Raw genomic sequence first — 540,721 nt, forward strand, 5'->3', positions numbered from 1 at the left:
CCTATAAATACACATATATATGCATTTATATGCATGTGTGCTACATACATGTATGCATAATTTGAAACCTAGGTTCTCCATACACAAGAAAACAGGTAATATTTGTCTTCTAAGTTCGATTTATTTCACTTAATGTAATTTCCAGTTGCATCCATTTTCCTGCAGATGTCACTTTTCCATTTTTTATAGCTCCATTAAATTCCAGGGTGTATCTGTACCATATTGTATTTATCCACTCACTCGTTGGTCAGCATCTAGTCGTGGTCTGTCTCCTGGCTTTTGTGAAGAGCACAACAGACATGATTATGTGACTGTCTCTGTAATCTGCTGAGCTGAAGTCCACTGAAGATGTCCAGAAGGACTGCTGTTGCTGGGCCAGATGACAGTTCTAGTCTCAGTTTGCTGGGGACCCCCACACTGATTTCCATAGGGCTTCACAGTATAAGCCCTGCTAGCAGGAAACCAGGGCTGCTCTCCCTGCGTCCCCACTGGTGGTTGGTGCCGTTTGTTCTCTTGATGCCAGCCATGCGGGGCACGGGGTTCTAAAGACTCTTTTAAATTATTTCAGTCTGAAAGTGAACCGTACTTGTAGCCATGTGAAAACAAGGAGCTGCTGTGCACGTTTGCTAACCTGCTGTTCCTCTGCCTTTCAGTTCCTGTCGTTGAAAAACTGGACTCTGCAGTTGGTAAGTGAGCCACTGGGTTCGTTTCTGGGGACTTCTTGCTTCCATATTGAAGTTTGATAATGAAATCTTAGCACTTATTTTACAAACTTTGGTCAAGTGTTTGCCATCTTGTCAGGCTTTCCAGTTTCGCACTTACTAAGAAAATGCCATAGATGATTTCAGAAAAGATAGAGCCAGATGTGGTGACTCAGGCCTGTAGTCCCACCATTTGGGAAGCTGAAGCAAGATTCCAGTTACAAGACTTAAAAAAAAAATATCTGTGTGTCACCAGTGTCAGGGTGCCCTTGGAGGCCAGAAGAGGATGTCGGGACCCCTGGAGCTAGAGTTACCAGAGATTATGAGCTGCCTGGCCTGAGCCCTGGAAACTGAACTGTAGTCCTCTGTAAGAGCCCAGAGCAGAAGGTGTTCTTACCACTGAGCCATCCCTCTGGGCCCTGGTTAAAAGACTTTAAAGTCACCTTTAAATCACATTTAGGGACTTGTTAGATGGCCCAGCAGTTAAGGGTGCTTGCCAGCAAGTCTCATGACCTGAGTTCAAGTCCTAGGACCTGCAAGGCAGAAGGAGAGAACCAACTCCTGCTGGTTTTCTTCTGACCTCTGCATGTGTTCACATACTAAGGAATTAAATAGACCAATGTGATTATGTCACACTTAGGATATTAAGAAAAGTCTAATAAGTTATTTTTTTGTCAGGCATTTTGTTTTTTGGTTTGGCTCCTCAGATAATTCCATGTTGCCCAGGCTGGCCTATTTGCTGTGTAACTGAAGATGACTCTGAATTCCTGATCCTCCTGCCTCTACCTTCCAGTGCTGGGATTACTAGCATGTACAACTGAATTGTATTTGTTTCTTTGTTTGTTTGTTTTGAGACATATTTTCTATGTATAGAACAGGCTAGCTTCAAATTTACCATACTTCTGCCTTGGCCTCCCAAGTGCTGATGTTACCATACCCAGCATTTCATTAGTCCATTTTAAAAATATTTATTTTAACCTGTGTGTGTGTGTGTGTGTGTGTGTGTGTGTGTGTGTGTTTGCGCACACATGCATGTGAGTGCCTACAGAGGCCAGAGGCATTGTGGAGCTCAGGTTCTAGGTGTTTGTGAGCTACCTGATGTGGGTGCTGGGAATCTAACGTGTGTCCTTCAGAAGAGAAGAACACACTCAGCTGCTGAGCCATCTCCAGCCCCATTTTGTCAGTTGTTACTTGACTCATCCAAGAACTGAGGTACATGTGTTCTTAGGAGTTCGTTCATGACATAGTGATGTGGAACTGGTAATGGGTGTCTTTCTCTATGTTTAGAAACAGCAGTCATTATTTTCAGAAGAGGAAGAGTACACCACTGGGTCTGAAGTCACTGAAGACGAAGTCGGTGATGAAGAAGAAGTGGCCAAGAAACAAAGTAATGGCTTCTAAGATAAAATCAGCTCTCACTGTTTATGCAGAGTTATATTCTGAATCTTCTGATGCAGGGCATGGGTGATTGGAGTTATATGTCTACATGTAAGGTTGCATTGAGAAAAAGAAACAGAAAGGAAGCTCCATGAAGATTCCCTAACCCAGACTGGCCTGATGGCTCAGCAGCTAAAGGCACTTGCTGCCAAGCCAATACCTGGAGCCCACATGGTAGAAAGAACCGATTCATGTGAGTTGTCTCTGTGACCTCCACATGGGCATGTGTGCCGTAGTGCTCACATGAGCACACGAACACAGAGAGCATGAGTAAATAAACAGCCCTGCTGCTCTGTGTGTACTGTCTTTACTCTTCAAAAAGAAAGGTGACTGAGCACCTTGCCCTTCCAGAAGACCCGAGTTTGATTCTCATTGCATCAAGTATTATAAACCGCCTGTCTTTAGCCATTAAATTTTAATATTAGTGATTGATTTCTATGAATGCTTTTCTCGGTTGAGAAAGCTCATTTCTATTTCTGCATTGCTAGGTTTTCATAGTGAATGGACATTGTAATTTATCAAATGCTTTTTTCTTTTTTTGACTGTGAAGATCATATAGATTTTTTCCCTTCATTATTGCAATATAATACTGATTGACTTTTCAAGTGTCATATTGCTCTTCTTGGTGAGCTCCATTTGTTAAAAAGATATTATGTTTATGTTTTATATCAGTTTACTTGCTACTAATAAATTTTTGTTGGTGCCTATTGGAATATTTTCAGTTCTCTTAGGATCTTTTCCTCTTTGAGTTTTGATATCAAGTTAATCATAACCTCCTAAATTAGAAAGTCTATTCACTTTTTCGATAGGGGAGGAGATGGGGCTAGGGACTAAACCCAGGGTCTCAGGCTGTTAAGCAAGGGCTCCATCACTGAGCAGCTGCCCTAGTCTGTACCCCTTTTCCATAATAGCACACTGCAGATTGCCTCCCATAAATCATGATAAAATTCAGCAGTGAAGCTCTCTGGGCCTAGTTTCCATTTCACACTTTGTGTTTACTAAAGAACATCTTTCTTTTAAATAGAGACAGACTAGTCCTTGGGGTGGTGCTGTCCACATTCAGGGTGGGTCTCCCCCACCCTCAGTGAGGTCTCTCTAGAGGTACTCTCACAGACACAGAGCCAGAGGTGGGTGTCCTAAGTGCCTCTAGGTCCATGGCCAAGTAGACAAGGAAGAGTAACTATTATAGCCAGGAATCTGAGCAGAGTTTTTGTTAGACATCAGGGCTCACCTGCTTATTGCTTTCTCTCTTCAGAGGTTCTCCGTAGATTTTTAGTTGTTTTCCCAGGTCCAAATCTGCTCTCTGACACTTTAAACCTAGCTGTCTGAAGCTTGAGGTATGTGAAGTTTGGAGAGCTAATTCAGTCAAAGGCACAGAAACTCCTCTGTCTCACAAGCGTAGATAGCCTGTTAGGGGCTGGTGTTTCTCACACTGGCCAAGTTTAAGGTTCAGCTAAGTATTTGGACAGTTATACTCGTACTCCTTCATATTTGCCGCTTCTCTATTGCTTTAGATTATGTCATTTCCTCCCTGGGGCTGCTCAGGGTCCTGTGGAAAATGCCTTCAGGCTAGAGGACCCCAAATTCACGGTTCTTACCCCACTGAGTTTTCAGGTATAAATGCCTAACTCTGTGCCTCAGTTTAATTATTTTCCAGTACTTTCAGATAGTTTTGATAAAATTTTTGTTGTTTTTGTGTTACTTTTAACTTAGAAGGAATTGCCCATCCCTGTACATGCCATTAATTACCATTACTATATATCCTATTATTATGTCTTCTAGCAAATTTGTAACTCTTGATCTTTATTATTAATTTTGCTGCTTCCTGCTGTGGTATCTTCAAGCTCATCATATATGCATGATATCTTACAAGTTTCCCATGCACATAGTGGCAAGATTTCCCTTGGAAAATGACAGCGTGAACTTGTGGAAGTAATAAAGAACTGTGGAGAGTTCCCAGTACACCCTTCTTGCCTTTATTCTTTGTTCCCAGAGTACCATCTCTTCCCCTTTTCTCACCATGTTCATGGTCCACTTCACTCTTGGCCAGGACAGACTCAGGATATTGCTTTAAAAAGGCCATCGTCCAGAGTATCATTTGTCCCAGCCCTGCTTCCCAAGATCCTTCTGCCTTGCATCCTTCCTGAGCAAAATTCACTTTGAACCTTTTGCATGTGTACTGATGTCCTGTCTCTGTCCCTTATTCTCAAATGGTACTTTTTTAAAGCTGATAGTAATTTGTTCAGTAAAAATCTTGGAGTTTGAAGACGATTCCACTGTCAAATTGGATTGGGAAGAATAAATATGTATCCTCTGTGATACTGTAAGTCAGCACACAAAGCAGTGGGTGTTATTTTGCCCTCTTTCTTTTGAAGATTTTTACCAAGTACAAGAAGAAATGTGATTTAAGTGAGTCCCGGTAGAGCAGCTTCAGTCTCACTTCCTCGTGTATTTGAGTTCGTGTAGAAATCATTGGTCTTTTTTTTCTTCTTCTTAAAAGTAGAATTGTTGGTTAAGTGTTGTTCTATTTAGACGTAGCAGTGACATTGCAGGGTATGGGACTCATGTTCTTAATATTGTCCTTTCTTTATCAGGGAAAAGGGAAAAGCCAAAGAAGTTTACTAAGCAACCAAAAAAGCAGCTGTCTTCACCCTGTTCTCAAAAGAAAGAAAAGGCGCTGGAGAAGGTAACTGGGCGGCCTGACCCGGCTTTGAAGTCACTTGAGTAGATAAGCGCGTGTAGTCAGCACAGATCCAAATAGAGTACGAATGGTGGGATGCTAGCAGTATAAGTGAGTGAGAGTGGAACATTCGGGACCTTTGGAAGGCGCAAAACAGTGCATGGCTTAGCACGCCATCCTTCGTGTAAAGAGATGGGAGAGCACAGGCTTTCTTCCGTGTGCATGAACCATCCGTATAGAGCTGCACAGGCAATTAGTGAGATTAATTGCTCCTCTTGACACTTTTTATTACATGTGCTATTTAGCCTTTTAAATTTTAACCAGTAGTACGTATTTATAAACAGTAAATAGACTTTTAAAATTGAAGTATATTCTGTTTTATGACCTAAAAATGCACTTTTATTTTCCTGTGCCATAGAAGAGACAAAATTCCAGAACAGTAGTAGCTGCAGGTAACTAGAGAGAATCCCTGAGTTCCAAAACGGTATGAAAGGCTAGTTCTAAGATTAGATCCATAGTTACATTGGATAGATTGCACATTCACCTTAGTTAATCAAGTACTGCAGATGTATGGATGGGTTAATTTTTCAAGACTGCATAAGCTTAAGGTTCCAAGTTCAACAGATAGACATTCAAAGTCTATTTTTTCTCTCTTTGAAGAAGTTTCTTAACTTCTCTGGACCTGTTTACTATGAAGGTCATATAGTGGTTTTTTCACTATTATAGACCTTGTTGCTGCAAGGGCTATTTGTTTTTCTTTAGTTTACATTAAAACAGGGTCTTACTATGTAGCCCAGGCTGGCCATAGCCCTGGCTGGCCTGAAACACACTATGTTGGCCAGGCTAGCCTTCATCTTATGGAGCCCTGCCTGCCTCTGCTGGGATTAAAGGTGGGCACCACCAATGAAATAACAGTTTTAGATGCTCTTGGTGTCTTGTACTCAATAATGTAAATTGTTCTCATAATTAATTAGAATACTAATCAATAAATATGTTCTAACTAGACATTAATGTTGTCTTCTCTTTCTTTTAGTCAACTTCTAGAGATGTGTCTCCTTTCGTGTGAGTATTTGTTCCTTGATCCAATTGGAAATCCATTCTTTGTGTTTGGTTGGTTGGTGTTTGGTTTTGAAACAGTCTGTGCTGGAAATGCACTCTTAAACAGCATCAATGGTTGTTTTTGTTCAATTTATCCAATAGTGTGAGCATGCAGAAGAATAAGTGGGATGCCACAAGATCCTTGAGATTCAACCAGGATGCACAAAGAGAAGATGGTAATTTTATTATCTGAGTAACATACAAGTTAGGTATAAATAACAATGTTTTTGTTACTATGTGTACATTTGGGGATGGTTAACTGCAGGTGAGTGCAGGAACCATTAGAGGCTAGAAGAGGGCATCAGATCTGGGGTTGGAGTTATAGGCAGTTGTGAGCTGCCTGATAAGGACTTGATATGGGGGCTGGGAACCAAACTTGACTCCTCTTGGAGAAGAGTTTGTGCTCTTAACCACTAAACCATTTCTCTAGCCCCAACACTTGTCTTTTTTAAAAGTAGGCTGAATAGTTTTAAAGGTTCCAAAATAATGTGCACATTCTCTTAGGCACCAAGCAGAAATTCATCACTAGACCATCTAGTGGGTAGTGTGTTGTCTATACATCTGTGACTGAGGTCTCTTAGACTTTTTTTTTTTTTTTTTTTGGTTTTTTCGAGACAGGGTTTCTCTGTGTAGCTTTGCGCCTTTCCTGGATCTCACTTGGTAGACCAGGCTGGCCTCGAACTCACAGAGATCCTCCTGGCTCTGCCTTAGACTTATTTTTATATCATATTTTTACTGTAAAAATGACTGAATATGTTTTAGGCTGTGTCTTATCCTCATGTTCTTACAACAAAATCCTCAAAGCTGAGTATTTTAAAAGAAAAGAAGTTTATTTAGCTTAGTTTTGCAGTACTAGTATCTCCTTGGCTCTGGTGAAAGCCTTCTGGCTACAGTCTCAGCATGGTGAATGGCATCATAGGAGCATGTTTAAGAGAAAGCAGTTGCATGCCAAAAAAGGAAGCAAAAGAAATGATTTTTGTATCAACTTAACCCTAGAGTAACTAAACAGGGTCACACAATAACTACATTGATCTCTTCTAGGACTGGTGGCCCCAGTGAGATAACCACCAGGCCCCAGCTCTTAAAGGTTCCGGCACCCCTCAATATTGCCACAGGGGTCAGAGTTGTACCACATGATCCTTTGGGGGACATATTCAGCCACATCCAGGAATCTGAAAAGCAATACAACTGTCTATATATTAGTCATTTACTACATGCTACCTTAAATTCTTCACAGATATGTAAAAGTATGTATCTGAAATGAATAACAAAAGATATTTTCATAAACCTTTGTTGATTACAGTCTTTCTAGAAAAGTGAAAACTATGTTATTCTCATGAAAAGTAATTCTCTATCTTTTTACCTTCAGATCAGCGGCGGATGTCTGAAATTACAGGGCATCTAATAAAAATGAGATTGGGTGACCTGGACCGAGTCAAGTCAAAGGAATCAAAAGAAGTAAGAATTAATTTACCGGTGTGCTAGACTTAAGTACAATTTCCCTTCCTAGTTTTATTCCATCATGAAAAATAGTTAACTAGTGTCTTAGTTAGGGTTTCTGTCGCCGTGAAGAGACAACATGACCACAGCAACTCTTAAAAAGGTTAACCTTTAATTGGGGCTCAGTTCAGAGGTTTAGTCCATTATCATCATGGTGGGAAGCATGGAGGCATGCAGGCGGACATGGTGTAGAGGTAGCTGAGAGTTCTACATCTGGATCTGCAGGAAGAGAGAGTGACATTGGGCCTGGGTTGAGCATCTGAAACCTTAAAGCCCGCCCCCAGTGACACACTTCCTTCAACAAGGCCACAACCTCCTAATAGTGCCACTCCCTATGAGCCGATGGGGGCCATTTTCTTTCAAACCACCACAGCTATTATACAATACTTGTGTAAAGTGTTTCTTTCTTGTTTTGTTTTTAGCATGAAAAATATAAAGATGTTTTTTAAAGGATGTTAAAGAGCATCTTAGATATTTTTATATTCTATGCCAGTTAACCAAAATTCACATACAAGTTTTCTGTCATCTTCCATTATCTGTGGTCCATAGGTTCTCTGTATCATACATGATAAAGCATATTATCCATAAAGTATAGTGTCACACCAAGAGTGGGTTAGCTGTGCACTGTTGGCCAAGTGACTGTGAAGGAAGTGTGGATCTGGTCACCTCTGTACGTCTCACCTAGATGCTGTCTCTGAGAGTCAGGGCTGCACCGCACTTGTGCTCCCACAGGCACTCCTCTCAGTGACAGCAGAGTGTGCACTGCAGCTCTGCCCCAACCCTGTGTATGGGTTACTTCCTCACGGGGAGAGTGTGTGCCTAAGGGCACAAGGCCCTCAATCCAAAAAGTCACTCCCCACGTTGTTTACAATGGAAAGCAAGCTGCGACCTGCCTTAGCGAAGGGCCTCTAAACTTGTGTGCGCGTCTGTCTACACATACACATGGACACCACTAAATTATGTGGTCAAAATTTCTTAATTTCTTAGCTTCAATACTAAAGCATGGTCCACAAAAGAACAATTAATCAGAATTTATCAAAACTTAAAGTTCTTCTTTAAAACCACTGTAAAGAGAATTAAAAGATAGCTGAGCTAGGTGATATAGCCAGAGCTATATAGTGACACCCTGTCTCAGAAAAGAAAAAGAGAAAGAATTAAAAGACAGTTCGTAGTTGGAGACCAGCCTGGTCTACAAATCGAGTTCCAGGACAGCCAGGACTGTTACACAGAGAAACCCTATCTGGGGGGGGGGGGGGGGGGGGGCGACACACAGTTCATCTGCAATAACAAACTGTGTAAAACGTTCATCTAATGAAAAGGTTTGTGGAAAAGGAAGGGGAGAGAAATGTTGTAATTAAATTATAATCTCAAAAAAGCTCAGTAACTCAATAATAAAAAAATCCAGTAGATAGTCAAACTGGGCATGGTGGCACACACCTTTAATCCCAGTACTTAGCAGGCAGAGGCAGGTGGGTCCCTGTGAGTTCCAGGACAGCCTCAGTAGCATGTGAGATGGGCTTACTTACCCACAAGGACCCACATTCCATTCCCAGCACCCACATGGCTTCTCACAACCCTTGTCACTCCAGTCCCGGGGATCCAAGCCCCCCTTCTGGTCTCCAAGGGCACTGCATATATGATATGCAGGTATGCAGGCAAAACACCCATACACACAAAATGATGAGGTCATTTTGTGATTTAAAATAATGATGAGTTAGTAAACCAGGCAGAGCGTTAGCCAGACATCCCGAAGGAAGGGATATAATAGCAAGAAAACATGAAAATGCAGCATCGTTAGTCATTAGAGAAATACAAAGTAACATCTCAATGAGATGCTGCATCTAAGAGTTCTGAAATCTTTGTTTAGGTGCTTGTGAGAATGTGAAGCAAACAGAATTCTCCTGTACAGCTTGTAGGAGTTGTGGAAAATAGTCTGGCAGTGTTTCATAAATACCATGCATTTATAGTGTCATTATTCTTAACTGTAAAAAAACTAGAAAGTTCCAAAATAATGTCATTTACCTGGTAAATGTGACAAGAAAAATTCTGAGATTCCCTGAATTTAAAAGGGCAAGAAAAGAGAGAAAACTTAACTCAAAACAAGGTGGATGGTGCATGTGTAGTCTCAGCACTCAGGGAGATGAGGCTGGATGACAACCACATTGAACATTCCTAATCCCCAGGTTCAGCAGGCATTGTCCCAACTGCCCAGTAGTCTTGCTAGTGACAGAGTTGTGCCCCAGGACCTGCCCTTTCTTTTTTCTCTGATTTCTATAACAGCTCGGTAAAACCTTTTCTTTCAAAGAACCCTCAGGCTTAAGGGCTTTGGTTGCTGGGGATGTAATTCAGTTTATAGAATGCTCATCCAACATGCTTAAGGCTCCGGGTTTGATCCCCAGCACAAATAATCCAGATGTGGTGGTGCTGTCCCCATACTCAAAAGATGGAGCAGAAGGATCCCAAGTTCAAGGTCTTCTTTGGCTGCATAGTAAGTTCAAGACCAGTGTACATGAGACCCTCTCTAAGGAGTGACAGGGGTTTGGGGTTTAGCAAATAAACTATACTTTTTAAAAAATGGTAAAAATAGGGGCTGGAGAAATCACACAGTGGCTAAGATCTGCATGAGGACTGGAGCTCCAAGTCCAGCCCCTGACAAGAGCCAGCTGTGTCCCTGGGCATCTGTCCAAACCAGAACTATGGACTAAAGTGGTAAGTTCTACTGTATGCAGTACTTCAAAAGCCTGAGTTTTATAGATCAAAAGTAAAATTGCTTTCTAAATTTGGAAGTGTGTCTTGTTATGGGCCAGCCCTTACTTCCTTGAAGGTAACTTAGTTTTGTTTCTTTATTCCAGTTTGCAGGAGGTATTTATTCTAGGCTTGAAGCGCAAGTCAAAGCCTTGGCCACACCTGGCAGCGCCCGACAGAACAGCTCAGACAAAACCCCCAGGTAAATCAGCAGGAAGCAGCAGGATTCCTCTGTCTCTGTAGAGTCAGCTGTGTGAATACTAAGGCACATAGTATGACTTCAGTTCCTTATTGCATCAAAGTCAGAACTGATTTTAACAAGTCATGAGCACAAACTTTCATGAACATAAAAGGCTTAGTATTTTTTTAAGCCAGCTACATTAGAGTCAGCTGATAAAAATGAACACTGCGGGGGTTGTGGTACACAGCCTAGAGGTCAAAAGCTCTCCTAGGACACTCAGGGCCCTCCATGTGATCTTTAACACCAAATAATAATAATAATGCACTAGTAGTAATAGCTACAGTTCAACTATGAATTAGCAAAATTGTCATAGTATGTGTAGACTATGTTAGGGTTACTTTAGGAAATCATTGAATCTTTCCTGTCCTTGTTATTCTCTCTCGTCCCCTCCCGCATCACCTCTCTCTGTTCTCATAGTGTGGAAATAGGCAGAACATGTTTAGAGGGTAGTATAGTCTCAAGCTGTGAAAGTGACCAAAGAGAACACTGTGTCCATCTACATTTGAAGTAGGCTTTGTATTGTTTCTAGAGTCTCTTGAAAATCAACTATCCTAAGCCATTATTCTGCCTAAGTGGTTGACAGGCCTGGTTAGGTCGACCCTTTAAAGGAGGCAATGGTCTGTCTAAGTCTTTACCAGGAAGCCCCCGTGTAGTAACATCTTACTTCTCAGTCAGTTAACTGCTAAGTCTTGTGCCGTTTGCCATCACAGACTTTCCATTAGGCCTTAAGCTACTGAGATGTGAGCACAAGTATTAGAGCTACTGATGTGCCTAGTCTGTAACCCTGCAGTCCACAAAGCTACAGAATCGGCCTTCTCAGTCCTGCTGAACCATCTAGAGCTGCTGATTGGAGCCACAGGGTTTACTTGGTTCACATTCTCAGTGGTCGTGTGTTTCCCCAAGAAACACTAATGTGTCCATTACGTGCTCTGGTCCTGACCCTATGCTATGCAGCAGACATACTATATTCACTCTCAAAAAAAGTTGTTGTTGTTTTAATCTGAGTTCCAGATTGCATCTCCCTGCAGGGGTTTTGGAATGCTTGATGAGCGGCGCATAGTTTGGCTGAATGTTGATATTGTCAAGCAGGCGACTAAGGCAACAGCAGTGTTCTGTTCCAGAGCGAGTCTGACTTTGTTTTCTGTTTAAAAAATTTAGGTCTAAAAGTCGTTTTGGTCAAGGGCGTCCTGCATAAAGCACCCTAAAATATAAAAAGAGAGAAGGCACACTCCTGGACATCTGCAATTGTTCATTTCCTGAAGACCTTCCAAACAATGACTTCTAGGTGTTTTCTTAGTTATTCCTGCAAACCGCATAAATCATGCTGAGACACAATCATAGTTAGACTTCATTCAAATCTAAATGTAAATATAAATTTTTAATATAAACTTCTCTTTGTATAATTCTAGGCTGTGAAGAAAATAATTACAAACTTTGCATAGTTAAGATTCCTAATATTTGTTACCCTTTATTTATTTGAAAGAGAAGAGGCCTAAATTGTCAGATGACTGAGTTTTGGTAAGACTTTACAAAATTAAGGGACTGATTGATAGTGTTTCTGTGCATGTATGCTGATCACCATATGTTTGGGACTGTTGAGTCTTAGGTGTAGCATTGAAAAATGTATTTTGTAGGATGAAATGTCCAGTGATGCTAAATGTAGGTTTGTGTGAATGTTAAGGCATGACGGATCTCGAAGCTGCATTAATGAGTGTCAAGGTGAAGTTACTCCAGTAGCATGTTGGTGTAGAAGGGTTAATCTCTTCAGGGTTATTATGTGGAAGAAACTTTTGTTTCTTCCAGTTTTTCGTACATCTCTGTCGGTCATCTGAGCCTGAATTACTGGCCATTAGTTTCTCCTCTGTGAAGCTAGTGACAGTCTGAATTTCCTCCAACAGCCTGGGATGGTTTAGGGTAGAATCATGAGAGTTCTGTGACAGTCACTTGAATGGTTCTCCAACCCATCCATTCTCTAAACCTAGTTCAACAACCCCTTAAAAATTACAATTGCTAGTTGCTTTAGAGGTGTCTTAAAATTCCCAGATAGATTAGACGGCTGGAAATTTTATACATTCAAGGAAAATAAAAAAAAAACTATTTTATAGATCATGTTTTAATTTTTTTCTAATCAGATACATAACGTACCAAGGGAAATTTTGTTCCAGACTATAAGCATGTACTAAATTATATGTTTGGAAATTATTTATAGATCTCTGAAAACCATAAGATGCACACGATTTCTACTTTTAGTTTTCCTTTGTCTTTTGGTTCATGTCTTCAAATTATTCAGCGAACAAGCCTTGATAATATGTAACAGACCAGCAGTTTTAAAAGAAAAGTTCAGATCTTCCACTCAGTTCACACAAAAAGAAATTATAATTTTTAATGTATCTTTTAGTTGCTATATGAAGCTCAATTATTTGATTATGTTTTTAATGTCTGGATTTTGTTTTGTATATATGCTTTTCGGTTGTCTGATACTGTGGAAATTGCTTATACCCTATTTATTTTTAAAGTGTTTCTTAGCACACTGTGTGTGGGTCTCACTAGTCCTCCGCCTTATGTTGGCTCCTGGTTCTCTGATAGAGGATTTAGACGTACATGTGTAAAGAGGCCTGTTGGAATCCTTGTAATCAGTAGGAAATCTGCTCTTCTGATTTTTCCTGATGACAAAGTGTACATGCTTCTCCCCTGAGGGGAATGAACTACTGATTGATGCTAACAAACCAGACTTTATTACAATCTGACTCTATACAGAATATGTTTTGTTGTTTTGTGTCTGTCTGTGATACATGGGCAGGCATTTCTTCTGCCAAGTACTTTAAGGATTTCCTTACATTAATTCTGAGTTTATACGTCTATAATTGAAATAAACAGTACTGTCAAAAACTGTGGGGAAAGCCCCTGGATCTGACTCATTCCGCTGTCTGACGAGTCTGGAGTGCTCTATATTCTACATATTTCCCTGGAAAATTAGCTGTATTCCAAGGTGAAATGCTGAGGGTTTGTGATTATCACCCATCACTCTGCAATAGGAAAATCTCACATTCTAGACCTATCTCAGAACATTAGCAAAACATTTAAGGGTTAAAATACTACAGAGGGTCTGGGCATGTGGCTCAATAGTAGAACACTTGCCTGGGGTGCACAGGAACCTGGGATGGATCCTCACTAGCAGGAGTGAGTGGAAACAGTACTGTGGAAATCTGGCCACAGTGCCGACTGCACAATTTCTTCGTCATATTTGTTACTTTTCTTTGGAATGTTTAGCCAGGAATTGTGACTAAATATATACTAAATTGTATAATCGTTTTGGAAGCTGAGGCTGAAACTGTCATATTTTTTGCAGACGGCAAATTTAAATAAACATTAAAAAGCCTTTTGTCTCCAAACCTGGCAATAATTCGTCAACCAACCTCTAGTTATCATTGACCAACTGTTACACATTTCCCAGGCCAGAGGCCCTGGGTTCTCTAGCCAGTCCAGTTCTAATGGGTTAGCTCCCCCAATCTCCCTAAAATCTGGTCTGTAGAGAAAACCAATCCTGAGATAGTGTTACAGAATTATTGGGAGTGAGTAAATTAATAGTTGTAAATAGTTAATACAGTAACTTTTGGCTTATCGAAATCTCTCCATAAATACCATCTATTGCTGCATTGAGATTACTATTTATTTATTTATTTATTTGGAATGCATTTTCAAATTATTTAAGGCAAAAGTTTTTTGTACCTCATCCTATAATTTGAATTTCTAAGTGTGTGTGTGTGTGTGTGTGTGTGTGTGTGTGTGTGTTTAGGAAGAATCTTTGCTTAGCCATTTTGTCAGAACTGTCCCCTAGCCCATCTGCTAAGTTAGTTTGGAAGAATGCCCATCTCCCACAATGCCCAGTATCTGATTGTCATCCATGGATGATCAGGGTCCTTGTTCTGTGGTGATGTCTGACCAGCTGGCTTGTCTGCAGCAAGAATCTGATTCCGTCACTTTAGCCCAAATCATCCTCCCCCAAATAGTTCCTCTTAGTTTTCTCTGAACCCACACTGCTCTTGACCACAACTTCCTACTTGTCAGGCTGTGTTCAGAGGTGAGCCCAGTTTCTCCGTGGCATTGGTCCCTGTGCTATCACCTGGGTCCTGGTGATGATGTCTTCTTGTTGTGCTCTAACAAGTGCCATCGATGTTTTCCTTTAACAGTGTGTTTGTGTTTGGACCTGGAAAGGAGTCACCCGAGTTTGCTTCTCTCCACCTCACCACCCACCTGTCCTATCCTTTACAGACAGTTCTACAAGAGTTTTGACTCTCCTGGCTGTCTTTCCAACTTCGTGTATTCTGTTACACACAAAGCAATTCTGGTGCCTTAAAGTGTGAATAACTTTGTATTCACTCTGCTTTACTCTAATCTACTCAGCAACCCCAGGATGAACCCAGCCTCATAGCTTAGATTTGCAAGTCCCTACTGTGCCAAGTTCTCCTCTTACTGACCACAGCTACCTGCTCTTCCCAGGGAGTAAGTGCATTTTTGCTTTCATATGAGCTATTCCCGTTGTCTGCAAGGCTGTCTAATAAACCACATTTTGGGTTAGATGTCACTTCCTCATGGGAATCCCGTCCACTGCCCAAGGTAAAACAGCACTCCCATCCCATCACAGTTTGTTTCTGTAGGTGCCTGACATTGTGGCTCTGATATCAGTGCTTGCCTGTTGGCTTGCAGCATCTCCTGTTATAAAGTGTGAGACCCAAAGAACAGACCTAATCTTCCTGACTACCCTAATGTTCCAAACCGTTCAGTGATGAGAGGAGATGACACGAAGCTGCGTCTCTCTGGAGGTCACCTGCAGGCTGCCTCGCAGGCCTGGACTACCCCAGCATGGCAGCACTGTCCTTCACATCTTCTAGATTCCCAACATCTCACAGTGGGTTCTTAAGACCACCAGTCTGTCTGTCACTCAGAGAGGGATATACCAGTTTAGTTCCATGTAGACCAACGCCAAGAGAGTTCTGCTGAAACCTGCTGAAGTCATCTTATAACGTAGAGTGTTGTTCTAAATAAGCTGCGGTCATGGTCATTTGCTCTCTCAACAGCACTCTAAACACGGATGTTGAGTAATGAACAGGGACTGTTGCATTTAAAGGGAGACACCATGAAATTACAGGCGTCTCTCGATCTCACCAAAGTGGTGATTTTTGGAGCTTCCATCTTATTCCTTTGAGATGGAGTCTCTCATTCACCTGGAGCTTGCCATTTTTCTGCTGGGTTGATGGCTAGAAAGACTCAGCACTAGGTTTATAGGTACACACAGCCATAATCAGACGTTTATGTGGTTCTGGCAGTCTCAGGTCTTTGTGATTGCTAAGCAAGCATTCTTGCCCATTCAGCTGTCGAGCTAGCCCACCAAAATGAATCTCATGCAATCATCTTTTCATTCGTTCATTCATTTATTCATTTATGGTTTTTCAAAACAGAATTTCTCTAGCTCTGTAGCCCAGGCTGGCCTCGAACTCACAGAGATCCCCCTGCCTCTGCCTCCTGAGTGCTGGGATTAAAGGAGTGCGCCACCATCGCTCAGCACATGTAATCATTCTTTAACCCTTATACTTCATCCACCTCTTCTCACTTTTTCTGTATAAAATATTTAGACTTTGGGAGGTAGATGAATAGGTGTTTGGTGCATAACACAAAGGCCAGAGTTCGTCCCCAGAATCTGTGTAGAAAAGCAGGTGTGATGTCTTTGCTTGTGATCTCAGCCGCTGGGGAGGCAGAGAAAGGCAGGTCCCTGGGCTTGAGAAGGAATGAGCAGACTCTCAGAGATGATGCCTTTGAGCTTGACCAGGTGCGTGTAATGAATGTGGGAAAGGACGGCAGCTGAAACAGTGCATCCAAGGAGTTCCCCAGACATGGAGTACAGGCATGCATTCACAGGCATGATTACAGTAACGGCGCCAAGACACAAAGTCTTGAGAAGGATGATTCATCACTCACAAGGAACCCCGCTAAGATCCACTCACCAGAAGGCGTGGAGGGCAAAGGCAGTGCTCAAAGGGGTCCTGTCAGCCACAGATACGCTGAGCAAATTGTCTTTCAAAGGTCAAAATAGACGAGTGTGTGTGTGTGTGCGCGCGCGCGCGCGCGCGCGCGCGTGCACTCACACACCTCACCCTCATTCACAGGACAGTATTCTTACCTACTTCTTTATGGATAAACAGACCCACAGATGGCAGCTTGTCCAAGGGCAGTCACACACACACACACAACTTTGCCAGCATACTCGGTGACACTGTTACTAGCCATCAGTATGTGTAGCACACTTGGATCTACGGCCTGACATGTAGTAAGCACTCAGAAAAACCACTGTTACCAGACTCCATAGAAGATTAGGCCTCAGATCATGCTCTTCACCCACCTAGAGTTGGTGCTTGTGCTCAAGTTTACCTGACTTACCTCCCCGTAATCTGCCTGCCCCTCTGTTCTCTGAATTGTTCTGCACCCAGGACCTTCACGCAGGCCAGCAGTCTCCAGCTTCGTTAGAACTGTTCTGTATATGTAAGAAATAGCTGAAACCAACGTGGCAGCTGGCATGTTAATTTTGAATGCAGCTGTTGATTGTTTGAAACTCTGTTCTTACCTATGATCAATACATTTTTCTCTAAAGAAATTAACAAAATTAATTCTTTAGTAAGAAATGTAGTCACCTGTCCAAAGTATTTTACGTCAGAAATAAATATGTGAGGTAAATCTTTACTGCGTACCACTTTAGCCACAGTCGTTGATAATGTGTGGAATCATACACTTAGGGAAGAAAGCCGACTCCCTTGTCAGCATTGGAGCTAAGTTTGGTTTTGTTTTTTTGTCTTGTTTTTTTAATTATGCCTCATTTTTTCTGACAAGTAAGTGATGATACTCTTCTAATAGTGGCTCTGGAGCTGGGGGTAGCATTGTATTTTAAGTCACGAGTGACTCATGTGCAAGTGGATTAAGAAGTACACTGATGTTTGACATGGTAGTGTTTTAATGGCCGGCACTAACCTCCACCACAAATGTGCTCAGGAGCAGAAAGGAATCAGGAAGTCCTGGGCTCTGATGCCTGAGCCTCACCTTAAGGGCTATGGTCTAGGTCATGTGCACATTCAGTTTTGAGCATTAGCTTTGCGTAAGTGTGCATAAGTGAACTGTCTGTGGAAGGAAGCAGAATACTGTGGAAAGGGCTGATGAGAGAGCAATTGCTAAAACACAGAGTCTAGAAGGAAGTGAGAAAGGGGCAGACAAGGAAGGCCACTTACAAGATGACTTTTCAATTTTATGCCCTTCAAGAGCCAGAATTGCCCATGATGAGATCTGTGGATTTGCATATGTATTTATTCTACAGGTTCTGTAAGCAGAGTCTCTAATTGTCCTGAAAAAAAATAAAGGATAAAAATGCTTAAATGGTCCAAATGAATTAAAATTAATCGTAGCAGACAGATCAATGCAAATACTTTACAAAATAAAATATTCCTCCTTTCAGCAAATACTTTCATTAGCTTAGAAAAATCACAATCTGTAATGTGTAAAGGTAAGTTCCAGATTCCCTGGCCCACTACACCCTGCACTCTGACCTGGGTGCATCTTCACACCTGGCTGGCCATCTTCACACCAAGGTGGCGAGACACACAAATGTGGGAAACACATAGATTTACCCCAGTGTGTCCATGGATGCTGTTTCAGAGGTGAGAGAGAGGGTAGTTACAGAGGAGAACACAGCATCCATGTACCCATCACCTAGTAACCCAGCAAAACAGTAGTAGACATTTTGTTAGAAATAAAACATTCCGCCGGGCGGTGGTGGCGCACACCTTTAATCCCAGCACTTGGGAGGCAGAGCCAGGCGGATCTCTGTGAGTTCGAGGCCAGCCTGGGCTACCAAGTGAGTTCCAGGAAAGGCGCAAAGCTACACAGAGAAACCCTGTCTCGAAAAACCAAAAAAAAAAAAAAAAAAGAAAAGAAAAAAAAGAAAGAAAACATTCCATACACACCCATCCTGTCACTGATAATCCTTTATCTCCCTTTCCCAGAAGTGAACATTTCATTGAATTTTACATTTACTGTGCCGATGCATGTCATTATGTATCCCCATATTTTGCATCTACAACATAAGGGTGTGTGCAGACTTCATGTAATGACCTCATCCTGTACACATCCTTACATAGATCCTAAATTATATCTTTTAGAGTAATATATTTTCATACAGGTAACTGAAACTTACTTACAGCAACTCAACAGAATTCTAGTTTATGAATCTCCTAAAATACATTTCTCTGTTTCTTGGCAGTAAATGTTGATGTTGTATTTCGGGTTTGTTTTTGGTTTTGTTCTTTTTAGGCAGTGTCTTATTATGTGGCCCAGGCTGGCTTCTAACCCATGATCCTCCTGTCTCAGCCTCTGGAGTGCTGGGGTTACAGAAGTGTGCCACCACACCTAACTTCAGGGTTTCCCCCTTAACGTTCCAGTAAATTGTTTTTGTGCATATATTGGTTGATGGACATGCGCATCATCAATTGGTCCAGTCTTCCTCCAGAGTTGTTCCAGCACAGGCTCCCACCAGCAGCACATGAGACCCTGTTCACTCAGCCACCAGCAGTTACGCCAGTCAAGACAGTCCTGTTGCAGTAATAACACAAAATCTCAGGGCTTGCTTCCTGAAGCTCTGCTCATCATGGTCACGAAGGGAGCAGGCTGATGAAGGCCTCATCTGACACTCACCAGGCACAGCTGCAGCCCCTGAGATTCCTGCATAGAAATCTGCCGTCACATTTCATTGAGCCAGACAAGTCACATTGTCAGTCTGAACTTCAGAGAGTTCCCATTCCTACCCTTAAGATGTTACTATTTTAAATGTTATTACAAATACTGCAGGTACTGACAAACTATGGTTTTCATTAGTCCAGAGAGAAGGAAATAGTGTTGTCATTTTGCTTGTATGACTGAGGGAGGTTAAGTGTATAGATATATGTTTATTGGTCACTTGGGTTTCTTCTTCTCATTCTTAATCCATTTGTGCTGCTAATAACAATGCCATAAAGTAATTTATAAAGAAAGAAATACATTTCTCTTAGCACTAGAAGCCAAATCCAAGGTAATCTCATGATGTATAGCGAGAGCCTCTGTACTGCATCCTCATTCAGGAAAGCGCGAAAGGCAAGCTCAGCCAGTCAGTGCTATGTAAAGACTCAGCTGGACAAAGTAGCACATACCTGTAATCTCAGCACTCAGGCAGGAGGATGGCAATTTTGAAGCCAGCCTAGGCTACATAGTAAGACTCTACATAAAAATAACAGAAACGTTTCTTAATACTGTCAAATTGACAGCAACTGAATTTTGAAGGGGACAGATGTATTAAAATCTAAATAGTATCTTTTCCTACTGAGCTTTAAGACTTACTTTATATATATGAATGTGCATACTTTATACTCTGTATGTATTGCACACTTTATACTCTACATACTGATCCTTTATTGGTTATATGTATTATAAGTACCTTCTACCTTTCAAAACATGGTATTTCTTTCCATTTTGTTTAAGCTTGTTAAAGATTCATAGAAGGTTTTTTTTCTTCTTTTTTGTTTAGTTTCCCATGTTTTGAGATGGTATCCCAGGCTAGCCTGGAACTCACAGCAGTTCTTCTTTCATCTGTCTGTCTCTCTGTCTATCTATCTACCTATCTCCATCCATCCATCCATTCATCTATTTATTTTTGAGACAGGATCTCATTGTGTAGTCATGGCTATTCTGGAACTCGCTCTGTAGACCAGGCTGGCCTCGAACTCAAAGATCCACCTACTTCTGCCTCCCGAGTGCTGGGATTAAAGGGTGTACCACTACATCTGGCAGTATTGTCTTCACCTCCAAAATCATTTTTACACACTTGAGCCAACATACCTGAAGGAGGTTAATTTAGACTATAAGTATATATATTAACTTCTGTCTATGATTCCATCTCTTTAAGAAATCCTGTTTGGTCCTGATATTTACTGTAATATTTGCTTTTAGAAGTTTTTAGATTTTTCTTTTTCATCTTTAGGTGGAATGCAGTAAGGAGACTGTCACTAGACCTGATGAGATTATCTCGGATCGTGGTACTGTGTTTGGTGTGAAGTGGAGCTCTAACCCTTTCTTCTGTTGATGGAATGACTCCCTTCACAGTGACTAGCCAACAGTGCTGCCTCCCACAGTGTGTGTCTGCATGTGTAGCCTATGCCAGGGCTATTTTGTTGAATCGATTTCTTTGTCTAGTTCTGTGGTAAATTCATTAGGATTTGTTTATTTGGGTGTATGAGTACGTGAATGTGTGTGCAGTACTCACAGAGGCCAGAAAAGGGCATCTCATCCCCTAGAGCTGCAGTTACAGGCAGCTGAGTCCCTGACCTGAGTGCTGGGAGGGAACCAGACTGCAGTCTGCAAGAGCAGCCAGTGCTATCTCTGCACTGTCTAACCACCGGGCCACTGTCTGACACCACTGTTCAGATTTGTGTGATTGACACTTTATAGAATGGGAACCAGACTGCAGTCTGCAAGAGCAGCCAGTGCCGTCTCTGCACTAACCACTGGACCACTGTCTGACACCACTGTTGAGATTTGTGTGACTGACACTTTATAGAATGCCTTTTGGCTTGTAGCCACCTTATATGTTTTATTGCTTTTTCTTAGCAGTTTACGTTGTTTATATAATGAAGAGTGTGAACACACCATATTAGGAAAACAAAAGGATGCTAGGATTCTCAAGAGAGGTTTTACTATAAAGGAACTGGCTAAAGAGACATTAAAGGAATTTTGAACTCACGAGGGGATGTTGAGGTAACTGAGCTAACAGGAGAAAGCAGTTAGAATCACTAGAACCTACAAGTTCAGAGGAGGCGCTGCCAGAGGTGTGTTTCTAATAAATTCCAAATTTTTCAGGCCAACGAGATGGCTCAGTGGGTAAAGGCTCCTGCCACCAATCCTGATGACCTGAGTTCCATCCCTGAGACCCACATAGTGGAAGGAAAGAACAGACTCCTGCAAGTTGTCCTCAGGCCTCTACTCTCGTGCCATGGCATACATGCATACATGCATACACTAAATAAAAGTATAATAAAACATTTAAAAAATAAATTCCCATTTTCTTCTGGAACTAAAGGAATACTTTATACATTCATATGGAAAAAATAATCTATTCGAACCTTTAAAGAAAATTCAGTTGAGTGAGGAGGGATAGACTAGTCCTGCCAGGTGTCACTGTGTAATGTCTGAGTCTGCACCTCTGTGGGGCTGGGACAGGGACTGCTACAAGGCCAGCCTCAGCTACACAGTAGGTTTCAGGGCAACCTGGGCTAGAGTGAAGACCTGTCTGAAAAAAGAAAACCCTGCCTAAGCTAGACTGAATGAAGGCTGGTGATGGTAACATGATCAGGGCTTGTGTTCAGTCCTAAGGTGAAAGTCAACACCTCTCTCCTGACCGGAAGTCTGTAGCAGGGAAATGCTGCCCAAGTCCTGTCCTGCTGACAGGTCAGTTCATGCTCAGGGCCATTGGTCTGGAGATTTTTCTGAATTCTGGCTCCAGGTCAGAATTAGAACACAGCACATGGGTGAGGTGTAGCTCAGGCTTGTGGCTTCCTGGAACTGGCTGCTCCATGAGCAGAGTCCCTCTGTGCTACCCCCATAGCTTTGTGGCATCAGGGAGTCTTTAGTTCAGTCACACGTGAGTTCTGATTTTAAACATTAGAGGTACACCCCAGTGTCATGCTCCAGTCAAAGAAGATTTAGATTCACCTCCACAAAAAGGGGGTAGAGAATGAAGGGTGTATGTGGGGAACCAACCCCGGGAAGAAAAAACTGGGGCCCCAGCCATGTCCGTCAGGAACCACTGTTCCTCTGTCATTTTCTTTGGTCCTAAGTGAAGGAACCAAGGTGTACATTTGGATTTAAAACTGCCAGGCAGTGGTGGTGCACGCCTTTAATCCCAGCACTCGGGAGGCAGAGCCAGGCAGATCTCTATGAGTTCAAGGCCAGTCTGGGCTACAGAGTGAGTTCCAGGAAAGGTGCAAAGCTACACAGAGAAACCCTGTCTCAAAAGAAACCAAAAAAAAAAAAAAAAGACTATCTTACAAACCACACCAATTCCTTGAGGATGACAATACCTCTCAGAAGTTAAATAGATGCCTGTGATGTTACCTTTTACCTTTTTAATGTTCTTAGATCAAATATGCTCTGCTGCACATACAACCCTCTAGGGTGATAAAAAGATTTCTCAAACTTTTAAAATTGTAATGAAAGCAGTTTTTAAAATAAAGTTTTGCATGTCTGAAGAAGAAAGCAGAGTAAGACACAATGTGTAGTGCTGACAAACCCCTGAGATGCACTAGAAAGCCCACAGACAAGCTTAAGAACAATGTAGTGTATTACAGAGTTGGCATCTCACATGCCTGGGACAGCTTTTCCTGAACACACCAGGACGGTTGAACACAGTGTTTGAAAAAGAGATGGGTTATGGCAGACCCCATACCCTAAACAGGATAAAGTCCACACGAATCAGAGAACTCTCCATGAAGAATGACACCCTGGGAGAAAACGCTGCCTGTTTCATTACATCCGACAAACAGGCAGTAAGTTAAAAGTCAAGACAAAAGTAACAAAGGAGAGAAAAGCCTAGTGAAGAGCTGCGGAGACCCTGGCTGCTAGAGCATCTGTAATCCCAGCTGAAGCAGAATCGCTGAGAGGTGGAGGCCACCCTGGGCTATTGAGTGAGGTTTCGATCCGCCTTGGCCACAGTGACCACCCTGAAAAGAAAGCAGAAGGTAAGACAGCTCACGGGAAAACAGGCAAGCCGTCCTGAAGAAACGGAGGGATGCAAATGAAAGACACTGAAGTGTCAGTTCTTACCTGTCTTAGCGTTTCTGTTGCTGCGATAAACATCATAACCATAAACAACACGCAGAGAAGACAGTTTCTTTCCTCTAGGTCACACAGCTCCCAGGTCACACTCCTGAGGGAAGTCAGGGCAGGGACTCAAGGCAGGAACCTGGAGTCAGGAGCTGATGCAGAGACTGGAGGGGAGCTGCTAACTGGCTTGCTACCCATGGCTTGCTCTGCCGCTTACAGCACCCAGGACCACCAGACCAGCTCAAGGGTGGCACCACCCACGGTGAGCTGGGCCCTCCCACACTGGTCAAGAAAATGCCTCATAGATTTGCCCACAGGCAGATCTGGTCGGGGCATTTTTCCTCAGCTGAGGTTCCCTCCTCTCAAATGACTAGCCTCTGTCAAGCTGACATAAAAACTAGCTAGCACATCATGTTCCATTCTGAATATAATCATGCACTGTAGAGCAAGGAGACAACAAAGAACATTGAAAAACCACGTAACAGGAAAACCAAGGTAAGATCAAAAGGATAATTCAGATGATGCCAGAAAGTGAATTTAGTAAGTATCCTCAGATAAATTGAAGATGTTTTTCTTCCATAAAGTAAATCCAAGGTGCCATGAAAAAGAATGGAGAACTCTAAATGGCGAATAGCCACTATGTTAAAAAAAAAAAAAAAAAAAAAAAACAACAGTTTCAGTGCGATGTAGTAAAGTGCTAAGGGTATGTGGGTACTTGTACTACTGACATCAGAGACATAGCTGTACATGCAGTAGCACTGAAGTCAAGGAGCAGCAGCCAGTGGTGGAAAAGCTAAAAACACAGAGGGAAGGTCATGTAGACACTGAGTATACCCCAGCATTACAGCATCAATACCTACTGATGCTCATTGCTCCCTTAACCCAGCTGGGCTTGAGAAGGAAATCCTGTCTCTGTAAAAATTATGGGTGTGGGTGTGTTGCCGTAATTGGCACATTCATACAGCATACTCAGGAAGACACAAGATGAGGTTTACTTAACAACAGTGGGCTTTAGTTATGAGCATAATCCAGTAGAAAAAATACTAGGAGAGAGAGAGTTCTATTGATGTTCTGTTTGCAGCTGTTCGCTACCTAGAAATCAATGCGTTGTGTGCAGAGCTAAGTCAAGCCACCGCCGGGTCCCTGAGCTTGGATCCTCAGAACTCACGTAGAGCTTGGTACAATGGCACACAACTGTAATCCCAGCACCGCATAGGAAACACTTGAAGCAAAGATCCCTGGGAGCTGGCAGACTGATACACACAGGCTGCAAACAAGAGACCCCATCTCAAGCAAAATGGAAGGTGACCAAGCCAAGGTTATGACCTGTACACACACACTGGTCTCTGCACTAACACATGCATATGTATAAACACACATATACAGATACACATTTTTAAAGATTTGTCTTTATGAGTGCTTTGTCTTCGTGTTTGTCTATGCATGCCTGGTTCCTGCAGAGGTCAGAAGAGGGAGCTGGATCTCCTGGAACTGGGAGGTTGTGAGCTTCCATGTTGGTGCTGGGAACCAAATCCAGGTCCTCTGCAAGAGCAGCCAGTGCTCTTCCTCTGACACATTCCCAGCCCTGACACAAAGATTAAAAAGGAAATTAAAGGGACATCAATGGGAAGCAGAAGATGATGAGTGATGCCCAGAAGGCCAGGGCAATGGTCTGAACATCGGAGTTTGTGTCTCATTAGACCCAGCTAGGAGACGCGGGAGGAGATGTCCTTCCAGTCCCTTTCTCCATCGTCACCCTTTAGAGATGAGAACTATGGACATGGGGAAGCCAGACTGGACTGTTTCTGTGAATCAAGACTTGGGGCATGTTGCATTGGTTAAAAGTGGATCTTTGAATTATCAGATACCTTGGTTGTGAAATAAGTTTATAAATCCCTATTCTTTCTGTTGGAGCCCACTAGGTTTCCTAGTGGCTGTACCCAACAGGACTGCATAAGAGGTTGATTGGGCCATGAGCCTGGGTACCAGGTGACTGCAACTACCAAGGGAGAGATCTTTTGCTCCACCCCTTGGCATTGTTATAAATAGACCTTTGGAATAAAGTTCTGGGCCTGCGGATAAGGATCCAGGCCCACCCGAGTCTATCCTGTGTTTTCTCTGTTTCTCTCCTCTCTATTTCTAAGTCTCTCCTCCCTCGTTCCTCAAGAGTATCTGGGGTAAATAAGGTGGGGGCTGGTCCTCTACATCTTTTAGTTTTTATCTATACTTGAACAGACAGATATTTTAAGAAAACTTTAACAATAGCTACTTTTTGCCAGCAGTACTCCAGTTTTGTTTGGATGTTAAATATTCAAATGTCCTTACCAGAGTCTGGCCCTTTTGTAAACAAACGCAGAAGGTGAGGTTTGATTTGTTCCAGCTAGTGGTGCTGAGCAACCGCCTTGATTTGTTCAAGAGTATGTCTGGGGTTATGGGCCGGGAGAGGTGAGGAGGGGTCTGGCGGAGTACTTGAAGGGGGTAATGTCTCTAGTGTGTTTAAATGGGCGTGCACTTCTCCTGGGAGACCTTGAACATCTTGCTTGGAGCAGCTGAAACCGTACTGCTTTCCCGAGGGGAATCGGAGGACAAAGTTGCCACATTTTAATAACTAAAAAGGGAACCATTTGAGGAAATGTACTCGGGACAGTTACTTGCAAAGACTAATTTTCCTTACTGCTTAAGACTGTTCAGTTGGGTTTTGTTACAACTATATACTTTCTAACCCTAAAGGGGTTTGCCCCAGTTAATTCTAAATTCTAGTGGAAACATTTTTTCCTTTTTTTTTTAAACTTACTGATTTTGTGTGTTGTGTGTGTGTGTGTGTGGACTTCACATCAATCATTCTGACCCCACTATCTCCCTGTCCCCTCACATCCACCCACTGCCCTTGCAACCTCCCCCCTCAAAAAACAAAACCAAATTTAAAAGAAAAACAAAGAAACAGAATCTCGTCGTGGAGGCTGTAGTGTGGCCCGTTGAGACGCACCGTTTACCCTTTACTTCATTCCTCTTTACTTTCGAGTGCCACTGGTTCCTGCTACACCACAGGTAATGAATGGGCTCTCACTGGGGCTCCTCTTGGATGTCCTGTTGTCCTGTGTCATGGAGATCCTGCTGTTTGGGATCTGAAGGTCAGGCCCCTGCACATGCCCCGACAGTTCATGGATGAAGTGGATGCTGGGGTGGGTCACCTCAGCACTGGGCCTGGGTGGTAGCTGGGTGGGTCAGCCTGCCAGCTCTCCCTCACGGTCACCACCTGGGCGAGCTCTCCAGCACTGCCTGGACTAGCTCCCTGGACAGCAAGGGGCAGAGCAGTTCTGCTCTCAGGCCCTTGGGCCCTGGTCCAGTTCACCTGCACTCACACCACCAGGGTGTGAAAGCTCCACTCTTTGCCCCGTCTCCCCATTGCTGGAGAGAGCGTGCGGGACGGGGCTCCCCTCTGCTGCTCCTGCGTCCTCAGGGGCTGGCTCACCTGCGCATACCCCTGCCCACCCCCCATACACACACAACAGGGTCAGCTCGAGTGCTCCCCGAGTGGGGTGCAGAGCCAGCCTGCTCCCGAGTGCTGCACCTGGTGAGAGGCAGGGCCAGTTCTCTCGCTTTTGTGACCACAGGACCGGCTCTCTCTCCTGCCTCAAGCAGCAAGGGCAGAGTGGGGAAGGCATCTTCCCCTCACCGGTGTCACCACATGGAAGAAGGAGTTGTTGCTCTCACTCCCGCAGGGCCAGCTCTAGTGTGCGGCCCAGACAGGTGCAGAGCCCACTCCTGCTGCAGCCGGTGAGGGGCAGGGCTGGCTGGCCCACTCCTGTGAGGCGGTAATAGGTGAGGCGGGGAGGGTACCTTCCTCTCACAGGGCAGACAGGGGATTCGGAGTTAGCTCTCCCGCTCTTACTCCCTCAGGGTCAGCTGAGCCCCCGACCACAGGCTCAGCTCTAGTGTGCTGCCCAGGTGAGGTGCACGCCTGTGGTGAGGGGCGGGACCATCTTCCCTGAGGAGGGGGCAGCTCTCTTGCTACAGTATACAGCAAAGGACAGGGCCAGCTACCCCAGGGCCAGTGAAGGACTGCCCAGTTCCAATGACCCCCCTGTTGTAACACGGCCATGGACGTTATCACAGATCCAGCTGCAGCACGACCACTGACCCAGACAGGGCCCTAGGCAGCAGCCCAGGTCTGAACATCTCCATGGCCCTGGTAGCAGGACCAGCCACCCAGATCAGTATGGCCTTGGCAGCAGCCCTGGTCTGGATGGCCAGGTTACAGCCCTGGCCACTCAAATAGGTTTGGCCTCAGCGGTGGCACAGCCCTTGGACACCAACATGGTCACAGGTTGTGGCCTAGACCGTGGGCATCCGTGTGGCCTTTGGTGGCAACATGAGCCAGGACATCAACACAGACCACAGACTCAGACATGGTCCTCGGCAGCAGCCAGGGCCAGGATGTCACCATGGCCCCAGGTGACATTTGAGTGGCAGAGCAGGCCACTCAGATTGGCATGGCCCCTGCAGCAGCATGGCCCTCGAATACCAACATGACTCTAGGTGGAGGCAAGACTACAGGACTGCACGGCCCTTGGTGGCAACAGGAGCCACAGGCATCGACAGAGACGCCTTGGCTGCTTCAGGGACTCAGGGTCTTGGACCAGGACCTGGCCCTTGATAATAGTGCAGGTCCAGACATCACCTGGGGCTCAGGTGGCAAGCAGCCCATTCACATCAGCCTGTCCCTCACCACCCTCACCTCTTCAGATCCACCTCTCTCCCCAGCCCATGACCCTTGTGCCTCTCTCTTCCATTTCCCCAGCCTGTACTGGTGCACCACAATGGTGCCGGATCACCCAGGGCCAGGGCCAGGTGGTACTTGGTTGAGTCCTGCCCACCCCTGCCGACCCCTGCCACAAGGCATGGCCTGGAACTATTGCTTTTCTTCTCTCACGTGCCCGTGCCTAGACACCTTGGGCAGCACCTGGTATGACCGTACCCCACTGCCCGGCCAGAGGTGTCAGGCGGGTTCCTGGTTGACTGTGCCCCATCAAACCAAAAGGTCTGTGGGGGGGCCATCTGTGTCCTCCGCCAACTCAGGCCTAGAAAGGGCCAAGCCGCTGGTGGAAACATTTTTGAAGGGTTATTTCAGTTGCCCTGGGAGATTGCTTAGCAGTTAAGAGAGCACAATACTTTTGCAGAGGACTGTTTGGGCCCCAGCACCCAAATCGGGTAGATCACAACTGCCTGTAAATCCAGCCAGGGCTTTCCAGTGCCTCTGGCCTCTGTGGTACCTGCACTCACCTGTACATACTAACATGCCAACCCACATACAAAGCCAGGCATGGCAATGCATGCAATTAACTCATGTACTCAGAAGGCAGAGGGAAGTGGATCATTGATCTCTGTGAGTTTGAGGGCAACCAGGGCTACATAGTGAGATTCTGCCTCAAAATAATTAAAAATAAAGTTAAAAAAAAATAGATCTTCTAAACTTGCAGAAATAGTTGCAGAAATAGTGGGGAAAAAACTGCCACACATGCCCAGAAGCCACAGCTAAGTTCTGTGTATTGTGCCAGGAACGCTCATTACAGTTAAAGGACCCAGCCTTGCGAGGACCACACTTGCCATGTCACTCTGGGCTGCTTTAACCTCGCTCAGTTTAGACACCTCAGTGACTTCATGCCTTTGGAGTGTTTTTATGTCAGTTTGGGGTTTCTTGAGACATGGCTGATGCCAAGGGAAACATGGGTGATGTAGGATGGCCGCCACTTGAATGTCCTGCCTCTACCCCCAAGTGTGGGGATTACCCCCTCCAGTACCTCTGGTGCTTTAGCGGATCACAAAACACAATCATTCTGTGGCATAGCCCCCTGTGAACTTGTCCCTGAGTCATTGTCTTTTCAGTGCCACACGGTGTCACTGGAGGTGGTGTTAAATGTGATCACATGGTTATGATGTCTTCCAGTTCTCTCCATTGTCATACTACTTTTTTCCTTTTTGTTGTTTTGTTTTGTTTTGTTGAGACAGAGTCTCTCCATGTAGCCCTGGCTATCCTGGATCTTGCTCTGTAGACCAGGCTGACCTTGAACTCACAGAGATCCGCCTGCCTCTGCCTCCTGTGATGACATTAAAAGTACGTATCATCATGCCTTGCTTACCTTTTTCTTTGTGATCAGTAGATACTTACGTGGACTTCCATACTTTATTCATAATCCCATTTTCCGGTCCTAGGCAAATGACAGCGGTTGGCCTTTCTTTGGTCATTAATATTAATAAATTGCTAAAAGCATTTCTCCCAATTCTCTTCTACTATAAAAGTTACATTTAATTCATTAATGTCTCAGCTTTTGGCATATTGGCATGCATCTGTACTTGGGAAAGAGTACAGGAGAATTGTGAGTCTGAGGAGAGATGGACAGTTTAAGTCAGTCTAAGCTACACAGGAAGATGCCATCTCAAAAAGCAAATACAAAAATTAACTCAAAATCACCAAAGACCTAAAACTATAAAAATCTTCTGTAGGAAACAGAGAAAGCTTCACAATGCTGGATTTAACAATAATTTCTTGAACATGACAACAGAGGCCCACATAATAAAAAGTGGACAAATAGGACTCCATGAGAATGTTTTAATGTGCATAAGAGACTCTCAGCTGGATATGACAGCTTATGCTTATAACCCCAGCAGTCCAGAGGAGAAGCAGATGGACCACAAGTTCAAAGCCATCCTGGGCCACATAGCAAGACCCTATTTCAAAACAAAATAAATATGAGCAAAGGAAAAAAGCAACCAAAGAATTGGAGAAAACATTTGCATATCTTATATCTGAAAGTGGTTGAGTCCAGGACAGAAGACACTTGTAAGTTCAACAACAAAATAAACAGCCTGTTTAACCATGGGCAGAAGCCTTTCTGTGATCTGAAAGCTTGTGTCCTCCATCCCCCAAATTCATGTTGAAACTTAAGTCACCAATGGGAGGGATGGCTATTGCCAGGAGGTGCAAAGTGGGTTATTTCATAGGTAGACAGTTTCAGTTTTGTGGGAGACGTTTGTAGATGAACGGCAGTGTTGGTCAGATCCAATGTGAATGACTCACTACATAATTAAATATGACTGACATAGGACTGCAGATGTAGCTCAATTGGTACAGTACCTTCTCAGCAATACATGAAGCCCTGAGTTTGGTCCCCAGCGCCACTTAAAATAGGGGTGGTAGCACATGCCAATAATCCCATCACTCCAGAGACAGAGACAGATCCTTTTGGATCAGAAGTTCAAAACCATCCATGACTATATAGTGAGTTTGAGGCCAACCTAGGCACAATGTGATCTGTCTACAAATAATTAATATAAATGGTAAATTTTATTTGTATATTTTACAACAGAAAATGGAATGTAAATAGATGAAGCTTCTTCCAGAAATCTTGGATTATTACATGAAAATCATAGGGCCAAGATCAGGCTACCTGGCACAGCCACATCTGAATGGAATGGCAGAAGTCATAAAGCCAGTGCAGCTGCTTGACAAAGATCCAGCAGAGCTGAGCCGCATGATGGCTGCCATGCCACCTTTGGTTTTCATCTCCACCTGTTACATACTTGGGGCACTTTTAATATTTGTACAATTTGAGGATGTTGGATTGATGGAAAATTCCTCATGAATCATTTATGCCTTCTCCCTGGAATGCTGCTTCTAAGCTTATCCAGGAAAGTCCTGAACATACTCTCCCCCACTCCTGCTTTGAGGGAGATATCCTTATCTACTTGAAGGTCTTCCTTACACCTTGGAGGTTGTGACACATAAAGAAGCCAGAGGTCTCTTCATGAGGCTGCGACATTCTTGAAACATCTGTCCCTGTGCTTACACTGGAACAAGATATTCAAAACAAAGTAAATTCAAAAAGGTCAACAAGATTCGGTGAGCTAGACGAGTTGGCCACAGTTCAGATTACAAGGCTCTTCCCACTGTACACTCAGACAATTACATGGCATACAACTCTGCCCTACACAGAGACATGTTGATAAGTAAAGTATAGAGTGGAAAGATGATAAAAGTATGAGGTGTCAGGACCTCCCTCTCTTAGAAGTTAGCTCATGCAGAGCCACTATAATGTCATATGACCAAGGAACAACAGAATGCCAGGATTAGACATAAAGACAAATTCTATAAAGATATAAATGTGAACATTGATTGTATTATGCCAGAATTTGAATAATAACTGCAGCAGCTTTAGCCTGAGGATTTTTCCTGGGCACTCTGACCACTAAGAATTAATAATACATTGCTTGAGACACGGCAAAATACCCAGGGTGATTGAAGATTTTGTTTTGGTCTAGTGTCCTTGAAGTAACCAAAGCTACCAGCCTGAGCACAGGCTGTCATATGCCTCTAGATTCTCAAAAATTGAGTTATGGGGTTAATGAGTAAGAATGATAACTCTGTTTATTAATGATGTCAAAACTTGAGGGAAAATGATTGGAAATGATAACTGTCTTTTGTCATAGTTTATTAATGATGACTAAAGGATGAGCAAAAGGAAGTGAAACACATGTCCAAAACCAAAAATGATATGATCTATGTTTTGGAACATCATGAATGTATCCCTGCTAACTAACTTCTGTATAAATAAAGACACACTCTGGCTGCTAGTCAGTCAGGCTGCAAGATTCTCCCGACCACCCCTGAGCCCCTCTGAAATAATACTGCTGCTCCGAAGATCACTGCGGTTGAGTGCCCATCAGAACCGCATGTTAAGACCATGGAAGACACCATATGCTTTGGCCACAGGACACAGAGAAGTCAAACTAGAACCGAATTGGAAGCTCTTCCCTGCTGGCTAGCCCTGGTAGTGCCAAAAGTTCCTATGTAAGATGCTGGGCGAGAATTGTCATCAACAGTTAACAGTCAGACTCAGCTATAGACCCTGTGTGCAACTAGACCCTAGCTGCCAGGCCAGATGACCCCACTGCTGCAGTAGTCGGGTGTTAGGGGTACACAACTGCTTCCTGGTTACATTTAATATCTTAGGGTTTCTGCTGTTGTGATGAAACACCATGACCAAAAAGTAAGTTGGAGAGGAAAGGGTTTATTTGGCTTACACCTACACAGTGCTGTTCATCATTGAAGGAAGTCAGGACAGGAACTCAAACAGGACAGGATCCTAGAGGCAGGAGCTGATGCAGAGACCATGGAGGGGTGCTGCTTACTGGCTTGCTCCCCATAACTTGCTCAACCTGCTTCTATAGAACCCAAGACCACCAGCCCAGGGATGGTCCCACCCTCAATGGTTGGCCCCATCAATCACTAATTAAGAAAATCCCTACAGCTGGATCCTATGGAGACATTTTCTCAGTTGAGGTTCCCTCCTTCAGATAACTCTAGCTTGTGTCGAGTTGACATAAGAGCAGCCAGCACAGAATTCAATCTGATACTGTAAACAAGTCAGATGTTCATGGCTGGAGATGTCATATGCCTGGTGGGGAGGCTATTCCCGTTGTTTTGCTAAATGGACCAATATGCCTGTCAAGTTGTCTTCTAAATAGTTGTGTTTATGCCTATAAAATAGTGTAGACAGAGAAGCTTCTTTTCGCCATGGTCAGAAGCGACTGCAGAGACTCATAGCTAGTCAGAACAAAGAGAATAAATGTCTGTGGCTTGTCCAGCCGCAGGTGGGACACTATGTCACCCCTCTAAGGCTCAGAGAAGGAGTAGAGAGGATGTAAGAACCAAAGGAAAGCAGGTGGTGGCATGGGATGTAATTTCCAGGCACTGATATGGATGTTGCACTCAAACTCACAGCATCTGTCATTACCTGCACTCATACAGGCTCTCAAATTCATTAAGAATTAAAATATGTATCTAAGAGGGGAAGTTAACTGAAGTCATCTGTAATAAAGAGTGTTATAGGAAATTATAATATTCCAACCAGTTCTTCAGAAAATACTGAACCTTTATGTCCCAGATCCTCTCTCTTCAGGGCACTTGCAGATCATTGGCAATTTATGGGACAAAGAAGCATACACACACACAGTGAGTTATTGTGTGTCTGTACTAACCGGGCAAACAGTACCACCGGCCACAGCCTTGGCTCGTCTGTTGACTAGTCCTTCCTCAGAGGATCTCATCAGCCCCTTTCCATCGCGGCTATCAGTGTCTCACCAGGGTTGCCACTGTGTAGCCAGTTATCCTACTGCCAAGCTGCTAACTAACCCACGGATTACCTCACAGTCTTCATGGGTCAGGGATCTGTAGACAGCTTAGCCATCTCTCTCAAGATACTGAAAATCAATGTTGGTCCAAGATCTGTGGTTTTATGTAAAGACTTACCGGCTACCAGCCCCTGGAACAACCAGAGGTCAGAGGAGAGGTAAGTTACTTGTTTGATCATACTCAGGCTGGTCCTCAGACCCTTTGATGAGAGCATCCTCCAGTACACTGGCTTGTGCTCCAGGTCACATGGGGGGCTCCTCTTCATCCTTTGCTGTGTGTGACAAATAGGCTGTGTTTCCAGTGCCTATCATTTATTTTTTCCCTTTAGCAGTACCTGGGATCCGATACTTGTGTTCGTTTGTTTATTAGTATTACAGGATATCAAAGGAGAGCAGTATCTGTTCCTGAGGCCTGAAAGGACCAAGCAGATGCCATAACAGGCTGCTCAGTCTTCTCTCAGAGATCAGGCCTCAATTTCAGTTTCCTGAGACTTGAGCAAGCAGTTTCTGGGAGGGCCATGAACAAAAGACATAGTCCTTGCAGTAGCTCCCTTTCTGCACATACTCTGATTGCTCAAAGTTCAGCCAGATGTTTACTTTCTGGGGCCCCTCACCAACTTAGAGTTATGTGCAGTACGTGCTTGGCCAGCCAGCCCCCGTGGTGGCTCAAGGACAAAGCCTGGGACTTGTGCTGGACTGCCCCCAAAGTAATAAATTGTAAGCACCAACCAGTAAATTCAAAGGTTACGTACCCTCACCCAATTAAAAGAGAACAGAGATAGAAATAAACCAATCCGAGTTGCACCCGTGCAAAACTCCCCCAACCCCCCTGAAGGGCTTGTGGATTTTGCCTTTAAAAAGCTAGCCACACAAAGAAAAAGCAAGTTCCTCCTGGCCTCACGAGTGCTTTGGATCGAGCTTCCCTGCCCGCGCCTTGTAAACAAACAGAAATAAACCATGCTGTTGCATTCTGAACCTAAGGTCTGTGGTGAAGTCTTTGGGGTCCCTATCTGGGCATAACAAGGCCCAGCTAAGAAGTGCTCCTGGGCTCCCACACAATGAAGCAAGGACCACTGAGGCTTCCTGCAGACCATAAAAAGAGTACCGGGTGGACGTTCAGAGGAAGATTTCCCAGGAGAGATGGATGGAGGGAGGGGCTCACACTGCAAGGAGACTTCGCAGAGGAGAGAAACGCACATGCCCGGGCAGGGCAGAACGGGTCTTCTCCTCCTCCCGCCTGCACCCCCTCCCCCCTGTTTTCTTTCTCCTTTTTGTGTTTTGATGGTTGTGCTCTGGGTGGAGCCCAGGCCCTCACACATCCTAGGCAAGATATCATGGAGCTGCACTCCACTCCAGAGAGTTTTCTGTCTTTAGAAAAAGTCATGTTTTACAAGTTTGCATTTGAGCTAATTTTTTTTTTATTCCTAGAATAATAAATTATGGCAAAGCCATGTCCAAATGAGTTTGAATCTGAACACAAAGATGGCTAGTATGTGTAGCTGTGTACATTGTTTTAATGTTTTAGGTAACATTACCAGAGTGAAGGACATCATTTTGTTGCTACTTAAGCGGTAGGTTGCTCATGAACTTCCTGGTCTCTTGTTTTTGATGGAAGCTAATTCACAATCAGGGTGGAGGAGAATCTTGTGGGATATTTGTATACTGTGTGAAAATATAGTGCTGTGATTGTTGTAATAAAAAGCTGAACAGCCAATAGCTAGGCAGGAAGTGTAGGTGGGACTTCTAGACAGAAAGAGAGGAAGTAGGAGATGACTAAGCCACGCAACAGAATGTAGACTACAATAAATGGGTTAATTTGAGTTATAAGAGCTTGTGGGACAAGCCTATAGGCCAAGCTTTCATAATTAATAATAAGTCTCTGTGTCATTGTTTGGGAGCTGGCTGGCAGGACAGAGAAAGACTCATTACAGGGTCCCTTGTCCCTTATTTAGTTTCCTTTCTAAGGCTGTGATAAAATCAATATGTGGCTCACACTTCCATGTCACAGATGTGGGAGGAAGTCAGGGACCCAAGCAGGAACCTGAAGCAGATCCATGGAGCACACTGCTTACTGGCTTGCTGGCTGGTTCATGCTTGATACTATCCACAGTGGGCTTGTTGTACCCAGATCACAGCCCCCAGAGATACCACCGAAGACGAGCATGCCAGAATGTAAAAGCAAGGTTTAATTCAGGATATCCAAAAGCAATACAAGCCTAGGCAGGGACTTCGTCCAATAACATCCAATGCAGTGGAGACTGGAGGAAGTGCCCGCCTCTCTGCAAGCTCAGTTTCTAAAGGCAAAAGCCACAAGGTTACATCATTTAGGGGTGCTAGTGTGGGTACAATTCTGACTGGCTTGCTTCTAGGGACTTTATAGAAATCATGGCTTAATCTTATTTCTAAGGAGGTGGTTGTCCGCCACCATTTCTCATTGGCTGCCCTCAGGTGGGGACATTTCTGTGGTCAGTTACCCTGGAAACCAGGGTTGGAGCATTGCTTGGTTAAACAGTCATCACTGAATGAATACCTTGTGACTCTGTACTTTGCACTTTCTAATTTCTGGAATCTGGGTTGACTGGTTCCAGTAACTCAAGGCCTATACCTAAAATGGAGAAAGCTTAGGCCTTATTTCTAAGATGGAGGCATTTTGTTCTCATTTTGGTCTCGCAGGCTGAGCCCTCCTACACCACTGAACACTCAAGACAATCCCTGATAGACATGCTCACAAGCCAATCAGATCTAATTCCTTGATATGGAGGCTCTCAAATAACTCAGGTTGTGTCAAGTTCGCACCACTAAACAGGATACCCCCTTTTATTGTCTTTCTGTTATTTGGTTGAATTTTTAAATTTTCCCTCTATTGTTTGAAAGTTTTGTGTTCTGTATTTTCTACCAGTCCTGAAGCTCATATTCTTGAGTATTTTCTCCTTAAACCCATCGAGGATAGTGAATTGAAGGAGAGGACTCTGAGGCCAAACTAATAGGTTTTGAACCCTAACTTCACCCATATTGGCGTAAATTTTCAGATTTGGTTATGAATTACCATGTGTTGCCAGGCATGTTGCTTACAGCTGCAATCCTATGCTAGCCCTTGGATTAGAGATATAGCCTGGACTGTACATGAGTTCCAGATCAATCTGAGGCTACAGAGTGAGGCCTTGTCTCAGAAGACAAACAAAGCAAAACAGGAAGGAAGGGAGTCTGTGTTGGAGGCTTGACAGGTAACTGGATCAAGGAAACGGCACCAGTGGGTAGCACCCTGGTGCATTCATAGGAAATGGGCTATTGATGGTGAGGCCTGGTGCTGTGCAGCTCCTTCCTCGGGTGGAAACACTGCCTCTAAGAGGAGGGATGAGAGAGGAGGAAGGAGGGAGGCTTGGAGACCTAGGGAACTCAGAAAACTCCAGGACAACAGAAACTTCCCGGGACTGTGCACAGCTGTTGGGGGAAGGTGACTGCCATGGAATGGACTGTAGGTTGGGCAGGGAGCTCCAGGAATGCAGCTTTTGTGAGATGCTGGGGTGAAGCTTTTGGGTGCTACAGCTGCCCAAGTGTCACCCACACTTACATCAGTGACCCCTCACTCGTGCTCCTGGAAGTAACCCCCATAAACACATTGGGCCACCAAGATAGACTTGGATGGAATCATTTCTTCAGTCTGTGTCCTGCCTTGGGGAATGGATGCTCACTCAGCTCTCCCCAGAAAGCTGGGGAGGAGGGAGTAGGTCCTGGGTATGTGTCTTGCCTCAGCAGCCTCTGTCTATCTCTGCTTCCTGGCCACCATGAGGTAAACAGCTCTCTGTTTCATGTTCTTGTTGCCATGATCCTCTGCCTCAGGCTTTCCACTGTAGAGCCAGCCGGCCACTCACGAAAACTTCTGAAACTGTGAGCCAAGCTATGTCTCCCCTCAAAGCTTTCTTTTGGGTATTCATTGCTGTGACAACATTTCTTTCTAATGCTGAGAAGGAAGAGAGAGGAGGAAGAGGAAGAAGAGGAAGAGGAGGAAGAAGAAGAGGAGGAGGAGGAGGAAGAAGAAGAAGAAAAGGAGGAGGAGGAGGAAGAAGAAGAAAAACCTACCTCTTGGTGCTTTTTCCTTGGCCAGTGGGAGCTGGGAGCTGCAGAAATGTGAAGTAGGAATTCAGCTGACTATGGCAAAAGCTAATTCCTGGAAGAAGCCAAGGGCCTTCCAGAGTTAAAGCCAAGACTCAAGGAGTCTTAGTGATATTGGCTCTTGAATATTAAGCCATTTTCCTTTTATGAATTTCTTGCATGCTACTGTAGCTTCTCTATTGGGAGAGCAGTGTACTGATCATTCTTTGGGCATAGTTTTTCCATATACAATTAAGGTATTTGGATAACAGTCACACAGGCAAGGCTTCCTTCCTCCAGGCTCTTTGTTCCTCTTTTTTTTGGCATTATAATCAGATATCTCCTTTATCTAGCATCCAAAGCCAGGGTTAGCTCCAGACAAAAGCATTTTATCTGAGATACCTCTCAAACATCCAAGGACAAGGGACAGACAGAATAAGCATTCCAGACCACCTGTTAGTCTCCTGAATTAAGGTAAATATCCATACTGCCTAGGTCAGGCAGACATTAGGTAAATAGCTTTATTTCTTGTGCAAATTAAGCTCAGACCTCTCTTTCTTACACAGCCTTAGTGGTATCTTTAGACTTCCTTTTGACATTTAACTTAGAACAAAAGGGCTTTTTTCATACCAGGTACATCAAGCTGTGACACAGGCTGCCTAGCTACCCCCACCCTGCCAGATAACTCTGCATCCAAGTTTTACAGAGACAGTTATGGCTCCTAAAGAAATACAGGCAGTTTTATTTTACTCATGATGTATACTATCATTGTAGACTCCTCACATTTTACCTAACCAGTTCTAGGAATGTAGTTTGAGCACATAAATTTCCTTTTTCTGATATATTAACTGATTTTAGCTCTTAGTTGACCCCACCTCCTTTAACCACTCCCCTTTTGGGTTGTAAAAGAAAGCCTGATAGTCACTGCCAGAGGTAAACTCTTATCTGCCTTTATAACCCTGTAAGAATTCAAGCCTGGTGACCTTGCTTTGGCCAGAGAATTGCTGCTTTGTATGGGTATATAACTGAAAGCCTCAGAGACTTGGGGAGGACTAGAAGAAGAGCTAAGATGAGGAATGAAGATGGGAGGAAATTAGAACACTGAGGGAACAGGACAGGAAGGGACAGAGAGGAGCTCAGTATGAGAACAGAATTGAAGCGGTGTAGAGAGGTTTTGACTCAGAAGAATAAAGTGAGTGGACTAAAGAGTATCGTGTAAGTAGATTCATTTGACATCATTAAGATTAGATTCCAGCCGGGCAGTGGTGGCTCACGCCTTTAATCCCAGCACTTGGGAGGCAGAGCCAGGCGGATCTCTGTGAGTTCGAGGCCAGCCTGGGCTACCAAGTGAGTTCCAGGAAAAGGCACAAAGCTACACAGAGAAACCCTGTCTCGAAAAACCAAAAAAAAAAAAAAAAATTAGATTCCTCAGCTGGTTGTTAGATTCGTCCACAGACTCTGGGAAAAGGTTATTAGGGGCTGGACCCCAATAGTCTTATATAATTGGGGATTGTAAGTGTGAGACCAAAATGAGCCATCTTAGAAATAAGACCAAAATGCTTTCACCCTAAAACTAAGGCCTGAGATATCTCCTTTTAGGTACAGGCCATGGAGTTACTAAAACCAGTCAGTTCAGATTCCAGAAACCAGGAAGTGTAAAAGTACAGAGTCACAAGATAGTCACAAGGTAATGCCTGCCGGACTATGGAATGTCCTCTCCCTGGTTTCCAGGGTAACTGACCACAGAAATGCCCCCACCTGAGGGCAGCCAATGAGAAATGGTGGCGGGCAACCACTCCCTCAGAAGTAATTTCTAGAAGTCCCTAGAAGCGAGCCAATCAGAATTGTACCCATACTAGCACCCCTAAATGATGTAACCTTGTGATTTTTCCCTTTAAAAACTGAGCTTGCGGACAGGTGGGCACTTCCTCCAGCCTCCACTGCGTTGGATGTATTGGACGAAGTCCCTGCCTAGGCTTGTATTGCTTTTGGATATCCCAGAATTAAACCTTGCTTTTGCATTCCGGCATGCTCGTCTTTGGTGGTCTCTCTGGGGGTCACGATCTGGGCACAACAGTAAGAATGCCCAGTTCATTCAGTTTATGAGGACTGAATGTCCCCGCTGCATATAAAACACCTAGTAATAAGTGATAGAATTGATCTTTCCTGGTGGTGCATTAATTTTAACCTTTAAGAAAAGCTATAAATGAAATCATTGGTGTAAGTGAAAAGGCACACAGGAAATGAAGAACTAAGCTATTGTCTAAATCTAGGGCGTTTCTCTTGCATCTGATTCTAGTATCTCCTGTGGGTATTACTTATTACCCAGGCTATCCTTTGCACTGCCGCTGTGCCCTGCAGTGCTCCGGGGAACACCTGGGCACACAGAAGTGCATTGGCACTGTCAGTTCTATACCGTGGTCCCTCTGTGCATCCCACACCTGTGAAGCCACCCTGTGAGGCAGAGAGCACGTCTCCGATGTGGGGTTTTCCCAAGGCCATGTTTCAAGGCTTGGGTATGGAAGAGAGGGTTAGGAAGCGCAAGGTGGCCAGGCTATCTCCCAAACATCAGCAAGTGTAGCTTTAAATACAGAGAAAATATAAGTTGAGGCAGAGGAAAGGGCAATAGTGGAAGAACAGAGCTGTGGGATTTGAAATATGTGCCATTTATGACAGAGAAAAATTGCTTATAGCTGTTTGTTCTGTACTATTAGAGATTAAACCTAGTGTCTCACACTTACTAGAAAGCACTCTACTGCTTGTCAATCCACACCTGAGCATTAGAAAGTCAGATGACAAATGTGTTATCTGGAGGAAACCCGGAGTTACATGGGAAGAGTTTGCCCAGGCTGGTCCCAAACTCCCAGGCTCTAGAAGTCCCACTGCCTCAGCCTCCCCGGTGACCGGGACCACACGAGTGTGTCACCACACCTGCCTCTGCACCAGTGCCTGTTATTAAGAAACTATCTCATGGCCTTTAGAATCTGGCTTATAGTTGGAAAACAGTTTCATGAGTAGTCAGCTCATTTATGAAATTGGTTTCTACTATTTCCACTTATAATCTTTTTTGTAGTTTGTGTGTGTGTGTGTGTGTGTGTGTGTGTGTGTGTGTTCATATGTGTACCTGTGTTTATGGGTAGTGCACATGTCTGTGGAGGCTAGACGTTGACTTCAGGTGGCAACCCCAATCGTGCTACACCTTGGTTTTTCGTGTGTTTGTTGTTTGTTTTAACCTTTTCATTTTATGAGCATGGGTGTTTTCCTTGCATGCATGTCTGTGCACCATGAGTGTACAGTGCCCACAGAGATCAGAGGAGGGTAATGGATCCCCTGGGACTGGAGTTACAGGTGGCTGTGAGCCACCATGTGGATGATGAGAATGAAACCCTGCTGTGGGATGTTCTGTATGGCAAATGTGTTGCTCTGAATGGTTAATAAATAAAACACTGATTGGCCAGTAGCCAGGCAGGAAGTATAGGCAGGACCAACAGAGAGGAGAATTGAGGGAACAGGAAGGCAGAGAGAGAGACCTGAGAGCCGCCGCCATGACAAGTGAGATGTAAGGAACCGGTAAGCCACGATCCACGTGGCAACTTATAGATTAATAGAAATGGGTTAATTTAAGATAAAAGAAGTAGATAACAAGAAGCCTGCCACAGCCACACAGTTTATAAGTAATATAAGCATCTGAGTGATTATTTTATACTTGGGTTGTGGGACTGTGGGGGCTTGGTGGGACCTGGAGAGAAGCTCTCCAGCTACAAAGCCCAGGTGTTTTGAAAGAGTAATCACTGCTCTTGGTCCCTAAGCCATCCCCCAGCCCCTCTACACCTTGGTTTTCAGACAGGGTCTCTCAATGGGACTTAGGACATTCATTGACTAGGCTAGGCCAGGTGGCCAGTGAGCCTCGGGAACCCTCTGTCCCCCTCCCCAGTGCTGAGGTCACAGGTACACATAACCAGGCCTGGCTGTCATGAGTGCTGGGGACAGAAATCAGGTATTCATGATTGTTGAGCAAACACCATCAACTGAACCATCTCTCCAACTCTATTTTCACTTATAATTAAGTCACATTACCAGTGAATGCTTTCTTGAATTTTTTCTACTTAAAAAAGATGTGAGAGAAAGAGGCAGAGAGAAAGAGACAGAGAGAGAGAGAGAGACAGACAGACAGACAGACAGACAGAGACAGAGAGAGAGAAGAGGAGGAGGAGGAGGAGGAGGAGGAGGAGGAGGAGGAGGAGGAGGAGGAAACAGCTTAGATGACAGTCAGGTTCCTCCAATGACTGTATCCTGTTATTTCCATTTGCAAGCTAGTAAGGTAGATTATGAAGAAATCAGAGGTTTGTTGTTTTAATAATTTCTAAACCTAAAGAAGAAACTTGCTTTTGCCTGAACAAAAGTTAAGAGATTTGAGTCTTAAGAAATTAGAAATACAGTTTAAAAAAATGAAGAAAATATCTTAGAGGTTAAAAATAATAAAAACTGTGGTGATATATCATGTACGCTAATAAACTTGCCTGAGGATCAGAGAACAGAACAAGCCACTAGATTAGACAGAGTGGTCAGGTAGTGGTGGCACACACTTTTAATCCCAGGAAGTGACATCAGGGCAGAGAAAGGTATATAAGGCGTGAGGAAACAGGAACTCACTCTCTTAGGCTGAGGATTTCATAGAGGTAAGAACTAGTGGCTGGCTGCTCTGCTTCTCTGATCTTTCAGCTTTCAGCCTGATATCTGGCTCTGGGTTTTTTATTACAAGACCTTTTAAGATTCATGTTACATCTGGTGTCCAACTTGTGGGGCATGAATTCATGAAAAAGCCACTTGCCTGTGGCCTTGCAGGCCCCGGCTCAGGCCCAAGCTGCACACGGCCAGAGCCTCCACCCCACATGGGCCAGAGTCCTACCCCACTGGCTAAGTTTTTGTTGCAGCCTCTCTGCAGCAAACTCCCCAGGCCCAGGCTCCCAACATGCTGGAATTAGCTGCTTTCGCATGGTACCCCATACAAACATCTGGCTCTCTAGTTTCTTCTTTTGGTTTTCTCTGTGCCCTGTCCTCAGACTGCTGCCACAGCATCATCTGAATCATCTTTGTCAGCAGACTTGGTGAGTCATTTGGGATTTCTTAAAGGAAGAAATTAGTTAAAAGAAAATTTTTTCCCCACATTAAAAATTGGGAAACATTTTTATAATGGAGAGCGTTTGGTCTCTGTTTGATAATACAGTTGACAGTCTAAAAATGGGACAATTAAATGAAAGGATAATTAATGTAGATGGGATTTATGTAATATGAGTTATAAATATTATTTGTTTGATCATTTTTGTTTTATCATTAAAAAAAGTTAGTTAATATGAGTGCCAAGATAAAAGTTTTAGAAAAACTTGTTAAAACAGATCATAGAGAAATTCAGACCCAGACAGAGGAATTTAAATGTGAACCAATCTCAACATTGCATTATGTGGTTACAGAGAAACAGCCTAAGGCTTCCAAACAGCCAACTTTAATCTATCCAGTAACCTTACAGGAACTGCTACATGCTCAAGGCTGTGTAAGTGCTGACTGGACTCCTGTGCAGATGTTAGATTTGAGACGATTCAAAGAAGGTATAGTGTCATATGGTATGCATTCCCCATTTGTGAAGCAGATGTAAACTCATGGTCAATTTGAAATAGAATTATCTCTTGAGACTGGAGAGATTTGGTTACAGCAATCTTAGGGGCTGGACCCCAATTACAATGGAGGACCTGGCGGAAAGACAGAGTAGGGCTGAAGTATGGAAATCTCCCAAGATCAACTTCTTGGAGAAGGTAATTATGCTGATATACAAAGACAATCTCTATATGATGACCACACCCTGACTTTATGCTGAATGGCAGCCTTGAATGCTTGGGACAGAATTGAAGAAGTAGGAAAAAAAATTGAGTCATTTACAAAAGTTATACAGGACCCCAAAGAAACCTTCACTGATTTCTTACAAAGACTGTCTTCAAGAGTAAATAGAGCCGGGCGGTGGTGGCGCACGCCTTTAATCCCAGCACTCGGGAGGCAGAGGCAGGTGGATCTCTGTGAGTTCGAGGCCAGCCTGGTCTCCAAAGCGAGTTCCAGGAAAGGCGCAAAGCTACACAGAGAAACCCTGTCTTGAAAAACCAAAAAAAAAAAAAAAAAAAAAAAAAAAGAAAGCAAAAAAAAAAAAAAAAGAGTAAATAGAATGATACCAAATTCAGAAGCTAGACAGATAATAATTGAATCTCTGACTTTTGAAAATGCTAATACACAATACAAAAGGGTAATTAGGCCATTAAAGGCAAGATAAGCACCCTTGGAGGAATAGATCTGAGATACAATGAATATTGAATCTCATGACCATGATGATACTTGGATAGGAGAGGTGATTTCCAGAGGTTTGAAGAAAAATAGTAAAGTCAGATTTTTTTAAAATTTTTAAAATTTATTTATTTATTTATTTATTTATTTATTTTGGTTTTTCCAGACAGGGTTTCTCTGTGTAGCTTTGCGCCTTTCCTGGAACTCACTTGGTAGCCCAGGCTGGCCTTGAACTCACAGAGATCTGCCTGGCTCTGCCTTCTGAGTGCTGGGATTAAAGATGTGTGCCACCACCACCTGGCTAGAGTCAGATGTTTTAATTGTGGTAAACAAGGTCACCTAAAAAGGGACTGTAAACAGGGCATTCCTAGAAACAATGTTTTTTCAAGGAACAATGGCAACAGAACGCTTCTCCCTTCTGGATTATGCTGAAGGTGTGGCAAAGACAAACATTGGACTAAGAATATAGATCAACAAGGGACAGATAAGGTAATCTTTTGACTTTGCTGTCAGGAAACTCCCCGAGGTGCCACTTGCAGACCCCCATGACAAATTCAGTTTATCATGGAAGAAACACCTTCTCTGAGCAATTAAAGAACCCAATGCCTATTGTAAAAAACCATACCACTCTGGATGATAGAACAGCTATAGAAGAGAGAACAAAAAATTTAGGAGAAACCATAAATCAAAATTGATAAAGATTAGATTTGGAATCTCCCCAAAGTTAGGGTTGGGAAAAGGATTTTGTTTTTGTCTTTCAGGAGAATGAAGGCTAAAGAATCTGAAGAACACTGGATAAATGAGACATCTGCAGAAAAAGGACAAATCATCCAGAAAAAAACGTCCCAAGAAAAAGATTGTCTACAATGAACCATGACCACACCTAAGAGTGACCTTTGAAGTCTCCAAAAAGATTATGGAACCCCACAAGGACAATTGCATCAGGATGATGATAATGCCACTAAGCTGACAAACACCACCCAAAGATCAGCTTTGGACTACAAACTGCTCAGGACAATTTCAAGATGGCTAGCTGAGATGGTCCAGCCGCACAGACTACTTGAGCAAGTACTTGAGACAAGCCCTGCACTTTCCCATTATGCAGAGACTGAACAAACAATACAGCTAACTCTCTCAGAACTTGACAATTAACCCAAAAATTTTCTTTTCAGGACCCCCTAAAGATGCCTTCACCCCCAGACAGCAGGAAGTAATTTTAAGAACATGATGCCCACATTCCCAAGAGGTTAAATGGGTGGTGGTTTTTGGTCTTTCAATGGGTTATAGATAATTGTCATTGTTTAGGATGGTTGGTTATAGGTTGTTAATTGTTAATGGTCAGGAAAAAAGCTAAACAAAAGAGATTAGATTCAGGGTTCTTGTTTGAAGGAAAAAAAAAGAAAAAGAGGGTATAGATAAGAAGTAGATTATTGAATTTACTCTGATAAAAAGGGGGCTAGAGAGATGGCTCAGAGGATAAGAGCACTGACTGCTCTTCCAGAGGTCCTGAGTTCAATTCCCAGCAACCACATGGTAACTCACAACCATCTGTAATGAGATCTGGTACCCTCTTCTGGCCTGCAGTCACACATGCTGTATACATAATAAATAAATATTTTTTTAAAAAAAGATAAAAAGGTAGATTATTGAATCTACTTTTAAAAAAGCAACTACTAGTTTTAAATATTTTACATTGGATTGAATTTTTGCATATTGTATACAAATTATGTATATTGATACAAATTTGAGATTGATTTTGTTAGAAAATACTGTATATATATTTCTAATCTTGTTCTAGGTATTGCACCTATACAGCTCATTTAACAATGTAATACAAATTGCTAGTCCTGGAAAGTTATTATTACCAACTAATTAGGATATAAGAAATGCTAGTTAATAGTCATTACAATCAAACCTGTAGTCCTATTAGGTATGTTTTCAAGGTTAAAAAGAAATACATTTTACATACACAGGTCATCTTCAAACACTTCAGAGATCTACAGAATATGGCATTTAAGATGTTTTAATGACAATGAGACATGTCTGCTCCTGGCAGCACCAATATACTTCAGAGAAGATGATGGACACTGAGGAAACTCCACATGGAGTTTACTTTCTTTGTGGCAAGTTAGCCACTGGGCAAGAAAATGCCTTTGCCTTGACTGCTGACAGTATGCTGTCCAAATGGACAAGCAGGACACAGAAGAAAGGACTGCTGATCCTTGTCAAGACAAAGTAGGAAGGCCCTTTAGAAACTCCTGCTTCACAGATGAGTCTGTCAGATATGCTAGCCCTGTGAGCTGAAGATGGATGCCCCAATGTTGTAGAGGAACCTTGGGTGACTGTCCAGGCAGCCAGCTGTTTCTGTCATTTCTCACATTTTTTGGAAGTCGCTTGTTTGTACTTCCTTCTTACTCAGTCAATATTTTTTCCTTCTCGAGTCTCTGAGGGAGTTGAAGATTAGAAAATTATAGTTATAGTTTTCCTTGTTAACAAATTCAGGAAAGAAACTCACCGAAGAGGTGTAAAGTATATAAGATTGAAAGACATCAAAAGATATTTTTGGCTGGTAATACAAGTTAGGATAGAAAGTGAATTAGGTACATTTTGAACTCACAAAAATAGGATAAATAATGGAGTTATTTTCTCTGAATTTGTCAAATGCAAATGGACTGGACATGGTTAATGTAATTCTTGATTGTATATATTGTATATACTAATTGTACTTATTGTATATAGTTTTTCTTATATTAGTTATAACTTCTTTATTATTTTAGACAAAAAGGGGAAATGTGGTGATAAATTGTGTAACCTAATAAACTTGCCTGCGGATCAGAGGACAGAGCTAGTCACTAAATTAGACATAAGGCCAGCAGTGGTGGCACACACCCTTAATCCTATCACTCAGGAGGCAGAGATCCGTCTGGATCTCTATGAGTTCAAGGCCACATAGGAAACAGAGCCAGGCAGTAGTGGCACACACACCTTTAATCCCAGTACTGGGAAGCACACACACCTTTAATCCCAGGAAGTGATGTCTGGGCAGAGAAAAGTATGTAAGGTGTGAGGAAACAGGAACTCTCTCTCTTTAGACTGAGGATTTCGTAGAAGAAAGAACTAGTGGCTGGCTGTTCTGCTTCTCTGATCTTTCAGCTTTCAGCCTGATATCTGGCTCTGGGTTTTTTATTAAAAGACCATCTAAGATTCAAACAACAGAAACATTGGATATTTGAAGCCAAGGGCTGGAGCTACATCTCCAGTGAGAGAACGCTTGCTGGCAGGGGTGAAGCCTTGTGCTCCATTCCCAGCAGATCTCCATCCAACATCAAACCCAGCATGCAGCACACTCCGTAACACGAGAGATCAGAAGCTCAAGGTCCTTTTCAGCCATAGAGCTGAGTTCAAGATCAGCCTGGGCTACATTAGGCAGGCTGTCCCAAACACTCACACACACACACACACACACACACACACACACACACACACGCACACGCACACGCACACATGTGCACAGGAGGGGGGAGCAGAAAGAACTGACAAAATGGATTTTTAAAGTAAAAGAGTCAAAGTCTAAGAATCTTTTAAAAATAAAAACTTTGAAACATTGAAACTCATACCAGGCTGGCCACAAATTCTCAGCCTGGCCCATCCTCCCGAGTGCTGGGATTACAGACATCCACACCCAGCTAAGATCAATACTTTAATGTCAGAGCTACCTCATAATTGTGAACAAATATGCCCACCTATGCTATTTCCCCCAGTTCCTCCTCCCTCAGCACCTGGCTTTGGTCTGTGAATTTGAATATTCCAGATATCTCGTGTAAGTGGACTCCTTTTGTGTCTCGTTTACTTAACATCTTATGGATTCATCCACATTGTACCATGTATCAGAATTTCATTTTTAAGTTTGAATAGTCATTTCATTTTATGTACATACCATGTATTATCTGAGCTTCCATCAATGTACACTGGGTTGTGTCCAAGTTAGTTTTTTGTCAAATTGACACAAGCTATGTTGGAGAACCCTGCATTTAAGGTTGCAGTTCACCGTATCTGGATAGCTCTCTGAGCTCGGTGCAATATGGAGGACTCCCTTTCTCTGCCTGGCCGTATTTGGAGAGTCTCTAGGCTCCGATGCCTGACCTTCTTTGGAGGACGACTCTGCACAGAGCTCCCTGCAAACTCTGTATGACCCAACCCTAAGTTTCCCCCTTTCTTCCCACACACTCTAGTGTTTGTATTGGTGCATCATTAACATCTGTCTGTCCTCAGTTAAGTCCACATATGCAAACTAGGTGTATTTTCTCCCTTGTCCATTTGTCCTCCCCTCCATTGTGACTCAAGCTGTGTAAATTAGCCCCATTGCTCCCATAAACTGAGCCTGTCACAGGAGGTGACTCCAGAAAGTTCTTTGCATGCTCACAGCCATCCACACCCTGTTGACTGCTTCTGCTCCCTTTGTCCTCAGGGGCTGGTGACCAACAATCCACACGAAAAGGGAGACCCCACAAAGCTAATGTTATGTGGAAAGAAGAGCCTCAGTTGAGAAAATTACTCTGGATCACCTGTAGGCAAGCCTGTGCGGTATTTTCTTTATTAATTGTTGACTTGGGAGGGTCCAGACCACTGGGGTGGTACCAACCATGGGCAGGTGGTCCTGGGGTATGTAAGAAAGCTCGCTGAACAAGCCATGGGAAGCGAGCCAGTAAGCAGTATTCATTCACGGCCTCTGCTTCATGCCGACTTCTCTTCATGGTGGGCCACAAGCAAGCAGCACTGACTGTTGGGTCTTGCTGTAACTCTTGGTCCCTCTGCGTTAGCTCCCTAAATTCTAGGATTCCAGGGGTGTGCCATCACGCTTGACTCCAGCTTTCAGGTTTTGTTGTTGTTTTGTTTTATTTGATTGACTGGTTTGGGGACATACCAGAAGCTGAACTGCTACACCACATGGTCTTTTTAAAGACTTTTTTTTTCAATGTATGTATGTGCCTGGTGTCCCCAAAGAGGGCATCAGATCCCCTGGAACTGGAATTATGGATGATTGTCAGCCACCATGTGGGTGCTGAGAACTGAACCCCGGTCCTCTGTAAGAACACCAGTGCTCTTACCTGCTGAACCACCTCTCCAGCCCCACTGTGTGTTGGGGTTCTGTTGTTTCTCAAGATAGGGCTCTGGAAACTGAACTTCTGGAAGAGCAACCAGTGCTCTTACCTGCTGAGCAGGCTCTCCAGACCCACCCCACCCCACCCCCAGTGTGGTATTTTTGAAAAACAGCCTTGATGTTCCCATGTTCCCATGACTGAACCATTTCATTTTCCCGCCACCAAGGAAGAGTAATCTAGTTGATCCACATCTCACAGCATTCTCTTCTTTTAAAAATGAACTTTTAGCCGGGCGGTGGTGGCGCACGCCTTTAATCCCAGCACTCGGGAGGCAGAGCCAGGCGGATCTCTGTGAGTTCGAGGCCAGCCTGAGCTACCAAGTGAGTTCCAGGAAAGGCGCAAAGCTACACAGAGAAACCCTGTCTCGAAAAACCAAAAAAAAAAAAAAAAAAAGAACTTTTGTTTGTTGAGAAGGGTCTTGCTGTGTAGCTTATGAAGAACAAACTATAAAAGAGAAGATTATGTGGGTGGGGTGGTTGTGAGCTGAGCTTGTTTTTCTTTTTTATTTAGGTGAGAGTGTCCTATTTCAAATCAATATGAAAATGTTTAAACATAAAGAAAAATTAAAATAAGTATGCTGAAGATAACCATGTACTACCATTTATTTATGCCACAGATGCCAAGAATACTCACATCAGGCTGAAGAGGCTGGCTGCCCTTGCAATTCCCAGCACCCACATGGTGATTCACAACCATCCGCAACTCTAGTCCCTGAGATCTGGCCTCAAGCATCCTGCGCACACACAGTGCACAGACCTGTACACACAAAATGATAAAACAATGAAAACATTTTAAGAGAATACTAATATCTGAGGCAATGTTGGTCTTAGTTATATTGAAAGTAGTTTACTTTTGTTTCTGTTTTGTTGAATAGTTTATGGAGCAAGGTTAAATTTTGTCAAATGTATCAGTTCTCTATAAGTTTTTTTTAATTATTAACTCATTTACAGTATATATGTACAGGCATTCACATAGAGAGCTGAGAACAGCATGTGGGAGTTGATTCTCTCTCCACCTTGTGAGTCTTGGGGATCAAATTTGAGTCATCAGGTCAGTGACAAGCATGTCTGCCTGATGAGCACCCTGCCAGTCCCCTGTTCTGGAAATGTGATGTATCGTGTTGGCCATTTTCATATGTTGAAATGTCCTAGAATCCAAGAATGAATCCCCATGGCTTGTAGGGTTATAATCCTTTCAATATGCTGCTGAGTTCCACTTAATTGTTGAGAATGTTCATATTGGGTTTCACAAGAGGCATGGTCTTTAGCTTTCTTATACTGTCTTGTCTAGCTTTGGTAGTGAGGACAGAAAGGACAGCCAATATTTTGGGCCTTGATCTCCAAGGTCCGCCAGGACCCAGGGAACAATGGTATCTCCACAAACAACCTTACTACCCCAATAAGACACCTAGCGTCCAGCCAGAGGGGGCACTGAGCTGCCCAGTGAAACTCTAAGCAGGGGACAACCTGCAGGGAGGGCAGTCTTTGGAGAGGGACCTGGTTCCTATGCTTCCAAGGGAAGCCACATGCTCAGTAAGACCCTGACCTGACCCTGAAGATGGCATAACTGGTAGGAGGGGCACTAAAGGGTAGGGGCGCACACCTTATTGCCAACACAAGAAAGGCAGGGCAGGGAGATCTCTGCAAGGCCAACCTGGTCTACATAGTTCAAGGCCAACCTGGTCTACATAGTGAGTTCCAGGCCAGCTAGGGATACAATGAGACCCTGTCTCAAAACAAAACAACAACAGAGAAAGAGAGAGAGAGAGAGAGAGAGAGAGAGAGAGAGAGAGAGAGAGAGAGAGAGAGAGTAAATGAACCAGAGAATCTCTCTTAAGTCCTCACAGGTAGCACTTATGGAATCTCAGCTGACTTTTAAAATAAACAAACAAAGGTTATATATGGCCTTGGGGCTGGAGAGATGGCTCAGCAGTTGAAAGCCCTGGCTGCTCTTCCAGAGGACCAGGGTTCAATTCCCAGCACCCATATGGCAGCTCACAACTGTCTTTAACTCCAGGATCTCACCCTCACACAGACATACATAGAGGCAAAACAACAATAAAGAAAAAGTTACATATGGCCATCTATGTGGTATTAAATACCTAACAGGAAGATATAACCCCAAACATGATTCTAAACTTAATTCTACCAGCTTTGGCCAACTTGATAGGGACCATCTATCAAATTCTAGAAAATTACTAACTAGCGTCACTTGTCCAGGATTAAACCCAATTTTCCAGAAAACACTCAAAATGAGAAGCAAGAAAAACCTAACGGAACAATAAAGTAATTGAGTACTTGCATTATTTCCCCAAAAGGGACCCCAAAGATCAGATGCAGATAAGTGAATCTATGGTACCATACCCATAGCCCCCAACTATCAAAATTATTCTCGTGGGACAGGTCGCAGCAACATTCTCTAAGATGCTACTTAGTGCACAGCAGAGAGAGCTCAGGGGCTGAGAGCACTGGATTTGATTCCCAGCACCCACATTAGTGGCTCACAGCCATCCAGTTCCAAGGGACCCTGTGTGGCCTCCATGGGCATAAGATATACACACATGGTGCACAGATCTACATGCAGGCAAAATACCCATACACATAAAATTAAATGAGTAAAATAAATTGATTGGATTTGTTTCTTCCAGAATTCAACAAATTGTTGTACAATGGAAACATTGCCTATCATTCCAAGACATTCTAAGGCACAGTGCCCTACACTGGATAGTGTGATTTTAGTTTGTTTTCTCTTTGGTCCTTGCTTATAACTTCAAATGATGCTTACTAAGGGATACCAACCCCTGACCTCCTACTCAGACCTTCTGGATCACCAGAAATCCCCGACTCTGGAAACTATATGTACCACCTCTCCTTAGCATAAACTCCAGTGAGGGACACTTCCGACATACATTTCTGTCCTACTGGAAATAGCCATAGTGGTGACTGCCCTCTTACCCTATAAATAAAATCTGAAAAACCTTGAATGTGAGTAATGTTATCATAAAAGCAAATTAAAATGTTAGGATTAGCTGTGTGGTGGTGGCACACGCCTTTAATCCCACTTGGGAGGCAGAGGCAGGCAGATCTCTGTGAGTTTGAGGCAGCCTGGTCTGTTATACAGAGAAACCTTGTCTTGGAAAAAAAAATGTTAGGGTTAAAACAGATCAGAGACTGAAGGGGCAGGGTCCTGCAGCTGATACAGTAGCCTAGCTAACCAGGAAAGATAAAGGAGGAGGCGCTAACAATAACAAAGCCTTGGCAGAAAACTCAGTCTTGCTTTAATCAATCTACCTTTTGTCTTCATGCTAATTATAGTTCTAAGTTTTTTTGGTTTTTGGTTTTTTTTACAAAGGTGCTAGAAAGATGGCTTAGCAGTTAAGAGCACTTGCTGCTCTTCCAGAGGAACTGGGTTCAGTTCCCAGCACACATATCAGGCAGCTCACAACCTCTATAATGCCAGTGTCAAGGGATCTGATGCCCTCTTTTGGCCTTTGTGGGTACTGCATGCATGTGAAGCACACACTTACATGCAGACAAACACTCGCATATAAAAGACTAGTGTAGTTCCTGGCACCTACATCAGACAGCCCACAACCACTTGTAACTCCAACTTTAGGGGATCCAACTCCTCTGGGCTATACACACACACAAAATAGTAAAAACTAAAAAAAATAAATCTTTTAAAAATGGTTATGAAACAACCTAATAGATATTTTTTAATGTTCTATAACAAAACATGAACAATTTAAGGGCTGAATACAATATAAATTACATTAGTAAATTGTCATGTGCTTACCAAGAAGGGGGCTCTAGGATTAAGGAAGACCCTCTTCTCCTGGACTCCAGCATGTTTACTTCGAATGTCCTCCAAGACTCTCTGTCAGGCAGGCTGGACCACTAACTCTGTGGCAGAGAGAAAGGAACATAGCTAGGGGTATTTGCTAAAGGCCACAGAAATATGAAGTAGGAATTCAGCTGACTATGGCAAAGCTATTTATTACCTGGAAGAGTCAAGAATTTTTCCAGAGGAAGCTGAGGCTTGGTATTATTTAGCTTTTTAGTATATCAGCAGTTTTCTGTTATGAATTTCATGTATACTATCATAGCTTCCCCAATTGATTCTTTTTCCTAAGAACTTCTAAACAGTGTGGAGTGATCATTCCTTGGGCATATACAATTAAGGTATTTGGATACAGTCACACGGGCAAGGCTTCCTGCTTCTGGGCTTTTCACCATTAGAATCAGATGTCTGCTTTCTGCAATTATCTTCCTTAGCAAGCATCCAAAGCCAGGGCCAGCTCCAGACAAAACCATTTTATCTGAGATACCCAGCTAACATCCAAGGACAAACAGCAGACAGAGTAAGCTTTCCAGACCACCTGCTGGTCTCCTGAATTAAGGTAAATATCCATACAGAGACACCACCTAGGCCAGGTAGACAAGGCAGATGTTAAGTACATAGCTTTGCTTCTTGTGCAAATTAAGCTCAGACCCTCCTTTCTTCCTCTGGCCAAACGGCACCCCCAGAGTTCCCCTCCAACAATTAGCTCAGAACAAAAGGGATTTTTTTCTTACCAGGTGCATTCAAGCTATGACTCAGGTTTCCTAGCCCCAGAGCAGACTCACCCCGATAGAGAAAGTGGAGGGGCAGAGATTTGCTGACTATAGGTGTATGGAGACCAGTCAAGGGAAGAGTAGAGGAAGGAACAAAGATGGAGACTGGAACGAAGACGAAGATGAGAACGAGATGGAAAGAACTTAGAACTGTGAGAGGACAGGAGGAGAAGGGCAGAGAGGAGCTAAGTACGAGAACAGGATTGAAGCTGTGTGGATAGAAATTTGTCTTAGAAGAATAAAGTGAATGGACTAAAGAGCTTCGTGTAAGTAGATTCATTTGCTATCCCTCAGATTAGTAACCTCTGCCACTTGCAGCATCCTCCCCAGGACTCTGGGAGAAATCTCCTCAGGGCAGGCACCTGAGGGGGTTTCCACAGGTGTTGAAAACATCACAGCCCTGAGAACAGCTAGAGGGAAAATCATTTCTGTCAGGTATGACTATTGTTTATCTCTTGGTATTAAACTGTCTACATGAGAACAGAAGTCAGCTTCCCATGGTGAGAACTCGGCTCTGCCCAGGACTCCAGCATGACTGATGTTGTAAGTGTCCATTTTGATGATGTCTTATGGTCTATCTACTATGTCTACGTGCTTTGTGCTATTGTTTTCTTGTACTTTTGCTTGCTATGAAATTAATACACTCACTCATTCAAAGAAGAAAGTGTGACCGTTGTAGTTCATCCTCATACAGAACACAGGGTCAGTCTCACAGAATCTGCCCTCTCTGATTCTTACGGAAGGCTTTGAGGAGGATTAGGTAGAATTCCCAAGTGAAGCCATGTCATTAGACCCTCCTTTGTGGGGAAGTTTTCTGTTGCTGATTTAGTCTTACTGTAGATTTATCCAGATTTTCTGATTCTTCATGATTTAGACACAACAGCTTTTGTGTTCTTGGAATTTTCTTATTTCATCCAAGTTAGCCAACTTTTTAGCATAAAGTTTTATGCTATTCTCTTTTTTTAAATCCTATTTTATTGTCTTACATGTATGTATGTATGTGTGTGTTAATGTGGGTGCAGAAGAGGCAGTGGGGTTCCCTGGAGCTGGAGTTACAGGTGAGTGTGAGCTGCCTGATGTAGGCGCTGGAAACCAAACTCCAGACCTCTGAAAAGAGCAACCAGTGCCCTCAACACTGGGCGTCCCTCTAGCCAAGTGCTCCCTTACAGTCCTTCTGTATTTTTGCTGAATTGGCTGTAATATTCTGCACTGAGTAAGTTTTGAAGCAGGCATGTTTGGCTAGGCTCTGGAGAGACACCTCTGGGTGACCACAGCCTCACTGAGCCTTGTCTGATGGGTTTAAAATAGGATTAAAAAATCAAATTTAGGTATCTCCCAGTTTTCCAGAACTATATTAACAGTACATACAAATTTACGTCATGGATCTCCACATTACATTCAGTGAAAGGCCTGAAGGGAAGGCTTATCAGCTCCCAGGCATGACTGTACCCTGTCTGCCTCAGCTCTGTCTGTGTTGATGATCCTGGAAACAGGAGCTGCTCGCAGAAGTGAACCTCCCTCTGAACTGCTTTGTAGCTCACGCTCACACTCAGGCCTGGAGATGGCCCACCCCCTTCACGATGAGGCGCGGTGTCCACACAACGTGGTCCACACAGAGTGCTAGTGTCAGGGACACTGTTTGGGGTTTGCATATGTATATACCTTTATGGCCATTAGTAGATCAAAACAAATCATTTCTCTCTCCTCAGAAGCAGCCTTTATGTGTAGAAGACAGGAGCAGATTCCAGGTCTCACAGCCACATGGAACAGGAAGTGTGGTTGGTATAAGCTATGTGCCTTCATGTAGGAGTGTTGACTGGAAGAGTCCTCCAGGCATTGTCCGGACTCTCTTAGGAGTGGTACCAATGTCCTCAAGTTGTGCAAAATTGGCCTCCACCCCCCTACACACACACACACACACACACACACACACACACACACACACACACAAAGATGAAGAGGTGAACGTCCCTGATTTCTGAAGGAAACACTGCTGCTCTAGTCCAGCCAAAGACCTCTTCCGTGATATGAAGGTGTCCCCTCCAAAATTCACCTTAGACACTGTCCCCAGTGCAGCAGAGCTGGGGTCTTTGGATGGTGTTCAGCAGAGCCCATGTGGGTTAAACTGTCACAAATAAGGGTTTGTGGAAGAGTTTGTGCTCTGCTACACAGACATGGAGTACACCGCATAGAATGTTCCTTCCTTCCTCAGGGAGTACGACACAAGGCACCGGCCAGAAGAAAGGACCCCGGCTCTAACCTGCCTCAAGCTTCTACCTTCCAGAGCTGTGAGAACTCATCTCTGTCCACAACATACTATCCATGTGTGGTCTGAAGTAACAACACCAAGTGGACCAGTCCCCGGCCAGACTCACCTCAACCTCTGTAGCTACAGTTGGCTGGATCTGCGATTTTCTTCTTTGTTTTACAACAGGGTTTTTTTTTTTTTTTTTTTTTTTTTGGTTTTTTGAGACAGGGTTTCTCTGTGTAGTTTTGGTGCCTGTCCTGGATCTTGCTCTGTAGACCAGGCTGGCCTCGAACTCACAGACATCCACCTGCCTCTGCCTCCCGAGTGCTGGGATTACAGGCGTGCGCCACCACTGCCCAGCTCTACAACAGGGTTTTAATATGTGCTATTTTAAACTAATCCTTGGCCAGGCGGTGGTGGCGCACGCCTTTAATCCCAGCACTCGGGAGGCAGAGGCAGGCGGATCTCTGTGAGTTCGAAGCCAGCCTGGTCTACAGAGCGAGATCCAGGAAAGGCGGAAAGCTACAGAGAAACTCTGTCTCAAAAAACCAAAAAAAAAAAAAAAAAAAAAAAAAAAAAAAAAAAAAAAAAAAAAAAAAAACCAAACAAACAAACAAAAAAAACCAAAAAACAAAAAACAAAACAAAAAAACCCATAATCCTCCTGCCTCAGCCCCCGTCACCCCAATTGCTGGATTAGGACTGCAGGCCTGTGCTACCATGACCAGTATTGTTACACTCTTTCTCAAATTGCTTTCATCTAGGAAAATCCAGCTCTACCCTTACGCTCCCTACCATGGGCATCACTCACCTCTATCTGGTTGGGTCAGGCCTGCATTCATCTTCTGACTTAGCATCTTGTTCTATTCCTGCTTCCTTGAGCTGTGGCCTTCACAGTATCTGGCTGTGAATCTAGGAGGCCAGCACAGTGAGATGGGGTAAATAACATAGGCCATTACATTCTCTTAAGGAGAGAAGTCCTTAAGAATACACAGGATTTTTCTTATAAAAATCCCCTATAGAGAAGGATTTTTATAAGAAAATCTAAAAAAATCTCTATAGGGGATTTTTATAAGAAGGTGGTTTGGTTGAACACATCCACAAAAGGAGCAGTCAGTGAGGTTTAAGTTGGGAGAAGAAAGCTGGAATCTGGAAAATCCTGGTCTAAAAAAATGGCCAAGACAGCGCCGAGTGACCGCCACCCCACACCTCAGAGAACAGCTGTAATGCACAGACCACAGAGAGGTTAGTGGCCTTCCTGCCTCCAGATCATGGTCTCCAGCTCAACAGTTCCATGGTTCTGTGATGTCACTGAGGAGAGAGGAATGGAGAGCTGGGTCCGTCTCCAGCTGCTCCAAGTCTTCTCTCCTTTGGGTTTTGGCAATTTTGGGGTGAGGGGATGTGAGCTGAGTGAGCAGAGTACCCCATCTCAGTCTCCCCTCTGGCCACCGCAGCCCCTTCTGCCTTTATGAAGAAAAATTAGGCAACGTGAGTCACCTCCACCAAAACAAGCCAGGCATCCTCTATGAAGCTCACCAGAGCAGAGAAGGTCAACAATGAAAACAGTCTTTTATTCTTCTGTTTCTAGAAAACATAAAGAACAAGAAATCTGCATTCAAACTGGGCCAGGAAAGAATGTTTGGACAAAATGAGGATTACAGGATGGACGAGATTTTGAAAACGAACCCTATGGCCTTTGAGACCACGGCAATCACGTTCTTCATCATCCTTCTCATTTGCTTCCTCTGTATCCTCTTTTTGCTGGCGGTGTTTTTATATAAATGGTACACACCCATGTTGATGACCGGGTTAGGCTTCAAGTCACAGTAGCACGAGTATCTAGAAATAACACAAAATCACTGTAAAAAGAACAAGGAAGACAAGCAGGCGGTACACACCTGTGATCCCGGAATCGGGAGGTGGAAGCAGGATTAGTGATTCAAAGTTGTTCTATATCACAACATAGAGACTTCAAGATCGACCTAGGCTAAGAGAGACCCCGTTTCAAAGACCCAAATAAAACAGAATAAGCAACGGCTACTTCTTCCACTTCCAGGTTTTAAAAGTGCCAGTTCCCTGGTAAAAGTCCCATCCTGCACCTTAGACTCTTCTTTTTTGAAGTTTGACTTGTTATTTTCAGTTTCAGAGGCAAGAACACTGATGAGCCGGGGAAGCTCCCTTGCTCCGATGAAAACGAGGGGGAAGACTGTCTGGGTGTCAATGCAGAGAACAAACCCGAAGACGACGACAAGTGAGTAGTGAGGCCGGGGCTCAGTGGGAAGATGGCCTGAGTTTGGCTCCTCAGCACCCACACCAAAGCCAAGTGCGACAGCAACATCTGTAACCCCAACTGAGGGCAGAGACAGGCAGGTCCCAGCCAGCCCAGATGAGCTGCGAGCCTCAGGTCAGGGGCTGTCTTAAAAACAAGGTGAAGAAATGACATCCAGATGACAGCTAACAACCTCTGATCTCTGTACACGTCCAGTCAGCTAAGCACGCACGCACACGCGCACACACACGCACGTGCACGCACACGCGCACACACACCCCAAAACAAAGTCTGGATATGCTAGCCATTTTTACATGTGGTAATGTTGACTAAGATGCATGAATTTTTAAAAACTGTTAATGATTTTCCCAGGGTCCTACTGCACTTTGTAAACATGGACATGCCAATGAGACCTGGTATTCTTGTCCAAAGACAGAGTAAGGAAGCCACGCCCTTAGGAGAGAACATCGAGGGAGAAGAGGACAGAAACAGACAGACATTAGAGGCTGTGAATGCTCAAGAAGCCACCTATGAGGTGATGTGTGTTCTGCTCTCAGGGGCTGTTTAGGTTTGAGGAGAGAGTCACCCATGTAGGGATAATAATATAATAATAGATATGGTATTGTCTTGTCAAGCTGGAGGCTTTTCCTTTTCATTCTTTTTTTTTTTTTTTTTTTTTGACAGGGTTTCTCTGTGTAGTCCTGGCTGTCTTAGAACTCACTCTGTAGACCAGGCTGGCCTCAAACTCACAGAGTCCACCTGCCTCTGCTTCCTGAGTGCTGGGATTAAAGGTGTGCGCCACCACCGCTTGGCCATCTTTCAATTTTTATGTTCCTGTTTTTCTTAATATTTCCCCTTCCTTTTGTTTTTCTTAGATTCCTGGGATCTAGAGCTATAAAAGCCCCTGTGAGTTATCTAGGATCTAAACTTCATGTCACATGAAAAACTGAGATGTGTGTCTGTTTTTCCACTGCTGCTGAGTCCAGGACAAGCCCTCTGTCCTTGTTACAGTCCTTGACATTGGCACACAATCCCTTCCAGAACCTCCGTGAGCTCCCACCACGCCTCCACACCCTATCCAAGACAGAATGCTGGGCCATATTGCTCTCAGCTTTGACTACATGCCATCAAATACTATTAGGCCACATCAGTGTATGCTTCTCTAGCTGTAGGAATCTGGCAGCCAGGCATGGTGGATTATCACTGCTGCCTAAGCCATTCAAAAATACTTTTTTCTATCTCTTGTTCAAAATGTACATTTAACAGTGCTTTAAAACATGGGCTCGCCGGGCGGTGGTGGCGCACGCCTTTAATCCCAGCACTCGGGAGGCAGAGCCAGGCGGATCTCTGTGAGTTCGAGGCCAGCCTGGTCTCCAAAGCGAGTTCCAGGAAAGGCGCAAAGCTACACAGAGAAACCCTGTCTCGAAAAAACAAAACAAAACAAAACAAAACAAAAAAAACAAAAAAAAAAACAAAAAAAAAACATGGGCTCATTGTGTTCATAGGTCGGGCATTTATATGGTCTGTCCCATTCTCATTGCAGGATGATAACGCTGAGAAAACACCCAGGCATGTCCACAGAACTCCTTCAGTTATCGAAAGCCAAAAAAGACCTTTAAAAGGAGTGACGTTTTCTAAGGAGGTAATTGTTGTGGATCTTGGAAATGACTACCCCACAGCTCGAAGCTATGCTCGAGAACACAAAGAGAGGAAGTGAGATGCACAAAACGCTGCCGGGAGAGAAATGTAACATTTGAGTAGTGTTGGATTGACTGAGGGTGCTGGGTCGTGTCAGAGCGGCAGAATGATGGGAAAAGAGCAAATACACACGGTATTTTACCTTAGTCAGAAAGACGTGAACTGTGAAAAACTCTGTATGTAAAATGCTGAGCTCGAATATAGTTTTTAAAAATCAAATCTGAGTTTGGTAAGTGGATATAATAAATGTCCTTAAACATCTGACTACCACAGCAATATTGTGTTTGTGTGGGGGTGTTGGGAGGCCAACTTTGGATGCTGTGATCACAGGCATTCATGATCAGATGTCATCACAACAACCCCCAATAACTAGGTCTGGAGTCCTCTGTGCATTGAAAACAATCCAGAACTTTCCTTGTACTAACCACTGCATTATAAGATTGACTCAAAAAACCAACTACTAGCAACAAAATATACTGCTAAATTTGGCAAACCTTAGAATTAAGCCATTCTTGATTTCTGTCATTTGAAATTATTGTGGGCACAGTGATACACGCCTGTGTCACTGTGCTTGCTAGGCAAGCACTCTACCACTGAGCTAAATCCTCAACCTTTTTTTTTTTAGTTTTTCAAGACAGGGTTTCTCTGTGTAGCTTTGGAGCCTGTCCTGGAACTCTGTAGACCAGGCTGGCCTCGAACTCACAAAGACCCACCTGGCTCTGCCTCCTGAGTGCTGGGATTAAAGGCATGCGCCACCAATGCCCGGCTGAGATTTCTTGAGTCTACGAGTGTGAGACCAGTCTAGGCAACACGGCAAGACTCCATCTCTAATCAACAATACAAACACGTTGTCCAAATGTGGAATATGGCAGTACAAACCTCCAGAGGACTGAAGTAATCGTGAGCGAAATGTGTCAGGGTATAACAGCAAACCCAGATCGCAGCCCTGGCTCGGGGCTCCACACGTCGTAAGTGGAGATGATCGTGAGCGCTGCTGAAGTCGGACACGTGACTGGTGTACGTGGGTCCTGAATAGCATGCAAAGCCAAGAGAACACGGAAGACATGGCCCAGACATGGCGGTGTGGAAAGTTTGCTGCTTAGAGCTAAGGGCGACTGGCAGGAGAGTTGGGGGTAACCAGGATGTACTGAGCAGGTGGCTGTTAGGGTTCCAAGCAAGGCAGGAGCACTGTAGGAGAACAGAATGTTCTGGGCTGGGAGGAGAAGTGTAGAAATATTCAGAGTCTCTGTTCTCAACAAACATTTTAACATTTTACCTAAAACTGACATTGAAGTTTTGACTTTTCCTATGGTAAAACGCACATGTAACTTACTGTTCAATGGTGCTCACTGTTGCTCAATCATCACCATCCATTCACAGAAATCATCAGATAAAACTGGAGCGCTGCACCCGTGTCCGTTCCCAGTCCCTCTTCCCTGTCCCTGTGCCAGGACTTGGTCTCCGTGAACCCGACTATTCCACACACCTAACACAAGTATTGTGTATGTGTGTTTCCTTCTGTGGCTGGCTTGTGTCATTTAGCACAAGGTCCTCACAGCTGATTTAGGTGTTGCCACCTTCCCTGTGAAGCTGAATGACATTGCTGAGCTCACCTGCCATCCGGCCATCCGCTGATGGACAGTGGGTCTAGCTCACCCTCCCTCCATTGATGGACAGTGGAGCTAGCTCACCCTCCCTCCATTGATGAACAGTGGGGCTAGCTCACCCTCCCTCCATTGATGGACAGTTGTGTTGCTTTCATCTTGGGACTATTGTAGTGATGCTATTAGGAATATTTACCATTTAAGGAGAGTTCAGACTTACCCACATATCTATATTGCTGTGTGTTCCAATACAAGTTTGTAGTTTCGATGTCTGTATCCACCTTTGCATTTATGGGACCAGGTTACTTCATCCTAAACTGATAAGAACAGAAGTGAAATTAGTATTAAATGGTATGTCTGAGTCAGAGCATTTCCTATGGCAGTCAAGGCTTCGTGAAAGTTCCATCAGTGGCTGTTATGGTCTAGGCACACAGGCTCCCAGAAGGCCACCAGCCTCAGGACTGAAACACGCACAGCGATGTGTCAACAACATACGGCACTTACTGTTAATTAAATTTCATTCGTTTCGTGCTGCTGTTTGCATTTTACTTGGGTTTGGTTGTATTTTGGAGTCACAAAGGTTCTATTCATCAAGACCTAGGCTTACATTTCTACACATTTAGGTAGAACAGTGACAAGCAGTTTAAAGCAATAGTCAGGGCAGGGATCCATGAAGACCATCTTACATCGCCTCTGTGGGACTGGACCGGGCCCTCTGCAAAGGTGAGGTAGCTATGTAGCTTGTTCTGCTTAAGGGGCCCCTAGCAGTGGGATCAGGATCCATCCCTAGGCCCACTGCCTGTGGTGGGACACCTCGCACAGCCTTGGTCCAGGGGGAGGGGCTTGGACCTGCCTCTACTGAGTGTACCAGGCTCTGCTGCCTCCCTTCTGGAGGCCTTGCCTGGGAGAAGGTGGAAATGAGGGGTGGGATGTGGGGGAAGGGTAGGGGGTGGGAGGAAGGAGGGGAGGGGATCTGTGGTTGGTATGTAAAATGAATAGAAAATCTCTTAATAAAAAAAGAAAAGGAAAAAAGAAAAGAAAATGCCGTACAGCTGGAGACATTTTCTCAGATTTCCTGATTCCAGAGGGTTTGGGGGTGGGGTAGAGGGTCAGAGCTATTTCACTTTGTTTGTTTGTTTGTTTTTCTGTTTTTTCCTGGTTAAGGTGGGCTCTGATGAGGACACACTGGCAGTCCACAGAGCCCCCTGGGATCTGCCAGTCTCTGTCCCCACACTACAGAGGTTTCATGTATGACTTTTTATACAGGTGATACGATCACCTGAGGTCTTCCTTCTGGCATGGCAAGCCATTTCTCCAGTTTATGCTACCACGTGCTGGTGGAGGGGGTGTGGATTTGAGAGGAGAAGGAGACAGGAAGCTTTACAGAGGAAAAAAGGGTTTTAGTTTTATTTCTTTTATGAGTACAGGTGTTTAGCTTGAATCTATGTCTGTGTGACACATGCATTCCTGGTGTCTGTGGAGACCAGACTGGAGTTATAGATTAATGTGAGCTGCCATGTGGGTGCTGGGAATCAAACCTCAGTCTTCTGGAAGAACAGCCAATCCTCTTAACCGCTGAGCCATCTCTCCAGCCCCAGTGAGGAAGAAATATTTGAATAAAGTCTTGTTGGGTGGAAACAAGGGTGAAAAACGCCCACCAGGCAGAGGTCCCTGTAAATGAAAGGAACTGGCGGGTTAGGAACAGTAGAGCCTGAGCTGTGGGCAGGGCAGAGTACAAACACTGGTGTAGCCCCAGATGTGGGGCTGCAAAGGCTAGACCTTTGTGAGCCTTGCTGAGTAGCAATTGTATCAGTAAGAGTCCCAGCACCAGCAAAGACTGGACTGAAGAGAACTCTGCCTTCTGAGTTCTGGGACTAAAGGTGTGGACCACCACCCCAGCATCACACCTTTTTATTTCAAGGCAGAGTCGTTCCTGAACCTAGAGCTTGATGATTCTCCTAGGCTGGCTGGCCATGGAACTCTGGGAGCTGCCTGTCTCTGCCCACCCCCAGCACTGAAATTACAGACATACGCTGCCATGTGCAGCTTTTTATGGAGGTGCTGGGATCTGGACTCGGTCCTCATGGAGGCACGGTGAGCACTTTGCCAGTTTGGGCCTCTCCTCATCTCAATGAGCCCTCTCTCCAGCCCCAGTCACTTTTTAAAATATCTCAAAAGTGGCAGAGCAACAACATTAAGTTTCTGAGGGACCAACTGGGCCTGAGCCACTAGCCTAGATGGTCACACATGAAAGAAATGATTTCCAACTTGCTCAGGAGGCTGGGTGAAATGCCAGTCTCTTGTTAAAGAGGCCTCTACTGTATCCTGTCAGGAGCAGTAATGTAAAAAGCAGGGTGGTGGGTGGCATGGAAGAAGAGGTGCCTCTCCATTCTCCTGGCAGAGGAGTGGCTGAGGGATGTGTACAATCCTCCATGCTGCACTTCACACCTGCCTCTGACTCCATTCCGGGGTTTTCTTATTCAAGGACTGAGCCTACAAAAATGCCAGAGCAGACCCATTCCTGCAAAATATGGGACTCCACTGATGGGTATCCGTGGCCGTGGCTTAGTGGGACTCCACTGATGGGTATCTGTGGCTGTGGCCTAGTGGGACTCCACTGATGGGTATCCGTGGCCATGGCTTAGTGGGACTCCACTGATGGGTATCCATGGCCTTGGCTTAGTGGGACTCCACTGATGGGTATCTGTGGCCTTGGCCTAGTGGGACTCCACTGATGGGTATCTGTGGCCTTGGCTTAGTGGGACTCCACTGATGGGTATCTGTGGCCGTGGCTTAGTGGGACTCCACTGATGGGTATCCGTGGCCTTGGCCTAGTGGGACTCCACTGATGGGTATCTGTGGCCGTGGCTTAGTGGGACTTCACTGATATGGGTATCCGTGGCCTTGGCTTAGCTGGGAGTCTAGGTTAGAAGTGTCAATTTAGGAAACAAAGTTTGATGACTTCTGTTTGATGAGGGTAAAAGAGGCTGGGGGATGGGCAGAAAGGCAGCTAGCAGCCTTCAGTAAGTGCTTCCCACACGCCTGGAGATTGTCTAAGATCTTCATTGTATTAACTATTTGAACGTCACAGTACAGATGTGGCTGGGTGCCAAATATTGTTATTCCAAAAAGCCACTGTTCTTGGTGACAGAATTCCCTGCATATGGCTTACATGCCTTCTGTTTTTTCCTTACACCCTGCATCATCACGTGGCACAGTTGGCTGCATCTGTGCTGTGCTAGGCTGAGTCTGATGGGCTATAGGTGGATAGTTTCTCGCCCTTCCTCTTTTTATGTGGATTGGAATGTGGGCATGCTGGCTGACACTGGAAACGCCATGTTGGCTCTTGATGAAAAGCAAACGACCGGAGTGCTGATCTAAGTCACACCAGAATGACCGTAGCATCCACACTTGCTATCTGTGCTCTACTTTACACAAGAGAAATAAAGGCTATGCCACCCAGTATTACTTAACTGTTGTTGCTTGGTGTGTACGGGGGCAATACTTCCTTGAGATGGACCCCATAACAAAGGACAAATTAAAGACAAAGCAAAACATATCTACTACATGTGAATGTCACATATGCATAGAAGACACACAGAGAATGGGCATTTCCCTTAGGTGGCTCAGTGCAATATGTCTGTACATGACAAAGGACAGCAAAGCCAGTGTGTCAGCACACGCCTTTAATCCCAGCACTCGGGAGGCAGAGGCAGGAGGAGCTCTGTGAGTTCGAGGCCAGCCTGGGCTACAGAGTGAATTCCAGGACAAATAGGGCAACACAGAGAAACCTTGTCTCAAAGACAAGAATGTCGGGCTGCAGAGATGGCTCGGTGGTTAAGAACACATACTGCTCTTACAGTTCGAATCCCAACACCCATATCAGACAGCTCAGAACTGCCTGTCACTTCAGCTCTAGGGATTGGATGCCCCTCTGTCCTCCTCATGTACAGACATATACACATAAAGAATAAGAAACACCAGCAAAAGAAAAGAATTAAAGACGCACGCCTTTAATTCCAGCACTCGGGAGACAGAGGCAGGCGGATCTCTGTGAGTTCGAGGCCAGCCTGGTCTACAAAGCGAGCTCCAGGACAGCTAGAGCTGTTACACAGAGAAACCTTGTCTCAAAAAAAAAAAAAAATGGATCTTTCATCTCTAATGTTTTCTAGAGTTGGGGACTTACAGAAATAAATGACATCCAGGCTAGTTAGGGAAGTTTGTTACCATATAGTCCTCTAAGTTGGACAGAGTGCCTCAAAACTGTTCATCTCAGTACATGTTTGGGAGGTAGAAACAGAAGGCTAGCCTGGGCTACAAGTTTAAAAAAAAAATCAATCAGGGAATGGACCCGAGCATTCTGCCCGAGCCCAACCCGGGGCCCAGCTGCCGACCCCGTGAAACCCAACAACTTGGAGGTGCTGGTGAGATTGCCCTACTGATCAACCTGTTCAGCTGAGATCCATTCAGGAGAGGTTTCAGAAGCCTGCAGCCTGCAGTCTGAGGAAACAAGATCAGCTGAGGAGTGGGCAAGCGAGCAAAACTCGACCTGAGAACGCAAGAGAAGGAGCCACCCAGCCACTGAACCAGATTACCAGAATCATAAGCCCACCCTACACTGACTGGGAACACGTAGGGCCCCATCTCTGGACTGGCAGACCAGGTCTCTACCCCCTAGGCCCCAACCATTGGAGCCCCAGGGACCAGGCAGCTACCTTTCCCTGCTCCCTTGCCAAAAAAACCCAGCCCCTGCGAACCCAACAACCACCAGAGTCATAAGCCCACCCTGCACCAACTGGGAACAGCCACTGAAGCCCCAGGGACTGGACATCGGCCTCTTTCCCTGCCCCCTTGCCAAGGAAACCATCCCATGTGACACCAACAACCACCAGAGCCATAAGCCCACCCTACACTGATTGGGGACAACTGCTCCCTGAGACAGAACCCACTAATACCGATTGGACTAAGCTGCTCCTGGAGAAACAGCCCAACAGCATTGATTCGACCAAGAACTCCCTGGTGGACCAAGACTATCAATTGGAACAAGAGAGGCACCCTCAGACACAGACACCACCTGCACCGAGTGGAGGAAGAGATGAGTAGACGCCAGTGCAAAAATACAGGCAACAACATGAAGACCTATATGATACCATCAGAACCTAGTGATTCTACACCTGCAAGACCTGAACATACCAAGGCAGAAGAAGAAGAAGCAATCAATCCTAAGAATGACTTTAAGAAGATGATAGAGGCCCTTAAAGAGGAAATGAAGCCGGGCGGTGGTGGCGCACGCCTTTAATCCCAGCACTCGGGAGGCAGAGCCAGGCGGATCTCTGTGAGTTCGAGGCCAGCCTGGGCTACCAAGTGAGTCCCAGGAAAGGCGCAAAGCTACACAGAGAAACCCTGTCTCGAAAAACAAAAAAAAAAAAAAACCAAAAAAAAAAAAAAAAAAAAAGAGGAAATGAAAAATTCCCTTAAAGAAATGGAAGAAAAAAACAAACAAAAAATTGGAAGAAATCAAAGAAATCCAAGAAAAAGCAATTAAACAGATGAAGGAAACAGTTCAAGATTTGAAAATTGAAATAGAGACAATAAAGAAGACACAAATTGAGAGAAGTCTGGAAATAGAAAGTCTGACTAAACGAACAGGAACTACAGATGCAAGCATAACCAACCGAATGCAAGAGATGGAACAAAGAATCTCTGACATTGAAGACACAGTAGAGAAAATAGATTCATCAGTCAAAGAAAACACTAAAGCCAAAAAAGTAGTAACACAAAACATCCAGGAAATTTGGGACACCATGAAAAGACCAAACCTAAGAATAATAAGGATAGAAGAAGGAGAAGAATACCAACTCAAAGGCACAGAAAATATATTCAACAAAATCATAGAAGAAAACTTTCCCAACCTAAAGAAAGAAATACCTATGAAGATACAAGAAGCCTATAGAACACCAAATAGGCTGGATCCAAAAAAAGTCCCCTTGCCAGATAATAATCAAAACACTAAACATACAAAGAAAAAATATTAAGAGCCACAAAGGGAAAAGGCCAAGTAACATATAAAGGCAGACTCATCAGAACAACACCATACTTTTCAATAGAGACTATGAAAGCCAGAAGGTCCTGGACAAATGTTATGCAGACACTAAGAGACCACAGATGCCAACCCAGACTATTATACCCAGCAAAACTCTCAATCGCCATAGACGGAGTAAACAAAATATTCCATGATAAAACCAGATTTAAACAATACCTTTCCACAAATCCAGCCCTACAGAAAGTACTAGAAGGAAAAGTCCAACCTAAGGAAATTAAACACACCCATGAAAACTCAGGCAATAGATAATCCCACACCAACAAATACCAAAGAAGGGAAACACAACACTACCACAAAAAAATAACAGTAATTAACAATCATTGGTCATTAATATCCATCAATATCAATGGTCTCAACTCACCTATAAAAAGGCACAGGCTAACAGAATGGATAAGAAAACAGGATCCATCCTTCTGCTGCATACAAGAAACACATCTAAACTTCAAAGACAGACACTACCTCAGAGTAAAAGGCTGGGAAAAAGCTTTCCAATCAAATGGACTTAAGAAGCAAGCTGGTACCCGGTCGGTAATGGCGCACGCCTTTAATCCCAGCACTCGGGAGGCAGAGCCAGGTGGATCTTTGTGAGTTCGAGGCCAGCCTGGGCTACCGAGTGAGTTCCAGGAATGGCGCAAAGCTGCATAGAGAAACCCTGTCTCGAAAAACCAAAAAAAAAAAAAAAAAAAGAAGCAAGCTGGTATAACTACCCTAATATCTAATAAAATAGACTTCAAACTAAAATCAATCAAAAGAGATCAAGAAGGATATTACATATTTATCACAGGGAAAATCCACCAAGATGAAGTCTCAATTCTGAACATTTATGCCCCAAAATACAGGCACCCACATTTGGTTTTTTTTTTGTTGTTGTTTTTTTGTTTTGTTTTGTTTTTTCGAGACAGAGTTTCTCTGTTTAGCTTTGCGCCTTTCCTGGAACTCGCTTTGTAGACCAGGCTGGCCTCGAACTCACAGAGATCTGCCTGCCTCTGCCTCCCGAGTGCTGGGATTAAAGGCGTGCGCCACCACTGCCCGGTGGCACCCACATTTGTAAAAGAAACATTACTAAAGCTTAAATCGCACATCAAACCCCACACACTAGTAGTGGGAGATTTCAACACCCCACTCTCACCACTGGATAGATCTGCCAGACAGAAGCTTAACAGAGAAATAAGGGACCTAACAGAACTTATGACTCAAATGGACTTAATAGATATCTACAGAACAAACACAAAAGAATATACCTTCTTCTCAGCACTCCATGGAACCTTCTTGAAAACTGACCACATGCTCGGTCACAAAGCAAATCTCAACAGATACAAAATCATTGCAATAACCTCCTGTATTTTATCGGACCACCATGCCTTAAAGTTAGATTTCGACAACAACAAAAACTAAAGAAAGCCTACAATCTCATGGAAACTGAATAATGCCCACCTGAAGCACCAATGGGTCAAGGAAGAAATAAAGAAATTAAAGATTTTCTAGAATTCCATGAAAATGAAAGTACAACATACCCAAACTTATGGGACACTATGAAAGCAGTGCTAAGAGAACAATCCATAGCACTAAATGCCCACATAAAGAAGTTGGAGAAATCTCACACTAGTGACTTAACATCACACCTGAAAGCTCTAGAACAAAAAGAAAAAAACTCACCCAGAAGGAACAGACACTAGGAAATAATCAAATTGAGGGCTGAAATAGAAACAAAGAGAACAATACAAAGAATCAATGAAACAAAGAGTTGGTTCTTTGAAAAAATCAACAAGATAGACAAACCTCTACCCAAACTAACCAAAAGGCAGAGAGAGCGAGCATTTAAATTAACAAAATCAGAAATGAAAAGGGAGACATAACAACAGACAATGAGGAAATCCAGAGAATCATCAGGTCATACTTCAAAAACCTGTTCTCCACAAAACTCAAAAATCTGAAAGAAATGGACAATTTTCTAGATACGTACCACATACCAAAGTTAAATCAAGACCAGATAAACTATTTAAATAGACCAATAACCCCTAAGGAAATAGAAACAGCCATTAAAAGTCTCCCAACCAAAAAAAGCCCAGGACCAGGTGGTTTCAGTGCAGAATTCTACCAGATTTTTAAAGAAGAGCTAATTCCAATACTCTTCAAATTGTTCCACACAATAGAAATAGAAGGAACACTACCAAACTCCTTTTACGAGGCTACAGTTACCCTGATAATCAAACCACACAAAGATGCAACAAAGAGAATTACAGACCAATCTCCCTCATGAACATTGATGCAAAAATACTCAACAAAATATTGGCAAACTGAATCCAAGAACACATCAAAAAAATTATCCACCATGATCAAGTAGGCTTCATCCTAGGGATGCAAGGATGGTTCAACATACAAAAGTCCGTCAATGTAATACACCATATAAACAAACTGAAAGAAAAAAAAAACCACACAATCATCTCATTAGACACTGAAAAAGCCTTTGACAAAATCCAACACCCCTTCATGATAAAGGTCTTAGAGAGATCAGGAATACAAGGAACATAACTGAACATAATAAAGGCAATTTACAGCAAGCCAACAGCCACCATCAATTAAATGGAGAGAAACTCAAAGCGATTCCACTAAAATCAGGAACAAGACAAGGCTGTCCACTCTCCCTATATTTATTCAATATAGTACTTCAAGTTCTAGCTAGAACAATAAGACAACAAAAGGAAATCAAAGGAATAGAAATTGGAAAGGAAGAAGTCAAACTTTCACTATTTGCAGACAATATGATAGTATACATAAGTGACCGAAAAAATTCTACCAAGGAACTTCTACAGCTGATAAACTCCTTCAGTAAAGTGGCAGGATACAAGATTAACTAAAAAAAATCAGTAGCCCTCCTATACACAAATGATAAAAGGGCTGAGAAAGAAATCAGAGAAACATCACCCTTTACAATAGCCACAAACGATATAAAATACCTTGGGATAACACTAACTAAACAAGTGAAGGACCTGTATGATAAGAACTTTAAGTCTCTAAAGAAAGAAATTGAAGAAGATATGAGAAAATGGAAAGATCTTCCATGCTCATGGATAGGTAGGATTAACATAGTAAAAATGACAATCTTACCAAAAGCAATCTACAGATTCAGTGCAATCCCCATCAAAATCCCAAGACAATTCTTCACAGACTTGGAAAGAACAATACTCAACTTCATATGGAAAAACAAAAAACCCCAGGATAGCTAAAAGAATCCTGTACAATAAAGCAACCTCTGGAGGCATCACTATCCCTGACCTCAAGCTCTACTATAGAGCTATAGTAATAAAAACAGCTTGGTACCAATGGAATAAGACCAATGGAATCGAATTGAAGACCCTGACACTAACCCACACACCTATGAACACCTGATTTTTGACAAAGAAGCCAAAACTATATAATGGAAAAAAGAAAGTATCTTCAACAAATGGTGCTGGCATACCTGGACGTCAACATGTAGAAGATTGCAAATAGATCCATATCTGTCACCATGCACAAAACTCAAGTCCAAGTGGATCAAGATCTCAACATAAATCCAGTTTCACTGAACTTGATAGAAGAGAAAGTTGGAAGTACTCTTGAACGCATTGGCACGGGAGATCACTTCCTAAATATAACACCAGTAGCACAGACACTGAGAGCAACAATTAATGAATGGGACCTCTTGAAACTGAGAAGCTTTTATAGGGCAAAAGACACGGTCAATAAGACAAAAAGACAGCCTACAGAATGGGAAAAGATCTTCACCAACTCCACAACTGACAGAGGACTGATGTCCAAAGTATATAAAGAACTCAAGAAACTAGACATCAAAATACTGAACAGTCCAATTAAAAAATGGGTTACAGAGCTAAACAGAGAATTCTCAAAAGAAGAATCACAAATGGCTGAAAGACATTTAAGGAATGCTCAACATCATTAGTCATCAGAGAAATGCAAATCAAAACGACTCTGAGATACCACCTTACACCTGTCAGAATGGCTATGATCAAAAACACTAATGACAGTCTATGTTGGAGAGGATTCAGAGCAAGAGGAACACTCCTCCACTGTTGGTGGGAGTGCAAACTTGTACAACCACTGTGGAAATCAGTATGGCGGTTTCTCAGAAAATTGGGAATTGATCTACCTCAAGACTCAGCCATACCACTCTTGGGCTTATACCCAAGGAATGCTCAATCATACCACAAAGATACATGCTCAACTATGTTCATAGCAGCATTATTCATAATAGCCAGAACCTGGAAACAACCTAGATGCCCATCAACTGAAGAATGGATTAAGAAAATGTGGTACATATACACAATGGAGTACTACTCAGCAGAGAAAAACAATGACATCATGAAATTTGCAGGCAAATGAATAGAACTAGAAAATGCCATCCTGAGTGAGGTGACCCAGACTCAGAAGGACAAACATGGTATGTACTCACTCATAAGTGAATACTAAATATAAAGCAAAGGGCAATCAGATTGTAACCCACAGATCCAGGGAGGCTACCTAGCAGGGGGGACCCTAGGATGACTGTGGCTTATAGTAAGTTTTGGTTTTGCCCAATTACTGGACAAGCTTTAGTGAAACATTTCACTGTCAGGATAAGAATTTGTACTGTATCAAGCTGATGAAAGGATATGCTGGCTGTACTTTCAGGAGGGGAGGCTAAAATCTTTTTAGATTATGGATTAGCCTATAGAAAAATGTCTGCCGTAAATCAAACAGTGAAAGGGAAGATGAATAGGAATCTCACTTACACAACTTAAGTAAAACATAGCTCTCTGAACAGATGAAGATAGGTCTCTTCTGTATCCCAGAATATAATCAATATTTATATGTATAATTCAGTTATTATTTGGCTTAAAAGGGCTTATTGGAAAATGTCATCATTTTTACTATTCTCTACAGAGAAAATATTTTCCAGTTTCAAATAACTTTTGAATTATAATGTTTCTACGTTCAAGCTATCTGTGTATTATTTCTCCTGCAGTTGTACATAAAATATTTTTACATTAAAAAAGGACAAATACTATGGAATTGTATTACATGAAATATATAGAATATACAAATTCATAGAGACAGAAAGATTAGATGTTATCTCAAGATGGAGGAGAAAGGCATCTAGAGCAATGATTTCCTAAGTACAGAATCTCTGTTTTGTGTGATGGAAAAGCCCCACAAACAGACAGTAGTATCAGGACATAATATCATGAATGTAATAAATCAATACAATTAATGTAATTAATGAATATCATCAATATAGTTATTGAATGAAGACTGTGAATGTAATCAATGAATACCACAAATATAATTAATATCATGAATATAATTAATGAATATCATGAGTGTAATTAAGAAAATAAATTTAAACAATTTTTTAAAAAATCAATCAATCGGTCACTGAAAACAGGGCGCTGGAGAAGATGGCTCAGCAGTTGAGAGCACTTGTTCTTTTGGAGGACCCCAGTTCAGTTTCCAACATCCAGGTGGGATGTATCCCAATTACCGTAAACTCCGTCTACACACAAATAGAAATACAAGTAAAATAAAGATCAATACTAAAAATGAAAACACTTTCCACCTTCCGACGCCACCTTCCACAGGAAGTCTGATCTTGTCTCCAGTGGTGGACCTTCGCGTTGCTGAGTACCTTGTCTGTAGGAATCTCTGTCCCTGCTTTAGGAAAGTGGAGAACGGAGAACCTCATCTGTTAATCCTCTCCAGCTCCCCAGTCCTTCGTACATGGCAGAGACGAATTCTGTCTCCAGTCACCAGCCGTTTAAGGTAAGGCTCGCAGCTGGCAGGTCAGGCTACCCCATTTCACAGTGAAGTTCACAGTTGAAGAAACTCCCGCGCTCGCTCGACTAATGGACCGGAGCAGCGCACTGGGAGCCACGCCGGGGCTGCAGGGAGCTTGCTTCTCCACGGTGCGGAAGGCCCTCCTCCCGGTGCTGACCCCGCCCCGCCCGCCCTCCTCCCTCCTCCCTGCTGACCCCGCCCCGCCCGCCCTCTTCCCTCCTCCCTGCTGACCCCGCCTCGCCCGCCCTCCTCCCTCCTCCCTGCTGACCCCGCCCCGCCTGCCCTCCTCCCTGCTGACCCCGCCCCGCCCGCCCTCCTCCCCCCCTCCCCGTGCTGACCCCGCCCCGCCCGCCCTCTTCCCTCCTCCCTGCTGACCCCGCCCCGCCCGCCCTCCTCCCGGTGCTGACCCCGCCCCGCCCGCCCTCTTCCCTCCTCCCTGCTGACCCCGCCCCACCCGCCCTCCTCCCGGTGCTGACTCCGCCCCGCCCGCCCTCCTCCCGGTGCTGACCCCGCCCCGCCCGCCCTCCTCCCGGTGCTGACCCCGCCCCGCCCGCCCTCCTCCCTGCTGACCCCGCCCCGCCCGCCCTCTTCCCTCCTCCCGGTGCTGACCCCGCCCCGCCCGCCCTCCTCCCGGTGCTGACCCCGCCCCGCCCGCCCTCCTCCCGGTGCTGACCCAGCCCCGCCCGCCCTCCTCCCTCCTCCCGGTGCTGACCCTGCCCCGTCCGCCCTCCTCCCGGTGCTGACCCTGCCCCGTCCGCCCTCCTCCCGGTGCTGACCCTGCCCCGCCCTGCTGACTCCGCCCCGCCCGCCCTCCTCCCTGCTGACCCCGCCCCGCCCGCCCTCCTCCCTGCTGACCCCGCCCCGCCCGCCCTCCTCCCGGTGCTGACCCCGCCCCGCCCGCCCTCCTCCCGGTGCTGACCCGCCCTTTCCACACGTGATGGGCGTCTCCCACCCGCGCCTGTCAAGAGTCTGTCTACCCACCTTGGCCCAGTTCTCTTTCAGGGACACATATCTATGGCGCTGTGGTGAAGGGCGCTGGTTTGTTTCTGTTAACTTGGCACGCACTAGAGTCACCCGGAGCGCGGGGCCCTCAAGTGAAGAACTGCCTCCCTGCGCTGGCCGAGGGTCCAGCAGTGGCCCTTCTCTTGATGAGTGATTGATGTGGGAGCGCTCAGCCGACAGTGGGCGGTGCCATTCCTGGGCAGCCGTCTGGGGTCGCAGAGGAGGCTGAGCAAGTGATCAGGAGCCGCCCGGGAAGGAGGCTGAGCAAGCGATCAGGAGCCGGCCGGCCGGGAAGCAGCACTCCTCCGTGGTCTCGGCTTCAGTTAGTGCCTCCAGGTTCCGGCCTGGAGGGCTCTCTTGGCTTCCTTCTTTGAGGGACTACACCTGTGAGCTAAATAAACCCTATCGCTCCTAAGTTGGCTTTGTTTTATCACATTTTTTATCACAGTGGCAGAGAGCAAGCCAGGACAGTTAGGACACACAGAGCAGGCGAGTGTTGGTTTGGGACTGTTTTGCAGTTTTGTTTTGTTTTTTTTTTTTTTGGTTTTTCAAGACAGGGTTACTGTGTAGCTTTGGCGCCCTTCCTGGAACTCACTCTGTAGCCCAGGCTCACAGAGATCCGCCGGCCTCTGCCTCTCCCTCGGTGCTGGGATTAAAGGCGTGCATCACAACCACCCCGCTTGATTCCTCTTTTTAAGATGGAGGTTTTGTCATATTACCTATGTTGTTCTTGACTCATGGGCTGAAGTGAATCTCCTTTATCCTCCAGAGAAGCCGGGGCTGCTGGTGTGTATCACAATGCTTGGCTTCAAACATTAAAACCCACACACTTTAACTACACACACACACACACACACACACACACACACACACACACACATTTAAGAAACTGTATTTTGGAGTCTGGAGAGATGGTTCAGTGGTTAAGAGCACTGCCTGCTTTCCCAGAGGACCTGAGTTTAATGCCAGTACCAGAGGATCCAGTACCCTCTTCTGGCTTCTATGGGCACTGAATGCAGATGGTACATAAACTTACATATTACATGCAGGCTCAACATCCATACACATAAACATAAACACAATTTATTAAACAAAGAAATGATATTTTGGGGCTGGAGCGAGAGCGGCTAAGAGTGCCATACCGCTCTTGCGAAGGATCCAAACTCAGTTGCCTAAGTTTTGATCCCACGGTAGGTAGTTCACAACTGCCGGAAATCTCAGCTCCAGGTGACCCGAGGGCTCTGGAGGGCACCTGCACTGCACAGGCACGTGCCCACACTCGGACACACGTGGTTCAACATAAAGGTACATCTTTAAAAAAACAAACAAGCAAGCAAACAATTCCCTTAACTATCTGTAATCACTCTGGTTCTTTAAACTCTTTTCTGTCACTAAGAAAAAGTGATAGCCAGTGAATGGCCGCTGGTAAGGATGCTTGCGGAAAAGCCTGATACTCCCCGTTTCAGCTCCAGGACCCACGTAGTAGAAGGGAAGAAGCCTCCTGCAGGCTGTCTCCCGACCTTTGCACTCACACAAATGCATAAATGCAATCTAAAGAACGATGTTTCCTACCTCCCAGATAGACTTTATAGTCTATTGACAGGTTGGAATGCAGAAATATTGAGAAGCGTTCATCCAGTCACACACAGTTTTCCTGGGGCCCACTGTGGTGGTGCAGCACACAGAGAGGGGAACGCATCCTCGACACCAGCAGGCCTGTGCCACAGTGGCTGTCTTTGGTGAGTGTGACTGAAGTTGAATACATTGCATAGGCATCAGAATTATAAAAAGAAATGCACAATGCTGTCACATGGAATTGCAGCCGGTCCCAATTTTCCAGTGAGAGTGTCTGCTGGCCACCTAGGGACGACACTTTTTTTTTTAATAATTGGTTTTTTGTATGTGGTATTTTGCCTGTCTGTGCACCACATGTGTGGCTGCTGTCTGCTGAGGCCAGAGAGGGTGCTGGATCCTCTGGAACTGGAGTTACAGACAGTTGTGAGCTGCCATATGGGGTGCTGGGAATTGAACCCAGGTCCTCTGGAAGAGCAGTCAGTGCTCTTAACTGCTGAGCCAACTCTCCATCCCAGGGCACACTCTCTTTTATTTTTAAAATTTATTTATTTTGAAACAGGTTTTGAATCCTGTAGTTCAGGCTGAACAAGAACTCACAGTCACTTGCCCTTAAGCTCCCAGTGCTGAAATTAGAAGCATGCACTGTGATTTAAAAAGTACTTACATTCTAAGGATAGAACTATTTATCCTTAAATAATATAAAACTGTTTACCAAAAAAGGGGGAAACAATATATACATGGAGGAAGGATAGAACAGACTCCAGAAGCTTGTCTCCTGACCTCCACACTCATGACCCCAAGTGTAAATGATAAATGTTTTTTGGTTTTAAAAAAAATTATTTGGGGGGCTGGAGAGATAGTTGAGTGGTTAAGGGCACATACTGCTGAGTTCGATTCCCAGCACCCACATCAGGTGGCTTACAATTGCCTGTAACCCAGCTCTAGAGGCTTAACACTTATGGCCTCTGTGGGCACTTGCATTCATATGTACATATCCCCACCCAACATACACATAATTAAAATAATAAAAATAAAATTTAAAAGATATTAAGGTATTTTATGTATATGGTATTTTGCCTGCATGTATATCTATACACCCCACAAATGCCTTGTACCCGAGGATGTCAGAAGGGGGTTTTGGATCCCCTGGGACTGGAGTTGTGGGCTGCCATGTGGATTTCAGAATCCAGGTCCTCTGGAAGAGCATCCAGTGTTCTTAACCCCCGAGCCGTCTCTCCAGCCCCAATAAACACTGTTTTTAAAATGGGAACGGGAGAGAAAGCTATCTGGCATTCTGCCCTGGTCTCCCCTGGTCTCTGCGTTCATGTGCATCGGCACTTCTTGGACCTGCACACTTACTTGCATATACATACAAATAACATACAAAATGTCATTATTTTCAAAACAACATATGAACTTGCTTTTTCATTAGAATGTAGTTACTTTTTTCACACCAGTAATTAAAAAACAAGACCCAGATTATATACAATTTTATATATATGCTTAATGACATTATTCCATCCCTGGGGGCCACATAGTAGAAGCAGAGAACTGACTCTGGAAGTTGACCTCTGATCTCCACACCTGTGCTGTGGCCTGTAGGTGAGTGTGTGCAAACAAACACACAATAAATAAAACATAAAAGTCTAAAAGTGCAAACAGTTATCAAGGTCATGTTCTGGACTAGAAGGACAAGGATGCCAGGCCAGTTGTTTACACAAACAGTCACAGTTGAAGAGGACTTCCCCTGTGCCTCCAGCCCGCACCCAGCTGGCCTCATCTGAGCTGCACCTTCCATGGTGGAAACACTGCTTCTCACTGCAGTCCGCCGCCCAGGTCTGCTGGGGCCTCTCCCATCTGCAGCTACACCTCTTCCCTTTGACTGATGTCTGCCCGCTCACTGTCATGTAAGGGTTTTCTTTTTGTATCTTTTTCTTTACCAGCGTCTTGAAAATTAAGGAAAACTTCAGTTAACTCTGGACAATTTGAAATCTCTTTAGGATCCCAAATATTGTCACAGTCTACAAATGCGCCTGGGAGGGACCCCACCTTTTTGCTCGCTAGCTATTGGTCCATGATTCTTTTTCTACCACAATATTCTCAGGGCCTCCTTTCCGCTTTTTTACTCTTTCCGTTGTGTTTCTTTCCCATTTTTGCAATGTAGTTTCATTGGAGGCCATTTTTAAATCGCAGACCTGAAGAGCGAGCGCTTCAGGGTCCAGCGGTCTGTGTACCTCCAGCTAGAGCCGCACTCATTTTAGTGATTTTATCTCCATTGGTGTCAGTTCTCGTACAGTTTTGGAGTTTACACATTTTAGTGATTATAGCAGCTTATGGCCTCAGAAAGTCTTATTTTCTGTCAGGTTCAAATGATTATTAAACCTTATCATGTGATGCTTTACTAGGAGCAATCAGAACTGGATAGGGTAAGCACGCAGTCTCCGATGCCTTCACTCAGCTGTGTCTCTGGTCCGATCAGAGGAACTCCCAACGTCATTTTGATTTGGCAGTCACAGCGTGGTGGCTTCATCAGCTTCTCGAAGAACACATTGAAATGTAGTAGCTCCAACCAGCAGCTTGTTTCACAGACATGCAGACCACTGACCGGCATGGCCACAGCACAGCCAGGTCCTTCCCAACCTCCCACCGAACTACCCATTTTCTTTGCTAAATAAATAGCCTAAGTAACGCTTTCCAGATGGTTGCTGCAGTTTTTACTAGATGGTGAAAAGAATTAATAAACCGTATTGTAACTGTATTAAGTCACAATCCCATGCGCTTGCAAGCACAATCCTTGACGGTCTCTAGAGGAGTACTGCATGAACAAAGGTAAGTATTCCTTCAGTAGCCCGGTGCTGGGTTTAGAGCCTTGCGCAGCTCGCTCGCGACCCGCGGGCCTTCTCGGAATAGGGAAAGCCAGCGCTAGTGCGAGCCCTGGGCGGAGTCTTGGCGGTCCGTAGGAGGCCGGGGCCAGCAGCCCCGCTCGGCTTCAGGAACCAGCCGCAAGTTCTCAGCGCACCAGGGAGCAGCGAGCTGCCGGTAGTCCTAGTCCGCGCCCTAGGGGAGGAAGGAAGCCAGGGGGCGGAGCCTTAGGCTAGGGGGCGGAGCCAGGGCGGGGCGGAACCTTAGAGGAGAGTCGGAGCCAGGGGCGGGGCGGAGCCTTAGAGGAGAGGGGCGGAGCGAGTCCGGGGGAGGAGCCGGGCAGAAGGCGGCGTCCCGAGGTGGGGCCTATTGAGGGCGTAACAGGGTCCGGGGCGGAGCGGGAGCGGCCGGGGGCGGAGCCGGTGTGGGGCGGAGCGGGCGGCGGGAGCGGGCAGCGGGGGGCGGGGCAGGCCGCGGCCGGAGCGGCCCGGGGCGGGGACTTCTGGCACTTTCTGGGACCTGCGAGGCTCGCAGACCTTCAGGCCGGAAACCGTGCGTACCCGCTACCGGGGCCCTCGTCGTCTGCGCCGCCCGGGCCGCCATGGCCAAGTGGGGTCAGGGGGACCCGCGCTGGATCGTGGAGGAGCGGGAGGACGGGACCAACGTGAACAACTGGCACTGGTGCGGCGGGCGGCGGCTGGGCCCCGGGCGCGGGCGGGCGGCGGGCGGGAGGGCTGCTGGGAGGGCCGCGCGGCGCCGCAGCACGCCTGCCCCTGGCGGGAGACGGTTCGTAACTGCCCCGGCCCTCCGGCTTCAGGCGCCTCCCGAAAGTTGGGCCAAGCCCCGCGGGGGACCTGTGCCTCACCGCCCCCGACATCTGCGCCTCGGTCGCCCCTCACCAGGCCTTTTCGGGCTTGAGCTGCCTAGTGCGCGTGCGTGTGCCGAGGGCTGTCTCCCGGTGCAGTTGGAAGGGCAGGGGCTTGGATCTCACTTGCTTTGCTTTGTCTCAGTTTGCACTCGCTACCTGCCCGCTTTGTGTCTCCGGAATACCGGGAGATGTCCGCCTCTCTGGCGGGCGTTGGGGAAAGCTGAGGCAGTTCCCGGGGCCGAGCCCGGACCGCACCATTACATGACTTGGCTGTCCTCAAAGAATGATGTCCAGTGTTCTAGGCTGGGTTCCGTGGCTAGGACACTGACTTGTCACAGCCGCTCTCCGACCCTTCGGATGGGAGCATTAGGGAGAGTGCATAAGATAAATATGGAAAAGCTCAATAGTTTGTGCTGTGATTAAGGTTATTTAAATGATTACCACCGTTACAGATGGCCTCAGCCCAATAATTTCCTGTGGGTGAGATTGCTTGACTCTCCTTCCTGGGGCCATTGTTTTTAAGATTGCCCAGTAGTATATGATGAATAATAGTGTCTTAAGAAACTGAGCAGCAGGCTTAGAAGACACTTAGTAGAAACCTAGTCGAAGAAGCACATTTGCAAGTTGGAGGCTGCGTGAGTAACAGGGCTCACCTGATGTGGGTCTGGAAGGCATCCGCTGGGCAGGTGGAGTCGAGCTGGGCCATTCACTCGTGTCTTTCTGTTCTCTGGCAGGACAGAGCGGAATGCCACTGTCTGGTCCAAGGGGAAGCTCCGAGAGCTCCTGGTTGGCCTTGCTGTGGAGAATGAGGCTGGCCGATGTGAGATCAGTGAGTTGAAGCAGGTGGAAGGGGAGGCTTCCTGTAGCAGCCGCAAAGGAAAGCTTATTTTCTTCTATGAGTGGAACATCAGGCTGACCTGGAAAGGTAATGGGGTCCTGCAAGAGGCATGTTGGGCAGTTTTTCCAGTTAGTGAGCAGTATAGTTCTTGATGGAGATGCATTTGGAGCTGCTGGTTCTGAAACTGCACTTTACCCAGCACTTTAGATGGTTGAAGGGCAGTACTCTCTCAGCTGAACCCTCTTACCATCAGCTGTGATTAGGGCTTCATGTAGCTGCTGCCTGGAGCACCCTTCCTCCACGGATGCCTGCTCCCTCAAAATTTTTTATTTAAAAAGTTAAAATCATTTGTGTGTGCCGCAGCACATGTGTAGAAGGCAAACAACTTGCAGAGTCCATTTTTCTACCATGCAGGTCTCCAAGGGTGGAACTGAAGTTAGTGGGATTGGTAACAAGCGCTTTTACACACTGTGCCTCCTTCCCAGCCCACCCGTGGGTCTTTTAAAAAATATGCATGTGTACAGTATGTGTGTGGGCATGTGTGCCCTGGTGGGTATATGAGGTCCAAGGACACATTTGTGGAGTTGGCTCTTCCCCTTTGTTTGGGTTCTGGGAATCGAGTTCACTTCACAAGGCTGCAGCAGTAAGCTCCTTACCACTGAGCTGCCTTGCCAGCCCTCCCTTGGGGTCTTTAGCACAGGTTTTGTCTGTGTGGATTTGCCTCTGACAATTCATACAGCTAGAGTCCTGTCATGTATACAGTTCCCTGTCTCCGCTTCCAGGTCATGTTTTCAGTCCATGTTGTACCATGTTTCAGTATTTTATGCTTTCTGTATCCATTGTGTGGATAGACCACATTTTGTCTGTTTACTAGTCGGGCATTTCTGTTGGTGATTTTCTTGTCTTTGCCAAGTTCTCCTATGGCACTTAACTTTTGACTCAATACTTGTTGAAATGACCAAGGTTCAGACCCAGGGACAGGGACAAGAGAGATGTGGTTATGGAGGACTGCATTGTGTTAAGAAGTTGGGTCTCTGCCCTTGAGGTGGCTCCTTTCTGTGTAGTTTTAGAGAGGAGTTCTCTACACTGGCCCGGGACTGATGTCTTTGTGCAGGAGTCAAGGAAGTATTCAAATATCAAAGCAGTCCCAGAAAATTCTCGGCAAGTTAAGGCTAGCCTGAGCTACATAGATCTACTTCATAAAAGCCAAGAGCTTGGAATGTAGCTTGTGATGGAATGCTTGCCTAGTGTGCAGAAGGCTCTAGGTTAGATCTTAAGTGACTTGCACACATGTGCACGCTCACTCACTTGCACATGCACTCAAGCAGTCTTGGCCCTGACTCTGAACAGCCCCCTCCCTCCTCCAGCTGGGAGTTGCTCTCACTTGCTTTCTTTGTAGCTCCTGCTGCTGGGGTGTAGCAGGCCTGGAGTCTGAAGAACCTCATGGCCTGTATCTCTTCATTTCCCTTGCCCCAAACAACCACTTTTTTGCATGACAAGAAAATAGATTCCCAGACCTAGAAGGGGAAGAAATATATATTGTTGCCATGGAAACAGTCTTTGGGGCAGAATCAAGCATCTTGAAGGTCCCTCTGAAGTGGCTATCATTGAGCTGAATCTGCCAATTGGTGTTCCTGTTGTCTATGTGTGGGATAAGACCTTGAAGCCCATCATCCCTGGGTAGTTCCTTGGGGTGGGGTGGGGAATGAAGAGACCAAAGTGGGCATAAAACCTGCGACTGCTAGGGCAAGTGGGCAGGCCAGTGTCCTAAGGACGCTGTTACTCTTATTCTGTTCCTTGGCACCTCCCTTGCAAGTCAACACTGACCACGTTTATGGGCATCTCAAGTTGAAGAGGTAGGTAGGGATCTGGGGCTGACCTTTGCACTTTGGCATTTCTGTCTCCTACATACACTCCCTTTAGAGAGTCTGGTCAGAGTAGCACTTCTGGAGCCTGGGCGTGCTGTTCAAGCCGAGGGAGGGCTCCTCTGATACTAGATTTTGCCAGTGTTTGTTCGCTAGCACTATTTGAGGAAGGTGGCCGGAGTCCATGTGTGCTGCGAGTTGGTCTGTACACTTCTGCAGTCAGGTCCACGTCTCAGGGCTCTGTCTTCTGGGTAGATGGTGAGTGTGGCCTGTGTTGTGCTTTGAAAGATAAACAAGTATTGCAGACCCCAGAAAGTATGGCTTCTGGATTAAGTTAATGTGTTAGTTACATTTACCAACCAACAAACAAAACCAAAAACTGGCATTTGAAGTTGTCCCATATATGGTCTGGGCTCAGAGAATCAGTCACTCCTGATGCCTGTGTGGCATAAACTCAACTCATCGGGCTGGAAGGCAGCCTGTTGTGGGTGGTGGAACCCTTTCTCACCTTGTTTTGTGGCAATGAAATGCCTTTAGATCATGCCTAAGTGTCAGTGTGGCTGTTGGTGAACAGTGTTCCAGTTGCATAGCCCTGCCTGTGAGCCTAGTACTCATTTTGAGTACACTTATATTAGGTGCTCTGTGTACTCCCAGACCAGTATGGTAAGAAGGATGTGCATTGAAAACAACAGGAAGTCTCTGTGTGTGACCAGGAGTTGGCTGCAAGGGCTTTTAACCCATTGTGTCGTTGAGGACATTGAGGCTTTGGTCTGGGAAGAAATCCACATGGACTTTGCCAAGCCACAGCTTTTGAAGCTTTCCATGGTCAGAGCTCATTTTCCCTTTTTGTCCCTCTGTCCCTTTCTGTCCACATGTCCCTTTCTGCCCACTTGTCCTTCTGGTGTCCTCTTCCCCTCAAAATAGCCCTTCTTGCTAGACTGGCAAAGAACACTGCAAGACAAGAGAAATGGGTGACAGACAAGCAGTTTGTGTACACCAGTTGGCCAATCCAGCCACCTTGTCTTGGTTATTCTTTGACGGCCTTAACCCTATAAGGGGGTGGAGCCATACGTGGGCTCTTCAGTCAGGCAGAGGACTTTTGAATAAAACCAGTTATTAATTGTGCCTGTTTTGCTCCTTTTAGGTACAGTTAAAGAATCTGGTGCAAAACACAAAGGATTGATTGAAATACCCAGCCTTTCCGAAGAGAACGAAGTTGATGACACCGAGGTACCTACTAGGCTCTCCTTTCTAGTCAAGCTTCTGCTCTTGGTGTTGGGTACTTGCAGACTCCTCACTCGGGTGTGTGGTCTCCCGTGGTAGTTGTGAACTGTGGAAGCTGTCTGCCATTGCACTATGGGTGTATGAGAGGTGGAGCAGAGTGGGAGAGGACGCCCTAGGGAGCTTCAGACTCCCAGGACCTGGGCAGGTACCTGCCTGCAGCAGCCTGGCTTCCTCATCTGTGTAGTTAATTTATCCTGGGATGTATTCAGGTTAAATGGGACAAGGTATGTGCTGGGAAGTGCTTGGGCCACTTGCATGGCTTGCTGAATATGACTGTTTCCCTTTAGTGGGGACAGTTCTCAGCCTTCAACTGTACTGTACTCTTGGGTTTGTCTCATTGCTTTAAAAAAAAAAGTTATTTTTGACTGGCTGGCTTATTCCTGTGCCCACTTTGACTCTTCACATTGTCTCTTGGGGGCAAGACTGTTGTACAGCAGCTGTCATTTCCAAAGCTAGACACTGGCAAAAGCCGTCTCTAAGTGTGTCTCAGGTCTTCAGTGGGCCTGTCTCAGACATAACCTTCAGACCTAGCTTGCTGTACTTGGGTGCTGTAGTTTTACCACATGGAGCTCAACAATGCAGCTTCCTGGTGGCATATTAAACAGATCTAAAGGTCTATCCTGCAAGTACCATCCGGCAGATTCAGATGCAGCCCAGTCCAGAATCACTGGGACCTGCTGTAGTTTGAGAACAACACCTTTTTGCATTCCAAATACCAGACCACTTACTGCATCCCTGTCTTTCTGTTGCATTCCTCTTCCATTTTTCCTCTCCCTTAGCTGATTTTTCTCTCTGCCAAGAGTATACAGTCCAAGGCCAGGTTATATGGGAACTTGATTTTCTTGGGTGGTGGCTTTGGGTTTGTAGACCAGCGCTGTTCAGTGTAAATGTCACATAATGCAATTTAAATTTTAATTTACCACATTAAAAACCAGATAATAATTAAACATTTTTAATCCAGTATCCAGTAGAGAGTAAATATGATTTTAACATGTAATTAACAAATAATTGATGAGGTACTTTACCTTTTTTTCTCCCCTGTATTAAGTCTTTGGAATCTGGTGTGTTAGTTTTGACAGCATAGTTCAGACCAGGCACTTGTTAAATGCTTAGCCACAGGTGAGCTGCCATACCAGACCCTCTCTAGATAAAGCCATGATCAGTTTAACTCCTATACTTAGGCAATTTCAAATCAAGTTAAATGGTTGATCTGTTCAGTCCATTCACAACGTGGCTGCCAGTACTGGCCTCCAAAATGCTTAGCTCCTCTGTGACCATGAAGCAGCTTACATTTCTTGTACCACCTCCTCTCTCTCATCCACAGTTCCGTTACCAATAGGACCCAGTGTTGGAAGAATACATTCAACCAGTTTTTTCTTAGGCTTTTATTCTTCTGATTTGTAGGTGAACGTGAGTAAAAAAAAAGGAGATGGGGACATACTGAAGGACCTTATGAAAACTACAGGCACCGCCAAGGTCAGGGAGGCTCTTGGAGAGTACCTGAAGGCACTCAAGACGGGTAAAGGCGGCATCCCTTGTGAACCACGGAGTCCCTTGCTGTTTACCCAAGTTACATTTTGCAAGAGGGATGGATTCCCAAGTCAGGCTCCTGAAACACCATTAGACTGCAGAATAAGTTGTAGTCTGGGTGTTGAAAGCTAGTTGTGGGAAAGACTAATAATTGCCACTTGTCGATAATTTCCTGAGCTGGGCATGGTGGTACACTTAAAGTCTCAGCACTCGGGAAGCTGAGGTAGGAAGACTGTTGCAGACCCCATTCAAAAAAGAAAAAAACAAAACCAAAAAACCCAGTGGACTAGTTTTTATGTAATTACTTAATGTCTGTCTTCCCTGCTAGACTATATGCTCCATGAGGGCATGGAAGGTGTCTCTCTTAATCACTGCTGTATCTCCAGCATCTAGCACAATGCCTGGCACATAGTAGGTGCTTAATAAATCTTTGCTGAGTGAATGAATGTATGAATGAAAGTGACTACAGATATTTCAGGTATCAGCAATACCTAGATAATCCCTATCCTGTATCAAGTGAGGCTATTGTCATTTTCCTAAATTAGAGGTGACAGCTGGGCAGAGTGGCCAGCAGGGCTTTCTCTGTAGCTCATCCTTGAAGCTTGCTCATTGAGTGTCCAGGTTTTGGCATACACAGGTCTGGGGTCAGCACTCTTCCCACAAGACCTCGCAGGCATGAAGACTGAGTGAGAATAAGCTTTGTGAGAGGTAGTGGAGAGTAGGTGAGAACCATAAGCTATTAATAGTTAATCGTGTACAACCTAGCTATTTAGAACTTGTGGAAAAGTCAGCATTTTAGAGGAATGTGGTAAAGCAAGGCAATGAACAAAGAATAAAGGGCCTTTGCTAATAAGCATCAGTAATATATGTAAAAACATGAGAGTTCTTTTCAAGGCCTCAAAGTGTTCTTTTGAAAAATTTCAGTTTAGATAAAAATGTTAATGAAATTTTATTATTTCCTTATAGAATTTACAACAGGAATGATTTTACCAACAAAAGCTGTAGCAACCCAGGAACTGACTGTTCAGAGGAAACTGACTGGAAATACTTTGCAGGTATGAGCCTGGTGGCTATAGTGAGGGAAGACACCTTTAATGAGTTTCCAGACAATCTTGATGATACTGGGTTGTAGATGAGGAAAGGGTATTGATGTCATTTTGTGGAATGACAAAATACAACTTTTTTGCTTTTTTTGTGCCAGGTATGAGGCGGTTGTATGCTGGGCCTGCTCCCTACCACAAAACTCCCCTCTAGCCTGAGGTTCCAATTCTTTATGAATGAGAACACTAAACAGGTCGTGTACTTCATCAAAATTATTTTTAAGTCATTGGTTGATAGATTAGCCTAGGCTCATGGTGATCCTGCTTCAGACCTCTGTCTGCTGAGAGCAGAAGTGTAAGCCATCATAGCCAGCAAGAGCAAGTGACATTGAGGCTCATCTATCGTGACAGAAGAATGTTCTGTCGAGGTCTTGGTTTTGGAATGTATGCATGGAGTTAACACCCTTTAGGTGTGGTCATCTTCCACCCTCTTGTCATGTTCTGGGTCTAACTAAGATCAGAGGTGTTGAGCTATAGCCTGGGAGTGGAATGGAGGTAAAGTGCTCATAGGAACAAGCTGTTTCCAGCGTCACAGCCAGCACTGCTGGAGCAAAGAACTTTAATGCTGTTCTTCTGTAAATGGAGGCAGCAGTGTGCAACTCGTAGGATTCACCTTTGGATCCTGTTGCTTCTCTTCTGGTGTCTTACCATCCTCTTGACTCTCTTTCCTACCTTGAGGTGCAGGCTTCTCCAGTGGCACTGGGTGTAAGGATTCCGACTGTAGCCTTGCACTTGACGGAGCAGTTTGACACAACAGTAGAACAGCTGTACAGTATCTTCACCGTGAAAGACGTAAGTAACACCCTGAGCCACTCTACCAAACGTGGTGTGAAGCTCTGTCACAAGGAACAGTCTGCTTCTGAAGAAAGGACACTGGTGAGGAGAAGCCAGGGACGGCTTCTGAAAACTTGAGTGACGACGACGACGACGAGCACTTGTGGTGGGCTGTATCAGCAGTTGGGGGATATATACATTTCCCACCTCTATAAAGAAGAAAGCTTTGATGTCCAACACAATTAAAGCAAAGCCACAGCGTTGGTGAAATGCTGACTGACCTGGCATGTTAGACGCTGGTATATGCCTTACCACACGCGTAGGGTGACAGCATGCATTGGAATAATATGTCTGTTTTGTTTGCCTAGTTGGTGCAGAAATTTTCCAAATCTCCTGCTGTATTAGAAGCTGAGAGGGGAGGGAAATTCCAGATGTTTGATGGGAACATCACTGGAGAATATGTGGAACTGGTAAGTAACTACAAGGTTACAGTGGTGACCTGGGGTAATGTTGCTCTTTCACTCCTATTTTAACTTGTTTAAAGGTTTTAATGAGTTCAGTCCCAAGTTCTTTTTAATACGGTTCAATGTAGAACAAAAGAAAAACGTTATATACTGTGCATTTTTAAGTAATGATAAGGACTAAGCCTTATTTTGACAGTAATTCTGCCTCACTTTGTCTTGGAGACTTCAAGCTCTGCTGGTTCCAGCACTCTATGTCATTAGGGTCCAAGCTGCCAGATATCACTGGCATTTCCAATCAGCTGTGTAGTTATTACCAGTTATTACCGTAGCTTGGTCCTTGGTATTAATGTTGCCAAGGATATTGGAGAGCATTGGGGTAAACTGGAAGACAGGATTATATGCTGTTTGTTGGTTCTAGTATTGAAAGGAGCTTAACTCGGAAGGGTTAGTTTCTTTTGTTGTATGGTGCAAGTTTCAATAAATGTTTTTAGTGAAATGTCTCCTTTGTTTTCAGTTAACAAACAGGAAGATCACCATGAAATGGAGATGCAGGAACTGGCCAGAAGGTATGTTATATGAGTTTACATATGGCCAAGTGCAGCTGGCCTGGACACTTTCTTCTTCCTGATGTCATAATAAGGCTCCTGGTTTTTCCCCCCAGAACACTATGCAACAGTTGCATTGAATTTTGTGCCTGCTCCAGGGCAAACGGAATTACATTTGGACTGTAAAGGAGTTCCTGTCTGTAAAGAAGAGAATACAAAATTCTGTTGGCAGAAGCAGCACTTTGAAGAAATAAAAGGTTTACTTCAGCTCACCACCCAGAATGCTTGAATTAGTTAGGTTTTTTTATAAGGACATCCTTCTGTAAGCAGAAACCTGGCCTGTTTACTTACCTCCTCTTTCTTCCTCAAAGTCTCTTCCTCCAAGGTCCCTAATTTATTTTACATTGGATGAAATTCCATGAAACTACATAATTGAAAAGCATTGCTTGAAGCATTCTAGACTCTGCACTGAGTAAAATTGGGCGTCATCTCACCTTCCATGGCTGTTCCTCTCTGGAAAGTAGGTGCAGTCCAGTCACCCAAGCTAAGGCTGGTCCCAACACACTACTTCATTGCTACAGTTGATTTAAGCTTAAGACAAATAAATGGCATGTTATACTATTTTGTTCTACTCCAGTTTTCAAGGTGTAGTTCTTAGAAGTGTTGTGGTGAGGGCTAGCTGGCTGCATTGTTAACACTTTTCTTGCTCTCCTTGGTGGCTTCCGAGGAATGAGACATCCACGTGGTAAGTTACTTTTTTGGACTACTGAAGACTTCTCAAACAGCAAGACGGCCACATGCTTCCTCCCTTCAGTCAGCTCACTGCTGTCGTCCAAGGAAACTGAAACAACTTACGTAACAAAGGAGTCATCACAGTCAGTTTAATTTAGTACACAGAACAGAGTCAGTCATTTCAATAAAAATAAAACAGTTATTTTTACATCAAGTGTGCTTTATTTCCTCCACAGGTATTCTGTTAAATAAAGCACCATTTATATACTGCCAGGCCACAGCTAAAGAGGATTCTTTACAGAATCAAATTTCTTGTGGTTGTTCCGTATACAAGTAAACTTAATTTTGATAATAAGAACCACAGCGATCAGAGGCAATCTGCCTCTCTTATTTTAAGGTACAAAACTGGCACAGAGGACACCATATTATTATACACAGTAAAAATGCTGTAAGTTTAAATTACATTGTACAGGGTCAGAGCCCTGATTCTCCCAGAAAGCCATATTAAATGAAAGCCACTACAGTGAACTCTTAATTACATAAAACATACCCATTATCTGATTGCCCTTTAGAAAGTATACAGAAGATGCAAGTTTTTTCATCTGGAGTTCTGCCTGACCAAGAAGTAAGCCTATAAATCTATCTTGCCATTCAAGCAGAGAGCACTGGACAAACCGAAGCACAAAACAAATCAGCGAAATCGAGACAAACGGCATGGGGGAGGGGCACTGAAAAGTAGACATGCCACATCTAATGTCAAGAAGCAGCTGGATTTCCTTTGCCAGATATCCTTGTGACCACATGGATTGTTGATTCAATGGTCCTACACAGGGTATCTAAAATGTCGTGTTGCTGCATGTGACCAAAGAGGCCTCTGGAATGGCCACAACTGAGTGATAGAGCAGCCTCGGGGTCCTGGGAGGACAAAGCTTGACCGTCACAGCTTCTCAGATCAGCTAAGTCAGACAGAACTGCAGAGATGGAAGTTGAAGGGAATTCGGATTCGTCTTCAGCTAGTGTAGTATCCTTGGGACAGTGAAGGTCTTTCAACTCTTTACAGTCGTCAAACCTGCCACTGTTAGACTGTTCCTCTGCATGCTGTGACCGGATATGTGACCCGTCTTCTGGAAAGGAAGATGGGCCTTCCATCCGATACTCTTTGACAGAGCCGTTTTCAGGGGAAGGAAGGTCTTGCTCGGTCCCTGGATCAATAATTGATGAGTCTCTTGTCTCATTGTCTGAGGTGCTAGTGGGGGTCAGGACCTCCCTGGTATCTGTTTTGATGTCACCAATGCAGCTGTCTACGGCGTGCTCCTCGTCACTGCTTACCCGCCGCCTTTTAACAGGAGTTGCCCCTTCATCATCTGTTGGGGGAAAATTATATTAAAACAGAATCTTCTTCAAAAGAAGATTAAAATCCTACTGGAGGCAATTGTGAGGGAAGCCAGTTTTGTTTTTAGCATTTTTTTTTTTTTTGGTAGTGCTAAAGCTAAGGGCTTGCAGTACTAGGCAAGAGGAACCACTGAGCCATACCTCCAGCTTGTCTTCCTCCCCCAGCCCCAGCCCCAGCCCATGACTTAGTTGACAAAGCTCACCTTTAGTTTTTCTTTCTTTGGCGTCTTGCTCTTGGAGTGAGTTTCTCTGCTGCAGACAAGTTCTACACTTGCTTAAAAGCTCTTGCAGAGTTGGGATCAGAGCTGGGTTTAATTGTTTGGGAGTGTGTACTGACAGGAGCAGAGCAAGTGCCCTCAGGTCCTACAAAAACCCAGATAGAAGAGTTCAAATCCTGAAGGAACATTTAGACAAAACTTCAAAGCTGAAGAGGTTTTTTCCCCCCCAGGAATCTATCCATTCTGGTTTCTCTGGCAATGAGGAATAATGCTAAACCAGCATTAGGACATTACAGTATTCCATCGGTTTGAGTCGTTTATACCATTGTTTTGTGCCTGTGTCAAGTAGGCCAGAGTAAAGACTCTTGAAACAGAAACCAAATAATGCAGCTTTCAAATCATGCTATAATTTCAAATAAAATTTGATTTTATTTCATAGGAGTCATAGTTTCTCAAGTTCAGTTCTGGTGTATATCCCTGTACCAAAACAAACAAACAAACAAACAAAAAAAAACCCTGCTTAGCTTTATAAGCATCTTGTTTGTTAGGGGCTGTTACTGAATGATAGTCTGTATGTTTCCAGCGTGTTCCATTCTACGGCTTTCATAGAATCTACATAAATCAATATACTCTCTAGACTTAGCTGCCTTTATAATCATAAGTGGGACTGTTTTGATTACTTGGGAGTCATAGACAATTATCACAAATTCCAATACACACACACACACACACACACACACACACACACACAAGCAGAGATAAAGGGATCTATTCTGCTTTTTATAAAGACAGACTTCTAGCCTTGGCTGGTTTGGAACTCGTGTTCTAAGGCTAGTCTCCAATTTGCCAATGATCTTCCTGCCACTGCTCAAGTGCTATGATTACAGGTTTATGCCACTATCTTAGTTCTTACTGGTTTCGTTGCCCTTAACATATTGAATGCCAAACTGAAACAGTTTTTCTCATATGTGATCCTTTAAACAGTAAGGTTAAACAGTAATACTAAAACAGTAATAGTTGAACAGAGGCCAGATATAAGAGTTGATCCCCTCACCCCCACTACCACCCCAACACTGGGTTCCTCTCTGTAGCTTTGGAGTCTGTCCTGGAACTCTCTGTAGACCAGGCTGGCCTCGAACTCAGAGATCCACCTGGCTCTGCCTCCCAAGTGCTGGGATTAAAGGTGTGTGCCACCACTGCCCGGCTATAAGAGCTGATTTTAAGGTCAGTTTTGAACTTCTTAGCACAATTCTTACCCCATTTAAAGAAGCACTTGCTTTTGAAATTTCAACTCGGTTGGTGAAATCAGATTGCAGGTTTTGATATTGGTTTATCAAGTTTGTGATAAGGGTGCTGATTAAACTGGCACAGTTTGCTTCTGAAAACACTTGACTCTGAACCTGGAAAAGAAAACATGGCCGTGCATACACAGAACAAGTCTTAAAATCCAAGACTAACATAGTAAGCACACATTAAGCAGAAATGGTCTTTCAGAAGAACTACATACCTTTAGAAGGAAATGTGTCATGAATGTGTAGACAATATTGTTATTTAGAAAAGTTCTTTCATCCATTAGGATACATTTAATATACTCGGCAAAAACAGGATCTTCACACAGAAGCTTGATGCAGTTTTTCGACATTGTGGACTAAAGTGGAGAAAAGAAACACTCAAGTTAGAAGCTGGGGACTTGGACAATGTTCAGGTGGAAATGTAGTAATTTGCTACAGGAAGACAATGGCAAAACTCAATGTGTTTTGCATGTGTGCCTGCATCTGTATGTGTCTACCATGTTCACAGAGGCCAGGAGAGGTGTTGGATTCCCCACTAACTGGAGTTACAGACAGTTGCTAACTGCCACGTAGTGCTGTGAATCAAACTCGGACCCTCTGGAAGAGCAGCAAATGCTCCTAAGCACTGGCTATGGATCCCTCCAGCCCCATCCATACAACACATACCTTAAAGGAAATATGGCTTTATCAGCCAGCACAGAGTTAACAAGGACTAAAAAACAAGCCTTAAGGAATAGGGGATATGAATGTTTTAAGGGGACAATCAATGAATAAATGCATAGATAACCAAACCACATTTATATCAAGAAAAGACATTTTAAGAAAATACATTTGCTAAACAGAGTTAAGGTTTACTGTGAGGTCCCAATGTTTGGAAATGTTACTAAAGTTTGTTTTTTCTGTTTTCATATGGGTAACTCATAAGTACACGTAGTATGTCTTTCAACAGATATACCATCTAGAATACCTACATGGGTGTATATATTACACATAGGAAACAAGACTTTAGATAGCATGTATTTATAAACATTTTAGTAAGTCAGTCAGTTGTTCAAGATCACCCAAGAAATTAGGAATAGAATATGACAAGCTCTTTAGATTCTTAGTGCTGGGGGAGGAGGGGCGCTGGAGAGATAGCTCAACAGTTAAAAGTACTGACTGGCTGCTTTCCCAGAGGATCTGGGTTCAATTCCCAGAACCCACATGGCAGCCCACAATCATCTGTAATGCTCCAGTCTCAGGGGATCCAATGATGCCTTGTGGTTTCTGAGGGGACTGCATGCACACGGTATGCAGACAAAACACCCATACACATAAAAATTTAAATAAAAATTTGTACCTTTCATGCTGTTATCTACGAAAAGAGCAATAGCAGTGGCAGAGAGGGGAAAGCAGAAATCTGCTCCAACTTATTGAAGACACTACTCAGTTCAAGGTGGCGCACACCTTTGATCCCAGCACTCCTGAGGCAGAGGCTGAACAATCTCTGTATTCAAAGACAGCCTGGTCTATACAGGGAGTTCCAGCACAGCCAGGGCTACAAAGGGAGACCCTGTCTCAAAAGTAAAGTAAACCAATAAGTCATTTTCTGAATGCCAATCACTTTAGCTAAGTGGAATCAATGTCTTTCAAAGAGTCCAAAGTTCTTTGTAGTAATAGTTGAGAAACTTTTACTCAGTAGTAAGTACTACTGCAGAAAACTAACACTCCTCAAGAAACAGATGATGCTATATACATCTTTGAGTTTGGGGCAAGAAATAACCATTATTATGGTACAGCATGGTGAACATGTGCAGATGCAACCAGAAGGAAATCAAATCGTTAGTTTGTGGGGATCCTTTAGGCCATATCCAAAGGCTGAGACAAACCTTAGATTAGATTAATCTGGCTTCCTTCTTCACAAATTCAACATCTAACAAGCATTACTTATGTGTTGATGTGCTGGCTTTAAAGATTTTTTTTTTTTTTTTTTTTTTTTTTGAGGCAGGGTCCTGTTATGTAGCCCAGGTTGGCCTTGAATTTGTGGCTATCCTCCTGCTCCAGCATATGCTGGGGATGCAGTTACAGGCATGCATCACCATGCCTGGCTGGAGGTGACTCTCTGAAACATGGAGTGGGTGACATAGCCTTTCCTGTTCTATTTGGTTTGAGCTAAAACTGTCCTCTTCTCAGTAAGACTGATAGTAGAAAACATGAGCATGAGATCCCTGAAAAACCACAACCAGGCAGAGCTAAAGGCCAAGCAACATGGTTTCTGCTAGAGATGTTAGTGACAAGGAAGAGCCAGTGGAGCGGCGGGAGCTAGGAGAGGCATGAGCTTGCTTTCTCTAGTATCTCTGTTTCAGACTTTCCCAGAAACTGCTGCTACTGAGCTATGGATGAAATATCCAACATAAACAGTTTATTTGGGTTTTCCCTGTACAATGCTTGAGTTGAAATAAAATTCCAGAAGGCAGTACTTCCCTTAATTCTACAACATTCCCAATTTATAGCCAAACAGTTTTAAACCTAAAACTTCCCGGCTATTTGGTTGGATGAGATCAGAGAGCAATCATGTAAAAATCATTTGCTTTACCTGAGTCTGACATAGCTCAGTCCAAAGTTTGGGGAACAGTGCAAGATGAAGTGGCAAGCCTTCATAGGCAACCAGGACACCTAGTATTTGAAAAAGAAAATCAGAATAGGTTATAATTGTAAGTTCCACTGATGAGTTACTGAACTGAAGGTACAGTACTGTTAGCTATCTCTGGTTTTGACTGCATCATTACAAGAGAAGTCATTACAATGTTCTAAGCAGTGCAGAAATTGAGAATGTGGAATTGTGAATTGTTTTCTACACCCTTTACCTCATCCCCAGAAGGGTCTAAGACAATAATCTCAGCCAGCTCTTATTTTTGAGTACTGGGACTTATCTAGGAAGATTAAAGCCACTGTGAGGGGTTTTCAAAGTTTTCTTGGATTAAGGAAATACTCTGTACATTGGAAAATTTCCCAGGCTTGCTACATTTCAGAAGAGTGGGAGAGGAGGTGAGGAGAACTAGGTTCTAGAGCATTCCGTTTCTTCCCCTTTTGTCTTCTCAGTGTGTACTGAAGTAAACACTGCTGAGTCTACTACTGTCTCCTTGCCTTGTCCTCAGGATCTTCTGGGTAGATCAGATTTGGGACTGTTAGGACTCTGTATGCACGTGCTTGCATTCGTATGTGTTTTCCTGGGGTTTGAAACCAGGGGCTCAGTAAGCTAGGTAAGCACTTTACCACTGAGCTACAGCCCAAGTCCTGAAACCCCGAATTTTAACCTCTTGTAGATGTCGAATACGTTTTTCCTGTGCTCCTCCTCCTCCCTCCAGACTCCCTGCCTCTCCTACAGAAGCTGCAATGTCAGCTCCCTCCATAAATGTACTACTTCTGCATCTCTCCACCTTCAGGAAAAATATAACCAGAGGAGAAATAGAATACAAGCTATCTTCCAGGTAAACAAAAAGTATGGGCGGGGTCGGGAGATGACAAGATTTTCTGTAGCGAGCAGACACTAAGTATAGGCCTGTGGCCATCCGATGCCCACTGCAGCTACTCAAGGCTGTGAAGGCAATGCCAAAGTGGCAGGGACAGAAGCAAACGACTAAGGTTTGCTGGCTACAAGTAAAACTTAACAAGTATTAAAATTTAAATCACAATTTTCATGTGTCGTAAAACATTCTAATTTTCTTAGTATATAAATATGAAGCCTACTTTTAGTAAGTAGCTGCTGGCTTTTTAAGAACCACTAGTAGGTAGGTTGTAGTTTGCCACTTCTTGGGTTAGACCAAGGCTTTGAGACTTAAACAGCAAATCACACACGTAAGGCTCTTTTTCAGAATTAAGCCTATTAGTCCCCTGTAACGACAAGACATTTCTTGTCCTTCCTTTGTTCTAAGCTAATCTGGATGAACCTGGGAGCATTTATCAATCATAGCACATATACACAGACAAGCCATCAAAGTGTGGCTACAGGGAATGGTTTCTATAGTCACATCCTCTTCCACTGGCCATAAAAGAAGGGTTGGCAAAATGTGACCCTCGGGCCAAGTCTGACCCACCTGTATTAGGGGTGGGTGAGTTAGGAATGGCTTTTACCTTTAACTGACACATAGCCTGAGCTGGTCTTGGAACCCACAATCCTCTTGTCTCGGACTCAGAAGTGTGGGATTACAGGTGTACAGCTCCTAGACCTGGAAGCTCTGACATTTTTAAGGACTGGTGACCTAGAACACTGGCCTGCAGAGCCTGTCACTAACGTCTGGCTAGCTCTCCAGTCTGTCGTTCAGTGTCCAGACTGCTGCTTGGTATCAACTCTCATGGCAAGTCTGTATTACCACTGAAGTTTTATTAACTGTTTCTTTCTTCAAAAATTGTTTCTCAAAGTAAAACAATCCTTCTTACTTTTCAGCAGCTACAAAAAGCCAGCATTAATCACTACAACAAACCAACCCTGCAGACATCTCTTATGCTATAAAATTCACCTTTAAAAACAAGAAGGAAAGGAACATTTATTGACACCTACTGTATTAGGTATGTCAGATAAACACATTAAAATTTCACAGCTTTGAAAAATATTACTTTAATCCTTATTTATTTCATTTTATTGGTTATTTTTTTTGGGGGGGGAGGGGAGCAAGGAATGATTTTTGCTCTTTTTTCCTGAGACAGGTTCTCATGCAACCCAAGTTGGCCTTGACTTCCTGATGACCTTGCCTCCAATTCCTAAGTGCTAGGATTAGAGTTTGTAACAGTTTCCTAATTCATCTCAAAGCCTGTTAGTTACATCTACCCCACATTTATCTAATTCTAACACCTATAATCTTTTCAATAACCTACATTTACTCAAACCCTCTGGTATCATTTTATGATCTTCACATTTATCTGTACCACTGTTTATGTAACATATAATACCTCCCCTGCCACACTTTGTACAGGGGTTCAAGCCCAGGGCCTTTAGCATACTAAGTGGGATGCTCTTCTACTGAACTACTTCCGAGTTTTATTACCTTTTTTTTAGATTCACTAAGGCTAGTAAGTAGCATGTTAGCTTTACTTTAGACAGTGCAGCATTAAGGAAATTAGTTTGATGTACTATGTAATACAGCAACGAAAACAAAATTACCAATCTGAGAATGAGTTTCCTAAGCCAGCTCATATAGTAAACTCTAAACAACCTATGCCAACCAGGGGGAACGGAAGTCACCTTCCAGTCTTTCCAATTCCCTCAAGCTGTTTCCTCTGGATAGAAGGTTGTTCCTTCAAGGCACCAGGATTTCTGAACTTTCTTGCATTTTCACAAAGCACTGGGGAAGAGCGAGAGGCCAATATTCTCTGAATTCTACATACTCCTTTTTAGTACCTATCTCATTCACATGAAAAAACTCTCAGGTACACGTCTTTATCTTTTATATTGTTTGTGTGTATCTATGTGCATTTGTCCAGAGTACAGAGTGAGCATGAGATGTCCTGGAGCAGGAGTTAGTTGTGAGCTATCCAATCTAGTAGGTTATGGGAACTCTGCAAGATCAGTAGGCACTCTTTAACTGCTGGGCCACTTTCTTCAGGCTCAGGTACACTTCCAAGCTTTCCCTTAGTAAACAGAATGGCACATCTAAAATACACTGGAGTGTGTCCAACTTGTCTTTCTCTATCCTGTGACTTCAGGCACCCTTAAGCGAGGTCCACACTCTGCCCCACTCCTCACTCAACAGTGTCTCTAAGTGTACCCTTTCTTTGTCAGAACACTGCAGGCTGTAGAAGCTGTTGTATGGTCTGTCAGGAAAAGAAACACCTTTCGAGTTGCTTATGTAGTGAAATGGTAACTCAGAATTTTTGGTACTTCCATGATTGCTGTGAGGATAAAATATTTCATATGTATATTACTAGTCACAGTTTCTTCTGAGTTGTTACAATTCTGACTGGTTTCTTATAGTAGTGTTAATCCCACCCATCATTATCTTAGGGAAGCAATGGCATCAGCTGGTGGATAAAGGCTTATGAGTAATATTTTACCATGAAACAATCAAGATGCATTAGGCTATGAATACCAGTATCTGATTGAATTCCTCTTCTAACTGCATACCCACTATGTAACCTACTCTAACTTTCCTTGTAGGTTATGGAGAATGTGATGGCCTGACTCTGAAATATTTGGACACCCATTTCCATTCTTCTGGAGATGAACAAACTGGCAAGCAGTTTAAGATTTACATTTGTTTCACACGTGATCACTATGTGTAGCATGTATGGATCTGCTCCTGGTGGACTGGTAAAGCTAGCTTTGGATCTGTATCAGATATCAGGGGTGGTCTGAAATATATTCACTCTTAGAAAGGAAAACGGCCATTTTCAAGTCTCCCTAAAAAGAAGCAGGAATCAGAGTGTGCTTTCTACATGAATACCATGAATTTGTATATGTTTAATTTAGCCAATGAAAGAAAGCAGTTTTAGGGGCTGGAGAGATGGCCTGGCAGTTCAGAGCATGTACTGCTCTTACAGAGGACCAGGGGTTTGAGTCCTAGTATGAGTATGGTGGCTCACAGCACCTGTAACTCTAGTCCCAGGGCTCTGTCTTCTGGCTCCCCCAGGCACCAGACACACACTGGTGCACAGACATGTGTAGGCAAACATTCACACTCACACAATAAATCAATCTTTAATAAATGTGTAGCAACACACCTGGCCTTTAACCAGTTTTAGCTAAGTGTTGAGGCATGCCCCTACAATTCCAGCACTATTGCAGCAGCAACAAGTGGACCTCTGTGATGCCAGCCTGTCTACACTGAATTGGACAGCCAGGCTATACAGTGTTGTTTTGTTTTCTAAGTATATGTTACTTGCAAAGAATTTTTTTCTTTAACACATTCAGAAAAATTTCATAATGTTAAATGCTAAAGGTACAAGATCCTTGTTTTGTCACTGAAAATGAAAATTTAAATGATGATGAAATTTAACATTTAACTTTTATCCAAGCATCCTATTATTTATTTTGCTCATAAACTTTGGGACATAAAGTGATTAATTATAGTTTGCCAATACCATTTTCTATGCTACTTAAAAAAATTCTAATCATAAGCTGGGCAAGGTCAAGAATACCTTTAATACCTGCACTAAGAAAGCAATGGAAAGCAGATCTCTGAGTTAGAGGCCAGTGTGGTCTATAGTGTAAGGAGTCAGGGCTACATAGAGATACCATATGTCAACAAATAAAGCAAAAAATTGCATGATCATTATAATTTCACCCTTACAAATGTATTTAACTTAGAAAGCAAAAGCACCCCATAATTTCATCCTTATGCAATGACAGTATTATTCACTTGTTTTTGTTTGTTTTTAGACAGGATCTCACTGTGTAGCTCTGGCTGTCCTAGAACTCACTATGTAAACCAGGCGGGCTTTGAACTCAAGAGTCTCTGTTTCTCAAGTGCTGGGATTAAAGGTGTGCACAACCACTCTTGGCCTTATGCCTGTTACTAAGGGTGATACTCTACTCCTTTGTAAGAATGTGGTTTTAATCTCTGTATTACTTGTTCACCCTGAGTGCTAGGGATTGAACCCAATACCTGAGTTTACTGCTGGATCACTGAACTACATACCTTTCAAGTCTGTTTTCCATATAACTCAAGGAATGTTATCTAGTTTGTTTTGAAGACTATATAATACAAATGAAATGTCTTACTAAACTATGCTCTTATTGATGGACATTTTTGTTTTCAATTCCCCACACTGTGAATGAAGTGAAAATAAACAGCCTCTGTATGTTGTCCTACATTGTTACAAACAGAATAAATTTCTGCTTCTGTTATGCTCAGGCCAAAGGGAAGAATATGTTAAGTTTTAAACGACAATGCCAAATTTGCCTCCCCCAACTGGTAACACTCCATTCATTAGCTCTTCTTTTCTTAGTCTCTGAAAATTGGGAATGGCCCAAACATGTCCACCCTCCCCACCCCAGGATAAATGATTGCTTGCTTTTTCATTAATGAGTGTGGGCAAATTCTCATATGGATGACAAACACTTTTTTTGTGTGTTATGTGTGTGTGGTATGAAATAACTATTCACGTCCTGATTTTGCTTAGTTTTCATTTTACTAAAGCCTAAAACCATTTTGTGTTTTGGTAGGCATTTTTCTATTAAGTCTGGCAACACTTTCCCAGTAGCTACTTGTGATTTTTTTTTTTTTTTTTTTTTTGGTTGATTTATTTTTTGAGACACTGCCTTACCATGTAGCTCTGGCTAGCCTTGAACTCACAGAGATCTGCTGGGATTAAAAGCATATGCCACCATTCTAGGCTGCTAGTTTGTATTTTAATTTATGACGTTTTTACAACTACTATTAATAATTTCAATTCCATGTAACCAAAAATGTCTTAGGTTTATTGTTTCTGGTTTTTATGCCCTGCTAAACATGGTCGGTGGTTTCTGTTTGTGTGTTTGTATGCATGTGTGGTTGGTGCAAGTGCGTGTGCTTCTGAGGAGGCTGCTGGGGTCCTTTTCTCTTCACCTCCGCCTTACTCCTCTGTGGAGTGAGGGCAGGGTCTCAGGCAGCCCAGGCTGGCATCAAACTTGCTATGTAGTCAACAGCTATCTTGAGTTCTTGATCTTTTTGCCTTACCGCCCAAGTGTATGGGCCACCATGTTGCTAATACCACCTCTACTCTATTAACTGGAAATTATCTTTAGTGTCTACTAAATATGTGTGTTTGGTGGTCTTTTTTTCCACTGTTTGAATCATTCTAGTTTACTTTTGTGAAAGGACAGAAAATATATTTACAAAATGAAAGTAAAAGGACAAAGAGTTGAATGAAACTGTGGTGGTCTAGAGGGAATCAAGTGATACTTTTGTTTTTTGTTGATGGATGTCTATGTAACCATGGTGGCAGGGAACACCCAATTTTCTTCCTTAGCAAGAGTGCTGGGCTCACAGGCATGAGCATGTTTTGTTCAGTTGCCCATATAAAAACAACAAGGAGTTTTCTTCAAAACTGGCAATCACTCGCAACCCAACACAGGTTTTGAGACAAATCTTTATGTTTGGTAATAATATTTTAATATTCTGATCTTTACACTAACTTCAAAAGCTCAGTTTAAACTTACCCCTTTCCATTTTTTCCTTAGTCATACAAATCAGAATTACCAACTCTCTTCACTACTGCTGTCATTAATGTGAGTTTGGTTCTCCAGAGCCCTTTCTTAGGTACCTTTCCTTGGAAACAGTTGTCTTAGCTAGAAAATTAATGTCAAACTCGGGGGCATAATTTTTCCATATACTATTGATTTTTAAGTCTGTCTAAATTACTAAAAGGATATCCAGTTTTCCACATTAGCCAGGAATGGACCAATAAACTTTCAATTTCTTGCTTTGTGGTTTGGGTTTGTATCTAGTTTTGTCCTGAAAAACCAGCATTTGGCTATTTAAAATTTAGTTTGGCTGGAATTACATAAAATAGTTCCTTTTCTCACGTTTTGAATTTTTAACCCTTCCAACATGGCTAGTTAACTACCATACTGTAGATAACAGCAAGCTGAGAATACACGCATCACTATAGAACATTCCATAAAACTGTGTAGATACAAAAAACTAAGTAAGGCAGAATCAACAGTGCTTCATGATTATGAGTGATGTGGATCTGGCATGTGAGTCAAGTGTGTCCTTCCTCTCCCTTTTACTTATGCTTGTTTTTGTGGACAGTTTCACTCTGTGGGCCAGGTAGACCTTAATGTCTGGCCATCTTCCTGCCACAGCCTCCTGAGTGCTGAGATTACAGGTGTGGTGATTCAGGCATGAGCTACGACATCCAGCTACCCTTCTCCATTCTTAATTTCCATGAAAGTACATATTTGTGTCGATAAACGAGATACTCAAAAAAAAAAAAAAACCAGCAGAACATTTATTACTTGGTCAAAGTTGTCCAAGTATCAAGAACAGCTCTTCACACACTTTGTTATAAATTATATAAACATAATTACCTGGAAGTTCTCCAAAGGTCAGCATCTTTGGAAACAACTCTTATTTTGAGCACAAAGGCTATACTATCAGAACTCCTGAGTATTCTTTTACACCTGGCCGTTGTTATTGCTAGTTTCAGACTTTTACCAAGTGCCACAACCCAGATGCATAATTCTGAAGCAGACGATCTGCCCAAAGTCTTACCTCCCCACATCTTGGCATCAGCCATAGATACGTAGGTATGATCAGATAAGTGAAGGAACAGCCCTTCAAATCTGAAGATGCTCTAATCACTTACCAATAAGATGATTTTTCTGAAGAGAAGTTATCCCTGACAGCTGTAACCACTTCTTTCTTCCTTGATAATGAAATCTAGGGTTGGATCATACCTATTGCCCTACCTGGAATGGGCCAAAACCTTTCCCACAGGAAAGGGGATTGTGGCTGAGATGGAACACAAAGAGGACTTCTGGGGCATGGTAATAGTCTATTTCTTGAGCTAAGTGGTGGTTTCATAAGGATTACTCCCCACACTCTAAAATGAAACTATAGAGACCAGAGAGGATCCTGGCCCATCTTTGATAAAATTAGAAGGCAGGTAGGTCATACAGAGCCTCAGAAATTCTAGGTCCTGACCTTGGAGAGAGGGATTAAACAGTCTTTGAAGTTTTTCTCCCCCTACATAACTCACTGAAGGATTTGTTTTCTGTTGCTCGTGTTGTTCTTTCAAATGTGTCTTCTCAGTTTATGAGACTTACCTCCTAGTTACTCATATATGCACCTCTGCTTCACGCTGCCAAGCCCACTCAGCTCTGCTGGCACCACCAGCTCCAAAGCACAGCTGGTACTAAGGATTTCAACTCACCCTCCAGACAGGGCCAGGGAAGTCTGTTTCTAACTGTTCTCCCTAAGCAAGGCAGTCTGGTTTTTAATTCTGCTGTCAAGATGGTAGACTTGGACTTCTGTGTACAAAGTGATGATTAGCCCTGCTCCATGCTCCTTAATAGGCCAGCTGAAACTCTAGGCAGAACTATTCAATGGAAACCAGTAAGTTGGTGTTTTCTTAATAAAAATTAAAATATTCCCGAGAATACTAATTAATATTTTTAAACATTCACTTTAAAAAAGAAAAAAAATAAAGGGATTGTCATATATTTTTTTCCCCTTCCTGAATGGCTAGGGGCTTAAAATAATTCAGTGGAATTTACTGCTCATCTTTTATACTTACTCAGCTTAACTAATGTTTCAGTAAATTTTTCACAGTTGATTGCAACTCGGCATAATAGATGGATGAACTGATGATAAGAAAAGAAGTAGTCTAGCAGCATACGATCATAAACGTCATCTTTGCCCTGAAGGTTAAAGATGATAAAATGGTTGCACTTAAATTGTATAATAAAGAGCATATTTTGTGCAAATGTAATAAGATTAAGTAAAAAGCTAATTAAATCTTTAACTTCTATAAGAATCTAGTTTTAAATTCCAAATTTCTAGTGTTGTTAAGATCATAATTGTCGTAGGTTTACTGTCAGTGTGCAAATGCTATCAATTATAATTACCATCATTTCTATATACTTTAATAGAGTAAAAGTACTGAGATTTTAGCATGTCACACTTTAGCTCTATAAACATATCATCAAGAAGAATGAGTTATATTTGATTTTTGAAAGATTTGAGGGTATTTCTGTAAGGGTAACTATAATGTTAATTATTTTTAATATTTTATAATGGAGAATTGCTCAAATATACTTAAGATCCAAAACCAGTAGGCAAGAGAGAGTGTGGATGAAGGTGTGGGTGAAGAAAGCTAAGGGGAAAAATGTTTTTAAAAAATGTTAAAACTAACATATCTTGTGTTAATATAGCTTGTCTCTATAATTTAGGATTGACGCTATTTTAGAATAAGCATTAGAGAACAGGAACCAGATGATAAATATATCAAACAGTGACATTATGGGTAGGTTAAGGAGAATATGGTTATAGGGACAGTAAAAGAGGTCTTGATTATATGGCCAAATTAAAAACATTCCAAGTACCTAATTTGACTCTGTAGATTTAGATGCAGGATACAACTATAATTTAGCCTAGTAAAAAACTAAGGTTTACTATTAAGCTATTTTTTTAGAAGAAGAAAAAAAAATCTTAACTTGTGCTTACTGTTGATTTTGCAAATATCAACATTTCAGAGCACTTAAAGGAAAAAATCCAAATGAATCTAATATTAGGATTCATGAAACGTTCACATAAATCTAACAGACTCAACAGCCAGGGGGAAATCTCAGATTACCTTGTGCTATAGAAATACGGTTTTCCTGGCATCCCAACATACCTTACTGGTTTCCACCATTGTGGGCAAGAGGCACATATTGAGTTCAGGGCGCGGAGGCCGAATATTGCTTTTCCCTCCTATTAGCTTGATATTTTCTCGACAAGGGAAATAAGGTCCAAGAGACACTAAGACATTAAAAGTGTACAATAAGAATAAATGGAAAAAATAAATCTCGAAGCTTCAGTGTGCAGAATGATTACATGCCAACCATATTCAAATATTATGTTAGAGAAATACGTACTTGGTATATTACTGTGATGGTAAGTGCAATGGTTGTGTTGTAGGAAGGGAACCAGAGTATGAAGAAAATCATGGGGACTCAAAAGGACAAGTTCCTTGAGGACATCTGAAAATGAAAACAATTTGGAGTATTAAAACACTGGGGTTAGATTTACTCACTACTTTTGAACTCACAAATCCTGATGAGGTGGTAGTGTGCTGAGTACTACAAACTGGGCTCCTAACAGAGGGAGAAACTGTCTAATGCCCAACTCTGGATGAAAAGCTGTGATAACCACAGCAGAGGGCCATTACTTAAACCAAGAATTTACAACACTATCACCATTCTCCACATTTTCCTTGCTTACTTGTAGACACAGTCTAGTCATATAGCAATATACCCTGATTATTTATCTTTATCAAGTCCATCACAACAGCTTGGAACCGAGAGATACCTGATAAAATCTGCAGTCCACTATTAAAGTTTTATGATATTGGCTGGACTAAGCCTCACTCACTAATCACACAAGAGTAAATTTCATCATGGGTAACTAGTTGTTTATGTTATTTTGAGAAATTACAAAGAGTTAACAGTCTATAACACTCACTACTTCAAGTGGTTCCTAAGGTAGTAAAAAACTTCACTCTATATTTAAAATGAAGATTCTTCTAGCAGCTATGTATTATCATTCTATAAGTAATCAGTCACAAAGGTGTTATACTCAAGAGTCAATAAAGTTACTAAGAAATGCTTTTAAGGCCGAAGACCCACAGTAAAGCAACTAACCTTATCTTTTACACTGTGAATTCCACTTTGGAAATAACGACATAATTCTACCATGTACATATAGGATCGGAAGATTATTTAGAGCTGCAAGAAACCTACAAACAACTGAAGGAGACCCAGATACTCTGCCCACAAACACGGTAACACTAGCATGTTAAGAAAAAACTTGTTTTTCTTAGGACCTGCTTGTCTGTGAGTTATACAGACGAGTATCACTGTTTTCCAAACACTATGATGTAATGTCACAACTTCAAAAACAAAAGAAAAAGTGAAACAAACACCAGAAATATTTACCTACAACTTTTATTTTTCAAGCAACTTACCTATGCAAGCATTTCTTAGTTCTGGAGGGCTATAGGAATTAAGAAGGGTTAGAAGTTTATGGGCAAATTCAATTCTCTCCTGCCACTGGATTAATGCTTGCTTCACATCTGCAAACAGAAAAGCATATGTAAATGGGCGTTTGAATGATCACAGCTCCTCACAAAATTTCCTTTCTGCTGTAATACTAACATTGCAAGTTTCAAATTAATTACATAACAACATGTTTGGTGAAAGCTAAGTGGTTAATTTCATGAGATCATAAGATTACTACATTAAACCGCTCTGCTTTTTTCTAGGGGGTAGAGGAGAGACTGGATCTGGCTAAGTATAGCCCAGGATGGCCTAGAACTTTCAATCCTCCTGGGCCACCCTCCTGAGGGTGAGGATTATAGGTATGTGTTTAACATGTTACATCTTGAGATACTGCACTTTCTAGAATCAGAAAGTTATTTTTTATACTTATTTCTATTGAAATTAAAAATTACCTAATCTGAGCTATGAAGGTTAAAAAAAAAATTCAACTTATTACTGTGTGTGGAAGATTTTCTAATCTTCCAAATATTGACTGCTACAGAATGCTTTGCCTATTGTTTTCTAGCAGATATAAATAAAATATATAAAAACATTCTACCTTTACATTGAGGACATGGTAAACATTGCCCAATATTAGCTAGTTCAGGAACCATCGGCACAGAAACTAGTAAGACGAACAAAAACCCAAAACTCACTTTAATGGCAGCAAAATGGTAGCAAAAACAAAAAGTAAAATGACCAAACCTTTTCTTTGAAGATATGGGCGTGTAGACTTCAGAACCGAAAGGAATATTGACAGAAGCTCTACTAAGTCTCCAGTGACATGGCAAGCTGTAGCTTCATGATACATCATGTGCAGTGTGTTGAAAGACTACAAGTGATTTAGGAAATAAAAAATTTAAAATCCTTAATTTCATTCTACTTTAGACATAAAATAGTAATGCTTACCTCCTAAAGGTATTTCCAGACTCAGACTGTGTGTGTGTGTACAGCAAGTGTTTTGTTTTCTAACTCAAACTGCTCCATTTATCTACTCTGTATATGTAAATGCATATGTGTGTGCATGTCAGGTATCATCTTCAATCATTCGTCATCTTTTTAAAGAAAACTTCTTGAAAACATTTTTATGTCTGTGTATGTGCCTGTGAAGGTCAGAAGACAATTTAGACAGCATGGCGTTCTCCTTCCATTGTGTGGATCCTTTAGTGTTCAAACTCAGATTGTCAAGCTTACGGAGAATTACCTTTACCTACTGAGCAATCCCCATATACATTTTTTTTAAATTCTGTTTTGTGCCGGATAGTGGTGATACATGCCTTAGTCCCAACACTTGGGAGGCAGAACCAGGCAGATCTCTGTGTGTTCAAGGCTAGCCTGGTCTACAGAGTGAGTTCCAGGACAGCCAAGACTACACAGACAAATCCTGTCTCAAAAAAAAAAACAAAAACAAAACAAACAAACAAAAATTCTGATCTGTTCTAAGACTGCAGCCTTAGAAATAAGCAAGAAGCATGCACTGACCAGAAGAGTGGCAAGACCAGGGGGCTGTATTAGCTACCTTTCCAGGGTCTGTGTACAAAGAGAGTAGTAACTTAAATTAAATGTTTAGTTCTTTTTTATTTTACCATATAAGAAAGCATCCCTTCTTTTAATCCTCTCAAGTCAGTTTATTATAGTTCATACATTATTCAAAGTTCAAAATTCTGAGCCTAGGTTCTGTGGCAGTCCATAATATGAAGGCTGTATCGTACATATTTAACCTGTAAACTGGAAGGACAGGAATTGTATCTCTCTTGCTATATTCCTTTGCCTAGCATAATATATAGCACAGAGTAGACATATCAATCCTCAAACAGAGCCGAAACTTCCTTGCCTTTGGGCTCAGGGAGTCATTTATTTGAATATTTTCATATTTACCACTGGCAAGTCCAAATTCTTCAAAGTGTAGTTTCTTTTTTTTTTTTTTTTTAAAGATTTATTTATTTACTATGTATACAGCATGTATGACTGCAGGCCAGAAGAGGGCACCAGATCTCATTACAGATGGTTGTGAGCCACCATGTGGTTGCTGGGAATTGAACTCAGGACCTTTGGAAGAGCAGTCAGTGCTCTTAACCTCTGAGCCATCTCTCCAGCCCCAAAGTGTAGTTTCTTATTCGATAACACTATTCACTAAAAAATCAACAATACATCTGAATTCGTGCAGTACTTTCTACATGCACCATTTTATCTTATCTCCAGCATGAGAGTAAAGAGCATGATATATTTCTAGTGGCTTTACACCATCTCTCACTTGTGAACTAAGAACCATGGAAAGCATGCCGCCAGATTTCAGTCCTAGGCAAGTCTCAGGGCCTTCTGTTTTCATTCCACCAAATAAGCTTTTGTGAAATAGTGTGTAACCTTGATTACAAATCACATGATTTTCATTTTTATTTACAAAGTGAAATCACTAAAACTAGTCTATTTCAAATAAACCTAACTATTAAATAAGGGTAACCTATAAACCCCTGCCACCTCTAAGACAGTTCACCAGACATTCTTTATATACAAGCACTAATGTCCTGGAAAAAGTATTCAAACGAGATACATTCATAGTGAAAGGCAATAGAATATTTACCTCAGTCATCAGGATTAACCCTCGATTAAATACCACAAGCAGTCTGTCTTCGTCAGACTCTAATAGTATTCTGAAGGCACTAGAAGAATAGAGATAGTCCAATTTGAACAGAACAGAACAATCTGGTGATGACTAACAGAAGTAAACAAAACTGACTTGAGCTTCTGTCTTTTCTATCACATCAAAGAAACTGGCTACATCTACTGCTTGTTTTCTAAATGTGTTAAAAATTATTTATTTTTATTTCATGTGCATTGGTGTCTTGCCTGCAGGTGTGTCTGTGTGAGAGTGTCGTATCTCCTGGAAATAGAGTCACAGACAGTTGTGAGCTGGGAATTGAACCAGGTCCCCTGGAAGAGCAGCCAGTGCTCTTAAGTGCTGATCCGTCTTTCCAGCCCTTGTTTTTAATTCTAGGAGACTTTGTTATGTGGCTCAGACCAGCCTCCAGTCTGTGCAGTCCTCCTGCCCTGGCTTCCCTAAGTGCAATTACAAGCATGTACACTATTTCTTAGTAATGCAGAACTGAACGAGCAGCCCAAGTATGAAATCTAAAAACACTCTGAAATCTCAAGATTATTAACCTGTCAGTTGGCACTCAACTGTGGGATATTTTAGATTTCCAGATTATGGATGTCCAGAAAATTTTCCAAAGTTAAAAAAAAAAGTTCTCTCAAATCAGAAACACTCCTACTTCTAAGCACTCTGGACATACTAAGGGAGACTCAACCTGAAAAAGGAAATAAAAAAATCTTGCCATGTAATTTAGAGGGAAATGTGTCTACTAATATCTAATCACTTCTTCATCCACAATGGCAAGAGAAAGGTAAGATGAGAGTATTTTTAAATTTCAGTATACCAATGCTGACTTTTTTTTTTTTTTTTAATAATGAGTTTGGGCTCGAGAGATGGCTCAGTGGTTAAGAGCACTGGGTGCTTTGCAGCTACTGACTGTCTGTAACTCCAGTTCCAGGGGACCCAAAATCCAATGGCAAAACAATAATGCACATTAAAAAAAAAAAAAAAAAAAAAAAAAAAAAAAAAAAAAAAAGATTTAAACAATGAGTTTATACCTTCAACTCTTAGGTTCTGTATTCCGAAAGCATTCATCAGCTTGGGGAAGAAAGGGTAATATGGGGGTGGGGATGGGGTGGGGAGAACAAACCTGAAAACCCTAAGAATAGGTTAGGACCACACTATCTGAGTAGACACAACTTTACTCCTTCACTTCCACTACATGCTTCCTTTCTTTACTCAACAAGCAGCAGAACTCCAACACTTCAATGGGAAACGCTGCAAACAATAAACCTTTAGAAAACAATGTCTTCAAACTGAACGCAAACACTGAAGAGAGTTCCTCTAAACAGATTTGGCAGAAATGCTTATTTCATTTTGTAGACTACTGAAGACTCTGAAGGAGATATTCTAAAAAAATTCTCTCTTGGGTTCATTAGTTTAAGGTCCCAGTGAAGACTTCAAGAAAGCACACCCAAAACTGTGCCCACTGAAGGGCCTCAACGAGTCCCCTTTTCTCCAGGCCTCCTCAGCACTGTAAAAAACTGGGCAGAATTCTACTTCTATAGGTAAAGGAAATAAAATGTGATTTGTGGCAGTTTTTTCTAAGTAATTCAGTCAATTCTACGGCTCGGAACAATTTATTGCATAGATGGTTCTATTATTTTTGCTAATCCCATGGATAAGAAAGCCAAACAGATCTGAGAAAAACAGAAGCGATATTAACAGTCAGACTCATCTTAACATGCAAAGGCTGTCTCCAGAGGTCTCTAGACTGGAACTATCCAAGTAGTTGATGGATTGTCACAAACGTGAACCTTCAGACATGAAGGACTCTTTAAACCCCCAAATCTGATACTAATAAAAGACACACCAATACAAACCAAAAGAAAAAAACTGTTCAAAGTAGGTAAAATTCTTCCTAAGTACAGAAATGTTTCCCCAATAACCTTGACAAATTTGTAAATTGGGGGGAGTGGGAAGGAGGGCATTAGAGCCCTGCTGGTAGAGTGCCTGCTAACGTTCATGAAGTCCATGGGTTTAACCCAACACTACAAAAAACAGAAGAGTGGCGTGCATCTGTTATCTTAGAACTTAAGAGGTAGACGCATGAGGAGCAGAGGTTCAAGGTCATCCTTAGCTACATGGTGCAAGTAAAAGGCCAACTTAGGCTTCATCAGACTCTGTATTTAAAACAATAATAATAAATAATTTTTAAAAGAACAGGCTTTTAGTTATAAATAATAATTTTCTCTTTCAGTGCCAAAAGGTCCCATGTTCTCACTTGGAAAACCAACCCCCCCTCCAAAAAAAAAAAAAATCACAAAGTATCTTTTTACCTTATTAAAGTAGTCCAACAAGAGCGGCCATCTAAGCAACGTAAATAACAGCTTATAGTTGTTTTCTTAAACTGTTTAATATCTTCTAATTCTTCTTCTCGCATGTCTGGCCTCTGAGCTATAAACAGCTGCATTAAGTTAAACAGTTCTTCCACAGCCTGAAAGAGGCAAATATGCAAAATGATCATTTTTCAATCTTTCAATATTTTGATTATCTGTTCCCCATTTCTGAATGAATATTCATTAGCCAACTACTAAAACTCATTAGCCAACTATAAAAATCATAGGTTAATCACACAACTAAAGGAACCAGTTATCAAAGTCAGTAATGAAATCTACTTAAAATTTGAATACGTTATATACTATCACATGATAGTCTAACCTTTGACATTATAAAGCTCATATCTGAGAACCATGTAATCAAGTTACTCAAATAAAAACCTTATGTTTTACCATATTCATGACTTTGTGATAAGCAGTATTCATAACTATCCTGGAGTTAATGTAGCTGCATATGGACACGCCTGTATGATCCTTAAAATTAAAATTCACAAAGATTCAACACTATAAATAAAAGTCTTTTTTTTTCAGATAAAAGTCTTAATGTTGTTTAAAACACTAGCATTTTAAATTCAAAGGTGCATATAGCAATAGGCTGTACGTATCCTCTGTTCCATTCCTTTAATAAACAAGAAACCATTAATTTGTTTTAAAGACTTTTAAAAACATGCATTTATTTTGGGAAAGGGGGACAAATATGAATGGAAGTCAGAGGACACCTTTCAGAAGTCAATTCTTTCCTTCCACAATGTGGATCCCAGGGATCACACTGAGGTCATTCATCAGGCTTAGTGGCAAATGACTTTTCCCTCAAAGGCATCTCACTTGCTTTGTCTTAATGATTTTGAACACTTAAATTAATATTGTTTCTGAGACACACCTTTGTATCAACATTTAGAATAATCATTCTAGACTCATGGTTAGTGATGAAATATGGGAATTAATATTTAGTGAAATCATTAGCTGTGATTGTTATGAATTTATTTATACAAATGTGAATAGTTGAGCTTCTAACATATTTATTAATGAACTAAACTGCATAGCTTTATACTTTTCTCAGCAAAATTTTACAACACAAATTTTCATGAAAATTTCTAATAACGGAATTCAACCAAAACCACGCTTCCATCTGACTGACAGAAACCAACTCAAGAGGACAGGCATTTTCACTCAGGCAACTCTTACCACTGGCGTATGCAACTCTGGGTATCCCAGTAACTAAGTTAAATGCTATTTATGTGAGCCATGATGGAAACAAACTGACTGAAAATAAATACTATCATGATCGATTCAGCTTGCGACAGACACTCTCATCTGTTCCCTTCATTTTCTATCCTTAGCTTTGAACTTTATGATACTGAATGAACATATTTTCTTTCTTTCTGAACTGGAGATTACACTATTCTTTCCGGGTAAGAGATTCTAAACTCACTATACGATCAGTGAAGAACATTTTAATCTAATAAAGGATAGTTTACAAAGGAGAGACAAAGGTGAAGCATAACAACCAGGAATGATATTACATACAGGGAAAATACAACATGAAAAGAAGTACTCTGGAAAGAAAAGGGATAAGGTTGGAACTGTATGTACATATAAGCTAATGGATTATCCCTCTGAAATATGGAGAAACACCACTACAGAATACTACTACTAAAAAAACGGTATAGCTCACACATTACCAAGTATACAGACCTTGATAATGAATATCTAATTAAATTTTATAAATGTCTATGTGTTTTTTGCATGCATGTTCATGTGGGAGGCCAGAGGTGTCTGTCATATTCCCCTGGAGCTGGAGTTATAGGCAGTTCCAAGCTGCCTGGTGTGAAGGTTGGGATACAAACTCTGGTCCTTTGGAAAGACAGTACACATCCTTGACTGTGGAGTCCTGTCTCTAGCCCCTGAATACCTAACTGTAAAATAATACTCCCTTGAGCTATCCTGACCTTTTCAGTAGGCACACATTAAAGATATATTTACAAAACATAAATTTGGGTTGGCAATATTTGCTTAGCATGGTCAAGGTTCTGGATCTGTTCTCCAGCATTGCCAAACAAAAGTTAGAAACAAAACAATATAAAAATCACATATTTAAAAAGGTTATGTGCCATTGTAAGCAAAACTGTAACGTCAGTCTAACAAAATAGAATCACTTATTTTATCAATTATGCTGCATTTATATAAGGGTATTTAAGAAATGCTAAGTCTTTAAAGATGGTTAGGATGGGGCTGGAGAGATGCTCAGAGGTTAAGGCCACTGGGTCTGATTCCCGTCACCCACATGGCAGCTTGCAACCATTTACAACTCCAGTACCAAGGGATTCTGCCCCCTCTTCTGGCTCCAATGGGCACCAGGCTTGAATGTGGTGCACAGACAAAACACCCATACACATAAGGTAAAATTTTAAAGAAAAATATTATTAAAAGAAAAAAACCAAAAAGGCTGGGAGGCGGGTGTAGCTCAGTTGCTAAGCACATGAACACGAGCATGGGTTCAATTCCCAGCAATGAAAGACAAAATGAGTGAATGATTAAAGTTAGACTATTCTGTATTTAATCATTTCTTAAATGGGTAAAAATGTACTCACTCCAGGGTACTGGCTGGCATGTGGTGTAAGGTTCTTAAAGGCCCACTGGATGTTCTGGTGAGAAGCCAGTTGACGAGTGAACGCAGGCGATTGCTCACAGCAGAGCCTCAGAATGCCGTAGTAGGCAGGCAGCATCCCACGGTTAAAAAGCACCACATCCTGATCATCATGGTCAGCAAGGATGTAATTGAAGGCAATGTTCTTGGTTACCACTGGGTTTTGAACAATAAGGCGGATATTCTCTGGACAGTCAGCACACACATTGTACCAAAATGAAAGCAAAGCCTGTTTATTGTGATTTGTAGCTATTGCTGGCTCAGAAAGCTTAGGCTGGAAAAGGTTCCACAAATCCATGAAATATGTGGAAAACATCAGCTTCTCAGTTTTGGAAATTAAACAGTAAGTCATAAAGCTAAAATAGGGCACTAGCTTTGTAGTGCCATGAACAGCAGCATCAACATAAAGTTTGGCTCTTGAGAGCAAACCAAGGAGCACGTTGTAGACCTGATGTAGGACTACTGTTGTGTCTGGACTGAGTGGAAGGTCACGGGTTGGGATGTGCAAAGACCTTGTTGACCGGAACATCTGGCGGAATGAATTGCTTGGTATAAGGGACACCAGAAGATAAGCTGCAGCTATAAAATGTAAAACAAAACTGTCAGATCCTTGTAAGATTTAAGTAGACTGAAGAGCAGTTATTAAACACAAAACCACTCTTCCCTTTATCAATAAAAATGAATAAAAATTAAGGGACATGACATCTCTTAAATATCCTTCTGATTTACCTTTGGTCCAGAGAAAGATTCCCACAGGATAACGGAGGTACAACCTTCCTTCCATTCCGCCACTGCTGTACTTTAAGTGGCCACACTAATCACCATTACAGAAACTGTTGTTCTTTTTATTCGGAGACAGACACTCATGCTACTCAAGCTAACCCTGAATTCCTGACTCTCTTCCTGAATCTCCTAAGCACTGGCTATCAGAACTAGTTTTCAACCTATTTGTTCAGGTTTTCCACAATGTAGAATTCTCCTATCTTATAATCTATTTTTTCCTAAGAAATAGTATGACTTAAGAAAGAGAAAAAAAACAGCATTTAGAACAAAAAGGCCTACCATAACATACTTGATACCACTGAATCATTTAATGTTTTAGGTCTTAGATCAGGTGTTACTTTACAATCACCCTAGTAAGTTACTTTGTAACAATTTAAAGATAATGCCATATAACCCACTTAATAATACCTACTAAGTTTATGTACGCCCCGATAGAACGCCAGTTCTCTAGAGTCCCTGCCCATGCATGCTCTGGGTAGCACAGGCTGCTCTACATGCCCCCCGCACTGCTGCAGGATGTCAAGGGCTGCGATTAAAGGCACTAACTGGCTACAAAGTCTTTGAAAAGACTCATTTCTGAGGTTCCTCCCTGCTTTGGAGAACTGCTTCTCAATGAAACTGTTTGCTCCTTCTTCCTTGCCAAAAGTCTTCTCAAGGATAAACTAGAACTTAAGAGACTCCCATGGTATGCATGTCATTAAGCCTATAATTAATATTCACTTATTAGATGATTCCATCTGCACAAGCTAAGAATTGAACTGGATTATCAGGTCTTGTTTAGTAAGTACTATGAAACCTGGAAGAAATCTACTTCCACTGCTACATAGTAAGTCTTCGACTTTGGGGGTATTTTGTTTGTTTTGTTTTTTGAGACAGGGTTTCTCTGCACAGCCTTGGCCATTCTGGATGTCAATATGTAGATCAGGCTGGCCTTGAATTCACAGGTGTCTGCTTGCCTCTGCCTGCCAAGTGCTGATACTGACTACGCCTTACCTATTTTAGTACTTGGTGACTCAAGTTTTCTTTTCTCAACATTCAGTTATTTGTTAAAGTTATTTTGTAGTTTTTATAAGTCCTCTAAGTTTTTTATTTATGTTATTTGAATTGTTATTTTAAACTATCAGTCTTTTCAAATATTTGGACACTAATATTAAAAGCACTTTCTTTTTTCAGTTTTCACTGCTTTAAATTTTTTTTCCCCTGGTTTTTCGAAACAGGGCTTCTCTGTTGTGGTTTTGGTGCCTGTCCTGGATCTCACTCTGTAGATCAGGCTGGCCTTGAACTCACAGAGATCCACCTGCCTCTGCCTCCCGAGGGCTGGGATTAAAGGCATGCGCCACTACCGCCCAGTTGTACTGCTGTAATTTTAAAATAGTACTTAACAATTTGTTTCTTAACTGAAGGCTTTTGTTTTAAGAGACAGGGTTTGCTAAGCTGCTCAACTGGTATTTTAAGAGTAATCCTTCTGCCTCAATCACGGAGACTACAGGACTACAAGCAGCATACTACCATGTCAGGATCCTCACTGACAGGTTTACAAGTAATGTCATTGGCCATGTCTACTTTGGACAAACGACTTACAGGAAAGTCCTGAAATGGCATTATAAAAATTAGAGGGAGGGGACATATTTTTCCTAAAGGATCTTTGTGAGTTTTGTTTTTCATTTGAGACAGGGTTTCTCTTTGTAGCCCTGGCTGTCTTGGAACTTGCTCTGTAGACCAGACTGGCCTCAAATTCAGAGATCTGCCTGCCTCTACCTCCCTAATGCTGGGATTAAAGGTGTGCACCACAACCACCTGGATTCTTAAAGGATCTTGGCACAAACTGCTATGGCCTTTTGTGAGAATATTACAGTATCAGTACTATGTAGAAGAACTCATTTCCACAGTACTATCATGAACATCAATGTAACATCTGGCTAAATAAAACTTAAGGGACTGTGAGGTTAAAGTATGTAAGGGAAAGCAAGATTGTCTAATGACAATCCACGGGGTAACATCCACTGAAAAGCCTTTCTCTCAAATAAATATCTGACTTAAGACAGGTGCCACACACAATTCCTATATCACTCTCACCAAGTTTCTACTACCATTAACATCTATTATGATCATGCTAACTTATTATGACTAAGGAACTAACAAAGGTGAATTACTATTTACTCTACACCTTAAATCTCACTACTTTGTGCCCCATGGTGCTTTTGTTTGCCTCCAGGATCCTGTCTAGATACACACCATTTTAATTAGCATCACCTTAAGCTCTTCTTGGTTCCACAGTTTCTCAGACTCCTCGTCTCTGATAACTGTGGTAGTTCAGAGTGTCTCTCAAAGCGAGGTTATCTGAGGTTTATGATGGTTAAGCTCGGGACTAGGGGTTGGGGAAAAAGACCACAGACTGCAGTATGTCAGGCGTGCACTCTTAGGAGCCCTGACCACTTGCCTGATTGTCAGCTTCCTTCTCACACTCCTCCTTTCTACTCTTCAAGTGCATCCCTAACCTTCTACCAAGGAGAAGGTTAGTTCACCTCCTGGGGAGTAGACACATTATTCTGTCTTCTCTTTGATGGATCTGTTTATCTTTATTTGCTGACCTGGGTGGTGCCTGCATGTATGTCTGTGCACCAGCTGGTGCCTGGTGCCAGCTGAAGCCACAAGAGGGTGTCAGATCTCTCAGAACTGGAGTCACAGGAGGGTGTGAGCTGCCACATGAGTGCTGGGAATCAGCATGAACTTATGAATATCATCTTATACTTTGGATTAGAACACAGAGTGTTATATTACTTGTTACTGGAATTGTGGTTTTAGCAATTGAAGTTCTCTCAGGAGTTCTGTGTCCCTTGGACAGGGCCACATTATTTAGTATATGGAGCACTTCTTTACTTAATACACTGTTCTCATCTTTAAGGCACCAGCTCATCTTGATTATTACCTGCCCTAAAATTGATCTTTTCTCTAAAGAGCCATGAATTTGTATTTTATTGGGAAATGGTGTTTAAAAACAACATCTGGATATGAGATGTGCTTCTGACTTCTGGCCCTCTCTTCTGGGAAACAGCATTTCACTGACTGAAGAAATTCCCAAAACTAATTACTTTGATTTCATTTCTTTGAACTATCAAAAGTGAATACATTGTTTATTAACAAAGAGTTTTCTGTCTTGTAAAACGTCTTTTTTTGCGGTATGTACACCTGTCTTCCAGTAATTACTGTTCATTCTCCAATGACTTGTACACAAAAGATGTGTATTACTTAACTCTCATCATTACATCCATGATTTTTGTCTTAATTACTATTTTAATCTTAGCCTTTAATCAAGAGTTACTTTGTTTTGTTTTGTTTTTTCAAGACAGGGTCTCACTATGTAGCTCTCTCTGGCTGTCCTGGAATCAAGAGTTACTTTTAAGAAGGAATTTTCTCATCTTCTCCTTTCTTCAGTAACACTTAAAAATAAAACAAAAACACAGTAGATACTCATAGTATCACGATTTTCAAATACTAAAAAGACAAAAACGAAAATACTGGCCGTCTCTGATCCCTCTCAGTTTGACACAATAATGAGTCTTATCACTGAGTTACCTCCAACCACCCCCACCAAAAAACCCTAAAAATCAAACCAACAAACAGTAGAACAAACCTAAAGTTTGGAACAATAAATAATTAGCTAAATTTTAAACATTTGACTTACAAGTCCTGACTCTAGGATAATTGTGAGCCAAAAGAAACCGCTCGACCCAGTTTTCCATATTCTGAAGGACCCAGCTGTGTGCCAGCTTATTTCGGGGTGTCTGCACTGCCAACCAGTCCAGACACTGAGAAGGATTGTACTCAATAACCTACGAACGAAATGACAAGAGCAGGACATAAGGCAGCAGAACATGCAATCGATGTTCACTTTCTTTTGGTAAATGTCAGCAAGTAATCAGGTGAAGTTTTCTTTTTAGATTTTGTTTGTATAAATGTTTTGCCTACCTACAAGCATATATACATGTGCACCATGTGTGTGCCTGTTCCTGAGGAAGTCAGAAGAGGGTGTCAGATCCCCTGGAACTAGTTATATGAGTAGTTATGAGCCACCACTGGGTGCTGGAAATTGAACCTGGGTCCTCTGCAAAAACAAGTGTTCTTAACTACTGGGCCATTTCTCCAGCCACTATTTTTTCTTTTCCTTTAAACTAGTTTTTACAGAAGTTTTACTCATATTTTCCTTCCATGCTCAAAAGCAGGAAAAGCTCAGGAAAATTTGTTGCTAGTTCACAAAATTTAAAATAACCCAGGACAAACAGGAGAATCCAATGGACTTGCTAAGTTTATTAATTTACTTAAACATATCTTTGTTGGTGATATGGCTTGGTGATAGAATACTGGAATAGCATGAACTAAATCCTGGATTTTATCCCCAGCATTGACAGGGAGGAGAAAGCCCTTTTAATTTTCTAGAGTTTCTCATCTGTCTTTTTCTTACTCTATGTCCAAACTATTACTAGTACATGAGAATGTAAAGGAGCTCAATGAATGGCTATGAAGATTCTTTTCATGGGAATGGGAAGTATAGTTATCTAGAGCAGTGGATGACAATCTCTGGACTGTAGGCTAAATTCCATGGCTGTTTATGCTGTCATTTTATTGGAACATTGCCAAGCTTACTATTTATTGCCTCATAGATGGCTTTTAGGTTACAGCAACATGAAATGTGTAATTTTAAACATTTGGCCCAATAGAAAAAGGGTTTACTAAACTCTGCTCTAGAGCTTTTCCAGTCCTCACCAAGAAATCTGTTCTGACAGCAATGACTCTGCAGGGAAATAAGCAGTACTTGACATCTCTTTTACCTGTTCAACTGGTAAAACCAATTGGTCTATATTTCTGGGGCTTCTAGCTGCTATGTGGAATTTCCCTTGAGAAAGATTATTCTTAATGACAACTTCATACTGTTTGAAGTCATTTGATCAAAGAACAAGAAACAGAAATGTAATGGTGGTAGCAGTACAAAAAAGGGGTGGGTACGAAATATCTGTACTTTCCACTCAATTTTGCTATATTTTGTTTTGCTTTAACTAAAATTACTCTGCAAAAATTAAAATAAAGAACAACAGGAAAATCTCTGGGAGAATAAAAGACTTGAAGCATGTACTTCAAGACTTACCTCCCATATCCTTTGCAGAATGTAAGATGCAAAGGGAGGCATTCCTGGAGGTCCCCCAGCAAATTCCATTAGCATGGTCAACAATTTAAAGAAAGGGTTCGCTGCCTGTAAGACACACGCATCTTTGTGAGACACACACTCTCAGCTTCATTTAGATCTGTTCAGCTGAGCGGGCAGAACTTAGTAAGCACTCCCGCATATGAATGTCAACCACCACAAATGGTGGTTGACATTCATATGCATATATTTATGGTATAGGTAACATTTTGAAATATATATACACTGTGTAATGGCTAAATACAGCTAATTAACATGTGTTATCTCACATATTTATCTTGTTTTGTAGTTTAAAACAAATCTATTCTCAAAGCATTTTTCAAGTACCCAGTATGTTAGTTGTTATAGTTCAAGATTGTAAAAGCAATCTCTGGAATTCACTTCTCCTGTCTTAATTTTCAATAAATTTTATCAATGAGAAACAAGTATGTTTTATTGAAAACCTTGTATTACTTCCTGTAGCAATTTCTGATCCCTAAAGAAAGTACTTTATTTTGATCTTGAACATGTACTACAGTAGCTAACGGCTTCTATTTTTATGAAAAATGACCCCCTTTTTTGGAGGAGGGTGAAGGGAGGTGGGGTTTGAGATGGGGTCTCTCTATGTAGCTCTGGCTGTCTTGGAACTCACTACAAAGACCAGACTGGCCTTGGACTTATAGAGATCCACCTTCTTTTGCCTCCTGAGTGCTGAGATTGCTAAATGCTATATAATAAAAATACTCATGATTCTGTACTGTGTCATCCATATATTCTTACACATACACAGAGTTCTAGATAGTTTATGATATATGCTTAAAGCCAAACAACTTTGAAGCTTGGCATATAAGTAGCACTCTGATACACTGAATTTACATGTACAAATTCATATTTTGTTGGAGAATTATATTTGCAATAAAAAGAGAATTGAATGTAAGTTCAAATTATATACTTATTAGAACACTCTCACATACCTCAGGTGTCAACTTTGCTATTGAAGTGAAAAGCATAGATACGATCTGAAACAGAAAAAGCAGGATTTCAGAATATTCTTTTAAAAATTATCAAAAGAGCTGAAGACTGCTTTTAGTACTTACATGTTCTGCAAGTCGGTTATTGTATCGACACAGGCTAAAAATTAGATTACAAGTTTGTCTTATATTGATGCCATCACGAATATGTTGAAATAAGAAGGGAAATCCCTGTTAAAAAGAAAAGTTGTTCATTTAAGAACTGTTACATTATTTTTAGAATGATTAAACTGTTTAATATAGTCAAGGTATTACCTTTCCTCCTGTTAATGCAGCCATGTCAGTCTGTGACAATGTCAAATGCCTACAAGAAAATATTAGTGGAAATAAATCTTTTCCATGTGTACTACTTTGTAGCTATTAACAGCATGACATGCATGAAACCTGTCAACTCTATTATAACCGTATCAACTGCCATCATAAATTTGGGGGAGGGAAGTGTTTGATGGCTAGATTTGCTTGCTAAGCATCTCAGGTAATTTTCCAAGATTTGAATATTTTCAAGTCTACTTTATTTCCATTTCATTAAATCAATAGAATTAGTATATTAAAATGCTAGGATGGGTCTAATTTTATTTTAACAGCTGTTTTTCTGACATGTCTTTAAAATAAAATGAAATTCTAAGAAATATTAGTTTTATCACATAATTTAAAGTTAATACATGTAACTTACACAAAAATTCAGATGTATTTAAAAAAAAATAGGATAGTGTCAAGTATCCCATCACTCAAGTTCAAATTTACCCAAATCTTAGCCAATCCTGTTTCACTTTTACCAACAGCCATTCAATATGCATTATTCTGAGGCAAATTCCAGGTATTTTATCATTTAATCCATAATCTCAATACATATCTCAGGTAAATTTCAAAAAACATAACCATAGTACCATTATTCATGCCTAAAGTAAAGCAACAAATCCTTACTATCTTACAATATCAGTGTACAAATTTCCTAAGGTGTCTAAAAAATATGTTAGTTAATTTGTTTCAATCTGGATCTGAATGAAAGTCTTTTGTTACAATTGGTTTTAATGTCTTTAAAACTTTTAATCTACTGGTCTCCCTTGGCACTTCACTGCAACTTATCCATTGAAGAAAGCAGCTTGTTTGTCCTGTAGCGATTCCAATATTTATGTTTTGCTAATTGTATCCTGATGGTGCTGTTTTATCACATTCCTCTGCTCCCGTAAAATGGTAGGCAGATCTAAAGACTTGATTAGATCTACGCTTCGCTTTGTAATCAAGGGGTTTTTTGTAGGTGGTGATCTGGACTTTCCTCAGGGAGACACATAATGACATTTTCCACCAGTGATGACCTTGGAAGCATTATTTCACTTAGGGTCACAAGAGAGTGATTTTCTAATTCCAACACTCCTTGTTCATTTATTAGTTGAAACAGCTCTGTATTGATGAACTTTCCCTCATCCACCACTCGGTCGACATGAACTTTTTATTTCTTGCAGGCAAGATAAACATCCTTTACACCATTTCCTTTCCAGTTTTCAAAATAAAGATTGGATTTCTCAGTATATTTCAAAGGTTGCCAACAAGTTTTCAAGTTTTCTTTTATGGTATCATTCTGAGCTTATCAATGTAAACATCTTGATGTGTTTTACATTCCATCACAGTTATTCTTACTTTTGATGTATACCTTGTCCAACATAAAATCGACAGTAACTCCTAAAGTACACTGATGAGTTCTTTAAACATGACCCCAGAGGAGTCTATTTCATCTCTGTGCTTCTTAAAATAAAAAACATTCCAAGATTCTCACTCATTTCTTGCCCAGTACCTGAGCACATAATACTTTCAGAATAATTCTAATTATATTAGCAACAACATGATTATTAAGACAGCTTAAAATAATTTTGCAATTACTCCTGGTCCTTCATATACATCCTGTTAGAAACTGACAGTTAGCATGTTCTTTAACTCCTCTCAGTGGCTGTATCACCCCTACTGTTGATTTAAGATACTGCTGCTTCTTAAGTACTCACAATTACACAAAACATTTACAGTATTCGAAAGCTAAAGCTACAAAACAAAAATTTCGTTTAGTTTTGTCAAACTTCCATTTCTGTACTCTCCACCTTGTTTTCTCTCAAAATCATACTATTGATGATTTGATTTATAGTTAATTCTTGATATTTGATTAGTCACATCCTATGAAACCTCACAAACAATGAATTACCAAAAACCAAATCATCATTGCTATGGAAAGGAAACAAGAACTGGGCCCCGGGAACATGCTGTCACATAGTTATCAATTGAGCAATACAGTACCATATTTTACAGGTGTTTCTCTTTAATGACACCTTATTTAATATGTATGATTGATTAATTAACATTGAACTTACAGCCAACAGTATTAGACTCATGCCTGAATGAAACTTTACTCTATTCATTTCCACTGAGGGACACCACAGCCTTCCTTAGCTCAGGAACACTAAACAGCACATCAGCACTACTCTTGGGAACCATTGGAACAGTGACATAACCAAAGGAAGAGCACAAATAGGTTTAAATGTGGCATACATCATGAACGTACATTTGTTTACAACAGGAAAATCAAAACAAGACAGCAGATCACTGCCTTGTTTGACCTCAGCTGGGAAAGCATGTGCCAGGAAACTCCAATTTTTCACCATTCCAAATACATATGTGTCTGTGGATAACTGTGAAAGCTCCTCACAGTACTGATTTTCTGCCATTACAGATAAATTTAGTAAGTATGTGACTTTGAAAATAGGAAATGCATGAACGAGGATTGGCTATATACACATACATTCTCTTTCCTAGTTTCCCTTTTCCTAAAAGTAGCATAATATATACAGTCTTCCCTGCCTTGGCTTTTGAAGGGAGGAGAGGAAAAGGGAGGATGTGTGTATAATAAAAATTTCTACATGGTAACAGAGATGAATTCCACATTTCATTAAGAAAAAAAACAACAAACAAAAAACAAAACTATAGTGGACTTGAGTAGACTTCTTGATTTTTTCAATGACTTCTGGTGTACATTTGGCCGTCTCCAATTCTGTGGTACTAGAAATGGTATTTTAATAAACACCTCTCCATATACAGCTTTCTGTTTGGGGGCAGATCCCTGGAGTAGGTTGCTGGGATAAAGAATGAACGTCCATTTAACTTTGCCAGACATTTGACTACAGACTTCTTCAATAGCTGTTTCTAGCACGACTCAGACGAGTTAGATAGAAAGGACTGGAATTCGTGAGCCAGAGTTGAAGTGATATTATTATTATTTTAAAAGATTTATGTAATGAAAACCGAAGTGATAGAACAATTATGTATAAAGAATAAAACCAAACACGCTGTAAGCATTTTGAATGTTGAAACATTTCACCTTTCTGAGCGAGACTGTTCAACCAAAAGAGCAACTAAAGCTATCATCTTTTCAAGGGCAGCGGGTCTGTATTTCTCTTCTGCCAGAGAGAGTATATCTTCTTCTTCTTCCTCTTCTTCCCCTTCTTCCTCTGACAGCACTTCAACTTGAGGCTAAGTGGAACAAAATGCAATTTAATTTGCTATTAATCTTAATATCACACTGAAAACAGCTGGCTTATTTTAACATAACTATCAGAAAGATATGGCAGGAACATGTATTAGGAAAATCATTCAAAGGTCAAAGCCTAACTTGATACAGCATAAATGACAATCAGGACACTTTTAGATAAGTTGGAGGAACTATACAGAACAACAGTTCTCAAAATTATTTATCCTAGATAAATCCATTAATAACTTTTGTCTTATTGGAATCAAGCTCTTTGGATGATTAATCAAGATAAAAAATTATGAATATGATAAAACAGTATTTCTTACTGAATACAAATGCCAGTCACACATACAAAAGACATCTTATTGAGATATTCACTCCGGCTCTGAAACTCAAGAGACTATCAGTAATGGTAGTACTCAATTGGCTAAGACAGGAGAAATTATTAAGTCTGAAATCAGTCTAGGATACATAACAAGATCCTGTCTTGATAACAAAGGAAAGGAGGAAGGAAGGGAGGGGAGGAGGAGGAAAGGAGAAGAAAAGCAAGAAGGAAAGCAGTCACAACAGGTAGCCACACAGGCTGGTACCGGATCAGAACCAACGCATGAACTTTAAGAGACAGCATCATGGTTTTTTGAGACAGAGTTTCTCTGTGTAGTTTTGGTGCCTGTCCTGGAACTCACTCTGTAGCCCAGGCTGGGCTCGAACTCACAGAGATCCGCCTGCCTCTGCCTCCCGAGTGCTGGGATTAGGACACGTGCGCCACCGCCACCCGGCACATCATGGTTTTTAAGAGACTTTTCACTCAGCAGTCTGACTACGGATCAAAGCCCAACTTACTGTGATCTAAAAGAAGTGAAATTCTCTAAGCTTCAACTGCCTCATCTGTATTATGGAGATACAAACTGTACTTCTCTCTTAAGGATATGAGAAGGGTTAAATGAGATATTACACATAGGTCAAAAAACACAATGGTTAAGTTGTGACTACTAGGATGAAGTCTATTTGCTTTGTTCCATTTCTACTAATGAAACTTAACACTCAATTTGTTTTTTGACTTGGTATAAGCACTAAAGTAACAGGACCAAAACCAATATATGTAGGACCCTTAATGTTACCATACAAAAAGACAAAAGGATCCCGTGTAATGTGAACTACCAGAAGCCTGGCCTCTGTTGCACTGATACACAACAGAAGTGTACTTACATTTTCAGGTCCTTTGGTTCCCATATAGAAATGTACCATTGTAGATATGGCTTGCAAGGAAAGCAGAAACTGGCTCTAAAAACAAGTGATATAAATATTTTAATAAAAATGAACTGGAAATGCTAAAAGGGTATATAATTCAAATGAATAAAAATTAGCCTCACCTCTTCTTCACCCATCTTGGCAAATTCATAAAGGAAAGCAAAATACTCTGTCAGATGTTTGCTGTGAGGCTTGACACCATGTTCCATAATTAACAGCAGAGTCCTAACAAACCGAGTGACACATGAACGACCACCAATGTCTTCTACTGAGGCATCCATATCATCTGACCTGAAAAAAACACACACCTTAGAGAACACAGTAAACCTGCAGACAGATATTGTCTGGAACCAAACTACTTCTTTTGTTTTTTGTTTTGTTTTGAGATAAGGTCTGGTTGTATGGCCCTAGCTGGCCTGGAACTCGCTTTATGGATCAGGCTGGCCTTGAACTTGTAAGGATTAGCCTGCTTCTGACTCCTAAGTGCTGGGATTAAAGGTGTGCACCGCCATGCTAGGAGAACATTTTTTAAAACTCTAACTTACATCCTTTCATTTTGTGAAACAAATACTAACTTCAATAATGTAAGTAGTTATGTTTCTATTACTGAGACTAAATCAATCCATTAAATGTTAGTTGTTGAGAATCTTAAAGAGGCATTTAATTAAAAATTCAACAAACAGTATTCCTTTCTTAACATGTATTATTAGAGACAAATTTTTATAGCACAGCCCAAATATCTTCTTCTAGATACTTTAAGAGTCTGTTTTTTCTATAAAGAAGTCTTACCCGTCTTCCATTCCTGGTTGTAGATAGAGATGAGCATGCACAGGTCTCAATCTCTGAATCACATGGATACATAAACGCTGAAACATCTTTAAAGGAGAAACTCACATTAGGTAACAGACACTACAGTGGCATGTCTAGGTGTCATGTTAGTATACAGGAGGCAGAAGCATGAGGGCTGCACAGCTGACGCCGCTGGGCTTCTTGGAGTAACCTGAGCAATAACAGGTAGAGACTGCAGGCCTGGTCAACGGTGAGTGAACCTATGCACCAAGGCCCTGGGTACAATTCCCCAGCACCAGAAAATCATTTTTTAAAAACTCAGCTTTATGATAAGAGAGAAAACTCAAACTACTGGCTTCAGTAATTTAAATATCACACATAAAAGCTGGTGCATATGTATTGGGGAAGATACAATGAAACTGAGACCCACACATATCAACTAAGAGAAATACAGTGGTGCAGCCTCTGTGGTAAAATGAGAAATGTTAAATGTAAGAATGACTAGGTGACTAGCAATCCCCTTTTAAGTACATAGCAAAACAAATTTAAAATACAGATCAAAATAAAATCTTATAGGCAAATGGCTACAGCCACATCCACAACAGTCAGAAAAGAGCACTAGAGCAGGATGTGGTGCCCACCCCCACAACACTGGTATTCTGTAGGCAGAGATCGGAGGACTGCTGCAAGCTCCAGGCCAGCCTGGTCTACCTAGTGAGTTCCAGGTCAGACGCTGCTCAGTAAGTAGACATCTCAAATACTCATCGAATGAATAGATAACCACAATATGTTAACGCAGTCAATGGAATATTTGCTGGGGTGTGCGTGTGTTTGTGCAGCATGGATAGGATACTTTTTTCTGTTTGTTAAGAACAAGTATCACTGTAGCTCAGGTTACTCTCAAACTCATGGTAATTCTAACTAAGCCCCCTGAATGCTAGGATTAGAGGCATGAGCTAACTAAGTCAAGCCAGTCACGAAGGAGAACACCATGACTGTATAAAAAATGCTGAAAACAGGCAAATCCACAAAGATGAAAAGCAGAACAGTAGTTATGAGGAGTCAAAAGCATGAGGACACGACATGGGAAAACCACTAGAGATTCCCTTGGAGGTGATGGATATTTCTGAGAGAATTTTACAGAATAAGACTTATATCAAGACTATACAGTCTATAGCTCATTACTAGAAAAATTTCTGACTACATAGAATACTGCTAATACCTACAACAAAAGAAATATCCTTCAATAACAATTGGCAAGTGGCATGGTTGATATACCAAACATGACTGACACACCAAACATGAATATAAAACAATGTTTAAATATTCATTGAATAAATTTTCTAATGATTTAAGAAAAAAAAGATCCATTTGGCAATTCAGACTTTGGCACAAGAATACACGTACCCTATTCATGTAATGGCTGTAGGTAACTACAATACTCTAGGTAGACTCTGGAAGGAAGAGAAAAGCCAGCAGGAATAGCTGGTCATACTATATAAAGGAGAAAGTTCCTGTCACTTCAGAGTGACAGCTGGTGTTAGAAGAGCTGATGGAAACAAAGCAAATGACTTCTAGTACAGAGACAGAGCTTCACCAATCATTTTCAATGCCATTTATAAGCCAATTTAGAATAAACTGAAAGCCACTTCTTCTTTAAGGATATCCTTCCTTACCTGTCTCACAATTTGATTAGGACATTTAATTAGTATCTGCATTGGCCACCAGTCATCATCAGCCATGCGGTCTAAAAACCACTGTAAGAAAACAGAATATGATTTACTATTCACACAATACTTGTTAAGTTAATATGACTTAATAGTCACACAATACTTGTTAAGATATTTACTTGATGATTCCATCATTTTAACTTCTTACCAAAATGGCTTGTCTAATTGTTATAAAGTCTTAAATCTAAAATACTAAGGATCACTTCATGATAGGACTCCACAGACATCATTTTATTATTGTACAAGAAGGCATTCTGCAGTACTCAGAGAAAAGGAATACACAGTGGCATGGAGACAGAAAGTAACTGGAATAGATAAAGGTAGATTTAAGAGAAATGTAAAATGTAGATCCAGTCCGAACTTTAATTCAAGCCAACTGAAAACAGCTTGCTGGAAACACAGAAAACTAAGCACAGAGTTAAGTATTTGCTCAAAGTAAAGAAACTGTTTAATTCTAACCAAAGAAATTGAATTATGGTTACAGATTTTTTTAAAGTTCACATTTGTTAGACATATATACTGAATATTTATTATTAAAAATACGAAGCTGGTGTAGTGACACATTCCTTTAATTCCAGCACTCAAGTGGTAAAGGACAATGGATCTCTAAGTTTAGAAATGGAAAATTACTCTTTGTGGAAGCTGGGTAGCAGGAAAAGTAACCTTTCATTTTGACTTTTCCTCATATTCTGTTTAAAAATTTTATGAAATTTCTGGTGATCAGGTTCTCTCTTTTTTTTTTTTAAAGATTTATTTATTTACTATGTATACAGTATTCTGCCTGTATGTGTCCCTGCAGGCCAGAAGAGGGCACCAGATCTCTATACAAGCAGTTGTGAGCCACCATGTGGGTGCTGGGAATTGAACTCAGGTCCTCTGGAAGAGCAGTCGGTGCTCTTAACCCCTGAGTCATCTCTCCAGCCCAGGTTCTCTTTTTGTACTGCTAAAATTTAAAATCACAGGAGGATAGGAGAAAGCAAAAGTCTTCAACCAATGTCATCTTTCATGTACTATGCCACTGTCTCCTGTGTCTGCAAACGCAGCAAAAACTTGCATAGACTTTTTTGGTTGTTAATAAAAGATTATATTATTTATTTTTTTGTATTATATTTTATGTGCATTGGTGTTTGGCCACCACGTATGTCTGTGTGAAAGTGTCAGATCTTGGGAGTTACAGACAGGTGTGAGCTGCCATGTGGGTGCTGGGATGCAGCTGGTGCTCTTTAACTGCTGAGCCATCTCTCCAGCCCCCAAAGATTATATTAAGACAGCACTTCAGGTCTCACTGTCTATTAGTAGATTATCTCTAGGGACACAGTTTTCTTACTATTGGGAGGAAATAAAAGTGGGCATACATATATGCGTGCAGACATGTGGGAGTCAGATGGGCTCAGGAGAAGGTTCTCTCTTCCCATCTTTATGTGGTTTCTAGGGACTGAATTCAGGTCTGGAGGCTTTGTAGCAAGTGCCATGAGCCATCTTGCTAGCTCCTAAATATATTATTTTATATTAAAATTCAAAGTAGTTAACAGCTTGGTATGGTGGTGCACACCTATAATCCCAGGATTCAGGGGCTGAAGACAAGATGGTTGTCTTTATTTCAAAGCCAGCAAAAGATACACAACAGAACAAAAACCAAACAATCAATCAAATAAACATATCAAGTTAAGTGAGGGGCAGGAAAAATGGAAAGATTTTGGCTCCAGTGAGCAAACTTCTGGTTATAGGAGGAATAAATTCTAAGATCACTAAATATAGCACAGTTAATTATTAACACTGAATCGTTCACTTGAATTTGCTGAGAGTATATCTTAAATATCTTTATTCACATACAACACAAATAGTGTCTACATGGTCATCAATTTATTAATTTGATTGTGGTACATATTTACATTGTACAAATATATATCATAAATCATTATATTTTACATATTTGTTGTGTACACTTTGTATTTATCAATTATACCTCCAAGCTAGGGGACACAACTGAATTAAGACCAAAAAGGGAAAAGGATTATCTGGGGATGAGAGTTCAGCTCAGTGGTATAATATCTGATTCAAAACACAAGTATCAGTCAGGCATGGTGGTGCACACCTACAACCCCAGTACTGCGGGGACAGAGAAAGACAATTCTCTTTTTAGGAGGCCGTCTTACTACATAACTCAGGCTAACCCTGAACTCACCATATATACATGTATATGTGGTGCAGGCTGGCTTTAACACAGGATTATCCTGTTTCCCCACCTGTGTACTGGGATTATTGTTCTGTAGGATCACGCCCAGACGGAAATGTGTTTTATACTTGTGTAAACACTAAAAGGAAAATCCAAGACTACGGAAAAGAATTAATCTTTGAAACAGATTTGAAATAGAAGCTATAACTTTCTAAGTGATAAATATTAGGAACACTTACATGGAACTCTTATGACTCACAACAGATAAAAACAAGTTTGCTGTATCATCTCAGTTAAAATTTAAAAGAAAAAAGGAAACTTCCAAATCAGAGCAGCTGTGGAATTGTCTGCTGTCATCTTACCTCACAGGCTGCTTGACTATTATTAAACTGTTTGGTCAGCAGCTCAATCCACTGGAGCATTGTTGGCTAAAAAGGGAAAAGATACAAAAAGTCAGTCAGGACTTGAATCAATGACAACAACAAACGTAATTTTAGAAAAATGTAACGGACACAAAAATAGAACAAAAACACATACCTTCTCTTTTGAATGAATAAATGTCTCTAAAACAAAGGAAGTACTTAACTGTTTAAAAAAAGAGAAAGAGAAAGATTCAATTGAGCAAGAAACGACTCACTTACTGTGGAGCAATAAATCTAACAAAGCTACCTAAGCTGGTCATCACCTTTGCCGTCATGAGGGACACAGCTTTAGGATCTGGTAGTGTACTTGGAATACAACTGCACAGCTGCCACATAAACCTGGAATGAAAAAAAGTTACCTCAAGTCTTACACGACACTTTCTTCACAAAGAGGAGAAAAAGGAAGACGACAAATTCATCCAGACTTACCCAAAGTAAGTGTGTTCAAAAATGTTTTTGTCTTGTAAAAATTGCATGTTATCATGCCAAATCCACTGGAGAAAAAAACAGCACTTATCAGAAAGCAGTTTATTCACTATATCTTAGTATTTTTATTTAACAATAAGAAATGGTATAATCAGAAAACTTACAAAGGTAACAAACAAAAATATGCATTTAAAATTCATGTTGACTTTTTCTCCCAGGTATAAGGAGTATAAAAGTAGTATCTAAGGTTTGAGATGTGGCTCAGCCATTAACAGTATTTGCTGTTCTTGCGAGGAACAGGGCTCAGTTCTTAACACCCACCTGGTGGCTCATAACCATCCATAAATCCAGTTCGGGGGAAGCCAATGCCTTCTGACTGCCATAGGCACCTGGTATACACCTGGTGCACATACACAAATGCAGCAAAACACACACATAAAATTAAAAAAAAAATCTTAAAGAAAAGTGGTTACTAAACCTAACCCCCTTTTTAAAAATGTTTCATTTTGTGTGTATGTGTGTATACGCATGCACACACACACAGAATTTGTGTACTTCTTGCTCAAAGAGGCCAGAAGAAGGTGTTGGAACTCTTGGAAATAGAGTTACAAATAGTTACCATAAGAGTGCCGGGAGCCAAACCCAGGTCTTCTGTAAGAGCAACAAGTGTTCTTAACCTTAACCATTGAGCCACTGTTCCAAGCCCCACAACCTGCCCTTTAAAAAATTATTTGTTTGACTACGTCAGTGATCACAAGTTAACATTATTTCTAAAGATTTTGAAGTATGAGCTCTGAAATCTCGTCTAAAGAGCAAATACATAAAATGAGAAAACATAAAGCACGCTACATTTTGATAAAGACAGGTTTTAAAATTAAGGCATGTTTACATTTGATAAAAATTCTATGGCAATAACTGGGTGGTGAATCTCTGTGAGTTCAAGGCCAGCCTGGTCTACAGAGCTAGTTCCAGGACAGCCAGGGCTACACAGAGAAACCCTGTCTGAGGGGGTGAGGGGAATCTTGGAAGATCTTATACATTAAAAACAGACAACTATTTCTGATAGTAGGCCAAGTAGAATAATGCTGGTATTTTGTGTCCCCTTTGGAAAACACTAACAATGCTTCTAGCTTTTGTCAGACAGCTCCATAGTAACGTTATATTTTGGTGCTGGGAGTCTCATGCATCCTAAAAATGTGCTCTATCACTGAATTCACGCCCTTAGCCTCATAAAAGTATAAAAAATTAACTTCTGTTTGAAATATTGCTATTACTAGCTGTCTTTTTTAGCCCTGCACTTCTGTATGTATTTTGAAACTTAAGATGGTACGTTCACTTTCTTTTCCAATATTTGAGACAGGATCTGACACTGTAGCCAGCCTTAAAATCACAGCAGTCCTCTGGTATTACAGACTTACACCATCATAGTTAGTCGGTAGGTTCATTCTCAACTGATGGTGTCACTAACTCTCCACTGAAAGTATTCAACTCTCACTCCCCACCTTCCTAGCCTGTTTTATTAGGGCAACTATTCAGGTCACTGGGAAATTACAGGTTGACTCGCCAAATGCCCAGTGCTCCTCACTTTTGAGCATCTCTAGACACTGGATGTCTACAATGGTAAGGAATCATGACAGCATTCTGCCTACCTAATGAAAGCCTTCACAGCAAGAAAGTCCCATTCCAAATTTCTTACCTCCAGTCATGATCTCATTTCTAGATCTATTTTTTATTTCTGGCTATCTAGAGAGAGCCAGGCTCTTAGATGTAATTCCATGCTCTGAACCCAAGCCTAGTCTGTCTCCTAGATCCAACATACTCAGTGCTTGTAGTTCTGCTTCAAACACCAGTCCTTTGTGTACTTCATCAGTAAACCATGTTTAAAAGTTAACTGGATGTACCTGTAAATGTTAAAACTGCGTTTTTCACATCTTCCCTGATGATTTTTATGAATAATTGTTTAATCTCATGTCCAACCTTTCTTCTTCAACTCACTAAACATCATAGCAATATGTCTTCTTTCAGTTACTAAATATACCAATAAGCACTGTTTTGCTTAAAAGAATTTGAGGGACAGGGCGCGCGCGCGCGCGCGCGCGTGTGTGTGTGTGTGTGTGTGTGTGTGTGTGTGTGTGCGCGCGCGCGCGCATGTGTACAGAGGCAATGTGTACATACAAGTACAGATATGTTCAGAGTCTAGAAGGTGTTGGAACCTATGGAGTTTCAGTCACTGATGGCTGTGAGCTCCCTGGCAAGGGTGGTGGGTCCTCGGCAAGACCAGTAAGTACTTTTAACTGTTCAGCCATTTATTCCAGCTCCTCATATATATTTTCATTAACCTATCATAAGACAGTATTGCCATAACTGTTTTGTAAATATGCTAAGACCTAATTGGGATTACAGATATTAATGCTGACAGCTTACTTTTATACTGAAGTATTTATTGCACAAACACCTAACATAATTTAAACGGTTGCTAAAATCAAATTAACTTTTACCTCTAATAACTCTGATGAAACATCAAATTTGTATTCTCTGCCATTTTCTTCTTCTGGTTCCATGCGTTTGTAAAACAGCATATATGCACTATGTGTCTTTATGAAGCAAGGAGAAAATATATTTTAATTTTTGACAAATTATAATTTAAAATTAGATAACATACAACATTGTTAAATTATTACATATGAAAAAAAGATCACCTTTTCAAAGGAGAAATCCATAAATTTATCTGTAACCGAATCATAAGTTTTTGTCTGTGGGAAAAAAAAAATTACTCAGCAAGATTTATACATACAATATTTCATAAATGCCTATGTAATACTTCAAAGTAACCTTATAAATAACTTTAAAATAACAGTGTATTCATATAAATCCTATGTACATGGGCTGGGGATGTAGTTCAGTGGTAAGAGCACTGTTTAATGTGTACAAGGCCCTTTTGATACTCAGTAACACACACACACACACACACCGTAACAATAACAATACCCAAACCACTCCTCCGGAGCTATGGATATATCACAGTATTAAAGTGGTGGTTTAGCACACAAAAAGTTGTGGTTTAACCCACAGGAGCCACCCAAAAAAAGTCCTATGTACTTCACAAATTCTTTACTTCACCAACATTATTGTACACCTCTTTTAAGATGCTGAACACTATAAAATTGTGATCAACAATGTTGTAACAACAACAAAAAAAAACCCAAAACAAAATGAAAACACAGCAAGAAGATAGCTGGTATGAGCCTAATTTCTTGAATATGGTTAAATGGAAATAAATACTAAATATAAAAAGGGCTGGAGAGATGGCTCAGTGGTTAAGAACACTGGCTGCTCTTCCAGAGGACCTGGGTTCAATTCCTAGCACCTACATGGCAGCTCACAACCGTCTGCTATTCCTGTTCCAGGGGATCTGACACCTTCATACAAATGTACATAAACTAAATTTAAAAAAGGAGGAGGAGGAGGAGGAGGAGGAGGAGGAGGAGGAGGAGGAGGAGGAGGAGGAGGAGAAAATAATTTTTGGGGCTGTAGAGATGGCTCAGAGGTTAAGAGCACTGGCTGTTCTTCCAGAGGTCCTGAGTTCAATTCCCAGCAACCACATGGTGGCTCACAACCATCTATAATGAGATCCGGTGCCCTCTTCTGACATACAGGCATATAGAACACTGTATATGTAATAAATAAATAAATCATAAAAAAGTACTAAATATAATATGTATTTTCAGCAACATTATGGCTAAGATAGCTGAAGTATATATATTTTTGATTAAAAAAATACTTTTAATCCTTTGTATCTCTTCTCTGAATGCCTGCCTTGACATATCCCTCTCTGAACATTCCACCATTCTCTGTTTTCAAGGCTGTGTGCAGACCTCCACTGCTGACCCTAGCTCAAAAGGACTCCGAAGATGACAAAGTCATCTTGAAGATACCAAGATTTATGGCTTGCCTGATGTATAGTTTCTCAAAATCGAATAAAATGATTCTCAAGCTTAAAAAAAAATTCTCAAAATACTTCTCAATTTATCTCAAACTTTAAAAATTAAAAATTTGAGCATCGGAGCTAGAACTTTTTGTAGATGAAATGGACATGTCAATATATACATGAAGAATGAATGCAACTCACGGCTGACAGAGAAAGACGTAGGTCAACCAAAGACATTGGAAAAGAAGAAATAATTGGGCAGAGATTAAAAAAAAAAAAAAAAAAAGGTAAGAGAAGAGAAGGAAAGAACAGGGAGAGCCCAAGAAACAAACTACAAAAAGAGGAGAGTTGAGTAATATGAGAGAGACTTGTACTGGAGGGCTTCTGAGAGCATTAAAGACCACTTCTGGCAAGGCGGTGGTGGCACACACCTCACCACTTTTTTTTTTTTTTTTTTGAGACAGGGTTTCTCTGTGTAACTTTGGAGTCTGTCCTGGAACTCCCTTTGTAGACCAGGCTGGCCTCGAACTCACAGAGATCCGCCTGCCTCTGCCTTCCTAGTGCTGAGATTAAAGGTGTGCACCATCACCATCCGGCTAACCCCAGCACTTTGGAAGCAGAGTCAGGTGGATCTCTGAGTTTGAGGCCAACCTGGTCAACAGAGTGAGTTCCAGGACAGTCAGGGCTACATACAGAAAGCCTGTCTCAAAACTCAAACAAGGACACCTCTAAATGTATAGGGAAAAGAAGGATTTATTAGTAATTCTGGATAACTGCAGATGTGTGTGACACAAGGAATGCAAAGAATCGTTTTAAAGGGAATCAGCCTTGCTGTGTTATGGATCAATTCATGGTGATGGTAAGAGTCAGAGGCGAAAGTTCTTGAAAACAATACTCAATATTCAAGATACTTTCCAAAAAATACGTAAGAGAATGAGACCAGGAATTTACAGAACTATTTGCTAAAAGAAGAGATTTGTAAGTGTTTTCTTCACTGTCCTTTATTTTTAAAAAACCTAAGGAAAATGTTCTAGGAATAACACTTAGGGATGAGACTGGTTTAGACATAGAGTGCGTTTCAAACAGTGGCTTCGTTTTTACACATTTCCAAACTGTACGCCAACGGACTACTATTTCATTCAGACTGCAGATATGAGTACCCAGAAGTAAAGAGAAAGCCTTTTCTTAAAAAAAAGTTCTGTATAGAAAGTTATAATAACCATGGTTTTTAAATTTAACCATATTCAAGTCCAGTCTGATCTACAGAGTGAGTTCAGGACAGCTAGGGCTACATGGAGAAAGCCTGTCTCAAAAAAACCAAATCAAAAATTTAAAACAAACAAACAAACAATAAAGCAAGCTTAAAAAATCTTAATGGCTTATTTATGAAATAGAACTGGCTTCAAATATCTGACTTAATGAAACTCAACATTTTTTTTTTCTTTTTGTTCATAGGGTCTTCACTATTTAGCCCCAGCTGGCCTGTAACTGAACTCACAGAGATCCAACTATTTCTGCTTGGAATTAAGTGTGTACGTCATCACACTCAATGTGTACACACACACACTAAGAATGAGTATGATTGAATGTGGGCATCAAGTCTTTATTGTGAAGTAGGAAGATCAAACCCCAAGTCCTCGCAACCCCAGGCAAATGCATTCCCACTGAGCTGCACTCCAGTGAGACCAGGAAGAGATTTAACAATGACACTATACTCTTATCATATAACTGCTATGGTCCGGGTTGCCGGGCAATTAAAAATAATTATTTCAAATTATCGGAAATCAACTTTCTTGTGTAAGACTTTCCAGATTATGCCAATAGATTCGTTTTGTTCTAATCCCATGGATTTTTTTGAATAACTGGTATGTTTAATATAATTATTCTGCCACTGTACTTCAATTTGTATCTTACAATTTAATTTTTTTCATCTTACCTCCTTTATCAAACTATGGTTGAAGGCAGAAATAACAATTTTTAAACATTTCTTAGTTCCTGGTATATACAGCGAACACATAACAAATAAACCTTAGATTGAATATGAGCAGATATGATGATGATAAGTGAGTCTACTACTGAATTGTATAACTGGAAAAAAAATCACAAACCATTTACAATTATTAAATAAAACTTACCGTCATCTCACCACCAAAGCACTCAGAGGCAAGTTGAGCAGAATCGAAAGGTTTTACCTCAGCATCATTAAAAAGATACCTACAACAGAGCACATGGTACTGATCAAATGTATATGTACTAGAATCTCTGTACAGTGTCTACTATTTAAAAGACTTAGATATATAGTCACATTATTTGATGAGATAAATTCTAATAAATTCTTATTTTTATAACGTCTCTAGAAATTGGGAATATAATTTTTTAAAAGAGCCAAAATCACCTTAAAAACCTGACACATCTGAACTGAGGACAGTAGCCGAATGATAGAACATGTGCCTCACTTATCTGAGGTACTGGGTTCCATCCCTACGGCACATTCGTGAGCACACACACAATCTTACACATTCAATAACTACTGGATATTAACAAAAATAAAGAAGGTATGCTTAAAATCTAACATATAAAGCAATTAGATAGGAAAGATTAGGCAATGTGATAATCCTCTAAGATACAGATATCATTTTAAAATATGAACAGAACAATTCAATACACTCATGGAAATATAACCAAGTGGAGGGAAAAAAAGGGGGAGGAAAGGAAAAGGGTGGAAATGATATGATTACAATTTCAAAAAGAAATTAACTTTTTTTTTTTAAAAAAGGACTCTTTTGGCCAGGATGTCTGAAAGAATCAGAAGTAAGAACTAAATGCAACTATTCTGCTCACTGCATGAAGACCAATGCTAGTGGCTATGTATTTTGTTCAAAGCAGTATTTCCAAAACTCAGAAGAGGGCCTAAGCACATACACGTTCCTAAAGACGTCTGAAGACTAGAAAAGACTACGTGACTGATGCTAACTTGATAAAAACACAACTTGTGGAAGGAATAATGAAGGTGCTCAGAGGGGAGTGGATGCAGTCTATCTTCTAAAGAGCATGCACAAACTCTGGAACCACTAAGGAGAAGGCACTGAGTAAGGAGCTCCTCTAAGAATGGACAAAGGCTGAGTTACGATTCGGTGGGTACAATTGTCTATGAATCCCTAAGACTGTTAATATAAAGCTCATCTTCCAGAGGAAGGCATTTATCAAATTCTCACAATTTAAGGCCCATACATAAAATTATGAACTAATTCCTGTTTTTGAAAGTTGTCTTCAATTAAAAAATTTTTTTTTCTGGGCCCCCAAGATGGCTCAGCAGGTACGGGTACTTGTTGTCAACTATGACAACCTGAATTGGGTCCTTGATATCAACACGAGTAAAAGAGAGAAACAACTTTCAAAAGTTGTTCTCTGACCTCTCTGCATCCACCTATCCATCTGCCTACCCATACAGACAAGACACATACACAAAGAAAAAAAAAAATGTTTAAAAAAATTATTTAACGTTTCCTTTTCCTAATTTCATAGGAAGTTTTCAGAAAACTAAAAATTCATCAGAAGAATTATCATAAACATATAAATTTAAAAGCAAGGGAAATTTTTTTTAAACCAAAGGAGACATATTTAACACTTACCACTTATTGTTTTTATAAGCATGTGGATTGACTATATCTCTGATGAAACTATAATAGTGCCCGCCATCTGCTGTTCCCGTATGAACAGTCACTCCAATCAAGTCATACTCATAGCTCTCTGTGTCTTTTGAATGGTCACTGACTTCTTTAAAACCTAATTTACATGAGATAATGGCAGTCATTTTGAAAGCACAAACAATGTCATTTTAAGATTACTTTTTATAAAATGTACAGAAAAGGGCATAAAAACTTTATATATAAAAACTATTTGCAACTATAAGCCTACCACTACAATGAACATACTATACAATTAGCTGAGAAAAATTAACCATGTATTAAATTATAGACAACACCAATGTGATACATATACTATGTGTTTAACTTAACTAGCCCTTTAAAATAGTATTGCCTTTTTTTTCCCCATATTTTACCATCAGCAAAAAAATATAAGACCTAAAAAGATCTCAGTCTTTTAGTCTCACTCTAAGCACTGTATTGATACATATTAGGAGCTTAGTGTCCACAGAAATAAAGGCATCATTCTAATCTGAACAATTTTAAAACAGAAGATACTAAGCAAAGAAATTACAGTTGATCTGACAAGTCTAAAAATGGTGTATGGTCTGTGATCTACACTCCCACCAACATTTAGAAAAACTAAATGTAGGAGCACAGCAGAGTAGATTTGCTTCAGTGCACAGCCTGAACTGGGAAGTAAATTGCAGTAAAGAGAAAATGGCCACAGCATTAAAGCAGTGGCAGAGAAGCCTTACTATGCTCATGTAGGCAATGCTAAGACTTCAACACATCCCCAAAGGCCTAAAAATTCCTTTATAAATTCATGTTCTCTCCATGCATGTAACAAACCATCACATGAAAATACAATGAAGCAGAGCTGAGATGAAGTCTCATTATGATTTCCAGAATGGTCTGATAAAAGGTCTAAAGGACAGGATGTATAGAACAATGACTACTTTTTATCTGCATTTTCATATTTATTACTATGAGACAACTTACTGCAACTTATAAACATAAATCCTAATGAAAGTTATCTCCCCTAATTATATTCCTTTATACCTGTGATTGCATTCGCCTCTCCTAAAGAATTAGTAAGTTCTCTTGAAGAAACAGACTATAACTCACTGTTCACGTTTTTCATTCCCCACTCTGTGAGGCTAAATGTTTACTGTATATTCATTAACTGCTAGGCACTGGAGTTGAAGATTACACTGGATTCTCTTTCCAAAAGTTAGGATAGGATACTGGTTTCTTAAATTACTAAATTTTAAACACGACATTGCTGTACCCTCATTAAGTAACAAGAACTTGGTAGTACAGAAATATGGAAGAGGCAGGAGCTAGCCTTTTCTACCTTCTTCTCCCATGCCCTTAAAAAGCCATGTGGTGGGCTGGATCCCCTTTATCCCAGCACTTGGAAGACAGAGGCAGGTGGATCTCTGTGAATTTGAGGCCAACCTCATCTACATAGAAAGTTCCAGAAGAGCCAGGGCTACACAGTGAGACCCTGTCTCAAAACAAAACAACAACAAAAAAACCCAAAAAGTCCTGTGGTTCTTGAGGCACATATCAGTAAGTCTGAAATAGTTTGGTGGTTTTGTACTTGTGAAATAAAGGTCATTGTTACTTAACTCACTAAAATCTGGCTTCCTACTTCAACTTTTAAATCAATTGCTCTGATAAGCATAATCAAAGTTTTCTACCAATTATTTTTGGACCTACTCTTCCTGGGAATGTTCCTTTGTGAAGACTTTAAAATATTAATTTAAATCCCTCTTTACTACTGTTCAAATTAAAAACCAGTCTCTCGGGGGCTGGAGAGATGGCTCAGAGGTTAAGAGCACTGACTGCTCTTCCAGAGGTCCTGAGTTCAATTCCCAGCAACCACATGGTGGCTCACAACCATCTGTAATGAGATCTGGTGCCCTCTTCTGGTGTGCAGGCAGAACACTATATATATAATAAATAAATAAATCTTGTTAAAAAAAAACAAAAAACAAAAAACAAAAAACAAAAAACAGTCTCTCGTGGCTCCTCATTCCCTCTCTAGTAGCAGACCAAGTAAAATATTCGGGGAGTCAGAGGTTTGAGGTTTTGACATTATTTTATTATCGCTGCTTTAAGAATTGTCTATACTACAAAGGGTTAATAAAATAATTCATTTATTCATCCAATTATGAACTCCAGGGTCTGGGACTATATTGGTACAATGCTAGCATGTACAAAGGTCTGTGTTCAATTCTCTGCACCCCGCAAAAAATTAATTAAGTCCATTAACTCTGTCTATCTGTTGGTCCTTTCTCATCTAAGCCACTGTCTTCACTGTAGTTTCCAAGAGTGTCATCCCCTGACACTTTTCATCATTCTTTAATCCATTTGAAAATAACCTTTTCCAAACAGCTTTCTATTTTAGAACTTCTCTGATTAAAAATCTAGTGGCCAGCTGGGCATGGTGGCATATTCCTTTAATTCCAGCACTTGGGAGGCAGAGGCAGGGACAGAGAGAACTCTGAGGACAATATGGCCTACAGACTAGGTATGAGGCCAGCCTGTTCTACAGAGTTCCAGGATAGCTAAGGCTACAGAGAAACAGTATTGAAAAATAAAACAAAACAAAACAAAAACAATCTAATGGTCACACAATAAATAATAAACAAAGGGCAAAATTTTTAATATGGCCCAAAGCCAAAAATATTCTATTAGCTTGTCTCACTGATCACTCTGCTGCCCTTGTATTCAAGAACTTAATCCCTTCTTCTCCATCTTTTACTCAACTCTGTATCTCTGCTGCAATACTACTTCCTCAAGACCTGTGACACACTGATTGCATCTGGCAAAATACTACAATTTCAGGTTCAATGTTAAGACTTATCACTTAGGGCTGGAGAGATGGCTCAGCGGTTAAGAGCACTGACTGATCTTCCAGAGGTCCTGAGTTCAATTCCCAGCAACCACATGGTGGCTCACAACCATTTGCAATGAGATCTGGTGCCCTCTTCTGGCCTGCAAGGACACGTGCAGGCAGAACACTGTATACATAACAAATAAATCTTAAAAAAAAAAAAAAAAAAAAAAAAGACTTATCACTTATACCTCAGTTTTCTAAAAGCATAAACAGTGTCTAGAAAAAAAAAAAATGCCTAGAACATGGTCCTTCAAGAGTCTAAACATTTATTAGCTAAGTAAGTAAATATATTACGGTGTCTCCAACAAAATTGTCTTCTCTGGGATGGAGAGACAGCCTGCTTTTCCAGAAGTCCTGGTTGGATTCCCAACACCAAAAGCGTGGGTCACAACCATCCCGTTGTGGGCCTCTAATACTCTCTTTTTAGCCTCTGCGGGCAGTGGATGTATATGGTACACAGAAATACAAGCAGAGTACCCATACATATAAAAAATGCTTTTTAATAAAAAATCCCTTTTCAGGATGGAAAGATGGCTCAGTGGTTTAAGAGCACTGACCGCTCTTCCAAAGACCCCGAGTTCAGTTCTCAGAACCCACCTGGCAGCTCACACCTGTCTGCAACTCTAAGATCTGACACCTTCAGACAGACATACATGCAGGCATAAATCAATGCACATAAAATAAAAATAAATTATTAAAAAATTTATTTTCTAAGACTGTATTTGAGAACTATATAAGTGACTTTAACATTAATGACATTTTCCCATTCATACAATTTCCTTATTAATAGAGACTTAACAATAAACAGAGAACTGAGAAAAATGAACTTACCTTCTTTCCTGTCACTCTTTCCCATTAGAAAATCTTCTGTATAGGGTGTCATATCCAAACGTAAAGGGAAAGAAAAGTGTGTGTTCACTTTCTCTTTCATCATTGTGACCATATTAAATGTGTATCTCATAGTATTGAAACTCAGAATACGAGGTAATTTCTTAAAACATGCCCTGAGAAGTGGGGGGAGGAAACAAAATGTTAAATATTTATTTCAAAAATATCTTAGTTCTATTTATATTTGTGCTACATCTATTTTAATAATCAGCTTAAAGTAGCAATATTCTAAGTCCCATAACTGTGCGTGTGCGGGCGCAGGCGCATGTATGTGTAGTGGGGTGCTCACCCATTCAGGCACGTGTGGGACTTGCTGGTCTGACAGCCTACCTAATCAGCAGACTCCATGTTCAGTGAGAGACCTTGTCTTAACAAACAAGATGGAGAGATACCCAACATTGACCTTTGGCTTCCACATCCACATCTATGTGTGTCCCTACACACAGTGCACACACGTACATTCACATACCACACACACCCAAATTAAAATGTGTATCATGAAAGAAGAGAAACACATAAAAGTGAAAGAGACTATAAAATTGTTTGTATAAATTGGTAAAGGGAGCTAAGTTTTCTTTAAAGATTCATTTTTATTTATATGTATTTCAGTGTTTCTGTATATATGCAAGCCATATGTGGGGGTATCCATGGGGCCAGAAGAGCACTGGGTAACCTGAAGCTGGAGTTATGGTTTTGGAATTTGAAGACAGGGTCTCACTATATAGCTCCTGCCATCCTAGAACTGCACTCTGTAGCCCAGGCTGGCCTCAAACTCACAGAGATCCACCTGTCTCTGCCTCCCGAGTGCTGGGATTAAAGGAGTGCATCACACTACTCGCAGCCCCAGAAGCCGGACTCACATACAGGCAGTTGAAAGCCATGGGATGTGGGTGCTAGAAACCGAACTCGGGTCTTCTAGAACACCAAGTACTCTTATCTACTGAGCGGTCATCTCTCTAGCCCCTATTTTTGCTGTTTTTAATTGTTTGCTTGTGTGTGTGTTCCTTAAAAACTGAGTTAGCACTCGCATTCTTATATTATTGGAGAATAATAGATGATACCTAACATTAACCCCCGGCCTCCCATATGTGCCTGAATGGGTAAGCACCCCACTACATTCTACTTCATGAATGTAGGTGCCCTCAAAAGCTCACCTGGAGCTGGAGTTACAGATGATTGTGGGTCACCTAACATGGGTAATGGGAAGTAAACAAAAATCCTCGACAAGAGAATTATGAACTGTTCACTAAGCCATCTCTCCAGTCCCAGTTAGCGCCCCCCCCCCCCAAATTTGAGGACAGTTTAACTTATTATTTTCTAAGAAAGTCTATAAAGAACTGTAACTCAAGGAAAAGTATTTATGATGAATGCATCAAAACATGAGCAATCCAAAATAGTGTCAATATGTAATGCAAGGAGAAAACCACTTGGAAAGTACTATTTAAAAAAAAAAAAGTTAGTACTTTTAAACTGAAATTGTAACTAACTCCCAAATCTAGCTTCCACTCAAATATCTTTCCAAGATCCAGTCAACAGTCAACTGTTTAAACAACATTTCCAGGCCAGAGAATTCAGTTCCACCTGGACTACATTGTCATGAAGTGTATGTCCACCTGCATATGCTATCTTAGAGACTAGAATTTCAGAATTTGGAACGAATTTTGATCTTTCTGTCATTCCATATCTTCAATTGTTAAATGGGAAATAATTTTGATATTAATAATAGTAGCATTTTACTACAACATGATGTCATATTAATTGAATTTAATCATGTAAAATTCTGAAAGTACTTCCTAAATAAAAAACACTGTGGGCCGGGCGGTGGTGGCGCACGCCTTTAATCCCAGCACTCGGGAGGCAGAGGCAGGCGGATCTTTGTGAGTTCAAGGCCAGCCTGGTCTCCAAAGCGAGTTCCAGGAAAGGCGCAAAGCTACACAGAGAAACCCTGTCTCGAAAAGAAAAAAGAAAAAAAAAAAGAAAAAAAAAAAAAAACACTGTGTTAAAACCAGTCACTAAAACTAGACATCTGAGTCATTGCAGACTGACTAAAATGATCACTCTTGTTGGCTTTCATGTCTATCCTTAGAAAACACAGAATGCTGGCAAGTCTGGAGATTCTTACTTTCAACCCTACTGCATATGATACATTAAAGCTCACAGGATAATAAAAGTTACTGAGTGAAACTGAGCTCCAAACAGCTAATATTACCTGAGTCATTCTAATGTAATATTTATTCATGTTAATCACATCACACTTACACAGTAGTGAAAGGTCCACACTGGCTTATCTGGTTTGTCTTTAATTGCACTGGGTGGTTTATCAAAATGATAAAAATTACATTTCAAAAGGCATTACCTTTTTTCAGCTCTGACTTTCTTTCCACAATGAGAACAGGTGTACATGTTGTCCCCTTCTAAGGTGTCTTTAATAGTAACTTCATCAAGAGATTCCTGTGCATAAACCCACATTGTGAAGTTGACATAATGCAATTGGGTCAGAAAGCACAAAGAAAAATCAATTTCTTTCTTTCTTTTTTTTTTAAACAAAAAGCAAATTTAAAATAAAATAATTTTTTCTTCATATGAACTCTAATTTTTAAAAGATATTTATTTTGACCAGGAAATAACCAGTTTTGTGGTCTATCTTTAATACTTATTTAAATAGCAAAACATGAAAGAAAATATATGAAAAGCTATTTCTTCTCAAGACAATGAATTTGTTTTATATATATATAAATCATACAACAATCTCAAGTCATGTTCAGTATCACTCACATAAATATTCTTCATATCTGCAACCTGGCACCTCACAGTATAAAACTCTTCAGCAGTCTGACTAACATGTTCACAATCCTAGATGAATCAACAAACAAAAATTAGCATTTTATTGTAAGCTTAAAAAAAAACTTATAAAACAACAAACCAGTATACTTACCAAGGACACAACATTGTTTGTGATCACACCTCCAAATAGGCTTTTGACAGTATTTTTCTTTAATATAAAACAAATCAAAGTTGGTGATTAAAATTCAAATTTGTATAAACTTCAAACACATTTTTCAATATTCTGGTACTAACCAGTTCTGGAGACATCTCTTCAACTTTAGTAATCAGATCTGTAAAAAACTCTGTCATATCTTTCTGTTCCCCAGTATTAAGAGGCTGCTTGTCCATGGTGTATGTTTTACAGAAAGGTCTAGGGTTATATGCTTTGCATTCACTCTCCTGCAAGAGAAAAGGGGAGGAGGAAATACCAATAAATGGCCAGAACATTCTTGAATAAATAGCAACAACAACAAAGTCACACAAGATGGAATATGGTACTGATTCCAGCACTTGGAAGGTAAAGGCAGGAAAATCAGGAACTCAAGGCTAGCCTTGGCTTTACAGAATCAGAAACTCTTGGGTTTACAAGAGACCCTAGCTCAAAAATTTAAGAACAATAAACAAACAAAAAACCCTGAATCCACCCAAACAAAAAAACTAATCTCTGCCCCTGCACAAAACATGATGAAAACCAAATTCAAAACAGCAAAGCAAGTGATAAACCTATAAAGTTTCAATTATGTAGCCCAAGCAGACTTCAAAATAATTGTGCTTGCTACACAGAAAAACCCTGCCTCAGGGGAGGGGGAAAAGCATCAGGCTGTAGGCAAGCCTATGGTAGGGTATCTTCTAAATTAGGTTATTGATGGGGAGGATCCAGTCTACTGTGGGTGGGGCCATCCCTGGGTTGTGGTCCTGGGTTCTCTAAGAAAGCATGCTGAACAAGCCAGTAAACAGCACTCCTCCATGGCCTCTGCCTCAGCTCCTGCCTTCAGGTTCTTGCTCTGTTTAAGTTCCTGTCCTGACTTCCTTCAGTGATGGGCTACAATGTGGAAGTGTAAGCCACATAAACCCTTTCCTCCCCATCTTGTTTTTGGTCATGATGTTTCATCATAGCATAGAAACCCTAAGACGACCAGTGACAGGACCAAGGACTAGAAATGAAGGACAAATGAACAGAACATAGGCAACTCAGTTGTGATTGTTAAAGTCTTTTAACAAAGAAGAGAGATAACTAAAAACAGATCATTTGAAAACAGTGAGTCTTAACAAACACACTACAATCTTTATAGTCACTATCTTAGGTTTTGTTTTTGTTTTTGTTTTTTGTTAAAAGATAATCTAATTAGTTTTTCTCCACATTTTTCAAACATACCATTAAATATGTAAACATTTTCTGAAGCTCCAAAAGAGTGGTTTTGTGCTTCATATCTTCTGAATACTGAAAGTCAAGAACAAACTTTGGTCAAAACACAAGTGGTAGCATTTGGACACCCTAGCAGATCTACAATGTGCTGAAAACTACCCTCTTTATCCCTTCAGTCCTAGGCAAGAAAACACCTCACATGTCCCTCTTTCATCACCATTATATCTTAGAGGAATCAGAGTACTTTTCCATTACACTAAATACATTGATGGCCATTATGACGGGAAACTGAAGAGAGAGAGGCCTTTTTTCAAACTGCTTTCTAAATCACCCCCTTTGGTACTGTACTGATTCACAAGAAAAATGATCACTTCATGTACTAAATTCCCTTATAGAAGTTAACCCACATATAACAAATCACATTTCTGTATCCATTAATTCTATCTTTACTTTTTCTGAAACAGTACACTTCAACACTAAAGAGGAATATTATTCATGATTTTGTAAACAATCTAAACATCAAAACACTACAATTCATGACTGGGAAATCTGGCTATACTTACAACCTAATTGCTTTTTATTTTTTAAATTTATTAATTTGTGTGTGCTGCACACATTTGCATGGAGGCCAGAGGTCAACCACTGGTGTTGACTTCAGGAGCAGTCACCTCATTGTTTGATGCATGGTCTCCCACTGTGACCACCTGTTCTTTGGCTAGCCTGGTTGGTCAGTAAGCTGCAGGACTGCCCTGCATCACCCCCTTGCCAACACTGGGATCACAGTGGGCACCATCATACCTGGCTTTTCACATGGGTGCTAAGTGTCAAATTCAGAATGTTGTAGCTTGTGCAACCAAGCTCTTTGCCAAATCAGTCATCCTTCCCTTACAAAAAAGACAACAGGTTCTCGAGCTGTTTAAGACAGCCTGTGTAGTGCTTTAAATAAGAATGGCCCCCGGGCTTCATATATTTGAATACTTAGGGAGTGGCACTATTTGGAAGGATTAGGAGGTGTGGATTTGTTGGAGGCAGTGTATTACCAGGGATGGGTTTTGAGATTTCCAAAGCCCAAGCTAGACCCAGTGGCTGGCGCTCCCCCCCGCCCCCCATGCTCCCTGCCATGCCAACAATGGACTAAAACTTTGAAATTGTAAGCAGCCCCAATGAAATGCTTTCCTTTGTAAGAGTTGGCCTGGCCATGGTGTCTCTTCATAGCAATGGAACACTGACTAATACAGCCTGGAACTTGGAACCCTCTACCCCCACTTGTCAAGTGCTAGAATCACAGTACGCTTCCATGCCTGGTGGGGTTAGATCTGAATACAGGCCTTTAGGAGAGATCCACACACATGTCAAACACTGAGTAGACAAGGCTGAACTTCAACTCCAGTATTAGAATAAATCTACAGGGAGGAATGACCACCATTACAATATGAACTAACTCTGAAGCTGCTGAGAGTACCATGCATATTAACGCTACCATTTGTTCAGAGTGATACATCAGCTGTTTGTGCCAATCTTATGACGAATAAAAATAACACAGTTTTGCTGTTTAAAAGTTTGTTAAGGGGGCTGGAGAGATGGCTCAGAGGTTAAGAGCACTGACTGCTCTTCCAAAGGTCCTGAGTTCAATTCCCAGCAACCACATGGTGGCTCACAACCATCTGTAGTGAAATCTGGTGCCCTCTTCTGGCCTGCAGGGATATGTGCAGACAGAACACTGTATACATAATAAATAAATAAATCTTAAAAAAATAAAAAATAAAAAAATAAATAAATAAATAAAAGTTTGTTAAGGACACACTAGAGAAAGAGAGAGAAATCGGTCCAGAATATATTGAAAAATTTTTTTAGCTAATAGGTTTGAATAAAAGGGATCAACAAATTGGCAAAAAATATCTATAAAGTACGTATACCTTCAATATGACAGTTTTGATATTTCATAAGATTCTGAAGTAATTTAAATTGTAAATTTCCAAAATATAACATATCTAATATAAGCAAAGTGCTACCTCAGAAAGCAATTCCAGAACTTGAGAGGTATGAGCAGTTCAATTTACCCTGAACTAAACAGTAAGTCTGAGGCTGCTCTAGGACATGACACATAAGAACTTTTCATAAAGATGAAATAAAAAAAGTTTTCTTTGAGAAAGGGTCTTTCTCTGTGTAGTAATGGCTGTCCTGGAACTCACCATGTAGAACAGGCTGGCCTCAATCTTGAGGTCTGCCCATCTCAACCTCCCCAGTTGTTGAGTTTAAGGTGCGCACTACCACACCCAGCTAAGTAAAGCAATTTTTAAAAATGCAAAATGTTATGTAGATCAAAATTCAATTAAAAAATATTTATTTTATTTTTTATTCTGTTGTGTGTTTATGTGTCTAGGGGCAGGAAGTAAGTACAAGTGCCTGTGGAGGCCAGCAGCAGGTGTAGGATCCACTGGAGCTAGAATTACAGATCGTTATGAGCAGCCTGGCATGGGTGCTGGGAACTGAGACTTGTCCTTTGGAAGAACAGGAGTGATATCTCTATCTTTAGTCCTAAAGTTTAGTTTATAACTGAAAATGTTATTTAGAAGATCTACTCAAAATAAGTAACATCTAGTGTTCTTTCTGTTGATGCTAATTACTGACAATGCTAAAAACTTAAGGTGTTGGGCTGGAGAGATGGCTCAGAGGTTAAGAGCACTGGCTGTTCTTCCAGAGGCCCTGAGTTCAATTCCCAGCAACCACATGGTGGCTCACAACCATCTGTAATGAGATCTGGTGCCCTCTTCTGGCCTGCAGGCATACATGCAGGCAGAACATTGTATACATAATAAATAAATAAATACTTAAAAAAAAAACAAAAAAAAAAACTTAAGGTGTTTATTAATATGAATACAAATCACCAAAAGGTATGACCAAGTCATTATGGGGGGGGGTGTTTAACTGAAAATATGATTCTTTGGTAACTACTGCTTTTACAAAACAATACAGACTGATCCACTCAATTCGGTTAAAAGACTTTAGATAAATTAAAACAAACCCATCATTATGGAACCATTTTTAACTATCATCAATCTAATATAGACACTACATTTTTAAATCCAACCTAACTAAATGTAAAAAGACCTCAACTCATATGAGTATAACATAAATCGAATAACTTGAAGAGTAACTAAAACAGATTAAAGGATTCAAACAAGGTCTATACCACTATGTAGCAAAAAAAGGGAAAAGAAAACAAAGGCCATTCATCAAAAGAAGTATAAAATCAGACAAAAAAAAAACAAAACCCACAAAGCACATGTTTCTCAAAGTAGGTTCACAAACTGATTTATTTTGGGTTAGGAATAAAAGAAACAAACTCAGTTTCTGATATTACTCTAATTGCTTGAGTGTTTAATTATTTTTACGTGATTAATATCCGTATTTATTTTTACTGAAATACAATATAACTGTGCATCCACAAACTATGTGGTACTTTGAGAAACAAACTGTTCCACATAATGAACCTTCAAGTAAGTGTAAATAAAATTAAAATACACTAAAATAGTTAGCCATAACATAATACACTTTGTCGTATGTTCTTGATATGAATTAATATCATGTAATGTATTTCTTAAGATTCATGAATAAGGGTTTGGTTTATAGTTTGAAACTGTACCTTAGCAGTGAAGACAGCTTGCCTTGCCTCAGGTATCATGTAAAGCTGCTGAATAGTGGAAGCCAAGTAACAAGTAGCTCCAAGGTTAGTCAAGCCAACAAATCGGCATTCTGCACGCACATCCTCATGAGGCCAGTAGTCCCACTTATAAGGTGCATGGGCTGCTGATAAAAGAGGGAGGAGGAGATGCCCCCAAACAAACTTAAACATATCCTGATTTGATTGGCAGCTATTGCCTTAATTATCTAATTAAGATGTATAGAATGTTGTAATTTAAAATATTAATTATGTAAAAAAACATTATAAAGTTAATTGTAAAAACTCAAATAAGTCAATATTTTACTTGATATTACATTATTTTATGAAAAGAAACCTCAATTATTTAAAATACCTAAAAGTTTTCTACATTTTTCTATTAAAAATGAGTGCTGAATAGTCTATGAAAAATGTGTGCAACAAAGTATGTGAAAAGTGGATTCTCTAAACAACATCTTTTGATGCTTCATGTCTGGGTTCGACTGTATAAAGACGCAATGAAAAGAAGAAGGCTCACACTGCATATGCTGGGCCATAACCCAGTTGTGTATCAGCCTGTAGTTCTCAACAGACCCTTTGACCATCTCAACCAGCAAGTCATAGGCAGCAGCCCGGGAAGAGTGTGATTTGCACTTTGGCTGCCGTCGGTCCTTTAGACTGGGCAACAAAAACAGAAGATTGAAGATATCCCTTAAAAATTCCTAGGATGTAAGAAGAAAGCAGGTGTTAGCTACAACTGGATATCAATTATATTCCAAATACAGTAACACACAAAATAAAATGGATAATGAACTAACTACAATTTACTAAACTATTATTAAATCATAGAGGTATTAAATATCATCATCATCTGAAAATCTTACCAGTTATTTTTCTGGAAGAAAAAGGAATGGAAAGGATCCACCTTTTACTCTTCCCCCTCTTCAAATTTCATAGCTATCCTTACAGACTATTCATCCACACTATTATTACTTTCACTTGTAAACTACCAAGAGATTCTATTAGGCCGTGTTATTCCATTTGCCAAGTCCTACAGGTGCTTCTCTATCTAGTAAACAACAAAAACAGCAGCACCTCACCTACCTGAGAGCCACTCACTCCTCAAAGTCCCCGGAACAAAAATCAGAAACATTAAGAACCTCACTAGTTGTGACAACTGCAGCAGATGCCAGAGTTGGGATGAAAGACATGAATCTCTTTACCAGTATATTCTTAGTTTTGTAAACTGTAGACACAAGGTTAACCATGAGATGGGCCTAAACTGTTTTAATGGAATTAGTTTTCAGATCTTCATTTACAATAGACTTTTCCCCTAAATTCAATCTGTGTAATGTGTTACCTTTTTTTTTGGTTATGAAGTTAAAAACTGATTAAGCACATTTTAATATAGGCTTAAGTACAAATAGAAAAAGAAGTGCTTGGAAGAAAGTAAAGCACACCCAAGAGCATGGGTGTAGGCTTCTCAAAGCTGAACTCACCCAGATTATACTCATTTCTCTAAAAATTCATTCACTGAAAACTGCGTATTTGTATAAACATACTGTGATCATAATCATCTCTTACTCCCCTCTCTATCCTAACTAATGTTTACTCATCTTGCAACATGTGCCCTTCCCAACTTCATGTTTTCTCTTTTCTTTTTAAATATCCACTGAATGCACTATTGCTGCTCCTGTGTACATGGTAAAGGCCATCCCTCCAAATAGCAACCATTAACTGCTGAAAGCTCCTGAACTAGGAAAGAAGCCTCATATTCACTTCATCTTTTCTAACTATTTTCCTTTGCTCTTTTCCCTAGTTAACTCTTATACATCCCAAACATTACTATTTACCCTGGAGTATAATACCTCATAGGGTACTGAGCAGAAAATCTGTAATATATGAAGATTCAAGTATCACCACTCTTTAGTAAGACTAGCCTTTGGCAGGAGTCTGAAAACTTGACTTATACTACCAAACTTTCCTAAGTGACAGAAGTGGCTCACTGTACCTGACTACATGTAGTTGATGCTAAACATCCATTCTGCGTTTAGGAAATCTTGAATTTCAGTAACTGGAAATGTAGGACACATGCTATATTAGAGTAACCACTGGAAGAATTAATCATAGTCAACTCCACTATAACAAAAACTAGCCATGAGCCCACTGCTTAGCCCTGTGAGTACTAATGAATCACTCAAGCTGGGGTGATACTGAGAACTTAGCCACAAGAATCCAAAAACACTAAAGTCAAAACATTTTAAACGCTTTGACCACTAGCATGTTTTCCTCTTCCAATCTTACTATTTTCAAAGGATGTAAAAATATACTTTCCAAATTTGCAAAGGAAAACAAGATTGGCTAATAAATATGCAAAGTGATTTGAGTTTTATTTCATACAGATAAAATGATTTTATCTATTTTAGGATTCAGAAGTGAGATTACTATCATGGAGACACAAAGCAACATGATTACCTGCACTGGAAAACAAACACTTCAATAGCAAATCTGAATTGGCTAACTAACAACTAATAACTAACTTTACAACAAACTGTCTTTGTCAATTAACTCATATAAAAAGAAAATGAGCACTACTACTACAGATTTTGAAAAAGTATACTTAAAGCCTGTGATGCAAGTATTTTACCAGAAATACTGAGCCAATACATCTTACATGAATATTTTTATTTTCTTTATTCTGAGCCTACCAGAAAAGCAGGTAACTAAACGAAAGAGAAGAACTCATTCAAACTGCTACCTGAGAGAACTGTTTTGTTTGGTTTTGGTTTTTTGAGACAGATTTTTCTTTGTAGCCCTGGCTGTCCTGGAAATCACTGTGTAGAGCAGACAGACCTCAAACTCACAGAGACCCACTTGACTCTACCATTTGAGTGCTGGGATTGAATGTGTGTCCCACTGCATCATGCCTCAATATTTAAAATAGTTTTTGGTAATAAACAACAATGTAATACAGAAAAAAATGGAACAACCATGGTCGCTCATGTAAGTACTGCCAGCACGTAGGAGGTAGACACTGAAGGGTCAGGAGTTTAAATCCATCGTTGGCTACATAGAATAAACCATAGTGTTCAAAGCCAGCCTGGGTTACCTCAGACAGTTTCAAAGCAACTAACAAACCCACAGCAAGAAAACATTATCAAAGCACAACTCTTCCCACTACAAATATTACATGAACAACACTTCTTAGACTGAACATGCAGAGGGCCTACACTTGCTCAGAGAATAACGGCACCTGCTGCCAAACCTGATCTTTTTATCCCTGGAACCAACGTGGTAAAAGGAGAGAACTATTCCCAAAAGTTGTCCTCACATAGGCATGGCATGAATGTGCCCACATACTCACAGGAACACAAAATGAACATGCCTATCTATATTCCCAACACTTGGAAGATAAAGGCAGGAAGATGAGGAACTCAAGGCCAGCCAAGTTTAAGACAAGCTAAGTCCAAATAAAGTTCAAAACCAGATTGGGTTTCATAAAGCATTGTCTCAAAAACAAATAAAATACCACAGGAAAGTCAACATAACAAGAACCTTTTTTTCCCCTTATACTAGCCAACTTTGTTTTCCTTTTTATTTTTTCTGTACAATGTTATAAAAAAAATTAGTTTTCTATTTCCATTTATGCATTTGAATATTCTTACTGAACACAATGATGGGAAAACGAGAGAGGGCCTTGAAAAAATCATACAGCATAATAACTGCTGATGTCAATGTATATTAGGAGAACCAATACAAAAAACAGTATGTATGGTGGGTTCTGAAAAAAAAAAAAAAAAAAAAAAAAAAAAAAAAAAAAACTCAAAGTGAGTGAGATGTTCTGGCATACGACTCAAGTCTCTGTAGGCCTCGCACTCACACGTAAAGCTAATCAATTGAATATTGGTAATAAGATATGATAGAGTGTTATTTCATAAGTGCTATATTAAAATTAATTTAATCAATTAAAAGCAGTAAAAAAATCGCTAACAAGCAAAATAGAGGGACGGTGGGTTTTGTTGCAGAGTAGATGAAATACAAGAAACTTAGAAAAATAAACTTTAGTGTATAGCATGTATTTCTCTAACAAGTCACGGAATTCTTATGCTTATTGTTCATAACATATAAATAACCTTCAGATAACAGCTCTCAAAATCAGAACTAATTTACTCACTACAGGAAATGAGAGAAAAGTGCCAATGACAGAGTGAAGAAAAGAGAGAAAAAAACAACAACAACATTAAGAGTAGTTAGACATTTGTCAGCATAGTCATTAGGAATTACAAATATTCAATACACATTTCAAGCAAAACTTTCAAATATGAAAGCAGGAGTGAAACCATCACAGACCAAATGATTATCACTAATTGATTCTACTAAGTAAGGATTACTGCACAATAGAAAACATGTGTGGAAACATTTTCACATAGGAAACATCAAAGCAGAAGTTCCACTAAGTAGCAGGAAGTAAAATTTGTTTTTACATTCTAAATATATATTCTAAGCTTCCTATTTTCAATGTTAATTTATTCAGACTTCATCATGAAGCTCAAACTTTGTTTGGAAATATTGTTGTACAATGTAAAAAGAAGCTTCAACTGTATCGTATCCACACATTTTAAAACATACCTGTCCTTCTCTTGAAAACTTGAAGGGTGGTTTGTGTTTAATAACACTTGTTGCAAGCCTAAGAAGTCCAGAAAGCCCATCATCTTCTACAGTACCATCTAGGTGATCAAGGATCTCCCTACTATTAATAAAAAGAACACAAAAGATAAAGATATTCTTTATCTTTGTTGAATAATGTAATTGTTAATTCTGCATCAAACTTTACCTGCGAATACAGTCAGCCAAATGTCTTGCCAAAGCGTCTAAATCAAGGAGTGTTGTCTTAAGAGAAAAAGAAAATACAAATTCAAATAAATTTTTATTTTTGGTGTTAAATTAGAAAAACATTATTTCCTTATATGTAAAAAAAAGTTGTGTTTCGCAAATTAGGTTATAAATTCAATATACCTATTCTTCTATATGATATCAATTTAAAAAAAAAAAAAAAAGCTAGTTTTAAATGCATCACTAATAGACCCATCAAAACAAAATCATGATAAGCCAGGCAGTGGTGGTATACTCCTCCGATCTCAGCACTTGAGAGGCAGAGACAGGCAGATCTCTGTGAGCTCAAGGCCAGCCTGGTCTATCTACAGAGCGGTTCCAGGACAGCTGGAGCTACACAGAGAAACCCTGTCCTAAAAAAAAAAAAAAAGATTATGAGCAGTAAACACTTGAGAAGATACTAAAGCTTTCTCTTTCTCTTTTTTCTTTTTTGCTTTTTTGGTGTTTTTTGTTTGTTTGTTTGGTTGGTTGGTTTTGGTTTTTTCAACATAGGATTTCTCCATGTAGTTTTGGTGCCTGTCCCAGATCTTGCTCTGTAGACCAGGCTGACTTCAAACTCACAGAGATCCCTCTGGCTCTGCCTCCCGAGTGCTGGGAATAAAGGCGTGCGCAATTGCCGCCCAGCTACTAAAGCTTTTTTTATACTACACTCATCAAGATGTAATTTACAGGCAGGTTAGTGATGCACAATCCCACAGTATATTGTCCCCAGTCCTAATGTTTGTTTCTATTGCGATCATCTTTGACCTTAGCTTTAATAATAAACTAAACATTACAGTTAATTTATGTCAGTTTTAATTTTTTAACTGAAGAAATAAAATAAAAACAGATTTCATAAATTGAACTTAATCTAAGACAGTGCTCAAAGAAACTAGAGCTCTAAGGGGAAGACTAGAAGGACTAGAATTAAAAATTGTTCATTAACAGAAGTAAATGGGCAATGCCAGATTTAAAAGAAAATTGTTTATCGGGTACCAGTATTTAAAAAGTAGTAATTAAGTAAGTTAAAACTTCTTCAATATTAATTTTATAATTACTTCCCAAATAAAAAGACTTTACCAAGTTATTTGTAAAACTAAAAACCAGGTAGTATTACCACTACAGGCTATTTTTATGATGTGTATATACTATAATTTCATTTATATGCATGCACAAGGGAAAGTGTTTCCCAAATATTGAAACAAATCTTCTTTATGTTATTCTCACTTCTTTTGAAATAACAAGATACATTTCTAGCTTAACTAAATTTATATAAGAAGGAAAATGAAAAGTCTACATGGCAAGTTTATCTTCAAAATTTATTTGTTTTAAAATTTATTTGTAGCTAGATATAGTGGAGTATACCTTTAATCCCAGCAATTATTTCTTTGAAAGGAAATATTATTTTAGCTTCTATTTAGTTTAAAATGACTTCAATTTTTACATAATTTTTATCTTCACATATTTACATAAACTTTTTATTTATTTTACATATGAGAACTCTAAACCCACCTCTAATTGTAAAAAGATACATATATAACTTAAAAATACAAATTTCAGAGCTGGAGAAATGGCTCCAGGGTGACGTGCATATGATGTTCTTCCAGTGGACCCAAGTTTGGTCCCCAGGACCCATAATAAGGAAGCATACCACCACCTGTAACTGAAGCTCTAGGCCCTGGAGTGGTCCTCAACCTTCCAAATGCTGCAACAACCCTTTAATATAGTTCCTCATGTTGTGATGACCCTCCCAACCATAAAATTACTTTGCTGCTACTTCATAACTAATTTTGCTACTGTTTGAATCCATAATATGAATATTTGATACCAAGGATATCTGACTTACAAGGGGTCATGGCCAACAGGTTGAAAACCAGGGCTCCTCTCTCCTGGCCTCTATGGGCACAGCATTTATGCTGGCATACATAATTTAAAAAGTAATGTGTTTGCAATAAATGTATCACTTCGCAATTAAGGTTTTCTAAATCTTAGATTGGTCAAGAGTACTTATAGATGCTTATAAATGAAGGTATACTTTAACAGTTAAAGTCAAAGTAAAGTAAGAAAGGAACTAAAACAGAACAGAAGAGTATTAATACAACAGAAAAGTTAGGACAGCACCTGCTACTTGAACATTAGTACACATGCCCTCACTAAAGGACAAGTAAAACCATGAACACCCACGTGCACAGCCTGGATCCATTAACAACTTAACAGGTACTTTTCTGAACATACCTGACTAGCGTCCTTTATGTGTATGTTGTCCACTAATTTGCATAACAACCAAAAATATTCTTTACATCCAGGTTTTAACATTGGTTCTTCTTCATAATCATCTATCTATTAAAACAAATTTGCCTTGTGAAATCATTTTAAAAATTATAATGTAAATACAAGAACAGACTTTATGAAATAAAATGCCTACACAATTCAATACTATTTGAACTCTAAGAAAAGATGAATGAGTTCCTGGTGAATTCTGTAAAATCATAAACTCAGAAGACAAGGAAACTTTTAGAAAAAGAATCACAAACTGGGGATGGTGGTGCACGCCTTTAATGCCAGCACTCTGAGGTTAGAGGTTGGTGGACATCCTGTAGTTCAAGCTCAGGTTGGGGGACAGAGTAAAGCCCTGTCTCAAAAACACAAAACAAAACAAAAAAAAAACCAAGAAAGAAAAACAATCTCCAATTATCTGGAAAAGATACAATCAGAGGAAAACATGCAAATGCTACATTATACAGTTTTAAAATTATCAAAAATATTTATTAATAGCCTTCTGAATTTATTATGTGGTAAAAAGCTTTTACAATATTAGTGTAACGCCAGATTAAAAAAAAAACCTAAAAAATCTGAAAATTACGTGAGTTAAAATAAAATCAAATGTGTTACTTAGTGAGGAAAAGAGCTACACTATCTTTTTTCAACTTGGTAGGGCCAAACAGTATTTCCAAAATAGCATTCTCATGACAGGCAACACAAAGCTGAAATCAAAACACACAGATGTTGTTAGTGGCTGTGATGCTAACAGTGAGAATGGTATGATTAAACAAGCATCTGGTGTGCACCTATAATGCCAGGACTCCACTTCCACAGAGAGAGGAGGCAACTACAAGAACACAGTACAAAACGATAACCTGCAGCCAGGTAAAATCTTACCCTGAGAGGTCTCAGTGCTTGAGCATCAGGCAGAAATTTCAACAGGGTGGAGGCAGCCAAAAGGAGAAAGGATCGGTGAATCGAGTCTCCCCCATCTAGGCCTGACAGGGATAACTTATAGAGACCATTGCAAGATTCATGGCGAACTGCAGTCTAAAGGGGAAAAAGGGACAATCTGAGTATTTAAAAGCAATTCCCAGGCTAGGGACATAGCCCAGTTCATAAGAGTTTGCCTTGAGTTTGCTCCCCAGCATTTTACCCATCAGGTAGTAGTGTAGTAGGCCTGTAATCCCATCACTGGAATATTATGATCAGCTATATAGAGAGCTAGAGGCCACACTGTCTCAAGAATTTAATCTTATCCAAAACTGCATTATCAATCTTGAGACCAGACTGGGCTACATGAGACTTTGTCTTCAAACAAACAAACCAAATAGAATTCCTGGGAATGTATAGCACACGGGAGGGCTCAGGTTTGAGACCCAGAATGGTGGGAGGAAGAGAAAAAGACAGGGAGGAAGGGAGGGAGGGAGGGAAGTTGAATATACGAACAAGAAACAAGGTGTGTGTGTGTGTGTGTGTGTGTGTGTGTGTGTGTGTGTGTGTGTGTGTGTAGAGGGGAAGAAAGAAGTGGGAAAGGAAAAAAAGTGAGGCGAATAAAGGAAATGAAGAGAGAAAAGAAAGGAGAGGAAAGGGGGATGTTAGTGGGAATAACTTTAGATAACAGTTTGTTTGAAACAGGGTTTCATCTTGCCTGTGGTACCCAAAACACTAGCCTAGAAGTCCTTATCCTCTCGCCTATACCTTCCAAGTGCTGGGACTATAGGTGAGGGAGACTATAGATGAGGGAGAACACAGAGCTAGCTGACTTCTTTAACAAGGTGATTTATGTTTTGTTGAGGACTGAACACAGTCTTGCACACTGCACATGTAAGAAGAGCAAGTGCTCTACTACTGAACTACATCAGCAGCCCTAGCAATGTTTTGTAAATATAATATTCTGCTCATACACATATTAACATAAACATACAATCTTATAAAGTAGCCAATAGTGCACGGCAGTATATGCTTATATTTTGTTAAAGAAATGCCTATTTATGGCTATAAAGCAGAAACAAATATAAAAATATACAGGTAAAAAGTTAGGATTAAAAGGTTTCATTATTATGTTAATTACAACATAAATTACAAGACAAACATTGTAAAACCAGAAGCAACTTATTAAAGTATTTAAATCAGAACATTTCACAGATTCCAAGTGAACTTCCCAGATATTACAATGGCCACCTGGCACAGCCAGAATAGAACACAATTTAAAAATAACAAATATGAATGACACAGAATGTATAATATTCACATTTTTAAATGATTAGATTCTATATCTAAGAGGTAAATAGGTAATGTAATGATGAATAGAATCTCGGCGATTCTTCACCATTATGGATCTTGTTTAACAAGCTAATAACACACAAACTGGTAAAAGGACAAGTAGCAATCTTTATTTTTTACCTTACCTCAGGAATAAGGAGGGTCAATTTCTTTAGCCAATCTTGTAAATGATCACTGTCAGCAAGGCTAGACTTCACTAGAGAGCAGCAATGAGCCCAGCTCACCAAGAGCCACATTGAATAATGGGAAACTAGGAGAAAATAAAGGCATTGTACAGGTTTTGTGTCAATAAAGATACAATGTTCATTATTAAATACAAAATATCGCACATAACTTATTCAAAATTAAGTTTAAAAACACAATGAATTTTGTTGAGCTCTTACCTTCATGTCTAGACCTGTGATCGGACTGAGCTTTCAAAACCCTGGAAAACAAAAATATGCTATCATCACTAATTAAAATCGGCAATGAAGTACAAATAATTACTATATATTTCTTAAACTTTAAAAAACTTCACTCCAAATTGATTTAAGAAAATTACTACTTAGAGTATGGTATCACTTATTTTGAACCAGTAAATGAAACACTTGGGAAATCAACAAGATGGTTTTCAGAGGACAGAATAAAGGAGAAGAGCAGTACAGGGGGTTGTTGTCAAAGAAAGAAACTTCAGACAGGAGGAATAAATTTTAAGTTCTGTTACACAGCATAATAATTACATGTCAATAAAAACACAGTGATCAGGCCAAGTGTACTGGCATAGGCATTTAATCCCAGCACTCAGGAGGGAGAGTTTGGCATATGAGTTCAAGGCCAGCCTGATCTACAAAGTGAGTTCCAGGACAGCTAGCACTGTTACACAGGGAAACTCTATCTTGAAAAACCATTAAAAAAAAAAAAAAAAAAACAACTGAAGTATCATGCTACTGGCATTGTGTCTCTAGCACACAGTGGCAGACTCCTGCTTAGCAGGAGTTTGGGTTTGGTCCTGGAAACAAAATAACAGTGTATTTCAAAATGAAATAAAAATGAAAGAGGCTGGTGCCTGTAGGCATGTAATCCAGCTAATTAAGAGGCTGAAGCAGGAGAGTTTTGGCCTAGCTAGGCTAACTTGTGGCTTTTCTCCTTCCACTATGTGGGTTCTAGGTTGTCTAGTACCTTTATCCTCCCTCTGAACAATATTGTTGGCCACCAAAATGAACTTTTAAAGAAATCAAATTTCACTTATACATTAAAAAAGAGACATATTAATATATTAATCAAGAGTTTTGGTATTTGGTTTGGTGTTTTTCCTTTTTTTAACGGATTACCACTGTGTGTAAGTGTGTCAGCTTGCATCGTTGGTGCCAAGTGCTTTTACTCACTTTTACATTTTGCTGATCCTCGTTCTTTTGGTTTTTTGTTTTTTATTAAAAACAAACCCAGATCCTCAGATGCAGCTCAGGCCTGTGATGCCCTCCCAATCCTCTTGAGCCTCAGGTTCTAAATAGTTGACATTATGGAAGTGCACCCAAACACCGGGCTCATGTTTAGATTTTAATAACCCACACTGACAATACACTTACCTCAATAGCAATCTATACGCGTCTTGTACTTTTAATGCTCATCTATGCATTAGAAAAAATTTAACAACAAGAAAAAGGTTTGTCCTAGTTCCTCAGATGAGGGCTTTTGAAAACATTACAGCATAGAACTCAGGCAACAGAAGAAGTCATGAAGAGTGAAGGAGTATTCCAGAGATTATAATGAACTCTCTGGAATGGATTGTTTTAAGAATGATTACATCAATTTGATATGTACTATTTGTGTACAAGAAAGTTCAGTCCAATAAAACATGCTATGGAATATTTGAAAATTAGTTGCATAGTCTAACATAATTTATATGATTATATATAAGATTTACAACTAGGTCACCATATATTAATCTACCCATTTCTTTTTCTTTTCTTTTGTTTTTGAGACAGGATTTTTCTGTGTAGCCTTGGCTGGCCTGGAACTCACAGAGATCCACATGCCTCTGCCTACCAGTGTGGGGATTAAATGTATGCACCCTCATCTCCCTGGTGAACCTGTTTCATAATTTGAAATTCTGTATTAAAATTTTCTGCATTTTCCAACTTTCTAAAGTAGTCCAAATAAATAAGATATTGTTTTGATCGAACCACACACAAAGAATTTATTTATACATTTATTTGTGTAAGTCCTATGTTCTACTGACTGTATACTACTGGTGCTCGGGTGTGTGTGTGTGCATGCGTGCGTGCGTGCGTGTGTGTGTGTGTGTGTGTGTGTGTGTGTGAGAGAGAGAGAGAGAGAGAGAGAGAGACAGAGAGACAGAGAGACAGACCGACAGACAGACAGAATGTATGTGCAAGTATGATGCATGCTTACTAGCGTGCAAAGACCAAAAGAAAGTGTGCAGTATCTTCTTCTATCACTTTCCTCTGAGGTGGGACCTATCTGTGAACACGGGATTCAGATACTCTGTACTAGGAGAGACGTCAAGACACTCCACAGACCTTCCTATCTCTGTCCATTCATGGAACAGGTGTGTGGGGGCTGCCCAGCTAAGTGTGTGCTGAGATTGGCATGATCCTGGTGATCATGTAGCAAAAACTCTCAACTAATCAGTCACCTCTATAGCTTTTTTGGTTTTACACACAACATTTCCAGTTCCATCTATGGAAAAAAGAAACTATGAAAATGCCAAACATCCACAATTTCAAGATTTCTTTGTTTGTTTGTTTTGTTTTTTTGAAACAGGGTTTCTCTGTAACAGAGTTCTGGCTGTCCTGGAACTCACTTTGTAGACCAGGCTGGCCTTGAACTCAAAGAGATCCAGCTGCCTCTGTCTCCTGATGCTGGGATAAAAGGTATACGCCACCATGCCTGGTCAATATTCGAGATTTCTGACAAGCAGAACTAGAGCATCTTTCAAAACTGACTGAACTCCCGCCTGAGCTCTCAGAGTCACACACGTACTTCCAGGTACTCATATATATGCATAAATTTTTGAAAAATCTCAAGACTGAGGGCAGAAATAAGACAAACCTACAATATACCAGATACTTTTTAAAGAAGAACCCTTAACCTCAAATGATAGGGCTACACCAAAAGGTAACAAGAACAAGTTTCAAATGGCTTCTGTAAGGCAACTTGTATAATTTGAGAAAAAGGAATAATGACAATAAAGAATTTGACATTAAACATATCTATATTTTATATATAAATATAATATATACATATGTAAATACATATGTGTATATATATTTGGTGTTTGGAGGCAGGGTATTTCTGTGTAACAGTCCTGTCCATTCAGAACTCACTCCCTTGAACCCAGATATCCACCTGCCTCTGCCTCCCTAGTGCTGGGATTAAAGGCGTGCGCCATTACACCCAATAAAATAAATACTTCAAATCCTTGAATCAAAATAATACTAATCTAGAGGAATAACATAGAAAATGTTTCTCCTTATATAATGGGTTGTTCAACAATAGACATTGAAATAATACCAATAATTAGGAACATCAACATTTAGCAAAAATTATGTTAACATTTAATTAAGGAAAAATTACTGATAAAAGCAAGTCAACTGAAGTTTTATGGTTTTATATAAAATAGTAAGCTTATAACTTAATAATGTCTTCACACTGACAGCTTATTAAAAAGGAAGTTTTTAGCAAAGAAAATGAGAATTAACTCTCAAAATCACTATCAGTAGACTAAACGGCATCATCAGAACGTAATAGGAAGAACATGTCACTTCTGGACTATTGCTACTAAAAATATTCTAAAACAAAACAGAAACTGGCCAGAGTTAGGCATAATGGGCACACGGCTGGATTCCAAGCACTCCACAAGCTGAGGCAGGAGAATTGCAAGACTGCAGTCAGGCAGAGCTTGCAAGATCATGTTTCAAATGAAAAAGCACCAGGCGGTACTGCTGCCCACCTTTAATCCAAACACTTGGTAGAGGCAGGCGGATCTCTGTGAGTTCAAGGCCAGCCTGCTCTATAGAGTGAGTTCTAGATAGCCAGAGCTGAGAAACTCTGTCTCAAAAAACAAAACAAGGGAGGGAGGGAAGGAGGGAGGGAGGGAGGGAGGAAGGGAGGGAGGGAGGGAGGGAGGGAGGGAGGGGAAAAGAAAACTGGCTAATACTACTATAATACGAGTATTATGAAGCAAAGGTTAGGTAAGTATCTCTACCTAAGAAAAGGAAGAAGGATGACAACTAACACGACACTGAGCCAAGAATAAATGAACAAATTAGGAGACAAATTAGGAGACTAGGAAGATAGCTTAATGGGTAACACTCACTGCTCTGCAAGCATGAGTATCTGAGTCTGAATCCCAAGCAAATGAGAAAATGAAAGGCATGGATGCATTTGTCTGTAACCTCACCACTGGAGGGCAGGGCCAGGCAGAGCTCCAGAATTTGTAGGCAAATCTGCCTGGCTAAAAAGGTGAATTCTTATTTATGTAAGATACTATGTCTCAAAGCAGTGTGGCGGAGAGAGAAATAAAGTAAGACATCACCACCTTGCTTGCTGGGGCCTCTGCATGAACTTATCCATATTAACAAGGGCTTGAGGATTTAGTTTATGGTAGAATGCTTGTCTAGTGCCTAGCACTATTTAAAAGAAAAAAAAAAAATCAAACATATTAATATTTAATTTCTTAAGAGATGTGTGTGTGTGTGTGTGTGTGTGTATACATGTGCATGTGAGCACATGCCCATGGGGGCCAGAAGAGGCTACCATACCCTCAAACCTAGAGTTATAGGCAATTGTGGGTTTCCAGGCATGCATGTTGGAACCAAATTCCAGTCTTCCACAAAAACAGTACACGCTCTTAACCACTGAGCCATCTCTCCAAATCTAATGTTGAATTACGTAAGTTAATTTGTTTTTACTCAGGGCTAGACAAGATGGCTCAGTGGGTAAGAACACCTGCTACTATTTCAGAGGACCCAAATTCGGTGCCTAGCACACACACCAAGCAGCTTACAACCACCTATAATTCCAGTTCCAGAAGACTAGAAATCTTCAGATCCCTGCTGACAGCAACATTCACTAGTGTATACATATGTACACATGTGTACAAACAAACACACATACTTGTCTAGTTATTGAGAAAATATCCTTAATTTAAGAGACAGATATCTAAGTATTTCTAGGTAATCATAGAGTCTAGAATTTACATTCATAAAATTCCTTAGAATTTACAAACAAATACTCATGAATACACAAGCTTGACAAATGTTGAGAAGATATGCAAGTCTAGGTGAAAAGTAGGGCAATACATTATTAAAATCCTAATAACTTTTGTGTTAAACTTTTTTTCAAAATGAAGTGGTTATTTGCTGTGTTAATGATATGATGATGTATATGCAGGCATGGCCAGGGGCTACTGTCAAGTGTCTTCTATTATTCTCTCCCTTACCTTTAAGGAGTCTCTCTCTCTCTTACTAAAGCTGGGTGTGGCTGCATTGAGTGGACTGACTGAGCTCTGGGGATCCTCCTACCCTACCTAACCCAGCACCTGACATTAATACAGGTGCCTGTAGCAGAACTGAGGTTCTCATACTTGAAACAGCAAGCATTTTACCCACTTAGCCATCTCCCCAGTCCCCAAATGAAAGACTTTTATTTTTTGTTTTTCCCTTTTTTGAGACAGAAATGTCACTATGTAAACCTGAAACGCACAGGGATCCACCTGCCTCTGCCTCCAGAATATTGAAAGGTGGGTGCCACCATGCCCAGTTCAAAACTGAAGTTTAGTAACTGCATATACACACATATAAAACACATAAAAATACATACCTAGGAGCCAGATTATCATATGTATAAGCAACAGACATAAGTCGCTGAATCAAACTGGTTCCTTGGACAAGCACAAGAAACACCTTTAAAAACAAAAACATCAAGGGGAGAAAATCTTTGAATAGAGCAAAATACAAAGTGTACTGTCATTTCCCCACCTCCCCTAAAATCAACAACAGCAAGTTTCATTTCTCATGGGCTTTGATATGCATATTAAGCTACAGCTGCTTTGGTAAATAAATTAATAAATATATACGCGACTGTTTCCTTGATGTACAACACCTAATGAAAAAACTCTGAAAAAAGAAGCATACAGGTATAAATGTCAGGCCTGTTTGACTAGATGCAAGGTTCATTTGTATATTCTAATTTATTTTCCATAGTTTTTAGAGTACAACATGTAGTTGCATATATTTTAAAAGCAAATCACTCTAAAAACTTCCTAAGCGCAATTAACATCAATACTTGTACACATTTATATTATTCAAATCTCAAAGAGTAAGTCACTAATAAATATAGAAATTATTAAGTGAGAGCCTAGAGAGATAGCTTAAGAGGACCTTCAATGTTTGAAGAGGACCCAGGTTCAGTTCCCAGACCCCACATGGAGGCTCTCAACTGTACGTAATTCCAGTTTTAGGGATCCATTGCCTTTTTCTGGCTTCTTTGGTCACCAGACACGTATGTGGTGCACATACATACATGCTGGCAAAATATTAATACACATAAAAGTAATTTTTTTAAAAGAAATTATTTCAGGAGTTAATGGAAAGAATCACAATTTGATTAATTATTTTATAAAGTGAAAGATTTCTTTTGGTAAAAACATAATAGAAACATTAAAGAAATTATCAAGTAGTATTTACCGCTAAAACACTTTGGAATGCATTTAGAAGTCACAAAACATTTCATATTTAAGAGATACAAATAATCTACAATACTAGAAAAGATTATTTTTCCAATTTAACCCCTAACATTGCAAAAGTGAGACATGATTTAAGTCCCCAATTATACCAATGGTTTCCAAATCTTATGTTCACCAAACTCCGCCATCTGTACCAATTCATTACTCTTGTGTTCTAGAGATGAGGTGTGCCTCTCAAGGGGTGACAGAATGAGGAAGAGATTTCACTACCAAGTAATCTTCATCTCTTCCCACTTCCCCAGTAACATACAGAGACAGTGAAAGGTATACATCTGATTCTCTGAACAGAGAATAGTCAAAGTGACATCCTCTCTCACTCCCCGACCCTCTCAAAGACAGGATCTCTCTATGCAGCACCGACCGGGCCTGCCTGCCTCTTCCTGGAGTGCAAGGATCCTAGATGTGCACCACCACTCCTGGCCCATGAGCTCTATTTAAGCTGAAGGATGTACTAGTTTTTATACTGTTTTTCGACATCTCTAAACTAACATTTTCTACACTTTCTGTAGAATGCTAAAACTAGGACATTACAATCAAGAGTCTTCCCTTGACAGCTGCATTCCTACTAGGACCTGTCACACTAGATTACAGTGCTTGCTTTTCTTGTGAGCACTGCTCCAGAGGCGTTTATCCAGAAGGAACAGGCTTCACTGTGTGTGTGTGTGTGTGTGTGTGTGTGTGTGTGTGTGTGTGTGTGTACACATCACATGTATGCAGGTACACAAAAAGGTCAGGAGGGCACTGGATCTCCCTGGAGCCAGTTATGAGCTATGTGAGAGGGTGCCAAACCAATTAAAGTTTTCTAAAAGAGAAGTTAGTGTTCTTAACCACTGAGCCATCTTTCCAGTCCCAGTCTTCAACTTCCTAAAGAACTCCTTTCACTAGCTATTATTTGGTATCCTCTGAGAATCAAGACATAGTGGAGCAAACCCCATTTTTCAGAAGCCTGAACCCAGTCCAACAGAATTTCTTTGGTAAGCTCATGATTCCTGACTAACTCCAACAGTGGTCTACATCCAGCTCTAGGAATGGTCAACAGTGCTTTGTCTGGGTTGCTTCAGCACTTCAAAACACATGTGTGAAATCCATCTTTTATTATATTTCCTGTGTTGAAATACCTACTATGATTTCCCTATTTTTCTGAATGGACTCTGATACTCTCAGAATGTGAGTTATAAAGTTCTAATAATACATGTAAGTGTAAGGTTAGGTAACATATTAAAATGGCGTATCATGCATTCCTGTTAAATGAAGAACAGAAAATTATTACAATTTTATATAACACTGCTGTAGTTACTAGGTAGTATCACAGTAATCCAGAAGAGTATTTATATGTTAGTGTATTTCTTCACTTTGTAAAAAACCAAACCCCATGCTTTCTCAAAACTTAAGTAGAACTCATTAGAACAATTTAACGTTAATTTCTAAACTTCACCTCTGTTAATCGTGGTATATGAAGACTCTTGGTGTGATCACCAGCAGCCTTTCTTGACTTTCCAGGCCAGGCTCTTTTCCTGTGGCTTTCAGCTATGCCAGACCAGGCAAAGACATCGTGGTAAGCTAAATCCAAATCAGACGGATCTACTGCAAACTGGCAGATTAATTTCAGCAAGCAAGCGAGACAATCTAGCTGCCACTGTGAACGAGAAAACAATGTCAGCTCTCTATGTTCATTTATGGGATAGGTATGAACACTATACAACTTCAAAATTAAAAGACAAAAAAAAATGCATAGTTTTTCATCAATGTGCTACATGACTTTTAAAAATTATGTAACTATTTTAAGAAAATGCTCCACTACAAAATTAAACTCTCAAAATGAACTACTTCCCACTGAGTTCATAAATGTGGATGGCAAAGGAAGTTCCGCATTTAAAGTGGTAATTTTTGAACAGTTTAAAGATAATTTTCATAGCAATTATTTCAATCACCAAGAGGTCCCTTCAACCATTCCTCTAGAATTTATAACTCAATGCCTATGCTTAATTGAGAGGGGTAAATTATATATGGCACATTAGAGAAAAAACTATTCTTTTGTATATAGCATAACGTTGGTAAATGGGCATTAGAATCTGACTTCAATGGCTCATAAGTAAACTGAGCTTTCAACTGAGCATGCCCCATGGTTACACTTCAGTTTTAATCCCACAAGAATAAAGGCTGGAAGAGACAGGTGGATATCAAGGCCAGCCTGATTGATCTACAGAGCTAGTTCTATGACAGCCAGGGCTACACAGTGAAATCCTGTCTCAAAAAAATAAAACAAAACAAAAAGACAAACAAATAATAACAATAAAGAATAAAGAGTGGTTAAAGTACATAAAATACTCTAGTTTTCTCATCACAGGCAGCTAATTCCTACATACAATTCACAAGGCTAGAGTTACAGATTAATCAAAAAAGGTATCCATTTCATTCTGATTTGCAGTCAGTTTTCACTGCAGGTTCTAGACACTTGCCAAGGACTCGAGTAAATACAGTGGTCAGTATAGAAAGTTTGCATTCAAAAGCTACGGCTATTACTTTAATTTTATTTTTTAAATATAAATTGTAAGAGGAGATATATATATTATTAGAAATGACACATTTATTTTCAATGAAATTATTATAAAATGTATTTAACAGATAAATCCACAGGATTTTAGGGAAAATATGCTGCAAACAATGTATTTTTGAAAATTATTAAAAATGCTAACAAAGGGCCAGGCATGTTTGTGGACACCTTTAATCCCTAGACCTAGAAGGCAGAGGCAGGTTCATCTCTGAGTTCAAGGCTAGAGCTTGATCTACATAGTGAGTTCCAGGCCAAGGAAAAAGTCATTTCAACTGAAAAATCTTATACTTATCATATTATATGTATTTAATATAAATATTCATTCAACAGTATAAGTAGTATAACAAAATTTACAATGAATTTTAAGCTCTAGTAACAACTCAAGAAACTTTCTTTAAACAAGTTAATTGGAATATCACTTATATAGAGCAGAAGAATTTCAGAAATTTCACTACAATAAATCATTGGCCTCCCAGTCTTCTGGTTCCAATGCTAAGTGGTACATGTACATCTATCTACCAGAAAAAAAAAAAGCATCCTTCCCTGAGTAATAGTAAAACCATGTTACAAAATTTCAAAATCTCATCAATACAATTCAAATTAAAAAAAAGAAAATTGTTTCAACAAATATTAGTCAAATTAGATAGTTATATTAGAAGTAAATAAACCAATTCAATCTCATCTACTACATACAGAAACTAACTATATGCAATATAACCAACACTATACATAGCAAATAAAACTATAAAAGAGGCTAGGAAGCTGGAAAGATGGCCAGGTAAGTAAAGTGTTTCCTATGCAGACAAGAGAGACTAAATTCAGACCCATTAACACCTCCATAAAGTCAACCAATTCAAGGTTCAATGAGTGACCCTGACTCAAAAACTAAGGTGTGCAGCAACAGTCACGTGAGGTCAACCTCTGGCCACAACACACACAGGTACACTGGAGAGTGTACGAGCAGATACACATGCAGATAACATACACATACATACACATCTCCACCCCCCACACACACAAAAAAAAATATAGAAGGAACATCTTTGTGACCTTGGAATACATATTTCTTAAATTATATTACAATTTTCCGTGAAATTAAAAAACCCTCTTAAAAGATACTGTTGGGCTGGTGGAACAGGCTAAGTGGGTAAAGGTGCTTGCCAGCAAGCCTGCTGACCTGACTTCTATCCCTGGGACCCACATAGCAGAAGGAGAGAATCAACTCTCAAGTTGTCCTCTTAACTCCATGAGCAGGCCAAGGCATAAGCATGACCATGTAACATGCACGAGCTAAATAAATATTGAATTCTGTCGAGGATTCCATGTGTAGCTCAGTTAAACAGTTGGATTCCCAACAGAGAATGGAGCAAAGATGGTGGTTCACACCTAGGATCAATCCCAGAGCTAGAGAGGTGAAGACATGAGTCTGAGACATCTTTAGCGATGTAGGGAGTTGGAAGCCAGCCCAGCCTCAAAAAAGATACTACTGTCAAACCACGAATGGAAGTTCCCAAAACATAGGCTAAATCAGCAGAATGAAACTTCAAGGTCAGCCTAAACTACAAATCAAAGAATAAGACCCATCAATATAGAGGCCAAAAACATTTCTGTATGTCTATCTGAGGAAAGACAAAACAAAATCTTTAAAAGCTCTTTGCAGTTCTGGAGATGAACCCCTGTGCCACATATATGACAAGCAAAAACTCTACAAACAAGTGACCTACAATCAGTTCTTGAAAGTCTGAAATTTTGCCAGGCAGTGGTGGTGCACGCCTTTAATCCCAGCACTCAGGAGGCAGAGCCAGGTGGATCTCTGTGAGTTCAAGGCCAGCCTGGTCTACAGAGCAAGTTCCAGGACAGCCAAGACTACATAGAGAAATCCTGTCTTGAAACAAAAAGTCTCAAGTTTTAAACTCGATCAAAGGCAACTACTGGTAAGAATGTAGAGTAAATGAGATTCTCTTTATGTTTCAGAGTAGATCTTGACTGCAAAACAGTCCGGCAGCTGCTGGTAAATTGAAATTTCCACTTACAAAACTACTTAGGGATTTCATTTCCTAGAATTTACCCAGAAACATATGTACCAAAAAAACTTACGTATGAATCCACAGTTTCTTTACCAGTAACAAAAACACACACACTCAAACAAACAAACAAAAAACCTGGAGGTTCAAAGGTCCCATCAACAAGTAAGTGGATAAACAACTGTGGTATATAAAATAATCAGCATCAACAATAAAAACTCACTGACTACTAAAGTATATTCTTCAACATCAAAACATATTGAAACAAAAAAGCAAATGTAAAAGACTACTTAATTACAAATTTTTATAAACTGAACTTTAATCTATGGTTAGAGAAAGCAAATTAAGATTCTCAGAGCGACATTGTTAGAAGCAAACTGTTGGAGAACGTTGGAGGTGAAAAGTATGCTGCATTTTTAAATATGCTTGAGCATTTCACAAGAATAGATGCTTCCAAAACTACAACACTCTTAAAAATCACTGAATTATGACTCACTTCAATAAAACTTTGCCTAAAAATCAATGAAAGCATTAAAAAACAAATTAAAACTAGAAAATGATCATCAATCTTCACTGCCATGACTTACACAACACCACAAAAGCACAAACATCAGAGACACACAACTAGACCAAAATTAGGATATGTTACATGCAGCACAGCAGGAAAGGAAAAATTATCCAATTGCTGGCAGAAAGTGTTTTAAAACCTGCTTGCTAAGAAATCAATATCCAAAATACACAGTGGACATTTAAAACTCAATAACAAAAAGGTTCAATAGACTTGAACTGACATGTATGCAAACGAGGTACAAGATGGCCAATAAACAATCATACTGTTTATTAGGAAAACATAAATAAACACCAGGGTAATATACTAACTTCAGAGGCCCTAAGCTATGAAAATGTAAATACCCTTAGAATGGAAACCAAGATATACAATGCTGGTTTGAATGGTAGTTCTACTTGGCTGATTCTTAACATATAAAACAAAATTACTACTGGATCCAGCAATTATATTCTGAAGTAAACACCAAGCCAAGCCACAATCACAGCAACATACTGGTAACGGCCACAAGGCCACAAGGAGAAACACTACAAATACTCATCAACTGATAAATGTCTTCCTGCCTGACTGAAAAGGTATTTGAAAAGGTAAAGGAACATTCACAGGTACAATAACGAATGCACACACTCATAAATGACTAACACCACAGAAAACGATGCTAAAGAGATCACTAAAACTGGGAAAATGAAATTTTATTTATTGTTGAGTTTACTATTTTTTATTTGGAATGCAAAGTTTAAAAGGCAAAATGAGGGGGCCAGTGAGACAGCAGCGAGTACAGACACTTGCCATGATAACTTGGTCACCTGAATTTGCTGCCAGTCACCAGATCCTTAAAAACCGTGTAGGGAAAGAATCAACTGCACAAAGTAGAACACAGTATCACTGGGTAACTGATGCTGGCCTGTTGCAGCAAGTAATTCTAAACCCCAAGTACAAACAAATCAACACTTCATTTGAATTCCCAATAAAAATTATCTGCTTTGCATTTAGTTGAAAAGACTGGACAGCATTACTGCATAAATCCATTATAAAGTTGACTATTGCACTAGTAACTTTCTTTTCCTAATATTAAAACAGTTTTTCTTAAAATTAATAGAGGTAAGAAAGCAAGGTTCTTTCTTCCCCCCATCCCCCGAAGTTTGTTTGTTTGTTTTAAAGTGAGGGTCAATGCTTACATGAAATATTACAAAAAGAACTGGAGAAACTTCTAATTATTATAAAAATGGAAAGGTTTATTATTCTCAGTGTCTTGAGCCCATGGAAGATCAATCAGTACAGTATAGAAACACTTTTTGTGTACTGTTACTATAAAGGCAGAATTGGTCAGAACAAATGATAACAATTTTAAAAACACTGAAACCATTTACTACAGACAGAAATCATTGGTAAAAGACTTCTTGGGCATGCAAAAGGTCCTACTTTTAATTCCCAGTACTATAACAAACAAGGACATATATATGAATTAATCATTATTATTTTATTTTTTGAACAGGGTTTCTCTGGGTAGCCCTGGAAGTCCTAGCACTTGCTCTGTAGACCAGGCTGGCTTTGAACTCAAAGATCTACCTGCCTCCGCCTCCCAAGTGCTGGGATTAAAAATATGTACCACCACCCCTAGCCTAAATCATTTTGAAGAAGCAAAAAATTGTTGGCATGGTAGCACACACTTGTAATCTGAGCACTCAGGGGGCTAAAGCAGGAAGATGGCAAGTTTGGGAACAGCCTGGAGTATAGAGTAAGTCACAGTCTGGGGGACTCAGGAAGACTGAGTGATTTAAAAGACAAACAACTACAACTCAAAAGAAAGCAAGAAAACTTTAAAACCATATAAATACTACTAAATGATTTAATCAACCTAAGAGAAAAAATGCTTATAAACTTGTTAATACTTTTTCCCCCGAGACAGGGTTTCTCTGTGTAGCCCTGGCTGTCCTAGATCTGACTCTGTGAACCAGGCTGGCCTTGAACTCACAGAGATCTACATGGCTCTGCCTCCCTAGTGCTGGAATTAAAGGTGTGCGCTGCCACTACTGCCGAACTTGTTAATATTTCTGAGTAATTAAATTTAGCACTATTCATTTCAAGTGTGTTAAAAACATAGTTGGTTGGGAGGTGGTGGTACACGCCTTTAATTAATTCCAGCACTGGGAGGCAGAGGCAGGTGATCTCTGAATTCAAGGCCAGCCTGGTAGAGCAGTTCTAGGACAACCAATATACCAAGAAACCCTGTCTCAAGGTAAAAAAAAAAAGAGCTGGAAAGATGGCTCAGTGGTTAAGAGCATTGGCTGCTCTTCCAGAGGACCTGGGCTCAATTCCAAACACCCACATGACAGCTCACAACTGCCTATCACTCCAGTTTCAATGGATCCAACACCCTCACACAGATACATACATGTAGGCAAAACATTAATGCTTATAAAAAATAAAATTTAAAAAACTTTAAAAAAAGAAAAAAAAAGATAAATTCCATAGTTGTCTTTTAAAATGTTATTACTCTGTGTGTGTGCCTGTGTGTGTGGGTAGGGATTAGATGAGAGCAGTCATGTGTAGAGGTCAGAAGACAACTTTGTGGAGGTTAGTTTTTTCTTTCACCCCTTACATGGATTCCAGTGATTAAATTTCAGGCTTACATGGCATGCCATCTTCCCAGACCAAAAATAACATTCTGCCTTTGCTTCATTCACTTATCTAATTTTAATTCATTATCAACCTATCAGATCTTTTATTTACTACTATATGTCTTAATCAACTTTATTACAATGAAGTACATAGTAAGTTACTTTGTCAATGAAACAGAAGTGACTGAAATAACAAATATAATTAGTTTAAAAAAATGCCTTTACGTACCACAGTCCATGATTCCTGCTCTTTTGGCTCTAGAATCGCAGAATTAAATATTTCTAGCAACTGTTGAAGCCCGCCAGCAGCAACAAACTGTAAGCAATTTTGAGAATAATGATAAAGAAAAATCAGCCACACAGAATAATGACAATCTGCTCTGTTGACTTAGTAAGCATTGGTAAAAATTTGTGTTTTATAGAAATCACTGTCTACAAATAAAAATAATAATTTAGGGGAGAGTTGGGACAGGGATTCTCAGTGTAGCCCTAACTGTTCCAGAACTCACTGTAGCCCAGGCTGGCCTCTAACTCAGAAATCCACCTGCCTCTGCCTCCCAAGTGCTGGGATTAAAGGTGTGTGCCACAACCACCCTTAATTCTTATATAAAAAGTCTTATTTATTAAAAGTATATAAGCACAACTTCACTATTTTGGGAGCCATCTAACCTCAGATACTAGGTAGTTGAAACACAGTATTTCAGTGTGTGTTGGGAGGAACAGGAGACAATGATGACAGTGAAATGGGAATAAACATCGGTGCTGAAATTAAGAGAAACAAAGCATTAAGTAATTTTTTTACATTATGATTTAGAGTAAAATGTAATTTTTCATCTACTCTTTAAAGAGTAAATTAGGCAGGGCTAAAGACAAAGATAGCTCAGTAGTCCCTAAAATCCTTGCTTTGTAAGCACAGGACTAAATCCAATTCATGGAACCCACCTAAAGACATGATGTTGTGTGCTTATAACAACACTGGGAAGGCAGAGACAGAAGGAAATCTAGGGTTTGCCAGCCAGTCAGTCCAGTAACTGATGAGTTCCAAACTAATGAGAGACCCTGACTCAAAGGAAGTGTGAGGATAACACTAAAAGACCTTCTCTGGCCTCCAGGAATATTCCTTCCTTCCTTCCTTCCTTCCTTCCTTCCTTCCTTCCTTCCTTCCTTCCTTCCTTCCTCTACGCATATTCTCTCACGCACACACACACACAAACTCAACCCCCCCCCCCCAACTAACTCCCCCCTTCCCTTGAGGGCTGGAAAGAAGGCTCAGTGATAAAGAGCACTTGCTGCTCTTGCAAAGGACCCGGGTCCCTACAAAAGGGTTACAACCATCTCTAACTGCAGCTCTAGGGATCTGGAGAGCCCTCGATCAGCCTCCACAAGCGCTGCATGCAAGTGCTGCACATACACATCTGCAGGCAAACACTCAAAATCATAAACTTAAAATGAATTTTGAAAATTAACCTTCAAATAATGATTTATAGAACCCAAAAAGTATTTTTCTCAATCTTTCCCAAAACATTTATGATCAAACCTTGCAGCTCCAAGAGTTTTTACTGTTTTCCACTTGATCTTCACTCGAATCGTCGGAGTCTGGATAAAGGTCACTGTAACTTCCCTGGGGGAGGCAAGAACAGAAATAGGGAGGCTTCAGAAGAGTACCTTCCTCTAGTGTGAAAGGACACCACTAAGAATGCTGCAGGAGTGAAGCCACCTTTAATGAGAACAATGGAACTGTAATTACCGTTGACTCTCTCCTTATTCTTCTGTTAGGTTTTCCCAGTGCTTCAATAATTTCAAGAGCATATAACAACTTATGAGCACTCTTAATTTTGAGAAGTTCTTTCCAATTAAGTCCATCATTGCTCTTAAATTACAAAAGGAAAAAGGTTATCAAGACAACTTTCTAAGATAATTCTCTAAAGTCTTAAAGCTCACAGAAATGAACATTAGTATAAAATACAAATACTGCATATACATTAAATATAAGACAAGAAGCAAAAATGGTACTAATAGCATATTTAAAGCAAAAACCTATCCATTAAATATTATTCAATAAATATTTTAAAATTATACAAAAAGCATAGGAAAAAGAATTAAATTAGAACATTGCTGTTTCTACTCTCAATTTAGGAACTACTGTTTGCATAACATGCAGCTTTGAAATGTTATTACTAAAGTAGTCACTAATCACATTCTAGACCAATCCTTTTAAATTCAAGCAATTTGAGAAGTCAGAGGTTCCAAACTATATAATCTCTGTGACGAGTTCCATGCCAGCCAAGGCTACATAGTAAGTCCCTGTCTCCAAAACAAGGGGGTGGGGGAGAATAATGTTGAGAATGGAAAGATGACCAAGTGTTTAAGAGTACATACTGCTCTTGCAGGGGCTCTGAGTTTGGTGCCCAACACCAATGCAGGGTGGCTAACAACCACATGGAACTCCAGCTCCTGGGGATCTGACACCATCTTCTGCCTCCACAGGCACTTTCACTCAAGTGCACACACCCATGCACAAGAATACATCATTGAAAGTAATAAAAATAAACCTTTTGTTTGTTTGTTTGTTTTGCTTTCTGGAGACAGGGTTTCTCTGTGCAGCCCTGGCTGTCCTGGATCTTGCTCTGTAGGCCAGGCTGGCCTGGTCCTTACAGAAATCTGCCTGCCTCTGCCTCTGCCTCCTGAGTGCTGGGATTAAAGACATGGACCACCACCACTGATTTATAAAATCTTTTTTGTCAAATTAATCTTTCATTATAAAGGCATTCTTACAATGAAATCCAATATCACTTCTATAAGTGATACAGAAGAAAATCAAAGATATATTAAATGTCTTTTCCCAATTACGTCATTTGATTTGTGTAACAATCTAAAACAAGGTCTGATGGATGTCACTTCATCACATTATATTTACCTAAACTTTACTACTTTCATTGTCAAAAAAAAAATTCAAAACATGTCATTTTTAAAACTTCATTAATAAAAAGCAAATCCAGGGCTGGAGAGATGGCTCAGTGGTTAAGAGATGGCTCACTTATTGTTCTTGTAGGACCTGGATTCACTTCCTGGCACACAAATGGCACCTCACAGCTGTCCCTAACTCTAGGTTCAGGGGATCCAACACCCTCTTCTGGTTTCTGCAGGCACCAGGCAAGCACATGGTGCACAGCCATATAGACAGACAAAACACTTATATACATAGAAATAATCATTTTTAAAAAGGCAAATCTCAGGGTTGGGGATTTAGCTCAGTGGTAGAACGCTTGCCTAGCAAGCGCAAGGCCCTGGGTTCGGTCCCCAGCTCTGGGAAAAAAAAAAAAAAAAAAAGGCAAATCTCTAGTTTTTAATTTAACAAAAGATCCTTCAAATTTTATTTAGTATGTTATGCAACTTAAAAAAACAAATGAGTATTTAAACTGACACCTTTTTTCCTATTAAATTAGGAAAAGGGGGGGCTGGTGAAATGGCTCAGTTAGTAATGTACTTTCCACACAAGCATGAAGATTTGAGTTTGGATCCCAAGCACCCTTTGAAAGAGCTGGCATAGCGATCACACGTCAGTACTATCACCACTGGAAGAGCAGAGACAGGAGGAGACATTTGACTCAAGGGTCAACTTAGATAATCAGAGAGACCAGGAGGTGGGGAGCACACGAGGGTAGCAGGGATTCCAACAATGACCTTTGGCCTCCATATACATACAGACATACACAAGACACCAAACAAGAGAGTACAAAGACTTTGTGGGCTCACCTGTTCCTCTGAAATATTCTGGAATGCCATCAACATGTTTGGACATGTAGGAAGAAGCATCAGCAACTCCCACACACGCCTTGACAGATTTTCTGCATGCAGATGAAGTTCTTCACATTTCAAACTCTAAATAAATAAGAACAACCATTTTATCAAGATAGACCAGAAAAATTAAAGTTTAAACTTCAGTCAAACTGTTTTGCCAGAATTTCCTACCCTCACTTTTAAAAAAGTCTGAAATTTCAACACCACATTTCTCATGGTAAATGTATTCAAGAAAATAAACAGGTATGTAGAAGCAGCAATTTTTCAACTTCTCATCAACACTTTCTATGATGGCTGATCACTTTCCTCAAGCAACTTTTGAAACAGAAATCTAATCACCTGTTTTAAGTCTCTTTCCCATTTCTTCTTTGCAGATTATCATTCTAGGTATAAGACTGGTACTTTAAACTTTGACCTATAATTGATCAAGTATTAAAGGAAAGCACATAACTCTAAAGAACCCACTTTTTGATAAAACCTAAGTTGAATAAGGTGAGCAAGTAAACCAAAACACTAAAAAAAGGATGTTTCCTCAAGCACATTTAAGAAGCAAGTATACATTCACTGCTGAATTAAGGTACAATTGCATAAGGAAATTCACAGCAAAAGATAAAACCTACTGTCCTGATATTTACCACAGAATGTAAGTCTATTATTATTATACTGCTATTGCTTCAACTACAATGATTCCCTGGGCTAATAATAAAATGCATGCAATATCAAAGAAATATTCTATGTCTATAAATAACTAAGATCTACTGACTGTGGTGATATTTTGTTTGTGCTATTAACAAATAAAGCTTGCCTAGAGATCAGAGTACACAGCTAGCTACTAGAGGCCAGGCAGTGGTGGCACATAACTTTAATCCTTCCACTTGGGAATCTCATGCCATTGATCCCAGTACTTGGGAGGCACATATACCTTTAATCCCAGCACTTGGGAGGAGGAAACAGGAAATGATATGGCTGGGTGGTGAGAGGAAGTGATAAGGTGGGGCGGAGACAGGAGCCCAGTCCCTTTTCAGTCTGACAATGAAGGCTTTCTAGTGGCTGGCTGCTCTGCTTCTCTGATCTTTCAGCTTTCACCCTCATATTTGACTTTGGGTTTTTATTATTAAGTCCAATTAGAATTCACACTACAATTGACATAATCTTTTTTTTAACCTAGTATGGAGTGGTCCTTGTGTATATGTGAGGTTTTGGTTCTAGGATCTATAAACACACCATTATCTGTATTGTTTAAGCTTATTGTATAAAAGGTATGGAAAAGCTTGTGTGCATCCTAGCAGCCAGGAAGCTGAAGGAGATCAGTTTTAGTTAAAGGTCAAGCTGGGTTATCTAGCAATATCCTGTGTGTGTGTGTTGGGGGGGGGGGGGTACTATGCAGAAGGATTGGGGTTCAAGACCAGCCTCAGCTACATAGCAAATGTGAGAGCAGACTGGACTATGGGAGCCAGCAAAATGTCGTAGCAGATGAATGTGCTTGCTGCACAAGCCTGATGGCGCCAAGTCCCAACTTAATGGGCTTTTTTTTTTTTTGCATAATTTTATTTCTCAGCTGAATTTGTTAATGAGGAAAATATAGATATGGCAACTGTATTTTGAAGACAAGAGAATTTTAGAACTAGGAATCTATGGTAAACTTGGCCTTTTCACAGTCCGTATGAAGAAAGTGAGGCAATCCAGAGTAATTCTTCTGGATCTGTGGGTAGAATGTCACTGAGAGTTCTATAATAAAACTGGTGAGATAGTTCAGGAGGTGAAAGGTGCTCACCATCAAGCCCAATGCCTTGAGTTTCATCCCCAGGACTTACATGGCGGAAACATAGAACCAACCCCTACAAACTGTTCTCTGACCTCCTATGCACCCCATGCCCCCCACACACAAATAAGTAAGCGTAATCAAAAAACAAAACAACCACAGAACTGGAACCACTCCTTTCTTCACAACAGTTTCTTTATAGGCTGGTGAGGAAGGAGGGGTGCTAGAGGTGTGAAATGACGTAGCTGGTAAAAGCACCGAGCCTAGTGACTTGAATTAGAACCCAGGACACACATGATAGAAGGACAGAACTGATTCCCAAAAGTTGTCCTCTGATTTCTGTGAATGTAATTATTAAATGATCTCTATGAATGCAAGTATTAAGGATACATACAAAAAGACTTGACTCTGAATATAAAAATGGATCTGAAGAAAGAAAAATCCCCAAAATTATATAACTAGGGTCCTGTTATGAATTAAGAAGACCTAAAACATAAAACAGGTAAAGTCTGAGTGTGGCCTAAACCAGAGAGAAAACATTTCATTGACTAACAAATATTTCACTGGATCTTGTTAGTGTAGGTATACTTTGTGATTGGGGCTGGGGATTACTTGTTGAATGTGACTAGTATAGGCCAAGTAAAAACTGATCTGCGGGATCAAGAGGTTTCAGAGGAGAAGACTGTTAGTATATGGCCTAGAAATTGTTCTAATGATATTTTGATCAAGAATGTGGATGTTTTTTGCCCTTGTCAAAAGAGGCCCCGAGGCTAAATAAAGTAAAGTGTTTTGGGTTAGTTTCTTTGGCAGAGGAAATCTCACAGCAGCCTAATCTAGACTATGTTGTATGGTTATTAATGGTAACTCTAATGATGATTTCTAATGAAAAGGAAGAAGCTAAAGAAAAAACTAAATCCTATGTTCAAGAAGATAAAACAGATTCAAAAATGAAATAAAGAGAGTAAGAAGGGCAGAGTCAGGAGTCACCAGCCAAACACAGAAGAAGCAAGATGAGAAATGCCACACTGAGAAAAGTACCAAGCCACTGGCTAAACATAGATAATAATCATGGCCTGCGGTGGTGGTGGTGCATGTTTTTAATTCCAGCACTCGGAGACAGAGCCAGGCGGATCCCTGTGAGTTCGAGGCCAGCCTGGTCTACAGAGCGAGATTAAGGACAGGCACCAAAACTACACAGAGAAACCCTGTCTTGGGGGGGGGGGGGGGAGAGGGAAATCATGGGTAGTTTAAGAGATAGTTAGTAATAAGCCTGAGCTACTGGCTGAGCATTTATTAGTTAGGAGACATGAAGCGGTAACAGGAAGTTCAAGATGAAAGAAAGGTAAAAAGCCACATGGTAAAACAAATTAATTAAAGCAAGTTAATTTATTAGAGCTAATGGGACAAGCCTAAGCTAAGGTTGGGCTTTAATAATTAATAATGAGTCCCTGTGTTACTTTAGAGTTGGCTGGAGGGACAGAGAAAGACTCATTACACGCATAGGCAGGCTGATCTTTGTTGGAGAAAGGAATATAAGGCAGGAGGAGACAGGAATTCACACATTTGTAGAGGCTGTGTCAGGCTGAGGAGTTGGTGAGGTAAGAGGTGGTGGCTGTGGCTTGCTCTGCTTCTCTGATCTTTCAACTTTCACCCTGATATCTGGCTCCGGGATTTTATTATAAGACCACTTAAAATTCGCGCAACATATCCATTCTTCATTTCGAACAGAAACCAAGTATTCGCTCAAGCCAGAAACCAGATGGCATTTCTATGTCCTCCAACTTAAATCTTCACTTTGTTCTCCTTTAAATTTACCACGAGGTGATTTTGTTTCTAATTTCTATCACATTTTGTCTACCATCACCATCCTGTTTCAGGGTACTACCAATTCCTACCTGGACAAGTGTGTTAAGTACCTTACTAACTCTGACACTTGCCAAACAAACACACTTCATTTAAAACAAAAACTAGAATATATGCATCTGCCTCTATTTAAAAATCATTCAATATTGTTCACTTTACTTTGAATAATATGGAAACAACTCCCATGACCTAAAAGACTTACAAGATTTTACTCTGCCTTGCTTTCCAATCTCAATCCTTTCAGCCTGCTCTCCCATTACCTTTCAGGTTAGCTCTATCCTTGTCGCAAATAACTGCTTTGAAAAAAAAAAGACTTACAGGCAAGATTACTAATCCTTGAGTAGGATTGCCACAAGGTTGAGAAGTGAAGCTGAGACTTAAAACCAACCAAGAAGCAAATATGATTAAGACTGCTGCTAGAAACAGTGACATATACCTGTAATCAGAGCACTCAGAAGGCTCAGGGTTCTATGTGTGAGTACTGACTGAGCTACGCCAGTGGAGACTTTTTATCAAAACAAAAAACAACAACAACCAAAAAAAAATTGTTCCTAGGCTTTAATGTTAAGAGATTAGAAAATTATTTCTTGAATCTCAATGAAAAGACAAAATATATAGGAAAGAAATCTGATTATTACCTCACTGTCATCCACTGCCACTTTTCCTGAGGGTGGTTTAAATGAAGCAAGCATTTCTAATAAATCAAAGAGAGTAGTCAAATGAGGTTCTTGCAATAGCAACAGCATTGGAGTGTTGTCCTTCTGAGGTGGGGGGAGGCAAGAGGCAGGCAGCTGAGCACCCTCCCCTTTTCGTTCTCTTCTTGGTGCGCCCAAAGATACAAACACCATCTACAAAACAAAACAAAGGATGTAGACAGAAGAATCAAAGAAAAAGGAAAAAATACATTCTATTTATTACAAACAACAATAAAATTGAGGTACGGTATAACTCCATTTACAACTTCAATGCACAGTAGTAAAAAGTATTTAAATAGACTTCCTCCAACTACTCAATTATTAACTTTCTGAGGTAACTAAAACCACAATTTATGTATGTACCTGCATATCTTTAAAACCAAGCTCATGAAGTGCTTTTTCATCATAGTCTGTTGTTAACTCATGTCCAGACGAGATCATCCTGACAGGCCCCATGAGGCCGCCTTAAGAACAACGGAAAAAGAAAACCTGTTAATGCCACTTGCTGACAATAACACAATGGAGCAATAACTTAAATTAAACTTAAATATGACTCCTGAGAAACAGACAGTAATAGTAAGCATGCTTTCTGAATGTTTTCTCATGTCTTAAATTATGTAGGTTGTAAAAGATACAAGTTAACTTTTTACCACTGGTATACTTAGATAAATCCCTATATTTCCTTGACAATATAACACTGTTATAAATGTAAAAAAACAAGAACCTTTGGGAACTTACTGCATTTCCCTCAGTACTACAGAGAAATCAGATTCCTTAATGCATCAGTTGCACAAGAAACCAGAATGTGTTGTTGAACTGAGCACTCATTCCTGTTATTTTCCAAAAAGAACACAACAAAACAGAACAAACATAAAATGGAAACCTTAATGCTTATGTGGAGAAAAAAAAATACTCAAGATCAGTTTATTCAATAAACTAATATTTAAAAGACCAACAAGCTTGTTCAATAAATCAGTACAGGTAATTTAAGAATGCCCAAGAGTCTTTTGCTGTTTATGGCCTGACTTTAATCCCCACCACCTGCCCCACCTCACAATCTATGCTTCAGTTAACAGGTTACATGAGCTTTTCATACTTTGACATGCTCCCTATGTAGACCAGGATTACTCTGAACTCAAGAGATAAACCTACCTCTTCCTCCCAAGTGACTGGATAAAGGCGTATGCTGCCCTACTAAGCTCTTTGCCCTTTCTGTAAAACGTGTTCCCATCTAATGTAATAAAATGTCTGCACCAGGAATTCACAGAGCATATACCTTCATTTCCTTCAAGGGACAATCCCATCTTACTACTATCCTTCTAGTCTACCTTTCCTAAAAGAGTGTCTTTCTTCAACAAAATACAAAAACAAAAACAAAAAAAAAAAAAAAAAAAAATCACTTCCAACAGGGGCACGTTTCTTTTTTTATACTTACTGATGAATTCTAGCCACTAACAGTAGACATTCAAATTAATTACAATACAGTGGATGATTCTTTTAACAATAATTTTAAAAAAAATTAGAAATGCCTGATTGGGAAATGAAACAAAATTATTAAATGTCAAATAATTTCATCGAACATTAAAGTGGTGGTTTCTGATTTGTTTTTAAGTTAAACGGGATCTCACCATGAAGCCAGTGTTCCTGCCACAGCTTCCTACATGTGGGGATTATAACCATGTGCCACCACACACAACTGTCATTGTCTAATTTTATTTGACGTTGAGTAATTGTTTGACTTCTTGCTCATAGTAACAGGGATCAAAACCAAGAGATTTTCACATGTGAGACAGAAATTCTACCACTGAGTGAACTCCAACCTTGAATTGCATTAATGCAGAAAACTATTTAGTGAGCACAAAAGCAACTGTTTTCAAGAGTACTGAGTAAAGCAGGGCAATTCTTTACATAATGATGTATAACATTTCTATTATGATTGTGGTAGCAAGGCAGGCTCAACTCAGGGCTTTGCATGTGCTAGGCAAGCGTTCTACCAATTAACTACAGTCACCACCCCAAAAATGACACATAAAAGTGTTCTAAATTACTTTTCCAATTCACACCAAGAAAATTTAATACAGGAAAACAATTCTTTTCTAACAATGAGATTGAATCTTGCAATTTTCTTCTCTAGAGTAGAACTGCCATGTAGTCAAACCAACAAGTTTTTTTCTGAAGAAGGTGGATATCCTGGGTATTGAACTAGGGTCTCAGGTATGCAGACCAAGTTCTCCACCACTGACTTAGAGCCCCAATCTCTAAGAGACAGTTTTAACCTAAGAAGGGCCTAATCATTCTGGCGAGATTCTTTGCCTTCAAAAACAAAAAAAAAAAAAATTATCAAGAAAAATATGGTGGCTCACACCTATAATCCTAGCATTTTTAAGACTGAAACAAAAACTGCTCCAAGTTTGAGTTTAATATACACAGACTATCAATTAGGGAAAAAAAGTTAAAGCCCTTGTAAATATAAATATTTTGTTTATGGTGTCAGAAGATAAAAGGTGCTTGTACTAAGCATGACATTCTGAGCTCAATCCCTGCAACAAACATGGTCAAAAAGGAGAACAAATTCCCATACAAGTTGTCCTCTGACCTCCACAAGTACATGGCATGTGCCCCACAAAATATATACACAGAAATAGGCATGATAACTTTTAAAAATGACTTTTAAAGCCAGATAATATGGTGCACACCTTTAATCCCAGCACTCAGGAGGCAGAAGCAGGTAGATCTCTATGAGTCTGAGACCAGCATGGTCTACATAGTCAATACCAAGGCTATATATTGAGACTCCATCTCAAAACAAACAAACAAGAAAACTTTTTCATATATAAGCTGAAGGCATGACCACAGAAAGTATCAGTCAGAGTAAAAGGTCCAAAAGGTAAGCCAGTGTTCACAGGCACTAGAAAGTCTTTTACTAGAGAGGGGTAAACAAGGAGCTTCAAGAAAGGTTCTCATTCTTAATCTGGGCAACAGAGGTTTCCATTTTTCACTAATTTCACACACTATTTATGTATAATTCATGGTATTTATGCTATTTACACAATTTATATATACATGGTTCATTCACTTCTACACGAGTGTATGTGGGCCTGTAGAGGACATAGGTTCACTTTGATTTGTCACTCTCCACATGATTTTTAGAGACAGGGTCTCTCACTGAATGTGGAACTCTTTTTGGTTAGATCCTCTTCTAGGAGGAGGGCTATCCACTTCTTCCCCTGGTGCTGGGATTATAGTTAGGCTGCTGATGCTTGGCTTTGACATGGTTCTAGCAATTCAAACTTGGGCCCATATGCTTGTATGGTAGGCCTTTATGCAGTAAGCAATTTCTCCAGTCTGTATGTGTAATATAAAATTCTTGGACCAGAAACTCAGTACCTACTTCTTGCTAAAAATACATGAAATACAGTACATACAAGGATGGTCTCTGTGACACTATTTACAACAACCAAATAATTGAATCCAAGTGCGGCACAATGTATCTGTAATTCCAATTATATGAAAAAGGAAGGCAAGCAGACCTCAACTTCTAGGGCAGCCTGAGTAACTTGGTAGGTAAAATCCCATCTCAAAAGATAAGGTATACTCAGTAACGGAATGATCATCCACAACGCCCTGGGCCTCATCACCAGTAAGAGAAGAAGAAGAAGAGAGGGAGGAAGTGGGGAGGAAGTGAAAAAAAGTGGATGGAAACAACTGAAGTTTCCATTACTGAAAAACAGATCAAATAAAAAAGGTTCTATCCGGTAACAAACTCTACGTCTCAACAAGAACAGGGCAACTTTCAGTATATACTAATATGAGATGTTTTCTAAGATGACAGCAAAAAGCATAAATATGATGCTCACATTTATTACTGATTTATTTTTAGAAAGCCTAAAAAGAGGTCTGTGAGAAACAAATGATGTTTGCAAACAATACCCCAACCACCGTTCTACTGATACCTAACACAAATGTACCAAGAACAGGGAAATAGCCACTAAGACTTCTATGGGTTTAAAATTGCTGTAATGGGGGGCTGGAGAGATGGCTCAGAGGTTAAGAGCACTGCTTGTTCTTCCAAAGGTCCTGAGTTCAATTCCCAGCAACCGCATGGTGGCTCACAACCATCTGTAATGAGATCTGGTGCCCTCTTCTGGCCTGCAGGGATCCGTGCAGACAGAACACTGTATACATAATAAATAAATCTTAAAAAAAAATAAATAAATAAAATAAAATAAAATTGCTGTAATGGTCTGAATGTTTTGTTCCCTCACAAAAATGTTACTGAAATGGATTCTTTAGGCAATGGTGTTTGGAGGTGGGATTTGTTGGGAGCAGTTCAGGACATAAGGGCAAGCAAGGTGATCACAAATGCACTAACACATGTACAAAGGTCTTGACACAGGAAATCTCTTTCTTTCTGACCTTCCACTCATGGCAATGCAACAAGAGTGAAAGGCGCTGCACTGAAGGGTGAAAGCAGACCTCACTAGATCCTGGTTCCTTCATCTTCTGCAGGGCAGTCAGGAACAACGTTCAATCGCTTCTACTCTGTCTGGGCAAGTGTGGTGACTCACATCTGTAATCCCAGCCCTTTGGAAGCCCTGAAGGGAGGATTCCTGAGAGTCTGAGTCTAGCTTGGGGCTACACAGTAAATTCTAGATCAGCTTGGACTCCAGAGTTAAGATCCCATTTTCAGAACTAAAAGAAACCAAAAAGTACCACCAACAATAAAACACCCTTCCATTGAAGCAACTGTTAAAGCAACAGAAGACGGACCAAGACAGTTGCTACACAATAAAGCCTAAAACTGTACTGAACAGTTAGGCAGTGGTGGTATACCACGCCTTTAATCCCAGCACTTGGGAGGCAGAAGCAGGTGGATCTCTGTGAGTTCAAGGCCAGCCTTGTATACAGAGTGAGTTCCAGGACAGCCAGAGCTACACAGAGAAACCATGCCTGGGGGAAGAAAAAAAAAAAAAACTACTGAACATGTCAAATGTTTAACTTACCGGGAAACTCTCCTTTTCTGCTGCTCTGACCAAACTCCTGAAGCTGAGCTTGCTGACTGATTTGTTCCTTCTGTAAGTTTTCATACCAATGAGTTACTTCTGCCCTAAGATCTGCTACCTGGTCACTGGGATACATTTCAATCGTCATCTGAAATATAAGATGTAACTAATTAAAGACTACAAACAAACTACCAGACCTAAACAACTAACCAAAGATCTGAAAAAGAAATGTTACAAATTTGGAAATTAAACCCTGTAACTAACCTTGTCAGGAAGTCCAGCAGGCTGACATACAACCCTTAGAGGCAAGGACTGCTTGTCACTCAGGGCTTTCAAATGACTACTAATACCAGTGCCCTCAATTTGCCATTGTCTCAGATGATATGCAAACCTACAACAACACGAAACACATACAGAGAGGAGATCATTTTCAACACTTTAATATTACAGGAGTTTTTCTTTCTTTCTTCTTTTCTTTTCTTTGGTTTTTCAAGACAGGGTTTCTCTGTGTAGCTTTGGAGCCTGTCCTGGAACTTGCTTTGTAGACCAGGCTAGCCTCGAACTCAGAGATCCACCTGCCTCCGCCAAAATGCAAAAGTCCATAAAAGGGTATACCAATTTTAGATTCAACATAGTGAGTTGAATTAAAACAAATAAAATAAATAAAGACAGATAGGTAAGAATTCTTACTTAAAATAGACTCCCAGAAAGATGACTGGAGGAGGAAAACCCATTATATAAAGTTATTTAAAGGGAGTAGGAGGAGAAGCAGGAGGAAAGTAAAACAGAACCCAACACTAATCTAATAATGAAGTATCAAGTTATCATTTTTACATTTAGGAAAAAAAGGGTTTAAGAAATATTTTCAGAGAAAGATATATTCTACAGAAATACCCCTCAGATATAAGAATATATTCAAATGATGTAAATCAGTTTAACAGAAAAGAGACTAAATTTTATCCACAAGTGTAACAAGAACAACAAAACTGGATTAAAGACTAATTTTAGTGAGCTGGAATGATGCTGCTCTTGCAGAGGAACTGGTGCTCGATTTTCAGCAACCACATAGTGTCCATAACCATCCATAACTCCAGTTCAGTGGGTTTGACACCCTCTTATGGCCTCCTTGGGCCTTGGCATGTACCACATACACATACGTACATGTAGGCAAAACACTCACGCATATAAAATGAATTAAGTTCTTAAAAGGATTCTTCACTTGAGCCCCAAAGGCATCTAGTATGACACAGACTAAATACTGGAAAATTCTCTAATTCATTTTCAGTTGTGAAAGATAAGAGTCAGGTTCCTGAATTTAAATAAATAAATACATGAATGAATGAATGAATGAATGAATGTCTAAGGCTAAGCAGAAGTTCTGAAATAAAAGGATAGAAATTAACTTATTTCCTACAAGTCAGACAATATCCAGGTCTATGACTGAACAAAAAATTAATTAAAAAAATGCCTTGTACTGAGTGTTTCAAGGTGTAGTTTCTCCACCTGGCTTCCACTGACATTCTGACCTCCATACTTTCTAGTATTCTTGGAACAAGAGGCAGGCTATCTTACACACCCTCAAGTGTTTACCAGCATTGCTGGGCTCTCTCCAGGCGAGGCCAATACAACCTTCTCCTCCAAAGGTATGATAACAAAAATGTTTCCAGAAAGTGCCTACTGCTCCTAAGAAACAAAATCACTGTGGAATGAAAATCATTGCTAAGATTAAACCTTTCTCTAAAAGGTGAATTCTTTAAGATATTACTATTATTCACTATTATACAAGCTATTTGGAATGTTTCTCTAATGTTACATTATTATAAATTTGCAACACTAAGCACATTGAGCTCTTGATGTACAGGAAGAAGAGGTAAGGTTTGTTAGGCAATACATAACTTTTCAGCTACTGCTTTGGATTTTTTTATTCAATTTCATGTAATTCATGGTTTACTAGTCACTCGCAGATGTTCATATAATTTAACAGCAATGATAACTTCAGCATAAAATAAATGAAGACACATAAGAAAGATACATTTTTCCACAGCAGGACAAAACTAGTATCTATGAGAAGGGATACTAGGGCTTAAATTCCATAAACTGATGAAAGGTACTACTTTGGAAATGAAAATTGAGGACTTTCGGATTTATGTTAAATACTGGTAAAATGACAATGTACAAGACCTAAGGATGTGTGCTAACATGCCAGTTTGCTGCTCTACACAGCACAAAATTCTTCTATAAATAATTTAGAATATCATCAACAGCAAACATATATAATATGAAACAAAGCAATTACAGGAGACTTTTCCCCCAAATAATATCTTAGTGCAATGTTTGAGTTATACAACAAGTTTGTATTGACTTTTTAATTAATTTAAATGAGACCACATTTGCTTTATTTTTATTTTTCTAAAGTGGTAAAGGTTCTGAGGCTCTGATGTTTCTGTGTAAAAGTTCAAGATTTCTCTTATACATTCTTCAAAAATACAGGAATTGTTTAAGTAAATTTCTACAAACTAGAATTAATCATAAAAGAATCTTACACTATATGAATTATGTATACATATTATAAAAAATGTGTAGGATTATCTTTCTTACCCAGTATTTCCTATAAGTTCAATAAAATGTCAAAAATACAAATTGCATGTGATTTTATCAATATCAAACTAAGATCTGAAGTTGAAAGAAGTTATAATTTTAACAAATTTTCAACACAGTTCTTAGTACTTTTACATTAATACTCATCGTTAAATGACTTTTAACAAAACAGAATTTTGTAATTAAAACTATCTACTCACCTTTCATTTCGGTTGATATATTCATAAATGTTAATTTGCTTTATTTCTGTATTACACAGGGTATGTCTAAATTAATTATACAGATATTCATTAACACAGAAAGTTTTGGTCATGTTTCCATGGTAAATGGAAATTCAAAATTAAAATACTCTCTCCTAGTCCAGGAAGAAAAAAAAAAAACAGCAAATGAAACAAATGATTCAACTGGATAAAATATGAAAGGTTATATGATGCTGTTGGGGAGAGCTGCAGTGTAACTTGTCTCAGTGTTAGTGTTCCTGCCTCTTCAGTCATAATTAACACCTCTGTAGAAACAGAATTCTGTCCTGAGTTTCTTATTCATGCATAACTGCTAAGAGCCTCAAGATTTTAAAATCTATATATTTATGAGAGTATTATACTGCCTTTTCAATGGCAAAATGATACCTAAGTTTCTTTAGCAACAATTTCCATTACAACCCATTTAGTTTGAGTAAATTATGTTTCCTAGGTGCTCGTGATAAGAACTTTAAGAATACATTTAGACATGTTAACAATAAAAATACTGAAATTTATTCATGTAGTACAGTGTAACAAAATTACCTTCTCCTAAATGCTTCCAGATGTGTCTTCAGCATAAGCAATCCTCTTTCGATAACTGTGAGACTTGAGTGTGATTCTTGTTCAAGACTGCTAGAAGCTATCATAAGACTTTCCATGCACTTGCTAATAAATTCTTGCTCCTTTTCCAAACCCGTTTTACCTGAAACCCAGATGTATATTCATTAAGGTTTAACATTTTTATTTACCTGTATTAAATATAATGAACCAAACTGAAGTTTAATCAAATCTCCTCACATAAAAAAGTACTTATTAGAACTGGGAGTGGTGGTACATGCCTGTTAGTGCAGCACTCAGGAAACTGAGGCAGAAAGATTGAGAATCTAAACCAACTAGGGATACATAGCAAGACTGAGTCTCAGAAAAAGCAATACAGGCTGGAGAGATGGCTCAGAAATTAAGATCATGGGCTGCTCTGCCAGAGGGCTCAGGTTCAGTTATCAGCACCCACAGAAACCACCTGGAACTGCAGTTCCAGGACATCTGACGACCTCTCATGGCCTCTGTGGCGCTGCAGACACATGCCACACATACACACATTCAGACAAACACTTATATACATAAAATAAAAAGTCCCCTGAAACATTTTAAAGAAACAAAAAGAGAAAACATTCAAATTACTTACCATTAATGTAGTAGGAGTTAATATACTGAATAGCGGCTCGACTGACATCACCTGATTGTGCTCTTAATGCAATACCCCAAAATTGGTCCATACCACACAGCTAAGGATTAAAGATAAAACATTTTTAAATTATTTGTTAAATGATGACAGATTATTAGATTAAAATATCAAACGTGAAATTAAACATTAAACTTAATATTTTACAAAGTATTAAGAGGGCAATTTATAGTATTTGAACATTATATAATATAATATAATATAATATAATCATCATTATCAACAACCACAAAAACTTACGAACTTCCTCAGGTAATGAAGTATTTTTAAAGCCCATTTGTATTTATTTATAAAGCATGAAAACAATATGACTGCACGGGGCGTGGTGATGCACGCCTTTAATCCCAGCATTCGGAGACAGAAGCAGGCAGATCTCTGTGAGCTCGAGGCCAGCCTGGGCTACAGAGTGAGTTCCAGGACAGGCTCCAAAGCTACACAGAGAAACCCTGTCTCGAAAAACAAAAAATAAAAAACAAAACAAAAAAACAAAAAAAATTGCTTAATAAATTATACAGTATGAAAACATCAATTATATAAAACATGCCACAAAGGAATAAAACCAACAAATTATAATAATTTGCACAATACTTCAACAGTTTTGATCGAAGTTACACTGACAAAGCTACCACTTTCATGCAGTCACTCATAACTTAATGGACACAGTAACCAACTTCTTATTCAAATTAGAGATGTTAACTAGGAGGTAACAAAAGAAATGGTTCTGCAAAATGCTGCACAGAAACAGCTAAAGTGAAAGTTCTCACAATGTGGACAGAGTGAAGGAAGATGGTCTTCTAATGGATGACTGGATAGCCTGAGTAAAATATCTTCTAATAGAACATAGTTACTACTTAGGCAAATTAAGACGATCTGATTGCCTTGAAATTATTAAATAGAAACATAGTAATACTGGTGTTAAGATTAATATATTAAATAACAGAAACAAAACAAGCCTCACAGTCTGGAGAGATGGCTCAGTGGTTAAGAACACTGGCTATTCTTCTAGAGGTCCTGCCTGAGTTTAATTCCCAGCACCCACATGGAGGATCACAACCATCTGTAATGGGATCTGATTGCCTCTTTTATGTGCACATATGTACATGAATAAATAAATCTTTAAAAAAAAAAGTCCCACATCACTATAAAAAAAAAAAAGGCAATACTAGGAAGATAGGAAAGAACACAGTAGATTTAAACAAAATTATTACTTTGTGAGACAACATCTCATGTAATCCAGGATGGCCTTGAACTCACTATGTAGCCAAGAGTGAAACTAAATTCCTTATCTTCCTTTTTCTACCTCCCAAATCCTGAAATTACAGGTGTGCACAACTTTCCTTGCTTGGTTTATGTGGCACTACTACTAAAACCTAGGGATTTGTGCCTGCTAGGAGACCAGTCTACAAACTAAGCTACATCACCAGCTCTAAAATGACTCTTTATAATATAGGTTAATAACCATTTTCTCCTGATATAAAAACAAACTTAACTGCAAACAGTACTACAAACATTAAAGGCTACTAATTAGCTGACCAGAAGAATGTTCAACAAGGAAGACCTTTAAATAAATTTATTTTAGAAAAATATAGGAACAATCATCCAAATACATTGCAGCCATCCAATCTAGGGAAGGGGAACATTTTAAAGCCAAAGATAAGACTAGAAGTTTGTAGGAATGTGCAGTTAATTAGCTAATCACAATGAGTGATCTATGTAGATTATTCCAGAAGGAAAAAAAAATCACTGTAAATTACATATATATTATTATATTCTGCTATAAAAGAGCTCATAACTTAGCTATAGCAAATAGCATACATATTGGACATCAGAGCTAGTGAAATGGTTCAGTGCACAGAAATGCTTGCTGCCAAACCTGTGGACTGACTTAGCTATACCAGGATACATGTGGTAGAAGCAGGCTGACTCCTATAAGCTGTTCTCTGACTTCCAGAGAAGCACAAGTGTGAGCACTACAAATAAATAAATGTTTTTTAAAAGTCATTTCACACAAATTAAGTCTTTCATACAATACTTGATTATGTTTTCCAGGAGCTGCAAAAAGAATAATAGAACAGGCACTTTTTCTTCTAAACAAATCACAGAGCAAATAAGGTGAAAGCATACTTTTCTTGGGAAATAAAACAAAACCACAACACCAAAATTGCTTTAAAAGTGAAAATATGGAACATTTAAAGCTTGAAATAACAGGCGGTGGATGTGCACGCCTTTAATCCCAGCACTCAGGAGGCAGAGGCAGGCAGATCTCTGTGAGTTTGAGACCAGTCTGGTCTACAGAGCAGGTTCCAATACAGCCAGGGCTACACAGAGAAACCCTGTCTGGGGGGCGGGGCACAATACTTGAAATAAAATTAAACTATAATAGTCAAAGTTTATAGAAAGTTGCCTTGGTAATCTAATTTGAAGACAAGAAAACTCTCCCAAACTGATTAAGTTAAGCCTTACCTCAGAGTTTGAGCCGCCATCATAGGCACTAGTAGCCAATCGAGCCAAGTTACACAGATGCTGAAACAGGTTTAAGCCAGTCATGCTGATTGTTTCAGGTTTCAGCTGGGGCATCTTAAGGAAAAAATGATTTTATTTTATTACATTATTAATTTTACTAAAGACAACACAAAAGGAATATTATCAAAAAAGATTTGGCGATAACTTAAACATTTAAATAATTAAATAAAATTCTATTCATGCAAAGCCTGAAGAGATGTGTGCTTCAAACAGACACACCTACCTGATGTGTACTTCAATTATAAACACACACACACACACACACACACAAAAAAAAAAAAAATATCAAGAGAAGTAAATAAAAACGTTCTGTCATCTATTAAATACCATGACTTTATACATTTACAAGATATGTAGCTAAATGCAGTATTAAAGGACAAAATTTATAATAAATACAATTCTATCTGTACCTTAATCTAAAACTCATTCATTATACTGTAACAGAGACATTATGAATTTGCAGGGAACTTTTCTAATCTCAAGAAAAAAGGCATTAAGAAAATGGGAGGGAAAAGAAACTTATTTTTCAGATAGCCTCATGCAGCCTAGGTTGACTTCCAACTTCCATTGTTGAATACCTGATCCTCTTTCCCCAACCTCTCAAATGTTGAGATCACAGAAATGTACCACAACCAACACACATCTGTTTTAATAATCATTGCTGTGAATGTTACAGTTTATATAGAAATGACAACATGCAACATCTGATTATGGTGAACAGAAACACAGACAATACTATCACCATTATACCTCTTACAAGGCCTTCCCAAGTAGCTAACAAATGTGGGTATTAGCTTATAGTTGGCCAAAAGACAGACTGACATTATGGGAATTTAACTCAAGAAGACTCAAAGACTTAACGTCTTATACTTGCTGTTATAGGCACACATTTCAAACTGACAATCATTTTTAAAAATAAACATCCAAAGACCAACATTTGTGATTAGTGCCATCCTTAAACATTATTCTAATTGCTCTAAATTCTTGAATAAATAGATTATATTTATAAATAAACTAAATTTACACTTAGTTAAAAACAAAAGGTAACATGACAGGAAAATTTGAATCGGAAAACTTATATAAATAAGGATCACCAAAAACGGATGCATTTGTTCCATTTAAAAGCTATGTAGAAGAGAGAAAGACTAAGACAAAGAATGTTACAGAAGTCATTCTTCAAGAGATTAAAATGCATACAGGAAGATATAAAAATAGAACTTCTAAGATGTGAAATTACCTTCTCCAGGAAAAGATGTTTATAGGTTTCCATTCCCATTGCATGTTGGTCTTTACTTCGAACTTGATTTAAAAACCAATGAAGTGCATCATCATAGCATTCAGAATCTTCTACTAAACAATGCCATAAGATGTCGACTTGCTCTAAACTTAACCCTAAATAAAAATGATAAATTTTGTACTTCATTAATTTTCAAGGGAAGGTGAGAAATAGGATACTGCTACATAGCTCATTCTGGCCTACAACTTGTATTCTACCTGCCTACTCCTTCCAAGTGATAAAATACTGAGTATGAAATTAATGAAATAGTGACTTACCACATCTGGCTTCTGTTTTATAAGTTATGTAAAAAACGATTTTTGGACACATGTGTATATATAGTTTGTTTTTCATAAAATACACATATGTTGTAATTAATAGCTCAGTATTAATTCCTTGTGATTTTCATAATTCCTTATGATGTCTGGAAATTTGAATCAGGATTATACAGAACATTTTGGTCCTAATTCATTATACTAAAAGCAGCTAGAGCCAAATATGTATGTAAAGCAGCAGCCAGCTGAAAGCATATCTTTTTATTTTTTTTTTCCCCGAGACAGGTTTCTCTGTGTGGCTCTGGTTGTCCTAGAACTTGCTCTGTAGACCAGGCTAGCCTAGAACTCAGAGATCTTCCTGCCTCTGCCACCCAAGTGCAGGAATTAAAGGTGAGTGACACCACTGCCTGGATAGCTGACAGCATTTCACAAAACGTATTTTAAAAGAAACTGCACTATGGGACTGGAGAGATGGCTCAGGGGTTAAGAGCACTGACTGCTCTTCCAGAGGACCCGGGTTCAATTCCAAACACCCACATGGCAGCTCACAATTGTCTATAATTCCAGTTCCAGGGGATCTGATACCCATGGCAAAATACCAACACACATAAAATAAAGATGAAAGATGAAAGAGAGAGAGAGAAAGAGAGAGAGAGAGAGAAACTGCACTAATATTTGCTATCAAAGCAGAAATATCAGAGCTGGAGACATGACTCAGCAGTTTAAGAGCACATACAACTCTTCCAGAGGACCCAGAACCCACATTAATTAGCTTACAATCACCTATACCTCCAGAGGACATCTCTGGCCTCTGTGGGGACCCGCACATACCCACACATAGATATATACAACATACACATAATTAAAAATGAAATAAAAACAAAATATTACATATGGATAATCTTACATAATTAAAAACACACAACTTGAAAACGATCGTCTGGCTGGGGATGTAGCTCATTAGTGCATGATGAGGCCCCTGGGTTTAATCTTCAGCAACACCAAAAAAAGGAAAGTATTCTAGAAGAGTCATACAATTAGGTCTAAAGGATTGTGTCAGGTTTGTAAAATGTGAATACATCACTGTATTATGGTAACAATTGGCTTTAAACTTAAAATTTTTCTATCTTATGGACAGGATTACCTGTCTTACCTGGAGACAAGCAATCACAGACATTTTGAGGATTCAATTCTAAATTGAGGATTACAAGAGTAGAAAGCATATCCAAAGGCTGTCCACAGGAGACAAAGCCACTGTTTCTATAAACTATGGGAAAATCCTTATGAGCACAAAGCAAGCATGCAGCAAATGATGAAATACAAAGGATTAAGTTTGCCAGATCCAGATGACATATACATAGTACTCTGACCCAAAAATCAAAGGATTTCCAAATATAACAAGGAAAAATAAATATAAATCTCTGAAGAATGAAAGAGAAAACATTATAGGCAATCACAAGTCTGAATATGCTTTAAAAAAAGAAACAAAACAAAACAGACAATTCAAAGGATTTTTAACTTAATGAGATCACCCAAAGCATACTGTGGTTTCCTACAGTCTGGGGGTGGGCATGAAAGAATAGGAATAACCAAACTCCCCTACTAAGAAATCAAATGACATTTACCTAAGTATCAATATACTCTGAAATGTTTCACGTCTTCAGCAACTATAATCTTAGCACTCAGGTCATAAGACAAGAATTTCAAGTTCAAAGCCAATTAATGCTATACAAGCAGTTTAGGACAATCAGCCATACAGTGAAACTGTCTCAAAAATCACATATGGTGTTGTAGATTATTTTCTAAGAAGAACGTGTGTTGCTCAGAGCCAACATGAGAGCTGAAAAGATGGCTCAGTGGTGAAGAGTTCTTGCTGCTCTCAGAGAAACAGTTCAGTTCTAAGCATCAACACTGGGCAGTGCAAAACTGCCTCTAATTCCAGCTTCAGGAGATCTAATGCTCTCCTCAAGCCTTGGTGGGCACCAGCACACATCTGTCTCTCTGTGTGTGTGTGTGTGTGTGTGTGTGTGTGTGTGTGTGTGTGTCTGTCTGTCTGTCTCTCTCGTCTGGAAAACCAAAATAAATAAATAAAATAGGAATTAAAATAAATCTTAAAAGGTAAGCGGTAACATAAACTACAGATAATGCTTAGAATAAGTTATTAAACAATTTAGGTTGTTAAAAAGAAAAAAAAGAACAAGATAATAAAGTTAAAAGATTGCAAAATAAAAACTATTATGGTTAATTATAGTAAATAACATAATTAGAATTGCTCAAATTCACTGAACCACTAAAACACATTCAATAAGCTTTCATTATTTTTGTAAATCTTTCAAAATTGTTATTAATGTATTAGAGTACCAAGTATAATTAAACATCACTACACTATATTTGTAATACTATTATTCTCTAGGAGGAGTGGGGGGGTTTTGTTGTTGTTGTTTTTGGCTTTTTTATCTAGACAGCAACTAAATTTTTTATAGAGAAGCTATACAGCATAAACACAAAACTTAGCAATTATCAGAAATTATTTATACTGATCTTATTTGTTTTATTTCCTATCTCCATATAAGATATTATATTTTATTTCTTTTTGTTTTTAGTCATAGTGGGTTAAAATAACCTTATAAAACAAAACAGAAATATTCTATAAAAAAGATGTTATATTTTTGAAATCTGTTGGTATTCCAATGTTAAGTGAACTTCTTATAGTCTGAATGTGAAGGAATTACAGACTTAAACCAACGAGAGAAACACATGGTCTAGCATAGATTAAGGACATTGTAAAAAGTGATGATGCTCTGCCCTCTCTACCCTGAGAGCAGCTCTCCCGCTTTGGCCCCTCGCCCCTGAAAATGTATGCCTGCTCCAAGTTCATCTCCACCCACTCCTTGATTAGGAGCACCTCTCAGCTGCTGAGTGGAGTTGAACTAACCACAGATGCGGACAGATGAGGACCCCAGCAGCTTGGCAACCCCTCAACCTCTGACCTCACTCATCCCTAGCTGCAGCTTCCAGACTAGCGTCATTTCTAGGGACATCAAAACAGCTGCCAAGTTCATTGGGACTGGGCTGCTACAGTTGGGGTGGCTGGCTCTGGGGCCAGGATTGTGACTGTTTTGGGGAGCCTCATCATTTGTTATGCCAGGAACCCTTCTCTGAAGCAACAGCTCATCTCCTCTTTGCCTCTCAGAGGCCATGGGGCTCTTCTGCCTAATGGTGGCCTTTCTCATCCTCTTTGCCATGTGAAGCAGCTGTCTCCACTTCCACCTCCCATACATAGTTCTTTCATGTCCCGTCTGCGCTGTGTGTTCCTTTTCCTGTACCTCCCCAGGAAAGTGCTTGGCTCAGGGTTTGACAGAAAGAGGACAAATAAATACTGTATTAATGGGAAAAAAAAGTGATGATGACGTATTTCAGGCAAACAACTATCAGTTTGACCATTTTAACTAAAGCATATGAAAGATACTGCTTAACAAATGAAGCTATTCTGACATGGTGACATGAACAGAAACAGCCAGCAACAGTGTAATCAGAAACAGAGCGTTAGGTAACAAAACCCAGATTCCTCTTCCATGTGAGAAGAGCCATCATGCAGGCCTGGCCTCATTCTTAAATCTACAAAAGCAACTTGTACTTTGGGGGGGGAGAGAGAGAGAGAGAGAGAGAAATTATCAATGAAATAGCTTACATGACTTGAAATGTAACTGGAGCTTCCAAATACCACCTATGAACCCAAGTAATTTTAGGAATAATTAACCCAAAGAATAAAGTTTGTGGCTGTTTTTAACTAAAATTACAAGATTCCAAAAATAGTGATGAAAGATATAGTTACTCTAAAGTGTTATTTTCTCCTATTCCCAATATTTTACTTTAAGATGAGTCCTTTACCACTTGAGAAACACTTGAAAGCAGTGAAGCCAGAAAGGGAATTTATCATGGCCATGCTTATACTATAAAAATGTCCACAAGAAAATATTAATAGAAAATGCTTATTCAATGATGTTAGCACAAAGATGTAAAAATTATTATGAAAAGCCATGGGGATTCTGTACTTGAAATGTCTACAAAAATGTTGTAATGGAATATCTAATGCCAGCATCTAGGGAAGGGAAGGCACTTGACACCTGACGATGCAAGTCAGGGATCTAGAGCCCACATGGAGGAGAGAACTGATTCCTTCACGGTGTCCTGTGATCTCCTCATGCACCCTTAACAGGCACATGCATGTACAAGCACAAATAAATGTAAGAAAAATTAAAATCTTACTGAAATGATCAGGTGATCCCAGAGTTGAAAACACACAAGTTAGGAACTGAAGTCGAACTTGAACTTCGGCACTATGGCTGTACCTACAAAGAACCAATCACAGAATTAACAGAAGCCCCAATTCTTCTTTTTTCACATTTTTTTGAAACAGGTCTTCATACTGTAGACAAAAAAATGGCCTTGAACTCAAGGCAATCATCCTGCTTCACCATGCCAATCACTGGGATTACAGGTCTTAGGCTACCACACTCAACAAGATCCTATATCTTACAGTAAGATATATAATGTTCCTAATCATAACATAGGCCAAAAAAGCAGAAATTCTATGAAGTTTATACAATGCCCCTTTGTCTTAATTATACAACTGTATGCATTAACAAGTTCATGAAAGTTTTCAGGATATAACAAAACTTATTTTCAAGTTAGCTATTTTTTTAAGCCTTTAAAAAAATTTAGATTTCTTTTATTTAAAGTGCATAAATGTTTGCTCGTGCTCACACAAGTTAGAAGGGCATCAGATTCCCTCATCCTGGACATACAGATCTTTATAAGCCACCATAAACCTAGGTCTTCTGTAAGAGCAACCAGTACTCTTAATCACTGAGCCATCTTTCCAGGCTTCAAGCTAGTTTTTTTCAAGTATGTAAATAAAAAACTCAAAGGGAAAAAAAAAGTATGTGAGAAATCATCAGTAAACAAAAGAAATGATATTTTAAAATTATATGATATCCACATAAATTAAAAGTTAATAAATGAAAGACTACATGGTGCATCTGTACTAATATCTTATACAAAGTTGGTGCTACGAATTTTATTTCAAATCTGAAAATTAACTAAACAAAATTTAATAGTATTTTAAGAGTTGCTATGAGCCTGGTTCAGTAAATGAGCTCACATAGTTTTCTAGGAACAGAGTTTTTATGCTTCTTCAAAACACCACATTCTAAGGAAAGGGAAGATTTTGACAATGACCCCAATGTAACCAGTCTGAATACCACAAAGAAGAGTTCTGAATGTTACAGATAGAAAAGGGGTCACTGAAAGGTCAGGGACAGTGTAGGGAGTGAGAGGTAACAGATTTTCATTTGAAGAGCCCTTCAGCAACCCAGTGAACTGTGTTTTGAAGGACCAGTTTCTATGATCAGAGTTCTTATCTCTGTTACAGAACAAAAGACACATTGCACACTGCTCAAATTGCTTCGCCAACATACAGCAGCTGCCAATCTAATCTCTAATCTATATCCCAGTTAACAGATAATTCCAACCACCTTGTAATAGAAATGCTTATAATTTTTTACTAAGTGCAAAATTTCAACAGTGTCATAAATGTTACTATTAGAGATTGAAGGTTAGAAGTTTTGACGGTGGTAGCACATGCCTTTGATCCCAGCACTTGGGAGGCAGAGGCAGGTGGATCTCTGTGAGTTCGAGCCAGCCTTGGTCTACAAGGCAAGTTCCACGACAGCCAGAACTATTATACAGAGAAACCCGTCTCAAACAAACAAACAAAAAACTACAACAGTGGTTCTCAATGTTCCTAATGTTTGGACCCTTTAATACAGTTCCTCATGTTGTGGTGACCGCCAACCATAAAATTATTTTCTTTGTTACTTTATAACTATAATTTTGCTACTCTTATGAATCATAATTATCTGTGTTTCCAAACGGTCTTAGTAGATCCCTGTGAAAGGGTCATTCAACCCCTAACAGGGGTTGCCACGACCCACAGGCTGAAAAGTGCTACTCTAAAGACTAAGATCATGGGGTACCTTTTCTGCTCTTTAGTGGCTATTTAATGTATCAGTGCTTTTTTGTGAAAAGGAAAATAGCTGGAGATAGGAGGAAAGGCAAAGTAGGAAGCAACTCACAACCTAAGATGCTATTTAGACAAAATTCAAGGCCTTTAATATCTTCTAGTCTTTAAATAAACAGGAATTTTGTAGCAGAGGCATTATAAGTACAGAGGAATGGAATTTATGGGCTTTGCTTTTCATGGCTTTTTTAACCTTTTTTATACACCCTACAACCATCTACCAGGGGAGGCATCATGCCCAGTGCGCTGGGCCCTCCCACATCAGTCATTAAAGAAGTTCCCCTACCCCAACAACATGTCCAAAGGCCAGTCAGTTAACAACAATTTCTCAAGCCAGGTTCCCTCTTCCCAAATGACTTCAGTTTGAATCAAGTGATATCATGCAAGCATAAGGATCGATCGTTGATTCCCCAACACCCATGTAAAGAGCCACATAATCTGAGCTCTAGACCAGCTGGTCTACAGAGTGAGTTCCAGGACATCCAGGGTTACACAGAGAAACACTGTCTCGACAAACCAAAAAAAAAAAAAAAAAGGAAAGGAAGGCAGGGAAGGGAATTCATGTCTGTGCATTTACAATCCAGAGTCCAGAACAGAAGATGTGGAGACTAGAGAATCTAGTGAGGCTGACTATTGAGACATCCTAACCCACTAGCAAAATCCTACCTTAAAAATACAGTAGACAGTTCCTAAGGAACACTCCTTGAGGCTGACCTCGTCTCCCCCCTCTTCCCCACACACACACACCTATACTTGTTAACATGCACATACACAACATAAATAAAAAGTAAACAAGTAACATAAACCACCCTCTTTGGAGTTTTAATACCAAAATAGGTAAGTCTTTTATCTAAGGAACCCTGGGACTCAAGAAATTTGCTAATATGCTTGTGTAAGAAATGAATTTCCCTTCCTATCCAACAGTATTTCCCCCCTTGGCCAAATCTCAGCATTTCTATATTATAATCCCCATAAGAGGTGAAAAACACCCGAAATTCATGAGATCAGTGTGCTTTTAAAAATGAATATTATGACACAGCCTGGAAAAATAGAGAACGTACACTAAGGCAGCCCGGATAATATCTCTCTACTCTGAATATGAAAGAATATACTGATGACAATGTGTAGTACTTAACATAAAGAGTTCTAGCCTGGTGAGATTTCATCACTAAGAGAGTATGCTAAAGTTAAGGTCAAATCAGCCTCGATAGTGAGTTTCAGGCCAAGAAAATCCTGCTTGAAAAGTAAATAAAATAAAGATTATACACTACTCAGACATAAATCCCAGCTCCATTCTTCACTACATGTGTGGCCTTGGGTAAGTTATCTATTGTTTCCTCTTTAGTGCTCTTATTTGTAAGACTGTCTTGCTCAAATGGGCTGTTGTACATCTTTAAAAGATTGGCAGTTAATTCTTTTACTGACTACTGAGTACAAGTGTAAGAAGATGATGATGTGTGCACACCACTCACACAGTTGTAAGAGGACAGATAACAATATTCATCAATCACTCTCCACTCTATCTTTTTCTAGACAAGGTCTCTAGGGCTAGAGATGGCTCAATGGTTAAGAATAGTGCCTGCTCTTCCAGAGGACCTGGATTCAATTCCCAGCATGCATTTGGTAGAGTTCACAACATCTGTAACTCTAGTTTCAGAGAATCCTATGCCCACTTCTGGCCTCTGTGGACACCAGGCATGAAAGGAATGCAGACAAATCTCATGGGTGTACATGAAGGCAAAACATACAAACACATAAAGTAAAATAAATAAACAACTTAAAAATATATTTACAAACTTTAAAATAAAAATATTACTACATTAGAAAAACACTAACCCTTTCTGGAGAATGTTTACTTTTAACTAACAATAATGACTTCCAATTAATATGAGTAGTGAAAGTTAACCAAGTCCCAAGTAAAACAACCAAACTTTACTAAGAATTATGGGAATAATATCATGAAAATCTTCTAACATAATGTCTTTGACTTGTTTCCTCTTACAATTTTACATAAAAAATAGTTACTTTTTACATGTTAATCAAAGAAAAGAAAGCAGAATATTATCTATCAGAGGACAAGAAACCTACTCGAAAAAGTACTTACAATGCATGCTTCTGTCTTCCTTCTCTGATACCTTGAATGTAATACACCAGATTGTCAAAGAAAAGCTTCATCATGTTCAGTTCTTTTTCTGCCCACCTGGCCCAATTAGAAGAAAATAAAAATTTTTACAAGGGAAAGGGCCCGAGAACAAGAGATATGCCTGAAATGGAGAAAGTGTAAGAAATCTTCAAATGTGTAAGTTGCTGTTTTGATTTGGTTTGGCTGTTTTTCAAAACAGGATTTCTCTGTGTAGCTCTGACGGTCCTGGAACTTGTTCTGTAGAATAAGCTAGCCTCAGACTGTTGGCATTAAAGACATGTCATGCCCAGCTGACAGTACAACACCTTTCGTCCCAGCACATGGGAGGCAGGTCCACCTCTATGAATCCATGGCCAGAGTGTTCTATTTAACAAGTTTCAGGCTAGCCAAAATTATATAATAAGACCCTGTTACAAAAAACATATTTTTTTCTTTTCTTTTTTAATTGGGCTGGAGAGATGGCTTGGTGGTAAAGAGCACTGGCTACTCTCCTTAAAGAACCCCAGGTTCAATTTCCAGCACCCACATAGCAAAAAAGCCTAAGAGATTAGAGAGTGTGACAGATATACAATATACCAATATACCAACTGCTGAGTAACTGGTAACAGTTAGGCATAAGAGCTCAGAGCTTTTTCCTATCAGAGCATTACCCTTGAAAGAATTGTTTTAGCATTCATTAATCCTAACTTCTCTGTAAGTACAAGGGAACAATAAGGTAGTGTTAAGATGATCACGCTAAGATGATTTTGTACCATATTCTAGTGATAGAAAAAACTAAGAGAAGGTGAGCATTTATCTTATTGTAGATCTTTTTCAGGAGGTCTCTGCAGTAGTCACATATAATAAAAACGTTCTCCTAAAGTATCAAATGGCACAGTATTGTTCTCAAACTACAAAGAAAACAAATCTACTAATAAATAATGTTCACATGGTTAAAAGACAGAAAAGGGGAGCAAAATATTTAAATTATGAAACCCAACTTTTTCCCTTAGGCTCAGCAAAATTTACTACAAAGCCTAATAATATTATTTTCAAAAAAATCTTAAAAAGTATTTTGTATCTCTTATTCACTTACATTGTAATCCAATGTGTATCATAACTGCTACCAAACTGCTGAAAAGTACCAAACAGTTTTGGAAGAAGACGAAGTGAAATCACTACTGATCTGAAACAGTAAAAGCACATATTCATAGAATAAAACAAGTAACTCTAGATTGTCACAGATACCCAGTCCTTAAGAATCTTAAAAGTTCTCAATGTACTTTACATGTAAATATACCCTTACAAAAATAATTGTTTTTAAAGTCTTTATATTTTTAGGCAAAAATTCAAGTTTCAAATTTCCAAACCAAGACTTATAATAAGACTTAGGGAGCAGGTGAGGTAATGTACGTCTTTAATCTCAGCGCTCAGGAGGCTGTCAGTTCAATGCTAGCCTGGTCTACAAATGAGTTCCAGGCCACTCAGGGCCATACAGAGAGAACCTGTCTCAAAACAAACAAAAAACCCAGCTAAATAAAGTAAAAATATCTGGTTTAAATCCAAGGTGAAAGAGCCTTTTAAAGTATATATATTTTTTTAAAATAAACTTTATGATAGTTATTATCACTTTTCCAAAATTATTACATTATTTACATAAAAACGGATCCTCACTGCCTCATAAACAATATTTCGTAAACAAAGTGCAGTTCATATTCTAAAGATAAACGTGAAAGGAGAGGGAGTCACTCTGCTGAGGAGATGCCTCAACTGAAGAAGGCCTGACCTTTGGGTTGGGAGAGAGCTCAATAACACACATCTGCCTAACATTAGTGAAGTCCTGGGTAACGCCCACTGTGTGTGCAGTAAAGGCAGGAGGAGGTTTCTGTGCAACACCCTTTGTTTTATACATGAAAAACTACACAAATATACTAAATACACAGTTGCCTTTAATTTTTTTGGGAGGAGGGAGGGGGGTTTCAGACAGGGTTTCTCTGTGTAACCCTGGCTGGCCTGGAACTCACAGTGAACCACCTGTCTCCACCTCATGAGTGCTGGGATCAAAGGCATACACCACCACCTGGCCATAGTTGCTTTTAAAATAAGCCAAAGAAATTAAAGACAAGATTTTCAAGGAATATAAAAATATAAAATGGCACATAAAAGTATGAAGGCAGAAAAAAAGCAAAAAAAACTGAAAAAGAAAACAGTATTTAATGGAACTAGAGAGGAATACACCACACTGGTATAAACTAAAGAGTAAAGGAACAGTAATAAAAATAATGTCTAATGACATCTAAGAACTAAGTGAGTATTTTAAATAAATATTTAAAACTTTTAAGTGTTTTGAAATAGTCAAACATGTTTTCCAATAGAATGGCTCAGTAAGAAAAAAATTACTTATTGAACAAGCCTGATCACCTGAGCGATAACCTATGAGCCACTAGCCCTGGTTTATGTGCTGGGCATTAAACCTAGGTTTGTACAAACTAAACAAGCACTGTATCACCTAGGCTGAATCTACAGTTTGTAATCTAGAATCATCATCAAATAATCCTCTCTCAAGCTTCGTGAACAACCACCGGTTTTGACTTATTTATCAAATATGTCTCTGTCTATCTAACGGCATGTGTGCACTCACACTTGAACCCCGGCACTTGTGTGGAAATCAATGGAGAACCTGTAGGAGGGGGAAGCACAAGGTGGGTCCAGGCTAGGGAGCATGTGCTTGTACGCACTGAATCATCTCACTGGCCCAGCATTACTGGTTTTATTTCTAGGTATATATGTATATGTAAGTATATGTGTTGCTGGTAACAGAACAGGCCTTGCACATGCTAAATATATATTCTATCACTGTACATCTCCAGGCATTATTAATGGTTTTTATTTTTCCGAAAAATTTACCTAAAATAGAACACATCAATTTCATTTGTCTTTACAAAAATAAAATCAATGAGAAACCACAAAGGAAAAATAGAAAACAGTATCATCACAACCACAAAAGCAAATTTCCAAATTGTTTATAAAACACAATTTCAACAACAGTTTTTTAAAAAAGAGAAAGACTGGGACTGAACAGAATGCTAGGTGGTTAAAAAGAGCACTAGATGATCTTCCAGAGGACCCGGGTTTGATTCCCAGCACTCAAATGGTAGCTCAGAACCATGACTCCAGTTCCAAGGGCTCTATACTCACTTCTGGCCTCTACAGATACTAGGCATGGACATGGTAAAAAACATAAAAACAGTAAAAACCACTAATACACATAAAACATCAATAATAAAATTTCTTCAAAAAAAAAAACATTTAGTGTGAGTGTGTGTGCGTGTGTTGTGTGTGCGTTCTAAAGTCTGTTCTGTTCTTTCCCTATGCTGGTCAAAAGGAACAAACTCTGGTTTCTCATCTTGGCAGCAGCTCTTTCTTTATTTCTTCCAATGGCTCTTTCTTTATTTCCAAATAAACCTTGTGTGGAGAGCTGATGTTCAAAGACTGCGACAAAGATGTTGCTCTCCAGAGCTGGTCATCTATGACTGGTCTAGTCATATGTCATCTAGCCAGATGTCACAGGCAGGAACATGCGATTCAGGTCACAGAGTGGATCTCTTTCTGGTCCCCTTCTTCACCCCCATGGAAATGAGGTCTCACTATGTAGTCCAGATTGGCCTCAAATTCACAATCCTCCTGTCTTAGTCTCTCAAGATCTAAGATTACAGGTGTGGGTGACCATAAGTAGTATTTTCTACTTTGTAAAAATCTACTTTACTGGAATATGAATGGCATTTAAAAAACTACGTATTTTATGTACTCAACTCCATGAGTTCTTAACCTCATTCTTTTATACACGACAGAAGTTGAGACCAAAAGAAAATGCTCATCTACTTAGAATAATTGTTTCTAAATGTTTACATTTTAGATTAAGTTAATTCACTTTTTGTTTAGCTTCTTTATAACACAAGAAAGTTCAAGAACATTTTAATGCAATTTGAACAAAGTAACCACAACTGTGTTGCCAATATCAAAGAAAGTGTAAGTTATGTATGAAAGTATCATAATGAATCCAATTATTTAGAAAATAAATACACTCTAATCATTACAAAAAAAAAATAAAGGGAGTATTACTAATCCTTTGATTATGCTAGAAAGGAGCTGATCTGGGTGCAGAATAAAAAAAGAACTACCACTGAGAGGTAAAGTGTTGACCTTTAAGAAAAATGGCCCTCAACAGAACATAGCAATCGTAACAGCTGAGAGGTGATTGACTGTATGTACACATTAAATACTATGAAAACAGCACACCCATTCTGTAAAAGGACACAGAAACAACTGTTACTCAACAAGAAAAAATTGCAATTCTTGTTTACCTGTTGTTCCCTAAATTTTCAAGGCAGCCTTCAATGAATCTCATTCGAATCTGTCTATCCGTAAACCAACAAACCAAAGAGCAGAGAAGTTTCTCTGCCTCATTTATTAATCCTTCAGAAAGATTAACCTACAAAAAACATATATAGTTATTTCTTATCTTGACTGCATTTTGCTGTAATTTTTATGTCTTTTGGATTTATTATACAACTTACTGCATCATCATCTTGCACTATATCCCATAATAAAGTGTTTCCTTTCTTGCAGACATTATCCAAATTAATGTCTGTCACAGCATTACTGTTGAATTGATGTTTATGAACTGCAGGACCTAAAAGGACAAAATATAACACATTATAGATGAAGACAGCTGAGTGTAATTAGAAATTACAGAATTTATAAATTAGCAAATCCAAATAAAAATATAATAAATTTTGAGCTTATAAAATATAAAATTAGCATAATTATTTCACTAATGAACGAAGAATGAACATCAATAGGTCTGTTTATAATTAAGGCTAAAGTGAAATAATATTTTCATTATATTGTCTCTATTTTTAATAAATATGAATGTATCATATCAAGAGAACTGTATGAATACCTGGAATTCTTATGAAGCATACAGATAACTTATCTGAAATAAGACTTTAATCACTGGACACTCTGGTAGATACCCTTAGGTATAATCATTTAAAATTGTTACTTTTGGGGGCTTATGTTTGTTTTATATTTATTTATTTTTGCAGTCTGACTGCTGTTTCCCCTCCTTCCTCTTCTCCCAGTCCCTCCCTCCTCACCTCTACTCTGCCTCCCCCATCCACTCCTCCTCCATTTCTATTCAGAGATGCGCAGGCCGCTGATAGGTATCAACCAAACATGGCAGTATCAAGTTGAAGGCTTGATGAGGCAACCCAGTATGAGGGTAGGGGTCCCAAAAGCCAGAACAAGAGTCAGATACAGTCCCTGCTCCCACAAAATAGTTCCATATCCATCACCCTGCATTAAACTCAAGTCCAAGTGGATCAAAGACCTCAACATAAAACCGGATACTAGCCAGGCGGTGGTGGCGCACGCCTTTAATCCCAGCACTCGGGAGGCAGAGCCAGGCAGATCTCTGTGAGTTCGAGGCCAGCCTGGGCTACCAAGTGAGTTCCCGGAAAGGCGCAAAACTACACAGAGAAACCCTGTCTCGAAAAAAATAAATAAATAAATAAAAAATAAAACCGGATACATTAAGAGAAAGTGGGGAGTCGCCTTGAATGCATTGGCACAGGAGAGAACTTCCTGAGCAGAATAACAAACTTGAAGGCACTAAGATCAACAATTAACAAACAGGACCTCATGAAACTGAAAAGCTTCTGTACCGCAAAGGAATACAGTACAAAATGTCCATAGTACAAAACGGCAGCCTACAGAATGGGAAAATATCTTCATCAACCCCACATCTGACAGAGGGCTAATTTCAAAAATATATAAAGAACTCAAGAAATTAGACATCAACAAACCAAATAATCCAATTTAAAAATGGAGGACAGATCTAAACAAAGAATTCTCAGCAGAAGAATCTCAAATGGCTGAGAAACAAAAGAAATGTTCAACACCCTTAGCTATCAGGAAAATGCAAATCAAAGTGACTCTGAGATTCCATCTTACATCTATCAGAATGGCTAAGATCAAAAATACAAGTGATAGCTCATGCAGGCAAGGATCTGGAACAAGGGAAATACTCCTTCATTGCTGGTGGAAGTGGAAACTTGGACAGCCACTCTGGAAATCAATTTGGAGGTTTCTCAGAAAAACTGGGATTCGAACTACCTCAAGACACAGAAATAACACTCCTGGGCAAATACCCCAAGGACACTCCACCATACCACAAGGACACATAAAGGTATTGTATACCTTTAATTTGAGCACTCAACAGAGGCAGGTGAGGTCTCTGTGAATTCCAAGTCAGCAAAGTTACCTGGTGAGACCCTGCCATCACCACCACCACCTCCTCACCCCTGTCCCCACAACACATACCAGGCAAGAAGGGAGAAGGTGAAGAGCACTGGCTGCTCTTCCAGAGGACCCAGGTTTGACTATCAGCATCAACACAGTGGTTCACAACTGTTTTGTTAACTCCAGTCCCTGGGGTATGACACCCTCTTCTGGCCTCCACTGACAGTGCATGCACATTGTGCACAGACATAACATGTGGGCAAAACATCAATACACATAAAAATAAATAAATGAATAAAGTCTTTTTTGAAAAAATGTATTGGATTTATACTCCAAATAGCCAATTTAATCAAAAGATTCTAACATAACAAATCAGACTTTCTAATAAATGTTTTCCAAAGTATCCATTATTTTATACTCCTCATGAATTTTCAATTGTTGTACATTCTTTTATTTTTTTAAAGACTTATTTCTTTTGATTTTATGTGCATTGGTGTTTTGCCTGCGTGTATGTGTGCGATGAAGTGTCAAAACTCTGCAGCTAGAGTGTCAGACATTTGTGAAGAACCTGTGGGTGCTGGGAACTGAATCCAGGTCCTCTGGAAGTGCTCTTAAACTGCTGAACCATTTCTCCAGTCCCCCTGTTGCACATTGTTAATGTCAGTCTTTAAATTTACCATTCTGTTATGTGTATAGTATTAACTCATGTAGAATGCACTATAATCATTTCTTCTTCTATAAAGTAACTGTTCAAATCTTTTTTTTTTTTTGAGACTGTTCAATCTTTTGTCCAGGTTTTTTGTTGCTGTTTTGGAGAAAGTATTTTATTATAATATCCACAAGCTGACCTCAGATTATTCAGCTATGGAAATCCTTCTATATCAACCTTCTGATAACCTGAGAATATAAGCATACATCACACCTGGATCCCATATGCAAATTTAACTGTTTGTTTCAATGTGTTGGAAGGGTTCATAAGAATACCCAAACTAACCAGGCGGATCTCTGCGAGTTCGAGGCCAGCCTGGGCTACCAAGTGAGTCCCAGGAAAGGGGCAAAGCTACACAGAGAAACCCTGTCTCAAAAAACCAAAAAAAAAAAAAAAAAGAATACCCAAACTTTTGTTAATGTTGTTCGCAGCATTAATACATAACCATTTGGTTTAATTTCTAACTTCATATAGTAAAAAACAATGTGTAAAAAACTAGATAACTTAAGGGAAAATATGTGACACAAGAATGAAAACAACATGGCATCAAATTCATGCTGGTGTCCTCAAACTACTGTAAAACAACATAAGCACAACAATACTGTTTCTACCAGAAACCAATCTACCAGGTTTCCTTAGACTGTAATGCTCTATCATTCCAAAACCTAAACTGATGTGTGCTGATGGTAGGTATATAATCAAGAAAAGGGTTAAATGTATTTAAATTGACAATTCTAAAATTTATTTTTCCCTTTTACTTTTCTTCCTTTTCCTTCTTATTCTTCTACTTAATCATTATCATCTTCTATTATTATTTTGTTGTTGATTGGAGATAGAGGCTTGCTTTCTATATAGTACAAGCTGGCCTCGAGTTTAAGATTCTCTGCTTGAGGCTGATACTACAGGCATGTCTATTAGTCTTTAACCTTAATCTCCATTCCTTCAAATCTGGCAAGGTTCTATTACTTTTAAGTTCAATTTAGAGTGATCTGACTAACCACTTCTCAAACATTTTCATCACCAAATGAAGAAAGACCTTTCTTTTTTTAGCAGTGATCTCCTATTTTCCCAACCCTCCCTAACTCCAAGCAATCTGTAACTCTGTCTTTATAGATCTGATCACTCTAGGCACTTCAAAGAAATGGAATCATACACTATATGATAATCTTTTGTGCTGTATTTATCTGTGGGTCCTAAATTTCTAAAAATAAAATCTATCATAACCACATTTCCCAAAACATATTTTTAACCTATCATTAATATGCATTGTCTTCCCCAGTTGAACATCATCTGATGAAGATATAGACTCAATACCAGAATACTAACTGACAATGCAAAGAGCCCTTGCTTCTATGACCCCAGTACCTCAAACAAACAAAAAGGCCTCATTTATTCTCACAATGGAGTGTTTATACTGCTTCTACTATCTTGACCAAAAAAAAAAAAAAAAAAAAAAAAAAGCCATTGTTTAAGTTATTTGGCAAAACCATTTAAACATATCATTAACAGTTTATTCTTTTTAACCATGCAATTAAATTAGTCCAGGTTTGAACAAGGTAATCTTGACTTACTATAGAACCTTACCTTGACTAAGATGTTCATGATAAATAGATGCTAAATTGGGAAGATGTTGTTGGAGATGAGATGTTAGTTCTGCATGTGAATTTATCTGAACTAGTTCCTCTTCACATCCAGATTCTTCACCATCAAAATCAGCCATATTTTTTTCTGATTTTGCACTGACCTGCGAGCTACTGCAACTGACATCATCTGCACTTAGCATGTCATCAACCATATGTCTACAACACACAGAAAACCATAAACTTAGTTACAAACTTTTTATTTATTTATTTATCTATTTATTTGGTGCTAGTGATTAAACCCAGGTCATAGCACACCTTTAATCCCAGCACTCGGGAGACAGAGGCAGTCGGATCTCTGTGAGTTTGAGGTCAACCTGGGCTACAGAGTGAGTTCCAGGAAACCCTGTCTCCAAAAACCAAATAAATAAATAAACAAAACCAAGTCCTATTGCATTCTACCACTGAGCTGTATCCTAGCCCTTAAAACTATAAACTTAGCCGGGCGGTGGTGGCGCACGCCTTTAATCCCAGCACTCGGGAGGCAGAGCCAGGCGGATCTCTGTGAGTTCGAGGCCAGCCTGGTCTCCAAAGCGAGTTCCAGGAAAGGCGCAAAGCTACACAGAGAAACCCTGTCTCGAAAAACCAAAAAACTATAAACTTAATCAAATATCATAAACAATATTTTGTTTGTTTTTTCAAAATAGGGTCTCACTATGTAGCTCTAGATGTCCTGGAATTCACTAAGTAGACCAGGCTGGTCTCAAACTCACAGAGATCCACTAGTACTGGGATAAAAGGTAAATGCTTTGATATAAATTTTTTTTAATCTCTCCTATAACATTTAGCACAAATTATTCCACAAACAGAAACTAAGCTGTGTGGTCTGTGTAGGCAGTGGGTTGAAATATTTTAACAATATGGAATATTAAGACATTTATAAAAACTATGAAAACTTCAATATATGGACTAGTTGATTTTGTAACATAAACTCATCATATTTATATTCTATAAAATATGCATATTAATATACCTCACTACAATAATTTCAAAAAACCCATCTTAGGCAATATTAGTAATACTTGTTATATACTATTATAGAAACTCAATTTAACAATGTGAAACCATAAGTTTTGTTTACATTTGTTCATGTAAGTGCATTATCAAATGACATAGTTGAGAACAGAAAATATTCCAACTTAAGGTAGCAATCTAGGAAGTTATTATTAACTGAGGAGGTCTCAAAAGCATGGATCAAAAGTACACCACCAACTTAACATGAACAGCTCCCTGCATTTAATCCTAGGCACCACCAAAAAACTTCAAGTCTCCAAATTAATTTCCTTCAACTCAATAAGGAGCTATTTAAGTGGCCCATATTTCTAAATAATGCCACACTGGGTATTTTTCAAGATATCAAAGACAAAATGATGAAAAAATAAAGAGAAGTTCAGGATTAATACAAAAACTCACAAGTAATACCATATATACAGAATATAAAAAAGGCTTAAGGAAAATTTCAATTATTAAAACTTGTGGGGTAGACATTTAAGATCTAATAATTTTGGTTTTTAATTTACTATGGGAGTGGGTCAGTACTATAAAAGACATCCAATCTTTCAAACTGAGTGTATTTATTGCACCTTCATTTTAACACACACTACCACCTGCTTTGTCAACATCCTGAGTACTGCTAGGGACAATTTATAATGTGTGCATCTACAATATGAGGCATTAGCCAAATGTTCTAATTAGTGGTGATTTGACTCCCACAGAGATATTTAACAATGTCTAGCTACATTTTTTATTTTGTTATTGTTACAAAAGAGGGGATACTGGCATCTACAGACTGGGGGGCTGAGGATGGTGCAAAACCACAAACAACATCCAGGAAGCATTCAGACAGTTGGGAATTCAAAACTAAAGAATCATCTGGTTCAAAACAATAGTGTCAGGAGTAAGAAACATAAGAAACACTGCCTTGAGCTGGAGAGATGGCTCAGCAGTTAAGAGCAATGCCTGTTCTTCAAAGGACCCAGGTTCAATTCACAGCACCCACATGGCAGCTCACAACTGTCTGTAATACAGCTCTAAGGGATCTGACATCCTCACACAGACATGCACGCAGGCAAAACACCAATGCACATAAAAATAAATCATCACAAAAATTAAAGAAACAGTCCCTTAAAAACTTGAATGTCTTTATGATGAGAATAAAAGGGAAGTAATATAACATGTATACATATATAGAGATCACTTAACTAAACTGAATAGCAAGTATTTCTTAGAAAAGTCATCCTAATAAACATTTGTCTCACCATCAACCCAAAATGTAACTAGTTATAGTGACAAAAAAATTCACAGGTTAAAAGCTAATTACACGTTTGTGGCAATCACAGCAGCCCATGAAATTCTCATAATACAACCATGATAGTTTATTTTGGGTTTTTTTTGTTTTTTTTTTAATTTAAAAAAAAAAAAAAAAAAAAAAAAAAACGTTGCCAGGCATGGTGGCCATGGTAGTTTTTGTTTGTTTTGGTTTCTGTTTTTTAAAAAGAGGTTCACAGGCATAGTGACACAAGCCTGTTTCCCAAGCAGAAGCAGACAGATCTCTGTGAGTCTGAGGACAGCCTGGTCTATACAGTGAGACCCTATCTCAAAAAAGGCAGAAAAATTAAAACTTAATCCTGCCTAATTCTACAAGTAACAGAATCAGATATTGCTAAATACGATATACTTCACAAACACAAACGTCTTTTACCACAGCTATACTTACTATTATCCTAAAATTAGAAGGTCAGTGTTTTTCATCAACATTTAGTTCAAGTGTCCACAAGCAATTCTGCTTGTGCTTTGCTTGTGCTTTCAGGGAATTGCTATAACAAAAAGTTAAAGATCCAAGTTTATGCTGCCTAGTGCAATATTTGCTATGTCCATGTGGCTATTATTGTACAGGGCAAAAATGGCTGTTTTAAATAGAGATGGATTGTGATTTTAGCAATATAAACTGAGGAGAGTCAAAGATATAGCTAGGCAGCAGATGCTTGCATATCATTTGCAAAACACTATATATAATTCTCAGCTCTGGAAAATGTAATATTGAATACTTAAATAGAAATAAAAAGTATTTCAGTTTTTGTACTGGTTAATGTAGTTATGCTCTTTTAAGTATTACTTGCTTAAATAAAATTTCTCATGAAAATGAACCTTACTTTTTACAGACCCCATGGATTGAACCCAGGGCCTTGAGGTACACTAGCAGCAACCACACTGCCCTTCACTGTGCATTTTTTAAGTTGATGACAATAAATTCAACATTATCTATTTGAGAATTCCATTTATATTTTTGCATTATATTACTCCTAAATAGTACTCAACTGAAATAAATAGTAATTAAAGAAGTAGTAGCAATGTTTCTCTATAAGAAATACAAACAGTGCCTTCATTTTTAAGCATGCTTACCCATCATGATGGTGGTGGTGGTGGTGGTGGTGATGGTGGTGGTGGTGATGGTGGTGGTGGTGGTGCTGTGGACCAATAAACTGCCGACAATTAAACAATTCATTCCCAATAGTCTCCCCAAGGAAGTCCCCACTTCGTGTGATACAAGACTCCTGAGAACCTTGTGCTATGTGAGCAGAACTCATTTCCGCTGAAATATCATGCTCTGTGTCTTCAGAGTGAGCACAGGCATCTAGCATTCGTATTCGATTATCTACAGATGGCAATGACTCAGTATTAAAAACCACGTCCTTTCCTGTTCCACCGCTTGTCCCATTTCTTTCAGATGTGCCTTGGGATTCCCCCAAGCAAATGCCTGCTTGATTTTCTAACTTTCTGTTTCGAAGTTCTGTACCACAACTATTTTTGGGAGGATTGTGACCACGATCATCATCTTCTTCTTCTTCTTTAAGGGCTTCAATGTCTGCAATGTCTTCTGACTGCACCTCACTTCCAGGGCTGCCAGCTGACTGGCTTGCATGGCTTGAATTGACTTCATTGCTGGATCCATCACTATGCCCACTGCTGCTACCAGGACCACTGCTTCCATCCTCACCGCTGTTAGCAGTTTCATCAGAACTTCCTTGCATGGATTCCTATATTCATAAACAAATATTTAAAAATTCAGACGAGTGAGAAAGAAACTGGCACGTAGATCATGTGCTATTCTTTTTTAAAAATTACATTTATTTATGATGAGTGTCTCTACGCACATGTGCTATGGCATGCATGTGGAATGCACATGGAGGTCAAGGACAAATGCAGGACTTGGTTCTCTTCTACTGGGGATCCCAGGGATCCTTGGTTTGTCAGACTTGATGGCAAGTGCCTTTACCCCTGAGCCATTTTTGAGCCCCACAACAAGTTTTTTTGGTTTGTTTGTTTGGCTGGCTGGTTGGTTGGTTGGTGTTTCAAGAAAGGGGTTTCTCTGTATAGCACTGGCTGTCCTGAAATAGAACTTGCTCTACAGACCAGGCTAGCCTCAACACAACAAACTTTTTTAAAATGCTGACAACAGTCCTGCCATATTTCTGTGAACACTACAAAATAAATATAAACCTCATAGGACATCAAAAGGCCTATGTGAAGAAATTCAAGTGTGGTATTTATATTCCCAGTTCCAACAACAAGCATGGCAAAGACTTTCTAAACCCTATTCAGAGGACAAAGCATGCATGCACTGACCTCTGTGTCGGAGAGTCTTGGCTGCACGTGTTTGCTTCTGTTAATAAGCTGCTCCTCCATTTCAATGTCACTGGCTCCACTCTGGTGGGTGTCACTGTTGTCACTGCTCTGAGGACTTGCTGCAGGAGACCCTAAAATACATTTTTAAATTCTTATTTCTGATTTAAATTAACATGCATCTGATAGGACACCAAGCTTTGATTCTTTGAGTTATCAAAGCTTATGCGAAGCAGCCAAAAAAGTCTAAATTTGTTATTTCTAAAGATAAACATAAACTCAATTAAAACCTAAATACTAACGATTTTAAATAAAACTGGTAAGATGAGATATGGGGTTATAGCTCAATGATATAGTCGTTTGCTGTCTAGCAGGCGTAAGACTACCACAAAGTTGAAAAAACAAAACAAAACAAAAAGGTAAGGTAAGGTAAGATGAATAGTTTAACAATCTGTCTTTTTCTCAAAATAAAATTGTGACTCGAGCACACACTGCATAAACATATATACTACATGAGACCAATGAGCTCAAAGATCACCAAAACTCCAAGTCACACTGTCATGCATTTCTAAGGCTCGACTTACAAGGTGAAGGAGCTGCTCTTCTCAGCTCTTCTTCCTCTGAAGGAAAAGGAAAAAACAGGAGGGAAACATTCTAAGTGACTGAGCTTCTCTAAGACAGCACAGATGTTGTTTATGGATGTAAGACACAGGGAGGAAAACTGTCAGTTATGGTGGTGTCTGCTCAGAAAACAGTAGTACAGAATGTCAAAAGAAAACTGGGTTAAGTGCATAAAGTTTTAGAAATTCCTTCAAAAGTACCCATATATGCAATCAGTAAGTTAGAAAAACTGATGTACAAAAACCAAAAAGAGAATTGGTAGTACGTTCTAATCTTAAAATTACTTCTAACAGAACATTTTGTTCCTTTTTGACAAGAAAGAAAAATTAAACATGAGAAAATTTACAAACTTCTGAAAACAAGTGCACTGTTGGAAGGTTAAATGAAAAATAGTAACTAAAACCACTTTATTAATCACTGGATGCATAGCCTACTTCCCATATCTACCTGTTGAATATCTGTTATCTAAAATGCACAGAATTTTAATGTGTCTCAGATTATGCTTATTCTAAAATTTTAGAATTCTAAACACAAGATTCATTTTTAATTCATACACTTCTTTAAATATTTATGTATTTTATGTGTAAGAGTGCTCTACTTCCATGTAGCCCGCGTGACAGCAGAGGGCACTGGATCCCATTATAGATAGTTGTGAGCCACCATGCAGTTGCTGGGAATTGAATTCAGAACTTCTGGGAAAGCAGCCAGTGCTCTAAACTGCTAAGTCATCTCTCTAGCCCCTCGAATCATATACTTCTTATACAAAACTTCCATTTTCAGGCTAAAAATAATTTTACATATTCTCTGCAGTGCACTTAGAACTAAATGGTGATAGTTATATAAGTAAAGATGTAGGATTTTCTATGTATAGCAACATGTCTTTATTCAACAAAGTTGTGGGATTTGGAGTGTTTTGAATTTTCAGATTAGGAGTGTTCAAACAGCACTAGTAGAAAATACTTGACACCTTATTAATAAAATCAAAATTCAGTACAACTTTATTTCAAACTACAATATATTTGACTAACCTTTTTTATTTCCAATGGGCATATTAGTGTTCAGTAAAGATGCAAAAGAACTCTGTTTAGATAGTTGGGCCTTAGCTGCAAGTGCATTATTCCACAACGCTTTAATTAACATGGATGCCAAGTACAGTGTCTAAAAGAGAAAGAAGAAGGTTAGAGGCTCTGCGGCTGACATATAAGAAATTTAACACCTTCTAAAACTCTAAATCAAATTAAAACAGTACAAAAACTACAATCGAAACTATCAATGTGCAGGAAACAAAACATACAACTATATTCTCAATGTATTACCTGTTCAGTATGAACACTTGGCTCAAGAGCTGAGACAAGATTAAGTAAATGTCTAAGCGGTACAGGATCCAGATTCTTGATGAGTGAAGGGAACAAGTCATGAATATATCGACTACAATGTTTTAGCTGGAAAATAAAAAAACAAGTTTAACAAGTTTTTTAATTAATTAACTTAGTAAATTAATTAACTAATATTAAAAAGCTAGGCTGTATCCGGGTGGTGGTAGCACACACCTTTAGTCCCAGCACTCAAAAGGCAGTGGCAGGTGGATCTCTGTGAGTTCGAGGCCAACCTGGGCTACAGAGTGAATTCCAGAAAAGGTGCAAAGCTACACAGAGAAACCCTGTCTCGAAAAAACAAAACAAGACAAGACAAGACAAGACAAGACAAGACAAGACAAAACAAAATAAATAAATACATAAATAAACAGTAAAAGTTGAAAAAAAATTTAACTGACTTACCTTAACAAAACAAACTACAAGCTAATTTTTAGTCAGAAAAGGGAAGCAAATAATTATATAAGTTTTCATAATTCTAATATAAAGAGGATTCCAGCATCATTAACATAAAAGAAATCTAAAAGAGCTTGAGGAAATAGCTCACAGATAAGAATACATGTTAGAGTGTGAAACCTTGGTTTGATCACCAATACTAAAATAATGACTATAAGGCTGGAGAGATGGCTCAGAGCACTGCCTGTTTTTCCAAAGGTCCTGAGTTCAATTCCCAGCAACCACATGGTGGCTCACAACCATCTGTAATGAGATCTGGTGCCCTCCTCTGTTGTGTAGGCAGGCATGCAGACAAAACACTGTATATTATACATAATAAATAAATCTTTTTAAAAAAATGACTATAATAGTCAGGCGGTGGTGGTGCACGCCTTTAATCCCAGCACTCGGGAGGCAGAGCCAGGCGGATCTCTGTGAGTTCGAGGCCAGCCTGGGCTACCAAGTGAGTTCCAGGAGAGGCGCAAAGCTACACAGAGAAACCCTGTCTCGAAAAACCAAAAAAAAAAAAAATAAAAAAAAAATAAAAATAAAATAAAATAAAATAAAAAAATGTAGGCAATTAAAACCAAAAAAGGGGCTGGAGATGGCTCAGCAGTTAAGAGCACCTGGCTGCTCTTCCAGAGGAATCAGGTTCAATTCTCACCACCCACACGGCAGTTCATTGCTACCTGTGACTCCAGTTTCAGGGAATCCGAAACCTTCAAACAGAAATACATCCACAGACAAAACAAGAATGCACAAGAAATAAAAATAAATTAAAAAAAAAAAAGCCAGGCAGTGGTGGTGCAAGCATTTAATCCAAGCACTCGGCAGGCAGAGAGGCAAGTGAATCTCTGAGTTTGAGGCCAGCCTGGTCTACAAAGACAGTTCTAGTACAGCCATGCTGTTACACAAAAAAACCTTATCTCAAAAAACCAAAAAGAAAAATATATTAATATAATAATAATATTACAGAGTAAAAACAAGTGTTTTGACATAGCTTTTATTCCAATTATTAGAAATTTTACAAATATTTAACAATTTCTAAAGTACACACTAGAAATTCTTCTCAAAATAATCTAAGAACAAACCAAATGGTAAGAAAAATTCTGAAGCCGGTTGGTGATGTTACACACCTTTAATCCCAGCAGTTGGGAGGCAGAGGTAGATGGGTCTATGAATAAAAGGCCAGCCTGGTCTACAGAGTGTGTTCCAGAACAGCCAGGGCTACACAGAGAAGCTGTGTCTTGAAAAATAAATTTTAAAAAAATTAAGAAAGAATGAACGAAAAATTCTGTTTAATAAGAAGTAGAAATCTGAAATATATAAGGAAAATGTAATATTAACCATGAGTATAGTGGGATTTACCTATCACATTTGATTTTGGTAATCAAATACCTTATGTTTTGTTGAAAAGAAAAAAATTGTAAAATTTCGTAAGAGGCAAAATTATTCTAAGCACATATATATATAAATGTGTGTGTGTGTGTGTGTGTGTGTGTGTGTGTGTGTGTGTGTGTATTGGTTTCATTTCTATATATAAACTAAACTTTAAAAGCATAGACTATCAGGCATTCCAGTGTTCAGTGACAACGACAGTCACAGGTTATGCAAAGAAACAGTAAGGTGCCCCTTCTTTACACTGGAGAGAACTAGTACGACACTAAGAAACAGGCCTGCAATACAGCACTGGAGACATGGAGATGGAAGAGTAAGGTAGGTTGTGGCTACTGTTGCGTTTGAGGCTGACCTGGGCTACAGGAAATACTGCCTCACAGAGAACAGGAAAAAGAAGGGGGAAAGGAAGGAAGAAAGAAAAAGGAAGAGGAAAAGATAATTTTCAGGATTATCATCTTTGGACAAACTGGACAAGGATTTTTCAACACGTACATTATAAAACCTTTCAAAGGTCCAAGATGGTACACACCCTTAATCCAACACCTTGAAAGACAAAGGGGCCGGGCGGTGGTGGCGCACGCCTTTAATCCCAGCACTCGGGAGGCAGAGACAGGCGGATCTCTGTGAGTTCGAGGCCAGCCTGGGCTACCAAGTGAGTTCCAGGAAAGGGGCAAAGCTACACAGAGAAACCCTGTCTCGAAAAACCAAAAAAAAAAAAAAAAAAAAAAAAGAAAGACAAAGGGAGGTGAATCTCTGTGATTTTGAGGCCAGCCTGGTCTACATAGCAAGTTCCAGGCCAGCCAGGGCTACAAAGTGAGTCTGTTTGTCTGTCTCTCTTAACACACACACACACACACACACACACACACACACACACACACAGAGAGAGAGAGAGAGAGAGAGAGAGAGAGAGAGAGAGAGAGAGAGAGAGAGAGAGCAAGCTTTAAGACAAATATGAAGGTAAGAATACAAGACAGAGAAGAACAGCAAGGTGGATCAGCAGCTAACTAGGCCTGCAGCCAAGCCTGACAAACCAGAGTTCAATCCCCAATAAATACATGGTGTAAGGAGAGAACTGATTCTACAATTTGTTCTCTGACCTCCACATACATGCCCTCTCCAACACTAAAACAGGATTTAAAAAATTCTTCAAGAACACAATGCACAAACAAAAGATCATAAATAGAGAAATTACAAAACAAAAAGTAAAAAGAAGACTGAGAACTGAAAAGTACAATAGCTGAAATAAAAATACACTACAGGGGTTCAAACCTAGGCCTGAGCTACAAGAAAGACTTAGGGAGGCTGGAGAGATGGCTCAGGGGGTTAAGAGCACTTGCTACCCTCGCAAAGGACCTAGTCAATAAAGCTCACATACACATCCAAAGCATGAGAACATGATTCACATAATGTAATCCATGTAAAAAGCTAGGCATGGTAGTGCACCTGTAATCCTAAACACCAGCCAAAAGCAGAAGAACCCCCAGAGATTGCTGGCCAGGCTAGTCTAGCTGATTAAGTGACTTCCAGCTTAAATGAGAAACCATGAATCCAAAAAATACAAAAATACAAAAAACAAAAAACAAAAAAAAAGAAAAGAAAAGAAAAGAAAAAACCCACAGGTAGAGAGCAAGTGAGGAATACACCTAATGTGGACCTCAGGCCTTCACTTGCACATACTTGTGCATAACTACTGGCAAATGAACATGAATATACTCGAATCCACCACAGAGACTAAAATAAAAGAAAAACAAAAATGACTAAATCCCAAACAACTTGTCCCCAAAGAAAAACCAAGGCAAAATGACTCTGAAATTAATTAGCACACACTAATAACCTCCACACAAAAGAAGTCAGAAGAAATAAAAATATGGGCTGAGAAACGGCTCAATGGTTAAGAACGTAGGCTGCTCTTCCAGAGAACCTGGGTTTGATTCCCAGCACCCACATGGTGGCTCAGAACCTTCTATAATTCCTGTTCCAGGTAATCAGGCACTCCCTTCTGGCCTCTGCAGGCACCAGGCATGCAAGTGGTACATACACACACAGTCAGGCAAACATCCACAAACATAAAACAAACAAACAAAAAAATGCTAATGTTTAAGGAAGCAACTCACATTTGAGAATTCCATACCTATGTTCGCAAGTGTATCTTACTTTCTAATTGAGCACTTTCCTTTCTCTTAACCCTAGGCTTAAAATCTATATTAACTGCAATAATAAACTCCAAATCTACTTGAAACAAAGAAACAAAGTATGTTCAAAGAAGGCAGAGAGCACAACATTACTCTAAAATCTACCAATCCCATCCCTAATGGCCTAAAATTAAGACCACTTAGACAATTCCAAAGAATTAAAAGAACAATAAACAGTATGTTTAAAAAAATGAAAAACGGCCATGAACAAACTCCCGTACGCTTTTCAAAAGAACACACACTAAATGAAATAAGGAAGTCAACACAGTATATAAAACTGAAATTCAATGAAGAGATACAAATATGGAGAAAGAAACTAAATGATGCTTAAAATATAGTCAGTAAATCAAACAAAAGTCATTAGAAAGCTTCCCCAACAAAACAGATCACAGTGAGGACAGAATACCTAGGATTAAAAAAAAGCTAGAGAGTAAGCAGTACATCTGGGTAAGGAAGACTAAAAGCTTTTTCAAGTATGAACAGAAGATACAATACTGTGGGGGATGCCATGAAAGGAACAGATCTATGAATTAAGAACACAGAAGGAAAAGTCAAGGATCAATATTGTAATATATGACAAACTAATTTAAACTAAATAAAGGCACAGAAAATATTTTTAATATAAGCAAAAAGAAAAACATGCAAATGTTAGACGGTCCATCCATGTACAAAATGCACACAAAACAGCAGCAAATATACAGGACCACAAAAACAAAAACAAAAAATACCTCCCCATATCATATAATTAAAATATTAAATATAAATAACTTTTAAAAATATTGAAAGCTGCAAGACCAAAGACAAAGACACATATAATAAAGGCAGCCTTATCAGAGTAAGGCTGTTTTCCCAACAGAAACCTTAAAACCCAGAAGGGCATAGAAATATAAACTTCAGGTTCTGAAAGACCAAAACTTCCAACCCAGGTTACTATACCCAGCAAAACTGTCATAACTGATTGGGAAAGAAAAATTCCAAAACAAAAGCAGTCTAAAGATGTTTATGACCATGAAGCCAGCTCTAAAGAGAATATCCCACAGACTAATTAGACTCAAAGAGAATAAACATCCTCAAAGCTATAGGAGGAATAAAAAAGATGTTGCAACTATAATTAAATGAAGATTAGTAAAACACCGAAACTATAAAATCAACAAAAGATAAAGAATTAAGGAACATCTTCCACTATAATAACTATAACTATTAATGGTTTTAATCAACAACATAGTTATTAACGGTTTTAGTTCTCCAATTAAAAGACACAGGTGAGCTTGAGAGATGTGCTTAGTGGTTAAGAGCACTGGATGCTCTTCAGAGGACCTAGGTTTAATTCCCAGTACCCACATAGCAGCTCACAACTGCCTGTAATAACTCCAGTCTCAGGGATCAATACCCTCTTTTCAGACTTCCATAGGTACTGGATGCACAGACATAACATGCAAGCAAAACAACCATACACATAAAATTTGCTTGTTTGTTTTGTTTTTCAAGACAGGTTTTCTCTGTGTAGGCTTGGCTATCCTGGAATTCGATCAGTAGACCAGATTGGCCTCGAACTCAGAGATTTGCCTGCCTCTGCCTCTCGAGTGCTGGGATTAAAGGTGTGCACCACCTGGCTAAAAATTTAATAAAAAATTTAAAAAAAAAAAAAGGACTAGAAATTAGATGAAAAGATAGTATCCATCTGTTTGTGTCTCCAAGAAACATACCTCGCCATCAAAGACACTGTGTTAGGATAAAAGGATGAAAAAAAGGTATTCTGAAGCAAATGCAACTGGCAAAGGTAAGGATCTGTATTATAGTATCGGACACGATAGATTTTAAACCTAACTGATAAAAAAGATAAACAAGGTTACTTCAGCTAGGCGTGGTGGCAGAGGAAGGCAGATCTCTAAGGTTGAGGGCATCCTGGTCTACATAGTCAGTTCCAGGGCAGCCAGGTCTATATATAGAGAGAAAATGCTGTTAAATGTATAAGACCATAAGGCAGTAGTTCTCAACCTGTGTGTCAAGACCCCTTTAGGAGGGCCAAACAACCCTTTCATAGGGGTCACCTAAGACCACTGGAAAACACAGATATTTCTATATTACAATCCATAATACTAGCAAAATTATAGCTATGAAGTAGCAAAATAAAAAATTTTATGGTTGGAGTCACCACAACATGAGGAACTCTATTAAAGAGTGGAGGCATTAGAAGGTGAGAACCACTCCCCTCAGGGGATTTAGGGGCTAGAGAAGAATGTAAATGTGGGGGAAAGGAGACCCAGACTATCGACCATTAAGTTAGCAATCCCTGGTATATACCACAACTATACAAACAAACAAGTAAGGATGTCTACAAACTTTACAAAACACTCAAAATGAAATGGGTACCCAAGTCACTGAGGAAAGGATGAGTTACTGAACAAATGAACCTGGGAGAAATACATAAAATAAATGACAGAAAAACTGGATCATATATGATTCCTTAAACCAAGATGAATTTTCCAAGATCAATTTTAGTTGAATCCAAGACAAAAATATAAAATGCCAACAAAAAGTACTCAGGAAGCATCTAAAGGATAATGTAATTGTTTTATAATCTTAAAGAAATAAAAGCATTTTAAGACACAAATGTCACAGGCCAGAAAAACATTCGATCACCGACTTTAAAACAAATGTCACCGTTGTGCATGTGTAGATAATAAAATGTATACACGGGGGCTGGAGAGATGGCTCAGAGGTTAAGAGCACTTACTGCTCTTCCAAAAGACCTGAGATCCATTCCCAGCACCCACTGCAAGCAGCTCACAACCTCCTATAACTCTAGTTCCAGGCAGTTCAATGCCTCTGACCAGCTCGAACACCAGCTACCATGTGGCACATAACCTGCACACATATACATAACTAAATCAATAAAAATGAATTATTTAAAAATTAAAATTAAATGACAATCACTTTAGCAAATACTTGTCCAGATACAAGAGGCATGGGATTTGAATATGAACACCCCCACCCTCACCACACACACACACCCTATCAAGATCAAAGATCAAAGGGCCACTAAGATGACTCAGTGGGTAAAGATATCTGCCACCAAGCCTCATCTGAGTTTTATCCCTAAGACTCAGTTGATAGAAACAATCAACTCCCACAACTTGTCCTGACTTCATGTAAATGCCATGGCACCAGGCCCACCTCAAGTAAATAAAAGTTTAAAAAAGAACAAACAAACAAAACAACTAATAAATATCAAAGAATATAAGCAGTTATTCCCAGAAAAGAAACAAAAACTATCTCAACTTACTTCATAATACAATAAATACAAAATAAAATACTAATTTCTTCTCATCCATCAAACAAGCAAAAAAAAAAAAAAAAATCAAGCTTAATGATAGTACATAAAGGATGTTGAGGAAAAAGTGGCACTGCCCTATTAGTATTCACAAGAAAAGCAAACATCTGCTTTAACATATTAATTCAACTTCAGTAGGAATTAATCCTACATAAGTTTTGCATGAGTAAGGAATAACTCTATCAGATATTACCATAGCATCCTTTATAATAGAATTACTAGAAGAAAATTCATCCATAAATGGGATTAATTAAATTACTTCACATCTAAATAATTATACACCATAGTCTTAACAAAAACATTAACCAGGAGAAAGAGATGGCTCCCTGATCAACAGCACATACTACTCTTGCAGAATACCTGGGTTCAACTCTCAGCACCAACAGAGAAGCTCACAACTACATCACAACTGGTTCCAGGAGATCTGACACTGTGTTTTTTAATTTTTGTTTGTTTTTGCCTCCACAGGCTTCTGCACATAGATGGTGCACATATACAGGTTCACACACATACATATAAATTAAAAATAAATCTTTTGAAAACTAATGATAGGTTAGATTAGATTAACAGACAGACAGACACATAGGTTTAAACTGTTAGTTCATGCCTGTAATCCCAACACTCAGGAAGCTAAGGAAAGCTTGGTTCTAGGGTAGCCTAACTGCTCACATAGCAGTATGTTTTCAGAAAAATGAAGCGAAGCAAAATAAAAACTAAAACACAAGTCTGTTGGTATGCATTACATAAGAAAAAAGAGAAGAATATATGGTGAACTATGTATCTCTCTGGCTTAGCACTGAGGATGAACAAGCTGCTTCAGAGACTAAGGTGCAAGGAAATGACAAATACGTCTGGGATGGATTTGGGGCTTGCTTGCTCTCTCTCTTTAAATATGTGCATGTGGGTCTATGTTTGAGTTATGACACATGTGTATAAGTGCTTTCAGGCATTTTTGAACCACTTAACCTGGGTTCGAAAACCAACACTTGAGTCCTCTAACAGCAAGTATTCTTAACCTCTGAGCCATCTCTCCATCCATACTTCTACATTTTAGATTTTTGAATCATTCAGATGGATATAGGGCTACTCAAAAACTTAAAGAAAAAAAAATAGCACAACATCCAGGCATGCTGGCAAAAGTGTTTAGTCCCAACACTCAGGAGAAAAAGGCAGTGGATAGCCATCCAGAGCTACACAGTGAGACCCCGGCTGTAAGGCAGGCAAATAGGCAGGTTGGCTACCACAAAAAAGAAACATATAACAATCACAGTATAATGGTATAAGGGTGGACTTTATATATTGGAATAACAGGAAAATGTTTCTTTATTAAAACTGAGTAATTTCCTTAAGTTCTAATGATTCTAATAGCCTGTGTTCTATCAGTAACTTAGTAACACATGGACTCAACCCAAACCTCAGAGGTTCCTATCCTGTCTTCCTTGTATCTTGGTTTCCTTTCATAAAGTAGAAGCATTTAGAACATTTGAAAAAAAAAAAGCATTAAGCAAATATGAAATGTTAGTATCACCTGTGCTGCAGCCCAAATGCAGTCAATATGCTGAGTACTCAATCGTCCTTCTGCTGCCAAGAAATTCAAAATCACTTGGCACTGCTTAATAATCTAAAAAAGAAAACTTGGTGTAGTTATTTTTTTTTAAAGTACCTTTATATAATACATAACCAATATAATTGTCCACAAACCTCAATATGTAAATTTGGTCCAAATATATGCTCCACTACATTGTTGCTAATAAGCCAGTCGGCAAGTTCTTTTGCAATGGACCTAAGATCAAATGATTGAAAAAATAATTTAAAGCAATTTTCTCATGTGTAAAAAAGACACAACGGGAAACCTAAATTCACTTCCATACAATACAAAGAATTACAAAAGATTATACACAATACTACAAAGCATAACTAAAATAAACAGACACTGACTTTATAAAAAATTAACAACTGAAAAGTTAAGGTAACAACACCAGCTACCCAGGGTAAGACTACCACGTAATGCCGGGTGGTGGTAGAGACCAAATTGAGTATTTTTTAAAACTTTAACTAAGATACTCATATTACACATATAAAATTCATCTGTTTTGAATGAAATGTTTTCAACACATTTTAATAAACATTTCCATCACTTCAGGAAAATCCCACTTGCAGTAGTCAATTCTTATTCTCATTTCCAGTTTTATTAGTCTAACTTTGTCTCCATAATTTATCAATTCATAAACATTTCAGATAAATGGGATTATATGGTAACATTACTTTCCATTGGGCCTTGTGGAAAGCAGGCAGATATATTAGAGACTGAACCTATGGCCTTCGTGCATGCTATATTCAAAGCTGTACCTGGAACCTTGTATACCTGTACTCTATTGTGCTGTATTTGTATTCAGGTAGGTGATGTATTATGTATGCAGATATGGGAGTGCACACGTGTGAAGACTAGAGGTTTATGCTGAGTGTCTTCCCTAACTGCTCTCTATTCTTATATACTGAACCAAAAGCTCACCAATTCAGTTAGCCTAGCTATCCAGTTTGTTCCAGGGATGCCTTGTTTTTGCCTTCCAAGCCATAGGATTCTAGCAAGGCCCACTTAGCACTCTATGTGGGTTGGGGGATCCAAATTCCAGTCCTTGAGTTTACATAGCCAACACTTAACCCACAGAGCCATCCTCACATCCCTACATTTTTTTGTTTAAGTTTTATTTATGTGGTAATATATATCATACTTTACCTATTTACCAGGTTCTTACATATTGTTATTTATATTCATAATCCATAGGGCCTCATTCATGAGAGGCAAGTCCTCTACCACTGAACTTCATTCTTTTATATTGCTGAATAATATTGTTTCATGATATAGATTAATAAAACCTTTTATTTTTATTTATGAGTATGTGAGTATGTCTATATAGATAAATGATATGTGCCTGCCTGGTGCCTATGGAATTTACGAGGTTCACTCACATGGTAGTGGGTATTTTTTAATTCCCTAATAGTATTACATCATTCAAATATACTACACTGTTAATCCAATTATTCTGTTTATTTTGTAGTATGTACTAATACACCATTCTTTTTATTTTGTTAAATACCATTACATGTGCAATGTTGTATCATTCTGTTTCTCCACTTATTTTTGATGAGTGTCTGGATATTTTCTACTTTTAAGATGCTAGTTACGGGCTGGAGAGATGGCTCAGAGGTTAAGAGCACTGGCTGTTCTTACAGAGGTCCTGAGTTCAATTCCCAGCAACCACATGGTGGCTCACAACCATCTATAATGAGATATGATGCCCTCTTCTGGCATGCAGGCTGAACACTCACTGTATACATGATAAATAATAAAATCTTTAAAAAAAAAAAAAAAAGGTGCTAGTTACACTCATGTATTTATTATAGGTCTTTGGACCATACGTTCTCAATTTTCATTATAGATATTAAGTAGTAAGTTAAAGGCCCTTATATTCAATTACTACATTTTTTATTATAGCTGTTACAGTGACCAATTACTATTTCACTGTGGTTTTAATAGGTCTTGCACCCCTACTCCTTTTTTTCTTTAAAGTCAGTCTCGCTCTATAGCAGAGTTTTGGTTCACATTTGTTAGGAAACTGAGGATCATCTTAAATGCCTGATCCTCCTTTCTCTACCTACCAAATGTAAGAACTACAGGTGTGTACTTGTGTACTACCACATCCAGCTCTGCTTCATGTAGTTGAGCTTCTTCTCAGGTTAATATATGTGTGTGCACGTTTGTAGAGACCAAAAGAGTGTTGAATCCCTAGAGTTTAAGTTACAGGTGGTTGGAAGCCACAAGGGTACTGGGAATTGAACTCAGATCCTCCGGAAGCAAGCGGTCTTAAGGACTAGGTCTCTCTAGCCCCTAATGTTGCCCCTATGTTGTTGTTGTTTTAAGAATTTATATATATATATATATTCATGTGTGCATGTGTGTGCATGCGCGCATGCACATGGGCATACACACACTACTGCTCACAGAGCCCAGGAGGCCTTGAGGTCACTAGCGTTGCAGTTCTGAGGCACTTGACCTGAGGCCTCTGAAAGAGCAGCAACTGTTCTTAACCACTAAGCCTCTTGCCAGCACTGAAGTGTACATTTTTAAAAAACAAAGTTTCATCATATTGTTCTGTTACATAGAAACTGAGGCCACAAGGTAAAGATTTCCAATAAACACTTCAAATAAAGTCACAATTATATTTACTATATAAACAGATATTCTTCATCCAGGTATAGTGGCATACACCTTTAATCCCAGCATTAAAAAAGTCACAGGGAGATAGATCTGAGGCCAACCTTGTCTACACAGTGAGTTCCAGAACAGCCCGAGTTACAATCTTAAAAAAAAAAAAGTGTAACTCCATATCAATTAATGCTACTACTTACGTTTCTGTGTCTGATACCAATGATTCATTATTGCACACATCATTGAAAGTATGAAGCTGATTCTAAGATTAAAGAAAAGAAATTAAGATTTGTCATTTTTCAACAAAAAACTGTTAACGAATGGCAAGAAACACAATAAACGCGTTACATATATAGATCACAACTGATAAGATTGCAATTATAAAATGTAAGACATAAAACCATGAGTATATTATTTTATCATATTAAATACTAAATTTCTTTACAAAAGGAACATTTATGCTTTATTTCATTAAACACATTCAGAAAATAAAGCTGAGTAAGGAATAAGAGGTAAACCCAATCTAGGCAGAAAATCATATGTCATTAGGCTTCCTAGGCAAAACTGACTTGAGATTTATTTGAGAAAATATCAAGAAGCGTTTTCCGTATTTATAAAACCCAACACCTATAAAAATTAGATCAATTTAGATTTTCAGTGTCTGACATTACAAAAATAAATGAGAAATGGAAAGAAGTAAAAGCTAGTGAGGACCAGAGTAAACTAGGAAAGCATATCCATTCCAAAGGAGTCAACTACTTGTCTTCAGCAACTAGTTCATGCAACACGCAAAATGTTCACCTATCCCCACTTCTTCTAGATACTCATACAGATTGATTTTTCCCCATTTTAAATAGTACTTAATAATGTACAAAACACATTGCTGTTAGTTAAATGTGGCTTCTGTTAACATTATCATTAACCCTGGATAATCACTGCCAATTATTTTTCTATTTTAAAATGCTGTCTAAGTGCAGAATATTGAACAGGGCATGATTATACCCACCCCTGTAATTCAAGAACTCAGTAAGCAGAGACAGGACAATCCTAAGTTTAAGGCCATCCGGGGCTACATAGTCAAATCTTGTCAAATTCATCATATGTTTTTCACAAACAACAATGATATAAAAATTTTAAAACAGCCAGGCAATCCCAGAAGTTAGGAAGTGCAAAAGGATTGGGAGCTCAAACTAGCCTTGGCTACATGGTGAATTCAAGGTTGGTCTGAGGCCACATAACACAAAAGAAAGAAGTGGAGGTAGGGGAGAAGAGGGGGAGGGGAGAGAAAGAAGAAGGAGAAAGACAGGGGTGGGGAGAAAGGGGGAGAGGGAGAGAGGAGGGGTGGGGAGGAGAGAGAAGGGATAGCGAAAGAGAGAGGAAGAGAGGTGAGAGAGAAAGAGGAGATAGAGAGAAAGGGAGGGAGAGAGAGAGAGAGACAGGAAGGAAGGAGGGAGGGAGGGGAGGGGAGAGGAGGGAAGAGGAGGGGAGGGGAGGGGAGGGGAGGGGAGAGGAGGGGAGGGGAGGAAGGAAGGAAGGAAGGAAGGAAGGAAGGAAGGAAGGAAGGAAGGAGGCAAGCAAGGCAACTGGCTCAAGGGTGCTTACCATGCAAGCATGAGGACCTTAGTTTGGATCCCCAGCATAAAAAAGCTGGGTACAACAGCACATGCTTATCATCACAGTGCTGGAGAACTGGCCAAGAACGATGACCAGGGCTTTTAGTGGCCAAGTAGTCTAGACAAACCCATGCCTTCAGGTTCATTAAGAGAACCTGTTTCAAAGAGAGAGCGAGCAACTAAGGAAGTCATGGATATCAACCTCTGACCTCCACGCACATGAACACACACACCACATACATATGTATATGGTGTGGTGGTACACATCTGTAATCCAGGATGAAGCAGATAGCTAGCACCTGAGTGCAAGAATTCAAGACCAGCCTGGACACTGGCTACACGAGTAAATACAAACAAAATAAACCATGTAACAATAAGGAGACTCTGAAATCCAACAGCTCTAAACTATAAACCAAAGCTTCAGTCTTATTTTAAAGACGAGTGTTCTGCCTGCATCTATGTCAATGCACCATCAGAAGGCGGCGTCAGATCCCATGGAGCTGGATCTGCAGATAGTTGTCAACCTACAAAAGGGGGACAGCAACCAAACCCCCCGGGTCCTCTGTAAGGGCAGCAAATGCTCTTAAGCACAGAGCCATCTCTCTAGTCCTCACTGGTCTTATTTTTTAAAAAGGAAAATATAAAACTTATTTGTGAAGGCAATACAAAATAATCCATGTAAAACAGCATTAAGCCTAACATAAAGTCCTTCACTAGTATCATTATTATGTTTGTCTAGCAAGCAAACAAAAAAGTTAGCAAAAACAAAGGACATTGCTTACTGTTATCTGACTCAATCCAGCCAACCTCATGGTCAAAGTTGGTGACATAAAGTACTTAAATGCAAGATCTAGGCTTTCTTTATCAAAGCATAGTGTTGTATCCAATGGTTCTTTCACTGTACTCCACATTAAGTCAGCCATGTTACGAGCTGCGCTCTGTCGTAACTCCTGATCAGAGAGCTTGCATAAATACCTGGATAATTCAAAAACAGAAAATAGACAAAACTCACTAAACACTTCTAAAATCCCAATAGAAAATCATCAACATTCCTTTGCTCCAGATCTCCATTTTCTGTATTAGAACCATGAAATCTTTACACTTATTTTTAACTTGAAATTTCCTCTTTTCTCTTTTAAATGTTAACATTTGTTTATTGTGTGTGTAGGCATGTGTTGGTTGGTGCAACAATGTGGGTGTGGAAGTCAGAGGTCAACTTATGGGAGGGAGCTGGTTCTCTTCACCACCACTTACATGGGTCCTGCGGATGGAACTCAGGCTATCAGGCTTCAGGTCCTTCCATCCACTGAGCCATCTACTTTAAACTATTTCTGAAGATGTATTTTATTATGTATACAGTGTTCTGCCTGCAGGCCAGAAGAGGGCGCCAGATCTCATTACAGATGGCTGTGAGCCACCATGTGGTTGCTGGGAATTGAACTCAGGACCTCTGCAAGAATAGCCAATACTCCTAACCGCTGAGCCATCTCACCAACCCTGCTTAATAATTTTTTTAAAAACTCTGAACTGTAACAATGTGTCATTGCTGAGAGCCCAAGCTGAACTGACAACTGCAAAAAAAAAGGTCATTTATCATGTATCTGTACCTCCCCTCCATAATGCTTTATCATTCTCTAAAAATCTGTCATATTTACAGTCCCAGTTTAGTGAATATCAGCTGACTTCATAAGAAACAGCATGTTTCCTTCTGGAACACAGGCAAACCTTGTTAAGGTGTGCAAACACTTTTTTTTTTTTTTTTTTACTGTAGTGGGTAGCCATTCCAGCTTTGATCTGGAAGTTCCAACCCCCATTGAGACTTGGGCAACTGTCACGCCTACAAGGCGGGGCCAAGGGAGGCCCCTGGAGACCTGAGATCTGGATGGGCGGCGCACTCACTCGGTTCCGGGACCTTGGACGGTGAAGGCGGGCCAAGCAGAGCTCCAGAGAACACCGCTGGACTGCGATACACCTTCCCCAGACCCTGCGACCTACCTATCCCTTAACTTGTAAGTTACGCCATTAAATAAATCTCCTTTTAACTACGTGGAGTGGCCTTAATAATTTCACCAATATCTTCTAAAAACCAATAAACATCTGATTTTTAAAAATTTTCTTAGGCCCTGGCTTACACCTCTGAATGTTTGGGATCTATAAAAATGCCACATATTCCTCTCATTGCTACATGTAGAAGTGTTTGAAACGTGACTCCATTACTCCTCCCATCAAACCATATCTATTTTTTTACCCTACTGAGTTTGGACTTTGTCAGATAATTTGCTTTGGCCAAGAAGGTATTAACAAATATGACTACATAAGAAAATGGAGCACCATCGAGCTTGACTCTATGACAAACACTTCCACCACTAACGGAAGAAACACTATTAGAGTACTTCATGAAAGAACAATGCCAACCGACTGACAGCAAGCCAACTGTCAAACATGAATGAACATCCTATTTCCCAACACCAATTAGGCTGCCAATCACAGAACAAGTAAGGTTATCCTTCCTCAACGACGCAGGTCCAAATCAGTTGAAATGTCTATCCTACCAAATAGGAGAAATAATAAATGCCCATTACTTTAAAACACTAAATACGGGGGAGAGGGGATTTGCTTACATAGCAAAAACAACTGACACAGGGCTTCGCCCTAGACTCATCTATATTTCCTTTCTCTGCTCTCTCTAACTGACCTCCTATATTCTACTAGTTTCCAAGTACTGCTTTTTATGCTGACAATTTGGGGCAAGGGGTTGCTGTTCATGTTTTACAGGTGTGTATGTTTGTGATATATTTGTATGTGAGTGTGAGTACATGTGTACGGAGGGCAGACATCAATGTGGAGTATCTTCTTCAACTGCTCTCTATATTACTTTTATTTATTAGTTTTATTAGTTTTTAATTTTATTTTATAATTTCTTTTATATATTATTCATTTTGTTTTCTTATTTATTTATTTATTTAAATATATACTTATTTTATGTATCTGTTTGTTTTGCCTGCATGTATGTCTGAGTATCACTTGTATGCCTAGTGCTTGAAAGGCCAGAAGGTATCATCTGCTCCCCTAGGACTGGAGTTACACCCGGGTATGGGAATTAAATCCAGCTCCCTGAACACTGGCAGGCCAATGAGACCTTGGACTCTCCTTTTTTACATCTGAGCTGGGCATCAGAACTGAAGTCTGCATACTTATGCAGCAAGCACTGTGCCCACAAAGCAAACTCCCCAGTCCTTATGCCGACAACTACATGATTTTTCTTCTGAACTAGCAGCTCATGCTCTCAATTTTCCAACAGTACATTAATGTCTCACAGGAAATGCAAAGTCTCATCTACGCTTTCTCCGTCTTTTCCATCACTGTTCGTGATATCCATGGCAAAACAGAGACCTCAGAAGGGGCAAGTATTGGTGTCATCTGTACTGTCACCTTTTTTCCTTTGTCTTTAAATTTTTAAATTAGACTGACTCATTTTATGGGTGTTTTGCCTGTATGCATGTATATACACCACACGCATGCTTGGACCCATGGAAGTCAGAACAGGACACTGGAACCCCTGGAACTAGAGTTACTGATGGCTGGTGTGTAAACTACCACACTGGTGCTAGAAATTGAACCCAGGTCCTCTGCAAGAGCAGCTGGTGCTCTTAACCAATGAGCCATCTCTCCAACCCCTGTGATGTTACCTTTTTCTTTATAGTCCCATAATTACTAGTTTTAGTGGTTTTATTTTCACTTAATATACCTATTTTCTATACAGCCATCAATAATCTTGGTATAACTAATAAATTTCTGCCTACAACATGGCATTGTACTTTCAATTGGTCCCTTAGCTTCTACTAAAGTCTCTACAGAATTTAAAATATGAGGGCTGAAGAGATGACTCAGAGGTTAAGAGCACTGGCTGTTCTTCCAGGGGACCCACTTCCCAGTACCCACATGGCAGCTCACTACTGTCTGTAACGCCAGTTCCAGGGGATCTGACACCTTCACACAGACATATATGCAGGCAAAACACCAATGCACATAAAATAAAAATAAATTATTTTTTTAAAAAAGAACTTAAAATATGAATTTTATTAAAGGCCAAACTGGTCTTTTAAAAACATTATGATTCATCTATTTAAAACCTTCAATAGCTGGGCGGTGGTGACCCACACCTTTAATCCCAGCACTCGGGAGGTAGAGCCAGGCGGATCTCTGTGAGTTTGAGGCCAGCCTGGGCCACCGAGTGAGTTCCAGGACAGGCTCCAAAGCTACACAGAGAAACCCTGTCTCGAAAAACCAAAAGCCTTCAAGAGAGTCACCGTTGTTAAAACTAAACCCAAATATTCACAGTGGCCTACAAAGGTCTGAATCATCTGCCCTTGCTGAGCACTCCAACATCTACCATTACTACACCCTCCCTTCCAATAGGCTCCCACCACTCCACTTCCAGATCTTCTTCATCACACTCTTTCTATGTATGTCCCTATGTTCTTTTTGTAGAACATATCCCCTTGACACCATATGAGTAGTGTTCATATTTCCTCTCTACCATACTGCTTTACTGATAAGGAACAAAGCACATCTGAGCTATCTTGATGCTCTGATTATTCTGTAACACCTCTAACAGTATCAGGAAAAATAGTAAGCACTCAAAACTTTACAAATGAATAAATGAGGAAAAACTACAAAGAACTCCTGATTTTTAATCAAGAAAAATAATTCTTAGTACTCGCACAGTTCATATCATATCTAAGTTATACAATATATCATCTTAGGTTTCCTTCTTAGGCTAACAAATAAACTCAAATTTACTTCCTCCTCAAAGAGACCTTTCTTGTTCCTGTAATTTAACTTACGTCTCTGGTCATGTGTACAAGAGTGTGCATATAGAGGTTAGAGGTATCATTTTTTTCGGTGCCTAACACTTTTTGTTTGAGAAAGGGTCTCTCATTTGCCTGAAACTTCATCAAGTAAGCTAGGACAGGTGGCTAGTGAGCTTCCAGGAATCAGTCTCCAACTCTCATCTCACCTACAAAATTTGCAGTCATGGGCCTTTAGTCTTAATGGGGACTCAGGTCCTCACGCTTGTGCTTTTCCAACAGAGCCACCTCCTCAGCCCTCACCCCTTTCCTGGGCATGTAAAATTATAGTCCACCCTCTCATATTCTTACTGTTTCTTTCCTGATATTTACCCTGTAATACTTGTGATTTCTTATAAACTGTGTGTAACAAGTTACTTTCTAAATAAGCTGTTCCTTAGCAAAATACTTACTTATTGAATGAACTCAGTGAAGAAGTCTATTTAATTCTTCCTAAACTCACATGTAAAAAGCAAATGTACATATCAAATATAAACTCATACACATGCATAAAAATTACTATATACTTATCTATACACTGCAATCTTCTCTAGAGTATGTATCGGCAAGGCTCTTTCAACAGCAACAGAATTGTTATGAATTGTTTAATTATGTTGTTATAACTTAATAAATGAAGGAAGGAATTTTATAAACTTACCTGATAACATACGTTCTAAAAGGTATAATATGCTGCATGACAGCAGGGATATGTAGCCATATCCTAATCTGTAAGTAAATATAAACAAAACAATGTATAAAAAAATGCAAAACATTTTGGTGCCTTCCACTTAATTTAAAACAACAACAATTAATGTTTGGCTGCCTCTTAAACCCGTTTTATTTATAAATTTTGAGGAGGATAAACTACAAAAGTTATAATTCCATCAGACAATCTAATTTATATACAGTAATATAAAAATCAACTTAAAAAATGCTAGAAAACCATGCTTTTCCATATCTCTTTGTATGACAGCAAAATATATATACATGAACAAACTGTGTGTGTAGTATGAGCAGAAAAAACAGCTCCTTCTCCCTCTCTCTCCCTCACACACACACAAAAAAATGTAATTTTTAAAAATTTTAGATTTACTTTATTTTATGTATATGAATGTTTTGCTTGCAAGTATCTCTGTGTTTCATATGCACCTTAGATCTGAAGTTAGGTATGATTGAAAACTGTCATGTGGATGTTGGGAATTGAACCCGGTCCTCTGCAAGAACAAGAAGTGTTCTTAACCACTAAGCCATCTCTCCAACCCTAAAAAATTTTTTTACAGAAACATTTGCCCCCTTATAAAAGACTGAACACTGTAAAGATTAAGCAAAATAAAACTGAAGATTCATTGCAACCAAACGAGGTTTATTTATGTGCAAAATATAAAAAGTGACTCAAATTACAAAGATAGAAAATGAGCTCAAATGCTCCAAGGAAAATGGCACAGATTCTGTGTTTGCCTTACCAGAAAGCAGTATTTCTTACAAGTTCCAGAAATCAGGATAGAAAACAAGCAAACTAGAGGATGATGTCCGATATGAATATGCTTTTCAGGTTTACCTTTGCTCCCTCTTTGTGCTAATAAAATTCTAACAAGCTTCTAACCACACATTAAATATGTCATTAAAAGAGGGAAAAAATGTTCTCTTCTCCCCATAACTTAATCACAGAGCTACTTTTTGATAAAATAGCAAAAAAAATATTTTTACAAAACTGTCAACCTACTGTTTGATCTGGCATGGAAATATGTGAGAACACATAATCCTAAACTAATTTCTTATATTCAAAAGTCTCTGTTAGTCCACTTGTAAAAACAGGGAGTGTGGGTGAGGCAAGATCTCATTATGTATCTCTAGCTGGGTGGAACTATGTATGTAGACCAGGCTCCCCTGCAATTCAGAGATCCCCCTGCCTCTGCATCTGAGTACTGGAATGAAAGGACGCACAACCACACCTGGCAAGAGCAGTATTGAGACTGTTCAAATTATTCTGTCCACTGAAGTATTATTAAAACCACTATGACAAGCTTACATCTGATTATATTTTTACTAATAACTTAAGGTACATTATTTTCAAAAGCATGTTGTAAGGATTATTTATTATCTTCTTTGTACTTCTTTTCTCCAGATGTACTAAATTTTTTTAATTCTATGTCTAGATTTGACATATTATTAATAAAAGATATGATGTTTGGGACAGGAAAATTCTGGATAAGAGCTAAAAGCTGAGGAAGGGTACTATACGCTAGAACCAAATTTAACCTAAAAATAAAGATAAAGCACCACCTGGGTCTCAGTAGGGAAACCTCTTTTAATTTATGTTCTACTACTCTAATCTGCAATAAATGTTAATAAGATGCCTTTCCTAAAGACTTAAAGGTCAGAAGAAAATAACAATAAAAGAAGGTATCTTTTCTTTCTGTAGCTATAGCTATTATTTCTAAGAATGGATCCATACAACAAGTGGGCTATTTGTGCAAAATTGAGAAATGTACTAACAATCAGACCAAAAACTAGCCAGCCAGGCGTGATGGTGCACACCTCTAATCCCAACACTTGGGAAAGAGAGGCAAGTAGATCTGAGTTGGAGGGCAACCTGGTCTACATAGTGAGTGCCAGAATAGCCAAGACTATATAATGAGAGCCTGTCTTTAAAAAAAAAAAAAAAAAAAAAAAAAAGTGAACCACTCTAAAACAGACATAATAATCTAACTATTCTCTTACGGGACATGTAATCCACTGTGAGAGAAATAAGGACACAGTAAGGTCAGTCTATCTATGCTAGATCATGTACTAGGATTCATCAGCTTTTCTTTTTCTTTATAAAATTTTTACAGAAACTCTTTTGTTGCTTATCCCTCATTTCATTCCATATGAAAGTTCATGTAAATTTACAGAATCCCAAAGAGGGGCTATTTTCAAGAAAGGAAATGGACATAAACAGTGTAAGGATAGTGATTCACATAAACCAAGGGAATTGCAAATTTGAGGTCAGCCTGGGCTAAGTAACAATTTCAAACAAAAGACAAAGTCAACAACAAATCATAATTCACATAATGACTAACAAAAGAAACTACTGTGTTCTAGATGAACATGATAGACCAAAACATAAAAAACTGAAATTTACAACGTCCGTTAAAATTGACTAAAGACACTGTTGGAGGTAGGATTTCACTATACAGAACACACTATCCTTGAATTCACACAGATCCATCTGCCTCTGCAATGCTGGGATTAAGGCATGCATTTATATGCCTTGGGATCAAAGAACCAAAGATAGGTTTTTAAAAAATGTCAAAATGTCTAATGTTTATAAGTTTTTAATTTAAATAAACTGTTTTTCATTCGTTTTTAGTTTCTCAGAAAGGCTCATATATACTCTAGGATGAACTCCAACCTGCTTTGTAGCCAAGGCTAGGATTGGTTAGGTTTTAAGGGAATAGGGCCAGAGGAAGCCAAAGTGAGTACAATTTCTACTGGCAAAATAAGTTAGAGTAACAGAATCAGTTAAATGTTTCATAGCTAAAATGAGTAATAACATGTCAATATTAAATGCTTACACAGACATCAAGTGCTACCATACCAAGTGTAAACTGAGTTTTCTTTTACATTTGTATTTATTATGTGACCACAGACACTTGCATGCCACAGCACACAAGTAGAAATCAAAGGATAACTCGAGATGTTCTCTCTTCTGAAATCTGAGGGCAGCACTAAGCTCATCATGCCTGCCACAAGCACCTCACAGCTTGCCAGACCAAGACTGCTTTTACTGTTAAAGTCCACTTCATGTTAAAAGACTCCTCTAAGGAAGACACCATCATCATTCTCACTTTAACATTAATAGTTAACATTTTAAACTGAAAAAAAAAAAACCAAAAACAAAAACATAAAAACAAATGCAGCTATAAATCCAAAGGGGCCTAGGTCAGCCAAGACTATAAAAGCAGGCCTTGCCTAAAACACACACACACACAGTCTAAACGGTACATTCAAGAGTACATACTACATATACTTCTGGGTTACTTTTTCAACATACCAGAAAACACAGACTTATGGATTTAAAAATAATCTTGATAAAAATCATCAACTGAAGAAACAGGTAGGTAGGTACACACACTCAGCAAATCTGAGCACTGCCAGTGCCCGCCCTCCCGCTCCAGTGCACTGTGGCACTGGAGACCAGAACTGGAAGCAAGGCAGCAAAAGGCTGACCAAGTGCTTTTCATATACTGTTTATATTTTTAAAAATTATATTTGAGCCGGGCAGTGGTGGCGCACGCTTTTAATCCCAGCACTCAGGAGGCAGAGCCAGGCGGATCTCTGTGAGTTCGAGGCCAGCCTGGGCTACCAAGTGAGTCCCAGGAAAGGCGCGAAGCTACACAGAGAAACCCTGTCTCGAAACACCAAAAAAAATTGTATTTGAATAATTATAACAAAATTCTGGTTTTGGTTAAATTACCTTTAACTTTAGCTATACTCTTTCTGAAATGACCATAGTAAGGTAAAGGCTGAATATGAATACACAGGTAATAAAATTACTTCTCTCAGATAATTTTTATCGTTCTGACAGTGTAAAGGGAAAAAGAAACATTACATCCTTTGATGTAATGTACAAGGAAGTTAGACATACTTCAATAATGAAGTAGATAGCCATCATTTAAATAACACAAAACACTAAGTAGCAAAAACTTTTCCCAGTACAAAAATTCTAGACAAAGGTTAATTTCAAAAAAAGCCACCTACCTTTGATTTTACATAAAAGAGATAAGAGTAATCTTTACCTATTTTAAATTTAAAAATTAATTTTATTCAAATTATAATTTTATTGACTTTTAAAAACAGACTTACAGTTTTTATTCAGTTTTTAAATCACGCAAAAGATTGCATATGCAAATTAATCAAAACTTGATCATTTCTGGACAAAAAAAATTTCATGGCAGTGAAATGCAAGATAATGCACTAAAAAATTTCAGAACTAATTCCAAATAATACTTACATTAGAAACAACTGTAATAAATGCATGTGCTATAAGAAACGGCAAAGTTTCAGGAGTCCCATACTCAAAGCAATCCTTCATGAGAGAAAGGCCATTTTTACCACAAAACAGACAGACATAACGAAGCAAATGCAAGGGTACTTCTACATCCTATAAAAACAAAGAAGTGTATCAGTTTTAAACTTATGAGAAATAATCTTCAATTTTGAAAAACACTGAAACAGTAACTATCTAAAAACAAACTCAAAAGACAAAAGAAAACAAAATTTTCCATAAACTTTAGAATAAAGAAGATAAACACTTACATTCATATCACAGAATGCCCCTAAAATGTTACTTTCTTGCGTCGATATATCCTAATTTTAAAAAAAGGAAATATTAGGTCATTATTAAATGACAATGAAAAAACATACAATTTTCTAAAAGTGATCTTATAAAATCTCAGTAACTATTTTATAGCCATTGACAGCAACATCCACTATGAAGTTACAGGAACTCAGCTCTGCAGAGCACCTAAGGCCTTCCTCTGACAGCTTCCTGTAGTACACACCATACACCATCTTCCTCCTTCTGCTCAGTGCACAGCAAGTGTCAGGCAAGGGCTCTATAACTCAGCTGTGCCCCTAACCTTTCATTTTTCTTTTCTTTTCTTTTTTTTTTTTTTTTTTTTTTTGAGATAAGGTCTCTCTGCAGGAGCCCAGAATAGTCTTGAACTCATGACTTTCCTGCCTCCATCTTCACAGACCTAAAATTACAGATGTGCACAACCACACTGGGTTTATTTTTCCTTCTCAAATAAAAACAAACTGAACAATATACATTTTCCTTTAAAATCATGTTGTATCTGGGCAAATTGCTTTAGTGGTAAAGAATGCTTGCTTAGCATGTGTACGATCCTGGTTGGATCTTAACCACTTGGGGTGCACACTTCAAAAGAGTCAGGGTGACTCTCATAAAAACACAACATAGATGATTTTCAAACTACGATCTGAAAATCTCTAGAGAGACTCCAGTGTTCCCTAATGTGTGTTCCATATCCAGCGGTGGCACCTTTAATCCCACCATTGGGAAGCAGAGGCAAGCGGATCTCTTGAGTTCGAGGCCAGCCTAGTCAGAGCTAAACAGAGAAACCCTGTCTCAAAGAAAAACAAAAAAAAAGATTTAACATCGTTGGTAACCATAGAAGCAAATATGGTTTCTATGGGGTAAATAGTACCTTTCAATATTTAAGATATTAAATATCTGCTTTAGACCTACAGACAATCTTTTGAATGTTTCAATCTGAGGAAGTATCAAGAGGAATGCTGGAAAATGTTTGTATAATCATGTTCTCAGCAACTGCTAACAAATTTAAATGCAACTAATACCCATTGATCAGGTAAGTAAATGGTAGTACTAACAGCCAATCCTAGAGAGCCTATCAAAAAGAAAACATTCCAAAAACTGCGATGTGGTAGAAGTTTGTCTGACTAAACTGGAGACGTATGATCTACAGATTATACCTTTAAGAACCTGGTAAAAGCCAGGCAGTGGTAGTGCACACCTTTAAACCCTCTGGAGGCAAAGGCAGGAGAATCCAGTTTGAGGCCAGCCTCGTCTACAGAGCAATTTCCAGGACAGCCAGAGCTACACAGAAAAACTGTCTCAACTCCAACCCCTCACCCCCTTGGGCCTGTTGAAAATAAAATGTATAGAAAAAAAATAAAGCAGATTTGTATGTTCAAGAAAACAAGGTAATACTATTCTGTCTCTATTAAAGAACAGAACTTGCCAGGTGATGGTGGCACACCACCACTCAGGAAGCAGAGGCAGGCGGATCTCTGTGAGTTTGAGGCTAGCCTGGTCTACAGAGGGAAATCCAGGACAGCCAGGGATACACAGAGAAACCCTGTCTTGGAAAAAAAAAAAAAAAACAAACAGAACTTATGATCAAGATCTAATTATCAGCCGGGCAGTGGTGGTGGTGCACGCCTTTAATCGCAGCACTCGGGAGGCAGAGGCAGGCAGATCTCTGTGAGTTCGAGGCCAACCTGGGCTACAGAGTGAGTTCCAGGAAAGGTGCAAAGCTACACAGAGAAACCAAAATTATTTGAAAACAGGATCAGGATCATACTACTGGACAGCACAGGATGGCCTGGAATTTACAATCCTCTTGGCTTTGGCTTTCTAATGCTAGGACTTCAAGTATGCAATACCATGCCTTGCTGATCACAATTTAGGGGTACAATGGAGTGGGATTTGAGACAGGGTCTCATATAGCCTAGGCTGGCTTTTGACTCCCAAAGCAGCCAGGATGACCTTGAACTCTTAATCCTACCATCATCTGCTAAGAGCTAAGATAATAGGTGTGTAACAATATATATTTCTTTTTAAAGTCTAGAAAGATATGAACTAATTAGTAATTAGGTTAAAAAGCTGTTCTGTCACTGAGGAAGCATTGAAAAAAAAAGATGAGGAACAGTTTTTAAAGCTTTTATTTTATATATTCTGTTTTTAATTTGTCACACTACATTCATCTAAAAGAGATACCAAGAGAATGCATTCATTCATTCTTTACTATTACCTGTTCACATAAAGCTGAATTGTTGAAATAAGTCTGAAAATGACTAACAAATCACAGCACTCTCAGAACACTGCACATGAACTAAAATTATGCAAATAAAAACACTTTCCAAAATGAGTATATAAACCCATTTTTTTTTAAGTTTCTAATAACAGAGCCTCAAGTTACTCTCAACAAATCTTTATGGTTGAGGATGCAGTTCAGTGACAGAACACTTGTCCAGCATGTACAAGGCTCTGGGTTCCGGTCTAAACACCAGCAAGAACAATTTCAGAGTTTAAGAGCTCCCGTGGCGGGGTTGGGGATTTAGCTCAGTGGTAGAGCGCTTGCTAGGGGGGCTGGGGGGACCGGGAAGTGGGGTGGGGGGGTGGGGAGAGGGGTCCCTATGAACCATGCTGGAATATTAGTTTCCATCAAGATTATTGGTGAGGAGCATGAACACAGTATGGAACTCTGAAAAGGTTTCTATCCTGATGACCTTGGTTCCATATGGAGACAGAGTAATTTTTCTCAGTCCATATTTCTAGTGCTGGCATTTTAAGTATGTACAGCCAAGTCTAGATTACAATCTCACTATAAGCCTTGTGTTTATCAAATGAAATTATATCACATTTTAGAAACAAACAAAACCTTATTAAAAAGTGGGTAATTAAAGAGTGAAGTAATTATCTAATAAAGCAAATACTGCTCCATAACTGAGTCATAAAAAACTGGAAGTCACTGAGTTGAGAATTAAATTTGTGCTTAAAGTCAGTACTTAAAACTAATAGTAACAGTTATATAATTGTGAGACTACATTAAAAACAACTTGTAAAGCTTTAAAGATTTTAAAAAAGCATTAAGCATGATGACACACTCCTTTAATCCCAACATTTAGGAGATCTTTTGTCTATTTAGCAAGTTCTAGACTAGCCAGGGCTACAGAGTGAAACACTATCAAATAAATAAATAAAAGGATAATGAATGAATGAATGAATGAATGAATGGAATATATGAACAAAAAATGAGAAAAGCCTTACAAGAAAAATCACTCAGTAAAGGTGCTGCCAAGCCTGACAACTTGAATTTCATCTTCAGGACCCAAATGGTAGAAAGTGGGAACTGACTCAAGTGTCCTCTAGATTCTACAAATTCTTGAACGTGTGTGCACATATGTACAATATACAAAAATAAAGTGTAATGAAATATTTTTTTTAATTATTTTATGACAAGGTCCCACTAGGTATGTAGCCTAAGATGGACTAGAATGGGACATCACATCCAGCTTTGACGAGATAAATCATTTGTTTTTTGTGAAACGGTCTCGCTATGCTGTCGTCAAGCTCACTAAATAATTAAGAATAGCTTGTTTATTCCGGATCCTCCACCTCCCCCAAAACGAGGATTATAGGCACAAACCTTCCCAAAACTAGAAGCATGAATCGCCACACCCAATTTCTTAAGTAGGAGGGATCAAAACCAGAGCTTTGTGAATGCTAGACACTTACCAATTTAGCTACAACAATTTGTATACTTTTTTTAATTTAAAAAAGGTTCATGATTGCATATGCCAGTAATCTGCAGGGGTAGGAGGATTGCCACAAACTGAAGCTTGCTGAGCTACTTAAGTTCTAAACTACCAAGGACTGTAAAGTAATAACCTGTCTCCAAAAAAAAAACGAGTTTTTAACAGGGTACCAAAAACAAAAAAAACAGCAGTCAGTAAAAAGACAAAAAACAGTGCTTCAAGGTTATCTTTGCCACATAGTGAATTCAAGATAAAAATGCGCACAGATAAAAACGTCATACAAATAAATCCTTTAAAGGGGAAGAAATTATGTTGTACTATGGTACCTCTCCCATCTGAGTATACTGAGCAGCTGGGACAATGGTTACATGTCACTGCATTTTGCTTCTACAATTTTTATAGTTATTTAAATTCAAAAAATATTTAAATCTCAGGACTTGGGAGGCAGAGGCAGTTGGATCTCTGTGAGTTCACAACCAGCCTGGACTACAAAGTTGAGTTTCAGGGCTGCTAAGACTACAGAGAAACCCTGTCTCGAAACTCCCCTTCCCCAAAACAAAATTTCGAACACTAGGACAGCAAATCATTTCATAGGATTACTAATAACACCCGGCCCCAATATTACCTAGCTCCATTCACTAAGTATTTTTAAGCATTTTTAACTTTCAGCAGAGCATGATGACACAGGAGGCAGGACACCTGAGCCCCACAAGTTCAAGACCAGCTGTGTATAACACAGCAAGACACACAAAAATAGTAACTTAGGACTTGGGAGGGGCCGTGACTTGGTGACAGCATACTGGCCTTCAGACATGAAGCCTTAGTCAATCCTATTACAGCTCCTCCCACCCATACATATGTGTATGTTCAATCTACATAAACACACATATAAAAAAAAGAAACACAAGTATGTTAGCCAGGCGGTGGTGGCGCAAGCCTTTAATCCCAGCACTCGGGAGGCAGAGGCAAGTGGATCTCTGTGAGTTCGAGGCCAGCCTGGTCTACAGAGCAAGATCCAGAACAGGCACCAAAGCTACACAGAGAAATCCTGTCTCAAAAATACCAAGGAAAAAAAAGAAAGAAAGAAAAAGAAGGAAGGAAAAAGAAAGAGAGAAAAGACACATATACTACTCAACTTTAAGAGAGGTGCTAGGCATGAAAGAGGGGAGGTGTAAAAAGAGTCTCCAAGTTTCCATCCTCTTGAGGATTTGCTGTGGATAATCAGTTTAAATTATCAAGAAACTCTGTTGTATGTTCTAAGCCCTGATCCTAGGACTTCACAGCAATCTACAGCAGGAAATTGGCCAAATCTTTTGATATCTATTAAGTCATATAAACCCTTCCTCTATTAATTAAATAAGGGCACTGACTAGGTTTCTAGTCACTGCTATCAAAATATGAACAACATGAGTTCTGAACTTTTTCCATGTAAAGGATTTCATCAAGTTGCATCTCTTAAAAATAAAAATTCAAGTAAAAGGCTTAATCAGGAAAGGATGGCACAAGAATAAAAGTTAAGACTAGATGGACTTTTTCAAAACAGGGTTTCTCTGTAGTTTTGGTGCCTGTCCTGGATCTCGCTCTGTAGACCAGGCTGGCCTCGAACTCACAGAGATCCACCTGACTCTGCATCTGGAGTGCTGGGATTAAAGGCATGCACCACTGCCACCCGGCAACATTTACTCCTTTTTGTCTAAATAAAAAAGAAAGGTTTTAACTCTAACACGCCCCTACCTACAGAGAAGTAAAAATAAAACAAATCTTTTTTAAAAAGAAAATAATAAAAAACTTTTAAAAAAATTAAAAAAAGACTAGATGGACTATGAATTCAAAGAAAAGAAAGCTGGGCCTAGTGGTACACACCTGCAACCTAGCACTTAAACGGTGGAGGCAACAGGACTGTGAGTTGAAGGCCACTATATGCTACATCGCGGGTGAAGGCCAATGTATGCTACATCATCACGGTGAAGGCCAATGTATGCTACATCATCACAGTGAAGGCCAATGTGTGCTACATCATCACGGTGAAGGCCAATGTATGCTACATCATCACAGTGAAGGCCAATGTGTGCTACATCATCACGGTGAAGGCCAATGTATGCTATGTCATCACGGTAAAGGCCAATGTATGCTACATCACGGTGAGACCTTGTCTCAGTGAACAAAAAGGCAAACTAGAAATTAAGTGTCACTGCACTGCTTATTAAACATCGGCCCAAAACAATTGTTGGTGTATACAAATTTATATTTGCAAATACATATAGTCTAACTCTAGAATATATGTAGACTACACCAAGATTGCGATCTAGGACTTTCTGAGGAAAAAAAATAATAATTAAAAGCTAATTACATGATCACTATAATAGAAACAACAATTTTAGGGTATTTTTAAACAATGAATAAGAACAGAATATTTAATAAACATTACCTACACAAAATTCAATAAGAAAAGTCTTTTATGGGTTTTTTCAGTAAAATAATTTTAGTTAAGTTTTCATAAAAAATTTGTTTTTAAATAAAAATTTATTTCAATAAAATAATTTTACCTCAAACATTTTATGATACCATTACTTTCAACCAAGCAACCACATGAAATTGTCTTGAAAAACTGTAATATCAAGGCACTTTACTCCCAAAAAGTATTAAGCAGTAACTATGACATTTACAAATCATTATTTTTAAAATCCAAGAAAAAAAAAAAGGATCACTAATGATTAAACTGACATTAAGAACAAAGTAGCAGATTCAGTACTACTCATAGTACTCAATTTATAAAGAATTTCTTTCTGGTTTGGATTCTTTTGAAGGCCAAGCTGTTCTAGAATTTACTACAGTTGGCCCAAGCTGGCCCCAAACGTTAGTGACTCTCCTACCTCAGTTTCCTGAGAACTGGTATTAAAGGCATGAGCTAGCACATCCAGTTTCATTAAAAAAATTTGTAACCAGCAGGATGTGGAGACAGAACTAGGTGGACCTTTGTGACTTCCAGGCCAGCCTGGTCTAGAATGAAAGCTCCAGGCGAGCTAAGCAGCTACAAAGTGAGGTTCTGCCCCACCAAAAAACTAATTAATTGTAGAATTAATTTCTGAGTAAAGTTCACATACCTCGGTTCCTAATGAAAGTATTTCTAGTATCTTTCAATAGCAATTTGAAGCATGAAAACACAATTTACAACGCATTCTAATCAATAGATTTTTAAATAAAAATTAGGTTAATTTTTATGTGTATAGGTGCTTTGCCCACATGTAAATGTGTGCACCATGTGCAAACAGTGCCTTCATAGGCCACAAGATAGTACAGATCCCCTGGAACAGACAGTTGTGAGCTGTCGTGTAGGTGCTGGGAATCCAACCTGAGTCCTCTGGAAGAGCATCTTTCTCCAGCCCCTAAAGATCACACTTTTAGCAATTCATTTGTTAAGAAATCTGACACTTTTTGGTATGTTTAATGTATCTTATAATATTCTTTACAAAGTTTCTACACAGAAACAACACACTAAATTCTAGAAGAAAGCAGAATCTAGCTCAAAACGTTACTATGAATATTTCTAACAGGGATAACAACCATTTCATGGGCTATGATTTCTCAGTACAATGTGAAAATAATCCAATAAAGGACTATTATTTTTCAGGTGAAGAAAAGTTGGTAGTATGAAGGTTACAGAAGATATAAGCTGAAAAACGACAGACCTGAAAAAAAACACAGTAAAGCCACCAGATTACAGTGGCACACGCACGCCTTTAATCCCAGCATTTAGAAGACAGAGGCAGGTGGATCTCTGAGTTGAGGCCAGTCTCTGAGTTGAGGCCCTGTCTTGAAAAACAACAAAAATCAGTAAATTCCAGCACTCAGGAAGCAGAAACAAGCACATCTCTGTGAGTTGGATGCCATCTTGGTCTACACAGCACATTCCAGACCAGCCAGGGCTACATAAGTGAAACCCTTTCAATAAATAAGTAAATAAATTGAATGAATGAATGAATGAAGCGAGCATGTGAGTGATTAGCATCTCAGCATTATGGGAAGCAGAGTGTCCCAAGATATGAATGAGGACTAGACATAGAGTTTAAATGACAGGGTCTTGGCCTAGCAAGTACAAAGCCCTGTATTTTATTCCCAGCATCCCATAAGCAGATATGGTAATTGTGCTTGTAATTCCAGCACTCAGGATGCACAAGAGTGAGTTCAAGGTCATCTTCTACTACACAGTGAGTCCTAGCCAACCTGAACCCAGTTGACGATCATCACAGCACCACTACTTCCCTCCCCACCTAGAGACTCTCACCACTTCTTTGAATGCTGAAGGTCCTTATGAATTGGATCAATCACCAAAATGTGAAAAAGTTTATTCTATGCCACTTCAGAGGAATCCAAGATGCCCTACAGCTTCTACTTTTGCCTTCCTCAAACACTCCTAAAACCACAATGTAAAGAAAACTGTTCACCTGAGTAGAGCCGTAGCCAGGGAAGAAAATACAAGGAACCTACACAAAGCAGCCCAACTGGTGAGACTTACGACTTTAACCCATCCATCACTGAGTCAATGTAGTACATGAATGAGTCCCACAAACCTGGCAAGGGAACTCCCATTCTCACAGAATGAAAAGTAATAAATGACTGTACTGAGTCAAATACAACACCACACAACTGTCTCAATTCCTTCTTTCTTTTTTAAATTTATGTTTATTGTATGTGCATTGGTGTTTTGCCTTGCCTGTTATGTACGCCTGTGTGAGGGTGTCAGGTCCCCTGGAACTGGAGTTACAGACGGTTGTGAGCTGCCAAGTGGGTGCTGAGAATTGAACCTAGGTCCTTTGGAAGAGCAGTCAGAGCTCTTAACCACTGCCATCTCTTCAGCCCCCAATTTCTTCTTTCTATAAATACAATTATCTTCACAAATCTTAAATTACTAAGTTTCTGAAAATGCTCACAAAAATATCAGATACAACTGGGCAGTGGTGGTGCACGCCTTTAATTCCATCACTTGGGAGGCAGAGGCAGGAGGATCTCCATGAGTTTGAGGCCAGCCTGGTCTACAAAGCGAGTTCCAGGACAGGCTCTAAAGTTACAGGGAAACCCTATCTCGAAAAAAACCAAACCAAAAAAAAAAAAAAAAAAGATACAGAATTAAGCAGCTAGCCTTACAAAAGAAAATACTTTTTAAAGTGTATAATTTGTTAAGCCCTGTTTGATGATTAAAAATTCTAGTCTGACACTTGTTTCTAAAAATGAAATTAAAACCTCTATGTGGTTCTTTTACCACAACTACTTATTTTAATTTTATGTAGATGTGTGTCCTTAAGTGTATGTTTTCTCATCACATGAGTACAGGAACCTGAAGAGGTCAGAATCCCTGAAGAGATTAGATCCCCTGGAACTAGAGCTGCAGACAGCTGTGGACCACTGAATGGGTGCTGGAAACATAACCTGGGTCTTCTGCAACTATTATTTTTATTTACTTTTGATAGTGTTGGGACCTGAACTTAGGACCTCATGCAAATGATAGGCAAGCACTCCATCACTGAAGTCTATGCTATTATTTTTTTAAAGTCATAATGAAAAGAGCATAAAAATGTTTAAATCACTTAAAATTTAAGTTCTGTAAGTTCAATTATAAATATACAAATTTTCAACATAAACTGTTACAGAAAGGTCTGGAGAAAGTAATTTTGACAACATCAATAATCTTTAGAAAAATTTCCATCAAGCTGGGACATGATTGTGCACACCTGTATGTAATCCAAATACTCAGGCTGAGGCAAGGGAGTCAAACCTCAAGGCCAGCTCAAGGATATACAGAAAGTTCAAGGTCTATAGACTGCAGGTTTATACAGCGAAACCCTGTCTCAAAGAAAAAAGAGGAAGGAAGGAGAGAGAAGGGAATGGACTAGGTGCAGGGTAGTAGAAAGAAAGGGTACCATCAAAAATAACTAGTTTCAGTCATTCACAGGTAAGGAGTGGACTGACAAGTAGCAGAACTTGATAATATAAAAGAGTCATGGTATCTATTTTTACATACCTCTATAGTAGGATGAGTATTATGCTTGTAAGCAGTATATAAGGGAAACTGAATTTGAAAAATTTTTGCTACACACAGTAATAGTTTTTCCTTCTCATCTGTACTCCATAAACTAAAAGGATCAGAACTCTTTGAAGATTCTTCCTCAGTCAGATTACAAATTCTTGCAGAGTTTGATTTTTTTTCTATTGATTTTTGTCTTTCTGCATTTCCTTCATTACATTCTCTATCTATACTCAGTGGTTCTTCCGCTTGATTACTCTCATCTTGCCACGTGGAATCTATGTTAATGGTAGTACAATGTTTACAAAGCTGGTCCCGGAGCACTTGAACTTGGGCAATCACTAAGTTAATAAGTGCACATACTACTTGGTTAAAAATCTCCAAATGCTTATATTCCTTGAAGCAGCATAGACATTGCCTATAAGAGAAAATAAAATGCAATAAATAAATGCTTCCTAGAGAGGGAACAATTATACATTTTAATAAGTAACAGAAGAAGCAAATACTAAAATACTTTTTTAAAATATCAATTTCCCCCCTTCTGCTAGGGTAGTACTGTACTGACTTTTAATAACAGAATCACAGGCCAGTTATGATGATACATGCCTTTAATCCTAGCATTTGGGAAGCTGAGAGGCAGGTGGATCTCTGTGAATTCAAGGACAGCCAAGGTTATAGAGACCCTCTCTCAGAAAATCAAAAAAAGTAATAATAATATAAATTTTTTGTTAATAAAGCTGGTTTTTTTATACTCTACTAACAAAATGTATTATCTAGCTACATTTTTAAATGAACAATTTGCTTGAAGATCACTTGGGATGGGTATTCTGAACCTATCTCAAAGACCAGACACATTCAGGGACACAAAACCCTCTCTTCAATGCCAATAAAAAACAAAAACAAAAAAACAGGAAGTGTCAAGTTAAGTATTACATACATACTAGTTCTTTTAAACAAGTTCAATTAATAGCTCAAGGCGTGGCATACTTCAGGTAACTAAAAATCTTGTTAATCAATAACTAAATTATACACACAATAAGTACCTAGTTTTAATTGTATTAGTATCCAAAGACTGATGACAGATAATCAGCTGCCTTGAAGTATTAGCAAAATGTCTCCACCACAGTCCAAATAGATCACCAGCACACTGTATGACCACACAGAAAAATAATCTCATTTTTATAGGTTTGATAAACTTGGGAGTATGACCAGAAAACCACTGGAACATTGTCATTTGAAAAGCAAACCCTTGCCGGGCAGTGGTGGCGCACACCTTTAATCCCAGCACTCGGGAGGCAGAGCCAGGCGGATCTCTGTGAGTTCGAGGCCAGCCTGGACTATCAAGTGAGTCCCAGGAAAGGCGCAAAGCTACACAGAGAAACCCTGTCTCGAAAAACCAAAAAAAAAAAAAAAAAAAAAAAAAAAAGAAAAGCAAACCCTAACTTTCTTCCTTGAGTGTAGAAGGTACTCATTTCCAATGAATAGCATGTGGTGGAAATTAAAGGATGGGACATCTAAGAATAGGTTATAAAGACACTGCAACCATGATGTCATTAATAACACTACAGCTGCCTATAGCAAAAAATTATATGAGGCTTCCCCAAGCACTTAATTTGACAGCAGATCCTCTAGCCCCATGTAAGTCTCCAGATGATATCTTGACTAAAACCTTATAATAAATCCACAGAATTAATCAACTATACCATTCCAAAATTCCTATGCCACTGTGATCCTGTCTCTAATTACTTAATTAAATACTATTTATAGAGGAATCTGTTACACTGATGAAATACAAGTGCTTTTACTTCAAAGGTCTCTGCCAGTTATAAAAGTTCATATTACCACGCTGGGTAGCAGTGGCACACGCCTTTAATCCCAGCACTCAGGAAGCAGAGCCAAGCAGATCTCTCTGAGTTTAAAGCCAGAGCAAGACCCAGGACAGGCACCAAAAAACGACACAGAGAAACCCTGTCTCAAAAAAAAGTTCATATTACCATGACTTCTAAGAAATTTTTTGGAGACAAGGTCTCACTATGTGGCTCTGGACGGCCTAGAACTCACTATGTAGACCAGGTTGGCCTCAAACTCAGAGATTCACCTGCCTCTGACACCCAAATGCTAGAATTAAAGGTGTGTGCCACAACCCAGAAAGGTCCCCTGGATCTGCACTTACTGCAGTTGTGAGCCTCCAGATAGGGATGGTAGGAACTGAAGATAGGTCCTCTGGAAAACCAACAAGCCCTCTTAAGCACTGAGCCATCTCTCCAGCCCCAACCCCAAGCCATAGTATAATTTGTATGAGGAAAAACAAATACAATGCCTTTAGCCCCAGCATCGAGAGGCAGATAGATCTCTCCAAGTTGAGGCCAGAGTGATTCCAAAGTAAGCTAGAACTACAAAGTGAGACACCCTCCCCGGATCTTAAAAAAAACAACAAAAATTACTCAAGGGCAATGGTGGCACCCGCCTTTAATTCCAGCACTCAGTAGGCAATGGCAGGAGAATCTGTGAGTTCAAGGCCAGGCTGGTCTACAGAGCAAGTTCCAGGACAGTAAGAGCTACAGAAAAACTCTAAAAAAAAAATTACTCATAATGTTTTTCTGCTAAACAGCCTGCCTACCTCTTATCTCCTATATCCCTTTCTCTCTTTTTCAATACTGGGGGTCAAATACAAAACTTCATGCATACTGGGAAAGCCCTCTAACTGTCGAGCCACGTCCCTGCCCATTTTTTTACACTGATAGGGTCCAGGCTGATCAGAATCCTCTTGCCTTAAGAACTCCAAAATTAGGAGATTACAGGCATGCACCACCACGCCAGACTCAGCTTCCTCCTATAATACTAACAGAAAATTATCTTTAAAGTAAGAAGCCACAGACTTAGGCATTTTTATTATTAAAGCTAGAATTTTAGTTCCTAAAGATCTTGGCTAAGACTTAGAATAGGAAAGATAATTTATTTTGAAAATTAATTGTCAGAAAATGGGAATTGAGGCTGGAGATGGCTTAGTGGTTAATAACACTAATTGCTCTTCTAGAGGACCTGGTTTCAGTTTCCAGTGTCCACATGGTGGATCACAACTGTCTATTATTCCAGTTCCACAGGATCCAAATGCCCTCTTCTGGCCTCTGCTGGCACCGTATGCATGTGGAGCAGAGGAGATACATGTGGGCAAAATGTCCATAACATAAAATTTAAAAAAAAAAAAAAAAAGGGAAAATAAAAAGGAAATGGGAATTAAGGTGGGTGGCAGTGAATGCCTTTAATCGTAGAATCAGGAAGGCAGAAGCAGCTAGATCTGCAGGTTCTAGACCAACAAGAGGTGCACAGTGAGACCTTGTCTCAAAAAAAAAACAAGAGAAAAAACATTGGAAAGACTCAGGAGTTAAGAGCCTGAACTCAGAGGTGTGCCTGAAGTAGGACAGAAAAAGGATTGAATAAAAGGTTTCAAGTAACCTTCCCTGTCCAATAGCTAAACTATCACAGCCAAACTAAAGGACAGATAGATCTCTTAGAAAATAGGAGTCCATAAGAAAAGCCTATTTTGAGGCCAGCTGGTCTACAAAATGTGTTCCAGGCCAACCAAGCTACACAGTGAAACTCTGTCTCAAAAAAAGAAAAGCCTGCTCACCATTTATACCTATCATATAGTATGGATCATCATTTTAAGATGTCCCATCCACAGAGAATATCCAACTTTGCTGTGTCCTTATCTTAACCATAAAGGACAGCCAGGAATAAGTCTTTTTAACAGCAAAGAAAAGGACCAAAACAAACAATAAATAAAAAACTATCACCAAAGATGACAAAAACAAACAGTAAATAAAAAGATCGAGCCTAGCTTGGTGGTACACACCTTTAATCCCTGAATTCAAGGCCAGCCTGGTTTATATAGCAGTTCCAGGATTCCAGGGCAGCCAGGGCTACAGAGTAAGACTCTCTCAAAAAAGAAAAAAAGAAAAAAAAAATTGTGAAATCCACAAAGAATCAATAAAAAGTTAAAAAATAATAATAATGAATAAAAAAAAACTCAAAAGTAAATACAACATAGAACTTTCTATTACTTTGATAAACTGTGTCCAAAGCAACTCAGGGAAGGACAGGGCTCATTTGTCTTACAACTCCAGGTTACAATCCCTCACTGAGGAAAGACAAGGCAGAAGTCAATCTGGAAGCAGAGGCCATGGAGAAAGGCTCCTTATTAGCATAGTCTCACGGCTTGCTCAGTTTGCTTTGTGATAAAACCCATGACACCCGCCACAGTGGGCCATGCCCTCCTATATCAATCATTAATCAAGAAAATGCCCATAATCCTGGCATCTCTGCCATGCTGGGGTCTCCACTGCAGCTTAGGCTGCATGTTCACCAATGGCCTCTCCTGGGTTCTCTTCAAAGACTCCAACCCTGTACCACAGTGTCAAGCCTCAGCTTCTCTCCATGACCCCTTCAATCCTGGGGTTTCCAATGCAACTGAGGCTACACTTTAACCAATGGCCTTTCCTGGCCTCTCACACTACCAAGCATCAGTCACTCTCCATGATCCCTTTCAAAGGAAGCTTTCAGGGCCAGCACTTGGGAGGCAGAGGCAGGCACATCTCTGAGTTCAATGCCAGCTTAGTCTACATACTGAGTTCCAAGACAGCCAAGGCTACACAGTGAGACCCTGTCTTTAAAAAAAAAACCAACAACAACAATGCAACTTTTCACACAGCCAAAAGCAGCACCATGTGTAAGACTCTTAAACATTACCAAGTTCAACTGCCAACTTGAGAAACAGAATTGGCTCCTCGGGACTACAGCTTCTGTGTGTTGGCCCTGAGGAAATTGTCCCAGTAAAGCAAAGGTTTATTTCAGTGTACTTCTGTTCAGAGCTGATTCTTCAGCCACAGCTGACCAGAAACCATAGATTATTAATTCAAACATCACCACAATGGCCCTGACACAGTTTTTGCTTCTCTATGAAATTCTACAAGGCAGGCCTCTATCATGTGCACTTCTCTAAACACCATTGCCCAAGTTTCCACAGAACAGGCCATTAAAAGTTTTCATCGATGGCTTTTCCAGTCCAAAGTTCCCAACACTTCCACAGTCTTCCCCTACAACATGGCAATGTCTATCACTACAACAGCTACAACAGCTGTCTGGTACCAACATTTGTCCTAGTTTGCTGTCTGTTACTGTGTAAAACACTTGCCAAAAGTGACTCGAGGAAAAAAAGGTTTTGTTTGGCTTACACTTCCTGATCCACAGTCCATCACTGAGAGAAGACAAGGCATAAAACTCAACCACTGCAGGAACCTGAAGACAGAAGCTAAACAGATTACCATGGAGCAATGCTGCTTACTACCTTGCTCCTTAGGGTTTATTCTTACTTCAGGACCCCTACACAGGGGTAGCACTACCCACCAAACAGGCTGAGCCACCCCACATCAATCATTAATCAAGGAATATTCCACAATCTAATGGAAGCAATTTCTGAGTTGAGGTTACCTCTTTCCAGATGACCATATATTATTTAAAGTTAATATAAATTAAGTAAAAAAAGAAAAAACACTAACCAATACAATCACAAGAAAGCAAAAACTTTAACTGTACTTTCTAATACTTAGAACCTAAAATATATTAGGTTATTAAAAGAATGAATGTTATAAAAACCGAAGGAGGGATTACAAAAACTGGGTCCTTTACAGTTGGGCAAAGAGCTCAATATTAGATCATTTGTCTTGGTATGTATGAGACCCTGGGTTCAACCCTAACCACCATTTAAGATAAAAGGCTTTTTAATTGTACTGTACATAGATAGACTATTTGCATGGTTTTTTTTTTTTTTTTTTTTTTTTGGTTTGTTTTTCAAGACAGGGTTTCTCTGTGTAGTTTTGGAGCCTGTCCTGGATCTCGTTCTGTAGACCAGGCTGGCCTTGAATTCACAGAGATCCACCTGCCTCTGCCTCCTGAATGCTGGGGTTAAAGGCATGTGCCATCACCACCCAGCTTGTATGCCTTTTAAATAAATAAATCATTTATCATTTTAACCGATTAAAACCTTAGCAACTTATAATACATAACAGCGGTCCACACAGGAAAACTAAAACCATCTCCCCAAAAGAAAGACACAAGATCGACAGTGGGGAGAAAAGGGAAAGCATACAACCAATCAAAGACCAATATCAGAAGACAGACAGAAGTCAGGAAATAATACAAATTCTCAAGGCTCTTTAGTATCTTTCTTTCAAATTATTGGAAGATTTAAATTTACATAAAGAGTACTAAAGAAAGATGAAAACATCAAGATCAAAATTAAAGTGAAACTCAATGGAAATGTATTAAATGTACAGAATGCACAAAAATGAAATTAATAATCAGAAGAAGGAATACAGCTAAAGCATAAACACCAGTTCTAACAGCATAATCAGGAGTTTAAGATTTTTCATAAGCCGGGAGGTAGTGGCGCACGCCTTTAATCCCAGCACTTGGGAGGCAGAGCCAGGAGGATCTCTGTGAGTTCGAAGCCAGCTTGGGGCTACCAAGTGAGTTCCAGGAAAGGCGCAAAGCTACACAGAGAAACCCTGCCTCGAAAAACAAAAAAACAAAAAAACAAAAAAACAAAAAAACAAAAAAAAAAAGATTTTTCATAAATGGTCATATGCTAATCCAATCAACCACAGCTTTTAGGGGTTCTTAAGTAAAGCCTAGATATTAGTTACTGAGACTTAATTATAGAGTACTTTTCTGCTGGAAGTAACACTTCCCTTCTCGTAAGTCCCCTTCTGGTCTCCTGGAATCTGCTCTCCCTCCCACACAGATGTGCACATACAAAAAGTTGTAAGATTCAGGCTGGAGAGATGGCTCAGAGGTTAAGAGCACTGGCTGCTCTTCCAGAGGTCCTGAGTTCAATTCCCAGCACCCACATGGTGGCTCACAACCATCTGTAATGAGACCTGGTGCCCTCTTTTGGTGTTTAGACATACATGCAGGCAGAACACTGTATACATAATAAATAAATCTTAAAAAAAAAAAAAAAAAAAAGCCGGGCAGTGGTGGCGCACGCCTTTAATCCCAGAACTCAGGAGGCAGAGCCAGGCGGATCTCTATGAGTTCGAGGCCAGCCTGGACTACCAAGTGAGTCCCAGGAAAGGCGCAAAGCTACACAGAGAAAGCCTGTCTCCAAAAACCAAAAAAAAAAAAAAAAAAAAAAAAAAAAAAAAAAAAAAACCAACAGTTTTAAGATTCACATGAGAGAGGATATGTGTTGTTTGTCTTTCTGAGTCTGGGTCACCTTACTTAATGTAGTATTTTCCAGTTCAATACACTTTCCTGCAAATGGCATAATTTGGGGGGAAGAGGAAGTTAAACAGGGTTTCTCTTTGTAGCCCTGACTGTCCTGGATCTCACTCTGTAGACCAGGTTGGCCTTGAACTCAGAGATTCGCTTGCCTCTGCCTCCCATGTACTGGAATTAAAGAGGTGTGTGTTACCACCACCACTTAGATATTCTATTTTTCTTTACAGATGAATAAAATTTCATTGTGTATATATACATATCCCACATTTCCATTATCCATTCTTCTATTGATGGGACATCTAGGTTTATTATATTTACCTGCTACTGTGAAAACAGTAACAAACATAGATAAGCAAGTATCTATAATAAGATGTAGTCTTTCGGATAGATATCCAAGAGTTGTATAAATGGATCATGTGAAAGTTCTTTTGACAAGGCAGTGGTGGCGCATGTCTTTAATCCCAGCACTGGGGAGGCAGAGGCAGAGGCAGGTGAATCTCTGAGTTTGAGGCCAGCCTGGTCTACAGAGCAAGTTTCAGGACAGCCATGCCATGGCTCCAGGGAACAACCCTGTCTCGAGAACAACAGTTCTATTTGCAGTTTACTGAGAAACCACCACAATAATCTTCATGAAGGCTGTTCCATTTTACACTCCCACCAGTGCTTAGACCCTCTCTTTGCAGCTTGTGTTGTCAGCTGTTTTATGGAAACCACTTTCAGAACAGAGAGGCCTACCCAAACATACACCACTTATAATTTTTGAAATATAAGAGAAAAATCCTAAAGCTTTCAAGCAGGGTAATTAATAGTAACAAGGGAAAGCTAGGGGGTTAAAAACTACTAAAACTGCTGGGTGTCATGGCACACATCTATAATTCTACACTCAGAAGACTGAGGTAGGAGAATCAAGTTTTAGCCCAACTCTGGGCCAACTAGAGCTACACAGTATTTCTAAAGGAGATTAAAAAAAAAAAAAAAAAAAGCGTAGCACTTCAGAAAAACAACACTGGATCCCTGGAATACAATGAAGCGCTACTTCCACAATTCTGAGAGAAAATAACTTTCCACCGAGAATCCTGTATTCAACAAAAACGTATGTAACAAAAGCACACACATAGACTAGACATTTTAGACATGCCAAGTCCATATAACTTTTCTCAGAAAAGGTCAAAGTTAAATAATAAAGCAATGAGCACTCAAAAATGCAATTGAGGAAGCATGGCTAGGGAAACGTAAAAGCTGAGGAGGAGGTCTGAGGAGAAGCTGGCCCAAGAGCAGACAACACAAACTGAAACTGAAGGCTGCAGTAAGAGGAGACTGGGCACAAAATAAAACAACACATCACCACTCAAAAGGGTTAAGAGTTTAAGAAGAGCCGGGCCATGGTGGCGCCCGCCTTTAATCCCAGCACTCGGGAGACAGAGGCAGGCGGATCTCTATGAGTTCGAGGCCAGCCTGGTCTACAGAGCGAGATCCAGGACAGGCGCCAAAGCTACACAGAGAAACCCTGTCTCAAAAAACCAAAAAAAAAAAAAAAAAAAAAAAAAGTTTAGGAAGAATTTGTGATACATATATAGAAAATTACTCAAATGAAAAAAACTAGTAGAGACTCCAGGAAACAAAAAAATGTCTAAGATATGAAATGAACTACTTAACATTTTGGCACCTCTTTGAACAGCATTTTTACTTTTACAAGTATCTAAGAATTGACAGCAACTATATTAAAAGGACATGATAAAGTAAAATCCTATATATGCTAAAAGGAAGATACAGTTATACCTAAAATTGATATGAAGCAAGGGCTGCAAGATAATACAATTTCAAAAAAGCAGAATATTAAACCATTAGATGAAAACAGAACAGGATTGAGCAGGGGACTTTAAAAATACGATATACTTTCTCTTTCAATTGCATTTTGGGGTAGAGCCTGGAACATGCTTTATTGGCCATGCTGGCTTCTAACTCAGATGTTTACCTACCTCTGCTCATATAATGTGCCACCACACTTGCATCAGTGACTTTTTTAATTTATTTATTTTTATTTCATGTACACTGGTGTTTTGCCATGGGTGTTGGGTCTCAGAACTGGAGTTACAGACAGTTGTGAGCTGTCATGTGGGTGCTGGGAAATGAACTTAGATCCTCTGGAAGAGCAGCCATCTCTGCAGCCAGGCTGCCTACTTTGTACAGAAAAATAAAAGCTGCTGAATGTTGTAACTGCCACAGCAAACACCAGGGGTCCGCTAGGTCAGCCCACAGCTGGTACTCAAGACTAGTAATTCAGCAGTGCTCAAAGGAACTGGATTACTTGGTAAACCTTTGTTCAGGGCTTCCAGTTCCAAGCACCTAATTACTCACAGGCAAACCTAGCAATTTTTCAATTATGTTTATTTTAAATGTGATCAATGGCCGTTTCAACAGATATTCTATTAAAAAGTTAATTCCAATTGTTTGGGAGTTCTTATCATATGGAAGGTCATCAGAAACAATAATACTGGCCAGGTGTGGTGATGCATACCTTTGATTCCAGCACTCAGGAGGCAGAGGCAGGCAGATCTCTATTAGTTCAAGAACCTGGTCTACAAAGTGACAGCCAGGACAGCCAGGGCTAGCTACATCAACTTGATTTTACAGGTTTTCATTCCACACATTTGTTTGTTTGTTGAGACGAGGTCTAACTATGTAGCCAAGACTGGCCAGGAACTTGGGAACCTCCTGCACCGTCTTCCAAGTTCTGAGATTACAGGCCTGGGTAAGATGACTCCATTGAAGGCTTTCATCAGTCTATTGACTATCTTAGATGTGAAGAATTATTTTATATGAGCTAACTCTGGAGGGAAATACTTTAAATAATAATAGCAATATCTTTTTATTTCGTTTTGTTTGTTTGTTTGTTTGTTTGTTTGTTTTTGGCTTTTTAGTCAGGGCCTCACCACGTAGCTCTGGCTAGCCTGGAACTCAGAGATCTGCCAGTCTATGTCTCCCATGAGCTAGGATTACAGGCATGTCCCACCATGTCCAACTCAACAAATTATTTTTTTTTATTCTGTGTGAGTGTGTGTGTGTGCACCACATGTGTGCAGGAGCCTTCAGAGATCAGAAGAGGCACTGGATTCCCTGGAACTGAAGTTACACAGGGCTGTGACCTACCATGTGGGTGCAGAGATCCAAACTGGAGTCCTCTGGAAGAGCAATAAGGACTCTTACCCACTGAGCCATCTCTCCAGCCCCCAACACTTTATTTCCAATTTTTCTTTCCCTTTTTTTTTTTTTTTGTTGTTGTTGTTGTTGTTGTTGTTTAGACAGGGTCTTTCTACATAACCCTGGCTATTCTGGAACTATGTAGACCAGGCTGACCCCAAACTCAAATAGATCCCCTTGCTTCTGACTCCTGAGTGCTAGGATTAAAGGTAGGTGCCACCACACTAAGCTTCCAACATGATACTAAGTGAAGATTTCCCCTCACATATCTATCCTGGTTAATATACTACAATGGCAAATCCTGACCACTGATAATACATTTATTTGGTAACCTTTCTGTATATTGTATGTTGGTGACAGGATCACAAATGCTGAACACACTAAACTATATTATGTCCATCCCATTCTATTGCTATTATGTGTGAAAGCTACTTTTCTCCATGAAAGGTCACCAATTTATTAGTGTTCCAAGATCCTTTTATTGGCCTCAACCTAATCATTTTTTAGATTAACTGTTAATAGCTATTTACTCCATAAAAGAAGCATAATCTTATATTTAGGCAATAATATTTGTTCAAGTATAAGAAAATAACAAGTGGGGCTAGGGAGATGGCTCAGCGGTTCAGAGCACTGACAGAGAACCTGGGTTCAGTTCCTGGCACCCACATGGCAGCTCACAACTGTCACAACTCCTGGATCCAACACCCTCACACAAACATACAGGCAAAGCACCAATAAAATGTTAAAAAAAGAAAAAGAAAATAACAAGGCAGGTGGTGGTGATACACACCTTTAATCCCGCACTTGGGAGGCAGAGAAGTAGGGGGATCTCTGTGAGTTTGAGGCCAGCAGGTCTATTGAAGGTCACATTAAATGCAGGTGCTACCACTGCCCAGCTTAAACTTTTTATTATCAGCTATACTGTATACTTTCATGTTACAACACATATGTTCACTGATCTCTAACTTCAAGTATTTTTTTTTTTTTTTTTTTTTTTTTTTGGTTTTTTGAGACAGGGTTTCTCTGTGTAGCTTTGCGCCTTTCCTGGAACTCGCTTTGGAGACCAGGCTGGCCTCGAACTCACAGAGATCCGCCTGGCTCTGCCTCCCGAGTGCTGGGATTAAAGGCGTGCGCCACCACCACCCGGCTCAAGTATTTTTTAAAAGTTTCTATTTATTGCCCAATGTGGAGGCACACACCTTTAATCCTAACACTAAGGAGGCAGAGACAGGCAGATTTCTGTGAGTTTGAGACCAGTAGGTCTATACAGTGAGTTCTAGGATAGCCAGAGCTACAAAGTGAAATCCTGTCTCAAAAAAAAAAAAAAAATAGTTTATATACATATAGTATGTGTGTCCCTGCACACACGTGTTAATTTATGTATTGGTACCATGACACATGTGGAAGTCAGACAACAACTTGTGAAATAGTTCTCTCCTTCCACCCTATCAATGTCCCTGGCTTGAGCCTTGGTTATCAGGCTTAGTAGCAGGAGTCTTTACTCGTGGAACCAGGCCTTTGTTCCACTTTAAACATTTTTCTAACTCATAAAAATGTCAGAAAGACTAGTTCAAATTGGGCAAAGCATGTAAGTGAAAAGATATTTAGTGGGGGGTAAGTATAAGAACAGTTATTTAGTATATATAAGTCCTTGAATTCAAACTCCATCCTTATCTCCCCGAAAAAAAGATTACTAGTGGACTGAGGATAGATATAGCTCAGTGGTAGAGCCCAGCAATTAAGATGCTGGGTTTGAACTTCAGCACTGTAAAAAAGATTGTTTACCACCACCAATTAAAATTACACAGAGACAGACATTTAGTTCTTTTCATATTGACTATATTAACAACTATGATCCTTAGTTTTATTCTGTATATTCTAAACTTATGTATTATATAAAAGTTGATCTGAGCTGGACCTGGCAGGCCATGCCTTTAATCCCAGCACTCGGGAGGCAGAGGCTGGGGGATCTCTGTGAGTTCGAGACCAGCCTGGTCTATAGAATACGTTCCAGGACAGCCAGGGCTACACCGAGAAACCCTGTCTCAAAAAAAAAAACAAGAGAAAAAAAGAAAGAAAGAAAGAAAGAAAGAAAGAAAGAAAGAAGGAAGGAAGGAAGGAAGGAAGAGGAAAAAACCTATCTCTCAAAATAATTGAGATATTTATATATGTAAATTTTATGCATATATATACATATACACACATACATACATATACATATATAAAAATAATGTCTTTCAAAATTTTGGCCACTCATTCTTAAAGAATGAGGAAAAGGTGAAAGAAAGAAACAGATTTTTATGTTGTTTTAAAGATAATGTCATAATCAAGCCCATGACTAAGGAAAAGGTAAAATGACTGAATATTGATAACTACCATTTAATACAAAAAAAAAAAAAAAAGAAAACCATGTAGTAAAACATCCTTGAAGAAAATCTAATGACAAGTAATGGCAATTTATACAATTTCACCAAGTTAATCTTCAAAATACCTACAACTGCATACCTCTGAGTCCAGGAATTGATATAAGCAAATATTTTGAGAGTATGTTCCTTTCTGAGCTGCAGTCCATCACCACCTTCTATATCTGATACTGAAATAGAAGGATAAAAGTAGGAATAAATGTTAAACCAATATTAAAGCCAATACTTTAAAAATAAAGCTTAGATACAAATGCGAATTCTTTTGCTTTCATTACTCAAATAAAATCTCGATTACTGAGTGCTCCTAATGTGTGGCCATGACCAACAGTAACCTGGAGAGGAAAGGGTTTATTTCACTTAAAGGTTACAGTCCACCATTAGAGGAAAACAGAGCATAGAGAAATGCAGCTTACTGGCTTGCTACTCATGGCTCGCTCAGCCTGCTTTCTTTTTTTGTTTGTTTCTTTTGCCTTTTTTTTTTTTTTTTTTTTTTTTTTTGAAGGTTTTTGTTTTGTTTTGTTTTAAGACAGGGCCTCTTTATGTTCCAGACTAGCCAGGGCTACGTAGTGAGATCCTATCTCAAAAAAATAAGGAAAAAAAAAGGCTTAGCTAATCAAAGTGTTTTTAGGATTGACTGGGTTTTTATTTATGTATGTGTGTGGCACTGTGTGAGTACGTGTGTCAGGTGCCAGCAGGATCCCCTGGAACTAAAGATACAGGCAGTTATGAGCTACCTTGTGGGTAGTGGAAACTGAATGCAGATCCTCTACAAGTGTACCGGATGCTCTAAACCACCGGGCCGTCTCTCCAACCCAAATGAAATACTTTAAAAACCAAGACAATTTAATTCTACTCCTACTCCTGCTGCTTATGAACTGTCCTATTTGGACCAAATCATTCCTCATGACTCCTGTGAGGTATGTAGTGTTATAGTGTTGAAAAAGCTAAAGTACACAGATAGCATGAGTTGTTGTTTTTTTTTTTTTACTTTGCCATTCCACTTCTCTTTTCCCAGACGATAAATATGCTCTAAGAAACTCTTATAATTCTGGGCAGGAAACCATAGCTTCTATCTAGCAAGCCATGTGATCATGAAGGTCAACAACAAATACAGTATATATCCAATGAACTGTTTGACAAGTTATGTGTATTGAATGCATTTTCCATTTAAGTTTCCAATTTGTTGCCTGGTTTTTGTTGTTGTTTCGAGACAGGATCTCTCTGTGTGACAGTCCTGGCTGTCCTGAAACTGACAAAGATGAGATTCATATGCATCTGCCCCTGGTGTTGGAATTAAGGGTATGTGTCACCATGCCAGGCTGAGTTTCTGTATTTGGTATTTTTGTGTTTTGTTTTCAGTGGGTTTGTTTGCTTTTTTGGTTTTTTTGCATTTATTTTGTGCACATGTGTTTTAAGTTGTCAGAAAACAACTTGCAGGAATTTGTTCTCTCCTCTTACCGTGTGGGTTCCAGGAATCAAAATTGAGTCATCAGGTTTAACAGCAAATTGCCTTATCAACAGCTGAGCCATCTCCCCAGCCCTAACATTTCTTCTTTAAGTGACTATATAATATAGTAAAAATTTCTCTTGTAGTTCCCAAAATGGGAGAAAGAGGAACAGCAATCTAAAACAAGGTTTGTCAATTCATACTATTCCAGAAGCATCATCAATTAAAGCTTCAAATTCAAAGGCGCTACAACAGTGGTTCTCAACCCTCCTAATGCAGAGCCTTTAATACAGATCCTCTTGTTGTAGTGACCTTCAACCATAAAATTGTTTCCTTGCTACTTCATAACTGTAATTTTGCTACTGTTATGAATCATAAATATATGATACAGAGGATACCTGATATGTGACCCCAATGGGATCGTGACCCATGGGTTGAGAACCACTGAGCTAGAGATGGCTCAGCAGTTGAGAGCCCTGGCTACTCCTTGGGAGGACAAGGGTTCAACTCCAGCACCCATGTGACAGCTCCCAACTGTCTCTAATTCCTGTTCCAGGTGATCCAAAGCACTACTTCAACGGCTGAAGGCACTGCCTGCATGTGGTATTCATACATGCAGGCAGACACCCAGTGCATGAAATAGGAACATCAAATAAAAATGCCAAAAGTTAGCCGGGCGGTGGTGGCGCACGCCTTTAATCCCAGCACTCGGGAGGCAGAGCCAGGCGGATCTCTGTGAGTTCGAGGCCAGCCTGGGCTACCAAGTGAGTTCCAGGAAAAGGCACAAAGCTACACAGAGAAACCCTGTCTCAAAAAACCAAAAAAAAAAAAAAAAAAAAGAAAGTAAAAAAATGCCAAAAGTTTCACAACCACATAACCACAAACTCAGTACTCTTCATTACTCCCAAGACTTGGAAGATTTAAATTTGGATACCATTAACATTCTCTCATTACAGGCTCGGTATTCTGTACCTGAAATGCTTGGAATAAGAACTAATTCCAGACTTCAGAATTTTTCAGAATTTAAAATAATGGTGCAGATTTTACTAGTTGAATATGTCATTAAAAAAAGTTAAAGCTGGTGGTGGGGGATGGGTGCTGGAGAAATGGCTCAGTAGTTAAGAACACTTGCTGCTCTTCCAGCTAACAAGAGTCTGGCTCTCAACATCTATCTCAGGCAAGGTCAAGCGATCAGAGATCCTCTTACAGCACAAACATTTGTATACTCATAAACAAATAAACAAGCAGAATTTTTAATGGAGCTGGCAAGATGCTCATCAAGTAAAAATTACTGCCTCCAACCCCTAAAACCTGAATTTAATCTTCAGAACCCACATGGTGGAAGGAGAGAACTATCCTTCAAGTTGTCTTCTGAGCTCCACACGTTCCATGGCATGCACGCACGCACTCGCGCTCTCTCTCTCTCTCCCTCTCTCTCTCTCTCACACACACACACACACACACACACACACACACACACACACACACACGCGCGCGTGCGCGTCAATAAATGTAATCTTTGAAACTTTAATTTTTTAATTCAAAATTTAAATTCTAGCATCACACTGACTAGAAAACATTAGGTTTTAGGTTTAGTGATGATAATCAACCTCTATTTCTTCATCAAACTAGAAGATATTATCTCACTTAATATATGACTTATCTTGCTATTTGGGGAACTCACCCTGGGAGGGAAGATGGAAACAAAACATCATTAGAATAAAACAACATGCCGGGTGGTGGTGGCACTCACCTTTAATCCCAGCACTCAGGATGCAGAGGCAGGTGGATCTCTGAGTTTGAGGCCAGCCTGGTCTACAGACAGAGCTAAAGGACAACAAAGACTACAAAGAGAAACCCTATCTTGAAAAACAAACAACAAAAACAAACAACAACATGGTTGACCACATTACACCACTTGACAGGCAACGATGAACAGTACCCTGTTATCTTCTTACTCTGAAGGCTCTACTGTCATCACTGCACAGTGGTAAAGGCCTAGAATCTCAACACTTGGGTGGCTGATGCAAGAGGATCTTGAGTTCAAGGCCACATAGCTACATAGCAAGAAACTGCCTTTGGGGCTGGAAGGTGTTGGAGGGCAGCATGGAGAGATGGCTCAGTGGTTGAGAGCACTGGCTGCTCTTCCAGAGGATAATGGGTTTAATTCTAAGCATGCATATGGTGGCCCACAACCATTTGTAACTCCATTTCCAGGGGATACAATATCCTCTCACGGCCTCTGTGGGCACAAGCATGCACATGGTGCAGAGATGCCTGCAGGTAAAATACTAGTACATATAAAACGAAATAATAATAAAATAAATCTGGGGCAAGGAGGTAGGCTGGAGAGTTGGCTCAGCAGGTAAGAGTACTTTTTGCTCTTGCCGAGGACCTGATTCCCAGCACTCTTATGGTGACCAACAACCATCTGTAAGTCTGATTCCAGGGGGTGTGACACCTCTTTGGACCTCTGCATGCATGTACATGCATTCAGGCAAAACACTCATACACATAAATTTTTTTAAAGAAAAGGAAGATCAGGGGGCTATTTAAGTTATACTATGACCAAATAATAGAAAACTATATTAAGACTATAAAAGGTATAATTTAATTGGATACTTATATGAAAATATGCTGGTATCTTTCCTCTTTTGTCAGCGGTCTTATTATGTAGTCCAGGCTAGCCCTGAATTCACAATCCTCTCAGATTCCCTAGTTATCTATTGCTGGGATTACAGGCATGTGCTACCACATCCAGCCTTAACCTGTGTTTATAAACATTAAGAGCGAGGTAGCACAATAAATTTTAGGCTAGTTTGGATTATATGAGAGCCTGTCTTAAAAAACAGATAGGTAAGTAGGTAGGTAGATGACAGATAGATAGATAGATAGATAGATAGACAGACAGACAACTATAGCTGAAGAGATAATTCAGTGGATAAGAACGTCTGATGTATAAGCATGAGGCTCTAAATTGAAATACCCACAGGCAAAAGCCAGACGTGGCCACAAAGGCCTCTACCTCAGCATTGTGGAGCAGTGAGGCAAATCTTGAGAGCTCACTGGCTAGCCACAACCTCTTGTTTCAGATTCAGTGACAGACTTTGTCTCAAGGGAATAAAGCACAGAGGAAAACATCTAATTTCTTCCTTTGCCCTTTACTTGTACATTGACATGCATTAATCTCAAACACACAAGTGTGAGAGGATATACACAAGCTATAAATACACAACATTATAGGAGAGATGTAGCTAGTGGCAAAACACTTGCCTAGTATGTACATGACCAGGATTTAATCTACAGCACCGAAAAAGGAGAAAAAAGTAATAATTTCAGAGGGCTGGGAATGTGTTTAAAGACAGAGTGCTTCCTTATTATGTACAAGGCCTTGTGTTCAATCACCAGCACCACAAAATAAATGATATTAGAGGTAGGTATAGCTCAGTGGTAGAATGGAGACCCTGAGTTAATCTCTGTCATCAATAATAATAATAATAAAAGGCAACATACAAAATTTGCTTATTTAAACTAAGAAGCCTGAGATAGCCAAGTGTGATGGTCCACACCTTTAATCCCAGCAATAAGAGAAGCAGAGGCAGGCAGATCTCTGTGAGTTCAAGGCCAGCCTAGTCTACAGAAGAGTTCCAGGACAGCCAAGTCCACTACACAGAGAAACCCTGTCTCGGAAAACCAAAAGGACTGAGATAAGATAGAAAAGAATGAATTAAAAATTAAGAATTAAGAAATAGCTCAGAGCCAGCAGTAGTAGCACACTCCTTTAATCCCAGCACTCAGGAGACAGAGGCAGGTGGATCTCGGAGTTCCAGGCCAGCCTAGACTAGAGTGAGTTCTAGGACAGCCAGGACTGTTACAGGTTGTCTTGGAAAAAAGAAAAAGAAATGAAATGGCTCAGCTCAGTAAACAGAAGTGCTTGTTGCCAATCCTAATATCAGAGTCCAATCCCTAGACCCCCAGTGATATGGAAGGCAAGAACCAAACACCGAGCGCTGTCTTCTGACTTCCTCAAGATATGCTCACATGGACATGCACAGACACATCCAAGCAAACACCCCCCTACACACACAGTAAGTAAATAAATGCAGAAAAAATCAAGTAACATCTGGAGAGGAAATGGGAAAAGGGAACCCTTGTTAACACTGTTGTTGAGAGTGCAAGTGCAGCCACTACAGAAATCAATATAGAGATTCATGAAAAAATTAAAAAATAGTTATGGCCTAGATATACCATTCCTGGGCATAAACATAACCCATAACCAAAGGGCTTCATAGCCAACAACAGAGATACCTGCACATCCATTTTTACTTTTTTTTTTGAGACAGTATCACTATTTATCCCTGGCTGTCCTGAAATGTGATATGCAGTAGACCAGGCTGACCTCAAACATAGAGCTCCACCTGCCTCTGCCTCCTAAATGCTAGGTTTAAAGGTATGCACCACACCTAGCCACATCCACATTTATTGATGTTTTCTCTCTTCACAATAAAATGAATCACCCTACCCATCTATCAACAAGTAAATATATAATAAAAATGTGGTAACAATGGAATTTTAGTCAACCATAAAGAAAAATTAAATACGCAGAAAATGGATAAGGGATGGAGAGATGGTTAAGAGCACCTATTGCTCTTAAAAAGGTCCTGAGTTCTCTTGGTTCCCAGGACTAACACAGTGGCTCACAACCCCCTATAACTCCAGTTCCAGGAGGTTCAATGGCTTCTTCTGACTTCTGAGGGTACCAGGCATGCACTCAGTACACATACACACACATGCAGAAAAAGTATTCACACCCATGACATAGAATAAATCTAAACCGGGCAGTGGTGGCGCACACCTTTAATCCCAGCACTCGGGAGGCAAAGGCAGGAGGATCTCTGTGAGTTTGAGGCCAGCCTGGTCTACAGAGTGAGTTCCAGGACAGCCAGGACTGTTTCACAGAGAGCAAATTATGTAAAAAAAAAAAAAAATGCCATAATGAAACCTATTACTTTGTTAATTTTAAAAAGTAAGGGGCTAGAAAGATGGCTCAATAGTTAAGAGCACTGGCTGCTCTTCCAGAGGACCTGGTTTGATTCCCAGCACACACACAGCGGCTCACAAGTGTCTGTACCTCCAGTTCCACAGGGTCCCGCGCCTTCTTCGTGCATGGGCACTGCACACACAATGCAAAGACATACATGCAGGCAAAATACCCATTACACACAAATAAAATTCAAGGAAAGAAGTAAAAAACAAGACAGCCATCATCAATGTTAGATGAACTAGCTAAATTTTATACTGCATAAACTTTGTTTTCAATGTAAATGTCTATGGGAAAGAAAAAATATTTCAAAGTATCACATCAGGAGTCAGCAGTTAAGTGGTAACAATTTTGTTTTCTCCTACCTCCTGTGGGTTTTAATTTTATTGTTTGGTTTTGGTTTTAGGGTTTCTCTGTGTAGCCCTGGCTGTCCTGGAACTCACTCTGTAGACCAGGCTGGCCTTGCACTCTGAGAGCCACCTGCTTTGGGCAGGCACCACCACAACCGGCCATTTTATTATTTTTGCTTGTATGTGGTGCTGGAAATACAATCCAGGACCTCACCAAAGACTAAAGGAAAATTTAAAAAAAAAAAAAAAAAAAAAAAAAGTAATCCTGGGCCTTATTTAGTTAACAGCACAGAACATAAGAAATGCTGGGCTGATGAGATGGCTCAGTGGATAAAGGGACCTGCAGCCAAAGCCTGACAATCAGTTCAATTCCCAGGACGCACATAAAAGAAAAATCTATAATTATACACATATGATGAGTTCTTTGAAAGATAAACTTTTATTTACATTCCAAAGAGAAACTCAGTATTTATCCAAGGCTGCTGAAACTGTATATCCATGGTGAAGGTGTTTAATTTACTACAAACATTTAAAAGGCTTTGAGTAAGTTCAAGGTCCTCCTCAGGTACATATCAAGTTTGAGACTGGGTTACATGAGACCTTGTTTCAAAGAAACCCAAATAAATAAATAAAAGCTTCAAAAATTAAATTAAAATTCTGAAAGTCTTCAAGTAACATACAAATACATAAAACTTTGTGATTAGTACTTACAGCACTAGAACTACAGTTTAAAAATCAGCAATCTAGCCAAGCATGGCAACACATACCTTTAATCCCAGCACTAGGGAGACTGAGGAAAGCAGAGCTCTTTGAGTTTGGGGCCAGCCTGGTCTACATATCCAGTTCCAACCAGCCAAGTCAACATAGTGAGCAATCTCCATGCCGGCAAGATGTCTCAGCAAGTAAAAATGATCCTCACCAGCCAGCAAGCCTGACAACTGGAATTCAATGCCTGGTACCTACAGGACAGAAGGAGAACTCCCACTGGTTGTCCCTGACCTCCACATGCAGACTGGTGCGCACACAAATAAAAACACCAATCTCCTAGGGACCCGAACTATACTCACTTGCACATACAAATAATCAGCACCAACTTTATAGATCAAGTTCTCACAGACAATTGTAAGAAGTATTGTCTGCATAACTGCAAAAATGTAATCTGGGGGCTGAAGAGATGACTCAGCAGTTAAAAGCACTTGCTGCTCTTGCAGAGGATCCAATCAGTTCTGAACATCCACATGGCAGCTCACAACAGCCTGTAACTCCAGTTCCAGTGGATCTGAAACCCTAATCTGACTTCTGGTGGCTGCTGCACACATGCAATATATATATATATATACATACTTATATTCAGGCACTACATATATACATACACATAAAAATTAAAAGAAATGTTATCTGTAGCTATTATAAACTATATAAAATTTTATTAGCAAAGAATGCTGGCTCATGCTGTCACTCTAGCACTAGAAAACTAAAGCAGGTGGATAGTTGTGAGTGAAATCAGTCAGGGCTACTGAATTCCGGTCAAGTATAGATCAACGAGTAAATCTGTCTCAAACAAACAAACAAGATCATCCTCTTCCTAGTTCTGTCCTCGACCTCCTCTTCTTGTTCTCCCAGAACCAAGCTCCATAAATTCAGAGATATACTATGGCACAGTCCTTTATTTAACCACTTGAAAACATTTCCTCCATATCCAATAAACAGCAAAAATAGCCAGGCAGTGGTGGAGCATGTTTGGGAGGCAGAGGCAGGAGGATCTCTGTGAGTTGAAGGCCAGCCTGGTCTACAGAGTGAGTTCCAGGACAGGCTCCAAAGCTACACAGAGAAACCCTGTCTCAAAACAAACAAACAAACAAACAAACAAACCACAGCAGAATAAGCTTTTATGTCTATAGTCCCACATCCAATGACTATTTTCCCGTTTTCTTATTTTGGAAGAGATGGGGCCTCATGCAGCCCTGACTCACCTCAAATTCCCTATGTAGTTGAGGATAACCTTGCACTTGTGACCCTACTGCATCTACCTCTTGGGTGCTAAGACTACAGGTGTGTACCACTAAAATAGGTTTTATGGGGAACAGGATCAAACTTGGAGTTTAGCATGCTAGGCAAGCTTGCTACTGACAGCTGTATATACCCAACCCATGAAATTTTCTTTCTTTCTTTTATAGGGTTTCTCTGTAGCCCTGGCTGTCCTGGAACTTGCTCTGTAGATCAGGCTGGTCTCACAGGGATCCACCTGCCTTTGCCTCCTAGTGCTGGGATTAAAGGCACGCGCCACCACCGAAGGCAGGCGAGCAGTTCTCAAAGACACAGCCTCCTCACCCATGCACACCCGATCCTGGAAGAGAACCAACAATTCTGCTGGAGATGCCAACTGTCCCAAGTTTCCATGTCTACCTGCACTAGGACCTTACATCATGAGGAAGGGGCTGCCACAAGCCCCACTGTTCTAGAGATATGCCATGTTGCTACAAGAGGTTTGCTTATCATTTAACACTTTAGGGCCATGTACTTGGCCTCCACTAGTACACCCAGAGAAAGCAGCATATCCTACCTTCACATAAGTTCCTTGAAAGCCATGAGCTTTTATAAACCAACAAAGTAACCAAAGGCTGACCTAATATAACACCACTAAGCAAGAAACAGTCTGTGGCCTGGTGACAGACCATGGTCCAGGGAGGCATGGCTGCTGCAGAGTGGAAGGATAAAGAGACAAGGGGTTCTGTCTGACCTGCGATCCTCTAAGACTCTGAACAAGATCTAGCTTCCCAGTGAATGACCAAGGCCACAGTTTCAACCATAACACAAAGTGCTGGATGTCTAGAAGAACCCAGGCTATTTTCTTGGTTAGGGTCATCATTTTCTGACTAACCTATACATAACAATATAACTATTATACATAGTTGTTTGCCAGGGGCAACTTTTTGCCATAGTATTGTACACAGATATAGATAAATGGATACCACACTTGACCAAAGTGACTGGAGGAAGAGTTTGACACTCTTTATTAGAACTAGTCCTTAATTAAAATCTAAGAATTGTAGCTTTGGCCTAGCAATAGCTTACCATTTCATCAAATGCAGCTACTTTTTGAAATTCCCATAAAATGAATAAAAACTGTTCTACGTTTCTAACACAGCATCCTCAACCCCCCAGAATTTGGCAGTTGATCATTTCTTCTTTGCTAACTGCTCTATCAATAAAGACACACAAAATCTACCACATTTCCCCAGTTCTTGCTTCCTAGGAGAGAATGTTCTCTTTCTGTTCCTTTGCTGAATGAAAATGGAACATAGAGTTCTGACAACATTTTTTTCAGTGAAGAGATATGGATTCTGCAAGAGCTCACATTACTTCTGGCTCCTGAGTGGCAAGCCCCTGCTTGCGGTACTCCTGCGGCTGTAAGTTTTCAGATGGGGGATTGAGGGATTGGAGGGAGGGCCAAGGCTAGCTCAAGATCCAGGTACAGTGTTCAGAGGGAAGTTACCTGTGAGGAAGCTTTCACAAAACACTTGTTTGAGATCTGCTGATGTGCAAGGTGGCTGCAAATCAATCCTATGTATGCTTGTGAACTGGACATATCAGATCTTACCTCAAAAAATGTATGTGGTACTAGGGATTCAACAAACCTAGGGTTTCACATGTGTCGGGCAAACATTCTACCAACTCAGCTACATTCCCAGTCCAAACACTACCTTTTTAAAACTATATGTATTTCCATCTGTGTGTGTGTGTGTGTGTGTGTGTGTGTGTGTGTGTGTGTGTTCCCCTAGAACTGCAGTTACAGATGGTTGTGAGGTACAGAGGCTGGAAACTAAACTCCAGTCCTCTCCCAAGAGCAGCAATCATTCTTAAGCACTGAGCTATCTCTTTAGTCTCACTTTTTTTTCACATTTATTTTTGTGTGTGGCAAGTGTGTCAAAGTCAGAAGACAACTTGCAGGAGCTGGGTTTTCTCCATCTACCAAGTAGGTTTCAGAACGGCATTCAGGTGGCAGGCTTAGCAGCAGATGCTTTTTCCAGCTGAACCATCCTGCTGGGCCCCAGTATTATCGCTTTAAAATCTTTTTCTTTTTAGCCAGGTGTGGAGGCATACATATATCAGGAGACATAGGCAGGCAGATCTCTGAGGCTAACCTGATAGAGAGAGAGAGAGCCAGTTCCAGGATAGGCAGGGCTACAGAGAAACCCTGTCTCCAAAATCCAAAAGAAAAAAATTATCTTTGGGAGCTCAAGAGATGACTCAGCTATTTAGAGCACTGTCTGTTCTTCTAGAGGTCCTTAAGTTCAATTCTCAGCACCCACATGATGGCTCACGACCCTCTATAACTGTAGACCTTTGGGATATGATGCTTTCTCCTGGTGTTCAGGCATACACACAGACAAAACACCCATATATAAAATACATAAATAGGCTGGGCGGTGGTGGCGCACGCCTTTAATCCCAGCACTCGGGAGGCAGAGCCAGGCCGAACTCTTTGAGTTCGAGGCTAGCCTGGGCTACCAAGTGAGTTCCAGGAAAGACGCAAAGCTACACAGAGAAACCCTGCCTCAAAAAACCAAAAATAAATAAATAAATAAATAAACCTTTTTTTTTTTTAAAGGTTTATTTTTATGTATGAGTGTTTTGCCTACATGTAGGTATGAGTGCCTGGTACCTCAGAAGTCAAAAGAAGGCATCAGATCTCCTATAACTGGAATTACAGACGTTTGTGAGCAACCATGTAGGTGCTGGGAATCAAACCCAGGTCCTCTGCAATAGCAACAAATGTTCCTAATCATTGAGCCATTCCTCTAGCACCTCTACTACCATCACTTTTACACACACACACACACACACACACACACACACACACACACAGGTTAATATGCCAGGTGTGGTGGCTCACACCTTTAATCCCAGCACCTAGAAGGCAGATCTGTGAGTTCCAGACCAGCCTGATCTACATAGTGAGTTCCAGGACAGCCAGAGCTATGTAGCAATCAGTGTTCATTACAGAAACAATGCTGATACCTTCCTATGTTAATATACTACATATTTTATCATTTATAGATGTTTACATTATAAAGCTTTTGAATTACAGCTGATCATGGCAATTCATGCCTATAACCTATTCCTTGGGAGGCTGAAACAGAACTATTTGAGGATAGCCTGGGCTACAGAATGAGACCTAGGCCAAAATACAAATAGATAATATTTAGATGGAAATTGTGAATAATTTATGTTAGCCAGTGCTTCAAATATTAATTGGTTAGAGAAATATAAGATTTCCCAAGTTAAAAAAAAAATCTGCAGCCGGGCAGTGGTAGCGCCCGCCTTTAATCCCAGCACTCAGGAGGCAGAGCCAGGCAGATCTCTCCGAGTTCGAGGCCAGCCTGGTCTACAGAGCCAGATCCAGGACAGGCACCAAAACTACACAGAGAAACCCTGTCTTGAAAAACAAAACAAAACAAAAAAATCTGCAATTAAGACAGTACTAACAGCCAGGCATGGTAGTCTGAAATAGGAATATTACTTGCAAGTTCCAGGCCAGCCTAGGCTAAAAAGCAAAAGAACAATGTCATTCCTTCACCATAGCCTCTCCCCATATAAAAGCCAGACACAGTAGTTCATGACTGTAATTCCAACACTTGGGAGCCTGAGGCAAGAGGACCAGGAAGGACTTCAAAGCCAGTCTGAATTGTCAAAAAATAGGTAGAGCCGGGCATGGTGGCACACACCTTTAACCCCGGCAGAGGCAGGTGTATCTCAGTGAGTTCGAGGCCAGCCTGGTCTACAAAGCAAGTTCTAAGACACCTAGAGCTGCTACACAGAGCAACCCTTTTTTGAAAAAAACCAAAACCAAAACCAAAAAAACAAAACAAAAACAAAGGTGGAGGTAGGTACCCTGTAGGTTAGTCCTTACTATAGGATTCTTAGCCTAATTCTAGACTTCAATAGCCTTTCACCTGTAGGTAATTTATGTGCAGAGTTACATAATGTATGTTTATATGGTGAGAATTACAGCTTGAGAACCTCTCCAGGATGAAAGGTAAAACTGACAATATTGTAGCCAAACACTGATGACAAAGTAAACAGTTTAGAAACTATTATTGCTATCTTTTTCTTGTTAGACATATTACTTTCTACCAGATTTATTCACCTGGTTTCAAGACAAGGTTTCACTGTGGCCTGTCTGGCCTCAAACTCAGGATCTTGCCTCTGACTCCCAAGTACAGACATAGATGCCCCACAATGCTCTGCTCTCTGCAAATTTTTTTGTTTTTATTGTTAATTGTATGTGTAGGGGTGAGTATGTTCACATACCTTGAAGGTCAAGATAGTGTCTGACCCTCTGATCCCCTCAAGTTGGAGTAATATGGCAGCTGTGAGACACCCCACATGTGTGCTAGAAACCAATTTCTGGTCTTCTGCAAGAGCAAGCAAGTTCTCCTAACCATAGAACCATCTCCTCAGTTGTAGTCTCTGTCAATTTTTTTTTAAAAAAATGTTCACAGTATTCCTCCTTTGGAGCCTCTTCCAATCTCAAGAGTTCTCTTTTCCTTAATAAATTTATATTTGAGCCCTTAATTATGGCCACTATACACCTTTAAGAAGGAGAGGCAGTGAGTTGAGGCCAGTCTGGGCTACACAGTGAGTTGGGGGGGGGAGGGGGGAGGAGGGAGGGAGAGGGAAAGAGGGAGAGAGGGAGAGAGGGAGAGAGGGAGAGAGGGAGAGAGAGAGAGAGAGAGAGAGAGAGAGAGAGAGAGAGAGAGGGAGAGAGGGAGAGAGGGAGAGAAAGAGAGAGAGAGACCCAGACCCCGACCGAGACCCTGTCTCAAAAAAGAAAAAGCACATGGTTTGAGGGATGTAATTCTGAACTTTGAATCAAGAATGAATACTCATCTTTGCACAACCTATAGGGAAGGAAAGGATAGCCAATACATAATTACAAAGTAAAATTACAAGAAAGATATAATCCACTTCAATTTAAAAAGCTGATTTTCTAGAACTCTAGCTCTAGGGGATCCGAAGGCTCCTCGCTGACCTCTGAAGGCACAAGGAATGCATGTGGTACATTCATATACAAAATATTAAAGATCTAAAATTTTTAAAAACCTGATTTTCTTTGTTGCTTTTGTTGAGGGGGCCATTCCTGGGGCTTAAAGCCAGAGCCTCCTTCACACCAGGCAAACACTACCACTAACTACATCACCAGCACTCTTTTTACTTTATATTTTGAGACAGTGTCTCAACTAAATTGCTCACGATAGCCTTGAATTCATTTTTTTGTTTGTTTTGTTTTGTTTTTCGAGACAGGGTTTCTCTGTATAGTTTTGGTGCCTGTCCTGGATCTCAAATTCACAGAGATCCACCTGGCTCTGCCTCCCAAGAACTGGGATTAAAGGTGTACGCCGCCGCCGCCACCACCTGGCCTTGAGCTCATCTTGTAGCCTAAGAAGACCCCTAACCTTGTGATCCCCCTGCCTCAGCTTCCTGAGTAGCTAGGATTACAGACAAACCTGTACCACCAGGCCAGGCTAATTCAACAAGTTTTAGTCAAAGTTCAACCACCACGCTCATCATGAAGCTCCATGCATCATGTGCATGGGCAAACATTACCACAATGTGATATGTCAGCCTTGTTCTCAGATAATTTAATATTACAATTGTGATACAAGAACAGCACAAATGAAAATATTGTTTTGAGACAGGGTCTCACTACATATGAAAACGTTTAAGATAACTACAATGTTGAAAGAAAGAGACAGGGAGGGAAGGAGAAAGGGAGGGAGGGAGGGAGGGAGGGTAGGAGACCAGCTCCCACACTTATTTACCCTAGGAACTCTTGAGGAATGAGGGATAAAAGACTTAGTTAGAAATAGATAGGGGTGAGAAAACAAAGACAAAACACAGGATAGAGCTGGGTGGGCCTGGATCCTTATCCAAATGGGCCCAAAACTTTATTCCAAAGGTCTATTTATAACAATGCCAAGGGGTGGAGCAAAAGACCTCCCCCTTGGTAGTTACAGTCACCTGGTTGGTACCCAGGTCCATGGTCTAATCAACTTCCCATGCAGTCCTGCTGGGTACAGCCACTAGGAAACCTAGTGGAAGGAAGGAAGGAAGGAAGCCAGCCAGCCAGCCAGCCAGCCAGCCAGGAGTGGTGGTGCATGCCTTTAATCCCAGCACTTAGAGAAGCAGAGACAGGAGTATCTCTCTGAGTTGGAGACCAGCCTAGTCTACAAAGAGAGTTCCTTCAAAAAATCCAAAAGAAAAAAAAAAAAGAAAGAAAGAAAGAAAGAAAATATCTCATGAGATGATTGAAGACATAACATTTTCTTTCAAATGGGCCTTAAAGAAAACATGGTACCTTTCTATCATTGTGTGCAAGCATGTGTGTGTTCTGAGAATAAACTCACTCAAGGCATCCTTTTACAGAGTCAATCTCGTCAGCCCTTAAAAATGGTCTCTTTCTTTACCACACAGATGTCATCTCTTTTCAAATAAATTCTTTAGATACTATGTTTACAACATTCCTAGTTAGGCTTAAAATAATGTTTTAAATCACACCTTAAGAAATGGGTGAAGAGGGCTGGAGAGATGGCTCAGAGGTTAAGAGCACTGACTGCTCTTCCAGAGGTCCTGAGTTCAATTCCCAGCAACCACATGGTGGCTCACAACCATCTGTAACGAGATCTGGTGCCCTCTTCTGGCCTGCGGTCATACATGCTGTATACATAATAAATAAATAAATCTTTAAAAAAAAAAAAAAAGAAATGGGTGAAGAGATGGCTCAATGGTTAAGAGTACTTGCTACTCTTCCTGAGAAGCTAGGTTCAGTTCTCAACACCCACATTGGGCAGCTCACAACTGTCTGAAACTCCAGCTCCAGGGATCTGATGTCTCTGGCCTTAGGCAGCTGCACTCACATGAATATACCCACAGACAGACAGACACACAGACACACACACACCCCTACAAACAAAAACAATAAAAATTAATCTTTAAATTCCCCCTAATTATTTTTCCTAATGCATATTAAACAATAAAGCTACTTTCAAGTTTGAGAAGATACAATAACCAATATATTTCTAAGTTACAAATGTTTTACTGAAAATTTTAAGTGCTAAAACTTATGTTTACCATATCACTGTACCAAGAATGAAATTTATGTCAAAATAGGAATAACTTCAAAATACTAGGAAAATTTGCCGGGCGTTGGTGGCGCATGCCTTTAATCCCAGCACTCGGGAGGCAGAGCCAGGTGGATCTCTGTGAGTTCGAGGCCAGCCTGGGCTACCAAGTGAGTTCCAGGAAAAGGTGCAAAGCTATACAGAGAAACCCTGTCTCGAAAAACCAAAAAAAAAAAAAAACTAGGAAAATTTACGATGACACAAATACTGGAAAGTATAATTTGAATATATGCAAACACCTACTTGTATCTCTCATGAAGTAAATACACAGCTGAAAATAAATTACAACCCTTTTAGTTATTAAAGTTCAAGCACATAATAAAGTAAAATTTAAACACCAAAAAGACATTACAGTCTATAAATTGACTATTTAAATAACGTATTAAAAAGAATAATAAGTTTGGACATCTGTCAAAATATCACATATCACACTGAATGTAAGTGCCAATACTTCAAATGAACATTTTCTCACAAATCAAGTTTTTGTAAATTATCTTTTCATCTAAATCACCTCTTCCAACCTAGGCCTCTGGGCCCATTAAGTAGCTGACTTGCAATATACCTTGTTTTTTTGTTGTTGTTGTTTTGTTTCTTTTTTTAAGCAGAAATACAATCTTGCAAGGGCCACAAATAAAATATGTAATATAATAATAAAGAATAAGGCCTGTCGTTTTCAGAACTAGACCACGAGTACTCGAGATGGTTGTCTTTGGTACAGAGATCTTCTTATAATAGATTTCACTCCTTAAACCACGAATGGTACGCTAAAGAAATACTATGGCCTTTATTTTTAATTAAGGTAAGACGGTCCCAATCATCACTACTGCAGTTCATTTTCTGCTATTTAAGGGCTGGCAGATGGATTTAAGACACCCACACACCCTCAAGGGAAGGAAAAATCACCACCCTTCTCCCAGGGACTTTAATGAAAATGAGCAGGTAAGCAAGGCCTCCCCAGCACGCTGGAAATCAAAGAGGGCGGCCCTCGGGCTCGGACTGCGGAGGAAAGCCTGGTCCTCCGACCCCACCTCCCCTCACCTTCTCCGCAGCGGGAAGGGGGCGGAAGGGCTCATTAGTGCCTCCATTAATTGACACCTGTAATGAGGAAACTTTCCGAGCCCGCCCAGGCCTGACCGGGCCGGAGCCGCGCCGCGGCCTCCCGGGCGCCCAGGTAACCCGGCCGGCCTGGGCCCGAGACGGCGCGACGGGCCGCCACCGCGCACCTTCCCGGGCTCCCGGGCCCGCACGCCGTCCGGGAGGCCGTCCGGGCCGTGGCCCTCGGCGGGCGGCGGCAGCCGGGGCAGGCCGGGAGCGGCGTGGGGGGCCGCTCACCGTGCACCCCGCCAGGGCCCCCGCCCGGCCACTTACTTTCATTTAACACCTCCACCAGGTCTGCGCAGTTCTCGCACATCGTTCGGCCGCCGCCGCCCCCCCCTCCCCCGCTTCGGATCGCACTGACTGATCCCGACCGGCGGGGGGGAGGGGACAGAGGCAGGGGAGGGGGCCGGCCTGCCGGCGGGGCGGGGAAACGACGAGGGCGGGCGGCGGGGACGGGGACGGGGCGGGCAGCGGAGGGTGGGGGAGGGGGCCGGCGGGCCCGGGAGCGGGCGGGGGCGCGGAGGGGGGCGAGGGAGGAGGTGCAGGCCTCAGGGGCGCCGAGCGAGGCGCGGGCGGCGGGGGAAGGGGGGAGGACGGGGGCGGGCGGAGGGAGGGGCGGGCGGGGAGAGCAGCAGCAGCAGAGTCACTTCACCACCGACCAGACGCCGCGGCCACCGCCGCCGCCGCCGCCGCCATTTTAATGGAGCGCTCGGGCCGCGCTCGGCTCTTTCCGCCCGGGCGAAGGAGCCGCGGAGAGGCGCCGCGCGCGCTCATTCCTCCGCCCCTCCCGGCCCCGCCCGCCCGCCCGCCCTCCGCCCCTCTCCGCGCACACGCCGCACGCCGCACACCCTGCCTGCCCCAGCCGCCGGCCGCCCTCCCTTTCCTCTTCCGTCCGGCCTCCCCGCCCTCGGCCCACCCCCTCCGCGCGCTCGCCCACCCCGCCCCGCCCCGCCCGGATCTCTGGCAGAGGCCGGAAGGGGAGCGCGCGGCCCGCTGCCGCCGCCGCCGCCGCGGGGGGAGGCGGGGAGTGGAAGATGGCGGAGGCTGCGGGCGGGTCGCGGCTACGCGGACTCTCCCGCCCCGGACGGCCGGCGCCCGGCTCCGGGGAGGCTCGACGAGAGCTGGCCGGGACGGGTGCGCCGCCCGGTCCCCCGCCGCAGCGCTGGCGTCGCGGCGCCCCGAGGGGAAGCGGCCGAGGTGGCGCCGGCGCTCGGGCGTGCGGACGGCGGGGGCCGGCGCGCCCCGCCTCGCCCCGCTCCCCACCTGGCTCCGCGAGAATGGAACAGCCCAGGGCGCGTCCTAACCTGAAGCCCTGTGTGGCGCTCTCGGGCGCTGCTGGGCGGCTCCTCTGTCCTCCAGCACTGAGACACCTTGACAGGACTAGAAATGGCGCGCTAGAGTGCCCCCAGAACATCTCGTTTCCACTCACGAGGCCTCCTCACAAGATGCCTGCCCGTTCTTCATCGGAAATGGTGCATTAGGCGTTTTCAGCAGAGCCAGGCAGACAGAGCGATTGGCCTGCGGAACCAAGCCTGGCTTGATGGTTTATGACGGTGATCCCTAAACGCAGGCAGGAGGATTGATCTGAGTTCGAGGGCAGCCTGAGCGACCTTTAAGTTCTTGCCTATGATATTGACAAGTCTGTACAGTAATTGAATCTTTGGGGAAGAATTACCCTTCCCTAATAAATGAATTAATTTTAACGTGTGTTTTAACCCTTCTTTTTGCCTGAAAAAATTATCTAAACATGGAAAATAATTTTTAAAAAATTTGTAAGGTTGGTGTAGTACTTTTTGCCAGATAGGGTTCTTGCTGTATTAGTCCAGGCTGGAATTAAATTCCTTATGCTCCTGCCTTCTAGGAACTGGGATTACAGGTGTGTGTCACTCTGTACAGTTATACCTTATCCCCACTCCTAACGTTTAAAGTTACAAATTGGATAAGAGCTAACCTTGACATTGATGTACAGGGTAATAAAATCTGGGTCCCTGCCAGACGGTGGTGATACACCCCTTTAATCCCAGCACTTGGGAGTTCGAGGCCAGCCCAGTTTACAGAGCGAGTTCCAGGACAGCCAGAGGTACACAGAGAAACTCTGTCTCAAAAAGAAAAGAAAATCTGGGTCCCTGAATCTTCCCTTGACCAAGTGTCTATTCTTAGACTGGTTATTCGAGGAAAAAAAAACTTTCTGACAAGTCTTGTAGCACATGCTTATGTGGGAAAAATAAATGCTAGTATCAAGCCTGTGATTCCAGCACTTGGGAAGTAGTGGCAAGATTGTCACACGTGGCCGGGCGGTGGTGGCGCACGCCTTTAATCCCAGCACTTGGGAGGCAGAGGCAGGCGGATCTCTGTGAGTTCGAGGCCAGCCTGGGCTACCAAGTGAGTTCCAGGACAGGCACAAAGCTACACAGAGAAACCCTGTCTCGAAAAAACCAAAAAGAAAAAAAAAGATTGTCACACGTTTAAGGTCAGCCTGGTCTACATACTGAGTCCAGGCCACTCAAGGCTACATGACACAGCCCTGTCTCAAGGGAAAAAAAATAAAAATTAAAAAAACTGAGCTGGGGTGTAGTTTAGTGTTAGGCAGCTTGCTTAGCATGCACATATCTCAATTCAGTTCCCACAGATACATAGACATAGACACACAGAAATGCTCTGAGAATCTGGAGAATCGTTAGAATTCTTTATTAGATGATTCTTTATTATCTACATCAGGGCTCAACAGACTTTCTAGTAGGCACAAATAGCAAATGTTTTAGACTTTAGAGAAAATACAGGCCCTAATGATTACAAACCTGTAAATCAAGAAGTCAGCAGGCTGAGTATAAGGGCTGGACACATGGCTCAGAGGATGTGTTGACAGGGCACCTATAACTGCCGGTAACTCCAGCTCCAGGGGAGCTTAAGCCACCTTCTGACCTGTACTTAGAGACTTGGAGGCAAACATTCATACACATAAACTAAAAAATAAATTTTAAGCCAGGAGGTGGTGGTGCATGCCTTTAATCCTAGCACTCAGGAGGCAGGGGCAGGTGGGTCTCTGAAGTTCGAGGCCAGCCTGCTCTGCAAATCGAGTTCCAGGACAGCCAGGACTGTTAACACAGAGAAACCCTGTTTCAAAAAAGAAAACAAAAGTTAATGGACAATGAGTTTTGAAAGTTGTAATTTTTACATGTTAGAAAATAACTGCTGTTGCATGATTTATCTGATTTCTGGATGTTAGCTTTGAATCTTCTGTTATCTGTGTTCCATTTGGAATATCTGTAGAGGTCAGGAATTTGGTAAGGGACCAAAAAGAAGCTTTAAGAGGGACTAAAGCACAGTGGTATAAAAAGTAGCAGGAGTGATAAAGAAGGAAGGGTTAAAGTGGAGTGAGGACAGGGGGAGGAAGGAGCATGGAGGGGGATAACTAATAGTAAAAAGCCATATGGAAACAACTAGTGTAGCAGCCTCCTAAACCATATACGTACATGAAAAGAGGTTTAGGGTTGAAAAGGGCTCAGCAGTTAAGAGCAGCTCTTCCAGAAGACCCAAGTTCAATTCCCAGCACCCACAAGTGGCATCTCACAACCACCTGTAACTCCAGCTCTAGAGAGACATAACCTACGCTCACATGCACACATCCCCTATTTAATGGGGGAGGGAATACCACAATTAGACACCTCATCCTAGCAAATAAAACAGTACCACTTTTTTGACTTGTTGGCCAGTTGGGTCACATAGATCCCCAAAAGCATTAATAGGTACTCTTGGCTACCCTCCAGAACTTGATGGTAGAATCCTGCTGATGAAGATACCACATACTGGAGTCATAAAACGTGGGAAAACCAAGCTGGTACTCACCTGGAAGCGTCGTTTCTACTGGCTAGCTTTCATTGTCCTGGAAAGTGTTGTGAACACTACAAGAGGAAAGTAGTCATCCTCAAATCTCACCCAGCTGTGAACCCTGCAAACTACAACTAACCTAACAAAGTATGTCACCTGGCACAAATATAGGCGTAACAAACCACTTTCTGATCAAATGTAAGGTCTGCTTCATGAGACAGAACCTATACCTAGCGCTGTTAAAGGGCCAAGAACCTGTCATGAAAACGCAATACTGTTACTCTACTAGACAGACATACTATGAAAAAAACTTCTTAATGACTTAGAGCTGTACCCATAGGTCAGAGCAGCGCCCAACCCTCATCAGAGAATCTTCTTGGAATAGATGGCAGTTAACACAGAGACGCAGCTACTCAATGTGAGTGGACCGCTCAGTCCTAAATGGAATGTACATATTACATCCCTCGCCCCAACACTCTGGGTTCTTTGTGGAAGAAAGATTGTAAGAGCCAGAGGGATAAACATTGTTTTTTTTTTTGTTTTTTTGTTTTTTGTTTTTCGAGACAGGGTTTCTCTGTGTAGCTTTGCGCCTTTCCTGGAACTCACTCGGTAGCCCAGGCTGGCCTCAAACTCACAGAGATCCGCCTGGCTCTGCCTCCCGAGTGCTGGGATCAAAGGCGTGCACCACCACCGCCCGGCTGGGATAAACGTTGTTTTCCAAACACTCAGGCCAGCTGCACACACGAGCTGACAGCAACTGTGACAGCATGCACCGCTGAGGCAAGTTCCAACCAGACAGAGTCCTAGCATAGAAGGAGAAAGGTGAATACAAAACCTGACCACTAGCTGAGAAGCTGCAGGCCTTCGATAGCTGTTAGCGGAGGGACAGTAGTTTTTCTTTAATGACCTGACCTCTGGTGGGAGGCCATCAGGGCGGGCCCCCCTCCCAGCCATAGATAAGAGGCTGCTGAGCTACAGCCCACAGGCCCAGTCTGGTCCACTACATGTTTTAAATGTCTGTAGGTTGAGAATGGTTGTACTTTGTGTGTGTTCTAGGAGTAGAAACCAGAGCTGTGCACATGCAGGGCAAATGCTTAATCACCAAGGTCATCCCTACCCTAATTTTTACATTTTAATGATTGAGGGTGAAAAAAACATTAAAAAAAAAAAACATTTTTTAATGTAATACCAACATTGTTCAGTGGAAAGTTCCAACTCAAAGCAGTCATCCTTCCAAGTGTTGGGATTACAGGTATAAGCCACTACACTCAGCTCAAGTCAGAATTTTCAGACCATTAATTGATACCATACTACTTTTGGTCTAGCTTGAAAAGCAGTAGATAGCTGGACATTTTGAAGAGTCTGTATTTTTGTTTGTTTGTTTGGTTGGTTGGTTGGTTGGTTTTTAAGATAGTGTAGCCCTGTCTGTTCCAGAACTCACTCTGTAGACCAGGCTGGCCTTGAACTCACAGAGATCCTCCTCCCTCTGCCTCCCGAGTGCTGGTATTAAAGGTGTGCACCACCACTGCCAGGCTAGAGGCTGGCTTTTTTCATTCATTATTTTTTTTTTACACACACTATCTAGTAGTAGAATTATGGTTGGTTGGTTGGTTGGTTGGTTGGTTGGTTAGTTTGGTTTTTTGAGACAGGTCTGCCTGCCTGTGGTGGGCCTACTCATTTCTCTATGGGAGGCCCTGTTTCACTTTTTCCCCAGGGTACTCTTGAGGAGGGTGAAGTGAGAAATATTTAGATAGAGGATAGAAGGGAGAGAAACAGAAACACAGGATAGTCTCAGGAGAGCCTGGATCAATATCCACCAGCCTCTTCTGTCTCTTCTAAAGGGCCTTTTATAGGAACGTCAAGGGGTGGAGCAAAAGACCTCCGCCTAGCACAGCCAAGTACAGACTCTTTCCAAACACCTGGTAACCACATACATGGTCAAGCAATTCTCTAATGCAGCCCTTCTGGGTAAAGCAAGCTCAGATCTCACTAGGAAACCTTTGTGGGCCTCCCCACCTGCCTCTGCCTCCCCAGTGCTGGCACCACCTGGCTACACAAATAAATTTTATTTTGTTGTATTTATTTATTTGTTTGTTTGTTTTGGTTTTTCAAAACATGGTTACTCTCTGTAGTCCTGGCTGCCCTGGAACTCACTTTGTAGACCAGGCTGGCCTCAAACTCACTAAAATCTGTTGGCCTCTACCTCCCAAGTGCTGAAATTAAAGGCATGCGCCACCACCACCTGGCCCAGATTTTATTTTTTATATGCATTGGTGATTTGTCTTCATGTACATAATGGAACTGGAATTACAGTTTGTGAGTTAACATGTGGTGCTGGGAATTGAACCCAATTCCTTTGGAAGAATATCTGGTGCTCTTAACCACTGAGCTCTCTCCAGCCCGGAATTACACTTTTTAAAACTACAAGGCCTTGGGGCTGGAGAGATGGCTCAGAGGTTAAGAGCACTGGATGCCAACAAGAAGTCCAGAGTTCAACCCCTAGCAACCACATGATGACTCACAACCACCTATGATGAGATCTGGTGCCTTCTGCCTTGCAGACAGACACACATGCAGGCAGAACACTGTATACATAATAAATACATCTTTAAAAATAATAAAATAAGCCGAGCAGTGGTGGCGCACGCCTTTAATCCCAGAACTCGGGAGGCAGAGCCAGGCAGAACTTTGTGAGTTCAAGGCCAGCGTGGTCTACAGAGCGAGATCCAGGAAAGGCTCAAAGCTACACAGAGAAACCCTGTCCTGAAAAACAAACAAACAAAAACCCATAACATTAATATTGGAAACCACAGTTAGCAAGATAGCTCTGAATAAAGGTGTTGGGGAATATTATTTTAAGGTGTGTTATTTTTGTTTATGATGCATTTGTTTTGTTTTTTTTGTTTTGTTTTGGTTTGGTTTGGTTTGGTTTTTCGAGACAGGGTTTCTCTGTGTAGCTTTGCGCCTTTCCTGGAACTCGCTTTGGAGACCAGGCTGGCCTTGAACTCACAGAGATCCGCCTGCCTCTGCCTCCGGAGTGCTGGGATTAAAGGCGTGCGCCACCACTGCCCGGCTTATGATGCATTTGTTTAAGTCTATGAAGCTGTGTTACTTACTGTGCCTGTCTAAAACATCAGATGGTCTAATAAAGAGCTTAATGTCCAATAACGAGGCAGGAGAAAGGATAGGTGAGGCTGGCAGACAGAATTAATAGAAGGAGAAATCTGGGAGAGGAGAGATCTAGGAGCGAAAGAAGGAGGAGGACATCAGGGGTCAGCCACCCAGATACACAGCAACCCATGGGATAACAAATAATGAAAGGTATATAGAAATAGAGAAAGGTAAAAGCCCAAAGGCAAAAGCTAGATGGGATAATTTAAGTAAAGCTGGCAGGAAACAAGCCAAGCTAAAGGCAGGCATTCATAAGTATGAATACATCTCTGTGTGTATTTGGAAGCTGGGTGGCAGTCACCATCGAAGAGTAAAAGAGCAAAAACAAACAGCAACATAAGGTGCTTGCCAAGCTTGAAAACCTGAGTTTTACCTGGGTGGTGGTGGCGCACGCCTTTAATCCCAGCACTGGAGAGGCAGAGGCAGGGGAATCTCTTGGGTTTGAGGCCAGCCTGGTCTACAGAGCAAGTCCTAGGACAGCCAGAGCTATGTAGAGAAACCTTGTAAGAAGAATGAAAGAAGAAAAAGAAAACCTGAGTTTTACTGCAGAACCCACATGCCAGGAGAGAACCAACTCTTGAAGCTTGTCCAGTGACCTCAACACTGGCATCATGACATTCATGGGCCCAATTGCTCACTTTCCTCCACCCCAGAAAATAATTAAATGTAAAAATAAAGAATGGCGATTGCAGCCTCAGTTGCAAGCTGGCAGGCAAGACCTGTAGGCAGACCTGCCCACCAACATCGGACCCTGGAGTCTACAAGTCCCATTCCATCTCAAACCCACCCATCCCCCGACCCCAGAGACCACAGCTGCTTCCTGAGACACAGACTCCATCAGCTCCAATTGGACCAAGAGAATCTTCATCCTATAACTGATGGACACATATACAGAGATCCACAGCCAAGCACCAGGCCAAGCTCCAGGAGTCCAGTCAAAGAGAAGGAAGAGGGATTCCATGGGGGGTGGGGGGGGATCAAGATCATGATGGGGAAATCTACAGAGATAACTGAACCAAGCTCCTATGGACTCACAAACTTTACACCGACAGCTGTGGAACCTGCACAGGACAGAACTAGGCCCTCTGCATACAGGAGACAGTTGTGTAGCTTGGTCTGTTTGAGGGGCTCCTGGCAGTGAGATCAGGATCTATCCCTGGTGCATGAGCTGGCTTTCTGGAGCCAATTACCTATGATGGGACGCCTTGATCAGCGGGGAGGGGCTTAGTCCTGCCTCAACTGAATGAATCAGGCTTTGCTGACTCCCCATGAGAGCCCTTACAATTTTGGAGGAGGGGATGGAGGATGGGTTGGGAGGGGAAAGCTGGGGTGGAAGTGGGAGGAGGGGTGGAAGGGGCATCTGTAACACAAATCTTAAAAGGTCTTATAATAAAAACCCAGAGCCAAATATTGGGGTGAAAGATCAGAGAAGCAGAACAGTCAGCCACTAGTTTACCTCTACAAAATCCTCAGCCTCAAGAGAACGAATTCCTATTTCCTCACACCTTATATACCTTTCTTACTTACTTACACATTACTTCGTGGGATTAAAGTTGTGTGTTACCACTGCCTGGTTCTGTTTCTCTCATGTAGCCCAGTGTGGCCTTGAACTCACAGAGATCCAGACGGATCTCTGCCTCCTGAGTAATAGGATTAAAGGTGTGTGCCACCACTGCCTGACCTCTACGTCTAATTTAGTGGCTGGCCCTGTCCTCTGATTCCCAGGTAAGCTTTATTGGGGTACACCATATATCAAAACATTTTCCTTTTTGTCTGAAATAATAAAAGAAGTTTATAACTAATATAAGAAAAACTATATAAATAAGTATATACAATATATACAGGTAATAAATACATCAACAATGTCTAGTCCATTTGCATTTGACAAATTCAGAGAAAATACTCCATTATCTATCCTATCTTTGTGAATCCAAAGGATTGTATCTAATTCACCTTCTATCCTAATTTGCATTACCAACCCAAAACTATCTTTTAATGTCTTTCAAACTTATACACTTTACACTTCTTTAGTGAGTTTCTTTTCTGAATTTTTTAACAAGGAAAACTATAACTATTTAATCTTCAACTCCCTCAGAGATCTGAGAAGGAAATAATATTAACTGAGTAAGCAGGAAGTGCAAACAAGCGTCTTCCAGAAACTGTGAGAAATGACAGAAACAGCTGGCTGCCTGGACAGTCACCCAAGGTTCCTCTGCAACATTGGGGCATCCATCCTCGGCCCACAGGGCTAGCATATCTGACAGACTCATCTGTGAAGCAGGATTTTCTGAAGGGCTGTCCTACTTTGTCTTGGCAAGGTTCAGCAGTCCTTTCTTTTGTGTCCCATTTGGAAAGAATACTGTCAGCAATCAATGTAAGGGAACTCTCTTACCCAGTGGCTAACTTTTGCCATGAAGAAAGTAAATGCCATATGGAGTTTCTTCAATGTTGATCATCTTCTCTGAAGTAGATTGGTGCTGCCAGGAACAGACATGTCTCATAGTCATAAAGAAAAAATCCATGTTATTAAAACATCTTAAATACCATAGTCTATAGATCTCTGAAGTGTTGGAAGATGACCTTTCTATCTAAAATATATTTCTGTTTAACCGTGAAAACATACCTAATATGATTACAACTTTGATTGTAATGACTATTAGCTTGCATTTCTTATATCCTTATTAGTTGGTAATAATAACTTTCAAGGACTAGCAATTTGCATTAGATTGTTAAATGAGCTATATAGGTACAATACCTTGAGCAAGATTAGAAATATATGTACAATATTTTCTAACAAAATCAATCTCAAATTTGTATCAATATACATAATTTGTATACAATATACAGGAATCTAATCCAATGTAAAATATTTAAAACTAGTAGTTACATTTTATTTATTTATTTCTATTTTATGTGCATTGGTGTTTTGCTATGGAACTGGAGTCACAGATAGCTGTGAGCTGCCATGTGGGTGCTAGGAATTGAACTCAAGTCCTCTGGAATAGCAGTCAGTACTCTTAATTACTGAGCCATCTCTCCAGCCACTAGCAGTTACATTTTAAAAGTAGATTCAATAATCTACCTTTTTATCTTATCATATCTATATCCTCCCTTTTTTTTTCAGAGTAGATTCAATAATCTGCCTCTTATCTATATTCTCTTTTTCTATTTTTCTTTCTTTTTTTCAAGCAAGAACCCTGAATCTAATCTTAGCTCTTTTTTTCTGACCGTTGTTAATTAACAACATGTAACCAAGGGCTGGAGAGATAGCTCAGCGGTTAAGAGCACTGACTATTCTTCCAGAGGTCCTGAGTTCAACTCCCAGCAACCACATAGTGGCTCACAACCATCTGTAGTGAGACCTGGCTCCCTCTTCTGGCCTAAAGTGATACATGGAGGCAGAACACTGTATACATAATAAATAAAATAAACCTTAAAAAAAAATTATATAAAAAAAACCCCATGTAACCAACCATCCTAAACAATGACAATTATCCTAACCTGTTGAAAGAACAAAAGCCACCCACCCCAAGCCAGGCAGTGGTGGCACACACCTTTAATCCCAGCACTGGGAGGCAGAGCCAGGCAGATCTCTGTGAGTTTGAGGCCAGCCTGGTCTACAGAGTGAGATCCAGGACAGGCTCCAAAGCTACACCGAGAAACCCTGTCTTGAAAACCAAAAACAAAACAAAACAAACAAACAAAAAACACCATTCCACCTCTTAGGAATGTGGGCATCATTTTCTTAAAATTACTTCCTGCTGAGCTGGAGAGATGGCTCAGTGGTTGAGAGCACTGACTGCTCTTCCAGAGGTCCTGAGTTCAATTCCCAGCAACCACATGGTGGCTCACAACCACTTGCAATTAGATCTGGTGCCCTCTTCTGGCCTGCAAGGACACATGCAGGCAGAACACTATATACATAATAAATAAAAAAACTTTAAAAAAAAAATTACTTCCTGCTATGTGGGGGTGATAGCATCTTTAGGGGATCCTGAAAAGAAAAAATTTGTGTTACTTGTCAATTCCTGGGAGAGGTAGCTTTATCATTTGTTGTTCAGTTTCTGCATAATGTGAAAATCTACATGTACATCCTGTATTTTCTTTTCCACCAAAGCCAATTCTCTTTCAGCTTAAGCTGATAATTCTCTTGGACTATTTAAGTCCTTGTCACCCTCTAAGGTTTTGAACAAATTACTCAGTTCATCATTTTTTACCCCAACAATAGTCCATAAATTGGAAATGTTTCCTAATAATATTTGAAAGTCATTAAGAGTCTGTTGCCATTCTTTACTTACCAGATTTCTTTTTAATAACAAGGAGAACTCCAAGGGCTGGTTGATTCGTCAATATGCTGAGCATTTAACTGCTCTTGTACCAGCTGTTCTAAGGCCTGTAGTTTCTCTTTTGTTAAAGGCCATTGCTGAACCCACACAGGTAGATATGTTGGTGTCTTTGAAAGATCAGCAGTTGTTGTGCCCTGTTCTTGTACAATCTGGATGGTCAGTGACTGTTCTTTATAATACCTTCTAATATTTTTCTCATAAACATATATTAGTTTATGGTTTGTTTCTGAGATTGGAGGAATGTTAATCTGTGTATTCCTTTGTTGTAATAAATTATGTACCTGTAGATTCATTGCTATATTAGCCACATATGTCTTTAATTTTCCTCTATGTCCTTCTTGGCTCTATACATTTGACCCATATCACATTCTGTTTCACTTTAGATAATGTTCCAATCCCTAAAAACTGAACATTTACCTCCTCAAGAGGCCAAGATTCTGATGCAATTATTGTTATGTCTGCACCCATGTCTATAAGACCTTCAATGAGAAGGTCATTTATTCATATTTTTAATTTTGGTCTTTGTTCATTTATAGAAGTTTGCCAAAATATTCGCTTTATGGTTTCTCCAGTTTTTCTCTCTTCTATAGCTGCTCTATCACCCCGAGCAGTATAGTTTTTTACAATAGGTATTAAGTTCTTTAATTGCTCTGGGAAGGGGTTTCTTCTATGATGGCAGGAAAGGACTGAACTAAATTTGTCATGGGGGTTTGCAAGAGGCCTCTCAGGGAGATTCTTGACAGCAAAGGCAAAGGATTACCTTGTCTGTCCCTTGTTCATCTACATTCATTAGTCCAATGCTTGCCTTTACCATAACTTCTGCATAATCCAGAAGGGAGGGGTATTCTGTTACCATTGTTCCTTGAAAAAACATTGTTTCTAGGAACACCCTGTTTACATTCCCTTTTTAGGTGACCTTGTTTACCACAACTGAAACTTCTGACATTACTAATTTTTTTCAAACCTCTGGAAATCATCTCTCCTATCCAAGTATCACCATGGTCACGAAATTCAACATCCATTGTATCTCAGATCCATTCCTTCAAGAGTGCTGATCTTGCCTTTAATGGCTTAATTATCCTTTTGCATTGTGCATTAGCATTTTCAAAAGCCAGAAATTCAATTATCTGTCTAGCTTCTGAAATTGGTATTATTCTATCTGCTGCTAAAAACAGCCTTTCAAAAGATCAGTGAAGCCGAGCGTTGGTGGCGCACGCCTTTAATCCCAGCACTCAGGAGGCAGAGCCAGGCAGATCTCTGTGAGTTTGAGGCCAGCCTGGGCTACCAAGTGAGTTCCAGGAAAAGGCGCAAAGCTACACAGAGAAACCCTGTCTCGAAAAACAAAAACAAAAAAACAAAAAAAAAAAGATCAGTGAAGGTTTCTTTTGGGCCCTGTATAACTTTTGTAAATGACTCAATTTTCTTTCCACTTCTTCAATTCTGTCACAAGCATTCAAGGCTGCCATTCTGCATAAAGCCAGGGTATGGTCATCATATAGAGATTGCCTTTCTACATTAGCATAATCTCCCTCTCCAAGAAGTTGATCTTGGTAGATTTCAAAACCTCTAGCTCTACTTCATTGTTCAATGGTCTTAGCCTCATCTTTCCACCACATCTTCCATTGTAATTGGGGACCAGCCTCTAAAACAGCTCTAACCAAATCTCTCCAGTCTTGAGGGATAATTCTTTTACAAGTTGACCATGAGTTTAACATCTGCTTCACAAATGGAAAATCCATACCATATGACACTATAACTTCTTTGAACCTCCTCAGATCTATCATTACAGAATCTGCATTTGGCAGTTCCTATAAGGTCACTGGATAGATTAAATTTGACTATTTGAAAGCCTTAAGCTGTTTCTCTGTAACCTTATAATGTAATGTTGAGATTGGTTCACCTTTAAATTCCTCTGTCTGGGTCTGAGTTTCTGAATTTATTATCTATTTAAACAAGTTTTTCTAAAACTTTTATCTTGGCACTCATATTAACCAACTTTTTTAATGATAAAACAGAAATGATCAAAAAACTAATATTTATAATTGACATTACATCTATCCCATCAACATTAATTACTCTCTCATTTAATTGTTCCATTTTCAGAACGTCAATCATATTATCAAACAGAGATCAAACATCCTCTGTTGTAAAAATGTTTCCCATTTTTTAATGTGGGGGGAAAAATTCTCTTTTAACTAATTTCTCCCTTTAAGAAATCTTAATTGACTCACCAACTCTTCTGACTGCATAAAATAGTAGAAGCCCAAGAGGTTTCAAGGCAGCTACCTAGTGTGGTAGCAGCCTGAGATGGGGATCCAGGGAGAGCCCACAACCCACCAGGAGAGAAGAAGCTGTCTGCATTAGGGAACACAAGAAAGCTGCTAACTCCTATTGTTTTTGGAGCCCAAAAAACTAATGGAGTTTGCTATGGGATAATGCTCTTGTACACTGGCTTAATAAAATGCTAATTTGTCAGTAGCCCAGCAGGAAGTATAGGCAGGGTAAGCAGACTAGGAGAATGCTGGGAAGCGGAAGGGTAGAGTTAGGAGTCACCAGCCAGACACAGAGGAAGCAAGATGACAAGGCAGCACTGAGAAAAGGTACCAAGCCACGTGGCTAAACACAAATAAGAATTATGAGTTAATTTAAGTATAAAAGCTAGTTAGTAATAAGCCTGAGCTAATGGCAGAGCAGTTATAATTAATAGAAGCTTCTGAATGATTATTTTATAAGCGGACTGTGGGACTGCAGGGCCCGGCAGCACCAGAGAAAATCTTCAACTACAGTAGTTTGCTGCAGAGAAGCTGCAACAAAAACTTAGCCAGCAGGTTAGGGACTCTGGCCCATGTGGGGTGTAGACCCTGGTCACATGCGGCTCAGGACTGAGCTGGGCCTGCAACGCCACAGGCAAGCAGCTTTTTTGTGAATTTGTGCCACAAACATTGGGCGCCTGATGTTGTTCAAATCTTAGATGGTCTTTTAATAAAAAAAAATCCAGTACCAGATATTGGGATAAACGCTGAAAGATCAGAAAAGCATGCAAGCCATAGCCAACCTCATCTCACCCTCACCAACTCCACAGATCCTCTGACTGAAATCCTGAGTCCTCACCCGAATGGATCTCAGCTAAACTGCCTTAGTTCCTGTTTCCTCACACCTTACATACCTTTCTCTGACCTGCTGTCACTTCCTGGGATTAAGGGCACATGTGCTTCCCAGTACTGGGATTAAAGGTATGTGCTGTGGCTGTATTCCTGCTGAGCTACTCCTGGCCTGGCTCCAGAGAGTAGCACCTAGTCCTAATCCATTCTTTGTTTAACCGCATCTTTTGTTTCTCTTATTGCCCTATGTGAGTCTTGTCTGAGAGTCTCCAAAGGATCAAAGGCCATGTAAAACTTGGGAAACCCAGAGAACCGTGGTACCTGATAGATTGAGGAATTTCACTTGGCATTGTATCTTAGGGAACTCCTCTCAGGTTGCTTTGAAGATACAGAAATTAACTGGCTAAACTGTAAATAGAGAGACAATAAAAATGCCCTGGGTGAAGGGAAAGTGCTTTACTCCTTAGAGGCTTTTAGTCCTCTGAGTCTTCTTTCCACGGGTCCACGTGAACCCGCACACCCGTACCGCGACGTTCTGTGACAGTGTGCCACCACTGCCTGACCTCTACGTCTAATCTAGAGGCTGGCTCTGTCCTCTGATCCTCTGGCAATCTTTATTAGGTTACACAATATATCACCACATTTCCCCTTTTTTTCTAAAACGATAAAAGGTTATAACTAATATAAGAAAGACTATATACAATAAGTATATACAATATATATATATAATCAAGAGTTACATTAACTATATCCAGTCCATAAACATTTGACAAATTCAGAGAAAATACTCCATTATCTATCCTATTTTTGTGAGTCCAAAGTGTTGTACCTAATTTGATTTCTATCCTAACTTGTATTACCAACACAAAACTGTCTTTTGATATCTTCCAGACTTATGCACTGTAACTAAGTGGTCACGACATAGGAGTGTGGTTTCACATGGATCCGTGGAATGAAGACTCAGAGGCATCTTAAGAATGAATCTAGCCTGTCATGGCTGCAGGGGGGTCCAGCCTGGAAGGACTGAAGCACTATCCCTTTGCCTCGGGCAGTTTTATTTCTCTCCATTTCAGTTTAGCCAGTTAATTTCCATGTGCTCAACCATGACACACACCCTGAAAGGGGCCCCCAACAACACAATGCCAAGTGCAGATTCCTCAATTTCTCAGGTACCAGGTTTTCCAGGTTTCCTGAATCCAGTTTTGCATAGGCCTTTGTATCCTTGGGAAACTCTGAGACAAGATTCACATGGAGGGCAACAAGGGAAGCAAAATGTGTCTGCTAAACAAAAGATGGATTAGGGCCAGGTGCTACTCTCTGGAGCCAGACTAGGTGCAGCTCAGCAGGAGTGCTGCCACAATACACTGTACACCTCTTTAGTGAGTTTCCTTTCTGAATTTTTTAACAAGGAAAGCTGTAACTATCTAATCTTCAACTCCCTCAGAGACCCAAGAAGGAAATAATATTAACTAAGTAAGCAGGAAGAGCAAAAAAGTGATTTCCAAAAAATGTAAGAAATGACAGAAACAGCTGGCTGCCTGGACAGTCACCCGAGGTTTCTCTGCAACGTTGGGGCATCCATCTTCAGCCTACAGGCCTAGCATATCTGACAGACTCATCTGTGAAGCAGGATTTTCTGAAGGGCCTTCCTACCTTGTCTTGGCAAGGTTCAGCAGTCCTTTCTTTTCGGTCCTGCTTGTCCTTTTTGCACAGCATATTGTCAGCAGTCAAGGCAAGGGCACTTTCTTGCCTAGTGGCTAACTTGCTACAGAGAAAATAAACTTCATGTGTAACACAAATCTTAAAAGTTTTTATAATAAAAAACCCAGAGCCAAATATTGAGGTGAAAGCTGAAAGATCAGAGAAGCAGAAGAGCCAGCCACTTGCTTACCTCTACAAAATCCTCAGCCTCAAGAGAGCAAGTTCCTGTTTCTTCACGCCTTATATATCTTTCTGTGTCCTTCCATATTACTTCCTGGGATTAAAGTTGTGTGTCATCTGTTTCTTTCATGTAGTCCACTCTGGCCTTGAACTCACAGAGATCCAGATGGATCTCTTTATGTAGAATGAGTGGAAACATTTCTTTAAAAAAAAAAAAAAAAGAATGGTTTCTGAGATGGTTCAGTATGTAAAAGCACTTGCCATACAGTCCTGGACACTCAAATTTGAGACCTGGAACCAACATAAATGTTGAAGAAGAGAACCAACTTCACAAGAATTGTCTTTTGACTTTTACACAAGAGTCATGGCACATGGGCCCACAAAGTCAGTACATACTTAACAGAAATGTACATGGAAAACTAAATCATTTTTTTTTTTCTTTCCGGAGCTGAGGACCGAACCCAGGGCCTTGCGCTTGCTAGGCAAGCGCTCTACCACTGAGCTAAATCCCCAACCCCCAACTAAATCATTTTAATACATAAAAAGAATAGCTTCTTAGGGAAGTAGCTTGATTGGCAGAATGCTGGATGAAGCCCTAGGTTCAATCCCAAGTACTGTGCATCCTTAGTAATAAGATCAAAGCCAGGCTGGCCTGGGCTACATGACACACTGTCACAAAAGAAAAGGCTTCCTGCTAGGCAAAGTGACTCAGGCCTGTAATCCCATCCCTTAGATGGCAGAGACAGGACTTCAAAATTTAATAATAACACTCTATTTTTTGTTTGTTTGCTGTTTTGTTTGGCTGTCTGCAACTGACTGTGTAGACCAGGCTGGCCTCAAAATCACAGAGACCCACCTGTCTCTGTTGCATGTGACACCATGCCCAGCAGGCTTGTTCTTACAGAGGCTCCAGATTTGTTTCCCAGCACCAAATGGTGGCTCACAAGCATCTGTAATTCCAGTTCCAGGTCTGATGCCCTCTGCTGATCTACTGGGAACCAGGCATGCACGTGGTGTGAAAAACACAGGCAAACATGGGGGAACCTCTTTGGTTCCATCCTCGGCACTAATTTTAAAGGATGTGAGGTGCTGGAGAGACGACATGGAGGTTAAGGGTGTTTGCTGCACTTGTAGAGGACTTTGGTTTAATTCAGGGCACACAGGAGACTGAGGGAAGAAAATTTGGAGAATTCAGATTTTGTCTGGTAGCTAGAGCCCATCCCCAAAACCAAAGTTGATTGCACTGTAAGATATTCCCAGTGCACAGGAGACAGGCAAGAAGCCAGATTGTGCCGCATAGGAAGACCTGTCCCAGAACTCACCAGAGAATGGCTTAAAAGGCCAGTATGAAGCTCCAGGTTAGGAAGCTTGCTTAGCATTTCTAAGGCCCTGGGTTTGATATGCAACACCAAACACTTTAAATCAGTAGGCTGAGAATATAGTCCATTGGTACAATTATTAAGGCTCTGGGTCCCTCCCTAACACCACAAGGGGAGGGGGAGTGCTAAAACAAATGGAGTTTATTTTTCTGGAGTAAAAGCAGTAGACTCCACAAGACTGACCATTGCAGTGACTCAAAGGTCTTTCACCTTTACCCTATTTCACACCATGGTTTCTGCCTCCTCCTTTCAGGACAGCCACTGTTACACTAACAACCATAAGGGCAAGCTTTTGGTTTATTTGTCTTCTCCTTAGAAATCCACACATCACAGCGAACAGTCATCAAAGATCTATTCCTTTTGCTTTTCTTTTTTTTTTTTTAAGATTTATTTATTTATTATGTTTACAGTGTTCTGTCTGCACATATCCCTGCAATCCAGAAGAGGGCACCAGATCTCATTACAGATGGTTGTGAGCCACCATGTGGTTGCTGGGAATTGAACTCAGGACCTTTGGAAGAACAAGCAGTGCTCTTAACCTCTGAGCCATCTCTCCAGCCCCTCCTTTTGCTTTTTTACCAGCACCAATAGCTGTCCCCTGACCGCCTTCATGCTGTTCCTGTCCCTGCTTTCTGGAGGAGGTCTTTTTCTTCTCATAAAGACCATGCCTTGCAAGTCTGTGTTTAGGCTCATTCTTCTTCGCATAATCTAAAACTGGTTCTGAACCCAAACCCAAATGTGTCATCTAGTGTGGTTTTGTACATTGTCTTCTACTGTTGCCTTCCCAGGGTGAAGGACATCAGTGACAGTTGTTTCTTCTGAAGTGTATGGTGAGTCATTAACTTCCTGGTGTGTATTGTTACTGTCATTCTTGATGGAGGTCCTGGGGCTGCCAGGAGGAAAAGAGCAAGATGATGCTTCAAAGTGAGGAGGAGCAGAGTAAAGATAAGGGCCTCTGTGGTATGGTTCGAACTCCCTCAAAGCAAGACCCAATGGAAATAGTTCCATCTTTGTGTAATTCAATATAGCACTTCTGGAGCCGGGCGGTGGTGGCGCACGCCTTTAATCCCAGCACTCGGGAGGCAGAGCCAGGCGGATCTCTGTGAGTTCGAGGCCAGCCTGGGCTACCAAGTGAGTTCCAGGAAAGGCACAAAGCTACACAGAGAAACCCTGTCTCGAAAAACCAAAAAAAAAAAAAAAAAAAAAAAAGAAAAGAAATCAATATAGCACTTCTGGGCTGGAGAGATGGCTCAGCGGTTAAGAGTGCTGGCTGGTCTTCCAGAGGACCTGAGTTCAATTCCCAGCAATCACATGACTCACAACCATCTGTAATGAGATCTGGTGCCTTCTTCTGACTTGCAGGCACACATGAAGGCAGAACACTGTATACATAATAAATAAATCTTTTTAAAAAAGTGTTTTGATATAGTACTTCTCTTCCCACCTTATGACAATGAAATAAAATAAAGGGGATAGTGTGCACTGAATTCTTATGGGATCTGCCAAAATGGGTAATCACAGGTAAAAACATTCCTAGGATCTGGAGTATTTTTTTTTCTGTGCTGAAGATCTAGCTTAGGGCCTCACAAAGTATCCAGGCATACTCTCACTATGTGCGTGAAACATTTCTGTGGATGCGTGCACATGTGCATGCAGGTAGTTGTGTGGGTCTAGATGTACAGGTCAGGTATTTGTCCTATCTCCACCTTACTTTTTTAAGACAAGGTCCCCCTAAACCTGGCACTGACAGATTGGCTAAATTGACTGGCCACTGAGTTCCAGGGACCAGTCCCCTCTAAGTCCTAACTGGAGTACTGGGGTGACAGATACGACTGTGTTTTACACGCATTCTGGGAATCTGAACTTGGGTTCTCATAGTTGAATGGTAGGTTACTGACAGCCATCTCCCCAGCCATTCTTAAACAAACAAACAAAACCCCAGCTAACTTATTTATTTTTATGTGCATTGGTGTTTTGCCTGCATGTGTCTGTGTGAGTGTCAGATCCCCTGGAACTGGAGTTACTGATAGTTGTGAGCTACTATGTGGGTGCTGGGAATTGAACCTGGGTCCTCTGGAAGAGTAAGTAGCCAGTGATCTTAATCACTGAGCCACCTCTCTAGCCTCACTCTTTCTAATAATAAAATTCTACTACATTCATTTATTCATCTATATGTGGGCATGTTCTTGCCATCCCCCCGACCACTTGTGAAAGTCAGTAGACAACTTATACAGGAGTTGGTTCTTACCTTCCACCATGTACACACCAAGGATCAAATTCAGTTCATCAGTCTTGGTAGCAAACACCACTCACTACCCATTGAGAAATCTTTTTGTCTTCAGCTGACCATGCCCACCCTAGCCATGCATAGTATGAAAAAAGCCAAACAAACAAAACACCAAAAAGTGTGGAGCAGTGGTGGAGCATGTCTTTAGACTCAGCATTCCCAGGGTCCTGAGTTTGAAGCCAGCCTGGTCCACAGAGTGAGTTCCAGGACAGCTAGGGCTACAGAGAAACCCTGTTTCGAAAAACCAAAATGTCAACAAAAAGGAGGGAGAATAGAAAGGAAAGGGGGGAAGAGAGTGGGAGAGAATGAATATGTATATGGGTAGATGAGACCTCAAAGGAGTTTAAAGTGTTTTGAGAAGACCGTAATGTCATTTAAATAAAAAAAAAAAGGATAAAAATGACAACTTTAATGTTGTTGAGAAATAATTTAACTGATTCAAGTGAGACCTAAAAGTATTTTCTTTAAAGATTTTTATGTGTATATTTTGCCAGCATCCATGTATATGCACCTGGTGGCCAAGGAGGCTAGGAGAGAGCATCAGACTTCCTAGAAATGGAGTCATGTATGGTTGTGAGCCACCATACATAAGTGGGTACTAGGAACTTAACACATGTCCTCTGGAAGAGCAAACAATCGTTCCTACCCTCTGCTTTTGTAGGAACCACCTCCCCAGCTTCCTTCAAAGTACTCATTAGGTTTAACATGAGGTCACAGAGGAAGGAACTGAGTAAAGCCTATTGCAGTAGAGGTTGTACAGTAAGAGATAAAAATGGAAATTGACCTAAGGGTGTAGCCTTACTGTTAGAGTGCCTAGTTAGCATGTACAGTCCTGGGACCCATCACTAGCACCAAATAAACCCATAATTTCAGAACTGCCAACGAGTACAATATCACCCTCGCCACTATATAAAGTGTTGAGGCCAGATGGAGCTAGAGATACTGTCTCAAAACCTAAAACAGAGAACCAAGAACAAAACTTGGGACTGGGGTGTATGTAGCTCAAGGATTGAGAACACTTGCCTCTTATGTGCCAAGTCCTAGGTTTGAACACCAGCACCACTGAAAAATAAACCATTTTAGGGATCTGAGTATATTTCAGAGGGTGTATTGAACTCCTTACCTCAAACTTTACAACTTGCTGAGCAGCTAGAGCTGACATCTTTCTGGGTGTGCTGGAGTTTTGTTACTGTTTTAGACAGGCTGTTGCTAAGTAACTGGTAACTTTCTACATAGCTCGCCACTTTTCAAAGTATACTTAGATAATCTGAGGAGATTAATACTGAAATATTGTCATATGCGCCTGTCAAAACATGTCTCACAGTGCTGGAGGGATGGCTCAGAGATCGGGAATATCTCCCACTCTTGCAGAGGACTCTGGTTTAGTTCCAGCACCAACGCAGCAACTCACCAACATCTACCTGTACAATCCAGGGCAGAAATGGTGGTATTTAAGAGGCAGAGTTCTGAGTTCAAGGTCAGCCTGATTTACAGTTTTAGGCCAGCCAGGTCTACCTTTTATAGTGGTTTTGTACTAGTTTAAGCTAAAACTGTTCCTACAGTCTTTCTTGCATAGCTTCAAGTTGGAAAATCTGGGGAAGAGTGAGCTGGTCAGTTACAGCACCTCCATTTAAGGATCTGTGTGCTTTATTTCCCAGAGGCTGCCATGACGTGCCTGTGATTCCTTGGTTCAATCAATGTTCAAATCCAAAGCTCTGCCGCCTTATGAATTAAATGCCCTTCTTACACACCTCACATATGCACACTATCTTATCACTTGGTACTTAAGGTGGTACCCTAAGTATCTGGTTAGAACTACAGTAACTGAAGGTCTTAACTGCTAACAGACCCTAAGTGTTGAATTTAGAAATGCTTACCATTTTTCTGAACTTTCTCTCAAGAATACCAAGAACTCTGTGCTACTCTGATGATTACAAAATCAGGCTACAGCTAAAAAACCAGTAATCCACTTTGGGAAAACAGAGCATGATACTGTGTCCAACCCACTAGGCAAGTCTGGAAGAGAGCGTTAACAACCTAAGTTCAATTTTCTGTGTATTTAGACAGTGTTATGATATATGCACTCAGGGGGACCATAGAATCTATTTATCAAATCCATTTATTTGTTGGTTTCTAAAGATTGGATTTCTCTGTGTAGCTCTGGCAGTGGTGGAACTCTGTAAAACTGGCTGGTCTCAAACTCACAGATCCATCGGGCTTTGTCTCCCAATTGCTGGGATTAGAGGTGTGCCCAGCTCAATCCTCTTCTGGTATTTTAAAAATTTATGTGTTTGGCCTGATATTCTTGGGTACCTAGAGTTACAGATATGGTTGCTGGGAACTGAACCTAGGTCCTCATTTAGGCAAAACCCAACTTTTTGCATTACTTTGTATAACTCAAAAATAATCTCAAAAACTCAAGAGGCAAAGGGCTCCATGATGGGTAATGGCGGATGCTTTTAATCCCAGCACTTGGGAGGCAGAAAGCCACCCTAGTCTACAAAGAGTTCCAGGACAGCCAGGGCTACATACTCTGTCTGGAGGCAAAGGGCCAGCAAGATAGCTCACCAAGTAAAGGAGCATACAGCCAAGACTCACACAATACCCAGAACTCACAGTAGAAAGAACCAACCTTGATTTACACACAGATAAAATGAGAACAATGTAAGAGCAATTTGTGGTGGTCCATGAACACTGTTATCAAGTATGCTTGAAGGGCAGTGGTGGTGAACACCTTTAATCCCAGTACACAGGAGAATCTCTGTGGTTTTGAGGCTAGCCTGGTAAACTGAGCAAGTTCCAAGATGGCCTCGAAACATCCCACCCCAAAGAGAGAAGTGTGTCCTTGCACTGGTGGTGCACTTGGGAGGCAGAGGCAGGAGGATCTCTGAGTTCAGAGGCCAGCCTGGTCTACACAGATACACAAAGAAACCCTGTGTGCTTGGGGATGGGAGGTAGTTAACATTAGATACATTTTATTCAAAATTTTACCTAAATGATATTCATCATGAACTTCAAGTATGGTCACAAATTTCCCCAAATTATTCTGTACTTACCAAGTCATTTAAAAATGCTACCTAGGTCTAGGATTATAGGCATATACCACCAAGCGTAGTTCCAACTCTCCTTTCCAAGGTCTGCAGATGGATTCAGGGCCTTTCTTGCTCTACCATGGAGCTACAACCCTGGCTGACGTGATGATCTTTGTGGGAAGTGGTAGAACCTTGAGTATGTGATGTCTTGAGTACACAGACCACTCCCCTGAAGAGATCACTTCTACCGAATTAGCTAAACCCACCTCCTTGACCCAGCCTTATATTATAACCGAACCCCTTGTCCACCTGCATGCACTAACTGGACCTCTCAATTCGACTCTACACAATAAACACGCTGAGCTTCTGGAATGCAGCGTCTTTATACCATTCCCTTACCACCCTAGTCAGGTTAGCCCAAAGTTTTGCTGTAGGCTCTAGAAAACGCACTTAGTAGCATACATCACTATAAACATCCATCTTTCTTCTTGGGGCCACTGTTTGGCTTAACATTTCTGCTCTTCCATCTTGTTTATATAGAGACTCACATGACCAACGTGGCTTTGGAATTCCTAATCCTAAAACTCAGCTTTCAGGATTCAAGGATTTTTACAACTGTGAACCACGGGCTGGAGAGATGGCTCCGAGGTTAAGAGCACTAGAGGTCCTGAGTTCAATTCCCAGCAACCACATATCTGATGCCCTCTTCTGACATACATGCAGACAGAACACTGTACACATATTAAGTATAAAAAAACCAAAGTGTGAACCACTATGCCCATACCTCCTTCAACATTTAATTGTATCCAGCCACTAACCAGAGCTAGAAAACGGGATGTTCCCTAAACCCCGGAAGGTAAAGTGATCTAAAATGTTATCAGGATCTTATTTTTTTTTTTTTTCCTCTTTTCTTTTGAGATAAGGCCTCTCTACATAACCCTGGTCTCAAATTCACATAGATCCACTTTCCGTTGCTGGATTATTGTCCTTTGACACAAGGCCCTGACTAATTGCTACCTTTTTACCAATAACTTTGGGAAGTTATTTTTTGAGACAGGATCTCTATATTAAGTAGCCCTGGCTGTCCTAGCCTATGCCAGGCTAGCCTCCAACTCAGAGACCCACCCAGCCCCTGACTTCTGAGTGCTGGGATTAAAGGTGTGCACCACTACACCCAACTAAGAATCTTATCTATAAGACAAAAACCAAATTTCAGATAAAAATACTACAATCCTTAAATAAAATTACCTTCAGTAATGTAGGAATAATTTTAAGCCAGTGAAGGGAAAAATAAATGTAAACCAAGTTTATTTTGCTTTTTAAGTAGTGTTCTTAAAGCACTACAGCTTGGTAAACAATGTAAATTAGTATAAGTCATCTCAAAAGCCAGAGTTGTTGTTTTCTTTGTTGTTTTGTTTTTTTAATGAGTTGTTAAAAAGATGCAGCCTATTCTAACAGGATAAATATTTTTAACCATTTCACTTTGAGTTAATGAAGGCTCACAAATGAGCAACACTCCTCATTGAGGAAAACAAAAGCTGTTGTCGACAAGCGACAGCACACACACACACAAACAAAAAGAACTGTGTAAAAATAACTAACTGTTCCCATAGTTTCTCAGCTGCTTTACAATGGGATGATATGCACATGATCTGGCTGCAAACCTGACACACAGACTTTAATACATGTAGTCTAGAGACTCCAGACAACGCACCTCTGTAACCCTCTGAACGCAATTGGTTTTACTCATTAGTTTTCTTCTAGACCAAGATACAGGCTAGAAAGAAAATGCTCCCTAATTAAAATCGGTATTGTTTACAAGAAAAAATTTTATAATTAATTTTGCATTAGAATTTACAAGTATATGTTCAAATCAAATTTACTTTCTCCCCCCAGCCTTGCCACAAAAATAGGCATGAAGTAAAAGTTTTTTAAAAATGCCTTAATTTCCAACTTCATGCAAACTAAAGATGACCAAAACAAAAGCTTTAAACAATGGAAGGATATTTCACAGAAAATTTCTTATACAAAAAACACATAAGAAAAAGGGCCACTAGGTGACATTTTAATTTACAAATTGGCATCATTTTGGTCGACAAATAATCCATATGCTGTTTTCTTCTGTGAACAAATGTTGCAGAGAGAAAAACCCGAGCATGACTTCAGATTTTAATCACACATTTCTTCTGGAATTTCGTGTGGATTAAGAATCCCAGGTACGGACATTTGAAGTTTATGCTTCTCCTCCTGAGCCTGTCGAAGCGCGGTTTCTCTTTCTTCCAAAAATAGATCAGAGGTATCTTCACCTGCAAACTCCTGTGGAAACAGATGATTGAAAGGTCAAATACAATACAACTTCACGTTGCCTCTGGGACTGGGGGCAGACCTGTATGTAACCATTTTGCCATTTGTAATAGAATATAATTTATCTGCCATTTGGATTTTTTTTTAAAGATTTATTTATTTATTATGTATACAGTGTTCTGTCTGCACATATCCCTGCAGGCCAGAAGAGGGCACCAGATTTCACTACAGATGGTTGTGAGCCACCATGTGGTTGCTGGGAATTGAACTCAGGACCTTTGGAAGAGCAAGCAGTGCTCTTAACCTCTGAGCCATCTCTCCAGCCCCGCCATTTGGATTTTTAACTGAAGTGTATTAGTAGAGTTCTAAGCTAAATTAAAAACAGAACTTGGGGGTTAGAGCCTTAATAATGCAGTGATATCCCCTATTAAATATTCTTTTCGTTTGTTTGCTTGTTTTTTTTGAGACAAGGGTTCTCTGTGTAACAGTGTTGGCTGTCCTGGAACTCTTTGTAGCCCAGGCTGGCCTCAAAACTCAAGAGATCCATCTGCCTCTGCCTCCTAATGCTGGGATCAAAGGTCTGCACCACCACACCTGGCCTCTCATATTAAATACTCTTAATATGCAACATGGCCATGGCAATTGTCCTCCAACGATCACAAAGTGTCACGGTCTCAGAGCATTCTCCTATTCTTTCATTCAGAACTCAGTGATCTCACTGTACATGATTGTCTGACAACAGTTCTCATTAACCTGTCCTGAGTAAGTTAACTTGGGGATAGTGTCCGTGTATGAACCACAAGGCCTGGACTTGTTTGCTAGCTTCACAAATTTTCTTTACAAGCATTTTCTGAATGACATTAACAACTAGAAAGGTGGCACACAAGTGCAGTCACAGCACTCAGGAGGCTGCCACAGTGGACTGCCTAAACTCACAGGTCTGTACCAAGATCTTGTCTCAAAAACAAGATATAGGGCTGGAGAAATGGCTCAAAACTAAAAGCAAAATAGCAAAGTTTCTCCCTAAAAATGTGATTGGACATTGCATTAACAGCAATAGAATCAAAAGGTGATTATACAAATCTATAAAAGGGGCTATCAATGTTATTAGCCCTATTAAATATGAGAACTGGGCCAGGTGTAGTGGCACATGCCTTCAATCCTAGCATTTGGAAGACAGACGCAGGCGGATTGGATCTCTGGGCCAGCTTAACTACACAGTGAGACCCTGCAAGAAGCCTCAATTTTTAAACACTAGAGGATCACAAAGGTAGTAAATTAAAAAAAGGGCCAAGCTGTGTGTAGCCTTTAATTCCAGGACTCTGGAGGCAGAGGCAGGTGGATCTCTGAGTTCGAGGCCAGCCTGGTCTTCAGAGTGAGTTCCAGGACAGCCAGGGATAGGGGTGGTGAAGGAATGTAGCTCAGTAGAATGCTTGCCTGGTATGTACACAAAATATAATCTAAGTCTAAATATTTTAATCAGAATACTGCAAGGCCCATTTAAATATTCTAAAGGTATTGTACACATAGAAAACTGGAGATGGTGCGTTCCTGGACCTTGCTGGGTCTGCCTTAAATGGTGAGCTTCAAAGAGTACTGGTCTCAAAGAAAGTAGACAGCATTTCTGAGGATGACCCCTGGATCATCTAACCTCCAGAAACACATGTACACAGGTGCAGATGTATGAACACGTAAGAGACAAGTGGGGGCTGGAGAGATGGCTCAGTGGTTAAGAGCACTGACTGCTCTTCCAGAGGTCCTGAGTTCAATTCCCAGCAACCACATGGTGGCTCACAACCATCTGTAATGAGATCTGGTGCCCTCTTCTGGCCTGCAGGGACACATGCAGGCAGAATACTGTATACATAATAAATAAATAAATCTTTAAAAGAGACAAGTGGATCTCTGGGAGCTCAAGGCCAACCTCAGCTACACAGGAACCCTGTCACGGAAAGCCAAAATAAAGAAAAACCTTCAATACCTAAAGACATACCTTTATTTGTACTAAGAAATCCCTTAGATGTTCCTTGAAAGCAGGAATATCCTGATTTAAGCTGAAAAGTCCTGTTACAAAGAGCTTCACTTGAGCACTGCAAATCAAAACAAACATTAACCATTTTCACAAACTAAACACTTAATCACTGCTTCTAAGACCATTTGCTCATCACTAGCACATTTGCCCAATTCAAAACTTAGAAGATTTAACTAGAGAAGTGGAGGGCAGAGGGTGTTCAGCCCATAAAGGCCCTTGCAGTAAAACCTGGCAGCCTAGGACCCATTACTGGAAACCACATAGTAGAGGAAAAGAGAACTAACTCCCACGTTGTCCTCTGACCTGTACACATGTACAAAGGTGCACACACCCGTATGCATTCATACACAAAACTAAAATAAAAACAAACCACAGCACCCACGTCAGGTAACTCCCAACTGCCTGTAACTCCAGCTCCAGCGGGACAGATGTCTCTGGTCTTAATATGAACGTGCACTTGACCCCCACATACCCTCGCCCCATTTACTAACAATAGCAATGTGATTATTTACTCTTGTAGATGAGGGAATGCAGACTTAAGGAGATTAGCCACATATTCTTGAATAAACACTTGGTTGTTAACTGGATTTCCAGGATTTAGCGGTGTACTGATTTTTCCTTCTTCAACCAAATTAAACATATATGCAAGAATTGAGGCATGCATTGTTAAGCCTGTTGAACAGAAGAAACTTATTAACTCAAAGATGAAAGTGAACACCCAGAACACTTAGTAGCTTAGCGGTTCCAGTTCTTACCTGCAGTGTGTGAGGTGTCCGTCACAACAGAAAAGATATGCTGAAGAATATCACAAAAGTAAGTTTGGTAAAAACTCTGCGCTGCAGCCTCCTCTTGTGCAACGTTTTGTAAAAGTGTAAAAAGTATCTGTAAGCCTAAAGTTAAGAGAACATCATTACAGACTGAAAGATTAAAAAAAAAGTACTTACGTACTGGTGTTGGACATTTATTTGTGAGCTACTAAACATGGGTGCTGGGCTCTGAGCTCTGATCCTCTTGATTTCTGAGCCATATCTCTAGCCCACAGCTGATCTACAACTTACCTGGTTAAAGCCCATTCTCCTTTATCACAGATAACAAATATATACCTATATAAGTTCTAAATACGGGGCCCTCTCAAACTAGCTAATGCTAGTGTTGTTTGTGGCAATTCCTTTCTTGACTAAAGGGTGGCTACCTCTACAGGTTACAAATTAATGTCAATTACTTTACTGAAAATTTCTTAATTTCACCCCTCCCCAGGTTTCTCTACAAGTTTCTCTTTGTAGACCAGGCTGCCTCAAATTCAGAGATCCACCTGCCTTTGCCTTCCCGGTGCTGATATTAAAGGTATGCACCACTATGCCTAGCTGAGTCCCCCATCCTCCCCAAATTTTTTTACATCAATTTTTGTATTAACCTTCAATTTGTATTGGAGCTCAAAGATTCCAAAACATGCCATAAGCATCACACCACCCTCTCAATGATCTGAAAGTTTACCTACTCAATCCGACATGAAAACTGAGCAGAGATATATGCCTTGTTTTATTTATCGAGACAGGGTCTTACCGTAGAAACTAAGGTAGACTTAAGCTAAAAGCAAATCATTGCTTCTCAACCTCTCCTATGTGAGTGTTTAGCCTTTGTGTATGTACATGTCGTTATCCCAAATGCATGCCTAGTGCCTGTGGAGGCTGGAAGATGGTATTGGATGCCACTGAATCAGTTATGGATCTCGTTAGCCATGATGTATGTGGGTACTGGGAATTGGTACTCTACAAGAAGCCTGTCTCCAGCCCTGTTTATCTTTGACATGGGGTCTCATGTATTCCAGGCTAGTCTCCCAGCTTCACAGCTATTGAAGGGATGAAACCAAATCCAGTATTTGTAAAGGTGAAAGATTTGCATGATCCAAAGAGAAGGCACAGCATTGATAGTTATATCAGGTTAACAATGCTCTCTGCTCTTCCTCACAAGGTGAGCCAGTTACTCCAGTTTTAAAGGGTCCAACACTCTTTTCTGACCACTGCAGGCACTAGCATACGTGCGGTACATGGATATACATGCAGATAAAACAACTATACACATAAAAACCAAGCAAGGACTGGGATGCTGCTCAGGTGCACACTGGCACACTGCCTGTACGCCCAGAACTTAGGTGGCAGCAACAGAACAGAAATTAAAGAGGTATTGAGCGTGACTTAGTGTATTTCTGGTTCATTATGTATTTACCTGTATCTGCAACATTCCTCATAGTATGTTTAAAAGCCCAAATAATAGAATCCAAAACAAGCTTAAACTGTGCAGGTGGAATAGCTAGGAATGCTGGGAAACAATGAGAATTGACAGCCTGAAGTAGTAAGAAAAAGTTTGTTCTGTGTTCCGGATATTCTTCAAAATCCTAAAAGAGATGAGGACAAAATAACATTATTAGGGGAGGCAAATAGCAAGTCTGTACTTGGACACACATTCAGAGTTACCAAAAGTCCTGTAAGATCTATTGTCCCCAAAGGAAAACCCACATGTTAAGGCGCCTTCTGATTGGTTTAATAAAGAGCTGAATGGTCAATAGCTAGGCAGGAGAGAATGGGGAACTAGCAGGGAGAGAGAGGACTCTGGGAAGAAGAAAGGCAGACATTAGGAAGACACTAAAGAAATTGGACATATGTACAGGAGAGTAACCCAGCCACATGACAGAATATAGATTAATAAGCTTTCAAATTAATAAGTCTCCATGAAATTATTTGCAAGTTGGTGGTCCCAACCAAAAAGTACTTCTACACCCACATTTTAGGATTCATATTTTAAAGGTTCAAGTATCATGCTCTGCAAATACTTACAAACTGGAAAACATAGCCAGTTTGGTTGGTGAATGTCTATAATCTCAGGACTCAGAAGTCCAGTGTGTGCTCTTCAACAAAATGCTGTCGTTCCAAATTCCCACCCCCAAAGACCTTAGTGTGTGTTTGTTATAATCCATGTAGAAGAACAAGTTTTTAAAACATCATTACCACCAAATTATATCCTGTTACACCTTGAAGTCACGAGAAACCAAGAGCAGAGTGTCAGACAGCCCCTCGGTTTTAAATTCCACCACACTGAGCTTCGCCACAGCTCTAATGCCCACCTCTCCACTGTGTAGTCGTGACTATACTGACCAAGCTGGGCTTGAACTGAGAGATCTAGATCCTCCCATCTCTGTATGTGTCCATGACCAGTCTTAATCTCTTTTTTTTTTAAATGTCAAGATTTTGTTATTAAGATGACAATTATTCCACATACTATAAACTCAATACTTAATTCTAGTTTTTCCTAAAAATTGTGATTTGTACATTTTAGAGTGGAGAATATACTACAAAATCTTCCATTATATAATAAAACACAAACCACCTACCTTATTTATCATATTCAATGTGCACTCAAAAACTGCATCAAATATTTGAGGTATTTCAGCTGTTATATGTCCGCCTAATTTGTTGACAATAATGGCCATAGTACTAAGCACTTCTGGTTCTCTAGCAGCTGGGACGTTTCTCTGGTAATCAATGAGAACTGCATCCAACAAAGGAGGAACAAAGTTTTCAGCTACCTGTGGGGGGAATAAAAGGCCTTACTATTGTAAGCTCTGCTGAGATACCATGCTGAAACATTTTAGCAACCAGTAAAGTTAACATTAACAATAGTGTATGTAACTGACATACTCAAATAGCTTAGATATGGGATAATTTAAATGTATTCTTGAATCTCATTATGTTGCCCAGGTAGGACCCCAACTCATGGTGCTCATCCTGCTAGTTTCCCAGAGCTGTAATGACAGGTGTGTGCCAACACACCAGCTTCATACAGCTAGCAAGCCAGAGTGCTAAGCTCCCACATGCAGTATACCAAGAAATCTGGTCTTGCAGTATTTTGGTTCTAGCCAATTTAAGACTCTGATTTACTGAATTATGTGTTGTTCACTTCATTTTATGTTAGAAGTAATGACATCTTACTTTGACCACCATCAAACCTCAAGATCAAAGATGGGGGTGGTCGAGACAGCTCAAGAACCTTAACTTGCCCGTCTGTTATCTTCCTACTTCAAAGCCACCAGAGCAGCTACTCACTTACGGACCATATGCCTGGATTTCCTTGTGACCCACATTACACGAATTCCATTGACCTTTTGAGACCTAAGTTTTTTGTTTTGTTTTTGGAGACAGGGCTTCTGTGTAGCTCTGGCTGTTCAGGAACTCACTCTGTAGACCAGGCTGGCTTCAAACTCACAGAAATCGCCTGCCTCTGCCTCCCAAGTGTTGGGATTAAAGGCGTGCGCTGCCACCACCTGGCTAGTTATCTTTTAATTAAGCAAAAACACATGTAGACATGGTGAATTTGAGAGGGTGACCAAAAGAAAAAATAAACAAACTCTTACCATCTGAGGATCATTGGAACGGCTCACCCAACCAGATATTAACTTTAAAGTTTCCCTTTTTACTGTCCGCATACTTCTAATCAATGGTTGCTTTGTAACCATTTCACCTAAAAAACAATCAATATAAGCTCACTTGACAGTAATAGTTAGGTCTACTTCAGATGTTATCATTCCACTGACCATTAAAAAAGCTGAACTCACAGGAGAATTTATGAGGGAAAAGGTCTAAAACTAATGTGGGATAGAGTTCTGAAGTGAGAACAGCAAGATACCCAAGACTAAACATAGGGCTTTGGGAATTTTGCAACACAGCCACTGTCTATACTTTTGGCAAGAATAATCTTATTTGGGCAAAGGGCAAACAGTGGTTGAGAAAGGGTCTTGGACTTTGATACCTCAGACACCCAGGCTGACTTAAATTGAGGAACGCAGAAAGCAGATCAGACAGTGAGAGCAGAATGACTGACACAGCACTCTAGCACCCCAAGAAGCCAGAATCACTTACCATTAGCTTGAATAGCTGCAGAAATATTTTCACTGAGGCACTTATATACATTGAGCATGTCTAAATAAATTCTCCCAAGCTGAATTACAAAGGGATGTCCAACAGCTTTGCAGGCTCTCACATTTGTTTTTAATATGCTACCCAGCTGCTTGACTGTTTCAGGATCTTTCAGGATATCCACATTCTGGAATTATCAAAATAAAACACAATCTCACTTATTGAAAATGTCTTACTTGGAACTGGGTTGTAGCTCAGTGTTAGAGTACGTTTTACAAACATGAAGCCGTAGGTTTTAATCCCTAGAACCTAACCGAAAACTAACACAATTACCTAACACCCACACTCAAAAACAAAGTGAAACAATCTCACCAAAAGATCAAAACAGAAGAAAGATATTCTAAGCTAGCCACAGTGTCACAAATCTTCTAATTCCAGCACGTGGGAAGCAGAGACAAGCAGATCTCTTGAGTTCCAGGACAGGTAGGGTTCCCCAAGTAAACTGTCTCAAAGAGGCAAATCCTCCCACAAAGGAAGATTCTATAATGTCTCTCATTTTGTTTTTGTTTTGTCTTGTGACAGGAGCTTCTGGGTCTCAGCTGATCTCAAATTTGCTGTGTTGCCAAAGATGACCTTGAACTCCTAATGCTGCCTCTAACTGCTAGGATTATACTTGAGCTTCTGTAGTGTTCAATTGTCCAAACTCACATTAAACACTCTTGGAGTAAGGAAAAGGGCTTGACAAACCAAAACCTGAGGGCCTAAGTTCAGATCCCCAGGAGTAATAGTAAAGCTGGGCTTAGCAAAACATGTCTGTTCTCCCAGGGCTCCTATAAGGAGACCGAGTCATCGGCTCCCCACTGAGAGAGGCAGCAATGATGAAGCCTGTCTCCAGTGAACGGACAACACAAGAGGCTGTCTTCTGCCTTCCATGTGTGCAGTGGGCACACACATATACGTGAACATATGTCATAATTTAAAATGGACTTATGGTATGCAGCACACATTTTTCAAAAGTGCTGAGATTGATTACACTTTAAACCTCATTAGAACTCAAAAAATAAAACAAAACAAAAATGAAAAACAAAAACAACTTACTTTGGTTGCCTGCTGGATTATACTGTCCCATACTTGATTAGGAAGTAGCATGTATTTTTCTATCAAATGCTCTTGAACGGTCTGGTCTGTCTGTGCACCAATCATATATCCCACAGCTTCATAAAATGTATGAACCTGTTTTAAAACGCAAACATTTTATTCATATTCTCACACATCCAAATAATGGAAAACATATAAGCAAGTTACAAATATACTTAAATTGTACTGATTAATGTTTTTACCCCCATTTCAAAATTGTTCCTGTATTTTTGATTATGTGCATATGTGTGGGAATGGGGGAGCGGGTTATATGCACGCAAATGTAGGTGCCTGAGGTCATAAAATGGGGATGGATAACTGTGGAACTGGAGTTACAGGCAGTAATTAACATCAATTTGAGTGCTGGGAGCCAGCTACAATCCTCTGCAAAAGCAGGAGCCCTCTCAAATGCTGAGCCACTTCTCTCCATCCCTGGTGCATATTGATTTTACAGACTACTGGTGATTTTACAGAGGACTGGTGTGGTGACTCAACACTTAAGAGGGCCTGCTACTCTCCAGAGACTCAGGTTCTAGTGCAAGCACCCACGTGGTGGCCCAACTGTCTGTAACCAGAGTTCCATAGTATCTGATATTCACCTTCTTTTTTTTTTTTTAAGATTTATTTATTTATTATGTATACAGCATGTATGACTGCAGGCCAGAAGAGGGCGCCAGATCTCATTACAGATGGTTGTGAGCCACCATGTGGTTGCTGGGAATTGAACTCAGGACCTCTGGAAGAGCAGTCAGTGCTCTTAACCTCTGAGCCATCTCTCCAGCCCGATATTCACCTTCTTTTTGGTTTCTGCAGGAACTGGGGACACGGTGGTACATAGACATATATACATGTAAACAAAAAACCCATACACATTAAATAATAAGCACAGAGGATTATATACCTGCTGAGGCTGAAGATCACAAATTATAGTATTTATGTTGTTTAAAATCTCATCAATAAACGGCATTACTTCTCCAACTTGAACCTGAACAAAATGTCTGCGGCATTTTTGAGCTATTTTAATGAATGTGTCACAAGCCATGTCCTGGACTCCATCATGGGTCTCTAACAACATAAAAACATTTATTTATTTTTTGTTCAATAAAGCAGTGAAAAAAAATTAAATACAATGAGTAAATGAGATTTACCATGCATGAATTCAAACAGCTTGTTTACTACTGTCTTCAAAAATTTCCAATGTGCTCTCAAAAACCTTGGGTATTGACCTACTATGTACATGATATTCGATGCAATAATAGCTTTATTATCTTTGCCTCTTTTCTGCTCACATAATCCTAAAAGATCCTGTAAAATAAGACAAACTTACTTGTGGTTAAATGTGGTTGAATAAAGCATACCTACAGCTCTATTTTGTCCTGTTGGCTGTATACCTTAATAACAGTAACAAGAAACCGCTTCTCGTCTTCCTCGTGCATGGCACCACTGATGGAGCCTATCGCCCAACACAATGTGTTCAAATTTTTCCATGACCATTCTGTACCATTCACTTGATTTTGAAGTTTCTTAGTCATTATTATTTCCGTATCTACATAATCCAGATGAGTAAGATAAACTACAAAAAAAAAAAAATCCAGATGTTTGACATCTAAAATTTTAATAATAATAATTTTTTTTTTTTTTGCTAAGGAGTGACAGCATACTAATAAGTATACAGTTACTGAAAGATTCAGTTAAGTGTAGAACTTTGACCAAACAGTATTTTCACAAATAGGGCATAAAATTACAAAGAGTAAAATTATTGTCATTCATTAACTCACCTAATGTTTCTCTCATATTCTTATACAAATTTATGGAATCGGTATCCTTCATGAACTCTCTTACAACTTCTCCCTGATCATTTTCTACAACCAGTACCTCCTCTGGTTTAGCCATGCGACTAACCATCAATAAACGGACCTACATATCAATAAACCAATAAAGAAACTGTTAAGACATTTGATATCCACGCCAAATATAGAATCGGTGGAAGACATTTAAAAGCATACATTTTTGTTCGTTTGTTTGTTTTGAGACAGGATCTCTCTGTGTAGCCCTAGCTATTATTCTAGAACTTGCTCTGTAGACCAGGCTGGCCTCAAACTCAGAGATTCACCTGCCTCTGCCTCCCCAGTGCTGGGGCATGCACCACCACCCAGCTAAAAGCATATACTTAAGATGCCACATGAATCAAATTGATAAAGAAAATATCCAGTCATGGATGATGGCACATCTGTAGTCTCAGCGCTCAGAACAGAGTGATCACTAGTTAGAGGCTGGGATTGGCTACCAACCCAAAAACAAACTTTCAAACAAGGCACAGTCATACAGGCTTGTAATCCCAACACTTGGGAGGCTGATCCAGGAGGATCAAGGTCAAGGCTAGCCTTGTCTACTTAAGACTGACCTACTTACCTACCTGTCAAATGTTTTCAATTTTAAAAAAGCTAGGTGTAGTGATGACACATGCCTTTAATCCCAGCACCAGAAAGCAGGCAGATCTGAGCTCAAGGCTAGCCTGGTCCATATAGTGAGTTCCATATTAGCTAGGGATACATACTAAGGTCTTGTCTCCAAAAGAATGAAAATTTCTAAAAAGCAAAACCTAACTCAAATGTTAACTCTGCAACATTGCATTTCATTACCCTATTTGATCTGTTTTTGTTTTTTAGTAGTATCAATGAACAATCAACCTCTGGCTTACAGATTTCATGTGTCTAACTGAATAGATTGGGATAGCCAATGAATGTACATTCTAATAAATTCAGATAATACAAGACTGCTAGTTTAAGAACCATACTTCCAAAAACTGCAGCTGGAAAACCTCTTTTTTAATGTTCTACTCACAACACCTATTAGCCATCAACACTACAGTAAGAAACAGTGAGAGCACTCACCAACCCCTCATCATTACCTTTGATAACACAGTCAAGTACAGCTGTCTCCTAGGAGGAATATCAAAATGCTGACTTCCAGATAACAATGGAGAAGCAGATGTAGAAAACGGACTCTCTCTGTAGAGCTCAGCTGCCAAATGATTCCAGTACTCAAGACAGATTTTAAAAATTTCAGTTTCTTCCACTTCAGATACCAACAACATATAATGAAGGGCCTACATATTAAGACCAACAGAATTAAAATATTACCACCAAATCTTCAAATTGCTTCCCAGCTCTTAAATCAGGATTAAAAATATTGTTTGGAATATGTCTGTACTTTCATTCAGAAAGCTCTGGAAGCAAGTGTTTCTTCAGACATGTCTTCTAATGTGTCCAATATACTTAACTGAGTTATAATCAAGTCTGTTTAAACTGGCCACTGGAACTGGCGCGCATGCCCTACAGTTCTAGTCCCAGCGCTCGGGAAGAAGGCAGGAGGATCAAGAATCACAAGGCATCCTCAGGTAATCACAGTTTAAGGTGAGTCAGAAACCCCCACATCATAAATAGACCCTTTGGTAGCAGGTAATGGTTAAGCACACACCACCACCACTCTTGGTGGCAAAGACAAGATCCTCACAAGTCTGAGGAGTTTAGTGCAAACCAGGATTAGAGGGCTTGGTCTCAAACAAAACATGGGTACAGAATGTGCTGTGGAGATGATAAAAATGTTTGGAAACCAGACTACTGTTGGTTAAAGCATTCAGACACATATTCAAACAACAAAACTATTTCCTTGGCTGGTGTAGATACAACTCTGGTGTTGCAACTTCCGGGAATCCTCACTCCTTAGCTTCCCAGGTGCTGAGATTACTAGCATGAGCATGTTTCAAAACTAGACTCCTACAGACTGTCCCGATACAATATTTACATTGTGTGGATTCATATGCACAGCACTGTCATTTCTGGCTTTTCTATCTGTTCTGGGATCTTAACAGTTTTCCAATTTAAAAGTTAAAAAATTGTCAGTCATAGTAGTACAAACTTTTAATCCTAGTTCTTGGTAGGCAGAGGCAGGTGGATCTCTGCATTCAAGGCCAGCCTGGTCAACTAGAACTGTAGGATGACACCCCAAAAACAAAGCAAGAATCTGTTTTGCAAACTAAGTATGCTCATGCCTGTAATCTCAGCACCTGGAAAGCTAAGGAATGTAGACGCAACACAAGTTCAACACCAGATTGCCCTACAGAGATCCACATCAACCTAGGAAATAATGAGACTCTCTCAAAAAACCAAAAAAGCAGCTGCACATGCCTTTAATCCCAGCAAGAGGGAGGCAGAGGCAGCATGTGAGTTCAAGGACAGTCAGGGCTAAATAAAAGGACCCTGCCTCAAAACAAGCTAACAACAAAACAAACACCACACCAAAAAAAAAAAAAAAAAAAAAAAAATCACAGGTGGAGAACAAACAAGACGTCTCAAAATCCACACAATCAAGAGCTTTGTTCCCTTTCCAGAGACAAACAAATGCTAGGGACCAAACTTACCTCCATGAGTGCTTCCCTGAGATTCAGTCTTTTTTCTAAAAGTTGACCATGTTCCTTTAGAAAGGTGCAGAGAAAAAGACTGAGATTTTGAATGAAGTTCTGCTCATCATCTTTTCCATTGGAATATGCAAGTCGAATATTAGTATTTAAAGGAAGCATCTGGAAGTTGAAAACCATTATCAATCTACATGTTACAACACCAACAAAACAGTCTGCACTCTAAATGACAACCCCATTTGCTAACACCAACATACAAAGAACAGCTGTCTCCATCTTGTTTCTGGCCAATCTAGACTGATTTACTTTATAGAAAAAGATACATAGTAAGATGACTGTCTGTTATATTCTTTGAACTTTTCTATCAGATTTTTCTCAAGACACACAGGGGGGAAAAAAGTGCATACAAATGGCAAATAGTAATACAACATCATTTATTCAACTTCCTAGACAATTAAATCGGGGCTTGAAACCATTCTTTCACACCTGTAGCAACAAACACTAGTCTAGAGAAGAGGTTGTCCAGTTTGGACAAGCAATGTTAAAGACCGAGGAGGGGGAGGTTGGTCCTACTGTGTGTGATCAAGTTGTCACAACACCCAACATTCAAATTTCTACAACTCTATTATCACAGAACCCTTAAAACCTTCACATTTCAAGTAAGAAAACAACTTCTACCTAAGGTTGTAATATAATGTACACTTAACTGTTCTATACTTTAACTTAATATAACCTTGTTATTGTTTACTTGGTATTTCTAATGCATTAAAATCATTGAATTTAATGAATGCATTGCAATCATTCAATTTTCAAGATAGTGGTATATTACCTGCTTTAGCTGCATCATTGTGAGTGTAAACAGAGTTTCAAATTGTTCCTCATACTGGCTTACACTCACACCAGCAATCTCAGTGAGGCACTTTAGAGACACATTTCGAAACATTGGAACATTCAGGAACTATTTTATTAAAAGAGAAAACAAAATTAAACTCAAGAAATATTTTACTTTAAAAATGACAAAGGAGGGTACGGGCTGGAGTTAGCTTTCGGTGCTTTTGCAGAGGACCCAGATTCTACTCGTAACAACACTCACTGACAGCTCACTAGTAGCTAGTCCAAGGGGATTCAACACCCTCTTTTGATGTTTTATGCCTTCCGGCATCCTAGAGAATAGACACTCATGTGATACACAACAAATTTAAAAATAAAGGAGCCTTACAATCATAAACTCAAGGATAAAGTCTGAAAATAGTGGGTAACAGATTTTTATTTTTGCATACATTTTGAAGAAACACCATATACTCAAATACTGAAATGTCTGAGGAGCACATATACTTGCTTTCTTTTGAGACTGGGATCTCATGAGGCCCAGATGGAGATCCTAACTGCTATAAAGCTGAGGAAGACCTTAAACTTCTGACCTCTCTGCCTGCACCACAGGGATATACTACAGGGAAGCTGGGGATTAAACCTAATGCTTGTGAGCTACATCCCCAGTACATGCTAAAAAAAAACCCCCCAAAATACCAAACCAAACCAAACCAAAAAAAACAAACTTGTGGTAACTTTCCCAAGATCATTACTATTTATGTTTGATTGGCTTGAGACCTCATCCTAATAAATAAACAAATAAAAAACAAAACAAAACCAAAAATAAAGGCACCAAAACAAACCCTACTCTGAGAATAGACAATGGCCAAAAAACAAGGATCAAGGTCAACTTACATATCAGCTATACTGAATTTGAGATGAACTTAAATCCTTGCCACTATTCACAACCTCCAAAATAAGATCTTTAGGAGATAATCAACAGGACTAAGATTAACATATTATGGAAAAATTTAGTTTTATATATATGTTCTGTATACCCTTGGTGGCTGATTTGGGAAATATTCAAGGCGGATCTACAAAGTTCATTTGTTACAACAATCTGTCTTTACTAAGGTTCAATAAACACCCTGTAACATTCATCCAGATAACACAGTGCAATGCACTGGTAACTGCTGTGGAATAATCTTGTACACTGTGTGAATATATGTCGCTACAACTGGATTAATAAACAAGCTAACTGTCCAATAGCTGAACAGGATAAAGTTAGGCCAAACTGAGAACGCTGGGGAGGAGAAGGGTGGAGTCCAGAGATGCCAGCCAGCAGCCAAGGAAGCAAGATGCATAGAAAATGAGGTAACAGGCCCCGAGTGACGGGGCAAGGCATAGATGAGAAACATGAGTAGTTTATATGTAAAAGCTAGTGAGTAGCAAGCCTGAGATAGATACCTGCTGAGCATTTGTAATTTTTTTTTTTTTTGGCTTTTTTTCAAGACAGGGTTTTTCTGTGTAGCTTTGCACCTTTCCTAGAACTCGCTTTGGAGACCAGGCTGGCCTCGAACTCACAGAGATCCGCCTGCCTCTGCCTCCCTAGTGATGGGATTAAAGGCGTGCGCCACCACCGCCTGGCAAGCATTTATAATTTATATGGGAAGTGGCTGCCAGTTATTTGGGAACAGACAGGTGGGGCAGAAAAATTCCACCTACAGGTGGAATGACCTACAGTCAATGAGTAACAATACAAAGTGCATGGTATTCTAATTTTTTAGGTAAAATAGATTTTCATGGCCTCAGTATTCAAGCATTTGCCATTACACCTGATGATCTGAGTCTGACCCTGGGGACAGCCAATTACATACAAAAATACATATAAAACAAAATTTTCAATTCATAGGAATATCACCTGAATTACCTCACTGTGACTCAAGTGAAAGAAAACAATACACTAATTATGCCCAAATCCAGCACTCGTTTGTTCTTGACAGCACCAGTGATCCAATCTTGGGACAGTCTAGGCAAGCTACCCCACCCCAATGAGCTATAATCTCCAGCCTTCACTTTATGTTTTGTTTTTGCTCTTAAAAAAAAAAAAAAAAAAGATTTATTTATTATGTACAGTGTTCTGCCTGCCATGTGTGCCTGCACACCAGAAGAGGGCACCAGATCTCATTATGGATGGTTGTGAGGCACCATGCAGTTGCTGGGAATTGAACTTGGGACCTCTGGGAGAGCAACCAAGTGCTCTGAATCTCTGAGCCATCTCTCCAGCCCGTTTTGCCTTTTTTTTTTTGAGACCGGGAAAGTAAGTGTTCTCAGATTACGTGCTGGGATTTGCAACCCAATGTGGCATGTGCCTTTAATCTCAGCACTCCAGAGGTAGAGGCAGGAGGACCTCTGTGAGTTCAAGTCAGGCTTCTAGGAATCAAGTCCCAGGACAGCCAAGGCTGTCTCAGAAGTACCCCTGCCCCCTAAAAAAGAAGGAAAAAGGAGAACACTTCCCACAGGTCTTAAACTGTAACAATGTCTGATTCTTAAACAACTGACCCAGCTAGCTGTAGGTTTCTTAGGACAGACCTTTCTAGGAAAGTAATTCAGGCCATCCTCAAACTTGAAATCCTTGTACCTGGGGCCTTAGAGATAAAGAAGCCCCCAACATTCAATCCCCTCAACCCTTACGGTGGAGGGAACCAACTCTCAACCAAGTTGTCTGACCTCCATACATATCCATGCCCACACACATTCAAGCAAAATTAACAAATATATATATTTTTATATATATTTATATATATATAAAGACCTACTTCTGACTCTGTATTGGAATTACATGTACCATTATTCCTGAGTTTAAAGAAAAAAAAATTTAAAGACTCATATCAAATGATTAATATTCATGTAAAAATCTTGAGAGCAGTTCCTTCATTTTAAAAACAAAGATAGCCATTAGAGTGTCAGCGAAGAAAAACTATTTGTGCCTATTCAGAGACAAAATTGAAGTGTACTGGCTTTACCTTGTAAATTAATGTGCTGATTAACTTGGTCTCAAAGATGTATCCCAGTGGAATCCAGTTCAGAAATCTCAGCAGTGTTTCTAAGGTTGCATGTACAAGAGGAGCATTTTGGGAATTTTCCTGCCAATGCAAGCATCGTATCATAAATATACTTGACTCTAAAACTTATTTCAAAAAGAAGAAACCAAACCACTTACCATCACAAACTGGCAGAGCTGAAATATCTGTGAGAACTCATTGCACATGCTAAGGGGGGGAAGAAAAAAAAAAGATTTAGGCAAGAGGGAAAATGCAAATCCTGATTTCAGGCAGACCCGACAGAGTGACAGGGAGGACACTTGACAACTCCTTGTGCATATACCCCCTCAAGTAATTTAAGACATTGCTGATCACACTGAAGTTAACAAACTTTCACACTTAGATCTCCATGTAGCATGAGATAATTTAAAACATAATTACTTGCCTGTCTTTTAAATGCTTTGCTTTCACTTGGGTTATCTGTCCACTAGAGAAATCAAATACTTCTTCACTCAAGAGTTTAAGAATCACCATATTATTCTGACACAGACTTTCACTGGTCCTACTTGCTCCAACAATGTCGCTGATGAAGGTTGGCCAATGCTTCGGCCACTCTTGCTTAAGTATCTAAAATTAAAGATGAAATGTCCATTTCATTTCATTTGATGAAGACACAACAACTTCACAGTCAGAATATTACACACTTTACCCCTTTTATTAAGGAGGAACTGTGTCATTCTCTATGCCACACATAAACACGAAACACAGTGCTTTCAATACTCACAGACCCCACTCAGTTACCCTGATGGTTACATATGGCTCTAGTGTGAATGGATATTAATATTTGCCAGGTAGATATGTATAACCTATCCCAAAACAACTAAGATCTAATTAAATGATAAAGAGTGAGTTAAGAAGACAAGATTTAGGGGCTAGTGAGAATGCTCATCTAGCCTATCAGCCCCTGGGATCAATCCCTGCTACTCCAAAACCAACAAAAGACATTTTCTGTTGGATATAATCTAGTCCTTACATTATTTTACATTTGTTAATGCAGCGAAGCTGAATTGAGACTCTTAAAAGATGATGCCACCAGGTTCTTGAATTATAGCAGGGTGTGGACATTTTACAAGCTTCAAGTAGATCTATGGCACAAATAGGGAAAGAATCTTCTACTAAATTCTTAAATATATTAGAATTTTGAAGTATGGATAGTATCATAGCCAAGAATATTACTAACATTCTACAAAAGGGTGACCTGTTAGGGGTCAGTAAAGAAAACAGGTCAATATAAACATTCTAAACTTAAGACATGTAAGTGGTTAGGAAAGACTGACTGTATGGAGACTAACTAGGAGGCCAAACTCGGTGTAAGGATATAAAAACTGGGACTGGACCAGCCACATGTAAGGAAAATGCACAGTATCAGGCAGATAAAGTCCAGTGGTCACACTGAAAATTTTAAACTCCAGTATGCACTGAAGCCATATAACTGCAAGTCTTAAAGTAAATGTTGACTCCTACCACCACAGGTTCATTATAGCAAATCTCAGGTCAGGTGTGGTGGTGCATGCCTTTAATCCCAGCACTGGGGAGGCAGAGGCAGGTGGATCTCTGTGAGTTCGAGGCTAGCCTGGCCTACAAATCAAGTTCCAGGACACAGAGAAACCTTATCTGGGGGTGGGGGGTTGGGGAGGAAGACACCCTTCACTTCCATGCACATACCCACTGGAAAACACACATCTACACATAAAAATACAAAATTTTTATAAAGGTATCTATGGGATAGAGGAATTTTGAACAATAGACCCAAATGTAACAGTCATTTAATTTTTTATGACAAAGATGGTTAGTTTAAAGCTTACCTGAACAAGAATCATATTTAACTTCCCAATATACACCTTTTCTTTCTAGGGAAGGAGGAAAAGGGTCAGATTAAACAAGTACCTAAAGAATACAGCATAAACATAATATGCATGTTTTCGTGACTATTGAAAGTACACTAACATTTAAATGTTTGCTTTCTTGAACACATTCACTGGGGACCATCGAGGTGGCTCAGCATGAAAAGCCAACTGCCACCAAGCCTGACCACCTGAGTTCCAAGTCTCTGGACCTATATATACGGTGTAAGGAGAACCGACTCCCAAAAGTTGCCCTCAAACCTCAAATAAGCACCGGGTGTAACACACTGCACGTACAATAGATAAGTGTAATAAAAACCCAGTGGTTTACACTGTAAACCTGAGTTCAATCTCCAGACCCACAGGTGGCAGGCAGAGGAGGAGAGCACTGACTCTTCCCAGTTGTCCTCTGACCACCACATCCATGCTGTGGTGCTTAGGCATGGTCCTGTGTGCACACGAAGAAAATAAAATTTAAAAACTAATAATTTTCAAAAGAATTGTCTTACCTCTACACAAGTTGGGTCGGAGGATGTCTTGATAATGAGGCCAACAACGTATTTTTTTATTCCTATTAAAAAAAAATATAGTGTATTAAAAACTAAAACTTCCTTATAAGATAGGCATGGTGGTTTATGCCGGTAATCCCAGCACTCTGAGTGCTGAGGCAAAGAAACTGTTGTATACCCTGGACTAGAATGTGACTTTTTGTTTGCTTGTTTTGAGACAGGGTTTCCCTGTGAAGGTCTAGCTGTCTGGGAAATCAGATTTGCCTGGCTCTGCCTCCCAATTGCTAAGATTAAAGGTGTGTGCCACCACCACCTGGCCAAAATGTGACTCAATGAAGAAACAAAATCACACTTTTGCCCCATGCTAACAAATATTCAGGACCTGGGAGAGGGCTGAGTAATGAGTTTCAAACTCCAAACCCTTCACCAGTGCTGGCAATTGCACAGACCGTCAACTAGGACTTTGGATGTAGTTCAGAAGTAGCATACTTGCCTAACACACAACTCCTTGGGTGTGATGGTAAACACTTCAAAAAGTTAGTGGATATGCTTTTCATACTTTTGAACCTTTTAAGCTTTGAAAAATCAGAACCAAGTCAAGCAGTGGTGGCACACACCTTTAATCCCAGCACTCTTGGGAGGCAGAAGCAGGCGGATCTCTGAGTTTGAGGCCAGCCTGGTCTATAATAGAGTTCCAGAAGAACAGACAAGCCAAGGATACACAGAAATACCCTGTCTTGAAGGGGGGAGGCCCAGGCTAACTATAAACTACCTATCTTCCTCCTAAATCCCTTTTATTCTTGTAAGGTAAGATTATAGGCATGCTGGGCCCATCTAACAGCACATTAGTTTTATAGGAAAAGTACACCAAGTGATATGCATTCTTGTTTAAATACACGCACTCTCTCTGGTTTAACAGCTGACCTCTATGATATCAACACTGGGGAGACTAAAGGAGGACAATCTGCCAGAAGGTCTAGCTGGCCTGGCTAAAACTGAGGCCAACTTTGGCAATAGAGCAAAACACTCTACAAACATTGAACTATACATATTTGGACTTTTGATCCTGCCCACAAAGTTCTGAAACTACACAGGAGTAAATGCATGCCTAAAATCACACATTTTTGATCTTTATACTTTATTTTGCTATGCATGTGTGTCTGTAATAGTATATTACCTGTGTGTGAGCACCCAGTGAGACCAGAGTTACATACAGGTAAAATGGGTGCTGGGACCCATTTTAGGACCTCTGCAAGTACAGCAAGCTCTTATAATTGTTAGGCCATCTCCAATCCAGTATTTTTTTCTTTGCAATTGATATATTTCTTGTGAAGAAAGTATGTATCATTTAAAACTGTAGGCACATTTTCTTCAAAGGATTACTTACTGTTTTTAGCATTTATTTATTTATTTTTGGGGGGTGTCTTAAAGTAATCATTTGACCTCTGCCTAAAGAGTGAATGACAGTGTCTCTTTTTTTTTTTTTTGGTTTTTCGAGACAGGGTTTCTCTGTGTAGCTTTGCGCCTTTCCTGGAACTCACTTGGTAGTCCAGGCTGGCCTCGAACTCACAGAGATCCGCCTGGCTCTGCCTCCCGAGTGCTGGGATTAAAGGCGTGCGCCACCACCGCCCGGCTGACAGTGTCTCTTGTAGCCTACAATCCTCTAAAATTCCTCATCTTTCTGTTTCTACCTCCAAAGCTACCTTTGATAGTCTCTACCTAGCCTGCAACACTGTGTATTGAGCTGGTCTTGAATTTTATGATCTTTCCACATCTGTTTCCCAAGTCCTGGATAATAGTCACTCTTACTCCTTTTACCCTCTGCCTCTAGTCTCTGAGACTGGGTTTAGACAGGGTTTATGTTCAGGCTGGCCTCCACTGACTGTGAAAGAATGGCCTCGTGCTATGGGACTGATGTGATTAAAGCTGGGCATGGTAAAGCACACCTTTAGTCCTGTCCTCCTGAGGCAAGGAGTGAGGTGAGGCCAGCCTGGTCTACATAGCTACACAATACCCAGGACTACATAGAGACCCTGTGGTGGTGGTGGGGAATTGAAAACAAAAGTTTTAATTTAAAAATAAGATGCTCTTGCTTTTCCTGAGACAGGGTCTCAGTGTGTAGTCTTGGCTGTTCTGGAACAGCTTGGATGGGGTGTGCATCACACCCAGCTAAAACTCATTTAATAATAAACAGAAGCATCGTGAACACAAACTGATCTAGTTTTATGGGGTCTTTTGTTGTTGTCTTAACCTTCACTTGTATGTCTAGAAAACCAAAAGACACTGGCCACTGACTGCTGCTGGGGGAGGAGTCATTCATTGTCTTGAGCTGTATATTCATGGTTGAGCCCATGAGATCCAATGGCAGTTCCACCCATGTTCACTGGACAGTCCTGGTTTAACTCAGTGAGTCGCAACAAAATGGGGTCAACGTGGAAAAGGTACTTTTAAGAAAGGAGACGGTTCATGGGGGTGGAGGGAGACAGAGCAACAGGACTTCCCTGGGCTCTGGGGTCTCAAAAACAGCAACAGCAAACAAAACCCTAAACTAAAAGTAAAATGTCAAAGGTTACAAAACACACACACACACACACACACACACACACACACACACACACACACACACACACACACCCCAAAGCATTTAGGAACCCGTAAGGCACCTAATATAAAGAAATGAATTAAGATAACTCCATTAACCTGAAAAATACTAATTCAGCCATTACTAGCAAATCACTAATTTAATAACCATTAATACATAAAACCACCAAACACATAGATGTTATTTTCTGACCCAAGGCTAAATGAACATCATAGCAATGCAAAAAATTTACAACCCAATTCAAGTTTGTTTCCTATTTTGCATTACCTTTTAGAGGGCTGGAGAGATGAAGCAGCAGTTAGGAGTGGTTGCCCTTCTTGCAGAGGACCTAAGTTTGGTTCCTAGCATCACAACCAGGCAACTCATAGCCAGGGGATCCAATGCTCTTTTCTGGCCTGTGAGGGTTTATGTGCTTGCCTGGGTGTGTATGCGTCTGCAGTACCCTCAGACGCCAGAAGAGGGCACTGGATCCCCTGGAGCTGAAGCTAAAGGCCTGAGTCACCTACTGTGTATACTAGAAACCAAGCAGGTCCTTGGCAGGAGCACAAAGTGTTCAATATTGTTGAACCAGTTCTCCAGTCCTATATTATCTTTTCAATAATTAATACAAGGTCTTACTTTGTAGCCCTGGTTAGCCTGGAACCCACTATGTAGACCAGGCTGGTATCTAAATGAGATCCACCTGCTCTGCCCCTCACTGCTGGGATTAAAGGTGTGAACTACCATACTTGGCGTGTTCATATTATATTCACTGTTAAGTTTCTGGTAATTTTACCATTAATTTCATTTCTTAAATTCCTTACATGTTAAGAATATTACTCCTGCCCCTACAATAAAGTTTGTGTCTATAAACTTTTAAAAAGTGCCAAACAGGAAAATGAATTACTATTTAAAAATACTAAAAAATATTTCTTTTAAAACTTAAACATCAGCCAAGCATGATGATTCACACCTGCCAACCTGGTACACATAGTGAGTTCCTGGTCATTCTCAATCAAACACTAAGGCTAAGACTGTAGTTCAGTTGGTAGATAGCTTGTCTACTGTGTTTAAAGTCCTAGGTTTGCTCAGCACTCACCAAACTATGGTAGCTCAAGCCTATATTCCCAGCCCTCAGCTAGAGGCAAGAGACCCACAAGTTCAGTGTCACCCTTACCTACAAAACAACCTCAACTACATAGGACACCATCTCAATAAAAAATAAAGGACAACAAAAAATTGTATTCAAACAAGAACATGGCTGGAAAGATGCCTCAAGAGTTAAGAACACTTAGTGCTTTTTTCCCAGGACCTGTGCTCAGGTCCGACCACCAACTCAACACCTGTCACTTTCTTCTGGCCTCCACAGATGGAAGGGCACAGAACAACTGGGACAGATGGTAAGACGCACACACACACACATCTTAAAAGGAAAAAAAGCATTTACTGCTCTTTCAGAGCACCCAAGTTTGGTTCCCAACACACACACAGTTCACAGCTGATCTGGTAGCTCACCACCACCCATAACTACAGTTCCAGAGGATTCAACATCCTCTTCTGACTGCCCCAGGCACCAGGCACACATGTGGTACATATGCATGGAAAACATCCATATGCAGAAAATAAAGCATTCACATTCAGAGGCTGGGGCAGGGTTAACAAGTGCCCTACCACTAGTCTATAAACCAAGCCTCAATTTTCTAAGAAGTATCAAACAATTGTCTTTTTGTTAAAACTATTACATTTACTTGTTTTGTGTATGTAGGTGTGTGTGTACATAGGGGTGGAAATGAATCTCATACAGCCTAGGACTTGGAACTCCCAATCCTCCTGCCTCCACCACCTTTATGAGTGCTGGGGTTACAGGCGGGAACTACCATACCTTAGTTCTCAGATTTCTTACAACTACAACCTTCCCTGATACAGTAAGAAATATTTAAGATTAATTCTAGCCATCACTACACTTTTCTCATTTTAGAGTTAGAAACTGACCTCGCTCATAAAGCAACCTCAGAAATTCAAAAAAGTCCAATCAAGCTGCTATACATAAACAATATTGTTGGTTACTGTGTCATGATCTTAAAACACATTCAAGTTTTATTTATCTTCAGCCATGCCCCAAAGTAGCTCAAGTGATATTAATTTGGTGTGCATGTGAAGCTGAGGATGACACAGCGACTCCCCTCCCCAAATCTTCATTCTCAGCCTGGCATGTATGTCCATTCTTTCCTTTCCTTTTTCTTTCTTGACAGGCTCTCTCTACATAGCTCTGGCTGTCCTAGAGCTACTCTGTAGGCCAGGTTGAACTCAAATTCACAGAAACTCCTCCTGCCTCTCTTTGCCTCCTGAGTGCTGGAACTAAAGGGAAGCACCACCCCACCCAACTGCATGCATACTGACTTTCCAAACAAGGTTTGCTCAAAGTGATGGTCACCTCTTTCCTCCAAAAGACTGCCTACTCTTCCTTCCCTACACAAATAACCCTGCCATGCAACACTAATACACTCAACTATAATAAGAATATCAGGACCCAAAATTGAATTATTTACCCCTAAGATATTTCCTACCTTCACACTGGTTCCTTGGAAGAATCTTCCACCTTGTTTTTATCACATTTTCCAAAATCTGTAGTCCATAATACTGAAAATTGGAGAATAGAATTATGTGAGTTTCTTGTCATAGGACCAGGACCTTTCAGGATTCACAAATGGACAGACACACATTTATAGCTAACATTTCAAAAACATTATGCTATCAAGTTTAATTACATATATTAAACAAGGATCTATTCGCCCATAAGCTGACATGTCATGCATTTTCCTCATTTTACTGTTTACTACTCTATGTAAACGTCCTGCTGTTTACACATGCTCACACCAGGAGGAAGAACCAAATAAAAAGCCCTTTAGCAGCCAAATGGGCTTATCTGTAGAAGGAAAAATAACAGCCAGATAGGAATTCACAGCGTAAGACTGCTCATAGGCTCGCATACATTATTAACACAACCAGGCTCCGAAATTTAGTAGCTTGGATGCTGTCAAGCTTCCTATCCTCCTCTAGGAGCTACAAGCTTGCAGCCAAACAGCAAGTGTTGCCACAGATACTTTCTGCACAAGTGTAAGCGTTTCTGGTGTGTTACTTAAGGAGCAGCAAGACAAACCCACAGGTTCATTTTCAATTCTAGACCCACCCTTATGCAGTTTCTATTTCTACTAATTTAAAGATAAACTTTTGTGCACAGTCAAAATAAAATACAAATGCATGTTGCAATCTGTGTCTACCTTTCAGGTATCCCTTTATAAACATGGAAGCTGTAACTGCATGTGATGAAGTTAAATCAACAGACACCACTTTGAATCCATTTTATCCCTTCTGCTGTGTATGCATTCTACAGTTAACATGTAAGAATTTATCATGCTCCAGGATTTACTACCTCAATTATTATTGGTCATTATTATGACCAATTAGTGTAGATAGGCAGGAGGAAGAAAAGGAACCAAAATGTTTTTTGTTTCACCTCAAGAATTAGGAATTCTAATAACCGGCTGTAATACCTGAAAGGTAAACTCATTCACATAGCCTCAGATTGCAAGTTTTGGCTGAGAATAAGAGTTCATCTTTAAAATTGTTAGTCATTTACACAATAAAATAGGAGCATTAGTATTTCAACCAAAGGGATCATATAAATGCTCATTTTAGCCAAAGCACAATATAGACTGTCCCAAACTACATTGTGCTCAAATACTTTTTGCTGTTTTCTTTCATTTTAATATTTTATACCTTACAAAAATGATTTCTTTGCAATCTCTACTCAAACTCTACATTTGCAGAACATTCCTTAAAGTCCTCTAAAATAAGAACAAGGCCATAACAAATTCTGTTATTAAGGAATTAAATGTCACTACAGTATTTCCCAATCAGCAGTAGTAAACCTTCCTACCCTGGTCAGTAGCTCTACAGAACTAGTGCTCAGAGGCATACAAAAGACAACAGTTCCTCTAAGTTAGCATAAAACCTACTACAAATCATACTACCTAAAGATCCCAAAGAAAAAGAAAAAATCAAAACAGAAGACCACATCGTGTTACAGAATATGCCCTCTTGTTAATAACCAATTCAAAAGACCCATGAAGCACCAAGAAACTAAACACCATAAATAAGTGAGACTAAAAAATCTTTTAAGATACCTGACCTAATTTTTGTTTCTCAATTAAAAATACCCCCTTCCATTACTATCACATTCATTAATTTACTCATCCTTTACTGACTAATACTCATTATGTAGTATTGACTCACTAATTCCAACCCTTTCTACAATTACAAAGTAGGATCAGCTTGCTGAACACACAGTCCTACTTGAAAACTTTCTAACAAAGCGGCTGAGGAAGGGAGCCCAATACAAGCATTCCACACATGTGGTCAAAGGTGCATGCACGGTGTCCATTCCTGCAATCTAAGTCCTAACCTCTCCTCATCAAAAACAACTCTGGATGTGAAACTTGGAAAGAGAAAGAATTCTTGTTCCTTTCGGAAAACCATTTTCTTCATAAACGTGAAGTGACAGCCAGTCTTTAAAAAACAAGCCAACAAACAATTAAACACCTACTTCTACTTCAAACCTCAGAACTGAGTTATCCACTGCTGAGCTATGAAGATGAGGGACAGGTAACAGCAAAGACTACATGAAAAAACAAACGCATGAAATGATCCCTATGGCAGAAATTTCTGAGCCCTTAGAAATACTTATTTTATGCATCGAGTCCCCCTTCCCCTCCCACCACCCCTGAAACAAAAACAATCGATGAACAGAATTCAGTTAAAGGGAATCAAAAGGGTAGACCTTGTGGAGGCCTGCCGTCAAAGCCTAGCTGTGTAGTTGCACAGGAAGACACCCCTTTTCTTCCTATTACAAGCAATCAACATAATGGAACATTATGATTAATATCAGGTAGTGTTAACATCTTTAAAGAAAAAAAAATGATTGCATAAAAGCCAAATGTCATAGTGCATAAATTTAGCACCAAATCATTTGTAATTTATGTAAATTGAAGAATTCTTTACCTGTTGCTTTCTTTCTGTTCCTCTAATCATCTCATTTTTCACAAGACAAATTTGAGTTTTTAAAAATACTGTTGATAAATCAACTTAAACATTAGTAATGTCTGTCAGTATAAAAAGCAAAATTTACCAGGCAAGCAAACAGGCAAACACTGTTATGTTACTTAAGGTTAGCACTTTGAGGAAGTTCTGGGCTGTATTTTTGCCTTAAAATTTACCAAGATGTCAAAACTAATTAATATTTTTAAACTGTTAACTAACACATTCTGATTTCATAAACAGATGTGCACATGGCTATTTTCTGTTTTAACACAATGTATATCAAGTAGAGACCTTTTGTGTATTAAACAGAATGCCATGGTTAAGTTTATTACTTTAAGGCGTTTAAAGAGAAGCGTGAATCATCAAGCATTCAACAGTCAAAACACATTTTGATCAACCCTTCTGTTCAAACTCAAGGAAAAAAAAAAAAAAGAAAAAAAGCCCCGAGTTATAACATTTTCAATTGCAAATAAGAACTGAATGCTGTCTCAATGGAAACACTGGTACCATGGAGTAGGGTGTTAAGCTGTCCACACTACTGGGTGTTGATGGTGCCTAGCCTGTATTATATTGATTACTTGCCCAAAATAATTTAAGTCTCATCTCTGAGTAACTTAAAACTTATGCTAAGACCTATATACATGTTATAAAAGGAAAAAACTCCCGCCCCCAAAAGGGAAAAAAAAAAAAAAAAAAGAAAAAGAAAACACACAAAAACCACCTTGCATTCTAGTCCCAATTACAAAATCTTCATTCATAATTCTTAGGACTATTTGCAAGAATTAATTCTAAGCTCTAGAATAATTGTGAAATAAGTTAGCAATATGAAATGATTTGGTAACAAATGCTAATACTAAAATGAGACACCTTCCTCAAAGTTTACGACTGGAAGAAAAGAAGAATGGATCTTAAACCACCACTTGCTTACTTTCGTGTTCATGTTCTGCGAAAACTCCAATATCGTGTCGACACGTGTCCAAGCATCAGGATGTTCCTTTAAATGTGTCAATACTTCTTGAGCCATTCTTTGCTAGAACAGTATACAAAAAGAATTAAGCTAAGGTGTTCTTTAGAATTCATTAAAATGTAAAGTATGGAGAAAGGCACAATGACACTTTTACCTTCTGGAAACATCTGAGAGATGAACTGCCAGAAGCAGAAGCTCATCAGGCTAGGGTTACAGGCTGTAATCCCAAGTACTCAGGAGGGTAGGGTAGGGTAGGGTAGGACTCCCTAGTTCTCTAGCTACCCGGAAGCTCAAACCACTCGATTAGTAAGACGGTACCCTGGAGAGCGCTCATGAACTGAAGGGATTGCCACCAAGCCTGATGGCATATATTCCATCCCCAAAACTCACATAGACACAGACAGACATATACTTTCTTTTTTTAAAATCATGGTGCATGTCTGTGAGCCTAACTTTACGAATACTGAGATACATGGCTTCTGAGTTCAGAGACAGCCAAGGCTACAGAGACCTTTTAAGAAAAGGAGGGAGAGGAAGGTTTTTAGAAAGGAGAGGGAGAGAAAAGGATTTTATTTCTTTGAAAATACATCAGGCCGGGCGGTGGTGGCGCACGCCTTTAATCCCAGCACTCGGGAGAGAGCCAGGCGGATCTTTGTGAGTTTGAGGCTAGCCTGGGCTACCAAGTGAGTTCCAGGAAAGGCGCAAAGCTACACAGAGAAACCCTGTCTCGAAAAACCAAAAAAAAAAAAAAAAAAAAGAAAGAAAAAAAAGAAAATACATCAGGCTGGCAAGATGGCTCAGAGGTTAAGAGTACTGGCTGCTCTTCCAGAGGTCCTGAGTTCAATTCCCAGCAACCACATGGTGGCTCACAACCATCTGTAATGAGATCTGGTGCCCTCTTGGTTCTGCATGTACATAAAAAAAAAAAAAAGCAAATGCATCAGCCTTTCCTACAAATCTGGTTTATTAAACTTGCATTCAATCAAGGAGGGGTTTGGTAAAAACTCAGTGGCAACACAGAAGCTTAGAACCCCGTTCACGTCTAGCATCAAGAAAGAAGGCAGGCAGGAAGGAGTGGAAGAGGATCTGAGTTCTGAATACAGGCGGTCTACATGGTGAGTGCCAGGCCAGTCAGGGCTACCTGAGTTTCAAAAAGAATACATACTTAGCCAAGTGTTTTGGCACATGCCTTTAATAATACCAGCATCAAGAACCTAAGAGTTCAAGGCCAGCAAGTTCCAGGACAACCAAAGCTACCCAGTCTTAAACTTGAAATAAAAGAATACGGCAGGGTGTGGTGCCACAAGTGGTTTTTTGTTTGTTTGTGTTTTTTTTTGGGGGGGGGGGTTGAGACAGGGTTTGTCTGTATAGTTTTGGTGCCTGTCCTGGATCTCCCTCTTAGACCAGGCTGGCCTTGAACTCACAGAGATCCGCCTGGCTCTGCCTCCCAGTGCTGGGATTAAAGGTGTGCACCACCACCGCCCAGCTTGGTGCCACAAGCTTTTACTCCTAGACTCAGGAGGCAGCGGCAAGAAGATCTGAGTTTGTTGAGTTCCAGGACAGCCAGAGCTACAGAGAACACGTAATTTCTTCTGCAATTTGTCTTTTGCATTTAACTTGGTTTTAAAGATCTAGCCATGTTAACATTACTATGTCTAGCTTCTTTGGTTTAACTATAACATTTTCATAATACATTTCACCAAAGTTTTTAATCTACTGATATTCTTTTCTTAACAGCTTAATCTTTTCACACTTTTTTGACTTTGTAATTTTGTAGCTAAACTGGATCCTTCCTCCATTTCTACAAATTTATAAGTGTGAGCCAGGCATGGTGGTACATACCTGTGAGCCTAGCATTCAAAAGGCAAATAAATGAAGTAAAAATAAATCTAAAAAAAAAAAAACAAAGGCTAAAGCAGAAAGTCTGCCAGCCTGGACCACACAGGGACACAGAGACTTTGCTTCAAGAAACGGGTGTGGGGGTGGGGTGGGGTGGGGGGTGGGGTCGCAAGCATATTTTGAAGTAAGCAAATATAATATTCATTATGATCTTACTAATCAATATTACTTTTGAAACCAGGCAAACTGCACAGAATTGTAATCTCAGAAACTGGGAGGTACATATAACAGGATCAGGAATCCAAGCCAGCTTCAGCTATAGGAAATCATTCTGCCTGTGCACCATGTGCCTGTGAAGACCAGAAAAGGCTTTCGATTCCTGAAACTGGTTGGGAGACGTCATGTGGGTGCTGGGAATTGAACCTCGGTCCTTGTGATCCTCTTGCCTCATTCTCCAGAGTACTGGAATTACACGTGTCTATACCACGGTGCCCATCCACTTATATATATATTTCCCATTTCATTTTGTCAAGGGACTTACAGCTCTAAGAAGGTATCCATCTGCCGAAGATAAATGATGAAAACCAACAACAGTAATAATATGACTCATCGGGGCTGGAGAGATGGCTCAGAGGTTAAGAGCACTGACTGCTCTTCCAGAGGACCTGAGTTCAATTCCCAGCAACCACATGGTGGCTCACAACCATCTATGATGAGATCTGGTGCCCTCTTCTGGTGTGCAAACACATACAAACAGAACACTGTATACATAACAAATAAATCTTTAAAAAAAAATAATATGACTCATCTAGGACTAAAGCTTATTTGTTCTTGAGACATGGTCTCACTATATCGCCATGGCTGGCCGGGAAGCTATAGCAATCATCTTGCTTACAGATGATCTCCACTCACCCAGAGGTAGGCAGTGCCTTATCTTAGTTCTCCCTGGGACTAACCGGGATGTGAACTTGAAACAGTACATATCATGAATCTTTACCTAGTAAAAAGTACTTGGTCCTACTACTCTGTCAGCTCTTTAGCCCAGATACAATTGCTCTGAACTCAGGATTTACCTGCCTCAGTCTCCTTCCTGAGTCACACCAGCTTCAGATGGGTCAGATCATTTGATGTGCTGTGCACTGTACGTGTGAACATTTTGCAACCTCCACAGGTAACATGCTGTGTTATTGGTTATAACCTCACGAGCTCCCATTAACCGCACTACTGTACCATAAGTATCTCCATTTTGCCCTATTTCTCATTCTTATATTTCTAGTACCTTAAAATCTCAAAACGTTTTAAGCAATAGAAGAGTTCAATCAAAATAATTAACAGGACACAATATTGAAAAAACACATCCACTCTTCACTTAATATCCACCCCCCCACCCACCCCCACCCCCCGTTTAATTGCTAAAAGACCTAAAAAAGCTTGGAGTTACAGGTGTCTGTGATCTGCTGAACCACTCAGGTCCTCTGGAAGAGCAGCACACGTTGTTGCCTGCTGGGCTATCTCTTCACCCTCACCTTACTATACTCCCCATATAGGTAAAAGCTCCTCTGTCCATAAATTACTTCATGCTTCAAAAAAAACTTAGGTTCTGACCATTTATTTTGAAATGTATTTAGCATTGCTGGGATAGTGGCATTCACTTTTAATGCCAGCATTCACAAGCAGAGACATGCTGATTTGAGTTTATGGTCTACACAGCAAGTTGTAGGCCAGTAAGAGCTACATAGTGAGACGCTGTCAGAGAAAAACAGACAAGTATAACGTTCTAGCCTGTCCCTACTGACCTACTTCTGCCAGCAAGGACCCATATTCCAAAGTACATATACTTTACTCAACATCATAACCACCTATTACAAGAACGGCAAAGAAACGAATGATGAGATCAAACACGCTTTTCACTGAGAATACATACCAATACACACCAAAATGTACCTTTCCCTTTCCATTTCTGTAACACTGGGGTTTGATCCCAAAGTCCCATGCCACTGAATTAATATTTCTACATTTTTCTAAACTTTGAGACATCATCTTGCTTAGTTACACAGGCATCCTCACACCTGTGATCATTCTGCTTCAGCATTCAGAGCTGAGATTATAGTCTCTACACTGTATCAAGTGGCTTAAAGAAAGAATGCACCCTTATTAGCCAGAGTCTGCAACAGGTCCTTACACACTCTTATCACTCATCTTCCAAAATCTTGTAATGTAGGCAACATTTTGTGCATGGGCTTTAAGAATAACTAGGGACAGGGCTGGAGAGATGGCTCAGCAGTGGTCAAGAGCACTGGCTGCTCTTCTAAAGGTCCTGAGTTCAATTCCCAGCAACCTCATGGTGGCTCACAACTATCTATGAGATCTGATGCCCTTTTCTGGCCTGCAGGCAAAATACTGCATATATAATAAGTTAAAAAAAAAAAAAGAATAACTAGGGAATCCATAAGGAAATTAATGTGCGTAACAAAGCTGGGCATGATGAATGGCACTTGCATGCAATCCCACTACTGTAGGTGAAGGCAGAAGGATCATGAATTCAAGAGCAACTTAGAGTCATCTTCCAAGTTTGCCCTCTAAAAACAGACAACAATAAAAGGCTGGACACAGTGCTCAGTTGGTAGAATGCTTATCCAGCATTCAAGAAGCCCTGGGTTCAGTTCCAGAACTGTGTAAACCTGGTGTGGTGGAACCCTAGCACTAAGGAGGTGGAAGCACAGGAACCAGAAGTTCAAGGTCACTCTGAGCTACATTTGGAGTATATTCTATGATCATCCTAGGGTATGAGATCCCATCTCAAGAAACAGCAACAAAGAGTTAAGTTGTGTGATAGATTATAATTTCTACCCCTTATTTGTTACTGGAAATAAAGTCCTTTACTTAGGAAAAGCTAATCTATTGCTCTCATAAACAAAAATGCTCATGCCAGGTGCAGTGGCAGAGCACGTCTTTAATCCTAATACTCAGGAGGATCTGAGTTCAAGGCCAGCCTGGTCTACAAAGGGAGTTTCAGGACAGCCAGGCTGTTACACAGAGAAACCCTGACTCAAAAAACAAAACAAAGGAAAAAAAAAAACAAAAAAACAAAAAAAAACCAACAACCAAAAATTATGAACATTTCTGTTATGTTAAATTATCATGTAATTCAGGCTGGCCTTGAACTCTGATATCCCTGCTTCTGTCTTTTCTTTTTATTCAAAACACGGTTTCTCTGTTGCCTGGCCATCCTGGAACTTACTCTGTAGATCAGGTTAGCTTTAAACTTAAAATCTGTCTGCCTCTGCCTCCCATTCTGGGATTAAAGGCATGGACCGCCACCACCACCACACGGCTGATTCTCCCTTTCCTCTATCTTTTTCAATCTCAGGACCGGGAAGAATGAGGCCAGACTGGGCTACACAAGAGGTCAGGCCAGTTTAGCACCCACAGCAAATCTTGTCTCCAAACAGAAGAGGGAGCACTGGAGAGACGGCTCGGCAGTCACAGGCACTTGCTGCTATTGCAGAGGACCAGGGTTCTACTCCTAGCACCTACATGGTGGCTAACAACCATCTGTAACCTCAGTTTTGGGGACACACACGGCCCACATACATGGACACAGGCAAAACATTCATACATGTAAAGTAAATAAGTTTCCAATCTCATGCTTTGTGCCCTCAGAGGTCAGAAGGAGGCATCAGATCCCCTAGAACTAGAGTTCAAGGTTGTTATGAACCACCACGTGAGTACTGGGCACCAAACTTAGGTCCTCTCTAAGAGCAACAAGGACTCCTAACTGCTGTGCCAACTCCAGCCCTCCCTTAAGCTCCTTATATAGTGAAACCAGTATCAAAGAATTTCATAAATCAATGAAAATATCTGCATAAAGTTTATCTCTCATTCATTTCTAATAATTTATAAACAATACTATCATACCCACCTTTCAGGTTTACAAACTGTATGATAGCACCCAAGGACAAACAAAACTATCTTAACAAAGCCAGACTTGCTGAATACTTTGGGAGGCAGAGGCAAGTACATCTGAGTTCCAGGACAGTCTGGTCTGTACAGTGAGTCCCAGGACAGCAAGGGCTACACAGTGAGACCCTGTCTCAGCCTCCCTACTCTATAAAAAACACACAAAACAAAATTAACTTTCAGTAGACAATTGCCCAAGGAATCTAATGTTTTGGCAACAATATTTGAAATGATCAAAAGAGTACTTGAGACTAGCTCTGAACCCGGCACACAGAAGACACTAGTCCTTAATTCCTGATCCTGTCTCCCTCCTAGTGCTGGGATTAAAAAAAGCATGTTCCACCATGCTGACTTTATTATTAAAAGGATTTTTGTCCCAATTTCAGAACATTTAAATTAGAAGACAACATCCTAAAGTGGGTTTTCTCCTTCCATTAGGCAGGCCTGAGGATAACCAACTCAGGTTGGTTATCCATCACCAGGCCACTTGCCCAGAACTTTACTCAAAACTTACTCTGTTCCACAAATGTTGCCGCTTCTATGGTTTTAACCATCTACACATACTGTCTCCTTTCTCTTCTTTTGACATTTCTCTTTATAGCTAAGGCTGGCTTGAAACTTGCTGTGTATCAGACTCACCTCAGACCCATGATCCTCCTGCCTCTGCCTCCCAAGTGCTAGGGCCACAGACAAACACCTATATTGTAATAGTGTTAAATCATCATCAAAATATAGCTTACTATAAGGTAATTATCTTCACTAACAGGACTTCTTTTACAATAGCACAAAATTAATGAACAAAAATTCATATTGCCTTCTATTTGTCTAAGTTCCTGCCTGGCCTAGAACTCACTGTAGACCGGGCCCATCTCAAACACACAAGCTATTCTTGCCTCTGGCTCTCAAAGTGCAGGAATTAAAGGAGTGCACCGCATCTGGCTCATATTGGATTTTTAGATAGACATCTGAAAGACTTCTGCAATGTCAATGCTTAGAAATTGGGAATAGAGGTCATTCAGATGGCTTAGCGGCCAAACCTGTAAATTTGAGTCTCACCGCCAGAATCCACAGTAGAAGTACAGAACCAAGTAGTCCCCTGACTTCCACACAAACAACTGTGTGGTACAACAGCACCCACATGCACAAACATTCACAAACGTTAAAACGTTATTAAAAATAGGACAGAAAGCTGGGCAGCAGTGGCACATGCCTTTAATCTCAGCACTCAGGAAGCAGAGGCAGACAGATCTCTGAGTTGGGAGGCCAGCCTGGTCTACAGAGTAAGTTCCAGTATAGCCAGGACTGCACAGAAAAACCCTGTCTCAAAACCAAAAACAAAACAACAAAAAGAACAGTAGGGGATAGGAGAGATGACTCAGCTGTTAAGAATGTTGGCTGCTTTTCCAGAGGTTCTGGGTTTGAGTCCTAGCACCACATGGCTCAATGACTGTTAACTCCAGGGGAATTTGACACCACCTTCAGGCCTCCGTGAGTACCAGGCACAAAATGACACACAGACACACAGATCAAACACCCATAACCATTAAAATAAAAAAGACTTAACTCCAAATATATTAAGCACATATAAAGGTACAAATAAGCAATTTTTTTTTGTATTATGGTTATAGTACGTATTACTACACCAAGCGCAAATACACTTTAATAACTACCAAAGAACTTATAATGGGTTCTATTTCACTTCACTCATTTTTTTGGTTGTTGTTTTGTTTTTCAAGACAGGGTTTCTCTGTGTAGCCCAGGCTGTCCTGGAACTCAGATCCACCTACCTCTGACTCCCGAGTGCTGGAACTAGAGGAGTGCACCTCTACTCTATTTTATTTAGGATTAAGTGTTTGGAGTTAAGAACTGACAAGTGGCTGGAAAGATGTTTCAGCAGTTCCAGAGTTCAGTTTCTAGCATCTATAATTGGGTGGCTCACAACTGCCTTTAATTCCAGTTCCATGCTATCTGGCCCCTAAGGGCACCCTCCCACACCACCAAAATACACACATCCACATACAAAAAAGCTGGGATTGGTGGTAAATGCCTTTAACCCTCACACCCAGATACGAGCAGATCTCCATGAGTTGGGGGCCAGCCTGGTCTATAGTTGAGACTGTCTCAAAAGGGAAAATAATATAGAAAAAAAGAAAAGCCAGACAAGTATATTCCTAAGTTTTCCTCTTGATCAAATCTAACACTGATACTTTCCCCAGACTAATTCACACCAGTAAATAATTCCAAATTCATATAAACTACAGGATATATTTTATAAAAAGCAGAAAAAATTTAACTACTTCGTTATTTTTTAATAACTTCATAAAGTTTTCGTCATCTACTTTATTTACCTGGGCTCCTTCTCCATGGTATAAGCAATTCACCACATTGTCTAAGAGGTTGATATCCAGTTTTTGGCTGAAATCAAGCAGCTGACGAGCTGCATGGTCTGCTAACATTGTCATAATTGCTGGCATAGATTACTGAAAGAAAAAGAAAAAGGCAAAGTTGGTTAAGAAGTTTGGACAGCAGCTAACACACCTTCTATTCGAGTAATTTTACTTCAATACTATTCATAAACACTTGGAATACAGAATTTTTTATCTAATTATTATGAACCAAGTAAAAGTAACAAAAATTATTAGTAAGTTATTCTATAACTGCATTAGTTAATAGGTTCATTCCTTTCCTAGTATATTACTTATCCCACTTACAGTCATAAAATACATCAATCTAATTTTCAAGTGAATCCATTATAATTCCATAGCCTTAAAAGCTGTTCTTGCTGGGTGGCGGTGGTGCATGCCTTTAATCCCAGCACTCGGGAGGTCAGCCTGGTCTCTACAGAGCACCAAAACTACATAGAGAAATCATGTCTTAAAAAAAAAGTTGTTCTCTTTCTTGGGGTAAGGGTAAGTGCGGGAATCAACAGGAGTGTGTAACCGTGACCAGGCTACCTATAGGTTCTTGCTTGTCTGACTTTTTCAGTTTTTGCATCATGGTCTCTAGCCCTGGCTCACCTGAAACTCAACGTGGCCAAGAACAACCTTGAACTTTGTGTTCAAGACAGGGTTTCTCTGTGTAACAGCCTTGGTTGGCCTGGAACTCACAGAGATCCTCCTGCTTCTGCCTCCTGAGTCCTGGGATTAAAGGCGTGCACTACCATGTCCAGCCGACCTTGATCTTCTAACCCTCCAGTCTACTTCTCTAGTTCCTGTGTACCATGTCCAGTTTACAGAGTGCCAGGGATGGCATGCTAGGCAAGCATTGTACCACCTGTATGCCCAGCCCCTTTAACAAGCTATTTCAAAATTTTAAATGTGATTTCAAGGATTTAACAAACAAACTTATCCTAAGTGAATCTTTTGAATAGCTTAGTATAAGCATCAGACAGGACAATGTTAAAACATTTCTTTTGTATTGTACATAGTAGTGCTAAGAACCAGTCTAACATCTTAGAACCCAATACCCTTAACCCCTACAGTATTTATTTTCTACATTCAAACCACTCAACTACATTACTTTCTATCCTCAACTGTGTTTAAGCATTAAAATACCATCCACACCAAGAGCATAGAATCATATGCATATAATCTCAGCACTTGGAAGGTTGAGACAAAGTCTCTAATTTGAAACCAACCTGGGCTACATATATCTACTGACAAGTGTCATGCCAGACTGGGACACACAGATCTTATCTGAAGGAAATCACAATCTTCAAGCACACACATCCCTTGAATATATGCTCAAAAAAATACATTGTGAGAACCAAGCGTAATTCCCATGGATCCAAAATTAGTCTAGACTACAGAATAAGACCCTGTTTCCAAAAAAGAAAAAGAAAGAAAATAAAAGGTGGGTGGGGAAATAAAGCCAAGGTGCTCCCTGGATTAAGGCATTCTGACTATCCCACCAAACATGGGTAGCACTACTGATTCAGTCAATGCTGAGTGGCATTAGCTCTTAAAAACTATCCAGGGGCGAAGAGCACTGTGGCAAATGCCTCTAATCCCAGCATTAGAAAGTTTAAGTCAGAGGATCACACTTCCTGCACTGGAACCAGCCTGAGCTACACAGTAAGAGTTTGTCTAAAACAAATAAAGAACAAAACCAAAGTCTGGTTTTGGTAGTGAAATGAAAGCTAGGGGGTAAGAGGTAGGTGAAGTTCTGTGAAGCCTGGTCTACACAGCCAATTCCAGGGAAGGCCCAAACAAAAATAAGGCAACAGAAAAAGTATATTATAATTCTGAACAACAGGGGCTGCCAAGATGGCTCAGTGGCTAACGCACTTGCAGCCAATCCAAGGGATCCCCTTCCACAATGGACACATGACCCCCACAAACTGACCTCTTACCTTGAGTGCACAAGCACATAGATATTCTGCCAACTTCTCTTATTTTGTGGTACTGAGGGGCTAAACCTTGTGAATGCTAAGCACAGGGCACTATCACTGAGTATTGCTCCACCCCTTGGCTTTATTTTGAGATAGAGACTCATTGAGTTGTTAGCTGGCACTGAACTCTCTAGCACAGGAATCCCTTGAACTTGCCACCTGGAATTATAGGCCTGGGTCGTGCCAGTGCCTCAGCAGGAGAATGCTCTTATAAGTATAGAGCTGCCTGAGAACATCAGTTAATGAGGCAATTCTCCTGCCTCAACTTCCAGGCACTGTGACTACAGATGTGAGTGAGCCACCACATCTAGCTTCTAGGTTAAACTTACACAAATTCTGCATATCATTTCAAGAAGACACCTTAATTATGTCCACGACATCTTTAGATAGAGCAATGTTAGAAACCTTCCAGGATCGGGAGATGAATAGCATATTAGATTACAGGTGTTGAACAACTAGGTAAGAAAACGTTGTTTTTAAGATCTCAGTTTTTAATTCTGTATGTGTTTGTGTGGTATGTGTGCCTGAGTGCAGGTGCCTGCAGAGGCCAGAGTGACGTGGGAGTTACAGAATGGGTGCTGGGTCCTCACCAAGAGTAGTAGGAACTCTTAACTGCTGAGCCAGCCATTCAGTCCTATCCTTTTTTAAAAATAGCAGTTTGAAACTTGTACAAAGTGGGGCTTGGTGGTTTAGTCCTATATCCCAGCTCCCAGGAGGTGAAGGTGGAGATGTGAATCCCAGGACATCTTGGACTGCAGAGATCCTGAATAAAGAACAAGGCCAGGTGTGGTCACCCACAGCTTTCATCCCAGCCAAGGCTGCACAGTGAGACCTGGCTCAAAGCACATGTAGGGCCAGCAGTTTCTATATTTTATTTATTTGCATTATTTAATTGCATATTTATTTATCTGTGGTGCTGATGATACAACTTCAATTTCAATGCAAAGATTTTATTAAAGATACTTATCAAAGATATAAATTAGTTACAATAAGTCAAACATCAGGCTTGGTTCAGTTGGTAGAGTGTTCTACTATGCACGAAGCCCTGGGTGTGAAACGGGTGGTTATGTGCATCTGTAATCCCAGTACTCTTGAGAGTCAGAAGATCAAGACCATCCTCACCTAGACAGAGCTTGAGGCCAGCCTGAAGTATGAAACCCTGTCTCAAGAAATTAATAATCGGGCCCAGCCTACAAGAAAGCCCAGCACACTACTGTAATAGACAAGGCAAGAGGAGGCATCAAGCTCAGGAACTGCCTGTTCCTGTTCAAACTCCTTTTCAGGAGTTCAGTCAGGCTGCAGAGACGGTTCAGTGCTGCTCTTTGAGAAGTCCCGAGTTCAATTCCCAGCAACCATCTATAATGGGATCTGATGCCCTCTTCTGTCACGCAGGTATTCACAAGAAAATAGAGTACTCATATTCATAAATAAAGAGTCCAAACATTCTGTCACATAGGTAAAGATATGCTTAAAAACACACTAATGTAAAAATAAAGAAACTGCCTGGCATGGCATCGTATGATGCCAGTAATCAAGCTCTTGGAAGGTGAAAGGCAGATTAACACCAAGGCCAGCAGCCTCATCTACATGAGGGCTCAAACAAAACCAAACCCTTGTGAAGAGCTGAATGGGCAAACACACCTGTAACCTGGAAGAGGAGAAAGCACCAAGGCCAGAGTGGGGTACAGTGAGACAGTACCTCAAAAAGAAGGACGAGATCTACATACTAACATACAAGAGAAAACAATCTTCATAAACAAATGGCTGTTTCCACTACTTTCAAGGGCCATAACTTTTATAGCTTAAAACAATGCTTTTGCGATCAACGTTTTTCTTGACCTACCACAATTTACATGTAATAATGATTAGTCAAACGCTCCTAAAGTTTCATTTTCAAGTCGGTCATCTTTAAGAGCTCAGATGCTAGACTCGCGTGGGGGAAGGGGTCCAATCTAAATATACTTAATACAGTCGTTGGCTATCCTCAGAACTAGATTATCTTCCAAATGATCTACCTATTCTTCAACTATGGATAATCCAGAAATGGCTGCTTTGTGGTCAATGCCAAGAACATTCAGTAGCCCAAATCCAACAGCTTCCAAAACATTCTTTCCACTACCAGCCGAAGATCACGCACTAAGTAAACAGCTATGGAGGCAGTGTTCACCAGAAATGCCCTTTCTTGCTGGTGTTCCCCAATCCCAAATTCCACTCGCTGGACTGCATACGTAGGGAACCATCCACCAATTCTGTGACTCTACAAGTGATTACCGATATACCTTCAATGTCACTTCAGGCATCGACAAACTACCTACCAGTTGCCACCCCAAACCCAGAAAACCCTAACCACTGCTTGGAGGTAATAACTTCACATTAGGTCAGAAAACAAGACGCTAGCTACAAAAGACTGCTACTTAGGCGTGTGGGCAATCGCCTGCTTCATTCACTAAGAAACACGCCTCACTAGGAAGGGCCCGCCCTCCCCTGGCTTCCCACCCGAACGGCTCTCAGCACTTCTAACTATAGCTCACAGGAGCACGCACTCACCCCGCCCATACTCGGAGGAGGCATTCAGACCCGGCGCCTTAAGTTCACCGCCCCATTCTCCATGCAGCATGTCCTCTGAGTGATCCGAGGTCCCGCCTCGGCGAGGATCTGTGCAGCCTCTACGACCACCACTTCCTCTCCTCCGCCCCAAACTCAGGAGACTAGAAGGAGTATCTGGGAGGGCATCCTTCACTGTGCACGGCCAGCAGTAAATGATTCCACCAACCAACAAGACACAGAAGCCCCGGGCGAAAAAGCCCCACAACGCGGAACCCCACTTACAGATCCCCGGAAAAAAAAAAATTAACTCATCTTTCCTACTTCTTGTTCCACTCCAAAACAACAAAAAGCCACCCATAGGGCCTTCGAGTTTCCCCACCAGAAGAAGGGACTCGGTAGCCCCTCCCTCCCCCATCCCAAGCTCTCCACCGAGGGGGCCACGTGATGCAGGCGGACGTTTCAATGCTGCTGCACTAAATATTTCTGGAAACTTCCACTCCTAATAATTTACAGAGACGTTCCCGAGATCACCCCAACTCTCCCCAGCCCTTTGGACTGGGGAAGCCCTTCCACCCACGCGCAGGGGCTCTGCCTCACCACCACGCTCCTCGCCTTCCTCCACCGCCACCCGCACACGCCAATGACCCAGCAAGCGCTCCCCTCCCGCGGCCGCCTCCCCGCCTCCATCGCCGAGCGGCAGGAGCGCTTCCATTCAATCGCAGGCTCCGCCGAGGGCCCCGCGCCCGCCGCCCGCCGCCCGCCGCCCGCCCGCCCGCCTCGCCTCCTGCCGGCCGCGCCGCCGCCCGACCCTCGGCCCCGAGCACACGGCCGACTTACCCAGAAATTCAACCGACTGCTTCTTCCTTCCTTGTCCGGGCTTGGGGCGAGGGAAGGTGGGGAGGAGGAAGAGGGGAGGAAATCAAGGTGGGTTTCACAGTTTTCCCACCTTAAAAAAAAAAAGAGAAATTAAAAAAAAAAGGGGCCAAAAAAAAAAAAAAGGAAAAAGCTCAATATTTACTATTCCAGGGACAACTCCACCCAACACACACTCACGCACACACACGCGCGCACGCACACACACACGCGCCCCACCGAAAAGGGGAATTAATCCGAGGAATAAATGCTCCCGCCCGGCTGCGGAGGGAGGAAGGGGGAGGGGAGCGGGCCAGTCCGGGAGCCGGAGCCCAGGACCCTCCAGCCACAGGCGGCGGCGGCGGCGGCGGGAGCAGCAGCGCGAGTCCGCACGGCCGGGGCCGCTCTGCCGCCAGTTGCAGTCCGGCTCCCCCGACCACACAGGGCTCGCTCGCTCACGCCGCTCCGGCGCCGGCCCCCCCACCCGGGCTCGCCTAAACTTTCCCCCCTTCGCGTGCTCCTCGGCGACTGGTGGCTCCCCCCTCCCCCTCGGGATGGTTGCACGGCTGCTGCAGCACAGGCTGGAACAGGCACGGCCGCCGGGGCTGTAGCTACTGTTGCTCTTGCTGATGCTGAAGCTCCCGCTGCTCCTGCCGCGGCCGCTGCAGCCGCTTCTCCCCCTCCTCCTAGGGCCTCAAACTCGGAACCGGTTGAAACCGGTTCAGACTGGGAGATTCCATCTCGGTTGAGTTTTCAGCCCATGGCGCCGCGGAGCGTTTGGAACCTGGGCCTCCGCCCCCAGGCCGCGCGCCCATTGGTCGGCCCCGGCCACAGCCGCGCCACCAGCCTACCTCTGATTGGTCCGGGCGCCCGTCAATTCGACCCTAAGGCTCCACACGAGCCTGCCGCTTCGGCCCCCGCCTCTTTCCAGCAGTGATTTGCCCGCAGAGTGGGGGAGGGGAGGCGGGGCGGGACGCCGAGGAGTGAGTCGGGAGGGTGGGGGGTGGAGGGAGAGAAGGAGGGACGAAGCACGGAGCCCCGCAGAGAAGAGAGCCGAGAAGCCGCACGGAGGATTGGCTGGAGGGCGCTGTCAGTCAAGTGCGGCCCGCCTCCCACTTCCCTTCCCCCTCGCGTGGCTCCCCCTCCCGGTCCCTAGCTGGCGAGCCCGGCCTTTCCGGCTCGCCCATTGGCTGGGCGCCTTTGGTGACGGGGAGGGTGGGGCTCGCTCGCGAGCTAAAGGCGGCGCGAGTTTGAGCGCCGCGCGCGCCGCGCTCTGCTCGGCTTCCCTCGTTCCCCTGGTGGCCCGCCCCCTCGGGCTCCCGCCAACTTGAGGGGCCTGGGCCTGGGACCCCAGCGCCCGCCTCTCGGGTTGGGTCTGCGCCCCGAGAACGGAGGGCACACCCTGTTGTGTCTACATCGCGTTAGGCGGAGGCGAGGGACCGGACCGAAAGGAGCGCGTAGGTGCCGCGGGATCGTAGGCCCTGGGCCTGGGATCCATTGTAGAGGCCTGGGTTTGGGCACCGCCGCTGCGGATAACCCAGGCAGAGGTTGGCATGAACTGTAGGGCGTGCAGTTTTGGCGCCTTGGGATCTCAGAGCCCTGGAAACGGTGGCTAGCTAGTTATTGAGTAAGCTGCCTTAAAAATTTAGCTCCAGACGGCTTCAACAGTAAGTCCATCCTAAAAATTAAAACACTAAAATTCCTATTGCTAGTTTAACAACGCATATGGACTGCAGTCCGTGCCATCTTCTTTCAGTGTGGTACCTTTCGTCTGCCACGCTCAGTTTTTCGTTTTGGCTGTTTCCCTTTGCACACTTCATCTTCAGATAGTACAGTCTATGAAAGTCTCGCACGTGGCTTCCAAGTACCAGGTCAGCTTTGCTGGTTAGCCTTAATTAAAACAGCCACAAGCCTGGCGGTGGTGGCGCACACCTTTAATCCCAGCACTAGGGAGGCAGAGGCAGGCGGATCTCTGAGATAGAGACCAGCCTGTCTACAGAGGGAGTTCCAGGACAGCCAGGGCTACACAGAGAAACCCTGTCTCCAGGAAAAAAGCAGCCAGCAGCCCACCAGAGGTGAATAAATTACGTATTAAACCGACTTAGTTGTCTAGGCACGACGGCACAGGCCTGAAATCCCAGAACTTGGGAGGAGGCAGCAGGAAGATTAGGAATGCAAGGCCATCCTCAGCAACAGACTTAAGTTCAGTGTCAGCTAGAGACAGAAGATGCTGTCTCGATGTACAAAAACAAATATTCAGAACACAGATCTTATACTGTCTCCAAGTTTTCATTACTTTCAATAGTTAGAAGCAATCCAACCCCAAGGATATGGATATGGAAATAAACTAAATGGAGTACCTGTTATCCAAAATAGGTATGGAAGAAATGTTCTATTCTTTATAGCCTCATAACTTTTTTTTTTTTTTTTTTTTTTTTTGGTTTTTCGAGACAGGGTTTCTAAGTGTAGCTTTGCGCCTTTCCTGGAACTCACTTGGTAGCCCAGGCTGGCCTCGAACTCACAGAGATCCGCCTGGCTCTGCCTCCCGAGTGCTGGGATTAAAGGCGTGCGCCACCACCGCCCGGCTATCATAACTTATTTTTGCAGAAACCCCCACCCTGCCCCAATCTCATACTACCCCAGATCTTTTGTTTGTTTGGCTCAAGGGCCACTTGGCACAGCACAAGTGTGGAATTAGAGGACTTCATTGAGTTGATTTGCCATTCCCTTTTTGTTTGTTTGAGACAGGGTATTGATGTATATCCCTGGCTGCCTACAAGTACCACCACATGCTGCTAAATAGTTAACAGTGTCTTTCTTTTACACACAGAGTCTGGATAAGTTGCACAGGCTGACCTTGAACTCAAGATTGTCCTGTCTATGTCTTTTGTTTGCTTGTTTTTCAAGACAGGGTTTCTCTGTGTAGCTTTGGAGCCTGTCCTGGAACTCACTCTGTAGACCAGGCTGGCCTGGAACTCACAGAGATCCGCCTGCCTCTGCCTCAGAGTGCTGGGATTAAAGGCGTGCGCCACCGCCGCCCAGCTTCCTGTCTATGTCTTAAGTGCTGGCTGGGATTACAGGTATATGCTCTTTTTTGTGGGGTGTGGCACAAACCTTTAATGCCAACACTAAGGAGGTAGAGGCAGGCAGATCCCTGAGTTCAAGGCCAGCCAGAGCTACATAGTGAGACCCTGTCTCAAAAACAAAAACAAAATAATAATATTTTCCAAGTAAAGTGGTATAAGCCTTTAACCGCAAGGCTCAGGAGGCTGAGGCAGGAAGATTGCTACACAAGTTTGAAGCTAGCCTGAAATAAAAAGTTAAATAAGGCCGGGCGGTGGTGGCGCACGCCTTTAATCCCAGCACTCGGGAAGCAGAGCCAGGCGGATCTCTGTGAGTTCGAGGCCAGCCTGGGCTACCAAGTGAGTCCCAGGAAAGGCGCAAAGCTACACAGAGAAACCCTGTCTCGGAAAAAAAAAAAGTTAAATAAAACTGTATTTGGTTAACAGTTCGAACAACGGCAAAAGAACAGTCAAAGTAAAACTCCCCTACTTCTGCCTTTCTCCCATTCCTCTTCTTACCCAGGAGCAATTGTGAGTTCACTTCAGCCTTGTTAATAGAGCTCTGTAGCACACACATACCCCTTTAAGATGGTCACTATGGCACTGAGGCTGGCCTTGAACTTTTGGTCTTCCTATCCCCTCACCTTTGAGTGCTGGGATTATGGGTATGGACCACTATGCCCATCTTTCCAATGCCATAAATGATTCACCATTTCTCCACAGTGGATAATTAAGCTATTTCCTGTTTTCCCTGTGACAAACAAGGGAATCCCATACACTTATCTTCTGGCATAAATATAGACCTATCTCTAGGTTAAAGTCCTAAATGTGGAATTACAGTGTCAAAGGCCATGCATATTTGTTTTGATAGGTACTGCCAAGTGTCCCCTCAAAGATTATATCAGTTTTGACACAAGGTCTTCCATTGCCTGGAAATGACATTGTACTTTTTGTTGTTGTTTTTTGTTGAAACAGGGTCTCAAACTCTGAGATCGACCTGCCTCTGCCGCGCTGGGATTAAAGGTGTGGGCCACCAAACTGAGATAGAATGAGCATTTTTTGTTTGGTTGCTTTTTGAGTCGGTGAGTATGTAGCCTTGGAAAATTTTTTTTTTTTTTTTTTTTTTGAGCTGAGGATCGAACCCAGGATCTTGCGTTCTACCACTGAGCTAAATCCTCAACCCTGTCCCTGGATAATCTTGAGACAGGGTTTCTCTGTGTAGTTTTGGTACAGGCTGGCCTTGAACTCACAGAGATCCGCCTGCCTTTGCCTCGAGTGCTGGGATTAAAGGGGTGTGACGACACCACTGCCCAGCACAAGAAACCTTTATGAGTACACATCTATATTCCAAATTCCACTCCTACAGCTGCAATATGGCAAGAATGATCCAGGATAAATGATCTTCCTGTCTGCCCCATTCTTTGAAAAATTAAGTGTTCAGGTATGGTGACACACAGTTGTCATCCCAGCATGGAGGCAGAGGATGGGGGAACAGGAATTCCAGGCCACTTCCGGCTTTTCATGACAAACATAAAAACAAAGGCAATCCTAAGAACAAACAAAAAGCTTAAGTTACAAAATGAGACAGTGGCCAGGCGGTGGTGGCGCACACCTTTAATCCCAGCACTCGGGAGGCAGAGCCAGGCGGATCTCTGTGAGTTCGAGGCCAGCCTGGGCTACCAAGTGAGTCCCAGGAAAGGCGCAAAGCTACACAGAGAAACCCTGTCTCAAAAAACCGGAGGAAAAAAAAAAAAAAAACACAAAACAAAATGAGACAGTGAAAAGGCTAGGGGTCGGGAGACAGGGCTTTGTGTTCTTGTAGAAAACCTGAGTTCAGTTCTCAGCATCCGTAACCAGCTCACAACTCCAGATGCAGGGATTCAGATGCCTTCTGGCCTCTGTTGGCACTTGCTTGCACACATGCATACACACACAGTCATATATAAAATTAAAACTTAAAAAAATTAGAACTGGGTGGTGGTAGTGCAGTCCTTTAATCCCAGCACTTGGGAGGCAGAGGCAGGTGGATTTCTATGAGTCTGAGGCCAGTCTTGTTTACAGAGTGAGTTCCAGGACAGCCAGGGCTACACAGAGAAATCCTGTCTCGAAAAACCAAGCAAACTAACAAACCAACAAGAAACTATATTAGGGTTCTCTAGAGTCACAGAATTTATGAAATGAATCCCTGTCTGTCTGTCTGTCTTTCATATATATATATATATATATATATATATATATATATATATATATATATATATGGAATTTACTGGAATGACTTACAGGCTGCAGTCCAACTAATCCAACAGTGGCTGGCTGTGAATGGAAAGTCCAAGAATGCTCTGTCCTGCAAGGCTGGGTGTCTCAGCTGCTCTTCTGTATATGCTGGAGTCCCGGAGAAGAAGGCTCCAGTGAGGGAATGAATGTCCGGACAAGTCCAGGGCAAGCAGGCAAACCTTCCTTCTTCCATTATCCTTATATAGGCTTCCAGCAGAAGGTGTGGCCCAGATTAAAGGTGTGCTTTCCAACTCAAGATCTGGATTAAAGGCACATTGTCTCTCTGTCTCAAGATCTGGATCACAGGTGTGCCCTCCATTTCTAGACTGTAGTTCATTCCAGATGTAGTCACGTTGACAACCAAGAACAGCCATCACACTTGCCCAAAGGGCCGGGGAGATGGCACTGTGGTTAAGAGCACTTTCTTTTCTTGTAGAGGACCTGGGGTTGGTTCCCACCACCTGTCTGGTGGCTCATAACTCTCTGTAACTCTAGTTTCAGAGGATCTGATACCTTCTTCTGAATTATTCAGGCTCTAGACATGTGTGTGATGCAATGCATCCATTCAGGCAAAACACTCATCTATAATATATATAATATATATATTAATATATATAATATATATATATTAAATCCAGAAACAGTCAAAGCCACAGCCATATTTACATCCAGTGTGTCTAGACCATCTGGGTCCCAAACAGAACGTAACACATATACACATACCAGCACCAGCTCTGCAAGTCCCTGTGCATGTGTGAGGCCACTTCACTAGGCCTGGTAACTTCTCCAAAGAGGCCCCCAGTAACCCATTTAAACATAGTTCTCCTATACTTTACTTTGAGTAAACCATGCATTCTCATGGTTCAAGTACTTAAAAACATTTTCTACTCTACTTGAGAAGTGGAGGCAGGAAGACTGGGAGTTGAAGGCTGGTCTTGCCCATATTCCAAGTTCAAAATTAGACTGGTCTACAATAGAACACTGCCTCAAGGAAACTAAAACCTGGTCATGGTGGTACACGCCTTTGATTTGAACACTTGGGAAGCAGAGGCAGATGGATCTCTGTTAGTTCAAGGTTAGTGTGGTATACATAGTGAGTTCCATGACAGCCAGGGCTACACAATGAGACCTTGTCTCAACAAACAAAACAAACAAAAACTAAAACCAAAACAAAATCAAAACTCGTCCCAGTCCAATCTGTTCAGATTACCAAAAGGAAGACCTGTTGCGATTGCCATGTAGTACGTTATCACTCCAGAACTGCCTTGTGAATATACAAATGGTGTCATTTGTTATTTTGGCCCATTTTTCCCTCAAAAAAGGTAATAATATATTAGACACTATTTTCTGAACTTTGCTTGTGTTTTTTTTTTATATATTTATTTATTTATTGAGATGGATCTATATAGTCCCAACTAGCTTGATACTTGGTATGTAGCCCAGGTTAGGCCCGAACTGATGGCAATCTTCCTTGCTAAGCCTTTTGGGTAGTAGATTTAGGCGTTATCAGTGTATGTTACCATTCCAGGTTTACTGAGGAATCCTGAAGATCTTTGTTTTAGTTTGGGGTTATTTATGTATTTATTTATGTGTTTATTTTTGTTGTGGGATATTTGATCACACTGTGTGAAGATGTCTCTGTTTTACCTCACTTGCCTAAGACACTGATCAGTTTAATAAAGAGCTGAATAGCCAATAGCTAGACAGGAGAAGATAGGCAGGACTTCTGGAGAGAGAAAGGAACTGGGGAAGAATCTGAAAGGCTGGGGGTGGGATTCATCAGTGAGACACAGAGGAAGTCAGATTACTGTACTGAGGAGACTTAACGAGCCACGTGGCAGAATCTAGATTAATATAAGTGGGTTAATTTAAGTTATAAGAGCTAGTGGAACAAGCCTAAACTAAGGCTGAGCTTTCATACTTAATAAGTCTCTGTGTCATTATTTGGGAGCTGTTCATCCAAAGGAAGTCTGACTACATTTATTTATTATTTCTAATTTGTGTGTGTATGTATGTGTGTGTGTATGTGTGATGTATGTATGTGTGTGGAGTATGTGGTATGTAGGTGTGTATGGTGTTTGTATGTGTGTGTGGAGTGTGTGGTGTGTGTGTGTGTGTGTAGTGTGTGGTGTGTGTATATGTGTGTGTGGTGTATAGGTGTGTATGGTGTTTGTATGTGTGTGTGTGTGTATGTGTGTGGAGTGTGTGGTGTGTGCATATGTGTATGTGTGTGATGTGTAGGTGTGTGTGTGTCTGTCTGTTCTCCTGTGAAGGTCGGAGGATGTCTTTGGGGAGTTGGTTTTTCTCCTCCCACCATATGGGTTCCAGGGATTGAGCTCAGGTTGTTAGTTAGTGGGTGTCTTTCCCCATTGTGCCGTCACACCAGCCCATTGGTTTGATTTTTGAGAGAAGATCTTGCTCCCTATCACAGACTGGCTTTGAACTGGGTTTCCCAGGCTATCCTGGACAGTGTCATCTTCTTGACTTGAGCTTCCAAGTGCTAGGCTTACAAGAGAGCTGCATCATGCCAGGCTCTTGGAGATCCCTCTTTATAGTGCATTGCTTTTTCTTGGTGGTATAATATTCCATCTAACAGATATACTAGAATTCGTTCAGCCGGCTTCTACTGGGAAACCTTTGGATTAGTTCCAGGTTTTTGCTTTTTCAAACACTGCTGTGATGACTAACCTTGTTCATAGATCAGTTAGCATGTATGCAAATACATCTGAGGAATAAATTCCTAGGAGTGGTATTGTTGGGTCAAAGGGTATATGCCTTTGTAATTTTGACAGACATTGCCAAATTGGCCTCTGCAGGGATTAAATCAATTTACATTCCCATCAGCATTAGGTGAGAGCACCTGTTTTCCCACAGCTTCTCAGCAGTCTTAATAAACTGTTGGTAACTTGCCAAACTGAAGGATAAAAAATGGCACCACCACATTTTTCTCATTATAAAGGAGGTTGAGCATTTTGTCCTCAGTTTAAGAAGTTTTATTTTCTTCTTTCTGAACTCACAGCCTTAGTCTGGCTTTCTTTCATTACTCTTTTATCATTATCATCATCATCATCGAGATGGGGGTCTCACCATGTAGCCCTGGCTGTCCTGGAACTCACTATGTACACCAGGCTGTCCTCGAACTCACAGAGATCTGTCTACCTGTCTCTGCCTCCTGAGTGCTGTGTGCTTTGCTGTTGTTTGATTGACTTTGCAAATTCTGCATATGTGTGGGTCTTTGCATGGGTGTGCACGCTTGAATTCTGCACCCAAGAGGCCAGAGGCTTCAAATGCTTATAGAGCTGGGGCCACAGAGTTGCGAGCCTCCCAGAGTTGGGACTTGGGACCAAATTTGTCCTCTACAAGAGAACTTGATAGGAAGACAAATGACCTTGGACTTGGGGTGACATGACTCTCCTGCTTCTGCCTCTGAAGTCCTGGGATTACAGGTCCGTGTCACCATGCCTGCCTGTTTTGTTTGTTTGATGCGGGATCTGCTGTAACATAGGCTGGACTTGAACTTGCTGTGAAACCAAGGTGACTTTGAACTTCTCTTTGTTTTCGGTTTAGTGTGTGTTTGCAGGCAACCCTGGAGGACAGAGGTTGACATCAGGTACGTTCCTCTATTGCTATCCGTGTGTGTGTGTGTGTGTGTGTGTGTGTGTGTGTGTGTGTGTGTCTGTCTGTCTGTCTGTCTGTCTTTATGGTTCTCCACATTATTGCCTTGAGACAGGATCTTTCACTGACCCTGAAACTTAACTTTTTGGCTAAGCTTGATGACTAACAAACTCTGGAGAGCTGGCTGTCTCTTCTTCCAGTATTGGCCATATATATATATATATATATATATATATGTGTGTGTGTGTGTGTGTGTGTGTGTGTGTGTGTGTGTGTGTGTATGTATGTATGTGTGTATATATTTATATAAATGTACATATTTGTATAAATATATCTATATACTTATATAAATACACACATAATATATATTGCCAATACTTCCAACTTTTGGAGACAGGTCTCAATATGTCACACTGGCTGTCTTGGAACTTGCTCTGTAGACCAGGCTGGCCTGGAACTCCCAGAGATTGCCTGCCCCTACCTCCTGAGTGCTGGGACTAAAGGCGTATATCACCATGCACAGCACTGGCTTTTTATCTTTTTTTTTTTTTTTTTTTTTTTTGGTTTTTCGAGACAGGGTTTCTGTAGCTTTGGAGCCTGTCCTGGACTAGCTCTGTAGACCAGGCTGGTCTCGAACTCACAGAGATCCACCTGCCTCTGCCTCCCGAGTGCTGGGATTACAGGTGTGTGCCACCACCACGGCTTTTTATCTTTGATGTGGGTGCTGGTATTAGAACTCAGATCTTCACGGTTGCTTGACAAACACTCCACTGTTGGAGTCATCTCCCCAGCACTGACCTTCTCTATCTTCCAAGTGCTTGGGTTGCAGCAGTAGCACAGCGCCTGGCTAAAAACACTGCTGCATTTACATCAACTTAATTAGTTCTCATGCATTCCTATGAGGCAGATGAGACTCAACTGATAAAGAAACTGAGGCAAACATTAAGTGACCTGTTCAAGGTCATACAAATACCTAGGAAGTGACTGTCTCCAACTTGGATAACCTGGCTGCAGAACCTATGGTGTTAACTAGTTATAATTTAGCAGCTCAGTTGGTAGAGTGCTTGCCTGGAACACACGAGCCTGTATATATTGGGATGTCCCATTGGTACATCCCAATTCTGAAACTTTTCTTCTAACTCACAGTCACTTCCTTGATGATCCCCCGGAGTCCCTTGGGACAAATGCCAGGTTCTCCATGGTCTCTCCCAAATAGCTCTCCAATTTGGTCTCTGGCTGGACTGCTCTCCATCTCCACGCTCGTTTCTAGACCCACAGCCAACCTCAGGCTTTTGCACTTGCTCTAACTCCTTCTGAGGTTCCTCCTGTCCTCACTTGACTCTCTCCTCAGATGCCACATCCTTGGGGAGTCCCTCTCCTGAACAAGGCTGCCCTGCATCCTCTCCCACTCTTCTCATGCAGTACTTCTTCCCCAGGAGGGCTTCGGCTTTTCTGTCTCATTTACTGTTACAGTCCTAGATCCTACAACACTGACTGGGACTGGAAGAGTGGAAAGGAGGAATTCTGGCTACGCCCGTTAGAATGCCATCCCAGCAGCCTTATTCCCGCTTATCATTGTCCCCTCCCAGGGGGACACTGAGGATTGAATCAAGGGTTTCAAGTGGGCGAGCATTCTGCCACTGAGGGACTTGCTAGCCCTGTCTTATCCATAAAGAGCCACATAAATATCACTGCCCATTGGTAGCCTTTCCTGATTGCCAGGCTGGCTTAGCTTGGCCTCACCGTATGTTCATTCATTCTACTCCCGACTTACGTCAAATCCACCAGAGTATCTCTTTTTTCTTTTTGGTTTTTCAAGACAGAGTTTCTCTGTGTAGCCCTGGCTGTCCTGGAACTTGCTCTGTAGACCAAGCTGGCCCTGAACCCTCAGAGATCTGCCTACCTCTGCCTCCCAAGTGCTGGGATTAAAGGTGTGCGCCACTACACTGGACTCATAAGAGTGTCCTAATTGCTTGTTTTCTTTCTGGTTCTTTCCACTCTACAGCAGTGTCTTTTATGGTTCTAATTAAAGGTCCAGCCAATGTTCTCTTGGGATGAAGAAATTGTGCTCAGTAGTGTTTGGAGAAGGAATGAATGAACAAACAGAATTCCACACAGGACTTTATAGTTACTGCTTTAGACTGTACCACTGGCAGGTGCTTGTTGCCTTGGCTGGCCTTGGAACTTTGTATGTAGACTAGGCTGGCCTTGAACTCACAGGATCTGCCTGCCTCTTCCTCCTAGGATTACAAACATGTTCATCACACCTAACTTGAGCCATCTGCCTTAATGATTTGTTAACTGTATAAAATTTGATTCAAAGCTGGGTGGTTGTGTTTTGTGCTTTTAATCCCAGCACTTGGGAGGCAGAGGGAGGTGGATCTCTGTGAGTTCCAGGCTAGCTTGGTCTACATAGTGAATTCCAGGATAGCCAGAGCTGTTACACAAAGAAACCCTGTCTGGGGGTGGGGGGTGGGGAATAAACCAAAAGTCTTGTGTGTTTCTGAAATTGATCTCAGGGCTTTACAAGTGTATTTTTTTGTTGTTGTTTCTTGTTTTGTTTTGTTTTTTGTTTTCTCCCCAAGACAGGGTCTCACTAGCCATTGGCTTGCCTTGAACTTCAGAGATCCACCTCCCTCTGTCTCTGAGCGCTAGGATTAAAGGTGTGTGCCACCACCTCAAGCTGGGGCCTCATAAGGCAAATGCTCTACCACAGACCTACATCTCAACCTCCTGTCAGCATTTTTTTTCAATATTTATTTGTGTGGGGCCTAGAGAGATGGCTCAGTGGTTAAGAGCACTGTCTACTCTTCCAAAGGACCCAGGTTCAATTCCTAGCACCCACATGGCAGCTCACAACTGTCTGTAACTCCAGTTCCAGAGGATCCGACAGTCCCACAGACAAACGAGCAGGCAAAACACCAATGCAAATGAAATTAAAACTGTGGCCTGCCCAGAACATTGCAGAGTCCTTCTCCCTACCTACTGGTTTTACATTCTTTCCATTCCTCTGAAAAGTTCCCTGAGTTTTTGTTACTGTTGTGGTTTGCTTTGTTTTTAGAGACTAGGTCTCACAGAGTTCTGGCTAGCCTGCCCAAGGGTGACCTTGAACTCTTCGATCCTAAGCGCTGGGGTTATATGTCCCAGCACACTTGGTAAGAAATATCTTTATTTAAACGTTTTCTTGATTTGTTTATGTAAAAGCTATACGTATAATGTAAATACATATGGACCAAGACACATAAGTATTTTATAAATATACGTATGTGTACCCAATGAGAAAGGATGTAAATGTTACACAAATGTTAACAACAGAATCCTGTGAATGGGACAGAGTTCACAGTTTACTCTTGCTCCTTCCTCTCAAGACCACGTTCCTTCTGCCTTCATTTCTTTTCTTTTTTTTTTTTTTTGGTTTTTCGAGAAAGGGTTTCTTTGTGTAGCCCTGGCTGTCCTGGAACTCACTCTCTAGACCAGGCTGGCCTCAAACTCACAGAGACCCGCCTGCCTCTGCCTCCCGAGTGCTGGGATTAAAGGCGTACGCCTGGCTCTGCCTTCATTTCTTCCTCTAGCCTGTGCTCTTGGCTCATCGATATGACCAACGCCGGTGCCTTTGCCTTTGCCCTTTGCCCTCTGTAATGCCCTCTGCTAGAGGCCCAGGGCTGTGAGACCACGTGTTTCCCATGGTCCATGCTAGCTCTTCCAGAACTCCACAAACCTCTGACTCTCCTGCTTCTGCCCCCAGGAATGACCTCACTTCAATTTCAGAGAAAACAGCAGACTTTATTTTTTTTTATTTTTTTATTTATTTTTTTTTTTTATTTTTTCGAGACAGGGTTTCTCTGTGTAGCTTTGCGCCTTTCCTGGAACTCACTTGGTAGCCCAGGCTGGCCTCGAACTCACAGAGATCCGCCTGGCTCTGCCTCCCGAGTGCTGGGATTAAAGGCGAGTGCCACCACCACCGCACGGCTAACAGCAGACTTTAAAAGAAACTTCGCCAGCTTCCTGCCTCTAAAATAACACCCTTCCTTCCACCCATTAGAGCCCTGTTTCCCACCTATGCTGAGTATCACACACGTTAACCTCTCTCTGAGGCTTTTCAGTGTCAAAAATCATCCTCTCTCCCTGAATCCCAACTCTCTCAGGCTTACTAGTCTTTTTTTTTTTTTTTTTTAAACATCTGAGGTGGATTTGTCCCACCGCACAGGAATGGTGGAGTCAGAGGATAGCTTTTTAGAACTGGTTCCTTCCCCTCCACTGTCCTCAGTGTGAACTCTGAGATCAGACTCCCTAGTCTTCGGTGCTTTGAGAGGCTTTTCCCGCCAAGGCCTCAATGTAGCCCAAGGCAGGCCTGAAACTCACCACAGAAACCTTATGTAGATCAGGCTGGTTTTGAACTCAGAGATATTTGGCATCTGCCTCTGAATTGTTGGGATTAAAGAAAGATGTGAGCCAGGCGGTAGTGGCGCACGCCTTTAATCCCAGCACTCGGGAGGCAGAGCCAGGCGGATCTCTGTGAGTTCGAGGCCAGCCTGGTCTCCAAAGCAAGTTCCAAGAAAGGCGCAAAGCTACACAGAGAAACCCTGTCTCAAAAAACCAAAAAAAAAAGAAAAAAAAAAAGAAAGATGTGAGCCGCCATGCCTGGTCCCCATTTTGGTTTTTTTTTTTTTTTTGAGGCACAGTATGTGTGAATATATATATATGTATGTGGGTGATGGATTTATATATGTATGTCTATATTTAAATATTTGATATTGGGGATAAATTGAACCCAGGGTTTTACACATACTAGAGAAATGCTCTACCGCTGAAATACATTTCCAGACCCCTGTTTATTTATTTAAAGAAAAAAATAAATGCACTTGTGTGGTGATTAGTTTTATAGTCAGCTTGACACAACCTGGAGTCATCTGGCAGGAGGGAACCTCAGCCGCAGAACTGCCTGGGTTGGATCGGCCCCTGGCCTTGTCTGTGAGAAACCAACGTGACTGATGGTTGATGTGGGAGGGGCCCCCAGGCAGCAGCATCCTGGGCAGGCGAGCCTGTGACACAGAAAACAGCTGAGCATGGCCAGTAAACAGTGTTCCTCCCTAGTTTCTGCTCCAGGTTCCTGCCCTGATGCCCTCCATGTTGGGTGGTGACCTGGAAGATGTATATGAAATTAAACCTTTTCCTCCCCAGGCTGCTTTTAGTCACAGTGTTTATCACAGTAACCACCACGACGACAAAAGCTAAGTAGAACAACTTTTTATTTTTATTCTATTTTATTATAGTTTTTGGGTTTTGGAGATAGGGTTTCTTTGTGTAGCCTTGGATGATCTGGAGCTCTGTAGACCACACTGGCCTCGAACTCACAGACATCCACCTGCCTTGGTGGGTAAAGTGCTAGAATTAAAGGTGTGTACCACCACCTGGCTTTTCTTTTCCTTTCTTTCTTTCTTTCTTTCTTTCTTTCTTTCTTTCTTTCTTTCTTTCTTTCTTTCTTTCTTTCTTTCTTTCTTTTTTTTGAGACACAGTTAACTAAGTAAAGTTGGCTGGCCTGGCATTCAATATGTAGACCACAAGCTAGCCTCAAATTCATAGACATCTGTCTGCCTCTGCTTCCTGAGTGCTGGGATTAAAGGCGTGCAGCACCACACCTGGCTGGGGTTTTTTGTTTTTTTGTTTTTTAAAGAAAGGAAGCAGGTTTCTTAGCGCACTGTGACAATTGCAGTGGGTATGGCTGTAGGAAAGAACCACTGGCCTAAAAAGAAGTTTCCTGCCATGCTTCCCAGGGCCGTCCGCAAAGCACTGTGCATTCACACCCAACATATTTGCTTTAGGAATGACCTTCATTCTGGCTGTATTTCACAAATAATATCTGAAAGCAGCATTGGTTTATTAGTTAAACAATTACTTATTTTTCATAAAAAAGCATGCATTTCAAAAAGGGAGTTATAAATGATGGTGAACGATATAACAGCTTACCTCCTTGTTAGTTAGATATAGGGCACGAAGGAGCAGCAACTGAGAGCTTGTTAAAATGCAAAGTTTTAGCCAGGCTTGGTGGTCCATGTCCTTAAACCTAACATTCAGGAGACAGAGGCAGGTGGATCTCAGTGAGTTTGAGGCCAGCTTGGTTCAAGGCCAAGGTTCAAGGTTCAAGATCTCACCTTCCTCCCTGAAAAATGCAGAATTTTAATACACTTATCCAGGCTTTGGTGGCACGTGTCTACTACCCCTGTGCTTGGGAAGCAGAGGCAGGAGGATTGTTTTAAATTTCAGTCATCTAGAGGCTGCATAGTGAGACCATATCTCAGAAAGAAACAACGAAGGAAGGAAGGAAGGAAAAAAGGAAGAGGGAAGAAAGAAAGAACATTCCGTATGCCATTACGACTTCATTGTTCAGTATTATTTTTTAAGTTGTGCCTGTGTGCCTGTGTGTGTGTTGGTATGTGAACATGAGTGCAGGTGCCTTCAGAGGCCAGAGGTGTTGGATCCCATGGGGCTGGGGGGAGTTGGGACTTATCTGACGTGGGTGATGGGATCTAGACTCAGGTCCTCTGCAAGAGCACTGTGTGCTCCTTACTGCCCAGCCACCTCTCCAACATGCATTCTGCATTTTTAAATGATCCACAGATGACTCATGGGCACTGGGAATTTGAGAAGTACTGGTTAGCTCAACAATGGTAGACCTATGTGTGTGAGGACTGGACTCTGAAGGGGCCCACCAAGGTCAAACAGAGCTCAGAACAAGTGAGTTCCCTCCGTCCACTAGAAGGATTCTGTTCTAATAACTTCAGAAAAACCAACTGGAATCAATAATTCAGTGTGAGATATATCTAAGTGTGATCCAATTTATTTTAGTTAATTAACCTTTTTTTCCAGAGTGATTCATACAGTTCCAACCTGCAACTTTCTTCTGAGCATGTGACATTTTGACAGTCATATGCTAACTAGATGGGATCAACTAATAGATTTTTGGGTACTGGGGACCAGAGGAATTGTTTAACACCTCCCTTTTGCAGACCAGACAAACGTGATGAGATTGAGAGATCATGTATGGTCATTGGCAGAATGGTGGCTGAAGTCGGGACGTTTCCTATTAAATGAGGCACTCAGATGAGAACTCTGGACTTCTGACCCAGGCAAGGTAAAGCACAGTACTGCTTTTTCATACGATGAGATAGACAACAATCCAAAATTAACACACAGAGCACTGTCTCTTTCTTTTTCTTGGGTACGTGTGTGTGGTGTGCATACCTATGTGTACTTCTATTTGCCTGTGTGTGTGCACATGTGTGAGTCACATGGATGCAGATGCCTGTGGAGGCCCAAGATTGGTATCAGGAACCCTTCTCAATCATTCTCCACCTCATTAATTGAGTCAGGGTCTCTCAGGTGAACCCAGAGTTCAGTAGCTAGCTTTTGTGGGGGCAGTCCCTATTTCTGCCTTCAAAATGCAGGAATTACAGACATGCTTCTGTGCTCACCAGACATGTATATGTGTTCTAGTCCCCCTGTGTGTGTGAGGAGCACTTTAATGACAGAGTCATTCCCCAGTCAGCTGTAATTGTTTTGTTTTTTGAGACTGGATCTCATTATGGAGTCCACTCTGGCTACCCTGGAACTTGCTTTGTAGATCAGGCTGACCTGGAACTCACCATCTCTGCCTCCCAAATGCCAGGATACTAAGCCGAGCAAAAGCAACTTTCTAGCTGGTGACATGCACCTGTAACCCTGGCACTTGAGAAGCAAAAACAGGTAGATGAGGAATTCAAGGTCTTCCTTAACTATATGGAAAGTTTAAGGCTAGCCTGGGTGTAGTCAGAAGTTTTCCTGTGTCCTGTTTGGTCCCGTGCGATCCAGACAAATCTCTTTCACCCTCAGTGCTGAAGCCACTTATAAAATAATCATTCATAGGCTTAATATTAATTGTAAATTATATGGCCTATGGCTCAGGCTTCTTACTAGCTAGCTCTTATAACTTAAATTAACCCATTTCTATTAATCTATGTTTTGCCACATGTTTCATGGTGTTACCTGTGTGCCATTACATGCTGCTCCCTGGATGGCAGAATGGCATCTGCCCTGCCTCTCCTTTTTCCTCCTGTCTATCTCTCTTGGATTTTCCCACCTGGCTCCATCCTGCCCTGCCATAGGCCAATGCAGCTTTATTTATCAACCAGTCAGAGCAACACATATTCACAGCCATACAGAAAGACATCTCACCGCACTTTTCCTTTTCTGTCTAATAAAAAAGGAAGGTTTTAACTTTAACCTAGTGAAATTACATATAACAAAACAGTTATCAAGTAAGAATTACAGTATCTAGTCTATTTGTACTTGGCAAAATTAAAGAAAATATTCTATCCATCCTATATTTGTGAGTCTGAAGTTTCATATCTGATTTATCTTTTATTATAACCAAGGAAAATTATAATTATAACTATCTAGTCTTCAGCTACATCAAAGACCCCAGAAGGATATAATATTACCTAAGTAAACAGGAAGAGCATTGTACGCAACTTCCAAAAATCTGGAAATGACAGAGACAGCTACCTGTCTGGACAGTCATCCAAAGTTCCTCTGCAACGTTGGGGCATCCATCTTCAGCCTATAGGTCTAGAGTCTCTCAGTCATTTTTTCCTGTGTCCTGTAGAATGTCTGGCAGTCTCCTCTGAGAAGCAGGAACCTGAAGGACCATTTTGCCTTGTTTTGGTAAATTTAGTAGTCATTTTCCTATGGGTCTTGTATGTCCAGTTTATACAACATATTACCAGCAGTCCAGGCAAGAGCAGTTTCTTGCCCAAATGGCTATTTTTGCCAAGAAGAAGATAAACTCCATATGGAGTGTCTTTGATGCCTATCTTTCTCTTTGAAGTAGATTGGTGCTGCCAGGAGCAGATGTGTCTCACTGTCCAGAAAGTCTAAGTTTTTAAAACATTTTAAATGCCATATTCTGTAGGTCTTTGAAGTATTTGAAGATTACCTACCTAATTGAAATATATCTATGTATGCCTAGAAAACTAAACTAACATGCCTATAAGTTTGATTATCATAGATGACTATTAATCTGTATGTCTTAATTTCAAATGAGCTGCACAAACATAATACCTTAAACACCTGGGCTGTATGAAACCCTGTCTTAAAAAACAAAAAACAACCCCTTACTTCAACACCAGCAACAAAAAGAACAACCTTTTCTTTTTCTCTCTTTTTTCTCTCTTTTTTTGAGCAGCCTTTCCTTCCTCCCTCCCTCCATACCTTCCTTCTTTCCTTCCTTCTTTTCTTTTCTTTTTTTCTTTTTGAGATGGGGTCTTGCTCTAGCTCTAGCCACCCTGAATGCTGCAGAAGCCTCGCTCTCTCTGCCTGCTGAGTGCTGGAGTTCAGGTTTAAGAGCATCTTTCCCAATGAGAAGATTTTATGGCCTCACTGGTAAATTTGATCCCTATAGAAATTGCAGAGCTACAATGGAGTGTGGCTGCACACTGTCTGGAGCGTCAGTGCTTGGGAGGTAGAAGCAAAGGATCGGGAAAGTCAGGGCCATCTGCAGCTACATAACAAGTTTCAGCCCAGCCTGAGCTATGTGAGATTATAACTCCAAAAAGATAAAATAATAACAATTTTTTTTAAAAAAAGAAAGAAACAAAAAGAGAAAGAGACTAATTGAAGAGCCCCTGTCCTTGTCGACCCCACCTTGTGGCACCCCAGTTAGAAAGTGGGGCCTAGAGAAGCACCTGGTCCTGGTGATGCTCTCTTCTTGCCCTGAGGGTTTCTCCTACGTGACTTCTAATCCCACCCTGGCTGCAGCAGCCCTCCCAGAGCAGAGGTGGAGGCCCCATTGTTCTGGGCTTCCTTTCTTTGTGCGCTCCCGCCACTGTCGGCCACTGTGTCCTCTGCTCCCTGCAATCTAAAAAGAGCCTGGGGTTTTCCCTGCCCAGCCAGTGAGTTCACGGCACATGCTGTTGCACCCCTATTTTTAAAACTTCCTTTTCCCTCAAAAGGGCATTTCTATCGTCCCCAGGGACTTTTCCAACTAAGAATAAACACTGGGATTCAAGCAGAGTAAAGGGATCTCCATACAGTGGCTTGTTTGTTTGAGATGGGGTCCTCACCCTGTAGCTGAGGCTGACCTGGAACGGGAGAGCTCCTGCCTTCACCTACCTAGAATACTGGTGTGTGCCACCAAGCCAACCAGAACACAAGCTATCTGAATTGTTGGGATACTTTGTAAAATAAAGCGAGTAGTCATACTAATTTATTACTTCAACATTTAAAATCAAACCCAGAATTATCAGATGTGCATATGAATGAACCCTGTTGTTTGCTTGTTTTGGCTTATTTATTTGTTGCTGTTTCTTTGTTTTAGATAGGTTTTATGTAGCCCAGGCTGGCTTGGGACCCTCTGCAGTCTAGACTCTCCTTTAATTTGGAATCTTCCCCTGGCAGCTTCCTGAATGCTAGGAGTACTGGTGTATGACACCGGTATACTCTGATCCATTCTGAGGATTTTGATCAATGCATAATTGTAACCCAACTCAGTACATCCCCCTCAGTAGATGCAAAGTCAATGAGCACAATCAAAAGCTAAAATTGTTTTATTACTTATATAAAGAGAGCATCAGGACTAATCCCCCAAAGAAGTGTCTCTCTGAAGGAAGCAAGCAGCTTTCATTGGGGAAATGAATACAAATTTGTATAGAAAAGAGGCCTCACATGTAGAAGCAGACAACTTTCTGAACATGCTCAGTTAGAGATCATGCTTCTTCACATAACACATTGTTTAAAAAAAGGCAGTGTGTGTGTGTGTGTGTGTGTGTGTGTGTGTGTGTGTGTGTGTGTGTGTGTTGGGGGTGGACTGGGTGTGGTGGCACACACCTTTAGCCCCAGCATTTGGGAGGCCAAAGGAGGTGGGTATCTGAGTCTGAGGCCAGTCTGGTCTACACAGTCAGCCAGAGTTACTTGGTGAGATCCTGTCTCAAAAAACAAACAAACAAACAAACAAACAAATAAAAAAAAAGAACAAACAAACAAAAAACTAACCAAACAAAAAAGAGTGCCTGCTACTCTTACAGAGGACCAGAGTTTCGCCCCCAATGCTCACATCAGGTGGCTCACAATTGCCTATAACTGCACCCCCAGGAGATATTACATCTTCTTTTGGCCTCCATGGGCACACACAGGTGTGAACACACACTTACACACAGGCCAAGTGTTATATTATAAGCAGTCCTGATCAGTAAATTACATGATACTGAGGAAGATTGCTGCCAAGTAAACTTCAAAGTGAAGGTTAAAAAGGAAAGAATCAAGTGGGTTGAGGGTAGAGAGACGATGAGTAAGCAGCTAACTCACGAGGACTGGGCTTCAGACCTCAACATCCATATAAAAAGCTGTGTATCCAGCACATGCCTGTAAACTCAGCGCTGAGTGGAGCAGAAGCTGGAAAATCTCCAGGGGTTGCTGGCTTCTGACCTAGCCCAGAAAATGTGAGCTCTGGGTTCAGGTAGAAACTCATAGGCCAAAAGGCTAGAGGAACGGCCCTGTGGTTAAGAACACTGGCTGTTCTTCAGAAGGTCCTAGGTTTGCATCTCAACACTCACATAGTGGTTCACACCATCTGTAGCTCCAGTTCTAGGGATCTGAAGCCCACCTCTGGCCTCTGCAGGTGCCAGGCACAGACATGATGAACAGATACACACAAAGAAAAAACATTCCATATACATAAAAATAAAATAATAAAGGAATAAGCTGAGAGTGAGAGCAGTAATGCCTTCTTCTGGTGTCTGCACCTGTACACATGTGTGCACATACACTCATACATACATATACACACACAAATAAATAAATAAATAAATACTAATCTAAAAAAGGAAAATAAGGTTGCCTGGTCTTGAGGCACATGCCTATGACCCCAGCACTCAGGAGACAGAGGTAGGATATGGTACAGCTGATTCCTGTAAACTGAGATACTCTCTCCAGGAGGGAGAGAGAGGCTTGTATCCAGGAGTGTGGAAGCTTGCGAGACTCTCCAAGGCCCTCCACCGGCTCCACAGAAGGACTAAATGGCCACAGCAATCTGAGGAGGAGCCTCTGGCCAGTGGCGCAGCAACGACCTGAGAGCCCCCATCAAGGCCTGCAGAGTGCTCCAGGCTCTGGGCCGCTGCATCTTCATCTGTTTTGAGGTTGGTTTTTGCTGATGTACCTGCCTTTTTTTTTTTAAGGTTTATTTTATCTCTCCTCTCTCTGTCTCTGTCTCTGTCTCTCTCTCTCTGTATGCCCTATGTGTGGGGTGCCCGAGAAGAACATTAGATCCCCTGAAACTGGAGTTTCAGGTGGCCCGATGTAGGAGCTGGGAACTGAACTCAGGCAGGTCCTCTACAAAATCATCATGAGTCCTTAATGGTTCAACCTTCTCTCTAGTTGCCTTTTTTTTTTTTTTCAGTCATCCTTCTTCCTGTTAAGTAACCTCTCTTCCATACTCCTGTTAGTAACCCCAGTAAAAATTCACTGGTTCAGCCAGGCAGCGGCGTCACACACTGAACCGCTGAGCCAGCACTGAGGAGGCAGAGCCAGGTGGATCTCTGTGAGTTTGAGGCCAGCCTCGTCTACAGAGCAAGTTCCGGAGAAGCCCGGGCTACGCAGAGAAACCTTGTCTCGAAAACAAAACAACAACAACAAATCCAAAAAAAGTCATTGGTTCACCAAGTTGGACTTGGTTGCAGTCATCACTTTGGTCTGTCCTGGGCTTCCTTCCTGGGGTGAGTAGATGTGTGTTGTGTCTCCTCAGGAAAATTCTCCCACACATTAAGGAGGATCAGTAGGCCAACCTAGTCAGTAAGAGTTCACAGGACTACACAGTGAGACCCTGTCTCAAACTAACAAACAAGAAGTCCAGTCACCTAGAAGAACAGTCGAGCTACTTGTCTGGTTCCTCCTCCGTTTCTCAGATGCTCTGATTCTTTTACTGATGAATGAGACCCCGTTGTCTGATGTACAATTTGTCTGGTCTCCTACCTAAGAAAATCATGGTTTATAGACAAATAGGTATTTACTTTTGCTTTGTTTTAAGTATTTATTTTTATGGAAATGAATTTTCATTTTGGCAAATACAGGGAACATGATTACTGGATTTTGTTATTAAGATATATTTCATTTTATAAGAAATTATCGGAACTGGGCCTGGTAGCACTAGCCTGTAATTCCAACTACTCAGGAGAGTTAGGTAGAGGGGTCATGAGTTCAAAGTCAGCCTGGCTAGCAAGTTTGAGGCAAACCTAGCTATACTGAGATACCCTATCTCAAATAGACACACAAAAGAAACAAAGAGAGAAAGAGAAGAGGGAGGGAGGAGAGAGGGAGGGAGGGAGGGACGGGGGGACTAGAGGTTCCTGCTCTGCACATCCTCATGTGCATTTGACGTTGTCAGGGTCCTGGATTTTTGGCCACCCTGACAGGTGTACAGTAGTATGGCATTGTTAGTTTTGTCGTTCCATTTTTTCTTTCTTTTTTAAAGATTTGTTTATTTTATTTTATGTGTATGAGTGTTTTGCCTGCATGTATGTCTCTGTACCATGTGCTCCTGGTGCCCACAGAAGTCAGAACAGGTGTCAGGTCCCCTGGAACTGTAGTTATGGAGGCTGTGAGCCACCATGTAGATGCTGAGAATTGAACCCAGTTCCTCTGCAATGGCAACAAGTGGTCTTTCCTACTGAGCCATCTCTCCAGCCATGTGTTTTCCTAAAAAGTATTTTTGCATACATGCATGCATGCTTACTCACTGGTGCAGAGCTGGAAGTGGGCATCTGGTGCCCTCCCATCACTCTCCACCTATTCCCTTTCAGGCACGATGTCTTCTTGAGCCCGTGGCTTACGCTGTCTGTGCCAGGCTAGGAGCCATCAAGGCCCAGCGATTCTCCTGTCTCTGCCCTCATTGGAGCTGGGCTTATAGGCATACGTAGGACACTTGGCTTGTTACATGAGTGGGTGCTGGGGTCCGAACTTTGTTCTTCATGGCTGTGCAGCAAGTGCTTCTAACCAGTGAGCTGAGCTGTCTTCCTGTGTGTGTGTGTGTGTGTGTGTGTGTGTGTGTGTGTGTGTGTGTGTGTAAGATCAGAGTCTCACTATGCAGTCTAGGGTGACCTGGAACTCACTATGGTCAGCCTAGGTTAACCTCAAATTTGCAGCAATCCTCCTGCCTCAGTCTTAGCTTCGCTAGTGCTGAGATTATAGATAGATGCCATGAAATTCAGCTCAAACTTCTTCTTTTCCTTTTCCTGTTTTTTTTTTTTTTTTTTTTTTTTTTTTCCGAGACAAGGTTTCTCTGTGTAGAAACACAAGTTGGCTGACCTACAACTCAATCTGTAGACCAGGCTAGCCTGGAAGTCATCACAGAGATCTGCCTGCCCCTGCCTCCTGGTGGGATTAAAGGTGTGTGCCACCATGCCCGGCTTTAAAACTTCTTTAGGGTAGAGCATTCTGTTTTCACTTCTGTAATGGAAAATATGCAGGCAGGAGCACAAGGAAAATATCGTCCAGAGGGGAGAAAAGAGTGGAAAGAGACTTTTTGTTTGTTTGGTCTTTTTTTCTTCTCCGTGACAGGGTTTCTCTGTGTAGCCCTGACTGTCCTGGAACTCGATCTGTAGACTAGGTAGGCTTTAGACTCAGAGATCTGCCTGCCTCTGCCTCCTGAGTGCTGGGATTAAAGGTGGGCCACCCACTATTTATTCCTTTTTTCTTCTTCTTGAGACAGGCCTCTCTCTCTGTAGCTCTGACATCTGTCCTGAATATCTCTATGTAGACCAGGTTGGCCTCAAACTCACAGAGATCCATTGTCTCTGCCTCCTGAATGCTGGGGTTGAAGGCATGAACCACCATGCCCAGCTTATTCATTGTGTGTGTCTGTACGCATGTGTGTGTGTGTTTCCACACATGTGTGGAGATCTGTCTGCCTCTTGCATGGGTACTGGGGATAAACTTAAGTCCTCTGCTGGAATGGCAAGTACTTTACCAACGGAGCCACCTCCCCAGCTCAGGAGGAAACTTCCATCTTTACACCTTTGATATTGCATTTCTGTTTTAGATTGCTAACACATTGTATTGGGGGGGTGTTAATATTAAAGACTCAGGGCTGGAGAGATGGCTCAGAGGTTCAGAGTTCTTGATATCCTTGTCAAGGATCCAAATTTGATCCCCAGCAACCATGAGAGGTAGCACAGCTGCCTGTAACTGTAGCTCCAGGAGATCTGACTCCCTCTTCTGGACTCCAGGAGCACATGCACTCATTAATACATATCCAGACACAGAGACAGACAGACAGACAGACAGACAGACACACACACACACAAACACACACACACTAAAAATATTAAAAACTCTCTTGGGAGCCAGGTGTGACACATGACTATAATCTTAGCAATGTGGAGTCTGAGGCAGATCTGAGGTCAGCCTGGCCTACACAGAGAAGTCCTGTCTCAGAAAACTAGAACAACAAAACTTCCCTTGTTCCTGGGGCATAGCTCATTCACAGAGCTCTTGTCTAGTTTGAGTGAGCCTATGGGTTTAATCCTTCACTAAAAATAAAATGAGATCAATGAACCCTTTATGAATGAAGGGTTGGGAAGTTGGTGTGGCAGCTCACGTCTGTAATCCCAGCACCTGGAGGGTCACAGAGAGTTTGAGGTATGCCCACACAGTAAAATGCAGGCTAGCCTGGTCTACAGAGTAAGACTGTCTCAAAAACCAAAAAGAAAAACAAAACTACCCCCAAACAAAACAAAAGACACCCCAACACACAAGGAAAAGGCCACTATAGTGGCTCATTACCTGTGATCCCAGTACTTAAGGGGAGGAGGCAGGAGGATTAGGAGCCCAGTGTTATCATCAACATCTTCAGCTGTATAGTGAACTAGAGGCTAGCCTGGGCTGTATAAGACCCTGTCTCAACACTGCTACACACCTGCCAAAAGAGAAGTGCCGCGTGTGACATACTCTTTTTTTTTCTTTTTTTTAAATTTATTTTTCTATTATCAGCTTGATACAGTATAAATTCTTATCCTAATTGTGAAATGTTTCGTTGAGGCTTGCCCAGTAATTGAGTAAAACCAAAATTTATTATAAGCCACAGTCATCCTAGGCGCCCCCCACTATATAGCCTCCCTGGATCTGTGGGTTGCAGTCTGATTGTTCTTTGCTTTATATCTAGTATCCACTTATGAGTGAGTACATACCATGTTTGTCTTTCTGGGTTTGGGTTACCTCACTCAGGATGATATTTTCTAGTTCCATCCATTTGCCTGCAGATTTCATGCTGTCATTGTTTTTCTCTGCTGAGTAGTACTCCATTGTGTATATGTACCACATTTTCTTAATCCATTCTTTGGTTGACGGGCATCTAGGTTGTTTCCAGGTTCTGGCTATTACAAATAATGCTGCTATGAACATAGTTGAGCAAATGTCCTTGTGGCATATATCCTTGGGTATATGTCCAAGAGTGGTATGGCTGGGTCTTGAGGTAGATCGATTCCCAATTTTCTGAGAAACCGCCATACTGATTTCCACAGTGGTTGTACAAGCTTGCATTCCCACCAACAGTGGAGGAGTGTTCCCTTTGCTCTGCATCCTCTCCAACATTGACAGTTATTAGTGGTTTTGATCATAGCCATTCTGACAGGTGTAAGGTGGTATCTCAGAGTCATTTTGATTTGCATTTCTCTGATGATTAAGGATGTTGAGCATTTCTTTAAATGTCTTTCAGCTATTTGTGATTCTTCTTTTGAGAATTCTCTGTTTAGCTCTCCAGCCCATTTTTTTTTTTTTTTTTTTTTTGGTTTTTCGAGACAGGGTTTCTCTGTGTAGTTTTGCGCCTTTCCTGGAACTCGCTTTGGAGACCAGGCTGGCCTCGAACTCACAGAGATCCGCCTGGCTCTGCCTCCCAAGTGCTGGGACTAAAGGCGTGCGCCACCACCGCCCGGCCAGCCCATTTTTTAATTGGATTGTTCAGTATTTTGATGTCTAGTTTCTTGAGTTCTTTATATACTTTGGAGATCAGTCCTCTGTCAGATGTGGGGTTGGTGAAGGTCTTTTCTCATTCTGTAGGCTGTCTTTTGTGACATACTCTTTTAAAAAGTTGTGTTTATTATTCATGTGTGTGTGAGTGTGGACTGGCTTGTGCTCCAGCTCACATGTGGGGGTCGGAGAACAACTTCCACTTGTCCAGAGTTCTGGACTGAACCCTGGTTATCAGATCAGCACTTTGACAAGCGTGTTTATCCTGGACCGGCTCCCTGCCAGGCGCTCTATTGTTGTTTAAAGACAGGGGCTTGTTTTTGAGTCCTGGCTAGCAATGCTCTTACTTTCCATAAGTCTCAATTTTTTCACTCCTAAAATGACCAGACTTTCCTCATGAGGCTCCCCGGAGGATTACACAAGGCAATATAAGCCAACAACACTTAGAACTCAGTAAGTGTTCAGCGTTATGAGATCTCAGTGGTGGTGCACATTCATGGCTGTAATGCTTATCTAGCCACTGGGGAGGAGGTGTTGTTTTGAGATGGGGTCTGACCATGTAGCTCTGGCTGGCCTGAAATTTGCTATGTAGACCAGGCTGTCCTGAAACTCATAGACATATGCCTGCCTCTGTCTTCTGATTGCTGGGACTAAAGAGGTGAGATATCTCACCAGGCTCGTCTATGAATCAAATTAACTTTCTAACTAGAAACAGAATAAAAGCAATTTAAGTGTCTACTTTGTCTTCAAAAAAAATTTACTTAGGCTGAAAAGATGGCACATACATTTTATCCCAGGACTCCAGAAGCAGAGGCAGGTGGATCTCTGTGAGTTCTAGGACAGCCCAGTCTACATAATGAGTTCTACAAAGCTAGAGCTACGTAAATAGAGAGATCTTGTCTCAAACAAAACAACAACAAAAAAAAAAAGAAAGAAAGAAAAGAAAAGGAAGGAAGAAAGAAAAAGAATTTTAGGTTGAGTTGTAGGTTTAAAAAATATTTTTAAAAAATTTGTGTATGTGTGTTTGTACCACATGTGGACAGGTGCCTGTGGAGGCCAGAAGAGGGCCTCAACTCTTGTAGAGTTGGAGTTACAGTTGTGACTGTTTGATGTAGGTTCTGGGAACCCACTGAGCCCAGGTCCTCTGCAAGAGCATCAGGGCCTCGGAAACACTGAACCATCTCTCCAGCACTCACTGTAGAAAAGTGTGAAATTATAGATGAACACAAAAAGGATATTGAAACCACCTCTGACCTCAATAGGTCAGGCTGCTAAGATGCCAGCCTACTGTTTTTCCCCTTAGAATATGTCCTGAATATTCTATAAGTCATTCATGGTTCTCATGCATCTTTTTTGTTTTGCTTTTTTAAAGGGGGGTGATCATTTTAGCTCACAATTCCTGGTTACAGATCATCACAGAAGGGGAGTTGAGATGGCAGGAACACTCACAGGCAAGAGCAGGCAGAAAGCAACTCATGCCTACATTTTTTTTTTTAAAGGTTCCACATGTTTATTACTAAGCTAACCTACTAGGGCAGAACACAGAAACAAGAAGGAAAATCAGATCAAAAACAACACGCTGAGCTGTCCAGACAGGGTGATGTTTTCAGTTTGAGATGGTAAAATAACAATGACCTTGATAGAGGAATATGTGGGCTGTGTCATGGGCAATTCCGTACACGAAATTTTCTGGAGTCTCATCCTGAAGTTGTACCTGATTTTTTTTTTTCAATTTTCTTGCAGCTGATTAAAAAACAGAGCCAGTTTTTAAAATTTTATTTGTGTGTGTGTGTGTGTGTGTGTGTGTGTGTGTGTGTGTGTGTGTGTATTCGAGACAGGTTCTGTCTTACTTGTATCCTGGCTGGCCTGAAACTTCTTTTCAGATCAGGCTGGTCTAAAAGCAAAATCCTTCCCATCTTTGCCTCCTGAGTGTTGGGACTAAAGGCACTAAAGGCATATTCTATCACGCCTAACTTGATTTGGGCTGGGCTTTTTTTAATTAATATTGAGCTGTGTGTGGTAGTGTACACCTTTAATAATAGCACTCAGAAGGCCAAGGCAGGCAGATCTTTATGAATTCAAGGCCAGTCTAATTTACACAGTGAGCTACAGGCCAGCCAGGCTACATAGAGAGAACTTGTTTCCCAAAACAAAAATAATTAAATTACTTTTTATTTATGTGTATGTGTATACCTGCTTGTCTGTGTGTGCACCACTTGTATACAACACCTATGGATACCAGAAAAGGGGATCAGATCTCCTGGAGCTAGAGTTATGGGTGGTTGTGATGTAGGTCCTAAGGAATTGAATTCTGGGTCTTCTGCAAGGATAGCAAGTGTTCTTAACCACTGAGCTATCTCTTCAGCTCCTGACTTTCTTTTCTTTTTAAGATTTATTTTACTTTAATATTATGTATATGTTTGTGTATCTGTATGGGAGTATGTGCACATGAGTACAGGTGCCCTTGGAGTTCAAAAGAGGGTGTGGGGACCGGACCCTTAGACCTGGAATACCAGTGGTTTCGAGATGCTTGATGTGGGTACTGGGAATCAAACCCAGGTCTTCTGCAGAGCAGCTCATGTTTGTAACTGCTGAGCAACCTCTCCAGCTTCCTGTACCTGTGTTTATTGCCAATTTTATTCTGAATCTATTGAGAACTGGGCCACTTTGATTTTGTTTCTTGGCCAGGAATTACTTGATTCTGATACATACATATATATATATATATATATATATATATATATATATATATATATATATTTTTTTTTTTTTTTTTTTTTTTTTCTTTTTTGGTTTTTCAAGACAGGATTTCTCTGTGTAGCCCTGGCTGTCCTGGAACTTTCTTTGTAGACCAGGCTGGCCTCAAACTCACAGAGATCTGCCTACCTCTGCCTCCCAAGTGCTGGGATTAAAGGTGCTTGCCATCACCACCCCCAGCTGGATAAAATAATCTTACTGTCATAACACAGTAAGTAGTCTGTCAGTATAGCTCTGTGTGTGTGTGTGTGTGTGTGTGTGTGTGTGTGTGTGTGTGTGTGTGTGTGTGTTTGCGCATGCATGCATGTGTGCATGCTTTCAGCCTATTTATAATTTCTGATGTAGTTGAATTGTGTTACCTAGATATGTCTTGGAGAACCGGAGATCATTTTAGCTTGACACATTAATATTTCGCAGACTTGTGATTGGTGGGTTGAAGATGAGACAATTAATTCACTCTCCCTAGGTTTCAATCTGTCGATAGAACCACAAGACTGTCCCAGGGCTGGGCTGCTCCTGAAAGCAGTTTTGGCCTCTAGACTCTGGAACCAGAGCCAGCTCCTCCTTCGGTTTTTATTCGTCTTTGTTCCCAGACAAGCATCTCTTGATTGACTGCTGGCTTCAGGTTGTCTGTATGCCTCACTGGTATCTAAAATCTCCAGCTCTTAGAACACAGACTGGGAGAGGAAAACCCTTTGCTTAGTGAATCCAGCTTTAAATACGGTGTTCACAATGAATCTCAGGTGATTGGTTGGTCCGTCATATTGATACATTGGCTGAATATTCTGCAGAGCTGAGTAGATTGGTCTGTGTGGGTTCCCAGCGCCCTGGAGCCTCTGTTTCTCAACTTTTCATGTATGGTGTCTGTTAAAGGACAGCGTTCTAGCAGCTTTCTCTAAGCTGCAGTTGGTGGGTTTGTAATTGCAGGCTCTCTCTTCCATATCGGGGGCGGGACACTGCTTGGCATGAGGTATATATGCACCTCTGTAATTCCAGCGCTTGGGAGCAGAGCCAGGAGGATACACATAAGTGTGAGGCCAGCCTGCTGTACACAGTGAGTTCCAGGCTGGCTAGGACCACAGATTGGGATCTTGTCTCAACAACACTGAGAGATGACCAAGTGGCTAAGAGCTCTGGCTGCTCCTGTAGAGGACCTGGGTTCAGTTCCCAGCACCCACACGGCAGCTCACATCCAGTTCCAGGGGCTCTGGTGCCCTCTGCTGAGTCCCTGGGGCACTAAGCATGCATGTATATGGAGCACATACACACATCTAGGCAAAGACTCATACGTACAAAATAAAAACAAATAAATTAACAAGACAAACAAACAGAAACAAAAACTAAAATAAAGGCCAGCAAAATCGCTGTGTTAGTTACTCTTCTGTTGCTGGAGAATGTCAAGTCCAAGGCAGCTTGGAGGAGAAAGCCTGTGTGGACTGATGGATCCAGAGGGATGGGAGCCTAAGATGGCCGGGAAGTCAGCAGCGAGCGGCAGGAGGCCGCGAGATCACATCTTTTTTCATTATGTATATATGTATGTATGTATTTTGAAATGGGATCTCTCTACATAACTCTGGCTGTTCTGGAACTCACTCTGTAGACCAGGCTGGCCTTGAACTCACAGAGATCCGCCTGCCTCTGCCTCCCGAGTGCTGGGACTAAAGGTGTGAGCTGTCACACTTAGAGAGAGATCACATCTTTGATCCTAAGCACACAGCAGAGACACCAGAAGTAGGGGGGCTGTATAATCCTGAGGCCCACCCCCAGCGACAGGCTTCCTGTGGCAAGGCCTCATCTCACCTCTTCAAACAGTGCCACCAGCCGCCAACCAAATGTTCAAATACCTGAGTGTTTAACTCAGTTCCTGGTGGTGTTTGTATCTTCGCACGCCGGAAGCAGAGGCAGGTGGACTTCTGTGAGTTCTAGTCTGTCTATGTAGCAAGTTCTATATAGTGAGGCCTTATTTTTTTTTAAAGTAAGATAAATCAGTAAATAAACTATTCCCTCCCAAAGTCAGCTGTGACATGGGCTAACACCTTAAATGACATCAGCTTCAAGTCTCTTAGCTTTGTGTCTGTGATGGTGATTTAAACAGAGACATCCTTCATAGCTAGGACAGTATCAGTATGAAAAGCCCATTTCCAGCCTGAAAAACAGTCGAAATGAAGTATTTCTCTTGTTCCCCAGGCTCTTTCTTTTCTCCTTTCTCCCCACCTCCCTCCTTTCTCACTTTCTTTTCTTTCTGTTTTGTTTAGATAGGGTCTCACGTATCCTTGCTACCCTTGAACTACTTATGTAGCTCAGAATAACATTGAACATTTTTGTTGTTGTTTTGTTTTCTTTCAAGACAGGGTATCTCGGCTGGGCGGTGGTGGCACACACCTTTAATCCCAGCACTAGGGAGGCAGAGCCAGGTGGATCTCTGAGTTCGAGGCCAGCCTGGTCTACAGAGCGAGATTCAGGAAAGGTGCCAAAGCTACACAGAGAAACCCTGTCTTGATAAAAACAAAAAACAAAAAACAAAAAAAAAAAAAAAAGAGAGAGAGAGAGAGAGACAATGTTTCATTATGTAGCCCTGGCTGTCCTGGAACTCTTACTGTAGCCCAGGCTGGCCTCGAACTCAGAGATCTGCCTGCCTCCGCCTCCAGAGTGCTGGGATTAGAGGTGTGTACTACCATGCCTGACAACATTAAACATTTAATTTTTTATTGCATTTATTATTGTGTGTGTGCATATATGAGCACGTCACAGTGTATGTATGGAGGTCAGAGGGTAACTTTCAGGAATCAGTTTTCCCTTTCCCCAGTGTAGGTCCTAGGAATTGAACTCAGTCTCAGCAGCACTGATTAATCTTGTGCTGGCCCATTTTTGAACTTCGGATCCTCCTGTTCCCACCTCCCGAGTTCTAGGATTACAAGTGTTCAATACCACACCTGGTTTAGGCAGTGTTGGCAACTGAACCTGGGGTTCCATCTGTTGTGGCTGCGACTCGAGACCCCTGAACAAGACCACTACAGAGCCAATATCCGATGTAAAACACACGGGTTTATTGATAACAAGCAAACCCGGGCTTGGTTTGTGTCTAACATCTGACACAGCGGATGGAGGAGGACGGCCCTGAGCTTTTTTTTTTTAAAGGGAAAAACTGAAAACAGGGTGGTACAAACCTTGGTGTCATATGATTGGGTAAGGGTGTGTAACCTTTGAATTTACTGGTTGGAGGTTACAGTTATCATTTTTGGGCAAGCCTGAACAAGTTCCAGGCTCTGTCCTTGAGTTGCCATGGGGGCTGGCTGGCCTTGCACGTTCACATTGACCCATGCACGTAGCTCTAAGTTGGTGAGGGTCCCAGCAGTAAACAACTGGCTGAACCTTGAGCAGTCAGAGTACGTGCAGAAAGGGAGTTCCTGCAAGGACTATGTCTTTTGTTCATGGCCCTCCCAGAAACTGCTTGCTTAAGTCTCAGGAAACTGAAATTGAGGCCTCATCTCTGAGAGAAGACTGAGCAGCCTGTTATGGCATCTGCTTGGTCCTTTCATTGCCCCCTTGAGTATATCATCTCCAATCTTGGAGATGTTTCTTTCTGGTAAAAGACTTTATCACCAGGGTAGTAGATTATTTTGGAGACTAATTGGACCAGGACATAAGAGTTTTCCCATTATCAATGGCAAAGCAAGCCTCCCCTTATTCAGTTTTTGCCATCTGCAAGTGTGTCATGGCTTTGGTTCAGGGGCTGATATTGGGATTCTAGCATCCTCAGTTCAGTGGTACCCAGACAGGAATCTTCATTTAGTTAAGGCATCAGTGACTTAAGAGCCAACAGTAATTAGCAGAAGCACAAGGGCCAAAAGCCCTGTGATGACTGACAGAATTCCTTATCCTGAAGGAACTTGGAAATGAGAATGGGGACCAGTTATTATTTTATCTCAGGTTCCCTATGACAAGAAATTTTTTTTAAAATCTAACATTTCCGGGGGCGGGGGGGGGGGGGAGGACGACGTTTTCACTTCTGTAATTACTTCCTGCTGATGTTGGGATGTTGTTGTCAGGGCCCTGGAAAGCCGGAATGTTAGTCAAAGGCAAGGAGGGAACATTTTATTGACCAGCTGAAGAGGTGGCATTTATTCGGCTGGGTTGGTCCATATCAGCTTTCAGCAAGTTCAGGGCTTGTCAGCAAATGATGCTTGGATGTGTCTATCAGCCAAGTGGAAACCTGTTGAGACAGATAAAAACTAGGAACAGGAGTTAAAATTCATGAACTTATTTGGAGCTTTCAGACCCATAGTCTCAGTAATTGTGGTATTATCAATTTGCATTGAAATCCATACTGTGTTTTCTGTCTAGAGAGCCAGGTACAGATGGGACTGAAATGTCTTTGGCCTGATGAAAAGCATCTGTAAGTCTATATTTAGAACCTGTTTGTCTCTTTTTCTCTCTTTTTAAAAGAGAGTTAGTAGCTCTAATTAATTAATGCATTGATCAATTAATTAATAAGGTGGCTGCAATCTTGTGGAAGACTCTGGTTGACTGATGTTGCTAAGCTGACAAAGCTATAGCTAGCCCAGTCATCAATGCCATCAGAGATCTGAGAAGGATAAATTTTACCTGAGTGCAGACTTCCAAATCTATTAAAAAACAACAGAGACTATCCATTACCCAGACCTCCATCATCCCAGGCTCCTGTAGTGTTCATAGCATTGGCAGGACAGGTGTCAGGACAGCATCAGTCTTGGCTGCTGGGCTCATAACGTGAAATTTCTCCCTGTGGAGGAGCAACTTGGTAAAGACTGACCTTATCTTGTCAGTTCCTCATTTGTCCATTCTGGGCCAGATCCCTGGCAGCAGGTGTTGAGTCGGGGCATCTTGACCAGTGGTCAGTGTTGCCTGCAATTCGAGTGGCGTCTTCTTGTGATTGTTCCATATCTTCGTTGGAGAACTCGGGAGTCATTGCTAGGAGCTGAGAGTCTCTGTTCGCTATAGTAAGCTTTTTATCAAATAATTTAAACGCCATATTCATCAGATTTTTGGCAGGTTTGAGAACCATTGTCTATTAAATATAACTGAGCCAAACAAATCTAGGCCTAATCTTGAAAACAACTCTAAGTTCGGTAACAATAACCATCTAATTTGTTATCCTGTAGATAATTAGGCAAACACTCTACCAACTGAGCCAATCCCCAGCCCTACTTTATGTAGGCATTTCATTTTATTTCATTTTGTGTGTGCTGGGAGTTGATTCATGGAGTTTTAACATACAAATTAATCCCACATTTACTATAGCACAACTTAAAACACCATTCCCTTCTGTCTGCTAAGGTTCTATTGTCTCCCAAAATATTCTCTCTCTCTCTCTCTCTCTCTCTCTCTCTCTCTCTCTCTCTCTCTGTTGTTTGTTTGTTTGTTTTAAAGAGGGTCAAGCTTTGGGCTATGCTCATAGCTCCCAATGATCTTGAACTGCCACGCAGCCCAGGCTGGCTTCAAACTCACAATCTTCTTCTGAGGGTCCAGATTGCAGGTACTCTTCACTTACCATTTCCTGCCTTACAACAATCTTGAGAAGAGGGTGTTGTTATAATTTGCAGAAAACGGTGAACTCGGTCACAGGTCGCTTGCCCAGCCCCTGACAACCTCCTCTCAGGTGGAAGCCTTCTCCTCCCTGAATTCCTCTGCTCTCCTAATCATTTTCCTTCAGCCCCTTAGCCTCCTGCTCTTTCTCATCTAGTTAACTTCAGACCTTCGGGCCTTTGTTTGCAGTTGTGTGTCCAGAGTTACATGACCTGCCACCACACCCTTAGGGCTCGGACTCACTTGTCCTCTTCCCAGAGGCTTTCACAAAAATCATGTTGCAATCTCAGTGTGGTGGCACATGCCTTTAATGCCAGCCCTTGGGAAGCAGATGTAGCAGATCTCTGTGAGTTCAGGGCCAGCTTGGTCTACACAAACCCTGTCTCAAACAAAACAAAATAAACGAACAAAACTACTAATTCTATTCAAAGTTGTATTTCCTTCTGTTCGCCTTAGTGAGTTCTCATACTCTCTCCCAATCTCTCTCCCCCATCTCTCTCTGAATCTTTCTCTATTTCTGTCCTTCCCCACTTCCCCGTGTAGCTCAGCCTGGCCACTAACTCTATCCTCCTGCCTCTGTCTCCTGAGTTCATTCTGTGAAAGCAGAGGCTGTCGGGCTTTGCTACCACTCTGCCCTCAGTAGCCAGCATGGTGTAGTCAACTGAGTGAGAGAAAACCCACTCAGCACTGGACAGTGGAGGTGGACATGGACAGTTATGTTTGTTAGCTCTCTCTCTGTCTCTCATGCTGATTTTGGAAGAGACACAGTTGGCCAAAGGTAACATAGTTCGAAAGTATTAATGAGAGAGAATATCTCAAACTGATCAATTATGAGATTGCTCCGTGAGTAAGGGCATTTCCTGCCAAATCTGAAGACGTGAATTCTATCCCCAGGACCCATAAGGTACAAGGAAAGAGCCGATTTTCACAAGTTGTCCTGACCTCACATGTTCACACCCACATACATACACACAAAGTAGACTAATGAATGTAATTAAAAAAACAACAATGGCCTGATCAGTAGCATTTCCATGGTATTAGATATGTCTGATCCTTACAAAAATACCATGAACAAAAGCAGCATTTAAGCTTTTTTATTTATTCTTTCTTTCTCTCTCTCTCTCTCTCTCTCTCTCTCTCTCTCTCTCTCTCTCTCTCTCTCTCTCTCTCTGTGTGTATGTACTCAGCACTATGGTGTAGAAGTGGACACTAGCTAACAACTGGCAGGAATTGGCCCCCTCTTCCCCTTGTGGGTCCTGGAGACGGTTGTCAGGCTTGGCAGCAAACACTCTTTGTCCACAGTCACCTTCCTGCCCTTATGTCTTGTGTTTCTCTGAGCCGCATCTTTCTGTCTTGGCTGGCCCCAAGTTAGAGGTCGGACTCATGCTGCCAGGGTTTGGATGTGGTTCTCCTCCACAGGCTTGTGTGTCTGAACACTTGGTCCCCAACTGGTGGTCTGTTTAGGAGGATTTGTGGAACCTTTAGGATGTGAATCCTAGCTGGTAGAAGTAGGCCACAGGGCCAGGCCTAGAAGGTTACACCTGCCTTAAATTTTATTTTTTTGAGATAGAGTTTCACTATGCATCCCTTACTAGACTGGAACTCTCTCTATAGTTCAGGCTGGTTTTGAACTCACAGATATCCCCCTGCCTCTGCCTTCTGAGTGCTGGGATTAAAGGTGTGTGCCACCATGTCCTGCACCCCTTTTACGTTTCTTGTTTTAGGTGTCTAAGTGTTCTGCCTGCATGTATATGTGTTCCGTGTGTGTGCCTGGTGACCATGGAGGTCAAAGAAGGCAGTGGATCCCCTGTGCCTGGAGATGGTTGTGAGCCACCACATGGGTGCTGGGAATTAAACCAGGGTCCTCTGGAAGAACAAGGAGCCATATCTCTATCCCTGTCTCTCTCTTTTGAAACAGGCTTTTTATGTAGCCCAGGCTGTTCTCAAACCCACTATGTAGTCAGCCTGGACTACCTTGAATTCCTAATCTTCCTGCTCCCATCTCCCAAGCTCTGTGATTACAGGTACATGTTCACCCAACTGTTCACTATGGTGTTTGGGATGCTCTCAACAAGATCTGGATCATCTACACTGAGTCCTGATGGCTATGCATACATACATACATACATACATACATACAGACACGTGTGTGCACACAAGTGTGTGGCATTTTATGGTCTTCATCATGAAGAGTGAAGAGGGTTGGATTGGTGGGATGGTTTAGTGGGTGAAGGACCTTGTCAGAAGGCCTGGTGACCTGTGTTTGATACCTTAGACAATGTGGAAGGAGCAAACCCACTCCCACTCGTTGTCCCCGACCTCCACAAGCATGCTATGACACATGAATGCAGATATACACAGATACACAGAAGAATTGACTATAAAATAAAGAATGTGTAAGGCTGGAGAAACCGAGTGTTGATTGAGAATACTTGCTACTCTTTTTTTTTTTTTTTTTTTTTTTTTAAAGATTTATTTATTTATTATGTATACAGTGCTCTGCCTGCATATATGGCTGCAGGCCAGAAGAGGGCACCAGATCTCATTACAGATGGTTGTGAGCCATCATGTGGTTGCTGGGTATTGAACTCAGGACCTTTGGAAGAGCAGTCAGTACTCTTAACCGCTGAGCCATCTCTCCAGCCCGAATACTTGCTACTCTTGCAGAATACCTCGCTTTGGTTCCTAGCACCCACATGTTTTTTCTTTCTTTTTTTTTTTTTTTTGGTTTTTCGAGACAGGGTTTCTCTGTGTAGCTTTGCGCCTTTCCTGGGACTCAGTTGGTAGCCCAGGCTGGCCTCGAACTCACAGAGATCCGCCTGGCTCTGCCTCCCAAGTGCTGGGATTAAAGGCGTGCGCCACCACCGCCCGGCCTTGTTTTTTCTTTCTTTCTTCTTCTTTTTAAAAAAATTTTTTCAAGACAGCATTTCTCTGTGTAGCCTGTGGCTGTCTTGGAAATCATTCTGTAGACCAGGCTGGTAACTCACAGAGATCCGTCCGCCTGGCTCTGCTTCCAAGTGATGGGATTAAAGGCATGCACCACCACCGCGCGGTGTGTTGCATGTTTTTTGTTTTTTTGTTTTTTTGTTTTTTTTTCCCCCGAGACAGGGTTTCTCTGTGTAGCTTTGCGCCTTTCCTGGAACTTGCTTTGTAGACCAGGCTGGCCTCGAACTCACAGAGATCTGCCTTTGCCTCTGCCTCCCGAGTGCTGGGATTAAAGACATGCACCACCGCTGCCCGGCTAAGTTGCAGACTTTTAAGTTCCATTTCTATTGAGTTGGAGAACTGGAAGTGAGGATGGGTGGCTAGGTGTGGGGATGAGATTTTTTTTTTTGAGACAGGGTTTCTCTGTGTAGTTTTGTGCCTGTCCTGGATCTCGCTCTGTAGACCAGGCTGTCCTCGAACTCCCAAGGATGAGAAGAATTTTATGACTTTACACTTTGTTGTTTTGAGACAGGGGCTCACTGTGTATCCTTGCCTAGCTTGGAGCTTGCTCTGTAGACTAGGATGGTCTCAAACTCATAGAGATCTGCATGCCTCTGCTTCCCCAAGGCTGGGATTAAATGAATATGCTGCCACACTTTACTAACTTTGAACTTTTGAGGACTCAGGAGATTAAATACAACGTAAAATTCTGCCTCCTGTTGTATAACTCAATAACTGAGAATTTGGAGAGAATTCAAGGTTAGCAGACAGAGAGACAGAGAGAGAGAGAGAGAGAGAGAGAGAGAGAGAGAGAGAGAGAGAGAGAGAGGAGAGAGCAGGAGAGAGGGGGAGGAAGAGAGTGGGAGAGAGAGGGAAAGGGGAGAGGTTTTCCTTAAAATGAGGCTTTTAGTCAGGACACAGGGCAGCCCCATGGGGCGGGATTTCAAGGGGCGGGATAGAATATTAACATTCCTCCGTTTTGATTATTATAAAAAGAGGTGAGTTATGGACCAAGTGGGAGAACAAGGTGCTGAATTCCCAAGACTACTTCAAGCTGACAAGGGGCGAAGTGGGGAGGGGGGAAACAGGAGTCAGTCACGGCAGAAGATCTCAGGAACGTTCCTTGAGGGAGCTGAGGAGGCAGGTTGCAGCAGTGGTGTTCCAGGAGCTTGGGGGGAAATGGCATGCCAAATCAGGAGTACAGAAGCCATGGCATCTGCTGTTTCTCTAGAGGTCAGGCAGGAACAATGAATCTGCAAAATATGCTCAAAAAATAGGTGGGGTCAGAAACAGGCTCTGGAGATTGTCAGTTTTCATCAGACCAGATTTCTTGATGCAGTAGCAGAACTTTTCCCAGGAATCTGTGGGTATCTGTAAGACAGCTGGAATAGATTTTTATCATAGCAAAAGGGTTAAAAATCCATCTAAGGACTCTTCAAAACTCTTTGTAGTCAAATGTTCTATCAGTTTATCAAAGCCACATTTATCAGTATTAAAACTTTGAACCTCTGGAGTTATATCTGAAACCTGTACCATAAAGTCTGTGAATGAGGCATACCTGTCTGTAATTTCAACAGGAAACTTATTGATGAACTATTAAGGTGCTTGTAATCTCAGGATTGGGGCTGTTAAACTGGTACCATAGTCATCAAACATTGTCAGATCTGAGAAGGATAAATTTAAGAAGTGAGACAGCTTTCCAGCTACCTAGGCAGCAGTCCCAAGTCTCTCCGTGGTTGTTGTGGGACAGAGGCCCCAAAGGCAGCACTTGTTCAGCTGATAGACCCAGAAGATCTCACAGATTTTTTTTTCTGTGAAGTAGAAATTTGGAGAGGTCATCCTAACTGTCTTGGCAGAGAGGACAGTTGATCCCTATTGCTCCTTTTATTCACAGTCTGGGCAGGATCTCAGCTTCTCGCTGCATGGCCAGCCTTGCCATGAGTTTCCTGGTGGAAGTTCTTCTGAGGCCATCCATCTTCTTGGAGGAGATACAGGATGCTGCCAGGAGCTGGCATGTCTCTCTGTCATCAAAAGCTTTTATATTAAATGTCATAGTCTCAGATCTCTACAGGTGTTTGAGGACTGGGGGAAACAAAATCTGTTAAATGTATATATATATATATATAAATAAATAAATATATATATATATATATATATTACCTGTATAAATCTGGATATACAGGTTTCCTAGTTGGTCACAGCCCAGTGAAGTCAGCAAGGACAGGGCGGCTCATATTCTTAAGCCTGAACAGACCTTGAGTAAGGAGAGACATTCTCTAAGCCGTTGGCAGTGACATCTGAATCCACCACCATTTTTTTTTCATTTTTACTTGTTTATTTATTTTTTTCTATTATCAGCTAGATACAGTACAAATTCTTTTTCCCCTTTTCTATTTTAATAAAAAGAAAAAAGGAAAAAAGTTATAACTAATATAAGAAAAACTATATACAAAAGTACAATAACTATATACCACATATACAAGCAATAAATACCTAAACAATGTGTAGTCCATTTGTATTTGACAAATTCAGAGAAAATAATTCCATTATTTATCTTATTTTGGTAAGTCCAAAATGTACTTGACTTACTTTCTATCCTAACTTATATGACTAACAACTACCTTATAACGTCTTTCAAATTTATACACTTACACCTCTTTAGTGAGTTTCTTTTCTGAAATTCTTAACAAAGAAAACTATAACTATCTAATCTTCAACTATAACTAACTAATCTTCAACTCCCTCAGAGACCCAAGAAGGAAATAATATTTCCTAATAAAAAATAAAAACAGGAAGTGCATGCAAGCAGCTTCCAGAAAAAATGTGAGTTGACAGAAACAGCCAGCTGCCTGGACAGTCACCTGAGGTTTCTCCGCAGTGTTGGGGCATTATCTTCAGCCTATAGGCTTAGCGTATCTGACAGACTCATTTGTGAAGTAGGATGTACACAAGGTCAACAGTTCGACCTCACATTTGGTGAGAGCAAATTCCACTAGTGTCCTGTCATGATTCAGGATTTTAAATTCTGGAAATTGTTGATGTTTTTTGAATTCAGCTGTCCATTCTTCTTGGCTGTGTGTGTGTGTGGCTTCATCTCGGCATCTCATTCTTCTCCACAACCCTCTATTAAATGCCAGTCTACCATTTAGAGGTGTGAGCTTAGTTACTCTTCAAGAATAACTGTTTCAGCTGCTGTTCCACTGCACATCAGAAGCCATTGGCCCAGTGCCTGTTCAGCTGCCTTCAAAGAAAAGGGCACTGTACCTTTTCCAGATTGCAAAGGCCACTTCAGGGATGGTGCCATATTGTCCTGGCCTCAGAAGATGCCTTTTGTTAAAGCCACAATCACACTTGTTTTGGTAAGAATCGGTAGTCCTTTGACACCACCATTTTTAATGCCCTGTAGCTATAATTCTGATCCCTGAGTACAGCCAGACTACAGTCCTGAATGACTTAAATAGAAACAATTCTTTCTTAAGCTGTCTCCTGAGAAGGCAAAGAAGAGTGACAGGGGAAAGATCCCAAGGCTGAATGAGAACAGGAGAAAAGGGACTTGTGAGTCAGGGTGCAGCCCAACTCTGAGAAAAGGACCCTCTGAGAAAAGGAAAAGGACCCCCTTGGTGGACTCCATGCCAGGGTTTCCATCCCTAAGCTAGGCCTCCAGCCTGTCCTGGGAACAGGGAGCACAGGATGACATATTCTCCATAGCTGCTTCAAGCTGAAACAGGGCACAGGTGGTCAGGACTCTGGCTAGTTAAAGGTGAGGAGGGAACCCAGGCATGTGGTCATCTGAGCTGGCTGTAGCGGCAGGGAACAATTACACTTGGCTGGGCTGATCCACATCTCATAGACAAGAATCTCTGCTGACGTCCGTAGCAGGGAAAGTGCTGCAGGTTGTGGTCCACACTGCTGCTTCGATGTTTCTGCCAGCCTGCTGAAATACAGACTAGAGATGGGAGTTAAAATTTATGGATTTACTTGGAGCCTTTTGGCCCATGGTCTTAGTGATTGGGAAGGGGAGACCAGGAGGGAGAGAAATTCCAATCTCAGAAACAGACATGTGAGGAAACTCATTTGTCTGGAGCTTGTTTGACCTCTGTGAAGTGGATCCAATGGCTTCTTTTGATCCTCTGAGGCTTTTATGAAATTTTTATTTTATAAAAGGAAATGAAAGTTTTAGATAAATTAGTATTATTAATCAGTACTGAAATCCAAATCATAGGAAAGCAGGTAATGAGTAACTAAGGAAAACTTAAAATCCTGAGCTTGTGACTCAAACTGTATCAGAATTGTATTAATGCTAAGATCTGAAATTTTAAAATCTTAATATAATAATACCACCTATGTGTGGTTCTACTGATGCCCCGGAGGGGAGTGCATATGTCTCCGGGCCCTGCCCACATGAGCAGCTGTGGAGGAATGGATACCAGGTCATGACTGGACCTCTGGCCTGCCCAGAAGGCTCCAGTGCCTGGCACCACACCTATAACTTGAGTCAGAAAGTGCCTTTTCATTGCCCTTAGTAAAGATGGCGGTGAGGTCATATGACCTGTCTCCCTTTGACCTTAGCAAAGATGGCATCTGGCTGGCCACGTGACAGCCCTTATCAAATATGGCGACTGACCACATGGTCATGTGGGTTTTCTTTTTTTTCTCCAAAATAAACTGAAAAGATAAGGAACAGATAAAATGAAGCATTTAAAAGTCAGTCAGAAGGAAATATAGATGGCCCTATCAATCATACATTTCCACTCTCACATAGGAAATAGACTTTGTGAAAGAAAGCCGGAGAAGTAGCAGTGCAGCCGGGTGGGAGAGAGGGACGCCCTGGTCTGTGGCGTGGTGTGGGCAGCTGCAGAGGAACGAGCCCAAGCTGTGGGTCGGTGGTAGTGGTCGGGACGGGGTGGGGGGAGGCATAGGCGAATTTCCCACGGTAAGGTATAGGGCCCAGCGGACTGACCGCCAGCATCTCAGGGTCAGCGAAGGCCAATGCATGGCGCAAGATAACCAATGGACCCTTGTCACAAAGACTGTGGGCCGTCTCCATATGCCGTTGGATAAGAACGGGGCTGAGGGGCTTAGAGCTCAAAAGATATGTGGTATTGACACCATGATTGAGAGATGAGCGAAGCTGTCGGAAAATGGCCCAAAGGGAGGGGAAGAAATCTTACCAATAGAGTGAAGACCCCGGGTGGTCTCCGGTCGGAGAAATGGTGGGTGGTACAGGGTCCCAGAGCTTGTCAGACTGCCGGCAACTGGGAGAAAACAGTGGGGTTGCCTGCTGACGTCACGGGGGCCAGTGTGATGAGGTATGCATGTGTGGGGAAACATGCTGGCATGCTAGGCAGATGTAGCAGCGGGCTGGTGGGCATCCCATGCCATGGCGGCAGGGCGGCAGCAGTGGACAGTCATTCATGACCCAGACGTTGTATCCACACAGAAATGGATGATTATAATAGAGAGATGAAGAGAAGACAGGAAAGACGGGGAGAAGAGAGAGGAAGGGGGGGTTGAGGGTGCACACCTTGTGGGAGGAAAAGCAGAAGAGACAGAGGAAGGGGAGGGCCTTTCCCCAAAATGAGGCTTTTACGTCAGGCACAGGACATTAACACAGTCAGTGAGGTGCTTGTCATGACAGCATGCGGATCTGAACTACCTCTCAAGAGCTGGCTTGGGGTGGGTGAGATGGCTCAGCAGGCCAAGGCCTTTGCTGCCAGGCCTGATGACCTCAGTTTGATGTTCAGGACCCTCATGAAGGAAGGAGAGAACTGACTCCCACAGTTTGTCCTCTGACCTCTATGTGCACACACACACAACGTAAGTCAATGAATGCTCCAGAGAAAATTTACAGCCTGGTGTGGTGTCATGACATGGTAATCCCAAAGCGGGGGAGGCAGAAACAGGGGGATCCCTGGGGCTTAACAGCCAGCCAGTGAGAAAGCCTGTCCCCAGAACAACCCAAGTGGACAGTGTCTAAGGAAGAATGACATGGAGACAGCCCTCTAGTGCACGCACGCACAACCTGGTTCGGCCAGTAGTTCAGGCCTGAAGATCACAACTTCAAGGTCTATCCAAAGTCAGATTGGGCAATTTAGTCAGATTCTATCTCAAAATAAAAAGTCAAAAGAGGGATAGGGATATGACTCAGTGGTAGAGGGCTTGCCTAGCATATAGGAGAGTTGAAAGGAGAGAGAGAGAGAGAAGAGAGAGGGAAGGGGGCAGAAGGGGAGGGAGGGAGGGAAAGAGAGAGAGAGAGAGAGAGAGAGAGAGAGAGAGAGAGAGAATATACTTCTGCAAGTGAGGAACCCACCTGACTCCACTTTGAAGGCAGGAGCCATTATGCTGTATTTAAAAAATAAATTTCTATTTACTGTGAGAGTTGAGTTGCTCTCTGTTTCCTGGAGCCTGACCTTCCCCAACTCATGACCTTGATTTGTTTTTGAGAATACCCTGACCCTGACCCTCCCTTACTCTCCCTGACCCCTCCAAATCACATGGTGGGTGACTACATGAATTTTTTTTTAAAGAATTCTGTATTTCGCTTACAACTGTCTGTCACTCCAGGATCCAACACCCTCACACAGACATATATGCAGGGAAAACATCAATGTTCACAAATAAATTATATAAAAAAATGGGACTAGGCCTCACCATCACAACAACCAGGAAAAGCCACAAACTGTACCCTGTCTCAGAACTGAGACAAACAGGTTCCAGACATTAAGGACAGCTTACATCACTTGTTTATAGGTTGCCAATTTCCTTGCAGCAACGCCAGTACCAACCCCTGTTTGACAAGACTTCTGTGCCCCACTCCTGCCCAAACAGAAGTTCAACCCCCATCTGAATCTGGAATTCCCCTACCCGCCCCCCATGCTTTACTCCTTCAAAACCCCGCCCCAACTGAGCTTGAGGTTCTCCCTGATTCCACCACTGGAATGGATGGAGAGCCCAAGCTCGAGCTTGCAATAAAGGCTCTTTGCTTTTGCATACAAAAAAAAAAAAAGAATTTTGTATTTCCTTATTGCCCCATTGTCTCTGTTCTGTAAAACTATTCGTGATTTTACTCCTTAAAAGGGGCCCAAGAGGTGGATTTGGGGATACTCTCTTTAATCCAACCTAGAAGGCAGTGGCTGGCCAGCTCTTGGGTGCACCCCAACAAAAATCAAACTTGCTTCAAATTCAGCTCAAATTGTGGTAGTGGTCTTATTGTCACTGTTAGGATTAACATTTTCTGGAGGCCCCAGCGAGATTCAGACCACCCATCCAAATTTTAAAGCTGGACCTTCACTCCAGAACTCAGGGGCTTAGGGGCCACTTCAGGAGGCATGTGCCTTGAGACATTCCAAAGCTCCGAGGTTGCCTTCAGTTTGTGGACTATAGGAGTGAACTTCCATGCTGAGAAATGCAGCTAGCATCTACAGAAGCCTCCTGGTGAGTCATAGTCTGTTCTGTTCTATGGGATCCCTATTTGGGACGTGGAGGGTGTTCAATGGGACCCCATTAGTCTCCTGTCCAGGCATATAGTGAGACGTTGCCCACCCATCTGGTTCTGGTTCTGGTTGGAAGCTTTGTTTGTCTTGTTGGAAAGTTTGGTCTATTTCTAGAGGAAGTTGTGTATGATTGTTTTGTTAGAAAGTTCTCTGTTTTCTGGTGTGTCCTTGAAATTTTTGTCTGTTTTCCCTGTTTTGTTGGAAAGTTTTGTCTGTGTTTTCTGGTGTCTGTAAGTTTTGTTGCAAATACAGAGTGGAGACAGAAAGGTCTGGACATTTTTGGGGTCTCTGCTGCGGACAGTTGGCAGTCACCACAGCTGCCATGGCTGCATTTGTGGTCAGGGCCCGGAATTTATCCCTGAGCTCTGGTCACTGGATTTGGGTTAGCAGGAGTTCAGATGTCTTTTTGATGTAGATAACATTAAAATTGTTTTATGCTGTTCTTTATTGGAAAGACAGCTCTAGAGCTGGGTTATGGCTCTCCCTTCTCCAGACCCAGGCATACTTATTTAAATGTTTCCGCTGTGTGGCTGCATCCGGCTGAGCTCCTGACGGCGATGGGAAAAGACAGCAAAGCAGAACAGCCGAAAAATCAGACTTGGTTCATGTGAACATTCTGTACCTCAAGATGTAGAAGTCTATTTTGTTGGATATGATTAAAAGTTTGTAAAATCTGAAGAAAAAATGTTAAAACTAATAACCCTGGGAACTGATAATTAAAAATCTATGTATGAGTAACTTTAAAGAAACCATATGGCATCATTCCATTTTGGTTTGCCACTATTTTTAGTTAGCCACATGGCTGGTTGCCATTTTGCAGTGTGTCTCACAGTCATGGCAGAGGCTAGCCTAATCTAGATAATCCCTTGTAGTGTGTCTCACATTCATGGTAGAGGCTAGCCTAATCTAGATAATCCCTTGTAGTGTATCTCACAGTTATGACAGAGGATAGCCTAATCTAGACAATTCTTTGCAGGCTTGTGTCCTGGGTGTTAAAATTCTGCCCTTACTCCAGCTGCATGACTGCACATGCGCAGTTCAGGAGTTAAGCAAAGGGTCTTGCGTCTTATGTCATCAGTGTGTGCTGGTGATCACATATACACAGCATGGTTGCACAACTGTGCATGTGTGGCATGGCTCTGTAAGCCCACCTGTGCCTTGAAGAGCCATGACTCAGACCCCACCTGCTCTCTCTCTCTCCCTCTGTTCTGTTCTGCTCTCTCTTCCCCCTACCATCTTCCCTCTCCCTGCACAGGCTTTCCTCCCTAGGCCTGGTTCTTTTGTCTCTCCCTGCATCTCCCCCAAATAAAGCTCTCTGCCACCAGGTATCGTGGCTGTGGTCGTGACCTTTTCACTTGGTAACTAGCACCGCCACCAGCACCGCTTATTATTCTTATCATTCCTTTCACTGGGTGATTCTGGAGTTTGGCATGTTGACAACTAACACACAGGTTAACATACGTACATACATACATACATACATACATACATACATACATATATACATAAATACATAGCATGGGAACAGAGAGACACTCTTCAGAGGACCTGATTCAGTGTTTGGCACCCACATCTGAGGACTCACAATTGCCTGTAACTGCATCTCCAAGAGATCCAATGCCCTCTTCTGGCCTTTAATTCCATCTGTACTCACATACACAGACATATAATTAAAAATAAAGTGAATTTTTAAAATTAAATAAGTAGCCTTGTGATAGTGGAGCACACCTTTGATCCCAGCACTCAGGAGGCAGAGGCAAGTGGATCTCTGAGTTTGAGTTCAGCTTGGTCTACAGAACAAGTTCCAGGACAGCCAGAGCTACACAGAGAAACCCTGTCTCGAAAAACAAAATAAAACAACAACAACACAAAGTGAATTAAGTACGTAGAGTTCATGTAGAGCTCAGCAAAGCTGTACACACCTGTCACCCCAGCACATGAGGCATGGAGGAGAGAGGAGTTAGAAGCCTTTCCAAGCTGGGCAATATGTGACCCGTGTCCAAAAACAACAGACAAATAAAGTATACGTGGAAAAACAAGTAAGCAGATGGCCACAGAAACGAGAGACAGGAACAATGTTGAGGAGATTGCACATCCCGAATATTAAATTCTGACGCCTCAGTGATGAGAACTGTGGTGACGGTGACCGCAGATATTTCCATCAGTCGGTAAAGATCAGAAAGAGAACAGACTCACTCACGTGGGAAACAAGGACATGATAGAAGCAACATCTCCCCCTCCCCTCTCTCTTTTGACCCTGAGTCTTGCTATATAGCCCAGGTTAGCCTCAAAATCTTGATCCTCTTCCTTCAGTGTCCTGAGGCTGGGATTAGAGGCATGAACCGCCATGATGGGTTTAGTAACTCCGGTATGCATGTGATGTTGAGGATGGGACCTAGGACTTTGAGCATGCTAGGGAAGCACTCTATGACTGAACATCATTCCTAGAACTTAGTGACATTAAAAAATGTATTGATTTGTTTACTTAATCATTTATGTGTGTGTGTGTGTGTGTGTTTTCTGAGCACATGCATGCCATGGTGTTCATGCAGAGATCAGAGCAAGATTTGTAGGAATCTGTTCTTTTCTTCCACCATATGGGTTCTAGTGTTTGAACTCAAATCATTAGGCTTGCAGGGTAAGTGGCTTTACCTGCTGAGACATGTCTGTGGCCTGCTTTATCATTTATTTATTTATCTATTTATTTGTTCATGTTTTATACAAAGTCTCAGGGAGCCTTGACTGGCCTTGACTCCCTATATAGTTGAGGATGAACCTGAACTTCTAATCATGCACTCTTCACTTTCCTAGTGTGGAAATTACAGGCATGTGACATCATACCCAGTTTATAGGGTACTGGGATTGAATTCAGGGTGTCTTGCATGCATCTAAGAACTCTACCAAGTAAGCTATACCTCTAACCCTCTTACTAACATTTTTAAACAGTAAAACATCTGTATTATTCAGCTGGGCATGGTGGTGCACAACTTTGATCCCGGAATTTAGGAAGCAGCCACAAATGGATCTTTGTGAGTTTGAGGCCAGCCTTGTGTACATAGCAAATTCCAGTCCAGACAGAGCTACATAACAAGACCCTGTGTGGTGGTTGAATAAGAATGGTCCTCATTGGGGTTGGGGATTTAGCTCAGTGGTAGAGCGCTTGCCTAGCAAGCACAAGGCCCTGGGTTTGGTCCTCAGCTCTGGAAAAAAAAAGAAGAATGGTTCTCATTGGTTCATATATTTGAATGCTTAGTCGTCAGGGAGTGGTACCACTTGAGAAGGATTAAAAGGTGTGGCCTTGTGGGAGGATGTTGTTTTATTTTCAGCACAGTGGCTTCACTTTAATCTACTGCTATTTCAGCCAGCATTTGAGACTCTGCAGTTACTGGTCTGCTTCTCTGGCAGTGGCCCTGCCACTCAGGCCACAGTCTGGCAGGAATTTTGTTCCTGCAGGCACAGGCCCTGTTGCTGCCACTAAAGGTAGCTTTAACTAAATCTCTATTTTTTTTTTTTTTTATAACTAAGACTTGAGATTCAAAGGCTGGGGTGAAAACCTGCTAGCTCAAAAAAGGTTGAGTAGCACCCAGCTAACCTTCTCTTCTTGCTGGCATCTCTGAAAAAGAGAACATCCTTCCACTCCACCAAACAACAACAACAACAACAAAGCTGTTTCCTCCAGATCCTGCCCTGCTATTTCCTGTGTCTCTCTATCTCTCCTGGATGCCCTCTGGTGCTCTATGATTACTTTCTGTCAACTAGTTGCTAATCAGCCTCCTGACCCAAGGTTAATCTTATTTAATTAATGCAAATGCAAACTCAGGGTTCACAGTGTGATTGAATATCCCCCAACAGGAGGAAGTGTGCCACTGGGGTTGGGCTTTGAAATTTCAATAGCCAGAGCCAAGCCCAGTGACGCATTTCCTGCTGCCTGCCTGCAAGCCCCAATTAAATGCTTTCTTTTATAAGAGTTGCTGTGGTCATAGTGTCTGTCTTAGAGTTTCTATTGCTTGAATAGGTGCTATGACCATGGCAACCTTTATAAATGAAGGCATTTAATTAGGGCTGGCTTACAGTTCCGAGGTTTAGTCCATTATCATCATGGCAGGAAGCATTGTGGCGTGCAGGTAGACACAGTGCAAGAACTCAAGCAGGGCAGAACCTGGAGTCAGGAGCTGATGCAGTGGATATGGAGGGGTGCTGCCTGCTGGCTTGCTCATCATACCTAGCTAGACAGTTTTCTTATAGAACCCAGAACCAGCAGCACAGGGAGGGCCCCACCCAGCAGCACAGGGAGGGCCCCACCCACAATGGGCTGGATTCTCACCCATCAATCACTAATTAAGAAAATGCCCTACATGATCTCATGGAGACATTTTCTCAGTTGAGGGTCCCTCCTTTCAACTGACTCTAGCTTGTGTCAAGTTGACATACAACTAGCCAGCACAGATTTTTTTGTTTTGTTTTTTTTTTTTGAGACAGAGTTTCTCTGTGTAGCTTTGTGCCTTTCCTGGAACTCACTCTGTAGCCCAGGCTGGCCTCGAACTCACAGAGATCCTCCTGCTTCTGCCTCCCAAGTGCTGGGATTAAAGGTGTGTGCCATCACTTCACCCCGTGTACAAAATATTTTGACACAAAGATTTACTTATAAAATTGAAAAGTTAAAAACATCTGTGCTGGGCCGGACGGTGGTGGCGCACACCTTTAATCCCAGCACTCGGGAGGCAGAAGCAGGTGGATCTCTACGAGTTCGAGGCCAGCCTGGGCTACAGAGTGAGTTTCAGGAAAGGCTCCAAAGCTACACACAGAAATGATGACTCAAAAAAACAAAACAAAAAAAAAAAAATTGTGCTGCTAATGATTATTTCCTGAAGGTAGCACCTGGTTGAGTTGTGATGTGGCTCACACCATCTAACCTGTGTGAGGCCCTATATTCAACCTTCAGCACTGGGGTGAGGTGGGCAGGAGGGATAAATTTAAAGTTTTTTTTTTCAGGGAGTCGGGGGGAGTGAGCTGGAGAGATTGATCATGGATTAAGAGAGTATATTCCTCTTGCAAAGGACCTAGGTTCAATTCCCAGCATTCACATGGTGGCTCACAACCATCTATGATTCCAGTCCCAGAAGATCTGATGCCCTCTTTTGACCTCTGTGGGCACCAAGCATGCATAGAGTGCATAGACATACATGCAGACAAAACATGCAAACACATAAAAATAAATCTAAATTTTTTTAATAAAAAAATTATGCATGAGTATGTGTGTGTGCCTGCATGAATTTATGTGCCCAACTTACATGCAGAAGCCCAGGGAGGCAAGAAGAGGGCATTGGGTCCTCTGGAACTGGTGTTAGAGATGGCTGTGAGCTCCCATGTGAGTGTTGGAAACCAAACCAGGTCCTTTGCAAGAACTGTAAAAACTCTTAACTGCAGAACCACCTCTCCAAACCTCTGATTTGCTCAGTTATCCTCCTCCGGAAGGGTGCACCAGTTTGTGTTCTTTTGGCATATGAATCACTTGCTTTTTCATTAAAATGCCTGAGAAAAGCAACTTAAAGAGAAAGTGTCCTGGGTAGTTTTATGTCAACTTGACACAAGCTGGAGTCATCTGAAAGGAGGGAGCCACAATTGAGAAAGTGCTTAAAATTAAAAAATCAAGCTTAGGACATTTTCTTAATTAGTGATTGGTGTGGGAGGGTCCAGCCCATTGTGAGTGGTACAATCTTAGGACTGATGGTCCTGGGTTCTATAAGAAAGCAGAGCCAGGCTTGGTGGAACACACCTTTAATCCCAGCACTTGGAAGGCAGAGGCAGGTGGATCTCTGTGAGTTGGAGGCCAGCCTGGTCTACAAAGTAAGTTCCAGGACAGCCAGTGCTGTTATGTAGAGAAACCCTGTCCAAAAAAACAAAACAAAACAAAACAAAATAACAACAACAAAAAACCAACCAACCAACCAACCAACCAAAAAAAAAAAAAAAAAAAAAAGAAAAAAGCAGGCTGAGAAAGCCAGTGAGCAACACTCCTCCATGGCCTCTGCCTCAGCTCCTGTCTCCAGGTTCCTGCTCTGCTTGAGTTCCTGCCCTCACTGCTTTTGTGATGAGCTGGGACAGGGACCTGTGAAATACACCCTCTCCTCCCACATTGCTGTTGGCTATGCTGTTTCATCACGGCCACAGAAACCCTAACTGAGACTGAAGTATTTGTTCTGGTGCATCCTGTGAGGGGACGCAGTGCATCATGGGAGAAGGAGGGTGTGAGGGACGCAGTGCATCATGGGAGAAGGATCGTGTGAGGGGACACAGTGCATCATGGGAGAAGGAGGGTGTGAGGGACACAGTGCATCATGGGAGAAGGGTGTGAAGAGACAGTGCATCATGGGAGAAGGAGGGTGTGAGGGGACACAGTGCATCATGGGAGGAGGAGGGTGTGAGGGACACAGTGCATCATGGGAGAAGGAGGGTGTGAGGGGACACAGTGCATCATGGGAGGAGGGTGTGAGGGGACACAGTGCATCATGGGAGAAGGATGGTGTGAGGGACGCAGTGCATCATGGGGAGGGCCTGGCAGTGGCAGTGGCCGTTTCACACCACATCTGCAGTCAGAAAGAGGAGGCGGGCGAAGACTGCTGCTCACCCCGCCCACTCCCCGTCTCCAGGTGGACATCCAGCCCACGTTTCAGGGTTTAAAACAGTCTTCCCTCCTCAGTCTTTGTGAGAATGCCGATACAGACGTGGCCGGACGTGTGTCTCTGAGGTGACTCTGAACCCAGTTACCCCGAAACCAACAGTAACCATCACATTAGGTCCATTAAGTCTGTGTTTCCATGTCTCCCCTTGACTAACACTGGGAATAAAATACAAGAGCCATTGGCAGGGCTGGGAGTGTGTGCCTTGTTGGAAGTCTAGCACACCGATGCTCCTGGGCGTGAACCATGACCCTGGGAAGGCAGGCGCGCGCGCACACACACACACACACACACACACACACACACACACTCACAATCTGAAAGACAACATTGCTTTAATCTCTCTCTCTCTGTCTCTCTCTCTGTCTCTCTCTCTCTCTGTCTCTCTCTCTCTCTGTCTCTCCTCTCTCTCTGTGTCTCTCTCTCCCTCTCCCTCCCCCCCCCTCTCTGTCTCTGTCTCTCCCTCTCTCTCCCTCTCTCCCTCTCCCTCTCCCTTCCTTCCTTCCTTTCTGAGGAAAGGACTCATTATATAGTCCTCGCTGTCCTGGAACTCATCACGTAGACCACCTGCCTCTGCCTCCCAGTGCTGAGATCAAAGTGTGCTCCACCATTCCCGGCTGTCTGTTGTCTTTAGTTAGGAAAGCTTTTTCCTCCTTCTTCCCCTTGTTAGTAAAGTTTTGTTTGTTTAGTTTTCTGAGACAGAGGCTCCTTTAGTCCAGGCTAGCTCTAACTTGCTACTAGCTGAGAATGACCTTGGGTTCCCGAGCCTCCCACTTCCGCCTCCCAAGAGCTGTTACACGTGCATGGCACCATGTTTTCTCTGTTAGACAAAATTTTAAATCCACACATTGCTTTTGGCTTTTCTCATTTCCTTTCGTAGTTTTCCCTCAGGCGCTGCTCATTTTCTAGTGTATCAGTAACTAGTGTTTCTTTAACTGTGGAACCCTGTTCCCAGGACTGGAGTTTGGGTCCCAGCACCCACATGGTGGCTCACAACCCTCTGTACCTCTAGTTCCAGAGGATCAGTGCCCTCCTCTGGTATCCATGGGCACCAGGAATGTATGTGGTGCACAGACATACATGCAGGCAAAACCAACATACACATTCAAAAAATTATTTGTTCATTTATTTATTTATTTTTTGAGGCAGGGTCTCATGTAGCCTAATCTGGTCTCAAATCATTGTGTCGCTGAGGGTGACCTTCAATTACCACCTTCCAAGTACTGGAAAGACAGGCATTCGTCAATGCATCACATCATGCCTGGCTTAGGAATTACATCCTTTTTTTTCTTTATTGGGAATCATGTTTTAATTGTAGACACAACTTCTGGATTAGCATAATTGTTAATTGATAGTGGTCAAATCTCATGGCCCTGTGTGATGTTCACACATGCTGGATACCAGTTTAATTCCAGATGATATTTTGGGAAATTAAATTTGCAATGTGCTGATGGCCTCTGAGTTCATGAGGACAAACCCTGGAGTGTTAAGAATCACTCCAGTTATTTTGTTTGCTTGAGACAGAGCCTTGTTAATGAGTTGAGGCTCACCTTGAACTCAGTCCTCCTGCCTCAGACTCCAAGAGCTGGGTTTACAGAAACGTGCCCCTTCACGGACCTTCCCACATTTAATGTATGCTACCCTAGCATTCTTCTCTTGAATTACTTCTTTCTTTCAGGAGTTTTATTAAAAAACATTTTAAAAAAAAGCTTTCCAAGGCTGAGGATGAGCTGGATGGTAGGGTGTAGGGTATCACATGAGAGCCTGGGTTTGACACTCACCACTGCAGAAAGAAAAACAGTAAAAGTCATCTTAAATTTACGTTCTCCCAGAATCTTGAAATATTATTTTTTCCTAATTATGTCTTTTCACGGTTAAATAGTTCTGTGTAGTTGAGGTGGGGTGTAAAGACAATGATATTTCCTTTGGAAATACAGACCTAAAAATTCCTTGTATTTCACAGGCTGAAAGTAGAAATATGACTGCTATGCGATGCAAAATTTGCAATAAAGCTGAAACCGGACAAGGCGCTGGCATTCCCATCGATCACAACTGCCTGGGAGCTCCAACCACCAGCTGAAAAAATAAACGCGGAGTCAGCAGGCATTCCCTCAGAACATTCCAAAGTAGAGACTTCGTGTAAATTACCCGAAGATCTAATGCCTCCTGATTAGAATTCAGAGTTACAAAATTCACACAGGGTGGAAGGGGCCTGGAAATTCATGCCTGTCGTGGAGAATGGTTCAGCCAACAAGGAAATCGTATTTGTGCTTCAGAAACGGGATAAAGTTTCGTAGTCTTAATTTCCCATGATCAGACAGTGAGGGGGGCTACAGGCAGAGCGCTGCAGTTCGGGGGTGGGGTGGAGCGGGGTGAGGCAGAACAGTGCGGTCCCAGAGCCTCCACTTCACAGGCATCACCCAGGGAGAGCACATTTCTGCATCGGCTGTACGCTGCTCTGGCTGGCAGAGATACCCTGGTTGTCTCATTTGGGCCCTACTTTGTCAGTAAGAAGATTCCTTCTCCCCTCCTGCTAGTACTCGGTACTGAACCCCTGGTTCAGCCCAATGGGAGTGGCCTTCTCTGAAGACACATGGTCCTTTAAGAACTCAAGGAGAGGGGTGGCTTGCTCGCTCTCTGGGACTGTGGAGGGACTTGGTAAAGCCATGGAGGAAGTGCGGCTTGGTGACCGTCTCCATCACCCACTGGGAGCAAGCAAGCACTCTACTACTGAGAAAAAAAAAAAGTAACTGTCAGGGGCTGGCAAAATGGCTCAGTGGGTAAAGGGGCAAAACCCAGTGACCCAAGTTCAATCCCCAGAACGTAGGTAAAGATGGAAGGGAAGAACCAACTCCAGGAAGAGTTGTCTTCCGATATCCACACATGTGCTGTGACACCCCATCGCCACACACATATTAAGTACTCACACATATACACACAATAATAAAAACAAACTAGTCGGGTGGTGGTGGCCCACGTCTTAAATCCCGGCATGAGAGAGGCAGAGGCAGGTGGATCTCTGAATAAGAAGCCAGCCTGGTCTACAAAGCAAGTTCTAGGACAGCCAGAGCTGTTACACAGAGAAACCATGTCTTGAAAAAACTAAACAAAACAAAAATTAAAGTAGCCATCAGGGGTAGAGAGATGGCTCTGTGGTTAAGAGCACCTGGGTTTGGTTTGCAGCACCCACATGGTGGCTTACAGCGTCTGTATTTCCAGTTCCAAGGAATCTGATGTCCTCTTCTGGACTCTGCATGCACCTTATGTATAGATACACACACAGGCAAACCACATAAGAACAAAAAGGCACCGGTCGTTGTGTTCCAGCTGTGGGTTAAGGATCTGTGTATAACACGGTGGAAATGTGTGTCTAGGGCCTCAGCTCGGATGACTCAAATGCTGAAAAGGACTTGCATACTGAGAACCATGGTGATCCCAACGCTCTGTGACTCATGTCTGGTGCCTGAGCTGCAGTCCACAGAGGCCGGCCCCAGCCAGGACTGTTGACTCCTGACTCCTCACAGAGCTAGGGCTGCCTTGCAGCGGGATCATTGTTGTAGGATGATCTTTTTGTACACTGTGAAGACGTGTCTTTGTCAAGGTGCCCTGATTGGTTTAATAAAGAGCTGAATGCTCAACGGCTAGGCAGGAGAGAATAAGCGGGATTTCGGGAAGAGAGAGGAAGAGGAGACATCAGTGAGATGAAGACCAAGTCAGACATAAAGAATGGTTGAAAGTAAAAATGCCACGATAGGACATAGATTACTATAAACAGGTTAACTTAAGTTATAAGAGCTGGTTGTGAACAAGCTGAGGCCAAGCTTTCATAATCAATAAGTCTCTGTGTGGTTATTTGCGGGATGACAGAACCTACGAGAAAGCACTGCTACAGCACATCTGGAGAGCTGTCTTCCTGAAGAGCCAGATTAAAGCTACATGGCCTCCTCGACCCGGACTCGGGCAACATCACCTCTGTCACAGTCTATTGGTTATAAGAGAGACAGAGGTTATTCTAGATCCAAAGGAATGGGATTTCAACTGCACCTCTTGTTGGGGCAGAGTTACATGGGACACTGTGTAAAGGTCTATGAGATCCACCCTGAAACTCCTTAGAAGGTCTTTGCCCAGGAGGAAGGTTTATGAGATACCACCTTGGGTCTTTCTGTGGGATGGGGCAGGTGTGTGTGTGTGTGTGTGTGTGTGTGTGCAGGTGTGTGTATGATTTGTAAGTGTGCACATGTCTATGCAGGTGTGTGTATAATTTGGAAGTGTGCACACGTGTGTGCAGGTGTGTGTATGATTTGGAAGTGTGACATGTGTATGCAGGTATGTGTGTATGATTTGTAAGTGTGCACATGTGTATGCAGGTATGTGTGTATGATTTGTAAGTGTGCACATGTGTATGCAGGTGTGTGTGTATGATTTGTAAGTGTGCACATGTCTATGCAAGTGTGTGTATAATTTGGAAGTGTGCACATGTGTATGCAGGTGTGTGTATGATTTGGAAGTGTGCACATGTGTATGCAGGTGTGTGTATGATTTGTAAGTGTGCACATGTCTATGCAGGTATGTGTATAATTTGGAAGTGTGCACACGTGTATGCAGGTGTGTGTATGATTTGGAAGTGTGCACACGTGTGTGCAGGTGTGTGTATGATTTGGAAGTGTGCACATCTCTACGCAGGTGTGTATGTAGAGGTCAGAGATGAATGTTGTAAGTCTTCCTCTATCTCTCTCCATCACAGTGTTTGAGTCAGGGTCTCTCACTGATTCTGCCAGGCTGGCTGGCCAGCAGGCTCCAGGGATGCCCCATTTCTGTCCACACTGGTTCCAGCAGGATATCAGTGCATCCGGGGTTTTTGTTTGTTTTTGTTTTTGTGAGTTCTGGGGATCTGAAATCAGGCTCTCATGCTGGTGCAGCTTCACTTTACGAACTGAGCCGTTGCCTGAGCATCTTCTGATATTCTGAGACAAGGCCTCATCCTACAGTCCATGCTAGTGTGGAACTCACTTTGTAGCCAGCCTGGCTTTGAACTCATGGCAATCTTCCTGTCTCAGCCTACGAGTGTTGGGATTACAGGCGTGAACAATAACGCCTGTTTACGTGACTGTAATTTCTTAGGGTATTCCCCCTGTTGCTCAGCAGCTTGCCTTGCTGTCCACAGGGGCTAGGGATTGGGATCGGTTACTTCTGGGTCAAACTTACAAAGGCAGGTTCTCCTATGAGCCTCCTCTCTTGGATGTGTTTTGGACTTTGTGTTTCATGAAAACTGAAGTCAACCTGGGCATGGTGGCTCATGTCTGTAATCCTAGTACTCCGGAGGCCCAGACAGGAGTGCTGTTAAATTCAAAGCTAGCCTGAGCTACACTGTGAGTTCCAGGACAGCCTGGGGCTATAGTGTGAAATTCTTTCTAAAACAAACAGACAGACAGATAGACAGACAGACAGATGAAGCAAAACACCCTGAAGGGCTGCACTTTGGTTGTAGAATGCTTGCAGAGCATTCTGGAGCCCTGAGTTCGATTCCCAGCACCACATCATCCAGGCAGTGTAACCTGGGAGCTTGGTGCTCCTCTTCTTTTTGTTGTTGTTTTTGTTTGTTTTAAGACAAGGTCTCAAGTAGCCCAGGCTGACCTTGAACTTGCTATGTAGCCAAGGATGTCCTTAAACTATTAATCCTCCTGCCTTCATGCCTCAACAGCTGCGATCACAGGTGTGCACCAACAAACCTCATTGACTTCTTTGGTTCTTGCCATTTCTTTCCTTTTTATTTTATTTTATTTTATTTATTTTTTTTAAATATTTATTCATTATGTATACAGCATGTATGACTGCAGGCCAGAAGAGGGCACCAGATCTCATCACAGATGGTTGTGAGCCACCATGTGGTTGCTGGGAATTGAACTCAGGACCTCTGGAAGAGCAGCCAGTGCTCTTAACCTCTGAGCCATCTCTCCAGCCCTCTTTCCTTTTTATCACGTTTATTTGTTTGCTTGTGTTCATGTGTGTGGATGTAGCTCTCACAATGCCTGTGTAGAGGTCAGAGGGCAACTTGCAGGAGTTGCTCTGGGGATCACGTCTAGGTCTCAGGATTGGCAGCAACACTTTTACCCACTGAGCCATCTTGCTGGCCTAGTTCTTGTCTTTTCTAATTTAGCACATTATTTTTCTTTCTTATAGCACAAATTACTTTTTATTTTTTAATTATTTTGAGACAAGGTTTCTCCGAGTAGCCCTGACTGTCCTGGAACTCGCTCTGTAGCCCAGGCTGGCCTTGAACTCAGAGATCTGCCTGCCTCAGCCTCCAGAGTGCTGGGATTAAAGGCGTGCGCCACCACTGCCAGGTCCCACTAACTACTTTTAAAGGATACGTTTAAGCTGGGGATATAGTTCTGCTGGGAGAGCGCTTGCCTAGCATACATGGAGCCCTTGGTTTTGGTACTCAGCACGGTGTAAAATGGGCACCGTGGATTGTCCCAGCACTAGAGAGGTGGAGAGAGGCAGGAGGGTCAAACATTTAATGTTACCTTCAGCTACATAGTAAGTTTGAAATCAGCCTGGGCACCACGAGGCCCTGTTTCAAAAACAAAACAAAGCAAACCCAGTCTGTGATCGTAACTGGTACAAGGACCCTGTGTGATTTTCCCTCTTCCGATTGCCTACCCCTCCTCAGCTGGGAAATCTGATAGACATCAGGGACTGAGCAGAAACACAGTAAACCACAGGGGGAAAACTGAAGTGATAAGTTTTAATATTGCTGGTGACAGAATGAGTCAAGGCATGTGGGGCTTTTAAATTTGAGCCATAAAAGTTTAAAGACACAGAGAAGGGTGGAGGGCTACCTTCCAACCAGGAATTTTGGGTGATGTGACAAGGTAGAAGACATGGGTTTCAGGGAAGGGTACTCTTTACCCCCACCCCTAGCTCCCCCACCCTGGCTCCCCCATCCCATGTCCAAAGCAGTATTTACTCAGAGTGCAAGCATGCACCCTCCACATCCAGCCCATAGGCCTCTTTTACAAATAGTTATGATCTGTTCCCAAAGACCTGTGCCCCAGTCTTCCAGACCACAGCGGGGTTGTCAGGGTGGGTGGTCAGTTCTTAGTCTAACCATTGACCTTCGCCCTGTTACCTGGGTGGAATAGATTCTTCCTGTTAGAAGTGAGGGAACAGAGTGTGCAAAAGGTCACACAGTATGTGTCCATATTAGAGGAGAGGCGTGGGTGGGGAAGCCCATTGGCTGAGAAGGTTGCTTGCTTATTTGTTAAGACAAGGGTCTCATGCTGTGTTCTAGACTGGCCTCGAACTTACTGTGTAGTCCTTGCTAAAATCCTCCTGCCTCAGCCTCCTGAGTGCTGGGATTCCAGGTGTTAGCCACCACATCTGGATTCTTAATCTACTTTGAGTTCCTTGCTGTGGTCACAGAAAACCCGGTGACAGTTCTGGAGTAATGTGAGATCCTTATTACCATTATTATTACTCCTGTTCAGAAATCCTCTTTACTCTAGCTACCCTTCAAGGAGCCTCAGTTTATAACAAACGAATCTAAACAGTAACAGGCTAAGTTCTAAAGCAGTGCTGTTGTGGAATATTCCTTTATACTGTGTGAAGACGTGTCAGTGTGATTGGTTTAATAAAAAGCTAACTGGCCAATAGCTAGGCAAGAGGTCACGGTGGGACTTCTGGAGAGAGAGCTCTGAGGAGGAGGAAGGGAGAGTCGCCAGCCAGACACAGAATAACCAGGATGGGCAGCATGGAGAAGAGGCAACAAGCATGTGGAAGAATACGGATTTAGAAATATGGGTTAATTTAAGTCATGAGCTAGTTAGAAACACGCCTAAGCTAAGGTCGAGCTTTCATAGTTAATAATAAGTCTCCATGTAATTTTTTTGAGCTGGCAGCCCAAAAAGAAAAGTTCATTTACACAATGCTTCTCAACGTTCCTAATGCTGGGACCCTTTAATACAGTTCCTCATGTTGTAGTGACCCCCAATCATAGAATTATTTCATTGCTACTTCATAGCTGTAATTTTGCTCTGTTGTGAATTGTTATGTAAATATCTTATATGCAGGATAACTGACATGTGACCCCTGTGAAAGAGTTGTTTGAAACCTACAGGTTGTGACATCATCAGTAACAGACAGACCTCATATTTCCAGCCCACACCTTCCTTCTCTGAGAAATGTCCCTACCTACAGGTGTGTGCACCAATATGCTGATATAACATATAGTAACTACTTGTCTATCACACCAGTCCAGGCATCCTCAGTTACCAACACCTGTCCTGTGGGTGCGAGGTCAGAGACTGCCTCCCCAGGCAGGCAGACCATTAGACCTTGTTTATCTAATGACCCTTTGCTAATAAGCACAATCAAAAAGCCAGGCTTTGTAGCACATGCCTGTAATTCCAGCACTTGGGAGGCTGAGGCAGGAGGATTGCTGTAAGTTCAAAGTCAGCCAGGTCTACATAGCAAGATCCAGTCTCAAAAACCAAACAGAGTACTCATTCAACAAATAAACACTAAGTGCCTACTGCATCCACAGAACAAAATTTAAATGGTTTCAATGTATTACATAGGATGCCAACTTTGGGGGCGTAGTCCTGGGGGCCAATCATTACATGATTTCAAAGAAAACTTTGTTTTATCCTTCTTTCTTCCTCTTCTTCTTCCTCTTCTTTGGTCTTATGGAGACAGGGTTTCTCTGTGTAGTCCTGGGTGTCCTAGAACCAGCTGGCCTCGAACTCACCACCCCACTGCCACTGACCTTCTTTATCGCTTTCTGTCCACCCCGGTCATGAGAGGGAACGCTTCAGAGCAGAAAAGCCAGCAGTACAGCTACAGAGGATTCTGCTGACTGAACCAGGCGGTGAAGACGCCTGGGGAGGCTCTGATGTGACTCATTGGTGATTTTTATCATTGAATCTGCTACTTGGTTTAGATGCTCCTTAAGTTAGGTAGGTTTTGTGAAGCTTGTGTGTGTTGAATACTATCCACTCTCAAACACTAAATTCATGCAAATAAAGATTGTGGGACCAGGGCCAGCAAGATGGGTCAGCAGGTGAAGGCAAACAGACTTTGACCTCTGGGATTCCATGTGGAAAAGGAGAAAACCTCCTCTTGAGAGTAATCCTCCAGCTCAGCTAGTCTCTCCAGGCCCATCGCACTTCTGTAGGACACTGCTTCCCACCCCCTCCATCCTCTGCTGCCCACCCAGCCCAGTGACGCCCCTGCAGCCCTGTCAGCCCGCCCTCCTTTGGGAAGGTAGACAGCAGAGCTTTCCACCTGGGACCCCAGTGGCCATGCTGGGATGACACCTGGGACCCCAGTGGTCACGCTGGGTTGGGACTCAGCTCAGCTCTCACCAGAGAAGCGACTTCTGCAGTAGCTGGGAAGTAACATAGAGACCCACAACTGGCCAGTGCTCAGAGAGTGGGGGACTTTGCAGCACTCAGTCCTAAATGGGATCTCTTCATCCAACATGGTGGAGCCTCATGGGCTCAGGAACCACCCCAAAGAGGGAGCAGAAAGATTGTAAGGGCCAGAGGGGACGGAAGACCCCAAGGAAACTGTCTTCCAGACACAATGGAATGGACACACGTAGGAGCTCACAGAGACTGACTACATGCACAGGCCCGCAAAAGCCAGATGGGGACCCAGAGGTGAGGGGGGAGTGGACATGTGCTCCCATCCTAACCGAGGAGCTATCTCCAACTGACAGGTGCTTGCAAAAGAAAAGTTAGTTTTCTCCAGTGGAGTTTCATTGGATATACAAGCCACACTTAGGGGCAGGCCCCATGTCCAGCAGTAGACAGGCAACTAAATGATCTCAATGGTATTTGTGTAGTTTTTTTTTCTCTCATATTGCTTTGGACAAATTTTTTAAAATTTTTCTTTATTAAGAAAATTTCTACTCACTCCACATACCATCTACAGATCCCCTCTCCTCCCTCCTCCCACCCCCCAGTCCTCTTTCCCAAGCCACCCCGCATCCCCACATCCCCTAAATCGAGGTCTCCCATGGGAGTCAGCAGAGCCCAGCATACTGAGCCTAGGCAGGGCTTTGGACATTTTTTTTATCTTACTGATCTTCTGCTTTTTTATGCTTTCCAACTTCTTATTTTTATGGGTTCTCTTTGTGTGTGTGTGTGATTCTTGTGCTTTTTTGTTTTTATTTTTAATTATTTTATTTTATTTATTTATTTTGTTTTTTTGAGACAGGGTTGGATGGGTAGGGAGATGGGGAGGATCTGTGGGAGGGGAATATATTGTATGAAAAAATATTTTCAGTAAAAGAAAAAAAAAGACAAGAACAATGAGAAAGTTGCCCTCCAACCTCCCCACAGGTGTGTCTTGTCACACATACCCTGCACCCCCATCCTTCCCACATACAAGATAAGTGTACTTAAAAAAAAGATTATGCAAGGGAAATAATTATGTTCACGTAGAAAAACTCTCTCCATGGAGGATGAAGACATAGCTCAGCAGTTAAGGAGTAGACTGCCCTTCCGGAGGACCCATGTTTGGTTCCCGGCACCCACATCAGGCAACTTGGGACTATCTGTAACTCTAGCTCCAGAGGATCCAACACCTTCTCTGGCCTTCACAGGAGAACACACACACACAAAACAAACAAACAAACAAACAAACACACACATACATACACACTCCTTAAAAGAAAAAAAAATTCTCTTGGATAGTGAGTCTTTGCTGTTTTGAATATGAGAATATCAGAAAATAGTTTCTTTAGGAGTTCAGAGATAAAACTGAAATTCTAATTGTGAGTCCCCAAATTCAATCCTTAACACCCAAACTCATTCATTTCTTTCATTTTTAGAAATGGAACATGACCTCTAAAAAATTAGACATTATAGAAAAGCGTGTTTTCAGTCAGTAGGCACTGATTTAGCACCTGCTGTGTGGGAGGCTTCGAGCCGGGGTCAGAGTCATAGCAACAAGCTCAGCACACAGCCTAGAACCTGCCCTCCAGGGAGAGTGGCTTGTTCTAGGCTTTGCACAGTAGACTCCAGCACCAGAAGACCATGGGCCCTGGCCCCGCTATGGAGAGCCCCAGGTCAGGAGCCCTCACACAGGTCTTCGACAAAAGCTTGACTCCACGGGCTGCTGATCCAGCACTGCACGCTGCTACCAGTGAGCGGCCTGCAGACCTGCCCTTCATGTCTCCTTCCAACAGCACTCAAGGCTCATGTCACTGCGGAGCTGACATCTTATCTTTCACAAACACTTCTCTTGGTGGGAGCTATTTTCCTGGAAGCCATTTCCAAAGCAAGCCAGAACAAACATTTCTTGTTGCTCATTTTATCAGACATGAGTGAATGGGCAAAATGCTCTTGCTCGGATCCATGGCAGCCAAACTGGTATTTGTCAGTTAAGCATCTTGGGGCCTTAATTAAGATCAACATTTCAGTCATGCCTGAAGTGGGGTTCTGTGTTGCTCCTACAGAACTCACTAGAGTAGGTTCACAGAGCTCTGAAGACTGCTTTGAAGTCAGCACGCTCCTGCCTTGTGGGAATGTGCCGTGTGGAGAGCTGGAGAGCTTGTCTCTCACTGCACCTGGTCCTTTGTGCACTTTTGTGGGTGCTGGGAATTGAACCCGGGTCCTCTGGAACATCAGTCAGTGCTCTTAACCGCTGAATTGTCTCTCTCCTCTCTTGTGCTGGACACACAGTTTGCCATGTGTCAGGGTGTTATTGACCAGCTCCACCTTTCCTGCAATTTTCATTCCTGTATGTACAACTCAAATCCAGCTAAGATTTATTTTATCTTTAATCATGTGTATGTGTGTGAGTCTGTGTGTGGGTATGTATATGTTTGTGGGCACCCAAAGAGGTTAGAGGTGTCAGTTGCCCTGGAACTAGAGTTACAGGTGGTTGTAAGCTACCTGACATGGGTACTGGGAATTGAACTTGGGTCCTCTGGAAAAGCAGTACATGTTCTTTACGGGTGAGCCATCTCTCCAGCCACACCCCATTCCTTCTGAGTCAGGGTCTTACACTGTAGTCTAGACTGACCTTCTCCTGCCTTTGCCTCCCAGGCTCCCAAGTGCTGGGATTTTAGATGTGAGCCACTGCATTCAGCTCTGACCCATACGTTCTATTTTTAATTTTATGTATTACTTTTGGGAGAGTTGTTATTCTCTAGTACAGACAAGGCTCCCTAACAGCATGCGTTTAGACTTCAAAACCTCTACGAACATCAGAAAAAGCACAGAATGGGCTGAGGGCACCTGACTTGGTCGAGTGATTACCTGGCATAGACAAGGCCCTGGGCGAAAGCCCTGACACCACATAAAACTGAATGTGGTAGCACAGCTGTAATCCCAGCATTCAGGAGGTAAAGGCAGAAGGATCAGGAGTTCTAGGCTATCCTCAGCTACATAGCAAGTTTGAAGCTAGCCTGAGCTACATGACACCATGTCTTTAAAAAAAAGAAAGGAAGTAAAAAAGTATATGGCGTATGGTTCCAGCGATTCATGAAGTCTGTCTGTTCTGCAAGGGTAAAACAGCCCATTTAGCTGGGACATCACTGAATGACTGCTGGGAAGGAGATCTGTAACGAGATGGAGATCATTTAGAGTGTGCCATGCCCTTTTACCATCTGCCACCCCTGTGCCTTTACCTCCTGCCCTATGGTACTCAATCACACTGGAGGAATTCCCTCCTAACCCAGGCCCAATGCTTCAGATTTACTCTCTATACATCTAAGTACAGAAGACCAACAAGCCAGCTGAGGTCCTCAGAGGATCCTCCAGACAGAGTTTTAGGTGGAGGTAACAGTTCTTCATTATAAAAGAAGCCATGTTGATTATAGTAGTTTTGGAAAATGTGAGCAAGAACAAACAAAGAAGGAAATAAAAATCACCCACAGCAACTGGTTGGGGTGGGGCACACCCCAGCACTCGGGAGGCAAAGTGGGGAGGGTCCCTGTGAGTGGAGGTTAGCCTGGTCTCCATAGTGAGTCTAGGATAGACCAGCCGGGACCACATAGTGAGACCCTGACTCAATAAGATTAAATAAATAAATACATACATAAATAAATAAATAAATAAATAAATAAAACCCAAAAGCAAAAACCCAAACAAAAAATAAAACCCGTCCCCCCAAAAAATCAAATCCCCCAAAGGTCAGCAATGTTACCATTTTGTGCCTATACCACTTTAGAAGATCAGGATGATTCCATTATTTTGTAACATTTTTTTTGGAAGGGTCTTACTTTGTAGGCCAGAATCATCTGGGACTCACGATGTGTTGTGCCTCAGTTTCCCAGGCGCTGGGATTACAGTCACCACACTCAGTTAGCAGCTGGTTGTTCTCATTGCCCAACGCGATGTGACCATGCCTGTTGTATCATTCTGACCTCTGGTTACCTAGGCGGACCACGTCCATGTCACGAGTCCTGCATTTGCAGCTCTTTAGTTTGTGACCACATTCTCGGAATGAGAGCATCTCCTCGTGCACATATGTGCATGAACACACACGCACCCCAGTGTGCACATCTCATACCTTCTGTAGAATAACAAGGGGAACTCATGGAGCAGAATTTGGAGGGCCAGAAGTTAAGAACGTTTTTCAGGTTCTTGATCCATACTAAATAGTTGGTCATCTTCAGCTTCCAGAAGAAATTCAATACATTTTAGTGTATTTTTAAAATTGTTATTATTATCTCATGTGCCTAAGTCTATTGCTCGCAAGTATGTACGTGTGCCACGTGTGTGACTGGTGCCCTATAGGGCACAGACTGGAGTCACAGACAGCTGTGAGCTGTCATGTGGGTGCTGGGAATCGAACCCGGGTCCTCTGGAAGAGCGTCTCTACAGCCCGTTATTTTTTTTTGTTCCCTGAGACAGGATCCCAGATGGGGCTTAATTTCATCTTGGAGATCTCTGTCTCTCTGTCTGTCTGTCCATCTCTCTGTATTTCTCTTTTTCAGGCTCCCCCGCCCCTCGTAGGGTGATGTTGTGTAGTAGGGATTGGACGCAGGGCTAGTCAAGCCCTCTACCAGTGAGCTACATTCCCCACCCGCCCTAGAGTTCTTAGGTGGTAAAGAGTGCCTGCTTAGCAGTGTGCAAACTGATCAAATGACAATGGGAGATCATTCGAAACGGACGGTGAGGTGGCTTGGCCGGTGACGTCACTTGCTGACAAGCGGGAAAACATGAGTTTAATCCCTGCACGGAGGAAGAGAACCGATCCCTGCAAAGTTTCCTCCCAAATCCTGCAAGTTGTTCTCTGAGCTCCATGAATATGATCACACACACACACACACACACACACACACACACACACACACACACACAGCTAGATGTAAAAATAAATAAATGCAATGACATTAGCAGCTGGAGCCTGGAGTGATAGTTCATCGGTTAAGAGCACTTGCTCTTTGAGAAGATACAACTTCAGTTCCCAGCACTCACATGGTGGCTCACTGGGATTTGTAACTCCAGTTCCAGGGGACCAGATGTCCCCTTAGGCTTCTGAGGACACCACGTGTGCACACACATACTGTGCACACACATACAGTGCACACACATACAGTGCACACACATACAGGCAAGCACCCACACACAAAATACAAATAAATCTTTTGTTTGTTTTGTTTTGTTTTTTTTGAGACAGGGTTTCTCTGTGTAGTTTTGGTGCCTGTCCTGGAACTCACTCTGTAGACCAGGCTGGCCTCGAACTCACAGAGATCTGCCTGCCCCTGCCTCCTGAGTACTGGGATTAATGGTGTGTGCCACCACTGTCTGGCCAAATAAATCTTTAAAGAAAGTTAATAGCTGGGAACAGGTATACAAAAGCAGTCCAGACAGAGAAACATGAACACAAGGATATTTTAACCAAGAATACTTCAGAGAATAGCTGTTCTGCTCAAGAGGTGTTCCAGAGTAAGATGCAAGCATATTTTCTTAAACTTTCTTTTCTTCCTTTTTCTTTTAAGTAAACATGCACACCAGGACTGCCATGTACAACTGTAGGTCACATACAGCACAATGGCAGGGTGCCACCACACATCAGGATACGAAGCGCTCATGCTTAGGTTGGGTACTATGGCAATCCTTTCCACAGTTCACCAATAGGTACAAGGTTTTCTGTAGCCCAGACTGGCCTCAACTTCTGAGAATGACCTAGAACTTGTGATCTTCCCGCCTCTCTCTGCAGTGCTGGGATTACAGGTGTGTGATCTACCTGGCTTATGTAGTCCTGGGGAAATGAGCCCAGGGCATGCTAGCTGAGCATTGTATCAACAGAGACACAGCACTCCAGCCCAGACCCTACACACTTAAATATTACTACTAATCATAATCATAATCATAATCATAATAATAGAGTAAGAAGTTAGTTTTTCTGCCACCTTGGCCACTGACATACTGTTAGGTATCTTTGTCTACACCCATACACATGCTTACGTATGTATAAAGTCTTTTCCTCCAACACAAACGGTGATGTACTGAGGACACTGAGCTAGGAATGTAGCTCAGTGGGAAAGCATGCTTAGCATGAGTGAACCCTGGGTTCAGTCCCCAGAACTAAATCAACAAACTATACCACCCTGTACTGTTCTTTGATTTTTTTTTTAAACCCATCAAAACTCTTGGTGGGCTGAGGCTGTAATTTGGTTGGTAGAATGCTTACCTAGCACGTACAAAGTCTTAGGTTCCTAATATTGTATAAATCAGGCCTGATGGCACAAACCTGTCATCCCAGTGCTAAGGATGTGGAGGCCGGAGAATCAGATATCCAAGGTCATCCTGGGCTGCATAGTGAACTGGAGCCCAGCCTGGGCTATGTAAGACCCTGTCTCAAACAAAATAACAAGCTCTTCCTTGATGATTGTTCTATGATGATTGCCTTGTACACCTTGAGTTTCCTGCCCCTCTTTTGAATCCCTGAGTGGCATTCTACCGTGTGAGTGCTTAGGGTTCAGAACTTGAGGAAGCTGCTTTAAAGACAACGGGAGCATCCAGAGGGACTCCAGAGGCTGATTTGGGTTGGGCCCCAATGGTCACATAAAGAGTTAATGGGTGAGTGCAGAGCATCCGGATCCCCCAGAGGGCACTTGTGAGGATTAGTCTACAGCCTGCTCTGAGACTCCTTGTTACATAAAACAGTAGCTTTTAGGCTTGCCTTGCTCCTCAAGCGGCCCTGTTTTCAGAAGAGCAGTTTGCTCCATTTCTAGTGCAGATGCTGACAGAGCGTGGCTCTGCATCTTGTTGGTTCGCACAAACGCGTTCTGTCCAGCACTAGCCGTGGCACAGACCATAACTGTGCTAACTTATATAAATAAATTGTTACCTCCTGGCAACTTATCAGATTGAATCAGGAACACACAATCACATGGACATAGAAAAACATATCAGAAAAACTTATCAAACACACCAGACCAGTGACTGATGCCAAGGGGACATGGTGACACTGGCTGACAGAGGCACCGGACAGATTGGTACATTTGTCTGATCCGTGGGTGACAGGTGACAAACCCCAGCTCAGTCCCCAGGCCTTCAGATCAGCTCCATTTCTGTTTCTCTGGACCCTCTCCTGCACCCTGCAGACTGTGCCTTGCCTTAAGCCAGCGCACGCCTCACTCTGAACCAGCTCTGTGCCCCCTCACAGCTCTGGGTTAACAGCGAATCTGCCCTCTGCAGTGGCTTCCCGGTCTGCTCTTGCCTTCAGTTAGGCCTCTGTGAACCCCACAGCTTCCTTAACTCTCTGGTTGCCAATCTGTAATGTAGGTATTCTTATGGAAAGTGTCACATGTGATCTGAGAATTATTGTTAGTAGACAGTAATAAATGAATCTGCGGCAGCCAATGACTTTGTCTGTCAAGTGAAACAGTGGTGCTTGGCCAGCTACAGGCAATGGGATTGGCTTAGTTTGGAAATCGTTGTTTAATAAATTCTTACATTATAGAAGGACAACAATGTCTGTTTCTGACACAGTACACTCAGGACTGTGTGTCTGAGTGTGTGTCAGGATCATCCTTTTGGTTCAGAACCACAGTGGGAATCCACATCCATTTATTTCATTATTTATTTATATTATACTGGATCTTACTTTTAGACCAAGGTGGCCTAGAACTCACTATGTAGTCCAGGCTGGTCTCCAACTTCCAGCAATCCTCCTGCCTTAGAATCCCAAGTGAGGAGATTATAAGCTTTCATGCCCACATTTTCTTTGTTGTTTTCTCTGTAGACTTTGGTTTTGAAACAAAGGCTCCTGTAGACAGGCTGGTCTCTGATTGAATTATGGAATCGAGGATGATCTTTCTGCCCCCCTTCCAAGAGCTGGGATTGTAAGTAGGCATACTGCACTCGGCTTTATTATTATCATTAAGATGGAGTTTTGCGCCGGGCAGTGGTGGCGCACACCTTTAATCCCAGCACTAGGGAGGCAGAGCCAGGCGGATCTCTGTGAGTTCGAAGCCAGCCTGGTCTTCAAAGCGAGTTCCAGGAAAGGCGCAAAGCTACACAGAGAAACCCTGTCTCAAAAAACAAACAACCGAAGAGGGGGGGGACAAATAAAAGATGGAGTTTTGCTATGTAGCCCAGGCTAACCCAGAACTTTCCCTTACTCTTGCCACAAGCTGCTCAGGAACAGCTCCTCTTGGGTTAATGGAAGGCCCTCTTCATCACACCTTACAACAAAATACATCACACTCCATTTTCACCAATGGTAGTGAACCTCAATTCCTCTCTCTCTCTCTCTCTCTCTCTCTCTCTCTCTCTCTCTCTCTCTCTCTCTGTCTCTCTCTCTCAGTGACTAGAATGCACTGTGTACACAAAGTCTGGCCTCAAACTCACAGAGATCTGCCTGCCCCTGTCTCCAAGTGCTGGGATTAAAGGCGTATGCCACTGTGCTTGGTCTGGAATTTGCCTTTTTGAACTCATTAAAGGAGGAACAAATTCCACAAACAAGTTTTTATCTGAGAGAAAGACCCCTTAAGCTTAGCTCATGGGAGAAGGGCGATTTCTCGTTGGAAACTGGATATTGGCTGAGAGCTGAAGCCATTAATGCAGGGCACAATGCTCTACCTGGCCTGTTCAACCTACAGCTTGTGGGCCACAGACAGCCTGGGAGAGCTGTGGATGAATGTGGTCCAGTACAAAACTGTAGATTTGTTTAAAACATTATATGCGTTTTTTAAAACTCAATAATGTAATTTTAAATTTTATTTTTGTACCTTATTTTTATTGTTTGAATGCTTTGCCTGCATGTGTGTCTCTTTGCCATGTGTGCCTGGTTCCTGTGGAGGTCACAAAAGGGCATCAGAACAGCTGGAACAGGAGTTACAGGCAGCTATGAGCCACTGTGAGTGTGCTGGGAATCAAACCTGAGTCCTCCGCAAGAGCATCCAGTGCTCCTAACCTCTGAGCCATGTCTCCAGCCCTCATGTGATTCTTGAATATGAGTTTGTGGATGACCAATGTCATGCCGCAATGTCAAAAGGCTGGGCAGGTACACCTGGTAAAGATGCCCACAGCTCTGGAGTAGAGTGTGGCTGGTGACGAGAGCTCTGGAGGTCGCAGTGTGACGTAAGGAGACCAAGTTCTTTGCCCAGTCTTCCGGTTCTTGTCACCATCAGGGAGGTATTCGGAGGAGAGACAAAGTGAGGAGCAGAGGGACAGCTTGCCCTCCACAACAGAAGTGCACACTCAGAGCAGAATGCCAGACTTCTCGGAGGCTGGGGTTGCAGACAGCTCACCTAATGGCCAAGCTTAAGCGGAGGGGTGGGAGTGGAACTCCTAGAATGCATGTAGTAACCAGTAGTGTCTACTCCCTTCTTCATATCCCCACATGGAGTTTAGGGGTGTGTTATGATATATGCATGATGGAATCAGCCAAACTGCAAGGCTAATGACAGGGAAATGTCATTATAATCAAGCCAAGGACAGTCAGTCGGCCATGCTGGTCCCAGAGGTTCTTCTGGCAAGGTCTGATTCTTTTTCTCCCAATGGTTTGAGTGGTCATGTGACACCCGCTAGGCAGCTGCTGAGCTGTTGCTTCGTGCACTATGCTGTAGGCTTTCTCTGTAGTCATCCTCAATCCTCTTTTCTCCCAGAGATTTCCATCTCTTCGTCTTCAAGAACTGAAGACATCCTGGACCTTCTTCCTGTGGAGGTTGAAGCGGCTGGCGCCACCTGCCTCAAGAGCGGAAGTCCTGCTGTCTGATCTCAGGGAGTGAGCCCTGGCATGTGGCTCTCAGGGTGGGGCTGGGCTGGAAACCTCAGCACAGATCTGTGCGGGTCTGGAGAACACCTTGTTACAAGAAGTTTAAAATGCATTTAGACCTTCGAGATAACTTAGCAGATGATGATCTGAGGTGACTCAGCCCTGATGATCTGACTGATCCCTGGTACCCACATGGTAGAAGGAGAAAACTAACTCCTCAAAGTTGTCTTCTGACCGTTACATGCATCCCATGACATACACATTTGTGCACATATGTACAAGAACACAAAATAAATGTGATTTTTTTTTTTTTTGAGACAGAGGTTCTCTATATAACAGCCCTGTCTGTCCTGAACTCACTCTGTAGACCAGGCTGGCCTCGAGCTCACAGAGATCCACCTGCCTCTGCCTCCCCAGTGCTGGGGTTACAGATGTGTATGCCACCGCCCGGCCATGAAAAGGTTTTTGAAGGGCTGGAGACATGGCTCAGGAGTTAAGAGCACTTGTAGCTCTTGCAGAGGACCCATGTTCAGTTCCGATCACCCAGTGATGGCTCAGAACCACGAGTAACTCCGGTTCAGTGGATCCAATGCTCTCTTCTGGCCTCCAGGGGCACCAGGCATGTGCATGGTGCACATGCAGGAGACAGGCAAAAACACTAACAGAAATAAAATATAAAAATCTAAAATTTTTTAATAAAATAAAAAACATGCAGGAAGCGAAATAATAGTCATTAAAGGCCCTAGGAACGGGAGGGAGAACAACGCCGATTAACAGACTCGCCACACTGAAGGGGCTAGCTGTGCCCACTCAGTGCCTTGCAGCGTTCTCCAACTGCATATTAATCTACACGAAGCAGGAAATGTTAGCACGTACACACTCCCCACCTGGCCTGCTAGTACATAATCTAATACACTGTGGTTGCTCAAGGTCACATGAGTCAACAGATCTCATGACTCTTATTTTGATTCTGTAGACCAGGCTGACCTAGACCCACTGTGTAGTCTAGCCTGGACTAACTCGTGTCTCTACATCTGCCTCAGCCTCCTGAATGCTTTGGTTATAGGTGGGAATCAGCATGCCCGGTTGTGAGAATCCACAAAGATTCCAACTTGTGGTGTGACTCAAGGTCAGAGGGTCAGAGTTTATGTTGCTCTCCACGGCTGCATAACAGGGTGCAAAGGCCTGGTTATCAGGTGTCTTCTACTTCAAGGCCTAATCACAAGGTGCTTTGCCATGGGGTGTGGTTATCAGGTGTTTTGAAGGGCTACACTTGGTTGTACTTTGTGCTTTGATCTTGAAAGGGGGAGGTCTTTTGCCTCTCTCCTTGCTAGTGTATAAAAAGCCCATTAGACATAAACTCGAGGCGATTGGGTATTGATCCAGAGCCCTCCTGAAGCTACCCTGTGTCTCTATCTTTTTTCTTCATCTACTTCTATATTTCCTATCTAGCATTTCTCAGTTCCTCACTCCCTGCTTGAAGAGACCCTTCAATAGGTTGGGGCTAAACCCCAACACTGGTCCACTGACACCCAGTTTTTTTTTTTTTTTTTTTTTTAAGAAAAAGGTTTGTAGGGCTGGAGAGATGGCTTAGTGGTTAAGAGCACTGGCTGCTCATCCAAAGGACTCAGGTTCAATTCCCAGCACCCACATGGCAACAAACAACTGTCTGTAACTCCGAGATCTGACACCCTCACACAGACACTCATGAAGACAAGCACCAATGCAAAAAATAAAAAATAAATAACTTTAAAAAAATAAAAGGAAAAGGTTTGTGGTTATTTTTGGTTTTGAGATGGTATCACCATGTAGCCCTAGATAGCCTGGATCTCACTCTGTAGACCAGCCTGGCCTTGAACTCACAGAGATCTGCCTGCCTCTGCCTCTCAATTGCTGGGATTAAAGGAGCGTGCCATCACACCTGACATTTAATTTATTTTTAATCAGCCTGCAGAGTAATAGTTTCCTTACAGAATTTTCATGTATAATGGTTTTGTTGCTCCCCAATTCCCTTCCCCTCGCCTCCCTGTCCCTTGTTCCTGCTGCAGTCTCTACCCCCAATACTGTCCGTTATACTTCCATATCATGTGTTCTAGTGTTCTATTGCCTACCCCCAGCTACTCGCGCTTTTCTCCCCATCCTGCGGGCTCCTTTCTAGTTTTCTGGCCTCTCCCCACACTTACTCCCACTTGAGTACACATAGTTGAGGATTAGAAGCCAGCATCAACATTGGGGGAGAACATAGGATGCTTGCCTTTCTGAGCTTGGGTTGCTGTATTCATTGCTTCCCTATTGCTGTGATGAAACCCCAAGACTAAGGCAGTTTACTGAAGGAAGGGTTTATTTGGGCATATGAAGCAGGGGTTAAGGGCCCATCAGGCAGGTGCCATGGCAGCAGATGGAAGGCATGGTGGCAGAAATAGCTGAGGGCTCATATCTCCAGCCAGAAGAGGAAGCAGAAAGCAAACAGGGAACAGGGAAAGTCTTGTGAACCTCAAAGCCACTTCCAGCGAAAGTATTTTCTTCATCGAGGCCACACCTCCTAAACCTTCCCAAACAGTGCCACCAACTGGGGACCAAGTATTTAAACACTGGAGACTATGGGGGATATTTCTCATTCAAAACATTACATCTACCAAACTTAATGTAAATTTTCCAGTTCATCCAACTTCCTAAAAATTTCATAATTTTATTTTTTCACAGCTGAATAAAATTCCATTGTGTATATGCACTGTGTTTCATTATCCATCCATTGTTGGGAGACACCCAGGCTGATTGCATTTCCTAGCTGTTGTAAAAAAAAAGCTTCAGTAAATGAGGATGTGCATGTCTATGGCAGGATCTAGAGTCCTTTGAGCATATGTCCAAGAGAGCTATGCTGGGTCTATTTTTAATTTTAAAAAATTAGATATATAGCAGGGTTGTGGTAGCACATATCTTTGTAATCTCTGAGTTCAAGGCCAGTCTGGTCTACACAGTGAGTTCCAGGACAGCCAAAGCTACACAGAGAAACTCTGTCTCAAAAAAAAAAAAAAAAAAAAGATTTATTTTATGATTTTATGTGCATAAGTGTTTTCCTTGCATGTATGTCTGTGCACTATATACATGTCTGGTGCTTGCAGAGGTCAGAAGAGGGTGTCAGATCTCCAGGAGCTGGAGTTACAGACAGTTATGAGCTCCCACGGGAGTGTGGGAATTAAACCTAGGTCCTCTGCAATAGCAACAAGTGCTCTCAAGTGCTGACCCAACTTTCCAGCCCTTAAAATTGTGTAAACTTACATTTATTTAGTGCCTGGACACTCTGTTGTCAATTCCTTTTGCCATGAAGAAGGCTTTTTGAAATCAGATTTGTTTCTTATTTTATCAGATTTATTTATTTTGTTTGTATGAGTATTTTATCTGCATCGATGTAAGTGTATCATGTGCATGCCTGGTTCCTGTAGAAATTAGATCCCCTGGAACTGGAGTTATGGATGGTTGTGAGCTACTGTGTGGTCTTTGGGAAAGGAACCCAGGTCTTCTGCGAGAGCAACAAACGGTGTTAACTGGTGAGTCATCTCCCCAGCTCTGTGAAGAAGGCTTTTAATTTCACACAATCCCATTTGTTAATTTGTGGGGGCATTTCCTGTGCTACTGGAATCCAACTCAGAAGTTTCTTGACTGAACTCAGACTCAAGATGGCAGTGGCTTCCAGTATTCACTGCGCTGTGGGGCCGCTCTGGGGAGCCTGAGAGACCTACCAAGGCTTCTTGGGGAGAGAGGCAGTGGAGGAGGATCCTGCAGAACAATATCTTTGGAACAACTTTAAAAAAAAAAAAGGCAGGTCTTATGGGAAGATGCTTTTAAAAAGTGGTTTCATGGAATTGGAAAAAAGGATGGCCTGAGGCAGAGGGAGTGGCTTCTGCACGGTGGTGAGAAGCGGAACTGGAGACTGCAGCAGCCGCAGGTACGCGAGCCCAGCTGTGCTGGACAAAGGAGAGTGTGTGGTCCTAGGTGGAGCCACGGCGCGGCTGCCTGCCCTGCTGCGGGGAGGAAAGTGCGGGCCGTGGTTCTGCCTGCAGGTTACAAACGCGACGGTCGGTCGCCCTGGGGTGCTGCAGGGTCACGGGCAGCCAGGGCAGGGGGTGTACAGCATCCTGGGGCTCGAGTAGATCTGGCCCCCAGACACGCTGCCCGGCCGCGCTATCTCGACTCTGAACCACGAGAAACAGAGATGAAGAATGGTTCATTTTCGTAAGTCCCCTCTAAAGACTTCCGTGGTCTCTGCTGCCGCGGGAGGTCACGCCGGCGTCCACACTCTGTGCTGCTGGGGGCGGAGCGGGGCCAGGCTGACCTCCGAGACTTGAGCTGCTGCCAGAAACCAAGTTGAAATCCATGCTGCTGCCCAAAACCATGCGGAAGTTCATGACCTGTGCTGCCACGGGCAGGGAAGCTTCTTTTGTAGTGGTATCGATGACTGCAGACTCATAACTGAGCATGAGAGACACTGAAGGCTTCTGCAACAACCCCTCCCACTACCTCCTTCTCCGCCAAAAGAAACAGTCCAGACAGGAAGCTATCGAAGAGCGTCCTTAAGAACTCTGATAAACCGGGAGGCGGTGACGGTGACGCACGCCTTTAATCCCAGCAGAGCGAGTTCCAGGACAGCCAGGACCGTCCCGCAGAGAAACCCTGTCTAGAAAACCCAAAAGACAAACAAAACAGCAACAACAAACTGTGATAAAGATGCTGAAATGTAGCTCTTCACAGTTGGCGGCTTCTGGCAGGGAGGTGGGGAAGGACTCAGTTTTCTTTAAGGGGCTGGCCACTTAAAGCATGGAGTTCGGCCCGGTGGGTGGTGGCGCACGCCTTTAATCCCAGCATTTGCAAGGCAGAGGCAGGCGGATTTCTGTGAGTTCAAGACCAGCCTGGGCTACAGAGTGAGTTCCAGGAAAGGTGCCAAAGCTACACAGAGAAACCCTGTCTTGAAAAAACAAAACAACAACAACAAAAAGCATGGAGTTTGTCCAATGAGTATAGGGGCAACGAAAATTAAATTTGGTATATATTTGGGGTAGGGGCGGTGTAAGGGTGGGGGGCTGGGAGGAATGAGAAGTGAGTGTGATTGAGGAGCATTATATGAAATTCCAAAATAATTAATAAAAATATGTTGGGAGCGGGAAGAAGTTTAGATTTCTACATCCTAGAATGTTTTCTCTTTGGGTTTCAGCATTTCATTTTGAAATTTTCATTATTTATTTATTGGGTTTTTTTAGACAGGGTTTCTCTGTGTAGCCCTGGTTGTCCTGAACTTGCTCTATAGACCAGGCTGGCCTCAAACTCAGAGATTTGCCTGCCTCTGCCTCCCAACTAACTGCTGAGATTAAAGGTGTGCACCGCCATGCCCAGTTCATTTCGTTTAAAAAACTTTTGAAGATATTGTTATTCTTGTTCTATTTTATTTTGTCTTGAGAATTTCATACATTGGGTACTGTAATCAAGCATTTTGTGTTTTAAGTTGAGGTTTTTCATCCACTTAGAGTTGATTTTTATGCAGAGTGAGAGAGATGGTAGATCTAATTTTATTCCAGTTCAGGTGGGGGTCCAGTTTGTCAGCACCGTGCCTTCAACAAGATATCTCTTTTTCCATTGCGTGTTTTTGACACCTTTGCCAAAAAGTTAGGTGCTGGTAGCTGTATTTATTTCTGTGTCCTCTACTGTGTGTGACTGGGCTACAGGGCAGCTTCTGTGCCAACACCACAAGTCTGTCACCGTGGATCTGTAATGTACTGTCTCCAGCCCTGTTCCCTCTTTGGCTGTCTTTTGTGTTTCATTATGAATTTTACAATTGTTTTCTATTTCTATGAAGACTGAAATTAGTATTCCAAAGGAGATTACAATGAATCTGCAGATTGCTTTTGCCAACTGGCTGTTTCCACAGTATTGACTCTTCAACCCATGCATATGGAGGTCTTTCCATCTTCTAGTGTCTCTCTGGACATCTCTTGAAAGGCTTTCATTTCCTTGATTAGGTTTGTTCCAGTGTGAGCTCTCTCTCTCTCTCTCTCTCTCTCTCTCTCTCTCTCTCTCTCTCTCTCTCTCTCTCACACACACACACACACACACACACACAGTTGTGAATGGGACTCTTTCTACAGATCTTCCTGTTCTTTTGGCTTTCTGTTGCTGGAACACTTTGACTAAAGCAGCTTGGGAGAGGAAAGGCTTTATTTTATCTTGTACTTCCAGGTTGCAGTCCACCATTGAAGGAAGTCAGGGCAGGAACTGAAGCAGAAACATGGAGGAATGCTGCGTACTGACTAGCTCTCTAGCTTTCTCTCTGCTGGTTTTCCTCAACAGACCAAGCCCCACTTCCTAGGGATGGTGCCACCCACAGTGGTCTTGGAGTTCCCACATGAATTACCATTTAAGACAGTTCCTTACAGACCTGGCCACGGGCCAATCTGTTCAAGACAATTCTTCAGTTGAGGTTCCCTTTTCTCAGGTAATTCTAGGTTGTGACAAGTTGACAATAAAAACTAACGAGGACATCTCCTCACATATTTGTTATTGGTCTATGAGAAGGTGACTGGTTTTGTATGGTAATTTTGTATCTTCCCACTTTGCTGAAAGTATCAGTTCCAAAGTTTTCTGGTAGAGTCTTTAGGATATGTATAGAAACATACCATATGTGAATAAGGACATTTTGATTTCTTCATTTTCTGTTTTTATACCTTGCATTTGCTTTTCTTGTCTTATTGCTCTAGCTAAGACTTACAGTTCTATACTTAACAAATGTATAGAAAGTGGGCACCTTTGTCTTACTCTTGGTTTTGGGGAAATACTTTGAGTTTTCCCCACTTGGTATAATGTTGGCTAAGGAGTGTCATAGATAGCCTTTAGTATGTTGAGATAAGTTCTTTCTAGTTCCAGTTTCTAAAGTGTTTTTTTTTTTTTTTATCATCAAGGCAGTTAGAGCTTTGTTGAATACTTTTCCTGTATCTATTGAAGGATCATACTCTTCTGTCTTTAAGTCTATTAATATGGTATGTTATTTTAATTCAGGTGTGTAGGCTGAAACTCTGCGTCCTTGGGATGAAACCAACTTTGCTGTGGTGTAGTATCTTCTTGCTCTGCTCATGAATTAAGTTTACAAGTATTTTGTTGAGAATGTTTGCATCTATGTTCATCAGGGAGATTGGCATATAGCTTCCTTTGTTGTGTCTTTATCTGCTTTGAGTATCAGGGTTATACTGGCTTCATAGAGTGAGTTTGGTAATGTTCCAACAGCTTGGAGGTGTTGGGATTAAATCTTTCTTAAAAGTTCGGTAGAATTCAGTAGTAAGTCCATTTGGCCATGGGCTTTTCATTGTGGGGAGACTTGATCACTGCTTCAATCTCATTACATGTTAAGAATTTGTTTAAATTATTAATGTTGGGTATTTCTTCCTTGTTCCTCTTCCCATTCTTTGGCTTTTTCCTCTTTCCCTAATAAGTCTATGTTTAATTTGCTTAAAAATAAATAGTTTATATCTTTTGGCTTTAATTTTTGTAAGTCATATGCATTTAGAAGTGTATTCATTACTTCTAGATTTTACAAACCATTTGAATATAAATTTTAAAGGTTTTCCCTGGTGATCCAAATTTTACTGGACAATGTTTTAACAACTCCCTTTTCATGTCTAATTTTATTAATTTGAGTCTTCTCTCTCCCTTTTTGCGGTTGGATGGCTAATGGTTGGTTAATCTTGTTAATCTTCTCAAACAAACAATTCTTTTATATTTCTATGCATTGTGTTTTAGTTTCTATTTCATTAGTTTCTCCTCCGATGTTCATTTGTTTCTCTCTGCTGCATTTGGGTTTCGACTTCTTGCTTCCCTAGAGCCTGGAGGCACATCATTGGGTTGTTTATTTAAGATCTCTGGTATCACAGCTATAAACATTTCCTTTAGGACTGTCTTGGCTGTGTCCCAGAGGTTCTGGGATAGCGTTTTATAAGTCAGGGTCATCTAGAAGAACAGAACTGTTAGATCAAGTTCATATATAATATAAAGGGGATTTATTAGCATGGCTTACAGACTGTGGTCCAGCTAATCCAACAATGGCTGCCTATGAATGGAAAGTCTAAGACTCCCCTAGTTGCTCAGTCCACAATCCTGGCTATTTCAGCTGGTCTGCAGTATAAGCCAGAATCCCAAAGAAGGAGGCTCTAATGCCAGTGAAGGAACGGACTTGCTAGTGAATGAGAGCAAGCAGGCAAAGAGCTAAAGCTTCCTTCTTCCAGGCTGCCACCAGAAGGCATGGCCAAGACTAAAGATGGCTTTTCCCACCTCAAAAGATCTGGATATCAAGAAAACTCCCTCAGTGGTGTGCCCAGCCACTTGGGTTTTAGTTAATTCCAGATGTAGTTGGTTGATAGTCAAGAACAGCCATCACAGGTGGGTTATGTCCAGATGTAGTCAGTTGACAGCCAAGAACAGCTGTCATAGGTGGGTTGTGTTCCCATTGTCATTTGATTCTAGGAATTTCAAGTTTCTCCCCAGTTTCTTCAGTGACTGGCCTACTGTTCATTTCAACATTTATTATTTAGTCTCCAAGTATTTTTGCATTTTCTGAAGTTATTCTTGCTATTGTTTTCTAGCTTTATTCCATTGTGGCCTGATAAGACACAGGAAATTATTCAAATTATTTTATATTTATTAATGCTTGCTTTGTGGCCTTAGTGTGGTCAATTTTAGAGACAGTTCCGTGTGCCACTGAGAAGAATGTGATAAGATAAGAATCCTTATCTGTAGATATGTTAAATCTAGTTCATCTACGCTATAATTTAGCTTTGAGGTTTCTTTTTTAATTTTTAATTTAGAAAACTTATCTAGATGTGAGAGTAAGATATTGGAGTTCTCCAATGTGTCAGGATCTATGTGGTATTATGTCTTTTAGTGTTTGTTTTATGAAATTGGGGGGACATGATTTGGTGCATAAATATTTACAGTGGCCATACCTCTTGAGGAATTGCTTCCTTGGTAACCTCTCAGTGGCCCTCTGTCTCTTCTGGCTACTTTAGCCTTGTGGCTGCTTTGTCAAGTCTGAGAGCTGCTACACCAGCCTGTTTGGGGCTTCCATTTGTTGAGTAGTTTGATTCCCAACTTTTGGCTCTCCGTGTTTGAATATTTTTCCTAGTTAACTGAGCTTCTCAGAGAGAACAGACAAGTTGGATCTTGATTTTCTTTCCTTTTTTCTCTTTTGAAAAATTACATTTATATCTGGATGGTGGTGGCACATGCCTTTAATCCCAGCACTCAGGAGGCAGAGGCAGGTGGATCTCTGTGAGTTTGAGGCCAGCCTGGTCTACAGAGCTAGTTCCAGGACAGCCAGGCTACACAGAGAAACCCTGTCTCAACAAACAAACAAACAAACCAATGAACAAAAATTACATTTATAAATTTATAAATGGGGCTAGAGGATGGCTTAGGGGTTAAGAGCCCTGGCTGCTCTTCCACAGGACCCAGGTTCAATTCCCAGCACCCACATGGTGCTTGAAGCTGTCTATAGTTCCAGTTCCAGCACCCTCATCCAACTTCCATGAGCACCAGACATGCGTATGTTGTACAGACATACTTGCATGCAAAATATTCAAATACATAAAATTTTAAAAAATCTAAAAAAATTCCATTTATTTTAGTGTGTGGTGTGTGTGTCAAAGAGTGTGGGGTGGGGGTTGGTTCTCTCCTTCCACTGTGTGTCCTGGGGATTAACTCAGGACATCAGGCTCAATGGCAAGAACCAACTTCATTTGTTAATTATTCAGTAATTCAGTAATCCACAGTCAGAAGAGAACCAAATAAAGAGCTTCAGTGTCATCCCCACCCCAAGTTCCTCATGGGGCCCTGGTATGAAGTTTAAGTTTAAGCAGAGGACAGCGACGTAACTAAGCAGCCTTGATCAAGGTATTCCCATCATTTACCCATTTTTGCCTATTTCCCATCTCTCCTGCAGGTTCTTAAGGAAGAAACTTCCTTAAGTTTCTTCCAAGGAGACCAGTTCCCTCTCTGGCTGGCACCAGACAACGGTGGGTGTGTGGGGATGTGTGGCTTGTGTTCTGGGTCCTTGGAGTGTGTCTATGGAGACTGAACCTGGGTCCTCTGGAAGAGCAGCCCATGCTCTTGCTAGGTGAGAATTGTCTCCAGATGTTTGTAGAGTCTCTGCCCAGGCCAGGTAGTCTCATGTTAGGTTTCTTTTCTCCAGTGGCAAGGTGGAAGGACAGGACCATAATACCAGATGCTTTAAATAATACAGATTCTGGGGCTGGAGAGATGGCTTAGTGGTTAAGAGCATTTGCTGCCCCTCCAGAGGACCCAGGTTCAGTTCCAAGCACCAATATGGCAGCTGTGACCCCAGTTCCAAGGGATCTGCCCCTCTTCTAACCTCTTCAGGCACCAGGCACACAGGCACACACATCAGACACATCCATGCAGACAAAGTATACATATAAAGTAAAAATAAATACATTTTTAAGTAATACAGATTCTTTTGAGGTTTTATAGAGAGACGCACTGAGGTGAGTTTCAGGTGCCAGTCATGGGGGTGGGGTGTCACTGTGATGGGGGTCCAACAAACACCACAGAACACAGAAATCCCTTGCGTTTGTGGACTTCACAGGGGAGGGTGTCTGCACTTAGCACTTTAGTGAAGGTACTACATGGGACAAAAGATTATAACTCAGCAGGCATGGTGACATGCACCTTTAATCCCAGCACAGGGAGATCTTTGTGACTCTGAGCCAGTCTGGTCTACATATCAAGTTCTAGGCTAGCCAGGACTACATAGTGAAGCTATATCCCTTTCTACTTTCATGTTTTGTGTGTGTGTGTGTGTGTGTGTGTATGTGTGTGTGTATATGTGTGTGTACGTGTGTATATGTATGTGTGTGTCTGTGTGTGTATGTATATGTGTGTATGTGTGTGTATGTATATGTGTGTGTATGTGTGTGTATGTATATGTGTGTGTGTATATGTGTGTGTATGTATATGTGTGTGTATGAATATGTGTGTGTATGTATATGTGTGTGTATGTATATGTGTGTGTGTGTGTGTGTGTGTGTGTGTGACTTAACACAGTGACTACATCAATGATGAGACTGTCCTCCTGCCCAGCCACCATGAACTGCCAGCAGCTCCTTTGGGAGGGGCAGTGCCCATGAGCCCTCCACAGCAGCATCGACAGCTATAATTCTGTGCAAGTGTTGTGTGGGTAATGACAACTGCTGTGACTTCAAGAGCACCAGTGGGGAGGATCTGGGAGGAGTTGGGGAGGGGAAAATATGACAAAAATATGATGTATGAATAATTTTTAAAGTTATTTTAAATGCTTAAAAATATTTATTTATTTATTTTAAAAATAATTGAAAAGAAAACCTAATTTTAGTAACAAAAATGTTTATGAAGAGAAAAGATTACAACAGTGTGTCCCGTGTTGTGCCAGCATTTGACAACCCTCCTCTGCTTCCTCTGACTCTTACATTCCTTTGATTCCCTCGTCTTAGTTAGGGTTTATTGCTGTGAACAGACGCCATCACCATGGCAACCCTTATAAAGGAAAGCGTTTAATTGGCGCTGGCTTATCGTTCGCAGGTTTAGTTCATTATCATCATAGTGGGAAGCACGGCCTCACCCAGGCAGACATGGTGCTGGAGAGAAGCTACACCTGGATCCACAGGCAGCAGCGGGAGGAGGAGAGAGACACTGGGCCTGGCTCAAGCATTTGAAATCTCAGAGTCCACCCCAGTGACGTAGCTGCCAACGTGACACAAACCTAGAGTCACTTGTGAAGAGGGAACCTGAGCTGAACAATTGCTTCTATCAGATTGGTCTGTGGGCATGCCTGTGAGGCATCTCTTGATAACTGATGTAGGGTGGGCGGCCTTGCTCACTGTGGGCGGTGTCATACTTGGGCAGGTGGACCTGGGTTGCATCAGAAGGGTACTGAATGTGAGGTTGGAGTAAGCCAGTGAGCAGTGCTCCTCTGCTTGTTTCTGATTCAAGCTCCTGGTCTTGGCTTCTCTTGATGATGGACTGTAACCTGTAAGCCAAATAAACCTTTGCCTCTCCTGTGACGGCTGTCGTTGGTTGTCAATGTGACTACATCTGGAATCAACTCAAACCCAATGGCTGGGATTTTTCTTCATGAAATCATTTGTGGGAATTAATCAAAAGTGGGGGATGGCATACCCAAAGTGACCCACTTCCCCCAACTAGGACTAACCTACTAGTTTTCACCATTTTCCAATAATGCCACTAAATTATAATCTTGTCAGTGGGCTAATGCAATGATGAAGTTTGAGTGCCCATGACCCAGTCGTTTCCCTAAATCCCATCAGCTGACCACCAGCCAGTAATACATGCAGGCTTTCGGTGACATTTCGGATTCAAACCATAACAGACTCTGGTTTTCATGCTTGACCTTGGGCTGAATAATCACCCTGAGTCTTTTGGTGCCTTTCTACAGTGAAACTATGGTACTCAGAGTACCTGATTCCATTTTCCTATCATTAGTACTTTCCCAACCTGCCAAAACCCTTAGGTATCTCCCTGGGTGGCACATTCCCTTATATTCTATCCAAGTTTGCTAGTGAAAATTGTTAACAGTTGCATTGCAAGCTGGGAGCTGGTAGTTTCCAGTGACGGAATCTTCATTGCCAAATGGAAAATATGTGATCCAGTTCCAAAATCTAGTATTAGTGTTAAAGGTCATATTTGTTATTGTTGTTGTTTTGAGACTGAGTCGTGTATAGCCCAGGGTGGCCTCAAACTTGCTTGCTATGTGACTGAGGATAACTTTGAACTTCTGATGCTCCTGACTACATTGCATGAATGCTAGGATTACAGTTACAGGTATATGCCACCACATCTGACTTTCTGTGGTGCTGGGAATTGAACCCGGGGGCTCGTGCATCCTGGGCAAGCACTTCACTGTCCAGTCATGTCCTCAGCTCTGGGGTCTGTTTCCTCAACCCACTTTTTTCACCAAACTGTCCTAGGGCTGGGTTGTCCAGGAAACAGATAGACGTGAAAATTTCTGTGCGGTTGATGACTAATGCATGTCCTCCAACTTAACCCCTCTACAGAAGGCATTGATGTAATCACAACAAAGCCAGAGTAATTGTGGAGTGAGTGGGTGTTGCCCATCGGCTCTTCTCATCCCTGCATTGAACAGTCATCAGATGCAAGCCCAGAGGCTGTCGTCCAGGGACATGTCCTTGGGGGCGGGGGCTCTATCTGCAGGGATGCAATTCCCAGAGAGAAAGTACATGAGAGCTGTGACCCTCCACCCCTCTCAGCTGCCACCCCCAACCTTCGCCGAAGCTGAGGGGTGATCTGGGTGATAACCAGCACTTACCTCAGAGATTACAATGAAAAGTGCAACAGAGGATTAAACAAAAAAGGGGGTGAAAGGAGTCTAGAGAGACTAGAGAGACTCCTACGGTTATGGGACAATGGGAAGAATTGTCAGAAAAGTAGAAGCCAGAAGCTAGGCATGGTGATGTACTCCTGCAGTCACAGTCTTTGAGAGACAGAGACAGAAGGATGAGAAATTCAAGATTGTCCTCTGCCTGGGTTATGTGAGACACTATCTCAAAACAAAACAAAACAAAACAGAACAGAACAGAACAGAACAAAAGCAGTCACCAGAAGAGAGGGTGAGCAGGGAGCCACGGGGTTATCTGCAGGGTGCGTGGAGGTTTTAATCAAATGGTATGATTTTCAAAAACGAAAAACTCCAGGCAAGCCCAGCCTGGGCTCACACCTACAATGGCAGCTCTCAGAAACCTGCTGCAGAAGAGTTACCGGGTGGAGGATAGCCTTGGCTACAAGTGAGGTCAAAGTTAGCCTGGGCTACAGCACAATACCCATCTCAGAAAGAAAACAAACAAACAACAGAACAGGACAAAACACTTGAAGAACTCCAGGGCAGAAAGACCAAAGGGTTTAATTTCCATTCATCTGACAACCGGGAACAAAGTCCACACCGGCATCCAAGTTCTCTGATTCGCTAACATTCCCAATTCTGTTCTTCTCCCTTGAATTCTGTGTAGGTGATTTCTTTTTCATTTCCTCTTGGGGCAGTTGAATTATAGAGGCTGTGGGGTGTTTGTAAGAATTTGGTTCTTAATTTCTCTCTCTCTCTCTCTCTCTCTCTCTCTCTCTCTCTCTCTCTCTCTCTCTCTCTTCTCTCCTGTTGTTGTTGTTTTTTGAGACAGGCTTTCTCTGTGTAGCCCTGGCTGTCCTGGAACTCACTCTGTAGACCAGGCTGGCCTCGAACTCAGAGATCCACCTGTCTCTGCCTCCTGAGTGCCAGGATTGAAGGTGTGCACCACCACCACCCTGCTGTTGTTTTTGAAAAGTTCTAATGTAGCCCAGTCTGTCCTTTTGTCCTTGAATCCTGATCCCCCTGCCTCCACTGATGTATGTTGGGGAGTGGGCGCTTGACTTGAGGATTCAGTCCAAGGCCTCACATACACATGCTAGACAAATGTTCTACCTCTGAGCTACACATCCAACCACATATTTTTTTAAAACAGAATTTATTGTGGTATGCCAAGAAAGTTTAATTGAAAACACTTACCAGATGCAAGGGACTGAGTTATCATTGAAATGTTGCAAACTGGAACTGTAAATTCTGTCTAGAGTGTCTAGACTTGTGATTATTTTAGAAAGAAAAATTGAGAAAAAAACTGGTGGTGGGATTCTGTAATCATTTCTTTCTTTCTTTTTTATGGGATGCCACTTGGGTTTTTAAAAAAATAGTTTGTTTTTAAGTACATTGGTGTTTTGCCTGCGAGCATGTCAGGGTATCAGGGTACCCCTAGAACTGGAGTTACAGACGGTTGTGAGCCACCATATGGGTGCTGGGAATTGAACCTGGGTCCTCTAGAAGAACAATCAGTACTCTTAACCATTGAGCCATCTCTCCAGCACCATAGTAACTATTTCTAAACAGCTTTAGAGTTTGTCATGAAAGGTCTCTCGCCTACTTTGAGGCACATCAGCCCAGCATATTAAGATACTGAGGATGATGGCTTAAAATGCACAGCTAACGTTGGGGAGAACGCTGCTTTTGGAGGGTCTGTTCTTGCCAGATCTTACCCACAGGTAGAAGTTAGTATCCTCCGGCCATGTGAAGAACTGCTCTGTGTATGATCGAAAACAAGCAAAAACCAGTCTGCTGGGTGTGATGAAGCTCACCTTTAATCCCAGCAGAGGCAGGAGGATCTCTATGTGTTCCAGGATACCTGGGCTCCATAGTGAGACCCTGTCTCAACAAAACCAAACCAAAGAACCAGGTCTCAGTGGTAGGAGGGCTCAGGAGAGACAGGAAGCCCCCACCGTACCCTGGGAAGATGGGTATGGAGGAAACTTTCTATTTCATTTGTTTTATAAAACTGACAATGAGTTTTTAAAAAGGTATTTGGATGTTTTGCCTCCATGTATGTCTGTGTATCACGTGTGGGTCTGGTGTCCAAGAAGACCCTGGTACTGGAGTTAAAGATGGTCGTGAGCCACCAAGTGGGTGGTGGGAAATTGAACCCAGGTCCTCTTAACTTCTGAGAGATCTCTCCAGCCCCAATAACATTTTAAAAAAGGCTTTACTACATATGTGCTTTGCTGCTGTTGTTGCTGTTATAACAGTGGCAGCCTCTGCTGCTACTGTTTCTGGGATTACCATTTCATAATTGTTTACTACAGCTAGCACAGTGGAGACCCTGGCAGCAAAAGTAGCTACAACAGTTAATCTTTCATTCTATTGGGCATGATAAATTTAATTCAATAGTTATATACATTTTGATTGGCTTTGAAAATTATAAATTTATAAACTCAAGTTCCATTCGCTTTTGGGATACCATCTTACAAGGACTCCAATTTGCAGTAAGGCTCGTTAAGGAAGGGAATGGCTCAGTTGCCTTTAGCCTACTGGCTATGGGTGGGATAGGACCTCTGTTGGTCTTTTCTGTGTCGAACACACAGATTGCAAGCCCAGTACCACTTTGAGATCTTTGGCAGCAGTTAACTCTGCAACTCACACACGATTGAGCCTGTATGATAATGAGTATTCAGAGACGGGTAATGTCTGGGGGGCACTCACCAACCTGAGACAGAGTGCCTGTGTGGCTTGGGCAGGCGTCTCCATGACGGGTAAGGTGACCTGCTGACTTCCCACGCAACCTAAGTCAGAAGCTCATTTTTTAGTAAAAGGGGGACCTGTAGGGCCCTGGCCCCTGTTTTGGGTAACTGTTGCCTTGCTTGCTGACCTTGACCTTAATATCCTCACTATGCTAATTCCCTGCCAGGTTCCACCCTCCTGAATGCTTAAGGGAAGTTTCTTGTCTGTGTATCCTGCATAATGGGCATTAACAGCTTAGATGCAAGATTGTAAAACATCAGTAGCGAACTTCTGCCCTCTGGGTTTTTCCCATTGTGCTGTAAGCCTGTATTTAAGACCTCTTTCCTCCTTCAATAAACAGCATTCGGCATTAAAAAAAAAAAGTTTTAAAGAGTCAAAATAAAACCAAAGGATTATGAGATGAGTGGCAATAGAATAGTCCTTTAATTTTGGTTTTTATTCTGTCCCATATCAGTTGGCTCTTCTGACATGAGACAGAGATTTTTTATTTTCCTTTAATAAACATGTTTGGATTTACAGATGGAGAGAGCCATGCTCCAACTCCAAAGCCAGCTTTAATTTTTAATTGAACTGGGACTACAAAAAGACCATTTGCCTTATATGTCTGCAGAGAACAGCAGAAACAAACATTTGGGAAGATTTATAGAATTTTATGCTGTTGGAAATGTGCTATATCATTAGACCAATTTACTGTTTCTTCTTGGGTCACTTTTACTGGTTGATTCACCTTTTTCTTCAGATGTCTTATTTGTCCAGTGGTCTTTAGATTTCTTAGTTGGATGCCTTTATTCTTCTGGAAACACAAAAACAAAGCCCTACCCCAACCCTAACTTTGGGGAATTTCCTTTTTTTAGATTATATCTGATCAAATGAAAGGCATTTGTTAGTCTTATAAGTTAGTTTAGATTGAATTGCCACACTGTTTGATGAACTGTCACCTCTTCTAATCAAGAGGTCCCTCCTGTTAGAATTTAATCTTTATCAATTTTGATGGTATCCATAGATTTTTTTCTGCAGAAACAAAAGCAAAACCGATTCCCCAACATAACATATATCCTGGTTTCCATTCTGATGTCAGCACGTCTTTAAAGTATACAGGCTGATTTAATTCAGCAGGTTTTTCTGCTATCCAGTGCCTCTCTGCAGCTGTTGTTCCTTTTTCATTAGCATTTAAAAATTTCAGCCGGTCGGTGGTGGCACACACTTTTAATCCCAGCACTCGGGAGGCAGAGGCAGGCGGATCTTTGTGAGTTCGAGGCCAGCTTGGTCTACAGAGTGAGTTCCAGGAAAGGCGCAAAGTTACACAGAGAAACCCTGTCTCGAAAAACTTAAAAAAAAATTCAAGTTAATAAAGCATTGAGCAATCTATCTCTGGGTTTTTTTTATTACCTCTTTCTGTTTATTAGCATATCTTTTAAAGTGCGGTAAAGATCTTCCTGTAACTGCTTGCCCTGTTGGATTGTGTGGTATAACTGTAATATGCTTTATGTTGTAATATGCAAAAACTATTTCATTTTACTAGAGACATATTTTGGAGCATTCTCAGTCTTAATTTGTACAGGTATCCCATGATGAGCATAACTTTTAGTAAATGTGTAATTATAGAATCAGCCTTTTCAGAAATCAAAACAGTTGTCCACTGAAATCTTGACTATGTATCTATAGTGTTGTGTACATATTTTAATTTTCCAAATTCTGCAAAATGAAACACATTCATTTGCCAAATTTTAGTTCATTAAGTACACGTTGGGTTACTTCCTGCAGGTAGTGGAGTTTGGTTATATAAAGAACAAGTAGGATTTTTTTTTATAATTTCCTTGGCTTGTTGTCAAGTGATAGGAAATTCTTTCTTCAAACCTTGGTTATTAACATAGTGTTTCTTATGAAATTCTGAGGCTTCTAGCACATTTCCTATCAATAGCTGATCAATTTCATCATTACCTTGTGCTAGAGGCCCTGGTAGACCTGTATGGGACCTGGTATGTGTTATATACAAAGGGTGATTTCTATTTTTGAAATTTTTGAAAACTTCTATTTTATTTCTTGCAATTGAGTAAATAAGAAGTTAATTCTGAGTCATCTGGAATAAGCTCAGTGGTTTCAATATGTAAAACAACTCTCTGCATATTGAGAGTCAGTAACTATATTAAGAGGGTCTAGAAAATCTAATAAAACCATGAGAAAATCTAATAATGCTATAGTTCTGACTTTTGAACAGAATCATAAAGGCTTTGAGCCACTTTACTTAAATTTCCTTACCAATAACCTGCCTTTCCTAATTTGTTTGCATCAGTATAGAATGTAGGAGTTCCAGAAATTGATATTCTCTGTACAATGTAAGGAAGATTGCAGTTAGTTCTCTTTATATACTGAATTCTCATGCTTTTGGGATATTTGTTGCTACTCTCTCCCAAAAATTATCACAAGCTCTTTGCTAATGTTCATTTTCTGTTCATAATGAGGAAATCTCAGCATTAGTAAAAGGTACCGCAATTTCTGCTGAGTCTATTCCTGCTGACAGAGTCTTAATTTTCCTTTCAGAATCAATTCAGGAACCTTTTCTACATAGGTCTTTAATTTTTTACTCTTTTTGTGTGGTAAAAATATCTATTCTAAGATATTATCTTCTCTCTGCATAATAATTCCCATAGGAGAATGCATAGAAGGTAAAATAACCAGAATACAATCAAGCTCGTGATCCAAAGGATCACAAGTGCATCCTATGCAGTAATTTCTTTTCTACCAAAGCCAATTCTCTCCCAACCTCAGCTGATAATTTTCTTGGACTGTTTAAGACCTTATCACCTTGTAAGGTTTGAAATAAACTACTTAGTTCTTGAGTTGTCAATCTAAGTGTACCATAACCAGTTAATATTTCCCAGCAATTTTTGAAAATAATTAAGATTTTATAATTTATTTCTCCTGATTTGTACTTTCTATGATTGAATTTATTGTAAACCTACCTCAGTTAATTAATAGAATCTCTTTGTATTTTTTCGATATTTGTAATCCACAACAAGACAAATTTTTCTTTACTTCTTTAAATATTTTCTCTAAGGTATCTGCATCTGAATCAACTAGTAATGTATCATCCATATGATGGTAAATTAAAGATTGAGGGCACTGTTTATGAATTATTTCCAATGGCTGTTGTACAAAATATTAACATGAGATAGGACTATTTAACATCCCTTGTGGAAGAATTTTCCACTGATATCTTCTAACAGGCTGGGAATTATAAGTAGGCACTGTGAAGGCAAATTTTTCTCTATCCTCTTCTTTTAAAGGTCTAGTAAAAGAGCAGTCTTTTAAACCAATCACTATAATAGACCATCCTTTAGGTAACAGAGACGGCAAGGGAATTCCAAGCTGTAAAGATCCCATTGGCTCAATCATCTTATTAACAGCTCTCAGATCTGTTACCATTTTGCATTTTCTAGATTCCTTTTTAATGACAAATATAGGAGAATTCCAAGGACTGGTTGATTTTTCAATATGTTGAGCACTAAGTTGCTTCTGTACCAGCTGTTCTAAGGCCTGTAATTTTTCTGATGTCAAAGGCCATGTTCTACCCAGACAGGTTTGTGAGTTAACCATCTTAAAGGTAGGACTGCTGGTACCTTTGAAAGATCAACTGCTATTGTGCCCTGCTTATGCATAACCTGAACATTCAGTGGCTGTTCTTGATAATACCTTTTAATATTTTTCTCAGAAACATACATTAGTTTATGGTTTGTTTCTAAGATTGGAGGAAAGTTAATCTAGGTATTCTATTGTTGTAACAAATCACATCCCCATAAACTCATTGTTATGTTAGCTACATATGGCTTTAATTTTCCTCTCTGTCCTTCTGGCCCTATGCACTCAACCTGTAGCATGAATCTTGAAATGTCTTATTAATAAAAACAAACCTGAGGCCAGTTATTGGGGTGAGTGTTGGAAGATCAGAGACGTAGAACAAGCCACAGCCACTTCACCTTGCCAATTCCTCAGCTGATCCTGTTTCCTCAGACTGGAAGCTTCTGAGTTCCCATCCAAATGGATCTCAGCTGAACTGCTTCTCGAAAGCCTGAAGCTTAACCAGCTAAAAGCTTCTAGTTTCTGGTCTCCACACCTTATATACCTTTCTGCTTTCTGCCATCACTCCCTGGGATTAAAGGCTCACTTTCTGGGATTAAAGGCGTGAGTCACCATGCTTGGCTGTATCCTTGAACACACAGAGATTCAGGTAGATCTCTGCCTCTGGAATGCTAGGATTAAAGGTGTGTGTGTCACTATTTTCTGGCCTCTGTGTCTATCTAGTGGCTGTTCTGTTCTCTGACCCCAGATAAGTTTATTAGGGTGCACAATATTTTGGGGAACACAATATTACCACACTCAACCTATCTTGCTCTTTGTTTTATCCAAGATAATGTTCCAATCCCTAAAAACTGAACATTTACCTCCTGAAGAAGCCACTCTGGAATCCAAGATTTTGGTGCAATTATTGTTACATCTGTCCCTGTGTTTACTAAACCCTCAATTTCAATGCCATTTATTTGTGGTTTTTTTTTGGGGGGGTTCAAGACAGGGTTTCTCTGTGTAGTTTTGGTGCCTGTCCTGGATCTCACTCTGTAGACCAGGCTGGCCTCAAACTCACAGAGATGTGCCTGTCTCTGCCTCCCAAGTGCTGGGATTAAAGGCGTGCGCCACCACCGCCCGGCTTTCAGCTGTATTTCTGATCCATTCATCTACTGGTGCTGTTGCCTTTAAAGGCCTAATTGTCATTTTACATTCCAAATTAACATTTTTAAAAGCCAAAGATTCAATTAATATTTGTCTAACTTTGGGATCTAATGTCATTCTATTTACAGCTGAGGTCAATCTTTGTAAAACAAACAAACTGTGAAGGCTTCTTTAGGGCCTTGTATAATTTTAGTAAATGGCTCAGTTCTCTTTCCTTATTCTTCAACCCTGTACCAAGCATTCAAACTGCTGTACAGCACAGAGCCAAGGTGTGCTCATCAGATGTAATGTCTTTGCAAATCAGCAGCCTGGGCCAGATTCAGAAGCAGTTCCTGGGACAGTTCTAGCTCTACTTTATTGTTCAGCAACCCTAGCTTCCTCTCTCTGCCAGGTAATCTCCACTATAACTGAGGACCAGCTTCCAATACTGCTATTACTAAATCTTTCCAGCCTTGTGGAATAATTCTGTTCTGAGTGGCCCATGAATTTAACATCTACTTACAAAAGCTGAATACATACCATATGAAACTATTGCTTCCTTAATTCTCTTTAAATATAACATTTCTATAGGATCCCAGTTAACTTCTGCATAGCGTTGGGGTGGCTATCATCTGGTGGTCGTTCTTGTATGGTAACTGGATAAATTAAGGTTTGTTTTCTAATAACCTTGAACTGCTCCTCTTCAGTCTCATAAAGCAATGGTGCAGTAGGTTCTTCTCTAAACACCTCTGTCTGTGTATGAATATTTTTATTAGTTTCATTAGTAGGTCTTTCTAAGGACTGTATCTTACCAGTCAATTTTTTGGTATTTGGCACTGATATCAAACAACTTTTTTAAGGGATAAAACATGAATTACCAAACTGATAATGATTATAGTTACATTATGTCAATCCCAGCTAAGTTCGTTATCCCCTCACTTAATTGTTCCATTTTCAAACTATCCATTGTAGAACTATACAGAGACCTAACTCCCTTTATTGTAATATTGTTCCCCATTCTTAACATGGGGAAAACCCTTTTTTTAAAAAACTAATCCCCTCCCCAAGAATTCCCAGGTATCTCACCAGATCTGCTGATGATGGCAGTGAAGTGTAAGGCTGACTGCCGCTGTGCAGCAAGGCTGAGCAGAGAATGTGGGCTTTGCATGACCTGGCTGAGGGCAGCTACAGCTGCTTGCATGTAGCTGGGGTCTGAGAGTGTGTGGTGGTGGCAGCAGCAGTAAAAGCCAGAGCAGGTGTCGAGGTAGCTGACCTGGTGTGGCCTGAGGAGGGGGCTGGGGGAAGCCCACACTCCAAGGAGTGAGGGGGCCAGCCGACTGAAAAGCAGACACACAGGGACATGCAAAAGAAGCATGGGTGGCAGGAAGCGCAGGCACAAGCTGCCTGAAGGACAGACCCAGCCAGCGGTGGCCACTAACTCTGGTGGCGTTTGCAGCCCAGGCACCTGTGGAGTTTGAGGCTGGGAGGCAGCTGGAGGCTGTTGTAGAGAGGCTGAAACAGAAAAATCCCAGACTCATTCAGAGGGCCTGGGGTGAGGGAGGAAAAGCCAGCAGTAGGGGCTCCAGCAGCTGCAAAGCTAGGGGCAAATGTCTGCCTGGTGATTTTTGTGCCCCGAGTTGGACACCACATGAAGTGTTTATCTAATTATTCTTTATCAATGAAGACTTTGGGAGTCAGATATCCAGGTAAGAATTTGAATGTTCAGAGAAGTGGCAGAGAAGCGACCAGTGACCTCCTGTCTCTTGTTCCTTGATCCAAAAAGGCCAAGACCCTCTCTGTGCCCCATCCTACTATTTCCTGTGTCTATCTGTCCTCAGTCCTCCAAAACCTCTATGGTTAATTTTGGTCAGCTCTGCCCTCTGATTCAAAACAAACTTTATTGCTAGTCTTGGGAGCATCAGAATGCGATCAAAATATCACACAACTTATGGGGCCATTCTCATTTAAACCACCATACCAGGCTAAATATAACTTTTCTTTTATCAAAATTATTCTAGAACTGAGTTTGAAAAGCATTCAGTCTTCACAGGCAAAACTGCTTCAGTTGTGACTTAAAACCAGGGAGTCTTTTCGTGGCTCATCACTAGTAAGCCTTGTGTGGTTTTGTCATGGACACAAGAAGTGTCCCCAAAGTAGGTACAAAACATGCAATCTTCCTTAAAGTCCAAAGCTTATCTCAGAGATAGTCCAAAAATGCAAATCCCTGATTGTCAGCAAGGCAAAGAAGGTGGTACAATGAAGGCCAACTCCAAGAGTGGCATGGTTGGATGGAGATGGCTGGTTGGATAGAGATGGCTGGTTGGATGGAGATGGCTGGTTGGATGGAGATGGCTGGTTGGATGGAGATGGCTGGTTGGATGGAGATGGCTGGTTGGATGGAGATAGCATTGTTGGATGGAAATGGCATGGTTGGGTAGAGATGGCTGGTTGGATGGAGATGGCTGGTTGGATGGAGATGGCTGGTTGGGTGGAGATGGCATGGTTGGATAGAGACAGCTGGTTGGATGGAGATGGCTGGTTGGATGGAGATGGCTGGTTGGATGGAGATGGCTGGTTGGATGGAGATAGCATTGTTGGATGGAAATGGCATGGTTGGGTAGAGATGGCTGGTTGGATGGAGATGGCTGGTTGGATGGAGATGGCTGGTTGGATGGAGATGGCTGGTTGGATGGAGATAGCATTGTTGGATGGAAATGGCATGGTTGGGTAGAGATGGCTGGTTGGATGGAGATGGCTGGTTGGATGGAGATGGCTGGTTGGGTGGAGATGGCATGGTTGGATAGAGACAGCTGGTTGGATGGAGATGGCTGGTTGGATGGAGATGGCATGGTTGGATGGAGATGGCTGGTTGGATAGAGATGGCTGGTTGGATGGAGATGGCTGGTTGGATGGAGATGGCATGGTTGGATGGAGATGGCATGGTTGGATAGAGATGGCTGGTTGGATGGAGATGGCTGGTTGGATGGAGATGGCTGGTTGGATAGAGATGGCATTGTTGGATGGAAATGGCTGGTTGGATGGAGATGGCTGGTTGGATAGAGATGGCTGGTTGGATAGAGATGGCTGGTTGGATGGAGATGGCATGGTTGGATGGAGATGGCATGGTTGGATGGAGATGGCTGGTTGGATGGAGATGGCTGGTTGGATGGAGATGGCATGGTTGGATGGAGATGGCATGGTTGGATAGAGATGGCTGGTTGGATGGAGATGGCTGGTTGGATAGAGATGGCTGGTTGGATAGAGATGGCTGGTTGGATAGAGATGGCTGGTTGGATGGAGATGGCTGGTTGGATGGAGATGGCATGGTTGGATGGAGATGGCATGGTTGGATAGAGATGGCTGGTTGGATGGAGATGGCTGGTTGGATGGAGATGGCTGGTTGGATAGAGATGGCTGGTTGGATAGAGATGGCTGGTTGGATAGAGATGGCTGGTTGGATGGAGATGGCTGGTTGGATGGAGATGGCATGGTTGGATGGAGATGGCATGGTTGGATAGAGATGGCTGGTTGGATGGAGATGGCTGGTTGGATAGAGATGGCTGGTTGGATAGAGATGGCTGGTTGGATTAGAGATGGCTGGTTGGATGGAGATGGCTGGTTGGATGGAGATGGCATGGTTGGATGGAGATGGCATGGTTGGATAGAGATGGCTGGTTGGATGGAGATGGCTGGTTGGATAGAGATGGCTGGTTGGATGGAGATGGCATGGTTGAATGGAGATGGCTGGTTGGATGGAGATGGCATGGTTGGATGGAGATGGCATGGTTGGATAGAGATGGCTGGTTGGATGGAGATGGCTGGTTGGATGGAGATGGCATGGTTGGATAGAGACAGCTGGTTGGATGGAGATGGCTGGTTGGATGGAGATGGCATGGTTGGATGGAGATGGCATGGTTGGATAGAGATGGCTGGTTGGATGGAGATGGCTGGTTGGATGGAGATGGCATGGTTGGATAGAGACAGCTGGTTGGATGGAGATGGCTGGTTGGATAGAGATGGCTGGTTGGATAGAGATGGCTGGTTGGATAGAGATGGCTGGTTGGATGGAGATGGCATGGTTGGATGGAGATGGCATGGTTGGATGGAGATGGCATGGTTGGATGGAGATGGCTGGTTGGATGGAGATGGCTGGTTGGATGGAGATGGCATGGTTGGATGGAGATGGCATGGTTGGATAGAGATGGCTGGTTGGATGGAGATGGCTGGTTGGATAGAGATGGCTGGTTGGATAGAGATGGCTGGTTGGATAGAGATGGCTGGTTGGATGGAGATGGCTGGTTGGATGGAGATGGCATGGTTGGATGGAGATGGCATGGTTGGATAGAGATGGCTGGTTGGATGGAGATGGCTGGTTGGATGGAGATGGCTGGTTGGATAGAGATGGCTGGTTGGATAGAGATGGCTGGTTGGATAGAGATGGCTGGTTGGATGGAGATGGCTGGTTGGATAGAGATGGCATGGTTGGATGGAGATGGCATGGTTGGATAGAGATGGCTGGTTGGATGGAGATGGCTGGTTGGATAGAGATGGCTGGTTGGATAGAGATGGCTGGTTGGATTAGAGATGGCTGGTTGGATGGAGATGGCTGGTTGGATGGAGATGGCATGGTTGGATGGAGATGGCATGGTTGGATAGAGATGGCTGGTTGGATGGAGATGGCTGGTTGGATAGAGATGGCTGGTTGGATGGAGATGGCATGGTTGAATGGAGATGGCTGGTTGGATGGAGATGGCATGGTTGGATGGAGATGGCATGGTTGGATAGAGATGGCTGGTTGGATGGAGATGGCTGGTTGGATGGAGATGGCATGGTTGGATAGAGACAGCTGGTTGGATGGAGATGGCTGGTTGGATGGAGATGGCATGGTTGGATGGAGATGGCATGGTTGGATAGAGATGGCTGGTTGGATGGAGATGGCTGGTTGGATGGAGATGGCATGGTTGGATAGAGACAGCTGGTTGGATGGAGATGGCATGGTTGGATAGAGATGGCTGGTTGGGTGGAGATGGCATGGTTGGATGGAGATGGCTGGTTGGATAGAGATGGCTGGTTGGATGGAGATGGCTGGTTGGATGGAGATGGCATGGTTGGATGGAGATGGCATGGTTGGATGGAGATGGCTGGTTGGATAGAGATGGCTGGTTGGATGGAGATGGCATGGTTGGATGGAGATGGCATGGTTGGATGGAGATGGCTGGTTGGATGGAGATGGCTGCTTGGATGGAGATGGCATGGTTGGATAGAGATGGCATGGTTGGATAGAGATGGCTATTTGGACTCCTGGTTGGCCAGGGAAGCTCAGAGAGGGCGTTCTCATGGCCACAAAGCCATCTTTAAAGACCCCATACAAGGTGAGAGGGGAACTTTATTCTTATTTCCTTTTTAATGACAAGCCACACAAATGGCAGATCCAAGGAATAAGAACTATTCTTTGGGCAGTGAGCCATCAATCAATTGTATCATAACAACACCCCTGAGAGTCATGCTTTGAAGAATTGGTTCTAACAAATGTTTTTCTCCTGACAATCCAAAACTAGAAAGGAATAGACAAGAAAAAAATTTCTATCTTCCATCCTCATTAGCTTTCTGTTGCTGTGATAAAACACCACGGCCAAAAGCAACCTGGATAAGGAAAGGGTCCATTGCGTAGTAACAGCCAACACTGCGGGAAACCAAGGCAGGAGCTCAAAGCAGGAGCTTGAAGCATAACCAGGGGGTGGTGCTTACTGGCTTGCTCCGGCTCTCAGCTACATCCGCCAGTTACTTTTCTTATATAACTCAGGCCCAGGGATGATGTGAGATGGGCCCTCCTACATCAATTAATGATAAGGACATGCCCCCACAGCCTGTCCCCAGAGCAGTCTCCTGAACACAGTGCCTCTGTTGAGGGTCCCTCTGCTCAGGTGTGTCAAGTTGACAGCTGCAGCTCATATGACACTTTCTTGTTCAGTAGGGTGAGACACAGAGACTTGGGGAAGCTGATGGTGGTAAGAATTCCTGCCATGCTGGCCTTCTATTGGGTTCTGCTTCTGTTATTGAACTGAGTCTCACTTTGTAGAGCCTAGACTCACTGTAGTCCTTGTTCAAACTTGTAGTAATTCTCCTGCCTCAAGCCTCCAAATATTGAGATTACAGATATGAGCCATCATGTCCTGCCCCATCTTTTCTGAATTTTGTGAGGTTTCCAGAACCCCACCTGAAGATGTGGAGTAAGTAAGGTGTTGTGGACTATTGTCCTCCAGTGTAACAGCCATTTCTGTCTTATAGAAGTTGAGGTAGCCCTGAGAGACCCCAAAATCAGGAGGGGGTGATGCCCTCAGACCCTTACCTGACACCCCAGCCACCTCCTCTATGCCTCCCTCACAGACGTGTGTAACTCTGCTCCACTGGATGTGATTTGGGAAGCTGGTAGAGCACACAGGGTGTGGGAAGTTAGCTGAAGAGGGGGCTCCATCTATGCTGCTGTGGGGATGTCGCCATCCATGCTGGGGTGAGATTCCAGAGATGCGGCCATCTGGGAGTCACTCACACTTCGGTAAGTAACCCTTCCCCCATACTCCTATAGGAAGCCGCATGAACTCATCGGTTCACCAAGCTGATGGAATCCTTTGGTGCCATGGCACCCTATCTGAGGTGAGCAGGTATCCATTCGCCATCTCCAGGAAAAGGTTTAGGCAATAGTGGGCGTCTTGGCCTTTCAGGAACCCATCTTCGTTGCCAGAAACTGCTAGGTGGAAAAATTCCACTTCTGCCCTTTGGGTATTCCTGCTGGGTCTAAGATTAAATAGAGATGACATAGATTAACAGGAGAAAAGTATAATACAAATTTTATGTGACATGGGAGAAAAAAAACAAACAAAGAAAGAAAAAACCTGAAGACCAAAAGAAACAGTTAGGTCATGTACGTAATGCCTTGGTCGGAGATAAATGAACTGTGAAATGTGGTGGGGCGCTGGAGCTGGGCAGTTCACCAAGGCTTGTATATGCAGAATTCCTTCACCTCAGGTTCCTGTCATCCAGGGTAAGGATGCTGTTCTCTAGGGTGGGGAGAGTGTATTTCACACAGGATGCTGTCTTCTACTTTTAACAAACAATGCTGAAGGTCAAAGTCATTTTTAAATTGATATTTAACTTTTAATGGATCATCATCATCATCATCATCATCATCATCATTAGATTGAGAGCAGGTGCTGCCATAGCACTCTTGTGGAGGTCAGAGGGCACACTGGAAGTTGGTTTCTCCTTGATCTCTGCTCTCCAGGCTTGCTCAGCATATATATATATATGTATATAATATATATATATTATATATATATAATTTTTAAAAATCTAATTTATTTATTTTGAGACATGGGCTCTCTGTGTAGCCCTGGTTGTTCTGGAATTTTCTATGTAGACCAGGCTGGCCTCAAAGCTACAGAAATTCACCTGCCTCTGCCTCCTGAGTGCTTGGGATTAAAGGTGTGCATCACCTGGCAGCATATATATTTAAAAATTTATTTGACCTTATGTGTATGGATGTGGGGGCCTGAGTGTATGTGTGTGCACCATGTGTGTGTAGAGATATAGTATATATGTGTATACACACACACATATATATATATGTATATATATACATATATAAATGCGTGGAGAAAGAGAGAGAGAGAGAGAGAGAGAGAGAGAGAGAGAGAGAGAGAGAGAGAGAGAGAGAGAGAGAGAGAAACTTGGAGCTGGAGATGGCTCAGCAGTTAAGAGCACTGATTATTCTTCCAGAGGATCTAGGTGCAATTCCCAGCAACCACATGATGACTCACAACCATCTTTAACTCTAGTTCCAGGAATTCCACTGCCCCTTCTGGCCTTTGTGGGTACTGTACACATATGGTGCACAAAAATACACTGAGCTCCCCCACCCAAACACACACACTTAAGTAAAAAAAAAAAAAATGAAGAGTGAAACTTGCAGAGAAATGGCTTGCTGGGTAAAGACACCTGCCACCAAGCCAGACAGCCTGAGTTTGGTCTCTGGGACCCTCTGATGGAAGCTTAACTCCTGCTAGCCGTCCTGTGACCCTCACACATGCTCTCTTCCAACACACAAACACACTCAAGACATAATAAATAAATGCAAAACATTTGGCAGGGATTAGCTTTAGCAATAGGGTCTTTTGGCTCATGATGGATGGACTAACAAACAAACAGAAAGCATCGAGAAAAGCATTAGTCTGAAGGAAGTCTGACACAGAGAAAATCTGTTTCTGAGAAATGCTAAATATAGGGCTGGAGACAGGGCTGTGTGGGCAGGGCACTTGATGCTGCTGAGAACCCCCTCTGACACCCCAAGAACTCATAAATCACCTGGACAGTTTTACATTTGTGTTTGATGCCTCTGGAGATGTTTTAGCCATAACAAAGATTTGGTTGGTAGCACATGCCTTTAATCCTAGCACTTGGGCAGCAGAGGCAGGAGGCAGGAGGCAGATAGATCTTTGAGTTTGAGATCAGCCTGGTCTACGTAGTTCATACATAGTGAGACCCTGTCTTTTTTTTTTTTAAAAAAAAAAAAAGCATTTGGGATGGACAATGGGCACATCACCACCTCTTTGGAAAAGCTGGAGAAGGGATATTGTGAACATACTTTAAAAAAATCCACGCGTATGTGTGTGTGTGTGTGGTGTGTGGGGGTGTAGGTGTGTGTGGGGGGGGTGCACACGTGCATATGTGATATGGGTTCTAGGGACTGAACTCAGGTCATAGGGCCTCTGAGCAATAAGGTCCTTTATGGGTTGAGCCTCCTTGTCAGCCCAAACACATGTTCTTTTCCAGTAGGTTAGTTCAGGAAAGGGCACACAGGTGGGGATCAAATGCTGATGTCCTCAAAGCTCTCTGTAACTGAGCACTCCCCAGATGTGAGACTCCTCCCCAGTCTGGACCACTGGGTTAGAGGAAGAAAAGGGCTTATCTGCCTTAAGAAAATATTGCCACCTAGTGGTGACTGCTCAAGTCATAGACACAAGGACCTAAAGGTTCCCTTGACCTTTGGAAGGACATCCGTGGGAAGGACGTTTGTAGTTCAGCTCCTTGTATCAAAACACCCATCGTTGAAACGATATGTAACTCACTGTGTCTTCTACATCACGTTACTCAATATTCCGAAAAAGTCCCCCAGGTCATGATGTTATTTCCACAGAAGAGGCTCAGGAGAACAAGAGAGGGTTAATTAATCCATAATTATGTTTTTATTTATTCACAACTAGCACCATCCCAGGCTTCAAGCAGGGGCTTGGGTTATGGCTGAGTTAAAAATGGCTGAGACACCTGTCCTTAAATCAATCATAACTTAAGGGCACTGAATTATGAAAGGTGGAATCAGGATTTTTGATCAAAACCACTAAACTGTGTCCCTATTCTTCCCATAACCATGGGACAGTAAACACAAATGTTAGGGTGACTGGGTGACCCCTGAGTCCCTGAAGTGTCAGAGGTCAGTCATGGAGGAGGACGGTGTCCAAGCAAAATGACTCACTGGATGAAAATGCCATCTGGAAGAAGGGCTTGCTCTTCCCTCCCCTCTGAATCTGCTGCTTATGACCTGCTGTGGCTTGGAAAGCAGAGAAGGAACCTTGTTAAAAGGTATTTACCGCCGGGCGGTGGTGGCGCACGCCTTTAATCCCAGCACTCGGGAGGCAGAGGCAGGCGGATCTCTGTGAGTTCGAGGCCAGCCTGGTCTCCAAAGCGAGTTCCAGGAAAGGCACAAAGCTACACAGAGAAACTCTGTCTTGAAAAACCAAAAAAAAAAAAAAAAAAAAGGTATTTACCATGGAAGTAAGTGGCCCCAATCCCAGCAGCTCCCTGGGGAGTGAGGTACCTTGCGGTCCTGCGCTGAGCCGCGGCAGCTGAGTTAGCCGGGATCCTGTGAGGCAGCATCCCGGCAGAAGAGACAGTTGTGCTGTATGAGCAGAAGTTCCAGAAATGCCCTATCTTATCACAGCCAGCCTGCCTTCCCAGACTTGTGTTTAGGACCTCCCTCCTTGTGCAGGACGCTGCAGAAATGAGGGGGTGCTATGTGTTTGATTTTTGCCTTTTTGTTTCTTGAACATTCCCCGTTCCTGCCTCACTCAAGCTGCTATGGTAGCTCTCTGTGGCTCTCCTCTGCACGTGAATTCCTTCAGATTTCAACTCCAACTCCCCTCTTCCTTTCCCTCTCCCTCACCCATGCTATCTACAAGCTCTTCACCGATGTCCTGCAGACAGGTGTATCTCTAGCAGACCTGAAATTTCAGTGTTCAGTACTTCTAAATGACACTGTCAGGAGCTGGGCGTGGTGGCACACACTCATCCCAGCACTCAGAAGGAAGAGGCAGTGGGTCTCTGTGAGTTTGAGGTCAGCTTGGTCTAGATAGAGAGTTCTAGACCAGCCATAGTTGCATAGGAAGACCCTGCCTTTAAAAAAAAACCCCACAAAACAACAACAACAAACAACCCCCCACTATATTTACCATCCCTCTCCCTACTTGAGTGTGAGCTCCATGAGGATAGGTGTTATTTTGTTTATTTATTGAATCAGACTTGCAATGAGGTAAGTGCTCAATAAATATTTGTGAATGAACTGAGTGGAAAACCCTCCCCCTGCCTCAGAGCGCCATTCTTAATAAGCACATCCACTCTGGCCCTGTTTTCCTAACCAGATTCCAACTGTTTCATTTGGCAGCTCATGAGGCAGGGCTGCTACTGTCTTGGTTCCAGAAATGGATGTCAAGCCACATGCCCAGGGCCTCCATGTCTCTGGGACTGGAAGTGAGGTAGGCATGAGGTGCACAAGGCTGGTACTTCTAACTGATGAGGCCAAGCTGAACATGCCTAATAAGGGCCAAAGATGGACACAGCTCAGAAGAAAAACAACTGCAGCAGATTGAAGCACCCCACACAGGTTGGCCTTGTAGTGGGACCTGAGAACTCACAGACAACCTTACACAAGATGCTGGAGAACCAGCTTCTTTTTTAAACAGGGTCTCTATACACAGCCCTGGCTGTCCTGGAACTCACTACGTAGACCAGGCTGTCCTCAAATCCAGAGATCCAACTGCCTCTGCCTCCCAAGTGCTGGGATTAAAGGTGTGCACCACCACACCAGCATATCTTTTTTTTTTTTTAAAGAGATGCAGAAAAAATTTACACCGAAATAACATAATGTCTGGAATTTCCTTCAAGTTAATCCTGGCAGAGAGAGTAATTAGAAGATTAAAATGAAGCTGACTATGATGAAGATTGCTTGGTGTGCACATAGAAATTCATCGTATGAACGCTTACTTCATGGGTTAACAGTTTTCAGTGACAGGTCAGAATGAAAACACTAATAGAATGAGGAAAAGCAGTATTTCTCCTGGTCTTCAGGAGAGCAGACCCAAAGCTCATACCTGAATTTCAGGAGGCATGTTTACAAGAATGTAAAGCTGATGTTCAGTGGCTAAATCTTGACAGTTCGAGGCTTGCGAGAGAAGTCATCCCCCTCTGACCATGGAGAATTGCACAGTACATAAGGAGCCCCAGGCTTTGTCCTGCTCCATCTACATGATCCACACCACAAAAATAGGCTAAAAACAATGGACTTCATCTAGTGTAGACTGCTCCTGTGCAACTTGATTTCCAAGAAGAAATTTGGATTTAGGACAGTCTTTTTTACCCAGGCCTTAAAAAAACAAAAAACAACAACAACAAAAACCTTTTGGCTCTAGTTCTAGTGCTCTGAAAACAATGAGTAGCAGAATTTCCGAGAGCAATTAGATTTTTATTGAATGGAGGCAGAGAATGCAATTATCCAGCACAGAGCAGTTGCTGTTCAGTGGAATTTTCTGCAGTGATGGAAGAGCTGTGTATCCATGGTGTTTGATGTGGCAGCCAGTAACCACATATGGCTACTGACTTGAAATGTGTTAATGTGATTAAGGAACAGGATGCCTATAATCCCAGAGTTCAGTGGAGGCAGAAGACCCTGAGCCCAAGGCCACCACTGGCCACACAGCAAACAAGGCCAACGTGAGCTACTTGAGCCTCTGTTTCCAACTGACAGAAGCATTTTAAGTTGCATTCACTTTTAATTTTTTTAAATTGTTGTTGTTATTCAATTTGTTTTGAGACAGAGTCTCCCTATGTAGCTCTGGCTGCTCTGGAACTCATTATGTAGACCAGGCTGGCCTCAAGCTCACAGAGATCCACCTGTCTCTGCCTCCTGAGTGCTGAGATTAAAGGCATTTGCCACAATGCCTGGCTTTTTCCACACTAATTTAACTCACTCTCTCTCTCTCTCTCTCTCTCTCTCTCTCTCTCTCTCTCTCTCTCTCATTCCCTCCCCTGTGGAGGCCCACAGAGGCTCCCTAGTAAGGACTTAGTCAAGGTCAGAAAGTCTGAGCTTGCTTTACCCAGCAGGGCTGCATAATGGGATGATTTGGCCAGGGGCGTGGTTACCAGGTGTTTTGAAGGGTCTTGGCTGTTGGTGTGCTTTGATCTTGATACTTTTGCCTCTCCCCTTGGCAGTGTATAAAAAACCCTTTGGAATAAACCTCGGAGCGACTGGGTATTGACCCAGGGCCATCTCGAAGCTATCCTATGTCTCTTTCTTATTGTCTCTTTCTATCTATCATTTCCTCATTCCTCTCTCCTCCTTCCAAGAACCTTTAGACAGGTCAGAGCTGGACTCGGGCAGACTCTGACACACACCTCTCTCTTCTCTCTCCCTCTCCACCCCCCTCTCTCTGCACACACACACACACACACACACAGGCATTCATGTGTATGAATGTGGAGGTATGCATATGCCATGCATACCTCATATAAGGGGGTCAGATGCAACTCTGCATGCTGGTCTTCACCTTCCATCATGTTTGAGACGAGGTCTTTTGAGCTTCCAGGGATTCTCCTGCCATCTTCCCCTGGCAGGGATTACAGATGTGTGCACTATGTGTGTGGGACTGGGCATTGGAACTCAGGTCTTTACACTTGCATATCAAGTACCTCACCCACTAAGTCACCTCCCCAGCTCCAATTTCAGTAGATGTTCTTATTCCTGCTCCCCTTGCCTTATTTAAGCAAACAAATCCAACCCCTTCAAAACAGAGCTTGTAAGGGTTTTGCCCCATGTTGTAGGCAGCAGTTATCCAGTCCACGCCGTCCCCTCCACCCACTTTTCTCGCCTTCTTTCTCCCTCTGTTTTCTTCTTATGGTGGGGATGGAGTCAGGGCTTCATGCATGCTGGACCATCACCCTACTGAACCACATCTTACCTATTTGTTTATTTTGTAGTTTTTTTTTTTTTTTTTGAGACAAATTTTTACTTTGTAGCCCAGGCTGTCCTGGAACTCAATATATAGCAAAGCTAACCTCAAATTTGCAGTGCTCCTCTGCCTCAGGCTCCTGAGTATTGGGATTATAGGCATGAGCCACCACTCCTGGCCAGTCACAAATGCCACAGGATTATTCTTTTGGTTTTGTTATTTTTTGAGACAGAGACTCTTAGTCATTGTTCTATTGCTGTGAGGAGACACCATGACCAAGGCAACTCTTGTAAAGAAAGCCTTCAGTTAGGGACTGGCTTATAGTTTCAGAGGTTTAGTCCATTATCATCATGGCAGGAAGCGTGGTGGCGGCATACAGGCAGACATGGTGTTGGAGAAGAATTCTACATCCTGATCCACAAGCAGCAGGAAGAGAGACACTGGGCCTGGCCAAAGACCACAAAGCCACACCTCCTAACCCTTCTCAAGCAGTGCCACTTCCTGGTGACTGAGCATTCAAATATATGTGGCTACGGGGGCTATTATTCAAACCACCACAGTCTTGATCTGTAACCCAGGCTAGCCTTAAACTCAGGACATCCCTCCTGTCTCATATGAGCCACTATTCCCTGTTTTCTAAATTTGTTCTTAAACTGAAGCTGGAGGGAAGCAGGAGCTGGTGCCCTCACCCTGCTTGGGAAGCAGGAGCTGGTGCCCTCACCCTGGCTGGAAGCCACAAGCAGGTGAGTTTAGAGACCAATTGTCACCTTGGCAGGAGGTGAGGCTGAGAGAGGCTTCCCTGCAGAGACCGGAAGACAGAGGACAGGACATCTTGATGGCAATGTGTGCAAGAGAGACGCACGTTTTGCACCTAGTTTGTTAGATGACAAAGAAATAAAACCTTAAGCTCAGGCAGATGGAGAGAGAGCAGGAAGAAACAGACAGAGCCTGTGGTGACAGTTACTCTGTCCTAGTGTGTGTAGACGGTAGTGATAGGCCAGGGTTACCACCTCTTCCCTGTTGGAGGCGAGGTTATTTGTGCCAATGCATTTTCTCCTGGTTGTTTGGTTTGTGGGGCTGGGATCAAATGTAGGACTGGGTGAGTGCCAGACTGGAGGTGTTCTGCAGCTCAGGCTTGGCCCTGATGAAAGAATCCTTAAATAAACACACTTTTAAGAATGAACCATTAACTTAATACCAGAAGTGGGACAATGAATTGAATAATTAATAAATTACAATTTTACCTGGCATGGAGCACATTCTTGAGGTCCTAGCTCTCAGGAGTCTGAGGAAGAATTGCCATGAATTCAAATCCAGCCTGGACTACATAGTGAGTTCTAGCCAGGCTAGGATTCATAGCCAAAAGAAAATAAATTAAAAGAGAGAGGAAAATTAAAATACTCATTAAAAAAAAATCTAAAACCCAGGTCTGGGAGGATGTGTAAGGGCTCTCAGCAGGCTCAGGGAGACCGACACTCACCTTCACGCGATGCTCGGTGTGACTGGGGTAGACTCTCGGTGCTCTGACTGCTTGCCCAGCCTCCCTGTCCTCTGTGAGAACCCCACATCACACCCATTTGACACAGCCGCCCCGTTGTGTTCCTCTGCTTTTCCCCTGTGCTCTGGACGAGCACAGGCAGGCCCACCTCAGGAGGGAAGCAGGGCGGACAGAAGCGGCTCAGGGCTGTCCCCATCACTGGCAAAGACGGGCAGTTCCTCCAAATTTGACATCTAAGCATACTTTTTCTAAAATGTAAAAACTATTTCACTTTATTTCAAAAATCACGGAGGAGTTCCTTCCCTTCAACTCAGGTTCCTACTCCCAGGAGCCTAAATTAGGAGTTGATTAAGAGACAATCAAAGCTGTAGCCTCACAATTGGTCAATGGTGTTAAATTCAATACCAACGAAGGGAAAAACTCAAACTGGGGACTTTGTAGTTGGGAGACAGTTAAGTAGATTGTGGAATATTCATATTTTAGGGTTATTAAACACAGCCATTGTGTCACCTATGAAAACACAAAGTAATGACGGTAAAACAGCACAATACAAACTATTTGTGATTGTGTAGCCGGTTCCTTGAAGTGAAGTATTTCATCCTGGGGTGGGAGTGGCTCACAAAACCCGGGAAACCGACAGCTTAGGGAGCTGGGAAAGTTCATGAGTTAGGAGCCTCCCCCCCCCCCCCCCCATCCCTGAGTTCTGTAAGCACGCACATTGCTGGTGGGAGACTCTTCGGTGGAACTGCCTGCATGTTGGGTAAGGAGTACAGGGATGTGGCTTTCTCCAGCTGCCAGCCACGTTAGTGACGTTAGTGACGTTAGTGACGAGAACAGGAGGGGCCCTGGCTGTGACTAGAGAGGCAGGCTGGGACTGAAGCCTCAACCCCAAACACACACACAATTGTCAGCAGCAGCAGAAGGGGCTCAAAAAGTTCACACACACACACACACACACACACATCACACACATCACACACATCACACACATCACACACACACACACACAACTGTCAGCAGCAGCAGAAGGGGCTCAAAAAGTTCACACACACACACACACACACACACACACACGCACACGCACACGCACGCACACACTCACACTGTCCCAGTACAAACCGTTTTGTGTCCTTCTGACTCCCAGTGCTCTTTTCCCCACCACTACTGTGGCATCAAGGAAGCAGAGCCACCAGCCTGACTCTCTGGTCAGCCATCCACCCCACCTCTGGTTTCCAGACTCTCCCCTGATAGGTTCCCTCTCTCACTTTATTTGCTTACCAGCTCCAGCCAATCAGGGCCCGCACAAGCCCTTGGGGCTTTCTGGGCTGGCTCCCAGCTGCTCCCTGTTCTGAGAGGAAGACTGCCTCTGAACCCACTGTTCAGTGGGCAACTTGGTCCTGCCTCGAAGTAAAGCTCACCATCCCTGAGTCAGAGACCGAAGGGCTGCTTCTCCCATAGGCGAAGTAACTCTCGTCCCTGACTCGCTCTTCAGAGACCCCTGAGAGCTCAGAGCCACTGCACCCACGGACAGTTCTTGTGGCGGCATCCCACACCTACCCAGGAGCTCAGACCTCTCTCGGTTGGCGTTCTGAGAGCTGAGAGCTCGGAGCCCCTGGAATTGTCGTCTGTGAACAAGACCCTTTCTTCGTGCTGGTACTGGCAGCCACACTGACAACCTGACTTCAACTTCCGGGACCATGTGGTGGAAGGGGAGGACTGACTCCCAGAAGTCCTCTGGACTCCACACATGGACTGTGGTACGCATGTGTGTGCACACATAAACACAGCACATTAAACACACACACACACACACACACACACACACACACACACACACACTTTCTGTGTGTTCACCCTTCACGGCTCACTTCATTCGTGGAGTGGGGAGCAAGACAAGAACCCAACATGAGAACAGGCTGTCTCAGTGACGTCATGCCAACAGCTGCCTTTAAATCAGCCGTGCTTCTGCAAGTGACCCCTCACTCCTACATCTGTCAGCAGCCCCAGGGAACTCATTGGTTCCTGGAGGAAACTCCGGTGACATCGCTTCTTTAGTCTAACTTCAGTGCCCTACTGTGTTGAATAGATGTTCGTGTCACCCAGGAAAGGCCGTAACACTACCAGTCAGCACAAACCACAAACAGGCCCACAGAATACAGATAACAGGGAAGATGGAGTCAATTTGACAGGACAGTAGGATGACGGCTTGAACTGGCTTATACAAAAAGGTGAGAATATGAGCTGGAGCTTAGTGATGGCGTGCTTATCCAGCACGTGACCTCCTTGAATGTGACCCCCAACACTGAACTAACACCCACAGGAGAAAAAGCGTTGGCTCAAATAACCACGCCTCCAATAGGGAAGAGGTGGTAGTGCTTTTAGGGATGTCTCCAAACAGAGACACATTGCCATCAAGATGTCCTGTCCTCTGTCTTCCAGTCTCTGCAGGGAAACCTCTTTCAGCCTCACCTCCTCCCAAGGTGACAATTGGTCTCTAAACTCATCGACTTGTAGCTTCCAACCAGGATGAGTGTACCAGCTTCCTTCTAGCTTCAAGTTAAGAATAATTCCAGGGGGGACTGGAGAGATGGCTCAGAGGTTAAGAACACTGACTGCTCTTCCAGAGGTCCTGAGTTCAATTCCCAGCAACCATATGGTGGCTCACAACCATCTGTAATGAGATCTGGTGCCCTCTTCTGGCCTGTAGGCACACATGCTGTATAAATAATAAATAAATAAATCTTTAAAAAAAAAAAAGAATAATTCCAGGGAAAGGATATAATTGACCTGAAATGGGTCATGTGCTCATCTTTGGACCACCAGCAGCCAAGCCGTGAGGCTTGGTACCCATCCTTCAACCAATCACAGGATCTCAGCCAATTAAAAAGACAGTTGGAACTGACAAAATGGTTCTGTGGGAAAAGGTTCCTGCTACCAAGCCTGATGATTGAGTTCAATCCTTGAGATCCACGTGGTGGGAGGAGAGAACTGAGTCCCATCAGTTGTCCTCTGACCTTCACGTGCACACCACTGTGGTAAACGTGTAGTCGAAAGTTTTCTCTGGTCCTGCTCTGCCCCATGGTCCCACAGCCACTTATAAAATAATCACTGAGAGGCTTAATATTATTTACAAACTGTATGGCCTATAGCAGGCCTCTTGCTAGCTAGCTCTTATATCTTAAATTAACCCATTTCTATTAATCTATGTTTTGCCACGTGTTCTGTGACTTTACTGGTCTGCTGGCATGTTGCTCCTTGGGTGGCGGGCTGGTGTCTCTCCAGACTCTGCCTTTCTCTTTCCTGTCTCTTTGGATTTCCTGCCTGCCTCTAAGCTGCCTTACCATAGGCCAAAGCAGCTTATTTATTAACCAATGGGAACAACATATATTCACAGCATACAGAAAGACATCACACAGCAAACATGCAAACATGTAAACACACATGCACACACACACACACACACAATCACTATTTTAACAGGAGAAACCTATATTCATTATACTCTCTACAAGCTTTCTGAGCAGAGGTCTGTGTCCTGTATAATAGCATCCAAAACAGTACCTGGCACAGAGTAGCACAAAACAAATAAATATATGTTAACTGAATAGTCACATGAATTAACACAGCAAAAGCAATTATGTTAATTGTGTTTCTTCTTTATTCATTTATTTTTGGTTTTTTGAGACAGGGTTTCTCTGTGTAGTCCTGGCTGTCTTGGATCTTGCTCTGTAGACCTGGCTGGCCTCGAAATCACAGAGATCTGCCTGCCTCTGCCTCCTGAGTGCTGGGATTAAAGGTGTGTGCCACCACCAGCTGGCCTTCTTTATTTTTTAAACAGAATCTCACTCTTTTGCCCAGGCTGGCCTCAAACTAAAAAATCTCCTGTCTCTTGAGTGTTAGGGTTACAGGTGTACACCGCCATCCTGACCTGTGTTAAGGTTACATACACTGCCATCCTGACCCGTGTTAGGGTTACATACACCGCCATCCTGACCTGTGTTAGGGTTACGTACACTACCATGCCTGATCCGTGTTAGGGTTACATACACCGCCATCCTGACCTGTGTTAGGGTTACGTACACCACCATGCCTGATCCGTGTTAGGGTTACATACACCGCCATCCTGACCCGTGTTAGGGTTACATACACCGCCATCCTGACCCGTGTTAGGGTTACATACACCGCCATCCTGACCCGTGTTAGGGTTACATACACCGCCATCCTGACCCGTGTTAGGGTTACATACACCGCCATCCTGACCTGTTTTAGGGTTACATACACCGCCATCCTGACCTGTGTTAGGGTTACAAGTGTACACCACCATCCTGACCTGTTTATTCTGTAAACAATATTGTTGTGTGTATGATGTTTGGGTGTATGTGTGCCATGATTTTCATACAGAGGCTTGAGGACAACTTTGGGTATCAAGGTCAAGTCCTCGGGCCTATTCAGCAAGTGCCCTTCCTTGACAAGTCATCTCAACAGCCCTGGAGTGTACTTTTAAATTGACTCAGTGGTGAACCCCTTCTCTGAATCAAAGTAATCCTTCAAAGGGACACACCTGGGAACATCAGATCCACGTTTTCTGGGCTGAGTGTTCAGCCCTGCATGTTCCTCGAAGCACCTTCCGCATTAGCTGGAAGAGCTGCTGCACCCACTGGAGCGGTGGGGAGGAACTCCATAGACTGATGACATGCTGATAAACCTAACAGTCTAATAACATTAGGCTCTTAATACGGACAGCCTACTAATCCGTAGAGACTTAACTGTCCTTGTTAGTGTTCTCTTGAAAACTCTGCGTTGTGTATGCACATCATCAAACGGCTTTAGAAACCGAGTGAGATAGCACACCTGATATCCAGCACGCAGGAAGTTGAGACAGGAGGCTCAAAATTCTAGGCCAGCCTGAGTTATCTAGAGAGAACCTGTCTCAACCCAGACCAAACCCTGCTTTAGAAGACGTCTCTAAAATAGTTCCTGGGAAAATCTGAGAGCACTTCCTCGGTGCTGATATACACGACTTTAAATAGAGGTGTCTTTTTTTTTCTTTTTGCATATGACCAATACATCTAAACAAAAAGGTTAATGAATTCACAGAGGCTTTCTCTGACTGTACAAGTGAGAAGTTACTCAGGCATTTAGTCACCCTGGGTACAAAGAGCTTCCAGATTAGAAATCTAGATGAGCAGAGATCTTGGTTTTAATTCCACCTCTGCTCCCAAGCATCCTGGTCTTCGGGAACTTTCTAAGCAGGGACTGCTTGCTGAAAGAAGAGGATTGAGTGGAAAAGAATGGAATGTCCCTCCAGCTGGGCTAGTCTGTGGTGCTTATCCAGAAGCACTTTTAGTATCTACAAATGGCGTAAGGGGTGCTGAACACAAAGAGCTGGTAATGCGTTCATCGCAGTGGCTAGTGTGGATGCTAACATGAAGAGCTGGTAATGCATTCATTGTAGTAGCTAGTGTGGATATTAAAATGAGGTTCAAACTCCAGGGACTTAAACCATGGTTGTCCTTCAGCTGAATGACTCAAAACTCTCACGGGGTTGAGTAAAGCGCCCTGATGCCTAAAGCCCTTGAGAAGGAAAATGAAACCCAGAGAGGTTGCCCTGAAACTAGCCTGAGCTACCCTTAGCAACTGCTGGTTACAGCAGGACCCACTGGCTGGGGTCTCCTAAACTCCTAGTGCTCAATTTCCCTGCATACATTTCCCCACGCTGCTTATCTTGTAAAACGAAATACTGGTAATAGATGGATGAGACAAAGCTAATTTGACAGCAGTGAGCGGAAATCAATCTCTCGAGGTCTCTGAAGTCCTGAGACCAGGAAGGAAAGGTTGAAATCCTTGCTGGCTGTTGGCTTTATTTTCCTTCGTGGCTTCAGCTTTCCCCTCCTGAACTTGTCTCTTCAGCACTCACGTGTATAGATGCTCATAAACAACGCCAGGACAATACCGGGCTGTGGAGAAAGGTCACAGCCCTTGCTGCCAACAGACACAGCCTAGCTGGCTGCATTAGTGGACATTTACAAATGATACAAGTGCACTGTCACTTTAAAAGCTGCCTCCCACTTGGGGACTTCAAACTGTGGAGTAACCCTTGTAGCAACGAAGTGCTTAATTCTTTACCTTTCTGGAAAGAGCGCTATTGATCAAGCTTGTAAAGTTAATAGTTAATTCTACACACTGTTGCAGTTTACTCTTTGGAGCCACAGACACTTCAATACTTCTAAGTGGTCAGCTCTCATTTTTCACCGTTAGGAAATCCCAGCTATGCTCATTAGCCCAAGCCCTACCTGTGCAAGCCTAAAATTCTAGGAATTGTTTCAGTTTTCCTCCTGATTATGAGATTTAGTGTGTGTGTTATGGAAAACACAAATCTAATGACTGTTTTGAAGAGATCTAGGCAAAGGGTCATGACAACAGTTCGCTTCTTAGCACAACTCCAAACAAATCTCCAGAGAGCAGCTTAGTGACGCAATAATTCCGGCTCATTGTCAGCGAATAAACACCAGGCAGCTACAGACATGTTTAATTAATTCCTGCACTCTCCTCAAATACAAATTAGCAAAAAGTAGCATTTTGTGACTTGGAGGTAATTAATTGCCCACATGCCTGGGGGTAGAGCTTCAGCTGTATAATTTAAGCATGGATTACATACAGAACCTGAGACTGAATACTTAGTTGGAAATGAACATTTTATTTTACAGAAAAGACAAGATCCAGAGTAAATCCTAGCAAGGAGACACAAGCCACACAGGTTCCACTGCAGGGACAGCAGACATCTCCTCCCACCAAAGTTGACAACGGAATCCAGTGGGGAGAAGAGCTTCCCAGGGCTGCTCAGGCACCCTGGGAACATGGTGTCCTACTTAGGGTTTCTATTGCTGTGAAGAGACACCATGACCACGGCAACTCTTATATGGAAAACATTTAATTGGGGCTGGCTTACAGTTTCAGAGGTTCAGTCCATTATAATCATGGTGGGGAGCATGGAGGCGTGCAGGCAGACATGGTGCTGGAGAAGAAGCTGAGAGTTCTACATCTGGATCTGCACTCAGCAGGAAGAGAGACACTGGGGTGGAGTTGGGCTTTTGAAATGTCAAAGCCCACCCCCAGTGACACACTTCCAACAAGGTCACACCTACTCCAACAAGGTCACACCTCCTAATCCTTCTCAAGTTGTGCCTTTCCCTGATGACTAAGCATTCAAATCTAGAGCCTGTGGGGGCCGTTCTTCTTCAAACCACCACAGATGGTAGAGATACAGACCCCTAGACCTACTGAACAACAACCTGAGTGGAGCTCAGCAGCCTGTTCTAATAAGCGGAACCAAGTGAGTATGATGCCTGCTGAGGTTGAAGACTGCTTCCGCAGCCATTGTGGGAGAAATAGACAATCTTCTCTTTGTTTGTTTGAATTAGGGTCTCACTCTGTATCCCAGCTAGACTGGAACTCACTGTGTAGACCAGGTTGGCCTCAAATGCACTGTGATCCTCCTGCATCAGCCGCCAGAGTAGGCAATTTTGCCATATTTGGCAAGACCATGGGTGATTCTGAATGGCAGAGTACAGGTTTAAACCACCACACCCAGCTGTTTTTCATTTTTGTCTTCAGTTTTTAAATGTTCAAACATATATACACACATACACACAATTACAAATGTTGAATATTATGAAAATTAGTGAAAACATGGAGCAGAATGTGTCTTGTGTAGCAGAGGAGGATCTTGAATTCTGATTCTCTTGCCTCCACTTCCCGAGTTCGGGGATTATAGAACGTGCTATCACATCTGGACTATGTGGTACCCAGGGTTTTGTGCATCCGAGATGAGCACTCCTCTCTCAGTTGCGCTACATCTCCACTCTGAATGTTAGTCTTTTCTATTTTGCAACTCCAGAAATAATCAGTATCTGGGCAAATTGATATTTCTATAATTGAGATTGCTAAACTTTCTAAAAAGGTTGCCTCTTGTAAGACTTTTATTAATAGTGGCTGCAGTTGTTCATTTTCCCACACATTTGCCAATATTGAGTATTTTCATGGTTTTAAATCTTTGCTAATCTCATGGAAGAGGACATTTCATTCTCTAGACTTCTCCATTTTGTTGTGACCTTGGTTCCTTCCCAGCAGCCAGCACACTGTTGCTCCCGCCCCACCCCAGGGCTGGGGATGGAATCTAGGGCCATATGCATGCTACTCAAGCACTCTGCCACAAAAGCTGCTTTTTTTCTTTTTTTTTTTTTTTTTTAAGACAGGGTTCCTTTGTGTAGCCTTGGCTGTCCTGGAACTCACTCTGTAGACCAGGCTGGCCTCAAACTCAGATATCCACCTGTCTCTGCCTCCCAAGTCCTGGGATTAAAAGCGTGTGTCCCCACCACTAGGCCCTAATGTTACTCTTAAAGAGAGAACTAGTGGGTTCATTTCATGGTTTCAGATCATAGTTCTGATAGCAATATGGGAAAGGGCTGACAGAACTGAAGAACTCATTTGTACAGCCAGGAAAACCACTATAACACCCCAGGCAAGAAGCGGCAAGTGCCTTACTTAGTGCTGAGGGTGTGTGCACAGCAGGAGTGGATGTGGGGCAATACAATGTGGACTGAGAACACTGGTACCAAGGAGGTAAAAGGCAGGGAGGCACTGCAGACTGGTCTCTGGATGGGCAGTTGAGTGGGTTGTGCAGATTCATGTGACCACCATGAGCCCTGTCTCCTACCCTGTTGTCTGGGGCCTTGTTCCCAGGCTTTCTTGCTTCCATCACCATAGTGTTCATCAGTTTTCTGTGTTTTCTTTTTCCACATTATTGTGGTGTGTGTGTGTGTGTGTGTGTGTGTGTGTGTAGGGTACATGCCACAGGGCATGTGTGGAAGTCAGAGGACAACCCATGTGTGTCCCAAAATCAAATTCAGATGGTCAGGCTTGGCCTTCACCCTCTCAGCTCCTCAGAGGCTCGTGTTGCCAACTTTGTATGATTTCTACTTTCCCACGGGAGTCTTCAGCCTAGAGCCTGTTCAAGACACTCGTTCCTCAGTCGTCACACATCCATCTCTCTCCTTTGTAACCTCCCTTGCTTCTAGTCTCCCACACCCCTTTTCCACGACAGTCCCGTGTAGCCAAAGCACAGCACACTACGTAACTGAACTCGGCTCCTCCTCGCCACTCCCCGGAACTGTGCACCAGCATGCCTGGTTTATTCTACTTAAAAAAAAACCAATCACTCATCATGGATTAATTCATTCATTCACTTATTTAATGTTTGTTGAGAGCTTTGAACACACCAGGCACAATTCTAGGGGTTGAAACAAAAAATCAGCAAATAAGAAAAACAACCTCTCTCCTTCCTACAAGTTCAGCCACTCCAGTACTTGCTGTCATCATTTCCCTGAAATTTTCCTTCAGAAGGTTGACATTGGTTCCAACAATGTCAACCCTAAGAGTGCTTCCTTGGCTTTGACCTCCGTGATCTTGACCCGTCTCTTTCCTTAGCTTCCTTTACCCTGTACATCTCCACCGCTGGTTTTCTTTCTGATTGTCTGAAAGGTATTACTTCTGCCTCCTCCTCTGCCTTTCCCTCATTTTCCCAGTCAAAGACTGGCTCTCAGCTATGCAATCCTAATATGTACTGTACTTATTTGGGTGTACATGGTAATGAATATACTGTTTTGTTTTCTGAAGTGTGTCCATGGAGCAGATATGCTTTGGGTCATTTATAGGTGTTATGTAAAGTTTCAGAAGGTTCTGTGACCACATGCTCTTGGGAAATGGGTAAACACTGGGCTTGTCTATGTCAGATCATCCTAGAGAAATAGGACTGCCAATGAGAATCAGGCACTGCTTTGGAAGAAATGATAGTCTGGAGAGTAGGCTGTGTCCTGCACTAAGTTGTATGAAACTGACTTTCCAGTTTTATCAGGCTGTCCTGGCTAGTTTTATGTCAACTTGACATACACTAGAGTCATTGGAGAGGAGGGAGACTCTAGAGAAAATGCCTCCATAAGATCAGGCTATAGACAAGCCTGTAGAGCATGTTCTTAATGATTGATGGGGGAGGGCCCAGCTCATTGTAGGGGGGAGCATTCCTGGACAGGTGATCCTGGGTTCTATAAGAAAGTACGCTGAGCAAGTCATGGGAAGCAAGCCAGTAAGCAGCACTCCTCCATGGCCTCTGCTTCAGCTCCTGCCTCCAGGTTCCTGCCCTGTTTGAGTTCCTGTCCTGACTTCCTTTGATGATAAACAGTGACATGAAAGTGTAAGCCAAATACACCCGTTCCTCCCCAAGTTGCTTTGGTCATGGTGTTTTATCACAGCAATAGTAATCCTAGCTAGGACACTTACCCAGATTGACTCCATTTTACAAAGCAAAAGTTGCCTCTGATTGTCTGCAAATGCTAAAGTTGAGCAAATCAGTATCTTGTTTGTCACATAGATGCTGCCACCCACAAGGCACGGACAGATGAATTTATTCTACATACTTTGCAAAGTAGAGTGTGACTGTATGGGTACAGAGTGTATTAAAGCCGTATCAAAAGGGCTGGGTATATAACTCGGTTAGCAGACTGCTTGCCCGGCATGCAGGAATCTATGGGTTGGATCCTCAGCATCACATAAAGCCAAGAGTAGCGGTGAAATCCATCACTTGGGAGGGAGAGATGGGAAGACCAGCCAAAGTTCAAAGCCATTCCCAGGGTAGTCTGAGTATGATGAGATGAGATGATGTGGAGGTAGGAGTGGGGGAGAGGGAGAGAAGAGAGGAGAGAGAGCCATAACAGAAGAAAAAAAAAAAAAACAGGCCCATGAAGTTTTTTTCACAGTGCTGGGGATTAAACCTAGGTGACCCTGAGCATGCCAAATGCTCTACCACTGAGCTATAACTCCTGTCCTCAGGCCCATAAACTTACCTAACAAGATAGACCAAGGAATCAGAATTCTCACCTGGACCTCCAAAAGGAAGGCTGCTCTACACTGTCTTGACCATGGCCCCACTAACCTGTCAAGGGACCAACAGGCAGGGATCTCCCAACTGTCTGGGGTAGGAGGGGGCTTCAGGTCAGTCCCCCTACTTCAACTGCGTGATGCTGCCCGCACCTGGTACAGAACCTAGCTAGTTTGTGTTTTCAAGGACTTACGAAGACCACACTTTAGGAAACATTAGACTAGACAAAGAGTCCTCTGAGAGTTGAGACCTTATCATATCTATTTGTTCATGTGTTCCCTAGAGAACTCTGAAGACCAGTTTGGTCCCAGAGGTAATTGATACATTTCAGAGGGCAGAGATTAAGCTGAAGGCAATAGAGTACAATACTAAGGGGTCAGAAGTGTGTGAATCGTGTTGAGAAATAGTAGTTTGGTTGTATGAAAAGGAAGGAGGAGAAAACTATGTCAGCAAATTAGATAAGATTCCTGAAGAGACACAAACTGCCAAAGCTACAGAAGACAGCTTCAGTAGACCTACAAGTAAATAGACTAAGTAACTAATTTCAGACTGGACATGGTGGTAGAAGCCTGTAACCCAGCACTAAGGAGGCAGAGAGACAGGAGAAACATAGATTTGAGGCCAGCCTGGGCTGCACAGAAAGTTCAAATTCAGCCTAAGACACATAGTGGGAGTCTCTCTCTCTCTTCCATGTATATATCACATATATACATTCAAAAATTAAAGAGAAAAACTATTCTTTAACAAGAGCCTAGGAGCTGGAGATGGTCATTGGTTAAGAGCACTGGCTGCTCTTTCAGGACACCTGCATGGTGGCTCACAATCATTTCTAACTCCATCTCCAGGGGTCCAACACCCTCTCTGGCCTCCGTGGGCATGAGGCAGGTACATGGCATATAGGCATACATGTAGGCAAAACACCCATATAGGGAAAATTATCTATCTATCTATCTATCTATCTATCTATCTATCTATCTATCTATCTATCTATTGAGACAGGGTTTCTCTGTAACCACTCTGGCTGTCCCGGAACTCGCTCTGTAGACCATCTGCCTGCCTCTACTTCCCTAGTGCAGGGATTAAAGGCATGCGCCACCACCACCCAGCGATACATTTTTTTTTTTAAAGGAGAAAAAAAAAAAAGGCCTGGGCCTAGATGGCTTTCTAGTTAAATTTAACAAAGTTATGACTAGGTACTATCTAATATCTAATATAATGGTTAAGAAATTTGTAACTACCGGGTCAGAAATGGACCCTGAAGTTTCGGAGAGGACAGAGCTGGGAAGGGGAAGGGCTAAATTCCTTGTATAAGGAGAGATGTTGCTGAACCACCCGGTCACCTGCATTCCTTGAATGGGCTAGAATGAGGTTGGCTCTGGATCTGTTGGACACAGGCTCCGTGATATTTTTTGATCAAGCATCAATTTTAGTAGTGTTGTTGTTGTTGTTGTTGGTGGTGGTGGTGGTGTGTGTGTGTGTGTGTGTGTGTGTGTGTCTGCTATAGAGGACTGAATGTGGGGCCTCAAGCTTGCTAGGTAAGCACCCTACCTAATCCTGCCCCCTTCTCTCCTCTCCCTCTTTTCCCTCTTCCTCATCTCCCCCTACTTCTCCTTCCTCTGCCCCTCCCTTTTCTTCTGTGTGTAGACCAGGCTGGTGCTGGACTTCCTCTTCTCACCCACTGGGATCACAACTGCTCCTGGCTGTGTAGACCAGGCTGGTGCTAGACTTTTTTCTTCTCACCCACTGGGATCACAACTGCTCCTGGCTGTGTAGACCAGGCTGGTGTTGAACTTGCTTTTCTCACCTACTGGGATCACAACTACTCCTGGTCCCCAGTCCTTCTCTACTTCAGTTTGACACAGTCTTTTGTTGACTAGGTTGGCCTTAAACTTGTGACCCTCCTGCCTCAGCCTCCTGAGTAGCTGGAACTATAGGTGTGTAATCTAATACTTATAAGTAGAAATGGGATATAAGAAAGTTATGAATATCCCAAGTCACCAAATCTCCAGCAAAAGGAACTTAGAACCATCTATCTGTGTAGAAATTAGCTTTAAGGTGTGTTATACTGATCTGAAATATGGCTCAGAAAATAGGGGTTCTTCACTCTGGCACAATCAGGTCAAGCTTGCATTCATAATCCTTAGTAAGGAGTCAAAGCTACTCAGAAAAATGTGAATGAAGTTCACCTCAAGCAATAGCTATAACTGTCACCCAATACTGTCTTAGTACTACAGAATTTCCAACCGAGTTTTTCTTCAATAGTTCATTTTTATCCACACCAAAACAATATTGACAGCAACGTGGCACATCCCCTGTTACTTCTAGACAGTGTGCAGACACCATCAGGCAGTCAACATGTCAAACTAGAACTTCTGATCTTGGGCGGCAGGCATCCAGTGGATGACTTCCCTCCACATTCTTCCTATCTCTTCCTTTATGCTTGAAAACCTCTTTTTTGTGGGAGGTAAGACGGGGGTTTGCGAATGGGCGTAAGTGTCCTATAGAAATGGCCCAACTGGCAGGATATCTCAGTAGGCAAAGGGTAGAGGAGCTTGCTGACAAGTCTGATAATATGAGTTTGATCCCTGGAACTCACATGATGGAAAGAGAAAACTGACTTCCACAAGCATCCTCTGATCTCTACAGATATGCCATGGTATGCTTGTGTATACATACACAAAAATAAATAAATATAGTAATCAAAATAACTTTGTAATGGCTCACAATGAGTTGGAATGTAGCTCAGTGGTGGAGCACTTGCCTCGATGCTCAAGGCCCTGACTTCAATTCTTAGCACAGCAAACCAACCAACTAAAGCAGATCAAACAGGAAAAGAGGCCCAAGAGAGATGATCTGTCCTCTGTTATGTGAGGACATTGAGAATGTGCACTCTTATCCATCTATGAATCTGGCTCTCACTGGGTACTGCATCTGCTAATACCATGTTCTTACCTTTCCTATCCTCCAGCACTATGAGAAAGTAATTTGCTTTTCTTTCTTTTCTTTTTTAGTGTGTGTGGAGGCCAGAAGAGGGTGTCGGGGTCCCTGAAACTGGAGTTGCAGGAGGTTGTGAGCTGCTGTGTGGGTGCTGGAACAGGTCTTCTTAAAATGTCAGTTTTAAGAGCTAGTTGGGAACAAGCCTAAACTAAGGCCAAGCTTTCATAATTCATAAAAACTCTTCATGTCATTACTTAGGAGCTGGCAGTCTAAAGAAAGACCCATCATCATTGTTACTGTACGTATGTGAAAGATAGGCACTTGTATGCATGAATGTGGAGGGCAGTGGACAACTTGGAAGAGTCAGTTCTTTCCTCCTTCTGTGGGATCGAGGGACTGAACTAGGTTGTCAGACTTTCAAGGCCCCTAAGCCATCTCGTCATCTCCTAGTTGAATTTTGACAAAGGTGCAGAAACAGTTCAATGTGGAGAGCAAGCCTTATAAACCAGTGGATATCTAAAGACGAAAACGATGAAGTCACACCTCATACCTTATGCCAAACCTAACTCAAACTGTATCATTGATGTAGATACAACATATGAAACATTTGAGAAGAAAATGAGAAGAAAATGTTTCAATCTAAGGTGGGACAAAGACTTCTAAAGTCAATTCATTGAAGGAAAAATGTAAAAACTGCATTCCATCAAAGTTGAAAATGCTACTCTGTAGAAAATGCTGTGAAGTCAGAAAAACAAGTTACAGATTGGGAGGAAATATCTGTAAACCACATAGTGTCTAGAATATATCAAGAATGCTCAAAACTCAACAATACAAAGCAAATCCAATCACAGTATGATTAAAGACATCCTACTAAAAAGGACACACACACAAGCAAATATTTAAAAGATTTCAGTCTTTCAGTAATTAGGGGAAAGTAAATTAAAGCTGCAGTGACAGGGAGGATAGCTCAGCTGGTAAAGGCACTTGGTGTAACCAAGCCTCATGACGGGAGTTTAATCCACAGGCCCCACGTGGTGAAGGAGAGAGCCCATACATACAAACGTGCAGTAATTATAACAGTAACAATGTTTTTTAACCATGGTAAGATATTTCTATATTCCAGAATGGCTAAAATAAAAAAAATAGCGACATTTCCGAAGGCTGATAGACACAGTACATATGGTGGGCAATGCACATTGGGTTATTCGCTCTGAAAAAGAGTCTGGCAGTCTCTTGAAACTACGCACGCCACTACTGTAGACTGGGTTACTCATTTAAGGAAAGGGTACTTCCCACAAAGAAAACAGCAGGCCCAGATGGTTTCACCACTGAATTCTACTAGACATTTAAAGAAGGATTAACAGCAAATTTTCACAGATACCTCAGGAAATACTTCCCAATTCATTTTTGAGGCTAATATTACCTGACATGAAAATCAGACATCAGCACATGGTCTTTAAACAGCAAAAACACCTTCAAATGGGCAAGTGCTAACACCCACTCCCTTACTTTGACTTTCAAATAAAACTTAAAACAAAGCCCTGTACGTTTTTGCTGACTAGCTTGTAATCACAATGGCTACTATAATATTTAATAGATGACACACAGGCTACGTGACTTTAGTACTTATGGATCTCCTTAGCACCGGGTCTGTATAGGTCTCCTAAGCACTGGGATTACAGGAATGTGCTACCACACCTTGCATAAAGCTGTTTCTTTTATGGCTTTTCTGTTTCCCTTTTAGACAGGTCTTGCTACATCGGCCAAGTTGGTCTAAGTGATGAAGACACCAGCCCCCCAAGTACTGGAGTCAGAAGCATGCACTACATTCCAGTTCCTTGATGAGATTTATCATAAGGGTCCTCAGTTCATTCTGTGTGGTTTTAAATTTAAATTTATTTTGTGTGTATGTGTATATTGTGTGCCAGGATGCATGTGTCATATGCCATCATTTTTTTTTTTTTGAGAGATAGATAACCAGTGTTCAATCCTTAACTGGTAACTTAGGAACCATATTACCTTGGCCAATATACCTTACGTTCTACAAAGCAGGGTTCTCTCTGTATAATGAAGACAAAGGAGATTTCAGAGTTGTGACAGTTCCAATAATGAATGGCAAGTCCAGCCTACTTTTAAAAATCCACCCTTTATTACTAAGTGTGGTAAAAATAGACGCCCTAGTTCTAATTTTACCTTGTGGTCTCTCAAATAGAAATTCACAAGCCCGTCCTTTACTTATTGTTTCCTCAAGCCCTCAACTGTGCTATCAGAGGTGGAGGGGGAGAAACATCCAGACATTTCATGGAGTGAGAGTGCGCTCAGAATGTTCTCTGCGGACTTGTCGGCTGACAGGCGTTGGATTATGCACGCCTTCTCCCTAACCAGCCGCCGTCAAAGCGGAAGGATGAGACTTCACGCGAGTAGCTAGTTATGAACTCTACACGTCTCTTCCGCATCTAGAATTCGTCTGTTACAATGGCATGGAGTTGAAGCAGGCGAAGCTCTGTTTCTCTTGGATCTCTCAAGTCTGAAGATGCCAGGCTTTGCTTTGATCTCATGTGCGCACACCAGCCAACGAATACACTGGTATTAGACAGAAAAACAAAACAAAACAAAAAAACAAAATGACAGTGGCTTCCAGCCCTTTGTTTGAGAAAAATATTCGCTGGATTTTTTTCTTCAGTATCTTTCAGACTCCCGAAGAGAACTCACAAACACCAACACCCCTATTTTCTTGTCAAACCTTGGTCTGAAGGTTATTAAGTCGGGTGTCTACTGTAATTAACAGGTAGCCCGTGGAGTGTTGCAACATAGACGGTGAGTCCAGCCATTTCTATTTTGTGACGATGAATTAGCCTAAAAAATGTTTAGTATTACAGTAGCCTGGAGTAGCGGTGCACGCCTGTGATCCCAGTATTGGAAGGGGTTCAAAGCCAGCCTGGGATTCATAAGGAGACCAGCTCAAAAAACCAACCCCCCAGCCCCCTCATTCAAAAGCCAAGGATTCAGAGGTGGCATCCTTGCTCCGACCCTCGTGTAAGCATTCTGTAACTCTGATGCTCGCCTTTCGCCCACCCTGTCACTTCATCCAAGCCGGGCTGGGAAACCGTTCTTTCAGAACCCACCCATGCCAGCAGGCTCACAGCCAAGGCCACTCCAGGCTATGACGCCTCCCCAGCCCCTGGCGGCAGGAACCGGGGTTCTCCGCCCGGAACTGCACAAGCTTCCGGGAACTACACCTCTGCACAGCCAGAGAGAAAGCGCGCTCGAGGCTCCGCCCCGCGCAGGCGCTCACGCGGACCGGGAGCGGGCTGGGGGCGGGGCTGAGGCGGGAGGGGCGGGGCTTAGAGTGGGCGGGGAGTTCAGCTCCTAACCCGCTGCCAGCTTTGCTCAGCTCTTGGATGCTGGTTCTCTGCTCTGGCTGCCACCTAGGGAGACCAGCTGGCCGGGCACCGGAGCTGTGTTGTGCGAGCACGTTCTCTGGAAGTTTCTATATCCAGAAACTTCCACCACCAAAACAGTCCGGGACAAAATACGAATATATTTGGGTCATGATAAGTAAAGTATTCCCAGGACCTAACTTAAAAGATATCTTTGTGGTTAAGAAATTAATTACCTTTAGATTTATTTTTATTTACTTTTGTCATAAAATCAATTGATTCATAAAAATACATGTGGAATGTGACATGCGTCTAATGAGTGTCAAAATTACGGAATGCTTAAGCTAGGCTGATCCGTGAGCAACGGGCACTGAACACTAGGAAACGAAGTGCTTGTTACACGACATGCACCACTCAGATCCTTACACGGGATGTTTTTCTTCAGAGGCTAACCCATTTTTCTAGTTTATGAACCACCTCAATTGAATTTTCCCACTTTAGTTAAATTTGCCTTGTAACATCTACCCCAATGCTACGCCAGAGTTAATAACCAAAAGGAATACGCCTTTTAAGGAAAGAAAACACTTTGAAACTTAAATGCCTATATAAAGTGTACTTCAGCTACTATAGCGGCAAATTGTGTGGCCTATTCTTCCTGGGAAGGATGACAGTTAAGACATAGACACTCCCTAGAGAAATGGATGAATGGGGGGTAACGATGATCAGGACGGTAAGTGTAGCAATTTAATAATTGCCTGATTAAACACTCAGAACTTCTTCATGTTAAATTTGTCAGGAAAAAGCATTGAAAGATGGCTGAAAAGAGAGAATTCCTTTTCTTCAAACAATGAACATCATAAAAACAAAAAAGAGCCTTCATAATTCCTACTCCAAGAAAGACTAGCGTTAGCTGATCAGCATATACATTCCTCTGAGTTATGTATTTAGAATTGGCTTTTCTCTGGGGAGGGCTTGTTTGGGACTGAACACGCACGGCATCAAGTTTGCTAAGTGACAGTTCTGTCACTGAGCTGTACATCCAGCTCTGAGACCTTTTGTAGCAGCAGATCTCAACCCTCTGGGGGTCAAATGACCCTTTCACAGGGGCTGCCTGAGACCATCAGATAACACAGACGTTAACATTATGATCCACAATAGTGGCAAAATTACATTGTAAAGTAACAATGGAAGTTTTATGGTGGGGGTGTCACCACAGCATTAGGAGGGGGTGTCACCACAGCATTAGGAGGGGTGTCACCACAGCATTAGGAGGGGGGGTCACCACAGCATTAGGAGGGGTGTCACCACAGCATTAGGAGGGGGGTCACCACAGCATTAGGAGGGGGGGTCACCACAGCATTAGGAGGGGTGTCACCACAGCATTAGGAGGGGGGGTCACCACAGCATTAGGAGGGGGGTCACCACAGCATTAGGAAGGGGGGGGTCACCACAGCATTAGGAGGGGGGGTCACCACAGCAGTAGGAGGGGGGGTCACCACAGCATTAGGAGGGGGGGTCACCACAGCAGTAGGAGGGGGGGTCACCACAGCATTAGGAAGGGGGGGTCACCACAGCATTAGGAGGGGGGTCACCACAGCATTAGAAGGGGGGTCACCACAGCATTAGGAGGGGGGGTGTCACCACAGCATTAGGAGGGGGGTCACCACAGCATTAGGAAGGGGGGTCACCACAGCATTAGGAGGGGGGTCACCACAGCATTAGGAGGGGGGGTCACCACAGCATTAGGAGGGGGGTCACCACAGCATTAGGAGGGGGGTCACCACAGCATTAGGAAGGGGGGGTCACCACAGCATTAGGAAGGGGGGGTCACCACAGCATTAGGAGGGGGGTCACCACAGCATTAGGAGGGGGGTCACCACAGCATTAGGAAGGGGGGTCACCACAGCATTAGGAAGGGGGGGTCACCACAGCATTAGGAACCACTGTTTTTTTTTTTGTTTTTTTTTTTAAAGATTTATTTATTTATGTATACAGTGTTCTATCTGCATGCATGCCTGCACGTCAGAAGAGGGCACCAGATCACATTATAGATGGTTGTGAGCCACCATGTGGTTGCTGGGAATTGAACTCAGGACCTCTGGAAGAACAGGCAGTGCTCTTAACCTCTGAGCCATCTCTCCAGCCCCAGGAACCACTGTTTTACAAAAACGCAGTCTCCATCTCCTGGAGGTGGTCTAGGAAAGTGGGGAGTGAGCTGTTGTCGCTTGGGCTGAAATGCAGGACACACCACTTCTTACTTATGTCACCGGGGGAAGCGCGACAATTGCTTCAGGGTTATATCTGCACCAACTGTCCATGAGAATTTCAAATAAATCCTTAAGAATTATTATTATTATTATCAATACTACTACCAGTACCGTGTGTGTGTGTGTGTGTGTGTGTGTGTGTGTGTGTGTGTGTGTGTGTATGGGCACACTGCCACATATATGTAGAAATCAGAGGACAGCCTTGTGGAGTCATTCCTTCCACTGTGATGTGGGTTCTGGGGTCAGACTCAGGTCACCAGGCTTCCAGGACAAGCACCTCCCTAGGTGGGCTCACTTAAGATTTTAAATGTGAGGGGCTTTTTGTGCATGGTTAGGAAGCGGTAAAGGTGTTTGAATTTAATGTGTTTTGGCCGTACAACTGAAACAATTACATTTATTTTGTGTGTATGTGTTGCAGTCAGAGGACAGCTTGCTGAGTGATTCCCTCCTCCGACTGGGGCCTGTGACTGCGCTCTCCTGTGATGTGGGTTCTGGGATTGAATCCAGGTGTCCTAATGTCTAACTGTGGAGCCATCTCGCTGGTCCTGATACAGTTATGATTGTTGGGCCTACTTGTTAAGCATTTAACCATATTTCTCAAATTTATCTATAAATCTATCAAGTTAAACACTTTCATTCTTTGATAAATGCTCAGCAAGCTTACTAATTTACTATGTTAAATTTCACATTTACATACTTATATAGTAGGATTTTCTTAAGCATTGCATGTTAGAATAATGTACAGAAAAAGCAAATTAAATTCCTTTTATATTTAAAATTTGTTTATAATTTCAATTATTAAATTTCTCAGAAAATATGAAATTCACACACTGTTTTATATATGATTGTCTCTGGTACTTCTCATCCCTAGAAGGTCAGACTATATTCTGTAATCATGTGGCTGCTCATCCAGCCCCGAATACTTAGTGTGGTCTTGGGAGTGCTGAAATTGCTGTGGAGTGAGCACGTGGCTTTTTCTCACTGGGACAAAAAACCTCAGGATCTCAGAGGTTTCCATCCATGGACACCTGCATTATTCCTCTGGGCCTGTCACAACGCAGCAGGTCATTTTAGGAACATGTGTTGGGGAAGGTCGGCTACCTCATGGCAGCTGGTAAGTAAAGAGAAAGAGAGAGCAAGATGCTGGGGGATACCAATGTCCCTTCAGGGCATCCCCAGTTAGGTCACTAACAGTTGTCTATTAGGCCCCGCCTCTTATCTACCACCTCTTCATAGCACCAGGCCGAGGACCAGGCCTTCAACTCTGGGCGGTAGTGGGTGCTGCAGACTCAGGCTGTAGCAGTGAGCTCCCAGCCTGCTGTTCTAACTCCTGGCTCTGCTGCTGACTGCTTTCTGATAAGCAATCCAAATCGGACCTAATTAGGTCCAGTTTAATGGGTAAAGCATTCCTGGGTGATTCCCAGGCCACAGAGAGGAGCCAGTGAGAGACTGGAAGAACCAGAAGAACCACGTGTCTGTTTTCAGGGATGCAGTTTATATACCCTGTGGGAGTGGTCTTGAGCCTCTCTGAGGGAAGAGAGGGCTTTGGCGGGCTTTGAAGGGGCAGGTTTAGGGAAAGAGATAGGGGAAGGGAGTTGAGGAGGATCTTCCACCAGAACACTTTGTATTCTGGTTTTCATCTGGAAAGGTGCAATAGTGTACCCTTCACAGGACTGGGAGTGTTGCCTGGCACTGTGTCTCTCAGGCATCACTAATCCTCAGTAGCCTGGCTAGCCCAGGCGCCTAGCCAAGGGCTTTTCAGTGCTCAGGAAGACTTGGACTGATCAAATGCTAAGAGTTTCAGTTAAATATAATTTAAGTTGTCAATTTTTAAAAATTTGTTAAACTCTTTAAAACATAATGTAGTGACATTTTATCTGTGTACACCAATAAAGTTTGTCTGAGGATTGCAGAAAAAGCCAACAACTATAGTAAGTAGGCAGAGATCTGTCTGGATCTCTGTGAGTTCAAGGCCACACTGGGAACAGAGCCAGACGTGGTGGTATACCCCTTTAATCCCAGCACTAAACATAAAGGTCTGGAGGTCTGTACAGAAGTGACAGAGCTGGGCATGAAGAGGAAGTGATGTAGCTGGACAGAGAGAAGAAATGAGATGGTAGAAGAGCAAGGCATATAGGCGTGGGTAGACAGGAAGTAGGTCTCTTTGGTGGAGGATCTCCAAGTGTAAGAATGTGTCTGGCTTCTTTCTGCTTCTCTGATCTCTCAGCTTTTTACCCCAATATCTGGCTCCAGGTTTTTATTAATAAGACCGTTTAGCAATTCATCTACAACATAAAACATCCTAAACACACTGTATACAGAACAGCACAGTGTAGTATAAGTTTTGTTATTAGATCTTAGTAAGCATAATATGTTCCTTCATGTTATACTAATTTCTTCAATGTAGCCATTTGGAGTTATATTCATTTTCTAATAGAGGACAATTGATTTATTTGGGGGCTGATAAATTGATGTTATATGCTGTCTTAGTTAGGGTTTTCACTACTGTGATGAAACACCATGACCAAAAGCAGCCTGGGGAGGAAAGGGTTAATTTGATTTACTTATCCTGAATCAGGCTCCACTGAAAGAAGCCAAAGCAGGAACTCAAAGGGCAGGCACCTGGAGGCAGGAGCTGATGCAGAGGCCAAGGAGGGGAGCTGCTTACTGGCTTGCTCCTCATGGCTTGCACACTCTGCTTTCTTACAGAACCCAGGACCAACAGCCCAGGGATGGCCCCGCCCATAACAATCGAACTTTGCCATATCAATAACTAATTAAGAAAATGCCCTACAGGGCCTGCCTACAGCCCGATCTTACAGAGGCAACTTCTCAAATTAGGCTCCCTCCTCTCAGATGACTCCAGCTTGTGTCAAGTTGACATAAAAGTGGCCAGTACAAATGTTCAGGATTGTCAATGACTTTAAGGTTACAGAGTTGGGGCTACTGGACGAAGATTCCTGTTGAGGGCGTGAAGTAAACAGGAGCATGCATGCAGTTCAACCTTGGCTGACCCCTGGAACAGCTGAGGGTTGCCTGCCATTTAGTGAGACTCCAAAGCCTATGCAATTCAGCTGTGAGTTATTTTCACAATTAGGGCATTAACCTGTCTCCCTAGGGATCCTACAGATTTTATCTTTGCCTCATTTATAGAGACTCCTTTCAAAAATTTCCTTGTCTGCTGTGAGAGGATGGAGCTCTGCGTCTCTCACTGGAGAATTCAGCTAATCTGCGCTTATTTAAAGTTAATTAAATTCTTCACCTCTTTTTTTTTTTTTTTTTCTCATCTACCTAATGAAAAGATTAGTGACACGGAATGAGGATAAGCCTTCAGTCTCTGGTAGGTCACATGCACCTTTTGCCCAATAACTCTCCAGTTTCCGAATGCACACTACCAGCAACAATGTGGAGAGGTAATGAGCCAGAATGGAATTCCTCAACCGGGGGCTGGCAAGGTAGGTCAGCTAGTTAAGGGACTTGTGGCAAAGCCTGATGGCCTGACTGTGATCCCCCATGACTTGCCTGATGGAAGGATGAAGGGAATTGACTCCACCAAGTTGTCCTCTGGCCTTTGGGCATTTCCCCATCACCACTAAATAAGTAAACATAATTCTTACATATTTTGGTTATGAATCTAGGAATCACACAACCCAAGTTACTGAATTGCTTTGGAACAAAAATCAGTTTGTACTCAGCCCTGTTTCTCTCTTCAAATAAGATGAGGATTTAAATTGAATTTGGGCCAGGGACTTAGTGAAGTCATATAGGAGCCCAGATTTAGATTCAAGGACTCGAGGTTCATACTGTTTCATATATCTCTGTGACCTGTTTTTTTTTTTGTGTGTGTGTGTGTGTTTACACTTTTCAACAAGATGTAAACATCTTTTTATATCAGTAGACTTCTGTATTTTTAATGACTATAGAATAGTAGAAGAATGTACAATAAGTAAAAAATTCCTTACTTCTGAATGTTTAGATTATTTAACAGAAAGCATAATACAAAGAATATCCTTGTAGCCAAATATTTGCTTCCGTATTTAATCATTTTCCCGACATACGGTGCCTGGAGTGGAGCCACTGTGTCAACAGATGCTGACATTTTCAGAGTGTGGTTTGAATTCCAGATTGCCCTCTAGGAAGGCTGCTCCAGTGTGTGCTGTCCATACCCTTGGAATGAGCTTGCTACAATAGTGCGCCGCTGGTGACGGACCTTTGTACGACCTGTGCTTGTAAATTTCACTTTTAAATATTCTTTTTTGTTCGTGTATGAAAAGAATGTATGTGAATTATCAAAGTCCAAATGTGAAGAAACATGTAATGTAGAAAGTGAGTGTGCCCGTTCCTTTCGTTATTCAGAGAGAACAGTATAGCCTGTACACTGAGACATGGTGACTCCAGCTTTTCCTATGAATACACTAACGTGTACTGAGGAGAGTTGTGCATTGATGCTTTACCACTTCATGGTCTGCCTCCCTCTCCTCTCTTCCCTTTTTTGCCCTCCCTTCCTTCCTCCTTTTTCCCTCCCTCCCTCCCTCGCTCCCTTCCTTCCTTTCTCTCTTTATTTTCTGTGCAGGCTGTCACTATGTAGCCCAGGCTGGCCTCAGCTCATCTTGTATCCCAGGTTATCCTTGAATTTATGGCACTCCTCCCTGGTACTGGGACTATAGACTATATCATCACTTCCGGCTTTGTTTGCCTTCGACATGTCTTAGATGCATTTGTTAATATGATTAGAGCTTCCTGCTCCCCCTTGGCCAACTTGTTTTTCATTTTTTTTCTGAATTGGCCCTTTATATCCTAAGCTTATTTTTATAACAATATAATTAATTATATATAGGTATTTTTACTGATTGTGCTGACTGTATAATACATGAAAGATATTACCCTTCTGATGTATTTATGAAGCAATATTCTATACTTGTTTTTGTTACGTGTGTCTTAGTCAGTGTTCTGGTGCTGTGAAGAGACACCATGACCACGACAACCCTTACAAAGGAAAGCATTTAATTGGGGCTTGCTTACAGTTCAGAGGTTTCGTCTATTGTCATTATGGCAGGAAGCAGGGCAGATGTGGTGCTGAAGAAGCAGCTGAGAGCTACATCCCAATCCACAGGCAGCAGAAAGAGAGAAATGCTGGACCTGGTGTGAGCTCTTTGGAACTTCCAAGTGTACTCCCAGTGACACACTTCCTCCAACAAGGTCACACTTCCTAATCCTTCTAATCCCATCAACAGCTCCACTCCCTGGTGACACTCAAATCGATGAGCCTATGGGGGCTGTTCTCATTCAAACCACAGCAGCACATTTATCTTTGTATGTTGTTCAGAACACCCCTGTGCATTTTTGGCAAGTGTGCTTGTTTTCTTGTTTCCAGTAGGTGACACCTGACCTTGCCAGTTTCCTTCATCTCTATTTTTCTCGTCTCAGCTTGCCCACACACCACGCCTTTAATCCAGCCCTCAGGAGGCAGAGGCAGGCAGATTTCTGTGAGTTTGAGAAGCCTGCCTGGTCTATGTGGCAAATTCCAGGACTACAGAGTGAGACCATGTCTCAAAAAAATATTGACATATAATTGATTTTGATTGCTAAAATAGTTCATGGTCCCTTAAATTTTGTACCCAGATGAGTGCTGCACTCTGCTCTTCCCCGTCCTGTCCTGCCTAAGGCCCCACGAGGTTTGTAGCCAAGTTCATAGAAGATAAAGTCTTTGTTGTGTTCAGTTAGGTGGGGGAACCCGAAAAGAATAGCTTATTCAAGCATTTCTGCCTTCAGCACAGCACAGAATTGTCCTCTGGTTGCTGCTTAATCTGTGTGTGTGTGTGTGTGTGTGTGTGTGTGTGTGTGTGTGTGTGTGTTGGTGTGTTTGCAAGTGCATGTGTGTGTGTGCCTGTGTGGAGGACAGAGGTCAACCTCAGCTGTCGTTCCCAAGGAGCCATCCATCTGGAGCTTGACCATCAGGCCAGACAGGCAGGAGGGGATGTCCTGTCTCCACCTCCTCGGTACAAGGGATCCAAGTGTGTGTGTGTGTGTGTGTGTGTGTGTGTGTGTGTGTGTGTGTGTGTGTGTGTATGCTACCGTGCTTGGCTCGACATGACCTCCTTCTTACTAGAGATCCAAGTGTGTGCCTTTGTGCCTGGCTCAGTATGAGTGCTGACGGGTCTTCAATGCTGTGCAACAAGCACTTTACCAACTGGGCCGTCCTCTCTGCTGGCTCCTGTTTGGGCTGTTTGCAGTGCTGGAGAGCTAACCCAGGCCTCGAGCATGCTGGGCAAATGCTTGACCACTAAGCTGCATCCCCAGCCCTGCTGAGAATTCTTCTGTTTTGCTTTCTTGAAATGGCCTGTCACACTACTGAATCATATACATCAGTAATAACAATAATTACATTTGGGTATAATGTATATATGCTAAAACATGAAGCACTATTTAGTAAAAAGAAATAATATAAATATTACTACTTTATTATCACTTTGGGGGACCAGATATTGATCTTGTCATGTACTTCAAATTAGTAAGCATCACTTTCTATTTCTAAAACTCATTTGCACTTAGAAGATATGACAGTTGCTCAAAAAAGGGAGACCCTAAAAAAACTGCACTGGACAGTGTGAATATCTTTGCCTTAAGTATCACTTATATTTAAAAGATGTTTGCTCTGGTCAAGGTGGGAAACAACAGTTGTCTTTCAAGCAAAGTTCAGACTGTGCAGGGGCTGGAAATACGGCTCAGCGGTTAGTGTGGTGGTATTGTATTCCCCCAAATATTGTGTACCCTAATAAATTTATCTGGTGTCAGAGAACAGACGGCCACTAGATACAGAGGCTAGAAAATGGTGGCACTCACGCCTTTAATCCTAGCATTCCAGAGGCAGAAATCCCTTTGGATCTCTGTGAGTTCAAGGCCACATTGGAAACAGACAGGCATGGTGACACACGCCTTTAATCCCAAGAAGTGAGCCTTTAATCCCAGGGAGTGAGGGCAGAAACAGAAAGATACATAAGGCATGGAGACCAGAAACTAGAAGAATTTGTCTGGTTAAGCATTTGGCTGGTTAAGCTTTCAGACTTCTAGCAGCAGTTCAGCTGAGAGCCATTGGGATGAGGACATAGAAGCTTCCAGTCTGAGGAAACAAGACCAGCTGAGGAATTGGCAAGATGAGATAGTTGTGGCTTGTTCTGGCTCTGATCTTCCAGTGTTCATCCCAATAACTGGCCTCAGGTTTGACTTTATTAATAAGAACTTTTAAGATTCATGCTACAGGTTAGAGCATTTGTTGCTCTTGCACAGCACCTGGGTTCAGTTCCCATCCATAACTCATAACTCCAGTTCCAAGGTATCTGGTGCCCTCTTCTGACCTCTTCAGGCACTGGGCAAACATGTTGTACACAGATCCTAATCCATCAGAACTGTCTCTTCCCTAGGGTATTTAAAGGAATGCCAAGGGGTGGAACAAAAGACCTCCCCCCAGCACAGCCAAGTGCAGATCACCTCAGACACTTGGTACCCGGTCCAATCATCCTCTCTATGCAGACCTGCTGGGTAAAGCCTAAATGACTCCAACAACCCATAAGGCAGACTAGCAGGCATCAGAATAAGGGGAAGTGCTAGGTTAAAGGTTTAGGGTGTTAGACAAGTTTCAGCCCCTTGTAATCATCTAATGTTGATTTGGGCTGTCCCCAGTCGCAATGAGTTTCGTCACTCAACAGACTGAAAGTCTGGTTAGTTAGTATGAGGACTGGATGTCTAAGCACAACCAGAAATCCTGGCTGATTTCTGCCTAGGAATGATAAACTCTATCTCCAGGGTCTCTTTCTATGGCATGCAGTCTGAGTCTCCAGGTTTTCCCAAAGCCAGAATCTTTCTTATGAAATTTCAAGACTTTTAATTTTATGGCTATTGGATTATATTTTCTTATTGTGTATTTCTTGGGCGGAAGCTTTCTTTTTATATATTCATCTGTGTGTTTTCAGGAAGCCTCTGTTTCACAATCCCAATTTTGTAACAGAAACTCTCTTACTCCTGGCAACTAGAGACCCAGCCACACGGCACACACAGAATTGTAAACTCTGTATTCCTATTTCAAAAGATAAACTTCCACATCTTTCCTTTCTCCAATAAAACCAGACATTTAAAGTGGGCATCAGTGAGTAAAGGTCAAGATGGATGAGGGTTGCTGGTCTGTAGTCAACTAGCTGATACTTGTTGTGGAATATTCCTCTACATTGTGTGAAGATGTGTCACTGTGATTAGTTTAATAAAAAGGTAAATGGCCAATAGCTAGGCAGGATTTTCAGGACAGAGAGAAAGCTGGGAAGAAGAAGGGCAGAGAAGTTAGACAGACGTGGAACAAGTTGGACACACGAAATGGGATAGAGGTAAAAGCCACGTGGTAAAACATAGATTAATAAAATTATGGGTTAATTTAAGTTATAACAGCTAGTTAAGAACAAATCTAAGCCATCAGCTAATTTTTTTCATAATTAATAAGAAGTCTCTGTGTGGTTATTTGGGAGCTGGCAGGTGGGACAGAAAAATCCACCTACAGATACCTTCTCTATATCTGTCTTCCTTAGTTCCCATGTCATAGCCTGAGGGGTATGGGGGTTGGATCACATATTCATACAAAACATAAGACTCAGGATGAGGAAATGAGGCATACCAGGAGACATGGAAGAAGCAGGAAGGGCATGAGACATGTCTGCTCCTGGCAGCACCAACTTACTTCAAAAAAAGATGGTGGACATCGAAGAACCTCCATATGGAGTTTGCTTTTATTGTGGCAAAGTCAGCCACTGGGAAAGAAACCGCCATTGCCTCAACTGCTGGCAATATACTGTCCAAACTGGACAAGCAGGATGCAAAATAAGATGGCTGCCGAACTTTGCCAAGACAAGATAGGACAATCCTTCAAAAATTCCTACTTTGCAGAAAAGTTTGTCAGATACTCTAGGCCTATAGGCTGAAGATGGATGCCCCAACATTACAGAGGAATCTTGGGTGACTGTCCAGGTAGCCAGATGTCTCTGTCATTTCTATAGTTTTGGAAGTTGCTTGCTCTGCACTTCCTGTTTAATCAGGTAATATTATATCGTTCTTGGGTCTCTGATGGGGATTGAAGACTAGATAGTATACAGTTTTCCTTGTTACCAAATTCAGGGGAAAAAAACTTACACAGGAGATGTGACATTTATAAGATTGAGATACATAAAAGCTAAAGTTGTTTATCTAAGAAGATGTTTTAGATCTAAAAAGATATTTTTAGGATGATAATACAAATTATGACAGAAAATGGTTTAAGTTTGGACTCACTAAGATAGGATAGATAATATAGTACTTTCTCTGAATTTGCCAAATACAGATAGACTGGACATTGCAATGTAATTCTTACCTGATAAATGTTTTTATTATATATAGTTTTACTATGTTAGAGTTAAAACCCTTCCTTTTTATTTAGACAAAAAAGGGGAAAATGTTGTAGGATATCTGTACACTGTGTGAAGGTGTGTTGCTGTGATTGGTGTAATAAAAAGCTGAACAGCCAACAGCTAGGAAGGAGGTATAGGCAGGATTTCTGTCAGAGAAAGGAAGTAGGAGGAGGAATCTAGGTGCTGAAGGAGACACCAGGAGACATGGAGAGGAAACAGGAGGTACAAGACAGAAGAGCGGTAATGTCATGTGATAGAATGTAGATTAATATAAATGTGTTAATTTAAGTTATAAGAGCTAGTGAGGAACAAGCCTAAGCTACAGGCTGAGCTTTCATAATTAATAAGAAGTCTCTGTGTCATTATTTGGGAGCTGGCTGGTGGGACAGAGGAAGACTCACTACACACACACAAATAAAATAAAAATAATATGTTTTCCAAGAACTTGAATGGGTATGGTTTCTCCACGTGCTGTTTCTTGAACAGCTGGAGGCCGTGAACCCTTGGTTCCCTGCCTCCTCCTGATTGGACTTCAGTTCCACAGGACGGCAGCCTGTGCACATGTGCTGATGTGTTTACACGCAGCTCTCAGAGGAAGTCACGTGCCTCTGTTTACTTTTCTGAAGAGCCTAACAGGTCGCCTCTAAAAATAATCTTGCTCAGTGTCAGAGCTTCTGGGACATGGGGGTGCATTCCGCACATGCTCTCTGCAGTTTGTGCCCTAAGCCGGGCATATCCAGTTTCCGCAAAGGACTCGGATCGGAGGACAGGGAAGCAGCTGCCAAATTGTCCAGCCCCGGAGTTCTTTTGATAACGGATCCTGGGTAAGCTCTTTTAAAAGTGGTATGAGCCTTTTCCTGTGGCTACCATTGTAAGAGATTCTGAGATTTAAATATGTTTACAGCAGCTTATAGTTCTGTGACTTTCCAGAGGAAGTACTGAGGTGTTCAGGACAAGTGCCCATACTTACGGCCATTTGATTTGGCCACAGACAAATGTAAGATGTCTAAGCAGCTTCTATTTGCTTTGCAAGGGCCAGGTGCTCCTACTGAATGGGTGGGGGGCACCCTCCATTTGCCCCTGACTTTCACCCTACTCACTCATGATTGGACTTCCTATTGTTCTGTGTAGGGCTCGGAATACTCTGTAGGAAACCTTTGAAAGCTTGTCTAGAGAAACCAGGCAAGGGATATAATGGCTCGATCCTGTGATCCTAGTACTTGGGAGTCAGGGGCAAGAGGACAGAGTTTGAGATCATCCTCTGTCACAGAGACCAGATTGGGCTAAGTCAGACTCTGTCTCACAAAAGAAAAAAGAAGAAGAAGGAAAAAGATGATCAGTTCTCTGCTTTTAGAAGATCAGTCTTTGGCTGGGGGTGGAGCTCTGTGGTAAAACACTTGCCCAGAATGTGCAAAGGCCCTGGGCTCGATCTCCCACACCAGGAGAGAAAAATATTAACCTGGTATCAGATAGACTGGTGGGAAAGGGAGACAGGGAGGTAATTTTGTTTCTTTTCTCTTTTTCTTTTTGAGACAGGGTCTCACTATGTAGCTTTGGCTGTCCTGGAACTCACTCTGTAGACCAGGCTGGCTTCAAACTCACAGAGATCCGTCTGCCTCTGCCTCCCGAGTGCTGGGATTAAAGACCGGTGCTGCCACATTCAGGCCAGGAGATTAGTTTCAAGTCAGAATAATCGAAAGCCAAACTAAGTCATGAGCGGGAGGGAAGCGATAGCATCATGGTAAAGAAGACAATTGGAGTTGGCAAGGCGGCCCAGCCTGGAAAGGCCAGCAAGCCTGATGATCTGAGTCCTGGAATGCACTCCGACAAACTGACCTCTGACCTCCACATGTGCACTGTGGCACCCACACACATACACCAAATAAATAAATAAATAAATAAATAAATAAATAAATAAATAAATAAATAAATAAATTTTTAAAAGCAGTGCATCTCTGGAACTTTGTGGTTCTTGGATCCAGGGCACAGAGGAGTCGCTGAGATCCCAGGAAATTCCGGATTGTGCTAGGAATCTAGCGATGTCACAGAGGGACAGATTACCCTGGGCTCCGAACTCATCGCCGTCTGCCTCTCCAACTATCTTGCCATGTATCTTCCATTTTTTGCCTCTTTAATTTTCTTTTTCATTTCTTGAACCCAAGGCCTTGCACATGCCAAGCAAGCACTCTGCTGCTGGGCTTTATGCCAGCCTCAAGTGCAAGCCCCTTAGTAAAGCTTTTAAACTGGATTTAAGGGTTTGTTCTTTCTGAGTTTTGTTTTGTTTCTGGCTAGAATGAAGACTGCAGTTTATTCTTTACAAAATGATTGTGAAGCATTCACTGGGTGAAGTGAACAAGGATGGACTCTTCTAAAAGCAGGGTACCACCATGCCTGTACATGCTACCACCACCTCAGCTTCCTCTGCAGATCCCCATGTTCTCCCCCCCCCGCCCCCCCCAGGCCCCCGCCCCAGGCCAAGCCTCATCCTGGGGCTCAATAGCTTAGTAGCAATTCAAGGCACAACAGAGGGTAAACACCATCCTGGGGCACTCTATTTACTTGGGGAGGCACACGGGTGTTGAGGTGTGTGAGTGGAGGTCAGAGGATAACTTTCGGGAGTCTGTTCTCTCCTTCCCGCTGAGCCATCTGTTTTGATAAACCCAGTTTCCTTAACTTCCACAGTATGAGAACACTGAGATGCCAGGCAGGATTCTCTGGGTCAGACACAACAGGGCCCTCCCTGTCTATGGCCCTTTTGGGCATTTGGCTTATATGCCACAGGAGTCTCATCCCTGCCTGATCTGTTTGTTTCGAACAACAAATGTTCTCACCAATCAACTGAGCCCCAGAAGCAGACACATACCTGATCGTTCTTTATCTGGGCTTTATGCATGAGCTCGTTTTATAACTTTTTTAAAAATTCATTTCATTATTTTTGTGTGAGTGTTTGCCTATGTTTGTCTGTGTATCACATTTGTGCCTGGTGCCCTTCGAGGCCAGAAAAAGGTGTCGGATCCCCTGAACTGGAGTTATACAGGATTGTGAGCTGTCATGTGGGTGTCGTGTGGGAATCAAACCTAGGTCCTCTTAACCACTGAGCCATCCAGACGCTATATATATTATTTTAGTCAAGAACTCTTTCGGTGTGTGAACTTCCATATATTTACGCTGTATTTCAATTTTTTGAGACAGGGTTTCTCTGTGTAGCTCTGGCTGTCCTGGAACTTGCTCTGTAGACCTGGCTGTCCTCAAACTCACAGAAATCTGCCTGCCTCTGTCTCCTGAGTGTTGGGATTAAAGATGTGCTTAGCATGTTTAAATGGCTTTCTGAATGGGAATAGTCTCATACTCAGAACATATACCAGAAAGTCTTAGAAACATATTAAACCATCTCTAGGAATTTACTATATAGAAAGATTACACAAGATATAAAGTCTTAAGTTCAAGTATGTGTAGCTAGAGTTTTCCTTCCTGGCCCACAGTCAGGACAAATCTCTCTCACCTGCCAGTCCCACAGCCTCTCAAACCCGACCAAGTAAACACAGAGACTTATATTGGTTACAAACTGTATGGCCATGGCAGGCTTCTTGCTAACTGTTCTTGCAGCTTAAATTAATCCATTTCCATTCATCTATACCTTGCCACGTGGCTCGTGGCTTACCGGCATCTTCACATGCTGGTTGTCATGGTGGTGGCTGGCAGTGTCTCTCTGACTCAGCCTTCCACTTCCCAGCTTTATTCTCCTCCTTGTCCCGCCTACACTTCCTGCCTAGCCAATGGCCAATCAGTGTTTTATTTATCGACTAATTAGCAACACATTTGCCATACAGAACATCCCACAGCAAGTATGCTTACAGTAGTGTTTGTGGTAGTGAATCTTTGCAAACAACCTAAACATCTATCAGTGTAGAAACCGTAGAGTGGATTGTGACACAGCCATACAGTACTGTACAATGAGACATTTAACATAGCAGTTTAACTCCGCATCTAATGTCGGAAGAGTGTGTTCCTGATACTGCCTTAGTAAATGAGAAGAAAGCGGCATAGGAACAGGCTGAATGTGATCCCCTTTGCCCAAAATGTTACTAAAGCATGTTTTAGTCTTTAAAAAGTTGAGTATTTTCCACAAATACGAATAGTGGTTATCTTTGGATAACATTGAAAATGGTTATTATGGGGCTGAAGAGATGGCTTAGAGGTTAAGAGCACTGGCTGCTCTTGCAGAAGACCCAGGATCAATTCCCAGCACCCACAAGGCAGCTCACAACTGTCTGTAACTCCAGTTGCAGAGTTTCTGGTGTCATCTTCTGGTCTCTAAGGGTACTGCACAGATATACGTACAGGCAAAACATCCACCCATACACATAACATATAAATACATCTTCAAATAGTAATTAAAATGGTAAAAAAAATCTTTTGGTTTTTTGAGACAAAGTCTCTCTGTGTAGCCCTGGCTGTCTTGGAATTTGTTACCTAGACTAGGTTCACCTTGAACTCACAAAGAGCACCCTGCCTCTGCCTCCAGAGTGCTGGGATTAAAGACCACCTCTGACTGGTTCTTCTTCTCTCTCTCTCTCTCTCTCTCTCTCTCTCTCTCTCTCTCTCTCTCTCTCTTGAGCTTCACCCCCAGCCCTTGTATGGTCTATTTTGAAACACGGTTTCTGTAAGTTTCATAGTCCTTGGACTTGTGGTCCTCCCGCCTCAGCCTCCTGCGTAGCTGAGGTTACAGGCACGTCCATCACATCTGCAGTGGTTCCTTTACCTTCTACATGTTTCTAAGGTGTCTCCTGAGTGCAGCAGGAGTGTGGCAGTCTCAGGCCATTTCATAATTTTTTCAAAACTTAAAATTTTGTTTTATATGCATGGATATTTTGTGTGTGTGTTTGAATGCCGTGTGTGTATACCTGGTACTTGTGGAGGTCAGAAGAGAGTGCCAGATCCCCTGGAACTGTGTTTACAGACGGCTGTGCACCAACACATGGGTGTTGGGAGGGAACCTGGACCTCTGCGAGAACAAGTACTCTCGACCCCCGAGGCATGTCTCCAGCTTCACAGCTCTTCTCCCTGCCCCCCTCCCTCTCCCCCTCTCTCTCTTTTTTTTTTCAAACACACTTCAGGCAACTTTTTTTTTTAAGACTTAGTTATTTTATGTGCAATGGTGTTTTGCCTGTATATGCTCTGGGTGAGAGTGTTGGATCCCCTGGAAGTGGAGTTACAGACAATTGTGAGCTGCCATGTAGGTGCTGGGAATTGAATCCTGGTCCTCTGGAAGAGCAGTCAGCTCCCTTAATTGCTGAGCCATCACTAGCACCCCCAGCTCCATATTTCTAAAGTTTTAAGAATAAAACTTCTGTATTTTCCAGCTAGAACCTTCCCTCACAAAGCACTGTTACCCGCTATCCACCTTCCACTGTCATGCTGACTTTCCAAAGTTTTCACCGTGCTTCACCCTCTCCCTTAGATTGTTAATTGACTCTACTCCTCTGCAGCTAAGTCTAGAGTCCTTTACCAGCTTGGCCAGTATACTATGTCTTCCGTGATCTGGTCCATTCTATTCCACCTACCTTCCCCCAACAGTGCTGGAAGCTTCTGGTGATGGGGATCCTGTTCCCCTCATCTTTGTAGTTTCAGTGTTGAACAAAGTTCTGGAAACCCAGTGAAGCTTTCCTAAACAAATGTACCAGGAGTTTAGAATCTAAAATGAGTTTCAACGGTCAGCCCTGATGATAGAGTTAGACCACCTGTAACAGTCAGCCTTGATGATAGAGACAGACCACCTGTAACAGTCAGCCCTGATGATAGAGACAGACCACCTGTAACAGTCAGCCCTGATGATAGAGACAGACCACCTGTAACAGTCAGCCCTGATGATAGAGACAGACCACCTGTAACAGTCAGCCCTGATGATAGAGACAGACCACCTGTAATGGTCAGCCCTGATGATAGAGACAGACCACCTGTAACAGTCAGCCCTGATGATAGAGACAGACCACCTGTAACAGTCAGCCCTGATGATAGAGACAGACCACCTGTAACAGTCAGCCTTGATGATAGAGACAGACCACCTGTAATGGTCAGCCCTGATGATAGAGACAGACCACTGGCGTCCAACGTGGTGGCAAGAGTTTCCACCTAAAAACTGAGAAAAAAGATTCTAAAATGGAGCTAAAAACAGCTTCCTAATTGTCTCTCTCAAATGAGCGGCAGCTGCGGGTTTGAGCTACTGGCAGGTTCCTAGCGTGCGCGCTTGACCTGCAGTATGGCGGGAATGAGGCCTCTGCAAGTGGCATATTAAGCTGCATGGTGGATTTAGCCTTTGCTAGTACAAAACAAAAAAAGAGGTTTCTGGGCTACACGCTGCTTGGATAAAAGCATATACCCACGATAACTCGCAGAGCCGGTGGTAAAGTACCACAGCCATGTTGGGAAGCTGAGGTGGGCGGAGCCAGCAGCCACAGCTGCTGCAGTTTAAGGCAATAGATTCACAATAAGACAGATTCAGATGTAATAGTTTACAATGTGTGTAAAAATATACGTAGGCTTGAAAGAGAGAGAAAAAGAAATATATACAGTTATATAAAGAAATAAATAGTTTTTAAAAATAAAGTCTTTAAAGAGACAGTAAAGGTAGTATAAAAAATAAGCCACGTAAAAATGGATATTACACAGAGAATCTGGATTGTGTTGTCTTTGGGATTTTTAACTGCAGAAAAACATTTGATTGTAAAAGCTGTTGAGTTATGCCAAAATGTATATTTTAAAGATACCTTGACTTCAAAATTTGGATGTAAGGATATGTTACTTTGGAAAGGAGACTCTGCTTTTGTTCCCACAGAAAGCCAGAGGCTATGGATTTGTTCAAGATTAAGATACATCAGGTTTGACCAGCCAAGACCCCCTGAAAGGTCTCCAATGATACCATGGTCCAGATGATCCAACATCCAGAATGGTTTGAAGGCTCAGATGATACACCCTCATGGACTATTCCATAATTCTAAAATTTTCTTTGTATCCCCATAAGATACAGCGCCCCCCTCCAGCAGGAAGTAGTAAGAGAAGCTATGCCCAAATTCCCAAATTATATGTAATTTTACTTTGTTAAGGTTAAAACCTTCCTTTTTGAAAAAAAAAAAAAAAGGAGGGAAGTGCTGTGGGAAGTTCTGTATGGCAAATGTGTTGCTAATTAGTCGATAAATAAAACACTGATTGGCCATTGGCTAGGCAGGAAGTGTAGGCGGGACAAGGAGGAGAATAAAGCTGGGAAGTGGAAGGCTGAGTCAGAGAGACACTGCCAGCCGCCACAATGAGAAACAGCATGTGAAGATACCGGTAAGCCACGAGCCACGTGGCAAGGTATAGATGAATGAAAATGGATTAACTTAAGCTGTAAGAACAATTAGCAAGAAGCCTGCCACGGCCATACAGTTTGAAAGCAACATAAGTCTCTGTGTTTACTTGGTTGGGTCTGAGGCTGTGGGACTGGCAGGTGAGAGAGATTTGTCCTGACTGTGGGCCAGGCAGGAAAACTCCAGCTACAGACCACCTATAACGGTCAGCCTTGGTGATAGAGACAGACCACCTGTAACAGTCAGCCCTGATGATAGAGACAGACCACCTGTAACGGTCAGCCCTGATGTCAGAGACAGACCACCTGTAATTGTCAGCCTTGATGATAGAGACAGACCACCTGTAACGGTCAGCCCTGATGATAGAGGTAGACCCCCTGTAACAGTCAGCCCTGATGATAGAGACAGACCACCTGTAACAGTCAGCCCTGATGATAGAGACAGACCACCTGTAATGGTCAGCCCTGATGATAGAGACAGACCACCTGTAATGGCAATGATAGAGGTAGACCACCTGTAATAGTCAGCCCTGATGATAGAGACAGACCACCTGTAACAGTCAGCCTTGGTGATAGAGACAGACCACCTATAACGATCAGCCCTGATGATAGAGGTAGACCACCTGTAACAGTCAGCCCTGATGATAGAGGTAGACCACCTGTAATGGTCAGCCCTGATGATAGAGACAGACCACCTGTAACAGTCAGCCTTGATTATAGAGGTAGACCACCTGTAGTGGTCAGCCTTGATGATAGAGACAGACCACCTGTAATGGTCAGCCTTGATGATAGAGACAGACCACCTGTAATGGTCAGCCCTGATGATAGAAACAGACCACCTGTAACAGTCAGCCCTGATGATAGAGACAGACCACCTGTAATGGTCAGCCCTGATGATAGAGACAGACCCCCTGTAATGGTCAGCCCTGATGATAGAGACAGACCACCTGTAATGGTCAGCCCTGATGATAGAGGTAGACCCCCTGTAACAGTCAGCCCTGATGATAGAGACAGACCACCTGTAACAGTCAGCCCTGATGATAGAGACAGACCACCTGTAACAGTCAGCCCTGATGATAGAGACAGACCACCTGTAACAGTCAGCCTTGATGATAGAGACAGACCACCTGTAACGGTCAGCCCTGATGATAGAGACAGACCACCTGTAATGGCAATGATAGAGGTAGACCACCTGTAATAGTTAGCCCTGATGATAGAGACAGACCACCTGTAACGGTCAGCCTTGGTGATAGAGACAGACCACCTATAACGGTCAGCCCTGATGATAGAGGTAGACCACCTGTAACAGTCAGCCCTGATGATAGAGGTAGACCACCTGTAATGGTCAGCCCTGATGATAGAGACAGACCACCTGTAACAGTCAGCCTTGATGATAGAGGTAGACCACCTGTAATGGTCAGCCCTGATGATAGAGACAGACCACCTGTAACGGTCAGCCCTGATGATAGAGACAGACCACCTGTAACGGTCAGCCCTGATGATAGAGACAGACCACCTGTAATGGTCAGCCCTGATGATAGAGACAGACCACCTGTAACGGTCAGCCCTGATGATAGAGACAGACCACCTATAACGGTCAGCCCTGATGATAGAGGTAGACCACCTGTAACAGTCAGCCCTGATGATAGAGGTAGACCACCTGTAATGGTCAGCCCTGATGATAGAGACAGACCACCTGTAACAGTCAGCCTTGATGATAGAGGTAGACCACCTGTAATGGTCAGCCCTGATGATAGAGACAGACCACCTGTAACGGTCAGCCCTGATGATAGAGGTAGACCACCTGTAACAGTCAGCCCTGATGATAGAGGTAGACCACCTGTAATGGTCAGCCCTGATGATAGAGACAGACCACCTGTAATAGTTAGCCCTGATGATAGAGACAGACCACCTGTAATGGTCAGCCCTGATGATAGAGACAGACCACCTATAACGGTCAGCCCTGATGATAGAGGTAGACCACCTGTAACAGTCAGCCCTGATGATAGAGGTAGACCACCTGTAATGGTCAGCCCTGATGATAGAGACAGACCACCTGTAACAGTCAGCCTTGATGATAGAGGTAGACCACCTGTAATGGTCAGCCCTGATGATAGAGACAGACCACCTGTAACGGTCAGCCCTGATGATAGAGACAGACCACCTGTAACGGTCAGCCCTGATGATAGAGACAGACCACCTGTAATGGTCAGCCCTGATGATAGAGACAGACCACCTGTAACGGTCAGCCCTGATGATAGAGACAGACCACCTGTAATGGTCAGCCCTGATGATAGAGACAGACCACCTGTAATGGTCAGCCCTGATGATAGAGGTAGACCACCTGCTTTGGATGCTAAATCAATTGCGAGGCTATCATGTTGAGCTTGTTGGTGAGAGAGCATCCTCCTGGCCCGCTAAGTGCTTTGCTTTGTAACAAATGTTCAACAAGCATTGCATTAACTAGGAAGCTGACTAACTGTATTACACTGGATTCAGCCAAACGAAGATTTCTTTAGGAAAATGTAATGTCCGACTAATTACAAAGTTATTAGACTTATTGGGGGGAAGAGATGAAAAGTTCACTGTGAAGTGACAACTATCCCAGCTAGATACCTGAGCAAGTGGCCTAGGCTTCAAGGCAACTTACTCAAGACAAATCTCCTAGCACAGAATTCAGACTGCTTGCAAAGGACACCTGTCTGTGAGGTCAGCGGCTCCAGCAGTAGATTTATTAACTGTATCCAAACCTGACCAAAGGCACCTGCCAAGACAAGGATTCACGAGGTGTGGTTAACTGGGTGCTAATTTTTGATAAATTCCCCATTAAGGCTTTAGAACTTTTAAATTAACGTTGTGTGCTGTACTAAAACTAGTAGGAGTTTCCACTTTTAGTGAATAAACTCTTTTTCTCACTGTGGGATATATAAGGAGCCCACTGGCATTTTATACAGATTCAGAATTCAACATTTTGCAAGGTCCTGGGAACTTTGCAAAGGAGTGTGTTATGAAAAACAGACCCTGGTCCAATAGGTTCACTCACTTCAGAGAAGTTTCAAGTAACTTCACTTAGTTAAAGCAGCTGCATTTTCAGCCTTGGGAATAAAAAGGTGGTCCCTGTTGCTGGCTGTGCCTACCTGAGGCTTCCTCTGCTGCCTGGTGAGAAGCAGCTCTATTTCTCTGAGGGTTCAAGCCCCTGGGTTAGCTTACCCCAACCTTGCCCAATTGCTAGAATCTTTCAAGCTTTTGAGGAAACTTGGTAGCCTATGATATCAAGCCTCTCACTCAAAGCACAAAAGGGGAGCTGGAGAGATGGCTCAGTGGTTAAGAGCACTGGCTGCTCTTCCAGAGGTCCTGAGTTCAATTCCCAGCAACCACAACCATCTGTAATGAGATCTGACATGCAGGCAGAACATTGTATACATAATAAATAAAAAAATCTTTTAAAAAAAAAAGCACAAAAGGGTAAGCTGGTTAAAATATTAGTGGTCAACACTTTCTAAAGCACTTTTTTCTTCAACAAGGGTGTTAATCAACTGTAGTTTGAATCTTAAATGGTCTTTTAATAAAAAACCCAGAGCTGGATATTGGGGTAAAAGCTGAAAGATCAGAGAAGCAGAGCAAGCCACAGCCAACCTCACCTCACCAACTCCTCAGCCAACCCTGTTTCCTCAGACTGAAAGCCTCTGAGTCCTCACCTGAAAGGGTCTCAGCTGAACTACCTTAGTTCCTGTTTCCTCATGCCTTGTATACCTTTCTCTGCCCTGCCATCACTTTCTGGGATTAAAGGGTGTGTGCTTCCCAGTACTGGGATTAAAGGTGTGTGTGCTACCACTGCCTGGCTCTGTTTCCAGTGTGGCCTCGAACTCACAGAGATTCAGACGGATCTCTGCCTCCCAAGTGACAGCATTAAGGGTGTGTGCCACCGCTGTCTGGCATCTATGTCTAATCTAGTGGCTGGCTCTGTCCTCTGATCCCCAGGCATTTTTATTAGGGTACACAATCTATCACCACAATCAACTATATTAGTTAAACAAAAGATGAAAATCTTTTTAAGATTTTACGATTTTTAAAAATCTTCCATCATTAAACCAGACAGCAACTAAACACTTTCTCCCCTCCTGCCAACATGAAGCAGCCTTTCTTGCTTTTGGATATGTGTGTGTGCAGGTGTGACTGCACATGGGGTGACTAGGGACTGAGCTTAGGACCTCATGCATGCTGAGCATGAGCTCTTCCACTGTCCTGCAATCCAGTCCCTTTTGCCTTTAGTTTAACTTGTAAATACTTTAGCAAATAAAGCTTAAGTCCTAAAATGAGAAGGTTCCGACCCCCCTCACACCCCTATCTCCACCATAGAAGATGGACAGATGGAGGACGCCAACTCATTCATCCCAGTCACCAAGAAGCTTGGAGCTTCCAGAAAAGATCTCCCCAGAGATGACAGAGTGTCATTTACAATTCTCTAAAAATTTATAAGGCAATTTGATTTTTAATGCTTCTGCAATCTTCGTGTAGTGGCTTTTTATAGCCCTGAGCTGTGCATTTAAGAGCATGTTCCAGTGTTAAAGTGAGTCTCTTCAAATCATCCTCACCTGCTATTTGCAAAATGATTTCTTTCTTAATTATTTGCAGACTTATAATTTTATTTGAGAATACTTTTAATTGCCCCTGACTAGTGTGAGCCAAGTTGGTCTCTTGGTGCCTCCAAAGCTCTTCAGAAAAAATGGAGTTTGATATTTAGCAACAACCATTGATGAAGGTGCAGGGTCATCTGGTGCTTAAGACCTTGGGTCTGAAATCTAGGAAGCTGCCTTTGGAGTCCTGGATCCATTGCTCATTCACTGTGAGATTTGTACAAGTTACTTGGACTTTCCTAGTCTTACAGAGTGTTGCTCAGTGCCTAACACATAATAACCGGTTGGTGAATTTCATAAGCTACAAAGGAAATTAACCCAGGAACAGCAGAACAATATTTCATACAAATATAATAGTTTACAGGCAGCCCTGAGGACACAGAACATATAAAGTCTTTGTTGTATGCCTCCATACCTAATGGGGAGAATGAGCAGATACTCATGCCTACCCTTCCATGCCTAATAGGGAGAATGGGCAGATACTCAGCCTACCCCTCCATGCCTAATGGGGAGAATGGGCAGATACTTATGCCTACCCCTCCATGCCTAATGGGGAGAATGGGCAGATACTCACACCTATGTAAATCTGAGTAAGTGAGGGTCCACGAAGGATTGCCAAGAAGAGACCAAGTCGGACTTTGAAGAATGACAGTGAGTGAGCAGTGGACCCAGGACTCCAGGCTTCCTAGACTTAAACCGAAGGTCTTAAGCACCAGATGACCCTGCACCTTCATCAATAGTTATTACTAAATACCAAACTCCATTTTTCCTGAAGAGCTTTGGAGGCACCAAGAGACCAACTTGTCTCACACTAGTCAGGGGTAATTAAAAGTATTCTCAAATAAAATTATAAGTCTGCAAATAATTAACAAAGAAATCATTTTGCAAACATCTGACCTCAAGGCAGAGGGCATTCAGGCAGGAGGCTCAGGAGTTCAAGGTCATTCTTGGTTGCAAATGGAATTTGAGGGTGCATGCTATCCTATCTCAAAAAACAAAACAAAGTAATTAAACTCTTCTTTCCCTTAACTACTTTGCCAAATGCAAAGCAGATGTGCCACAACAAAGTGCAGGGCACTTTTGCACTCTCTGTGCCCAGTTTTCTTGCTAAATAACATAAGCAGAGAGGATTTTTTGCACTAAGATTCAATCAGAACTCTGAGCCATCCAAGTTTAATTCCAATTAATAAATAATGTTCACAGAAAGAAAGGTGTGTAGTCCAGTTTAACCAAGGGGACATCGACGGTGATTTAAACTACGGTGCCAATGAAGGCAAGTGTGTAGAACGAGATCTTCACAGGGAGGGAACCATTGCAGACATGACACACGCTGAAAGATCAAACTGAAAGACAGCATATTCCCAAAGAGGCTCCCCTGAAGGCAACGAAGGTTATATTTGACTTTATTATGACCAGAAATTATATTAAAAGAGTAAAGCCAGGTGGGGATGTAGCTCTGTGATAGAGTATTCACCTAAAATGTACAAAGCCCTGAGTTCAATTCCCACCACTGGAAAAGGAAACAAAATAAGAATAAACAAAGGAACCAAACAGCAAAAATTTCCCAAGCACTCCGGGAGGAGCAGAGCTAGGAGGCCCTCTCCCACAGAGCGCTTCTTGTTCTTCACTTACTCTTTCACTCATTTAAAAAGTCAGTTGTCACATATCCTTCTGTGTGCTGTGCATCACGTGTTAGGAACAAAAGGAAGATGTAATCGGGGTGCACGCCTGCGTTCCTGGCACTTAGGAGACTAAAGAGGGGGCTGTTGCGTTCAAAGGCTGAGACATCCTGCCTCAAGAAACAAAACAAACAACTATTTAAAAGGAAAAACACAGATGTGTCTCCTACTCTCATGGAGCTGGAGGAAGACGAACAACCAATAGAAAAACAGGTGTGTCACCACGCTACACGTTTTTTCATTTACCCATTTAATAAAGAAATGTTTCGGTGGTGGTGGTGGTTGGTTGGTTGGTTGGCTGGTGCTGGGGACTGAGTGCAGGGTCTCCCACCCGCCAGGCGAAGGCTCCACCGTTCAGGAAGAGTTGGAGTTAACACATTATGTAGTGTGAGGGGGAAGCAGGACAACTTCAGGAAACACAGTCGAGAGCAAAATCAGAGTGTCGCTCGCTCTCTGGGGCTTCCTGTGTGAAGGAAGAGGCGGCTCATTCAGTCACACAACAGAAGGCAAAGTTGTAGCTGTGCTCAGAGCTACGACGGAACAGCTAATAAAGACATGTGCTCGCCACGGAGAGGTTTCTCCGAGGACCGGAGAATGGAAGGAGAACGGAATAGTTAGCCAGGCAAAGGAGTCAGGAGAGAACATTCCAGACAAGGAGGAAGAACACGAGGCAGAGACCACGTCCTAGAGGCTGCAAGATGGTTAGTGTAGCTATCGAGAAAGATGAGTACCCAGAGGGGACCCAGAGGGAGCCCAGGATGGAAAGAGCAAGCCTGGAAAGTACAGGTCGTGAAAGCCTCAGAAAATGAGCATTTCGAAAGGAGCACATGAATAAGAGTCCAATGAGATGTTAGGTAACACAGAACTGAAAAATGCCCCCTGGATCTCACGCGTGGGCCACGCGCGAGAGAGCACGCTGGAATGAGGGCTCAGAAGCCAGACGGAACGGTCTCGAGTAAGCGGGAGATAAAGAAATAAGGGAAGCAAGAGATTGGTTAGATATTGCGTCTGGGATTAAGACTGGGAGACAAAGGCCGGGAGGAGACACACAGACCCGCCCAGCACCAGTCGGGCTCCATTACAGTGAGCAAATACAGGGTCCAGTACAGAAAAGAGACAGAGTGGTTCATGTCCTGTGGAGAGAGGAAGAGAGCTGAAGAGATGAAGGTGGTGAGGAGTGGACTGAAGTGGGTGGCCTGCTTGCCGCCAGGGGCCATGATGATGTCCGGGCCTGGGCTGCTGCCAAGGGCATGTATGTGCCTGTGGCCCTGCCACAGCTGTGGTCTGTGTTGATGTCTGTGGCTTCTGTTACCACCAAAGGCCAAGAGGACAGGGCTGCACAGAGTTGGTCCCACTCCTCAGCAGCTGCAGCACTCAGGAAAGTGGACTCTGCACCTCGCCTGGGCAGCACAGCAGAGCTGACCCTGTCGACAGCCAGGAGGGTGAGCTGGCCTGAGAACATGAGCATGAGAAATCTGGCCCCGCCCCTCATCCGCCATATGGTGGCATGATCGAGGGAGACATGCCCTTCCCCCTCTCCGCCCCTCACCACCTATGGCAGGTGGGAAAGCTGGCCCTGAGGTCACAAGAGCAAGAGAGCTGACCCTGGCGGTGTAGGTGCTGGCATGGGAGTGGGAGAACCGGCCTTGCCCCTCGCTGCTTGCTGCATGGGGTGAGCTAGCCAGGGGGGGTGCTGGTAAGTTCACCTTGATGATGAGGATGGGGGAGAGCTGGCAGGCTGACCAACCCAGCAACCACCCAGGCCCAGAACCAGGGTATGGTGGTTTGAAAGAAAATAGCCCCCAAAGGGAATGGCATTATTAAGAGGTGTGGCCTTGTTGGAGGAAGTGTGTTACTGTGAAGGCAGGCTTTGAGGTCTCACATATGCTCAAGCCATGCCCAGTGAGACAGACTACTTCCTGTTGCCTGCAAGATGTAGGACTCTCAGCTGCTTCTCCAGCACCATATCTGTCAGCACGCCCCTGTGTCTCAACATGATGATAATGGACTGAACCTCTGAACTGTAAGCAAGCCACTCCAATTAAATATTTCCCTCTATAAGAGTTGTCGTGATCATGGTGTCTCTTCACAGCAATAGAAACCCTAACTGAGACACAGGGATACGTGTTGGCTCACCCCAACATCCACCCCATCTATGATCTGCTGGATCACGTGAAGGGGCCAGTCCTGCAGACCCAAAGTTGCAGAATCTCCATGACACAGAACAACAGGATGTCCAAGAGGAGTCCCAGTGAGGGCCCAACATTGATCGTGTAGCAGAAACCAGAGGCCTTGAGCCAGACCGATGACTCATGGCAACGAACACGTCCAAGTAAGATGAATAGACTAAAGGGTAAACTGTGTGACTCACTCTGTCACATCACAGCTTCCATGATGAGATTTTTATTTATGTTTCTTTTCTTTTAAATTTTATTTTGTTTTATCTTGGGGAGGTAGGCTGCAAGGGTGCATGGTGGACTCGAAGGATGGGGAGATGAGTGGGATTGAGACATGTGATGTGAAATCCACAAAGAACCAATAAAAAGTTAAATTAAATTTTAAAAAATGGCCAGGCAGTGGTGGCACATGCCTTTAATCCTAGCACTCGGGAGGTAGAGGCAGGCAGATCTCTGTGAGTTCAAGACCAGCCTGGCCTACAAAGTGAGTTCCAGGTCAGCCAGGGCTGTTACACAGAGAAACCCTGTCTCAAAACCAAAAGAAGAAAAAGAAAGAAAAGGAAAGAAAGAAATTGCATCTGGGGCCAGTGTAGCTTCATGATGGAGCACTCACTGAGCCATGCAAGCCACTGGGTTAGACCCCTAGATGGAGCACTCACCAAGCACATGCAAGCCACTGGGTTAGACCCCTAGATGGAGCACTCACCAAGCACATGCAAGCCACTGGGTTAGACCCCTAGATGGAGCACTCACCAAGCACATGCAAGCCACTGGGTTAGACCCCTAGATGGAGCACTCACCAAGCACATGCAAGCCACTGGGTTAGACCCCTAGATGGAGCACTCACCAAGCACATGCATGTCACTGGGTTAGATTCCTAGATGGAGCACTCACCAAGCATATGCAAGCCACTGGGTTAGACCTTCAACAGCAAAAAGGAGGGAGAGCCGGGCGGTGGTGGCGCACACCTTTAATCCCAGCACTCGGGAGGCAGAGGCAGGCGGATCTCTGTGAGTTCGAGGCCAGCCTGGTCTCCAAAGCGAGTTCCAGGAAAGGCGCAAAGCTACAAAGAGAAACCCTGTCTCGAAAAACCAAAAAAAAAAAAAAAAAAGAAAAAAGAAAAGAGGGAGAGATAACTCCAGTAAGGCACATATAATGTATAATGGACTCTGACCTTACCTATAGGGCTATTTTCTCTCATTAAAAAATGACAAAGGGTGACATTTGAGACAGGTGCAGTGGCTCTGTGACATTACCAAGTCCTGCTTCCTGGTCTCACGCTCAGTGTGAGCTATTTTGTTGTTGTGAGTGCAGGATGGCTGCCTGCTGTGGGATGTCGTTCTGTACGCTGTGAATATGTGTTGCTCTGATTGGTTGATAAATAAAGCTGCTTTGGCCTATGGCAGGGCAGCTTAGAGAGAGGCGGAAATGCAAGCAGATAGACAGGAAGAGAAAGGAGAGGAGAGAGGGATCGCGTGGTTCCTTCTTCCTTTTATTTATTTGTTTATTTTTTTATCCAGGTGTGATTGGACTCTGGACGACCTGGGAATTGAACCCAGGTCCTCTGGAACATCAGTCAGTGCTCTTAACCACTGAGCCATCTAGGAAGAGGAAAGGCAGTCAGGAGACGCCAGCACCACAAGGAGAAGCAAGATGTGAAAGTACTGGTAAGCCACGGCCACGTGGCAACTTATAGATTAATAGAAATGGGTCAAGTTTAAGAGCTAGCTAACAAGAAGCCTGAACCATTAAGTTATACAGTTTGTAAGTAATATAAGCCTCTATGTGTTTACTTGTCTGAGCGGCTGAGGTGGGATACAGGAAAACTTCCAACTACAGCTGCTCACTGTCCAGTCAGCACCTCAGGTAGGAAAAGAAATAAATGCCCAGGAGAAAGGTCTAGGGCCTCGGGAGAGAAACAGGAACTCTCTGCAGGTCTCCCAGTGACTCCAGTACATCATTGACTACAGGCCCACTCTGAGCTGCAGGACACTGGGAAATGCAACTTTTTGGCTAGACCCTGCAGCGGTTTGAATAAGAATATAGGCTCATATATTCGAATGCTTGGTCACCAGGGAGTGGCACTATTTGAAAAAATTAGGAGATGTGGTCTTGTTGGGGTGGGTCTGGCCTTGTTGGAGGAAGAATGTCACTGGAGGTGGGCTTTAAAAAGTTTCAGAAGCCCAAGGTAAGCCCAGTGTTCCTCTTTTTCTGTTGCCTGTGGATCTGGATGTAGAACTCTCAGCTCCTTCTCCAGCACCATGTCTGCCTGCATGCCACCATGCTCCTCACCATGAACATAGTGGACTAAACTTTGAAACTGTAAGCCAGCCCCAATGAAATGTTTTCCTTTATAGTAGTTGCTGTAGTCATGGTGTCGCTTCACAGCAATAGAACACTGACTAAGACAGATCCTGCTGTGGGATATCTTTCTGTATGCTGTGAATATGTGTTGCTCTGATTGGTTGATAAATAAAGCTGCATTGGCTGATGGCAGGGCAGGATAAGGTTAGGCAGTACATTCAAACTAAAGACGAGATGAAGAAGGGTGGGGTCAAGGAGATGCCAGCCTGTTGCCGAAGGAGCAACAACATGCCAGCAGACCTGTAATGCCACGGCCACATGGCAACATATAGATTAATAGAAATGGGTTGAATTAAGTTATAAGAGCTGGCTTGCAAGAAGCCTGACCCAAAGGCCACATAATTTGCAATTAATATTAAGCCTCTGAGTGATTATTTTGTAAGTGACTGTGGGACTGAGGGGCCAGGTGGGAACAGAGAAACTTTTGGCTGTAAGATCTATTGCTACACTAATAATTAAAATTCAGTTTCTGGCCGGGCGGTGGTGGCGCACGCCTTTAATCCCAGCACTCGGGAGGCAGAGCCAGGCGGATCTCTGTGAGTTCAAGGCCAGCCTGGTCTCCAAAGCGAGTTCCAGGAAAGGCGCAAAGCTACACAGAGAAACCCTGTCTTGAAAAACAAAAATAAATAAATAAATAAATAAATAAATAAATAAATAAATAAATAAATAAATAAAATAAAATTCAGTTTCTGGGGCTGGAGAGATGGCTCAGTGGTTAAGAACAGTGGCTGCTCTTCCTGAGGACTGGGTTCAATTCCCAGCACCCACATGGCAGCTCACAACTGTCTGTAACTCCAGTTCCAGGGGATCCAACAAACTCACACACAGACATACATTCAAGCAAAACACCAATGCCCAGAAAATAAAAATCAATCAATAAATAAAAATTCTGTTCAAAAGAAAGGGAAATAAAGCCAAGCTTAGTGACACAGGCCTGTAATCATAACTAGTTGAGAGACTAAGGTAAGAGGATAATAAGTTCATGGCTACCTCAGAAAACTTAGTGAGACCCAGTCAAAATAAAAAGTAAAAAGAGGACTGGGGTTATAGGTCAGTGGCAGCATGCTTTCCTGGCATGTACAGGACCCTGAGTTCTATTCCAGTATGCTAAGGAAAGAGAATCAGGGAGGGGGAAGACCAGCAGGGTACACAGTCTGCCTAGGGCTGGGGGTGTAGGTCAGTTAGTGAAGTGCTTGCCTAGCACTGGAGGAGCCTTGGGTCAGATCCCCAACACTTCTTCTTCTTCTTTTTTTTTTTTTTAAAAAAGATTTATTTATTTATTATGTCTACAGTGTTCTGTCTGCACATATCCCTGCAGGCCAGAAGAGGGCACCAGGTCTCATTACAGATGGTTGTGAGCCACCATGTGGTTGCTGGGAATTGAACTCAGGACCTTTGGAAGAACAAGCAGTGCTCTTAACCTCTGAGCCATCTCTCCAGCCCCCAGATCCCCAACACTTCTTAAAGCTGGGTGTATGGTAAAATGCAACCTCAGTAGCACTTGAGAGGTAGAGGCAAGGGGATCAGACATTCAAGGCTGCTTCAGGCCAGAAGAGAGAGCAGTTCTAGGCCAGGCAGCTCCGCACAGGAAGACTCTGTCTCTAAACCAGACAAACAGGACAGGAGTTCAAGCCTCCTCGACGTGTAGTTGGAGGCCAGCCTGGGATATAAGAGACCCGACCACAAAAACCAACCAGTCAAACAAACAAAAGTGCTCATAAATGGAAGGAGAGAAATTACTTGGTAGTTGGGAGAATGTATGGAATTGAGTGACTTAAAAATTAGCAATTGAGCCGGGCGGTGGTGGCGCACACCTTTAATCCCAGCACTCGGGAGGCAGAGCCAGGCGGATCTCTGTGAGTTCGAGGCCTGCCTGGGCTACCAAGTGAGTTCCAGGAAAGGCGCAAAGCTACACAGAGAAACCCTGTCTCGAAAAACAAAAAACAAAAAACAAACAAAAAAAATTAGCAATTGATAGCCGGGCGGTGGTGGCGCACGCCTTTAATCCCAGCACTTGGAGGCAGAGGCAGGTGGATCTCTGTGAGTCCAAGGACAGCCTGGTCTACAGAGTGAGTTCCAGGATAGCCAGGGCTTCACAAAGAAACCCTGTCTTCAAAAAACAAAACAAAACAAAAATCAGAAAACAACAACAGCAATAAAAAATTAGGAATAGTGCAGCAAGATTACTCAGTAAGTGAAGGCAGTTCCCACCAGGCCTGACGATTTGAGCCTGGGACCTCATGGTGGAGGTGAAGGAGAGGATCAACTCCCGTAATTAGTCTCCTTACCGCCACACATGTACTGTGGCACATACACACAATACATAAGCAAGTGTGACGTTCTTTTTAGTTGGGAATGACTAGAATTTAGCACTTAAGAAGAATCTAGTGGGAGAGCTGGGTGTGTAGGTGCAGGCTATACGCTTCACCTTCTCGCTATGGCTCTAGCTCTTTCCGAGGGAAGTATAGCCTATCATATGACCTCATCAGTCTACTTAAGGTCCTTGCCAAAGAAAGCACTCGACACAAACACATTACATGCTGATACACAAAGGCTCAAGGCAGAAATTTTGGTAATATTTTCGAGTTGGAAGCAATCCAAATGCCTCTCCAGGACTGAAAGGATATAATGGCATATGCCTTAGGAACAAAAGGAAATGAAGAAACTGTTCAGGCCTAAACATGGGTAGATCTCAAAGTGTTAGTACTCAAGTGGCCCACCACAAGGGCAATGCCAGTGACAGTGTCCTAAACACAAGGACTTGGGCATGTAAACAAAGGCCTAAAGGTGGGTTGATGTTTACCAGGAACCACCCTTAATCCCACCCCAAAGGTCAACCTACCTCCGGGAAGTGCATCTAATTCCCAGCCAATCAGAACGCCCAGTGTCAGCTCAAAGACCCCACTCTGCTGACTGTCTCATCAAATCTGCTTGCTTTTCTGCCATTTTGTTCTTCTCTGGCCCCCACCCCATAACCTTGACAGTTTGATCCCCAATAAACCTGTCTTCCCTCCTACGGAGTAGTCCAGGTCCGTGGCTTCACTGACCCTCACTTGCACTGTGTGGAGTGAAAAGGCAAATGAAAAGCAGTGGATACCACTGGAGTCCAAAGTGCAAACAGTCTGAACTCTGAGAAAGCACAGGAGTGCTTCTGTGGGGCCGACGGTGGGGACAGGGCGAAGGCAAGGAGAAAGGACAAACAGACCAAGGGGTTTTCGAGGCTGTCCAAAGAGCGTGAGGAAATTTCGGATGCATGTGTCATCTTGATTTGAGAATGGTTTCTCAGGCTGCATGTGAATTAACATCCACGGTGTTATGATTTATTACTCGGCAGCACCAAGGGTATCCAGAGTGTGCAGGGAAACAGGCTGGCATGCTGAGCAGATACAGCGGCGGGCTGGGCATGCAGATGCATGGCTGGTAATTCATAACCCAGACGCTACATCCACGTGGATAGTTTACTATAATAGAGAGGTGAAGAGAGAGAGATAGGAGAGAGAGAGAGGAGAGAGAAGGGGAGAGGGAGAGAGAGAGAGGAGAGAGAGAGAGAGAGAGAGAGAGAGAGAGAGAGAGAGAGAGAGAGAAGAAGAAGAAGAAGAAGAAGAAGAAGAAGAAGAAGAAGAAGAAGAAGAAGAAGAAGAAGAGAGGGTTCGCACCTTGTAGAGGAAAAGCAGGAGAGAGGAAGGGGAGGAGTTTTTCCTTAGAATGAGGCTTTTACATCAGGAAGCAGGGGCGCCGAGGGGGCGGGATTTCCAGGGGTGGGATTTCCAGGGGCCGGTCAGAATATTAACACATGGGACTGTGTTCCTTAATATGACTTTATTGCCTGTAATAATACCCAGAATAGAGCTCTTAGAACGATGTATTGCGGCCTTAACTGTCTCTTATGCTTTTTTTTCTTTCACTTTTCAAAATTCTAATACTACCGGGCATGGTGGTGCACACCTTTAACCCCAGCACTCCAGGAGGAGTTTGAGGTCGGCCGGGTCTACACAGAGAGTTCCAGGACAGCCAGGGCTATGTAGAGACCCTGTCTCAAAACAACAAAGATTCCACTACTTCTAAAGGAGGGTGTCTGGTTCATTTCAGCCCCTTTATTGTCAAGCCGGAAGGGGGGGGCAGGACTGGTTTGGCCTCTCTGCCTTCTCTGTGATGTCTGGAGTATAAAGGTCTCCAGCAGCCAAATGAACTTCACGCTATCCTCTTTTTTCTTGGTCTTGACACAGTTGGCATTCTTTGCTTGGATGTGAGCAGAAAATGCTTGATTTCCTTGGACTTTTGACGCATGGTGATGGGGCACAGGGAGGGCCCAGACCCACATCCAAGCAGTCCAAGTGCTTATGGGAAGCAGGAGGAGCCAAATGACCTTTACGAATGTTTTTTGAGAGCTAACACACAGTGTTCACTTTTCTTTTAACCAGATCCTGTAAACAGGCTCATGGGAACTCCAGCACCAGCCTAGATAGGTGTGTGTGGATACAGCTCCCAGACTGTGGGCTGGAGGATGGACATGGAGCTTCGTGACCCTGTTCTGAGGTCATACGCCAGAAAGGTCAGGGGATAGATTCATTCATTCCACAAGAAACGCAGTAAGTTTTGTAAGGTCATGGGCGCCGTCCTGTGGAGTCTGTGCATGATCACCCAACATAGAGCAACCCACTTGCTCAGGTGACACAAATGCTTGTGCTGCAGCAGGGCAGGAGACAGGCCTCCCAGATTGTTCCTGTCCATGACTGTGCTGCCTCTGCTGATCTGTGTGATTTGAGCAGATGTCACACTCTGGGTGTTGGTTTCAACTCCAGGAAAACAAGAAAAACACTTGCCTATCTGGGGCAAAGGGCTTCCCTTGGAAATAATTTTAATCCTTATCCTGAGATCTGGCTGATCTCTTCTAATAACAAAAGGTCCCTTTGTGATTGAAGAAAGAAACGTCTGAGCATGGTGTGGGCACCTGTGGTCCCAGCTGCTCTGTGACTAAGACAGGAGGGTTGCTTGAGCCTAGGGGTTCAAAGCCAATCGGACAATATTGTGAGATAAGAAAAAGAAGAGGAGGAAGAAGAGGTGGGGGAGGAGAAAGAGGAGGCAGATGAGAAGAAAAGGGAGGAAGAGGAGAGAGAGGAAAACACAAACTCCATGCTCTAGGGAGGTAATGCAGTTCTGAGTGGCTGCTGACACTCAGTCCTGCTCAGGCTGTAAGACTCCTCAACCTTAGGAGGAGTCCAGCAGCCTATGCCTTATTTACTCCAAGCTTGATCTCTGTGCAGAAGTTCTCCATGTGATTGTCCCACTCTTCTGAAATTACCCTTTGTTTGGGATTAATTCTTACCTTGTACCAGTCACATTTACGTTTGAGAATATTTTTGAACCTTGAGACTACACTAGACTCACCTGGGAAGTTTTTCTTTCTTTTTGTTAGTATACATTAATTATACGAAATAAGAGGTTTCTGCTGTGTTTTGGTTTTGTTTGTTTTTTGAGACAAGGTCTCACTGTGTAGCCCAGGCTGTTTTGTAACTTGCTATATAGACCAGGCTAGCCTCAAACATGAAGAGATCCATCTGTCTCTGTCTCCTGAGTGCTAGCATTAAAGGCAGGTGCCGCCACCCCTGGCTTTGCTGTTACATTTCGTGTATGTATAAGCTACTTTGATGATTTACTACTCATTCACCTCCTTTCTCCATCCCCTTCCCCTGTGGTCTTCTTCCCAGTCTGTCTTCTACCTTTATTTTTATCTATCTTCCATATACGAGACAAAGCCTACTGATACTTGTCTTCTTTCTGGCTTATTTTGTTTAGCATGATAATCTATTGTTTCATTCATTTTCTCTCAAACATGATTTCATTCTTTATAGATGAATTGTGTGTGTGTGTGTGTGTGTGTGTGTGTGTGTGTGTGTGTGTACATGTGTATTTCTGTCTGCAATTTTCTTTATCCATTCATCTGTTAACAGGTGCCTAGGCTACTTCCATACCTTGGCTATTGTGCAGAATGCCAAAATAAACCTGGATTACTTATTATACCTCTATGCCGTACAGGCTTAATCCTTTAGGTATATTCCCAAGAGTGGTATAACTGGATCATATAGTTTTTCTATTTTTAGTTTTAAAGGACCTTCTGTATTGGTTTGCACAATATACCTGGGAAACTTTTAAAGTCCCAACCTCAGACCACAGAACACAAATCTCTAGGGGCACAGTATGAGTATCTAGACACAAACAGGTGTTTATAAGCCCCCTAGGTTATACTCATGTGCAATCTGAGTTGAAACTCTTAACATACTAGTTATGGGGTAAACTTTTCCTAGGGAGACACAAACAGACATCTGTTTACCCTCTCCCTATAGGGCACCAACAACAGACCAAGTAATGATACACACGTCAATTGTTAGGGCTTACTCAGTAGCAAGGGTGACCCCCAAACAGCTGCACTACCAAATGTCCCAGCAAGTATAGGTCAAAGCTGCATAAATAGGAGCCTCTCTCCTATAGAGGTAGCCTTTTATGTCCTGTATGCTCTAGTATACATACCTCTCAATACCGAGACCACATGTATCTGGGGTAGAATTTCATACAGCTATGGCAGGGGAAGGGAGACGCAGAAGAAGATGTGCCTGAGTTAGGGTTTCTATTTCTGTGAATAGACACCACAACCACAGCAACTCTTATAAAGGAAAAACATTTAATTGGGTCTGGCTTACAGTTCAGAGGTTCAGTCCGTTATCATCATGGCAGGACATGGTGGCAGTGTGCAGGCAGACATGGTGATGGAGAAGTAGCTGAGAGTCCTACATCTTGCAGGCCACAGGAAGTGGTCTGTTGTTGTGGAATATGATTTTAAGATGGGTTAAATTTGTTTATGCTGCCGGGCGGTGGTGGCACATGCCTTTAATCCCAGCACTCGGGAGGCAGAGCCAGGTGGATCTTTGTGAGTTCGAGGCCAGCCTGGTCTACAGAGCGAGATCCAGAAAAGGCACAAAGCTACACAGAGAAACCCTGTCTTGAAAAACAAAAAACAAAAACAAAAACAAATTTGTTTATGCTGTGGAACATTTGTTTAATGATGCAAACATATGTTTCATTCTTTTATGTTGCATTTGTTTAACTTCATGAAGCTGTATTAGTGTGTCTAAAACCTTATGGTCTAATAAAGAATTGAGTGGTGCATAACAAGGCAGGAAAAAGGATAGGTGGGACTACCAGGTACAGAGGATAAATAGAAGGAAAAATCTGGGAGGAGATGAAAGAGTGAGAAAAGAAGGAGTCAACCACCCAGCTACACAGCCAGACATGGAATAGGAAGGAAAGAGACGATACACAGAAATAGAGAAAGGTAAAAGCCCAGAGGCAAAAAGTAGATGGGCTAATTTAAGAAAAGCTGGCTAGAAACAAGCCAAGCTAAGACCAGGAATGTATAAAAAAAAATAAGACTCTGTGTGTATTTATTTGGGAGCTGAGTGGTGGGCTCCCAAAGAGCCCAAAAGTAAAGAGTAAAAAAACAAACAAACAAAGAAACCAACAACTGCAGTCGGTCTCACTGGTCATGGCTTGAACATATATGAGACCTCAAAGCCCACTTCCACAGTGACACACTTCCTCCAACAAGACCACACCTACTCCAACAAGGCCACACCTCCTAATAGTGCCACTCCCTTTGGGGGCCATTTTCTTTCTTTCTTTCTTTTTTAATTTTACAATACAATTCAGTTCTACATATCAGCCACGGATTCCCTTCTTTTCCCCCCTCCCGCCCCTCTCCCCTTCCCCCCAGCCCATCCCCCATTCCCACCTCCTCCAGGGCAAAGCCTCCCCTGAGGACTGAGATCAACCTGGTAGACTCAGTCCAGGTAGGTCCAGTCCCCTCCTCCCAGGCCGAGCCAAGGGACCCTGCATAGGCCCCAGGTTTCAAACAGCTGACTCATGCAATGAGCACAGGACCCGGTCCCACTGCCTGGATGCCTCCCAAACAGATCAAGCCAATCAACTGTCTCACCCATTCAGAGGGCCTGATCAGTTGGGGGCCCCTCAGTCATTGGTTCATAGTTCATGTGTTTCCATTCGTTTGGCTATTTGTCCCTGTGCTTTATCCAACCTTGGTTTCAACAATTCTTGCTCATATAAACCCTCCTCTTTCTCGCTAATTGGACTCCTGGAGCTCCACCTGGGGCCTAGCTGTGGATCTCTGCATCCAGATCCCTCAGTCATTGGATGGGGTTTCTAGCACGACAATTAGGGTGTTTGGCCATCCCATCACCAGACTAGGTCAGTTCGGGCTGTCTCTCGACCATTGCCAGCAGTCTATTGTGGGGGTATCTTTGTGGATTTCTGTGGGCCTCTCTAGCACTTTGCTTCTTCCTATTCTCATGTGGTCTTCATTTACCATGGTCTCCTATTCCTTGTTCTCCCTCTCTGTTGTTGATCCAGCTGGGATCTTCTGCTCCCCCAAGCTCTCTTTCCCTGGACCCTCACCCTTCATTACCCCCACTCATGTCCAAGCTGTTCATGTAGATCTCATCCATTTCTCCATCATTGGGTGATCCCTGTGTCTTTCTTGGGGTCCTGTTTTCCAGGTAGCCTCCCTGGTGATGTGAGTAGCAGTCCAGTCATCCTTGTTCCACATCTAGTATCCTCTTATGAGTGAGTACATACCATGTTTGTCTTTCTGAGTCTGGGTTACCTCACTCAGGATGATTTTTTCTAGATCCATCCATTTGCCTGCAAACCTCATGATGTCATTGTTTTTCTCTGCTGAGTAGTATTCCATTGTGTATATGTACCACATTTTATTTATCCATTCTTGTTGAAGGGCATCTAGGTTGTTTCCTGGTTTTGGCTATTACAAACAATGCTGATATGAACATAGCTAAGCAAGTGCTCTTGTGGTATGATTGAGCATTCCTTGGGTATATGCCCAAGAGTGGTATAGCTGGATCTTGGGGGAGATTGATTCCCAATTTTCTAAGAAAGTGCCATATTGATTTCCAAAGTGGTTGTACAAGCTTGCATTCCCACCAGCAGTGGAGGAGAGTTCCCCTAGCTCCACATCCTCTCCAGCATAAGGTGTCTTCAGTGTTTTTGATCTTAGCCATTCTGACAAGCATAAGGTGTCTCAGAGTTGTTTTGATTTGCATTTCCATGATGATTAGGGATGTTGAGCAATTCCTTAAATGTCTTTCAGCCATTTGAGTTTCCTCTGTTGAGAATTCTCTGTTTAGTTCTATGGCCCATTTCTTAATTGGACTGTTGGGCATTTTGATGTCTAATTTCTTGAGTTCCTTATATATTCTGGATATCAGTCCTCTGTCAGATGTGGGGTTGGTGAAGACCTTTTCCCATTCTGTAGTCTATCTCTTCTAATTTGCACCTTTTGGGGTCTAATTTTTTGTAGCTCTATTTTATATCCTAAATAATTAATAGAATCTCCTCTTTGTATCTTTTCAGGAGCATTTAACTGTTCTTCTACCAGCTCTTCTAAAGCCTGGAGTTTCTCTGTTGTTAAAGGCCATTGCTGAACCCATACAGGCTTGTCTGTTAACCATTTTAAAGGTAGAGCTGTTGGTGTCTTTGGAAGATCATCAGTTGTTGTGCCCTGTTCTTGTATAATATGGATGGCTGGTGACTACTCAGAATAATGCCTTCTAATATTTCTCTCAGAAACATGTGCTAGTTTATGATTTGTTTCTGAGATTGGAGGGATGTTAATCTGAGTATTCCATTGTTGCAATAAGTCTCGACCCCACAGGTTCATAGTTATGTTAGCCACATATGGTTTTAATTTTCCTTTCTGTCCTTCTGGACCTATACATTCAAGCTATCTTGCACTCTGTTTCACTTGAGATAATGTCCCAATTCCTAACAGTTGAACATTTACCTCCTGAAGAGGCCAAGTTGGATGCCAAAATTCTGGTGCAGTTATGGTAACGTCCGCACCTGTGTCTACCAGACCAGACAACAAAACACCATTTACTTTTATTGTTAATTTTGGTCTTTGTTCATTAATAGAAGTTTGCCAAAAAAATTTCTTTATGTTTTCTCCTGAATTTTCTATTCTCTCTGTTTCATCATCCTGACCAGCATGATTTATTCCAATAGACATTTGGTTATTTAATTGTTCTGAATAGGGGTTTCCTCTACAACTGCAGGAAAGGTTTGAACTGGATTTACTGTGGGGGCCTGCCTGAGGCCCCTCTGGGAGTTTCCCGAAGCCTGAGGCAAAGGATTACCTTGCCTGTCTCTTGTTTATCTACATTCGTTGGTCCAGTGTTTCCCCTTACCACACCTTCTGCATACTCCAGAAGGAAAGGGCATTCTGTTGCCAGTGTTCCTTGAAGAAACATTGTTTCTAGGAATGACCTGTTTACAGTCCCTTTTCAAATGTCCTTGCTTTCCACATCCAAAACATCTAACATTCCTCAAACCTTTTGAAATTACTTCTCCTACCCACATATCATCATGGTCATGAGCCTCAACATTAACCGTGTCTCTAATCCAATCTTCCAAAGGTGTAGATCTTGCCTTTAATGGCCTGATTATTTTCTTGCACTCTGCATTTGCATTCTCAAAAGCCAAAGATTCGATTATTATCTGACTGGCTTCTGAATTTGGGACCATTCTCTTTACTGCTGAAGTCAATCTTTGTAAGAAATCTGTGAAAGATTCTTTTGGGCCTTGTATAACCTTTGTAAATGACTCAGTTTTTTTTTCCTGGTTCCTCAACTCTGTCCCATGCATTCAAGGCTGCCGTTTGACATAAAATTAGGGTTTGGACATCATATAAACATTGTGTTTGTACTGAAGCATATTGGCCTTATCCAATAAGCTGATCCTGGCAGACTTGTGTTCCTTTATCCCTCCATTGTTTTTCTATATTTTTAGCCTCTTCTTTGAACCACATTTGCCACTGGAGCTTTTGTCTGGGTTCAAGAACAGCCTTTGCCAGCTCCTGCCAGTCCTGTGGTAGAATCCTACTACAAGTTGACTAGGTGTTTAACATTTGCTTTACATATGGGGAATGCATGCCATAAGATGCTATTGCCTCCTTAAATCTTCCTAAGTCTAACATTTCAATTGGAATCCAAGTATTTTGACCATTATCTTCACCAGGTAGCTGCTGTACGGCTACCAGATAAATTAAGGGTGATTGTGTGAAAACAGGCTTTCTTTCTGTAACCTTATGATCCAATTTTGAAACAACTTCACTGTTAATTTCTTCTGTCTGAATTTGAATTTCTCTATAATTCATTTTTACAGGTTTAACAGGTTTTTCTAAAACTGTTATCCTGGCACTTAAATTGACTATCTTTTTAAATAGTAAAATGAGGATAAGAAAAGTAATAAGCTGCATAATTTGATCAATATTAATCTTCTCATATAGTTGTTCCATTGTCCGACTGCCTAAAATTTCAAACAAAGCCCAATTTTCTTCCAATGTACACATAAAACCTATTTTTTTTAATGTGGAAAAAATTCTCTTTTAGTTTCCTTTAAAATATTTGATATCTTAATTGACTTACCAAGTCTGCGTAGAACAGTAGAAATCCGAGGGAATTTCAAAACAGCCACCTAGTGTCCGAGGTGTGAATCCAGAGAGAGAGACAGACAGACAGACAGACAGAGAGCAAGAAAGCGTAGCCACAAGTTCTGGCTAAAAGCTTAAATCCAGCCACGTGTTCCCACTTGAGTTGAGTCAAGCCTGGGCTCTGGCTTCCTTAAGCTCCGACCATGTGCATTGGCTTTACAGGCAGGGGCCCTGTTCGGCAGGGCAGGCCTGAGTTGTTTGTAGCACCGGCTTTAAGCAAGTAGCTCCAGCTGCGTGTAACCACTTGGGGCTACAGTCAGTCCGGCCTGAGACCAAGCTGACCTGGGCTCAAGCTAGGGAGCCAGGCCGCCCAGGCCGGAAACTGGACCTGCCACCAAGCCAAGCAGTTTTTAATGGATTCTTGTCACGTTGGGCGCCAAATGTAGATGTAACCAACCATCTTATTAAATAAGAAACACAGAACCAATGCAAAGAGGAAAGCCAAGAGATCAGAGCTAAGAGCCTCACCCTTCCTGCTTCAGCGATCATCTTCAGCCAAGAGAGACCTACTTCCTGTGTGTTTGTCTTTATATAGACTTTCTGTTCTGCCTTCTCATTGGTTGTAAACCCAACCACATAACTGCCTCGTCACTGCCTGTCTATACAGACCTCCAGGTCTTCTATGGTATTGAGATTAAAGGCATGTGTCTCCAATGCTGGCTGTATCCTTGAACACACAGAGATCTACCTAGCTCTACCTACCAAGTGCTGGGATTAAAGGCGTGCACCACCACTGCCCAGCTTTTGCTATGGCTCTAATAGCTCTGACCCCCGGGCAATTTTATTTATTAACATACAAATCACATTTTAGTACAAATAAAATATCACTATATATCTTAGCATAAAAACTTGAGCTAACTTCCTTTCTCACCATTTGTATCCACTCTCTGCGTAAACACCTTAAAGCTTAAGCTCTATTTATCTGAATTTCTCTCGGCACCCTCTTTGCAGCCCATGTATGCCCACATCCAAGCATCATCGTGGTTATGAAATTCAGTATTGACTGTATCTCAGATCCATTCCTCCAAGAGTGCTGACCTTACCTTTAATGGCTTAATTACCCTTTTGTATTGTGAGTTATCGTTTTCAAAACCCAGAGATTCAATTATTATTTGTCTAGCTTCTGAATTTGGTATCATTCTATTTATTGCTGAAGTCAATCTTTGTAAGAAATCAGTGAAGGTTTCTTTTGGGCCCTGTGTAACTTTAGTAAATGATTCAGTTTTCTTTCCTATTTGTTCAGTTCTGTCCCAAGCATTCAAGGCTGCTGCATGGCATAAAGCCAGGATGTGCTCATCATCTAGAGATTGCCTTTCTACATTAGCATAAGCTCCCTCTCCAAGAAGTTGTTCTTAGGAGATTTCCATGCCTATAGTCCTACTTGTTGTTCAATGGTCTTAGCCTCATCTTTCCATCAGGTCCTCCACTGTAATGGAAGACCAGGTTCCAAGGCTGCTGTAACCAAGTCTCTCCAGTCTTGAGGGATAATTCTATTACAAGTTGACCACGCACTTAACATCTGCTTCATAAAAGGTAAATGCATGTCATATGAGATTATCACTTCCTTGAATCTCCTCAAATCTAACATTTCCACAAGACTCTATATTCAGCTCTTATGTAGCCTTGGGGATATCTATCATTCGGCAATTCCTGTAAGGTTACTGGATAAATTAAGGTTGGTTATTTGAAAACCTTAGGCTGAGGACTGGAGAAATGGCTCAGTGGTTAAGAGCACTGACTGCTCTTCCAGAGGACCCGGGTTCAATTCCCAGAACCCACATGGCAGCTCCCAACTGTCTGTAACTCCAAAAATCTGACACCCTCACATGGATATGCAGGCAAAACACCAATGCACATAAAATAAAAATAAATTTAAAAAAAGAAAAAGAAAATCTCAGGACGTTCCTCTCTAACCTTATAATACAATGCTGAGATTGGTTTTCCTTTAAATTCCTCTGTCTGGGTCCGAATATCGCTATGATAGTTAATAAGTTTTTCTAAAACTTGTATCTTAGCACTCATATTAACTTCTAGTGATAAAACACAAACGATAAAACTGATAATGTTTATAATTGACATTACACAAATCCCATCTAAATTAATTATCCTCTCATTCAATTGTTCCATTTTCAAACTGTCCAGCATATTATCAAACAGAGACCTAACTCCCTCCATTGTAATGGTGTTTCCCATTTTTTTCCAGAGCTGAGGACCAAACCCAGGGCCTTGCACTTGCTAGGCAAGTGCTCTACCACTGAGCTAAATCCCCAACCCGTGTTTCCCATTTTTTAATGTGGGGAAAAATTTTTCTCTTTTAACTAATTCCTCCTTTTAAGAATTCCCAATTGTCTCACCAAATCTGCCAATGATGACAATTCAGATGTGAAGCTGACTGCTTCTGCATAGAAGAGTAGAAGCCCGAGTAGGGTTTCTAGGCAGCTACCTAGTGTGGCAGCAGCCTGAGGTCCAGGGAAAGCCAGAAGAAAAGAAGCCAAAGAGCCAGCCATCTGCATGGGGCAATGTGCAAAAGCAGCTAACTCCTGGGACATTTGGAGCCCAAATGCCTGTGGAGTTTGCTGCAGAGAGGCTGCAACAGAAATATCCCAAACTCACTCAGAGGCTTGGGGGAAGAAGAGAGAACCTAGCAGGCGAGGCTGTGACTCCAGCTGGAGCCTGCCATGCAGCGCTGGAGTGTGCCAGTGGCTGCAAAGCACAAGCAAGCAGCTTTTTCATGAATTTGTGCCCCAAAGTTGGACATCAGCTGTAGTGTGAATTCTAATTGGTCATAATAATAAAAACCTGGAGTCAGATATTGGGGTAAATGCTGAAATATCAGAGAAGTGAAGGAGCCAGTCACTAGGAAGGCTTCTTACCTCTGCTGAATCCTCAGACTGAAAGGGGCTGAGCTCCTATCTTCTCCTGCCTTGTATTTCTGTCTCCACCTCCCTAGTGCTGGGATTAAAGGCGGGAGCCTCCACTGCCTGGCTTCTGTGGCTAACTAGTAGCTAGCTCCACACTCTGATCTCCAGGCAAGCTTTATTTGTTAGAGCACAAACAAAATATCACCACACAAAACCCAAACAAATGTAGATTTGCTGGAGGATGTTCAGTATGTCAAATGTGTTGCTCTGATTGGTTAATAAATAAAACACTGATTGGCCAGTAGCCAGGCAGGAAGTATAGGCGGGACAAGCAGAGAAGAGAATTCTGGGAAGTGGAAGGCTGAGGCAGAGAGACCCTGCCAGCCGAAGCCATGACAAGGAAGGTACTGGTAAGTCACGAGCCCCGTGGCAAAGTATAGATTAATAGAAATGGGTTAATTTAAGATAGAAGAACTAGATAGCAAGAAGCCTGAGCCATTAGGCCAAATAGTTTAAATAAAATAAGCGTCTGAGTGATTATTTTATAAGTGGGCTGTCGGACTGCCGGGTTTGGCAGGACCCAGAGAGAAAACTCTAGCTACATAGACTGATTAGATATCCACTAACCGATGGATAATGAAAAGATGGTACATATATACAACTGAATTTTTTAAATTTAGATTTATTTATTTTATTATTTTGTGTGTATGAGTATTTTGCCTGCATGTATGTATGTGTACAATGTGCATGCCTGGTACCCAACAAGGTCAAAGGAGGGTGTTGGATCTCCTGGGACTGGAGTTACAGGCAGTTGGAGCCACCACATGGGTACTGGAAATTAAATTTGGACCCTCTTCAAGAGCAAGTGCTCTTAACCACTGAGCCATCTCTCAAGGCCCACAAAGTGAAATTTTATTCAGCTTTAAAGAAAAATTAAATTTTAAAATTTTCAGTAAAATGATTGAGCTAGAAAATATAACACTTAGATAACTCAGGTTCAGAAAGACAGTGGCTTCATGTTCTCTAACATGTACAGATCCTGACTTGGAATTTTTTGAGATTTGTGTTTAATTAGGAGTGTCTGTAGAGCCCAGGAAGCTAGAAAGGGCCCATGGGAGGGGCTTAGGGGAGAGTAGAATACATGTGATGTAAAAGTAGGGGGAAATACTGGGAGGGGCTAAAAGTTTAAGCAGGTGTCATCAGGGATGGTGGGGGAGAAGGTGGTGGGGTGTGTTAACTACAACTAGGGATGCTGTTCATTCCTTCTGGACATGGAATGACCATGTGCTCAAAAAGTCACAACCTCTGCACAAAGTCAAACCAGTAAGATCAGGCAGCATCCCAGCAACAGCATCAACTGGACTCAACCGGTTACAAAAAGAGCAGGAAGAGTGAGAAAGAAAGGACATGAAGGTTGAAGGGGGATGTTCTGGGAACTGCTAGCAGGGAGAGTGGGAGAGGCCATCGGGGTGGGTATGGCCAGTGTACACACGTGTGAAACTGAGAGTGAACAAAAGGGCATTGTTGTTGTTGTTGTTTTGTTTGTTTGTTTTTTGAGACAGGGTCTCTTTACATAGCTGTGATTGTCCTGGAACTCACTCTGTAGACCAGGCTGGTATCAAACTTAGAGATCCACCTGTCTCTGCTTCCAAAGTGCTGGGATTAAAGGCATGCACCACCACACCTAGCATAAAAGATATTTTAAAAGATTTTACAACAAATGAAAAAAAAACTAAACTTTTGACCTTCTGCCCCATTTATTCTTCCTCCTCCCTCTGTTCTATTTTCCCACATGATTAGGTTCAGATCTTGGAATTATTCTCTCACATTCCACATGGAATCCATCAGAACACGTAGACATACCTATATAACTTACAAGCTGACTGCTTCTCATTACCTCTTTTTCTGTCATCTACTCCAAACGGTCACCTCTTGATTTAATTATTTAAAACACTATTTGTATCCATGCCCTCCTCAATTGTCTTTTTAACTGAATGAAGTCATACTTCTAAAGTATAAGTTACAGCCTGTCAGTTTTCTACCAAAAACCCTCCCTGGCTTCCCATTTTACGAAGAATGAAGTCAGACATGCTTAACTGTAGCCTGTAAGCCCTGTGATTTGTCTCTACCACCACCATTTCCACCAACTATCATTTTATTTCCTGTTGCCCTCCCCTTGCTCACCTGACTCTATTCCCAATGGTACTACCAGCAGTCAACAGTCACTGTGTGGCTGGTGCCTCCAGCGTCTTGGCATTTTGTTCAAGGATGAGATAAAAGCCCACGAAGATTGCAAAGCACTGAGGAAATATTATTCAAAGCAAAACAATGGTGAAGATGAAATTACATTTGCAAGGAAACAGTGACTTTGGGCTTTTCCTTTACAGTGTTCAAGAGAAGGAGTTTGGTTACTGGATGTGGAATTGGAATAGTTCTCCATTTTGATTGATACATTAATATAATCATTTTTTCTACTCCAATGTTCCCTTACATGAAGCATCTGAGTTTTAACATGTATACCCAATTTTAATTATATCTAGACATAAGATGGTAAATAGGGGGTTCTCCCTAAAGTTCACTTAAGGACACAGCTTTGCCTGAGCACACACCCAAAATCAAATCAGACTGCATGTCTCTCCTACCCTAGGCAAGACTGTACTGGGAACATGTTTATAGAACCGCCCAAGTTTATAGTCGTCAGCGGGAGGAGGGGCCTATCATACTGCTCCAAGAGGAATGTGTGGGTAGTCTGGTGAAGACAGGGTCCGATGTTGCCGATTTGTTGCTCAGAGAAGGTTGTGTGTGTGCACAAAGGAAGCTGTGCATTATTAGAAGAGGAGGATGTGCATAATCCAAATGAAGTAGAGACCCAGGCTGCTAGACTGTTCTCCATGTTTGCCTGCCTCAATAGTGCTGTTCTCAAACACAAGCTCACAGCAGCTCTGGGTATCTGCACAATACCAGGCCATCATAGGAGTCTCCAGATAGTCATAGGTAGTAAGGTAATATGTTTCCATTGAGGACCTTTCCAAACTGTCCTATATGAAATAATTACTTTCATCTCTCTCCCCTTACTTACTCCGGCTATTCTTCAGAACATTATTCTAAAATTCATTATTTTGAAATTATAATATTTATTTGAAATTGTAAGAAATAATAGAGAGTTCCTGGGTACCATTTGCACAACTATAGTAAATGTCACAACTAAGACATTGACGTCAGTACAGCCAAGGCCCAGAACAATTCTACCTCGCATCTCCACAGGCCTTCACGACACTGGGGTCAATTCGCTTTCCACAACTGTAACAAATACTCGAGAGTTAACTTGTAAGAAGGCTTATTATCTTACAGCTTTGAGCTACGTTCCTATGACCTCCTTCCACAGCCTGTTCTAATGACAAGAGGCCTTCAACCAGGCCATACTCCTTAACGTTTCTTCACTTCTCAATCCAGTGGTGCTGGGACTAAGGCTAATTTAACACACTGCTATTTGGAAAACATCCCGGACCTAGACTAAAGCATTGTCCTTTCTTCTTTTCTTTTTGAGACACATTCTCTCTCTGTAGCCTGGGCTGGTTTGGAGTTGGTGGTCTTTCTGTCTCAGCCTCACAAGTGCTGGAATTACAGGTGTGCACTCCTACACTAGGCATTATAACCACGCTCTTCTGACCACACTCACTTCCCTCCAACACCTCCTCCTCAACCTCTGAAGACCTGTCACCCGGCCTCCATTCCTATAGTTTTGTTATTTTGTGGATGTTATATAATCACACAGAATCAACCTTCTAGTTCCTTTTTTAATTTCACATCTATGTGTACTTTGATCATACCCCATTATCTTTTTTCGCCCCTTCCAGATAAAACCCTCTTCCTAACAATGCTTCCCTGGTGTGGAACAATCTTTGTACACTGCAAATATGTACTGCTCTTTGTTAATGAAAGCTGATTGGCTGATGGCTAGGCAGGCTTTTGGGGGCAGAAACAATGCTGGGAAGAAAGAGCGCTGAGTCAGAGCAATCTCAAGAGATGTAGAAAGAAGATGAACGTGCCATGTTGAAAGAAGGTACCACCATGTGGCCGAGGGTAGATAAGAAATATGGGCTAATTTAAAATGTAAGAGTTAGCTAGTAACAGCCTGAGCTATCAGCTGATCATTTATAATTAATAATAAGTCTCTGATGGTTATTTGGGAGCAGCTGCCGAAGACACAGAGAAACTGTCTACATCCCTACTTTCTTGCCATGGGTGTCTGTGTGCAAGTGAGTTCTCTACTGCATTTAATTAGCTTTTCTTGCAGAAGCACAGGCATGGGGTTATATATCACTAAAGAATAGATCTCCCGTCCTCTTGCAGCCATTAGTCCACTGTCTGCAGCCCTTGGGGGAGGTAGGACCTCAGGAAGGCCTCCATCACCAACAGTGGAATGTTGATGGCCTAGGCTTCTTGTGCAGGTAACCGCTGATGCTAAGAACTTCCGGGTGCAGCAGTGTTTCACAGCACTGCTTCCCATCCTCTAGCTCTTAATTCTCTCCTCCAGCTCACCATGCTTTGAGTTTTGGAGGAAGCAACGGAAATGTTCCACTTCATGCTGAGCACTCCATAGTCACCTGTCTCCACCCTTTGGCCAATAATGAATCTCTGTATTAACTACCAGCCACTGTAAAATGAAGTGTCTCTGCCCAAGGCTAAGAGCAGCACTTATGAATGAGTACCAACCTAAGTGCTTAGAAAGCTGACTGACACCATGTCCATTTAGCAAAGCAACAGTAGCGGGTCCCCCTCGGACCTACGAACTCCCCACTTCTGACTGGGTGTAATTCCATTTGCTGTCGTCCAAGTTATTGCATCACATCACTTCCTGCCACCAGACATAATATATTCATTTGTCTAGGGCTACGTTCCCAGTGGGTAAGGATTCTGTTTTGTTCATTATACCTATAAGTCAAGGTACAATGAGGGTTTTTTTTTTTTTTTTTTTTTTTTTTTTTTTTTTGGTTTTTCGAGACAGGGTTTCTCTGTGTAGCTTTGTGCCTTTCCTGGATCTCGCTCTGTAGACCAGGCTGGCCTCGAACTCACAGAGATCCACCTGGCTCTGCCTCCCGAGTGCTGGGATTAAAGGCGTGCGCCACCACCGCCCGGCGAGGTTTTTTTATAGTTAGTGTTGGTTTTGGTTTTGAGTCAGGGGTCTTATTATATACCCTAGCTGACCTGGAACTCACTATGCAGGACAGGTTGGCCTTGAACTCAAGAGATCCACTTGCCTCTACCTCCCAAGAGCTGAGACATGGACCCCTCTGCCTTGAATATGACCTGTAAGACTATACATGACCATGCTCACCTTTCCAATCTCATCTCTCACGTTCACGACCCATTACCCTACTCTGTTCCTGTACTCTGTCATTCAGAATAACCCTCTTGCCAAATATGGCAAAATTGCCTACTCTGGCAGCTGACACAGGAGGATCAGTGCATTTGAGGCCAACCTGGACTACACAGTGAGTTCCAGTCTAGCTGGGATACAGAGTGAGACCCTAATTCAAACAAACAAAGTGTCCACATTAGGCAGCTCGCAACAGCACATAACTCAAGCTTCTGAGGATGTGACACTCTCTGGCCTCCACAGGCACCTGCACTCACGTAGTGCATATAAACTCACACAGGCACACACAATTTAAAACTGTTTAAAAGAAAGCATATAGCAAAAAAATTTTAAAGACACACTGGGAAGTTTTATTGTTTAAAATCGCAACTCCTTTAAATCAAAATGCTGACATAATGGCGGCCCACAAAGGTAGGGGTGCAAACGGTAAGAAACTTCACCCGTTACTTTTGATAATTACCCCACAGTCTATATCTTCTCCTTCCATAACTGTGTTCTTTGCCTTCAGACTAAACAGTCCAAACCACAGGGCTATCTACACAAGCAGGACTTCAAAGAAACTCTCCCCTGACTCCACAGCTGGCCAGGCAAACCAAGTGCCTGCTGAAACTTCAATACACTGCTCGATTAGGTCCACCAGCCATTCCTAAATTCTGAAAACCTCTAGAAACCTAAAAATTTTCCTAAGTTCATGACAATCTCACTTGGCAGCCAAATCTGACCCAAACAGGAGTGTGACTGTTTATAGTTCTTACTGATTCTAGTTTTGGTTTATACTAATCTCTGCTTGACATTAATATTTTTATGGAACATGATGGGCCATCTCCACTGACATGCTGTAGTGTGTAAGCATTATATGATGTCTAAGCCCCCGGCAACAGTGTTCTTAAATGCATCTGGTAAAACAGGATTTGGGGAAGAATCATGTGCTCACAGTAAGAAGGAACTATCCATTTCCTTTCTACTTTATGTCTATTCTAGTCCAGATCCTTAGGCATCTGTGTTCCTGTCTGTCATCTTACAACCGTAGAGCGGTCCCCTTGAAAGTGGCTTTCTTCATTCTGCTGTTAGGTTTTTTGTTGCCTATTTGCTTGTTGTTTTTGAGACAGAGCCTGTCTTTGTAGTTCAGGCTGGCCTTGAACTCTCAACCCTCCTGCCTCTCCATTGGGGTGCTGGGGTTACAGGCATGAATCACCATGCTTGGCTCAGTTTGAGGTATTGGAATCTAAGTGCTCTTACTCATATGTGAGACTTTCTTTTTAAATCGGGTTATAGGACATGCTATACTTCTCTGGGACCCTGTGGCTCACTGAAATCAGATGAGTCACTGTCATCCTCACATGAATCATCACAGGAACTAAGTTAGAGAACAGAAAGATCTAATGGGAAACATTGTTCCGGAATGCCTTTCAGAAACTGATGTCACATTTACAAGCCATTGACGTCTGGCTGCCTCACTCATGAAAGAAAATTTTTTCCAGATGAAGACGTAAGGGGGGCTATGATTGTAGAGAGGAAAAACCCAAAACGTTTCTGAGTGAATTAACTAAGAAATGTATTGGCTGCGTGTGAAGAAACTGCTACTGGAGAACTTGTAAAACCAACAGCATATTTGGTTTTAAACCACAGAGGGCACTCAGGCGGGCTTGAGTTGAAAGACTGTCTATTTGGAGACATGGGGAAGTTTGTACAGCTCCCTCAAAGATTTCTGTGTCCCACCTGTATGTTACAGACGGCTGTTAAGTCTCAAACCTGCAACAAATGGCTGAGGTGCCTATCTAACATCAAAATGGACCTGGCTCCCAGGTTCCTTCTCCCTGCGTCCCTCAGTCCCTATCTGCTATGGGGTGTGGCTGGCACACCCTGCCCTCTACCCACGAACTCTCCAGCCCAGGGGCTGGGCTGCCCTTCCCTATACAATCCAGCCATTTTGGTTACTTGCCCCCTTTTTACCTTCACCCTCTTGTCTGCTACACCCGGTTCCCCTCTCTCCCTCTCCTCAACTCTCTCCCCTCTCCTCACATGGCTCAGGGTCGTGTCCACTCTGGACTCTCCCGATGTCTCTGCCTCTCATCATGCTCTCCCTTTTATCTACAAGAAACTTTCTCCTCCACATACCTAGGAGCAGTCATGTCCTTCCTTTTTCTTTTTTTCATTCGGCGAGCACATGCAAGGCTGTAGGTTCGATCATCAGTACTGCAAAAATAAAATGAATTTACATGATATTTATTCTCCATAATCTGGAATTTTAATACAATTCTGTGATGTTTAATATTGTCAGCTTGAAAGACTCTGAAATACCCAGGAGGCCAGGCTCTGGGCATGTCTGTTAGGAAGTTTCTATACTGAGTGATTGAGGTGAAACAAGCCTATCTAAACATGGGCAGCATCATTTCAAGCTGGGTTTCTGAAATAAAAAGAAAACAAGCTAAGCTCCAGCATCCACTCATATCTCTCTGCTGTGAACACAGATGCAATGAGGCCTCCTGCTGCCGCCGCCAAGACTTCACCTCCACAGTGGACTGTGTACTAAAACTACACGTAAATCCTTTACCCTGTGACTTCACCTCCACGGTGGACTGTGTACTAAAACTACACAGAAATCCTTTACCCCGTGACTTCACCCCCATGATGGACTGTGTAAATCCCTGTGACTTCACCTCCACGGTGGACTGTGTACTAAAACTACACAGAAATCCTTTACCCCGTGACTTCACCTCCATGATGGACTGTGTAAATCCCTGTGACTTCACCTCCACGGTGGACTGTGTGCACTAAAACTACACAGAAATCCTTTACCCCGTGACTTCACCTCCATGATGGACTGTGCACTAAAACTACACGTGAATCCTTTAGCCTTTGCCAGGTGTCTCGTCAAGGCAATGAAGGGAACACTAGACAGAAAGCTGGTGTCACCGCTGGGTTGGGGAAGCTGGAAGAGTGGAACCAATAAATGAGGCAGACTAACGTCTCATGCACTGGCCAACTTCATTCAGAGCATCAGACAATTTATACTCTGAGGGTTAGAAGAATCACATGAGTAAAGTGTACAATCACAAGCTGCACATAGCAAAAACATGTTTTTCCATAAAGGCATATATACAAATAACAACAGCCACTTGTAATGAATATTCTGAAGTAAACGCACTCCTGTCTGCTACACCTGGGAGGAGAATGAAAACACATTCCAAGAACAGTTCCATGGTTTGAAGAACTAAGGTGACAAGACTCTTGTTTTCTTGACGTTTTCTCACAAACACTCAGAATTCTCCCACAGCTCCATTCCTGGACCCTGTTCTGACACGCAGGTACTTACAAGTGAAGCTGTTGCTGGAGTAACCATGATTATGTAGTTCTTAGGCCAATGCAAATGGTTTGTAGGAGGAATGTAGAAGGATTTAGAACTTTGGCCTAGAAGATCTCTAGAATCCTGTAAGCAGAACATATTGGGGCATTTTCATGGACTCTGGAAGACCAGACTGCCAAGAGAAATGTGACAGTGGAGAACAGCTCACGAGGTTTCTGGGGATAAGGACTACATTCTGCCCACATCCTGAGAAGTTGATTGACACAAATCCAAAAGCAACTGGCGAATGTTTTGGTGGAAGAAATCTCAAAACAAGCTTGTATTCATGCTGTGTCACGGGCACTGTTTGCTGCTTGTCTGGATCTTCATATAGAGCAAAATCCGGAGCAAGTGTGAGCAAGTTTAAAATTACACACACGCTATGTCTGAAAGCCTCATAATTGTTAAAGAGATTAGTGCAATTAAAGAGAAACCTGGAGCTCTTCACTGGGACAGCAGGAAAGGTGTCTTGGGGGCAGTCATGGAGGATTCCACCTTGTGGAAGGCAAAGCTGGACTGAATGCCTTTAGCACTATGAGACGGCAAAGAGCCAGTGGCCGCAGGGGTTGAAAAGTCATGACATAAAAGTTATACATTTGGGGGCTGGAGAGACGACTCAGCGGTTAAGAGCACTGGCTCTTCTTCTGGAGGAACCAGGTTCAATTCCCAGAACCCACACACAGCTCACAACTGTCTGTAACCCCAACAGCCTCACACAGATATACATGTAGGCAAAACACCAACGCACACAAATAAAAGTTTTTTAAAAGTTATATGGCTGTCAAGTTGATAAGGGATCAACTTGTGATAGCTAATATTGTCAACTTGAAAGAGACAAGCTCTGGGCATGTCAGCAGTGAGGGATTTTCTAGATTGAGTTGCTGAAGGAGGAGGACCCACCTGAAATATGGTGGCTGAGGGCCCAGACTGAACAAAAAGAAGAAAGGAAGCTGAGACCAGCATTCACATCTCGGCTTCCTGGTTGCATATGTCATGTGAGCAGCTGCCTTCTATTCCTACTACATGCCTTCCCTACCTTTATGGACTATATCCCTTCAAAATAATAATTTTAATAACAATTAAATAATTGTTATTATTTATATAATTATAAAAATTAAATTAACGTTTATATTATATTGGTGAAATTATTAAGGCCACTCCACATAGTTAAAAGGGAGGTTTATTTAGTGGTGTAACTTACAAATGAAGGGATAGGTAGGTTGCAGGGTCTGGGAAAGACATAGCACAGTCCAGTGGTGTTCTCTGGAGAACTCTGCTCTGTCTACCTCCAGCATCCAGGGTCCAGGAACCAAGAGAGGTGGCACATCCCGATCTCGGGTCTTCAGGGTCCTCTCTTGGCCCCCGCCTTGTAGGTGTGACAGTTACCGAAGCCTCAATGGGGTTGGAACTTCTAGATCAAAGCTGGAATGGCTACCCACTACAATATTATATATAATAAAATAAATATAAAATTAAATAAATTATACAAATAATAAATAAATACAAACAATAATAAAAATAATAATGATAGTTTCGAAATAATCCAAACAATACAACCTGAAATAAGCCTTTCTTCCCGTAAATTGCCTCCCCTCAGGATCACAGCAACGAGAAAAGTAACTAATACAAATGCCAATCAAAATTGTAACTCTTGGGTCCCACTCATAGCCCTGGCTGTCCTGGAACTTCCTAGACCAGGCTGGCCTCGAACTCAAAAAGATCCACCTACCTCTGCTTCCCAAGTGCTGGGAAGTGCGGCCACTACACCTGTTACCCAGGGATGCACACCACTAAAACCTTAAAAATGGAGCGACATTAAACAGGGCCAGTGAGACAGCTTGTTTTTCTTCTCTTTTTCTTTAATTTTGGTTTTTCGAGATGGGTTTCTCTGTGTAGCCTTGTCTGTCTGTCTTAGAATTCGCTCTGTAGCCCAGGCTGGCCTCAAACTCAGAGATCTGACTGCCTCTCCATCCCAAGTGCTGGGATTAAAGGCGTGTGCCACCACCACCTGGTTAATCTTGCTCCTTTTAAGCACATTTCAGATGGAGTAAATAGTGTGTGTGCACATGTATATTAAAAACCCTGCAACTGTACAAGGAAATGCAACAAGTTCAGCAGAAAGTTAAGGTGGAAATAGAAGGCTGACAGAAATATACAAAAGTTAACGCCGTCCTTCACAAACCAAACCTTACTGGCTATCTTAGAAGATTAATTTCATAACCAAGCAATTTTTGCAACATTTAAATAAAAGTTAATACTGCCAATATACAGAAGCACTGTAGATTTTTAAAATGTGAATACTTCAAATTTAAAAACAGAAATTATAAGCCAGCAATTCACAAAGAACCAGTAAACATATGGAAAACCTTCAGTTTATACGTAGGTAACAAAATACGAATTTACACAAGAGCCTTTTAAAAGACTGATTAGTAATGGAATGAGGTACGCACACAGCATTCTCATATTCTTCTTGGAAAATGTACTTTAATAAAAACACTTCCAGGGGGACTGTTAACATTCAGAATCTCACAAATGTGTGCTCCCTTTGACCTAGCAACCTATCACAGCTTCTAGAAATGAAAAACTGTAAATATCTTAAATGTCCACTAACTAGGGATTCTTCAGTTAAAAGAGACAACCATTTTAAATGTTTATAAGACCTAGAGAAATATGCACCAAAAACCTCTTTGCGCATATCTGAAAGCTCTGCATTTACATAGATAGCAGGGAGGCAATACTCTCATGCCCTGGGTTGAGTTTCTTGCCCCACCCAAGTGGACGGACCACCCTAGGTAGCCCAGGCCCGCCTCAAGCTAACACTGATCCTACCTCACCTCCCTAATGTAGAGATTACTCCATTTCATTGTTTTCCCCCTCCATGGTTTTTGACAGTCTCGCTACGTAGCCCAGGCTGGATTCGACTTCACTGCAATCCTCCTGCCTCAACCACTCCCGACCTTTTTTTTTTATTGGTTACATATTTTGGATATAATTGTGTGCTTTTGGAAGGCTGCTAGCATGACAAACCGGAATTTTTTGAGTGCATTATTCTTAGGAGGAGGCGATGGGAAGAACTAATCTGCAGAGGGAGGAGCGTAGCCGGGACTGTTCCCGGCGCAGGAAAGGTGAAGGGCTCCGAGCCCCGCCACCGGAAACACGCCCCCGCGCCGGGGGATTGTGGGCCATGGGCGGAGGCCGTGACCGCCGAGGGAGGGGGTTAGCCTCCTGGGGAAGAGCGGTCCCGCTTCCCGTTCGAATGCGCGCATCCTGCGCCGCGTTTGCGCGGAGATGTGTGAGAAGAGCGCGGGGACACACCGGGAACAGCCTTCCCGCTCCAGCGTACCGGGCGGCCTCTGCCAACGAGGCGGGGCGGCACTGCGTGCCTAGAGCGGCCGCCTTAGCAGGCTGTGCGCGTGCGCAGAGGCGGCCGGGCCAGGCGCGCTCGGCGCGGGTCGGGGCGGGTTGGGGAGTGAGTGACTGACGTGAATTCACTGCGCGTCCGTGGTCCCCGCGCTGGGGCGCCCAGGTCGAGGGAGGCCAGGAGCACCGGTGAGAGCGCCCCCAGCCAGACCCCCAGACTGCCGGACGACCCCCTCTCCGCAGCAGTCACTGCTGGAAAACCACAGGGCCCGGCCATAACCAGTGCTGGAATGATGACTGTTCAAAACGGACGCGTTTTGGCTTTGAGGCGTTAGTCCGACGTTTGAGTGGCAGTGCGGATAGGTTTATTTTTGAGACGGGGCTAGCCATGTACCCCAGGTTGGCCTGGAACTTGGCCTGCTGTCAACCCCGGTTTCCTGAGCGCACAATTGCAGCTTTGTGCGGCCACGCCCGGCTGAAGTGAGATATGGAGGCTTGGTTTGCGAATGCAGAATGCGGCGTCTTAACAGTCTGTGTTAGCTCAGTGACAGCTGTCTGTATCCAGGTTAAAGGCTCGGTGTCCAGTCCCCAACAGGGAAAAAAAAAAATTAAAGTAAAGCAACAAAAATGCATTGTTTTCTTTGACTAAAAAACTTCATAGGGATTAATTAGTAAGTTTGACATAAAACTATATTGTTTATAATTTCAGACAGCAGATAAGAATCACAAAGTTTGGGGAGAATAAAACTTGGGATGCACGGAAGCCACATAAGACTTCAGGTCAGACATTTCCAGACCAACTAGTTAAATAATAAGCAAAGGGGAAAAAAAACATATCTAGAGGATGCTCATTTATGAAATGCTTAAAGCTTATGTCCTCGTCTGGTTTAACATAAGTTATATAACTGATGAAAACGTTATATTTAAATTATATTTACCCATTTAGCAATAATGAGAATTTTAAGATCTCTTATTTGTAGACATCAGAACCTTTAACTCCATCATTCTTGAATTTTTTTAATGAGAAAATGCAAAAAACAAGTTCGACCAGCTAGTGTGTATTTTAAGCCCAAACCTTTTAATTTCAGATTATGAGGTTTTTCGGAGTGGAGAGATGGCTCAGTGGTTAGGAGTGCTTCTTGCTCTTAGAACCAGTTTGGTTCCTGGCACCCACATAGGGCAGCTCAAAACCACTGTAACACTAGTCCCAGGGCAGTCACTCTCTGGCTCAGACACAATTGTTTTAGATTGTGAGGGCTACTTTTCTAAAATTGTTAAAAAAAAAACAGTAATAGTATGCTTAGTGAGAAATGTTTGAAAGGGATGAGTGAAATTGCCCAGTGGGAAGAGGCCTTGCTGCTGGGCCTGACCACCTGAGTTCAATGCCCAGGTTCCGGGTGGTCCCCTGCTGTCCACACCCTCATACACAATAAGTAAAAAGTAGTGGGGAAAAATAGAAATATAAGAAAGTACTTGTAAGGAGAAATCAAGAATCCCTCTGTCCAGAGTTAACATCTATTAATATCTTAGTGTTATCCTGGGTTTTTTTATCATATTTTTATTGATATGGAATCAGTAAATGCCATATTTGATAGAGGAGCAGAAGCCAGCCTGTTTGGAGGTTAAGGTTTATGAAGGCCTCACTTGATTATGAAGGCCTCACATTTGGATTATCATCAAATGAACATGCTTTACTTTTTGGGGAAAAAAAATAAGCCCTAAAATATATTTTTCCCTTTTCAACCAGGAAAACCAAAGATACTGAAAAGAAAGGAATATATTATGAACATTGTTCATGTTAAATACTCTGTAGTTATGTCATTGATTTAAAATAGTCCTTTGACACTTGTTTCTAGGCACATGTGTGTGTTCATCAGAGGACAGCTTTTAGGATTTGATTCTGTCCTTCCACCATGCACATTCTGGATATTGGATTTGGGTCACTTGTCAAGCTTGGTGGCAGACACCTGACCTGCTGAGCCATCTCACCAGCCAAAATTCTCAATTTAAAAAATGAATCGGCTTGAGACACTTAAACATGGGTTTGTTTCCTGTGAAAGCTGTCTAAACTGAGAAAGTACAAAGCTCTCAAGCCCCAAGAGTGGGGAAGAGACAGCAGTAGATGACAGACATTAAAATAGTCTTACTGGAAAAAAGAAAGGGGATCTAAGCAGAGTGCAAAGGTGTAGACAGAGTTTTTTTTGGGCCACCAGCTCACAAATAATGACATAGAGACTTATTAATTATGAAAGCTCAGCCTTAGCTTAGGCTTGTCCCACTAGCTCTTATAACTTAAATTAACCCACTTATTTTAATCTACGCTCTGTTGTGTGGCTTGTTACCTCATCTCTCTGCACTTCCCATACTGCATCCTCTGGCTGGCTGGTGACTCCACCTTCTTCCCAGAGTTCTCTCTCTTCCCAGAAGCCCTGCTTATACCTCCTGCCTAGTAACTGGCCGGTCAGCTTTTTATTATACCAATCACAGCAATACATTTTCACACAGTGTACAAATACCCCCCAATACAAGGGGCTGTCAGAAGTAAAGAATTTAGGCTGGGTATGGTGGTATAGGCCTGTGTTCCCAAACTACTTTGGAGGCTGAGCAAAAGAATGACAAATTCAAGACCAGTTGGGCAACTTAGATCCTGTGTAAAAATAAAATTTTAAAGGGCCATTAGCAGAGCGCTTAACTATTATGTACAGGGCCGTGTGTTAATTTCCCAGTACTTCAGAGTCGGGTGAGGGTAACAGTTTATACTTTACAACTCCAGAAAGGCTCATAAATTGGAGGTACCACATCAGGGAAGGGTATAAAGGGAAGACCAGGGGGTTGATTGAAAGTCTGTACTTAGGTTTCTGGTTTCAAGACACCCCCAGTTCTGTGAGAAAGAAGGTACATTTGGTGGGGATTTAAATTAGAAGGCCCAGGTTTTAAAATGGAAACAAAAGCTGATCAAATGGAAGTCATTTTACTGACTGGTGAAACCAACCCTTTTCCTAGTTATTACTCTTAGGAACACTCAATAACCACCCCAAACGCAGCCAGAGAAGAATTTCCTCTACACAGAGGCCTCAGATTCCACACCTCAAGGTGACATTTTTGAGTACTTTAACATGACCTGGTCCCTGCATCATCCATTTTGCACTATGAGTAGTGAACTTAAGCAGTAAACCAGATAGCCAGCTCATGCAGGCCCCTGCAGGCCTCACGGCCCTCTGCCGGCCTCACGGCCCTCTGCAGGCCTCACAGCCTCTGTAGGCCTCATGGCCCTCTGCCGGCCTCACGGCCCTCTGCAGGCCTCACGGCCCTCTGGGCCCTCTGCCGGCCTCACGGCCCTCTGCCGGCCTCACAGCCTCTGCCCGCCTCACGGCCCTCTGCCGGCCTCACGGCCCTCTGCAGGCCTCACAGCCTCTGTAGGCCTCACGGCCCTCTGCAGGCCTCACAGCCCCTGCAGGCCTCACAGCCCTCTGCAGGCCCTGCCTTCTGAAAACTAGACGAAGCCTCCTTGTCCCAGGGCTCAGAAATGACAGCCTCGAGATTACTAAATTCTTTCAGAGTCTCTCTTCCCTTTTCTGGGAAGACTAAATGTTCACTCTGCTGCATATAGTCGGACCCTTTCATCTACATTTCACTATATGTGGTTTCATTTCCCACGCTCAACTCAGTCTGGAATGTTAAATTGAAAGTTCCAGAAATAAATGATTTGTAAGTTGTAAATTATGCACCATTCTGCATAGCATGGCAGAGTCTCCTGCCTTCTGCCCCATCCTTCACAGGTTGTGACTCATCCCGTCATCCTGCGATGACGATCCCACGATCCAGATGCTGTTTTCCCGTAGTGAGCCGTGTTACTCAACTAGCCATTGCCTACCTCCCAGTCTCCAATTATGGAAGCTACAATGTTTGCCATCTTAAAATTAGTGATCTTCTTGAGACAAGGATAGCCGAGGCTATCCTACAACTTGCAATTCACTTGTCTCTGCCTCCTGAGTGCTGGCAGGTGCCATGTGCCTTCATTCCGGACCTTAAAGTCAATCTAGAGCAAGTGACTAAAAAGTGAAGGGAGGGCTTCTTCAGGTTTGCCTCCACCTCACTGTCTGCTGGGTTATCATCAGCTGTTAGGGCACCATAAATGCCTGTATTTAAGATCTTCTGCTTAGCATGGCCCCAGTGTTCATCAGCAGTGATTCTGACAATTTGAATATGGCGAAGAGAAGCCGTGGCGTGCTTCCTTGAAGTGATAAGACAAAAAACTCTTGACTTTGTAAGGAAAGAAAAACACTGTGTGCCCAAGTTACTAAAGTACAAATCTTTTATCTGAAATTCTAAAGGCTAGGCATGATGGATGGTTCATGCAGGACAGCACAGTACTTGGTAAGTGGAGGCAGGAGTATCAGGAGTTCAAGGTCATCTTCCCTGCCCAGTAAGTTTCAGCCTGGACTGTGTTAGGCCCTGTCTCAGAAAAACAAACAAATTGTAAAGAAGGAATTAGAGTTTTGTGCTACAAAATTGAACTTGAATTCACTTTGAGTTGAACTTGTAGTCACCTTGAACTACCAAGTGATTGCCACAGTTCGTGACAAGTGCTAAGTCATCCCCCTCATTTGATCTCATCATATCGGTGCTGTATCACCTCATATCACAAGACGGGTGAGTACAGTACAGTACATTATTTTTTGAGAGACCAGTCCGTGGCCATACCACCCTGAATGTACCTGATCTTGTCTGATCCCAGAAGCTAAGCAGGGCCAGGCCTGGTTAGCACTTGGACAGAGAGATCATAATTGCATAACTTTTGTGGGGTTGCATGGAGTTGAACTTGCTTTATTTTATTATTGCTAATCTTACTGTGCCTAATGTATGCTCTTTATCATAGGTGTGTCTGGTAGGAAAAACAGTACTTGTGGTCTGGTACTCAGCATCAGTGAGGGAGGCAAACAGATCCCTGCCCCCAGATGGGTGGCGACCAGAAGTGCCAGCAGTAGAGGATTGTCCAGATTGTCCCCGGCAGTGATGCTTTATTATAGGTAGCATGAGTCAGCAAGAGAGGAAGGCCACCACCTAGATCCCAGGAATTAAAGCACTGCCTTGTCTCCTGGAGAAAAAAGTCACAGGAGCCGTCTCTAAAGCCAGATCATTTGGGTAATCCTCCGGTCACGTCGTTCCACCGTTAGCACACTTGGCTGTTCTGGTCGTGACTTCTCTGGGCCTTTTCCCTCAGTTCTGTCAGTAGCAACTAAGTTTTCTTCACAGTTTTCTGTTCAAGTTTCCAGAATCAGGAAGAGTGCGATTGTTTCACCAAGCACGGTGGCCCGTTCCTGTACCCTGTGCTCAGGAGGCAGAGCAGGAGGATCTCTGAGTGTTGAAGCACTCAGCCTCATGGACCAAATCCTGAGTTCTCAGTGTCTCAGGTACGATCTGCCGTGGCTCCTATTTTAAAGCTCACCTGAGCAACTCTGATATCTACCCCTCGGTTCTGTTCCTCTAGAGAACGTGCCTAAACAATCATCGTGCTGAAATCTAGCGAAGTTAAACAACATCTTCCTTCCAGTTCTGAGTGGCTTTACTATGAGTTTCTCTGCCGTGGCAGCCAGGTGTCCCAATGTAGCATGATTGAGGCTGGGTGCTTCAACAGTCAGAGTAGTGCCCACTGTCTCTCACTGGGGAGGGTGCCCGATGGCCGGGGGTCAGCCTCAGTAATCTCAGTCTGGTACCAGGAGCATGATGGTTCTGGAATAGCCACTGGTTCCTATTCCACGATGAAAGCTTGGAAATGCTGGGTCTCCCTTTGTTTATCCAGGCTGCTACCTGAGGGTGCCACCCACAGTCTGGGCGGGTGGGCCTTACTTTATTGATTAGGATAGTTCTTCAGGTGAGGCTCCCTACTCAAGGGAGTAATGTGTAATGTGTGGCAAGTTGACTTTAAAACCAACCATAATAATGGGATATATAGCCCTATGTAGGAGACACAAAGACAACAATGAGTCAGTGCAATGCATAAAGACCATAGTCTCAGAGGGCAATATTTTAAATTACTTTGACTAAATTATTTACTGCCCACCTTCAGCAGAGTGAGCACATAAAAAGAAATAATAGTAAATAGTACTGTGAACACAGAGTATGGCTTTGTGCCAGCCTATTCTAATATCTCAAAGGTTATATTAGGATATTAAAGGGAAGTGTAGGCATTAGGCATTGATTAGATTATGAGCATCAATAAACCTCTATTATCTCAGCAGAAATGTCTATGAACACACTTTAGTTAGAAGAGCTTACTCTTAATAGAGTTTTTCTGTATTTCATTTATTTGTGAGGAAAAGTGGTGGTCCTGGGGTTGAATGCATAAGTGCTCTGCCACTGAGCTGCATGGCCAGCCCTAGAATTTTGTTTCTTATTTTCGGGTACAGAGTTACCTCATTTCATCTGGGAACTTCAGCCTTTTAAGTCTGAATATTTTTGCTGCTGTGTTAGTTGAATCTTGTGGACATAGTGTGTGTGTGTGTGTGTGTGTGTGTGTGTGTGTGTGTGTGTGTGTGTGTCTTCCAGCTATGTAGCAGCCATCTAGTTAGAGTTCTAGAGACTGCATTGTATGTATCAGAGATCATTTTTAATCTGCTCACCTGATGGGACATTCCATTCCTCTTGTCACATGAGATACCATTCTAAACAGATCACTGCCTGGGGCTTCCCTGGCCCAAGGCCAGTAGGCCAAGTTTGAGCCAATAAGATATAAGGGGGTGGGAGAGGTGACCTACTAAGCCATCTCCCCAGGCCCAGTGGTGGTTTTTTTTTTTTTTCTTAAGAAACCTTGAAGGTAGCAAAATATCTTTTAAAGTGCTGAAAGAAATAAAAACTCCAGCTCACTCCAGATTTCTACATGCAGCACAAAAATCCTGTAGGATTGAGGTGAAGTGAACATCCGTTGAGAATGGAAGGAGACTGTTGCCTAAGACATGCTCTGTAAATCGCTGAAGAAAGTGTTTTTGTTTTTGTTTTTGTTTTTTTTTTGGTTTTTCGAGACAGGGTTTCTCTGTGTACCTTTGCGCCTTTCCTGGAACTCACTTGGTAGCCCAGGCTGGCCTCGAACTCACAGAGATCCGCCTGGCTCTGCCTCCCGAGTGCTGGGATTAAAGGCGTGCGCCACCACCGCCCGGCCTGAAGAAAGTTTTAAACAAAGAAGAAACACAGCTGTGAGGGGGATAAACTAAGGTGGGGGTGGGGGGAAGCCACAGCAATGGTGAATGTACGGTAATTCAGACAGTCCTCTCAAAAGCAAAACTCAACAGTGTCTGATGGGGCTTTGATGCTTAGAGACGTTATATGCTCAGAAGGATATATAGGGAATGAGGTCTTCACGCTCAACTTACAGTGGTAATACATGCTTCTCAGTAGATAGTGAAAAGTTACCCTGGTGGATCCTCCAGGAACCACTAGAACTGGACAGAGGTATAGTAAAATCTCAAGAGATACAGTGAACACTAAGGAGCTCAGATAAAGGCAAGATAAGAGAAACAGAAATGAGTGGACTCAAACCAAAAACAAATGGTAAAATTGTTGGCCTTAGCCCAAATATATAGCAATAATATTAAATTACCATGTAACTGACCCCAGTAACATATAATTGACTTCAGTGTACCAACTAAATAACCCATGACCATATGTGCTGTCTAATAAAAAACATACTTCAAATATGACATAGAAATTAAATAGGAAAAGATGTAATATGCAAACTCATATGAAAAGAATGTCAAACAAAGTAGACTTCAGAGAAAGTGACGGGGGAGAGTCCAGGCCTGCACGTGTAGCTCGTGGCAAGGCTCACGTTGTGTGTGTGTGTGTGTGTGTGTGTGTGTGTGTGTGTGTGTGTGAGGGCAAGTTCAGAAGGACAAAGGAATTTGTGCGTTAAGAATTATGATTGTTAGCTGAGGATTGTGTCTCATGCCATTAATCCCAGCACTCGGGAGGTAGGGACAGGCAAAATCTCTGTGAATTTGAGGCCAGCCTGGTCTACATAGCAACTTCCAGGGAAGCCAGAGCTACATAATAGAGAGACCCTTTCTCAAAAAACCAAAACAAAGAAAAAAAAGAATTCTGTTTTTGTGTAGGCAAGATGGCTCAAGGGGCTGAAGGCCCCTGCTGCCAAGCCTGACATCCTGAGTTCAATCCCCAGGACCTGCAGAGTGGAAAGGGAACCAATTCCTGAAAGTTCTCCGATCTCCATTTGTGTGCTGTGGCACACACTCACACCCATACACGAACAAACAAACAATAAATAAATGTAATTTAAAATTTTAAATGATGATTGTTTATACATTTAACAACAGAGCTTCAGCTTTCACTTTAAGGAACCTAAAGGGTTGCATGTGGTGGAACACTGTCAGGGACTAGGATAGAATCTCTAGTTAGTGGAAAAATACAGACCCCCCATAAGACAGGCAACTAGAGCATCTTACAGTCAGGTTGCCTAGCAACAGGACATTGAGGCAGAGCCCTTGACCCTTTCACCCTGTAAACATCCTATGCAAACATCCTGTTAGCTTGCCCCACCTTATGCAGATGACAGCTTCTTGCTCCCCCCACCCTGCAGAAACTATATAAACCCTCTTGGAGAAAAATAAAGTTGCACCTTGATCAGAATCTAGACTTGGTGTATTTCCTTGTATCTCCTGTCTCTATCATTCCGTCCTTAGGGTGGTCGAGAACCCGTTGTAGCCCTGCAGGCGGGGCAGAACACATATGTAACTCCAGCACTTGGGAGGTGGAGGCCAGCCTGGTTCTGCAGGCTCATGGCCAGCCCGGGTTACGTGAGATCTAGGATGCATCAGCAACATACTCTCAAAGAAAGCAGACGGGGTGGAGGGGAATAAAGAATACAAAAGTGAGTAAAATAGAAAAATGGAGAAAATATCTCTTTGTAACAATAAAACTGGTAAACTTTTAGCAAGACTGACAAAACAAAAGATTGATAACACAAGTTATCAGCATCCAGACTGGAAAGCAGGACATTTCTGTCCTCTGTCACATACTCCAGACAGTAGAAGAATACAAGAACATAACCTATAAATTATGTAAATTTATAATTTTATGAGATAATATAATATGACCAGAACTGAATGAAGTCAACAACTTAGACAGAAGGGGCCAGTTCCCTGCAAATTCCAAACTAAAGTAAAGAGGGCTGAATAAGGATGAAGAAGGTTCAGGTGTCATCTCATTTTAGGAGGTCATTGTTACCATGATACCCAAAGCAAAGGCATTACAAGAACACTACAGGCTGTTGTCCTTTATAAGACAAGCAAAACCTCCAACACACTATTAAGAAGTTGAATATTCATTTAGGTGTGCATATGTGTATATATGTGTGTATATATAACATATACACACATGTGCACACATATGATACATCATGGCCAAGCAATGTTTACTTCAGAAATTATAAGACTGGCCTAATATTTGAAAGTCAATATAATCTGTTATTTTAACAGCCTAAAGAATGAAGACCACATGAGTATGTTGGCTGTCTTAGGGTTTCTATTGCTGTAAAGAGACATCATGATCACAAGTCTTATAAAGGGAAACATTTAATTGGGGTGGCTCACTTACAGTTCAGAGGTTTAGTCCATTATCACCGTGGTGGGACATGGTGACATGCAGGCCAACATGGTGCTGGAGAAGTAGCTGAGATTCCAACATCTGGCAGGCAACAGGAAGTAGTCTGAGTATCACACTGAACAAAGCTTAACAAAAGAGACCTCAAAGCCCACCCCCACAGTGACACGCTTCCTCCACAAAGCCAGCTACACCTCCTAATAGTGTCACTCCCATTTTCTTTCAAACCAACACAATTGGCTGATGTAGAACATTTCTAAAAATCAAATGTCCATGAAAAATAAATTTCAGCAAACTAGGAGTTAAAGGGTGTTTCATCAACAAGATAAAGGACCTAGTAAAAACCTATAGCTAAAGTCATGAATGATCAAAGGCTGAATGCTCCCCCAAGACTGTACCTCCCTTAAGACTGTGACTAAAGGCAGACTGTGTACTCTCACTCTACCTGTTCAATACAGTACAGGAAGTCTTCGCCAGTGGAGGCAGGAAAAGTGGGGAGGGAGGGAGTAATATAGATTGGAAAGGAAGAGAACAAAACCCAAGCATAAAAACTCTCGCATATGTGGAAATGATACTTTCTGCCCATACAGAAAATCCAAGGAATCTTATGGTGGTATTTTATTTGTACTGAAATGTGATTTTAATTGTATGTTAATAAATAAAGTTGCCCGGGGGTCAGAGCTATTAGAGCCATAGCAAGAGCATGGCGGTGGTGGCGCACCCCTTTAATCCCAGCACTTGGTAGACAGAGCTAGGTAGATCTCTGTGTGTTCAAGGATACAGCCAACACTGGAGACACACGCCTTTAATCTCAATACCATAAAGGACCTGGAGGGCTGTACATACAGGCAGTGACGAGGCAGTCATGTGTTGGGTTTACAACCAATGAGAAGGCAGAACAGCTAGACTATATAAAGACAAACACACAGGAAGTAGCTCCCCTTTTCAGAGAGCTCTCTTGGCTGAAGCAGGAAGGGTAAGGCTCTTAGTTCTGACCTCTTGGCTTTCTTCTCTGAATCGGCTCTGTGTTTCTTATTTAATAAGATGGTTGGTTACATCTACAGAATCTGTTAGAACAAATCTAGAGCTGGAGAGTTAAAGAACATAACTCCCAACACAAGATATCAGCTGTTCTGGGGAGGTGACTCTATTGATAAAGTCACTGCCATGCAGGCGTGAACACCTAAGTTTGATTGCCAGCACGCACGTAAAATGCCAAACATGGTGGCATGCATCCCAGAGCTGGAGAGATGGAGACAGCAGGACCCATAGAGCTCAGCAGCCAGGTAGTCTTACTGAATCAGTGAGCCCCAGATTCACTGATAGACCCTGTCTCAAAAAAACAAGGTAGATGAGTATTGGTTCAACAGTTAAGAATATTGATGCTCTTACAGAGAACCTGGGTTCAATTCCAACATGGCAGCTCACAACTATCTGATTCTAGTTACTGGGGATCTGATGCTCTCCTCTGACCTCTACAGGAACCAGACACACATGTGGTGCACAATACACAAAATAAAGCCAAAGAATTCTTGTTAATAAAAGGTGAAGCCCAGTATGGTGGGACATACTTTTAATCCCAGCACACTGGAGACAGAAGCAAGCAGATCTTTGTGAGCTCAAGACCAACCTGGTCTACATAGAGAGTTCCAGGCCAGCTAAGCCTACATAACAAGACCCTACCTCCAAATATCTATCTATCTATCTATCTATCTATCTATCTATCTATCTATCTCTCTATAGATATATCTATAGATATATCTATAGAGAGATAGATATAGATATATAGATATATGGAATGATAGAGGAAGACCTCTGACCTCCACATACAGGCACATGCACCTTATAGACACATGAACATGTATATACCACATAAACAAATACTTTATGTACTAATAGTGAATTGAAAACTAAAATATAAAATATTTGCAATAGCTCCCCCAAAAGCTAACTATTTAGGAAAAAATTATCTGCAAAAGCTCATTGTTCTGAAGTGTTATGTTGTGAGATGTCTTTCTGCACACTGTGAACATGTGTTGCTCTGACCGGTTGATAAATAAAGCTGCATTGGTCTATGGCAGGGCAGGACGGAGCCAGGTGGGAAAATCCAAGTGAGATAGTGAGAGAAAGGAGGGTGGGGGGAGACGTCAAACCACCGTCCAAGGGGCAACATGGAATGGGAGGCAGGTAGCCACGGAGCACGTGGTGATACATAGATTAATTTAAGATGAAAGCACTAACTAGCAAGAGGCTGCCATAGACCACACAGTTTGTAATTAATATAAGCCTCTGGGTGATTATTTTATAAGTGGCTGTGGGACTGTGGGTGAGAGAGATTTGTCCAGACCACGGGCCGAGTGGGACACAGGAAATCTTTCACTACATTTGGTGGACCAACTTGGGGCTCTCGAATTTCCATAAGGCCTAAAAGAGTTCAAAAAGGGCTTCTAAACACGCAATAATGAAGCAAAAAACTGCTTCCTTCTTGTGTCTCTCATGGAGACCATGGAACAGAGACACCGCAGCGTTCGGGCTTGAGCACAGCATGACAGATTCCCACCTCAGCACACAGAGGTGTCTTCAAGCTGTGCAGCATGCTGCATGGCAGATTCAGCTTTTACTCATACAGACAAAAAGGGTCTGTGGGCCAGCTGCACACTACCTGGTGGCAGCATGGACTGCAGAGTTGGTGGGGTAAGCGTGACTCTTTTGAGTACCTCTGCCATGTTGGGAAGCTGAAAGGGGCAGAGTCAGCAGCCAAGCTGCCATGTTGGTCCTAGCCACACAGCTTAGCAGTTTAAAATGTCTCCGGGTCAGAAAAGGATTATAGTGTCACAATAAGGCAGATTCAGATGGAATAAAACTTTAAATGGTTTACAGTGTGTGTAAAAATATACATAGGCTTGGAAGAGAGAGAAAAATGAATATAGACAGTTATATAAAGAAATAGTTTTAAAAAATAAAATCTTTAAAGAGACAATAGGAATAATATAAAAGTTAAGCCACAGAAGGATGGAAATTACACAAAGAATCTGGATACTGCAGATTATCATATTGTCTTTGGGATTTTTAACTGCAGAGAGACATTTGATTGTAAAGGCTGCTGAGTTAAATATATATATATATATATATATATATATATATATATATATACACACACACACACACACACATATATTACAAAATTTGGGTCTGAGGATATGTTGCTTTGGAAAGGAGGCTCTGCTTTTGTTTCCACAGGAAGCAAGAGGCTATGGATTTGTTCCAGGTTACAATGGATCAGATATGATAAAGCGAGACCTCCTGAACCTTGACAGATGGTATCTATCAACAAAGGTTATAGACAGTCTTCCCAGGACTTGACCATTATCTTGAATTCTCTCAGGATCCCTGTAAGATTAACAGCTCCCCTAATCAGCAGGAAGTAGCCCAGAATACTACACCACATTCCCAAAAAATGGACTATGCATGTTTGTCTTTGTTTAGGGG

General features: G+C 42.0%; 7 protein-coding genes and 2 pseudogenes across 20 annotated transcripts in view; 6 read left to right on the forward strand and 3 right to left on the reverse strand.

The window, feature by feature from the left end:
- Sanbr (SANT and BTB domain regulator of CSR) overlaps positions 1-21,523 on the forward strand; it is a 62,382-nt gene extending 40,859 nt beyond the window's left edge. For all 8 annotated transcript variants that reach the window (XM_059275301.1, XM_059275297.1, XM_059275299.1 and 5 more), the window contains 8 exons: positions 654-686; positions 1,989-2,088; positions 4,733-4,824; positions 5,852-5,880; positions 6,019-6,092; positions 7,286-7,374; positions 10,269-10,363; positions 21,329-21,523. In XM_059275301.1, the coding sequence (XP_059131284.1) occupies positions 654-686; positions 1,989-2,088; positions 4,733-4,824; positions 5,852-5,880; positions 6,019-6,092; positions 7,286-7,374; positions 10,269-10,363; positions 21,329-21,353 (537 nt within the window). In that variant the 3' untranslated portion in view covers positions 21,354-21,523. The remainder of the gene's footprint in view (positions 1-653; positions 687-1,988; positions 2,089-4,732; positions 4,825-5,851; positions 5,881-6,018; positions 6,093-7,285; positions 7,375-10,268; positions 10,364-21,328) is intronic.
- A 35,700-nt stretch (positions 21,524-57,223) lies between these two features.
- Positions 57,224-60,153, forward strand: C10H2orf74 (chromosome 10 C2orf74 homolog). Of its 2 annotated transcripts, none has more exons than XM_059274986.1 (5): positions 57,224-57,410; positions 57,489-57,706; positions 58,063-58,173; positions 58,564-58,726; positions 59,735-60,153. In XM_059274986.1, the coding sequence occupies exons 2-5, from the start codon at positions 57,558-57,560 to the stop codon at positions 59,906-59,908; spliced, it is 597 nt and encodes a 198-aa protein (XP_059130969.1). In that variant the 5' UTR covers positions 57,224-57,410; positions 57,489-57,557; the 3' UTR covers positions 59,909-60,153. The 2 variants fall into 2 exon arrangements, with proteins under 2 accessions (XP_059130969.1, XP_059130968.1); XM_059274985.1 differs by having other exon boundaries at positions 57,225-57,410; positions 57,511-57,706.
- Positions 60,154-79,329: 19,176 nt separating this feature from the next.
- Positions 79,330-89,054, forward strand: LOC131920857 (activator of 90 kDa heat shock protein ATPase homolog 2). Its single transcript, XM_059275319.1, has 9 exons — positions 79,330-79,527; positions 80,449-80,639; positions 83,562-83,647; positions 85,106-85,220; positions 86,198-86,286; positions 87,016-87,123; positions 87,474-87,575; positions 88,084-88,135; positions 88,231-89,054. The coding sequence occupies exons 1-9, from the start codon at positions 79,448-79,450 to the stop codon at positions 88,401-88,403; spliced, it is 996 nt and encodes a 331-aa protein (XP_059131302.1). The 5' UTR covers positions 79,330-79,447; the 3' UTR covers positions 88,404-89,054.
- Positions 88,982-281,848, reverse strand: Usp34 (ubiquitin specific peptidase 34). 3 transcript variants are annotated; one of them, XM_059275316.1, is made up of 79 exons: positions 281,711-281,847; positions 264,402-264,489; positions 251,412-251,832; positions 241,628-241,678; positions 241,323-241,472; positions 236,985-237,052; positions 232,259-232,451; positions 230,064-230,125; positions 227,355-227,436; positions 227,182-227,274; positions 218,235-218,360; positions 217,947-218,076; positions 216,301-216,431; positions 215,077-215,711; positions 211,619-211,833; positions 207,600-207,715; positions 207,387-207,514; positions 204,119-204,208; positions 203,005-203,100; positions 199,088-199,170; positions 194,505-194,659; positions 193,208-193,321; positions 190,688-190,787; positions 190,045-190,204; positions 186,929-187,055; positions 186,665-186,812; positions 182,025-182,125; positions 181,605-181,814; positions 177,297-177,422; positions 175,288-175,410; positions 175,078-175,161; positions 173,770-173,856; positions 167,212-167,412; positions 164,852-164,934; positions 159,412-159,452; positions 159,154-159,278; positions 157,640-157,792; positions 156,716-156,820; positions 154,443-154,498; positions 154,238-154,358; positions 150,147-150,330; positions 149,594-149,754; positions 145,957-146,022; positions 144,834-144,980; positions 144,691-144,747; positions 144,531-144,608; positions 144,112-144,206; positions 141,699-141,871; positions 137,945-138,098; positions 136,448-136,526; positions 133,084-133,137; positions 132,883-132,978; positions 130,388-130,452; positions 130,222-130,297; positions 130,074-130,121; positions 129,899-129,964; positions 127,307-127,387; positions 125,631-125,716; positions 124,964-125,132; positions 124,800-124,874; positions 123,441-123,592; positions 120,335-120,383; positions 120,146-120,250; positions 120,023-120,067; positions 119,013-119,117; positions 117,555-117,702; positions 113,031-113,665; positions 110,380-110,537; positions 108,029-108,107; positions 106,153-106,279; positions 105,375-105,482; positions 104,287-104,391; positions 104,046-104,170; positions 102,945-103,068; positions 94,324-94,403; positions 91,964-92,104; positions 91,713-91,856; positions 90,442-90,601; positions 88,982-90,210 (listed from the first exon to the last, which is right to left on the reverse strand). In XM_059275316.1, exons 1-79 carry the CDS (start codon positions 281,751-281,753, stop codon positions 89,603-89,605), a joined length of 10,629 nt encoding a protein of 3,542 aa, XP_059131299.1. In that variant the 5' UTR covers positions 281,754-281,847; the 3' UTR covers positions 88,982-89,602. The 3 variants fall into 3 exon arrangements, with proteins under 3 accessions (XP_059131299.1, XP_059131298.1, XP_059131301.1); XM_059275315.1 differs by having other exon boundaries at positions 149,594-149,757; XM_059275318.1 differs by lacking the exons at positions 102,945-103,068; positions 104,046-104,170 and having other exon boundaries at positions 149,594-149,757; positions 281,711-281,848.
- Positions 197,671-198,067, forward strand: LOC131920856 (ATP synthase F(0) complex subunit C2, mitochondrial-like; annotated as a pseudogene).
- Positions 281,849-282,865: 1,017 nt separating the features above from the next.
- LOC131920837 (small ribosomal subunit protein eS24-like) lies at positions 282,866-300,015 on the reverse strand (annotated as a pseudogene).
- Positions 300,016-305,756: 5,741 nt separating this feature from the next.
- Xpo1 (exportin 1) lies at positions 305,757-348,641 on the reverse strand. Of its 4 annotated transcripts, XM_059275320.1 has the most exons (26): positions 348,623-348,641; positions 347,757-347,865; positions 342,331-342,462; positions 334,145-334,246; positions 330,684-330,756; positions 325,536-325,597; positions 324,988-325,032; positions 323,568-323,749; positions 323,302-323,350; positions 323,105-323,224; positions 320,098-320,226; positions 319,272-319,430; positions 317,760-317,957; positions 316,627-316,765; positions 316,240-316,421; positions 315,997-316,153; positions 315,750-315,913; positions 314,810-314,944; positions 313,715-313,898; positions 313,210-313,316; positions 312,190-312,384; positions 311,028-311,196; positions 309,557-309,691; positions 309,314-309,473; positions 308,763-308,859; positions 305,757-306,781 (listed from the first exon to the last, which is right to left on the reverse strand). In XM_059275320.1, the coding sequence occupies exons 3-26, from the start codon at positions 342,454-342,456 to the stop codon at positions 306,635-306,637; spliced, it is 3,216 nt and encodes a 1,071-aa protein (XP_059131303.1). In that variant the 5' UTR covers positions 342,457-342,462; positions 347,757-347,865; positions 348,623-348,641; the 3' UTR covers positions 305,757-306,634. The 4 variants fall into 4 exon arrangements, with proteins under 4 accessions (XP_059131303.1, XP_059131304.1, XP_059131306.1 ...); XM_059275321.1 differs by lacking the exons at positions 347,757-347,865; positions 348,623-348,641 and adding an exon at positions 347,517-347,621; XM_059275323.1 differs by lacking the exons at positions 342,331-342,462; positions 347,757-347,865; positions 348,623-348,641 and adding an exon at positions 332,957-333,019 and having other exon boundaries at positions 334,145-334,194.
- Positions 347,560-348,708, forward strand: LOC131920838 (tropomyosin-1, isoforms 33/34-like). Its single transcript, XM_059275293.1, has 2 exons — positions 347,560-347,812; positions 348,062-348,708. Exons 1-2 carry the CDS (start codon positions 347,560-347,562, stop codon positions 348,706-348,708), a joined length of 900 nt encoding a protein of 299 aa, XP_059131276.1.
- A 142,874-nt stretch (positions 348,709-491,582) lies between these two features.
- LOC131920839 (uncharacterized) lies at positions 491,583-492,626 on the forward strand. Its single transcript, XM_059275294.1, has one exon. The coding sequence runs from the start codon at positions 491,583-491,585 to the stop codon at positions 492,624-492,626; it is 1,044 nt and encodes a 347-aa protein (XP_059131277.1).
- The last annotated feature ends 48,095 nt before the right edge of the window (positions 492,627-540,721 follow it).

Source organism: Peromyscus eremicus, chromosome 10, assembly GCF_949786415.1.
Source record: "Peromyscus eremicus chromosome 10, PerEre_H2_v1, whole genome shotgun sequence".
In the NCBI taxonomy this organism is placed as follows: domain Eukaryota; kingdom Metazoa; phylum Chordata; class Mammalia; order Rodentia; family Cricetidae; genus Peromyscus; species Peromyscus eremicus.

What these genes read in the sequence shown, in the direction of transcription:
- C10H2orf74 (XM_059274986.1), top strand. Translation starts at nt 57,558, where the DNA reads ATGTTTGGACAAAATGAGGATTACAGGATGGACGAGATTTTGAAAACG. An exon ending in GCGGTGTTTTTATATAAATG is followed by an intron (nt 57,707 to 58,062) that starts GTACACACCCAT and finishes TGTTATTTTCAG; the next exon opens with TTTCAGAGGCAAGAACACTG. An exon ending in AAACCCGAAGACGACGACAA is followed by an intron (nt 58,174 to 58,563) that starts GTGAGTAGTGAG and finishes TGATTTTCCCAG; the next exon opens with GGTCCTACTGCACTTTGTAA.
- LOC131920857 (XM_059275319.1), top strand. Translation starts at nt 79,448, where the DNA reads ATGGCCAAGTGGGGTCAGGGGGACCCGCGCTGGATCGTGGAGGAGCGG. An exon ending in CATCAGGCTGACCTGGAAAG is followed by an intron (nt 80,640 to 83,561) that starts GTAATGGGGTCC and finishes TGCTCCTTTTAG; the next exon opens with GTACAGTTAAAGAATCTGGT. An exon ending in GTATCTTCACCGTGAAAGAC is followed by an intron (nt 87,124 to 87,473) that starts GTAAGTAACACC and finishes TTGTTTGCCTAG; the next exon opens with TTGGTGCAGAAATTTTCCAA.
- Usp34 (XM_059275315.1), bottom strand. Translation starts at nt 281,753, where the DNA reads ATGTGCGAGAACTGCGCAGACCTGGTGGAGGTGTTAAATGAAA. An exon ending in GCTTTGGTGGTGAGATGACG is followed by an intron (nt 133,138 to 136,447) that starts GTAAGTTTTATT and finishes TTTTTCCCACAG; the next exon opens with ACAAAAACTTATGATTCGGT. An exon ending in CCATCACAGTAATATACCAA is followed by an intron (nt 104,171 to 104,286) that starts GTACGTATTTCT and finishes TTAATGTCTTAG; the next exon opens with TGTCTCTTGGACCTTATTTC.
- Xpo1 (XM_059275320.1), bottom strand. Translation starts at nt 342,456, where the DNA reads ATGCCAGCAATTATGACAATGTTAGCAGACCATGCAGCTCGTCAGCTG. An exon ending in AGCTCTGCCAGTTTGTGATG is followed by an intron (nt 323,225 to 323,301) that starts GTAAGTGGTTTG and finishes TTGCATTGGCAG; the next exon opens with GAAAATTCCCAAAATGCTCC. An exon ending in CATTGAATATGATAAATAAG is followed by an intron (nt 311,197 to 312,189) that starts GTAGGTGGTTTG and finishes CATCTCTTTTAG; the next exon opens with GATTTTGAAGAATATCCGGA.
- LOC131920838 (XM_059275293.1), top strand. Translation starts at nt 347,560, where the DNA reads ATGACCCAGCAAGCGCTCCCCTCCCGCGGCCGCCTCCCCGCCTCCATC. An exon ending in CGGGCTTGGGGCGAGGGAAG is followed by an intron (nt 347,813 to 348,061) that starts GTGGGGAGGAGG and finishes CCGGCTGCGGAG; the next exon opens with GGAGGAAGGGGGAGGGGAGC.
- LOC131920839 (XM_059275294.1), top strand. Translation starts at nt 491,583, where the DNA reads ATGGTCAGCCCTGATGATAGAGACAGACCACCTGTAACAGTCAGCCTT.